Source organism: Peromyscus maniculatus, chromosome 8, assembly GCF_049852395.1.
Source record: "Peromyscus maniculatus bairdii isolate BWxNUB_F1_BW_parent chromosome 8, HU_Pman_BW_mat_3.1, whole genome shotgun sequence".
Lineage (NCBI taxonomy): Eukaryota > Metazoa > Chordata > Mammalia > Rodentia > Cricetidae > Peromyscus > Peromyscus maniculatus.
In genome coordinates this window covers 101,019,337-101,592,251 of record NC_134859.1, presented here as the reverse complement: position 1 = coordinate 101,592,251, position 572,915 = coordinate 101,019,337, and the positions used below count along the sequence as shown (strand labels likewise).

Sequence of the window (572,915 nt, the reverse complement as noted above, 5' to 3'; positions counted from 1 at the left end):
ACTTTGGACCACTGTGTGCTTCTGACCTTGTCCCCAGGCCCAGATGAAGCTGCAACAGTCTCCAGTCCTGGGACCCCCTTGTCTACAGCAACGTGGCCTTAAAGATCCCTGGCTGCTTACCTGTGCAGCTGGTGGGGTCCCCACGCTCTGTCCTCAGTGCCCTCAGCTCAGAGACCTGCCTCCTGCTGCTTCCCCGGGGACTCAAGCTCTGCCTAGGACCGGTTTCCATTTCCCTGCCTTGTCCTTCCTGGCTGCTTCCATCACCAGCTGCTTCGGCTCTTCTGAAATCATGTCACATTTCTGCCACCCACCTGCCACATCTGGGCCCTACCGCCACCCTCCTCGCGGTCACTGTGTCACCAGCCTGCTGGTAGCAGGCATTCTCTCAAGCCTGGCCTCTCATATCACCCCTGCCACCATTTCTCTCCTGCTGGTCTCTGCATTCTGTCACCCCCTCCCCCTGCCCCCACTTGGACACAGTAGATCCTGGGCTCACAACGACGCCTGGAAACTGGTTGGTTAGAAATACAAGCTCTCTGCCATAGCCTAGACTCGAGTCAGACACTCTCAGAGTGGAGGCCAGCGATCTGTTTGTACAAGCCCTCCAGATGATGTTGATGCTGTCAAAGCTGAGATGCACTGCCTAGCATGTCCTCTCAGCCCCTTCAAGAAGATTCTTTCCAAAGTCCAGGCCAACTCCTTGAATTCTCCTACCCAGCACCCAAGGGTCCTCTTCTCTTCTCTTCTCTTCTCTTCTCTTCTCTTCTCTTCTCTTCTCTTCTCTTCTCTTCTCTTCTCTTCTCTTCTCTTCTCTTCTCTTCTCCCCTCCCCTCCCCTCCCCTCCCCTCCCCTCCTCTCTCCTCTTCTCTCTTCCCCTCCCCTCTCCTCTCCTCCCCTCCCCTTCCCTCCCCTCTCCTCCTCTCTTCCTCTCCTCCTCTCCTCCATTCTTCTCCCCCTCCCCTCTCCTTCCCCTTCCCTCACCCCCTTCTCTCCTCTTCTTTTCTGTCTTCCTTCTTCCCTCCCTCTCTCTCTCCTGCTCCCCCTACCTTTCCCCCTATCACTGCCTCTCCCATCTTTCTTCAGAATGAACTTCTTAACTACAGGATTCACAGTCCTTTGTAACTGGTCAAGACATCCTTTTCAGCCCCCTGCCCTCTTCTAGTGGACCAGTCCTTTGCATCAATCCATTTCTCCCCTTCTCTCCTAGGAAAGTCCTGCCCAAACACTCGGTCCTGCTTCTCAATGCTCCGAGGCCTTGGGCCTCCCTTCCTCCCAGCCACACTTAGCACAGCATAACTACTCGAGGACACATTTTTCTTACCATTCACAATGAAGTTCAGAATCCGGGGTAGTGTTTGTGGTTTAATTTAACAGTATTGCCCCAGGGCTGACCACTGGGCTGAGATCAGTTTTCCATACTTGCTTACTGATGACAGGGATGACTATGACCCCCCTGTCTGTCTCCAAGCATCCTATTCCACTTCCTGCAGTCCTTCCAAGCCTACCTACTCTACCATCTTCAAATAGTACCTCCACTCCTAGGGCCTCCGGGGATGTCTATTAATTTTCCTATATCCTGTCGTCTTTTGGACCAAGTCATTTCCATTCTGCTGGCAGGTCACATGTCGGAAGAAAGAGGGAGAAGCCTTTCCTGAGGCACCACTGAGCTGCAGAGGGTCCATTCCCCATTCTAGGATTGTTGGCAGGGAAGCATCCTCAGACTCCCCTTCAGGTCCCTTCAAATGGCCCCTGGTAATGGAGGAAGACATTTTGCAGGGTACTTCCAACCTCTGGCCACCCTCCTGCAACTTCATTTACAGATGCAGGAAACATCTGGGTGGTGTTTCTTTATCCACATTTTTAGCCTATTCCCTCCTGGACTAGATCCACCTTCCTTCTTAGGTCTGGATTTTAGAATGGGCTTGCATGTCCTGTACACACAGCAATGGCTGGACAACCAGGAAGTGGGACAGGCAACCAAGAAACAGAGAAACAAGGCTCTTGCCTCACCCTACAGGTACACACACTGTGAGTCTGGGCACTGACATCTAGGGGGCATCTTAGGCCTGCCGATTTTGAGGATGGATTGAGCCAAGAGGCACATTGGAAGTGCCTTACAGGATGCTCATGCCCAGGTGAAGAGACCATCTCTCGTGTAGGGTGGGATGTTACCAGGGTCCTTCATCCCTTTGTACTGCCCTTGAGAACCTGACCCACACCCACAGAAGCGTCTACAGCCCCAGCCAATAGAGTCCTTCAAAGTCCAGCTTCAAAAATGGAGGGTGGTAAAGGGAACACGTAGATGTTCCTTGCACCCTTACACCTCTGGCCGGAAAGATGAGCTCAGTTTGGCCCATCTTCCCCTTCATTCACATTCCTAAACAGCTCAAGGAGAGCACACCCCCTCCCTCTCCCCATAGCCATCTGCCCAAGCTTCTCCACAATGTCCTGGGGTCCTGTCCCATTTGCCTTCTTGGAAACACCCTATTACCCTTCAGCAATGATGTGATGGAGATGGACTCCATCTAACCCCAGGTCGCCTAGCAACCCTGACAGGCAGCCAGCGTGGCCAGTCACCTGTGGCTGCTGATATCCACCTGCCTCCAGAAGCTAGAGGGAGCCGCAAATCAAGGACTCCCCTCCCCCTCCACTCTTCCTGCCGCCAACACCTGACCTTCTTCAAGCCCCCAAAGAGGCAGCCCGATGACCACCACTTTTCACCTCACCCTTTGCCCCCCACCTGAGGCCCATTCTGCAGCTTAATCTGTGACATTTAACATAAATAGTTTTCTATTCCCAGCTGACCTTTAATGGCTTTTTATCATCAACTGCGGTTCCTGGCAGCCGTACAAAAGCTGCTATCTGTTGCCTCCGTCCCTCCCGACAGAATACCCAAGGAGCCCCTAGCTTTCTCCATGTGAAGCCAGGGGGCCCCTGGAGATGTCTGCCGAGCCCGGAGCTTGCCACTCTCTACCAGGAAATATCGTTCCATGTTTCAATTAGAATTAGTGGGGAAGCCAGTTATTAAGTGGTTAGTTATTAGGGTAATAGAGACACTCCACATTAACAGGGGCAGCTGCTCGCCTTCCTCTAATGGCCACTTCCAGCCCTGAATCCTCCCCGATGCTCTATTGCAAATGTGCAGGATGGAAATGGGAGGGAGCAGGTCAGAAAGAGGTGGGTTTTAAAGCCCTCTACTCCCTGCTGCACGTCTCCCAGATAGATACCATCCCCAAGAAGGGACGTGCCTCGGTCACTTTGGCCAGCCCAAATGCATCTTCACATTCCCGGAAGCAGAAGTCACTGTCCAGACAGGTGGTCATGTCTCCTAAACCACTCTGAGCTTCTCTCCTCACAAGTGGACTCTGTGACTACTGGAGACTACGGAGGTCTGGGCTATTCGTTTCTTTTTGCCGTTCTGGAGTGGAGCTGTGAATCTTGTGTATGTTCAGCACAGACTATATTACTAAGCTACAGCCAGCCCTGAGGTCTGGGTTTTGGCAAAGGCTGTATGGACTCTGCAGGTGCAGAGAAGTGACCAAAGACTCCCAAACTTGAAGAGAGGGGAGCTGGGCTCTGGTCCCCTTCAGCCAGATGACTCCAGGTAAGTCACATGACCTCTGGGGTGTATTCCAGCCTCTCCTTGGATACATAGGTTTGGTCTCATTCCCAACCACCGTTCTACCCCAGGGCACCCAAAGTGCGTGCCTTTCATTGTAGAAGCAAGTCAGAGAGATGCTCTATAGCCGTGGTGGCCAAGTCAGACAGGGCCTGTCGGTGTCTGCAGTGGGGTCCTGGCACTCTGGTCCTGCTTCGTGATGCCCCAATCTTCCGTTCATTGGAGATGTACTCAGCATCCCCTCCAGCCACGCTTTCCTTCCCCTTCTCTGACTGACTAGGAGCAACTCTGCAGACAGCTGTCTGGGCTTACCCTGTGGGTCCCAACCCTGTGCACCACGTGACCCCAGACATCACTGAACCCTTGGACCTTGGCTTTCCTGCCCGAGTATAACAACATGGGGTTAGTAGCCAATACACGGGAAGCACCTGCCCAGGGCTGCAAGAGGAGAGCTTGCTTCAGGCTGTGGTCATTGACGAATGCTGCTGTTGGTCATTTCAAAGCCATCGGGGGAAAATGAAAGGGAAATGGCAGGCCAAGGTGGCTTCCTTCTCTGAGCACTGTGCTAGGTATTTGAGAAGGGAAAGGAAAAGAGACAGGGATACTGAGGATGCAGGAATGAATAGGGACAGAGTGGAACAGCTGGGGGGGGGGAGCATGGGTGGAGGGAGGGAGGAAGAGGAGGAGCTCAATAAAAGAGGAAAAGAAACAGGGAGTGAAGAAGAGGAGGAGGAGGAAGAGGGAGAGGAGGGGGGAGAAGGAGAAGAGGAGGAGGAAAAGAGGAAGGAAGAAGAGGGAGTACCCTGGATCTAGAGGCGCACCGGGTGGGAGGTGGGGAGGCCGGCACCAGGAGAAGGGCTTAATTTGTTTTCTTCTGCTCAGCTGTGCCAACAAAAAAGCCAATGAACCCGAGAAGCCCAGACAAAGTAGCTGAGACACGATGCTGACATGCAGCTTGGACCAGGGAAAATTATCTTCCTAACTTCTACCTTAGTACCATAATCGCACTCCGGTTCTTGTGGGGAGGGACTGAAGGAGAGCCCCTGGGTTTGATTCCTTTAATCTTTAACACCGCCTGTCACAGAGGAGGGTGTAATTAGGACACACTGTGCCTTCCCAGCAGCCCAAGCTGCCTGGCAAGATGCGAGCCGCCTCTCCTAGAGCCGCAGCAGTGGACTGGCCGCGCTCTTAATTGGCGGATAAGCCTTTCTAGGAATCTGTCCAGTTTCTCCAGGGATGGAGCTATGGCTGGACAAAACCGCTGGGATTGCCCTTCTCAGAAAGCACCAAGACATAGCCTCAGGGTACCTGTAAAGGACCGGGGTGGTATTGTGATACTGTTTTAGGGGTACAAGAGTGGAGAGTGAACCCTAGCCTCCTAGTCAGTGGTCTAAAAATGTCCACACATGTTCCTCAGAGCCACTCCATGTAACTAGATCAACCCTAGTTGCTCACACATCTGAATCTCTGTTCTAGGTCCGCTGTCTTGCTGTACTCAACTCTGGGAGAGCACGCTGCCACCCCAAGAGCACCAGAGGAGACACACTTGCCAGGGTAGAAGAAGACTCTTATTTTCCACACCAGACAGCCAGAAAGGGTTGAGGGAGGTTCTAAGGAAATGTAAAAGCAGAAAGGACCTGGCGGGTGATTAATGATCCCACGGTACATCTTTACAGAAGGGACTCATGGAAACTGGATCACCTGCTTAGACCCTAGATGATGCTTACTGCTGATCCCACAATGCAGGTGTGTTCGCTGCTACCCAAAAGGGAGTCACTCCTCGCCCTCCCTGGGGCCTAACCTCTCCTTCCATGTACAGGCATCTTCCCTCTAACAAGTACTGACCTGAAAGTCTGCAGATGTGGGCAGTGATGTCCCTCTCCCCGAGACCATCCTGCTCAGCATGCCCTTCTGCATTAAAAGCCAACAGAGAGGCCTGTGTCCATCCAGCTATCACACAGTTCAAACGTCAGACCTCATCTCTGAAACGTGGGGCCAGCCAGAGCAATAGGAGGACAGATTCGGAGTAGGGACGCTGGCCCATGCCAGGAGTCCAACAGCACCCTGCCAGGCGTCGGAGTCCTGAGCAAGGCCAGGCCACCCTCTTAAGGGGCTGCAGGATTCTGGAGGTCTGCATAGCATTGTGACAATCAGTCGAGTTCCATATAATCAGACCAGTCACCAAAGAAGTCCCAGCTTCATCACGGCTTATGCGCACGCCACCCCCCACCTCGCTCAGCTCTATATTCTTAAATGCAGAGCGATGGCTAAAGGAATATTTGAATTCTACTCACAATTGTTGTGCGCACCAAAGGCAGGCAGTAGTGAGTGTCAGAGCTTGGCACAGTGGACTAGGGTTCTTCGGTGCCTCCTCGTCAAGGCCTTAGACTCTAGGCTGGATAAGTCCAGCAATTTTTAGGACCTACATTGTCCCATAGAATGACAACTTCCAGGTCTCCATGGCCGCCAGGTCTCCATGGCCACGATCCTCCAGGATACCCATTCTAGCTGTCCCAGTGGTCTCAGAGAAGGAGGTTGTTGCTGCTGCCTGAATGTGTGCCCACACCCAGGGCGTGCGTTAGAGACTTTCTCTCTTTTGTGGTGCTAGAGATTGAACCCAGGGCCTTGCACACACTAGGCGAGCATTCTACCATGTAGTTACATCCCCTGCCCTCTCTCTACTTTTTATTTTGAGACAAGGTCTAGGTAGATTATCCAGGTAAGAGTAGCAGCCTAAGCAGGCCTTGAACTTTTGATCTTTCTGCCCGAGATACCTGAGTAGTTGGGGTTACAGGCCTGTGCCACCAGGGCCAGCATGAGCTGGAAACAGTGTTGGGATATGGGACCCAGTAAGAGGGGATTTAGTTGTGAGGTGTGTCATAAAAGTGAATCCAGTGTAGTTAGGCAGGGTGAGAGATGCCGGTAATCCCAGAGTTTGTGAGGAAAAGGCAGGGGGACCAAGAGTTCAACGTCATCTTCAGCGACGTAGGGAAGTCCAGGCCAGCTTGTAATGTGTGCCCCTGTTCGCCTTTGCTTTCTATTGTCGTGATAAACACCGTGACCCAAAGCAGACTGGGGAGGAAAAGTCTATTTGGCTCACATGTTCCAATCAATGTGTGGTTTAGTTTTTGCCAACTTGACACAAACAGACGTGTGTGGGAAGAAGGACCCTCAGGTGAAGAACCGCCACCATCAGATTGTCCTGTGGCCACATGCACTCTCTTGGCTAGTGACGGATGTGTGATGGCCCGGCCACTGTGAGCAGTGCCACCCCTGGGCAGGTGGCTCTGGGTTGTCTAAGAAAGCAGGCTGAGCGAGCCAGTAGGCAGTGTTCCTCTATGGTTTCTGCTGGGCTCCAGCTTGGGTTCCTCCCCTGACTTCCCTCAGCGATCACTTCCCTGCATGTTATTTCTTTTGCTGTTGCTGTGATAAGATTCCCTGACCAAAAATGAACACGGAAGGAAGTTTATTTTGGCATACAATTCCAGAGGGGCAAGAGTTCATCATAGCGGGGAGGTGTGGTTCATCAGCCAGAGCAGGAGGCTGAGAGCTCATATCCTCAACTGTAAGCATTTGAATGGCGAGCAAGCACGGGGGGGGGGGGGGGGGGGGGGCTGGAAGTAGGGTAAGATTATAAAGCTCTCAAAGCCTGCCACCAGTGACCTCCCACAAGGTCACAAACATCATTACTAACTGGGAATCAAGAAATCAAATACCCGAGTCTATGGGGGACATTTTTTTTAATGTCACCACAGAAATGCTGCCTCAAAAAAGGGATTTGGCCTTCCTTCATGCCCCCTCCTCCAGTCCCCTCTCCCTTGCCATCGCCCTCTCAAGCTGTCTTCCTCCCTGAGCTGAGACAGCCCAGAGGCCTTGACAGACCCCGTCCTCTCTTGAACGTCCCAATAAATTTCTGAGCTTTATAAATGACCCATCTCAGGTGTTCTGTTGTAGCAAGCAAAACAGACCATGACCCTTGCATTTTGCTCTGGCCTACCCTAAGTTATGACTAGAGTAAATAATCTCCCCACCTCAAGTATTATCTCAGGATGGCCTTTTCGGGTCACCGCCCCTTCGGCAGACCTGCAGAGTCACCATTACCTGGAAGCTTGTGAGAGACTCGGAATCCCTTGGGATCTGGTCCAGCTCACTGAAGCAGGCCTGCATTTGGGACAGGTATCCCAAATTGCTGTAGGCTCTCCAAGAAGGCCACACAGGTTCTTGTCATAACTGGGTCATTCCAGAGATGTAAATTATAATTAATTACCACCATAGAACCAATATAGCCAATAATGTCACTTTCTGAAAAAAGAAAACAGAGCCAATCTACTGTCATTCCCATGGCCTGTTGACCTCACACTGGATTCTCAGGTCCTTCTTTCTTTTCTTTTCTTTTTTTTCCCCAGGGGGTGGAGTTCTCTGTGTAACAGCTCTGGCTGTCCTGGAACTCGCTTTGTAGACCAGGTTGGCCTTGAACTCACAGAGATCCACCTGACTCTGCCTCCCAAGTGCTGGCATTAAAGGCATGCACCACCACCACCTGACTTCCATGTCCTTTCTTAAGAGAGAATTATGATGGTGTATAAGTCCCTGTTCTGTTGCTGTGAAGAGACACCAGGACCATGGCAACTTTTATAAAAGGAAACATTAAATTGGGTGATTTCTCATAGTTTTAGAGGATTAGTTCATTATCATCATGGTAGGAAGCACCTCAAAGCCCACCCCCAGTGACACACTTCCTCCAACCAGGCCACACCTCCTAATCCTTCTCAAACAGTGCCATTCTCTGATGACTAAGCACTCAAATACATGAGCCTATGGGGCCATTCCTATTTAAACCACCACACAAGGGGACACCTATGCCCAGGTGACCCAACCAGTTTATGTCTTCTGAAGAAGGTGACCCATCAGGCCCACCCTCCCCTTAGGAGGAGGCAGTCAGTCAACTGATGTAAGAAGCACACTCCTCGCTGTCTGGGTGGTTCCTGTCTAGAAATTTCTTCCTCTGTTGGTCTGAAAGATGACCGCCTGAAACCTCGAACCAAAGGTTCTTCTTCAATTTCTGACCCCACACGGAACAGCCTAGGTCTTAAAAAGAAAGTACAGCATTTGTGTTTTTTATATGTGTGTGTCCAGGGATGGGGATGTTCTGCTACAACACACATGTGGAGATCAAAGGACAACTCAGTGGAGTCAGTTCTCTTTCTACCGCGTGGGACCCGGAGATCAAACTTAGGTCACTGGGCTTGGTGACAAGAATTCTTACTAAGCCACCCTGAAATCCTCATTAAGATAACATCTTATCATTTCCCTTTTGCTGTGGTAACAAATTGCCTCAAACTGGAGAACTTGTTCTGGCACTTAAAACTCTGACAGCCCTTTAGGGACCATCATTAAAACCACCACACTGCCCGTTCACACAGACACTCTCCAACCATCTCCTGTTCCCTGGGCAGAACCAAATCCCGAGGTCCCTGAGCAGGTGTGTTCACTGGGGATGAGCAGAGTGCCCATCTTTGGACCGGGGAGCTGAAAGATGTCGGGCAGCCCATGGTGAACAGCGAGCACCATTTGGACAGACAAGGAGGCTCTCTGCGGCAGAGATGGGAGCAGAGTGGAGGAAAAGCGGTCCTGAGACACGAGATTCAAAGCAGCGCTCACCTGCAGGCTCATCCGGGGCATGGTAAACTCCAGAACACGATTACCACTTAAGTTTGCAGCCCAAGTTCCACTCTCTGAGAAGTGTGCTGGAAAGGAGTAAGGAGCCGTCCCACACCTCTGCTCTCCACAGCTTCCCCACCAGGTCATGAGGGTCACAGTCCCCTCCCCAAGGCATGACAGATGGCATGGAGAGCACATCCTGCTGGTGGTGGTACAGGCTCTGCAGTTATGTGGGCGTTTCTAAGCGTGGCATATGAGTCTATGATACTTGGTCTGTGATCCAGGTTTCAGTCCCTCTAGAGGCTGAGGTGAAACCTTGCCCAGCACAGTACCCTCTAGGAAGCTTTCACAAGTCTCCTGCTGTCACCAGACCTGGACAAAAGTTCCAGGCAGGTGTCTTAGCCTCTCTCCTCCCTGTCTCCCTGTTGTCTCTTATGGTGGTATTTTATTTGTACTGAAATGTGATTTTATTTGTATGTTAATAAATAAAGTTGCTTGGGGGTCAGAGCTAATAGCAAGCCATAGCAGAGCTGGGCATTCGTGGCACACGCCTTTAATCCCAGCACTTGGTAGAAGAGCTAGGTAGATCTCTGTGTGGTCAAGGATACAGCCAGCATTGGAAACACACATCTTGAATCTCGATACCATAGAAGACCTGGAGGGCTCTACATACAGGCAGTGACGAGGCAGTCATGTGTTTGGGTTTACAACCAATGAGAAGGCAGAACAGAAAGACTATATAAAGACAAACACACAGGAAGTAGCTCCCTTTTCGGAGAGGTCTTTTGGCTTAAGAGGCTAGCTGCAGCAGGCGGGTAAGGCTCTTAGCTCTGATCTCTTGGCTTTCTTCTTTGCATTGGTTCTGTGTTTCTTATTTAATAAGAATAAGAATAAGAATAAGAATAAGACGGTTGGTTACATCTACAGCCTCTACTCATTCCTATGTTCCAAAGCACTCTCCCAGGCCCCTCTCCTGGGGCCTTTGCAATGCCCTTGGCATTCATTCAGTAGCCCCCTTTGACCAAGGCTGAGCCTCAGGTTCAGATAATGGCTAAGCTGCCCCAGACTAAACAGTCCAGCACTAGAGATAAGGACCAGGCTCCCCAGCCAGCCCTCGCTATTACTGCTGCTCCTTGTTGTCCAGGTGCCTTAGACCAGACACCCTGTAACAATGTCCAGTGGTCCAGAGAAGGCACGGGACCATGGTGTGTAGTCTGGTCCCAGAGGGACAGGAAAAGAGCCTGATGGTTATTTTGACTTTTTTTTTTTAATGTTTGTAGATGGAAGTCAGAGGTCAACCTTGGAGGCTACTCCTCAGGTACACCTTTACATCCACCACATGCTTGCCCGTTGAATCCCCTGGAATTGTGGCTAGGGATGGTTGTGAGCCACCATGTGGGTGCTGGGAATCAAACCCTCTGAAAGAGCAGCACATGCTTTCTTCTGAGCATCTCTCCAGCCCCACCACTTTGCTTTTGAGACAAGGTCTCTCATTGGCCTGAAATTCACTAAGTAGGCTAGACGCACTGGCTGGTGAACCCCAGGGGATCATCCCTATCTTGTCCCAGCCAGTGCCGGGATTACAAATGTGTGCCTTCATAACCAGCATTTTGTTGTTGGTTATTTGTTTTTGTTTTGTGGTTTTGTATTGTTTTGTTTGTTTTTGCATGGGTTCTAGGGATCAAACTCAGGTCCTCAAGCATTCAAGGCAAACACTCTCCTGACTGAGCCATTTCCTTCCGCTGCTGCTCTCAGAGTCTTGAACCTGCCAAGAGGCCCCACGGAAACCAGCAGCAGGTGGTCAGGCTCGGATGGGCCACAAAAGCCAGTGTGTGCTTGACTCCCAGAGCTGGCTGTTACATCAGCCAGCACCCCCTCCTGCCTTTGAAGCAGTGATCTCTGGCTTCCGCTGCCAGTGCGTGATGAACGGCTTATGCCTGGCCATGCTTCCCAGTGGCCCTGTTTCCTAGTCAGGACTGGGCAGCCAGGACGACTGTGCTCTGTGTTCCACACTCTGCCTCTGCCATCCTGCTCTACTCATGAGATGTGAGCCCCTCCTCTCCCCCTAACCCACCATTAGCTTCCAGCTCTACCAGGCAGGTGCCTCCAGCCCTGGACAGGAGCTGCTCAACCAAAGCACTTGGGTTCCTCCAAATGACCACTCTCCATATGAGCTGGCCCAATTCACTGGGACAAGCACCACCTGTAGATTCTTCCTAGCCACTGGGTCCCTGAGCGGTTCAAGATGGTCTTTGCCCCTCCTGCCAACAACAGTGGTACCCATCCCAGAGAGGGCAGGAAGTCATCTGCCAGTTGTCCTCAGACCCGATTCTTTAAAGGTCTGCATGCATTTCGTCCTTGAATATTAATTACTGACTGATCTGAAATCTGTCGCTCAACCTCCCTGAGTGTGGACACCCTCCTCTATTGGTCAGGGTTATGGTTTGGATTTTAAATGACCCTCAGAATCTCTTGTGTTGAAGGCTTGGTGCTAGCCTGGGGTGGCTTTTTGAGTGGGGGTGGGAGGGGGAAGGGGGTGTTGGGGTGGGGGTGACTGCTGTTGCTTGGATTATAGACTTGCCACCTCCGGATCCTGGATAGAATGTGTTTCTGTTATTACGTCCTTAGAAGCACTAGCAAATGAGTGTGGTTACATGACAACCCTGTGTTCGGGAAATACCGATGAGAGGTCAGCATTTTACAGCAGCAAAGCAAAGTGAAAAACCACTGTGCTGAGAGACGCCCAGGGCGTTCTCACTGAAGGACTCGCCCCGGCAGGAACACACTCATGGGCTTTTTGAGCCACTACAAAGCATGGGGTCTTTGGTCCTCAGACATTCTGGAAACTTCTACTCGGAGGACCATTTTGCACCAGGAGGTTTTGCCTTTTTTTTTTTTTTTTAATTCTTCCTTCTGGCCCCTCCCAGCAGATTCAATGGAGGGTGAAGCACCAGGAACCTAAAGCATGCTGGGTGGAGAGAGGGTTGTGGGGCTCCCTGCACCCTTTGCCCTGCCTCACAGGGGCCCAGTCCGTCTTCTTTATCAGACATGCTGCAGGGCTAGCTGAGCTCCGTGTTTTATGGCCCTATCATGTGTGAGATCTTGCCCAGGAGGGGGAAGCTGTCAGCGCGAAACATAGATTTCAAGACAGACGTTCTATTGCAAGATTATGAATAACCCCTCTGATCATTAGAACCAGAGCATTTTTTAAAAATCCAATTTGTTTCTCGCTTCAAAACCCATTTCGTCTGCTTCCCGTCATCTGTGTTACGGAGGGAGGGCTGAAGGCTTCCAGAATCTTGGCTCCTAGAAACTTAGTATCCCTAGAAACTGTACATGCCCCTCCTCTGACACCCTTATTTCCTCTGCCGTAACCTGGTATCCATCGCTTGCAACCCAGCCAGGCATTCCTACTGGAAGGCATCGCCTTCACAAACAGACAGGGTGGGAGCTGGACAGTGGGTCAGTGTTGTCAAGGCTGGGAGCACAGGTATACCCTGGAAGGCCAGGCCACGAGTGAAGCCCGGGGGAGCATTGCAGAGGGTGTCCTTGAGGAAGGTACCAATTCTGACTGGCGAAGTCCAAAGCCAGCATGCAGCCAAGATTCAAAGAATACAAAGGAGCATGAAAAAAATCAATCACTCCATTGCTGCTTCTCTCAACAGCCACAGAACCAATACTGGGGCTTGTGAGGGGAGGCGATACCTCACGTGCCCCTTGTGCGTGCAGACTCATCTCTTTTACAGTAAAATCTGACACAGATTCATTGGAACATATGCCCCCCCCCCCCCATCAGCCCACCACAGGGACATGGGCCATTCATCTTCTTTTTGGCTCAGTTTACAGCAACCTCCAGAACACTTGCGAGGGGCACCTTGCCCAGCTCTGAGATCTGACGAGGCACCGGGGCCCTTCTGAGCACTTGGCACTCTCCCAAGTTGCATTTTGTCTGTTCGTCTACCTTCAGAGGCCAGACTGGACAGTGTCTTCTGGCAGGGCCAGGCCAGAGTGGACAATGTCTTCGCTGCAGGCCACAGGAGGAAGTTCCCAGGAGCCCTGGGATGCAGAAGTTCAGCCCATCTGTTTCATCTCTCCACAAACCTCCTCCCTGCGGCTGGCCCTGAGCTGGGGGCTGCAAACAGCAGATGAGGCAGCCCATGCTCCTGGTCCTGGACAAGGTCAATGTCCTGACGGGGAAGGGGCAGGAGCAGCTGTTTGCAAAAACACCTGAATCCAGTAACAGGGGCCCGGGCAGAAATAATCTGCCACCCCGAGAAGATGGCTTTGGACTCCTGGAGGCATTCGGGAAGGGTCAAAAGAGAGGGTGGCTTGAGCTGGGTCTGCAAGGATGGCTGGCAAGCTCCTCAGGTTGGCTTGCCTTGCAGGTACCCATCTCTGAAATTCCTTTCTCATGAGGTGACTCATGTGTTTTCCCACCCTCACTAACGAAAACATCTAAATCTCTATCTCTCCTAAAACGTAAACAGTGTGAACTCTTTGGCTCACCAGACTGTCCTGGTGTCTTGCTTAGCACATAGTGGATACACGGAGCGGCAGACTAGATGTTTGGGGGAATTGAAGTATGGGGAGGGAGGAACAGGGACAAGGCCCAGTGGAGGCCCAGAGAAGAAAAGACCCCTTAGCAAATAGTGACAAGCACATACCAACCCCACTCTCCCAGAATTCTTCAGACTCCCCTCCCCAGACACTGGGGTAGCCTTGCCAAGAGAGCAAGTGCTATGAAGTCTCCATCCTAGACGCATCTAATGTTGCCATGGAAAAGGCCCCACTGAGATCCCTGGGCTCTGTCCACCTTCCCAGCAAGGATGGAAAGACTTGCCCTTATCCCACACATCATCTTGGGCACCTCGGTTACCCAGCCCAGCATCTCAGGAGCCCGACTGCCACACTTCTGCCTGCTCTGAGCCTCAGTCCTTTTAGCTCGAATTTGTAAGTGGGCTTCAGCCCAAGCAAAAGATTCAGCGGGAATCCGGCCGGGTTCCCAGACGCTTAATTGGAGCTGGGCTCTTCATTACCCGCACACCTGTTCCCCAACACCATATGGTCCGAGGTAAATAGACTGTAATTGTTTATCCAGAGTCAATTCTTCTGTGAGTGAGTGAGTGCCGGTGGGGGCTGCAGCCTCCTCAGCCTCCTCTCACCGTTCCCAGCCCCAACCTTGCCAGGAAACTGAAGGACGAACCCCTCCCAAGGTTAAGATGCCTCCCAAGGTTAAGACGCCATGCTGCCCCACAGAGCCGACTTCTGCACTGGGAGATTCATCTTGGACACCTCCCCAAGCTCCAAAGAAAAGCCCCACCCAACTGCGGGGTTGGCGGACACTTGGCGGCCGGGCTTCTCTGCCCTTGCCGGTGTGGTTGAACAGGAAGGCACCTCTCTGGTCCTGGGCTCATTTTTTTTTCTTCCCCGGTGGAAGCCGAAGGATGTCTGAAATGGGCTGAAGTAGTGCCAGCTCCCTGTTCCCCCATCACAACACTGTTCTACAGAGGCCTGAGCTGACTCTGTCAAGTCTCAGCGCCTGGGCTACTATGCAAGGCTACTCCAAACCAAGACACGACCTCAGTGTCACACGGTCCCTAGTAACAGAGGGGCCAGCATGGTTAAGGTGGTAGCTCACGTGGGCTGTTCGTACTTCAAGGTTTAGGTTGGTGAACGCCCTTGGCCAAGGCCACCAGGCAGGGAGAGAGAGATTCTCACCCAGTTCTGGGAAGTCTGGAACCAGATCCCTCGATCATGCTCCATTTACATTGTGGATAACACACCCAGGGAGCCTGGCCGGGTGCCTGCCATTCAAGAGGAAATCAATAAATGCCTGTTTTTGTGTCTCTGTCCTTCAGTGGACATATCCTGCCCCCCATCCTGGCTCCAGTACCTGGGCAGCATCCAGAAACTCAGGCTTCAAAATGTCCCCCACAAGGTGAAGTATAAATAGGTTCCAGTCCCTTGGCCTTCACTCCTGGTCAGCCGTATTACCAGAGAAAGGTGTCACTTCCTCCTCAGTCTGGCTGTCCCCAGATAGTCCTAGACTGTGGTGCTGCCAAGCATGACGCTCATGCTGGAGGAGGAAGGCTGCTGATGTACACCCAGCAGAGGTTTCTGGCCTCCAGAGACATTAGATGAGTTGATCTTCGGGAAATGCAAGAGCCAGTTAGGGCTGGGGAGATAGCTCAGTGGTAAGAGTTCTGATTATGAAATCAAGAGGACCTGAGTTCAAATCCCCAGCACCCCTGTAAAAGCCAATTCCAGCATTTGTGAGGGTAGGGGTGGGGTGAAAGGAGGTGGATCCCAGGAGCTTGCTGGTCAATCAGCCTATAATCTGGAAGGACAAGCTGCCACTTCAGTGAGAGGCCCTCTCAGAAACTAAGGCAGAGAGATAGACGACTACTGATATCACATGTGTGCTCACAGGTATGAGCACTGATGTCACATGTGGTGCGGTTATGTGTGCACACATGCACAGAGAGAGAGAGAGAGAGAGAGAGAGAGAGAGAGAGAGAGAGAGAGAGAGAGCTCCTGAGCATTTTTGAGATCTGGCTGAAAGATAGTCTCAGGAGACAGAGTTCTCCATACTGGGGAGAAAACCAGACCCACTTAGATGCCTGGACACCGCAGACACGTGGGGCCTCTCTCCGGGGACTCTGGCAAGGCTTCTCCTAGTGGCTCTTCCCTGTCCTGCTCAGAAGTCTTCACTCCAAGGCCCCTCCTCCCATCCTGGCTGCCCTGAGGATGGATGGCTTCCTGGGGCTTAAGAAAATGGATGCTGTGTCCTCTTAATTTTCATTCAATCAGCCCTTAATGTGACAAAGGGCTTCCCAGCCATTCCCCTCAGACGCACCTCCTCCCTCCCAGACACTTGAGAGTCTACCTGGGCTGGTCAGGTTACCTCACGGTGAGCTCAGATACTGCCATCCCCAGCCAGGAAGTGGCAGCCCCAGCCCAGGCCTTAGGCCAGGCGGAGAAAGGATGCCGAAGGTCACCATCTGACGGCTGTGGTCCCTCTGGATAGAGGACACCTGCACCTGTTGAACCTGTTGAACCACTGAGACAAGTTCCCTGTATGGAGCCTACTGCGGGCCAGGGAGGAAGCATCACACCACGGGTTGCTGAAAGACGGTGAGAAGACCCTGGAGCCCACAGGGGGGTTAGGCATTCTCTCTACAGGAGGTCTCCCGGGGCCCCAGGGGCTGGAGGTCTAATTCCCATGGCTCCTTGATTATTCTATGGAAGTCAGGGGCTGAGGTAGGAGCAAGAATTCTGCCATCAAGAAAAAAAGAAAGAAATATGTAAGGAAAAGGAAGGGGGGAAAAAGAGCTTTTCCTAGCAAGTTTTCCGGCCGCCCAAGGGGACAAGCTTTGAAGCTGAGCCTGGTGCCCCGAGCAGCAGCGGCTGCCTCCCACAACTTCAGGAATGGGAAGGAGTTTTAAAAGATATTTAAGCTGCTGCATAAATTGGCCCCTCAGGGGATGCACGTGGTTCCGCCTCAGTCCAGTGGCTACAGGGATATTTTCCACTCTGAGCATTGGGCAGGGGTTTCAGGAGTGGCTGGTGGGAAAGGGGGGTGGGGGTGGGGCTTCCTGTCCTGGGCCTAGGATGAACGCAGAATGTCACAGAATCAGGAGCCCCCCCCCCCAACACACCTGGAAGGTGAGCCTCAGAGAAACTCGTCACTCGAAGCCCTCCACAAGGAAGTGTGTCCCTCCGTGGAGAAAGGGAAGGGGAGGAATATGTACAGGACATAGTCACTCTCCATCGTGATTAAATCTCCATCATGATTAAATTCCTAATCAAAGCAACTCAAAGGGCAAAGAGCTTATTTTGGCTCACGGTTTGGAAGTATTCTCTACCGTGATGGGGAAGCCAGGGTGCTGGGAGCCTGTGGCAGCAGGTCACATAGCAGCCAGAGTTGGGAAGCAGAGAGAGACAGGTGAGTGAACATGCAGCTTGCTTTCTCCTGTTCATTCGCTCCACAGTGCAGCCACACTTGGGTGGGAGAGTCGTCCCACCTCAGCTAATCTAATCTAGAAACTCCTCCCAGATGTGCCCAGAGGTTTGTCTCCTAGGTCTATATGCCTGTCCAGTCAACAATACTAAGCATAGACATATAGAGCCCTTGCTCTATGGCAGTCCTGGGCAGGACACTTCATGACACCGTTCCATTCAACCCTCCACCACTACCTTGCCATTTTACAGATGGGGAAACTAAGGGATAGACAGCATCACTTGCTCAAGGCCATACAACCAGAGGGAGCCCAGTGGGCATCCAAATCCAGACCATGCCTCTCCTCGAACAGCCCCTTAGAGCAGGGTTAGGAAGGGTGGGGCAGCTGGATGGAGTCCTCAGTTGTCATCTGTGTGTTGGTGTGGACTTTGTGGAGTGGCTTTGGGCCCTGAGGTGGATGCAGGAGGCTGCCTAAGCTGGCAGAGACTGAAATCTGAGATGGCTGTTACCCAAGCTTCCTCCTCTGGCCAGTCCCTACAGCTCCTGTTATCCACTGTGCACAGCTCAGGGGGCCAGCCTGTGCTCCAAGGGCCCAGCCTGTGCTCCAAGCACCCACAGTTGTCCAACTGGGGCCTTCTCTCAGTTGGGGTAGAAGCCATGTTCCAAAAGCAGAAGAAATGCCTTGGGGATCAGATTGGAATTGAAGGGTACGACCTCCTGATTTGAACTGGGGATGCATCTCAGGGCCAGAGTGCACAAGGCCTTGGGATTGATCCCCAGCACCACAGAAGCAAATAACTCCCCCTAAAAAAACAATCTGCCCTCCACTCGGCCTTATGTGTTTCTCCTGAGCTAAGCCATCCCCCATGGCTCCCCTGTTCCTCCTGTCCTTTAAATTCCTTTATCAGAAGGAGGACGGCCGATTTCTCCTGGTGAGACAGAACTAATAACCAGATTACAGGAACTCACAGACAGGACATCAAATATTACACAGTGGCTCCAGGTTCCTATCACTGCATCTGTAGTGTTCCGTGGCTGCGGCTATGGCCGCCCGGCCCTCTCATTGATGAAGTACATTATAAGTGCTAAGTAATAATAATACTGTAAAATGCCTCAGTGCTCAAGCATGAGCTCCAGGCTCCAGATAAAATGCCAGACAGATAGATTAGCAGGCGGAGGAAGTACTCAAGAGTGCCGTCTCCCTACAGCTCCCCGGGCCTAATAGATAGGTCCAATCAACCCACTTCAATTACAGCTTGGGGACTAATAGCCAAGAGCTGATTAAATTCCCCGCTCCAGAGCTGGGGTGACAGTGCTCTACATGTTCTGGTGTCAGGAGAGCAGGTGAGCACGGAGAGGGTGGAGGAGCCCATGGTCTGATATGAGATTGCCTCACTGTAACACACTGTCTCGCTGAGTTCTGTTACTAGCGCGGGGAGGGTATCCTTTGTTACCCACCTCACCTCTGCCTCTCTCCAAGCTGAGAGACTCTCATCGGTTCTGCAGGAGATTTCCCATCCGTAGAAAATGAGGAGGGGTGCTGTGGTCTGAATGTATCATTCACTAATTCTCCCTCCACCTCAAACTTCACATATTGGAAATGCACCCCTCAAATTTATTCATAGGCTAATAGTATCTGAAGGTCTGGCTTTGGGCAGAGGGTAAGGAGAATTCGTGAAGGTGGTTCCAGTTTCATTTCCTGTTGCCATGATGAAATATCTCAATAAAATCAACGGGGGGGGGGTGTTATTTCTAGCTCACAGTTCCTGGTTACAAGCCATCATTGCAGGGACGTCACAGCGGCTGGAGCTTGAGAGAACTGGTCACATTGCATCCACAGTCAAGAGCAGAGAGACGTGCAAGTGTGCATACCATTGCTCCGATTCACTCCCTGCTTTTCATTCAGTCCAGGGATTAGCCAGGGTGGGACTTCCCACCTCAGCTAATTCAGTTAAGAGAAAACCTCACAGGCATGCCCACAGGCCAGGCTGACCTAGACGCGTCTGAATTGATACACCTTCCCGGGTGATTCCATTGTGTGTCAAGTCAACAGTCCGAACTGACCATCATGGGGACATTAGTGCACGAGTGTCCTTACAAGAGGAAGAGGGACAGACAGACAAGATGGGATTCTCTCTCCAGATGCTGAGCAGATGTAAGGGCTGTGCGCTTGGACTTCCCAGACTCCTGAGCTGCAAGCTGTAAGCCATATGAGCAACTCCTCCCTCTCCCCTCCTCCTCCCTCCTCCTTTCTCCCATCCTCTCCCCCCTCCCCCTCCCCCTCTTACCCCGTCTCTTCTTTCTCCCTTTCCTCCCTTCTCTTCTCTTTTTAGAACTCACTTTGTAGCCCTGGTTGACTTTGAACTTGCATCAATCCTTCTGCCTCTGTCTCTTGAGAGAGAAGACTACAGGCTTAAGCCACCACATCCAACTCTACCCTTTAGAAATTATCCACTGCCATGGATTTTCTGAGAGCTACAGAAAACAGACTAAGACAAGGCTGGAGATGACCAGGGAGACACGGAAGTATAGGCAGGTGACTTGATTCCCCGGGGGACAGGTGGGGGAGGGAGATGGCTGTGCTGTACTGGGGCACCATCAGAACCAACTAAAGGTGGCCTAGACTCACAGAGTTGGTAAGGCTGACCTCAGAGGTCAGGAGTGAATGGAGGACATTGGCCAACAACATACTAGAGAGGGACCTCATGGGTGTGGGTTCCAGTGGCTGGGACTCACGCGGGGCCCAGGGGCAATGCAAAGAAACAGCCTGGCTTTGGAGGAAGTGGCCTCCACTGAGGGAGGGCTGCCCAAAGAAACTCCCCAGAGTCACATAGGCCTATTACCCCCACCCCAGCTCACCCAGACACCCAGCTCCATGTTCCGTTCTCCCCACAGCAGGAAATGCTGGAGTCACAGATTCTGCAGATGTTGGAGGACAATACCTTCCCAAGTGGGAATGAGTGTGTCCTGTCAAGCTGGGCAGTTTTTTTAATACCTGGGGCTGTTGATCTCCTGAAAGATAAGGTCATGAGGCACATATATAAATAAGGAGAAATGTGGGAGATGAAGAGGGGGAAGGAGGAGGAGGAAGAGGGAGGGGGGAAGGAAATGAAAGCGGAAGAGAGAAGGGAGGAGGGAGAGGAGGAGGCAGCGTTGAAAAGCAATTTGCACTAAACTTGTATCTGAGAGCGAATACAAGACAACGTTTGATTCTCTCATACTCCTTCAGAGAACAAAACAGTGTGAATGGTGCTGAACATGTGTTTCTTCAAAAATAAAAACACAGAGAAGTAAAATCAGATGCAAGCTCACAAGAGCTAATTCTTAAATGCTCCCAGTTGGGTTTGTTGATCCTCAGGGACCACGGAGGAAACAGGGAGTGAGCTGGTAGACATCAACTCCAGGAAGCCTCTGGCCCAAGACTGCAGAAGGCAGAGCAATTGCTGCCCAAGTGGAAAAGGAAAGAATAAAAAGCCTCTTGCACATGGGAGCCGAACGCCTACATTCAAGTTTAAGCCAGGGAGGGCGCGGAGGAGGAGCAGATGGCAACTGGGACCAACAGTGGGCTAGGGAGAGGAGCCTCTGACATGAAGGTGGTTTGACAATATGAACAACACGGCGGGGGGGGGGGGGGATGCGGGGGGGAGGGGGGGAGCCGTGGCTGGGGAAGGAAGTCACCGGGGAAGAAGCATAGAGCAGGGCTCACAATGAAGGACAGGGAGCCGGGGTGTAGGCCAAGTCCACCGAGAGGGCCTCATTCTGGAAGCCACATGATAGGCAGGCAACAGGCTGCATCTTGCTTGCTGATTCCAGAGGGTCTGAGATTGAGGGCCAGGACCTCCTGGGGACAACAGAGTGCCTAGTCTGGACTTCAGTCGTTGGACAGTTTTTTTTTTTTTTTCAACCCATGTAGTTTCTGATAAATTCTATGTTCTTTCCTGATCCTCCTTTGGTTTTCTGTTCTAATAAATGGCAGGGTGGGGGTGGGCATGGCGGCAGGCACCTCACAACCCTTGCCCAGCTCCCTCCTCCCTCCCAGTCACTCTACTTTCAATGGTTATCCGGGCAGCAGACACGGCTCTATCTACCTGCAAAAGCCTACAGGTCACCTGAGTGGCACATGGGGCCCCACACGTGGATTTTGTTTGCCACGGCTACCGTAACAAAGTGCCACAGGCTGGGGTGGCTAGTATAGTAGACATGTTCTTCGTGGCTCTGGAGTGCCGAGCAGGGCTGGTTTCTTCCACTCTCTCTCTCTCTCCTCATGTATAGATGATAGTCATCTTCTCCCTGTGTCCTCACAACCCTCTGTATATGTCTGAATTAATCTCTTCTTGTTAGAAGGACACAGTCGTGTTGGATTAGGGCCCACCCTAGTGGCCTCAATTAAAATTAATTACCCCTTTAATGTCTGTGTCTCCAAACACAGACGCACTTTACAGTATCGGGAAGACTAGGACTCTAACACTGAATTTGAGGTGATGTAATTGAGTCCGTAACAGGACAGAGACAGTGGCACTCGTGGCTGGATGCTGTGTGCAAATGACATGCCCCACGTCCCACTCTGAGGGTACAGTCCCTCCTCCAAGCCCCATGGAGTGGTGGTCTGGTCACCAGGGCAGAAAGCTGGCCGCCTCTCACTGTGTACCTCCAAGGCTGAATCTGCTACACTCCCGCACTGACTTGGCCAGCTGTCATCTGTCACCCTGTGCCTTATGCAGGAAGTGACACGACACAGGAGTCCTGGAAGAAGGGGCCAGGCTGTTGCCTTTTCCCCTCATCAGATATCAGGGCTCCTGAGGGAGGCAAGGGGCTTGGACTCATTTTGATGACAGTGCTCCACCTGGGTGCTCATTCGGCTAGGGTGGCAAGGAGCAGAGGAAGGAGAAGTGGCCAGGAGAGGCAGCTTGTTCCAAAAGGGAAGAGGAAAGCCACATGTAGCCTCATCTAGCTGTGTGGGGCTCTACAGGCCTCCAGCATTTCTAGGCCATGAATGAGGAAGGAATCCTCACATCCTCAATGGACAATGGAGCAAGCCCAGCGTGGTTGGAAACTTCTGAGTGCCGTACTAGCGAGGATGCGACCTGGAGGTTTTCCCTGGTAGAGTCTGGCTAGCTGTCCCTCGCTTTTGCTGTCACTCCAGGTTTGGTCCTCATGCTGTGCATGTCAGCCTCAGCCCTGAGATCTGGAAGCTAGGGTGTCAGCACAAACTAGAAGTCTGCAGCGAGCCCACCGCCTGGAATCCAGGGTGACGGGATATTGGGATGCACGACAGCCTCCAGAATTGGGGCAGAAAGGCAGTTTAATCAAAGCACTGGAGTGTGCTCTTGGGCCTCATCTGAGGAGGCCCTGCCCTGACAGAGCTGACCAGGGCCTCCAAGGGCCAGACAGAGAATCTCCAGGCCATGCTGCCTGCTTGGTGTCTTTCTAGATGTGGGGGACTTGTGTGTGAGTCTGGAGGTCTCCACACCTGTATGGAGGAAGACACTATCCCCAGGAGACCAGCTAAGGTCCTAGTGACTACTAATAGCAAGGTGAGAGTGGACACTTAGTTCAGCCAGTCCTCCGTACTCCTTTGGGGGTGACACAGTATTGGGGTGACTGGAAGGGAGGTACTTACTAGGAACTGGGAGAAGCTAGGGTAGGAGACAGTCACTGGATCTTTGGAGGACCTCTGGTGAATGAGCCTTCAGAACAGGAAGGAGACAGGAGACAGACTCCCTAAGTCAGTGTATGTGACCTTCTCCATGGGGCTTAAGCTTCTATTTGTAAAACGGGGTCCACAGAAGCCATGTCTCTGAAGGAAGTGAAGGGATCAGCATGTAAAACATTCAGGAGGACTTGGATGGGCGAGGTTCCAAGACTGCCAGACATTAGCATGCACAATGGGAAGCTTCTAGAAGATTCCTATTAGACAAGAAAGTGCCTCTGGCTCTGAGTACAAGAAACTAAAAAAGGGAAATATTAGGGAATGTAGAAGGGAAATGGAGAAAAAAAAGAGCAGAGATAGTAACAGGAATGAACGCTACATGCATACGTGGAAATGGCATAACAAAACACGTTAATTTCTATAATACAATTAACACATGCTAATATTAAAAAAAAAAAAAAAAGGAAAAAATCCTTGCAGTGGAAGCTGAGGCTTCAGGGCCTGGGGGTGTGGGGGTGGGTGGGTCAAGGAGCAAGAAATGCTGGGCAGGAGAAGAAGAGGAGTGTATAGGCTGCCTTGAAGGGGAGCTAGGGGTAGAATGAGGTAGAGCGAGAAGATGGCCAGGTGCTGAGGGTCGTGGAAAGCTGGCCTCCACATCCTTTGCATTTTGTCAAGCCAACATCGCTTCTGGAGAACTACTACTTGGGGAAGGCGAAGGGTCATTTCATCGATTTATCTGCTCGACTGGTGTTCCCCGGGTCTGTAGACAGGACACTGAGAGTGTGCAGGGAGCTCATTCTTCTACCAGGCTGCAAAAGTTACCCAGTCCTCACCGGGCATCATAGGTCCCCATCCATCAGCAGAAGGTCAAAAAGTGAGCCAGGCTCCCTGATGACAAGTCCCACGAAGGTGGAACACTACCTCAGAATTAAACTCTCAACACCCACGACCCAGCCTCCCTCCAGGCGGCAGCGCAGCCCTTGGCTACCTTCCCAGGTAATTTCCATGGCATTTCAAATGGCAAAGACAATTGGATGTCAGAGTTGGTTTGGGTCTGCAGTCAGACGAGGGATTTTCATGGAATTCCCGATGCGAGGGCCTCCAGGCCTAAGGAAAATTTCCCCAGTGGCAACGCTCCCTTCCCAACATGCCCCTCGCCTCCCCAGCCTGCCTCTGTTATTGGATCCAGCGTGATTGTCTCCCGGGCCCCTAATGGAATTTTATCAGGGATCTCTGTAACTGGATTGCTTATTTGCAGCCTGCGCCGCCAGCAGCTCCAGATAAAGAATGCGGAGTCTGCGCTGTGCGTCAGAAATCCAGCCCTGTCGCCATCCATCATTCTGTCAAACATCACTGCAGACAGGCCGCTTCAAGCACCATCAGGCCGGGAATTTTCTGCCCAAGAACAACAAAGCAGACCCAGTTGGAGGGCCCCCTGTCCCACCCTGTGCCTTCCTTGCAGGTGAATGAATTTAGTCCAACCCCCTTCGTGTCTCCCCTCCATTTCTTTAGAGTCTGGAGCCACGCCACAGCCCTTCTATTGTTCTAGAAGCCTCTAAATATCACCCTGGTTTTACAAAACCCCAAGCAGGTAGAATGTAGATGTGGGAATAACAGTTCTTTGCATATAGAAAGCATGTGTGAAATACATCCCTCTCCCTTCTCCCATTGATCTTTACCCCCAAGGGACGGAATGTTACTATTTTCTGATTGGCAGATGAGCTGAGTTAGGTTCAGTTAGGTTCTCCAGGTTTTTGTTTTGTTTGTGTTTTGTGTGTGGGTGTATTATGTGCAAACACATTGTGGTGTACACGTGTGTGTGCATATATGTTCCATTGCATGTGTGCACATGTGGCATGCAGAGATCACAGGTCATTGCCAGCTACCTCCCCCAATCATTCCCCTTATTTTGTTCCTAAATAACTTTATTTCTTGCATTTAAAATTTTGTTTCAAGATGGGCAGTGGTGGCTCACACCTTTAATCGAAGCACTCGAGGAAGAGGCAGGTGGATCTCTGTGAGTTTGAAGTCAGCCTAGTCTATAAAGCAAGATCCAGGATAGGCTCCAAAGCTACACAGAGAAATCCTGTCTCGAAAAAAAAAAAAAAAAAAACCACAAAAATATATAAATAAATAAAAATTAATATTAGTATGTTTTTAATTGGAATAAAATTACATCACTTCCCCCTCACTTCCCTCCCTCCAGCCCCTCCCAAATCCCCCCACTCTTAAATTGATAGCTTCTTTTACTTTATTATTTTTGCATGAATACATACGTCTGTGTGTGGCTGCATGAACAAGACCAAGAACAATGGGCATGTTAACATGGAGGGGAGGAATTTCATGGGGTCCCGCCCCTGAACAGAGAGCCACAGGCAGCTGCTGAAGGGGAGGTAGCTTTACTGGGGATGATTCCTTTTATTGGCTGCCCAGTGCAGAGTGGTCAGTGCTGAAACCATATACAAACTGAGGACTTAGCGGGTTGTGTATAAATGTATAATATATATCTTTGTCTGCCTTGGCTTTTAAGACAGGCTCTCTTATTGAATGTGGAGCTCACTGATTCAGCTAGGCTGACTGGCTAGTGAGGCCTGGGGATCCTCCTGTCTCTGCTTCCCTAGGTCTGGGGTTACAGGCATGCTCCCACACCTGGTTTTTGCCCTGGGTGCTGGGAATCTGAATTCAGGTCCTCATGCTGTTTGGCAGTTTACAGTCTAAGCTGCCTCTCCTGCCCCCCTGTCCCCCTGTCCCCCCCCCCACCCCTCTTCCTTCCCCTTCCCCTCTCCCCCTTCCCCCCCCCTCCCCCCTTCTTTTGACTCCAGATCACGAACTCTTTCTCCCCATGTTGTAGCTGTTCTTTCTTCCCCAGACTCTTCTCTCTTCAGCTTGGTCCTCCTTGGCAGTCTGTCACTCCCAGTGTGGAGTATGGGGATGTTCAACTCAGTCACTGTCCTTGCTTGTCTGCGGAAGGACACTGATTGTCACCGGTCTGCCCTCTTCCTCTCTGAGTCCCACCAGCTGTGATCAGTGAGTGTAGCTCCCCAGGGGATGCTGACAGTGACACAGACCCATCTTTGGTCTGATAAGTTCAGGAGCCCAAGCCAGCCTAGGTCCCTTCTTTGTGATAATGAGTCCAGGAGCCCAGCACATCCATCATCCCCAACCAAGAGGCAGAGATCTGAGACTTGCTGTCTATCCTCACTCAAGCCATCTGAGAACACACTGGCTGTCTCCACGGCAATCTTTCAGATGTAGTGATGGGGTGAGCTGGGGCCTGCTTTGTTTGCTATAGTATGATAAAAACTGTTTCCAAACCCAAGGGTACTGCGGACCCCAAAATGGAGGAGAAGAGTTGGGGGAACTTCCCAGAAACCTTGTTTCATGAGCGTAGGGCATCAGAGAGAGAGTAGTAGACACATCCCCGTCTTTAGCCATGGACCACAGGAACAGAAGAGGATGCAACAGATAAAACAGCTCCCGGAAGGTAAGTGTACTCCCGTCCCCAGAACCTGTGCATCTTGCTTTATAAAAAGATACTGGAAGTGTGGTGTCTTCGTTTCATTTCCATGCTGTGATAAAATACCCAGACAAAAAGCAACTTCGGGGACAAACAGATTTTCTTCACCTTACAAGTCCAGATAACAGTCCATTACTACGATGGGACAGTCAAGGCGGGAACTTCAAACGCGGAGTCAGATCACCCTGAAGGGCAAAAAGAAGCTTACATGTGTATGCCTCTTGCTCGCCTCTGCTCAGCTTGATCTGTCCTCTCTTATACAATATTCAGGGGCCCTGCCTAGGGAATGGTGCCACCCACACCGGGCTGAGTTACCCTACGTCACTCAAGTCACTTCCACATAGACATGTCAAGAGGCCAAGCCAATAGGGACAGTCCTTCACTGAGACTCTTCCAGGTGATTCTAGGTTATATCAAGTTGAAAACTCAAGCCAACCGTCCCATGGGGTTAAAATGGGGAGAGTCTCTTTGGTTTTCTGAGTGGATCCTGAATGAATTCAAGTGAGGGAAGCACAGGGAAGAGAGCTAACCTCAGACAGTGGAGGAGAATGCAGAAGCAAGGCCGCAGACCAAGGAAAGCCAGTGGTTACCAGAAACCAGGGAAAGCTAAGAAGAGCCCCCAGGGGGTGAAACAGATATGCTGAGGAGGAAGAGGAGGTGGGGAGGCAGTGGACAGAGCCCATCTCCTGGAACCAGCTCTAAAGAGGGTGCCAGTGGCTAGGGAAATCAGTGAGTGAAGGGGGTTGGCCTGGAGGACATCGAGGGAGGTTTCCAGAGCTCTGCAGGAATCCAGAGAGAGAGTGGGGTAGAGGAGGGCAGCCAGGTCACAGGCATAGAGTGGAATCCAGTGGGTCTAGTGACTTTGTGAAAAAGACACATGAAGACACAGAGCCCCAGGGAAGGATGTCTTGGGGAAACAGAAACAGATTGTCTTCTCTTATATGCAGAATCTAGATTTTCCTTTTGTAAAGAGAGAAAGGGATGAAAGTAGAAGGGACCAATGAGAGAAGAGAGGAAGAATGAGAGGGCATATGGGGCAGGTGTGCATATGATCAAAGTCCATGATATTCATGTATGGAAACTCTACGGTGAGTCCTATCATTTTGTACAATGGATATACGCTAGTAGTCATTAAAGAGACAGAGGCAGAGGTTAGACTTGTAGGGTAAAGAATGCCAAGGACATCCAGAAGCTAGAAAGGAACAAGGAGGGTCTGCCCGAACCACCCCCCTCCCAAGGGCGTATGACCCTGCAGAACCTTGATTTTGGACTTGTAGCCTCAAATCTATTAGGGAATCCACTCCTGGTTTTAGCTATCAGCTTGTGGTACTTGCACTTGGCCTAGAAGGTTGATCTAGTAAGTTCTGTTGGGGTGATGTGGGACCCCATGGGCTGCAGGGACCTATGAGATGTGCAGCTGAGAGCTCCACCAGGGATATGGACGGCTATAGACACCTGAAGCTGGAGACGGAGTGGAGGCTGGAGACATTCATCAGCATGCAGGCTGTAGTGGAATGAATAGCCAAAGCTCAGAGAAATTCAGAGAGTTCTGGGTTGACCCCAAAGTGGTATCACAAATCTGGAAGAAACAAAAACAAAACAAATGTCCCAAGGGAGATAACAATGAATGAACGAACGAGTGAATGGGTGAGGAACCTAGAGAGAACGGTGCCCCATAATTCATGGGAAGAGAATACAAGCTATCACCGTCGCTCTTGGTTGTTCCCTAGATCCTATTTCTGAAGACACTGCACACTGAATACAGGACACAGAGAAATCAAGGAACTGACCTGGAAGCGTCCTCTGTGTTGAACAGCATTCACAGTGCCAGAAATGCCACCCAGCCTGCTGAGGAAGAAAACCCATTAGCCTTACCTACCTATGGACCCTGCGTACTACAACAATACCACCTGCCAGCAAGACAGATCCACAGACACAATAGTGGCATGACAGTTTGTGGAATAACCAACCACTTTCCGCTTGGATTTGAAGCCACCCTACAGGAAGGAATACATGCCCGGAACTGTAAACCTAGTCAAAAGCCCATGGTTGGGGAGGTCTTAAGTCCTTGAGGGAAACTACCACTAGTGTTTTGCTAAATCTTCTGGGTCTAGCATGGCCATTGCAGTCAGTTACAAACAGCAACAGAAACTACCTACCTGTAGGAGCCCTACATACATAAGAGGTCGGGAGGGTGAGAAGTGAGAAGAGAAGGGGATTAGCAGGAGTGAGAGGGACATAAGAATAAGAAAGAGTAATGGAGGAATAACTATAATCCCAATACAATATATACATGCATGAAATTGTCATAAAAGTTTAAAAGAAAGAATAAAGTGCAGCAAAGCGTCCTGTAGCTCTAGAAGAACCACCCCCTACCCTGGGATCTGAACCGTGAAGCCCAGATATAGACAAGCAAAGCTAACCGGCTCCCAAAGAGTTCATCCTCAGCATGCAACTAGAAAAATAAATAAATAACTCAAAATATCTCCAGGCATCACAGTGCACAATTAATTAACAAATGAATTGCGCAGGCAAAAAAAATTGTACAGAGTTCAGAGGACAGAGAGAGCACCTAGGGCTTCAATTGTTAGGGATGGGTTTGCTGAGCAGTAAGATTAGACGGGGGTTTCTAAGAAGGAGGGGTAGACACTGCATAGGGAAAAGTGTGGGCGGAAGATGCTCAGGTCTGCTCAGCAAGCGCCTTTATCTGCTGACCCATCTTGCCAGCCCCAAATAGAAGACTTTTCAAAACAGGAGGCGATGGATCTAAAACTGTATCTCAAAGCTGCCCCACTGTCAGGATGGCTTAGGGGGCCCGGAGGGAAGAAGGAGTGGGAAGGGTATTGGGAGAATTATGGCAATCATTGCTTGGGGAGGGAAGGGACAGTATGCATATGAAGGTGCCGGCCACAGGAGTGATGGAAGCGTTTCTGGAGAGACTGAGGCCTGCAGACGGAGGAGAGGGAATTGTCAACTGGTCTATTCCAGCTGCTGGGAGCTCAGACCCTACCCTGCCCACTTAGCGGGGCAACCCTGTCTGCTTTGATTTTATCTCCTTCTATGTGTGTGAAGGGTTGCCTCCAGTGTGGTTACAACAGGGATGGGGCCTGTAGTGGTTTGAATAAAATGTCCCCCATATTTGAATACTTGGTCCCCAGTAGGTGGTGCTGTTTGGGTAGATTTAAGGGGTGTGGCCTCCCTGGAGGAAGCATGCCACTGGGGTCCAGCTTTGAGAATTCAAAAGCCTGCATCATTCCCAGTTCTCTCTGCTTCCTGCTTTCAGTTTGAGATGTGAGCTCTCAGCTGTTCCTGCAGTCATATCTGCCATCTGCAGCCACAATTCCCTGCCACGATGGACTCATCTCCCTCTGGAACCATAAGCCCAAATAAACCCTTCCTTCTAGAGGTTCCCTTGGTCCTGGTGTCTTATCACAGCAACAAATAAATAATTACTATGAGGCTTCACTGCTATGCTTAGCAGTAGGACTGGTGGGAGGTCTAGGGTGCAGATGCAACCCCTCAGGGGCTTTGGGATAAGGCAGCATACTTATTATCTCCTCTAGGGGACCCTCAGGGGCCACCTTCTCTTGCAGCCTGTGGAGGTCCAGCTTCCTGCCCTTTATCACTCACAATACCTTCTGCAATCAGTGCACTGAAGTGGGAAGGAACGGAAGAGAATATTCTCCCTCTTTCCGTCTCCCAAGCTCAGAGCTGGCACTCGCCCACAGTCCAATTTTGCAATCTCTCCTCTGGTGCACTTTAATATTTATAGTTGCGTGGATAGAATATGGAGTGTGAGAATTTTTCAGTCTTGTGAATAGAGGCTTTAGGGAGCTGTCACCCACCTGAGGCTCACTAATCTACAAGCACAGATCCCAGAGCCATTTCTGCCCCACCGCCGACCCCAGAGCCCTTGAAGGCCGTCTGTCTGGTCATCTCTGGATCTCTGCCTTTATTAGCTAACTTTGCCTGTTTCTGTGATAAAACACCCAACAAAAGCAACTTAAGGAAGGAAGGGGTTGTTTTGGCTCATAGGTTGAGGGTGCTGTCCATCGTGGTGGGGGAGGCGTGGCATCGAAGGGAATTCTAACCAGGGCAGCAAGAGTGGGTGGCAGCCGGTTGCATTGAGTCAGCAGTCAGGAAGCCAAGATAGTCAAACTCTATTAATCTGAGTGTTTTCTCCTTTTCGTTCACTCAAGGATCCCAGGATATGGGATGGAGCTGCCTGCTTTCAGAGTGGGTCTTCCGCCTCACAGACACACCCAGAGGCGTGTCTCTTCAGTCGTTCTAAATCCTATCATGTTGGCCTTGAGCGATGGCTCAGTGATTAAGAGCTAGGAGCCTCCTGTGGCTCTTGGACATCCAGCGTGTAACTTGTGTGAGCCCGAGACTAAGGGGCTTCTCTGTACCATCTCCGTTAACCTGCATTTGATTTTACTGGCTACTCACAGGTGACCTAGGAAGGTGGGACAGAGTTTCACCCTCCAGCTGGCACCAGAGGGCTCTTCTCGTAGTCTCTGGACCCTCTGAAGCTGCTCACCACGGCTGTAGGAAGTGAACCCTCCCCAGGGTGACAGCAGATCACAGGGGCTTTGGACCAATGTACTTGCAGACAGCTCATGGAAAGCAGACTGAGCAGCTGATGGGGTGGCTGGAGGCAAAGTGCTGGCTGAGCGAGTGTGAGGACCCGAGTTTGGTCTCCAGCACCCGTATGAAAAGCCAGGCATGAGGATACACACTTGAATCCCAGTGCTGGGGAAGTGGACACAGGCAGAACCCAGGGGCTCTCTGGTCAGCTGGCCCAGTTAAATCAGCAGGCTCTAGGCCAGTAAGAGACCCTGATTAAAAAAAAAAAAAACAAGACTAAAGCAGAAAGCTCCCAAAGAATGACACCCGCGGTTGACTTCTGGAGCAACATACGTACACATAAGCCCCTCTCCACACTTGTGTGTGTGTGTGTGTGTGTGTGTGTGTGTGTGTGTGTGTGTGTGTGTGTGTGTGTACACCATACGCTGAGGCATAAGTCTAGAGCACATCTGAGGGGCTATATTTGTTTATTTATTCATTTGGTTTATTTTTTTTATGATTTTACATCCCGATCACAGTTTCCCCTTCCACCTCTCCTCTCAATTCCACCTCTACCTCCCCAATTCTAATCCACTCCTCTTCCTCTGTTTTTCTTCAGAAAAGGTCAGGCCTCCCATGGATATCAGCCAGTCATGGTACATCAAGTTGCAGGAAGATGAGACACCTCCTCTCATACTAAGGCTGGGTGAAGCAATCCAGTAAGAGGAAAGGGTCCCAAAAGCAGGCAGCAGAGTCAGAGACAGCCCCTGCTCCCACTGTTAGGAGTCCCACAAGAAGATCAAGCCACACAACTGTCACGTATATGCAGAGGTCCTGGTCAGTCCCTCGAGGGCTCCCTGGTTTCCAGTTCAGACTCTATGGGGCCAGGTTAGTTGTTTCTGTGAGTTTTCTTGTGGTGCTCTTGACACCACTGTTCCTACAATCCTTTCTCAGAGGGGCTAAATTTCCAAGGAGATTTCCAGGTGGTACAGAAGGAGGCTTCTAGTCCATGCCCCTCCCTCTGTAGTGGGCACTAAAGTCTCCTTTCTCTAGTAGGTAAATAGCCACCTTCCTTCTCCCGGTCTCCATCCCCTCCATTTGCCCACACCACTGTCTTCCAGAGTATTCTCTCTGTCCTTCCCAAGGAAGAGAAGCAGCAAGCCCTTAGCCTCGTCCTCTGGAGACCTTAGCTCCAGCTACCTGGATGGAAGAAAGGCCCCAGGCCTTATCCATCTCAGGCTTGCAGCATCAGCTCCACTACTTAATAACAAATCAGCTTGTGCTAGAATCCCACAGGATTCTAGAGCCTGCTTCTATTCCTGGTTGCAGGAGAGTGCCCAGAGGAAGGCCATGGAGCTTTCACTAGAAAACTGATTCAGAGATGCATAGGTGTGGCCATGGACTCCAGAAATTGCTGGTCCAGTCAGAGGACCGGAAACTCAAAGGCCAAGATATCAGACTCAAAGTTCTCCCTTCACACCACATCTGCAGCCTCCCATCTGTATCCTACACACCAACCAGCGCATCTGTATTATAGTCTGCATGGTAGGTGCTGTGTCTCCTCTTAGATGCGAGGGAACTGAGTCATGGTGTGCTTGAGCATTGCCACAGCTGTACAGCAGAGCCTAGAGCCCAGCCCATAGGGCCTGGGTCCATAGGCTGCCTGGTTCCCTGTTGTATGCACTGGGCATCCCTGCCTAACCTGTTTAATAAAGGTCCTAAGCATGGCAGTGTTCCCTGCTGCTCAAAAGGATGGGCAAAGATCTAAAGATAGATAACATTGATGCCTTGCGATTGCTGAGCTTTAGGTGTGTAGGTGAGGTGCCTCCCACGGGCAGCCCAGGGTGCTGGTGGACCCTCACCACACATGCCAGGTACATATGCACCTCTATTGACTTACCCAATGCCCTCCTGAGTCCAGGACTAGCAGGTTGATGATCATGGCTGCCCTCTGCTGAGGGAACAGTAAATCTCCCTCTAAGCAGAAACTACAGTGTTCACCTGTCCACACACATGCACCTTCTCCTTTCCCACCTGCAAGCATGCACTTCTGTGCACAAGAATTACTGGCTCCTGCTTATCTGGTTAGATTCTGTACCTACCAATGAGCAGTGATTGTCCCAGAGTCCAGAGTCCCTTCCCATTCTTGGAATTGGAGCCACATGGCCCTTCCCTTTATCCTGTGCCCTGTGGGATGAAGGCAGCAGTAGGTGGGCACAGGATTGCCTGGAGGAGACCCAGGAGACCCAATTCATGTTCAGGACATGGCTTTCATTGGTTGAGAAAGGAAAGTCTCTCTTCTCTGCAGGCCAGAGGAACAAATCCATCGGGTCTCACTAGCCCCATCAAGGAACTGGAGCCAGAGAGGGCATAGTGAGACATAGAGGGACCAAATCCTGATAGCGCTATTGGCCCCCACCATGTGCCAAAGGTGGGCATTCTAATAATGAAAGAACCCTGTAAGAGACGCCCCTTCCCTTTTGTTTGGCTAAGGCCACCTAGAAGTACATCATCTGTCACCCCTGCCCAAGAAGGTGGGTAAGCAGTCTTTCCCCCAGTTTTTCTGCTACCTAGCTCCCCTCCTAAGCCATGTGACCCACCCTGTCACCCCATGCTAGCTGGCCTAGGCTGGCCCAGGTTCTTCTGCCCTTCACTCTGCCCTGTACAGCCACGGCCACCTGCCACCAGACGCTGATGTGGCAGTTATCTTCAGAGAAGAAGCTAGGCCTGCGTCCTCCATATGCCTGTCCCTGGCCCAGCCTTTCCAGCAGCTTCTGCATACATTGCTGAGGCCCTGTGGAGCCCCTGGCACAAAGATGAGACTCCAGCGCCCTAGGTACCCAGCACATTGCTTCTAACCACTGCCTGGGACCTTTATGAACATAGCCACCACAGTGCCTTGTGCGGGGATGTCTGTCAGAGTCCTCAGATGACAAGGAATAGAGCCTGCTGCCTCTGGGGGACAAGAATCAGAAGCACAGGCAGATCCAAAGCTGGACCAGGACCCGAGGCTACTCTACACCCCTGCAGCCTGGAACATGAATAACAGTGTGTGATAGCAGAGGATAGGTACAGGGGACACCACCACCACAGGAGCTTTCCTAGCCTCTTCAGGGCTGAAATCACATCCTCTGGAAGTTTCTCTAGCCCGTCCAACTTTGAGTATGACTGATACAGGGGCAGCCAGCACAGGGCTTTGAAAGGTACAGGGCAACTTTCTAACATGCCAATACTGGCTTGTCAATGAACCGGAAACCTTGTTCTTAAATTTTTTTAGTGTGCGTGCGTGTGTGTGTGTGTGTGTGTGTGTGTGTGTGTGTGTGTGTGTGCGCGCGCGCGTGCGTGCGTGTGTGTTTGTGTGTGTGTGTGTGTAGATACTTGTGCAAATGCATGCATGTGCATGCAACAAGCTGAGGAAAACCAAGGGTGTCGTTCCTCAGAAGCCATCCATCCGCTTACTTTAAGACAGGGGCTCCCATTGGCCTGTGTCTCGCTGGTTGGACTAGGCTGGTTGGACTAGGCTGGCTGGCCAGTGAGCTCTGAGGATCTGCAGTCTCTACCTCCACTGGTCAGCGATCACAAATGTGTTCTACTAGGCCCCATTTTTATAAAAGTGCTGGAGGACCGAACTCAGGTCCTCATGCTCATGTGGCAAGCACTTTACCCACTGACCCATCTTCCCAGCCTCTGGGAACTTTCCTCACTTTGTAAGTAAGGCCTCTGTAGTCTTTGGCATTCTTATCTGTGAGATGGGGCCATAGTAATATCTAAGGAATATAGGTAGACACCAGACAAGGGACTAAGGTACAGCAAGGGACATGGTGGCCACGCCTGTCTGATGATCAGGCATGAATTTCATCCCTGACAATCAGCTTGGTATCGTCTCCACTATCTCTATGACATGCGCAGGATTCTCTCTCTCTCTCTCTCTCTCTCTCTCTCTCTCTCTCTCTCTCTCTCTCTCTCACACACACACACACACACACACACACACACACACACACACACACACAGCATTTCACCTTCATATCAGCACTTATTCCTATTTTTCCTAGAATAAGTTCTCACCTGAAGATGCATAAATAACCGGGCACTTCTTCCTGGCCCGGCACGCTGGGGCTCCACCCTCTCTCCCTGCTGCCAACATTCGCACGCCTGCCAAGCCGACTGGGTTTTGGAAGGGAAATTGGTTGCAAATTGGGATCCAAATGCATTCCAAGTAGAAGTGATGTTTGCAGTGTTGGCTGTGGGCAGAGTCTTGCTGTCACCTCCTCCGTGTGGAGTGAGGGCGAGGATGTGGCTAAGGAGGCTTGGATACTGGGTTTCAGTTCTTCAGAGTTATAGTCCAGGATCTCAGGGGTGAGCAGCAGCTCTAAGTCCCTTCATCCCTGGCTGCTCCTAAGGTGTTGCTCAAGGTCAGCCTGATGCTCTTGGACCTGTGTTCTCAGGGACCTGCTTCCTGACCTTGTGTTCCCTAAGGCCTGACACTGCTAACCTCTTTACTCCTAGGGTCTCATGCTCCTGGCCCCCATGCTCCTAAATCATAACCCTCTTGGCCCTGTGCTCCCGGGTCTATGCTCCTGGCTCTGTCACTTTTAGACACACGCTCCTGGGCATGATGTTCTTGCCCCAAGTTTCTATGTCTAACGTATTAGACCATGCTTTGTTCCAGGTCTGACACTCCCAATTGTATGTTCTGAAGCCTGATGCTCCTGGGTCCTGATGCTCATGGCCCTGTGTTCCCAGGGTCCTGATGCTGCTGACCTTGTACTCTTGGGTTCTGATGCTCATAGCCCTGTGTTCCCAGGGTCCTGATGCTGCTGACCCTGTGTTCCTGGGCCTGATGCTCCTGTGGCTGATGCTCCTGGCCCCATGCTTATGGCCCTGTCTTCCCATGTCTGACACTCCTGGGTTCTGGACTAAAGTTTTTGATGCAGTTCAAGTCTCAGCTCTATGGACCTCACCCATTTTATGCTGGGAGTCTCCTGCCTGTTTTTTTTTTATTGTTGTTGTTGTTTGTTTGTTTGTTTGTTTGTTTTTTCTTTTTCCAGCAAAGACACTCACACAAGATTGCAAGCCCAGCCTCTCTGTTCATCAGCAGATATGTTCTCTTCTATCCCTGGGGATATTGATCCCCTTCCTGGGAACCTGAGCTCCCACAGAGCCCCCCCTCCCCTCTGGAAGCTTCAGCCTGGTTCTGTGATCTCAGAGGTGCCTTCCATGTCTACCTAGATTTTGTCACTGAAGAAGATTCCTGTGCGGGGACATATGGGAAGCAACAGCTGGTGGGAGTGTTCCCTGGGGCCCACCACAGTGTGGGGCAGAGCGAGCTGGACAGAGCAGCGCCTCCATTCCCAGCTTCTCTCTGCCGTCACCCTGAGCTGGGTCTACACATAAAGAGGAGGCAAGAACTGCCTCGGCCAGTGACTATCAAAAGGCCCCATCCTTCCATGAGCAGACAATCAAAAAGTCAGGCGTGGTGGTACACAGCCGTAACCACAGTATTCTGGAGGCTAATGCAGGAGGATCCTGAGTTGGAGGTCAGCCTGGAGCCTGACTCAGCAAACAGAGCAAATCAACAAAACTCCAAGGACAAAACCAAAACCAATTCAACGTAAAAGCTGGGTCTGGTGTCACACAGGCTTAACACTCCCGCCATGCAGGATGCAGGATGCTGAGGCAAGAGGATCTCCAGGACAGGTTAGAGAGGTCAAGGTCCGCCTGGGCAATATATGAGAGTAGCCCAGACAGACGCCCTCAATGGGACCTTGTGCTCTAGGGTCTCTCCAGGAGCCTGGGAGCCAGGGGAGAGCTCTTTCATGAGTTCAGCCCCTGTGCCTTCATTGGCTGTGCCAGCTGCACTTCCCATTAAGCAAGGATGGACAGAGCCAGAGGGACCCAGGGCTGAGGAAGAGACTGACCCTATAAAGAGGAGGAAGGGGAGGATCTAGTATCACTTCCTGTCCCATGATGCTCCTCTCTTTTAAATTTTCCTTTTTTCCCTCCCCCCACTTTTTCGTCTATGTATGTATGTAGTGTCCATGTGTGCATGCATATTTTGTTTTGTTTTGTGTGTGTGTGTGTGTGTGTGTGTGTGTGTGTGTGTGTGTGTGTGTACAAATGAATGGAGGCCCAAGGTTGATGTGGGCAATCTTCCTCAATCCTTCCTCTACCTCATTCACCCATAGAGGAAGGGTCTCTCAGTCAAACTCTCGATCATGTGGCTAGTTTTTCTAGCCAGCTTGCTGGAGGGGTCCTTATCTCGGCCTTCCAGGGCTGCAAGTACAGGCAGGTGGCCCCATTTTCCTGTCATGTGTGTGGTTTTCTGGGAATCCAAACTTTAGGCCTGGTCCGCACACTTGTGTGCTAAGCACTTAACCACTGAGCCATGGAACCATCTGCCATGCCCCTCATCTTCCCATAAAACACTGAGGGGTTGTAGGTGAGGCCAGGGTGTTGGCATCTGTGTCCCTAGGACACCTGCTCTTCTTCTACTGTCCTGCTGCCGTGTGAGTCTGTGGTGCCACGTCACAGTCTGCACGGACACTTTGTGGGGAGCTAAGAAGACACTGAGGCAGGAGGCAGCCTGGGGGATGCTCTCCAGCACAGGACTGCACCTCCTGCCCTCCTCACCAGTGTCCAGCCTCAGTCCAGATCCGGCATCCCTGTCAGGTCTGGGAAGCTAGTGTGCTCTGGGACCTGGAGAGACCCCACAATGTGTCAAGATCCTTTCACTTTGAACTAAGTGATCACCGGGCTGCTAGAAACCACTAGACGTTTCCCAGTTGGGCTTCTTCATGGGTCCAACACGTTTACCTGTATCAGTGAATCCGTTTAAAATGGGAGTCCTCAGTGAAGAAGCATCAAGAAGTCAGCTCCGGATTTTGGTGGTAGTACCGGCCTGCTGGATCATCATGCTAAGAAAGGTTCTGAAGCTGTGTCTCAAGTCAACAGCAGAATGCTGTAAACTACTTCCACTTGGGGAGGCAAGTTGCTGCGATCCGTTTGTCACACCTGTCCCAGGAGATAGCAGCTGTCTCAGAATCTTTCTGTGCGGAGCCCCGATCCGATGCTATGTTGGTGAAGGTTCACATATGACCCCGGGGACTCGGCAATGCCTCCAGGGCTCCCTCCTCAGCTGTGGCACAGCCTTATGCAGAAGAAGGCGTCTTGCTGGCACGTCCACTATCAGGAGCTAATCTGCATGGGCAAGATGCCTTCTCAAATTAGCACAGCTCTTGAATAAACCGTCGCCACCAGCCTGGCCCCAAACAGGGCTGTGACAGATCCGGTATGGATGCTGTGGCACCTGCCTGTTCCCACCCCTTCCTCCTTCCTCTAGGTCTTAGCAGGAAGCAGCTTCCATCTGAGACAGGACCACAGGTGCACGGGCTCCCCCTCCACCCTCAGAATCCCAGGAGACAGAGGCACTGAGGCAAAGAGGCTTCTGCTGTGACAGGTATGTCCTTGAGGCCCTTGCGGCCTCTTCAGTCCCAACCAGCCACTCGCAGCGGGAGCATATGCTGTAGGGTCTCCAAGGCAGTCTTTGTGAGCAGGCTCCTCTGTCACCCATGTGAATAGACTCCCCTCCCAAGCCCTGCAACGTCACAGAGCTCAGTCTCAATGGCTGTTTGCTGTCCTTTCAACTGCAAAAGCAAGGTCACAACCTGTGCTCCACCCCTTAACTTAAGCTGCCCTTGAACCTAACCCTGAAAGCAGTCTCTACATCAGCCAGGCTTTGTACACGAAATGAAGGACACATGAGATGGGTAAAACGGAAGTAAATTACAGTCACCCCTTTACATCCATGAGGGATAGCCCATACCCCTTGCTGGTACCAAAGTTTCCAGGTGTTCGAGTCCCCTCTATAAATCAGCAGTGTTTGTGTATAATTTATACACATAATCTCATCTTTGTTTTGTTTGTTTGTTTTGAGATACAGTTTTACTATGTAGACCTGGCTGGCCTGGAACTCACTATGTAGACAGACTGGTCTCAACCTCACAGAGATCTTCCTGCTTTTGCCTCCTAAGTCCTGGTATTAAACAAATGAACTACCATGGGTCCAGTTAATGTTGCCTATATGCATATGGATGTAGGGCCATTCACAGGAGCGTGGTAACCTACCAGCAGCCATAGCCTCCACAAAAAGTGACTCCCCTAACAGAGTAGCCATCAGTTGCCAGTGGTTCCTCAGCTAGGGCTGGAGTCTCATGAATTCCTCCTGTAACCATGCTGGAATATTGACTGACTTGATCCTCTACAAATAATAACCACAGCTACTTCCTCTCATCTATTATATACTTATATATTGTTATAAAATAATACTAATAGAATTAATGTGTATATAGGTCTATTTTATTATTTTTATTTATGTGTATATGTATGTGTCTGTGTGCAGGTATGTACATGTGAGTGCAGTGCCCATCAGGTCCAGAAGAGGGCGTCAGATCTCCTGGAGCTGGAGTTACAGACAGTTGCAAGTCGCCTGACATGAGTGCTGGCAACTAAACTCTAGCCCTATGCCAGAGCAACAATTGCTCTTTACCTAGAGCCATCTCTCCAATCCTCATATGTTTTAAACCACCTCTAGGTTATTTATAATACCCAACACAGTCTAAATGCTGTGTAAGTTGTATTAGACTGCATCACTTAGGGAATAATGGCAAGCAAAAAGACGGTAATATCTAGCACAGATACAATTCTTTCCCATCTTTCCCACCTGCAGTTTGTTGGATCTACAGTACTTAGATCAGGTGTGAGAGCCAAAGTTACATTTTAAAATTACTATGCCTAAGAGTTCCGTGAAACAGAAATGACTCTAATCTGCAACAATGCCTCTGATCGGCAAGCCCCTTGCCCGAGGACAGATAGATAGTTCCTGAAATGCTGGAGGCTACTGTTTACGGGAGACAACAGGCCGCATGTTCTTCACTCCCGTAAACAAGTTTATTTGACCCATCTGCACCATTCAGTGAACTTGTATTTCCAAGGTTTGTTCACCAAGGACCATGCAGTTAGGATGAACATTGGGGCGTGTGGTGACTAAGACATAGGGAACTAAGCTCCTGTGCCATTAAAGGGAAGGGTGACTTCTACAATTCCACAAGCTGAGTGGTGACTGTCACCATTGCAGGCAGCAGATATAAGCATACTGGCTGAACTGTGACACTAAAGAACTCCAACCCCACAAGTCCCATGTCACCAACAGTCACAACAAATGAATGACCCGTGTCCAGGTGGGTAGCTGGCTGAGGTTAAGTCTGTAGTACTTTCATTTAAACTCTGTTAACACGGTCTTAAATGATGTCAAAATTAGCTGTTTAAATTCTGCTCAGACTTCTGGCTAAGGATGGGATGTTTAAATGGCTTAGATCCCGACAAAGAAACATATTTTTGCTTGCGGGTGAATGGAGGGGACAGAGGAACACTTCCTCTGGGGGACTCTGGACTGTGTCTTACTCAAGGTGGGTCATAGGTGTCTTTTCTGGATTTTAAAAGCATCCAGAGCTGATTCAGCACACCACCCACAAGAGCTCCACATCCTGTACCTTCATCCTTATCCTCTCCTGAGGCCTTCCAGACCATAAAGCCTCTCTGTTTGAATGTGTGCTGGATGGTTTTGTCAACTTGACACAAGCCAAAGTCATCTGAGAGGAGGGAACCTCAATTGAGAAAATACCTCTATAAGGTCAGGTTGTAGGCAAGCCTGCAGGGCATTTTCTTAATTAGTGATTGATGGGGAGGGCCCAGCCCATTGTGAGTGGTGCCATTCCTGGAATTGTGATCCTGGGTTCTATAAGCAGGCTGAGCAAGCCATGAGGAGCAAGCCAGCAAGCAACACTCTTCCATGGCCTCTGCATCAGCTCCTGCCTCCAGGTTCCTGCCCTGTTTGAATTCCTGTCCTGACTTCCTTTGAGGATGAACCATGATATCAAAGTGTAAGCCAAATAAAGCCTTTCCTCCCCAACTTGCTTTTTGGTTGCTCGTGATGTTTCATTGAAGCAATAGAAACCCTAAATAAGACAAACAGTTTTAAGAATAGTCCATGAGCCCATAGGTGCTGACATTTTCTGTTTCTGTTCTCAGTTAAGGTTCACAGAAGGGCAGGTCCTGAGAGGAGGGCCCAGCACATCCTTAGAGGATGAAGGACCAGCCTGAGGAGGCAGAAAGTGGTTCAGGGGAGGACAGACAATCAGTCCATTGCCCATGTGGGAACCCACAGGGGTTCCAAAGACCTATAAGCAGTTGTCCCTGGTTCTCCCAGCTGAGGGGACAGTGCTGGGCCACTGAGGTGAGTCCCCTCATGGCAGACAAAGCAAACTATGACATTTTCAAAGAAAGCCCGAAGGCAAAGAGATGAATAAGATGGCATCTGGGAGGCGAGAAAAGACCCTGGAAGCTGCAAGCAGCAGGATACAGCAATATTGGTGACGTGGTCTTCCCTCGCCTCCCATTAACTCCCTCCGTGCCCATCTCCTGCTCTCAAAGAAGCTGAGAGATGAAGGTTGGTCTAGGAGCCTCTGTACCCTTCTGTGCATTCTGCCTGCTACTGCCTGGACAGATAGAAGGCTCGTGGGCTCCAGGGCAACCGAATGTTTCTAGAAGCATCTTGGAAGTCCTGAGATCTATAACCAAAATGCAAGTACCCTAGGGCTGGAGACAATTAGATGTGATTACAAAGGGGCCTCTGTCGTGTCCTCCTCTCCCTGGCAGCAGATGCTCTTGTCGTGTGTTTTGAAGAAGTCCAGATGTGTTTGTGCAGGAAGCGGAGCCAGGGCCTCCCAAGAGCAGGGATGAAAGAGCAGCTACCCAGGAGCAGCTGGTACACAAGCGGGGCTGGGGTACAAGTGGGCCTGGGGCAGGAGACCTCACACACCACAGCGTGGGCTGGGCTGTCCCTCTGAACAAAGGACTAGAGCCAGTTTTAAAAAAAAAAAAAAGGCAGCAGCAATCCCAAACAGCCACAAACCCACTCATGGGGTTCTCATGAGACAGGAGCCCACAGGGGAGCGGGCACCAATGGCTGCTCGATTGGAGACAAAGTCCAGAGCAAATGATGCACCCACAAAAGCAAGAGAGAAGGAGACGGACCTGTGAGCTTAGCAAATAGACAGCATGTCGACCCCGGCCCTGGCTGAGAGATCCAGAAGTGGGGGCATGCGGCCTTACCAGGACAGAAGGCAAAGTGTCCAAGGTGGAAGCAGAAGCAACTTTTCCCGCTACAAACAGCAGCTCTCAGGCTAAAATCTAGATATTTCCTCTGACTCTCCCTCCCAGACTCCCCACATTGAAATACCTGCTTTCCAAATGAATCCAGAGGCGGCTCAGCTCCAGCCATGGTCTCCATTTCCTGTGGTCCCTGTAACTATCATCTTTGCATATGTGTGAAATGAATCCCACCTACCTGCCTTTCTTCGCCCATCCCTGCCCTGACTTCTCTCCCCACCCTTCTCAATGGATGTTCCCTGCCGGAACCAGAGCCTGGGTTCATTTGAGCCTCCCATGCTTCCTCACTGCTTTGAGCAGTTATGTGGAATTAAGTCAGACCAGGACTCAAGATACTGCTCTGATCTCTATGAGTTTTCACTTCCATGGTTTTTTGCTGCTGTGGGTTCCTCTTGACCCCTTGTTCATGATAAATGCCATTTTCTAATGTCCCCACAGGTAGAGAGGGACAGATGCAACCTGAACCCATAACAGAAGAAAACCTCAATGATCATAAGCCACTACTTCACTGTCTTCATGGAACTCTCCTCGGGTCTAGACTAGGACAGGAGCTTTGGAGTCTTCCTGGAGTTTGAAGTGCATAACCAGCATTCCCGCCTCATAGACCAGGCTGTCTTTGTGGTCCTTGAGTGTGTCTCTAGTTGATGCTGACAGAAATTGTCTTAGAGTGTGAGGGCAGCAGCAGGAGCTCATTTTCTGTATCTCTATGTCTACCTGATGTTCCCAGGCCTGTGTTCCAACCCACAGCCACTTTTGAATGCCAGGTAGCAGATGGGTGGGTAGAGGGTAGATCCATCAATCAGTGGATGGGTAGATCGGTGGTGGATAGCTGTATATAGGGGTGAGTGGATAAATGTGTGAGTAGTTGGTCAGATGGATAGATGGATGGATAGATGGATAGATGGATGGATGGATGGATGGATGGATGGATGGATGGATGGATGGATGTACATGGGGTGGATAGTTGGATGAATGAGTGATTAAGTGGATGGATGGTTGACTTGGTGGGTACAGGGGGGATGTTTACTTGGCTATAAAGGTAGATGGATGATTGGATGGATAAGTGTATGAATGGATGAGTGAGTAAATGCATAGATGGATGGGGGAAAAATGAAACAGGGGGAAACCCCCAATCAAAGATTGCTAAACCTTTCAGCTGCATATATCTACCTCCTAAAGCTCAGTAGGAAGGTAGGGTCCAGGGAGAAGACATATCCCTGCCCAATACAAAGGAGAGACAGACAATTGTGCCTGCGATGCACATAGAACATGCAGCAGTCTTGAAGATAGCTGCAGCTCTCAGAACCATCAGGGGACAGGCAGGCCAGAGCCATCGAGAACGGCTTCCCAGACCATGGCAGTTCCAATCCACACCGAGCCCTAACTCTGCTCAATTGCTATCTGTGTTTATGGGCCCATAATCAAATGGAAACAGCAAGGTTCTCATGAGGCTCATCTGTCAACATCACGTGGTGGCTGGGCCTGCCTTGGGAGGCTGAGTTATAAATACCATGCTCAGCTTGAGCTTGGCTCCAGCTCTGGGGATTCATGGGTCATTTTTCAACCCAGCACTAATCTGAGGAACTGGTTCTTCAATCAGACACTGTGTCTAACAGGCTGGGATACTGATTGTCCCCTGTGGGATCAAGGAAGTCAGAGCGATCACAGGAGATGAATTCTTGAGCCACGCTTACCCCTCCTACAGGCCAGGGGGCTTACAAGGAACCTGCACCCTGAACCCCACCTGGTAACTCTGAGCCCAGTGACAGACACATCCAGACACCCACCACAGCCATGTGCAGCCATGGGGCTGGGAGCTGTAAGGACACTTTTTTAAAAAGTAAGAAAGGTTTTTAAATTGCTAAGGAAGTCCGTGAAAAGGGGCGGGGGATGACTTTAATTTCATTACCAAGAAGAAGCTCCTTAACACTGTGTGCATGCACGTGAGCGTGCGTGTGCTCGTGTGCTCGTGTGCGTGAGCGTGCGTGCGTGCGTGCGTGCGTGCGTGCGTGTGTGTGTGTGTGTGTGTGTGTGTGCAAGAAAGAGGAATAGAGAGGGGGGTATGTTGTGTGTACACATACACACAGGTGCACATATACAGATGTGTGCATGGGTGTGGAGGCCTAAGGTCAATGTTGGGTGTGCCCTCCTCTATCACTCTCCATCTTATTCTTTGAGGCAGGATCTCTCCTTAAGCCCAGAACCCACCACTTAGATAGATTGAGTAGTCAGTGAATTCCAAGAATCTTCATCTCCTTTCCCCAGTGCTTGGGTTACAGATGTCAGCTGCCACACCCAGATTTTATGTGGGTGCTGGGGATATGAGCTCAGGCATGTTACCTGATCTCTAGCTCTCTTTAATATTTTTGGAACATAGAGATCCCATCTTCTTTCTTGCTTTTTCCCATGTTTCATTTGGTAAATATGTGATGTCACACAATCTTCTCTCTGCCCCGCCCCCATGCTAGCTCTAATTTTCCGGCCATTCTTCCACATCGCTATCTTTTCTACAGCATAATTTTTCATTGTTAATAGCCATATTAATTTTCTTGGCCAGTCCCTCTTATTGAGTAGTTGGTTTGATTCCATTTCTCTCACAGCATAAAAGATGCCAGGTAGCACACATTGTAGAAATCTTTGTACAAAATGTGATCATTTCCCTGAGATAAATTTGTGGGACGAAGATTGTGCCAGGTCAAAGAACCCTGATATTTTTAGAAGCCTTTTTGGTATTTCCTGCACTGTCTCTTCTTCTGTGTGTCATTATAAAGAGCCACATACTGGGGGGGGGCGGTAATTTTAACTGGGGACTACTCTAGAGTAACCGCATCACTGGAAAAATAACTAACTGCTTATCCTTGTGTGGATGGGGCAGTTCATCTCTGTGCCTGCTTGGGGTATTTTCAGAGCCATAGTTTATTTGTTTGTTTGGGTACCTAGAGTAGATTGGAGACATGGTTATGGTCTGGAGTAGTAAATTGTCTGAAGAAATGATCTCTGAGCCCCTAAATTCCTTCTAACTTGTTGGTGCTTTAGAATTTATTTCAGGGTAACAACAAACCTGCTATTTGCTGTTCAAGATGTTGACCTGAACATACGTAGTTAATTGGGGGGAGGTGGATGAAAGGAGAGAGGATGCTTAGGTGGGAAGAACAATAAGGAAGAGGCAAGTAGAAAAGCCTCTTCTGAGGGGAAGAAACTGGAGGAGGAAGCATTGTAAGTTCCCTAGGACCATAAAGAGTGCAAAGTCTGGGGCTGGAGAGATGGCTCAGCAGTAGAGAATGCTTACCGCTCCTGTCTCTGCCCCACCCACAGCATGCAGCTCACAACTGCTTGTAACTCCGCTTCCAGAGGATCCAATGTTTTCTAGCTTCTGAAGGCATTTGCACATAAGTGGTGTACATTGCACTCACACATGCATGCCTGTGTGTACAGGAGAACACACACTTGTGCAGGCCAGAGGTCAACAAAAGGTATCTGTAAGGCAGGATCTCTCACTGAATTCAGAGTCCATCAGTTTAACGAGGCTATCTGGAAAGTGAGCCCCCAGATCCTGTCTCCCCCTCCCCGGCTCTGGGGTTACAGGTGCATGCGACCATGATTGCCTTTTTAAACATGGATTCCAGGGGATTGAACTCGGGTCCCCATGCTTGTGTGGCAAGCACTGTACCCTCTGAGCCATCTTCCTGGCCTGTAAGCTGTTTTCCTATTGCTGACCTCCATGAAAGCATGTGTGCCTATGGAGCCATGGAGAACACACCCCTGGGCAGACCAGAGCATAACAACTAGGGGACAAGGGCAGAAGAAGGTTGTACCCTCTTGCTCACTGCCGTGTCCAAACTCATAGAGATGGCCCCTGAGCCTCCCACACTCAATCCCCACCACCTAAAGGATGTTCATCAGAATACCCCAAAGAAGAACCCACCTCAGAGAACATTACAGAGTGGGATGGCATTTTCTGAAAATGTCCCCAACCTCCCTGACAGCATCTTTTCCTTCTTTGGCCCTCAGTTCCAGGGGCACAGCTCCAACAACCTGTTGCTTTTTGCCTTCTTGCATAAAAAAAAGGGAACAGAATCACTTTCTATCCCAACACTGACCTCACTGTGTAGCATCAAGAGAGTCAGTAAACATCTCTGATCCTGTTTTCTCTGTGGAATGGATGAAAGACCGTACTGCTGATTTTTCTCAACACCGTCATAAATAAGCTCTAAAAAAATGCCAACAGCCCAGCACACCAACAGAAACACACATCAGAGGCTCTTGGTGTTGTTTTCCATATTTTCCTCATCTATGGATCCAGGATGTCACTCCTAGGAGGGCTGATCTTGAAACCAAGGCCCCGGGTGGTCACTTTGAAAAACTGCAGATCAGCTAGGTGAGGCTAAACATTGGTGAGCTGCTGTGGTTCTAACTTATATAAATAATCAGGGATTTCACTGCAAAATTGATCTTGATGGTGCTGTTTATAATACCTGAGAAACAGATGCAACCTAGGTACCAAGCAACAGAGGAGTAAATAAAATGTCAAACACACACAGGACAAATGACTACCGATATAAATTTCTGTCGACCTGAGGGATTTTGCATTTCTTTAATGATTCAGTGACAGCTGGCCATCTTGTTATATACACTCACAGTGTTGTTCTTTTAGTGTGGTCCCCCAGTTACATGACAGAAACATCTTTATATTCAGTCATTATTTCTAGTGTGTGTGTGTGTGTGTGTGTGTGTGTGTGTGTGTGTGTGTGTTATGCATGCATGTATATGCAGATTAGGAGAGAATGTTGGATGCCCTACTGTATCAAGTACCACCTTATTCCCTTGAGACAGGGTCTCTCACTGAACCCGAAGTTAGGCTGGCAGCTAGCCCCTGGGATCTTTCTGTCTCCTCTGCTAATAGTATCGGGGTTACAAACAAGGACTCACCCAGCTCTGCACACGGGTGCTGGGGATTTGAACTCAGATCCTCTTGTTTGCACACCAAGCATTCTTACCCACTAAGCTATCTTCCCAACCTCTGTATTCGATTATTCCATTTTTTCTCATTGGTTGTCTGAATGCTTCATAAGGCAATTACTTGGCTTCCTGTCTATGATTACTGCTGTTTTTCCCCTTCCACCTCTTCTTGACTTTATGTCCCCATTAAAGTGTGGATTTTCCTCAAATAGACCAATCAGTCTTTTTCTAGACAGCTTCTGGATTCTGTTTCCCACTTTGCAAACTAGTTTTCATCTCCCATGTTATAAATATATTTACCCAGATTTCTCCCATAATTCCTATTGCTTCAGTTTTTAAAACTTTTAGATCCTTGAACCATCTGGATTATATTTTGGTAGGAGGAGTTAGGTGGGAACCCAGCTTTATTTTTTCCCAGAGAGTTAGTCAGATATCCCAAACCACTTACTGGATAATCCCCCCTTCAGACAAATCCTTCTGATAAATCCTTTCTGAAGGCTTCACCGAGTCTTTTGAAAAGTTGATGAAGGATACACATCTCCCTGGGTGGGTGGGAGGGTGTATAACTTATACACACTAAATTCCACACAAGGTCTTAGTGAGACCTTGTACCTTCCCAAGCCTTTTGTGGACTCAGAAGGCCCCATCTTCCCTGGATAAAGTCCCTTCGCTTCATTCAACAAGAAGTGTGAAGATGCAGGAGGGTAGACCTCAGCACACATCAGTGAGCAGCCACATCTGAGAGGAGAAATTGCTAAGAATAGTCTCCAAGCCAAGGACTCCGTGGACAACCCTCTGGGCCAGCAGAGAAGCCTGTGGTTCCACTACTCCTCATGCTTAGAGTCCAGAACATTTTAATCACAATCCTCCTGGTTCATAGCATTCTACAGATACTGAAAAAAAGTCCCCAAAGATGGACCCTCCTTTTTCAAGTTCAGGAAGTGCTTATCGAACACTTAGGTGATGGGTGACAAAGGTATATGTCTTCCTAGGATTCAAATGAATTTGAATCCCTGGATTTGACTCAAAGTCTCGGCCACTTTCAGATTCAGTCTCTTCTTTGGGTCCTTCCTCCAAGCCTTTGGAATGTCTCAGATTCACATTATCTATGGGGATTAAGGTCTGTGTACCCCAGGCCCTCCCACATGTCCAAGGCGTACCTTATCAGTCTGTTTTGTCCCTTTTGGTCATGCTGACATAAATATCTATCCCTGCCTGGATTGCAACAGTCTCTCTGCTTCTTCTATAAGAACTGGGTTTCACCTGGTGACAGAGATCACAGAAGCAGGGCACCCAAAGGCTAGATCTGTACCTCTCCTGGTTCCCTGTCCTGGCACATGTCCAGAGGTGATATCTGCTCCCAGCTCAGGGCTTTGGAGGGCTGAGTCCCAGGAACTCCTACCCAGGCTTCTATGCCCTCCTTTTCTCTCTGGACCAGGGACAAGGTCTTGGGCCTTTCAGACAGTGTCTACCTAAGTTAAGGAGGAAAGTGGTGTCCTGCTTAGGCCCTCTGTCTACCAACTTCTGCCCTGGGCCCACTCTGCTCACAAACCTATATGATTTTAGCAAATGTTAACTTAACATCTACTAATCTCCAGTCATCATGCAGGGCTGATGATGAAAATCCAAGTCCTTGCTCTTGAAGTAGCCCATCCTCTGCTTCCCAAAAGTAAAGGGTGCTAACATAAGGGACCCAGTCATGTCCCTGCTCAGAGCCAGAGCCAGAATGTTCAAGAAGGCTGTGAATCCATTAAAACATCAGTTGCTTAAGATTGCCATTTAAGTTTGGGACATTTGATTCATGGAAATTGGTAAAAGTCACGAATCTTTTGGGGGACTCTGCAATGGTGTGATCTCTGTCTTCTTTAACTTCCATTTCATATTATATAGGAAAACAATCATGTTTGCATCGCTGCACTGACAGGAGGATGAAATGCCTTCAGTCAGAATGCTCACAGATGACATGACCAGGACATGTTTGACTTCTTTTGTTTTCAATATATTGATATTACTATACAAATAAATAACTTGAACACAATGTGCTCAGAATAACTATAGAATGGTAAAAGCAGAGATAAAAAGAAAGATGAGGTTAGTTTAGTATGAGAAGTGTATGATAGCCTAGAAAAACTCTGAGCTAATCCCTGAAGGATGAGATGATATGACCAAGTAGATGAGGTAGACCAGATGGCCAAGGGAAGAAAGAGATGGTCATCTAGGCATCAAAGATGGTGTGGTGTGTACCAAGCTGGGGGTAAAGGAAAGGATGAAGAGAGAGCTTGCAAACCAATCTGGAGTGACAGACAAATAGATATAGAAGGAGGATGGCCACTGAGAGGACTTTGTCCTTTCCCAGCTTCCAGAATTGTCATCTTTAATATCACTGTAATGACCACTGTCTTAGGGTTTCTGTCTCTGTGACAAAACACCTTGACAAAAAAACTTGAGAAGGAAAGGGTTTATTTCAGCATACAATTCTCAGGTCACATGCTATCACTAAAGGAAGTCAGAGAAGAAACACAAGGAACCTAGAGACACGAACTAAAGCAGAGACCACAGAGAGACATTGCTTACTGGCTAGCTCTTTATAGTTTTCTCAGCCTACTTTCTTATACAACTCAGGACCACCTGCCTGGGGTGGTACTGCTCCCTATGAGCTGGGCCCACCCACATCTATCAAGAAAAGGCCCTATAGGCTTGCCTACAGGTAATCTTAATGCAGGCATTTTCTCAATTGAGGTTCTTCTTCCCAGATGACTCTAGCTCGTGTGTCAACTAGCCACTGTGCCCACATATGTCAGAGAAAGTCCCCAGAGGTCCATCACTGGCAGATGGAACCCCAGGAGAGAGTACTGCTGAATCCAGTGACAAGCCTGAAGACACACAGATTGTGATTCCACCCCAAGGTTGTCGAATTCATATTCTACTGTCCCTCGGGCTCCTAGAGCTGGCCCTCAGTACTCATTGCCTTCTGTCCCTTGTGCAGTGGGCTTTGCTAGTGGGCTAGTGTTCCACATCAAAATCACAAACTTCCTGTCCACACGTTTCTTCTCCTCCCTCTAAGGGCTGTGACACTGTGTGTGGGGGGTGACTAGAAAGACAAGTCACTAGAGAGTCTCCCTAACCAGTCTACTCTGACCCCTCACTGCTATCCTTCACCTCCAAGCCAGTCAGGGCTATCTGTGAGCACACATCACTCCTATCCACCAGGAGGAGCCCCTTCTTCCATGGGGCTCTGTTCACTTTTATTTTTATTTCCCTGCTGACAATAGCCAACAACCCTGTCCTCTTCCCCCCTACCCCCAGCTGTCATTTATGGTGGTATTTTATTTGTACTGAAATGTGATTTTAATTGTATGTTAATAAATAAAGTTGCCCTGGGGTCAGAGCTATTAGAGCCATAGCAAAAGTGTGGTGGTTAGAAGAGCTAGGTAGATTTCTGTGTGTTTAGGGATACAGCCAGCATTGGAGACATATGCCTTTAAGACTTGGAGGGCGGTACTTACAGGCAGTGACAAGGCAGTCATGTGGTTGGGTTTACAACCAATGAGAAGGCAGAACAGAAAGGCTATTTAAAGACAGACAAACAGGAAGTAGCTCTCTTTCGGGGAAGCTAGGAGCACTGCAGGAGGTAAGATTTTAGCTCTGAACTCTGACCTCTTGGCTTTCTCTTTCACATTGGTTGTGTTTCTTATTTTAATAAGACAGTTGGTTACATCTACAGCCATTGTCAGAAAGATCTATGACTTTCAACAAAGGAAGACAGCTAGCAGCCTCTGCCAACCATGGGTTCTTCACACATGCCAAGGTACTGCCCTGTGAGTAGTCAAGGTCTGCAGATACAACCCGGTCATTGTCAAGGCCATCCAAAAGCATATTGAAATTGCATCCTGTGGTCCTCTTTAATTCTAGCACAGCCAGAGCCAATGAGGCCATCTGCCTTGTACCTTCATTGTTTTGTGGGATGCCAAGACCACCATGGATTAAAAATCAGCTTCTGCTGAGAGGATAAGTCTAGACTGGATGTTTAAATAATGATGAACATGTCAGTTGTTCTCATTTCTGTGTCAGGCGCAGACATAACCAATGGATCCCAGTTCTTTTCTCTGACAAGTACACACAAAAAGTCTTTTCAGCACTGAATTCTGGGGAACCATTTAGTTAAACATTAAAATGTCCAGATCAACCATAGTCTGAAAAGAATGGAAATATGCTCACCTGGTTCCAATCATAGAGAAGTGGGTGATTGACAGTTGGTGCAGAACAATGTTAGAAACCGAGGTACTGGAGTTAAGTACATAAAATGATGGATTTGTTCTGTTTTACATGAGATGTGAGTACTGATGACAGAGTGAAAACTCGGGGGAGGGGGGAATCCAACAGCAAACAGAGAACAGCAGAATAATCAATGAAATAACATGTAACAGATTATTCTACCTGCAAATGCTCTGTTTCACTGGTAGAACAAGCCCCTCCACTTGGCATGTAGACCCCACGTAAGTCAGAATGGACTATAAAGTACAGCAGTAAGGAAGGACAGCAGAGAGCTGGAGATGTAGTTCACTTGGTAGAGTGCTCGCCCAGCATAGCCCAAGCTCTGAGTTCAATCCCCAGCACCAGAAAAACCAGGTATGGTGATATATGGCTGATTCCCACACTTGGGAGGTGGAGGCGATTTTTGGCTACACAGTGTATTCCAGTCAAGGCCAGCCTGAGCTACAGGAGACCCTCTTATCCAGAGAGGCGAGTGAGGGAGAATGAAGAATTAGAAGTCAAGAGCTCAAAGTCTGATCATCTACAGGCTTCTTAGGGAAAAAGCTAAGTCATCCTTAGACTTTAGGTCCCTGGCAACTGGGACTTCTGAGATACAGTCTCAAGCATCAATGCTTGGACCAGTAGGCCATCCCAGGACCCAGCAGAATGCCTGATTCCTTGTTGGTGTTTAGTAAGTTCTTGGTGATTGTCTCAATTAGGGTTTCTATTGCTGTGAAGAGACACCCTGACCGTGGCAACTCTTATAAAGGAAAAAAAATTTAGTTGGTGTGGCTTACTTAGTTTCTGGGTTCGGTCCATTATCATCATGGCGGGGAGTACTGCAGCGTACAGGAAGACATGGAGCTGGGTACAGCTTGATCAGAAGGCAACAGGAAGTGGACTCAGTGCCACACTGAGCAAAGCTTGAGCAAAAGAGACCTCAAAGCCCACCCCCACAGTGACATACTCCTCCAACAAGGGTTCACCTTACTTCAACAAGGCTACATCCCTTAATAGTGCCACTCCCTTTGAATCACTAGTGATGAGAAGGGCCAGAACATGAACATGGATGCCGGGTGCCAGGGTAGCCTTCCTCCCTTGCTTCCTGTAGCTCAGCTGCCTTATGTCCTCATGCAGCAGAAGATCGGTGTCTCCCTGAGCGTCTTCAGGGGCCACAGGAAGGGTACAAGACTTCTCACATACAAATGAGTCCTAAAGATGGTTTCTACCTCTTTCCAATGACAAAGTCCCTGTAATAAAGAATTTAATAACCCTCTGTGCCTGCGCAGGAAGGAAACTCATTTGTTTAATAGGCGGCGGCCCGGCTTTGTCATGTTCATTTAGTTGTTAATGACACACAGTTGTGCCAATATTGATTTTAGCTTATAGGGACTCAAAAAATTTACTGTCTAGATGGATCAAAAACGCAACCATTTTATCTCGTCGGCCCTGAAGATCCGTGGCTCCAGACCTGGCCTGGGAGGGGCCTTGCAGTCAGAGGTTGGGCTCTGCTAGAAGTCCAGGACCTTCCTGCTGGCTGTCAGCCTCCCGCTGCCCCTGCTTCATCTCTGGCCATCGTCAGCCAGGAGCCAGACTGTGGCTGCAGCAGGCATGGAAGGTTTTCATCTCAGAGCAGGACTGTGTCAAGGAAACAGGAGTTAATTTCCAGGCAACTCTCTGCAATAAGTTATCTGTGTCTATGTGCGGCCAGTGTGTTTCTGTGCGCATGCGCACACCTGCCTGTCCACTCAGTCATAAGCCCAGACCCTGAAACACAAAGAGGGTGCCCTGGGAGATCCAGAGAGTAACTTCAAATGTCATTTGGACCCCTGGGCTGGGCCATCTCTCTTTAACATGACTTACCATGATGGTTTTGTTTTGTTTTAAACTCAGGGACTGTATAAAAACCGTAAAAAGGGTTACTGAGATGAGCCCAGATCTACCCCGTGTGTTCTGAACAGTTCATTTAAGCATAAATACATCCAACAGGCCCTTGATATTTGCAGGTTTGACATTTCTAATCTCAGCTGCGTGGGGCTTCAATTATTCGAGAAGAGCACTGAAGAGTGGACAGGAATAATAACAGTTAACATTTGCTCAGCACATACGATGTGCCTAGCACTCGGGGCACAGCAATCTGAGGGAATTATCTCGTCATCTTTGCACCACTACCCCAAAGTGGGTAGCTGGGTAGCTTTGTCTCCACTTTAGACATAAATTCTACCTGGAGAGGGAAAATAATAGGTAAAGAGCATATGACCTTGACCCCAGGTGTGCCCCTGTCCTCTGCATTTCTCTGTTGGTTACTTTCCTCTTCGGCTGTAACAAAATGCCCGGAAAAAGTAATTTAAGAAAGGAAGGGTTTTGTTTGGCTCACAGCTTGAGAATACAATCTATCATGACAGGGCAGGCGTGGAGGCAGGAGAGTGAGGCAACTGTCCACATGATATCTGTAGTCAAGAAGAGCAGAGTGCTATGCTCAGCTCACTCCGTTTTAGAAATTCTGTTCAGTCAGGGTCTCATGTAGCCCGGGCTATCCTTAAATTCACTATGTAGGCAAGGGTGACTTTGAACACCTGATCTTCCTGCCTCCACTTCCTGAGCTCTGGGATTACATGTGTCTACTAACATGCCCAATCTATGCAGCACCGTAGACAGAACCTAGGGCTAGGGAACACATGCGAGGCAGCAGTCTACCACTGCAGTTATTCCCAACATGCGCTCTCATTTTCATTCACTCCTGGACTCTGACCCATGGGATGGTGCCTTTCACATTTAGGGTGGGTCTTCCCTCCTCAGGCCTCTCTGGAGACATCTTCACAGACAAGCCCAGATTTGTCTCAGTGAATTAAAGTCCAGCAAGTAGTGACAATCAATATTAACCATCACAGGGGCCAGGAGATGTTTCAGCCAATCACGAGGAACTGAGTTCAGGTCCTCACCCCACATAAATGTCAGACATGATGGAACCTGTCTGTAAACCCAATACCAGGGAGACAGAGACAGGAGAATCTCTGGAGCTCACTGGACAGCTTACTTAGCTGAATCAATGAGCTCCAGGTTCAATGAGAGACTCTCTCAAAATACAGAGTGCAGAATGACCCAGGAAGAGACTCAAGTTAGGCTACACTTGCTCATGCATGCATGCATACACACACACACACACACACACACACACACACACACAAATTGACCATTACAGGTTCCAAAGGTCCTGAGATCTTATCTCACTCATTGCTGTCCACTGGGGGCCAGGATGTGACCCTATTTGGGGTACATGATCCTCACACCCCCCCCGCCTAGGAGAGAGAGGCCCATCAAGAACACGACTCCCCCTCCAGGCCACACGCACAAGTATTTGTTTCTTTGCTGTAGATGGATGCAGCCGGATGTCTCTCAGGAAGTCATTGTCTCTTTGCATGGCATCTCTCTTTCCAAGTCCTGTTTTAACATTGAACTTCGGCCAGCATCGGAAGAAAGGAGACGGCTCCGTACACAGCCCATTACGATAATGAATCATTAAATGTAATTTCAAGCCGTTGGCCTGCTTGGTCCATTTATGTAAGTTTTAGCGCCCACTTCATTCATTTGATGACAAAGTCATTGAAGAGTGATTCTTAGATTCACAGAAACTTGAAAAGGCCCTGTGGATCATGTTCTCCATTCCAATTCCCAAGATGTGAAATGACCTACCCAAGGTTGCACAATTAACTCTGTGCTTGTGGCTGTTTTTCCTAAGGGAAATTAGCATTTGGACCCTCAGCAGGAAGGTGGCCCCCATGAGAACCTGAGTCCTTATGGATAAGTGGGTTTCACAAACTTCCTTTCAGCCTTCAATGCCATTTCCACACTCATTAACCACCCCACTTGACCCCCAGATCTGCCGCCACCAGCCTGCTGCAGCTGACTCTGCTGATCTCCCTGATAGTACTGATCCTCCACCTGGCCTCCTTCCACTCTCCTTCCTGCCACAGGACCTTTGCTCATGCCAGAATACTCTTCTGATGAGAAGCTGCTAAATGCCTAATCTTTCTCTCAGGGGTTAGTGAATCACCATTGGCCAGGTCATCGCTCTCAACCTCTCAGTCTCACAGTCCAAGTACTTCACTGTTGCTATGAAATTGACTAGAGATTTTAATATCTATCTAGCCAATTGGATACCTTGTTCTTTGATACTATCATCCAGTCACCTGGTTGCTAGGCAACACATGACCCATGCTTGACAGTTAAAGACAGTTATCGCCTCTCATTCATGAGTTTAAAGGATAGGAATGTTGTAAAAGCCCAACTGGACAGCTGTCACTGGATTTCTCACACAAGCATGCTAGGGTGGCAGCTAGGGCTGTGGTCATCTTGTTGTGAAAAGTCCTTCCCCGAGAAGATGTAAACTATATCAACCTATTCCTCATAGGTCCAAAACGACAAACCAGTTCCACCATAGTTCACTGTGGGGGACCAATGAGATGATTAGACTTGCTCAGAGCATGCTCAGAGCTGCTGGCAGGAGCATGTGTGATCCTTAAGCAGCCACACTGGACTTCTGGATGATGACTTCCCTAACACCTGTAGATGGAGTCCCCTTCTAGTCTTCTAGATTACCTGGGGCTAGGGACAATGCCTGGATACTCAGGTGAGGGTCTGACAAACTTCCTACTCCCTCCTACTAGGAGGGAAGGTCAACAGTCCACAGGCACCAATGAGATGGTCTCTTGCAAGCATACGCAGCTGATGTTAAAGACAGTAGCTGTTTTCCTGGGTGGGGAGGGGGCAGGGACCGTGTTCTATAACCCATCCAATAGCTCAGTGGAGCTGGGCAATCAAAATGGTACCCTTTGTGGCCTGCCAGCTCCATCAGGTGGGCTGTAAGTCACAGCAACTGCACATGCTCCCTCCCCCCAAACACAGCAGGGACATCTCAGGATACCTCAACTACTTCTTCTTCTTCTTCTTCTTCTTCTTCTTCTTCTTCTTCTTCTTCTTCTTCTTCTTCTTCTTCTTCTTCTTCTTCTTCTTCTCCTTCTTCTTCTTTTTTTTTTTTTTTTGTTTGTTTTTCGAGATAGGGTTTCTCTGTGCAGCTTTGCACCTTTCCTGGAACTCACTCTGTAGACCAGGCTGGCCTTGAACTCACAGAGATCTGCCTGGCTCTGCCTCCCGAGTGCTGGGATTAAAGGCATGTGCCACAATACCTCAACTTCTTACTACCCCTAAGGTGAGCTGCAATGGCCTTTTCTGATCCAGCCTTGGGGGAGGGGTGTCACTGTGTCCCATAGCTTTATCTATATCACATTAGTTATCATATAGTCTCATTGTCATATAAGGCCAGCTAAGATGCTTAGAGAAGGATGCAGACCCCACCCTTTGATGGGGAGTGACAGAGACACATTGCAGGGACGTGTGAGAAGAGAGGAGGTGTTTTAGTCACTGCTCTAGTCTTGTGAAGAGACCCATGTCCAGCTCTTATAAAAGAAAGCATTTATTTGGGAGCTGGCTTGGAGTTTTCAGGGAGGGGGTAGTCCATGATCATCACAGTGGGGAGCAGGTCTGGGAGACAGGGACTGGGCCTGGAATGTCACATCCGGCGACACACCGCCTCCAATAAGGACACACCTCCTAATCCTTCCCAAACAGTCCATCAGCTGGGGACTAAGCATGTAAATACGTGAGCCTGTGGGGGCCATTCTCATTCAAACCACCACAGCAGCCATCTTTGATATATGCTGTATTAGTTACTTGTCTCTTTACTGAGACAAAATCGTTGATTAAAATAACCCGAGGAAGAGTGGGCTTGTCTTGGCTCACAGTTTGAGGGGTACTGTCTGCCATAATGGGACAGTCGTGCTGGCAGGAGCTGTGGGCTGCTGTTCCCATTGATCCCACCGTCAAGAAGCTGAGAGAGATGAATGCTGGTGCTCCACTCACTTTTCCCTTTTCCTCCTTTTTCAGTTCAGTCCAGGACCTCAGCCTACAAAAGGATGCTACCCTCATTCAGGGGAGGTCCTCCCTCCTCCGTTAACTATCTGGAACCACCCTCACACACACCCAGAGCTCTGTCTCTTAGGTGATCCCAGTTCTGGTTAAGTTGAAAGTGAAGATTTACCATCACAGAGGCTCGGGGCCATCTTTTCTTCTTCCACTGAATTTCTGGTACCCAGCACATGAGTTAAATACCTGTTGGACAATCAGGTGATAGATGGGTAATTATACACAAATATATAGATCCATTAGATCAAGGAAGGAGGGAGGGAGAGAAACAAGGGAGGGAAAGAATGAAGAGAAGAAGAGATGAAGGAAGGAAGATGAAGGGGAGGAAGAGAGGGAGGCAGGGAGGACGCACAGGAAGTATTCTTGGAAGGAAGAGTAATTAGAAAGCGGGTCTAATTGAGTGTGAGCACTGTAGAGTGTTAGCTAGCTTTGAAATTTGACTTTTCCTGTTCCCATCCTGAGGTGGCCCTCCTGCAGCCCCCACCTGATGCCTTTGGGGATTCTGCTTGTCTCCTTGTGGGTGTGGATGCAAAGATGACCTCATTCCAATGTCAGGCAGAGAAAATCATGGCAAGGAGAGCCAGGCTCTGAGAAACAAAGACGATGCCGGAGCCAAGCATGCCCGGTGCATTTCGAAGCCCAGAAGAAATATAATTTAATTACCTCGGCCTCCTGATTTTGCGTCTGTCACAGCAGAGAGGTGACTCTGTTTTATGCTGTGTCACGCAGTCGGGGCACTTGGGGCACAGACAGCGTCTGTGTCCCTAAAGCGAATGATTCAATAATGTGGACTTCTTTGATTTACTCCCCTTGGTGGGTGGCAGGTTAATAAAACTTCAATCAACTCCGTGAGTCGTCCTTCCCCGTGCTGGCGATGGGATGGTGCACACGAGTGTTCAGTACTGAGTGTTCTCTTGGCTCTGTCTCCTCATTCCCACTGCTACACACTGTGGGCCTGGTAGGGGCAGATTCACAGGCACAGTCAGTCCCCTCGGGCTAGCCCGGCAGGTAGAGCATCTGGTAAAGCAGAAACTCGAGTGTCCAGGGAACCAGCCTGTCAGGGGGTCAGGAGTACCCAGCTCTGTCAGGCGCCTGCCCACCTGTGCTCCTCACTATCAGCAGCCCCTGCCCCCGGGCCCTGAGGCCATCAGTGCTCTCAGCACACAAAAAGGCCGTTGACAGAACACTCTATTGACAGACCCTCATTGAATACAATTACCCAACGGGAACCATCCTGGATACATTAGCCAGAGTGGAACAAGCTGTGATCTGGTGGGACTCCCAACATCCAGGAACATTGCCCATCAATAACGAAGTGCCATTCTTTCAAAAGGTCTCAGAGTAGAGAGCAAGTATCTAAATCATATAACCTCCTTCCCGCACATGCCTCCCCTTCTCTACTGTGTCCTATTGGCTCTGGATTGCTGTGAGATACCCAGCCTAGGATTTCATCCTTACTGTTTAGGAGGGGCCCAGCTGCCCCCTCCACATGTGCATGATGATACTGAGAGGCAGAGAGGCACAATGGTCAGTTGCAGGTATCATTACTGATACACGACAGGTATCAAAGCTGGGGTCCCACATCCAAAGCTGAGACTTGACAAGGTGGCCTCAGCCAGATACATTTCCGCAGCTATCCTGGGGACACTGTTCAAAGTGGAAGACGCATAATACACCTGTCCTACTGTCAATGGCTGGAGTGTCCCTGGCATGGTTGGACCAAATGCAAACCCAGCTCCCGACCCACTGAAGTTCCTTTGTTTCTTGGATATGAGAGGCAGGGCCCCTCTCAGCTGTGCTCAGCACCCCTAGAAATCAGCTTCTCAGGGAATAGGGGGCTGCCTGGTGGCACATAGGGCTATTCTAGGGCTTTCTAAGAATCCCACACCTGGCCAACCACCATGGGAGGCAAGTCCTGCCATCCCATTTTATAGCAGAATCAATGGAGGCACGGAGAGGGCAATGAGGAATCCCAAGGCTGCTCGGTTAGAGTAGAGCTTTGACTCCATCCTTGCCAGTGCCTACAGTGTGTCTCACTGCTAACAGGTGACCTAGGACAAGGCTGCCAGGTTCCCTTGGGCCTCTGTAGCCAAGCACCACAGAGTCTGGGAAGGAACAATAGGATCCTGTTTGCTTGTCAATGGAAGCATGTTTGTTAGGCACGTTGGAGGCCGGAAACCAGATACAGGTATCCACAGGTTGGCTTTTCCTGAGGCCTCTCTCCCAGACTGCAGATGGCCATGCTTTTCCTATGGCCTCTCTTGACTCTCCTGCACCCCTACATGTCCCTCATCTCTGTTTGTGTCTTGATTCCCTTTTCTTATAAGGACAGCAGCCATCCCAGGCATGGTGGATCACACCTGTAATCCCAGCATTCAGGAGACCGAGGCAGGAACATTACTATGAGTTCAGAGCCAGCCTGGGCTACATAGTAAGATCTATCTCAAGACAAAGTAAAAGGCTTTGCACTTACCTCAGTGGGGAGGGACACGATTTACACCATAACACTGCAGATATCACTTTTCTGGGGGTCATGCCCAGGACTGGGCCGAGACACTGAAATAGCATGGAGCTCTTTTGTCTTCCCGAAGCTGCATAAGCATTCCTCTTCCTATACAGGAGAAGGGCAGGAAAAGCAGATGTGCCTCAAGAGCACTGGCAGGGGCAGGGGTAAGCTTGAGATGGTACCAAGGTCAGTTGTCCTTGGTGGGGGCAAAGAGCACGTGCTGGGAGGAACCTGGAAGAAGTTCTGGAAAGAGGTGCCAAGAGCTCTGTGGTACACTTGTGTGTGGGGGCACTAAATCCAATGTCAGATCTAGGGACTCCTGCTCCCATTTCAGTGGAACCCCACACCCCTCCTCCCCTCCTGTCCATGAATAGTTGAATCTAGGGCTTAGGTCTTTCACGGGCAGTCTACAGACACAAGATATCCTGTGGGGTTTGATCTTTGTTTTGTCCTATGTTGCTATGACAAAGTACAGGGACTAGATTTTATTTCAGTCCTTCCCTGTGGTAACTAACCCTGTCTCTTGAAAGCAGCATCCATCCATGCATAGTACCAGAGCCCATGACCTAGTCACCCCTTTAAAGGTCCCCCTGGAAGTTTCCCACACCTCCACTTTGGGGGTCACATTTGGGCATCCATCATGGTACTTTATGGTTTGTGCTGACAATGCTGGCTGGTGGGGTCTCAGGGAGCTGAGTGGGGTCTGTCTCTCAGGTTCCAAACAGGAACACCATGCCCAGGAAATCAGTTATTCACAAAGAATGAACCTCAGACCTCTCATCAGAAAGAATTTGAGTTCAAAGACAGCAAGTTTGAGCCCCCTGTGCCTGAGCGGTTTGCTGTGAGGGGAGGGGAAAAAAACCCTGAAAACCAAACAAAACAGCTTACAGCTCTTAAATACTATCAAGGAGAGCAGCGCATCTGAAGACCGGCTTCTCCCTGGGCCCCGAGGATGCTGGGGCTCCCCCGGCAGCCCTGCCCGCTTTGATCCCAGAGGCTGCAGTGCACGGGATCAATGAGAGAAAGGCTGCCTTTTCTGCACCCTGAATCGGAGGCAAAATGCATGTGGAAATACAGAAATCAATTCCCAACCTTGGAGCCTTCCTGGGAGACCGTTCCTCTCTCCAGAAAGTGAAAATGAAGGGCAGCATGGTGGTGCCCAGCCCTCAGCATGACCGACCTTGGCCTCGAGGCCAAGCTGATAGGTTTAGCAATCAACGTCTCTGGCCCTTCAAATACCAGAGAGCCTCAGAGGCTATGAGGTTGGGTCACTGGAGGTGGGACTGATATCATATCAAAGCCTATGAAAGATGTAATGTAGCTGTAGTTCTTTTACATATGCATGTGTGATTATGGCTGTGTACTTGTGTGTTATTGTCATGTGTGCTTGTGTGAGTTCATCATGAACATGTATGCACATATAGCTGTTTCTGTATGTGCGATTGTGTATGCATGCAGTTATGGCCCTGTGCACTTATGTGTGTTCACATGCATGCACGTACAATCATGTGTGTGTTTGTGCACATATATGTTAATGCATTGCATTTGTGCTCATGTATATGTGCATGTGTATTGTGTGTGCTCATGTACATGCACATGTATAATTATATGTGTACACATTTGTGGTTGATGTTCTTGTGTGTATGAGATCATGTAGTAACGTGTGCTTATGTATATGCATGCCCATTTATATGTGGTTGTGTATGTTCATATGCATGAATGTAACATTGTGTGTGTCCATAAACATATGTATATGTGATTGTGTGTTCATGTGTGTGCATGATTATTTGGTAGGGAGTAGACACATGGGACCATGTTAGTGACCCCTGAGACTCAGCTCCTGCAGACAGACAGTGGGTCTGCGGGCCTAGTTACATGGTTTATCCATGAGTATCAGGGCTATGAACCCTGTCCTGAGACGAGCTCCTGGCCACAGAGCCTGACAAAGGGGTCCTTCTTCACACGTGGTCGGAAAGGAAACAACCGAGCCAAGACGGTTTCCAGGGAGTCCAGCCTGACGTTACCCCACAGGGACCTCTGCTGCAGGGACAAGAGGCTTGGGCCGTTCTACCCTCTCTCTATGGCTCCTTCCCAAGGACAGGAGTGGGGAAGAAGAATGCTCCAGATACCTGTGTTGTATGTGCATGTATGTATGTATATATGTGTATGTGCATCTGTGTGTTTATGTATATGTGCATGTGTTTATGTATGTATATACATGTGTATGTGTGTGTGTGTTCTTCCTTCGTGTGTGTGTGTGTGTGTGTGTGTGTGTGTGTGTGTGTGTGTGTGCATGTTCTTCCTTCTATTTTCTTTCCCTTGATGAAGAGTCAGGCAAAAACGTGTACCCACCAGCAAGCTCAGTCCTCACCCAGCTGATGCCTTGTAACTGTTAGAGACTTGATCCGGCCCCAACCCAGGCAAGGAGACACACACGTCAACATGGCACCGAAAGCTGCGTTGTACTCCTGGCCCTTTGTAGCTCCCTGTTTCACAAAATACAAAAATAGGAGGCAAGCTCCAGACAGCTCCGCTGCCTGGCTCAGAGGATCTCAGCCAAGAGAGAGGAAGGGAGGGGGAGGGGGAGTTCGCAAAGGGAGAAAGAAGGAAAATCAGCCACTTAAGGTCAGAGCGGTGAGAATAACATGAAAACGCTGCCAGGCGAGTGGAAGCCAGCCGCCTTCGAGGTTGGAGATGTGACAACAGAGCTGTCGTTGCCTCAGGGATGGTGTCACCGTCCCAGAGACAGGGATGCTGCTGCATGCAGCATGTGGAGGGGCAGGCTGGCGCCAGATCTCAGGTGGGATTTGTCAAGGGCCTCCCTCCCTCGAGGGACCAGCTACTGGCCGTGCTGGCCTCCTAACCACCCAGGGTGGGTGCCTAGGGCCTCTTCGGTTCTTGAAGGCTGATGGAGTAGAGTCTTGATAGATGGCAATATGATGGGATGCCATGCAAATGTATGCAAACGAGGCATCTGAGACCAGTGGTGCTTTATTTGTTTATTTAGTTGAAACAAAAGAACTATAGGCTCATTGTAAACAAATCAGGAAATTACAGAAAGCAACCAAGAAAAAAAAATCAAAACCCTTTGTTAGCCCTCCACCCAGAAGGGGGGTGGGAAGACACGAAAACCCATTACCAACATCTTGGTGTATATATTCTCCCAGACGATCTTCAGCTCATACATATATAGTTTCTTTTTTCCAAACCAAAATAAGTTCTTACTTTACATGCTGTTTTGCAACCTGCTCTTTTTTGCATTGGAAATATATTATAAATGAGTGTCGGGCTCGCTCATACATCCAGTGGAACCCCCATTTTTAGAAACTCAGGTGGTTTCCAGCTTTCCTAGTCAAGGTTAGAGACACCATGACATAACGGAGGAGGCAAATGAAAGATCTCAAGTGCCAGTGAGTGCTGCCCATTTGAGGGGCCAGGTGTGTGGCATGGATCTGGAGGGGTGGAGGAGCTCCGACCACAATGCTGTGGAGCCAGGTGGAGAGAGAGGGCACGCTACTCAGAGAGCAGGCCTACAAACCACGGCAGATGACATAGAGGCCTTGCTGCTGTCCTTCCAAAAGGCTCTTGGGCCTTCTAGGAGTCCTTGCCAGCTGGAAGGAGGATTAGGCAGTGTCCAGGGGAGAAGGAGAAAGGAACACATCCCAGTAATTCACTCATCTCCTCTCTTGCTTAAAGGACTTGGCAGCCTCAGTACTCATGCCCCATATCAGCCTTCACAAGGAAGGATGAAGAGAAGCCAAGATCAGTCCAAGCTGATAGAGAGACACACATCAAGGACAATGGAGATGCCGGATACAATATCAGAATCGAAACATTCCTTGCAAACAGGGTGTTTCCAGGGTGAGACAAGTTAAGAGTGAGAGTCATTGCACTAAGTTCATCTGGCTATCTTCTTCATTCCTGGCTGTGTGGGCTCCCCCATACACACCCTGTATTAACCCATGCCATCATTCGAAGCCTATCATGAAAGTACATCTTCATTGTCCACTTGGCTGGATTTGGAGTCACCTAGGAGACACACCATTGAGTGTATCTCTGAGGGTGTTTCCAAGGAGGTTTATTTGAGAAGGGAATACCCACACTGAATGTGGGCAGCACCATCCCATGGGAAGGAGTCCCAGGCTGAATACAGGAGGAGAAAAGGAGAATCTGAGACCCCTTTCTCTCCCTCTCTCTTTCCTGACTATAAACACAGTGTGACAGGCTACCTCACGTTTCCACAGCCATGCTTTGTTACCATGGACAGTGTTCCTTCAAACTAAGACCCATTAGGTTGCCCCTCATCAGACATTTTGTCACAGCAAAGAGAAAAATCACGCATATATCTACTCTATTCCCAACATAGGTGGTTTTGTAAATAGTAACTACTTTATTCCTAGGAAGTCATCCTGCAGATGGAGACTGTCAAGGACCAGAGAAAGCTAACTTTCTAGACAGGCCACATAAACTAGGAACTCAGCTGTTTCAAGACCCAAGATAGAGGGCGGGGGGTGTAGCTCCATTTGTAGAGCATGCTTAGCATGTGTGTGTGTGTTGGGGGGGGGGACCTGGAATCTATTCTAAGCATCATATAAACAAAGTAGTGTGTCTGCAATCTCAGCATTGGGAAGGTGGAGGCAGGATCAGAAGTTTAATGTTGTCCTTGGCTAGACAACTAGTTCAAGGCAAGCCTGGGCTACATAAGCCCCTGTTTTGTTTTTTGTTTGTTTGTTTGTTTGTTTGTTTTAAGACCCCAGCGAGTCTTCACATGATGAAAAAGTCTTCAGGGGACAGGGTGCAGGAGGGGTGTCTTGAAGATCGGCTTTGTGGAAAGAAAGGGACACAGGATCAGTAAGGGAAGGGTACTGGAGAAGCTGAGCAGGGACAGTGCCAGGAGTGAGCCTACAGAAGTGAAAGTCACAGAATGATTCTCCACTGAGTGTGAGCAGAACACACTCACGGACTTCCAAGGAGGGTGTTCTAGTCTCTCTGCCCCGTGACAAACATCATGACTGAAAACAGCTGAGGTGGGGAAAGGGTTTATTTCAGTTGACACGTTATAGTCCATCGTGAGGTGACTCGGAGTAGGAACTCAAGCAGGAGCTTGAAGTCGCACCTGTTTGTCTTCCCACATAGTATTATTACCTCAGACTGAGGAAGTGACTTTACAGCCAGGAAGTACAGTAGCAACCATGGAGAAGCGCAGCTTGCTGGCTCGCTCACGCATAGGCTCACGCTCAGCTAGCTCCTTTTTTATTTTTTGAGATTTACTTATTTGTATTTTATGTGTATGGTTGTTTGCCTGCATGTACATGTGTGCATCATCTATGTGCCTGGTGTCCACGGAGGTCAGAAGAAGACACTGGATCCCCTGGAACTGGAGTTGTGGATGGTTGTGACCCATGTGAGTGCTGGGGTCCTCCTCAAGCGCAACAGGTGCCTTAGCCGCTGGCCCATCTCTCCAGTCCCTCAACTAGCTTCTGATACAGCCCGAGACCACCTGCCCAGAGAATCGTGCTGAGCCCTCCTACATCAATTAGCAATGATGACAGCTCCTCACAGGCATGCCCACAGGCCCCTCACAGGCATGCCCACAGGCCAACCTGATGTGGGAAATCCTTCTCCGAAAACTCCCTTCTCAGATGACTCTAAGCTGTGTCAAGCTGACAGTTAAAGCTAACTAGGACCGGGGGCCAGTCCAGGCTGTCCCATGGACCCTAAGGGCAGACAGGAGGAGTTGGAAATGGTAAACATTATTTCCCTCCACTGACTGCTTTCTGGGAGAGGGCCACTCATGAGCCCTTGGGAGAAGAGGCAGACCTGCCTGGTTCCTCTAAAGCCTGGCTCTTGGCTACCTGCTTCCTTACAGTTCCTGATATCGCCCCCTCTAATCACAGCTTAGTGCCCAAAGTGAAAGCCACTTTGGCCAGGATTTATTAAGCTTCTGCCTTCACTGCTAGGCTTTATTTGTTTTGTTCCTCAATGCTGGTGGCTCCGATCCGGTATGGCGTTAATGGCCTGTTTGGGGTTCACAGTCCTCCCGTGTCCTCACCAAGGCTGGAGGGGGCACACACAGTTTTTATTTGCCCATTTGGCTTGCTTTTTAATTACCCTGGGTGGGGTGGGAAGCACAGGCTCTCAGCAGGGGGGGCGGGGGAGGGGAGTGGAATCACTGCCACCCCGTATTTTTCATTACCGTTAATATTTTCGCTAGCAGCGATCCCAGTAAATGAGAAACTGTAATCCAGAGGATTGGGGCTGTTAATTGAAAAATAATGCTGGGCAAAGATAGAGCAGGATAGATGGAACTGAGATGAAAGGGAAATGCATATTCACCTCCTTCCACAATGGTGAGGCCCTTTTTGCTCTCAGAGAGAGAGCTGACCCGAGCCCAGCGAATCTGAGGGAATGCCGTGGATTTTATTATTAACGTGAATAATATTGATGGATGTGGTGGCATGTGCTTGTAGCCAGAGTGCTGGAAGACAGGATTTCTGGGATCATTGGCCATATTCTGTTTCAAATCACAAGGGAATGGCTCTTGAGGTCTGACCTCTGACCTCTGTATGTGTGTGCACACACAAATATTAATAATAATAGTAGTATTGTTACGGAAAGCATGTTTGAAGTATTGGGGCTTGGATGGATGCCCTGAGGAGAGTCAGGAGGCCTGAGATTGTCTTTGAAGTCAGCTCCTTCATCAACTACTCCCATCCTTTAGGATGGAGAAAGCTGGAGGGGAAAAAAATGCTAATAGGAACACCCAGAGCCAGTAGGGAACAGGGACTCTCCGGCTCAGCCACCACAGGGATAGAATAAACTTGCAGACCTTCTCCTGAAAGCAGTTAAAAATAGGAACCAGGACATCTTAAATGCACAACTTCTCCTCAGCAATCCCAAGTCTCAGAAAGATGTAACCACATGTGACTGTTGTCAATAAGGATTTGGAGTCAAGGCCCCTGGCTTCCCTGTTCCTAGGCAAGGCTGTGGTACTGTGTCCAGTAGAGTAATCACTGGCCACATTTGGTCACATAAGCTGAAAGCAGTTCAATAAACCCAGCACCCTTTGTGATGACAGAGCTCACTTGTTCCATGGCCACATGAGCTGTGTGGCTGCCGGAGTGAACAATGAAGTTGTAGACTTTCTGACATCAAGAAATTCCTTTGGGCGATGGAGAGATGGCTCAGCTGATAAAATGCTAGACCAAAAAGCATAAGGACCTGAGTTTGGGTTCCTAGCACTTGTGCAAATAACCGGGTGTCGTGGCACGGCATATGTCTGCAATCCCAGCACCAGGGAGACGGGGACAGGCAGATCCCTGGTGCTTTTGAGCCAACCAGTGTAGCTGAGTGGGTGAACTCCAGGTTTGGTGAGATACCCTGCATCAAAAAACCAGATGGAGAGGGACTGAGGAAGACACCGCTGACCTCCACTGCATGTGCACAAAAGTATGTGCACATATTCACACACTCACAAAATGCATACAAATACACACACACATTCAGTAAGTAAATAAGCAAAAACTAGTACACACAAAGCAAACAAATACATTTTTTGAAGTTCTGTTGGATCACACTCAATGGAGTAGTCGTCTCCACCCAGCCTTGCTCAGTAGCCAGAATGACATGCTGGAAAAGAGAAAAATTGGTTCGGTGAGTAAAAGCGTTTACTGAATGAGCCTTACGACCTGAGTTTGAGTTTCCAGAACTCACATAAAAAGTCAGAGGGACAGCACACATCTGTAATCCCAGCACTCAGACAGTGAGGTAGGAGGCAAAGACAGGAAAATTGCTTGTGAGTTCTTCCATCAGCTAGCCTAGAGTATGAAGAACAGTGGCCAAAACAAACAAACAACAACAATAATAAAAAACTAGACCCCACCTCAAAAAAAAAAAAGTTGGAAGTGAGAATCACTTTCTGAAAGTTGTCCTCTGACATACACGTGTACTCATGGCATGCACACATACACACACACACACACACACACACACACACACACACACATGAGCGCACACACACAAGCACACACATACATACCACACGCAGTTTTAAAATTTCAAAATATGAAAGGAAAATATAAATGTTGTCATGTCATACTGAAACCATTTCGGGGCCTTCTCAGTGCCCCCACAGTGAGAGTCAAACTCTTCCCATGAGCCTTTTGGGCCTCACCTTGGGCCTATCTCTGTCTTGTCAGATCTCAACAGCACTGACCTCCATGGAGTTACAGAATATTAAAATCCTTTACAACCTCAGGCCCTCTGAACAGCTTACCCTCTCCCCTTCTAAGACATGGCTGCTGATCTGAAAAGTGGGCTTAAGAACGAAGCTAGCTAACCAGACTCTGGAAGGCCAGGGCCTCATGGACCTGACCACCACCTCTTCTGTGCACTCTCTCTAGCAATCAGGGGCCTCTGAGGCCTCCTCCTGGCCTTTCCCCATAGACAGGAAGCCAGGTGGAAAGTCAGTTTCTAGAGTTTGCAGAATAGCGTGTGTGGTAGGGGATGAGAACCGAGAACTACGTCCTGATCTTTCCCCTTACATCACGCACCTCTGAGCTTCCTGCCTCATGGCCAACACAAGTGGACAGGCTTGGACTTCACAGCCACCTAGCTATCACCATCACCATGCCAGACACCCCAGAACCCTCAGTTTGGATCCACAGAACCCACATAAAAATCTATATGTGGTAGCATGCATTTGTAACCCCAGCATTCTTAGGGCAAGACAGGAAGCAGAGACAGAAAAATGGCCGTGGAAGCTGCTCTGTTATCCGCCTTTGTGACCTATCCAGTTCTCTGATCGCTCCATCTCCTCACCTGTCACCCTGGGCTATCATTGACTCCTCCCAGGTCCTACCCCCTCTGCAAAGGATCATCTCCTCCAAGACAGATCTCTGTCTTCTTCCCCTTTCCACCTCCAGGCCCAGATATGTGGGTGGCATCCAGTAGGTGCTCAATAAATGCTTGTCACATGAAGGAAAGCAACAAGGAGCCTCATTTCTGCTTTAGGAACCTAAATTGGATGTTGCCTGAGAAAAGCTGCATGTTTACAGCTGGATGCTGAATGGAGTTAAGGCATAGCTAATGATCTTAATGGGTATTGTTATTTTAAATTAACTAATTAATCTGATTTTAATGTGCTCTCATGATGCAGCCTAGTCACCATCATGATCATTTACTTTATAGCTCTCTGAATCCAGCCTCACATTACAGCCACTGAGCTCCTGTTTACCAGGTGCATTTTCCCCATTCACTATCTGGGCACAAATTTCCAGGTTTCATTAAAGGCATCCAGCATGGACATTCAGGGACGCTCATCACCACTGGCCTTGCCTGTTATTAATGTCATTATTCAAATTCCAGGGTCTGGAATCTCATCGGCTAGCCCCTCCCTGGGGGGTGAAATGAAGATGTGTGGAGTGGGGGGATAATGAGATGAACTATGCAGCTCCTATCCTGGTGCCCACTTATCACCGCGCAGATCGCCACAGCGCCCCCTAGAGGCTGCTTCTTTCTTCCTCCAAGCATTCTAACTTAGGGTGGTCTTAAGCAGTGCCCTACCCTTCACACACTATGGTCAAGAACCAAGTTCTTCAGGAGGTCTTTCTTCCCTCTCATCTCTTCTTGCTCTATTTGCTCATGTTAGGGTGAGTATCCAGGGCCAGTACCATGGGTCCCCATTGCCAGGTCTCCATTTGCAACCCAGCCGCCTCCTCCACTCTGGCCTCCAATCCTTTCCTCAACCTTTCTTTCATACCCTCTCTCTAAGTGGCAACCCTGTGCTGAGCCCTGGGCATGTTAACTATACCGTGTAGCCAACCCTGAGGGGAGGGCCCAGTTCCAGGAGGAGGTGGGTATAAAAGTAAAGAGGGGAAGACAGAGAGACACGGGCTGGCACTGATAGGCCCCGGGTGCGGAGAAGGTCTTGCATGCTGTGGTGGAGGGAGGGAATCCAGGAGGGCTTCTGCGGGGCAGCGATGCTGGCGCCTTCTTCAGGTGAGCGGTCCCATGAGTCTCTCTGTCCTCAGGCTCACCGTGCTCCCTGCCACGGTGTCCTCTGCACCTCTCATCTGTGAACATAAATCCTCACCTACCGAGTCAGCTCAGTCGTCACAACCCCCCGCTGCCCCGTGGGCTTCTCTGTTTAGGAATTTGAGCTCTTAAGTCCAATTTGATGGAAATCTTTTCAATCAGTCTCCTCCTTGGGGAACGGCCCCATCACGACCTTAGAGGTCCCTCCCTCACCTCCTTCAGGTCTCTTTGCACCCATCTACTCCCTGCTCCAGAGTGTCCCTCCCCGCATCCCTTCACAACCACAAATCAGAATCTGTTCAATTTTCCTCAGTCGTTCATATTTCCAGATAATATCCTATGCATTTTCATTTGACTGTGGTATCTCCCTCTGCTAAGATGTAAGCTCCACAGAGCGAAGATTCATGTCTATTTCCTTCCATGTTGTAACTAATGGCCGCCACGGGGCGCAAGGCACACAGCAGGTGCCTAATCTGCGGCTGTTAATCTAGTGCCGTGAAGGACGGTAACACAGTTGCGTGGTGTCGTCTCCTGGAAGGTAGCTCTGCAGAAGGCTCCTCTCTCACTCCCGACAACATGCCTATTACCTGGGTAGATCTCTCTGTCCCTGGAGGCCTTGGGAAAACTGAACTGGATCTCATGGCTTCTTTACCCATGTCATGCAGAGAACCCAGCCATGCCTGCTAAGGAGCTGAAGGCTGCCTTCTGCTTGCTACTGGCCATGCCTGGGCTTCTGCCTCAGTTTGACTGATCGGCCTCAGACCAGACAGGGATATCTGCAGGCCCCAGGAACTACATGTCTTGTCTACTTGCTGTGGATTCTGAGCAGAGATGACTGAGGCCCGAGGAGAGGGCTGGGAATGGTCGCCTTAACAATGGTCCTTGTGACCCTGGCTTCTTGCTGACTGACCAGCTCTCAGCCCTCCCTTGGCCTCCTTCTCTTCAGAACTGCTGTCTTTCCCTTTCTGGGGCTCAGCAGGTGGATTTGACACTGCGCAGAATAATAGGGCCCTTCTGGAATCACAGAGTGGTCCCAACCAGTGCCTTCCTCCACGCGCCCACTTTCTGCCATTGAAAAGGACTCCCAGCACATCCAACGTGTCAACAGCTTGGGGTTGATTTTTTGCTGCTATTGTCCTCAACTTACAGAGGACCAAAAAGCTGGCTCCAGAGATGATACACAGTGTGCCAAGGCCACACAGTGAGATCTAAAGTGTCCTCCTCAGCTACAAAGAATAAGCACAGCTTACTCTCCCCTGACCTCAGACCCTCCCCCGGGGAACTGTTTCAAAGTTGGGACTCGCCTGACCCCTCCTTCACCTGCCCCCACCCTGTTATCTGCCCTGGCTTCGGCACATTTGACTCCACCACCGTCAGAGGTGACCCTCGGGTGCCACGTCCCATGAGGGCTTCTCAGGCTCAGCACACTTGACCGGGCCGTCATTTCTGACACTTCGCTGAAGCTTTCTTCCAGCTTCCCCCCTACATCCTCTTTTTTCTCCACTTCCTCGGGGAAGCCTTCCTGAATCCCTAGCGAAGGTCAAGTTCCAACATGGGTGGTGCTCTATGCTCAGCATAGCAGGAATGCAGGGAAACTGAACACCTGCTAACTGAGAGAATGGGTAGATTTCCCCTCCCCCTCTCCTTCCCTCCCCCTCTCCTTCCCTCCCCCTCATCTCCTCCCTCCCACCTCTCCCTCTCATCCTTGATACGAGGTTTCATGGGACCCAGGATGGCCTCGAACTCACTATGTACCTGAGGATGTCCTTGAACTTCTGGTCCTCCTGCCTCCATTCCTGAGTATGGTTCCAGGAAGGTGCCACCACACTCGGTGTGCTTAGTTTTTTTGTTTGTTTGTTTGCTTTTGCTTTTTTTTTTCTCATCTTGACACAAGTTAGAGTCATCTGAGAAGAGGGAACCTGTGGTGATGTATTCTATACCCTAATAAAATATGCCTGAGCCGGGCGGTGGTGGCGCACGCCTTTAATCCCAGCACTCAGGAGGCAGAGCCAGGCGGATCTCTGTGAGTTCAAGGCCAGCCTGGGCTACCAACTGAGTCCCAGGAAAGGCGAAAAGCTACACAAGAGAAACCCTGTCTCGGAAAACCAAAATATATATATATATATATATATATATATATATATATATATATATCTTAAGGCATATATATATATGCCTTAAGATCAGAGAACAGAACAAGACACTAGATTAAACATAGAGGCCAGGCAGTAGTAGCACACACCTTTAATCCTAGCACTCAGGAGGCAAAGATCTGTCTGGATCTCTGTGAGTTCAAAGCTGCCCTGGACTACATGAGATTGACTTAATCTAGGAGAGAAAACAGAGCCAGGCAGTGGTGGCACACACCTTTAATCCCAGTACTGGGAAGCACACACACGCCTTTCACCCCAGGAAGTGATAAGGTGGGCGGAGAAAGGTATATAAGGCGTGAGGAGACAGGAACTAAAGCCTTTTCAGGCTGAGGAGTCCTAGAGGTAAGAGGTGGCTTATTTCTTTGTCTCTCTGATCTTTCTGCATTTACCACAATATCTGGTTGTGGGTTTTTATTTAAACCTTCAGAAATTCGTGTTACAAGAACGTAAATTGAGAAAAAGCTTCTGTCAAACTGGCCTAAAGGCAAGTCTATGGGGCATTTTCTTGATTAAAGATTGATGTGGGAAGGCCCCACCCACCACGAGAGGTGGTCATGGGTTGCAGGTTGAGCAAGCCAGTAAGCAGCACTCCTCCATGGTCTCTGCTTCAGTTCCTGCCTCTAGGTTCCCGCTTGAGTTACTGCCCGACTTTCCTCAATGATAGACTGTGACATGGAAGTGTAAGCCAAACAACCCTTTCCTCCCCGTGTTACGTTTGGCCATGGTCTTTATCTCAGCATTGGAGAGCAAACCAGGGCCCTTAGTACATGTGGGCTGGGGGTAGAGCTCAGAGTTCCCTGCCATAATAGTCAAGCTCTCGTTCATATGAGCAGTAGCTGCAGTCGGGGTCTGTTGCTTCACTGAGAGCCTCACAGTCACAAATTCATTAGCATGCCTGTCCTCTGTCTGCCACAGGACCCAGGTGCCAGAGCACAGGCTCCAAGCCTGGCTCTCCTCTGATGCAGCTGGAGCACAAGGACCAGGGCCTGATGCATGGAGGAACCCTCTCCACAATCCTGGGAGTCACGCACACACCACCAGTTCTTCAGTCTGTTAGTTTGATTGACAGATGGTGGGTGACCTCCACTATCTCTATTCAAGCCGGCGCACTTGGCTGAATGTAGGTGACCCCAATATCTCTACTCAAGCAGCAAATTTTGAGGTTTTAATGTGCATACGGACCTTCAAGAGATCTTGTTGACATCCACATCCCACCTAGCAGGTCCGGGGTGGTCCTGAGGTCTTGCATTCTAGAAAGCTCCAAGCTGACAGTGGGGGACCATGAATGCCACTTGGGGCAGCAGGGACTTCAGAGTATCAACCTGTACACAGAGCCAACTGCAACCCCAGAATTACAACAAAGAAGAGAGGATGAGGCCACAGCCCCTGAATCCATGCAGGGTGCCCAATACGGCCTGAGTCAGAGTCAATTACACATCCCTCGGCTATCTGCAGCAGCACTGGTTGCGCTGGCTGTGATGGATAAAATATGTTCATTTTCAAGTGCTCCCGAATCCACAGTAACTTCCTCAGCGGACAGATGCCAGACCTATGGAGGCTGGAGGGAGGGAAATCTGAAGGGCTTCGCAGCCTGCTCTCTTCAGGGGCTGGTGGGCAGGAAATAAGCATTGCGAAGATGAGTACCTGGGGAGGACAGGTGGGAGGGGACAGGGACCAGAGTGGTAGCTGGCAGAGCAGCTTCTTGGAGCAGGGTAATGCACAGGGTACCACAGTGCTGAGACTCCAATATGCTCTCTGGGTTGGCATGGTAACAGTAATCCATGTAAATAACTGACCCACACTTAATTAGTAAAAAGAAAACAAGGGGGGGTGGTTAGGGTGATAGCTCAGTCAGTAAAGCCCTTATTTTGCAAGCATGGGGACCTGAGTTTGATCCCATTTTTTTTTTTTTAAAGACACACATATTGGTACATACTTACCGTCTCAGTGCTGAAGAAGCAGAGACAAGCCGATTCTTGGGACCTGCTGACCAAGCAGCCCAGCCTTCACAGGGAGTTCTGGGTAGATGGCACCTGATGAGAAGAGGCCAAGATTGTCCTCTGGCCTCCACATGCATGTACATGAGCGCGCACACACACACACACACACACACACACACACACACAAGAAATGGATGGGAGACTCACTTCTTACTGACTTCTGCCCTCTTTCATGGCCAAGGACTGACAGCCTTCTCTGATTGGGCATTTGTTCTGGTTGTTTTGTTTTTCAACTTGACACAAATCTGGACGTATCTAAGAAGAAGGACTCTTACTTAATTGAGAAAATGTCTCCATTAGATTGGCCTTTAGGCAAGTCTATGGGGCATTTTCTTGATTAACGCTCTGGGTGGTGCCACCTCTGGGCAGGTGGTTCTGGGCTATATAAGAAAGAAGGCTGAGCAGCAAACCATGAGGAACAAGTCAGTAAGCAACCTTCCACCATGGCCTCTGCTTTAGTTCCTGCCTTGAATTCCTGCCCTGAATTCCTTTGGTGATGGACTGTTTCCTGGGAGTTATAAAGCAACAAACCCTTTCCTACCCAAGTTGTTCTTGATCATAGGATTTATCAAAACAATAGACACCTAACTAAGAAGGGTAGTGGATGCCAATAAAAATCAAGAGACCTCACCCTGATCACTACTCCCAACATCGTGTAGGTGAAGCGGGTCCTGCCCATGATGATGATGGCCAGGAGAGAGCCTCGGCGCTGTGCAAGGACTCAGTAAACATCTCTGCAGGGACAGCAGCAAAAGGGATGGGACTTCCTGGTGCCAGTCTCTGTGCCATGCCATCCCTTGCCTTACTGTGTAAACACGGACACTGAGAAAACTGTTAGTAGCACCCTGTTTCAAAGATGAGAAAACTGAGGCTTGGAAAGATGAAATGACCTTTTCAAGGTCACAGTAAGCAGCTGCAAGGATCCATACATCAATGATTGATAGCAATCCTCATTGCCAACTTGATGGCGTTTAAAGTCACCTAGGAAACACACCTCAGGGTGAGCCCATGAGGGTCTTTCCAGAGACATAGAAGGAAAAGCCCACCCAGAATGCAGATAGCACCATCCTGAAATCTTGGGTTTGGGGCTGAATAAAAGGGGAGAGGGGGAACACCACTGAGTACCAGCATTAGTCCCTGACTGTGGACGCAATGGGACCAGTCACCTTACCTCCTGCCACCATGCCCTTCCTCACAGACGGTCAGACAAGTAAACCTTGAAGATGCTTTTTCGCCAAGTGTTTTGTTACGGTGTTACAACGACAAGAAAAGTAACTAATATAGTGCCCTGTGCATTGGCTGGTTGGCTTTCTAGCTGCTTTGACTCACAAGATGAGATACAGTCAGTTCAACACTAATCCAGTGTGACCACACCCAGCCCAAACTGAAGGAAAGCCCACAGCTGCTTCCTTAGTCCCTAGGGCTACACTACTGTGTATGAAGCCCAGGGTAGTTGGAAGTTTTCCTGTGTCCCACCTGGTCCCGCAGCTGCTTGGTGCCAAGTAAACACACAGAGGCTTAATATTAATTACAAACTGTATGGCCTATGGCACAAGCTTCATGCTAACTTAACTAAACCCATTACTATTAACCTATGTATCGCCATGTGTTCTGTGGCTTTACGTGTTGCTCCTTGGACAGGAGGTTGGCGTCTCTCCTTATTCTCCTTTCTCCTTTCACTGTCTCTCTTGGATTTCTCACCTGGCTCCATCCCGCCCTGCCATAGGCCAATGCACCTTTATGTTTTAGCCAATGGGAGCAACACATATTCACAGCGTACAGAAAGACATTTCACAGCTGCCCAGCTATTTTAAGAAAGAGGTGTTAAGGGGGGAGGGTGGGTATCCTCCTGCCGGAGGTCACTGGCAAGGCTACCAGAAGAACCACCTCTCCGAGTCCACTTCAGATGACGAAGAACTAACCAACAGTGGTGGTCCTTTAAGTTGTGAATTTCTGAGCACCCACAGCTCTACCCCCACAGTACCTGAATACCTTGCCTTCCTCATCTCCTCCCCTAGCCCCAGCTCCCACTTGTTCTAACTCATGGACTGGGGCAGCCTCCTGGACCTCTCACAGCCCCACCTCTTCCTCCCTCCAAGTCGTTTCCACTGCATCTGATCCTGTTGTCCCTGATGCTTTTTCCCATCTGGCATACCTACTCTAGCAGGATGGGTCCCCAGCTTACACCCCAGCTCCCTCTGCTCACTTCCCATGGATGTCAAGCACATTCTACTCCTCTGTCCTTGGGAACTTTCTCCCAAAGACAATTTGCTCTGTTCTCTGCTTCACAAGACTGGTTTCTACTCATTTTTCAGAACTTGGGTTCCTCCACAAAATCAGGAAAGTGGGATGCATTTCACATATAGCAATATACCTCTGTCTTGGGTCAGCAACATGACTCAGTAGATAAAAGGGCTTGCCACCAAGCCTGATGACCTGAGTTCAATCCCCAGGAGCAGACATGATAGAAAGAGAGAACCAAATCCAGCTAGTTGTCCTCTGATAGCCACATGAGTATTATAGCATGCTATGGCACCTTTCCTAACACACACACACACACACACACACACACACACACACACACACACACACACACACAGAATAAACAGACAAACAAAAACATTTTTTAAATGCCTAGATTTTAAGCACATAATTTGGTGAATTTTGACAAATATTTCCATGGATACAACCATCATCCAGATGAAAACTCTTAGAATGTTTCACTTAGCATCACTTAGATAAAAATAGGCAGTGTCCTGTAACAGCAGCTTCCTGGGTCCCTTTTCAGCCAGTGTTCCATCACTGGGCTGTCAGTGCTCTGTGTACATGACAAATGCCCAATCGCATACAAAAACCTCCATGCCAAATACCCTACATATGAATCACATACATACACGTGTATCACACTGACACACAGCACACATTCACCATTCTTGCACACAGCACATCATAGACTTGTAATAGATTACATACTATATGTATCAGACAGCCTCTACACTTCATATTACACCTTATATTCATTGCATATAGGCAAACATACATACGTACAAGACAGTAGAGCTATGTGATACAATACACACCACATATAGGTATACAACCTACATGCACACATACAACATTACAGATGTGTAATGTAGACAAACACACCTGCATACACTATAAACATATTACACATGCATACATATTGGATACACAGACCATATATACACAGCACACATGCACACTCACCATATGCACACAACATACTCACATACATACACAGCACATGCACATGGCACATCTGCACACACACACACACACACACACACACACACACACACACCAATAGCTCTGAATGGCAACATATATCTTTATTATATGTAAATACTCTCTAGGATTAGTTTTCTTCTCTTTTGAGCCATTTTCTCCTGGTTCATATAATAAAAATGCTAATCTTATCCACTAGATTGATTTCATGACCTGTTAATAGATTTCTATGTAAATGCAAAAAAAAAAAAAAAAAAAGTTGGGTTTTGTTGTGAGAAAAAAGACTCAGAGGGATTCTTTTGGGTAGAAGAGTCATGTGACCTAAGCTGTGGTTAATTTTTTTTTTTTCATTTAAAAATGTATCTTTAAACATTGGAATGGGAGACTGTAAAGACGTTCTGGGCCCCTCCTTCCCACTATGCCTTCTTAGTTGTTTCTCTGAAGCGATTTAAAGCAAATCCTGGGCATCTTATCAGCTCGCCCTGAAGCATTCATACACGTTACTAACAAATAACAACAGTATCATCTCCTAACCCAGCAGAAGCAGCAGCGATTAGTTCCTACCCCTCACCCGGCTCCTCATCCATTTTTCTTGATTGTCTCAAAATGGGTTTTTTATACTTCGTTGATTCGAAGCAGGTTGGGAACAAGCTCCATACATCTCTCACCTTCGGCTGCATTTCTCTACATTTCTCGTTCCTTACTCCCTCCCTCCCTCCCCTCCCTCCCCTCCCTCCCCTCCCTCCTCCGCGCTCAGATAGACGGAATTAAGTTACATAGAATGAAATGAACGATCAAATGGATTTGGGCAATCAGAGACACCTATGCAGCAATCTCTCAAATCAACATAAAGAACATTGGTCACCTCCCAAAGTTTTACTCAGGCCTCTCACCCCGAATCCAGGAACATCCTCGTCACTGCTTCTCAGATGTCTGTCGCCATAGATTTGCCCTGCCTGGGCTTGAAGGTCCTAAAAATGGAGTCGTAAAGTATGTCTTTGCCTGGGCTTGTTTGTTGTGGGTCTTACACGTGCTGTGTGTGTCTTAGCAGGTCCTTCCTTTCATCACTGAGTTGTATCCCGTGGCATGAGTGGAAGTCAGCTTGGTATCCATTCTCCTGTTGAAAGACAGCTATTCAGCTCTAGTAAACATTTTTGTACAGGTCTTTTTTTGTGAGTCTGTCTTTTTAAGCGCCTCAGACAAAGCCTTGTTGCTTTTGAGGCCAGCTCTTCTGGGTCTTATTATTTTCATGTATATTTTAGGAGTAGTGGGAGTAGTGGTCAAATTTTTATTAAGAAACCTGTGGAAGGCTGGAGAGATGGCTCAGTGGTTAAGAGCATTGGTTGCTCTTTCAGAGGACCTGAGTTCAGTTCCCAGCACCCACATGGCAGCTCACAACCATCTGTAACTCAGGGATCTGACCCTCTCTTCTGGCCTTCCTGTGCACTCATTCGGCGCACAGACATACACAGAGGCAAAAGACTCATAGACATAAAAATAAAAATAACCCATGAGGCCTCACCCCTCCTGGGTGAGAACTTCAGGCAACTAAGGAATGCTGAGAGCAGGAGACATAGTCTTCCTTAAGGAAGAGCACAGCAATTAGTTACCCACTCCCGAATGATCAATCGGAAAACATGCGTGCAAGTAACGCATAGACTAGTAGCTTATATTTAGGAATAAATATATCTATGCATGTAACAACAATTAATGAGAAAAGAGTCCATGAATATGAAAAAGAGCAAGGAGGGATGCATGGGGGGATTTGAAGGGAGGAAAGGGAAGGGGGAAATGATGTAATTATAATCTCAAAAATATAATTTTAAAAAGCAAAAAATAAATAAATCTTAAAAAAAGACTTTCCTATATTCATAATTATGTCTTCTGGGGATAAGAGCCATTTTCTTCCTTTCTTATTTTTGTGGTTTTAATTATTTAACTTACCTTATTTCATGGCACAGGTTTTGGACATCAGCTGACTAGAAGTAGTGAGAATCGCTATCCTTGCCTTTTTCCCAGTCATTTGGGAAAACAGAATTTTAATGTGTCACCCACAAGTATGATTTAACCTTTGATTTCTAACAGATGCCTTTTTAATCAAATAAAATACTCGTTGTTGTCTTTTAAAGGATGTTATAAAATATATCTCTTGTGAGTAGGAGTTGTGTCTCATCAAATGCATTTCCTATATTTACTAAGAAGACTAAATATTTTTCCTGGTTTATCCTGTTATGTGGAACTTTGCCTCACAAAGCTAAAGTTAAAATCTTTAACAGTCTGAAGATCAAATTCACTACCCTACACAAGCTGAGTGTGCATGCTGCCATTGAGATCCGTGCCTGGCCACATTAGTTTGTTTTTTAATGTTAAATTAGCTTTGTGTTTTGGGGGGAAATCCCACTTGCTGGTAGGTTATCTTTTAAAATATTACTGCTCAGGGTAGGAGAAATGGTGCCACAGGTAAGAGCAGTTGTTTATCTTACTGAGGACCCAGGTTTGGTCCCCAAAACCCACATGTGGCTCACAACCATCTGTAACTCTATTTCCAGGGGATACAACACCTGATATCCTGACCTCCACAAACAAGACACGTACACACAAGAAAAATATTTATGCACATAAAATTAATTAATTAGTTTAAACATTACTGGTGCCAGGTGTGGTGGCACATGCTTTTAATCTCATCACTCAGGAGGCAGAAGCAGGCAGATCTCTACGAGTTTGAGACCAGCCTGATCTACACAGTGAGTTCAAGGCCAGCCAGGGCTATGTACTGAGTCTATGTCTCAAAATATATGAAGCTTTTTAATGTCATTGACTAATCATTTTCTTTACTAGAAGTATGCCAGGTTTAGTCTTGGGAATGTGCTGACCTTGGGAAATAAATGGGAGTGTCTCTCTCATTGTATGTGCCTGTGAGTGGGGTGTGCTCTCTGCCTTAAATTCTAAAAAAATTCACTAGTAAACTCCTCGGAGCTACTCTTTGCTTTGTGCTAAGAGTTATTTTTAAATTCAATATATTGAATGCGCTTTAGATTTTCTGTTTTCCTGTGATGGGTTGTGTTTTTGCAAGGAATCTATTTCATTCAAACTGTCAAATTTATTGACACATAATTTCTTAGATTGTTATCATATCATCTTCTTCTGTCCATGAGACCTATGGGGATGACATCTCTTCAGCGTCTAATGCTGGACAACATTCTCTCTCTCTCTCTCTCTCTCTCTCTCTCTCTCTCTCTCTCTCTCTCTCTCTCTCATCCCCTTCTGTTTGGCTCATCAATTGGCATTATCAATTTTATTAACCTTCAGCTTTCATATTTTCCATTCTTTCACTTTGGATTGAATTTGCTTTTTTTTTTCTTGGTTTCTTCAAATGAGTTTGAAGCCTTTCTTCTCTCTCCATTACATGAATTTCCATCTCTAAATTTCCCTGAGAATATTAAATTAACTTCATCGTGCAACCTTCGATACATTATAGCTTCATTTGCATCCAATTTAAATTACTTTTTAATTACTTCTTCGGCCAGTGGATTACTTGGAACTGTGTTGCCTAATTTCCAAGTATTTGCAGGTTTTCTAGGATCTTGCTGTTATTGATGTATGATTTAATTATGCAATGCTTGGAGAATAAACTCTGTTTCATTTTTCAATCTTCGAGACTGTTTTCCCCTCATCTAGTACATGGTGAGTCTCGGTGAATATCCTCGTGCACTGAAAGGAAAGCGTTCCCACCATTGCCGAGTGCAGATGGTTCCCTAAGCATCAGCTGTGTGGGCCTGTTTAATGGCATTACTGACGTCCTCTTTGTCCTTCTCTGACATCCAGTCTCCTAGGAGGTGGTAGAATCTTTAGGTATGATTGGGTTTGTCTACTTATGTCATTTTTCTTTGCATATTTTAAGTTCTGCTGTCATGAGTTTTAACCTTAGCACTGGGGGTAGTGGGGGGGGAAGGCTTATGCTTCTCAGGCCGATCACTTCTTGGTTAGTAACCTCTGAGCACGCTGTTTTTCTCACAGTGACGTTTGCATTGGGATCTCTTCCTACCTGGACCTTGGCTGTGACTTTATGTTAAATTGTGCTAGCCTCCTCCTCTCCCTTCTCCTTCTCACCCCTCCCCTTCCTCCTCCTCCTCTTGAGACCTCCTCTTCCCCACCCATCCCCTTCCTCCTCCTCCTTCTTTGTGTGTTTGAAGATCTGTGTGTGCATGAATAGTGTGTGGACATAGTGAGAATGTTCATGTGTTTTTATGTGTTTGCATGTGCATGTGGAGGTCAGATGTCATTCTTCAGGTGCTTTGCTGACTGGTTTTTAATGTCAATAGGCTAGAGTCGTTTTTGTTGTGGAACAGTATTTTAACCAGGCAAAGATATACTACATTTGTTTATACTGAGGAATATTACTTTAACTGTATAAAGGTGTGTTATATTTGTTTCTGCTGCCTTTGTTAATGATGTAAAGATGTGTTACATTTGTTTTTGCTTCATCTGTTTAATTACAAAAAGATGTGTTGCTGTTTCCCCTTGCCTGCCGAAGGTACCTGATTGGTCTAATAAAGAGCAGAACAGCCAATAGCTAGGTAGAGAAAGGATGGCAGGGCTGGTGGTCAGGGAGAATAAATAAGAGAAGAAAGCTAGGCTAGAGAGAGGAAGAGAGAAGAGAAGAAAGAGGGGTACACCCAGGGCCAGAAGCCAGGCAGTTGCCAGTCAGCTGGCCAGAGACAGCAAGGAAGTAAGACACTCAGAAAGAAAGGTAAAAAGCCCCGAGGTAAAATGTAGATAAAGAGAAACAGATTAAAATAAGAACTAAGATACGGTCAAGCATTCCTAAGTAATAAGAAGTCTCTGTGTCATGATTTGGGAGCTGGTTGGTGGCCCAAAAGAAAAAGCCTGGTACACATTTTAGAAAAGGAAACAGTTGAGAAAAATTCCCCCATCAAATTAGCTCATGGGTAATCTTAATTGATGGTTGGTGTGGGTGGAGACAGCTTACTGGGGGTACTGGTACCCCTAAGCTGGTGGTCCTGAGTGCTATAAAAAATAAAAAAGCAGACTGAGCAAGCCATGAGGAGAAAGCCAGTGAGCAGCACCCCTCCATGGCCTTTGCATCAGCTCCTGCTTCCAGGTTCCTGCCCTGGACTCCTGCCCTCACCTCTTCTCAGTGATAGACTATTACCCAGAAGTGTAAAATGAAATCAACTCTTTCCTCTCCTAAGGTTTTTGCTCATGGCATTTATTAAAGCAATAGAAAAGATGACTAATACAGGTGTCATCCTTCCTCGCCTTTGAGACGAGGCCTCTCACTGCCCTGGTTCTGGTAAACTCTGGTAAGCCGGGCTGGCTGGTCAGTGAGTCCCGGGGATAGGCCAGTCTCAAGCACACACCACGGGCTCTGGGAATCGAACTCAGGTCCTCAGACTTGCAAGGAAAGCACTTCACTTTTTTCACATCTCCCCCACACCGATTTTGCTTCTTATAAATGAGATACAACTAGATCTCCATCTTGTGAGAGTCGGGCCCCTCTGTACTTTGAAAGTTATTGGTGTAGAGTCTGCTTTTATCATTTGTATTTGCCCCAAGGCCTGCCATCCTGTTATCTAACCCCTACTTCCTTTGGGGGTTAATTATTTGCCAGGGTTCCCCTCTGTCTCTTCCACTGAAATTTTTAGGTATGCCTCTTCATGTCTTTTTTTTTTTTTTTTTTTTTTTTTGTGGCATGGCTACTCTGGGTATGTGCACCTTCTACTTAACAAAGCTGGTTTCAAACAATTTCATTCTGCTTCACAAACAACATAAAATGCTGGCTGCATAGTTTATGTCTACATAAAAAAATAAAGCACATTAAACATCAGTGCATTATCCGGTAATCTTCTGCAGACAATTTCGGATATATTGACTCTCATAAAATACAAATGTATTTTTACTAACTTCAGATTGACACCTTTGGGGTCTGTATTAGTTAGCTTTCTTGATGCCGGGGACCACATACCCAAGAGAAGTGACTTAAGGGAGTGAGGCTATTCACTTTGGCTCACGGTTTCAGGGAGTTCTATCCATGGTCATTTGGCTCCTTTGGCTTCCTGTGCTCTGGCAGAACCCATGGGGGAGATGGGTACCTAGACAGAAAGCAGACACTGAGATGAGAAACCAGAGACAAGGTACCACCAATGACCCAACCTCGATGTCCTCTTACCCCCAGCTAAGCCCCGCCTCCTCAAGGTTCTGCTCTCTCTCAAATAGCTCAGTGCTTTCTGACAGAGACTGCTCAACATGATGAGCCTGGGGGGAAGGATGGCTTGCCCCCTCCCCTCCCCCTCTTCCCCCTCTCTCCCCCAGGGTTGGCGGTCCTCTGGGATGTTCTTTTTCTTTAGTTCTCCAGTTCCACCCCTGACTTTACCTTTTTTAGTTATCCCTGGGAACAAAAACAGGCTTCCATTGTGTACAATGTCTCTTCCAGCCTGTCAGCTTTCCATCAGCCTTTCTTAGGGGACAGCTTTGTAGGAGAAAAGGGTTCTTGGGGTTTCATTACCCAAAGATGTGTTTTGCATTCAGTTTGGGAAGATACTTTCACTTAGATATACAATTCTAAATGAAGAGCCTGACGTCTCTATTTGGAACCCTCTAGAGAGATCATGGCGCTGTCCCCTGGCTTCTTTTTTGTTGATGAGCAGGCTCATTCTGATGACAGTTTCCTTGGCTGTAGTGTGCTCCTCAAAGTGGGTAGCTTGGCGGATTTCTTGTTACTGTTCGTTTCCAGCATTTGACTGCTCAGAGTCTAGGGATGGTTCTGTTTGCAATTACTGTGACGGGAGATTGTGGAAACTCTTGGACCTGTGAGTTAATGTCCTCAGTCAGTTTGGGAATATTCCTAACTCTTATCTGGTCAAGTGTTTGTTTTGCTGCACTTCTCTCCCCTCATTCCGGGACTAATTGCTCACTATATTATGTCTCGTCTGTAGACACTATCCCTCAGGGCACAGATGATCTGTCACTTTGGTATTTTCTCTTTTCTGCTCTAAGTCAGATGATTTCTCTCAGTCCATCTTCAACTGCCCTGGCCTCTTCTTCCACGGTGTTGAGTCTGCTATGAAGCTGGCTGAGTTGAATCTTGTATGTATTGTGAAATATATTTCAGTTTCCAGATAACCGTTTTTTCTATTTTAGAGTTTTGATGCTAAAAATTCACCATCTGAGGTATGGTGAATGCATGAATGAGTTCAGTTGGTAGAATGCATACTGAGTAAGGAGGAAGCTCTGGGTTCGACACCACATACACTGGACATGGTGGTGGCACTTGAGAGGTAGAGATAGGAAGCCCAAAAGCTCAAGGGCATCCTCTGCTACAGAGCAAGTCTGGGGCTACCCTGGGATACAATGAGACCCTGTCTTTAAAAAATAAAAATCATAAGATTGGCAAAATGGCTCAGTAAGTTAAAGGTGCTTGCAGTTAAGCTCAACAGCCTGTTTTAGATCAGTGGGGTCCATATGGTGGGTGTCTTAGTTAGGATTTCTATTGTTGTGCTAAAACCCCATGGCCAAAAGCAACTTGGCAAGTAAAGGGTTTATTTCATCTTATATTTCCAGGTAATAGTCCATCACTCAGGGGTGTCAGGGCAAAAATTCAATCAGGAACGTGGAGGTAGGAACTGAAGCAGAGGCCATGAGAAAGCTGACTGGTTTGTGTCTCATGGCTTGCTGAGCCTGTGTTTTTAATACCACCTATCCAGGGGTGGCATGGCCCACAATAAGCTGAACCCACCCACATCAACCACTAATCAAGAACATGTCCTGTAGACTTGCCTACAGGCAATCTGAATGGAGGCATTCTCTTACTTGTTCCCAAATGACCCTAGCTGATGTCAAGTTGATATAAAAACTAGCTAGCACAATGACAGAATAGAACTGACTCCAACAAGTTGTCCTTTGACAACACACTCAGACACATGCATGCACCCACACACACATACATGCTTGCACATGAATGAGTGAATATTTCTTTAATCACCATCTAGTCTCTGTTCCTAATACTGTTACCCCTCATTCAGATAATTCATGTTGTCATTTAAAGATCCTTGCTGGCTACCACAGCCTCTGGGTTAGCTGTGGGTCCTCTTCAATGGCTCTCCCCTATCCTGATTATAGGGCTCCGATTCCTGCTTCATCAAGTGTTTCATAATTTTTAATTATATTTCAGGCATTGTGTGTAAGAGAACGGTTGTGGCTAAAGTACATAATTGCTCGCTGGGGTGGGAGGCTGAGTCAGCTTAACCTGTGGCTGAGTTGAAGACTCTTGAACTATGCTGTGTTTTTATGGGCAGCCAGTTCACCGGAGACTGCTCATGCTTTGAGGGTTGAACCAGGACTTCCTGCAGCCAGGCTTTGAGTATGAGAGTTGTCTCTCTGAGTTAGTGCCCCACGCTGCCTTTGGGGTCCCTTGGGGGAATTCTTTGGTTGTTCAGCTGTAACCCTGGCTTTGTGCCTCAGCTGAAAACTCTCTGAACCCTGCTTTTCTGTACCTGCCCCCTTAGTTTGCCTCTACCTTGAACTTGGTTCTGTTCTCAATTTATCCAGGGATTTCTCAAGTAGCTACACTTCTCCTTAGTCACTACTAGACCCAAGGAAAGAACTGGAAGATGTGTGTGAGCTCTACAGAACAGACTCTGTCATGCTCTTCATGTGACTGTTAAAAGTTAATAGGTTTGACTTTTTTCTTCCTGTTTGTGTATATGTGTACATGTCTGTATATTCAAGTACATGGGCTTTGTGTTCATGTATGTGTAGGCAAATGCATATGTGTGCACACCTCTGTGTGTGTGTGTGTGTGTGTGTGTGTGTGTGTGTGAGTGTGTGTGTAGGCCAGAGCTTGACATCAAGTGTCTCTCCATCTTGTTCTTTTAGCCAGAGTCTCTTCACCAAATTGGGCTACACCAGCTGGCCAGCAAGTTCCAGACTCCCTCCTGACTCTGCCTTCCAAGCACTGGGATTCCAAGCATGCAACACCACATCTGGCTGTTTCCCATGGTTGTTAGGGCTCCAAACTCAGGCCCATCTATGTGTGTGGTGAGCACTTGACTGAGTCATCCCCTCAGCCCCGACCGCATCCTTTTAGTCCCCACGCATGGTGGGTTTACCACTTCTGCTAGCCTTGCAGTCCTGGGTCCCTCCCAGCCCAGGAACAGCCCAGGAACAGCCTGTACAGTTGTGTCCTCCGCTCTGTTATGGATTTTTAAAAGCTGTGGGCCTGTACTTTATCTTGTTTTCATTTTTAGGGTAGAAGGTAGAGGGATGGCTTCTTGTAACTTTCGGCATCCTCACCCAGAGCAAAATTCCATTCCAACCAGAAGCAGATGGCCTAATAAATAATTATTAGGCCGGCCTAAGTGTCTTCCTCAGGGATGGCTCTGGAGCTCCCTGTCTGTCTAGAAGATGCTCACTCAGCCTCCACGGCTTCCTTCTTAAAGTCTTTCCCAATTTCCCAACTAGCCCTGGGCGCTTCTTCTCCTCTGCGCCTCTATTCTTTGATCCTGCCTACATTGAAGTTATTTTTCTTACTGTACCATAATTGTTTGCATGTCTGTCTTCTCCACAGAGCTTTGAGTTCCTCAAGGGCAGTAACCCTGTAGTTAATAAGTTATATACATATAAATATGTATACACAGGAATGCACATGCCTATATACATACACTGTGTGTGTGTGTGAGATTGTTTTTGTTTTGTTTTGTTTTTCAAGACAGGGTTTCTCTGTGTAGTTTTGGTGCCTGTCCTGGATCTTGTTCTGTAGACCAGGCTGGCCTGCAACTCACAGAGATCCACCTGGCTCTGCCTCCTGAGTGCTGGGATTAAAGGCGTGCACCACCACCACCCGGTGTATGTGTGTGTTGTATACAGAGATAGATAGATGGATAAATCCTTTAAGATACAGTCATTTCAAAACCATGTATTTCTAGGCAACTAACACCCAAGTTCTCATTTTTTTAATTTTTATAATTTAAGATTTTATTTATGTATTCATTTTTATGTGTATGGGTGTTTTGTCTGCATGTGTGTATGAGCACCCATGCATACCTGGTGCCCAAGGATGTCAAAGGAGGGCATTGGATCTCCTAGGACTGGAGTTATAGATGGTTGTGATCTGCCATGTGGTTGCGGGAAATTGAACCAAGGTCCTTTGGAAGAGCTGCCAGCACTCTTAACCAATGAGCCTTCTCTCCAGCTCCATCTTTATTTTGAAATATATATATGTATATATATACATATATACATACATACATACATACATATACATACACACACATATATATACATACATTGTGTATGTATGTGTGTGTGTGTATATATATGTATTTATACACACATACATTGTGTACATGTGTGTGCAAGCTTGACGATGCATGTGGATGCCAGAGGTCAACCTCAGATGTTCCTTGGACACTCTCCACCTTACTTTTGAGACAGAGCCTCTCACTGGTTTAAAGCTTACCAATTCAGTGAGGCTAGCTAAGCATCCTAGTGAGCCCCCTTGAATCTGCCTGTCTCTGCCTCTCTAGCGCTGAGATTACAAGTGTGCCATCATGCCTGGCATTTTAAAACATGGCTTCTAGGGATCAAACTCAGGTCCTCACGCCTTCAGAGAAAATGAATTAGCAGCTGAACCATCTCCCCAGCCCCTGGGTTTTCACCTTCTGTGGCTGGATCTGGTGCTTCGGCTGACACATGGTCAGCACACACCCCCTGTCTATGGAGTCGACTGGTAAGTCACCGAATGCACAGGCCCTCACTCTCTGTCCTGGTGCTCCACCAGTGCTGGATATGGGCAGCACTGGCTGTCCTGACCCGTTTTCCTTCCCACAGGATGGGAAGGGGACTGTGCGTGTTTATTTGCATATGCAAATTTGTGATTCAGCCTTAAGATTCTGAGCTTTGGGTATTTGCTTTGGGGCTTAGGTGGTTGGCAGCGTGATCCAATGTCCAGAGATGGCACTCAGCAGAGGATTTGGGAACCAGCCCAGAGCTGGGCTGCAGCTTGTGACAGACTAGGCTGACTAGGAAAGTACACTTGCAGGGCTGAAGGAGCTGCCCCAGCAGTTCTCAACCTGTGGGTCGTGACCCCTTTGGGAGGGTCAAGTGACCCTTTCATAAGGGTCTCCTAAGACCATCGGAAAACACAGATATTTACGTTATGATTCTTAAAAGTAGCAAAATTGCAGTTAGGAAAAAGAAATGGAAATAATTTTATGGTTGGGGTCACTACAACATGAGGAACCATATTAAAGGGTCACAGTATCAGGAAGGTTGAGAACCACTGTGCTAGGGGCATCTATGCCAACTCTCTAACCAAGTCATATCTATACGTCCCGCTTTCTCAGATGATAGACTCCCCCTCCCTTCTTTTCTTTATACCCCTCCTTCCTTCCTTCTCTTCTTCCCTTGCCTCCTCCTGTGTGATACAGTGCTCACTACTTCCTCCTGAGCAGGAGTCCAGCATCAGTTCTTAGATGGAGTCTCTCTTTCTTACCTGCAATGATGTAGCACAGATGTCTCCAGTTTCTGTCTACACCTTCATTGCCCACTTCCTAGGTTGCCTTCAAGGCTGTTCTCATAGCATCGTGCACAGGGCATGGCCTGGAAGAAAAGGGCCTGGAACACTCTTCCATCAGAGCTGCACCAGGATCTGCCCTTTCCAGCATCTTTCCCTGCCCCAGTGTGAGTGAGTCTCTTCTCTGGTGACCCAGGACAAGTTGTATCCCTGGCTAGAAGGCAGCCTCCTGGCACAGCATGGAGACACCTTCATTGCCCACTTCCTAGGTTGCCTTCAATCTGTTCTCATAGCATCGTGCACAGGGCATGGCCTGGAAGAAAAGGGGCTGGAACACTCTTCCATCAGAGCTGCTGAGGGCATTGGTGGAACAAGGGAGGAAAAAAAGACATTTCAGGGCAAAAGGCTGGGGCAGCTCCAACAGGCTTGGCTTGACCCCCATCCTCAGCACGCCAGATTCAAAAGAATCCTGGGTGGAAGAGCTAGCTTAGTTGGCAAAGTGCTTGTCTTCCAAGCATAAGGGCCTAGTGAGTAGGATTCTAAGACCCCAGGATAAAAACAAAACCAAAGAAGGGTATGACAGCATGTGCTTACAGTCCCAGTGCACAGGAAGTGGAGACAGGCAGAGTCCTGGGCCAGTGAGTTCCAGGATAGTGAAAGTCAAATTAAAGGACAACACCCAAAGTTGCCCTCTGGTTACCACATGCACAAGCACAGGTGTACAAATCACCCTCACACACATATCACCTGCACACACATATCACCTGCACACACATATCACCTGCAGTCACATACCACCTGCAGACACATACCACCTGCACACACATATCTTGACCTGCACACACATATTATCTGCACACACATATCACCTGCACACACATACCACCTGCACACACATGCTGTGAGATGGTCTGTATGTCAAATGCTCTGATTGGTCAATAAATAAAATACTGATTGGCCAGTGGCCAGGCAGGAAGTATAGGTGGGATTAACAGAGAGGAGAATTGAGAGAACAGGAAGGTGGGAGGAGACACTGCCAGCCGCCACCATGACAAGCAGCATGTGAAGACACTGGTAAGCCATGAGCCACATGACAAGGTATAGATTTATAGAAATGGATTTAAGCTATAAGAACAGTTAGCAAGAAGCCTGCCATGGCCATACAGTTTGTAAGCAATATAAGTCTCTGTGTTTATTTGGTTGGGTTTGAGCAGCTGTGGGACTGGCGGGTGACAAAGATTTGTCCTGACTGTGGGCAAGACAGGAAAACTCTAGCTACACACACATACCACCTGCACATACATACCACCTGCACACACATATCTTCACCTGCACTCACATATTTTCACCTGTACACAAGTACCACCTGCACACACACACATCACCTGCACACACATATCACCTGCACACACATATCACCTGCACATGCATACCTTCACCTGCACACACATACCACCTACATACACATACCACCTGCACACAAATATCACCTGCACATGCATATTACCTGTACACACACGTCACCTGAACACATGTATCATCACCTACACACACATACCACCTGCACTTGATCAGCCTCAGCTGGGGTCTGAAGTTGCTGCAGGGGATTAACCTGGTTCCTATGAGATGGTCACTTCTGTTCCAGAATACAGCGTGGCCCTCATGGGTGATCACTGTCATCTGGGGATGGTCTGTCTTTCCAGGTTTTGCACTGCCAAGAATCCAAGGTGACTGTAGAATTAGGACAATGATTACCTCTGTCTTCAGCTTTGAGGGATGATGAGATAGATTCAGACACACTGAGTGACCAGCATGCCAACTTTTCCAAGTAAACAAGTGACCCAAAGCTAAGGAGACAAACCCAGAAGGAAGGCAGAGATGCCGGGCATATACTGTGCTTTGCCTTTACCCTGTGAGCCAGCCTGGGGAGCTGGTGCTTTTTTTTTTTTCTTTTGGCAAAAGAAAACAAATCTAAGTGCCTTTCTCAGGTCAGGCTAATGAGCCCCTGCATTCGCTGTGAAGGGAGCAGAGCTGATGACATCTCCTGGAAGGGAACCACAGCCCCTGCCAGGGACGCAGAGTCCTGGCCTCCTGGGACCTCCAGGCCAAGCATACCGAAGCAGAGGCAACAGTGAGCCCCTAGCTGAAAGCTGAGGGTGGATGAATGTGTTATCTGAGAGTGAGAATGAGACTTTGAAATCCATCCTGTGAACCGGGAGTTGGAATAAGACACAGAGCAGAGGATGCTGGGAAGGAGAGCTAAGGTTTGAAGAGAAGCATCTTAACTCTCAACTTAGTGAAGTAATAAAATGGCCAGCCCAGGGTTATGTAGCATCTACTCAGAGTCAACCATGTCCATACAGAGTTTCCACACCCCATGGGGTAGTTATGCTGGTCATCCCTCCCCAGATGAGGATGCAGCAGCTTAAAAGTAACAAGACCGAGGTTCGGGAGAGATAGCTTGAGAGGTAAAGAACTCCTTGTGTAAGCATGAGGACCTGCGTTCAGATCCCCAGCACCCACGTAAAGGCTGAGCACAGCAACACAAGTCTACAACTCCAGCATTAAGCAGGTCCGAGGCAGGAGCTCACAGGCAAAATCCATGAGCCCTGGGTTCAGTGAGAGACCTCATCTCCAAAGATAAAATGCAGAGTGATGGAGCAGGACACTCAGCGTTGACCTCTGGCCTCCACAGGTGTGTGTTGGCACACTCGCGAGCACACACGTGTGCACATAAATAAGATTTGTTCTTAGGATGTCTGTGTCTAATGCCAACATGCAAGCAATTTCCACAGCATCAGGTCCCTGATCTCCGACCCTGTAAGTCCCAGTTGGTTGGGAGAGGGGGACAGAGGCAGATGCACAAGGGTGTTTCGAGCCCTTCAGTGTAAAGGATAGCAATTCTAAGAAAGTTCTCTTGCAGGATTCAGGCGATGTTGGGAGTTTGTTTTCCCACTCCCTGAGGGAAAGTTAATCAATTTTAGAACCAACCCCTTCCAAACTGGATGACAACTGGGAGAAAAGGGATTGGTTTTTTAGCTGCTGGGTTTGCTGCCTAGGCCCCTCCCACCTCCGTGGGGCTACTTATTGACATTGAAATATCTTAACAATAAGCAGCTATCGATGCCCACCCCCCAGGTCAATACTGAGACTCATTGACCCAGACTGCAAATATGGAAGGCGGTGAGTCCAAGGTCACTATTTACCTGAAGGGATGAAGAATATATCTTGATAAGAACCAAAAAATCGAAATCAATATGCAAGCCGTGGTGTGCATCGCTGCATCCTGCCAGCCAGGGGGCTATTTTAGGCCTTTTCAGGGTTCTTCTGACGGAGAAGCAGAGGCCAGGACTTGAGAGGAAGTGAGAACAGAATACGATCCTTCTCTGATTGCCCCAGCCAAGGAGACTGGCAATCTATACTTCCGGCCTGGATCAGCTCAGTTCCCACAAACCTCAGTTTCTCCAGCCACTCTGAGTGAGTCCTCTAGATACAGAACATGATGGGATTTCTAACCACAGAAGCTGTGGCGGGTGTGGCAAAATGGCTACTTCCCATGGGTTGGGGACATAGCTCAGTTGGTAAAGCAATTGCCTCACAAGCTTGAGGACTGGAGTTTAACCCCAAAATTCAGATTAAAAAAAAAAAAAAAGCTAGTTTACCAAGCAAGTGGCACCTGCTTGTAATCCCTGTGATGGGGATGGTAAGATGGAAGGCAGAGGCAGGTGGCTCCCTGCGGCTCACTGGCCAGCTAGCCTCATCTCCTTGCTGAAGTTCTAGGCCAGTGAGACCCTGTCTCAAAGCAAAAGTGAAAGGTGCCTGAGGAACAATATCCTGAGTTTATGCATGCACACATGCACACACACACACGCACGGGGGGACACACACACACACACACACTCACTCATATATACACAGCTACTTCCCAAAGCTGGTTTCTTGGAGAAGATGTAAGGGCAATTAACATGCTTCACCTACTAGGGAGACTTCAGTGTCCAAGATTTAATGCCCTGATGAGGAAGGCAAGACCAAGATCTGAAGCAGGCTACCTGAAGACCTGCCTAAGCCTCCCTGACATCAGCATTCCAAACCTGAGTAGCTGTGCTGTGACATTTCTTCTGAAGGGCTATTTTTATTATAATTATTTGTTTAGGCTTAATTAACTTCTTCCCCAATTACAAAAGAAATCCGTGTTCTCTGCAGAAAATGTCAAGCCAGTTCGTGACAATCCTCCTAATCTGTCGAGCGTTCCGACTGTCTGATGAAGGGAGGAGAGCACGGGTCCTGAATTCAGAGAGACCTGAGTTCAAGTTACAAGTCTGCAACTCAGCAGACACGCAGCTTCCGGCCAGGAAGGGGCTGCTTCTCTTGCTGCCATTTCAGATAAGGGAAACCTCCCTGGTGCAGCTGATACGGCAATTAAATGAGGATTTATGCAAAATACTATAAAGTTGACAGATGTCTGACAAGTTGGATCATTAAGACACACAGGGACACGTGCAGACATGCGGCATTGGGGACAGAAGGGGGAGAGTCGCTGTTGAAGCAAGGATGGTTTTAAAAATTACAGGATTTTATAGACAACTAAAGCCGCACAGATGTGAACATCAGTATGAAGTAGGTGACTTCTTAAGCAGAGCAAACAGCTTTTCAACATAACTAAAAGTAAATCTCAAAAGTCCCATCACAAGAAAAAGTCAGATATTTGAGGTTAGTTAATTCACTGTATTTAATCATTCCTCTTTGTATTAAAAAAAATCACATCACTTTGTGCACTATACACACATGCAATTATTCATTGTCAATATGTAGTATGTTAAAGAGAGGATAAAGGTAACTGATCAAAACTGATGTAAGAGGGATCTTACAACGAGGTTCACAGGAGTCAGAGGCCCGCGAGGAAGTAGGGATCCAGATGTGTCGGATCCAGGTGTGTCAGACCAAGGCACTTGGTTATAGAGGTGATATCAGCCTGGGAACCTAATAGGGTTGCCTAGCAACAGCTGCTAAGAGGACAAGAGAGGAGCCACGTCTAGCTGGGGTCAGTCTCCCAAGGGATGACTCCCAAGGGGAAAGTTGAAAGTGGTGTCAACTTGTCATAACCTAAGAAGGGTTTGTAATTGATCAGCTATACTGATTAGATTGTTACATGGGCATATCTGGGAAGAAGTATCCAGATTGCTAATTGATATAGGAAGGCTCTATCTCCTGTGGGCGGCACCATTCCCTGGGCAGGTGGTTCCGGGCTGTATAAGAAAGCTAGTGTAACCCTGTGAGAAAGCCAGCAAGGAGCTTCAAATGCCTGCCCTGGCTTCCCTTAGAGGGACTGTTGCCTGTGGGCTAAAATTAACCCCTTCCTCCCTAAAGTTGCTTTTGGTCAGAATGTTTTATCACAGCAACAGAATGAAACCAGAACAGTGATGGGAGCTGTAAAGGGGATATAGAGATGCTACACAAAAGACCGGGAAACCAGGGGAGACCTATATCTACCCTTCAGTTAGTACCGCTCATTGGCAGATGGACCCAGAAGCCCAAGAATGAGTTTGGTTCCCTATTAAGGGGATTGTACTGAAGGAGTGTTCTTTGGCTCTCTACCTTCTGCTGCAGGAAGACATAGCTTCCCTTGGAAGCATGGGAACAGCCCTCACCGGACACCAACCCTGTCACATTGGTTTTGGACTTCTAGCCTCCAGAAATGCAAGACACAGACTTCTGTTGTCTATAAAATACCCAGTTTCAAGTGTTTTGTGATAGCAGCCCAAGCAGACTAAGATAGGTTTGATGTCTCTACTGGCTGTAGTTAACCCCCTACTCTTGACAGTGAGTCTTTTTCTCATATTGAACCCTCTCAATAATAAAAGATTCCCAAACTAAAGGAAGTTTCAACCTAGTGAGTCTTCACTCTCATTGTAGAAAACCAGCCACAAATACTATGCTTACAATTATTAAAGCCAATCCTACTAAACTCGGTTTTGGTAAAAGTTTAAATGTGCTCCTTCCTACCATTTAACGTAATCATGGGAATATAAGCTAATGCAATCAAGAAATAAAAAGCATGCAGTATTAACAAGAGACTCCCATTAACATGGGAGATGAATAGGAAGCTGGAGAATACAGGGGAGTCAACTGCCACTCTGTTAGAACAGATAGAGTCCAGTGGAACCTGAAGTCAATGGACAAGATCCTGTAGCTTTTCTATTCACTGGCAATACCAATTGGAAAACCAGTAGGGAAATGGGTGGCCTCAACGATGCTGCAGAACCTATAAAATGTCCGGGCAAACTGTGTGTGTGTGTGTGTGTGTGTGTGTGTGTGTGTGTGTGTGTGTGTGTGTGTGTGTGTAACTCAGAGAACAACTTTCAGGAGTCTGTTCTTTCCTTGTATAATATGGGTTCTAGGAATTGAACTCAGATCGCCAGGCTCGGTGGTAAACACCTTTACCCACTGAGTCATCTCAATGGCTCCTGAGTGTGTGTGTGTGTGTGTGTGTGTGTGTGTGTGTGTGTGTGTGTGTGTTTTAAAGTGCCATGAATAGGGTTTCACCCTTTCGGTAGAAAAGCACCCTCTCTGGTCATTTGTTAACTGAACTCTAATGATGCCAGAACAGCTAAAGAGATCGGGGGTGGGGGGGGGAGATCAAATCAGATGCCTTTATATTCTGCAACAGTTTAAGGTTTGAGTGACATCTCAGAAGGAGGTAGCCTAGGGAGTATATCATGCCCAGGTCTCTAAACAGCTCCTCATACACATAAAGGAACTCTAAGATCTGAGCATAAGCAAAAGCCAACCTTTGAAAAATTGTCAGGTTGATATCACGATCTGAGAAATGGTCGTCAGAGGACAAGGGTGCTAGTCCCCAAACCGACCTGAGTTCAGTCCCCCTTGGGAACACTTGGTAGAAGAAATGTCTCCTGTAGCTAGAGTTTTTCTTCCATGCCCACAGTCAGGACAAATCTTTATCACCCGCCAGTCCCACAGCCGCTCAGACCCAACCAAGTAAACACAGAGACTGATATTGCTTACAAACTGTATAGCCGTGGCAGGCTTCTTGCTAACTCTTCTTATAGCTTAAATTAATCCATTTCTATAAATCTATACCTTGCCACGTGGCTGGTGGCTTACCAGTGTCTTCACATGCTGCTTGTCCTGGCAGTGGCTGGCAGTGTCTCCTTCTGCCTTCCTGTTCTTTTATTTCTCCTCTGTTAATCCCGCCTATACTTCCTGCCTAGCCACGACCAATCAGGTTTTATTTATTGACCAATCAGAGCAACTTGACATACAGACCATCCCCCAGTACAGCCAAGTGCAGACCATCTCAGACACCTGCACTCAGGCCCATGGTCCTAATCATCCTCTATGCAAACCTGCTGGGTAACGCCACAAGGAACCCAAGAAGGGCTCCCACAGGACATACATTAACATCTCACAGCAGTCTCCTGCCAGTTGCATCCTCTTGGGCCCCTGCCACAAACAAAATTAAAAAATGTAAAAATATTTTTATGATAGAGAAAAAGTTTTAATGAAATATCATAAAATCTAATTGCCATAAAGGAAAAGGATGTGATCAAACAATTAAAGCAATAACCACAGCCCAGGTGACAACGTGGGAAAAAGCATTTACAGGAGTTAAATGAGAAGAAACAATTTAGAAAATAGCTAGAAAACATTTACAAGCTTGTTTGTTTCTTTTTAAGGCCCAAATGCTCACTTTTAAAATGAGAGGAAAGATGTAAGTAATTAAAGGGGAAAATTATCAATAAGTAATTTTAAACTACTTGTTACTAACTGGTGGTAGAAAAGGGAAATGAAACAATATATTGTATTTTAGACAGGTACTTATATATCCCATGCTGGCCTTGAACTCGTTATGTAGCTGAGGCTGGCCTTGAAATGCTGACTCTCTGGCCTCTACCTCTGAAGTGCTGAGATTACAGGCATGTGCCACCACGCCCTGTTTCTGGGGTGCTTAGGCTTGAACCCGGGGCTTTGCGCACATGCTAGTGGTCACAGTATCACTTGTCAACCTGGCACAGCTGAGAGGAGGCACATCAGATTGGTCTGTGGGGCATTTTCTTGACTGCTAATTGATGTCAGAGGGCTCAGTTCACTGTGGGTGGTGCCATTCCTAGGCAGGTGGTCCTGGGTGGTAAAGGAAAGCCGGAAAGCCGGCTAAACAAGCCATGGAGAGCAAGCCAGTAAGCAACATTCCTCCACGGTCTCTGCCTTAGTTCCTGACTCCAGGTTCCCGCCATGGCTTCCCTCGATGATGGACCATAAACCTGTAAGCTAACAGAAGCCCCTCCCTAACAAGTTTCATTTGGCTCATGGTGTTTATATCACAGCAACAGAGAAGCGAACTAGGAAACCAGGCAAGCCATCTACAAACTCAGCTAAGTTCCCAGGCCAAAACATTTTTAAATAACTCATCAATATTATTACCTGAAAATTGTAGATTGTTGTGACCCCCCCAACCTCTTCTGGGGGATTCCTGATGTCCTAGGAGTGGTAGCCTTTCCTATGGTAAGTAACACAGTGACTTTAGCACTCCTGGTGGAATCATAACTGGCCTATCTCAGTGTCTCCTTCTGCCTATCTCCAGACACCTGGGTAACCAACTGCCTGTATTAAACACCTCCAACACAGAGCACATGGTATCTCTGTTTTCCCATGGGAAGCAATTGTGTAAGTTATGGTCTATCAGTATTATAAAATAAATACAACAAACCTTTTTAAAAACAAGGTAGATATGTATTGTTTTGGCAGTATTTCCAAGATATCTTGTTAAATGAAATGAGTCACATACGTATAAGAGTATCCAATTACATTTTAAGTACATATTCACTTGCATCTACGTATCTATGCATATGATAATGTCGGGCAGCTGATGTTAGGAAGGAACTCCAAGGCAAGGAAGTTCCTGTTACTTTGGTAGGAACCTCCCTGTCCCAAAGTCTCCCAAGCATGGATGCTAAGGTTTTATTTTTAATTTGAAGTGTGTGTGTGTGTGTGTGTGTGTGTGTGTGTGTGTGTGTGTGTGTACATGAGTTCAGGTGAGGTGCCCTTGGAGATCAGAAGGAAGTATCAGATGCCCTAAAACTGGAGTTATAGATGGTTGTGAGTCACTCCATGTAGATTCTGGGAAACAAACTCAAATCCTCCGGAAGAGCTTATTGAACAATTTCTTCTCCTTTGGAGAATGTGTCTAAGGCACCAATAACACTTGCACTTATTGCTTCTTAGGTTCAATTAATATGACATCATCCAGACAGTGAACCAACAGAATGTTCTGTGAAACATCCAGACACCCAGATCCCCCTAAGACAGAGAGTGGGAAATTTAATACCACCCTGGAACAAGATAGTGAATATATACCCATGCCAGTCCTGTTAATGCAAACTGTGGAATCCTCCAACTTGGACTGGGGAGATGGCTCAGCGAGTAAGAGAAACTGCTGTGTAAGTACATGGACCTAAGTTCCCAGCATCCACATAAAACCCAAGCAAGGCTGTCCAAGCCTGTAACTCAGCACTGGGGGTACAGACAGGCAAATTCCAGGAGCTCGCTGGCCAGCCAGCCTGGAAATGATGGGCTCCGGATACAGTGAAGTTCTGCCTCAAAAGGTAGAGAATAATAAAATAGGGCACTCAACATCTTTCTCTGGCCTCTGTGCATGCACATAGGTACTCACACTCACACACATACAACCACACACAGGAGGCCTCCATCTGAAGGGGCACTGAACAGAACACACTAGCCAGGTCAGGAGCTGCAGGCTCACCTTATAGCTTCTACCTCCATTTTGTTAAAGGCATTCCATTAATCCAGCAAGCACAGTTGGACCTGAAACTTGATTAAACTTGACACTGGTAATGATCCACCTCATTTTTAGAGGGGCCAGACATTATGAATGAAGACAAGGAATACCACTGCTGCATCCTAGAGTATTTGGGACATTTGTCTCTGCCATCCCTCCCATTGCGAATGTAGTTTTTGATTGGCTGTTTGGGTCTGCTGGAGTGGGATGGATATCAGTCTCAAGATGTCCACCTGTCCTTTCCTAGCACAATAGTTTTGCTTGCTGTACGTCTTTAAAAAATGAGTACTGTGCTGAGATGATAATCCGTGACCTATGGAAATAGGCCACCAATTGGTCTGTGAACTCAGTGGGGTCTCTGTGAAGACCTGACCTAGAACTCTATTTATCTCCTGACCTCATGTGTCTCTAGTCTAGTAGGGAAGAAGCCACAGTAGCACTTTGAACCAGCCTTCAGATACTGTATCAGCTAATTTTCCTGTTACTGTGACAAGACTCCCCAAGAAAAGCAACTTAAGTGAGAAAAGATGTGCTTTGGCTCAAATTCCCATGATTCAGTTCACCATGGTGGGAAGTGGTGGCAGTGGGAGCTTGAGGCACCTGGTTACATTGTGTCCACAGTCTGGAGGAAGAGGAGGAAAAGGAGGAGGAGGAGGAGGAGGAGGAGGAGGAGGAGGAGGAGGAGGAGGAGGAGGAGAGCAAAGAATGCTGGGGCTCAGCTAACTTTCTCCTTATGTACTCCAGGTTCCCAGCCAAGGGAATGGTGCCCCCACGGTGGGCAGTTCTTCTATCTCAATTAATCTAAGCAAGATAATCCTCACCACCACAGGCCTATGTTGTCCCAGGTGATTCTGAGTCTCATCTAGTTGATAGCTGAGATTAAGCATCAGAAATCACTAGCAATTTGTATTTTTATTGGGCCTTAAAATATCTGAACAGTCTCTTTCCTAACATATGGTTATCTGAGTCAATGGTCTGTCTTCTAATATGGGAGAGACAGGAATACTTCTGAGGGCCCTGAAGTGTCAGGGGATCCTCCACCACTAACTGATCACAGCCACAGAGGTGTCACATGAATAACCCTCAGGTCCTACTCTGTCCCCATTAGGGCTCCTACTTTAGTAGACAAGTTGTCAAAGCTAAGAGTTTGAATTTCTCTAAAGTTCTGTATCTCTTAAAATTCGATTCTGAGTTTGGTTTTCATTGTGTTTGGGTCTTTCAGCACCAGAAGATAAGGATCCTGTGTCCGAGGATATCTGTTCTGAGCTGATGATTAACTGCCTTGGGTCTGTCATTTTCTTCTTTTGATGCTTCAGGGGCCTCAGAAATAGCCTCTTAATTTCATAGCCCTCACTATGACTGTCTCCGCTATATTGTTCAAATGCCAGAAATATTGCAAAAGCTGTTCCATCCCCTTGTGACCGTGAGCTGTCACAGATCATGTTCCTCCCACACGCCCAGAGCAATCAATCCCACCACCACCAGTGCGGGACTTGTCAGTGGGTCAGCCAACTTGAGTGTCTTGGAGTATGCGTCTCTGAAATCGATTGCCTTAAAGCCTGGAGCAGAAGTTCCCAATGCTTGGACCCCAGGCTAGCCACAGCAGATCGCTTGCATAGAATGGTAAAGCTCTTGGGGTCCTTCCTCCACCAGCTGAAACAAAGAGTTGGGGATGGGGGGATGGATCCTGGTGCTGTGTGCTTTTGAAAGGCCTGTGAGTAATCCTGTACAGTCTAATACTTGAGGATAAGTTGCCTTACAAGCAGAGCTCAGGGTGGGAAGCAAGTGACTTGAGAGAAAAGTGGAAGGAGATAGACAGAGCAAAACAAGGCCGAGAAAGACACTAGTGTCGTAGTTACTGTTCTATTGCTGTGAAGAGACACCGTGAGCAAGACAACTTAGAAACGGAAGCATTTAATTGGCAGCTTGCTTACAGTTTCAGAGGATGGGTCTGTGACCATCATGGCAGCCAGCAGGCAAGCAGGCATGGTGCTGGAGCAGTAGCTGGGAGCTTATATCTTATCTGAAAGCTGGAGGCAGAGAGAAAGAGAGGGGCTGGGCCTGGCCTGATATTTTCAAACCTCAAAGCCCATCTTCAGTGTCACATCTCCTCCAACGAGGCCACACCTCCTTATTCTTCAAAACAGTTCCACCAGCTAGGGACAAAGCACTCAAATATGGGGACCATTCTCATCCAAACCATCACACTAGGCAAAGCTATGGATCTCACTGGAGTTCCATCCCAGCCACAGCGAGTGCTAAGCATAAATGATACCACAGAGTTAATTCCCCCATGCCAGCCATGTATACCTGTATCTGTTAGTCATTGACTAAGACATCCCTGCCAAGGAAATTGGAGGGAAATTTCCTCACATCTGCAGGAAAAGCTCCATGTGACTAAGGGCACTTCTCTGAAGAGCAGTTGTAACCCATGACTTATAGCCCTTGGAGGATGGGCACAGGCCTGTGAGAGGGGTCTTGAATGGGCATCAATTATAACTACCTACAGCCTGTTAATTTCCTTTATAGCATAAAAACACAGGGAGGCCCTGAGCAGTGTTCTCGTCTCAGTCTCCACAAATGTGATAAAAACATTCTGACCAAGAGCAACTTGGGGAGAAGAGTTTAGTTGGCTTACAGATCACAGTTCATCGGTGAGGGAACTCAGGGCAGAAATTCAAGCAGGCACTCACTGTGGGAAACTGTGGGCTCACTCAGTCTAATGCTTAGGTGGCTGTTTTATCCATCCCAAGACCACCTGCCCATGCAATGGTGCTGTCTATGGTAGGCTGGGCCCCCCTACATCGATCAACATCAAGGCCATCCCCCATAGACATGCCCCAGGACACTGTAAGCAATCCATTCAATTGAGACTCCCTTCTCAGGTGACCCTAGGTTGTGTCAAGTTGCCAATCAAAGCTAACTAGGGTGTGTCGGTGAAGGGGGACACGATGGATGCAGAGTCAAACGGGAGGGATTTGAACTTGTGCCAAGTGGCTTTGAACTTGTCCTCTGTCCCATCATTTACAATATGAGCCAATACTGCTCTCCTATGGTTGAGAATGTCAAGTTAGATGATGCATATGAAACCACATTGTAAACTTTAAACCACGCTGATATTATACAGTTTACATTTCTGTTGAGTAGGAAATGAATACGTAATTTACCTTTGGTGATGGGATTTATTTTACAGATGGAATTGCTGGGGCACAGGGCTGAGCATTTTTATCTTAACTAGATATTGCCAAATTGCACTCTCCAACGATTACATCAATTCATGCTCATACCAGCAGGAGCATATGAACGTTCCCATTGCCTTATGACCTGGCCAGTTCTCGCTCATTTATTCTGGCCAGTCTAAATGAGTACATGGAGCAGGTGCTTTAGGAGACAGCCTGTCCAACTACGAGTTTTCCAATCTTGTAGTCAGAGATAAAATTGGAGATAAGTGGAATGTATCTCATTAAGGGAATGAATAAATAAACCCTGGTGTATTCAGATAGCGGATTGCTGTGGAATGGTGAACAATGGCCAAGCTAATTGATAACATATGCACACACATGCATATAACAATATTGAGTGGAAAATGTAAATTGCAGGTTATGTACTATACTCGGCCATTTATTCCTTCTTTCTTTAGGATTAATTAATAAAATCTGGGCTCTTTTTTCCGGCTTCTCTCAGTATGTGGCCTAGACTAGCTCTGAATTTGTGATAATTCCCCCACTCAGCCTCCTGAGTGCTCGGATGACAGCTGTGTACCACAGGCTGAGGAAGTGGCTCTGTGGATAAAGTGCTGAGTGAGATCCCCAGAGCACACAGAGACACCAGCCTGTGAGAGTCAGAGACAGGGACTCCTCAGGCAAGCGCTAGTCAGACTGACCTGAGTGCTGAGCTCCGGATCCAGTGAAAGACCCTCACTCAACATGTAAAGTGGGGTGTGATCAAGGAAGACACCCAAACTCCACCTGAGTGCTCACAGATGTTCACACACATCCCATGCACATACACATGCATAAGCAAAAAAGTTAGTTAGATTCAAAAAACACATACTAAAATGCCATTCATATGGACACAAAGATTTGCAGTAATTTTTAAGTGTACATTGAATGTACCTCACATTCATGGAACTGGTTTCTTATGAGAAAAATAAAGACTGGGCCTGGGAGAGGGAAATGTGAGAGATTTTTCACCTCATCCCTGCATTTGTATTCTTTAATAAAAGAATAATCATAAAATATATATGCATGAGTATGCTTAATATTTGCTGATCTTGGGGAACGGTTCTTCTGTGATTTTTTTTTTGTTTCATTTAAATTACTGCTTTAGTTGCCCAGGGCAGATTCCTTCAGAAAAGGACTGAGGGGGTGCTGTAGCCACTTCCTTCCTGTCTATCTCGGGTTAGGGGGTGCTGGGGGTGCATACGCCAGTGAACAAAGGGTCCCTCAGCAGCTCCCTTAGACCAGATCTGCGTTAAACACAGAGACAAGATGTGAAACCAAGCCAGGATAAAGAAAACTGGGGAGGTTACTTTTAAATCAAGGTGTTTCTGAAAAGTGGATTATAAAGTGAGACCCAAGGGTTAGCAGGATGAGGCCATGAGCATGCCTAGGGAATGAACAGCTGGTTCTTGGCCTTGGGAATAGTGTAGGATAAATGCCAGGTTTCCTTGGGAATTTCAAGGAGCCAGAGGGATGCACAGGGATAGTCCAAGACTTAAGATTCAAGCATGAGATAATCCAGGAGCAGACAGGGTCTGGCAGGCCCAGAAGTGTGTTTGTCTGGAATTTTACTTTAATATGATGAGTAATGGGATTTCTCATCACATCTTTCTTTCTCTCTCTCTTTCTTTCTTTTAATTTTATGAGTAATGAAGCCCCCTTGCAATTTGTGTCAAAACTGTTTCATTATAAAAATCCCCCCCACAAGCTGGGCGGTGGTGGCATACGCCTTTAATCCCAGCACTCAGGAGGCAGAGGCAGGCGGATCTTTGTGAGTTCGAGGCCAGCCTGGTCTATGGAGTGAGATCCAGGAAAGGTGCAAAGCTACACAGAGAAACCCTGTCTCAAAAAACCAAATAAATAAATAAATAAATAAATAAAATCCCCTGATGTGCTGGGCAGTGGTGGCGCGAGCCTTTAATCCCAGCACTCAGGATGCAGAACCAAGTGAATCTCTGTGAGTTTGAGGTCAGCCTGGGCTACAGTGTAAGATCCAGGACAGGCACCAAAACTACACAGAGAAACCCTATCTCGAAACAAACAAACAAACAAAAATCCCCGGATGCATACAGAAGCAGAGCAGTTCAGTAAAACCCTGCCAGCCTCACTCCAACATGGCCAGGCTCTGCCTTCCCTCCCAGCTGGTATCATGGGGACAAAAACCCAATCCATGGCATCATTTCACATATCAGTATTACAGTGTGTATCTCGGAAACAGAAGGATTCTTTCAGGGAGAAAGCAACCAAACCCGAAGTGTCTATCTCATGAAATAATAATTTCAGGATAACATCAAATACTGAAGGGTTTTACGCAGGAGAATCCCATGATGTTATTTACCCTGAAAATATCATCCTGGCTACTCATGAGCCAAATGGACTGGAAAAATAGAGGTGGATCGCAGAAAGCAGATAGAGGAAAGACATGGAAGCTAGGCAGGGGTGGCAGAGCAAAGTGTATGTGCTGGGTTGATTTTTAAATAATATTTTTAACTTGCCCTTTGAAAATTCCATACATGTATACAAAGTATCTCGAGCATACCTACCACCCCACTCTCCCCATTTCCAGTCTCCCCCTGGAACCCTAATCTCCCTCCCAACTTCACATCTTTTTTAGTATTTTATTTATTATTGTTGTTGTTAGTTTTAAAGCCACTGAGTCCATGTACATGGATGTGAGGTCATCCACCGGGTCATGGTCATCCTCCATAAAGAAAAGGATTCTCCCTCCCCCAGCAGCCAGCAGCAGCCGGTAGCTCCTCAGTTAGGGATGGGCTCCAATAGTGCCCCCCTGCTCCATGCTACTTTCTTTCTTTCCCCCTTTCCCCCTTTCACCCCTTCCCCCCTTTTCTCCTCTCCTTCCTTCCTTCCCTCCCTCCCTCCTCTCTCTCTCTCTCTCTCTCTCTCTCTCTCTCTCTCTCTCTCTCTCTCTCTTTCTCTCTCTCTCTCTCTCCCTCTCTCCCTCTCTCTCTCCCTCTCCCTCTCTCCCCCTTCTCTCTTTCTTTCTTAAAGGTTGTATACTTGGGAGTGTCTGGTGTATAAATGCATACCAACTGAGTGCAGGTGCCCAAGGAGGACAGAAGATCACTTTTGGATCCTGGGGCTGGAGTTATAGGCAGTTTTAAGCCTCCTGACTTGAGTTCTAGGAACTTATTTGGGTTTTCTGAAGAGCAGTGAGAACTCTTAGCCACTGGAGCCATCTCTCCAGGACCATGCTTGATCTTGTTCAGGTCTTGTGCAGGTGACATGGCTGCAGTGAGATCATGTGTGCAACAACCCTGGCATATTCAGAAGTCGGCATGTCACAGCACTTCTCTCCATCTTCTGGCTCTTAAGATAGTCTTTCCACCTGCTCTTCCTTGATGGTCCCTGAGCCCTGGGGAGAGGTTGGCAGATTGGCATAGATGTCCTATCTACAGCTGAGTACTTCTTCATCACTTCCTCTCTGCTCTTAGAACATCTATGAGTCTCCGCATTACTGGGTGCTATTATGAGTACAGTGCACTGAGATGGGAGTCCTGGGGAAGCAGCAATGGGTGGGCAGAAAAGGAGGTGAAGAACTGGGCCTTAGAGACCCTCTGTCCTTCCTATGAACTTGCTGGAGGGGGTCAGAAAAGCCCACCTTCTTCCTTGGCCTCCACCATTCTCCCCTCTTCTTTTTCTTCCCTTATACCACTGTGTGCTTGGAGCATGCCCTGGGAGGAGGGCACCATGGCTGCAGGCCAGAGAAGCAAAGGCAACACCCACCTTTCCAGAAAGACTGCACACTACCCACATTCATCAGGGGCATCTGTCCTGCGTGAAGAGTGACCTCTCATGTCATCAAGCCCCCAACAACCTCCCCAACCCCACACATCCTTCCTGGAATCTCTTCACACCTATGAGAGTTGAATGGTGACTTTTCTGTGTGTGAAGGCAATTGCTCTTAGCAATGCCCCCAGCCTGAGATAAATACAGAAGTGAACACAGAAAAGACACAGTCTGTGCCAGGGGGATTTGCAAACTCATTCAGAGCCTTTGAGTAGATTAGAAGAATGTCCCTTCTGGGCAGATGTAGCACCTAGACATGCAGCTTTGATAGCTGGCTAGTGTCTTTCCAAAAATAAAAAAATAATAATAATTAATTAAAAAACAAGGTTTATTTCTAGAGTGGTGTGACCCTATCAGGCTGTTCCTAGGCAGCAGAAAAGAACCACAGCTATCCTTTGCAGTGGCCCAAGGCATTGTCCTTCCCTTGGTTACTTTTAATCTAGCCAGGGAGATGAGATACACACTGTGATAATTAGATTATCACATACCTTGGCCTGTGTGTGAGGTGTGTGTGTGTGTGTGTGTGTGTGTGTGTGTGTGTGTGTGTGTGTGTGTGTACATGCAGAGGAGCCAAGTAGCTGGAGTTTTCTCCAGTCCTGCCCAGACCTGCAGATGCTCAGACCCAAATAAACACATAGAGGCTTATATTAATTAAAACTGTATGGCCTAATGGCTCAGGCTTATTGCTAGCTAGATCTTACATCTTAAATTAACCCATTTCTATGATTCTATACCTTGGCACATGGCTCAAGGCTTATCACTATCTTTACATCTTGCTTCTCATGGCAGCGGCTGGCAGTGTCTCTCCGTTCTGCCTTTCTCCTTCCTCCTTTCTAGTTAGAATGTTCCACCTAGCCCTATTCTGCCTCACCATTGGCCAAACAGCTTTATTTATCAACCAATCAGAGCAACATATTTTCATGGCATACAAAAAGACACTCCCATCATGTGATGATAATTCAACAGTCTGGAAATGTCCCTCAAAAGTGCAGATATGAGCTGAGCATCTCGGGCAGGGTGGGGAAGGGTGAGCATCGTGAATGAAGGCATCCTTCCTCCAGTGGAGTAAGACCACAGTGACCTGAAAGTCGAGAGAAAAGAACTTTCTGGAAGGTCATAGTGGTCAGCCACAGCCAATATTGCTGGGATACCTGAACATAAAAGTGGAGTAAAAATCTTTCAGGAAAGTTTTGTTATTTATTTATTTATTTTAGGGTGGTGAGTCAGATGCCGCATTTCCAGGAGTTCAGTAAAGAGGCAGAGGCAGAGCCTGCTTTTGCATGAATTTAAGAAATCTGGCAGAAAGAGCAAGTTGAGAAATAGGATGAGAGCTTGGAGAGGCAAAGGGGTCAAGTGAAGCTTTTTCAAGTCGGGAAATGCCTGCTTCTATTTAAAGATGCTATGAAAAGAGTCCGTAAAGACTAAGAGGTTGCCTGTACCAGAGAGGACCCACCACATAGAAGAGAAGGGTCCCCTGGGAATAAGAAGGCTCCTCACCTCAGAGAAGGGCAATGCCTGATTTCTAGTTCCAGGAGATGTGAGGAGGAATTCTGGGATAGATGTGGTGAAGAATGAGGGATGGCCTTAATCACTTTAAGCACATATGAGGTGAGGATGAATCACAGCAGTGTTTTATGAAATAAAATGGATATGCACATTTCCTGGGGATTCTTTTAAATTCTACATCCAGATTCAGAATGTTTGGGCTAAGGCCCAGGGCTACATTTGATTATAACATCTGGCTATGGAGAGCCCCAGGAGATGGAAACAGACAACATGGAGGAGAGGACAAAGTATCCTAGAAGAGAATGGAGCCCATATCTCCAGAGTGAAAGGGATTACTAGCAGGAAGAGTCAAGAGGAAAGGCCAACATAGAAATGAAACTTGGTGATTTTTCAGAATGAGATGTGATATCCTTTCTAGAGATGACAACTAAAACATCTGCAAAGTTATAAAGTAAAACGATTATAGACTTTATAATAAATTCAAGACCTCTAGTTCAACAGTGTTCTTGAAACTGGGTTTTATATACCTAGCCAAACTATCACTCCATCAAAAGGGTTTGGAACTTATATCCAGTCAAATTATCACTCACTCCATTGGGAGGATGCTTTGATATAAAACACAACTTTATTTGCTTTGAGGCAGAGTCTTGCTTTGTACCCCAGGTTGAATTAAAACCTATGACCCATCTTTCTCTCTCTCTGAATGCTGGGATCATAGTCAATGTGTCACCACCTCTAGCAAACCAAGACTCTGTGGTGAAGAATCTTAAGGAGTCTATGTGTCCTAACACAGCTTCACTGCAGCCTTGTTTCTGAACATACAACATGTATACTTTTCACTGCCCATGTTGTCTCTCCATGTAACACCAACTAATGTTGTAGAATATTGTTTTAAGATGTGTTACATTTGTTTATGCTGTGGAAAATTTGTTTAATGATGCAAAGATGTGCCACATTCTTTTATGTTGCATTTGCTTAACTCTGTGAAGCTGTGTTACTTTACCTGTCTAAAACACCTGATGGTTTAATAAAGAGCTGAATGGCCAATAGTGAGAAAGGATAGGTGGGGCTGGAAGACAGAGAGAATAAATAGGAGGAGAAATCAGGAAGCAAGAGAAGTCAAGCAGTGAGAAAAGAAGGGGTCAGCTACCCAGCCACACAGCTACCCAGCCACACAGCTACCCAGCCACACAGCCACACAGCCACACAGCCACACAGCCACACAGCCACACAGCCACACAGCCACACAGCCACAAGGACAGCCACAGAGTACGAGTGAAAGTAAAATATACAGAAATAAGAAAAGGAAAAAGCCCAGAGACAAAAGGCAGATGGGGTAATTTAAGAAAAGCTGGCAAGAAACAAGCCAAGCTAAGGCTGGGCATTTATAAGTAATAATAAGCCTCCATGTAATTTATTTGGGAGCTGGGTGGTGGGCCCCCAAAGAGCAAAGAGCAAAAGATTAAAAAACAACCAACTACAAACTAACATGCCAGAATGCCATGACTCAGGTCTGAGACTGTTGTATGCTATGAATTGTGGTGCTTTTTACCATACACAGAATTTTCTGACTATAATTATAGAAACAGAATGGTCTAATTATAGAAAACAAGGACTTTTAATATTTTGTGCTGTCATTTCTCAGGATGTATCAAATTAGTATATCTTTGGATGGTATCCTGTTAGAATGTTTTGAGTTTAAAAATTTCTGTTTGAGTTGCCGACTTGAGTTTCATTTTGAAAAAGATTTTAAAGTGAATTTTGGCTTGGGATTAGGACAGAATTTCCAACAATTTTTGAAATGGCCTAAAACGTACTTCTAAAGTTTTGTATTACATATTTATGCAAACCAGTGTTTTCAGCATTGATGACTATAAAATCAAAATATTGATCAACTCTGAAAAACATTGAAGATGTTCTACATCCTGCAATCACACCCATCTCATTAGAATGCACTGGTGTATTTGTAGCAAATACTTCCTTCAAAATAATTCCTTTGGAACTTACTACCAGGGAAGGTTTAACTTGTTTAGCTGTTTTATACACCTATACACCTAGAGCTGCACAAAATTTTTTCAAGTATACAGTGGTTGTGAGCCAAAAAAGTTTAAGAAGGCCTTTGTTAGACCCCCCAAGTGTGAACCCAGAGTCAATGGTCCCGGAGTATAGAAGGTGATCCCACAAGCTGGGCTGATCTGTACCCGAGACAGAGATGTGTTCTCTACCTCACTTTTATATTTCATAGATTCTGGCTAAGTATGATTTATTTTTAGCCAGATTGAAGTCAGGTTTGGGGAAGTTATGGCAACAACAGTGAGCTACCATTTTTAGATGTCTTGGACAAGCATGGAGGGACTGGCCAGCACTTGTGTCTGCAAGACAAGCACATCTGGGCAAGGTGTGCACTTACCCAATCCAAAGACCAGAAGGATGCACGCATGAGCTGCTTTTCTCTGCTTCTAGAGCAAGAACTAGCAAACATTTGCAAAGGACCAAATACTTAATATCTGAATGTATTTTTAGGGCAAAAGGCCTCTGTTGCAACTAGGTAACCCTCCTTAAATACAACATCTGGCTTCTGAGAGCCCACAAGAAATAGGAACAGAGAACACCAAAGACAGGAAGAAGTGTCTTGGAGGAGAATGAAGCCGAACCTTACAGGAAAAGGGGTAAACTAATGGCAGACAATATACAAATGAATAGGAATGGTGAGTTTCAATAAAACTTTATTTATAAACACACATAGAAGCCCAGATTCAGGTCATGGCTGTAATTTGCCAACCCTTGCTCTACAGAGACTTCTACTTCCATTATCTTGAGAACTGCCAGATCATTTGAAAATGTTAAGTAACCACGGAGAAATGAACATTAATAAAAATAGCTAATGTTATGGAGAGCTTATTTGGTGTCAGACCTTTTATTATCTCCATCAATCTTCCTAACCTTACAATGTGTCTGCTGCCTTTATCAGCCTTACTTCATACATGAAGAAATTAACATTTAGATCTCCCTCTGAGACTCTGTCCAAGCCCATCTCCAGTCTTGGATCTTGCCTTCAAAAAAGAAAGCCTCCATTACCTCAAGTTCTGGCTCACGCTGGTCCAGGAACATAAACAGAGTCATGTTTTATGTGTACTGACTTTTTAAAAATGCTATAAAGTTTTACAAAGAGAAGACTCCATTTCAGAGAGAAAGCAGGCATGCCCGCCTCATTCAGAGCTGAACACAAATGTTTATTTCATGCATAGCTGTTGAGAAGTAACCTGGGGCCCTCGGCACTTCCACCCCTCAGTGCCTTTAGGTTGTAAAACCTCACTTCATAGAAATGAAATGAGTGCATGTGGCTGTGTGTACTACAGACATTCATCAAACATTGGGTTAATTTTTAGATATTAGTGTTTGCTGTGAATCCAAATATCAGAAAACACACATTTGAGGTGTAAATAGCTTAATTTGCAAGGTCAGAATAAGCAAAGACACAGTAATGGAATAGAGAGGCTGTCCATACTGGATGCATGTATTCTCTCATTGTTTTAATTACTTTGAGCATGTATCCAACACTGGGCTCCACAGGGGAAAAAAATCACTGCCTTTGAGGGGCTTGCAGTCCATCGAGGGAAGATGAGCAGTTAATAACTAGGCAAGTTAAAGTGATAGATTGTAGCCCAGTCTATCAGTTGGTGGTAAAGACGCTAAAATGAGGGTTGGAGATAACTCAGTTGGTCAGGTTCTTGTTGGGCAGGCACAAGGACATGGATTCCAACCCTGGCACCTTCATAAAAAGCTGGGCATGGTGGCACATGTTTGTCACCCCAGTACCAGGGAGGTAGAGACAGGCAAGCCTCTGGGACTCACTGGCCAGCCAGCTTCACTCAACCTGCAAAGTCCCAGAGGGACCCTCCACAAACAAGATGAGTGGAGGCAGTGATGGCTAGTGCTGTCAATTGATAGCATCTAGAATCACCTAGAAGATGGCATCTGAGCATGCCTATGAGAGCCTGGATTATGTTAACTGATGGAGAGAGGCTCATACTAAGCAGACTGGGGGAATTCCATGGCTGGAATCCTGGGCTGTAAAATGCAGAAAGGGCACTAAGCAACAGCAGGTGTTCATCCCATTCTGTTTCATTATTTGTGGACATGATGTGACCAGCTGTTTCTGCCGTCTTGATGTCCCCATTATGAGAGGCTACCCTTGAACTGTAAACCAGAACAAACCCTTTCTCTCTCAGATGGCTTTTGTCAGAGTATTTTACCACTGCAATAGGGAGAGAAGCCGGGGCATCACCTGAGGAGGAAGGGTACCTGAAGGTGTCATCTGCCTCCCCTAACACACCTGCACACTAACATGTGTCTGAACACACAGAAGCACGTGTACACTCACAGACATGCACACCCCCTCACACACATAGAGATATCAGTAAAAGAGAACATCGGAATGGAGAGAGAGAGAGAGAGAGAGAGAGAGAGAGAGAGAGAGAGAGAGAGAGCCACGTGTGTGCACATTTGGACTGGTAAGCCACAAGGGGACATAGAGGCCAGGTGCCCCCTGCTTTTCTCAAGCTGAACACTTTGAATGTCTCTCTAGAGTGGGATTGCTCTTTCAGAGTGATTGGCAGCAAGGGCTCACTGGTCAGGTATCATTTAAAAGGTGTTGCTGTGAAAGCAAAGGGGTGAGCCCCCCCCCCCCCCCGGCCATTTGGAGAGAGGGCAGCACAAGCCTGGGAAGCAACAAGAGCAAAGTCCAGGGGCAGGCCTGCATGTAGCATGGCTGAAAGGGGCAGGCAGGTCAGCGCTGTGCTTGGAACTCTGATCAAAGGCACTCGCCCTTTGAGGTGTAAGAACCTACCTCTGGTGGCCCCGAAGGGCAGATCCACCGGCTCTCTCTTGTTCTAAGCAGAGTAACAAAACATGGCTCGAGTTAGAGTTTATCACTCTGCGTCTGAATGGTCCTAAATGATTCTAAATCTTCATCCAATTCAAAGATCAATGACCCAGCCCCCCAGAGGCAGGTTTCTCTGTGGTTACATGCTCATGCACTTTATGGCAGACACATTAAAGACATCGTCGAAGAAAACGACTCCCACTTTTGCTTTTGCAAATATCTATCACCAAGTACTCCTTTGATCCCAGCCTGCTTCCTCCTCCTAGGGGCTTTCGACGCACATTTAGAGCGCCCTCTACTGTCCAGTGCTATTCAGCATCCTGCTGGGAGCCCACTCAGGATGTGAGAACCTCAAGCTCCTTGTAGCAGGAACAGTCCTAGTTACAAAAGATGCCTATCTTTTCTCACGCACTCTCTTTCTGTCCCAGACTAGCCTACATTTACCAGTTTTATTGTTTAAAAATCCTGTCTCCTGTGGTCTCTTAACCTCTATTTTCTCCGGCTTGCATCTGGCTCCCAACCAACATAGCGGTATTTCCATCATAGTGTCTGTGCTTGGAGAAGCTTCTCGGTCTCTCCAAGTCTCCAGCTCTCTTTTCCTAGGGAATGGGTGGACACTGGCAGGAAAGAGGAGGTGTTTTAACCCCAACACAACTATCCCAGGGCTCGGAAGCTAGGAGCCCAAACTGTGTGGGTTTGGGCCTTGGCACAGAGAAGCTAAAAGTGCTGGCTGCCCCAAAACTAGACAGGCCTGAGCACCACCCCTTCTTAGGCCCTTTCTCCTAAGGGAATGAAAGAACATTTTAAGGAGTAATTTAGAAGGCCTGTGTGAGGTTTGCACTAAATTCACAAATCAAAGTTGTCAGTATGATAGTAAGGCCTTCAGAAGGTGATAGGATTTAGATGAAGTCATGGGAGCAAGAAGCAGGAGATGGGTCTGCACCTTGCCTCCCTCTTCCATTCCCTCCCTCCCTCCTTCCCTCCCTCCCTTCCTTTCTGTGGAAGTAGGGTCTCCTGTATACCAGACTAGCCTCAAACTTGTTATGTATCCAAGAATGACCTTGAACTTGCCATTCTTGAACCCCCATCTTTTCGTGAGTGCTGGAATACAGGTGTACCACCATGTCCAGTTTTCACGGTGCTGGGAACTGAACCCAGGATTTCATGCTTGCTAGGTAAACCTTCTACCAACAAGCTAAGATGAGGAAGAGCAAGGTATGATGGCTCAAGCCTGTAATCCCCGCACATGGAGACTGAGGCCGGAGATTGGCAAGTTTTGAAGTCAACTTGGGCTACACAGCAAAACCCTGTCCCAGCAAAGAGGAGACCACAGGTTATCCGTGTCAAGAGGAGTCTCACTAGAAACCAAATCAGCTAGGACCTTGATCTCGAACTTCCTGGGCCCCAGAACTGTGAGAAATAAGTATCTGCTGCTAGAGCCACACTGTCTGTTCAGTTCATCATGGTTGCCAAGCTGACCAAGACCTTCCTTCTCGGACCTCCCTCTTTCTATGGGAGATAATAAATCACATCGATTGCATCCTTTCTTCTCCATCTTTCGGCAGACCAACATGGAAGAGACTACGCCTCACAATTCACTAGAAGACTTGTTTTAGGGCTTGAGTGGGAAATGTCTACACCTCTGTACTGCACATGCACTTGGTCCCCAGCTGGTGGCGCTGTTTTGAGAGGTAAAACCTTTGCAACTGTAGTGTCTTGCTGGGGGTAGGGATGGGGATGAGGGCAGGGGTGGGCTTGAAGGTGATATCCCAGGAAAGCCCCACCCCCTGATAGCCAGTCTACCACCTGTGAACAGGACATAACACAAGCTCCCATTGCTACAGAGACAGTCCTCTCAGCCACCATCTCAGCCATGATGGATTGTTCTCCCTAATACTATAAGCTAAAATAAGCCTCTCCTTTCTTAAGTTGCATCTAGCAGGCATTTTGTCAAGGTGATGAGAAAATTTACTAATATATCTATATTTCACGGCAAGACGTTTTCTCGGTTCCTGTAGGTGGAGAAAATGATGCTCTTCTGAAGGTCCCTGCTCTGGTGAGGGGGGCAGTCTGCCCAGCCCTATCTATAGCACCCTGAGTTCTGATGGAGACAGAACTATCTACCAGGAAGGGCATACTGAAACTTGTGTTGGGAAGGATACACAGTGTCTGTACTTTTGCTTTGAAAATCCATAGCTTGGGAACCCCTTCAGCCCTGACTCTTCTCTGTTCTCCTTCCTTTCTCTTATGAATTGGGTGCTGTCTGGGTATTTGGCTCACTGTTTCTGCTTTCTCGACTCCAACTAAGCAGCCATGGGAGTGGGCATCACAGCTGTGGGTGGAACCCTGCAACTTGAGCAGCAGCCATCAAAGGTGGCAGTGGAAGCTTCTGTCTGTGCCTCCAGGGTGTCCCCACTGGTCCCTGACACCACTCAGTGCTGGTGGAACACACAGGCTGATCCTGTAATTGAACACTCTGTTCTAGCTCCGGTTACACTAGAGATTGAAATAGAAAGAAAAAAAAAAAGAATTACACAGTAACAACTTCAAAAAGCTGACTCTGCCTGACCCATCCTGAGCTCTGTGCCCGTGAAAGGAGGCAGAGGCTGGGTTTGGTGTCCAAGGCTGGCCATAAAGGAAAAGGTGACCTGTGGTAGCTATCCTCTTCCTCCTGGACACAGTGATGTGACCCCCTCCTCTGCTAGAAAGTCTCCCCAGCAAATAACACCCTCTCACTAACCATGTATGGTGGAGAGGTAGTCTTGTGTTCCATGGATGTTTTCCTAAAAGAAAGGCACACATGTGTACAATTGTGTGGAGGCCAGAGGGCAGCCTCAGCTGTCCACCCTCAGGTGCTGTCCACGTGGTTTTTTTAAAGATAAGCTCCCCAGAGATCCACCTGTCTTCATCTCCCTAGTGCTGGGCTTACATGTGAGCACCACCTGCCTGGCCCCCGGGCAGGTTCCCGGGAGGGTATTGAACTCAGGTCCTCATGGTTGCAAGGCAAATGCTTTACCCACTGAGCTATCTTCCTAGCCCCCTTTACTATTCCAGGGCCACCAAGAACGAGGGCGTGGTATCTATAAGTAACTTTCCCAGAAACAAGTTCCTCTCAAAGGGACAGGCTTCCCACAGCAACACTGATACGAAGCAAAACCGAGTTTGCATAAGCTGGGGCCCCCAAAGCCTGAGTCCTCTCTCTGTTCCGGATCGATGGAGGCAGATTGCCTGAGAGCTTCAGGAGAGGGCCTCCTCTTAACCATGCAGGCATGGAAGACTGCCAACAAAGGCCAGAGAACACGCTCCCTTTTCTTTTTGGCCTATCCTGGGCATAAGGCTTCTAGATTTGCAGGTATCCGCCTGGTTATGCAAAAGGTCTGCTCTTAGGATGAGCACAAATGCTATCAGGGGCTGGAGCAGCAGTCAGCTCAGAGCCTTGCAGTTATGAGTCTGGGCTCTGGACCCAAATGGAGGAATCCACCAAGGTTGCAGACGCTGGTACCCACATGAACTCCAGCCCAAGGGCACAGACAGCCTCTCAGCTGCTCGCTTGCTGGTTAAGAAGCCTTTGCTGCAAAACTGACTCTCAGGCCCCCTCTGCGAGCAAGCTGAGTAACAACACCCTAAAGAACAGCTGTTCCTGATGGGCTGGGCAGGGCCTGAGCTCTCAACTGTGCAGTTCAGAGTCTGGGGGGATGGGAGGGGCCTGGCCACCCAGCCGGGGAATAGATCTGCTACATCTAGCCTGCCTGTCCCCAAAGTCACTCTTCAGTCAAAAATCAGCCAGACAGCAAGCCTTGGTCCTGGACTGAGCACAGACAGGCAGGGAGAAAGAGGCAAAAACACTGTTTGAAGTGGACGAATGAAAAGCAGAAGAAAGGCAGGCTAGTTTTTCATCTGTTTTCACTAAATGCTCACAGCTGTTCTTCCAAGGCAGGTGAGGAGAAACCGGGAGAGCAATGAGATCTGTGCAGTGGCTGTGTCCATTCCACGGCGATGACAAGAGGCACCCTGGGACTGAAGGGGATGGGGCAGAGCCCTCCGAGTCAGTAAGCTACCTGAAGGGCAAAGATCAGAAAAGGAAGACAACGGGGTGTGGCTCAGAAGAGTGGGCCCCGGAGGAGTGAGGGGGAAAGCTGGCAAAGGTGAAGGGTCTCCCTCCTTCCTTTTCCAGCCGAAATACCAAGATTGAACGGCTGATTTCTTCCAGCAGGCTCAGTGCCAGGGACTACAGTCTTTTAGGGAACCCACGGAAATGTTTTAATTTCTTTTAAAATCAGGGGAAAAATTAAATGAACTTTTAAATGAAAGAAAATGTTTTAATATGTAGTATATATTTGTTTTTATGCCAACACAGCCGCAAAATATTACTTTTAATATTTTTAATGGAGGAATGAGCCCACGGAGGTAGAGGCGCCTGTTGCCTGTTGAGCGCACCGGTTAAAGGGGTCTAAACAGCTCCTGGCCTTGCCACACTGGAAGGTACATTCTGCTCCCTTCCCTGGGCCACAAGGGAGGACCTCTCTGTCTCTCTCTCCGTTGTGTCTCCGGGCTGATGTGCCTTTAAAGGGGGAGCTGGGAAGAAGAAAGAAACAAAGAGTGCACGAGTTTGGCACCAACTTCACTTTCTCGGCCTTCTGCGAGTCCCAGGCTTCTCCTTTATCTTGCTCTCCTCCCTGAGCGGTTCCAGACTTTCATTTAAGAGTCTGACCTGGGAAGGAAAAACTGGAATCAACCGGCTAACACACACATACCCTTCCCAAACTGTCCTGCCCTGTCAAGTCCAGAGGGGTGTTGGGGACTCCGGCCTATGGAAGACCTGGATGAGGCAGGCCTTCGAGGGAGGGAGAGGGAGGGCTGAACCTGGAAGACAAGGCCGGAGAGAGAGCAGCACGTTCGCCGCCCGCACTACTGCCCTCCGGTGGGTCCCGGAGACGCCGGGAGCCCGCGGCCGTGCACACGGATTGGGTTTCTGCGGGGCTCGCTCCCGGGCCTGGCTCGGAGCCGCCGCCGCCCCCTCCCTGCGCGCAGGCTGCGCTCCAGTCGCGGCCACGGGGTAGCGCTCGGCCCCCCTCTCCGCGTCTCCGCCTCCGCCGCGCTCGTCCCCGGCTCCCGCTGCCCCCGCAGCTCCGGCTCGGCGCAGGCAGACTCTCAGGCTCGGCGGCAGAGCGGCTCTTAGGACGCTGAGCCCCGGCAGCCCAGGGCTCCGGGCTCCGCGAGCCAGCGGCTCCCGAGGTGGGCGAGCGGCAGGCGCGACCGAGGCGCCCGAGAGGCCGCGGAGACTCGGGTCCCCGCGCTGGGCGAAAACGCCGGGCGGCCGAGGCGGCGCCGAAATCCCGGAACCTGGGGCTGCCGGCCGAGCTCTTCCCGTGCGGCTCGCGCGGAGCTCCAGCCGGGGCGCGGTGGAGAGCAGGACCCGCTGGTCTCCTCCACCGGATCGCCCGCAAGAGGCTCCGCGCCCCGGGCGCTAGCTAGAACCCTGGCCGCCCAGCCGGGCACCCGAGCCGGGCATCCATCGCCACCCGCAGCTGGCGCAGACATGGGCGCACGGGGCTGCGCGTCGGGCCGCGGGACCCGCAAAGTTTGCTAGCCAGGGGGGCGCAGAGCTGAGGGCGAGCCCGGCACCGAAGCCCCCGGGGAGGTAACCCCGAAATCTTCGAATTGGGCGCGAGGACCGCGGAGCTGAAAAGGGTGGCTCGGCCCTGCCAGGTGCTGCCTGCAAAGTTAGAAGAGAAGAAAACTTCGACTCCAGGGAGACTCGGACCGTTATGCTAACAGCGCCCCCACCCCCCGAACCCTGCGCCCCCTCTGAAAGACACCCGGCACCCGCGCTTGCCGCTGCGCTCCGCTTGCATCCAGTCCCAGGGGCCGGGCGTCTAGAACCACAGTGACTACGTCGGCCCGGGAGAACCCAACCAGGGGGCGGGGAGGGGCGGGAGGCGGGCAACGTGGCCATCGGGAGGAAGTTTCCTGAAGTTGTCCTCTCATTCGGGAGCTCGGCCAGCAACCGAGCCGGATCGCAGGGGTCGCTCTGCCTGCGAGAAATAGTCGGAGTCGGGGTACTAAGGGATATAGATGCCCTGAGTTTGAAAGGAGACTTGGCCCCTTTCTGCTCTTCCCTCTCCTTGCGGAGCAGCAAGCACAGAAAGAGGAAGAAGCATTTGGGGTCGCCGGCGGGCCCCTCGGGCCATAGCGTCCTGGACTCGGCCACACAGTCTCCCGGGACGAAGGCGCGGGGTACCGGGACCCCACAGGATTATAAAGCAAGTCGCAAGGAGGGTGCACCGTAGAGGACCCCTCCACCAGGATGGCCAGCATGTGGAGGCTGCCGATCTGGACTCTACTGGCCCTGCATCGGATCCACTCGGCCGGAGCCCAAGGTACAGTATGGGCGACTCTCTCCACGTGGGACCGGGAAACGGGTTCGGATGGGCGGGAAAGGAGTACCCCCTAAGATACCGCGCTTAGCCCAGGCTGAACCATCTCCTGGGAGTCTCAAAGCTCTCCCCTTCTTCGACTTTTGGGGCTTTCTTTGGGGTGGGGCAGTGTCCGCGAGACTTCTGGCCTTTCTGGATGGAGATGGTGAGATCTCCGGGGGAGGTGGAGAATCTCCTAAGCACCTAAAGTGCAGTAGGTGGGCCTTCGTGGGTGCCCTCTGGCCGGGAAAGGAGGGGCGCGTCATGTCTTGGCTCCACTGAACTCCCTAGGCTCCGGGTCCTGCTTGGGGTCCTAAGTGAAGGGCAAGGCTGTGTCAGGCAGGCAATGGGTGCCCCAGGGCGAGAAGATGGGGCAGGCAGAAGCAAGGAAGAAGCCGTAATGGGGTTCAGGGTGCCCGCTTGGTTTCCCCTCAGGAACAGTCACTCTGCTTGGCCACGTACGGGAGCCCGCTCCTGGCTGCCTGGCCGGGCGCTGGAGCTGGAGTGGGTTGGCGGCATGGGCCTGGAGCCGAGCAGCAGGGACAGCGGCAGACCTAACCCACCCTCCAGACACACCCAGCGGGCAGTCCCAGGCTCCGGCTTCCACAGCTCGCTGGCTGGATGTCTGTCCACTGCTGCTTTGATCTGTAGCCGCCCAGAGCGGCCAGCCTGGCGGTGAAGGGCCAGTGGGTGTGGAGGGGGTGTGTTGGAAAGGAGGTGTGATGGGGTTGTCTCTCCCTGCCTCCTGCAGCGGATGCTCGGCTGTCTCCCGGGTCCCCTGGAGGGTCCTGGCAGGTTAGGGCAGCTGCACCGGAGCTTTCTTCTTGCGTTTGGGGTTCGAGGATCCAGGTGGTGGTGGTGGCAGTGGCTGAGCGGCGCCTGCTGGGGGCAGAGAGAGAAGGAGTCTGGACTGAATCCCCAGACTCGCCGGTTTGGCCTTAGATTTCTTTGGGTTTTCCAGGCTCAGAGGGAAGCCAGACCTACCCAAGAACCAGGTTGGGAGGGACTGGGATGAAGGCGCTGCAATCCCCCTACAGACCCCTTCTCCACCTCTGGGGTCCTAGAGCCTCGGAAATCAGGGACCCCATCGTGTCCCAAGTCAGGCAATCCTCAAAGCCAAGATGGGAGATAAAAATTACCGGTTGTCACTCACAGGGTCGAGGGGAAGACTTTAAAGACTTTACACGGTAATTTAGGTAAAAGCACTTGGAAATTTTCTAACGAGCTCCATAAATGTAAAGGCAATAAAAGTTATTATTTTTATAGTCACTGTAAAACCTTCCAGTAGGCAGGGACCTCGGAGGTCATCGCATTCTAGTAGCCATTTAACAGATGGGGAAACTGAGGCCCTTTGCAAGGAACTGACTTGCCCAAGACCACACTGATATGTAGGGTAGGAGTCCTGAGCCCCTCTTTCTGCTACCAAGACCCTCTGTAGCTGGGGCCTCTTGTCTAGGATGGGATTTTGTGGAGACCCAGGACCGTGGCCCGGACAGAGTGGGAATGGGCTGTCCTCCACTCTGGGTGCCTGTCGAGTTTGTTCTGAGATGGTCATAGGGAGGTTTCAAAGGGGTAGCAACTTGTGGGGAACCTTTTCGCCCCACTTCCATGCAGACCCAACAGCTGTGTACCTGGACTTGGGAGGGGCGGGGGACTCACGAATTGGTCGCCCATCTAGGACCAAGCCCTCATGGAGTCTCCAGGGCACCTTCTTCCCGTGTCTTCATGCCCCACCCACTTCCACACCGGCCTATCCTCCTGAGGCCAAGATGCCAGTGTCTACTGAAGTTCTGGCCTCCCATCCCTGTGTGTTTCTCCATCCTCCTGACAGGATCGGAGAAGCCCTTTCCTGGCTGTTTCTCTGTCTTACTGGGGGGCTGCCCGGGCCCCCTCTGCTCTGATTATGTTCTCTGGCTCTGAGGATGTTTGTTTGCCAGCACTGACCCCCCCTTCCATTTGTCTCCCTGCAGAGGATTATGGGAAGACAATCTCTGGATTCCACCTTGAAGGTGATGCTGGGTTTGCTGTCTGAGGGGTGAGGTTAGGGCACAGGTCATTCTTTTTTTTTTTTTTAAATCTGCTTTGGGGTTAGAGTTTCTCTGCCTCTGAGGCCCTGCCATTGATCCTTTGAGTATAGTTAAAACCGCCAGCACTACCATTCTGCAGACCTGACACACACAGGAGACACCCAGCAGCTGCTCCTCCTTTGAGACCAGTGCTCAGTGGTCACTACATTGGGATGCTATGGAGATTTTTTTTTCCTAGTTCTTTTTCCAGGTGCAGGACTAAAGCTACATTACCTGGATGTACTGAAAACTATCATTTGGCCATTTGGCCCAAATGGGTCTTACATGATTTCTGCTCATTTCCCAGACAAAATGCAATGATAGCACAGAAAATATTCTCTCCCAAACTAGGAAGAAAGGTTTCTCATGATCTGGTGAAGGCAGCTACAGAGATGTTTCTGCAAGACTCTCAGCCACTGGAAGCCTTGTCTCCTCATCTGTACCTTGGGAGCATTATGTCCGTCTTTGCAGACTTGGCATGGCTAGAAGCCCCAGGGAGAGGCCCCAGCAAGCCCTTCATTCTCAGGCGCTACAGACTTTTTTCTGTGACTACCTTAGTGTTTCCTGGAGTGGTCCTCCACGCTCTGAGCTCCCGGGAGCTAGTCACATACTGAGATTTCCACCAATCCTCAGGAGCTGGCGTTGGAAGGCCCTGGTGAACCTGACAGTCAGTGTTTTTGGAGACTTTTCATATGCTTGTGAGCTTGATCATTGCTAGAAGGCATCCTGGCCTGCGCGCACAAGCAGTGGGGAAGAGGGCAGGAGCCGCCCAGCCAGCCATTCCAGGAGGTTCTTTTTCAAGAGAATTGCACCTGGGGCGGGGGAACAAGAGGACACTGCAGGCTGAATGAACCAGACAGTGGGAGAACCCTGATGGAGGCCTGGAAATGCCAATCCGGAAGCTCCTGGAGGGCCCCAAAGGGGGAAAGTTTAGTGCTGGGAGGCTAATCACGATAAAAGCCAAGCAGCACACGGGGGAATGGGATGAAAGTTTAATTACATGGTGTGGCTAAGCTGTAATTATTAATTACTGACAGCAAAAAATAACTTATTGATCAGGGCCTCTTGCTAATTACCAGGAGGGCTTGTGTCATGCTTGCCCGGGGCTCAGCTGTCAAAAGCTCCACAGGGACATGAGCGTAGGGTGGGAAATGGCCCTGCTTCTCCCTGTCCCCTTCTCCTCTCCCCCTGGGTACCTCTCGATGTCAGCTGGGGGATCTGGAACATTGTTGGTATGGTGAGATGAGGGATGGCGTTTGGGCCTTGCTACCGCTGGCTAAAGAAGTTCCCCCTTTGTGGGGTGGGGTCCACTTGGGACCCAAAGCCAGAGACCAAATCAGGCAGGCAGCTTGCACCTGCTGTGGGAACACTCTCCTGCACTTATTCGGCAAATACTTATCGACCGCCTCTCCCCTACGTCCTCTACTGGAAGGCTGGAGTAGGGGCCAGGATCCTCATTCCATCATGGAAAGGGGGCCGGGAAGGAGGCCAAATCCTTTACAGCAGACCTGAGTTTAAGTGGGACCTTCAGTTTAAGATGGTGTGTTAAAACTGCATATTGTAATGCGTTTGACCTTGTTTCCTAGGACACGGTCCAGCTGTAAGCTAAAGGGGAGGGAGAATGGACTTGTTTCCTGGCTTAGGGGTTCAGAGAACACCTGGAGAGTTATCTGAAGCTGCCCTGCAAATCCAGGACCAGTGCTCGTGTGGCCAGCTTTCATACCCTCAGCGATAGAGGGCTCACTACCTTATTCCAGCTGGCTGTTAGACGTCGCCTCATGTTGATGAAGGGACTGGCCTGTGCGTTGTTGGCTATTCTAGAATTTAATGGGCTCCCTGCTTGTCGGGAAGCCTATTTCCTGACTCCCGGCCCCTTGGGGAGTGGGGAGCTGGAGACACTGGGTCTCTGAGCTGCTGTGGGTTGTCCACTTTGGCTATCCCATCCCCAGCACATTGCAGCAAAGGCCCCTAGAGCTCCCTAAGTGGTAAGAATTAGTCATTGTAATTTGGGGCCTTGGGATGCCAATAGCAACAAATGGGTCAGCAGCGGAGCGGTCTACTGCCTATAATGGAAAGGAAAACAAGCCGGTTGCCGCCGAGCCATCCCTGGTTACATACCGTTTACCAGCCCCTGCTGTCCATATGCTGGGGAGAGGCAGAGCCAGGGAGCCTCGCTGGATGAAAGAGCGTCAGGACTTCCCAAAACCCCTCCCCAGAAGGGAGTGGGAAAACTGGCAGTTCTCTGGGCACACTCAGGGAAGGGAGTGTGAACCAGGCTATGACTGAGCCAGGAGCCTGGCACAGCCCTCCTGATGTCAGGGAGTCCCCAGCTTGGGTCTGCCCCTGTCGGCTCCCACCTCCATCACAATGTGATACTGAATTGAGCCTGCTTCATCTCTAATGTGAGGGAATGAAGAGCAGCATCCAGCTCCTTGTGGTGGTTTTAGGAAACTTTGTAGATGCTCTTGACAAACCACAAAGGCTTTGAATGTTCTGGTCACATGGCTACAAGAGTGGCCGAGTCCTTCCTGGGCTTCCTCACCACTGTGTCATCTCTGAGCACACTCTCTTGTGTCTGTGTAGACCCACCTGTGTTTAGAGCTCTCTGTAAGCTGACCTCTAACTCCCTCAAGCATTTGTGTAGTTACGTACTGACTTCTGGTTTCCTCGGGACCCTACCTGATGTCCCTTTCCCATCTCTGAACAGCTATACTGTGGCATCTCAGAGCAGGCACCACTGTCCCTGCCCTTCCTTCTGCAGAACATGTCTCCCAGCGCATTGACATGATACATGGTCTTTCGTGTATCAATTTTTCTCTTGTATTCACTCCTGAATTCCCAACCCCAACGGCAGTGCCTAGTACACAGGGGCTCAACAAATACATATTAATGAATGAATGAATGAATGAATGACTCACTCTTCCTCTTGCCACCTGGCCCTGCCTACATCTCCAGCTTCCAGCCTTGCACGGATGAGTGACTTCTAAAGTGTCTGTGGTCTCCTTTGTTCTGTGGAGACCTCCTTGTGCCAAGCAGCAGAACACCCCAGATCAAGGGCCTGACCCCAACAGTTGTAGCCTCTCATGGTGGCACCACCATGCTGCCATTGAGGGAGGGCCCTGCGCAGAAGTTCTGGTACCCACCTCACCCCAGCCATTCTTGACTCTGGCTTTGTCAAAGAAGCTGCCTCTAACGGCCTGGCCTTGGGGTCCCCACTGAGTCCTGCCAGATGCCCTTTACCCTGATAGGGTACAGGAGTAGGAGGAGAGGTGAAAAGTTTGTGGAGATGCCTTCGTGTACATAGATGCCCTGGATGTAATACACAGGATCCTGTGGAGGAGGCGGGACACGTCATGCCAGCCTCCAAAGACATCAATCAGTCCCTCTTTTGACGGTCATTGGCCAGCATTGGCTATGGCCCCGCCCAACATCGAAGGAGGAAAGAGGAGAAGCTCAGCAAAGCCAACTGCCCTGGTGCTCCAGCTGAGGCGGCGAACTGTCAGCATGACCCCAGGATTCTGTGATCCCAAGGCGTGTCGTCTTGGCGTTGCCCCAGGCTGCCTCTTGGCATTGCCCCAGGCTGCCCCTTGGCATCTTCTACCATCTTCTCAGTGAGACTCAACTGCTGGCCTGGGAGATGCTCAGCTGTGCTGGGGGCAGACAGGACTGACCTAAGGAGGGCAGCAGAGCTTAAAACGGCTCCTCCTCTTCCTCCTCTCCCTCCTCCTTGCCCCTCACCCCCTCCTCCCCTCCCCTCCTCCTCTCCTCCTCCTCTCCTCCTCCTCATCCCCCTCTTTCCTCTCTTTTCCTCTCCCTTTTGGCTCTGCCTCCACCCCTGTTATATTCTCACAAGGCCTGAGCTTGGCAGAATACAGGATGCCTTCTCTCCGCCTTCCTGCCATCCCCTGCCCATGGGCATCCCAGAGCTGTTGGAGAGGCCTTCCTCGGGTCTCTTGGGACTCTGGTGACTGGCTGGCCAGTGACCAAGCCCCACAGGAATCTCCCAAATGGAACAGGGTTTGGGATGGGGGAGGAATGAGGTAAGAAAGGCAATTAAAGTTTGATGCCAACTAGGAAGCGATTAGTGGCCCAAAGGGGCCATGAAATTTTGATGCCGTGATTATCCAGGGAGAAGGAAATATTACTGGCATGCGGCTCACACAGGGAACTGAGCTGCTGTGGTGGACGTGGGGACTCTTAAGAGGCTGATGGAGCCAAGACCCTGGGAACCCCTCTGGGCAGCACTAGAGAGGCAGACCAGGGAGGCCGTGAATATGCGATTTAGAAACCAGGTGACAGGAGGGATATGACCCAGTGCCAAATACTTGGATTGCCACTGCATAACATGAGCTCATGTTATGAGTTAAGCCAGATTCCCTGTGTCTTTTAAAACTGTAGCCACCAATGCAGCATGAAACAGCCTTCCCCAGCTAGGGCAGTACAGACTGCTGAGCGGCCTCAATCATGGGTGGACCCCTACTTATCATTTACTGCCTGGGTGACCTTGGATGACTCACAGAGACTGTGTGTGCCTCAATTTCTTTATTCATAAAGTGAGAATGACAGTTCTATCCACTTCATTGGCTGTGACAGGGGTTAATGAGATAAGCTAGGCTCCTAGGACACTGGTCAGTGTACAGTCAGCTCTAAATACATGTTGTTATGGCATTACCGCTTCTTCATCTGGTGGGAAAGAAACAACATAAACTTTGGGTCTGGGTGTGCTGGCCCCAAAGGCTTCTGTTTCTTCTGTCCTTCACAAGTTTCCAGCAGCACCTGAACTTCTGCGTCGGGCATTTATTAGACTAAGACACTCACTGTCTCTAGCTGAAAATGCAAACATGCCCCCAGAAAGCCTACACAGTCAGCTTCTCTCAGCTGTGTAAACTTCAGAGCGGGTGTTTTTACTAGATCCTTTCATGAAATGTCAAGTGGATATGGGTAGCTCTTCAGTCCAGCCCGTGAAGGAGGGTGACAAAAAAAAAAAAGTTAATATTGTTAGCATCTAATTCAGAAGCATTCAGTAACCTGCCAAGTTCACCTGACCTAGGAGAAGGAGATGATGACACATGCTGGGAGACAGACAGACAGGCAGACACACACACACACACACACACACACACACACACACACACACACACACACACACACACACGGGAAGGGGAGAAAGAGAGATGGAAGAGAATGAGAGAATGTGAATGTAGGTCAGCTGCTTCCCAGGGCACTGCCTTTGATCTGGGCAAGATGGCACCCTCAGGCACTACGTGCCACACTGCTTCGGACCTACAGGTCCAGGGGATTTGAAAAATGGTCTCCTGTGAGGCTTTTCCTCAGCTTTCAGGCGCAGGGGCTGGGCAAGGGGTATATATACCCTAAGATGGCCTCGCCCTCTCTCTCAGGAACGCCCGAGCTTCCCTCCGTTCTCCGTGTGCTCACCCACAGGGTCTTAGCCATAGGTTCTGAGTGCAGAGACCCCGGGTGTTACCCTCCAGCGCCTCCCTTTCCTGCGCCTGTATACCTGCTGCAATCCAAGTTCAGGCTGCCCTCCCGGCCAAGCGGCCTGTGAGCGCCCATCTCTTCCATCCTCACTTACGGACTCTCAATCTCCTCCACTATCCCAGATCCCATTTGTGCCCCAAAATTTCATGTGAAGCCACCACTGAACCCAGTTGTAGCACAAGCCTCAAAATTCCCACTCTCAAGACACCCACAGACTGGGTGTTCCATCCCCTTAAGGTACCCTCAAGCTGGGTTCCCATCATTTCTGGATGCCTGCAGGCTAGGTGCCCTGAGAGGATAGGATACTCTGTTCCCTCAGGATGCCTACTGGCTGGATGCCTTGTCCTCTCAGGACACCCAGGCATTGGTACCCCACCATCTCTGGATGGTGCCCTGTCCTATCAGGACCCACAGACGGGATATCCTACCCCCTCAGGATGTCTGCAGACTGGATACCCCATCCCCTCAGGATGCCCATGGGCAGGATGCCCCATCCTCTTCGGCCTTGTTGATGATGACTGATCTTGTAATGTGTGTGTGAGACTGATTTCTTTAATTACAAACTCCTTGAGTCTAGATAATAACGCTTCATCAACAAGGATGGAGGTATTAGACATCAATTACTTTCCCCAATTAATAAACTTAACCCTTCTAAGACCCAGCCGTGAGAGTTCACAGAGAGAAGAGAGTGTTGATGACACCAGAGGCCGCTGGGTCCTTCTAGGTCAGGCTTTTTGACCCCTGTGGCTAACGAGTCCACACTGGGAAGGCATGGGAGCATTAGTAGCAGTTCCTCAGTCTCCCAAGATGAGTGTCCTGGTAGAAGAGGCTGGACACTGCCAAGGTGGATCTGGCTGAATGACCCAAATTGACTGACCATCCGTATAACCTTTTCCCTTCTACTATTTCATTTTCCAAATAAATAGAAATTTGCATTCCACCCTATAGCATACCTGAATCCCATTTGCGTGCATGCACGCGCGCACACACACACACACACACACACAGAGAGAGAGAGAGAGAGAGAGAGAGAGAGAGAGAGAGAGAGAGAGAGAGAGAGAGAGAGAGAGAGAGAATATTCCAAAGCCAGATGACATGGGCTAAGATGTATCGTGTATCTTCCCCTGTGGCTTCCTTGGACCTCTGGAGCTACATGGAATTTAAAAAAAAAAAAATGAGATGATTTCTTGGGTCATATCTTTCAGAAAATTATAAGGTACCTGACATATGTATTCCAACCATTCTCATTTAAAATTTTCTGTAACCTTCTAAAGTAATTGAGTCACCATGTAAAGTAATTGAGGGCCATGGTAGCCACCTGCAGGGACTGGTCTATGATGATGACCTTGAGGGTGACAAGTGTGAGGATTGCATCAAGCTAGCATCCCTGTTAGGTACCCCTGCCACTGAGTTGATGGGTGTTTCTGGGTTACTCAGCTTTTGCAGGTCAGCTCCAGGCCACCAGGAGACTTGTCTCCTGGCCCCTCCTTCCTCATTGATTGAGACTGGACAAACCAATCAGCAGCCTTGTTCCAGAAGCATTGGAGCCAAGCAAGGAGGACTAGCAGACTCTCCTTGGAGACAGAGACCTCTAGACGTTTCTGTGTTATTTGTTTTTCTTGTTGCTATAACAAAATACTCAGTGAATGAAACTTAAGGAAGGATTTGTTTTGGCTCACAGTTTGAGGGTACAGTCTGTTGCTCTAGAGACCTCAGGGCCAGCGGCAAGGGCTCAGGGCAACTGGTCACATTGTACCTGCAGTCAGGAAGCAGAGAGAGACGGATGCTGGTGCTCAGCTCCTTTTCTTTTTGTTTAATCTAAGACTCCATCCCATGGAGTTTAGTCAAAGGCCATCATCCCTGCGGTCTCCTCTCTCTGGGCAGCACATTTAGAGTGGATCTTCCTTCTCCACTTTCTGGAAACATCCTCGTGGGAAGCCTAGAGGGGTAATTCCTAGGTAAATCCAAACCCAGTCAAGTTGGTGCTGAAAATGAGCCTCAACAGGCATGTGGGTGTCTTGCAGAAGGGCTGAGTGACTGGGGTACTGACCTGGGAGCAGATGACCTGTGTACGTTGTCTCTTCTAAGTCAAATGACCAGCTGTCTCTGAACTTCAGTGCTAGCGACATTCATATTTTCTGGCCAACTTCCTTATTGTTCTGGGTGAAGGACAAATGGCATGTCTGTGAACATTACTCACATGAATTTGAGGTTTTATGAAAAGATCCAGTAAAAACATTCACCCAAGACCTCCAGAGCTGATAACAGTCTAATATGTAGCTTCTCCATGACATGTTTGAATTTATCTTCTAGAAAAGACCATCTTCCAGCAGAACACAGTCTTCACTGTAGTGTCTTTTCTGTGGCAGCTCTGGGCACCCAGCTCTGCCTGGACAGCCAGCACCAGCTGAGTACATTAAACATGGTTCTGTCATCTATCTGCTCTCGATGTGTGTGGATGTGTGTGCATGCATGTTTGCATGGGTGCATGTGCACATATGTGTTTGCACATGTATGTGTGTGCATGTTCATATGGGCACACATATATACATGCATGTCCATATAGACACATATATATGCATGCATGTCCATATGGGCACACGTGTGTATGCATGCATGTTCATATGGGTACATGTGCAAATAGGTGTGCAATACATGTAGAGGCCAGACATCAACCTTAGGTGATGTTGCTCAGGAGCTGTCCATCTTGATTTTTGAGATGGGGCTGTCACAGGCCTGGGGCCCACCCATTCAGCTAGGCTGGCTGACCAGTGAGCCCAGAAGATCCACCTGTCTCTGCTTCCCCAGCACTGGGATTATACGTGTGTGCCGCTGTGCCCAGCTTTTTCATGTGGGTTCCTAAGGATCAAACTCAGGTCCTCATACTTGGGAGGCATGTGCATTACTGACTGAGCCGTCTTCCCCCAGCCCAGTCTCCTCCTGACTTCTCTAGACATTCTGTGCTTTGGGAACCAGACCCCCAAAATGTCAGTCCAGCCTCCTGCCTGGCAGCCAGCCTGGCCAACACCATTGTTTGTCCCTTGCTGCTCTGGCACAAGGTCTTGGAAGCCAAAGAGGAGCAAGTCTATGCCTGCTGTCCATCATCCTGTGGTCTCCTCTCTCTGGGCAGCACTCGGTGCTGCTCAGCGTTATGATCCAGGACTTCTCCGTTCAGAGTCTTCACTCCCTGCCTGGGTGTGGTTCCTACATCTGGGGGGTTGGCAGATGGGCAGTCTCGGGCCAGGCTGCCAGGGAGGGCCGGGGGAGTTCCTCATTAGCTCTGCTCCAAGCTCATTATCAGTCTGCGCATCACTGGGTGAGAAATGGCTGTCGTCAGGACAGTAATAAATACACGCCTGTCAGGGTTGATGTGATTGGAGTAATGAAGAGAGAGAGGCCATCGAGAGAAGGATGCTGCAGGCTGAGGCTTCAGGTTGGCTGGAGAACTCTGTCCACTGCCCATCCCCCCGACCTAAGAGGCAGAGGAATGGGGCAGGGGGAAGGGGCAGGAGGAGGGAGTCATTGGTATTGAATGTCTTCCTCCTAAAACTGTGCTCAGTGGAGAACCTAGAAAGTTCTGGAAGCTATCAGGTAAAGGGACATGGCACAACCCCAGGAAGACAGGAACAGGGTGCTGAGGCCCCCCTCCTCAACCTTGGCCTGAGCAGAGGCAGACAGGACCAGCCATTGGAGAGTGGTACTTTTGATGGCTCAGCCTCCCTCTCTAGCCCTGGTTCTAGAACAGCCCGCAGGAAGGCGTGGGGGGAACACAAGGCCTATTGTCCACACCACCCGGCCTGCCACCTTGCCTGCAATGTTAGAATGCATTGTGTCTCCAGGAACTTGGAATGCCCAGTGCTGAGTGTGGGGAACAGGCTTGCAGTTCAGCTTCTCCCCTCTCTTCTAGGGAAGAACCTGGGGGCACTTGGCTGAGTCCAGACAGGACCAGGCTGGGCCTCCTAGACTGATGGATTGGGAGTGCGGAGGGAGCTCAGACTTGATATGATGCCAGGCCCTGGGGCACCTGGAGACTGGAGCAGGCAGGATTGGGGGGGGGGGGTAGGGGATGGGTTGGTGAAGCTGTGTCATTCTCTCGGCAGCCTAGGGAACCACCTGTCTGGTATGGAGTGAGGGTGGCCAGAAGTGGGGGGATTCCTTGGAGGGATTATTCATATGCAGACCCCAGATTCCATGCCCAGAGCTTCGAAACCAGCAGGTCTGAGCGAGGTGGGGCCTAGAACTCTGCATTTCTAACAAGTTCCCAGCTGACGCTGGTGCTGGTCCAGGGACCGCACTCTGAGAATGCCTCGTGTTGAATTTCAACCAGAGCAGGTTTGATGTCCTGGCTGTGTCTGCTTCTGCTGCACAGCTGGGCTTACCAACACCTGGACTCGAAGGCCTGTGACATGGCACTCTGGTAGAGGCACGACTCAGTCTCCTCACGTCCTCAGACAGTTCTTGTTCTCAGTGTCTGTGTTAGTCGGCTTTCCACTGCTATGACAAAATGCCGGAGCTAATTGACTTAACCAAGCACAAAGGTTTACTTGGGTTCCTGGCTTTGGAGGTCTAGTGCATGGGCTCTTGGCCATGGTGCTTTGGCTGTGTGGTGGAGCAGTATGAGGCAGAGGAGAAGGCTGCTCACCTCACGGCTTTGTGTCTGGGAAGTGAGGAAGAGGAAGGGGCCGTGACCCAACATCCCTGAGGACACACCCCAGTCACCTCACTTCCTTCCATTAGCCTCCCATCACCCTCGTGTGTGTGTGTGTGTGTGTGTGTGTGTGTGTGTGTGTGTGTGTGTGTGTGTGTGTGTACATGCGCGCACATGCGCATGTGTGCAATAATCATGTGCACACAGGTATTTTGGGGGAGTGCACACATGTGGAGGTTAGAGAACAATTTCAACTGTCATCCCTTAGACACTTTGTTTTCCCTGATGTGAGGTCTCTGACCTGAAGTTCATTAATAAGCCAGGCTGGCTGGCCAGTGGGCCCCAAGGAATCTGCTTATCTTTCTCCCCTGGAGTTGTAAGGGCACGCTACCGTGCCCAGCTTTTTCAAGCATGTGTTCTGGGGTTTGAACTCAGGTCCTCATGTTTGTGGCAAGCACGTCAGTTGGCTGTCTCCCCAGCCCTAGGCACTGTCCCTTAAAGATCTCAATAACAGCACACCGGTGACCAAGCTTTAGTATGTGGGCTTCTAGAAACCACCTCCAAGCCAAGCCAATGTCTTCTGTCCAAATATGTACAACAAGAACAGCCCAGAGGCCTCTATTCTAGGAGGTTTAAGACCCTCCTGAGATGATGGGAAACAAAAGCCACTTGTTCAAGTGTCCCACAAATGCCTACTGTGTGCAGGGTGCAGCATGTGGGTCCCAGCAAAAGCTCAGTCAGGTAGGTCCTTGGCATGGAGAATACCAGTGGCATTTGGGATGACATTGGAGACACTCGGTGCAGGGAGGAACCATGTGATTCCAGGTTGTATAGGGGTGGCCTGATAATGCTGCCCAGAAGTGTCATCAGGAACGGGGATGAGAAAGTGAGTTGTGGAGGGCTGGAGCACCCCATTTCCCTGGAACATTTTTGGACTTCATTTCCATCCTTTCTGTTTCCAAGTGGGCACTGTGGGCTGAGGATGTGCACCTTGTGACCTTTCGCTGCTGAGATGACATTGTTCCTGATCTAGGGGGGCTCCCTTGTTGCTCACCTCCCTCCAGGCACCCTGGCTCCATTTTGTAGAAACCACACAAACTTTAACGTGGCAAATGAAAGCCAGGCAAATCACCCTACTGTATATGTATGATAAGCAAACGTGTATGGGGAATTGTAGCTTCCTCCCCACCCTCCTCCTTTGGTCCCAGGTCCCTAGAGACTCCCCAAAGGGCAATGAGTGCACTCAACGTGTAGCCAAATCACTAAGACCAGGTTACAAAGGGCCTGCTCAGTTTCTAGACGAGAGGGTGGAGCAGAGAGGGAGGGATCTGGGTTCCCTGCCCTCTTTGCTGTATCTGGTTTTCCAGTTGGGAAGCCAACCAGCCAGGCAGGACTAAGGTTTCTCCGGTCCTCCTCCTTGGCCCACCCCCTATGCAGAATCAGTGGAAGTGGGAGGCGAGAAGATCAGAGGGCCACTTCTTGTCCTAACAACCGTTTCCAACTTTAGGAGCCCTGTGGTGAGCTCCTAGCTCCTCCCAGACAGCCCTAGACTCCTTCCTTCTGCTACCCCAAAGGCTTATCCCCAGACACATGAAACTCCAGAGCAGCTCAGGGGAACCTGTAGCTCTCCCAGATAATTCACTTCCGTGGTCTCCCAGAACCAAGATGTAATAGCAAGAGGCCCCAGAGACTTTGCCACCCTCCCAGGCATTCTTCCAAATGCCTTGTGCGACTTCCATCCTTAGACTCTCTCCACATGAGGAGATGTGTTAGCCCCATTACGTGAACCGAGAAATGGAGGCAGAGAGATCTAGCAGCTTGCCCGATGTCACCCAGCCTGTGAGTGAATAGATTCAGGAACCATCCCAAGCATCCCACCAATGGGTGGCTCAGGAGGCTCCTGGCCGTTCCTGCCTCTCACCCACCTTTAGAGAGGCCCCATTCCCACAGCCAGACGGTAATGTGGCCTAGCTCTAGCGCTCAAGAGTGTGATTTACCCTAACTAAATCAGCCAAGCCTCTGATCCCCTGTCTGTTAACTGTGGGTTTAAAGCACATGAGTGAAACCCCTCTTATGCAGAGGCTTTTGGGGAAGGAGCATTGGGTTTTCGCTTGGCCTGTTTGGGTAGAGCTGGGATTTCTCTAAAAGCCACTACCAGGACTCATTCACCCAACCTACGTAGCCTGTGTCTATGACCTTGTGCTGATCCCTCTTGCCCTTTCAATCTGGGGACCTTTGCATGTGTACCCCAACAAAGATCACCCTAGAAGTCTGTTCATGTGGAAAGAGAGGGACTGAAACGTGCGATAGACAGGCACCGTTATTGCCAGCATGGTCATCATCCCTGGCCCTTCTTTGATTCAGGACACGTCAACTGTAAGACATGCTATGCTGTTACATGCCCCTGAGAAAGAAAAGGAGGATGAGGGGTTGCTGTGTAATCTAAAAGTGCATTCTGACTCTGAAGATGTAAAACAATAAAAGAAGAGAGGCTCATCGGGAGGGTAAGGTGTGCTGATGGCCGGCCTATCTGCACTGCTTACGCTTCCTAGCTTCCCTCGGAGCCCCTCATATCCTCATGGTGACCCATGACTTGGCCCTTCCCACCCTGATGAACAGAGCAGGCCAGTCAAGCTGGTGCAGAAGACTCACTTCTCACCCATGCAGCAGCATTGCTGGGCTCTCTTTGGAGCCTATGCCCCAGTCAGAGCTGAATTCTTGGCTGCAACTGGAAAGGGAAACATGGAGACGGAGCTACCTGATGAAGAGATCAACAGAGCCAGGGGGACGACTCATTTGGTAAAGTGCTTGCCATATGACGTAAGCATACGGTCCTGAGTTCCAGCCCCAGGACCCACACGGAAAGGCTGGCCGTGGTGGTGTGTGCTTATAACCCCAGTGCTGGGGAGGCAGAGACAGGACAGTCCTCTGAGGCTTGCCAGCCAGCCAGCCTGGACCACTTAGTTAGTTCCAGACCAAGTGAGAGAGAGCCTGTCTCACAAAACAAGGTTGGCTGGCCAGCATTTAAGAAGTAATACCTGAGGTTGTCCTCTGACTTTCACACTGTTGCATGTGTGTATGAGTGCACATGCACGCACGCGCACACACACACACACACACACACACACACACACACACACACACACACACACACAAAATCCCCAGTGAAATAAACACTATCCCTTCCATCCCCAGTACAGCAATTCTAAACTCTTAGCGTCCTAAGAGACCATAGACCAGGTGTCCTGGGCAAAACCTCCTACTCTACCCCAGTGTCCCAACACCCCCAAGTCCCCGTTCCACTGCTTTCTAGAATGTCCTAGGCTGAGGAAGCCTCTCCTCACCCTGCCCTGCCACAAGCTCACATTCCTTCCTCAGCTGAGCCCAATGCCAGCACCTGTTTCCTCGGAACGAGGCCCCTGAGGAGTGAATGTCTGGCATGGGTTCCTGATAGGGATGAGGGAGCGTCCCCTCCCCCACAACTGGGACTGCCAGGCCAGAACATAGCCACTTGGTATGTCCTTTCCCCTTTGACCAGTCCCAAAAGGGAAATGAAGGGCTTGGCCGAGAGTCCACCAGGACCCTGGGGACAGGCTGGCACAGCTGTGCCCATCCACTTGCCCTTGGGGTCTGTTTCAGGGAGGTTTCCTTGGAGAGGCAAGGCCCTGAGACAGCTGCTCCCCTGTCAGCTTCCCACTCAATCCCCCATCCTCAACCACCTGGTGAATCTGTCACTGCAGACCAACTTAGAGGACAAGGCGCTCCCTGTGCCTCTCGGCTCTCTCTGCCCCTCCCCGCAGAAGGCCCCTTCTGGCTTCTCTTGCCTCTCTGACGGTTCCCGTGGAGCTCCGGGCCTCCAGGCTCTGGTTCTATGGGTTTGTGGGCCTGCAGCAGCCTGCTCCACAGACTCACTCTGTCTGGCTCCATGCTACACAGTCACCACTCTATGACAGACAGCCGCTTTAGAAGATGGTCTGTCTGCTAATTTGCTGGCAAGGCAGGCTGGCTTCCTCATCTGCAGGGCCCAGCACAAAATGAAAATGCAAACTCCTGCTGGAAAATGGTTACGAATTTAAAAAATGGTGTCAGGGAGCATTAAACCAAAAGCCCAGAGTTGACCACACAAGTCCCCTGCCCAGAAAGTCACCCCTGTCAATCTAGTTGGGGGTGGTGGGGAGCATGGAAATCTCCTCTCTCCAAAGGGCTGTTTCATACTCTGAATGTCCAGTCACCCAGATGCCTGATTCCTGTTATCCCACTACCTGGAACCCGCTTCCTCTCCCCGGATGGAGAGGCAAGGGGCCCCTCTCATCACGACCCCAAGGCTAAGTCAAGGGATGGGCTGAAGAACGGTAAGCAAGCTTGGAAACTTCCCATGTTCTCTCCAGTTTCATACAAGCTGCCAGGGAATGAGAGCCAGGGGCTGAGACTCCAGTGCCAGCATGTCTGGTCCTGTCCGGTGGATGATGCTTTCTCTGCTCCTGGCTGCTCCATTCACAAGGGGCCAGATACAAAAAGCCACAGCTTCGAGGCCCGTCAAACACTCCAGCAGGAGTCTCTGCCCTGTCGCTTGCCTACTGTGAGCCACTCAGAGAGACACCTCAGCTCACCCCACCTCAGGTGCCTCGACTCTGAAGAGGGACAGGTACTCAGCTTGAGTCAGCTGACTAGGACAGACCCTGGAGACCACGACTCATAAGAGAAAACGTTGGCATTGGCTCCTGGTTTCAGGAGTTTCTGTCTGTGATCAACGGAATCCCTGTGGTCTGGGAACCTGTGATAAGGCAGTGAATCATGGAGGTGGGGGTGGGGGATGGCAAAGCAAAACCACTCACTTCATGGTCCCATAATTCCCTCCAAAGATATGCTTCAATGACCCAAAGACTTCCACTCAGAAGTTCAATCAGAAAAAAACCAAAACACTATTGGAAGGTTGTAGACACTTTAGGAGTGCCACACTGGAGATCAAGCCTTTGTTGCCACAAGGGCCTTGAGGAACACTCAAAAGATATGAAGCCTCCTATCAAGGCTGATTCTTTGGAGGGAGTTTAGGAAGATCCCTCAAAGCCAGATAGATCATCCCTCTCTCCAACTGTGTCATAGAGAGCCTGGCATGTAGTGGGCACTCAATAATACCCCTTCCTGTAAGCTGTGCCTCTGTAACTGATAACTCTGGCTGGACCTCCCCCGGATGATGCTAGGTCACCAGGCTCTGATGGTTTCCATCCTGGAGTGGCTGAGAGTATTCGTAGGCTGGCAGCAGAAATAATCAGCAGACTGCCCCAAATGCAGGAGCTGCCCCTCCCCTCCCCACCCCCCTCCATGATCAGCAGCCACTTTGGATCCCCAGGTGGCAGGTGTGCTCAGAGTCCGGGAAGCCCTGGAGCTGGCTGACTGCTGTGGTTATTTTAGGAGCCTAGAGACCTCAAAGTCAAGTGGCCAGCCCCACCCGCCTTCCCGGAATATGTGGAAAAGTTACGTGTCACAGTTAACACTCATCTGTTTGGAAGCCCAGTTTTCTGTCTCGTACCCCAGCTGGAGGGCGGATGGGGGTGAGGCTGGGATGGGGGGAGGCTTATCATCTGGGCCTGCAGTTCTAGAGCCCAACCCTCCCAGAGGGGGGGGGGAGCTTCCCAGAGGCCTCAGGTTTGTTAATGGCTGTTTGCAAGGGTAGGTTGGGAGGGGCTTCCTTGGTATAAGAAGGACTTGAGAAAGACTCACTCCTTAAATAAACAAACCCTCAAATTCTCCAGGGACCAGCAAGGAGAGCTCTGCAGGAGCTATCATTTATTTAAGGGCAGTTCCCTACAGTGTGGTGCAGATCCATTAAACAGCCAGCCTGGACCCACAGGCTGAAGAGAGGCTGCAAAGGGAACCGAGGTCTGGGGGCTTCAGGAGAGCTAGCCCTGAGGCGGTCAGTGGCCCAGCATCAGATGGTGGGGAACAGCTGGACCTGAGTGCTCCCCATCTCACCTCCACACTTGCAGAGCCCGGAGGGAAGGAAGAGGAAGGAGCTAGATAGAGAGCCACCTTAGTTTCCCAGGTGCCCGCCCTCCCCTCCCTCCACTCCCTCCCCTCTCCCCTCCCTCCCCTCCCTCCCCTTCCTCCCCTCCTTCTTCTCCCTCCTCTTCCTCCGTGAGAGCCTGGGCAGAAGGCCTCTTTGCCTACCTGCATGCTGATAAGACTTCGGTTTTAAAGCAGTTGCGAACCACTGAGCTCAGGGGTAGCAGAAGAACCCCGAAGCCAGACTATGTCAAAGGCCTTCGGCTAGCAGCTTCACCTCCCTGAACTATAGTTTTCTCACTTCATGAGGTAGCTAAGGATTGAATTATTTCATAAAAGCTCCTAGCAGAGGTGCTGGCACACGGGCGGCACGACACAAGTATGTGTTAAATAAGTAAAACTAAGATGGGACACGATATTCAAATAGGCAAGAGCTGGCACTCCATGGAGGAAGCAGGAAGGTGAGACATTTGAATTGGGTGCAGAAAGATCCATCGTTGTTAGGACCTGGAGATGCAGAGATGGTGTATGAGGCTTGGAGGTCACCAGAGGAGCAAAGGTCCCAAAGACAGAGCCGTCGGTCCAGAAGAGGATGGATGATGTAGCAGGCTGGATCCTGCAAGGAGGGGGCCAGGAGTCAAGCTCTTGAATCCCAAGCCCAGGACTTTGGAGATGCAGCTCCATAGAGCTGGAACACGGACCAGCCAAGCCCCACCCAATGCAGGCATGGGGTACCTGAGCATTGCTCTTGGACCTTCCTGGATCTGAAAGTTCGGTCCTTCTGGGGCCCTCATCAGGGGTAGGAGGTGGGAGGCAGAGCAAGTCGCTGTGCTTGGGCGGCAACACACTCAGCTTCCCCCCCCCCCCACTAAAATACCAAACCGCTGAGAGGAGGGCAGCAAGGAGATGAGGGGGAGAGATTGAGGACTTGCCACTCCCGTCCTGAGCTAAGGAAACTTGTCCCACACATGACAACAGCTCCAGTTTGTAGAATGGAGAGGGTCAGCCTGCAGGTCAGGAAGGAGTCACCCAGGGAGGAGAGTCGGCTGCATTGCAGGGGGATCCGCCTACACAGGCACAGTGGGGCGTAGGGGAGGGTCCAGCGTGTTGCTGACTGTCTGGCAACCCCGAGATGAAAGGACTTTTTCCCCTTTAGTTGACCCCTCTGCTCAACAGGGAGAAAAGTACTTGAGCCGGTAGCTGAGCTGGAATGAGCCTGGAAAAGCTGTCTGAAGTTTGGAAATGTGGAACACAGCATTCCCTGGACAGCATAGGATGAAGGGGTGAGGGGAGCGGAATCAAAGGAGCACAGGGGTAGGTCCCCGTGTCTGTCACACCCCTCCTCTTTGTTCTACTGTTGGGGCATACAGAGTATGGCGCGGAAGGACATAGACTCCCTTGTCCCATTTTCGGATCTTAATCATTGGTTTTTCAGAAGTTTGACAATGATGTGTCTGAATGTGGCTTTCTCTATATTTGTCCAGGTCACTAGCTATACTGAATCTGTATACGTATTTATTGTTTGTGTGCATATATGGTGTGTGTGTGTGTGTGTGTGTGTGTGTGTGTGTGTGTGTGTGTGTGTGTGTTAGCCTGAGGTTGATGATGTTGGGAACCTTCCTTCATTGCTCTTCCCACTTTATCCTTTGAGGCAGAGTCTCTCAATCAATCCCCGAGGCTTCTCCATATGGCCAGTTTTTCTGACCAGCTTGCTCCGGGGATCCCCTGTTTCCACCTTCTAAGGCTAGAATTACAGGGAGTCTGCTACACCCACATGGGATCTACATGGATGCTGGCCGTCCGCTCCGGCCATCTTGCTTGCAGGGCAGGGCAAGCACTTTAACTGCTGGGCCACTGCCCCAGCCCTTTCTGTTTTCAGAACGCTAGGATTTGTTGTTGTGGTTAAGTTCTTTATATATTCTAGACGCTAGACCCTTGTCAAATACATGCCTTGCGAATATATTTTCTTCTGTGAAATCTTTTTGTTTCCTTGATAATGCTCTTTAATAAAAAGGTTTTCATTTTGATCGACTACACCATCACTATTTTGCTGTTCTTTTGTTTTGTTTTTTCCTTTTAATATCTTATCTAAGAATCCATTTATTAAATCCAAGTTCAACAGGATTCAGCCTGGGCTACATAGTGAGTTCAAGGCCAGCCTGGGCTAATAGAGTAAGACTCTGCTTTAAAAATATATAGGTTATATATGATATATATTTTTATCCTATATTTTTTATCCTGTATTTTTTTCTAAGAGTTTCATGATTCCACTTTTTCAGTTTGGACATTGATCCATTTTGAGCTAATTTTGTATATGGAGTGAGGTAGGGCTCAACTTCTGGTGTGTGTGTGTGTGTGTATGTGTGTGTGTGTGTGTGTGTGTGTGTGTGTGTGTGTGTGTGTGTGTGTGAGAGAGAGATTTCCAGTTACTCAAGCCCCACTTATTGGAGAGACATTCTTTCCCGTTTCTTGACCACGTTATCAGTCCTCAGTGGCTGCGGACGTGGAGGTTTGTTTGTGGACCCTTACTTCAGTCCACTGTTATGTATGTCTTTCCTCTGAGGCTCTACACCATCTCACGACTACAGTTTTGTCCCGTTACAAATGTGGTTCTAGGTTGGTTTGTGGACCCTGTCTTCAGTTCACTGTTATCTATGTCTTTCCTCTGAGGCTCTGCACCATCTCACGACTACAGTTTTGTCCCATTACAAATGTGGTTCTCCGGGCTGTGCTGCTGTCAACATGCCTTCAAGTTCAAAGCCATGAAAACATTGTAACCACTACTCCTTTAGAGAACAAAATCCCTCCAGAGCTTGCCTACTCCATCTTGAATGCCTGTGCCTGCCACTGGTTGCATTTTGGCATTTGGTCCAGAGTTTATGGGATGGTTACTGACATGGGTGTCACCCAGCCATGCAAAAGTGGACCTCCACCTATCCGTCCCCTTTGGTCCCCTGTTGCTTCCGTGGTTCAGAGGAAGAAGGGTGGGGTAGCGGAGGGCATGGAATTTACCTGCCCCTACGCCCTGGGTCCCCTGTGTTCTTGAGGGTTCAGTAGCCTGCAGATTGCAAAGGGAAATTTCAGCTCACTTCACTGGTTTCTCGGCCTTACCTCAAACACATGTGGAGCCTTTTAGTAGCTCCTTGCCGAATATTCAAGAGTCCTTGACTGTAAAAAGGCAGTTGGGTGGGTTACTCTGTGATTTTTGTCTGGTGTGCCCGGGTGGGTCTGTTTAGGCAATAGTGAATGAATCTGCACACACACTGATCTTTCCCTTCCCGTGTGGAGGGCACATTGGCATCAATGGATGTTTGTGCTCCAAGCCAGAAGCAACATTTGAAATATGGCTGGGCCAAGGTAGGGGTGCTAATTCAGCGGGACATTCCTAAGTGTCAGAAGGGTGTTATTTGCCGGCTAATGAAAGGGCTTTGTTTACAAAACGGCTGTTTTCCCTACTTGCAGGTTAAGGAGCTCTGTTTATTGGTTGCCAGTCTTTCCTCAAATGGTGTGAAGTCCCCACACTTTTGGTCTCTTTCTGGTCCACCCTCCAAGGGCCCTCCCATGCTTATCCACTGCTGGTAACTGCTACAAGAGCAGTTTAGCTGGCCCTACCTCTTCTGTTCTGTTTGGTTTTTTGAGGGGACAGTGAGACCCTGATGCATTCCCAACCAGGGCTGCTCACTGGTTAGGTTCTGTCAGGTTTTACCAGATCCCTGATGCAGAGGATTGGAAGAGATGACTTGCAAGGACTCCTGAGCTCCCTCTGGTCCTCATCCTTTTTCTCCAGGAGGTAGATCAAGAATTCTTTGGTTAATGGGCATAAAGTGCTTTGAAAACATAAACTGTTAAGTGGCACCAGGGACGAGCTTACTAATTATTTATGATTTCAGGAGAGCCAGTTAATTCACTAGGAGAGGGAGGTGCAGTGGAGGAGGGGCAGAAAGCCATTCAGAAGGCTGCAAATAGTAACCACCACCACCCATATACCATACCTGGATGTGTGGGACGGGGCCCACTGCAGCCAGGGGAACAAGGTCTGTAGGTCAGGCCACCTGCAGTCTGGTCTCCTCCTCACATCAGCAGGACTTCAAGACCAGCCAGGTTCTCCTCCCTGCCTCAGACTAAGACCACATTCAAACCGCCCCAGAAAAGGGAGATTGATTGATACACCTCAGAACTCCCCAGAGGGATGAGGCTGGAGGGTCAGCTCAGAGCATAAAGTCAGTCTGTAGTTGGTAAAACGCTTGGTGCCCAAGCATGAAGACCCCAGTTCACTCCCCAGAGCCTGCAGAAAAATGCTGGGTGTGGTGGTGTGCATGCCCAGTGCTGAGGTGGAGATGGACCTGTGAGTTCCAGGCCATTGAAGGAACCCTGTTCCAAAAGTGGATATACCAGAGAAATGGTATCTGACGTTGGCCTCTGGTCTCCATGTGTAAGAACACACACGCGCGCACTCACATGCTCACACACACACACACACACACACACACACACACACACGCTCACACGCTCACGAGCTCACACGCTCACACACACACACACACACACGCTCACACGCGCTCACACACACACACACATGCTCACACGCTCACACACTCACGCGCGCGTGCGCGCACACACACACACACACACACACAGACACACACACACGCTCACACGATCACATGCTCACGCGCTTACATACACCCACTAGCCTCCCTGCAGCAGCCCTTCTGGTCTCATCAAGGCCAGCCATTTCGCCCACAGGTGCGCTCCCGGCTATGACCACTTGTTCTTCTGTTCATTCAGTAAATATTGCCAGCTGCCTCCCCCATGCCAGGCTGCCAGGCGTAGGCATGTGAAAATCCTTGCTCCCACTCTGCACCCTCCCTTTACCAACAGCTTCCTAGGGAGAATGGTGTCTCTGCTCACCACCCCACTCCTTCCTCCCCCTCCGTTCTCAGCTGTCCCACTGGGCCCTGAGCCCTGAGTCCCATCTTTCCCTGGGTATCCCATTATCCCTGGGAAGAGCACCTATACAGAGCCCCTACCCCAGCTCTCCGGCACTGTTCTTAGGGCTGGCCTGTGGTGTGGTAACTTCTCCGCGGTGTTTAGCTGCCTTAGGCTCTTCCTCCTCCTTCTTTTATAGCAATTTAGAACATTCTTTGTTCCCAGCCTCAACAGCCAGGGTGAAAACTCCATTATTCTAGAGAATGGGCCTGTTACCATATTCTAATTTGGTGAGGAGAGCAAACCAAACTATACCACTTCACCAGACAAAGACCACACCCTTAGGGTCTAAGAGTACAAAGACCTCCCAGAAGCCTTGGGGTCAGCCCGCCTAGGCCTCCTAGGATGTCCATGCTGAGGCTGTGAATCTGCATAGCATTCTGGTCTGGTGCTGGGGAGGCTCTGGGGCTCCTACTGGGGAGATCTGAAAGGAAGCCTGGAGACCCGGGCTGCTAAGGGCAGGCTGGGCAGTACCCTGAGGTCAGTTTGCCCAGGAGTATCCATCCACATGGCATTCTCGGGGAGAGGAGGTACCAACTCCAGAAGCTGGGTGATGTGTCCTCTCTGGCAGACCATCAGACTCACAGTGAACAGGATGAAGACTACAGCCTGAGGATGGTGTCTGGGTTCCCATCATTTCCAATGAGCAGAGACAATCTGTCTGCTTCAGCTGAGATACTCTCTAAGCGCTATACACAGAACCCTGAATCCCCATTGCCTTACAGGAGTGTTTGGTTCCTACCAGTTCCTAGTAGGAGGGCAATGGGCTACAGGTAATAGATTATGATGTCAGGGGGTCTGCATCTAGGTTCTGTTCTGCTGGGAGCTGGGACCTCAGATAACTTACTGTGAGGATATATTCTGTACCCTAATAAAATATACCTGAAGATCAGAGAACAGAACAAGCCACTAGATTAAACATAGAGGTCAGGCAGTGGTGGCACACGCCTTTAATCCTAGCACTCAGGAGGCAGAGATCCATCTGGATCTCTGTGAGTTCAAAGCCACCCTGTACTACATAAGATTGACTCAGGAGAGAAACAAAGCCTGGCAGTGGTGGCACACACCTTTAATCCCAATACTTGGGAATCACACACCTTTAATCCTAGCACTTGAGATCTCATGCCTTTGCTTGGGAAGTCACATGCCTTTAATCCCAGTACTAAAAAGGGAGTGATATGGTGGGTGGAGAAAGGTGTGAGGAGACAGGAACTAAAGCTTTTAGGCAGAGGAAGCTCATTCAGCTCGAGGTCTTTTGGCCGAGGAGTCCCAGAGGTAAGAGGTGGCTTGTTCCTTTGTCTCTCTGATCTTTCAGCATTCACCCCAATATCAGGCTCTGGGTTTTTTGTTTTGTTTTGTTTTGTTTTTAATTAAAAGACTATTTTAAGATTCATGTTGTAACTTACAATCATCTCCCCTTAGCTGTAAGGGACACTTTCCAAGACCCCTGGAGGATGGCACCAGGCCTGTGTGTGCTCTATTCCCTGTACTGCCACACCCATGATAGTTTAATTTATAACTTAAGCACAATAAGGTATTAGCAGCAAAGGGAATCCAAGAGAACAATGATAACATATTCTATATGAAAGTTATTTAAAACTTATGAATTATTTCTGGAATTTTCCATGTACTATTTTTGGACTGTGGAAAGTGCAGTCATAGGTAAAGGGGAGCAGCAGTGTGTTCTCCATGAAGCCTGGAGTGCAGCAGCAGCAGCAGCAACATGGGGTGGGTGACAAAACTAGAGGGTCTAAGGCTGTCCCCATCTGTACCTTCCCCGAGACCCTAGAACGGGATCCCACATCGTGAGGCAATAGCATTCACACCAAGCACGTGCTTGTTGTGTTCTGGCACGCTTCACAGGGCTGGAAAATAAAATCAAAAACAGCAATGATAATAACGACAGAGCACCAGTACTCAGGGAGCAGTTATTTCACGCCAGGCGTGACTCGCACAGCAGCTGGGGAGTGGCCTTTATGAGCTCTCTTTTAAAGATGCCTGGGATAGCTTGTCTCAGCCTAGGCTTACAGTCTAGTCTAGGGGCGAACACACCACACTAGGAAAATCCAGGGCTGCTAACCTGGTGCTGAGGGTCGACTCTAAGTTCTTTAGGAACCCCTGGGCAGGCGTGTGGTCAGCTCTGGGTACCTCGCTGGGCTCCACTGTGAAACCAAATAGCTAGGCTCAGGCCTGCAGGGGAATGACGGAGACGCTCCTTCCCTTTTGGGGAAGGCCCAAAGCCACACCATGCTTAGAAAAACTCAACACAGGAGCCTAAGTCAGTGCAGTGATGTAAGCCGGGCAGGAGGCTACCCTAGAGAGAGCAAAGAGTGGTGTGTCCATGGTGCTGCGGCCCTTAATACAGTTCCTCATGTTGTGGTGACCCCAACCATAAAATTATTCCATTGCTGCTTCATAACTGTAATTTTACTGCTGTTATGAATTATAATGTAAATATCTGATGTGCAGGACATCTGATGTGTGACTCCCAAAGAGTTCTCAACCCAAGGCTGAGAACTGCTGTCTATGTCTTGTACACCAAGAGATAAAGACAATGCATTTGCTCATTTATCTTCCTCCTCTTCCTCCTCCTCCTCTTCCTCCTCTTCCTCCTCTTCCTCCTCTACTTCTTTTTGAGACAGGGTCTCATGTAGCCCAGGCTGTCCTCAAACTCACTGTGTAGCCAAGGATGACCTTAAAACTCCTGGACTTCTGTCTCCACCTATGGAGTACTGAGATTTCAGGCATGTGCCACCATGCCCTTTACAAGGTGCTGGGGATTGGACCCAGGTCCTGGTCCCTGCTAGGTAAGCATTCTACCAACTGAGCCACGCCCCCGGTCCCTCTTCCTCCTGATGTTAACTGCGGGACTCTGGCTTCACTGTGGAGGGTGTTTGGCTAAGTGCACATATTCCCTTATTCTCCAGGATACTCCTTACCTCTTCTCCGCTTTGCAGCAAGTCTCAGGACCTTAGTCAGTTCCTTCCCCGTGGAATCTAAGAGGCCCCATCCCTCTCCCCTGCCCCTCCTCCCCTCCTCCCTTCCTCCCAGGGGACTTGGCTGATGCATCCCAGGCCTGGCCTGCTGTAGCCCAAAATAGAAGGGAAGGTGGGGCAGCTGAGAGGGGGAGATGCCACTGGCAGGGGGCTGGCCAGCCAACAAAGGGGGCCAGGACAACATGATGGATGGATGAGCACATGTGGAGGGAGGGACCGCACAATAGCTCTGATTTCAGAAGCCGGCCTCCCCACGCCTGCAAACAGCTGACAGCCATGGAAAGCGGATGAAATGGGATTAGAACAACCTTTCCAAAGACAGCACAGACTGCAGAGCGTGACAGTACTGTCCCCTGTCCGTCCGACCAGCTTCAGGGGTGATTCTGCCTGCCTGGAAGCATCTCTCCCCTGAGGCCTGGGGCCAGGGACCTGGAGAGTGGGGGAGGGGAGGGATAGTAGAGAAAGCAGCCACCATTGGTGTCTCCAGGGAGACCAGGCTTGGACCCACAGAGAGCCCTGGCTCTTGCAAAGGTCACCTTGTCCATCTTCCTGCCCCCTGCCTGGCCCCAGGATTATGGAGTCCTTGCAGAGTTGTACCATGGTTAACTGGCCTTCACTCAACTCTGCGGGGACCTGAGTAACAAATCCCCAGGGCCAGCTGCCCCCTAGCCCCTGCTCCCCAGCATGACAGGCAGGCCTCAGCAAGTCACTCTGTAAGGTGGCATTACTTTGCCCACACAGCCCCGAGCTGGTGCATATGGAGAAGCCAGCATGCTGCTGTTGTTATTATTATCATATTCTTGGCATCATTGTTGTTTGTCTGCTGTGTATATGGATCCCCTCCTTTGGTTCATACTTCCATACCCGATAAGGTCCAGGCTGGGGTGAAGGGGCCTGAGCTAGAGGAATAGGGTTATCCTACCATCATTGACCAAGTCATGATCTGCAGAAGACCCGATCTTGGCTTCCTCCACCCTCTACCCCGACACGGCCCCTGAAACAGTGAGGGATTGTGGGACCTTCTGAACTAGCTTGTAGCCCACATGCAACCAGGTCACGGCTGGCCGCTGTGTATTTGTGTTTGTCTTCCCTCGCTTGAAGAGGCTGCGGCAGGGGTGAAAGGAATTGATGTTTATTTTGATAACGAGTTCTCAATGCGTTTGCAAACTAATAAAATCAACTCATTAGGCTGCATGTTTAATTCACAACTGTACTGTGGGGAGCCTTCCCTGGTGGCTGATGGGTAATGTGGGCTCCCTCCTGAGATGGGGGAGGTGTCTACGGTACTTAAACTCTCTGTGACCAGCAGGCAGCACGTGGAGAGGAGGATCCTGTTCTTTCCTCCCACTCAGATTCAGCCCGAGACCCAGTCAAAGCCCAGAGCCAGAAGACAGTTCGCTCTGTCCCTGGTTGCATCTCCCAGGATGTAGGCTACAGGGACAGAAAGGCTAAGTTGGCAAGGACCTGGGTCCTGAGGGGATGGGTGTAGGTAGAGTGGATGAACTCTTGAGAGCTAAAATTGAACAGGGAAAATCCTCAATTGAATTGAGTAACATGGAGCGCCTTGTGGCTCGTTCCAGAGTTACTTCTTGGAGAAGAAGCATGACAGCCCAGTGAAGGAAGGTGAGGGGGTCAGGGGTCATTGGTGGGCTACTGAGCCTAGGGGCCATAGAAACTCAGTCTCATAATGACATGCGACAAGTCTTCCATACCATCCTTGGTAGTGCATATTCTACTAACCAAGCAAGCAGAGAACACTAAATACTGAAGGTAGACCCCAGTTAGGACTGTGTTGGGACTTCTCCCAGACGCTGTCCCAGGACTCTGGTTGTCCAGCAAGGTAGTCACAGGAAATAGCTCAAGCCTTGTGGTGCTGGAGCCTGGCTGCTTGGAACATGATCCAGAAGGTCCTATGGAGTGTCCCATGCCAGTCATGGTAGACCCTGGCCCAGCCATGGAGAGGACTCTGCCTCTTCCATGGTCCTCTTAGGAATACTGGGGTTCTGGGATGGACTGGGCCTTCCTATATGATTTTTTTTTTAATCCCCAGAGAGAGGATTCCCTCAGGAATGTCACAGCATAGAGTGACATGGTGGGTGTTGTCCTAAACTTCTTATCTTTCCCTAAGAGAAAGCTAGTCATTTATGTTCCTCAAGGCTTATGAGTCTGGATAATCGCTCAGCCTCTCTGAGATCTTGGAGGGGGAGGTCATCTCTTAAATAATGTCAGCATGATCAGTGTCTGGCAGGGCAGTGTCTTAGATTTCTAGTAAAATCTGGTTTCACTCCACAGAGAAGACAGGACTGGGACCTGGTTTCATTTCCTTTGGAAAGTTGTACTGTGCTTCTGATGGATCCTCGTGTTCAGGAAGTTAGAACGTGGGGACACATGTCACCTGGGCTCTTTTGCTCTCCACGTTCCTTTATTTCTCCACCTCTGCACGCTCACTGCTCATGCACACTTGCCCCTTCCCCTGACACACATACACACACCTCTGCATATGCATGAGCACATGTGCACACACAAATGCATGTGTTCATATGACACAGTCTTTTGGACACATGATGCACTATTCAGACACATGCCACTGTACACACACACACACACACACACACACACACACACACACACACACACACACACCAGCTGTGCACAGGCCGTGCATACGCCCAGCTTCCTACTCGGCTGTTTTGGGGGAACAAGCAAATGTGAGCGCTCTTCCAGTGTTAGCATCTTGACAGTACTGAAGCAACCCTGTGAGCCAGAGACCCAGAGGGTGGCCCAGGTACAAAGGATCACACATGCAGCCACCTGGAACATATGACGGCACAAAATTCAGGATGATGGCAGGATGGCTAATTGAGAGGTCCCCCTTTTCTGCAGTATCTGGGATGGGGCAGGGAGCTTCTGGGTTAGAAGTGGGGGAGCACATGTGTGTCAGTGTCCCCCCACAGTGGCTGGAAAGGCCCTCTTTGTCTTCTGAGGGGTCTGTGTCCTCAGAAACCTCTGAGTCCTTTCCTCAGAAATACACTTATACACATAAGAATGAACATCTTTAGGATATTCTGCAGGGAGTTTCAAACCCAGCCTGTAGAGCCCTTGGGACAAAGGCTCTAGAGCGTTTAGTTTTTTAAAGTTCCTTCCAGAGGCCTACAGGGAGGAAATGGGTGTCTCCTCCTGTCTTCTCGGGGCTGGTAGGCCAGGGGAACATGCAAGGACACAGGGAACCCTCTGTCTTTCTTGGTAGGTTTCCCTTACAGCTTCCTGGAGGGCGTTCACTGCAAGCCTTGCTGGGCTGACCAGTCTCAAGGCTGCTCTTAGCTGCTGCAATGGGCAACCTCCTGCCCAAGAGGTTCTGGAGGCTTCTGGGAGAGTCCTATGTGACACCCTAACCTTGGTCCTATCATTCCCCACTTCGTCCTGCTTGGTGCTTTAAGGTGTGAAGCGGCCTTAGCAGGCTGTTGCGCACATTCCTGAAGACACCTGTCGCCTCCCTCTCCATCACTCCTAGTATTGGAATCGAGTTGGGTGGCTTCTTGGTCTTGGGATGCTTCTAGTCTGCCCTCCCTTTCCCCCTCCCCCTCCTCCTCTCCTCTCACCCTAGCCCCTCCCCCTCTCCTCCTACCTTCTTCCCCTCCCACATGTGTTTACTTCTTTTATAGCATAGACCCTCCATCATTAGAAAGATGTCATTCATTTCTCCTGTCCCTGCCTCCCTCTTCCCTTCCTCTGTGGCCCTACCTCAGGTTTGGACTCCTGCACCCCGCCAAGCTGCATCCGTGGAGTTGATGCTCAGCCCTTAACTGTCTTCTCCTCACATATCCTACCCTTGCCTTGGCACCTCCTTCACTGGCTTCTCTAGATGAGGTTGATGTCGGGGTACCTGGGGCCCCACCCAGCTCTCTCCTCTCCCATGCACACTCACCCCTTGGTGATCTCATCCCATCTCCATGCTCATGACTCCAACAGACATCCTTCCGACAGACATCCCTCCAGCCTAGACCTGATTCTCAGACTCTGGATTTACTTATGCACCTTGCTGTGCACGGAAATGGCCACACTGCCCCAGCCTAATATACCCAAGCGCCCACTTGTCCCCCGAGACAGCCTCCTCCCTGGGCTTTCTCAGCTTTGTAAAGGGCAATACCGAGGCATGGATGTCCAAAGCCAGGACTTTAAGATACACTTGGCTCTTGCTTCACTCATGTCCTACATGCAATCAGGGAATCACCTGGTAGACAGGGACATGTCAGTGACCCACGTATAGTTCAGCACCCTGCTCTGCTGCCTCGGGGTCCCAGGCAGCAAGTGTCTGATCCTGAGCTGCTGTAATGAGTACCCTCTAGACAGTGGCTACTGTCACCCCTTAAAAAGAACCAAACCTCCTCCCAAAGTGTGCCCTATACTTCGTGCATAGCTTCTAAGCCAGTGGTTCTCCACCTTCCTTGATGCTGCGACCCTTTAATACGGTTCCTCATGCTGTGGTGACCCCCAACCATAGGATTATTTTCATTGTTACTTCATAACTGTAATTTTGCTACTTTAATGAATCATCATTTAAATATCTGATATGCAACCCCTAGGAAAGGGTCATTCTATCCCCCTAAGAGGATTGTAACCCATAGGTTGAGAGCCACTGTTCTAAGAACACCATAGGGAAAGGGAATTTGCTTGTAACACCTTGACAATAGAGAAAACTAACCAACCTCATCTCACCAATGGTTAAGGTTAATGTCACCTGTGATGAGTCACATGGACAGTATGTCCCCTTCTGGGATATGACATAAAGAACACCTTATATGGTCTTCCATTCCCCCCTTAAAAAAAATCTCCAAACTAAGGCACACAATGCACTATAGCTAGCCTGTTTCAACTCAAAATGACCAAGATTTTTCATAGACTATGCCTACCTGAGGAATAGCCACCATGTCGGGGAGTCAGAGAGACATGGCATGAGAGTATAATGTGGGGTCCTGGTTGGTATGTGGGGGACAAGAGGAGACACTAGGGGAAGCTGGGGATATCTGATGTACACGGAGTGTAATGGATGGATGGAATGGAATGAACTCATGTTGGTTCCTTAGTTGATACGTGTGTAGGGCAATAGACAAGATGCTAACAAAGGGGAGACTGGGTGATGGGGATACAGGAAGCCTTCATTCTGTCTTTACTGCTGTGGTACAGAGTCTAAAATTGTCCTTGTTCGAATTTTGGGTTGTTTGGTTTGTGGGTTTTGTTTGTTTGTTTGTTTGCTTTCAAGATGGGGTCTCATGTAGCCCAGGCTGACCTCAAACTTACTGTATAGTGGAGAATGACCAAGAACTTCTGACCTTCCCACTTTTACCTCTGAAGTGCTGGAATTACAGGTGTGCACCACCATGCCAGGTGTTTATGCGGTGCTGGGATCCAATTTAGGGCTTCCTTCGGGCTAGGCGAGCAGTCTACCAACAGAGTTACATTCTCAGCACTAACAGTGTTCTAAAATTATCAAATCAAAATCAGAGCATGTGTCTCCTACTCTACGTCCACAGTGGAAGCCATAGAGTGAGAGCCAGGGCTGGTGAGGACTCTGAACTATGAACCACACTCTTGCTTCTCTGAGCCTCTGGCTCACAGCTTCAACTCTAGCCACGTGGCCTCTTCTAAGCCTCACACTGACATGCAGCCACATTCTAGAACCTTCTGGTTGGCTAGTTGTACTACCTGGAGTGTTCTACTCAGGGAAGTGCTGGGCTCTGTTTGGAGCATGTCCTTAAGGGCAGGGTCTAGCTACTTCCCCCATCGAACATAACAGCCTGTGCCCAGCTCTTCTACCTTCACCTTAGACCTCGATGTTTTTATTTTCTTCCCGGCACATATGACCCTCTGGTACTTAATGTCATTTGTCTGTTTATCTTGCGAATTGGTGATCCCCCTCACACTACCAGACTAACTCCCAGAAGGCATCTAACCCCCCAAGGGCAGTGACCTTGGTCTCAGTGGTCCACTGGAGGGGCCCTAATACCCACAGCAGTGCCTGGGACTTGCAGGTATTGAACAATTGCGGATTTGTTGAATGAATAAATCAATGAGTGTGGACCTCCCTATGAGGCGGGGCCAGGTAACTGTTAAAGTGTGTTATAGTAAGGATGTAGAATGTTCCCTCAAAGACCTACATGTTGAAGTCTTGGTCACTGAACATGGTAACACTGGAAGGTGGTAGGATCTTTAGGAAGCAGGGACTAATGGGAGGAGGTTAGATCATTAGAGACATGTCCTGGAGGGGACACTAGGACCCCAGCTCCTCCTTCTTCTTTGCTTTCTGGATAGCACTTCATGATGCCACTAGGATCTGTGAGCTGCATCAAGTGACCGTCAACTGAAACTTCTAAAAACATGAGCCATGATAAACCCTTCTTCCTCACACGTTGACTGTTTCAGGTTTTTTGTCTCCGTGACTGAAAGCTGACTAAGGCAGATGGTAACATCCCCACTGGTCATGGCACAGAGTTATCAAAGTGTATGTCTCATCCATGGTTCCTCAGCCCTGCTTTCCGCTAGGACCATTCCTGTGAAGGCCACCCTGCTGTGGACGACTCTTCCTTTTCGCAGCTCTGTGGGGCCCTCTTGACTACTCACTATTTTCTCCCCTTCTTTGGCACTTGAACCAGCCATTGCCTTCCCTGGGGGTCTCATCTCATCTCTCAGAAAGTGTGAGGTAGGGACTGTGAGGTGACTCAGAGGTTAAGAGCATTGGCTGCTCTTCCAGGGGACCCAGGTTCAATTCTTAGCACCCACATGGCTGCTCATAACCATCTGTTACTCCAGTTCCAAGGGATCCATGCCCCTTTTCTGGCCTCCATTGGCACCGCACACATGTACACCGACAGACATAGAGACAAAACTCTCGTAAACATAACATTTTTAAAAAAGAAAATGTTAGGTGGAGGGGTTATACCCAGAAAAGATATTGAATGAATAAGACATGAGATGTCATTCCCCCTCAGCTGCCCAGCTAGCTACAAGGTCTGACTCAACATTATATACTGGAGAGCCTCTGTGGATGTGAAGCATTCCCTGGCAGCCTAGAACATGGATTTGACCCCACAGTGGAACCCTTTCTCAGAGCTTTAGCCTAGGTGCCTCCAGGCACTCATGACATCTACTCCCAACTCACTGGCTTTCTCTTCCCCCACCTCATACAGAACTAAAAACTCCAGATAATCCAAGAAGGTATCTATCATGCTTCCAGGGGGAGTTCTGGAGTGAGTCAAGGTGGCTAGAAACCAGTGTTACTATTTACCAGTCAGGCCACTTGGTCAGCCGACACCACCTCCCTCAGAGTCCATGTATGCCAGGTGGACCCTGCCATCTGCCTGTGCAGCGGTTGAGAGCGTGGACACAGTGCACCAGACAACCTGGTACAGAGTGAGCTCCAGCAGAAGGGCAGCTGTTCCTGTCTTCTCACCCATGTGACCCACCCCCTAACCTTTTCTCACAGTCCCATCATCCCAAGGAACTCCTCCACCATTCCTTGAAAGAGGGGCGCAGTGGGGTACCCATCCTCCAGCTGTCCAGCTTCCCTGGGGAGGGGCAGCTGCTGCTCCAGCTCTGTGGACCCCTGCGACAGCCTCTAAGAACCACAGTCTTTCCTCAGAAGTCCATCCGTGTTTGTCGAGGCATGAAGCAAAGTAATAACAAGAAACAAGCTTGGTGTGCCACCCCCCACGAGCACCCCACAAATAAATAAGATGTCTGTGTTAGAAAACCAACACAGCCCCATCTCTGCTAATTGGATCTCATCAGCCCTCCAAGAAGTCCACCTCATTTGGTTTTGTTTGGTCTGAGTAGATTGTTTTCTTATTTTTCTTAAATCACAGGAAGGAAAAAGCCAAGTCCACAGTTTTCTGCCGTCTCACTGGGTTGGCAGGAAGTAGGGTTTTTAGCTTTGTCGGGCTTAGGGAATCTGAGAGGGGAGCATAAGGGTTGAGGGAAGAGATGACCAGGCAGTCCCTCCGCTATGAGCATGACGTCATCGTGATGTACTGAGCATGTGTTGAAGAGTGGGTGATGTGTGGGTGAACGTGACCTGTTGGCTCGTGTGTGTAGTCAGTGAGGGACACAGTGCATATAGGCGCATAGGGTGTTGAATAACGGGGAAGCCCTCCATGAGGTGATGTCAAGCCAACTCGGAGGAAAATCCAAGGTGGGAGTTACAAATTATTAGTGATGTCTCTCTCCAAGAAGTGAAAGATACCTTCAGTGGGGTCTCCTCTCCTCCCGCCTCCAGAGAGCCTCTCCTTTCCCATATCTGCTCCTATCTTCACTGGTCAGAGGTGGGTGGGCCTTCAATGAGCCCATGCTCAGCAGCCCTCACCTGCTCGGGTGCCCTCTGACCTGAGCCCTCACCTGCTCGGGTACCCTCTGACCTGAGCCCTGAGCCTCTCTCTCTTCCCAGGGTCCCTGCTGTTAGCATACAGTCTCCCATCTGTCAGCCCCTCCGCCTGTGCTGGTGTCTTCCCTATACACCTCCCGAAAGTGCCATCGCCACTTGCCCATACCCTTCCTTTGAGGCTTGGTCCAAGTGATCTGTGATCCCTACATCCGTAACTCCAGTGGATCCTTGAATGGATTCCCCCAGAACTCCCGTCTTCCAGTGTCCTCTTGCCACCAAACTCCCCTCCTCTGCCTCTTCTGAGAATCTCCTCCCCTCGCATGGTCCAATGAGTGTGGGTGTTACATGACCTTGCCCATGGCCTACATCACTGTCACCCTCGGCTTCCTGCTGAAATGCCTGTGATGAGCCCAGACCTCCTGAGCATCTCCAGAGTCTTCAGCACCCCGAAGTGACCCTCTCAATTTCTACCCCTATGTGCTTGCTATCTTATTGAGAACCTTGCCTGTTACTTAGAGCTGGGGTGAACCCCTAGTGGTACCCCCATTTCTCCTGCTTCCCTTATGCTGAATGACCTAGTCAGGTCTCCTGTATTTAGAGATGAGCTGCTGGCTGTCCTCAGTTCCAAGACTCTGTCAGGGAGGAAAAGGAAGGTGTGGTGAGGTTGCCGCGTGTCCCTTTAAACCCAGTCTGTTGGTTCTTTGGACTGTTGTATTCACTGGCCATGCTGTGTGTTACAGGCTGGAATTCCCTCAGGATAAACTGAGGTGTCACAATGCCTCGTTCCCTTCCTCCAGCCCTGTATGCCACTCCTGGGGAGGCTTCTAAGGATGCCAATGGTAGCCTTGGCTGCAAACCCTCCGGAGATGACTTCTCCATCCTTCTTGGAAGGGATGTGGCTGTTGGCTATGCAGGTCAGCTCCTTAGCTGGTCTGAATGGGGCTCTGTTCTGAGGACTGGCTGGGAGGTGGGGAGGCAACTCAAGAAAGCATGTGTGTGAGCGTGGGTTTCCACGACCCCCACCTGGAAACCGCTCCTGGCCTCGCCCTGAAAACACTCTGTGGCCAGGCAGGCTGACGTGTTGGCGCCTGTGTCCAGGAGCTGCCCGGCGGGCGTTCCCTACATGTGGCAGACTGCAGGGGTGTGTGCTGCCTGTTTGGCCCTGGGTTCTAAGACAAGCATTGTCCTCCTGCCAGATGGGCCTCTGTCTCTCCCCTCCACCTTCTCTGAGTCCTCTCCCAAGGGCTCCTATGGAGAGGACACACAGGACCATTTTGCGCCTGCCCCTTTAAAAAGCAGCCCAGGTAAGGGACAGCCTCAAAGAACAGGGGATGCTTCTGGGCCTGTGTGGTAGAAGGAGCCACTCAAAGCTGTGTAGCCTCTGGTAACCTTCTCAATCTCTCTGAGCCTTGGTGTCCTCTGCTTTTGCAGTGGGGCTACTGTCTGTCTGTCTGTCTCTGTCTGTCTCTGTCTCTCTCTCTGTCTCTCTGTCTCTCCCCCCCCCCCGCCCCGTCTCTCTCTCCAGGGTTCTTTCAAGGAGAACGTAAGTTTGAAAAGCCTCCAGTGCAGGATTTTGGCACTCATGTGAACACTGCCATGTTTATAGATTCGGAGTGGAGGGACCCACAATCTCTGTGCCTGGGAAGCCTGGACTGCCTGCAGTGGCATCCCGGTCACCGCAGAGTGTTAGTTGTCTTTAGACTCATGAGTAGCTACGATTCAGAGAGGAAGGTGTCATACCTACCATCAAGTCAATGTAGCTGATACCAGGGCATTTTAGAATCTTCCAGAAGGGATGTTGGTGCTTAGTATGAATCCTCCATTTAAAACTAGATATCTCTGTCTACCACAAAGTGGTCCAGCCTGTGCCTGGAACCCTCAGACAGGGAGCTCCATGGAAGGGCAGGCCACTGATGGTGGGAACCAATGGTCGCCTCTCCCAGGGTACATCCTGATCCTTCAGTCCCATGGTCATATAATATGATGATTTGGGGGGCAGTCTGGAACCTGCATCTTCTGCACCCCAGAAGATGTGTGACAGTGTCTGCAGACACCTTGGATTGTCACATCTTGTGGAGGGATGTTGAGTACACCCTGCATCAAGTAGGTAAAGGCCAAGGACGCTGCTAAGATCCTGTAGGCACAGGGTGGTCCCCCAGCAGAGTGCGGTCCAAACTCCAGGCCATGTTGCCAGCAGCACTCGGGTGGAGAAACACAGTTTTAAACTAACATCCTCCCCAAGGGCGTGCCAGCCCCAACACAGGGCTCCTTGTGTGGGTTTCTTAGAATTTTATGGACGGAGAGTAGGGGAAGAAGCCGTCCAACTCCCCATCCACGTGACATCTAAAATGTGGAGCTTTGCATAGGAACTGATAAAAAAAAAAACTTGGTTTTGTTTCTGCCATCCACATAGTCATTAATTAGCACCTACTAGGTCCCCGCTAGCCTGCTAAATACTCACGATTCTTAGATTCTGTGAGATGAGAGCTCTTGGGATCCTTGTGGTGGGCGGTGTGTGGATCTGGGAAGACTAGGGTGGGCATGGGCTCTGCTCCTCCAGGCCCAGCCTCCTTCCAGGCAGAGGGCTGCCTGCTGTTCAGGATTGCTGTCCTTTGTGCTCTCTGGGCCTCCCACGAAATGCTTAGACGGCAGAAGCTCTAAGTCCAGCTTCATGGCCATCAGTGTCCTGTGTTTGTGACATGATATGAACCGTTCCAAATTCTGAGCCTCAGTTTCCCAAACCTGCCCAATCTGCCACCTCATCCAAGTGACATAAACCAGGTAGCTTGAGGCAGTTCTGAGGGCCGGAAGTCCAGAATAGATATGGACAGTGTGGGCTCCCCTGGGAGGCCAGCAGGGATTGTTTGTTGGCATTGTGCCTTCATTGTCAAATGGTTTTTTGTCTCCATCTCAGCTCTTCTGTGTCTCTGTGACACTATCATTGCATGAAAGCCCACCCATGCCCCTAGGAAAGCCACCAACACCCCTATGAAAGCCCACCCATGCCCCATGAAAGCCACCAATGCCCCTATGAAAGCCCATCCATGCCCCATGAAAGCCACCAACGCCCCTATGAAAGCCACCAACACCCCTATGAAAGCCACCCACTCCCCTATGAAAGCCACACACTCCCCTATGAAAGCCACCCACTCCCCTATGAAAGCCCACCCACGCCCCTATGAAAGCCCACCCACGCCCCTATGAAAGCCCATCCATGCCCCATGAAAGCCACCAATGCCCCTATGAAAGCCCACCCATGCCCCATGAAAGCCACCAATGCCCCTATGAAAGCCACCAACACCCCTATGAAAGCCCACCCATGCCCCTATGAAAGCCCACCCACGCCCCTAGCAAAGCCCACCCATTCCCCTAGGAAAGCCCACTCATGCCCCTATGGCCTTGTTTTAACAGCCCCACTGTAAGGAGAGGGACATCAGGGCCCAGAGAGGATAAGAAAGTTGACAGAGGCTTGCGAGTGGCCCCTTCTACCACACAGGCCCAGATAAACCTCTGCTCTCTAAGGATGCCCCCTACCTGGGCTCATTCAAGCAATGACCAAATGTCCAAATGAGGTCACATCCTGATATTCTGAGCTGACATGAATTTGGGAGAAATACTGTCCAACCAAACACACGTACCCCAGGGTCCATTCAGTTACACTCCCTTCACTAGCAAAGACACAGAGACTGAAGGTCCTAGGCCTCTCCCAGGCAGGCTGCTGGGCCCAGAACCCTGCATCCTGCTTCCTGCCCCACACTGGACCCAGTCTGGCTTGGGCAAAGACTGGAATGCAAAGAGGAGAGCTGCCTGGATTAGTCAGTCTGAGCTGTTCCAAGGACAGAAGAAGGGTACCCGAGTGGGAGTGGAGATGGGACTGGCTGGGCATGGGGGAGGGGACCGTTTGTTTGCAGGACAATAAATGCCTCTTGATGGGCTGTGGTTTTCACAGGGCCTTGATGCCAGATCGAGTTGTCTGCATTGATTGGATAGCCACAAAGCCTGTCACAGAAAGGAGAGGAGCTGGCAGGGGACCTGATAGCCTGTCCCTAAACCATCCCCCGGCATCCCCAAAGGTGTCAGGAAGTTAGGTGCAGAACGATCAGAGCTTGCAGGGGGGCTGCCCTAGATAGGCCCTGGGTACCCTGAGATGTGACAGCTCTGAGCCTGGACCCAGAGGCTTCCCTCTCCCCAACTCCCTCCTCCTCCCTCAGGGTGGGCAGAGGCCAGGAGGCCTATTGGGAGGGAATGTAACGAACAAATTAAAACCCTTGTTAGCAGTGTAGATAGGGCTTTGGAAGATCAAGGGAGCAGGGACTTGGGAGACAGCCACTAATTTAATCAAGAGGATGAATTCCAGATGTGGTCTCTGGCCAGCACACAGCTGCTGTCCTTGGACACTTGGGGAGAACCCTGAAGCTTCTAGACACAGGGAAGGAGGCTGAAGGGACAGGCTGCCCAGGACTCAGGCCATAGGATTGGTGTCTTCTCCAGCACAAGGGCCCAGTGTCAGAGAAACGCAGGCATCGCCCTATGCTGGTGGCCGTGGCTGCAACAAGCACAATTTGAGGACGTGCAGGGTGACAGAGGCGGGCTTGTGTCTAAGTGGATCTGTATCCTGGTAACTTCACCATCTGCCACTCATGACCCATGGGCGTGGAGGTTGTTGATCTGTGTGCAGACAGGGTTGCCCACTTCCTGCACTGGAAGAACTCCTGGGAACAGCTCAGAAGCCCTCAACCCCACATTAGAAACCAGAAGCTTAGCTTTCTGGAGCATGAGAGCAAGCTAGTTTCTGAAGGGTAGGGTCTGAAGAGGAGCCAGTCTGGCTCTACTCCAGGTCTAAGTAAGTGGAAGGGTAGCTGGAGGATGGGGAGGACACACGGTTGAGCTGTGCTTGAAGAGAGAAAGACAGGTGTGGGTTCCTGCACGTTGCCCTCCCTCCATCCATCTTCTTCCTCTCTCCCTTCCTTTCTCCTTCTCTCTAAGCCTCTATGCTAAGCATTAGTACATGCAAATCACAGGGCAGACCCATTGTGTGGGGACAACACAGTCTTTGCCATCTAGAAGTCTTCTAGAAGTTTCCAGCTGGAAAATTAAGAAGAGGGGTGGGCCCATCTAGGGGAAAGCTACTTCCCACTTGCTCCTTAACCAGGAAGTTCATTTACATTTTCATGGACTAGGGACTTGTTTACATTTTTACTTATGTGTTCCCATGACTTGGGAATAGCTCAAGGACAGCCCACCACTGTCACCCTAAACTGTGGTTGTTGCATCAACAGCTCAATCTTCTCTCAGTTTATAGAATGCTTGCCTAGCAGGCACAAAGCCCTACATTTGATCCCCAGCACCACATAAAACAATATGGCGGCACATGTACCATAATTTCAGTGTTCAGAAGGTAGATGCAAAGGGACCAGAAACTCAAGGTCATCCTGGGCTGTATAAGAAATTCAAGGCCAGCCAGGGACACATGAGACCTTGTCTCAAAAAAAAAAAAATTTTTTTTTAATGTTGGCATGGTAGTACATGCCTTTAATTCCAGCACCCAAGAGGAAGAAGCAGGCAGATCTCTGAGTTCAAGGCTAGCCTGGTCTGCATACCAGTTCCAAGTCAGCCAATGCTACATAGTGAGACCCTGTCTCCAATTTGTTTTCTTTATAAAACAAGGAAAGAAAGGAGAGGGGATGGGGGAGAAGAGGGAGAGGGAGGCCTTAGTTGAAGAAGAAACAAACAGCTGGAGCCATCAACACTCACTCCACTCCCTGTGCTGTAGAAATAAAGGTAAAAGCCAGAGAGGTTCAAAACCCATCCAAGACCTCACTATGTGCTGGTGTTTGGGGTCCCCTCACCTCCAGGCTCAGCACCCTGCCTGCGCTGTGGTGACCCAGATGCAGATCTCGGAAGGACCTGCCATCCCAGTGAGGCCATTTGGAGCCTCTGCTAAGAGAAGAGGCCAGCCATCCGGGCTGCACCCAGGCCTCACACTTAACTGGCTGCTTCCTGTCCTGGAGGGTCATTTACTGACAGTGACGGGTTTCAAGTGATCCAGCTTCGCAAGTGGTTTCTGTAAAGAGCGGAGCCTTGTCCTCAGGGACGGAGAACTGGGGGTGGGTCGGGGTGGGAGGGAGAACCAGGAGAGACAGGCACTACAAGAGTTATGGATTTTATCGAGTCATAAGCAAGGCTGGAAAAGAAACAATTAAAATTGGCTGGAGCACCAGGCCGCTGGGCCAGCTGGCTGTCAGGGAGGCCTGTGGAGGCAGAGAGACCCCGACACAGCCGCCATGGAGCACCTGAGTGGCCTGACTCAGGGGAGGGCATGGGCTAGGGTCTTGGAAGCTCCCCATTCTCCATCCGCGTAGCTGCAGGATTAACCTCTGGATGCATTTGGATGGCCTCAATATTGACAACCGTCCAACAGTGGCAGGAGAGAGCTGACCCATGCCATGGGAGGGCATCCTCACACCCTCACCCGGGGAAGAAGGGGTTGAGGGAAGTCCTTCCTTGGAGACATGTGTGTGTTCACTGAGCCACTGGTTGACTAGGTAATGTCTGAGTAGCAATCAGAACTCCACTGAAGCTCTGTCTAGAATCTGTAGCTTTAGTGAGAATACTTGGCCATGTCTGGGTACTGTAAAAACAAAAACAAAACCCACAGAGTGGGACGTCCCAGTCTCAGAGCGATAGAGACAGGTGGAGGGAGGCTGGGAGAGACCATCACTGGAGTCCTGAGAACTGGGACCAGAGCACATTGGGGACATCCTGGGCCCATTTAATTCTGTGCCTTCCATACTCAGGGGTGATGCTGGCTAAGGTCATCTGGAGATAGCAGTCGGCCAGGTTTCTATAATGTTTCGCAAAACTGAGGTCACAGAAGTTAAATTCTCCCTCAGTTGGAGGGTCCTGAGTGCCGGCTGGTATTCCATCGCAAATGCATCTCCTGTGTCCAGAAGCCAGACATTGAGATACATACACCGGGGCTGGCTCCCCCGGCCCTTGCTTCCTCCAGCCACCACATAGAGAGGCTGAAGGCCTGCACAGGCACAGACGCCTCCACCTCATGGGCCCTGTGAAACGCAAGAGTCAAAATTACTTCAAAACAAGTCGGGAAGGAGGAGTGGTGTGCAGAGAAGCCAGGAAAAAAATCAAACCCAGGAGAGCCTGGGGACAGGTCAGCTGCAGACAAAAATGGACCCAGTATAGAGCAGGAAGATGGGCCCGGCTTCCAGGCATGATACAGGGGTCCTAGTAAGGAGAAGATAGCCCCTGGGCCCCCAGGCTGTGCAACCAGGGTTCCCAGGAGGAAAAGCCTCAGAGTCCTACATGTGCCTTTTCAAGCAGGTGATAGGGAGGCAAGGGTCCCCCTAAAGCAGTGGTTCTCAACCTTCCTAATGCTGTGACCCTTTAATGCAATTCCTCATGTTGTGGTGACCCCCAACCATAAAATTATTTTCATTGCTACTTCATAACTATAATTTTGCTACTGTTTTGAATCATGATGTAAATATCTGTGTTTTCTGATAGTCTTAGATGACTCCTGTGAAAGGGTCATTTGACTCCAAAGGGGTTGTGACCCACAGGTTAAGAACTACTTCCCTAAGGTCAAGGTCAGCACCTCTCCATCACAGTCAGCCTGATCTCCCTCTTTCATTCCAATGTTTCGGTCTGTGCCAAGGAGCTGTTGCCAGAAATCTACCAGGTGCAGGATATTCATCGGAGTGGTGGTGGGAAGGTCAGGGAGCTTGGGACCAGCCACTCTAAGCTGTGTCTCCAACTCTGCCCCTTTCTGTCTCCCTCCTGGGAGTTAGGGGACATTGGAGACAGCTAGAACCTCTTTGACAGAGGGCGCTTGGCCACAGGCTGCCAGGACACAGGATGGGGGTGGGGTAGGGAATATGCCACCAACCATCACTTCCTATCCAAGACCAGCAAGGGACAGAGAGACCAGAGAGTCTGCTTAAACAACAACAACAACAACAACAACAACAACAACACACACACACACACACACACACACACACACACACACACACACACACACACACGAGCATGAATGAATGAGATGATATGTCTGTGCCTCAGCAAGCCTGTACAGATAATAGAACCAAGCCCCACAGAGGTTGAGTGCTGTGACCTATCCAAGGTGTCCAGCCAGGTGCGCCAGGTCAGGCATCTTCCCCAGGGACGCGAGGAGGCATCCTCTGGGTCATCCAGCTGAGTGAGGAGGAGGCTCACGTAAGCCAGCCTCTCACCATATTGCCAGTCACACACCAGGTACCTTCTGTCATGGTGTCTGCCGAGACTGCCTGGTGGTCACGTCCCAAAGAATCTGTGTGATTTCTTACTACCTCATATCAGGTTTCTCCCTGTCAATGAGAGCCCAGAATATCATCACAGGCAAGAGCAGAGGGACTGCTTGGGATGTGGAGACCTCTGACGAGCGAGCATCCTCTGAACCAGGACCTCTGATTTGGACATATCATAGGGCTTCCCCGTCAGCCCACCTGGGCTATATCCATGACACCTCTGGCTGGCGACCCTTGGTGACCCTTCCAGATGGCAGGGAGCCTGACAGGGGCCCCTGGCAGCACATCAGCCCTTCCCTTCCCTTCTGGCTACCTCTATGCATTCCAAAAGGGATAGGCTCTTGCCAGGACTTTGGGGAGAGAGGTCAGGCCTCCTCAGACAGCCTCCTGGCCCCTATTGTCTAGAGCTCCCTGTATCTTCCTGCCTGTCCCTGGGGCTGTTGGAAGCAACTGGGACCAGCTGGCACTGGCCGGAGGCCCCAGGCCCATGTCACTGACTTCGCACCTCATCTGGAGGGGGCTTGTAACACTGGAGTCCAGACAAAGAAATAACTTCCCTATGTTGGCCCTCTAAGCTGCTCGGGGGATATTCTTGTAATGCAGAGCTGAGGGACACAGAGGTAAGGGGTGGTGGCCACGTAGGTGAGAACCATAGATAAAAGCCATGAGGGTGAAGCCCAGAGGTGAGGCCACAGTGAGGAGGACCACAAGAGTGAGTTCCTTAGAGGTGAGTACCAGAGTCCAGAGTCATGGAAGTGAGGGCCACAGGGATGATGACTACAGAACCAAGAGCCCCAGGGATCATGGACACTATGCTGAGGGCTGCAGAGCCCAGTGCCATGGAGGCGAGGACCACAGGAATCAGACCACAAGCACGGTTCTGAGGAACTCTGTGGCGTCGGGCTTTGTACATCACAGGCCTCCCTCTGCTCCCATTCTGCCACCTGCCAGTGTTGTGCCCAGGTGTCATATTGACACGCCCTCTGTTAGGATTTAGAGGGCAAGGAGGCCATGCAACAAGTGGTGATTGACAGCCATGACGCCGCCTCCTGCCAGCCCTATCCTCCGACACCCACCTCTCTGCTCCCTCTCCTACCCCACCCCCGACCTGTGTCACACCTGTGGCGTGGCTTGCTCATAAGCACAGCCACACAGGTCTCGGGAACACACCAGGCCCCTCGCCTTGGCCTGTGTTTGCCCTGGCCTGCACCTCCAAATGCTTGTCTGGAAAGTCGAGCTGTATACCCTGCTATATAACCCTCACCCTTCTCCCTAGAGGGAGACAGCGCAAGGCCAGACACCTGCCCACATCACATGCCCAGGCCCCTGTGCGGTTTAATAACCTCTCAGGCTGTGTCTCCTGAACGCCTTTCAACTAATCTAGTTAACACCCGCAGTGATCCGATTACTCTGGTACTCAGTGTAAGAAACCCCAAATCTCATCATCAGAGAACGCATGAGTGGCATGGATTGGGGGTGTTCCAGAGAAGGGGCTCAACACTGATCATCACCTGCCCCTTCCCCCTGGGCCTCCAGCCCTGCTCACCTGGGTGCTCTGCCTCTGGGACCAAGTCCTGAGCCACCAACAATCCTTTCCAGTCCCCTGCACAGAAAGAAAGTGGGTGCTGTGTCTGTTACCCAGAACCCCAAGTACTCACCTCACAGCATCTAGGGGACCCTCTCTGACCTACTATAGTTGTCCTGTAGTAGCGCCTCATAAACAGTGAAGAGAACCAGGGTGTGGGGTGCTCCTGTGGGTGCATGACCCACCTGAACTTCCAGGAACACCTCTAAATCCAGTATTCCCTGCTGGCACTGGACATAGGTCCACTTGGGAGGGACAGGAGCAGGAGCCAAGGGCAGAGCCCACCCGGCCTCCTGGAAGAAATATAGCCAGATCTGCAGAGATAAGGTAGGCAGGATCCTGGTGCGTGTTTAGGGGTATCCTACCAACCTCTGAGACTTCTGTGGGTATGCAATAGTCTCCCCTTATCCAGGGCTTTACTTTCCGTCAGCTGAGGTCAACCACAGTCCAAAAATAATGAAATGGAAAATTCTAGACATAAACAACTTACACTGTAAATAACTTCTGGCACCATATATTATTACAGTTGCTTTTCTTCATCATTTGTTATTAAAGGTAAAGGGAGGTCCTACTGTAGGTGGGGCTGGCTGAACTCAGCTTTCTTCCTGCCCTCTTCTTGGTGCCCCGAACAGTGCACAGCAAGCCCTCCCTGGGTGTCCATCCTTGCCCCTGTTCCAGTGAGCAGAATGGTCTGCCACCTCGGTCCCAGTCCGGCTGCCTCCCCTTCCCTGTCCTCCCTCCTTCCCTGCTTGGCTCGAGGTGGCATTTCAAAAGCTCCCAGTTAGACTCCAGACAGCTATGTTCCTGGAAGGCAGCTCATCAGACAGAGAGCCGAAGGGGACAGATGGCTGGAGGCTGGCTGGGGCTTAGCAGGGAGGCCACCATGAGCTCCGTGAGGTCGCCCTGCTTCAAAACTAAAAAGGCTGCAGACTCCCCCACTCCTCTCACCAGGTCCCCACTCCATTGTGATCATTCCTGCCATCCCATGAGCTCTGCTCTGACACCTTCCAGTTGCACGGGTAGAGCCCTGCTGGCAGGTTCAGGACAACCCTGTGGAACCAGTCTCCAGTTCGGTCATGATAGAGACCCAGGGCCTCAGTCATCTCAAGTGACACAGGTGTCCACCTCTTCCTTGGGCTTGGCCGAGGACAGCCACGTGTGATTTCTTCAGGCTAGGAAGCTACCTTCCTCTGTGCTGTGTGAGCTGGGTGGGGACAAGGTGGCGATGATCCGGGTTTTGAACTGAGGAGGTTGAGCAGACCCAGCCTCTCCTCTTACATGTGAGGAGCTGAGCTGAGCTCATTAGTGGCACAGAAGTGTCCTTGGAGAAGCCAGGCCCGCTTCCTGGCAGCCTGTAGCCTCTAACTGAGAGTGCAGTGCACTTCCCAAGGTGTGACCATTTTCTCACTGCCTGCTTCTCCCTTGCAAGGTATCCTGACTGCCCTGCAATGGCTGCCCTCGGAGACTGCCCTTTCTACCTTAGTGGGTATGGAGAGGCATCATGGTACCCTCTAAACTTTTCTCCTGTGCCATGTTCTAGCCAAGTGATTCTCAACCTTCCTATGCTGAAACCCTTTAATACAGTTCCTCGTGTTGTGGTGACTCCAACCATAAAATTATTTTCATTGCTACTTCATAACTGTAATTTTCCTACTGTTATAAATCATGTTGTAAATATCTGTGTTTCCTGATGGTCTTAGGCAACCCCTGTAAAAAGGATCGTTGGACCCACCAAGGGGTCGAAACCTGTAGGTTAAGAACCACTGCTGTAGTGCCTTGTGACCTCCAGGTACATGGGATTCCAGATCAGTCAGGTTCCAGGTTCCAGGCACACTTCCATGGTCAGTAAAAAAGGACTTGTCTTATCTCTTTTAATTTAAAAAAAAAAAAAAAAAAAAAAGGTGTGCATGAATATGGGTCCCTGTGTGCCCATGTGGAAGTCAGGGGACAACCTCTGGTATCAGTCCTTTTCACTTTGTTTGAGACAAGATCTCTTATCCTAGGCTGCGTGCATCAAGCCGGCCTGTAGGCTTCTGGAGATCTCCTGTCTTTGCCCGCCATTTTGCCATAGAGCCCTGGGGTTGCAGACACTTGCTGCCATGCCTGGTTTTCTGTGGGGTCTCTAGATCTGAACTCAGGTGCTCATGCTTGGGCTGTAAGTACCTTACCTACTGAGCCATCTCCCCAGTCCAGGACTAATCTGTTGTCACAAGTATCCCCCCACATTGCAGGTATATCCTGTACCCCCCAAAAATCTGGTCTGCACAGACCCCAGCCCTCACAGTTAGGGTCTGGAAAGAGGTTTCCCTGTGGGTCCTGGTTCACATATGGAGCCTGGGACTAAAGGAGCCGGGACTGTACTGGAGGGGAGATAGACAAGAAAGCAGGCATGACACCCCCAAACTATTTCCAGTTACTTGTAGCTAACCTCTGACCTCAGTGGGCCCACCTCATTCTCTGCGGCAGGAGCGATGTGAGCAAGCCCAGGGTGGGTGGTCCGGATGAGGGACACCATAATGGGTGGAGCCCTGAGATTCAGTCTCTGCCCACCACTGCACTATCAGAATGCCCAGCACAATAGGCCAAGAATCTGATAGGACAGACATTCACTCTATGTAGCAAATAGTGCTAGGTCTCTGCTCTTGTTCTCCATGATGGGCAAAGCCAACTCTGCCTTGCTGACATATATCCTGCAGGACCCTCAGGCTTTCCAGCATCGCCCCCCCCCCCGGGGGGGGGGGCATCAAATGCCTGGGAAGGAGGGGTTGGTCGCCAGGCTGTCAATTCTCACGTATTCCTGGTACTCAGCCGCATTCGCACATGCCCAGATTCCAGGAACAGCCTCCCACCGACCCTCTGATCCAGGCTCTCCCCCTCCATCCTTCCTGCAGACAGCTGTCCAATTCATCTCGCTAAATGTCCTCTTTCATCACACACCTTCCCCTTCTCAAAGGCCCCCACCGTTCCCTGGTTCCTACGGAGCCAAGACTTTGATTGCTGCCACCTTTTAAACCTCTGTATCCTCTGTATCTGCATCCTTGCCAGAGGCCTGGTTCCCCCCCCGACCACTAACCCCCCCCCTCCCCGTCCCTCTGGCCATTGGAAAGAGGCCACTTTCGGACTGGAACGCACACATTTGCAGGTGCTCCCGATGACAGCTGCCTGCCTTCTCTTTAAGGCTCTCCCTCTTCCAGTCCTTTGCAGTTCACCTGATTACAGCAAGGACAAAGGCGTCATTAGGCGCTAATGGCACTTAGTACCTGTGAAGCACCTGTTAGTCCCCAGCCTTCTGCAGGCTGGCTGCTCAGAATCCAGCACACGGCAGCCAGAGATGAGAGCCCATTACTGCTCTGCCCATTTGCCAGCTTGCCCGCCTGCCTGCCCTTAGGCCCCACCTTGGGTCCCAGTGTCCAAGGACCAGACCAGAACTCCTTGTCCCAGCACCAGCCAGCACCACCCTAGGAGCAGTGAGAACAGGGTGAATATTGGGTATTGTCTATGCATTTGCCTGTCTGTCTTTACCATTGCCGGGTGGTTGGCATCAGTGTCCCTATTTCACAGACTAGGAAACTGAGGCTGGGGCGCGAGTCGGGGTGTGTGCTTGGCTAAGGCTTATAGTGCTATCAGGCAGTAGGGTGGGATGCAGAGCCACATCTGTCCAGCTTCAAGGTTACCTTCTTGGCTCCCTGCTCTTGCATGCGTTTAACTGGCTTCCTTCCTTCAACTCTGTAAATCTGACCTACACCTCAAAGCCCAGATCCTCCAAGAGCCTCATTTACTCTATTGCTCAAGTGGCCTCGAGCACCTGAGACTCTGCTCATTCGGAGAGACCCGAAAAGACACAAAGACATTATTAACACACACTATTCGTGTGTGTGTGTGTGTGTGTGTGTGTGTGTGTGTGTGAACAGTAATCTCTCCAGAGCTAAAGAGTCCAGTTCTTAAACATCTACAATCCTCCTGTCACACAGTGGTAACAGCTGGGTTAAAGAAGAGTATACAGTAGGCACTGAGTAGACAGACCGAGGGAGCAAACAGTTGCAGTGCCCTCCTTCAATGGATCGCTGCATACAGCCAAGCCTTTCCCTGTGGTCATACTGCGTGCAACAGGAGGGGTAAGCCACCCACTCTAGCCTCATTGCCTCTGCTCCCAGTCCTGCCCTTCGACTCCACTGGGACATCTTGGACAAGTTACCTGCCCCACCCCCACCCTTGTCCAGGAGATCCTCCACAGGGCCCACCTTAAGAAGACTGTAGCAGAAGGGGAGGCAGACTGACCTGTGTGCAGCACCTGCCATTCAGAGAGCTCCCTGGGGCTTCCCTGTGTCTATGCCCCACCTGGATCCATACTGCCCTAGCCTATGAGAACTCTGTGGTGTTCCACCCTCCTCCAATGTGAGTTACAAGGTACCCCAGCCTCAGCCCTGCTGATCTTTGGAGCCAGGGCATCCTGGGAGGTAGGATGCTGTGGCACTGGATGCCAGTGTGACAACTGAAATGTCACTGGGCTTTACCAAATGTCCCCTGGGACCATAGTGACTGCCACCGCAGATGAAAAACACATGCTGGTCCTCCAACCTAAGGGTACATCAGTATCTCCTTGGAGACTCTAAAACTCACACTCCTGAGCCCCACTCCAGAGGTCCTGGCTTATCCTCAGAACCAGCATTCCTTAGGGATTCCTGAGGACCCCGCTTTGAGAACCACTGTACAGGTATCCCACCAACACGGTTGGCCTCTGGTGGTGATGAGGCAAGATTCCAAACTGAGCTCCTGAAGAGAGAGCCAACTCGATGGGCGTATACAAGATTACAGACTAATTCTAAGACTGACAAATGAGCAAGACCCATAGACTTGAAGGATAAGGAGAACACTGAAGAGAGGCAGCTGTGTGCTTAGGAGGAGCCCATGCAGGGAAATAGGGGAAGCCAGATCCGGAGAAGTCAGAGGGGTTGATGGCTGAGGGTTGTTCGCAGAGGACCTCAGGGCTAGACTGTTCAGAACCAGATGGAAAAGCACATTGACTAGGGCCAGCGGAGCCAAGGACAGAGTGCTCTACCTGAATGGGGCGTCATCAGCTCTAGAAGTGGCTGGATGTCTCATCTGTGAATAGCTAAATGAGTCCCAGCACTTGGCGCGCAGAGATGATAATGTGCAGAGACACCCCCATGATCGAGCCCAAGGGACAGAGATAGATGCAGACTCACAGCTGCTCAATGGAGTGGCAGTGCCCGGTGACCCAGGGAGACAGGCGTGCCATGAGTAGCCCTGGGGCAGTGACGGCGTAGTCACTTGGCAGCTGCGCAGTGGGGATGGCAGCAGTAGCTTGACCCAGCTCTGCCCTCGCATAAATGGCTCCAGGATCCATCCCCATCCTGTGGCTTTGGGATACACAGCCAGGTCAGGACTTAGTGGTAGGCTCAAGCCAGCTGGCTCAAGGGGCTTATCCCAGTGACCCCAGACTCCATAGACCAGAGGCGGAATCTCAAAAGCTGGAATTTGAGACAGAGACTGTGCCAACTTGTGGCTTCCTGGATCCCTCCGGGTCTCTTCCCTAGCAGTTATAGGCTAGATGTGGTCCTGGACGCATTACTTGGGACATTTAAGTCTTACTCGAAAGCTATAAGAGACATTGTCTACCCCCCTATTTAGAAGAGGACACAGAGGGTCAGAGTGGCCACTAGGAAGCAGCTGAACCAGAGCTCCTGAACAGACCCACCTCTGAAGACCATCTAAAATGTGGTTTTCCTGCCTCTTAACACAGCGCTTATGTTCCCTCCACATCCCCTCATAGAGATGTCATGAGAATCAGACAGGACACATCTCAGTGTTACAACTCTGAGATCACAATCACAGCCCCTGGACTCCTGAGCCTTTGGGTCTCGAGAGCCAGGTGTGCTCATCTCCAGACATCAGGGGACACGCTTCGGTCAGCCTGGCCAGGGGCTGGGAATCAAATCGGGGTGTCCCCCCAAACAGGTGCCTGCCCACCCCCCACACAGTGTGCCAAAGCATCCAAAATTAAATTTCACGCCTGGCTGCACAGAGATACCAACTCAGCCCCGCGTGTTTACGGCTCGAGGAGGAGATAAGATTTGATTAAGAAGGCCGCTATTAATTTATGGAGTACGCCGGCGCAGAGGGAGAGGCTGCTTTTAATTAATAGCCAGAAGGAGTTTACGCTCTGGGTCTCTGCGAGGGGGAGAGGGCTAGGAGGCTCGCAGTGGATGGATGGATGGACTCAGCCACTCTCTCACCTTCTTCTGAAGAGGGTATAAATAAATAAAAGGCAATGGGGAGGAGAGAGGCTGTTCTGGCTTAGAAGAATGGCAGGTGGGCTGGGGAACCAGCCAGCAGTGGGGGGGGGGGGCAGGAAGAGGGAGAGAAGGAAGGAGGAAGAGGGAAGAAGGGGAGGAGTTGTGAGGGGGAGGAGGGAGGAGAAGGAAGGAAGGAAGGAGACAGAAGGGAAGAGGGAATTCACTTTGCAAAGTGCTAGCATCGCAATAAACCCTTCACAGGGAGGACCTTGTCCTGGCTTTCCCACAGCCCCCAGGAGGCTGCAAACATCCCCAGAAGGAATCCAATGGCTGTTGTGTCTCCCTTCCCCAACATTAATATTACCTTCCAAATGTAGTTCTAGCCACCTACTCCTTGTCCCCCAGGACCCTTGATGCCTTTGGAGTGTGCTTGAGTCCCCCAGATGAAACGACAGAGTCGATGCTCAGAATCACAACAATGCTCATGTGGAGTTCTGATCCTCTAGCTGGCTTACAGTCACTAATACAATATAAATGCTGTGTAAACAGTCTATTGTTTAGGGACACTGACATGGAAGAAGTCAGTGTGTTTAGTACAGACAGAATTCGGGGGGTGGTATTTTCATCTGATGCTGGTTGCTGGTCATCGGTCAGAGAGTGCATGGGACAAGGGCAGACTCTGAGTACTTCTGGTCTTAAGCTTATTTTAGATAAGAAACTTAGGGCTCAGAGAAGTCTAGTAACTTAACAAGGTCAAACAGTTGTTTAGCAGAGTGGCCTTCTCCATGATGCCACCGTCTGCAGGCTCACAGGGGAGCTTTGCTCATTCAGGCTCCTGTGATGCGTGGCTGCCAAGAACAGGGTAGTCAGGGGGGTGGGGAGCTCTTGCCCTGGGCCCGCCCGCCTGTTGCTTTACACTGCCACCACACCACACATCTAAACACATCTAATGTACTCTTACACATGCTGAGAGCTGAGAGTAACTCCGATGGACTTCATTTGAATATGCTCGGAGTGTGATGCACAGACTGACAGGACCAGCATTGGCCAGACACATCAGAGCACCATGGAAGGCCCAGGGACCTGCTGTCCAACAGATCTTCTTGGAGATTCCATTACCATTCTCTTGAACCTTTTTACAGACAGTGAAACTGAGGCCCAAAAAGAGACCCCCAAGTGTTCTAAGAGCACAAAACAGGATGGCAGACATGAGCAGGGGCTAGCCTTGGACAGACTCCTAATCCTCATCCTGGTACCTTCTGGGCCAGTTAACCCTAATAGCTGCTTCTCTGGCTTTAACAAAATACCTGACCTGAAACAGCTAGAGAAGGGGGTTGTTTTGGCTCACAGTGTGCGGGCACAGTCCATCGTGGTGGGGAATGCATGGTGACAAGTGCTTGGGGCAGCTGGTCACATTACAGGACTCAGAAAAAGATGAACACCGGTACTCAGTTCACCTTCTCCTTTTTATGCAATGACCAGAGCCCATGGGAAACCATAGCACCACCAAAGTGCCACCCATGGTTATGGTAGGTCCTCTCACCTCACTTAACCTAATACAGACATTCCCTTACAGACACGCCCAACTATTTGTCTCCTGGTGATTCTGTCGACTTGATGGTCCGTATCAACCATCACAGCCCGCAGCATCCCCAGCAGGATGCTGTGGAAAGGGCATATGGACCAGACAGGGCTGGCTTCGGATCGCAGCTTTACTTCCGGCTGCGTAGCTCTGTGCAGGTTTCTCAGCAAGCGGCCTCAGTGAGCTGGCACCACAGCATGCCAGGCAAGGTGACAGTAAGAAGCCAGCACGAGGCCACCACTCCACAATGCCTTTGGGACAGAGCGGAAAAGTAGACTCTCCTCTGTCCCCTTCATCCCGTCTTTCATCTTCCCTCGGACACTGGTTTCTAATCAGCAGTGACCACAGATGAGCAGTCATCAGCATCCATCTCCGCCAGCAAATCGCCAGGTGTCAACCTCTGAATCCCTGCGTCTAAATCACTCTGTGCTCTGTGATGGAGGATGGAGACCGGAGACCGAAGCCGGGGACGTGTGAGTGGGAGGGCAGGAAGGGACTCCAGTCGGATGGAGAGACCCTGCTTCAGTACAGAGCATGACACATTTGGGGAAACAAAGGCACAGAGGAGACTGTGGTACCCAGAGTCCACATTGTAGGCATCTGGCATAGCTGGAAGTAAGCTCCACCTTGGGCCCTGCACTGCTCAAGAGTCCTGTCCTCAGGGTGTCTAACATACAGCTACTGTTCTGTGGGTACCTGCTGGGACCAACCACCCGTCAGAGCCCCATTCAAGCCTGAGGACAGGACCGTGTAGAGGCAGCATGTCCTTACCTCCAAGTCAGCTGTGACTCTCTTAGGAGAAGGTAGGAAGATGCCCTCCCTGGGCACAGGCACAGGGCATCTGGTCCAGGACATTCTAACAGAATGAGCCCACCCACCCTATCCTACTGGGACCAGCAGCCTTTCGGGGTAGGATGGCACTGTGTATGGGAACCTCACCTGGCCCACTCTGGACCTCTGAGTCCTACCTATACCCACATCTGGGGCCTGCCAGCTGCCATCCCTATAGCTGGGGGTGAGGGAGCCGGGTTCCCCATGGCCATTCCCAGCTGCCAGCTCTCCCAACAGCCACTGTGTAGGGGCTTCCTGCTTTGGGCACCACATCTCTCCTGTCTGCAGTGCCAATGAAACTCTGGCCATCCTGCAGTGGCCAAATCCCTGTATCCCCAGCCCTCTAGAGCCTCCTCTACTAAGCAATCCAGGTGTCCTTCCTGGCTGCAGCCAGTCCTTGGAGATCCAGCCTGCATGCCCAAGAGGACCAATCCCCGCTGGCACATAGAGGCCAAACGTGTTGATAGCACTTCCTGGTCCTTCTCCCCTCATCCATGTACTCTCTCTTATGCCAGGACCCCTGGGCTTGAAGTGGGGAGTCACAGATAGGCGATGAGGAAGCCACCCCTCCCCTGCCCCTTCCAGGTGTGTAAGTAGCAATCCCAGGAGCCTTAGCTTGTCAGCAGGGGTGATTCCAGCCAAGGCACAGGACACAGGTCCTTTCTTCCTGTCCTGATAGCCAGCCTTCCTCTTTACCTTTTGCAGTGGTTCTCAACCTGTGGGTCACAACCCCAAATATCGTGGTAGTTTAAATGTAACTGGCCCCCATAGTCTCATAGGGAGTGGCACTATTAGGAGGTGTGGCTTTGTTGAAGTGGGTATGGCCTTGTTGGAGGAAGTGTGTCACTGTGGGGTGGGCTTTGAAATTTCCTATGCTCAGGATACCACCCAGTGTCTCAGTCAACTTCCTGTTGCCTGCAAGCCAAGTTGTAACTAGCACCTCATCTACCTGCATGCCTCCATGTTCCCTGTCATGATGGTAATGGACTGAACCTCTAAAACTGTAAGTGAGCCACCTCATTTAAATGTTTTCTTTATAAGAGTTGCTATGGGCCAGGCAGTGGTGGTGCTCGCCTTTAATCCCAGCACTCAGGAGGCAGAGGCAGGCGGATCTCTGTGAGTTTGAGGCCAGCCTGGGCTACAGAGTGAGTTCCAGGAAAGGTGCAAAGCTACACAGAAAAACCCTGTCTTAAAAAACCAAAAAAAAAAAAAAAAAAGAGTTGCTATGGTCATGGTGTCTCTTCAGAGCAATAGACTCCCTAACTAAGATAATCATGATTCATAATGATTCATAAAAGTAACAAAATTAAGTTATGAAGTAGCAATGAAAATAATTTTATGGTTGGGGGTCACCACAACATGAGGAACTATATATATATATATCAAAGGGTCACAGCATCAGGAAGGTTAAGAACCACTGCTCTAGAGTGAGGGAGATTGGTCATGCCTTGAGAAAGGACATGAGATATATTGTATAGACCAGGGACCTGCTTCCAAAGGAGAGCATTAATCCATCTGCATAAGGGACATCCTGTGCCAGCTGTTCAAGGTGCCAACTCAGCAGGGAAACTGGTCAAAGTTCCCAGTGCTACAGAGCATCTAAAGTCTGTGGGAGCCAGGACTCAACCACAGTGCCCCCTCCTCACCCCATGGATAGTTAGTAATATCCTGGTGAAGATTGCAATGGGCAAGATACCGCCCTGGTCTAGAGGGAGACACTTACTGGGCCACTAGAGGAAGTTACAGGATTCTGAATATAGTCACCGACGGATCTATGACCTAGAATGGGAGGCGGGATTCAAGATCTTCCCAAAGGAGGTGGCTAACTAAGCTGATCCCTAAAGCTGTAGGGGTTGGTAGACAAAATTACAAGATAATTGTCCAGACAGCAAGGACAGAAGGTGTGAAGGTGTAGGCATATATAGGGGAGCTGAAAGAAAGCTAATAAGGAAGAGACTGCTGGGCTCCAAGGGGCTCATGGATGGGGTGTGGAACAAGCCAATGAGACAGACATGAACCACCGCAACCAAACATGTGCCCACAATGTGATAGTACAGTGTTGGGGAGATGGAAGACTTTCTAGGTAGATAAATCTAGACTGTGTTTAAGGGGTGGAAGGTTGCCTCCCAGAAAGGGGGGTGTCTCTGTTCTGTTCCGGGACCAACAGAGCATGAAGAGACACAGAGGGTAGTCAAGAGCATAGTCTCGCCTGGCAGTGAGGTGGCTGGGACAGGGTTGGTCGGGGTCAGGGATGAATGGGTGGGAGGGCAGGGCCGTTTCCCCAGAGCCTGTCCCTTGGATGTCATACTTTCTGGCTGGCAGGCTGGCAGGCTTCTACATTATTAATAGTGACACATAGTAAACATTTTGATAATTGTCACAGCCACAGGCTTTGCGAGTCAGCACCAGCTGTTAGCAGCATGAAGAAGAAGCGAATCGCCTGCGCCCGCATACCAGGCTCCCCACCCTCAGCTTTATCCTGCCCCCCATCAGTCAAGTGCATTCTGCCTCAGCCTGAAATAGGACATTTCAGGAGTGCAGGAGAGGGACACTCCCTCACCTTCCCCATCCAGCCCCAGAGATAGAGCTCAGCCAGGTTCTGTGCCTCCCTGAGTGACAGTGTGGAGCTTGCAATCCCCAGTAGGTTAGACTGCCCTCCCCAAATAACACTGTTCCCAGCCCGTCCCCAACCCAGTGCCCCCACTGCACAAAGCAAGCCCTCTCCTATGGAAAGGCCCCAGGAAGGGAGCGGGATGCAGGGAGACCTTCTGTGGGAAAAGAGGGATCTCTTCTCCCAGGTATTCTTGGACAGTGGTCCCTTGCAAAGCTGATATTCTGGGAATGCACCTTCCCCAGAGTGGGTAGATATGACAGGTGGATGGTGGTGGATGGTCCATGGTGCTCCTGTGTGTGAATGGATGTCATCCTGGATGAGGAGGTCTGGCCAAGTGATGAGACCACCAGTGACAGGAGGGGTGTGTAGCAGTGTGCTTTTGAGAGCTAACCTGGGAAGCCTGTGGATCAGAACTAGGGCCCCGAGGCATGGAAATGAATTTAAAGTCCCCTCTAGGCGCCTTGGGAACTCACCAAGGAAAAGAGACTGGCCTCAAGAGCCATTTTGGGAAACAAGCTAAGGCTTAATGGTTGCTTCTGGGGCTGACTCGGTGGCCTGTGGGGCTTGGCGCAGCTTGAGCGTATGAGGCATCAGAGGCACTGACAAACTGGGCTCTCTTCCATCTCTCCTCCTCTACCGCCCATGTCTGCTTCCTCCACAGTGCTTTGCTTACAGAGCACAAGCTCAAAGGTGAAAGCATTGAGAATTCCTTAAGCTGAGTATGGACCACACATCCTCACACCTATGAGGCTGGTCTGGGTCGCTGGGAACCTCTGTGTTGCAGAGAAGTAAGCGTAGTTAGAAACACCATCCTCATGAGGGAAGGGACAGGGCAGGGGACAAACCCAGGGTAAAGGACAGAGATGGGGTCATACTCACAGGGTGTAGCCAATTGTTATAGGAATTTGTCCTTGAGGGAACAAGGGAAGGAAGCAGGGATCTATGGGAGAACCTGCTGCTGGACAGGACCAGGGAAGCCTTCAGGATTCGTTTTTCCAAGACAGTCCTAAGAGAGATTTGTTTTTTAAGAGAGAGAGAGAGAGAGAGAGAGAGAGAGAGAGAGAGAGAGAGAGAGAGAGAGAGAGAGAGAGAGATTTGTTTCTTAAAGTCCTGGAGGCTGGAAGGCCAAGAGCTGAGTGTAGCAAGGTTAGTTTCCTCTGACCCTCTCCATGGCTTGCAGATAGCCACTTCCTCCCTGTGTCCTCCAATGGTCATCCCTCTGTGCCTGTCCAAAAATGCTGTCCCCTTCCCCACCTCCCATGATGGCAATGGACCCTAGGCTTTTCATATGGTGGGCAAGCTGTCTGACACAGCTATATGCCTAGCCCTTGTTTTTCTGAGACAATGGATTGCTGTGTATGTAATCCAGGCTGGACTGGAACTCAAGGTTCTGAGCTAGTGTTGCTTTGGAGATCACATCATTGCTTCTCTCTTCTCTGTGTCCCTCGACTCCAGTTCCATCTCCCAGAGACTACTTTCAAAGGTCTTTAGGCTTCCCACCTCCATTTCCTGTCCATATAGTGTTGCAAGGGACATATTCCCTCTTGGAGGCGGTGCAGGTAGGGCTGTGGTGGAACCCAGGGAGATGGCGACCCAATGTCCTCAGAAGCCCTCCAGTGCTCAGAGGTCATGGTGCCTCCTTATTGACTTACTTGGTTTCCTGGGGGTCAATGGTAATGAAGGTTAAATTCTCAGAACTGCACAGAAGGCCTGGATGCCAATGGGCAATGTAAGCAGCGCTGTGGGGTTGCCAGCCAGCATGGAGCAATGTAGTTATGGCAGTTTATAGGAACAACTGTAAAGATTTGCTGCCAGTGACAGGTGGACAAAGGCCACCAAGGCAAAGAACACCTGTTCAAACTGTGGCCTAAAGAAGAAAAGGAGAGGAGGACGGTTTGGTCCCAAGGAGCCTGAGCTGGCCAGTGTCTCCAGAGGTTATATGTAGAACCCTCAAGTGTCAGAGCTGGCAGGGACCCTAAAGACAATGTCCACTCTCCTCTACCCAGAGGATGCAAGCAGCCGGCAAAGTTGGTGAAGCATCAATACTGGATCCTGGGTCTCCTGACTCCCAGCATGCTGATCTCACACTAAAACATAGAGGGGGCAGGGTGGAGAGAGTGCAGTCAGTGATGTGTTTGCTATGCAACCACGAGGACCTGGGTTCAGTGCCCCACAGCCCACATAGAAACTGAGCACGAGCAGTAGATTGTCAACACGAAGCCAACGCAAGGCTGCTTTAGAGAAGGGTTTGTTGGTTGGTTTGTTTATTCCATGATGCTTAGTCTGGGAATAGGAATTTTTTAACCTTCCAATATTTTTGCTTATGTATTATGATTTTTAGGTTTGGGTTTTGATGGCCTATGTGTGCAAATGTGTGTGTCTCTGTGTCTGTGTTTCTTGTGGTTTTTCTTTGGCTCTTTTTCCCCCCTGTGGGTTTGTTTGTTTTATTCTATTCTGGCTTGTTTGTTTGTTTGTTTATCTCATTTTAATTTTAGATGCCTGTTTGTTTTCTAATGAGAGAAGGCAAGAAAGGGATTTGGTGGATTTGCATGGGTAAGGAGGTGGGGAGGATCTAGGAAGTGCTGGGGGACAAACCATAATCCAAATGCATGGTTGAAAAAAATCCATTTTCAATAAAAGGAGGAGGAGGAGGAGGAGGAGGAGGAGGAGGAGGAGGAGGAGGAGGAGGAGGAGGAGGAGGAGGAGAAAATATGAGCATGGTGGTTTCTCTTGTAATCCCAGTGCTGGCTAGGCAGAGACAGGTGGATTCCTGGGACTCTCCTGCCAGCCAGCCTATCCTGCTTGACAAGCTCAGGCCAATGAGAGACCATCTCAAAAAAGTGGATGGCTCCTGAAAAGCAACATCCAAAGTTGTTCTCTGACCTCCACATATATACATGCACAAGCATGCATTCATTTGTACACACGCACACGCACAGTTTTCCAAAACCAAGAGAAGCCAGGATTCTGCCATCTCTAGGTACCACGGATGCTCCTGGCTTCCTCAGGCCATGAGGGATCACTGAGGGGTCACAGGTGCAGTGCCTGCTACAAGCTGACACCTAGATGGCACAGGTGAAGGTGACCTCACTGGTCCTCCAGCCCTAAGTGTCTCTTGTCTTCCTGGGTCCCTTGGGCTGACCCAGTACTCTCTGGCCTGCCCAGACCATCTGCAGGTTTAATACTGGGGAGCTTCTCCCATCTGCAGAATGCTGTCTTCATCCTTGGGATATCCTGTCTGTCCTTGGGGTATGGCCTGCCCATCCTAGGGACAGCATCTACACCCTCTTGCCTCCTAGCATGCTCTGTATCCGTCTGTGCCACCACATCCCAGACACCTCCTCGTTGACGCGGGAACTTAGCAGCTGTTCAGTTTTCTTTAATGGGAACCCACTGGTCCTGTTCTGACCTTCGGTGAATCTTTCTCCTCCCATCTCGCCCATGTCCTTTTCCTGCGTGCCCATCTCATTACCGGGGTGGAGGGTACCCACAGTGCTCTTTGCCATGTGTTTCTTTACTCCGTGAGTCTGCAAGCCTCCGGGGACCAGGCGTCACTCTCTGTGAGCCCCAGCCCCCAGATCTCATTCCTATTCCTCTCCTGGGCCTGACATGGCTGTGTTGCAGGCGTCTGGGTGCACACTCTGTCTCCCACGCTAGGATCAGCTCCTCCAGCACAGCAATTGTCTATTCATCTTTAATTCCATAATTACAAAGACAACAATCCTATCGCGCCTGCCAAGTGCCAGGCACAGTCCTGAGTGCTTTATACATATTAACCCGCTTAATCCTGACCCCGCCCCGGGAAGCAGATGTGATGATGATGACCCTGGTCTACAGACACGGTAGAGACACACGGAGAGGTGAAATGACGCGTGTGGCAGGTTCTGTGGCCAGCAAGAGGCAAAACGTTAGCTCCACATGGGTCTGCTCCAGTGTGCCTTGTTCAGAGCGACCTCTGAGGTCTGTGGAATGACTCAGATAGACGCAGGGTCTGTGAGGGAGATACCCAAGGGTTTCTTCTAATGTGAGAATGATTACGGGTCTAGATAGAGCTCAGCCAGGGTGTGTGAGTGTGTGTGTGTGTGTGTGTGTGTGTGTGTGTGTGTATGTGTGTCTGTCTGTCTGTCTGTCTGTCTGTCTGTCTGTCTGTCTGTCTGTCTCCATCTGTCCATCCATCCGTTGGTCGGTCTGTCTGTCTGTCTGTGTTTATATAGCTGTGTGTGGAAGCCAGAAGGTAACCTCAGCTGTTGTTCCTCAAGATGCTGCCCACCCTGTTTTGTTTTGGGTTTTTATGAGATGAGATGTCTCACTGGCCTGGAGCTCCGTGAGTAGGACTGGTGACCTCAGGGATCCATCTGTCGCTGCCTTCCCAGTGCTGGGATTACAAGGGTACACCACCATGCCAGGCTTGTATAAAAAAGTGGATTCTGGGGACTGAACTCAGACCCTCATGCTTGCATGGCAAGCATCTTTCCAACGGAGCAACGGAGCCAGCTCCCCAGCTCTCAGGGCAGGGTTGTGACCTTTGCAGCCTCCTTAGCAGGTTAGGCAGGAGGCTCAGCCCAGCACAAGCACCAAGAGCAAGTGGTGGAACTAGGGTTGTTTGATTCCTGGAGGACACACACATCCAGCGGATGCCCAAGGCTATGTCCAGCTCAGGCTCTCACAGGGAATCCAATCTGCCACTGAAACACTAAGCAGGGGTCAACTGGCTTCCCCAGGGCTGGTCTGTGCTGAGGTACAGATGTAGACTCTTGGCTGGTGTCCCCTTCAATCCCAGAGGCCTCTGGGGTGTCCCTTAAGCTTCCACTCGAGATCTGGACTTCTCATGACTTGGGACCCACTTGGTTCATTTCTTCCTGCACCATCTCAACGTGAGCACCTGATCCCTGACACACACTGTGTTGACAGGAGGTGTCTAGAGCACGTGGGTGGAGAGGCAGGGGCTGGGTGCCAGCTTGGCATTAAATGTTTATTATGTTAGAGCAAGATGGTTAGTTAGCACACCTACTGCTTCAGAAGGGAGGTGGAGGGGATGCTGTGCCCCTGGGGGACTTTTGTCTCTTGACTGACAGCTGAACCTGATGGGGAGGGTGGAGCTGGCCCTTCAGGGACTGCTCCACACCCCTACCCGCCTGCCCCCCCACATACAGATAATGATCACACAGAATTGTTTCTGCATGAGTTCATAAGCTGTGTTATCCATAGGGTTGAAGGCACAGATGAGGAAGAGGAAAGAAGGAATGTATGCTGCCATGCACATGTGCACATGTATGTGTATGTATGTGAATGTCATGTGTGACCTGGTCTTCTGTCTGATTTTCCTACTCTACACTGACTGATGAGTCAATTAATTTGATAACTATTAACTATCTCATTTAATAACTATTAAGCATCTCCTGTGTACCAGACACTGATTTAGGGCCATGGGTTCAGGGTGAAGTGACATGGAGGATAGTCTTTGTCTTCGTAGTGTTTCTACTGGAAGGATGAGCAATATGAGAAACAGTGACACCAGAAGCTGTCAACGTTGGGACATGGCACTGGAGCCACTGTCATGGGGATAGCTGAGAAGGGATTTTCTGAACAGGTGGTACTGGGACAGTTGCCCTGATGAAGTGGGCTGAGGGACCCTGAGAGCCAGTCCTGATAAAGGATTGAGCATGGCAGCATGTGGTGAATTCAGAAGAGAGCCCTGTAGGGAGTCTGGAGAGTCCAGGGAGACTTTCACCATGGCCATGTGGACTCGGGGTTTTACGCTTCATAGGAGGGGAACCCCCTGCCATTGATATGATTTTTGCATTCATTTGAGCCCTCTGCTGCCCTGTGGGTCTAGAGCACAGGGACAGAGAGGGCAGTACATCAGAGAGAAGGCTGTAGTGATGGTGGTGGCCCCAGCCAGGGTGCCTCCTGCTGGCATAGGATGGTGAGATGTGGTTGTGTCTAAGGGACCTTTGAGAGGTAGAGCTTGGAGGAAGTTCTGAGCTGATGACTGGGTATGAGAGGATGAGAGGATTAAAGGTGAGGCTGAAGTCGGGGATCCCAGCAGCTGGATGAATTGTAAAGGTGCCCATTCCTAAAACGGAAAAGACTTGAGGGGAGCTGGGTTGGAAGGTGACTCAGAGAGACCAGTGGACCATTAGGATGGGCAAGAGACACCATCCTAACTCTTGTGAGAGTGAGGTAAAGACCTGGTGACTGAGTTCCCACAGAGTCCTGTCTGTTTCCTCCTTAGCCCGCATCATTGGACACAAAGAGCAATCGTGACCACTGGCTACAGCCAAGGCCTGGGTCCTGTTTAGACTCCGCTGATGTGGACCAAAGTAGCTGAAGAGTTTGTTCAGGCCTCCAGGAAGGTGTCCAGGCTGTGGTGGCTAGAAGCCAAGGATGGAGAAAAGCCATCCCACAACCTTGTGATCAGCCCCAAGAGGAGGCGGTGTTGTCCTGTGGTAGCAGGACCATGGTGCAGTTTCTCATTCATTCATCAGCATACTTAAACATTCCTCAGTGTCATGACACAGTGGTTAACAAAAGAAACCTAGTGGTTTATTGAGGTTCACTGTTTCAGGGTGCAGTCCATACTGGAGAAGACATGGGGCAGGGGAATGGCAGCTGGTTACATCCATCTACAGTCAAGAAGCAGAGAGAGATTACAGCTGGTTCTCAGCTCACTCTTTTTAGTCAGTCCAAGACCTTAGCCTTTGGAACTGTGCTGCCCACATTCAGGGCGGGTCTTCCCACCTTGTTTGAACCTCTCTGGAAATGCCCTCATAGACATACCTAGAGATGTGTCTCCAGGGTGATTCTAAAGCGAGTCAAGGGGGCAGTCAACATTAACCGTCGCTGGCTTTGGGGCATGTGTTGATGCTTCACATACCTGCCTTCTGTCAGTTTCAGAGTCTAGGGAGAGAGACAGGTAGTGATCATTGCAAGGGAGTGTGTTCGGAGGGCTGCTTGATGAGGCTGGGAAGCCTCTTAGGGGTACATCTCAGCTTTCAGATGAGAAAAGAAAGAAACTAAGCAGATGGGAGCAGACACAGGAAGAGGAAATGCTATCTACCCATGAGGGCTGGAGACGTAGAAGTCAGTGATGACTGTATGTAGATACCTCTCCAGAAGCAAGTGGACATCATCTTCTTGGGTCATTCACTCATTCATTTATCCATTCATCCATTCAAGTATTCATCCTATCTCTACCACCATCTAGGCATGGGCTCATTATTGAGATAAATAAATAGTTTAAAAAAAAAAAAGAAAGAAAAGAAAGAACAAGCAGGCATGGTTCCTGTGTGTGATGGCTAGTTTTGTATCAACTTGACGCAAGCTAGAGCCATCTGAAAGGGTAGAACCTCAATTGAGCAAAAGTCTCCATAAGATCTGGCTGTAGGGCATTTTTTTAAAATTAGTGATTGATGGGAGAGGGCCCTGCCCATTGTGGGCTGAGCCACTCGTGGGCTGGTGGTCCTGGGTTCTATAAGAAAGCAGGCTGAGAAAGCTAGAATGAGCAAGCCAGTAAGCAGCACTTCTCCAAGGCCTCTGCATCAGCTCCTACCTCAAGTTCCTGTCCTGACTTTCCTTAGTGATGGACTACATTGTGGAAGTGTAAGCCAGGTCAACCCTTTCCTCCCCAAGTTGCTTTGGTCTTGGTGTTTATCACAGCAACAGAAAGCTAACTAGGACACTCTATGCAGACTTGGGCTAATACTGAGGGGAAATAGGCAATAAGCAACTACCTACAGAACTACAATTTGAAAATGTCACCTATGCTAGGGAGGAACAGAGCGGGGTGATCAGACTTGGGACTGGGATCATCAAGGCCTGGAAGGTGGTGGCATCAGCAGCTTCGAGAGGGTTGGGTGTTCTGGGTGGTGTGGGTCAGTGTCATGCAATCATGTTCCCTGGGCATATCTCCATTTCTACCTGCCCAAATATGCTGCAGCTCCTGGTAGGTGGGAGCTATGACAGGGTCGGACAGCTTTGCACCCCACAGCACCCACCCCCTGGTTGAATAAGGATCAGTGAAGTCAGCTCTGGCTTCTCTGCTGGAGCCCTGGGTAGGATTTTGATAGGGCCAAAGTGAAATCCTTCGGAAAACTTCAAAGTGTGGGAGACACCCTGCCTGAGGTTTAGACCCTAGTGATGACCATCATTCCCAAGATGAGTCAAGATGTCACCACCAGTGAGAGAAGGGACCTCTACCCAGGGACCACCCTAGGTATGCCCCAGTAGCCTACTATCCTCCCTTCTGATTGGATGGCAGCCTGCCTTAGGAGTTAGGTTATCAAAGGGACATGGAGTGCTCTGGGCCACAGCACTGACAGCCTACAGGCTGGGAGCACCTCAAGGAGGGGAGCGCCATCCATGATACCCCATGGGACAGAGAGGGCACATGAGGATAGGTGTTGGCCAGGCCCCAGCCACACTTACCTTTCCTGGAAGACTAGCCTGGTGGGCATGGGAGACTGGGTTTCCAGTAAGAAGACAGAGTCAGGCTGGGCACACACCCCCTCACTCAGAGGAGGGAGCTTGGGGCTCCTCGGGAGCCCTAATGACTGCTGCGGAGAGCTGTTTACGGCTAAGTGAGCTGTAATGGCTTTCTGCGGTCATTAGACACAGGCTGCCAGAGCCCTGAGGGGCTGCCTGGCCTGGCTCCCACACACTCCCCCAGGACCCAGATCAATGAACTCAGGATGGGGCTGGTGGACCTCAGCTCCCTGAGCACAGGTGACCACTGGGACCACACAACAGCTCACAGCTGTTACCCTTGACCTATGGCCATGCACTGGGTAGCAGGAGAGAGTCCCCTTTAAGGAGCAAGACCCTAAGGGCACAGAACATGTGGAGTGAGTCACATTCCTGGAGGCCTGGGCACAACCTGGTAGGGAGACCACTTTGGGCTAAGTTGGATTGTTTCAGTGAGGGCTAGGAGGACTCAGGAGCCTGGGAAAGCAGATAAAGTGCCCCAAGGACTCTGGTGTTTAAAACTAGGTCCAACATTGAACTCAGCTCTGGCCCAGGCAAGGACGGTCCTTTTCTGAGCTCCAGTCTTGCCATCTCTAGAATGGAGCTAAAATGACATTCTGTGGGTAGCTGTGAGGGTGCAGTGACTGGTGTGTGTTATGTGTTTATGTGTCCCAAGTGCTCAGGGGAGGATAGCTGCCACATCATCATTACCACACACAGCCACCACCAAAATCACCACGACCACCTTCACAATCACCATCACCATCACACCATCATCACCACCATCACTCCCATTATCATCACCACAATCAACAATGTTGGTACATCATCATCACCATCACCACCACCACCACTGCAATCAACATCACTACCATCACAATCAATATCACCATCATAACCATCATAACCAACATCACCATCATCACCACTACCAAAACCACCACTACCACTACAATCAACATCACTACCATCACAATCAATAATCACCATTATAACCATAATCACCAGCATCACCATCACCACCACTACCAAAATCACCACTACCACTACAATCAACATCACTACCATCACAATCAACATCACCGCTACCACCATCATAGTCAATATCACCATCACCACCCAAATCACCACAGCCATCACCACTACCACCACCACCACAATCAACATCACTACCATCACAATCAGTATCACCATTATAACCATCATTACCAACATCACCATCACTACCACCACCAAAATCACCACCACCACCACCATCACAACCATCACAGTCATCACCACAACCATTATTGCTGCCAACATCACTACCACAACAACTATCACAACGATAACATTGCCATTACCACCATCAGCATCACCACTACTACAAACACCATATCTACCAACATTACCACCCTCATCACTACCAGTATCACTACCACCACCATATCCACCATTGCTCCCCTACCATTTCCACCACCATCATCACCACCACTATCCTTATCACCACCACCATGACCACCAGCAGCAGCAGCACCATTATCATGCCACCTGCACTTATCACCGCCACCATTATCTAACCACTGCCATAGGAAGTATGCTTAGTAAGTGTTCTTTTCTTCTTTTGCCTTTGTTCTTCCTCCAATCTCATGAGAAATAGCAGAGAAAAACTCCTATTAAGTTGTTCTGAGACCGCCTATTGGGCATCTTGTCTGTGCTGGAATTTGGGGAACTTCTCCCAGCTCCTAGTCTATGGGTCACATGACTTCTGATTAGGTGTTGGGGATGGAGAGAGGATGGCCATATCCTGAGGCCAGGCCACTTCTTCTGTATGTCACTCTTTCCTGTCTTTGTCACATGCCCAGAAATGTTGGACTGTATCCTGGTCAGTGTGAGAGACACACTGTCAATGTGACATAAACCAGAGTCATTTGGGAAGGGACTAGCCTGGGCTACATGAGACCCTGTTTTCACTGAGAGGAAACTCACTAGGGTGTTTGAAATGAGATTGTATTGTTGGTCTTCCCCCACCCCAACCACTGCCACCAAAATGTCTACCTGGAATGGAACTTTCTAGAGCTCTGTTGCTCTGTGGAGTCATCCACAGAACTTAAACCTATAGGTATGTTATAACAGTTACACAGTTACAGAAAGGCACAAAATCTGGGTTTTTTCCTTCTGGCGTATCAAGACAGGGTCTTTCTATGTAGCCCTGGATGTCTTAGAACTCTATCTAAACCAGGCTGGCCTCAACTCACAGAGAGCCTTCCTCTGCCTCTGCCTCTGCCTCTGCCTCTGCCTCTGCCTCTGCCTCTGCCTCTGCCTCTGCCTCTGCCTCTGCCTCTGCCTCTGCCTCTGCCTCTGCCTCTGCCTCTGCCTCTGCCTCTGCCCCTGCACCTGCCCCTGCACCTGCACCTGCCCTTGCACCTGCACCTGCCCTTGCACCTGCACCTGCCCTTGCACCTGCACCTGCCCTTGCACCTGCACCTGCCCTTGCACCTGCACCTGCCCTTGCACCTGCACTTGCCCTTGCCCTTGCCCTTGCCTCTGCCCCTGCCTCTGCCTTCCAAGTGCTGGGATTGAAGGCATGTGCCACCATGCCCAGCTCCAAGTAATTTTTAAATGTTATTAATTCCGCTAAGATGTTTGAGGTGTAATATAATTTATAAAATCAGATCTGCCTATTCCTTGCAAGGAACAAGGAACAGATAATTCCTTGTGGGCTGCAAATTGCCCGTGACTGGTTTGGGCCTTCATTCTGGGAGACAGTACCCACCTAAGCCTGATTCCAGCAGTGGGCAGATGACCAGGGTGGGGTGTCTGTGTGGTAGCAGAGCCACACCCCACCTGCCAACCCCTCTTCCTTCCTGAAATGGTAACTTCCCTGAAGTCTGAGTTGGCTATCTACCTGGGAACTCTAGCTTCCTCTGAGTTCTGCAGCTGTGGCTACCTCGGTTTCCTCGTCTTAAACACAAACATGAAAGGGACCCACCTTGCAGAGCTGCTCTTAGAAAAAGCTAAAAAGACACAGAGAAGGGAGACTCAGCATCTGCAGGGCCCGTGGTACATTCTGCAGTGTGCCCTAGTGGCCCTTGGTCCTCAATCCTACTCCCTCTGCCAAGCTTAGCTTCTCCTCTACCTCCTTCCTGACTATCCCAACCCAGGGTCTAACCTCATCTCCCCTGTCCTCAACCCTCACCTCCTGACCCATACAGATACCAGGGACAGCCTCCAAGCGCCCCCCACACACACACACCTGATACCTTCTTGTTCAGTCTTATACAGTAGCAGTGTCTTCTTTTTTCCCCCTTTGAGACGGGGTCTCACTCTGTATCTCAGGCTAGCCTAGAACCTGTGATCTTCCTGCCTCAGATGAGACCACAGGCATGTGTTACTGTGCCTAGCTCATGTCTCTTTGTCCTTTGAGCCTCATGTGTCCTTGGACTGTGTGTGCCCTCTGGCCTTCCTCATTTTTTCCTAGGGAAGGAGAGAGTTAATTAGATTTAAAAAAAAAAAAAAAAAAAACAGAGAACAGGAGCGAGCACGGAATTTAAGGAGATACCCCCAAAACTCTGCAATCAAGTCGAGTAATATTTTAATGTAATATTTGAAACTCCAAATGAATGCAGACATTCCCAGATGAACCAAATATCAAAGCATTCCATGGAAATAGAACTCCTCCGCTTTCTGGGTCCCCCAGCCCCATCAGAGAGCATCTCTATCAAACACTTTGATGTCTTGCTCTTCATGTGACTTTTCATGTAAATTTGAAAGGGCCACATTGAGGAATTGTTTGTTTCAAATGCCCAGTTGAGATGTCTTGCTCTCTCCACCCCATCCCAAGCTCCTGAACAGAAGGCCCTCAGGTGCAGAGACGTTACTCAGGGCAAATACCTTGGGGTCCCCACACTGACAAGATCCAGGGACCTCTGTTTTGTTGTTGTTGTTCTTAGCCCAGCTTTGTGGCTATTGGAAGTCCAGATCTGCATCACATCCAGGAAGGATGTGAGCTCTGATACACTGACCCCAAGAGTTCCCAAAGAACCTCTGTGCTTTGTACCTCAAGGGTCCATGATGACATCTCCATAGCACTGCTTGAACAAGAAAGCCAAATAGCCTATGTCTTCACAGTACTTCTCCATAGCCACGCTACCGTTTGGGCATCTCCTCCCATGGGCCCCGTGCTGACATCTGCGGTCCCCACCCAGCCTCTTTTTGGTCCATCTCCTCCACCTCCCACGGCCCTTCAGCTTCCCCATCCTCTGGATGACACCCGACCACAGGGTGGGGCCAGTGGGGGGAGAAGGCCATGAGGAGGGTGCCCAGCCTCACTGACCCTGTCATTGTCTCCCTGTCCTGCCCACAGCTGTCCACCACAGCTATCTTTCCAGTTCCAAAATAACTCTCCCAGCTCCTCCCTTGACCCCTTCTCAGCCACAGCTGGCAATGCCAAGTTGTGGAGATGGGTGGGGGAAGTTGCCGGGTCCCCCAAAAGCTTGGGCGGAGGAGGTGGGAGCAAGTAGGTCCCTCTCCTTCCCGAACCTATGAGCAGTGATGGGAGAGGACAGCCAGATTTGTCTGTGCCCAGTCACGGTGGGAGACAAGGTCACATCCCGTATACTCCTCGTCCTGACCTCCACCCTGGCTCTAAATCCTTACTGCCTACTGCTAAGTGAATCCTAGGTATCTTTGAATCACACTTGGGATGGGATGGGAGCCCCACATGTGAGCTCTCTGACTTCACATTAAGGCTGGAAGCAGGGATATGGCACCCTTGTTTCCCTTCAGCAGCATGCCAGGTTTCTGGATGTTGAGGTTCTGGTCTATGTACCCAGCCTGTCATGAACCAACATCCTGACGGCTCTGGAACATTCTATCTTCCAGCAGCTGAAGGACTAATGCTTAGCGCAGCCATGGCCATCCAGCTCTGTTCCGGCTTTATAATCCAGGGTATACTTTATAACCCAGGTTATAACCTTGGATACTTTCAATGACCCTGTCTATACTATGTCCTGATAGTTTGGGGTGGTGGGTTTAGCAGTGCCCACTGAGGCCCTAAGCTTAAGGGACATCACCAAAGCTGGACTTGAACCTGTTTCTGTGTTCTTCTGACTCCTGTACCAGCCTCCACATGGCTCTGTGGATCAAGGCAGAGCCAAAGGAAATCTCTTGGGGGCCTAGATGTAACCCTGTTGCGTGACAGCCTAAAAGGATCCCCTAGCCCTCCTTGACACCCAACCCTGGCACACAGAGAGGGGGGAGGGGGAGAGGGAGAGAGGGAGAGAGGGAGAGAAGGAGAGAGGGAGAGAGGGAGAGAGGGAGAGAGGGAGAGAGGGAGAGAGGGAGAGAGGGAGAGAGGGAGAGAGAATATGAAAGGTGAGGGAGGCTTGCTGAGTAAGGGGCAGTGACCAGCTGGAACACAAGCAGCAGCAGGGTACTTGTCCCCGACAGGACAAGGAAGTAAGAAGATGGAAGGGGGAGAAGCTGGCCTCTCCTGCCCCTTCCCGCTCAGGCAGCCCATCTAGCCCTTGGGAAGCTGGGAAGAGCCACTCTAGGGTGTAATATATGGCAATGAAAGCAGGAGTGGCTGAGGAGACGGCTCAGTTGGTAAGGTTCTTACCACACAAGCTTGAGGAACTGAGTTCGATCCCCACCACCCACATGAAAAACCCAGAGTAGTTACGCAGACTTTTATGATCCCAGTGCCGAGGAGGCAGAGGCAGGATCCCGGGGCTCACTGATAAAAGAGACTCTGTCTCAGAAAATGAGATGGACAGTGAAGAACAGCACCCAAGGTTGACCACATCCACACGCAGGTGTGCGCTCACACTCGTTCACATACACAAGAACGGAAGGCAGGAGACGAGCCTGTGCCCCCACCCCCCACCATCTTCTCACTTGCTCAGCTGGGTGCTCTGTGTCCCTCCAGCCACTTCCTAACCCCCTGTCAGTGGAAAGTTCTCATTCCTGAGATGCCCTGGGAAGAATGGGGCTGCGTGTTATCACGTTGTTATGTAATACTGGACCCGATCGCTTTGTACTCTGTTGTGCCGCATCGGTGCCACATCTGTGCTGCGTGGCATCCTCCCTCTCAGCGCCTTCATCGGCTAGCTACTCTAACTCACATCCCCACCTTGAGCTGTGTGAGGAGGCCTCTACCTTCGGGGAGCAAACCCAAATCCAGGGAGGTTAACCAGCCTCCCAGCATCTGGCAGTGAGGTCGAATCCATGCTACCTTACTGTCCCTTCTGAGAAGAGCTTGGTTGTACCCTGTACCTCAGGGCAGCAGGGGGAGAGAATGGAGGGAGGGAGTGGCAAGAGATAGCAGCCTTTTGTTCCTGCTCTGTCCCATCAAGAAGGGAGAGACAGAGGAGCCACTGCCTCTCTCAAGTGTTTGCCTGTTTTCATGTTTTTGACTCAGAGACAAAGCCTGTAGTGAGTGTTTTGTCTGCAGACCTGGTTCTGTGGCAGTGGAGTACCTCCTACTTCACATGATCAGGGCCCTGGGCTGTAGGCATTCAAGTAATGCCTACCCAGGGGAGGAGAGCACTGGGGGACATTACCCACAGCTCCCCTCAGGGGTCCAGTGGAAAGGACCGAGGCTTAGTCCCAGGACCCTGAATTTTGTAGAGTTGGCCACTGAGTCCACTCTCTCCCTCCCTCCCACTCCATCCTTCCCATTCTTCCATTTCTTCCAACTGAAGTTAATTTTAGAAGCAGTCCCTTTCTATCTTTGCCTGAATATGGTCACTGTCATTCACAGAGATTCTAGAAGGTCCTAAAGGTGATATGGTGGAACTACACTCAGAGATGATCACATTCACTACCTACTAGATCCCCCACCCCCGTCAGCATCAGCAACAACACTGCAGGTCTATGCTCCCTGCCAATCACCCAGCAGAACATAGAGGTTCTCTGGTTCTCTGTTGGCAGCTGACCTGTACCCCTTCCCCTGTTTCACTCCTGTGCTTGGAGACAGATGCTGCTGAGTGGTCCTAACGCTAAGGTCTGCAGCCTGGTGCTTGGTGTGGTCTGGATGCAGAGGCACAGAGCAGCAGGAAGAAGAAATTCCTCGAAAGGGAAAAGATGGGGACCTGGCAGGGAAGCCTAGGAAGGTGACAGGTACTGGGGGATATCCACTGCCATTCCTACCGTGACGTCCCGAGGTGCCTGTGCCTGTGTGATGCCTCCACAGTGGAAGCCAGAGCAGATCCTGCTGAGGGCAGCAAGTCTGGTCTCCTGGAGTTCAGAACTTCCTTCAGTGACAAGGGGAAATGCTCACGGCAGGTCTGTGATGGGGAGGGGGGCACTCGGGACCCCATGATTTCTGTATTTGATGGAAAGAGCAGGTCCAGCCAGGAGGGAGGGAAGGAGGAGGAAAGAAGGAAAGACACAAGGGAGAAAGAGGGAGGGAAGGAAGGCTCATTCTTTCAAGGTGCCGCAGCCCCCATAAAGCTCTGACCTAGACTCTGGCAGCCTGGTCCAACAGGGTCAACTGGTGTGTGTGGACCATGTTCTTGTTATTCCATGAGCTTCAGCCACTTAAACACCCTGTTATGGGGAACATGTCACTCTTCCCATTTTACAGATAAGGAGACTAAAGCTCCCAGAAGTGAAGTGGTTTACCTGTGTCCCACAGCTAGGATAGCTGGAGAGTCCAGACTCAAAGCTGGCTGCCTCAGGGTCTGCACTCTCCAGTTGCTGCTGGGAACTCCCCACACTGTGAGGGAGAACTTCGCTGAGGGTGGAGTGGTTCTTAGGCACAGCCTCTAGCCAGACATATGCTCTAAGCCTGGGATGGATGGCTTGTGTTTTTGAAAGAGTTAAAAAATGATTACAAGGTCCTCAGAAGGAATTCCCATGATAATCATTACCCCCTTGTCCAGAGGGGCCACACCTGGCTCTTCAGAGCAGACTGACTCCCCACCCCACCCCACCCCACCCCACCCCAGGACTTCCCCACACATCTAAAGGGAGCTGGTGGCTTCATTTGGTCCCTCATTTCAAAGCCAGGGTTCTCCCAGGCCAGGTTCACCAGCTCTCAACATTGCTCATGGCAGCTGAGACTGGGCTTTTCTGCTCTGCACATCTGTTTTGGGGAACTCTGCTGCATTCCTTGCTGATCCCCTCCAGGGTGACTGTGCTTCTGCCGTCCCTGTCAGGAGAGTGATGCCCACTCTATATCATTTCCCATGTCTCATTGCCTTGCCAACTGTCTGCCAAGCCCAGATCCTCCTGGACAGTGCCTCTGTGTCTCCTAAAGCCCTGGACACATCCCTGTGGTCCAGGAGCCCATTGGGCCCTCTGTATATCCACATCCTCTGCTCTACAGGGACTGTCCACTGCCTCTGACCAGCAGAAGGACTGATCCCTCATCCTTCTCATCCCTCTGTCTCAGTCTTGAGGCCCTTTTCCTTTGGTGTGAAGCTCCGAGGCCTGAACCCTCCCCAGGTGTTTAGACTCTGCATCATTTCAAGTCAGTGTTTGCATTTTATAAAAGGGAAGTCATCCTGCCTGTAGAATATTAAGTGGCTCAGGCAGCTTTGGGAGACAGACTTGTGAATTCATAGACATCTGCCCATGTGATCCAGGAGCCCCACAGCCCCCGCAGCCCCGCAGCCTCACAGCCCCACAGATGTCTCCCTACCCAGGCCCTTCCTCATCCTACCCCATTGAGTTCTGAGACTCTGAGACAGAGGCTGCCTAGTCATGCTGGACCAGTGGCTGGAAGAATTGCCTCTGAGGCCCAGGGCAGATTCCTGGCTGAGACCTTGGGCAAGCAAGTCCCTTTCTTTCATGGGTTTTACTTAACATCCCTGGTAATGAAATCAAGGACAAGCTATAGAGTGTTCACAGCCTGCTCTTCTTAAATGCCTGATCCAGGCTGGCCCACCAGCCTCCCAGTGATGTGGCCCTCTTAGCAGGATCTGAACTTCTTGGGTTTAGAAAGGCCAGTTCCTGACACTCTTCAGGACTAGGTCAAGACCAAGTTCCCCACAAGGACCCTGCTGGTTCATCACCATAGACAGCACCTCCATTGCCCCACCTCTACCTGGCCCCTGTAATTCCCTACACTCTACTCCAGCCTTCTTGGAGACAGAACCATATGCCTGTAGCCCTCAGGTCAGGACTAGGCACACTGTTCAATGGTGTAAGCTCTCAGAAGACCAGGTGGTGTGATGAGGTTGGCTGCCTCCCAACATGATCCCCAGGCACTCTGGGTGCTAAACCCTGGCCCCAGAACACCAAGCGGGGCTCCTAAAAATGGAATAGACACCTTCCTAGAGTAGAGAATTCAGTTTCAATCCTGGAACAAAAATCCACACTCAATTCGTGGTCTATATACTACTGCATGTAGTATCTATTCACACTCACGGGGAGAACAGTCTGCATGTGATTGTGACTGGATACCTAGCAAGCATGACAATGGAGACCTCCCACAGCTAAAAGGGGGGTTGTGGATTCAGTCAGAGGGGGGTTCCCGGAGAGGGGGACGTGGAGCCCAGACTTGATGCATAGAGCTCATGCTTGCAGAAAGGGAGGAGCACTACCCCAGGAAGAGGAAGAGATGTCTGCACAAATGTGTGTGTGTGTGTGTGTGTGTGTGTGTGTGTGTGTGTGTGTGTGTGTGTGTTTACAAACACCAGACTGAGGGAGTGGGGCTTCCCACAGTTTTGGAGATTAGACACCTGAGGATGAGGTATTGAGAGGGTCAGTTTCCTCCGAGACCCCTCTCCTTGGTGTCTTGGTGTCAAATGTCAAATAGTGACTCCTTATGCATGGCATGTGGCCTTGCACAAAATGCCGGTTCCCAGAGATGAGGAAGATCTTACCAGTGTTCCCAGGAGCCTCAGGTCACTGGAAAGAGCAGATGGCCTGAGATGGAGTGATCTGGACTGTGTGTCTGCTCTAGGGCTCAGGACTTCTGAATGACCTCTTCGTGGGAGATTTAGGATGCCAGCTCCTCTGTGACCTCCTCCCCAGTCCGTCTTCCTCTGCTGTCTTCCACTGAGAGTGGCACACTCCAGTAGGAAGGAGCCAGGATTTCAAGAGGGCACTTTAGAGCCATCCAATGCATTCCTTTGAAGAGGCTTCTATAGTCAAGCTTGCACCTGGGGAGGGGAATCACTAGGGACTCTCCCAGAGAGCCCAGGGGAACCTAGGAGTCAGAGGAAGCTAGACACACCCCTCTGCCTACACTCCAATGGAAGGGGTGATCTGGGTCCCCTGAGCTCAGGATCATTCTTGGCTATACAGCCAGTTTGAGATTAACCTGGGATGATGGGAACCTATCTCAATTTTTTTTAAAAAAGATTTGCTTTTTAAATTGTGTGTTTGTGTGTGTGCACACATACGCATGAGTACTGATCTTGTGGAGGCCAGATGTGTCGGATTCCCCTTGGGGTTGAAGTTACGAAGGTTGTGAGCTGCCTGACATGGGTTCTGGGAACTGAACTCAGGTCCTCTACAAGAGCAGTATGTGCTCTTAAGCACTGAGCTATCTCTCCAGCCCCTAAACTTTTCCTAATAAACTCCAAGTTTGCTTATGAATTGAAGAAGTAATAAGAATTCCAAGGTCACCATAGGAACCTTTGCACTGAGTAAATGATGTACAGGGATAAAGCCTTGACTCTGGACCAATATTAGCCTCCCTATGGGAGGTGCCATGGGCTCTGGGCACTGGCTGCTGGGGCCTATCCCACTCCTCCAGCTCTTGGCTCTGATGAGATCTAGAAAGAGCATATTCCCAATCCTAAAGATTGGGTGTCTCAAGTTCCACACCACTTCCACGCCTAGAATGGGGGCCCATGAACTCTCTTCTTTCCCGTCCCCCACATCGGCTGTCAATCCTTCCATTCAGAGAAGCACTGCAAAGCTGTGGTACTCTCCCTGGTCCCCAAGAGCAGGGGCTCAGAGTACCACACACCGAGGGCCCTGATAGTGGCACTCCCCAACAGCTCCCCTGAAGGTGACTGTCCCTATCTCTGAGTGCCAGGCAGAAGGCTGGGGGAAAACACTCTTGAGCTGAGAGGCTTGCCAGGCAAAGAATTAAAGTGCAGGGTAAATGAAACCAGAGAAAGATATGCCAGGGGTCAGTTCCAAAGAAACTCTGCCAGAGACATAGCCCACACCATGCCACAGTGGCTGGCACCACATTGACATCAGCTACAGGCTCTGCAGTCAGCTGGGCCAAGTTCAAATCCTGTTCCTCGACATCCTACCATTGAGGTCTAGCACAAGCCACTTAAGCCGTGTGTCTGTTTCTTCTTGTCACTGACATAAGATGTGACCCAATGTCAGAGTGCTTGCCTAGTATGTATGAAGGTCTAGTTTGGATGCCCAGCACAGCAAAAGAAAGAAAGAAAAATAAAAGTGGGCATGGCCATAGTGCCTACCTGGCTACTTGGATGCTAGGAAGTGAGGCCAGGTGGCAGACAATGGGCACCCAGTGCATGTGGCTCCTTGTAATGACCTGACTTAACACAGAGAGGCCAAAAGTCAGAGGACCAGGGCCCTTTGTTCCGTGGACTCTTGTACCTCCAGCAACGGGCTGGCTTCATTGCATGGTGTCTCTGTCTAGCTCTCTTCCCTCCTCCAATGATCCGTAGCTCTGGCTTAGACTCAGACAAATAGGATGTCTGCCTGCCTGAGAGGTTGTGAGCTCTTGCTTTGCCTCCTGGGTGCAGGTGATCCTGCACTGCTAGGCTCCTACCCCACGCCCATGAACACAGCAAAGTGAGGAAAGACAGTGACCAGGAGAGACGGGGTGAGTCTGGATACTCCCCAAGACTCTCAATGGCCAAGCGCAGACACACCCTCCAGCTCAGCCCTCCCAGACTGGGACCTCCACCATTCTCTCATTCCCCCCAGCTTGAAAATTGTCCACCTCCATCACCCCACCCCTGCCACACTGCTTATGACACAGATGTCATGAGTCCTCACCAAGCTGCCTTAACATGAGGGGATTCTATCTCAAATATGTTGCACAAATGAATAATAAAAACAAAGGAAAATTACCCTCTTTATTGAAACTCATTTTATGAATAAAACAATTATTCTGGTAATTGAAAAAATGTGTCGTTAAATTAAATGCAGTGGTTCCTATTAAAATTTTAGTGCGTTTTTGCTGCTGCCGGCTAGAGGCTGGTAATTATAGTCAAGAGTTTTGCTTTCTCTTTATTGTTTTTTAATCTCTCTGTGCTGCGGATCTCCAACGATATTTTATGTCAAAGAGATTTAGAACTGTGCCCCAGAAGGGGGGTGAAGCTGGCCGGGGGAGGGGGAGGCTAGCAGGGGGACTACAGCGACATCTGCCTCCGGCTTGGAGCTTGCCTGTCATTCCAGATGTCCAACAGTTTTGATTGGTCTCTACACCCATCTGTCAGCCTAACATCCAATCACAGCCCTCTAAATGTAGTTCCTGCCCCTCCACGCTCCTCCCTGACAGAAGCAACTGGAGTTAGGTACCTAGGATGCCTGGGTATCACTGTCCCTTGGAACCTGGATTTGGAAGGCTGCAAGGTGAAGTGGGTGGGGCCAACCAGCTAAGGCTCCTCCTTCCTTAGGGGTGGGGTTTACTGAGGAAGGGTGTGTTACTTTGGGGTTTGTGGTCATGTGGAGGAGCAGGCATGTCCCTGCCCTTCCCACCACTTTATCCTTAACTGGCAGCTTAGCCTCTGTCAATTAAGGTGCAGAAGGGAAGAAAGGGAGGGCTGTATTGCAGCCTGCTTGATATAGAGTGGACCAAAAAGGAGAATGGGCAGGAGAGTGCGCGAGAAAAGTTGCAGATTCCCTTTCCAGCCCCCAGCCAGCCCACTCTCTACACATACATCGCAAATAGGCAAGATTCCCAAAGCATCACGGCTTCTGCTCCCACACTGGCAGGAGCCTCCAGACTCCTAGACTGACTTAGACCCGCCATGACTGCCCTTGATGTGTTATATGTTTCTGGCTCACTTCGTTCTGTTCTTTGTCTGGGAGATTAAGCTCCTGGTGGGCAAGGTCTCTGGCTGTGCGACATGCCACTGGGAGCTTGATGGATGGAGCTGGGCTGGGAGCATCCTGACATTTATCTCTAAGACACCAGGAGTTGATTAGGAGCCAGATGCCATTGTCCAGTGATGTCGGATGCGGCCTGGGTACCAGCAGTGAGGAAGGCATAGTAATCCAGAGCCCAGGCTGGTATACCATCTTGCTCCTCTGTGCCTACCTGGGTTGCTTATTCATAGAACCCTTTCTCAGCTTTGCTATAGTTCGGCCTGAATTATAAGAAGCTCTCTGCTCAGTGTCCCGGGCTCTGAAATGAGCTGGCTACCGGCTGGGTTTGGCTAATGGGAAGCCAGGGCAGGATATGGGATGTGGAGGAAGAAAGAAGCTGGGGTCCCCTCCCCCACTCTCTTATGTCCACCCTGGCAATCCTGCAGCTGGCTATATCTGACTCATGACATCATCTCAGTGGGCAGGTGACTCACCCTGGTTTTAGAACCTATTTCCTCACTGACCCCAGCACCTTGGGTGGGGGGGATCGAGGCTTCCTGAATTATAGACCTCTGGGGTGCTACTGTATTTGCCCCACTTGGCTTAGAAGCCCTCCTGTCTCCTATAGCCAGTTCCTCAGAGCAAACTTCAGTTTCAACACAACAGTTAGTGTCTGTTTTCCCAGCTGGACTCTGACCAGATGCCCACCCTGGTGACACCCCAGGAAGGAGGGGTGGCTAGCCCAGGACTGTGGGCCCCCCGCTGAGGATTGGAGAGGCTGTAATCTCATAGCCTCCCTCCTGCCACCAGCTTCCATTCTGGATGGTCCAGCCCCCAAGTAAAGAGGCTGTATGCAGCAGCCAGTCGGTCCCCACGCTGTCCTTGCCACCTCTCCAAACAAGTGCCTTCTGGGGGTCAGTCCTTTCTGATTATTGTCAGATGCCAGTCCATCCACCCTGGGACAGTTCCTCAGTTTACAGGGAGAGCAGGGATAGTGATTTTCCCAGTAGGCCAAGGGTGTGGTATTTCCTGGGCAGGAAGCATCCAGCTCCAGGGTCAGCACCGTTGACCCTGGAGACGAGTGGCTGGGAGGTCAGGGTCCCACACACACACAGAAACTCCCCGCCACCCCCTGCCCTTTACCCTACACTGTATCCTGTTGAGAACTTTAGCAAGCATAGCCCCAAGGCCTGCCCAGGACCTCAGACCACGGAAGCACATGGCAGCCACAGAGGAGCTGAGCCGTAGGAAGTGTGTCTGGGTCCTGCAGCCAGCTGCCCTGGGATCCCCAGAAGTTCAGGGCTCAGCAGCATAGAGGTATGACACAGAGTTGCAGGCAGATGACAAGCAAGATCCAGAATTCATCTGCCTTTCTCTGTCCCCCAGCAATATCCACTGTCTCCGTCTGGATTTTGGTCCCGGGATCAGGGTCTCTACCTGCCCTCTCCCTTTGGTCCCCAAGCTGCAGCCAGGATGATCTTTGGATATAGAAAGCGGTTACCCTTTGGTGGCTCCCTGTCCCCTTGATTACCCCTCGGACCACACTTCTCACTACTTTCCCAGAACCTCTACTCACCCTGGCATACGTGTCCCCCTCTGCAGACAGATTTATTACGTTTCTCTCCCACTAAGGCACATGCTACCTCTGGCTGGCGACTCTTGCATGCCCTTCGGGCTAAGACTAGGGCACACGTTCCTCTAGAAAGCTGTCCCTGACTCCTGCAGCCAGGATTAAAGCGCCCTCCTGTCCCCCAACCCCCACCCACACACATCATGTTTTGCTGGCTTGTGTCTGGGAGGCAGAGGTTGAATTTAGGTTTGCGGTACCCGGCCCATGCCAGGGACTCAGAGAATGGTTTTAGGGTTAAATGGGTGAGGCATTGAATTGCCTAACCAAAAAAAAAAAAAAATCATGTAGAAGATGAAGAGAACCTGCAGAGCCCAGCACGAGGAGGAGGCCATAGAAAGCTAGGTCTAGTGTACATAGTCCCAGCCAGACAACCTGCTCTGTGGCAGTCAAGGAGGGCTTCCAGAGAGAGAGAGAGAGAGAGAGAGAGAGAGAGAGAGAGAGAGAGAGAGAGAGAGAGAGAGAGAAAGAAGAAGAAGAAGAAGAAGAAGAAGAAGAAAGAGAGAGAGAGAGAGAGAGAGAGAGAGAGAGAGAGAGAGAGAGAGAGAGAGAGAGAGAAGGAGAAGCCCTCTCTTCCGACCCCTCTCTCCTGGATCCCCCTCTCTACACTCCTCACCCCGCTTCTCCGCCAGCCCCAGAGCATCTCCATGAAGGAAGCCTGCTGCTCTGCTTGCTGCTCCTCTCCTTAGCAGAAAAATCATCCCTTTATCAGCCAGCAACAGGGCCAGGGAAGGGACTGCTGGTGTCTGGGCAAACAATGAGAAGACCAATGGCGTCATAGTGACAGGAGTCCTTGACGTGTCTCCTTTGGAGGCAGCCAGGGTCATCGTTGAAAGTCGGAGTGGCTGGGAAAAAGAGAGCTGACAGCAGAAGCTGCTAGTGAAGATGACATTTCTAGGGTGTCTGTGCTGGCAGCTGGAGCCAGAGAGGACTCCGCTGGAACTGGGGAAAGCTGGAGTTGAGGTTCCTGTCCCCAGTGGCCAGCGGCCAACTTGAGTGTGTAGTTCAAAGGCTACAGTGACCAAGCTGAAAGCTTGGTGGGTGTTCTGGTTCATTTCTGTTGCTCTGGTGAAATACCCTGGCAAAGCATCTCAGGGGAGATAGGGGCCTATTAGGCTTAAAATTCCAGGTTGCAGTCCATTGTATCAAGGAAGGGACTTGAAGCCGTTAGTCACGTCACATCCAGCGTAAAGAGCAGAGAGAGAAATGAATGCATGAATGTTTTCTTATGCTCAGAGCCTAGGGAATGGTGCTATCCATGGCGGACTAGTCTTTCCGCATCAATTAATAAAGACAGTCCCCCAGAGATATGCCCACTGATCCACCTGATCTAGACAATCCCTCATTAAGACTCTTCCCAGGTGATTCTAAGTTGTATGAAACTAGTCATTGCAATAGATCGGAGGAGAGAAGGCCTGGGTTCTTCCGGCTCAATTTCTTCCAGACAGTGTTCAAGTTCAGGGCAAGGTCCAAAGTCATACCTTCCCACAGAGCATCCCTGGGCTTCTGAGCTCTAACCTTTGGGGACCGTGGAAAGGAAAGAGGCCTTAGGCCATCCTAGTCCCCTTCTTGCTCTGTGACATTCGACAGGAAGTTCTCTCTGCCTCAGTTTCCTCGTTGTATAAAGTGGAATGATCAGAGACGTAAACAGCATCCATCTGGCCTGTCTGGAGTAGAGAAAGGTCAAGGGGCTTGCTGGGCACTCACTGCGTCTACCCTTCCCTCCAGCTACTGCAGTAACCCCTGCTCTGCAGACTGTGTACTCAGAAGCAATGCTGCCGTGGCCACTGCACACAGAGGCTTGCTCTCCTTGGGACACAGGGCCTGAGCTCCCAAGCCCACCACCGATCCAAGCCCTGAGGGTGCAGACACGGCAGTGCCAATTAGCATCTCTGTACACATGAGAAGACAGGACCCAAACCCAGCCAGATCTCCTGAAGTGGACACGGTAGCTCCAGAGCCAGAACCGAGTCCCATCAGGGTGACACAGGGATGTGACTGGGGGTGCAGTCTGGACCTAGGGAACTTGTACCCCAGATCTGGTGCTATCAGGCTATATGGTCCCTGCACCTCTCTCAGAGCTACTTACCTTCAGGTCCCTTGAGTCATTCACCAGCATTTGGGGGGAAAAAAATCATCCAGATTCTGAAGGTAAATTCGACACCAAATGACAAACCTGACTGTCAGACCAAAAGGGACATCTGGGTTGAAGATGCTTCCTTCCACAGACCATCAAAGGCCTAGAGACTCAGAAATCAGGAAGCCAAGTCCCCTGCCAACGTGGAAGAGCTAGACTGCAGCCCCAGGCAGCCTAAGAAGGTAACAAGCTTCCCCTGATTAGATGGAGACAGAGATATGGCCTTGGCAGTGACTGGGAGGGGGTCCCTTCCTTGCTCTGAGGTAAACCATCATTGCCTTGCTCTCTCTGCCTAACCTGCCTCAGGGAGCCACCTGACCTGTGCTTCCCACAGCTTTAAGCATGTCCCATGCCATGAAGAAGCAGCTGGTTCAGGTGCCGTATCAGAGCAAAAGTGCCCATTAAACCACCACTGGCTGCCAGGCCCACAGGGTCCCAGGAGTAGTGTTCACAGATATGTCAGCCTAATGAATTAATTGATTCTTTTCTGTACAGCTGCCTGAGGGGGTGTGGGGGGTGGTCCAGGGGCAGCTGGACCCCAGCCAGGCTCCTGCCCAGCCCCATCCTTTACTTCAAATTCCCAGAGGCTGTTTTTCTACCCTAGACACCACCTTTGGAGGTGAGGTCTGAGCCTCTGATAGAGTCCACCTTGTTCCTAGGCTGCGCCCCATACCCCATCTATCCCTGAACCCTGCCTGCCTGCCCTACCCAGTCCACTGAGGCAGAGAAGGAATGTGTCCAGTCCCTGTTTACACCTCTCAGCTACATGTCCCTCCCCGTCTCTGTTAGTGGCACTGAGAAAGCCGTATCTCTAGCTGGGAGGAATGGAGCTACCTGGAATCTGGGGAGCAGTGTTCAAGGCTGAAAGGACCCCATTCCACCCAAAGACAGAGGAAAGTCTTTTCCTAGGGTTCACTGTGATGTGAACAGGTGAACTGAGCCCAGAACCAGTCCCCACCTGAAAACTAGGGTCCTTGAGGCAGATTTGGGCTGCAGCCGGCCACCCCTCCACCCCATCCCAGAGCAGCTGGTGGCTGGACCGTGAAGCCTGGTGGGACCTTCCATTAATCGGCTTTCATCAGACTGGGGGAACCATCTGGAAAAGGCAGCACTGTCCCCCAGTGTGACACTCCTAATCAGGCTCCTGAGGCCTCAGGCAGTGGAGTGCGGGTAGGGCTCCTGTGTTTCTGGTCCCTTCTCCGGCCTTCAGGCAGGGCAGGGCTAGCTTGGTGTCTGCTCTCTGTTCTGCCCCCCCTTTCTGGGCCACTCGGGCACTCCTTCCTTATCTCCAGCATCATCCCCTCTCTGCGTACATTGTCTCTCAAATAGTTCTGGCAGGCCTGCATTAAGAAATGGGAAAAGGTCTCCGAGCTGCTGTCTGGGCCGAGCTGAGAGACAAGGTGGGGTGGGTGGGGTGGAGGGGGGGGACAACGGGCTGGCAGCTCAGGGAGAGAAATAGGATGAAGTGAGTCCCGTGGGGTGAGCTCCCCGATCTCATCTTGGGCCACGATAGCCAGGCAAAAGCCCAAGAGATAAGAAGCCCTGACAAGACGGTATGAACTGGAGAGGCCTTTCTCTGAGGAGACAGGAGAGAAGGAGGAGAAGTCTCGGGGATCTGGGATCTGGGATTCACTGTGTGAGAAAGGACAAAGGACCTGCTGCCCTGCAGCCGGGTGATTGACAGGCCCTGGTGTGGGGGCGCAGAGCTGGCTCCAACCCTGCCTGCTGCCTGTACTCCTCGGAAGTCTCATGGGAGCCGTCTCTCCTCCTTGAGGCTCCGTTTTCTACCTGGGAAGTGAAGAGGTTAGGTTAAAGACTAGCTGAGGTGGCATGAAACATGCTGGCTAGAATGACAGACATGGTTATGAGACTGCTATCTCTGTCTGTCTGTCTACCATGTGTCTGTCTGTCTGTCTATCTATCTATCTATCTATCTATCTATCTATCATCTTTCTGACTATCATCTATCTGTGTGTCTATCATACCTATCTAATCATCTACCTGTCTATCTATCTATCTATCTATCTATCTATCTATCTATCTATCTATCTATCTATCATCTATCTATTCACCCATCCTCTTCTCTCCCTTCTTCCTTCCATCCATCCAACATCCGCCAATAAACAAGGCAGCTGCTACAGTCAGATCTGGCTGCAGACTCTGACAGCAGTAGTGATCTAAGACCCAGGCAAGTCTCACCCTCATACAGTGCAGAGCTGGTGGGGAGACAGATGTAGGAATCGTAATAGTGGAGATGGAGAGGCACTAAAGAAGGGGACCTGGGAGAATACACATGACAGAGCAGCCAGCCTGCTGGGATCAAGGAAGGCCTCCTGGAGGAAGTAACGGGAGCTTCAGCCTGGAGGCTAAGTCCTAGGCACACTGGCCCCAAGTGCTATGAAATTCTCCTGAGTCGAGTGCAAACAGAGGCTCATGGCAAGCACTGGTGGTCTTTAGTGTGTGACACACTGTAGTGGCCCTTTGTCTCTAAGTGTCCTGACCCAGTGAAACTTTCTCCTGTCCCCAAGACCCTCCACACTCACCTCTCTCCTTATTCATCCCCCTCCAATTACCTCCAAGACCATGCTGCAGAGTGACTTCCTCCTCAGTACTCCTGTGTCCCCCGGTGTCCCTGGGCTTCCAGTGTCTGACTCTGTACCCCCTTCCCTGTTCTGGGGCACGCTCTTGAGCAGCTGCCTCTCCCGTTACATCCTGGGTTCCTAGAGGACAGACCTGGCACTAGTTGGAAGCCAGTGAGGTTGGACGATAGAAAAAGAGAGGATGTGGCCTGATTGTCCCCACGTCTGCCCAGTACAGGGGGCACACCAAGGCTGGCAGAGCTTAGACGTCAGGATGCCTGTGTCCTGGTTAACATCTCCAGCGCTGTGGACTGTGATCATCCTACAGAGTGGGTTTGGGGAACCTCATCTTTCCCTCCTGAGAGTGGCATTTTTTTTGAGACCTTTGTGCCTAATTTAATATTTGATATGTTGTGTTCCTGATGAGAGCCACTAACTCACGTAAGCTTCAGACCTCATGGGGCCCAAGGCTAGAGAAGAAGCATGCAGAGACCCTGGCCTCAGAGCTCCTGCCAGCCGGGGGCCCCTACATAGTGCTGACAGGGCCCCTCCATGGTAAGGTGTCAGTTTTGATTTTCAGGAGAGGACTCTTCGCCTGTGTCCCCATAGCCTGTCCTGTCACAGCCAGTCCCCACAGTCCTGACTTGGAGACCCCTCCTCCTGAGGCTCCCTCATTCCTGTTGAACTACTCTATAGCCCCTTCGCCCGGGCAGGTCCCCAGGAGGAGCAGGCCTGCCACCCAGGAAGTACAGACATCACTTCTCATACCACTGTAGATCAACGGTCCTGTCTGTGGACAGTAGCCATTGTGGCTACCAGGCAAGCCTGGTCTAAACTGCATTCTCTGAGCCATGCCAGTCCAAGAAACTTGTATCCAAAGGCCTAGAACTAGACCTTGCATGGCATTGCATGGCATTGCATGGCACAGGCCAAGTGCCCTATGGAGCCCAGCTCACTTCCCTCCCATGATCCTGGGCACTTCGGATGTTTCCTGGGGTCCAAGATCCCTAAATACATCCTTTCCATTGTGTGACACTCCAAGTTTGCCATGCGTACCTCACAGATGTGGCTCTGTTTCATTCTTGTCCCAGCTCCGCACTAAGGGACGTGTGACTGTCACATTAATGGCAGACTGAAGCTCGGGGCAGAGGGGTCTTCCCACGGGTCTCCACGCAAGCACAGGCCAAAGCCAGCATCTGAGGCTTCCTTTTACCGTGCCTGAGCCCATGAACTCCGACCTCACACTGCATTCACACTGCTGCTTCCTGGGGAATGACCCCTTCAGAAACAAACTTGCTTTTCATTCAGTGTCCTCTCCCTCCGGCCCCTCCATGTGGCTCCTCCCCTTCTTTCTGCTGCTGCATGCTGGGTGAACTCATTTTCATATGAAGCCAGACAAAAGCAGAACAAATTAGGAAGGTGGAAAAGCCCCAATAAATGCTGAGCCAGCAGGGGGTGGGGGGTGGGGAACCCTGGCCTTGGAGCATCTGGGATACGGACAACAGATGGGTGGCCCACCTCAGTGTCCTCACCTGTGAAATGGGGATGTTCCAGCCTCACCCTTGGAAACAGAAGGGAGGGGACCAGGAGGGACAGGAAGGGGGCCCCTCAGCAGCTTGCCCCCTCGCCGACTGCCTGTCAGTCCTGGCCTCTGGCCTTCATGTGTCAGGCTGGGGATTATCAGTGCCTCTGAATCCACTTGCCAGCGGGGAGAGCCAGGCCCTGGCACTGTTCCATCTTTTAGAGGGACACTGAACACTTGGCATGCAGCCCAGTCCCCACACCACAGCCCACTCTCTTCAAACCCTAGGGACCCACCCCTCCCCCCTCCTCAATGCCCCAGCTTGAGTAAGGAGGGCACCCTCTCAGTGAAGCTGGGCAGCAGCTGCAGGAAGCTTACAGGGCATCTGTCAGCAGCCATTTGGCAGTCTGCTAGACTGGGACCACATTGGTGGAGTGAGTGGAAGCAGAGCAGAGATGCCACAGTCAGGTGCCTGGGGAGGCTGAGCATGTGGTAGTCGCCACAGCTTGGCACCCTCCATCCAGTCTGTGCTGGTGGAGATACTGGACCATCTAGCATGTCTCCTCCTCATTCAGACCTATTTAGGGAGTAGACCAAAGCCAAGAGAGGACCTTGAATGGGAACCTAAGTCTGGGACTCTGTTGCTAGCAGGTGGGCATAGTGTTTTAAAAGAAATATCCCTCACAGGCTCAGACATTTTTGACACTTGGTCCCCAGTTGGAGACCCTGTTTGGAGGGGTTGTAGGGAGATGCAGCCTTGATAGAGGAAGTGTGTCACCAGAGACCAGCTTGTAGAATTTATAGCCCACTCACGTCCAGTTCATTTTCTGCTTCATGCTTGTGATGAAAGATGTGATCTTTTACCTTCTTGCTTTCACGAAGATGTCTGCCGCTTGCGTGCCTCTGCCCCATCATGATGGACTCTTATCCCTCTGGAACCTTAAGCCGAAATAAACTCTCTCTACCTTAAGTTGCCATTAGTCATGGTGGTTTTACCGCAGCAACAGAAAAGTAACCAACACAATGAGTGTCCTCAAGTTCGACCATCCTAGCCCGCCTCAGTTTCCTCCTTTATCAATTGGTTATTATAGCAAATGCCATACATCACTTGGGGTTCTACTGAGAACATCACATAGGTGAGCCTTGATATTCCTGAGTTTAAAGAACTATCCTTGTTATAGCAGGAGGGATTGAATTCAGATGCAAAGAAGCTGTGTGTGTGTGTGTGTGTGTGTGTGTGTGTGAGAGAGAGAGAGAGAGAGAGAGAGAGAGAGAGAGAGAGAGAGAGAGAGAGAAATGTCACTTCCTGCTGCTGGTCTTTAAATTTAAAACCAAACAACCCAAAGCTGGAGAGATGGCTCAATGGTTGGGGACACTTATTGCTCTTGCAGATGACATGGCTTTAGTTCTCAGCATGTACATGGTGACTCACAACCATCTGCAACCTCAGAAGGCCCCCTTCTGGTCATCACAGGAACTACACATATGTGATGAACATACATACATGCAGACAAAACACTCATACACATAAACTACAATAAATGAGTAAATTTTTAAAAATTTAAACCCAACCCCAGTTGAGGACAATTCCACCAAATATTTTACTAGCACCCTAAAAACAAGGAACACTGAGAAACAGAGTCAAGGTGTGGGAACACATAATTGCCAAATGTAATGTGCTACCCTGGGAGTAGATATTAGGAGAAAACTCAAAAGGCTGAATGTTATGTGTGTTGTCATTAATAAGAATGCATGCACCAGCATTGGCTCGTTCCCTTTAGCAAAGCTCTTGTTGATGTAAGGTATTCACGAAGAGGGAAACTGCATATCTCATACATGGGAACTCTGGGGCTGTTCTCACAACTATTCTTACAATGAAAACTTGCTCAAAATCTATACTCCTACTGCCAAGCGTTGCCTTCCATCTGGGCACAGTCAAGTTGCTCTCTTTGATTCTCTGTCTTGTATTTAACAGTTTGACACAGAAGAGGTCTCTCCATTACAGAAATGATGTAAGGGATGGTGACTTATTTGGACTCATTGCTTCACAGGCCTTTAATCCACCATGGTAGGGAAATCCTGACAGTATATTTGTGGCAACAGGAGTGTGTGGCAGAGGCTCTCTACATCATGGTGGACCAGGCACCAGGGACCAGGGGCCACACTACATTCTTCAAAAGCCCACTTGTAGTAGTATTCTACTTCTGCTAGCCAGACTCCAACCCCTGAAGGTTCCACAACCTACCCAAACAGCACCACCATCTGAGGACCTAGCATTCAAAGCCATGAGCCTATGGGAGAGTGTTTCACATTCAAGGCATTATATAGGATATATCTCCCTAAACCTTGCTTACACACATACATGTAGAGTCTGTGGTCTCCACTTGATTCCTCAAGTATGTGCTGAAGCTGTCTGGAGTAAAGGAGGCAGGGAAACCCAGGAGTTAGCTGCAGAGACCCTGACCCCGCAGCCCATTACTGGGTCTCATGTTGCTCATGGAGGGGTCTGAATGAGAAAGCTGATTTACCTCTGAACCTCAGCTTTGTGGGAGGCGAATCAAGAAAGCAAAGGGGAAAGGCAGAAACCCCACCTGTTGTAGATGCTCATTAAACAGAGGCCATGTTTTCCTCTCTGTGTATGTGGACATGGAGCCATGTCTGCAGAGCCCTCGTTCTTCCCACAAGAAGGGTTCCTGAAAAGCTATGGCAAAGTTTTCAGATGGCCACAGGCAGCTTATACCCAAAGCCAGAGAAATAGCCTAGAATTTTCTTCAGGATCCCATTCTTGCTGTAATTAAACTGCTGGCATCTGCCCTGGTCTCCTTCCATCTATCTTCCCTCTTTTGATGGGAAGTTCACTGACTTATCTATTCCCTGATTCTCATCTTTAGCCACTTGTGCATGGCATGCTCTGCTCTAGGCCACAGGAAACGGTCATGATGTAGAGAGGGTGTACAGCCTTGTAGAACATGTGCCACGTGGAAGAGTCAATCCATACTGATGGGAACAAAAGAAGTCAGAGAAGCAGTGATGGGACCAGAGTGGTGACAAAGAGTGTGTAGGGAACAGGCTAAGGACTGCTGGGGCTGAGTCACCCAAGGAGGTGCCCTGAGGAGATGACACAACCTGAGTTAACAGAGCTGTCCAGGTGGAGGGGAGGCTACCTGTGTGTGTGTTGAAGGGCGAGACCTGTGTGCCTCAGCAGAGTAGACAGTGGTCATTTGGCCACACAGGCTGCCAGGCTGAGCCCCCTGGAAAGAAGACCCCAGCTTTTCCTGAGGGTCGGTGGGACAGGTAGAAAAATGGTTTTGCCTTTTGTTTATGATGGGGAAATACAGATGAGCTAAAACACACTGCATTATCCATCTACATTTGTACAGATCTGGGGTGTTGAGTGTATCACGGTCCGTGCAAGCATCACCCCCCCCCATCTGTCCCCAAGCCACGGTCATCATCCCAAACTGAAGCTGTCTCCATTGAACTCTTCTCATCCCTCTCCCCACTGTCCCCCTCACCCCCATTTTGTTCTCTGGCTCTGTGGAGAAAGACTACTCTGTGCAGATTTGACTACGCTGGGGACTGCTTATTAGTGAAATGATAGAATATTTGCCCTTCTGTGATTGGCTTAGTTCACTTAGCTTAATGACCTCAAAGTTCAGGAACAGTGTAGCCGGCGTCAGCATTTTCTTTCTCTTCAAGGTTGGATAAGATTCCATTGTGTGTGTGCACCACATTTGTGTATCCATTCATCCTCGGTGGCCAGTTGGGTTGCTTCCACTATGAACAAGGGTGTGCTAGCATCTCTTAGGGACTCTGCCTTCAATTCTTCTGGATCTGTGCCCAGCCGTGAGATTGTGGGACCATATAGGACTTGAGAGGATGTTTAGAGGATAGGAATGAACTGGACTTGCTTGTGGTATTGAATGTGAAGAGGCATGGTGGTAGTGGTGGTGCATGCCTGTAATCCCAGCACTTGGGAGGCTGAGGCAGGAAATCTCAAGTTTGATGCCAACCTGGGCTGTATAGCCAGACCCTGCCTTACACAAACAAACAAGATGCTCCCTGGTAGACTAGTGGTTAGGATTCGATACTCCCAAACAAACAAGTGAAAAGTTTAAAATGCCCACCTAATTGCTGAGGGACAATTGATATACCATTTGGGGAAGGGCTGCAGGTGGAAACATGGCCCAGGTGAGAAGTAGCCATGGGTCCAGGGAAGTAGGTGGATTCTGTAATATGCCTTGATAGAAATGACCACAGGACATGTTAACTGTCTGTGGAGCTGTCAGAGTCAAGATTAAGGAGGACGCCTGGGTTTGGGACTGAGCAGGCCTGGGGCTGCATGGCAGCACACCCTCCCTAGATGGCAAACTGTGGGAGCTTTAGGTTTGAGGTTTACTAGAAAAACTGGGACAGGGTGAAATGTGCTCTGACCATATTAGTTTCCCGGAGCTGCAGTAACAAAGTGCCACCAGCTGGGTGGCTTAAAACACCAGGAATTCACTGTCTCCCGGCACTCAAGGCCAGAAGTCTGAACTTGAGTCAGCAGGGCCAGGCTCACTCCCTCTGAGACTCTGGGTAGGATCCTTCCTTGCCGCCCCTTTCAGCAGCAAGTGGTGCCATTCTGGGTTTGCCCAGGCTGCCAGCTGCAATGCTCCAGTGTCAGGCTCCGAGGCCCCACATGGTCTCCCTGTACATCCCTGTCAGCACTCCCTTCCCCCTCTTATGAGGACCTGACCATGCTGATCTAGGGCCCACCTTCATGACACCAACTTGATGATGTCTGCATACTCACTATTTCCTAGTAAATCCACTATCGGACACTAGGGGGGGGGGTGACTTGTTTAATGCCCGTGGGTTATATGACATGATAGGCCAGCAAACAGGACCCAAGTGAGAGGTGATCATGGGGCTAGGGAAGTGAGAGGATTCTGGCATTCCCTTGGTAGAGGTGACCACAGGACTTGCCTAAGCCACACACTTCATGCCCCGTCTCACACTGTGACCCCCTAGCATCTCGGGGCTTCCCTGTAGCTCCTGGATCCCAGTTTTGGTTTCTCCTCTCCCCTCCCTGACCCCCATCCCTGACTGCCCCCCCTGTCTGTGCTTAGCAGAGCCCAGGTGACATGCCTGCTTAACCCCTGCCTTTTGCTGACCTGACCGCTGCGCCCCACGTCCCTCTCTCACAGAAGCTGTCTCCCTTCGAGAACAAAGCGGCAGTTTCTCACTTGCCTGTTCACAGTTGTTTTTCCTCTTGAAGGAGCCTGGACAATGAGTGACAGCCAAACAGATGTCTAGTGACAGGGAAGCGTCCCCAGTGCCTCTCCTTAGCTCCTGAGGGAATTCAGGGGCCAGAGCAGGCATAACCTGAGTCCTCTCCTGTTTGCAAATGGGGGCTCCAGAGGACTCAAGACATGGAGGCCATGTCCCCCCACCTGTCCTGTCTCTGCCCTTCTCCTGAGGTTGCCCATCCTGTCTTCTTGGGAGCTCTCTATATTCAAGGTGTCAGTCTCAAATCACAGCAGCAATGGATCAGAAACTGAGGAACCTACAGGCTTCCGGTTGGGGGAGGTGGGTAATCAGAGGCCCAGTTTCTCATCCCACTCAGCTCCTAACCAGACCTCCCTCTAGAAAGTGGGGAACCCCACAGCCAAGGTCCATTGAGACAGAACTGTTTTATACAGTGGGTATCCAATAAATGTTTCTTCCTGTTCTCTCCTCCTAATGTGGCAGTGTAAAGCTTTTGAAGGAAGCAGATGTCCTTCACTGGACCACAGTGTGACTGGAGCTAGATTAGCCCCTATTTGATCTGTTCACTACTGTCCCAGAAGGCCTCATGTATCCATCTTTCTAAACAGCATATAAACTTGTTTTTGTACTTTCTATTGAAAATGCACTTGAACTTGCTAAAACCAGCCCCACATAGTGAGCTTCTAGCAAAAGACCCCCACTGATCTTCTCAAAAGACAGCAGAGACAAGGGGATGGATGGGCAGACAAATATTAGGCAATCGTGTCTATAGACAGACCTAGGGACAGATGGGTCAATCTACTGACTTTTAGCACTGTGACCTAAGAAAATTGCCCAGCCTTCTAAGCCTCAAGTCTACCACCTAAAAAAAAAAGAAAGCACAATCGTGACAATAGTCTGGACCTACATATAAATATTTCTTGACCCCTTCCCACCAGACCCAGGCATCACAAGTCTCTGCTGGAAACTAGTCAGGAGACCCGAGGACAAGTCACTGTCCATGCTCTGCAGAATGGGAAGAAACCTGCTCATCCTGAAGGGAAGGGGTAGGTGGGTTGTGTGTCCCATAAGGGCCCAGCCCTCCAGGCCAAATGAATCAGGCTTCTGCCTGCTGCAGCCTCCACCCACTCAGCCCCAGATGAACAGCTCCTGGGCTCCTGTCCACTGCCGGACCAGACCAGCCTCTCCTCCCTCCCATCCCACAGCTGCCTCTCCATTAACAGACCCAGAGCTCCATGAAAAGCGCCCTGTGAGCCTGGTCGGGTCAATAGGTCCCACTTTGGGAGATAAAAGCATGGGGGTGGGGAACGAAGCGGGAATGGAAATCGGGTGGGCAGGGGCTGGGGCAGAGTGGGGAGAGTGAGAGAAATTGAGTTCCGAGAGGCCCAAAAGCAAAATTGACAGATTGGAAATCTGCTTTGATGGCCTCTTCGTTTATCCCCCTCGTTAACAGACGTGTCCATTTGGCAGGGGTGAGGGCGGCAGGGCAGGAGGCTGGCCGAGTTTCAAGTTTGATTTCTCGGGGCTTACGATACATCTCTCTTTGCATAAAAAGGGATTAATATTTGTGCCCAAGTATTAACCGAGCACTCAGGCATGAGCTTGCAGAAACACACACACACACACACACACACACACACACACACACACACACGCATATGCACATGCACATAGGCACATACACATCATTATCATGAGCTGCCAACAGGACTGAACCTAGTTTGAGACCCATCCTCACATTCTCCAAAGCCCCACATCCCAGGTTTCACTCCTGCCTCCCAGCAGCTGGCTAAAGGAAGGCTTCCCTGGTCCGTTATGTAAATAAAGAGCAGGGACCAAGATGTTGATCCTATTATGGGAGGATTAGTTACTCAGGAGGCCTGGAGATTAGACTATCAGCCAGGAGGGGGAGGTGGGACACCACCGGGGATGGAGGGGGGTTGGGCTACAGTTGCCTACATCATCTTGCACCCTATTTAAAAGAGGCCCTTCCGGTCAACTATGTCACCTCCCCCAGTGTGACTGGGATTATATGGCAGAAACTAGCCATATACCACTAATGTTTCTTTCTCTTCCTGGTCCCTGGATAGGTGGAGTGAGGACCTCAGCATACTCAGAGAAAGACAGCAGCAAATACCTCTAAGTTCCCTGGCATCTGGGTCCTCTTCAACCCATCATGGTGTACAGTTTTCTATATCCCTGCTGCCCATTTTAGATGGGCTCTACCTCCAGGCTAACAGTTCTAAAAGTTCAGTCCCTAGACCAAGGGCAGCAGTATCACCTAGAAGCTTGCTACAAATGATGGTTCCTGGAGATGGCATGTACTGTACAATAGTGTTGTAGCACATTGTCTAGGGAGTCTGACGCTTACCCAGGTGATGGGGCAGTGCAGCCCAGGCATGTTCTGACCACAAACCCTGCAGGGCAGGGCCTGGGACTTGTGGGCCACACAGGCAGAGGGCATAGAATTCATATAAGATGAGCACAGTACTAGGCCAGGCATAGCAGTGAGGGGAAAATTAGAAAGGATCCTCAGTGTAGGCTTTAGCTTTTTAAAAAAGTTTTATTTAATGTATTATTATTATTATTATTAATTATTATTATTGTGTGTGCGCGTGTGTGTGCTTGCATGCGTGTTTTTGTGCACAGGTACAGGTATGCACGTGTCATGGAATGCTTGAGAAGGTCAGAGGACAACTTTTGGGAATTGGTTCTCTCCTTCTTTTACATGATATGATAGTTAGCTTTAATTGTCAACTGTATACAACCTAGAATTACCTGGGAAGAGTCTCCACAGGGACCGTCTACATTGGATTGTTCTGTGGGCATGTCTGTGGGGATTGTCTTAAGTTAGTTGGTGTGGGAAGACCCAGTCCACTGTGGGCAGCACCATTCCCTAGCCCAGGGATTCAGACTGTGTAAGGGTGGAGAAAGCCAGATAAGAGCAAGCAATCAAGCATGTACGCATGCATTTCTCTCTGCCCTTGGCTAGATGTGATGTGATCAGCTGTCTCCAGCTCCTGGCATTGTGAGTTCCCCAAATTGATGGACCTTAACCTGGAATTGGGAGCTGAAATAAGCCCTTCCTCCTCTAAGTTGCTTACTGTCTGAGTGTTTTGTCTCAGAAACAGAAATGAAACTTAGGTACATGAGTTCCAGGGGTTTAACTCAGGGCATCAGGCCCATGGGGCAGACACTTTTACCTGCTGAGCTCTCTTGCCGGCCCAGATGTATCTTTATGGAGTATTTGTGTCACCAGCTGTTGGCTCTCCTCCTCCTCTCCCAAAGATGAGTCCACAAGGAGTGAGCACTTCAGTCCATGCTGCCTTGTGTTCCAGGGGCTCAACCAGCCCTACCCTGGGTGGGTCTGATCAGCCCCTGCCAGCACATCCTTAGGCAGAAGGATGTCTGCTCCAAAGCCTTAGTTGGATGACATACAGGTAGATGTGTTCTGAAGCCACTACCCACCATGCACCTCTCTTCCTAACTACAATAGGAGCAAAAGCAGCCAATCAGAGTCCTGAACCTTTTTCCTGGAGTGTCGGAGCTAGACATTGAGCAGGACACTGTTGGCTGCAAGGACAGAGGAGGAAAAGGCATGCTCTCTCCAGGGGCCACCAGACTGCATAGTGCCCACCTACCAGTCACTCAACAGACATGTGGAATAGCAAACTGTAACGCTGTCTTCTCATTGGCCCTGATGGCAGCCATTGAGGTTAGTGTACCCAGCCTCATTTCTCAGAGGAGCACACACGCTCAGAGCAGCAGCGAAGCCACACAGCAAGCAAGTGGCATCGGAGAAACTTCAGCCACCATGTGGTGCGCTTGCCATAATCCTACTCTTGAGGAAGATACAGAGGGGATTGCACAGGACACGTTCACGCTGAGAGCAAACCCAGACAGAGCTTTTGGGCTGAGAGCCCTATAGACGACCCCTGGTCAGGACTCCAAGTAGGAGTATGTGGTGACTTCCATGATGTCACTAGGAAAGAAGCAGGGACAAGGCTCCAGTTCTGCCCCCTTCAGTTGCAGGTTGTTCTGGAGCCTCCCTGGAGAAGCCTGGCTGCTCTGGGAACTGCAATTCCCCTCCACCTGGCTTCCTTCCACCCTGGCTGGCAGCCACTGGTCTCAGAGCATCCACATAGAGAGCCCTAGGAGACTTGGGGGAGTCCAAGGAGCCAGTCCCGCTGCCCAAGGCCTGAATAGAAAGGAACTTTGAGTAATAGCAGGCACTCTGCCAGAGATGAGAGGAAGGGAGGTCAGAGTTAGGGCCTTCTCCAATCCAGGCTGTTGTTCAAATGGGTGGCGTCCATCCACGAGTCACAGAGATTTCTCCCCAGTCCGGCCACACGTCCTCACCCACGCCAGGGCCGCCACGCCTCTGGCTTTTTAAGGCCACAATCTGCAGCTTCTCCTCTGCCACCAAGCTTTGCACCTCCTCCTCTTGTGATGCCATCTTTGGTCCTTCTCCATCCCATCTGCCTTCCCTCCCACACCCCACTGTATCCCTACATCCTTTTCTCTCAATACCACTCTCAAAGCCCTCTTTAACCCCACCCTCTTTGGAGAATGCTCTTCCCTAGGATCTTGGTCCAGAGGGCATCGTCTTCTACCAAGTGGTGGGCAGTTCTGTGTCTCACTGCCCATCGGTTCATAAATTCCACTCCCCTTCCCTCAGCTCCGTTTGTGTCGACTCATGGACCGGTCTCCACCGATCCATTCATTTAGACGTACATTCATTTATTTATTCTAGATCGTATTGAGTTTCCACTGCATGTTCTGCACTGCACTGTGCTGAGGAGCTGAATCAAAAGAGCCCGCAGCTCGCCCAAGCCTTCTGGAAGCTGATTGGGAGGAGGGAGGAGGAGGAGTGGGAGCAGCTGAATGGCGCCTTGGCTCCAAGCGGAGGTGCAGATGTTGCCCCCGCATCGCTGCGCTCTTCCTGCTGCCGTGTTGTGTTTGGAAAGTGATGAATTTCAGCACCAGCTAATTAGTCTCTAATTAGCAAGTGGAGTGTAAACAATCACAACAGATGGGGGAGAAAAGGCATTAGCAATAATGACCCTTCTTCGGGGGCACCGTCTCCAAGACAGGCAGGCACTTCCTTGATAGAGCCGGAGCCGGAGGGCATCTTAAGAAGTCCTGCTGGTGACAGGCTTGGCTGGGGTGCAGGGTCTCGGGGAAGGAGCTGGTTGGTGCCCTCGTGGGTTCCCCAGTTTGCCTGTGAGGGCAGGTCCCTTTCAAGAAAGAGTAACTATAGTCAGGAGTATGGCCCACATTACAGCCTTGAGCACCTGTAAAAGCGGGGGCTTTTTTCTTTTGCTTTGGTGACTATTGTTACATATATACATACATATAGATATATACATACAACCTCCTGGGTATATTTAGTATGGCTGGTATGTGTATGTTTTTAGGGCTGACCGCTTGGTATTGGATAACGAATTATGGGGCTCATTGTCAGGGAAAACTAATTTTCCCTCTCTTAGCTGTCATTCATTGCCAGTAGCTCTTCATCGAGGATGGGACCCCATGAGGCTTCCCTCATCTATGCTGCCATGTCATCTGATCTTGTCACCTTTCAGGTCTCATTTAGTCCTATTAGCTACCATGTTGTTGAGATTTCATGGGTACAACTTTCCTGTCCTGTATAGAAAATATGGTCTTACAGCAGACATACTGTAAGTAAGTATGAGGACAGGTGGGAGTGACGGTCTAGACTCCAGAGGTAGGCATGGCCCCTGGGGGGCCTTGAGATCTGCATCCAAGGACCTAGCAGTATCTGAAACCATTCCCCTACTGCTGGAGATATAAACCTATGTTGATGGACCTGCCTGCTAAGTGGTATGCTTGCCTGCTCTGGGGTTGTCTCTCCAGGCTAGGCAACCTGTTCCTGAAGCCGGGCCAAGCCACCATGCCAGTCAGCCCCAGGGAACTTGAGCATATTCTGGCTCCTAGCCTGCCTAAATCCTTGGCTGCAGGGCCAAGGATCCTGAGGAATTGGGTCAGAATGGGTTTCTGGCACCTTTCCATTAATATGTACCTAATGAAAAGCATCCTGATAAGATGTCCTTGATCTTCTAAGATAGACTGTTGTTTTACCTGCATCATGCAGAGTCACCAAGCTTTCTTGAAGAACTGGAGGAGAGCAGTCAACCTCCAGGGTGACAATCAGAAGGGACCAAAGGCTGCACTTGAAGCTGACAAAAGAAGAAGGATTTGATGCCCAGACTCACCCTTAGTACATGACATTTATAGTGTGTCATCTGGGCACATTACTGGGCTAAGGACCACAGGAGAGTTCCTGTGACTGAAGAAGCCATCTCTGACCTCTCTGTCCAGGCCTTTCCTATGTCCCAGAATGGCAGCTGTAGTGAGATGAGCCTTTCTGCATCTCTGCAAAATGACAAAGCCCAGCCTCAGGCCATATCTCTTATGGGACAAGAAAGAGCTACCACCTAGGCCCTATCCCTATTTTCTGGGAAAATGTCCCCTTCACAGCTGCTATTACAGGCCTAATTAACAGGCTTGTTTGTATCATCTGCCTGGCAGTCCGTGTTGGTAAGAAGGGCAATTTCACTGTCTGGCAACGGTACCGTGGCCCTGGCAACTTGTTAGCTAAATTGGTTGCATCCGCCCTGGCTCCTGAAGGAAGCCAGCAACTCTCTAAAGGACGCTGCTCTCCTCTGCCTTTGTCCTTGCCGCCGGATTTGGGTCTGGGAGACAGCCAGCTGCCTGCCTTTGCAGCCCCCAGTTTGCAGAAGGGATTGGGCTGTGTCCTTGTGCTGGGACAGAGTGTGGAATAGCCACTCAGCAAGCTTACAAAGAGGACAAGGTGTGGTGGTTCAAATGATAATGCCCTTTCTGGGCTCCTATATTCGAATACTTGGTTCCCATTGGTGGACATGTTGGGGAAGGATTAGGAGGTATAGCCTTATTGGAGGAGATGTAACACTAGGGGCAGGCTTTGAGATTTTAAAAGACTCGTGCAATTCCCAGTATTTCTCTCTCTCTCTCTCTCTCTCTCTCTCTCTCTCTCTCTCTCTCTCTGCCTTGGGTTGTGGATCAAGATATGAGCTCTCAGCTGATCCTTTGCTCTACCATTGTGAACTCTAACCCCTGTAGTGGGTAGCCATTCCAGCTTGGATCTGGAAGTTCCAACCCCCATTGAGACTCTGGCAACTGTCATGCCTACGAGGCAGGGTGAGGGGAGGCGCCTGGGGACCTGAGAGCTGGATGGGCCAGTGCTCTCTCTGTGCACTCTCTCGGTGCCGGGACACTGAACAGTGAAGGTGGACTGTGCAGAGCTCGGGAGAACACCGCTGGACTGTGTTACACCTTCCCCAGACCCTGCGACCTACACATTACTTAATTTGTGAGTTACACTATTAAATAAATATCCTTTTAACTACGTGGAGTGGCCAAAATAATTTCTCCAATAAACCCCCTAAAACCAGAAGCCAAATTAAATGCTATCTTTTATAAGTTGCCTTGATCACAGCAATGTAAAGTAACTACAATAAAGGCAAGACCCCCAAGTATACAGGTGGGTAGGAATCACCTTGTTCAAGCCCCAACCAGGGTTTCTCAGCCTCAGCACTGACATGTTGAACTGGTTCACTCCTTGTGAGGGGCCTGTCCTTGGCAGTGTGGGTTACTCTAGCTCCCAGCCTTCCATACCTCCTTGGCTGTGGGACTAAGGATTCTAAGGAACTGGCTTGGAACACAGTTTCTGGAGCCTCCAGAATATATGAATATATACCAAATGAAGGCAATGCTAAGAAGAAAATGTCATGGGCTTTATTGTGGCCTGCTTGCTACAGAGAGGACTGGAAGAGAGCACTTAGCCACCAGGTCAACAACCAGAGAATGAGAGGTGAGCTGGATCAGAAGGGAGTTCTGTGACCTCTGTCCATCAAGACTACTAATGTCCACTTCCCCTAAATTATAACAACCAAAGACATTTCGCATTGTCAGGGTCGCTCCCAAAGGCAGTCTTTCTCACGGGGAGTCAGGAGAAGCAGAAGACAGTTATATGAGAACACCATTATAGTGAGGCATGGTGGAGGTGATCCCGGGAGGTGAAAGATGACCTAAACCTTGTAGGGTTCCATGTCAGGTAGATGTGTGGGAGCTTGGTAGACAAGAGCCTGGAAGGGCTGATGAGAGTGCAAACCAAGGATAAGCCTGCATAGTTTGAGAAGTGTGTTGGTTATTTTTCCTGTTACTGTAGCAAAATATGTATAACATCAAGGAAGGGTATATATGGGCTCACAGCTTGAGGGTACAATCTGTCATGGTGGGGAATGCATGGTGGCAGGAACTTAAGGCAGCTGATCGCACCACACCCACAGTCAGAAAACAGAGAGATGAATGCTGGTGCTCAACTCACTTTGTCCCTTTTTCCCCTTTTCATTCAGCCTATGACTCCAACCCACAGGGCAGCATTGCCCACTACTTAAAGTGGGTCTTCATATTTCAGTTCATCTAATCTAGATAATCCCTTACAGGCCTGTCTCCTGGGTGGTTCTAGATTCTGTCCAGTTGACAATATTAATTGTCACAGAAGGAAACTACAAAATATCAAAAATCTATTTCATTGGTATTTCCCAAACATTTGCCACATGTGTGGTTAAATAATAGAGAAGTCTATGGTTTCCTTGCCAAGATAGAATATTTGACCTTTAGGCCATGGGGTCCTGTGCATGAGCAAAGAATTTGAACATGAAACACATGGTTAGATATGCCTTTCATTTAAGTAGACCACTGAGCTAATGATGGGTGGTCAGAGGTCAGTGAGGGCCTGGAAGATAGATTCCAAAGCAGAGAAGAAAGAGGTAGGGTTGGGTGGCTTGCCAGCTTCAGAAATACTTAGGGCAAAAACCCAAGTGGACTAATTTCTTAGTTATTTTTTAAAAGTGTTTATTAGCTACTGGCTGTGGGTTCCATCCTGTGTTAAATACCAGGGTTAGTGCAGTCATCACAACATGGCAGCTGGGCTCACATGCAGCCTGGAGTGGGTGAGTGGGCGGTAGAGGTGGAAGAGAAAAAATACAAAAGCTACCATCTGTCTAACTTGGGTAACTTGGCCCACAGTGCCACTACCTGTACTAGTTTACAGGCCCTTGAGTGTTGCTTTGGCTGTTTTATATTTGTGAACATATGACCACCAAAATATAGTTAATTTATTCAGGTAAGAAGTCGGGATTGAAGAGAAGGGAGGTTCATCCGTCACACAGTGACTGAGATGTTCTCACCTAGGGAAATGGTAATCCCAAGCACAAAGCTGGAGTCTGTGATGTCTCAGAGGCTGTGGAGGAAAAAGAGTAAGGCAAGGAGGCAGTGGGGGGACAGGGTAGGACCAAGCTGAATGGTGGTGATGGAAACCCAGGGTTAGAGAGAACATGGAGGGTGTGACTGTTGGCAAACTCCCACAGGCTTGTAACAACCATATAAAACAACCTGGGGGAGTTTAGCTAGTGGAGAGTCCCAGGAGTGTGATTGGTGATCCCCATCAGAAGTTAATACAAATGGTTAACTTAAAGGAACTACTGTGCATCTTAGGGCATTTTGTGTTGCTCATAACATAATACCACAGACTGGGTAAATTATAAAGCAGAAAGGTTTGTGCTGGCTCTCGCAGTTCTGGAGGTCCCAGGTCAAGGGGTTACATCTCCTGGTGGACTTCTTGCTGGCAGAGTCATGAGGTGCTGCATGGTGTCTCCTGGCAAGAGACACTAGATAATGTATGTGTGGCTTCTGCTTTCTCTCCTTCTCCCTATAAAACCAGCAGGATTTTGTCATAGGTTCCTACCCTGATGACTTTACCCAGCCCTAATTACCGCCTTCAGATTAAACCTTTAGACACTGTGGTCAAGTAAGTTTCTACCTTTTAAATGTTCACAATAGGAATTAGAACCAGAATGAGTTTTAAGGGGAAAAACCAAACTGGAGCCACAGCATTGTGCCATGGCATATGTTAAGATGATAATGGGGGGGGGGGTATCAAGATAGATGAGAACAAGCCTGTGAGATGTGTGAAAGGCAAGCATGTGGTGGTGCCATGTGACACAACTGCTGTTGTCCAACCAACAATAGAGGCACTCACCACTCATGACCAGTCTTTGTCAAGTCTTAAAAAGTCCCTATACCTATGTGTAGGAATGTTGGTATTTCATGTATCTTAGGGAGACGAATATCACAAATGAGACATCAGAAATGAAACATGGAGTGTAAATAAGCTTGCCCTTCTTGCCTTTTCAAGTTCAGTACAATGAAAAATACATGAAAGGACAGGCTCATTCCCCCTGGCCCCATGTCCATGTAGCTATCACCCAACCCCTACTGGGCACTGCACAGGGAAAATGGGAGTGGTCCAGGATTAAAGAAGTATCTCTCCCCACACTTTATATCAACTGTGTTAGCGTTTTGTGGCTGTCAAAACAAGTTGCCACAAATTATGTGGCTTAAATAAAAGAGTATTTTGTTCTTTGGGGGAGAACCCATCCCAAGCTTCTCATATCCACTGTGGTCTTTACTGTATTTAAACTGTAAATATACCATGCCAACCTCTGCCTGTCTTCACGTGCCTTTCTTCTTTGTGTGTCTCACTTCCTTCCCATGGTCTCCTTGTAAGGACCCTTGTCGTGGTGTTAAAGGATCATTTTATTCCAATGTAACTGCATCTTAACTAAGTACACCTGCAAAGACTTTAGTTTTCAAGAAAGCCATATTCTAAGAGCTGGGTAAACAAGAGTTTTGATGAGCACCATTCAGTTGCTTTATTCAGGCCCAAAATCACAAAGACATGAGAAGCATGATCACCCATGCAGTAGCCAAAACCAGGGACATGGATGTTCTCACTTAGGGGCATGCCAAAGCAGAAGGCTGGAACCCTCAATATTCCAGAGGCCAAGGGGGCAGAACAAAGTGGGGAACACAGCAAAGCCAGAAGAGATCTAACTTACTATGTTTATGAGCCTGCTCACCCCATACCAGTTTCCTTGCCTCGCCTTTTTACCATTACACACTTTGTTCTCATGCCACTAACCCAGTTATAGATGAGAACATCAAGACACAGAGAGATTCAGTCATTGCCCAAAGTCTGTCAGCTCACCATGCAGTCCGTGTGCATTCCAGCCTGGTGTTCCCTCAGCTGCATCTCAGCTTCCTGCATCCTCACCACATATCATAGCCTGGCTCCCTGGTGCCTACTCATAAGCACTTCTTGCTACAAGCTAAATTACCTCATCTCTCCCCAGAACCATCTTTCTTCTAGATAGGGAGATACTTTCCACATATGACTGAAAAGAAAGCCAAATCCCCCAAAGTGGGTATTTACAGAAGGTTCAAAATGGCCAAAATGATCTAAGAAGACTCAAGAGAGAAAGATATGGGAAGAAGATGCAAGCCACATGAGAGCCAGTAAGAAAAGTGTTGGAAGTTGGATAGAGTACAGAGACATGAAAGCAAGAGAGAATCGTAGGTGGGGCTGCTCCCCTGGTTTCTTCCACCTATGTTGGTACCATAGTTCAAAGGATAATAAATTCACTGATGGCACATGTTATCTGTGTACAGGGATGGCCACAGGGATTTTTCCCCTCACCCAAAAACAAAAGTCCTGACCTTCAAGGGATAAATGTATTATGTGCACATGGAACACAGAGAGATGGGTCTGCTGTCCCAGCTGATGGCTCCATAGTGTAGACAGTAAACAGAGGAGTGGGAAAGGCATGGAGAAATGGGGGTGGGGCTGTAACTACCCTCTTGAAAGAACACAAGGCAAGCTGTCCTCCTTGTTCACCTGGAGCTTGGCATGGAGGCAGGTGTCCTTGGGACAAAAGCCTGAGCCAAGGACTTGGCCAGATCTGAGTGTGAGTCCTCCTCTGCTGCTCACATCCACATGACCTTGGGCAGATCCTCTGTGGATACACTGCTGCCTCCCCATCTGTTAGAGGAGCAATAATGACCTTGAAGGATTGGCATGGCAATTTTTATGTATCTCAAGCACCTGGGGCAACCCAGCATCTTCCAAGTATGTATTATGTGGTCGCTGTCTCACTGCACCTGCAGACTATGAGTAGGGCTGGTCTGGAATGGAGAAGGAACCCTATGGGACAGGAGAGATTTCTAGGAGTTCCTAGCTCATCACACTCTCCTTTTCTCTGGGGAATTTTACAAGGTATACAGCTCCAGTTTATCCCTAGAAATGCTAACTGATGGCTCCAGAGTCCCAGCCCTGGACATGTGCCTGGATGTCTCATCTGGACATATAACTGACCACAGCTGTCCCCAACTGGACCAGCACCTTTTCCATAGGTCCACTCTTACCCTAGTATGTTCCTCCTTGTCCCTGGGGCTCTCACTTCCAATTCTTCCCAGTCCTGCCTTGGCTGGACTCTTAACTGTCCTCTGAAGAGTCACATGACAAAGGCTTGGTCCCCATCAAGACACTATTTGGCAGTCATAGTCATTGAGAACTCGTCCTTGAAAAGGACTATGGGACTACAGTCTCTTCCTTTTCCTTATTTACGCTCTGGCTGTGAAGTGAGCAATTTCTACCTGCCACATGGTGCACTCACTGTCCTATGCCCCAAAGCAATGTGACCATGGTCAAGAACTTCCCAAACTGTGCCAAATGATCCTTCCCTCTCACCAGTTGCTATCCCAGGTGTTCTGGTGATGGAAAGCTGGCTCACATACCTTCAGACAACCTCTACTCTGAAACAGCTCCCAGAGTCCACACTTCTTGCTACCTTCCTCCCCTCTCCCAGCTCCCTGCAACCTCCAGGCTCCACCCGAACTACCTGCTCTGTCCTCCCCTGCGTTTTCCCAGATAACTACAGAGGAAGCCAAGCAGCTGCCTGGAAGGTCAACACCGTGACCAAGGCAACTTATAAAAGAGTGAGTTTAATTGGGCTGACAGTTCGGTTCCAGAGATGAGAGTTTATGGTGGTGAGGGGAAGGCACAGAGGCGGTAGCTGGAGCAGCCACCGAGAGCTCACATCGCCATCCACAAACAGGGCAGAGGTCACTCACTCAAAATGGCAACAGTCTTTTGACTAAGAAGAGCCCTAGAGACACACTTCCTCAGCGAGCCTGCATTTCCTAAGACTACAGCCACCAACTGGGGACAAAGTGTTCAAACATATGAGCCTATGGGGGCCATTTTCATCCAAACCACCCCAGTCATCTCTGTCCTGGATCCTCACTAGTCTCTCAGTGTCCACCGTAACTATTTTTGGTTCATGTCTTACTGAACTGCTTGGGGAAGGGGGATGGCTATGTAACTTCAGTGGCTTCCTGTGGCCCTCAGGATAAAGCCAGGGGCTTTGGATGCAGCCCGATAAGAAGGCTAGGACAGAAACCCATGGCTTTTCATATCTCTATTTCCTCTCCATTCACTATGGACCCAACTATGGAGCCTCTGATAGTTGGCTCTAATTGTCAACTTGGCACAATCTAGAATCACCTGGGAAGAGAGTTTCATCTCAATAGAGCCTGTGGACATGACTGGGGGGGTCTTATTTAATAGGACAGACCCAGCCCACTGCAGGCATCACTTTTCCCCCTGACAGGGGGTCCTGAACTGTATAAAAGTGAAGAAATCACACAGAATGCAGAACGCAGGCAAATGTGCATGCATATATTCATTCTCTCTCTGTTCCTGACTGTGGATGCAATGTGATTAATTCCTTCAAGTTCCTGCCATGACTTCCCTTCAGCGATGGACTCTAATCTGAATTATAAGCCCCTTTTTCCCCTAACTTGCTTTTTGTCGGGTATTTTATCACAACAATGGAAATGAAATCAATGTAAGGCTCCTTTCCAGGTTGAAAGAGGTATGAATGGCCCAGGCCACCTTCTCTCCCACCCTCCAACACTGACTAGATCGTCCCTCTGTATTGGACACAACCTGCCACTCCCCTTACCTGGCTGCGGCTTGGGATAAAAATGCACCTCTGGGGCTCTCTGCTCTGCAGCCCCATTGCCCTGTCATTTCCTGCTCTTTATTCTCAGGCACTTTCACTCTCTAGAGCCTGAGTATCTACAGACACTGCTCCATGAGCTCAAAGATGCCATCCTCCTAAGCCACTCCCACCCTGTCCCCAAGCAGAGTTGTCCTTCCATAGATGTAGTTAAACTGAGGAGCTGATGACTCACGCTGCCTTGTCTCTTCCCTTTTGTGGCGCTTCCCTGGCTACCCTGCCAGTCCTCAGTGGCCCATGCTGCCTTATGTGCCCATCGCCTGATTTCTGTATCTTCCAAGAGCGTGCTCAGTGATGCTTGGGAGCCTTAGTCATCTCTTGCCAAATGAATCCTATCTCTGCAGCCAGCTGGCCATGGCCTCTGGGCAGGGGTGGTGCTCCACCTTTTCGTGCTCCCAGGGCCTGGTCCTCAGCCAATCCACATACACTAAATATGGAAGGTCGATGGAATAGGTTGTAATGCTGAGAGCCTTGTGCTGAGAAGCCAAAGGTCCTCACTCCATCCTCTTCCAAGGTCAGACAAGAGCACCTCAGTCTCATCTGCCTGGTCCAAGTGGGGGTCTCCCTGGAAGAAGCTGGAGATGAAGGCCTTGGCAAGGATGAGGACCGGGGTGAAGATCTCCCCAAACCATCCTCTATGTATAAATGACACTTTCTAAATTATCATGGCTTCCCCATCACCCTTGGGGTGCTCTCCAAGCTCCTTGACACTGCCTATAAGCCCTTTATTATCTGGGACACGACCCTCCCCAAGCACCCATCTTTCCTTCCTCCCTTTCTTTCTTCCTTCCTTCCTCCCCTCCCTCCCTCCCTCCCTCCCTCCCTCCCTCCTTCCTTCCTCCCTCCCTCCCTCCCTCCCTTCCTTCTTTCCTTCCTCCCTTTCTTCCTTCCTTCCTTCCTTCCTTCCTTCCTTCCTTCCTCCCTCCCTTCCTTCCTTCCTTCCTTCCCTTATTCATTCAAAACCAGGAACCACACTGGGAGATATACCTGCATCTTCTCTGAGGAAGCAGTGTCTGGTACCCACATGCCATCCTCTTCCCAGGTGAATAAGTCCGCTTGATGACAATAGATGACTTGACCAAGGCCATGTGGCATCCACCTAGAAAAGCTAGCTGTTAGATTCAACTCACCGCACAAGGCCTGCTCTTTAAGTCAACAGGTCCTGGCTCCCACCCAGCTTACCCTCTCCCACCTATCATGCCAAGATTCCTGAAGTTACCAGAAGCCACTGTGTCTTTTACACGCCCTGACTTTTGCACAAATTGGATCTTCTCTCAAGTCTTCCAGACATTATCCCCCAGCCTTGACACATTTCCCTACCTTCAAAACATTATTCAGACAGGGTGGTGGTGGTGCACACCTTCAATCCCAGCACTCAGGAGGCAGAGGCAGGCAGATCTCTGAGTTTGAAGCCAGCCTCGGCTACAGAGTGAGTTTCAGGAAAAGTGCCAAAGGTACACAGAGAAACCCTGTCTCAGGGGGAAAAAAAAAAAACCCAACAGCATTCAGGAACCCTTCTTACCCAATAGCCTTTGCAGCATACAAGCTATGTCTGCTTGGCAGGCCTTGTGTGTCAAAGGCTTTGGTCTCCAGTGTGTTGTCTCTCTGTCAAGTGAGTCCTCCACCTCCTGTGCACCTGTGAACTCTTGAGAGCTGGGGTTTGTTCCTTGCTTGCTGTGACAGCTCCTGGCACATAGTAGGTGTTCAGAAAGCAGCTGCTGAATGAGTGGTGTGAGCTGGCTGAGGGAGTAGACCTCCTGTCATGCCTGGTGTCTGTTATCACTCAGGGCTGAGAGCGTTCATATCAAATGAGTGTCAAGGGCACCAAAAAACAGGGGGAACGTTCATGAAGGCTTTGTGGGGAGGTGAAGATGGAGGACCCAAAGAGGGACTTTTTTCTGCAGCAGAAACCCTCCCCAAGGTTGACTGAGGGAAGGGGGAGCTGAGGAGGCCTCTGCCGTGTGGTTTCCTCCACCCCTCTGACACCCCCATTCCATTATTTCTCCTCTGTCCTGCCTCCCATCCATCCTGTTGACAATCTCACGTGGGGCTGTTTTGGACCACATGTTTTATCCCTTGTCACCAGCCAAACAGCCCTATTATATTAATTTATTGTCCCTTCCAGTAACTTGTAGCCTTCCTGTAAACTCCCCCTTTCCCCTGCTGGGGTCGGCCATTGCCAAACCACAGCTCAACGCTTCCCTCCTGCCCAAGGCTGGGACAGGCAAGATGCCAAAGCAGAGGTCTGTCTCCAAGGGCCCTGTTGGTTTGTTCCCCATGAAGGCCCCTTCTGGTGCCTCCATCCCATGTCAGCTCCCAACAGTGCTGCTTTGGGCTCACAGAGCTGATAAGGACCCCTCTGCTCCCCCTGGCTTCTCACTTCCAGTGCTTTCTCACTTACTTCCTAGTGTCCAGGAGGATTGGGTGTCCATGACCTAAAGGGGGAATGGGCCTAGAAAAGTGACCTGGCTGATGGACCTAAGGGACATGGGCGCTTTACAGCCTTATCACAACCACTTGAGGCAGTTGGTGGCTTGGCCTCCGCTGGCAGCCTCATCCTGCCTGAGCTATCCCAGGCCAGCCTTGGCCTATAGGAACTATGACAGCAATTGGAGCCTTTGTCTCTGCCTTTCCCAGAGCTGTGGATGGTGGGGGGAGCACCTGGAGGTGACTTTATTGCTTTTCCAACCCACTTTGTGCCTTCTGGGAGACAAACAGGGACTTGCAAGACAGACAGTCCTGCGTGCAAGCTGTGAAACCCTCATGGTCCTCTGAGCAACCTGGGTGGCCACTCTTGTTCTCGGGTATCAGTTTTCTCATTTTAGAGTGGAGCCATCAAACTGCCTGGGATGCAGGGATCTCACACAAACAGCACAGAGACAGTGCCCCTTCTCCAGGCCAGGCCACAAGAGAGAAGGGACAGCAAGTGGGTGGCTGTCACATCACTCTCCGGATGAGAGTGAAAAATAGTGGGGTACAAGGAACGTCTTATTCAATTCCTGGGACCAGGAACAACAGATATCCCACCCCCTGCCTCTACCCCCACCCCCAGGCTCAGGGATGAGCAGAGTCTTTAGTTCTGGGAAGGAGGAGAAGGCAGAGAGAAGGGTGAAAAGGGCATGGGGAGGGGGTCCACTGCCCTCCTTTCCAGAGGCCCTGGCTTCCCGGAAATGAGTTGAAAATGGCCCGCGATGCAGAGCCATCCATCACACTCACGCCGCCTGCCAACCTGCCAGTCCTGCCACCATGGGCTCCCCGCCACTCAGGACAAAGTCACTTACCATTAGCTGAGCTCTGGTCCCACTGCAGAGCAGCTGGCATGCTGTGGCCGGGGGACACGAGAGCAAGACCAGGCCTGTGTTTAAGGTGACCAGTGAGAATGGGAAGCGATAGGTGGAGGGTGAGGAGTCATCATGCAACATTCTGGAAATAAGAGGGTTCTTCTTATTCATCCCTTCATTCTGTATTTATTGAACTTCTACTTGGTGTGAGATTAGATACTGAAGGTACTAAAAGGGCCGAGTGCTGGTGGTATAGCTTGGTTATGGAGTGCTTGTTCAGAGTGTTCAAAAAGGGCCAAGACATGTCTGCTAACAGGTTAGAGTTGGGGGCATTTAGACATTTCGAGGCATCATTCTGGGTTGTACTCCAGTGGGTGTGTGAGTCAGCACACAGGGACCCTTTCTATTGGAGAGATGTCCAGAAAACCTTCTCACAAGAAAGGACTCTGTGCAAAGTTGGCTGGTGTTTGAGTGTGTTTGTGGGGGTGAATTATTTTTCTCGGGGTATCCTATAGTACCCCAAGTTGGTGACTTGAGACAGTAATCACTTCTCATCCCAGTCCTGGCTATCAAGGGGCAGAGTCATTTGGACATTCACTGTAGCCTACTGGAGAACCTCTGTCCTCAGCATTCCTGGTCCCTGGCACCGAGGCCAGCCTCGGCATTCTTTGCCTGTGACTCTGCCTCTGTCCTCATGGGCCATCTTCTCCCTGGGTGTTTCTGTGGATGTCAACCATATCAGAGGAGGTCCAACCCTCAGGAACCTCATCTAAATCTACTGATGTCTGCAGAGTCTTCACTTTCAAATACCATATGCATTGCCCGGGGATGTAGCTCTCAATTCATAGAGCCCTGGGTTCCATTCCCAGCACCACATAAACTAGAAGTGGTGGTGCTTGACTGTAATCCAAGAACCCAGGAGGTAAAGACAGGATCAGAAGTCCACGGTCATCCTTAATTACATAACAAGTTCCAAGCCAACCTAAGACACATGAGACCCTGTCTCAAAAACAATAACAAACAGCCGGGCGGCGGTGGCATACACCTTTAATCCCAGCACATGGGAGGCAGAGCCAGGTGGGTCTTTTGTGAGTTTGAGGCAAGCCTGGTCTACAGAGCGAGATCCAGAACAGGCACCAAAACTACTGGGAGAAACCCTATCTCAGGGGGGGGGGGGGGGGACACAGTAACAAACAAGCCATAGTCACAGGCAGCTGGTGGAGGCCTTCGTGTATCTTTTTGAGAGACACAATTCAATCCATAACAGGGATCCATGATGCACACTTGGGAACCTACTCTTTCTCCCCATCAATTAGTGCAGCTGGGGCTTTCTGGGGGCCCTGGGCTCTGGGCAGTATCTGAACTTAGAAAAGGACAGTGAGTGTCTATTGAGCCCTTGTGCATAATTTACAGTTAGGGAGGTGAAGCTGATTGTTGTCACGTGAGAATGACTCGGTACTAGGAAGCCAGCACTCAAGTTCTCTGTTAAACTCCTGTGCCTCAGTTTCTCCATCTGCCAACCAGAGTCGTGGGCTAGATGAATGCATAGATACCTCCCCTGGAGAAGCTACAAGGGGCAGGAGCCGAAGTATTCTACCCATCAGGGATCCAAGCTGGGATGGCGCCTCCAGCTGGCCTGGCCTCCAGGCCAGGTTCCTCTGACTTCCAGCTCGGCCTCGAGAACCCGCCTCACCCCACGTTCAGGAAGGTCCAGGGACCCAGAGACAGGACTCCAACTCGTTTCTGTGAGAGCCACTGCCCTTGTGGAGCGAGTTGATCATGGTAAAATGACCTGTTTTGCCTGGTGACTTTCCTCATCACTCTGTCTCTCATTTTCTCTGGCATCAGCTACAGGACCCAGGCTTCTGCGGAAAGAGCACACGGTGGGGAGGGGGCACTAAATCAGGAGTATTTTGGCCTTTGTGGCACTGACTCTCAACAAAAGCCGCAAAGGAGGTTGAAGTGGCCCCAACACACACACACAAGCATGCACATGCATGCTCGCGCGCGCGCGCGCGCACACACACACACACACACACCAGGATAAAGTGGAAGGACTTGGGGAGCTTGGGCACTAAATCAATGTCAGAGCTTTTGCCAGTGCCTCTGTCATTCATATCCCATCTGCCCCTGCAAAGCCCAGGCTTCCTGTCCCCATTCCAAATGCCCTTAACCCCGAGGCTGATGGGAGCCAATTAGAACCCAGGCCCCCTCTGGCACCCAGAGAGCAGACCAGCACCCAGTAAGGTGCTTCTGGTGTTGGACAGGCCATGGGTGAGCTGCTGCAGACTGGGCCAAGTGGGAACTCCTAGGTATCCCCTCCTAAGGGCTGCCTGGGGCTGGGGCGGGGCTGCACGTGTCTTACTTTCTGGTTCAGCTGAGATTTCACACAGCATCAGAGCAGGCAATTCAGTGACATCAGTGTCATGTGTAGCCACCGGTTCACCCCAAAGCATTCCCAGCACCCCACAAGCAAACCTTGTGCCTATCACAAGCTACCATGTCCAGTTCCCTTCTCCCAACCACTGCACATCCACTTTTAGGGGGATGCCTTGGGTGTCCCTTTGAAATGGCATCATGCTGCATGACCTCAGTTCTCCTCTAGTTAATGATAAGAAGTGGGGCTGGGGCCCCCACAGGCTCAGCCTGAGCCCTGCCTCCGAGGGAGAGTCTCTGAGTTTTCCAGAGGCAGTGGGTCAGTCTGCCCATCCACAGACTGTCCTCCATGAAGCTCTGTGTGCCACAAACTAATGACCACCATCCCCAGGTTTGGGGCTCTGAACAGCAGTCCATGTGGTGATCTCAGGCAAGTCGTCCCATCCTTCTGGGCCCAGCAGTCTCTGCCAATGAAGCTTCACAGGCCGCCCAAGGTTCAGGAGGAGAGAAGTGGAGCTCCTGGTGGAGACAGGAAGCCACTTTCTTTTTTAAGACGTATTTTTACCATTTTTAATTATGTGCATGGGGGTAAGGGGGATGTGCACATGAATGCAGATGCCCATCGGTGGCCAGAGGTGTAGGATCCCCCAAAGCTGGAGTTACAGGTGCTTTTGAGTTATCTGCTGGGAACCAAAGTCCTCTGCAAGAGCAGTATACATTCTTAACCACTGAGCAAACCTCTCCAACCCCTGAGGGAGCTGCTGTGTCCCCTACAACTGTTCCAGCAAGGGCCTGAGACTGCCAGGCAGAGGTGGAGGGCTTCACACCCAGGTGCCAGGAAAGAGGCCAGAAAGATGGACCATGGGACAAGTTCTCCATTGTGCCAGGGAGGGGCCCTGTATGCGGCTGTGCAGGCCTGTGTGGATAATCCAGCTTGTAAATTGCTTGGGGACTCTAACTGTGGAAAGGGCCATAGAGCCGCGTGTGTTATTATTTATGATAAAGCGCAGAGGTGCCTGCCAGGGACTGGAATGGGCTGAGCGTTGCGCACGGGATGGACGGCAAATTGAACTCCAATTTTCTGCTCCGCAGTCTTTGTTACACGCCACAAAGCGCCGGTACAGCGGGGTCACCAGCCTGATGAATGTGTGCTCTTCCTCATAGGCGGGTGCCGTCTCTCAGCCTCTGCGTGGGGAGGGTAGTTTGGCTCCTGAGTTGCTTTTTCCTCCTCCCCCAGCCCTGGTAGACTCCTTTCCTAAGATCAAATACCAGCCCTGACCCTAAGAGAGATCAGAGGCCTTGGCAAGTTCAAACCCCATTCTGTCACTGATGCTCACGTGACCTGTCGCGCTCTGCCGAGAGCTTCAGAAAAGAGAAACAAAGGGGTGGTGATGGCAGGACCCCACCAAGGCGGCTGGAAGGATGAAACGAGACAGGAGGAGCTCACTCCCATGGATTAGGCCCTCAGCACATGCCTGCTTTCCTTTCCTTTGTGGGTTTAGCTGCCTGATGCTGACCCCAGGGAAGCAGAGGAAAGAGAAGCCGTGGAAATTGGGTGGATAGCCCCGACTGGAGTGGGGAGAGGGGAGGCTTAGACACCCACTGCTCAGCTCAGCGGTCTTCCACCAATCTTTGGATATCGTTTCATGCGGGGGCTAAGTTTGTCACCCCCCTTAGTGCCTGTCCCCCGTCATCTGTGTCTTGTTAGGGGAGGATCCTGGTTTTTTGGTGAAGAAATACAGTTGTTCCTGGGAATTGTGGCAGCCAGACTTGAGGACCAAAGACCCGTTCTTCACCATCCAGCCTTCTGTGTCCTATGTCTGGGGATGCTATCATCAGACAGTGGGGTAGACTCCTGAGGCCTCTGGGCTCTCCAAAGCATCTTTCTGTGGGTGGCCAGTGTCTCTCTGTCATCACAGCCCCCTGACTCAGTGGGTGATCTGAGAACTGGTACCCATGTGGTGACAAAAACCACCTTTTAGGAACCTTTTAGAGCAACATCACTGGGATGGGGTCAAATCACTGAGAACCTGGATATGGAGACATCTGAGCCCCAGTACCGACCCCTTATTGATTTGTGAGACTCTTGGGTCCCTCCTATAACTGGAGAATGGCCCCAAGCATGCCACCCTGCTCTGAGGCCACCAAGGACAGTGTGTGTGGTCCATGCAACATGATCGAGTTTCTTGAGAGGAATTCCTGGAGTTAGTGTAAATTTTTATTATCAGTGTTTTACGGCTCAAATGAATCTGAATGCTCTGACACGATAATAGAACCGTTAGGCAGAAAACATCCTAATCAATGGTATAAGTTTAATCTCTGAACCCTCTGGCTGAGGTGGGAGAAAGGGCTCCCTCCTCCTGTTAATTAGAAAATAAACCCATGGGGAATGAGAACCATCTTTTTTCCACGCCAGGCTGGGGCTGCTCTGATGTTATTCACCTTTGAGATCCAGGGCGGAAGGCTCTGGCTGCAATACTGAGCAGAGATGAAGAGTAACCATGGCCTCCTCTTCACTGATGTCTCCTCTGAGCCGCACACTAGTCAGAGTGCCAGCCCCTCTCACCACCTACAGTTGTCAACCCAGTTTCCAAGAGAGGAGCCTGGGGGGCAGGGAGTTCATGCCCGGGGTCCCATGGCTAGGGAATAGCAGAGCCCCCTGGAGCTGAGCCAGGAGGTCCCATTCCAGGACCCAGTAAAGTGAGGATGCACTCAGCTACTCAGATCTTGCCAGGGCAGAGCTGGAGAGCAGTGGGTAGGGATGCTCTGGGATGGCCATTCGCCAAGAGGAGCACTACCATGCCCAGGCCTACAAGTCACCTGGGCCTTCCTACATGCAGTCTAGTGCCTGGCTTGGGGTGTGGGAAGGTCAGAGATCCCCGGCCTGCCTTGTAGTGAGGGACATGCTAGTGTGAGAGTTACCCCACACAGCTCTGATTCTTGTATGGCTGTAAGGGGGATACCCTACAAAATCTGGGGATATAGATGAAATCTCAGGAAGAAAGTCAGAACACTGCATTTGAGTTTTATGAGTTGGATCTGAGACCCATGTTTTCCCAGTGAAGAAGGGATAAAAGGGATCCTTGTGAGAGAACAGGCCAATAGGCCAAGGCCCTGGGGCAGGGCTGCATGGTATCTGGAACAGCTCTCCCAGGACTCTTGGCCTCTGCCGTAGTGGGATGATGGGCACAAGTTGCCAGGAAGCATTATGTGAGTTACCTAGATTGGCTATAGCAAAGTTCTGCAAATTGAATGGCTTGAAACTTCTTGCCATAGTTCTAGAGGACAGACTCTGATGCCTGTGGCCCCTTTGACAGCTCAGCGAAGAGAGTCTTCCTACTTCCTGTTCCCATTGGCTTCCCCAGCAATGCCTGGTGCTCCCTGGCTTGTGGCTTCGTTAATCCAGTCTCTGTCTGTCTCCACCTGGCCTTCCCCTTCCCAAGAGTCTCAGCCCTTGTGTTAATTCTTCTCTTGTGGTGGTCAGACTTTCAGTCAGTGTGACAAATCCCTGAGGATTTGAGAGGAAAGATTCATCTTGGCTCATCACATCTTTGGTTTCAGTCCAAAGTCGACTGGCTCCCCTGTAATGGGCACAAAGCTGAACATCGTGGCCGGAAGCCCATGGTAAATCTGTGTTTCTCCCCTCATAGTGAGCGGGAACCAAAGCAGAGATGAGGAAAGGGAGGGTCGGGGACAAGGTCTCTCTTTCAAAAGCATGCCCCCTAGTGACCCACTTCCCCCAACAGACCCGATGTGCACAGTCCCACTGCATCCTGGTAGCCTATTGAAATTCTAAACCTATCAACGCACTATGCACTCATGAAGAAGAGCCCTCATAATCCAATCATTTCCCCAAACCCCTCTCTGGATGTGTCTGCCTCAGGAACCAAGCCTTCAAGCATGTGCTTGTCAGTGGGACATTTCCTGTCCAAACTGTAATACCATAGGACCTTCTAACATGCGCTGGGAATTGAACCTAAGGCCATGCACATCCTAGGCAGTCCTCCACCGTTGAATTATATCCCTAGACCGTTTATTCATCAACTGAGACAGAGTCTCACTAAGTTGCCCAGGCAGGCTTTGAACTTTTTATCCTCTTATCTGGCTGTTGGGATTTGAATAAGAAGTGTTCCCCACTGGATCACGTATTTTCAAATACACTTGGTTTTTGAAAGCAAAAATGGCTTGGTTTCCCAGTTACTGGCATTGTTTGGGGAGGTTATGGAACCTTTAGGAGGTGGAGACTTGTGGGAGGAAGTTCATCACTGGGGGCGGGCTGTGAGGGTTTATAGCTTCTCCCCACTTCCTGTTCTCTCTCTTTGTCTCTGCTTCTGGTGTGGGGATGAAATTCGATCTCTCTGCTTCCTGCTCTGGCTGCCATGCTTTTCGGGCCAGGGTGGATTTTCATCCTCTGGAATAGAGACGCTAAAATCAACCCTTAAGTTGCCTTTGGTCATGCATGGTAGTTTATTGCAGCAACCGAAAACGGATTAACATACAGGCCTGAGTCCCCAGGCCTGCACTACAACCTCTTTTAACACCACCCATCACGTAAAGCTAGTTCTGCTCTTGTGTGGCTTCCTCTTCATCGGTCCCATCAGCAGTGACTCTGTTTCCAAGTAAATTCACGTTCTGAAGTTCTCGGAAGGGTTTTTCTCAGGGGAGAGGGGGGTCGCTCTTCAACCCAGGACAGCCATCACTTAGCCTTGTCCAGGAGACAACTTTATCACCACGCATGGCTTTAGGGAACCTCTGAAGACCACCACAGTGCTACCAGGCCTGGTCGTTCATTCACAAGGTGCTTCCAGAGCACCGTGTGAGCCCTGGGCCCTGTCCCCGGTGCTGGAGCTGTAGACAGCCCAGAGTCATCAGTCTAGCTCTCAGGCATCCCCACTAGTCATACTTCTCTGTGGCATCTTTTGGCTGGCTGTCCAAGGGGCCTAGCCCGAGGGAGCCTGCTGGGTGATGGGGTCAGGCACATGCTCCTCCTTCCTTCCCTAACTGGAGCCCTGCCACCCCACTTACAATTCCCCCAGGGCTGTGTCGAGGCTAGGTTACGCTGGCTGCCCTGGTGGCCAGGCCCCCCTAATCAGATTAGATGTGTATTCAAACAAATTGATGATCCGTTCCATTAGATGCTTTTGAACACGCTTTCTGAGCGAGAAATTCATCCAGCTGCAGCTGTGGAGGCCGTGGTAGAACTGATTGTTGCACCCTCCCGGGCTCCCGGCGTCAGAAGTTACTGGCTCCTGAAGGTCACTGGCAAGGATTAGATTAAGGAGGGCAAGAGCCTTCTTTCCTGGCTAACGAAGCGCTTGGCACATGGGCAGCAACAGGCCAAAGGGGGGGGGCATCTGCCAGGAGACAGGGGAGGGGCATTGATTAGCATCTCATTTATGGGCGAGCATCAGGAGAGTGTGGGGCAGAGAGTGTTCGAGGCCCTGGCTTGGATAGGGCAGGAGTGGGCAGGCAGGTGTGCCAGACGAGGGAATGGAGGTGAGGAAAACAGATGGGCGTCTGGGTCCCATGCAGAGAACACCTGCTGTGCCTCCTCTGCACCGGGAACGCCCCAAACATCCTCCTGGAGAGCAGGGAGCAGCAGAGCCCCAGCAGCATCCTCTTGGGCTATGAGGGTCTCTTCCTGAGCCCATACCCAGACAGAGCCCAGGCTTGGTACTAACCCCTCCACACCCCATGTATAAATATCTGGGCTTCCGTGCCCGAAAGACCTATACAGTCACAGACATTGTGGGGGGAGCCCCATGAAGACTTATACAAGCCTAGCCTGCCTCTCCCCCAGACCTGAGCTAGCTTAAAACCAGAGTTTGGAGGCTTGAGGGGAGCAGGGGCGGGGGGGGGGGAGCTCCCCTGAGCCTTAGCTCTCTTTCTGGCCTGAAGGTCTCCTCAGGTACTCACCAGCCAGGTTTCATGCATGCAGACTTGCAAGCCAAGCGGCCCTCTGGGAGGCCGTGGAGGTCAGGATAGAGGGTGATAGACCAGCAGGTGCAGGAGAGAAACTGGTGAGTCCCCAAACCACGGCCTCCTATGACCCAGGCACTCCAGGGTCACTTGCTGGCTTGTCTGAGCTTTTAACAGGAGTCTGGGAGGAAGAAGAAGTTGAGGGCATTCAGAGCTGGAAGAGAATTTGTCTCATTCAGTGGCTTTGGAAACTTGCTCTGAAGGGCAGAGGGAGGTCCTTTGGCCAATTAGAGCCTGGCAGAGGCCTTAACCGGCTTCCCTTTCTGCCTCTAGCCAGTATTCCTAGCAGGAACGGCTCCATGGGAGTCCCAGGCCAGGCGGGGAAGCCCCTGAAAGATGAGGCAGAGGGAGCCTGGCCAATCAGAGGAACGACGATATTATTTCGCAGAGGGGCTGGAGGAAGGGGCAGGTTAAGTTGAGATTAGCTTCTGTGTGGAGCCATTCAGCCTTCAAGCTAGCGTCTAAGGGTGACAATGAGGGTATTTAGTGGCAGTGTCCAGAGGAAATGGCAGTCAGGGCCTCCTGGCCTGACACAGGAAATTAGAAGGAAGTCGGCACTAAGACCTGTGGCCAGCCTCTGCAGGCAGCAGTTCATCACGGGGCTGCCTCTCAGGAGCAGGGATGCCCCCACTGTGTGACACCCCCGAATCCCACACAGAGGCCCTGTCCTTCCCCTGCCCTCAGTACAGCTGCCCCATAACTGTCTTCACTGCACACATACACTCATGGGGGCTCGTGGATGCATGCATCCGGCCGTGAGTGAGCAACATGTGCCAGGATCCACAGCACAGAAAGGACAGAAGAGGGCAGAGTGAAGAAACAGCGCATGTGTACACACGGGCGTACACACAGACACACAGGACACACGGTCACACACTAACAAGACACCCGCCACCAGTCCGCTTCCCTAAATGCTTCACTCCTTAGGTAAAGCCCGTCGGTGCGCAGCAGATACATCTTTAACCCAAAGGGCTGGAGGTCAGAGCTCAGTCGGTAGATTGCTTGTCTGCAATGCACAAAGCCCACGATCCAGGTACCACACCAGGCGTGGTGCTGCAGCCGTGGTGGTGCAGGTGTGGTGCTGCAGCTGTGGTGCTGCAGCCGTGGTGCTGCAGCCGTGGTGCTGCAGGTGTGGTGCTGCAGCCGTGGTGCTGCTGCTGTGGTGCAGCCGTGGTGCTTCAGCCAGCCGTGGTACAGGCATGGTGCTGCAGGCGTGGTGCTGCAACTGTGGTGCTGCAGGTGTGGTGCTGCAGCCGTGGTGCTGCAGGCGTGGTGCTGCAACTGTGGTGCTGCAACTGTGGTGGTGCAGGTGTGGTGCTGCAGCCGTGGTGCTACCTGCCTGCAACCCCAGCACTGTGGAGGTGGACGCAGGAAGATTAGAAGTTCAAGGTCATCTTGAGCGACAGAACAAATCTGAGGCCGGCTTGACTTGAGATGAAACCCTGTCTGTAAATAAATAAGATTTGACAGCTTCTGTAAATGACATGGTGGCTTCAGTGGTTGTTCTGGGGCCCCTGTCACGGAGCAGTCCCATGCTGGATACAGTCCTCCTTTTGCCCCGTACCCTCTACACAGCATACAGGTGTTTTCAAAACTTTCAGTGTCCCAGCTCTGAGAGGCTGCCATCCCACACACGCCTAAATGGAGACCGCGGGAACTGTCTTCAGAGAGCTGGAGGAACGGGAACAGGAGGGCTGTCGTAGAACCGTCAAGGCACTTGGTCAATAGCACACCAGGTCACAGCCCCATGAGCAGTGTGACCCCTCTGGGCACCTGTTCCCTGCGCACAAGTCCATTGGATCTCACACTCTCACACCCTGGTGTGACTTAGTTTACCTGCTTCATGAAGAGGTGAAGCATCCCCACTCTCCTTCCCTCTGAACTGTTTTCACCCTCTACCCATTGCTACCGGCCGTTTAATATTATGGATTTATAAAAACTTTTTTTTTTTTGAGGCAGGGTCTCAAAATCTAGCCTTGGCTGGATTGAACTCACTCTGTAGACCAGGCTGGCCTCGAACTCATAGAGATCCCCCTGCTTCTGCTTCCCAAATGCTAGGATTGAAGGCGTAATACTATACCCAGCTGAGCACATTTTTTTTTTCCAGGCAACTTAGATCTCTGTCTGTGATAAGTGTCGAGAATATCTTCCCCCAGTCTGTCATGTGTCTCTGCTTTTGATGTGTGGGTTTTCTCTTCCCTCTGAAGAATTTTCGTAGAGTTGAAGGCATCGTCTGTCTCCTGACCGTCTGGAGCGCTCGTGGTACTTAGAAAGTGCTTGGCAGGAACTTAACTCCACCAGCATTGTGTATTTTTAAACTTTTGTGATTTCACCCCCCCCCTCCCTTAGTTCTTTTAGAATTTCATTTTCATGATTAAAACATCAATCCCTCTAGCATTTATTTTGAGGTAAAGTGTGAGGAAGACAGTCAGTTTTATATTTTTTCCCACATGGCTCCCTGGCAGTTCCAAAGCCATGTGCTGAGTAACTGATCCTTCCCACCCCTCACCCCCACCTGGATTTGCAATTCTGCTTTCATCGTACATTAAAAGTCCTATTATGCATTTGGGTTTATTTCTAGGATTCAAGACCATCCCTTCATCAAAATAGTCATAAAGACCACACTGTCTAAGTGACCGCTGCTCTCTCTTACGCTTCGGGATCTGGGCTAGTCTTTTCCCCGTGGTCCAGACTCTTTCAAAAGGTTGTTTTGGTTTGGGGTTTGGATTTGTTTTGCTTTGTTTTTATTGCCATTTTGTTTGTTTTGTTTGTTTTTAGCTTTTTAAAAGAAGATTTTTACAAATTTTAGATTATGTGTCTTGTGTGTAGGTGCAGGTAGGTGCAGGTACCCCGTGGTCCAGAGGCATCAGGTGCCCCCTGGAGCTGGAGTTACAGGCAGTCAGGAGCTGCCCAACACGAATGACAAGACCCAGAGCTGGGTCCTCTGCAAGCACAGCGCATGCTCTTAACTGTTGAGCCATATTTCCAGACCCAGTTTTTAATCTATTTTTGTGGTTGTTTTTATATGAATTTTAGGGTCACTTTGTCTCATTTTGTAAAAATGGGGTAGACGGGGAGCAAGATGGATCAGTGGGTACCAGCTCTTGCTTCTCAAGCCTGATGGATGAGTTTGATCCCTGAGCCCATGGTGGAGGAAGAGACCCAACTTCCACAAGGGAACCTCTCACCTCTACAGCATGTGCACTGTGGCACGTGAACACCTGCCCACACACTCATATGATCATTATCATCGCCGTTGTCGATTTAAATCTTTTTTTAAAAAGTTGGAGGGAGGGCGTTCAAAATGAGGAAAGGTTTGGGAGAATGATATGCTCACAATGTTGATTCTATTTACCGGGAATTCTCTGTGCAGTTACCCCTTCTCATTGCAGGAGGCTCACAGGTCTGTGGTGAACATAGAGTTCCTCAGGTTGACACTGCCTTGTCTGAAAATGAAAGCAGAGGAGACCAGCCAGCACCTCTGACAGAGTACTGGAGATTCTCACAGTCACGATGTGCCCATCCGTGGATGGGACCCATAGGAGCAATCGCTGTCCCTTCTTAAGCATGTGCCGGCTTCTAGTCTGTGTTTATTACTTTATTTAATTAGTGCTCTGTGCTCATTTAGTCTCCACAGTAAACTTGTCCCCAGCTTACAGCTAAGGAAACTGAGGTACAGAGTTTAAGTAACAGAGTTTAAGTTCCTGTGAACTCATATGCAAACAGGAAGCAGATGTCCATGTACAGATATGCAGGGTGGGGGCAGATGTGCCCAGACACTCATAGATGTGTCAGGTACACATGTAAACATAGGTATACCGGCATATGTACATGCGCACGCATATGCACAAACACACACAAATCACAGCTCACAGCCATCCATCCTCTCGTGGACGGCACCCCAGCTCCCAGCCAGCTCCTACTTTCAGATGCACTTGGGACCCCCTGGTGCATGTCCCAATGTTTTCTCTGAATGGAGGCTGCTGTGGGATGTCTTTTTGTACACTGTGAATATGTGTTGCTCTGACTGGTTGATAAATAAAGCTGCATTGGCCTATGGCAGGGCAGGATAAGGTTAGGCGGTACATTCAGACTGAAGACAAGATGAAGAAGGGTGGAGTCAGGGAAGAAGCCAGCCCGCCACCCAAGGAGCAACAAGATGCCAGCAGACTGGTAATGCCATGGCCACATGGTAATACATAGATTAATAGAAATGGGTTAATTTAAGATGAAAGAGCTAGCTAGCAAGAAGCCTGCCATAGGCCATACAGTTTGTAAATAATATTAAGTCTCTGAATGATTATTTTATAAGCAGCTGCAGGACTGCGGGGCTGGGCGGGACCACGGGGCTGGGCAGGACTGGAGAAACGTACCACTGTAGGAGCCTCCCTCCCAGGATCCCTGTACCCAGAGGGCAAGGAGCACCACCACAAGGGTGACCTCAGAGCAAGGGCCTGGGGACAGGCACCTCAGTCCCTCTGTGTCACCTCAGGAGGATAACATGAGAGGAGGGATGGGGAGGACCATGGCAGGGCCTGGTACCCAGCCGGTGCTCAAACTCGGTCTCCCTCCCCTTTCTTCCCCCAGGGCCATTATCTCCAGCAACCACTGGAATCAAACCATCCAAGTATGAGGTATTTGCCCAGGTTGTCCATTTCTGGGGCCTGGGCGGTGAGCTGGTAAATTCAGTGCTGGAGCAAGTGGCCCATGAGCAGGCCCACACAGGCTGGGTGTCTAGGTGCATAGCGTGCGTGTGCTTGCATGTGTTCAAACACACCCGCCACCCTCCTCCTCCTCCTCTCACAGTGCTGGCTCTGAGTCAGCCCACATCCAAGGAAGGGATTTAATCATGCGGGGCTGGGAATGTTATTGTTTTAAAACAAATGAGCAATGACAGCCTCAAACAGAGGGTTTTTAAAAACGCCATTCAAAGGGCTCTTGAATGCTGCTGAAGAATATGAATGCGCCTTTGAAGTGAGAATGTGCCCATTTGTTAAGCTGAGGGCAGCACTGGCTGCCTCCTGGGGTGGCAAGTCGCTTTCCCTGGCAAACAGGTACCCACTGGCCTCTCTTTACCCAGCTGGCCATGGCCCAGAACCCCAGAGGCACAAGCACCTCTGGAAGGACTCCGCTTTGGTCATCTGAAAGAGGCACCCTTTCAACAGCTCAATCTGTTTTTGAGATGGGGTCTCATGTAGCCCAGGCTGGCTTCACTCACCAGCTATTATGTAGTCAGGGGTGCCCTTGGACTGCTGACCCTCCTGCCTCCGCCTCTTCAGTGCTGGAAGGAGAGGCATGCATCACCGTGCCTGGTTTGTGCTGTGCTGCAGATCAAAACCAGAGGCTCCTGCATGCCAGGCAAGCATCGGGCAAGCATGCTACCAGCAGAGCTGCGTTCCCAGCCCCCTCAACTGCTCTGGAGGCAGAGTGTTCACAGGACAGCTGCAAAGAGAACCAAAGAGACCTTTGAAAGGGCCTTTGGCAGTCCTTGCTCTCCAAGCTACCCTGAGGCTTGTCCTCTGGGGCAGGAATTCAAGGAAGAGCCCCCTCCCTCAAGCTGTGCGACTTATGCACTCATAAGATTAGGTATATAAGTGGAGTACAAGGTTATAAGGTTTAGGGGTGCTACATACAGAGCAGGGCCACTCGGCTTGTCCCCAAGAGCCTATTGTAACTCTTACTGAGGCACACAAATCAGTACTTGAGCCCAGGTGAGATCTGGAAACAAAAGTGAGCCTGACCATGAATGGTCCATGCTGGTTAGACCTGGGGGTGAGAGGAGACCCAGCACCAGAGATCCTACAGCCCAACCTGGTGTGCAGAGAGGCCCAGTACAGAGTCCTTCCAGCCCAATGGGACAGGTCCTTCCTCCTCTTCCTTTCCTTTGCCCCCTTCCTTAGTCCCAAAGCAGACCGGCAAGTGCTTTGGGTGCTTTCCCAGTTCTAGGCTCTCAGGGGAGCATGGACTCTGACCCAGGCCAGCACTGAGGATGTCAGTGTCCATCCCTGCACAGACGCCCACTTAGAACTAGATAACCCCATGTGGGCCATCGATCCCCAGAGGAAGAAGGCCTAGGCCAGCACTGTGACAATTGTTATTTCACTGTACCCACTGTTTCTCTTGTATCCACGGATGGGGAAACTGAGACTCTAGAGAGCCAGAGCTTCCCCTCCATCATGCAGCTAGCCAGTCCTGGGGTGGACACAAGGCAGCGGTCTGTAGATGCTGCTAGAGCCCCTGCCACTGGCCTGGAGGTGGGGATGCCCTCACTGCCCTGCTGGCCACGTCCTATGTGGCTCTAATCGCTTGGGACCCATAGGCAGCTTGTGGATTTAGCCTGGGAAGGTGGGATCTGACCCTGTGTCTGCCACTGAGTGCTGTGTGGAAGGTCCTGAGTGCCTTTGGGGACTCCCTAGATGAGCTGTAGGGGACTCTCCATAGCACACTTCCTCAGGCTGTTGATACCTGGACCAGGACAGAAACCCTGAGTCTGACTCTCACATTGTACTCATCCGCTCCTTTAAGCCCTGGTCCAGCTACCTCCTCCAGGGAGGTTAGCCCTGCTTCCCCGAAGGAGGTAGCTGGTCCTGTGGTTTGGATTGTTCCTCTCTGTCATGTGATCTTCAACACGTTCTGAAGACCAGGCCTCGCTGTGCCCTTTCTGAAAACATACCCCATATTCCCTGGAGTCATAACATCACTATGAGGATCAAATGAACACATGTGGAACCTTCTAGAATAATAGAACCTGTGAGGACTAGGACCTCTGTTGATATTCTTACCAGATGTTGACATCTGCCCACAACCTTGCTCCATTCCAAAGGCTGGTGATGCGAAGGCAGGCTGGGAGCTCCTCTCCCCCATCCTCCCAACACCCTGGTCTAATCCCACCCCCCACCTCTGTCCTCTTCCCCTCCATCCTGAGCCATTTGCCTGAGCAGTCTGAGTCTGGGGAATGAAGCACATTACTCCTTTTGAAGGAGCTCTGAGCTTTCATGCTCCATGTGGCTGAGCCCGGCCAGACAGGTACATGACTCTGCAGGACAGGGCAGCACCTACCTGGACCCACATCCACAGCCTGGGCAGCCAGAATGGGGAGGTTGAGGCTGACTGACTAGCTGGCTGGAGGCCAGCTGTCTGGTGGCAGAGGGGCTCACTAAATAGACCCTACCTTTGAGGTGCTTTCCAGCTTCAGTGAGGGACCCTTCTATGACTTGAACCTTGTGTCATCTCCATTCCGTGTTTTTCTTTTTCCTTTGTGTGTGCATGTGTGTGTTATGCCTGCACATGTATGTGCACACGTGCACTCACCCATACGTGGACATGTAGGCTAGAGGAGGGCATCGAGTACCCTGCTGTGACTCCCTGCCTTGTCCTCTTCAGACAGGGTCTCTCATTAGCCTGGAGCTAGGCTGGCACCCAGCAAGCCCCAGGGGTCCTTCTGTCTCCACCCCCCAAGAGTGCTGGGGTTATAGCATGTGTGCGTGGCACAGCCTGAATTTGTATGTGGGGTGCTGGAGACTGCAGCTCAGGTCTTCATACCTGCACATCAGCTGAGCCACCCCACCCACCCACCCACCCAGCCACCCACCCCTACCCCCCACCCCCACACCACAGCTCTGAGGCAAAAGATGAAAACTGGACAAGACTCCCAAAGGGGGAGGGGACCAGAAGTGATGGAAGTTGGGGAGGGTGGAGCGGAGGCAGAGGCTGGCTAGAGAGGCGAGTACATGGGCAAGGTTTTGCTTGGTAGGGGAGGATGCTGAACGCCAAGCGTTGGAGTCAGACTGACCCGAGTTCAGGTCCTTCTCAGGGTATGAGCTTGAGCAGGTTACCCAGCAGTCCCTGCTCTGTCTGCCGTGGGTGTTCAGGGGGCCAACACATGGCGCTGAGCACGTGCTAACTGGTGGCTCTGTACCCTGTTTCCCACAGATGACGTGCCACCGTACTTCAAGACAGAGCCAGTGCGCACCCAAGTACATCTGGAGGGGAACCGCCTGGTGCTCACGTGCATGGCTGAGGGCAGCTGGCCGCTGGAGTTCAAGTGGTTACACAACAACCGGGAACTGACCAGGTTCTCGCTGGAGTACAGGCAAGTCATCCTCTCCCGTCTGCGTGGAGCTAGCCACCTCCCTCTCCTGAGAAAGGAGGGTGGGAGACGTGGGTACATACACGGACCACAGGCTCCTGTGCAATACTCCTGAGAGGCTGGGACTGCCCTGCTCTGGAGTTGACACTCTACCCTGGTGATGCCCGCACTGATGGCTGAGTGGTAGGCCTGGGTGCTCCCGATAAAACTCTAGATGGGGCAGTGCCTTCCTCGCCTCCCCACTGGAAAGAACCCCACCCTCTCTAGAAAGTTCTACTGAAGGAGGCTGGACTCAATAGAATAGGACATGTAGCAATTAGGAGGAGACAGGTCTTCCAGGGATTGTGCAGATGGGACATGAAGTGAGGCTGTCCTGAGTATTGGACTTCATGGCTCCTCCCTTCCCTCACTGTGGCCGAACAAGGACAAGCAGGGAGTGAGAACATGGGGTGGGCACACTTGGATTTGTCATGATGACTTTTGCCACCAGGAGCACGTCTGAGGGGCCCTCCCGCAGTGGAGCCTGTCCTCTGCTTGTGTGCTGGCCCTGCAGAACAGGGACATGGTGCTCCCTCCTCCCACTCTTATCCTCCCATCTCTGCCTTTCTCATTGGCTCCCAGCCCCCTGCCTGTGATTAATCCCCAAGCCCGATGTGCATAATCGGTTTTGTTGGGGAAACAAGATTGTCCTGCCCTGGGGACGCTGATACAAATCTGTCACCAGGGATGAGAATGCAAATGAGAAGAGGGGGGGTTCACCACTGGAACATCTGCCCATCCTCTCCCGATAGTCGTCCTTTCCATTATGAAGCAAGAAGGCCAGAGTCTGGGGTGACCTCCCTTCTCAGTCTGTGACCTTATGCTGGCTCAGCTGGTGCAGGCTGACCATATCAGCCAACAAGGGAGGAGAAGAGGCCACATCATCTCCTCTGTGGGGCTTGGGTGGGGAACACTGGACCAGGAAGCAAGAGATCTCTTCCATTGCCAGCTAGTCTAGACAGGAATCTCCTACAAGGAGGCCAGACGGACCTCTCCAAGCAGCCTCCATGATGACTTTTATCTGGGGACCTGGAGCCATTTCTGACTACCACATGGCATTGTTGGGAACAGTTGACAGTGTGTGAAGAGCCCCTACATCCTCTTTGGTGGGATCTTAACTGAATGGGGTACCAAGAGCTTTCCAGGAACGTATTGTGAGTACTGGTTTAGAAGCAGCCTCCTGCTTGCCCTTGACTGGGAAGCTGGAACAGGACCCTGGAGGAAGAGGCTTTGCTCCCTAGCTGGATCAGAGCCCCTTTGTGGTACCCTGTACTGCCGGGACTCAGGTGGGTGCCACTCAGCAGCAAAGCCCAGTTCGGATCAGGGATTGTGGTTGTTTTGTTTTGGTGTGTGTGCGTGTGTGTGTGTGTGTGTGTGTGTGTGTGTGTGTGTGTGTGTGTGTGCGCGCGCGCGCGCATGACAGCAGACATGCACATGTGTTCACGTGTGTCTGGAGGTTAGAAGATAACTTCAGTTCTTCCTTGGGTGCCAACTCCTGTGCTTTTTGAGATAGGTGTCTCACAGGTCTGGAACTTACCAATTCAGCGAGGCTGGCAGACGAGTGAGCCCTAGGGACCTGCCTGCCTCTACTTTTCCCCAGCACTAGAATTACAGGTGCATGCCACCAGGCCAGATGTGGAGGAAACAGAAGTGAGTTCTGAGGTTCAAAGTCAGGTTCTCGCATTGGCACCGTGAGCATTGTGCCAGCTAAGCTATTCCTTCAACACCTCAGCACTATCAACGATCGGCTTTGCTCTGCGATGGAGTGGGCTATCCTTGGAGATGGTTCTTGGCCTCCGCAGCGTCTAGGGAGCAGTCGGGACCCAACTACTGCAGATGGTAGCCAGGTACGGTTGCACAGGTCACCAATCCCAGCCCTTGGGAGCCTAAGGGCAGGAGAATATTGAGTCTAGGACCAACCTGAGCTACCTAGCAAGTTTCAGGCCAGCCTGGGATAAAGGATGTAAAGGATGAGATGAAACCCTGTCTCAAAAACAAAACACGCATACCCCCCCCAAAAAAAATATTGTCAGTGACAATAATGATGATGATAATCACGGTCAATGAAGAAAGGATTCATAGAGGGTCGGCATGATGATGTATGCTCCGGGATAATGTCACTGGATTCTGCCAGCAAGCCAAGGAGTTTCACAGATGCACAAACTGGAGCTTAGAGGGGTTCAAGGGCACACCCAAGGTCAGCTGTGTCAGCCGAGCCTCAACAATAAGCTATAGAGATTGGGGGATGGCTCGGTGGGTAAGAGCACTTACAAGCCTGGCCACCTGAGTTGAGTTTCTCAGAACTCACGTAAAAAGCCAGATGTGGCGGTACACATCTGTAATCCCAGCTCTCTTACAACGAGGTGGTGGGAGGTGAAGACAGGAGATCAGGGGCCGGCTTGCCTGGCGTGTGTGGTGAAATGGTAGAAACCAGTAAGAGAGACCCCACTTCAGAGCAAGGTAGAAGGGGAAACGGACTCCCAAAAGTTGTCCTCTGACTTCCACGTGTGCTGTGGCTTGCTCACATGCATGCACAGCACACCCATACAAACATTTTATCTTTTAAGATTAGCTGTGTGACTCCAGAGCTGAAATCCTTTTTCATCCACCACCCTGCCTCTCAAGGAGAAAGGATCGCGGCAATTGTTTCCTTAATGTGTATCCTTAGCAATCTTTCTGCTAACTGTGCTCTGCAAATTCTAGAAAACAAAGCAGTGGGGGAATGCAAATATCCCAGTTTATAGCTGTGTTGGGTGGAAGTCATCCAGGGGAAATAAATGAGCTTCCACTCAGGGAGTACATCCCTTCGCTTGGCCGCTGCGGGAACGCCGGCTTTCGTGGCATGGTGGCAGTGAGATACTTGAATGGGAAGCTGGTTCAGATGGCCAGTTCATCAAACACTGGCTGTGACTGTGAGTTAGGGCTCTGCTCCTCCATGTGACCTTAGCACTCTTCATGGTTGGCTTCCAGTGGCATCTCCTGGTCTCATGCTGATTCCCTGGTTCCATCTAGGGTAGACACTGCCAGCAAGCCAGACACTTTATGGGTCTCCAGACACTTCCTGCATGTTCTTTTTCTCTTGTCTTTGTCCAGACTCTCCCAGCCTTCCTTGAGCCCCATCCAAGTGACTTTCAGAAAGCCTGATTTTGTCTGTGTGTGTGTGTGTGTGTGTGTGTGTGTGTGTGTGTGTGTGGTTGTGTGTTGTGTGACTCTCCCTTTCATTCCCTCTCTCTATCTCTCCATCTCTGTGTGTGTATCTGTCTGTCTCTCTCTGTATTTTTCTCTTTCTCCCCCTCCCTCCCCCCCACATGCCTCTCCTCTACCCTTTGACTATTATATTCCATGATATCTTGCCTTCTGAAAATGTATATAGAACACTATGAACAGACCACAGGACTAAGGTAAGAACCTCGACAACATTGATAATTCCAGGGACCTTGGGTCTTTGAACCCAGAGCCTGACATCTCCTGGCCCTCTTCTCTATGGACTATTTTGCCATCCCTACCTCTGGGTACAGCTTCATTCCAACACAGTGAGTGACCCTGGGGAGTCCAGGGGTGGCAGGTTATGACTGTTTTGAGTAGGACTTCCTGAGAAGCTTTCCTTAGGAAATTGTAGAAAAGGATCAGATTGGGCAAACTCAGATCATCTCCAACCCATTACAATGGGCAATAGTAACATGCCACCCTGGCCAGGCCTGTACCATGTGCACCATTGCTGGGCATCCCCCCCACTCCAGCCATGAGGTAGTAAAGGAGGACAAAAGTCATTAGCGGAAGTGGGGGAAAGGGTGATGGGCAGATAGAAGCTGCCAGTTTCCGCTACACTCCACCCCCATGCCCAGTGGGGGCCTGGCCATAGTAGGTGCTTTTTCTGACGTTTCTGTTTTCGATTTTGAAGTTTCAAATTAGGAAAATGGTAGATAGCATGATATCCGTGAACACATGCACACATCTTACCCTTCACCCATCACTCACGTATGGCCCCTTCTCTCTCCACATGCATACGTGTGTATGCACACTGTTTTTGCTCAACTGTTTAAGGATTGGTTGTGGACTTCACATGGCTTCACTGTTAGGGAATATTTCTTCAGGACAAACTCTTCTACAGAACTGTGACATGGTGGAGGCAGAACATGGATACAGTTCTGCCACCTTTAGTGTGGTTCATGTCTGGGTTTCTCCATTTGCTTCATCTAGCATCACCTCCCCTAGCCCAGGGTCCTTCATGGTCATTCCATTTTCATTTGATACAGGACACAGTCAAGGAGGAGCACACTTGGCATCTCACTGTCCTGACTCTCCCCCACCCCCAACTTAACTGGCATGGATATACGTGAGACACCAGCCAGTTTTACCAGTTTCCCCCAGAGTGGATTTTCCAGTTGGATTGTCCTGTACACATTCTCATTTGGGCAATGTGATATAGATGTGGCCTGGAGACACCGGCCATTGGGTTGTCCCCTTTCCCTTTTCACCTTCTTACCCGAGTACTCACCAGGATCACATGATGCAGTGTAGATAGACGGCCACTGACATCTCACACCTCTCTGATGACTGTTCCGCAAGGGGACTTCTAGTCTTTCACAAACTCAGCATGTAGGGAGTGTGTGTGTGTGTGTGTGTGTGTGTGTGTGTGTGTGTGTGTGTGTGCGTATACTTACACCAAGGCAGTCCTATGCATCTACGTACAGTCATGCATTCCTTAATGTCCAGGATGTGTTCAGAGAAATTTGTCCTTGACAATTGTGTCATTATGAGCACATGAAAGTGTAAACTTTCAGAAGCATCAATAGCAAAGAGTCTATTGACATGGCCTCGTGACTCAATCAGGAGACACGATGAACAATACTGCCGGCATAATAAGGCACACCAATTTACAATACCTTGGTTTTATTAGCAGACAGAGAGCACGTGAAAATAATGATAAAAAGTATCGTGTGGTAAATATATAACCCAGCCCTCCAGTCCCTTCTCGTCTAGCATGTTCTGCTCATAATTCAGAGGGTAAGATATTGTGTGGCTTGAGACACATCAGCACAGGCACACACACATTCCATGCTGGGACATTATGATGGCCACTGTCACTGTACAGCCAGATCTTTTTAGCTCTGTTATATCTTACAGATGGCTACCATAGCTGTGGTCCATGGCTGACTTCATTATTGCTGTTATATGGTTAGTCTGGTCTTGCTGGTGAGCAGATCCATGCCCATCTCTAGGGGCAGAAACTTGGGAGTTGGCAGCAGTGGGTTAATGCCCCTGACTGGTTCTATGATCTTGGGCAGCATTAGCCTCCCTGACTCCATTGTCTTCTCAGAGCAATGCAAAGTGCTGGTCACCCTAGAGGAGTCCATGATTCTACAAGTCAACCCCCCCCCCCAGTGTAACAGACATGTAGTAAATAGTGCTGTAAGGGATAACTTATAAGTTATCCCTTATAAGTTACTTATAAGTATCCCTTATAAGATACTTATAAGTTGTCTGTCTCCATATAGAACCATGGGACAGATCTGATAACCAAGCTGACATAACTCAGGGTTCAGATGGACCTATCTCCTCCTCCAACACCTAGTGCTCTGCACATCTGTTCCAACCTCACTGTCATGGCCCAGAGACCTTTTTAAAAGGACCCCACAGTGACAAGTGTTGGGCTGGCTCCTTGTTGGGGACAGACCTTTGTTCATTTTGAACCCACCCTTGGATTCTGATTCAAAAAATAGCATTCAGGTGGAAAGGTGGCCCTTGGCTACAAAGCGAATCTTAAGAATGAGATCACACTTCTCACAGGTGTGTCGAAGTGCCAGGGAGACCCTCCCAGAGGTTACAGCCCTTCGACTGCCCCCTCCCCACCAGCAGAAGTCCAGTTTTCCAAAGTGTTGGCTCGGTGGTGACATGCTGTGGAACTAGGAAGAGGCAAGATACTCTTCTAGATCAAAATGGTCCAGTGTGTCTGGGAGTGTACAAGAAGGGGTCACTTCAATCTCATGGGCACAGCTTTCAGTTATGGGGGGCCTGTCTGTAGGGGTCTCTGTACTTTGCAAACTATGTACAATGACAAAGTCATCAGGTAGATTATTCTGTGTTGTGGTGGTGAGACGAAACTACTTTCACACTTCAATAAGAAGAAAAGAATTTGATGAGACTGATATCCCATGTACACACATACTGATTTCCCACACGTAGGTAACCGGCTATGCCCATGTTCAGAGGACAGCTACAGTCTAGCAAAACTGGCAGTGCCAGCCAGAGACTTCACATTGAGCATCTCACAGCAGCCCTGTGGGCTGAGTGGTATGACTCTGAGGCACTCATTCTGCAGACACAGAGTCTGGAACTCAGATGGGAAGTCCGAGGTCCACGAGTGTGTTGTCTTTCTTGTACAAATACTCACAGGCTTTCTAATTAGACCTCTTCTGTCCCCTACCCCATGACTGGTTGCCCTTCTGTCCCAATGGGATAAAAAACAAAGACTTCTTCTGAGGGGTCAGGACCAGGTGCCGAAGGCTGTTCCAGCCGGGAAGAGCCAGCATAGAAGAAAAGCCAAGGGAGCTGAGCCTCTGGCCAACCCTACAGCTCTGCTGACATCCCTAGGGAGGGAACTATGAAATCCAGGAGCTCAGAGTAGCCTGAGGGGTGGGGAAAGGCCCCTATGTGCTGGCCCCGTGAGAGGCACAAGGCAGGGGGATGTGCACACACAGACAGCATGGAGAGCCTTTGAACCTCTTCAGAGAAAAAGGTGGCGGGTGCAAGCTTGGCAGGCCAGGCGACCCAACTGTGTCCCTCCCTCCTCCACTAGCCCTATCTAGCCTCCTCTTAGAAGTGAGAGACACTGGCAGAAGCAGAGAAGAGAGGCCACCTGGACTCCTAGCGGGGTGGGTGACTGGAACCAGGAAAACCTTTGTTGGTAACAACTCCAGGACATCAGCTGCCTCTGCCTTACAACTAGGAATTGCCGGCAGCTCCCCCAAGATCACACAGCAGTCTTTAGAGAGTCTTGTTTCTCTGGTAATCTTTTGGACCCCAAACCTACATTCTCCCTCTCCCTGTTCCGTGCTCCGCCACCCCCCAGGGGGTGAGGGGGACTTGTCCTTCCCAGGATAAGGCCACTTGTAAGTCCCAGCCTTTTGAGTACGATCCCAGCCAGCCATGTAAATTTACAGTGCAGAAGATGTGTGCTCCTGAGGACGCTCGGCCAGAGTTAACCCCAGGCCCAGGCCTGCTCTAAGCACCTCCTATCTGTCTGTCAACTCTCATTAACCAAAGCTCCAAACCAAACGGTGGATTGATCGATGCCCTGCCTGGTCGGGTGACTCACTCGGGTTCCTCTCTCCAGCCCCTCCCCCTTGCACACATGTGGGTACTGCATTCATCTGACAGTTGTTTGGGGCAGAGAAGGGAAGGAGGCAATACTAGGAGCCTAGTTCGGGATAGCTCCAAGGATATGCAGCCCTTGACTGGAGTAGGGAAGAGCTGAGAGGTGTGCACAGGCATCCCGAGGGAGGTGCTCCTGGCAGGAGGTGGTGACTTCGGAGACATCACAGACCGTGCAGCCCCATGCAATCAGATGGTGATGCTTGTCATACACTGTGACGAGGACAGATCCTTGCCCCCAAAGGACAAGAGGAGAAATAAATAATGATGCAGACATCAAGAGAAACTAATCGAAGTTTCCATGAGGGATACCAGACTCAGAGGATGGCCCGGGCCCAGAGGGAGCAGGAGGGTTATCTAAGGAAACGACGGGGATACATACATTAAAGCCAAAGGGGAGGAAAGGTCAACTTAACACCCCTGCCTGCCTCCGCTCACCCCTCCTCCACACCTCTGCTCCCTGGCAAGCCCTGGTTCAGCTACTAAAATCTAGCACAGCACCAACAGCATGTGTCCCAGGCCTGCCTCCCCAGGCCCTCACCATCCACCTTTGAGCCAGTGATTTCTTCCCAGCCTCCACTGCCAGGTCAATAAAATGGGAACAACTGAGAAACTAATAGCTACCTACAAGCGTGGTCCTAGAGGCGAAAATCTAGACACAGATGAGCCTCTGGGTACTGAAATAGAAAAGGAAGTCTAAAAGCCATCAAGAAAATGACACCAGCCCCTCTCACCTGGCTCCTCTCAAGGGCCAGGCAACCCTGTATCATTTGCACCCATGGCCTCCTATAGCAGGAATCTTAAAAGTTCTTATTAATAAAATCAAACCTGAGGCGAGTTATTGGGGTCCATGCTGGTAGATCAGAGAGACAGAACAAGCCACAGCTATCTCACCTTGCCGGATCCTCAGCTGGTCTTGTCTCCTCAGACTGGAGGCCTCTGAGTCCTCATCCGGAATGGGTCTCGGCTGAATTACTGCTCAAAAGCCTGAAGCTTAACCAGGCCAAATGCTTAACCAGCCAAAATGCTTCTAGTTTCTGGTCCTCATGCCTTATATATCTTTCTGCTTTCTACCACTACTCCCTGGGATTAAAGGCTGGCTTTCTGGGATTAAAGGTGTGTGTCACCATGCTTGGCTATTTCCAATGTGGCCTTGAACTCACAGAGATCCAGAGGGATTTCTATCTCTGGAATGCTAGGATTAAAGGTGTGAGTGCCACCATTTTCTAGCCTTTGTATCTAGTGGCTGTCTGTTCTCTGACCCCAGATAAATTTATTAGAGTACACAATATTTTGGGGAACACAATACCACCACAGCCTCCATCACTCTGTCCCAGGAAATCCGAGCTCTTCCTTTCCGTGAAGCTTGCCTCTTTGTGCCTGCCCCAGCCTCCTGGAGATTCACTCCAGACTGGCCATCACTTTGGGCATCTGAAAACTGAAGGCCGACCTGAGCCAGCCGAAGTGCAGGAATCCGCTATGATGGACGTAAATTGAATTTTAATAGAGATGTAGGTGGCATGAAGCCAGTGTACTGGGGCAGAGGCACGGCAGTAATTAGAAGTTAATGAGTTTAGAAATGTCGTAATCCATAGGGAGAGTGGGGAGGTGGGCCAGAAGGAGGAAGAGCACCCAGCCTGGTGTCCTTGCCCTGACCCAGAGGCCGACTCCTTTCACTAGGGAGGAAGGCTCTAAGGAACCCTGTGTGCTGTCATAGACCCGCCTCCTGCCATACAGCTTGAAGGACCCTCAGGGCCCAGCCTTGTTCTATCTGAGAGGAACGAGAGCTAGAACACGCTTTCCCAACCTGGGTGCTGCTGGTATTAAGGGAAAGAAAGTTCTTTGTTATAGGGGCATCTATGCATGCTAATGTGTAGGCTACATCCCTAGTCTCTACCCACTAGATTCCAGTTGCTGCCTTCCGCAGATGTGACAGCAAAAACAAAAGTCCCCAAGCACTACTTACATGCACAGAGGAACATCACCCTACCTTAGGGACCTGTGTCCAACAAGGCTCTGATGTCCCCAAGGTTCTCTCAGCTGGAGCCAGAGTTCCCATTCCTGAGGGTCCCTAGATCCACACAACTGGAAAGGACAGAGACAGCTGGCTACCCAGCGGATCTCTCGGGGCCATCTTTGGTCCCCTCCTCCTCTTTACACAACAGCCCAGTCAGTATGCTGTCTCCTGTCCAGTTCATTTTTGTCAGCGTGGCACAGCTAGTCATTAGAGAAGATGGAATTGAAATGAAGAGAATGCCTCCATCAGACAGGTAAAGCTGCAGCACTTTTTTTTAAAATTAATGATTGATATGGGAGGGCCCAGCCCACTGTGGTTGACGTCATTCAACGTCAGCTGGGTTGTATAAGAAAACAAACTGAGCAAGGCAGTAAGCAGTGTTTCTCCACGGCCTCTGCTTTAGTTCCTGCCTCCAGGTCCCTGCCCTCCATCCCTGCCATGGCTTCCCTCAATGATTGACTGTAGCCTGGAAGCCAAATAAACCCTTTCCTCCCCAAGTTGCCTTTGGTCATGTGTTTTATCACAGTGATAAAAAGCCAACTGGAACACAGCCACTCTGGTATCCTTTTTAAAAACTTATTTTAATCAAGATATAATTACCTCATTTTCTCCCTTTTCCTCCCATATCCCCTCTCCTTCTCAAATTGATAGCCTCTTTTTCTTTATTATTGTTACATGTATACAAAAGAACAAATATATAAATACAGCCTGACGAGGCCATTTAGTTCTGTTTGTGTTTATATGGTTTCAGAGCTGACCACTTAGGATCAGATAACCAGTTATGGGGTCCACCCCTGGGAAAGACTATTTCGCCCTTTCCCAGCCGTCTTTAGTTGCCTGTAATTCTTTGTCTAGGGGTAGGGCCCTGTGGGATTTCTACCTTCCATGTCAGTGTGTCTGAACAATGGCATAATAGACGTGCTACTGTGTCCTTTATTAATAACCCCAGCTCCTTGCCTCAGACAAGGAAGGCTATCATGAAACCCCCGCTACACACCTATAAAAATGAAGGCTCAGAGAGGCCCCAGAGCCTGGCCATGCCCATTCATCTGTGAGCTGGGCTCCAACCTCAGCTCTCTGATATAGAAACAACCCTCTCTGGCCTCCTCCAGGCACCCTTGCCAAATGCAGTGGTGAGGAGGGTCAGGACACTGTTTTGGTGGAGAGGGCATGGGCTGCGACCATGGATCTTGGTTACCTGTGGCAACCTTGACCAGTCTCTTGACCAGTCCCCAGAGATGCTCAGAAATGTCTCCTGGCACAGCCTGAACTCCAACTTAATCCACTCCCTGGGGAAGAGCCCTGTGTGCCTCTGTGCAGGTTCTGCCTAGGCCAACCTGGGGTGCAGGCCTGGCTTCCGTGTCCTCTGTGAGCGGCAGGAAAAGCCAGAAGAGAGGCAGATAAGAGAAAGAGAGGCCACAGGGATGGCCTCAAAGGGTCAGGGCTGGCAGTGGGTGGCACGAGGCACAGCTGGCTCCTTGTGCCTCTGGTGGACATTGCAATAATTATGTCAATTAAAACTAATAAGTTCAGAGTGTAAGTGGAAAGGCAGAAAAATCAGGCAAAGTCTCAAAAACCTTGGCTGGCTAGGTTTCCATGGCAACCTGTTTCCTCACACTCTCCTTTAATAGGCTCTGATTTGAGAGGAAGTGAGGCCTCCATTCCCCCATTCCTAAAGAAACTGGGTTTCGATGGGGGTGTCATTCCCTGTACCTGAGCCCAGGGAAGGGCATGCTAAGGGTAGAGAGAGCGAACACCAAGGGCCTTGAGACCATCCCACAGATCCAGAAGGCCTTGTCTGGCATCTAGGCCAAGCTATTGGTCTCACAGCTGGCACATCATGGCTGTGAGCAGAAATAATTTCCTAGCAGTAGGGTGAGAACTGATGTGAGTTGGAGTTGAAACCCAGGTCACCCAAGGCTCCCCCTAGTTTGCTCAAATCCCCCTGGGCTAGTGGACCGGGCAGCATCCTGTTAGATAAAAGGATCTCAGGAGCTGGCATGATTTGGAATCATCCCATAGTTGGGCTGGGAACCTGGGGACATGGTAGAGCTCACTGTGTTGTGGGTAGGGTCCCCGATAGGGCGTTCACTGTAATGAAGGTGAGGCCCATGGATCAGAGGTTCCACTCTGACCTCACTTTCCCTGGATATCTGCTAAACTCTGTCAGTATCTCCATGTATTCACAGGTACACTGCTGGGATGGGTGGGGCAGGACATGTCCACGACCCCCTGGGATCCCCCTGAGTCTGCGGCAGGCAGGGAAGAGCTGTGGTCTTCGGGCGCTGTGTGTCCCTCTGTGGCTCTGCCTGTCTGTCCATCCCAGCCTGACCCCAGCACTGCCCAGCCACTCAGTGTACCTCCATTCCTGTTCTCACTTGTCAGTCACGGAGTGGCATGGGAAGCCTCGACACCTTTATTGATACAGAGACTTGTAGTGCCTGCATATGGGAAGCAGAAGCAGGAGGATTGCCACAGTTTTGAGGCCATCCTGGGGTACATAGTAAGATCCAGTGTCCAACACACCTGAAAGAAGAGGAGAATTCAGAAGAAAAGAGAAAGAGGATGGAGCAGAGGAGGAGAAGCAGACGGAGGAGGGGAGGGAAGGGAGGAGGGAGGAAGAAAAGAAGTGGGTGAGAGGAGAAGGGACAATAAGTCCCAGACAAGCAAAGTGGCAATGTAAACACAACTTAGGTCAGGACAGGGGGCCGTGGAATCATCTGGAACAATGTACACGCCTAGCCACACCTCTCTTCTCTCCCTTTTTGCTCTCTCCTCTTTCCCAACAAGCGATGAATTTCCCATGTCCAGTCCCCATAGCCCTGCGGACCAGTGGCTGCACCTCCAGACTCCCCAGAGTAGGAAGAACAGAACACGCAAATGAAGGGCTGGCTGCTGCCATATAGGAAAGACTCCCGAAAGCTCATCTCTGATGAACCAAGGCTGTTTATTCCCACCACAAAGAAATTTAACATGCAAATTAAGAAGGATTTGATCATCCATCACTTGAAATTGACATGCTCGAGTCTGGCCCGAATCCCTGGTAACCATCACACATGGATGGGCGTAGGGCATGCGTGCAAGGTCTACAGGGAGGTAGAGAGAGGTGGGTTCCACCGAGGCCCATATGCTTCTGATCTGGGGCCTCTCAAGGCGTGCAAATGAGTTGATCATTGCTTCTTCCCACACAGCTGGGCTGGAGAGCAGAGCTGCCATTGTGGGGAGAGGTCCCCCTTCCATACCTCCTAAGACGTCCTGTGCCCCCAACCCTACTCTCAGCCAGGACACAAAAACAAGTCCAGTCTCTCCACTGCGCTCTAGGCTGTACAGATGACCGGGACAAATACCTAGAGAGCTGACCAAGACCCTGCTCCATGGGCTGCCCCGTCCTCACCACTGTCATCCTGCAGAGCTGCCCTCAGAAATCTCACCTGGGACTTCTCTATTGCCCTTCCCCTAAGTGTTGTTCCCCACGAAGGCCCACTCCTCTAATGTCGGCCTTGTGGGTCCAAAGTTCAACCCCAGTCTCTTCCTGAGAGTTTTCCAGGTCTCCAGGGTCACAGAAACTCCTGTGAGTGAGCATGGAGCAGTGGGAAGGGATACCAGAGGGGGTTTTAGCAGCAAATGTAGCCCCAGAGGCTGAGAAATGGGAGGGTGGACTGGCTTAGAATGAAGAAGCATGCAGGTGGTTTTCAGGTTCTGAGCCCCAGAAGCCTGGGAGAGAGGTCCTTGTGAGCCCCAGAAGGTGGGAAAGAGAGGTCCTTGTGATACCAGAAGGCTGGGAGAGAAAGGTCCTTGTGAGCCCCAGAAGGTGTGGGAGAGAGGTCCTTGTGAGCCCCAGAAGGTATGAGAGAGAGGTCCTTGTGAGCCCCAGAAGGTGTGGGAGAGAGGTCCTTGTGAGCCCCAGAAGGTGGGAAAGAGAGGTCCTTGTGATACCAGAAGGCTGGGAAGAGAGATCTTTATGAGCCCCAGAAGGTATGGGAGAGAGGTCCTTGTGAGCCCCAGAAGGTATGAGAGAGAGGTCCTTGTGAGCCCCAGAAGGCTGGGAGAGAAAGGTCCTTGTGGGCCCCAGAAGGTGTGGGAGAGAGGACTTTGTAAGCCCCAAAAGGTGGGGGAGAAGTCTTTTTTTCAGACTCAAATATAGGAACCAGGAAAGGCCAACTGAAAGAACCTGAGCACAGGCCTAAAGGACAGCCATAGCCAATCCAAGGCCTGCAGCCACTGGTACCTCCTTAACCTTAGACCCCTACAGAATGGGATCCCTGCCTGTGAGAACGCACTCAGCTTGACCGTGAACATGGCCTCTGGCCAGGGACCTCCTGCTGCATCCAAAACCACTTCCAAAACTTGATGGCTTAAACCAACTACCATCTATCATTCCTCTGCCAGCCCCTCCTAGTTTCTGATAGTCCCCTTAGGCTAACTCCTAGGGGAGCCTGAGACTGGCCCCCTCATGTGGCCTCTCCTTCCTGACATGGAGGACCCCGCGTCAGATGGAAGACTCAGGGTCATGGTCTAAGAGGCACATGTAGAAGCTGCAAGTCTACTGAAACCTGCACTGTCGCACTCTGAGGGAATACTCTGGGGGATGCACCACAAGGCCAGCCCAGATTTGGGAGAGGGAGACAGATTCTACAACCTGGAAAAACTGCAGAAAAATACCAGGTTTGCTCTCCCATTCCCCGAGATTTTGCTCAGCCTTGGCCAGTGTCCAGTGGCTTCTCAATCACCTTTTCCAGATGGTGGCTCCCAGGCAGGTCCCCTTGGGCCTAATTAACACGGTTCTGGTCTACTTCATCCAGAAGTTGCCTCTGAAGTCACCTGCAAGGGTGACTTTGGAGAGTCCAGAGAGAATGTGTTGGAGCAGGTGGGTTGGAGGGACAGCGGGAGGGGGGGGGGCAGAGTGATGGGGCTGGCTCTAGATGCCCGTCTGAGCGAGTGTCCTGAGGACAGAGGAGAGAGTCCACTCAGGGGGCATAGCCATCACAGATGAGCACCTGGTACCCATGCAGCATCAGCGTGGGCTCCACCCTCAGGCTGCCTGCAGGTGGGGTTTACCTGGCTGCGTGAGCCTCAGGCCAGTATCAGGACCATAAGGAGGAGAGACGGCTTCGTTCCTTCCCGCCAAGGTAGAAGAATGAGTGAGCAAGAGCAGCCGCAGTAACAGTGGTGCTGAGTCAGACCGTGTGTGTGGTGTGCCTTATGGCAGGCCCTGAGCAGGCCTGTGTTGTCACGCTTAAACCTCGGGGTATCACTTCAGGCAGGGGCAATGGCATGTTCTGCCACCTGCTAGCTGTGAGACCCTGAGGCACACCACTTAACCTCTCTGGGCCTTGGTTCTTTCATCTTCTCCAACTGACTAATGGAGACACAGTTCTGATGTGGGGTGGTTAATAAGGTGAATAAGAGAAAGATAGGAAAGATCCATTCCTGTGACCTGCCTTGGGGAGGGAGGGATGAGCCAGGCATGTAAACAAAAAGCTTGCATATATAGTATAGTTCAGTGATGTAGATAGAGAGCCAAGACAATGGAGAAACTCAGCCATACCTTGCCAGGGGGAGGGTAGGTCATTGTAGACCTTGAGTCCGGTCTGCCTGGGTCAGGGAACTCAGTTTGATTGCACCCAGTATAGTGCCTGGGTTGCTGGTGGTGAGCACTGCAGGGTGCCAGGGAGGTCTCTTCCCAGTCTCCCCCCCACACCCAACTGCCTAGCAAGTTGCAGGGAGTCCCTGGAGCCCCTTGGCTCAGCCTCCAGGCTTATCAACATTCATTCATCCCACAGACATCTGGCCTGGGGAAATCAGGAGCGTGAGGCAGCCCAGGGAGCAGCGTTGGGCTGGGTAGGAAGCTCATGCCAGCTGGACAGAGCCAGGCAGGGTTCATTGTACCACAGCTCACCTGTGCCCACCCAGTACCCACCTCAGTATTCACTCAGTGTAGCCATTGCATGCTTACCCCTCCTCATGATGCTTAGTGACAATTGAAGGGGTCTATTACCAAGTCATCTGTGCCCACAGATACACAAATCCTCACCCTCTTAAGGTCCCAGGGATCCGGAGATGCTGTGGAAGGGATAAAATTTAACACCATCCCTTCTGTCTCCAGGAAAGTCCCCTCTGTGATCTTGGTAACTGGTCATAGGAATAGATGGACCAGAGGTGAAGCTGAGGATCAGTACGGCTCTGGCCCACCACAGCAAGTGTTCATCCAATTGTAGGGATGATGGCATCACTGTGGTTGCTGCCGTTGTTGCTGTTAATATGCAGAGCCCCACATAGCATCTGGCCATGGAGCGTTCCAGGGAGGGTGGAATGAGTCACAATGACGATGAGCTATACAGAAAAGCATATTTCCTGGCTCCTGACTCAGTTTCTGAGACCTAGCTAAGCTGTTGGCAGCCAGTTCTGCTATGAGGTAACTTACACATTCGCAAATATCCCCATGCCATGCAAAGTCATGCAAAACTCTGCAAGGCTTGTGGGGGAGGAAGAGGGAACATGGCACTCAGAATCTTCACGGTGGCCACACAGGAAAAGAGAGGTCTCTGATAAAGGTAGCTGTGCGGCTTTGCAGGTGTTCACTGGCTAAGAAAAGCGGAAGTGCTACGACAGGGGTAGTGCTTTGTTGAAAGGGCTGAAAGTGGGTTTTTGAAGTGGGCGTCAGGAGGAATGCAGCTGGTGAGTTGTTGTGCAGTGGTGGCGGAAGAGCCATCTAAAATCAAAAAGAATATCTTCACTCAGGTGTGGGTGGGTAGCACTGCAGGGAACTGAGGACCCTAGAGGTTTGGATGTTTGGTGCATACGTGGTTCAGGTAGATCCAGATGTCTGCACGTGCCTGTTGTCTCTTGTAGACAAAACCATGCATAGGACCGACATGAATTGGGCCACCAACACTCTGTAGTGGCCCCACCCCACCCTGAGGATCTGTGGGATATAATGGCTGCTGGGGGAGGAAGAGGCATTTACTTTAGTGATATAGCCCATGCTCTGGTAAACAACCCCTCAACATGCTCCTGAAAGCAGCCATAGTGAAATTCACTGGGGGACTGACTCTCTCTCTCTCTCTCTCTCTCTCTCTCTCTCTCTCTCTCTCTCTCTCTCTCTCTCTCTCTCTCTCTCTCACACACACACACACACACACACACACACACACACACACACACACACCATGAAAGTAGAAGAGAGATTTAAGAAAGAAGAGAAGGGGTATTCCCCACAACTGTGAGGGAGATAAGAGAGAATAATAGGAGCTGAATATGATCAAAATACATTATATATCACTAGTATTATATACACAGGCTGGAGAGATGGTTTGGTGATTCAGAGCACTGCTGCTCTTCCTAGGACCTGAGTTCAAATCCCAGAACCCATGTTGGGAAGCTCACAATTACCTGTAACTCCAGCTCCAGGCAATCTGACACCTTCTTCTTGCATCCTCACACAGTTACACTTACAGGTCCTTGAGGCAGGGAGGACAGTACAGAAACACAAGGAAGCCAGTCACATTGCACCCTAGAGCAGAGAGAGAATAAATACATGCGTGCTTACTTGTTTGCTCTGATGGATATCTCCACTCTTACACGGTTCAGGATCCCCTACCTAGGGAATGGTGTCACCCACAGTGGGCTGGGTCTTCCCACATTCATTAACTTAGTTAAGACAATTCCTCATTGAGACTCTTTTCCCAAGTGATTCTAGGTCGTATCAAGTTGGTGATTAAAGCTACTCATCATCTAATAAAACCCATTATTATATATAATTATTAATAATATATGCCAATAAATAACTTTTAAAACTATGCATATGTATTTCTAAAATGCACAGGTGCTCGGAGCATTCCTCAGCCTTTCTTCAGAATTAGACAAATGTGAGTTTTCAAAGCAAGCCTTCCAGCCAACCAGCCTGTACTTGTATTTCTTGTTAGGCAGCTACCCTGATTTTGTCCCATTTTTGAGATGAAGTACCTAAGGTTTGATAAGGTTCAGTCCTTTTTCTGGGGTCACATGCTCCATAGACCGTGGAGCAGCTGAAACTGGAGCAAGGATGGGCTGAGGTCATAGCATGGGCTCTTTAAGACTGTTTTTTGGGGGACCCAATCAGAGTCATTTCCCAGATGGGGAAACTGAGGACAGATGAGGCTGCACTCTGCCCCTTACTAGCTCTAGGAGCTCTTCTGTTCTGAAGCATTACTTCTGACCTCAAGACAGTCCAGGGTAGCTAACATGGCCTCACTTCAACCTCCCCCTCATCACACATAGTCTGGGTGGCTAACATGGCTTCACCTCAGCCTCCCCCTCATCACAGACAGTCCAAAGTGGCTAACATGGGCTCTTTTTCCTTCCATGGGGAGCCCAGGCTGTACCACACTTCAAGGTCTGGGGGAAGGATTCCTCCTCTTGGTCAGTCCCACCTGAGCTTGGAGATGTTTCCAGGCTAAGCCATCATTCCCCATGGTTTCCAATGTCTTCCCTTCTACTCCTCACTCCTTCCCCAGGAATCTGAAGCCACCATACAGAATTCTTTCCACTTCCTGGGCACAAGACCCCAGAACCCATCTCCTCTCCCTGGAGATGGCTCCAGTCCCTTATTCTCTCCAACTATTCCCTTCTGCCATAGTTCAAACCTATTCAAGGATAGTGAAGCCCCTCTGTGATCCTCATTCTACCCACATGCTCTTTGGATTTTCTGTCCTCCTCATTTTTCTCCTCAGTTCATGTCCTGGCTAGGTGTGTGTCCACTTGACACAAGCTAGAGTCATTAGTGAGAAAAGCACCTCCATAAGCTCGGCCTGAGGGCAGGTGTGTAGGGCATTTTCTTAACTAGTCATTGATGTGGGAGAACTCAGGCCTCTGGGAGTGGTGCCACCCCTGGGCAGGTGACCCTGGAGTCTATAAGAAGGCAGGCTGAGCAAGCCATGGGGAACAAGCCAGTAAGCAGCATTCCTCCATGGCCTCTGTATCAGTTCTTGCTTCCAGGTTCCTGCCTTGAGTTCCTGCCTGAGTTCCTAGCCTGGCTTCCCTCAGTGATAGACTCCTAAGCCATAAGATGAAATAAACCCGCTCCTCCCCAAGTTACTTTTGGTCATGGGGTCTCATCACATCAATAGAAACCACAAGACAGCCAGGACTTGCTACCACACTTGCTCAATCCCTTCTCTCCTCAATCTGCTGTGTGCCTCCTATAACTACCCCCCCCACCAACAAGGGTTGTCAGAGTTCTTGTGCCAAGTCAAAGACACCTGTCCATCATCCCTAGTCTCCAATGCCATCACATGGGGAGCACCCCATCCCATCTCCCTTGTGGCAAAGACCAAATTAGCCTGCCATTGACCTTGACTGTCTCATCTCTCTACCAGCTGAACATGGGTTCTGTGACCATGTTTCTCCATACCAGGCTAGGCAAATCCTTTCTGCGAAGGGATCTTGAGGGTCCTTTTCTAAGACTCTGGGGGACACAGCTGGGTGCCACTGCTCTCATCCATGGTGACACTAGAGCAGCCATGGATGATACAAATGGTGCCTGGGCTTGCTTGCAGGTACTGAGACTTGAATTTCATGCAATCCTTACCTCTCACAGAATTGGGGTTTGTTCCAAAACCTACCCGTGTAAATACTATTCTTAGCACACTATTGTAGATTTGAAGTGCCGTGGTTTGCCTTCCTGCTGTATACCTGGCTTAACATCCTCCCGGGATTCTTTTGTCCTGAAGGAAAACCCAAACTCCTTAGCCAGGCCCAGGAGAGCCGATGGGACTCACAGGACCATCAGCCCAGCCTCTTTCCCGCCCGCCCTCATCTCTATTCAAAGCTGTGTTGGATGACTGGTTGTCCTGGATCTGGCTCTCCGACATCCATTTGTCAAGCTTTCCCCACCCCATCCTTCCTCCCCTCCCCTCCCCTTTGACAACAGCTCCTTCCCAAAACCTTTCCTTCAGCTGCTCCCAGATCCCTGCCCCTCCCTCCATCTCAGGCCCTCCCACCACCCCACCCCTAAGCCCACCCACCCTATCCTTGAGCAACTACAAGGCTAGAACCTCAGTCATTAGATGATAAGTATCGTTGGGGACCTCTTGTTACGGAATGAACTGTGTCCCCTTTTCTCCCAAAATGTATGACAAACCTTCAACCCCTGGCACCTCAGAATGAGGCTTCCTTGCAAATGTAGTCAGCTCAGATGAGGTCACACCAGAGTTAGTGAGGTGACCAACACAATGACTTACTTACAAGAGGCATCAAACAAAGATGCAGGAAGAAGCCATAGGAAGATGGGGCACAGCTTAGAGAGATGCAACCAAGGAATACATGGGAACCATGAGAGCTGAGACAGGCAAGGTCCTCCCTAGAGCCTTGGCAGGGGTGAGGAGTGGGGGAGGGGCACTTAGATCCCAGCTACACCTTGACTTCAAACTCCTGACCCTTAAGGCTGTAAAAGAAGTTTCTATTGGGCTGAGCCACCAGATTCCTGACACTTTGCCATTAGAATAAACTGGCCCTTGGATACAATAGAGACTCATGTCCCCAAACACCTGGCCACTCCATTCAGGACCCTCCTGCTGTGGAGGAAGAGGAGGGCACCAAGGCCCAGATTGTACTGCACTGGACAGGTCTAACCCAGACTGGGAGACAGTTTCCCCCTGCAAACACTGGGACTGGATAAGGCCTGCAGGAGACAGGCCATGAAACTGCCCCCAGCACTACCCATGTGGTTAGGCCTCCCTGAACCAGCCCTTGGTTCCTTAAGACCCGCTTCCCATGTGATCTCTTTATCAGTGTGCTTTGATTTGCTTTCTTTCTGCCTTGGAATGAGAGAGATCATAATGAATCATAAGCAGGTGCCAGGTGCCCAGGACAAAAGAGCCTTCCTGGCCCTGGGGCAGGAAGCCAGATGATGGGGCTGTTCTCTGGGAAGAAACCTTCAAGCCATGCTTGAGAGCCACCAAAGCATAGCGAGAAGCCACACTCCCTCAGCTTGTGATTGTGTTTCCTTTTATTTGATTTTTAGCATAATAACCACACTGCCCCCATCAAGCCTTGGGATTTCTTACTTCCCAATCCATATATATGTCCAAACTGAGAGATCTCTGGGTGAATTCTTTGTACCCCAGATAAGTGCTGTCCTCCACAGCCCTTTTTTGTTTCCTGCTCTTGAAAGTACATTTGGACACCTCCTGGCTGGATGACCTAGGGTATGTCCAGCCTCTCTGAGCCCAGGGTAGCCTCCCCCTGTTCACATGGGGTAGTAAACCAAATAATGACATCAAGTTTTTGGCTCAGAACCCATTTCCACTCCCATTATGGGAGGAGGGTCTCTGCTTTTGCTCCTGACAGATATGATTCCACCAACCACTGCTGAGTGGCTAGCCCCATTCCCAGCCCTGACCCACCCTTCTCTCCCCTCAATGGCCGGCTCAACTTTCACTCCCATTTTCTCATCCAGCCAGTTACAAGTTGGGTGGGAAATGACCCCCAACAGGCTCATGTATTGAAATACTTGGTCCCCGGTTGGTGGTGCTATTTGAAAAAGTTCTGAAAACTTTAGTTGTCACTGAAGGTGAGCCCTTGAAGATTATACCTGGTCCCCAGCCCCCTTCTTGCTCTCTGGTTCCCGTCCCCCATGAGGTGAACAGCTTCTTCCCCCATGATGGTCTGCCCAAGCGTAGGTGACCTAGCAACCCTGGGCTGAACTCACGCAAAATGTAAATCAAAACAAACCTTCGCTTCTTGTCTTCTTGGGTGTTTGGTTACAATGCTGCTGAAGTAACGTGGGCCTCTTCTGGGGTCCCAGGCTGATAGATAACAACTTAATGAAGTCTTTCTCCTTGTTCATTGAGAGCAGTTAATTGGCCCAGAAGGTCGTAGGGTTGATGGACAGCCAGCCCAAGCCAGGGCTGTCACAGTGTTAGCAGCCCTGGCTCAATAACACTGCCAGCCCTATCATTGAGGATCGATCATAACAGCATGGGCTGCCCCAGGGGAGGCTCAGGGTGACCAGGAGTCCAGGGCAAGCCAGAACAGCTGAAGACAATTCCTTTATTTCTGAAGCAAGTGCCCATTGCAAGGGGTCCTATGAGCCCATGGTGTACAGCATCTGAACACCATCTTCAGGGGCCAGAGGGACTCCAACTCCAAACTAGACTACCAAGCCACCCATTTCTTAAGAATCTGCAGGGGTTGACCAGATGGCTCAACAGGTACAGGTATCTTTCACCAGGCCTGATGACCTAGGTTTGATACTGGGACCCACATGGGAGAGAATTGGACTCCTGAAAGTTGTCCCTTAACCTCCACACACATGCCCACACACATGTATGAATACAGTAAATAGATTAATCAATAAATTTATTCATTAAAATGTAATTAAAAGTAACAATTTTCAGAGCAACTAGACCCTCCATCTACTACTACACACGAAAGCCTGTGACCTCCATCATCCCTCCAGGATCCCCAGAAAGAGTTTTCCTTCCTGTGTCTACCTCAGTCTGTGTTAGTTCCCTCCAACTGCCATGACAGATCATCTCATGACAGATCATTACATACTTAAGGACTTGAACTGGGGCATCCCTCAGTCATAGAATGCTTGCCTGGCATGTTCAGGCTTGTCCCCATCAACACACACTCTCCATAACACACACACACACACACACACACACACACACACACACACACACACACCTCTTTAAGTAAGATAACACTTGCAGAGTTAGGATTTCAGTGTCTCCTTTTTAGATACACGTATTTTTATTTTATATGTATGCATATGTCTGTGGGCCATGTGCATGCAGTACCCAGAGGCCAGAAGAAAGCATCAGACCCCCTGGGACTGGAATTATAGATGATTCTGAGCCACCATGTGGGTGCTGGGAATCAAACCTGGATCCTCTGCAAGAGCAAGCAGTGTTCTTAACAGCTGAGCTGTCTCTCCAGTCCCCAGAAACTCTTTTATGGAGACACAAATCAACCAAAACACAGCATCAAATGGCACATTTATGAACTTTGGGGAGTATAGCATGGATAGCTTTAGGGCATCCTTAGGCCTTCCCTATTGGCCATTCCAATTCAGTCATCTGGAAATTAAGTGTATAACAGTCAGGCAAGATGGAGGGATGGCAGTCATGACCTTGGGGAATACATTAATTACTTTTTTTCTTTGCTTTGACAAAACACAACTTCGGAAGGTCTCAGTTTGGCTCACAGTTCAGGGGATTCAGCGGGCACAGCAGCTGGTGGCTCCGCCTATAGTTGCACGGTTTGTTGTGTCTTAGTGGAGCAGGAAGCAGGGCATTCAGGCTAGAAGTGGGGCAGGGTTCTAAGCTCTAAAGCTCATGCTGTCATGTAAGAAATGCCCTCCATAGGCTCGTGTATTTGGACACCTGGTCCCCAGATAGTGGCTCCATTTGGGGAGGTTATGGGACCTTTAGGAGGTGGAGCCTTGTTGGAGGAAGTACCTCACTCTGAACAATCTTTAAGGTTAGATAGCCAGGCCATGATTCTATTGCTCTATCTGTCTCTGTCTCTATCTGTATGTGTGTGTGTGTGTGTGTGTGTGTGTGTGTGTCTGTCTGTCTGTCTATCACTGTCTGCCTGTATATCACTGTCTCTGTCTCTCTCTGTCTCTGTCTGTCTCTCTCCCTCCCACCCCCACCCCACCCCCTGTGTATGTGTCTGTCTGTGTACATGTATGAAATGTGATCAGCCAGCTTCCTGCCCCTGCCAATATGCCTGCCTGTTGCACTGTTTTCCCCCATCACGAATGACTCTATCCTTCTGCAACTATGAGCCAAAATAGCCATTTTCAAGTTGGTTTTCTCAGGGCATTTTATCACAGCAATAGAAAAGTAACGAATTCAGGCCCATCTTCCATGGTACACTTCCTCCACACTAGACCCTACGTCCTAAAGTGGCTGCAAACACAGCACCGGTGGTAGTTTGAGAGTAATTGGCCCCTATAAGCTCATTGGGAATAGTGCTATTAGGAGGTGTGGCTTTGTTAGAGTAGGTATGGCCTTGTTGGAGGAAGTGTGTCACTATTGGGGTGGGCTTTGAGGTCTCCTATACTCAAGCTGTGCCCAGTGTCTCAGACCACTTCCTGTTGCCTGCTGTTCAAGATGTAGGACTCTCAGCTCCTTCTCCAGCATTGTCTGCCTGCATGCCACCATGTCACACCATGATGATAACGGACTAAACCTCTGAAAATGTAAGCCACCCCAATGAAATGTTTTCCTCTATAAGAGTTGCCGTGGTCATGGTGTCTCTTCACAGCAATAGAAACCCTAACTAAGACAGCCACATGCTGGGGACAGAGTGTTCAAATACATGAGCCTGTGGGGGACATTTGACATTCAAAACCATAGCAGGGAGATATGTGCCAGTAACCAGGATGTTAAAATTAAGTTGTGATAAACACACCAGCTCTGGCATAAAAGAGGACCCTGGGGGATGGCAGGGAGATTCCAGAAAGGGCTCTGGAGGAGATGCCTTGGCTGAAAATACAGAGGAGCCTTCCAGGATGAGATGTCGCGTTTGGAGACGGGACCAGCTGCTTTCACCCAAAGCTGCCAGACAGGAGTTTGCTCAAGCCTGAGAATGTGCTGTTTGGGGCCTTCCACATCCTAGAGACGGGGCTGGGCCTTCAGGGGCCCTGAAGCTCAGACCAGTTCCTGATCGCTGCTGCTACCCCTCATATAACCAATGCTGGCTACTGACTATTTCCCTCCTCACCTGTATCACAAGAGGATGTTCTCAGTATGCCCAAAATCTCAGCCTCCCCTGCACCCCACATGCCTATGTGGACCAGCAGGGGTGTATGTAAACAGACCCTGCTGCCTGGCCCAGCATCAGCTTGTCCCCATGTTCTGAAGATGGTACATTATTTGAGGTCCAACCCATGTTGAGGTTCAACATAGAAACAGACTCAATAAGATATCTGTGTGTATGATAGTATATCATCCTATATGTGATATTGCAGATGAGACTTTGAGGCCAAGAAGTCTCACAATCTGAAACTTGAGACCCAAGAAAGATAGGTGGGTAAAACACATGAGTATGAAGGCCTGAAAACTGGGGAGGCCACACTTCTAAAAGTCCAAGAGCTGGAGCACCAGGGACTCTAGTATCTGAGGCTAGGAGGAGGCAGACATCCCAGCTCAAGATCCAGTCTCTCCCTCCCTTCTCTGCCATTTGTTCTGCTACAGTAGCCCTCAAAGACTGGAAAATGCCTAGTCACGTTGGTGAGGGTAGTCTCCTTTACTCTGTCCTCCAGTTCAAATGTTGGTCTCTCCCTAAAGCCCCTCCACGGACACCCAGAATCAGTAGACACCAGCTTGCTGTAGGGTGGTCAACCTCAACTGTCAATTTGTCTGGATTTTGGAATCACTTAGGAGACACACCTCTGGGCATGAGGGTTTTTTTCAGAGGTCTCATTAAGGAAAGACCATCCATCTTGAGTGCAGGTGGCACCATCTCATGGGTGTCCCAGACTGAGTAAAATGAAAAAAGCAGACTGAACACCAGCACCCATCCCTCTGATTCCTGACTACAAGTGGAGTGTGACCAGCTGGCTCACTCCCCTGCCACGGTGCCTCCCCTGCCACGGTGAGGATGGACTGTGTCCTCTCAAACTGTGAGCCAACATAACTCCTTCCTCTTTCAAGTTTTTCTCAAGTGCTTGATCACATCAATGAGAAAAGTAACTAACCCTTGGTGTCCCTTAGCCTGGTCAGGTTGACTCCTACAATCAGCTGTCAGCATCACATCCTCCCCATCCTGGCCACAGTGAACATCATCCCTTCCAGGGCTCTAGGTGGCAGGATGAGCCTGCCATGCTCCTGTCTGCCTGCTTGTGTGTCTTAATATCCAGATGGCCATCTAAGACCCTCTTTAGCCTCCCAAGGATTCTGGCAGACCTTGCTTCCCTGTCTGGGCCCACTGGCCATCTTGCCAGGCTCCTGTCCCTTCCCATGGGTTCCTCATCAGCAGGTTACTTCCACCCCAGCCAGAGCGCAACATCCTTCCCCAGATGCCATTGCAGAAACCAGTTGAGTGTGTGTCAGACTCTTACCTGAGACATAGGAGGGAATTACAGCACGGGACAAAAGCTGCTTAAAATAGAAGAGCGAAATCATTGCTCCCAGATTGTCCCTCAGGTGCTCACCATGACGTCAACCTCAGACTCCCTGTGCAGAGGAGTCTCTCTCTCTCTCTCTCTCTCTCTCTCTCTCTCTCTCTCTCTCTCTCTCTCTCCTTCCCTCCATCATTCTTCTTTATCCTTTCCCTCCCCCTCTCCTACCCCCTAGTCCTCCACTCCATGAAGTAAGGTTTCTTGGGGCTGCTTTCAGTTAGGGTGACCTTATCATCCATCACAAGGTGGGCGCAGCTGTCTCAACCCTTTCCATTCCTTGGCGCCCCCTTACACCATCAAAAGGCCCACCACAGGGGGCAGTGAGATGACTCTGTGGATAAAGGTGACTGCTGCCCAGCCTGATGCACTGGCTTCAATCCTGGGGACACAGATGGCGGAAGGAGAGGACTGACTCCTGCGAGCTGCCCTCTGACCTCACACGCATGCCCATGTACACAAAATAAATGAATAAAATGTAACTTAATGTCTTTTCAGAGGCTCAGTGCAGGCTTCACACACGCTGTCCAAGCCTCCGTTCCAAGCCTCCCTTATATAACCATCTTCTGGATCCAGTCCTTAGCCTGCTCAAAACGTCTCTCTCCTGCTGTGCGTGGTGTCTCATGTCTGTAAAAATCCCAGTACCCAGGGCAATGAGGCTGGAGAATTACAGAGAGTTCTAGATAAACCCGGGCTGCAGAAAGGGGTCTGAGAGCTAAGTGTGGTAGTGCTCACCTTTCATCCCAGTGCTCTGAGGCCAAGACAGGCATTTTTCTGTGAGTTCCAGGATGGCCAGGGCTACCAGGTGAGACACTGTCTCAAAAAAGTAAAAGAAAAGCTATCTAAATCAACAGCCCGCTTCCACTGTCTTTCACAGTTCTTCACATGTAAGAGAGCAGGCAAACTATTCTTCAAAGTCAACCCCAGGAATGAAGAGCTCCAAGATCCTGTGTGCATACCCAGGTCTCGTATGCTCCACATGCCAGATTGCCCTGACATGCTATGTGGCTAGGACAGGTTAATTTCTGCCTCTGGACCCCATTTTTCACCCAGAAATGGAAGCTCAGGGGAGCTGTGCCTCATACGCTATTTCAGGGTTGAGGTGAATCGGTTTTAAGTGTTGAGGCCTCAGGTCACGGCATTTCTTACAGCCACCGTGGCTGTTGTTAGGTGGTGTGCTGTTATAGCACAGTATGTGTCCATGGCTCCCTGTGAATCACAGAGCCCTCTTTCCTGGCAACCTTTTATAAAAGCCAACTCCAGGAGGCTGGAGAGATGGCTCTAGCAGCTAAGGGTACAGACCTCTCGTCTGGAGGACCCAAGTTCAAGTCCCAGAACCCATGCCAGACAGCTCACAACCACCTGTAACTTCAGCTTCCCCAGAGCCAACACCCTCTTCTGACCTCTGCAGGTACCGGTTCTCATATGCACAAACCCACACTCAATCCCACACACATAATTTAAAACAACAACTAAAAACACTTTAAAAAAAAAAAAACTCCATCTCTAGTTGGCCAGGTCCCATACTTTCTTTGTTCCCTGTGTCATAAGCAACCTGAAGACATACACACTCACCGACATGCACACATGTACACACCTACACACATGTACATGCACATATTGTGGTGCTTGCTACCTACTGTCCAAAACCCTATGAGAAGAGAATAGGAATGCTCACTCCCTGAGCCCAGTTGCCCAGTACTGACCCTGAAACCTGTATCGGTCCCAGCTGTCTGCCAGCAGGTGGCAGGCACAGGATCCCTGCTGACCACCAGTGGACATAGTGACCCTCTGAACATGTTTATATGAGGGAAAGTAGCCTAGTGAGAGCAGGTGCCCATGAGTGTGTATAACCATGTATACCTATGAGTTTGCAGGCTGCTGGGTTCCCTGGCCCTATACACACATGCACAATAGTGTGTATGAATGGTGGTGCATGCTGTGGATAGGCAGGCATATACACTCTGTGTGTGGCATGTGTGCTCCTTCTGTGTGCACGTGCGCATGCACCCTTCCTCCATGTGAGCGTCTGGCATGCATCTCCAGGCATCTGATTTATTAACCAGGACAATACAAGGAGAGTGTGCCTATTATTCCTGGTGTCCGCATCAGCTCCTGACAGCTTCGTGGAATTGAAATATCTTATTTAATGTGAGTAAGAATCATTTTAAATATCAACCATGACACTCAAGGACTCCAACCAAAAAGGGCATTGTGTGTTCCACCAAGCGCTGGGGACGATGCAGCGCTTGTTAGGCAGTTATTTGCTCACTTTCTTGTCTCTTGTCTCTTAAAAATCCAATTATCTGTCCTGGTCCCCCTCCCCCATGGCTCTGTTGTACACTCTACCCCAGCCCTTCTCTTCATCTAGGAAGAGTAGACTGGGAGGCAGGGCCCTGCTGAATTCAATCAGGGGCGCACTTGGCGAGCATCAGGACAGGGGTGGATTCTTGGTGTCGCTTCCTGCCCAGTCCAAAGCCCTCTCTGCACCCAGCTCCCTTGGGTCAGCTAACTGAGCAAAGCTCCCTGCGTCCAAAAGAGTCCCCCATGCTCGGCAGATGTGACAGAGCCCAAGGCAGTGCTGTGTGAGCGATGGGAAGATGTCTAAGAGCAGGGGCCCGGGTGTGCCTGATTATAAAGGAGAGGGATTGGACATTTGAATTTGCTCACATTTGTGTAAAGAAGTTTCAAAGACACATTTGAGAAGCTACTACCTGTGAGTTTCTCCATGTGTGGGTTACAGGTCATCAATGACAGGCAGCTGGGATACAGGGAGGGTGGGACTGCCTACTATATGTTTTCTATTTTAGTCTTTGAGTTTTGACTCATGTAGGAAAAGTCCTATAATTAAGTGAGCCTTTGAAGGGACCGAGGCTAGGTGAATTCAGATGTTCAGAGCCAGCATCAGGCTCCTCCTCCTTGAAAATCAAAGGAAAGTGACTAGGCTAAGGGTTTAGAAGCCAAGCAAGGAAGTCTGAGCTCTCCTGGTGCTTAGAACAGTGTCACACCATGTTCTCTTCTTGGTCCTCTCCTCTGAGCCTCCCCACGTCATCCCAGAACCTTCCGCCAGTGGCCCTTACATTTGCTCTCTCATTCAAAAAGCTTTTGTGCAAAAGCTGCCCTGTGCCTGGAGATATTCACATCCAAGATGGCCACCATCATGCCCACTTTACAGATAGGGAGTCTGAGGATCCAAAGCTTCGGTAGCTCATCCAAATGAAAAGCAATGAAAGTCTAGCATGCATCTCCTCTGCAGGAGAGTCCCAGCACTTTTCTCCCTCACCACATTTCCTCTTGGTGTGGCAGGACAGTCAGGAGCGAGCTGCTCACCCATGACATTTCATCCATGATCGCTCCTGATGGACCTGAACCAGTGCTGGCTCTTCCAGTTCCCTGCTGGCCAAGTGGCCACAGGTGAATGGAGTAGAAATGGGATGGTCCCATTTCTGTGGCCTGAGGGTGTATGTCCTCCCAGCCATAGTGGGGACATAATGACAATAATGAACGTGGTTACTGTCATTACTGGGGCTGCTTATGGTGTATGCTGAGTTTGCAAACCAAGACCCTGACTGACTGACTCCCTTCCATCCCAGGCGGGCAACAAGAGCCTCATTCTGGTGCTATGTATAGGGCTCCCCTGGTAGAGAGGCAGTGTGAAGAAGTGTTGCTTTAAATAATGGTACCTGCAAGCCTGAAATAGGTCTCCCAGGCTGCAGCAGTAGCTTACGGACAGTCAGGGAGGGGAAGACGAGAGGAGGGTGGACAAGGACTGCTGGTCCAGGGAGCATGCCTGCCCTCCACTACAGGACACAGGAGGGCCTTCCCCAAAGCTCAGGGAACAGACTAGCAGCTTATGTCCTTCTTCATGACCCCAGGTGGGGCCTGGGGCTGTCTGGCTGAAGGATGTGGACATCCGTCTTTGGCAGAAATTGGGTTTCATTAAAGTTTAAATTTTGCCACGCATCACTGACATTGGCAAACAAATTCAGCTTGAATGAGTCCCTGGTGCATTTTTTATAATGTGTACTTAAATCCTATGCACAAAGTGCACTTTTTAAATTTTATCTTTAAAATAAAAGCAGTCTATGTGTATGATAAAGACGATCCCAGTGACATAGGAAGATGTAAGATTTTTTTAAAAAGTACCCATGTCCCACCCCCAACTTCAGTCCTGGATTCTTCTCCCAAAAGAGAAAGAACACATTATGGATACACTGTCCCAAAAATATTTGTGTGATTGTGTGTATATGTGCACATACAAATGGATATTAGTATACACACACACACACACACACACACACACACACACACACACAAGTATACTGTTTCAATTTACCCAAATGATGTCCTAACATGTACGATTTTTTTTAACTTGAGGATAAGGTACAATCTAGACTGTTTTTATTGAGTCAGTTTCCAACCATTAAGAATTCGATAACACTTCTCCAAAAAGCAACATCTAGGGATACATTATCTCCTTGTTCCTAACAGTCAGTTCTGAGGTTGTTTAGCCCCTCACACAACCTTGTATTTGTATTTTGATTCATGTACCTCTCCCGTCTCCCTGCTTTGATTTCTCTTCCTCACCCTGGGTGTCTTGGAGACTTTTCTAGTGCATCCCACACAGGTGTTCTGCTCGCACTCGGGAACCACAGCATCATTTATTGATCTAATTCTGGTTTGATGGACATGTCTGTTGCTTCTAGTTCTGGCTGTTTCTCTCTGCTCCCACAAGCAGTGCTACAGTGAACATACTCGTACATATTTTTTGTTCTGTCACACTGTTGCAAGCATAACTAAAGAGCCCCCTCCAGGGAGCACAAGTTCTTGTCCAAGAATTTACATGTTCTAATTGCCATAGATTTTTGCCCCAAAATATAGACCAATTCCCAGGACCACCAACAAACCTGCAGGGATACCTCCCTCTCTTCCCTTCCACTGCCCTTCCCTTCACCTCCCCTTCCCCTTCCTCTTCCTTTTCCCTTCCTCTCCCCTTCCCCTCCCCTCCCCTTCCATTCTTTCTTGTGTTTTGACAATCTGACACACAAATAGGGTCTTGCTTTAATTTCAGTTTCTTTCATTACAGCAGAGGCCAAGTATCTTTTCATGAACTTCTCAGCCTTTCCTCTTTATTTCCCTTCCCCTGATTTTTTTTTCTTAACAACATCAGATTGCATTCTTTCGCTTTCATTTATCATCATTGTGTGTGGATATGTGCGGGGCATGCACACCTGTGCTGGCACACATTTACTTGAGTTCTGGGGATAGAACTCAGGCCCTTGGGTTTTACTCGCTTTTACTTGCTGAGCTATCTCATTGGCCTCCAAGTCCCATTTCTAAAAGCAGATCATCTTTCCAGGCAGCCTCTTCTCCCACCACCCTCTCAGGCTCACCTACCCCTTTAAAGACCCATGCACTTTCCCCACAGCTCCTTGGTTCAGAAGGGGTGGAGCAGCAAGCAGGAGCCATGTACTTGGGACAGTGCTGAGAATAAAGAAGGGGACTGTTTACCTGAGAGAGCTTAGGTCTCCCCAACATGGAGCTTAGGGACAAGAGACAGACAAGACCTGTGGCCACTGCAATAGATAACAGGCTACAGCAACAAGAAGGTTCTGGTGATACTGCAGAGTCCAGGAAAACTGTACACATGCTCAGTCATATACCAGAGTCGGGCAGTCCCCAAATGAAGGGGCGTGGCTTCAGCCTTGAGCTGGTTCACAGCCAGGCTCAGTGGGACCGGACCCTGCCTCTTATTATGTGTGGAACTATAGGTCAGTGCCAAGGTGTATCTGATCCCTGGAACTCTGAAATGGCTTGCTAAGTACCCTCAAGAGTGTTAATGTTAATGTGAGGATCAAGACAAAGCCCCTCCAATGCCAGCAGGGACAGATTGCAACTGTACAGAAAGCATATTAATGGAACACTAGCAAAGGGAGCTTCACAGAAAATTTAAATTTAAATTGTTGTGTAAGTTACCTTTTTATTAAGGTTCTTTTTATCATCTCAGAAATATCTTTTGGGGAGGGTACTAGCCATTTGTATTTATTTTTCTCTCTCTAGCACTTTATAATATTATTTTCTGTTTTACAATGGTTTTTGCTTGATTCAGTTTGCTCTTTGGTTGATTGGTTTTAATGATCTTAGCAAAGTTAAAAAGTTGATAGTCTTTTGCTGTGAGATGTTCTGTATGTTAAATGTGTTGCTCTGATTGGTTAATAAATGAAACACTGATTGGCCAGTAGCCGGGCAGGAAGTATAAGTGGGACAAAGAGTGAAGAGAATTCTGGGAAGTGGAAGGTTGAGGCAGAGAGACACTGTCAGCCACCGCCATAAGAAGATGTTAAGATACCGGTAAGCCACAAGCCACATGGCAACTTATAGATTGATAGATATGGGTTGATTTAAGATATAAAAACTAGATAACAAGAAGCCTGCTGCAGCCATACAGTTTGTAAGCATTATAAGTCTCTGTGTGTTTACTTGGTTGGGTCTGAGTGGCTGCGGGACTGGCGGGTGAGAGAGATTTGTCCTGACCATGGGCCAGGCAGGAAAACTCTAGCTACAGTCTTATGTTGATCCATATTTTTAAAGTGCTACTTGTCCATGGTATCCAAGAGTTGGTGAACTGCTGTATGAAATGAAGAAATCTATGAAAAGTGTCTGGAACCCAGATGGTACCATCATTGGGAAGGTCATGATGATGGTGACCATGATGATGATGGCGGTGGAGAGGATGGTGGTCATGATGATGGGATGGAGATGATGATAATGGTGGTGATAATGGTAATGATAGTGGTGGTGATAATGATGGTAATATGATGGTAGTGATAATAGTGATGATGGTGATAATCATGGAGAGGACAGTGATCATGATGATGGGGTATTGATAATAATAATGATGAGTAATGATTATGGTGATGGTGATGGTAGCAGAGATGTTGGCAGTGATGGTGGTGGTGATGGCTAAGGTGGTGGTGGTGGTGATGGTGATGATTAGAACTGGTAAGGATGATGATAGTGGGGAAAATATGATAATGTGGCAGTAATGATGATTACTATAATGGTGTTGATGGTGCTGGTAATTATGATTATGGTAATGGTAGTGACATGATGATGATGGTAACAGTTATGATGAAAAGTGATGATTATAGTGGGAAGAAATGATAGCAATAATGACAGTGATGGTAGTGACCATAATGATGATGTGGTAGTAGTGATGTGATGATGTTGGTAGTGATGGCATGAGGGGTGATGGTGAACATGGTGGGGAGGAACGATGGTGATGAGGATGCTGGTTATGGTGATGGCGATAGCAGCAATGATGATGGTGAAGGTGGTAATGATGATCGTGGTGGTGGTATGGGTGATAATGATAATGATGGTAATGGTGGGAAAGGTAACAATGACTGTGCTGTTGGCGACAGTGTGGATGTTGCTCATGGTGGTGGTGGTATGGGTGATGATGGTGACAGTGGAGAAGGTGGTGGTGGTGAATGTTTGTGATGATGGTGACCGTGAGAGTGCTGATGGTTGTGATGATGGTGATGTAATGGTAACGATGGTGGTGATGGTGATGGTAACGATGGTGGTGATGGTGATGATAATGGTAACGATGGTGGTGATGGTGATGGTAATGGTAGGAGCAAAGATGGTGGTAGTGATTGTGGTGAGGTGGTGATAATGGTAGTGGTGACGATGATGGCGATGATGGTGGGTCCAGGCCAAGACTCTTACAAAACTAGCAGCTCCTATGAATGAGCTACTCCATCCCAGTCTTGGCATACCCTGGAAATAGATGCCTTTTAATTTGTCCACCAAGGTAGCTGGACAAACTCAAGGACCCTGAGAACTGGGGAGAGATATCAATGATCCTAACACCTCTTCCTGCGGGGACCCTGCTGGACCATTGCCTAGTGATACAAAAGGTCATCTCTCAGGGCCACCGTCCCCATCCCCACTTTACCTAGTGTCCTCTTGTTAGAACCCTCTTCACTGACCTGCATCATTCCTGCCTCTGCTCTCCTGCCACCTGCCCATCAATGCCAGCTCTGTGGTCCTTTGGGTGACAAGTGCCCGAGGAGCTGATTGAGGCCTTGGCTCTGAGTCAGGCATGTGGACAAGAGCCAAGCCCTCTGGCTCCAGAGACTCTGTCCCCAGCTCCACTGTGTAGCACTGTGTGTAGCATAAAGGAAGAGCTGATGGAGAACACTTGGGGAGATGTGTAAATTTCCCTGCCTCTGTCACCTGTCTCTTTTGATTAATACTCACAATACAGCCTGTGTCTGGCCAAAAACCAAATGTCCCCATCTTCTCAGTGAGTCACAAGCAGAAGAGGACAACAGCCTCTAACAGAGCAGCCCTGGGAGGCATGGTCATGGGCAGGGAGGTGTGGCCATGGGCAGAGAAAAGGACTTTAAACTGAATCTTGAAGAGATGAGCAAAGTCCTATGGCCTACGGGAGGGACCACATCCTATTGATAAGGACTTGCTGGGATCCCATGACACGGCCCAAGAGCTTCCTCTAATCTTCATTCAGAGTAAGGTGACCCCATGTCCTTTGACCCTGAGCACACCTCTGAAACTACCTACCTTACTTATTGGCTGTGTCATCTGTCCCCCAGGTACATGATCACCAGCCTGGACCGCACCCACGCTGGCTTCTACCGCTGCATCGTGCGCAACCGGATGGGGGCCCTGCTACAGCGGCAGACTGAGGTCCAGGTGGCCTGTGAGTACAGTGGGGGCTGGGGCAATCACGGGCCACTACTGCTGCCTTTCACCCCTGTCGTAAGTCAGTGGAGCCCTTCCTGAAATGGCCAGGTCAGTCCTTTCATTGGACACCTGGTAGAACTGAGGCTCAGAGTGGGCATGGGAGCGCTCCAAAATCACACTGCTGATCAGTGGCTTATGTTTCTCTGTGCAGAGGCTGGAGAGCCGGACACTCCCCGGCACTTTGTTCCAGAAAAGCATGACCTTGACTCTGTCATCCTCTAGCTCATTCAGCAGGAGCAATGGTTGCAGTGACTTTACTGTCCTCCAGATAACTCACCTGGAGCAGTCAGAGCATAGGGTTCTCATGATCTTCAGGAGGCATTGGGAGACGCCTCATGTGGGAGAATGATAACCCTAGGAGGGGATAAGGAATGATGTATTGGGGCTCCCAGAAGTACCAAGGGGGCAGAGGTTAGAGTAATTGGTCATTACTCAACCTTGGTGGTTGACTCCTTCTCCTCAGTGACACCAAAGCCCAGAGAGGTTTCCTCAGGTAAGGGAACAGCAATGTCAGAACACTAGGTCCACCCAGGGACCACCACCCCCAAAAGCACTCGGCATCCCTTCCCCAGACCCACTGCTTCCCGAAAGACCAGCTGCTTGCTACAAAGGAGACCCATGGTGGGTTCTTTTAAGCTGGCCAAGGACACATTGGTGGTCTGGGAAATCTTCATGAGTGCTGGAATTTTACAAGAGAAGCTACCTCTGAAAAGTAACAGTAGAGTGAATACCAGGGAGAGGCTGCTATGGGGAGAGAAGTCGAGGATAGAAAGCATAGAGAAAGGAGAAAACCTCAAAGCATGTCAAAGAATGTATGTGATAATTAGGGAAAACAGCCATAATCAAAAGTGGAGGACAGGCCGGCCCATAAACCAACATCAAAGACAGCTCAGTTCACACCCTAAGAGCAAAGCCCGAATCTCAACACTGGGTTTCAGGAAGCTGGCAGTGCTGGAGGATGGCCATGGGGCTCTTACCTTAGTGCCAGGCATGCCCACCTTTGTGACATTATGACATGATGTTGTCATTTACAAAATTTACTCTCAAGAACCCTGCATTCTGCCGAGTGGTGGTGGCGCACGCCTTTAATCCCAGCACTCAGGAGGCAGAGGCAGGTGGATCTTTGTGAGTTCCAGGCCAGCCTGGTCTACAGAGCGAGATCTAGGAAAGGCGCAAAGCTATACAGAGAAAACCTGTCTCGGGAAAAAAAAAAAAAAAAAAAAAGAACCCTGCATTCAAGTTACAAAGGAAAATACACATTCACACAAACCTCATAATGTTTGAAGGACATTTCTGATTGTGTGTTGCCCACATTCATAACTATAGGGCACATGCAGCCCACGGACTATGAATTGGACACACTAGCCTCTCATCATGTCCCAGAAACCTGCAGGCATGGAGCTGGGGAAAGCCTCCAGAGAGATTGTATGCCCCAGGTGTATGTCCATGTGCATGTGAGTGTATGCACATGTTCAAATGTATTCATAAAGGTTGATCTGTCTTTTGGTTTTTGTGTGTAAGGAGAATGAACTTATCTGTGTGCAACTGTGTTCACATACACATGTGTCTAAAATACGTGTGTCTGGGTCAATATGCCTCTATGCAGCAGTGCATGTGTTTGTGCAGATGTGTGTCCACACACTGCATGGATTTGTGTGTGCAAATGTGCACATAGGTATATAATTACACATACACACAGCCTGTGCTCACAGGTATGTGTGTGTGTGTGTGTGTGTGTGTGTGTGTGTGTGTGTGTGTGTGTTCATCTAGAGATGTGCAGATCTAACTTGACCTGTTCTTTCCTCTTGGGAGGGCAGGAAAGAACATGTTCCCCTAACTTTCTCCATCAGTTTGTCTCTGTCTGTCTGTCTCTCTGTCTGTCTTCTTGCACAGGGTCACCATTCTAAGAGTGGGTGGTACCTGCTGTTTCTCCCAATCCCTGGCTCACCCTCCCCTCTTTTGCTATGCCCACCTGGGGGCAGGGGAGGAGCTGGCTCCTGTGACTTCAAGCAGCTTGCTCCCCAGTGGCCTTTATAGGGATCCTGGAGCTGAAAGGCCCCGCCCCAGCTCCCGCCCCTCTAAAGAGGGCTTGTGACTTGGGTTCTAATGAGAAATTAATAAGGGCAGCTGTCTAACAACTAATGATAATGGCAGGGTCGTTTTTAAAAAAGATTCTTTACATGTTTTTAATTACAGCAATTAAGAGGAGTCAATAAAACCTCTCCCCTGACCCAGCCCCCTCCCTGGCCCCATGCAGAGTCTCTTCTTTGTGTTTTAAAAGTCGCCATAAATTTCTGCCATTGAGCGAGTGGAATGAATGGCCAGGAGATTGAAAAGGTTCTCCAGACTCCCATGGATTCCCATGAGTCAGGCTTTCACTACATCCAGGGCCTGCCTGTTGGTACCTCTCTGTTCCCCTCACCTGGGTGATGCCCCGTCCCCCTCCCCTAGACCTTGCTGACATGCTCAGAATGGAATTTGCCATCCCATCCCATCCCACCCCACAATACCAAACAGGGCATGGCAAGGGCCTGCTTGTCCTGGGAACCAGACCCACTTACTTCCCTCATCATCCGTGGGATTCGACATCACTCTGTAGATGTGAAGACTGGGCTGAGACTGAAATGCCTCTGAGTGGCCAGCTAATCCTGGTTGCCCATCTACAGTGTGAGTGTGGAGAAAGGATGAGACAGCAGGTACTGTGCAGCCTCTTGGGGCAATGTGACAGGTTTGTCATGAGCGTCCATTGCGGAATGTTTACATCCATCACGCATGTTTGTATACATCATGGCTGTAGCTAGCAATGTGTAGTGGCATATGCCTATCATCCCAGGTCTCGGGACTCTGGAAGAGAGGGATGTCAGTGGGTTATAGGCCAGCCTCAGAAACATGGCAATACCCTTCCTGGAGAAAAAATAATGAGTGCAATTGCTGTAGTGTCCCACAGCATTCCCAACACTGTTCCAGGTAGTGATGATACAGCAGAAAACACAATCAAGATCCCTCCCTCCAGGAAAGCTAAGCCATCTATACATATAATATTATATATATGAGGCCCATGAATGAATGCAATGTACTACAAGAAAAAATGGAGCCATATGAGAGGAATAAGGGAGAGGGGCAGGAATCCTACTCCATGAAATAATGGAGAATGACCACTAAGGACATGAAATTGAGCAGTCTGGTAGGAAGGTGGGTGAGCCACATAGAAGGAAAGATCATCCGAAGCCAGGGAACCAGTGTAAAGGCCCTGTGGTACACTTGAGGGTCTGGGCTTGGGGTGGCAGGAGCAGAGCGAGGCCAGCAGAGAGCATCAGAAGGTAGACTGGGGGTATGGAGCTTTGGGACAGACCGTGGCATAGTACGCTGCCCTCAGAATGAGCTGGAAGTCACTGATGGTTGAGGGAGGGCTGAGGTAGGATCTGGTGGAGAGATGGGTGTTCTTTCCGTGATAAATACATAAAACCACAAGGAGATACTTGGCCATGTGCACCCAACTGACAGAACCCAGCCTGCAACCAGACCACGTGCGAAAGGGATACACCTATATAATTGGTAAATTGATGAGATTAGGGAAGTAGTGGGGGGCATAATTAGTCAAATTACCGTGTATGCACCCTCCCAGCCAGCGATTGCATCTTTGAAATGGTTGCCCTAGAGGGCTCCCCAGAGCCTGTGTGCAGGGAAGGTCATAGGGAGGGGGGGGGGGTGCACAGCATCAGCACCATGTGACCCAGTGAATTCCAGGCAGCTATGAAGATGACTGCACTGAAAGCCAGGATTTCAGTGGTGGTGGGGATGCCACAAGAACCACATTATCCACCCCCCCCCAAAAAAGAGACCACATACAGAGTAATCCCAGAGGTGAATATTTAAAAAATAGGTTGAATTAGCCATGAAAAGCCTGAGTAATCCTGTTTATGAGGACATATGAGTAGGTAGCCCAACATTCTGGAGAGAGGTTAGCCCTGAAAAGGCCGGAATGGGATGGGGAGGCAGCCAGGGAAGGGAACTGAGTACCCACAATGTCCTGACTTTTGAGCTGGGTGTTGACTTTTTTCTTCAAATTATACATATAATTATATTCATTTTTGTATGCATGATCCATCTGATGATTTAAAGATAAGTAGGTACAAGGATGTATTCTGCAGTAGAATTGTTACCTCACAGGCCCTTTTAAGCGCTAACAAAGACATCAAGCGTGAGCTCCAGGCCACATCCTGCTGTGCCTCAGGCCTGCGGTCCTCTGCTCTGGTGGGAGTATGTCTGGAAGGCTGGCTAGGCCCTGCAGGGCATAACGTGGTGGGTGGGTGGGTGGATTAACAGCATTTCGGGGAGTTAGCAAAGAGAGTGAGGAAAGTTCCCAGGGGACCTGGATCCAGCCTGTCCTCCTCAAACCCATTTCCCTGCCTCCCTCCCAGCCCCCAGCTGTTCAGTACATCCCAGCTGTATGCAATGAGCTGAAAAGGGCAGAAGTATACAATGGATGCTGCCTGCTTGGACCAGGGGCTCTCTGAGCAGACCCTAGAGCTCATGTGACATTGAAGAGGAGAGGATTCCTGGGGCCTGGGGTAGGGTAGGGACTCTGAAGTAGAAGTGTATAGGATGGGATCTATGCAGACCAGAGACCAAGGCTAACTAAGACCGTTTTTCCTCTACCCATCCCACTGTAAAAATAAACATGCATGCCCACCTACAACCATCCACACACATGTGAAAACATATCCAACCATCCAGCCCATCACACACACACACACACACACACACACACACACACACACACACGAAACCATTTACTCTACATATATGCATCCCTCCACATATACAACCATCTACCTATTTATAAAACAACCATATATAGCCACATGCAGTCCATCCACCCATACATACAAACAACACACACACACACTATATATATATATATATATATACATATATATATATATATATATAAACATAATTCAATAATCCATCCTTCCTTTTCAGCTACCCACTCCCCATCAGTCCAGTCCTCCATGCATCCATTCCCCATGCAGCCCTCCATCTCTCCATCCATGCAGTAACCTCGCCCTACTGACCTTTTACTTGCTGCCTATACCCTTTCCTTCTGTCCCACCTTATAACTTTTTCCTTACACACCACACACACACACACACACACACACACACACACACACGCATGCATATACACACATGCACAGGTATAGACACATGTGCATATACACACAAGCATACATGCATGTGCATACACACCTAGCTACACCTATGCCTTATTTATGCCCCAGCCTGAGGAAGGTTTCGCTAGCACTTCTCAGAGAACTCTGTCCTTTCCTTCCAATTGTCACAATTGTCACAGATGCCACTAAACATGTCCTTGTGGTCTTATCTTCCAGGCCATACTGTGAGCTCAGTAACCAGTCTTTCCTTTCTTTAAGATTTTTCTTTAAATTTTATGGGTACGTGTGTGTGCCTATGTGAGTCTGCATACCATGTGCATGCAGAGGCTCGAAGAGACAATTGAGGGCACAAGACCTCCCTGGAACTGGAGTTACAGACTGTTGTGTGTCAACACGTGGATGCTGGGAGCTGAATCTGGGTCCTCCGCAAGAACAGCTCAGAAAGACCAGGTCTCTTATCAGCACTTTCACAGAGCCCACCTGACATGCAGTGGGGCTCCATGAGGAGCTCTTGGTTCTAGGCAGAGCAAGGACCTAGCCACCTGGTAGGCAGTTGCTTGTGAATACAGTAGAGTCCAGATGTCTGTCCATGCTGATCACCTCCGAGGAAGTAGGAGAGAGCGTGGGTTTCCGCAGAGAGTGCAAAGCTGAACAGGGAGGGTGTGCAGAGGGCGGCCTCACTGTGCTAGACCCTAACTACTTAACGTCGGATCAGCCGCTTCATCTCCATGAACCCTCATTTCCTCGCAGACCAAATGGAGCTAATAAAACAAGAGAGAGTGGGGAGAAAGAAACACTATTATCATGAAATTGCTTTAAATTGTTTAAATCTATCTTCTGAGTTCTGCGAAAAGTTTTTTAAAAATAGATAAAAATTATTATAAGAACTAAAATCAGCCTGATTTATTGATGTGACTTTTTTATAGATAGGGCCAAGTAATGGAAATTAATAAACAACTAAAAATGCATATTTTTTCAAATCTAGCTTGTCATGTTATCGGAAGCTCAAATGAGATAATGCATGTGTAGTCTGTCTGGAAAGAGACCAGGGGTAGGGTAAATGCTGGGTTTTCATTCTATTTGGATGGTTTGGGATAATCTTTGTTGAAGAGGTAATGTTTACACTAAATCATGAAAAATGTACAGGATTCCAGTATTTTAATGCTGAGAATATTAGATATACTTATTTGGCAGCTTTACAGTCTTCCCGTTTCTATGGCTGCATAACAAATGACCCCAAGATAGTGTGGTGCAGAACAATGTTTTAAAGCTCACACTACGAGTCTGGAATCTGGACAGGGCACAGTGGGGACAAGACATAGCCAGTCCTGCTTGGTGGCAACTGGGGTCTCCATAGTGGACACAAAGGCTGCAGGTGAAATCACTCGTGTTCATCTGGGCATCTAGTGTTGACGGCCATCACTTGGGAACCCCAGTTCTCCTCCATCAAGGTATTCCCATGCACACTCAGCTGAGCTGCCTCACAACATGGTGGCTGGATTCTAAGGGTGAGTATCTCTCAAGTAGAGCCAGGTAGATGCTGGCTCCTTTAAATAACTTCACCTTTAAGACCATGTAGCATCCCTTCCAGCATGTTCTATTGATAGAATAGGCTTAAGCTCCCAAGACTCAAGGGGAGGGTATATGTGGGAGAAGTGTGAGTCACACTGTAATAAGAGCATGTGGGAAGGGGGATAAATATTGATTCAGGCACCTTTGGGAAGATGCTATCTGGCATATACACATCATCTCATACAACCCCGGTATAACTCACGAGGAAGCTACCCTTGTATTTTGCTTTTGCAAGAAAGAAAATTCTAGTTCCTCAAAGTCAAGGGTCAAAGACTTGGGTGAATGGGGGCCAGGATTTGAATTTGACCCTTGACGTCTCCAAAGTTACTATATAATGTATTCAGTGCCTGCCAAAGTTAAAACAAGGATGCCGTCAGTAGCTGTTTTCTTTTAAAACACTAAGTTCCATTATGAAGGATGCTAGAGAGCCAAGGTACCATGGTGAGCTATGGCTCATCCTAGTAGCATTATGGGCAGGTACGTAGCAAAAATAAAGCCTAGCTGTGGGAAGTAGCTTGTATGCCACTCAAGGTAGCAAGCCAAGACATGAGTGTTAAAGCAAGAACGGCTGTTTGCAGTCTGGTTATGGAGAACCTGGAATCCAGGCAAAGAGATCTAGACTTTCCTGGGGCAATAAGGAGACCCCACAGGCTCTAAGTGAGAAAAGAAAGAAAACAGCCTAGGACAGTGTGGGGCAGGGGTAGGGATTGATCTAGATGTAGATTGGAATCCAGTGGCTCAACCAATGAGCTAACTTGTCGGGAGGGCCTTGGTTCATGAAACCGAAGGAAGAACTGAGGACTTTGTGGGGGATGGGGAAGAAACACCAATGACTGAGGATTTGAGCTCAAGTGACTAGGGAAAGGGGTGGGTAGAGGGCAATAAACAGGACAAAAAGTAGAGCTTGTTGAGGATGTAGCAAGGTCTCCCCACCCTCCCACCACTCACCCACACCTACCCACACTTACCACACCCACCCACACCCACCAACACTGTTAGCAGACTGTTAGGAATGGTGTCTTGGAGCCCAGGGAAGAGTTGGAGCTAGAGACCTGGAAGGTGTTTGCAGAGAAGTCATGGTCAAGGTTAGGTGAGCCAGCAAAGGATCAGGGTGTCTAAGAGGGTCAAGTCTGGGCTGGAGAAAGTGAGCAAGCGTGCTAGCAGCCTTACCCGTGGGTGTGCTGCAGCAGCTGCAAGCAATGGACTCAGGAACTCCGAGGCCCAGGTGTGTTCCACGGGGCCTCCCATGTCCTGGGAAAGTGGGAAGTGGGGAGCACCAAGTCCCCAGGAACTGCCTGAGGTGGGGTAGAAGAGCTCAGGGCTGCCTTCAGCCAACAGAGCAGTTCTCAAGCTTGGCTCATGCCGGAAACACTCCAGAAATACTGATGCCTGAACCCCACCCACTCCACCTCTTACCTCTAGGAAACAAGAGGTCCTAGGGTGCCCCTGAGCCCTGAGAGGCTGGCTGATCCAGGACATGAAGAGGCCATGGAGTTAGGAGTTGACAAAAAGCTTCTGCCATAGTAGGGCACGTGTTTTTGTAGTTAGGAAGGGGACCCTGGGTAAAGGTGAAACAAGGGCTCCATCAGCCATAGTCTGAACTCCCAGTGCAGATCGGCCTGCTGGTCCGGCAAGCCCAGGTCTAAATGTGTCACAGTAATAGAGTAGAAGATGGAGTGAGGACTAACAGGGGGATCCCCATCCACACTCCCTACCAAAGAAATGGGAAGCTTTGAGGGTGGGGATCCCAACAGCAGTTTTTAATTTGGGTGCCTCCAATACACAGTCAACCAGCGCTTGTCACAGGTGAGCATGGATGCTCATCACTGGGTGTCATCAGGCTATGGGTTCTGACCAGGCAGGTCCAGGGGCTCTGGGACTCTACATGTCTCAAGGCCCCCAGGGTACCTGTGCTGTGGCCTCATGCATCACACTTGGAGTCTCAAGGATATGAATTCATTGTCAAGGTCATAGAAGTCCAGTCACTCTTTCCCAAAGCCCACTCCAAGACACCGCTGTGGGAACCAATCCCTTCACTCCAGTCCAGCCCAGCGGGCAAGCACACAGGAGACCGGAAGACCCCTACCCACCCACCCCACCACCCAGTCCACCCACACCTGCTCAGTGATTTCTCTGTTCTGTTTCCTCCTGGCTCACAGAAGATCAGGGCTAGCAGCAATGTCTCCGTTTATCTGCCAAGGGCTGGGCATGCTTTAAAAAGAGCAACGGGGTATTTATGTTCAGAGGAGGCCTAACTCATTCCAACATGCCCAGCCTTCCCACTGCCTAAGGGCACAGAGGTCCGGTCCCAAGATCCACAGCCTAATCCCCTGCTATAATGAAATAGCTCCACAAGGCAAGGAAGGGGGAAATGCAACCTAATTCCGGAGTTCAAGGTCTGAGTTCAAATCCTGGCTCTGTTCCTTGCTATCTATATGACCTTAGACATTTTAATTAACTTAGCTGAACCCATCCGAGACAGGTTTTTCCATTGTAAAATGTGTGAAATAATGATAAGCCTCTCATGGCTGTTGGATAAATCGAGTCAAGGATGCATGGGTACAAATTACACAAAACCTAAATGTCAAAGCAGGACACATCACATAGACTACTAGCGGAGGTGTCCAAGAGCATGCCCTGTGACAGACCTTACTGTCTGTGAATGCCTTGAGCTGTATTCATAGCTATCCTGGAATGTGTGCTACCTGGCAAGAGTACAGACAGGCTGGACACCCCTGGGGGGATGTGGGGCGCTGCAAGAGAGGTGGCCTTTTCTTCAGGACCTGCCTCTTGACCGCATTCTTTCTCTGCTCAGCAGTCCCAGAGACTGGATTGACCCCTGACCTCTTCATCTCCTCTCCCTACAGACATGGGGAGCTTCGAGGAAGGCGAGAAGCACCAGAGCGTGTCCCACGGAGAAGCCGCTGTCATCCGAGCGCCTCGCATCTCCAGCTTCCCCCGGCCACAGGTGACCTGGTTCCGTGATGGCCGCAAGATCCCGCCCAGCAGCCGCATGTGAGGTCCTACTCTGGGTAGACTGGAGGGAAGCCGGTCCTGGGGGGGGAGGTCTGGGGCCAGATGGAGTCTCCAAATGCCAAGGAGGGCCCTTCCTATAGAAACGTCTCAGTCACTCTGTAACACAGCCAGCTGGGCACTCCCCTGGATGGTGAAAGAAGTTCAGTTTATGAGGGATTTTCTTGGAATATGCGTGCAAGGACCAGGGCGTTGCCTCCACACTCAACCGGAGAAAAACTCTGCTCCCAGAGGATTTAAGTCACCCAAACATGCCCATACAAAGTTACTGTTGCCATAGGAACAGGCCCAGGACTCTGGCCATGGCAGGGGTGGGTGGGTGCAGGTGTTTATACTTCTTGGGTGTGGCTGGGCTTACTCAGTGTATTTTGACTGCAAGGAGTTGGTGTGGCCAGGGAAGGCTGGAATAGACACACACAACCCTTTCAGCATGCACAAAGACCCCTCTGTCTTCCTCTAGCCTCAACTGTGGGCTTAGCAGTAAAGGCAACACCCTTCACCCCCCAGCAGGCTTCACCTCCTGAGCTGCTCACTCTGGAGCTACCCCAGGCTTTCCTCTCCACTCCAACTCTCCCATCCTTGGAGAAAGACTACCTTCTGCCAACCTGCCCTGGCTGGCTACAACTTGCAGCCTGTGCAGACTGCATGGGGGGGGGGCCCTACCCCCAGCCCCACCACCCTGGTCTGTAGGGAGCAGAGGGAGGTGGGGACAGGTTTGCCTTTGGAAGCATCAAGTCCCACAATAGAAGCACAGTAATAGTAGCTTAAGTACCCGGGCGGTCGTTGCAGATGCCTTTAATCCCAGCAGGCTGGGAGGCAGAGGCATGAGGATCTCTGTGAGTTTGAGGCCAGCCTGGGCTACAGAGTGAGTTCCAGGAAAGGCACCAAAGCTACACAGAGAAACCCTGTCTCAAAAAACTGGGGAAAAAATTTAGTAACATAGTAATATAGCAGCTACAGAAGTTGCAGGTAGTGGAGTTAAGTTCTCCAGACTGTGCTAAGCACCACACACATGTCCCCTCCCTCCCGGCTGAGCAGCCGGTGAGGAAGGAAGGAGGGACTCTCTGCCTTGTTCTTTTTCCTGTCCCAAGAGTATATCCTCGCAACTTTGTCGCTCAGTGTTCAACCCTCACAACAGCCCCCCCGAAGCCGTTGACTTCACCCCACAGCAACACTAAAGAGGGGCAGCCGAGGTTCAACTGCTTTTCCAGATCTTTCCTATCTGCTGAGTCCTGATAATCCTTGCCTTCTGTGAAACATATGTGCAGACAAGCACACAGACACAAGTGCATATGTGCAGACAAGCACACAGACACAAGTAAGTGCACACAAGCACACAGACACAAGTGCACACAAGCACACAGACACAAGTGCACACAAGCACACAGACACAAGTAAGTGCACACAAGCACACAGACACAAGTGCACACAAGCACACAGACACAAGTGCACACAAGCACACAGACACAAGTGCGTGCACACAAGCACACAGACACAAGTGCACACAAGCACACAGACACAAGTGCACACAAGCACACAGACACAAGTAAGAGACTGTGCTTCACGGAGCTGATCCTGACAGCGATTTTCAATCTGACCCCGTGGGAGCTCTGAAATGAACCTATCCTTAGGTTCTTGCCTAAGGCACTTGGACTCAATTTGAACCCCTTTGGCTGTCAGAATTTTTTAAAGCTCTCTGTTTGATTCTAATGTGTAGCCAGAGTTGAAAACCATCCTCAGAGTCAGGCTTAGTGGCGCACGCCTTTAATCCCAGCACTTGCGAGGCAGAGGCAGGTGGATCTCTGTGAGTTCGAAGTCTGCTTGGTGCACGTAGTTCCAGGACAGCCTGAGCTGTCAAGATAGTGAGACCCTATCTTGAAAAAAAAACAAAACAAGGGGAGAGGAAGAAAACTATTCTCAGTATGTATCAGCTATTTACAGCCACGATGTTGCTGTGAACAAAACATCTCAATAGATCAATAAGCATTTACTGTGTTTTTCTTAGGAGTATGCAGATTGGTGGTCTAGCCTGGGCCAGGCTAGGTCCTTCTTGTGGTTGGGCTCATTTCTCTGGGGTCATCTGTTATTGACCGTCCTGGAATGAACTTTTGCTAAAAGGCAGGTTACTTGGCCACATTCCACGTGCCCCATCCTCTTGCCTGTCAGCCCCAGCACATTGTCTGGATGTTTCACAAGAGAAAGGGAGGAAATACGCACATACCAAGCCTCTGCTCACATCCCATTGATAGAAACCCTGACACGGCAGAACTCAGACAGAAGGCTCTCTGTATCCGCAGCACTGGGCTCTGGGTCTCGTCCTGAACAGATGGCCAGCAAGCAGCACGAGGCATGGGTACCCAACAAGGTGAAGGGTGGACTATGCTGTGGATGGACAAGTGGACAGCTGCCCTATGAGTCAAAGTGTGCCCCCACCCCAGGCCTAAAACTCAATAAAGCCAGTTGAGTGGATCACCCATCATTGCAGCTATTGAGATCACATTGTGGAAGGGAAATGGTCTACCACAGAGATGCTGGGGCATGTCCATGAGTCCCAACCCCATCCTAACTCCCTCTCTGAGTGTATCTCTTGGACCCCAGGTGTATCAATGAAGGCATCCTGCAAGCTAATCAATTGGCAGTGACTGCCTGGAACTCAGAGCTGGAAACAGTTCTGAGGCTCCACTAACACTCATGGGAGAGAACATCATGGTTTGATTAGTAATGTCTGCCCTAACTGTGAAAGGGGGCATGTGGGCACTCACCTACCACATTTGCAGAGGGAGATGAATCCTTTACTCCAGGCTCTCTTCTATGATCACTTGCCTACCACCATTCTTCATCCTTTTCTCATCCCCATCCTCCATCTTTATCTGCGTCTCATGCCTAGCACTTTTGCCAACAGGCTAGAACAACCTTGGACTGTGGAACTACACCCGCACACATACACCTGGTTATGCGTGACCACTCCCATCCACTTTCATAAACACGTCTACCAAATTTATGATGAAGCACTGGAGGAGTTTTATTTTGGTAATTATAGCAAATTAATATTCATAGGTGAGCAGGAAGGCTCCCTGGAAGCAAGTCTCCTGTGTCTGTGTGCCTGTGCTCGATATCTGATCAGTGCTGTTAGCCGGCAGGCTGTGCAGAGCATGAAAGGCTGCACTATCTGCAGTGTGCCTCTCACCACCAGGCAGGACTCAGCCCCAAGCCTGCTGTTGAAAAGGGACATGATTCCTAGCAGAGACACACGCTGGGGGCTTTGGGCGCACTGTAGGATGACTTACTCGCTCCTTAATTAAATTATGGATCCAGCACTCTTGGAACTAAGGAAGGGGCTGCTGAGTGAGAGCAGCAAATTGGAGGCAGAGCTGGGGCTAGGCCCGTCATGGTGAACAGAAGGAACAGGGGAGAGGACCCAGCCCCTGCCTGAGAGGTGAGCGTTGCTGTTGGTGCCCCACTCAGAGTTCCTCTCCCCAGCTTCTCCCGGTGTGGCTGTATGGGGGGGGGGCGTGCAGCAGGCAGGATGCTGTGGGCATCCTGGAAAGGAAGCACAGCATCCTTCCACAGTTACCTGAAAAGGGACAGTCGACAGGCACAGGGCTAGGGACCCCTCCTGAGAGGATCAAAGTGATAAGTCAGAGAGCCTCTGCTACCCATTCCACTCCATGTCCAGAACTTGAACCCATGCCCTGTGGCTTCCCAGGCTCCATAGCTCCCCAGGCTCTGTGGCTCTCAGGTTAGAGTGCTGGAGTAAGCAATGCCAGCCATAGTAACCAGTAGACCACATTCCAGGGAGCTAAAACCACAGAAGGTAAGGTTCTGCCCATCCAAATTCCAACCTGGAGCTGTGGACAGGATGGGTGACCTCACACAGTCACCTGAAACCAGGGTCACTAGAGCTCTGTCATCACCAAAACTGACCTCCAAGGTTCCCCTGCTCCAGCAGAGGGGAATGGTTCCCATTGTCCGACATTAGAGGTGTCCGCCACCCCACCCCACCCCAGAGGAAGGAGATGCAGAGCTATGCCTTGCTGCCCATAAGCCACAGCCTCGTACAGGATAAGCAGCTCAAGGCTCCTCTTCAGACAGCTTTTACAGTGTCTTGGTCCACTTTCCACTGCTAACTGCACCAACCTACAGACAGACTGAGTTAGAAAGCAGAGCTGTGTTTGGCTCTGGAGGTCCGAGTTTGAGGGGCCTTAGCTGGTCGTGACCTTGCTGGCAGTCATGAGGTGGTACAGGGCATCATATGACTAGAAACGTGTGTGTGTGTGTGTGTGTGTGTGTGTGTGTGTGTGTGTGTGTTCGGGTCTCTTCCTCTTATGAAACCTCCCAATATTCAATCATGAGGTTCTGCCCTAATGACCTCCGAACCCACCCGAATCAAGCCCTACAGCTCCACCCCTAAATGCCAGGGTCAGGTAAAGTCCCCCCCCCTTTCCTGCCTCATAATGAGGATTATATTTATTTCAACTCATGAAGGATGAAGAAGACATTCAAACCACACCCAGGCCACGGCACTCAAACTCCCACTGGACATCCAGGGTCAGACATATTCCCTTGGGGATATGTATACTGGCAGAAATCCTGGCCTCCACTACTAACTGTCCATGGTGCTCTCCCACAGCTGTGGCAATCAATTGCCCAACCATCAAAAAGGTTCACTGGGAGTAAAGTCACTCCTGCTGGTTGAGAACCACATATGACACATATGATGTATGTGCATCATATTGTCATCTGCATATCATTAGCCTTGCAAAACCGCCACTCCCATCCTGCATTAAACACCATGCCACATCTAGAAAACTCCCTAAAAGAACAAAAAGGGTCATAAATCCTGTTCTAGAAAAACTTTAACCCTTTCCTAAACTCTCCCCTTCACTCACGCACGAATAACGCCCTCCTCCAGTAATTTGCTCACAGAATGAGCTATCTAAACTCCCAGTGTCGAGGGATGAGGAAGGACAAGCAGAAAGCTCAGTCAGAACATGCACAAGGTACAGCCAAGGCTGAGAGTGGAAGTTGGGCCGGCCGGAGGGGCTTCCCAGTCAAGGAGGGACGAGTTGAGTGTGCTCCTTCTCTGGTACAGAACAAGTGGGTCCCCAGGAGACTCTGTGAGACCCGTCCCCATAGTAGAATGAGTGACTCAGGGAGCTGGGTCTGCATGAGTCCAGTGCCCTGAGAGTCCCTCCATCCTGAAACCAGACTGTGCCAGGAGAGGGCTATGAGGATGAGGACGGGCAGTGGATTGTGCCAGGGACCAAGTGGCAGAAACAGCCATGAGGCCGGGAGATGTCTTAGCAAATACTCTCTTCCACCTTTGCAAGGACGAGAAGACAGGGCCCAGCTAGCATCGGAGGAAAGACATGATCCTCAGAGGCCAGGGACCCACACCAGAGTTCAACCCCAGCTCCACCCACCCTGCACAGCCCAGACCCTTCCCCCAACTCACAGCTCCCCACTCCACAATCCACACCTAAGGACAGGGCTCTAGGTGAGACAAGGAGGCCCTCAGATGGAAAGATGGTCACCAGCCCAACCCCACATCTGGCATTTAATATATTTTAGCATGGTGCTGGGAAAGCTGGACCTACCTGATCCAAATACCCTAAAAGTCTGTTCATCCTGAAGTCAGACTGTGCCAGGTGAGGGCTGTAGAATGGGTTGGTAAGGTGCTTGCCTTGAAAGCCTGAGAAGATACTAAGCACAGCATGGGGGCTCCCACTTGTAATCCCTGCACTGGGGCGGCAAAAACAGGAAGATCCCTAGGGCTTCCAGACCCTGCCCAGCCAGCCTAACCCACTTAAGGAGTTCCAGTCCAGTAAGAGACCCCGTCTCAAAGTGGGTGGACAGCACATGAGGAACAACCAGCGTGATCCTTTGGCCTACACACACACACACACACACACACACACACACAATATGTGCACATGGACACACATATACATCCAGACTCTTGTTTGCACACGTACACACACATACACACATAACATGTGCACATGGACCCATATAAACATACATCCAGATTCTTGTTTACACACACACACACAGAGAGAGAGAGAGAGAGAGAGAGAGAGAGAGAGAGAGAGAGAGAGAGAGAGAGAGAATTCTAGCATAGCTATAACTCTATTCCTGTCACCTCATTAGCTATAGATAAGAAGAACTCTCCATGGGGAAAATAGGGCATCACTAGGGTCCCTAAGCTTTAGGGGCCAGACAGCCTGCCACCCTACTGCCCAGAACTCCCCTGATGGTGTGAGGACTCTCAGCCTGAAAAGCCCCAAAATGAGGAGCAAGAGGGTGGAGACAGCACAGCCAGGCTAGGAGAGAGCTGGGCCAGAGAGACATTAGTGAGGATGTTTATCTGAGAGCCTGTTTAAAACTCTGTAACATTCACCTAATGGGAAAATTTGAAGAGAATTCAACTGGATTTGTCCTTGTTAAACTAACATTAAGGATGTTTAACAGCTGTCTCGGGCACATCGCATTACAATCCGGAGACAGACTTGGCAAACTAATGGTTTTGTTTGTCATCAGGAGAATGGGTAAAAGGAGCTGGGCAGAGCTGGTGTGGGCAGCACTCCAGAACCCCTTCACACCCGTTTAAGGGGATCCCTGGCTCCCTGTCTTCCTGCCTGCTGACCTTGCAATGAGAACTAGGAAAGGGAAGCAGCTTGGAACAAAAGGCCCAGACCCTGTGGACCAGCCCAGTTCACAGAGGGAAGGGGAAACTGATCCCCAGGAGTCTAGAGGGGGATGGCCCTCAGAAGTCTGGTGCAGGCGAGCTGTGGCCTTGGAGTCTGCTTCAACAGGTTTAGGAAGCAGGCCAATCCCAGAGCTGGGGAGATGGCTTCATCCAGACAGTGCTTACCTTACAAACACAAGAACCTGAATTTGATCCCCAGAACCCAAGTGCAAAAAGAAGTTGGAACCCCAGTGCCGGGGAGACAGAGACAGGCTGACCCTGGGGTTCACTGGCCAGCCACTCTAGCTGAATCCATGAGTTCCAGGCCAGTGAGAGACTCTGTGTCAACAAACAAGGATGGACATCTGAACAACACCTGAGATTGACCTCTGGCCTAGACACAGACACACAGATACGCGTGTTCATTGTCAATCACTCATTCTCTCTTCAAACTCTTGGCAGAGGCAACCTCACAAAACCATCGAAGCTGTGACATGGACAGGAACAGAATCCCAAGAGGGTCAGAGAGAATGGCCCAAACCTGACCCTGGGATGGGCTCTGAGAAAGCCTCAGCTTCAGGGGATGAAGGGATGGTTGGGAGGTGGTGGGCAGCACCCCAGTCATGGTAGAGTCTCAACAGACAGTTTAGCAGTAAATGGCTGGGGTGGGGCTGGGGACCCCTTGGAGGCTGCCAGAGGAGGAAGTACAGTCAGTCCACATACATCAGATCCCCCAGTCACACCCCCTGGCTCCAAGCCTTTTGGGCCCCTGTCCAAAGAATCTCTTGCCTCTTCTCAGAGCCATCACACTGGAAAACACCCTGGTCATCCTCTCCACGGTGGCTCCCGACGCTGGCCGCTACTACGTGCAGGCTGTTAATGACAAGAACGGAGACAACAAGACCAGCCAGCCCATCACTCTTGCCGTGGAGAGTAAGTAAGCGCAGGACCTGGGATGTCACTGAGCAGAAACCAGCGGGTCATTAAATCTCAGGAATGGGGCTCCAGGGGGCTGTTGGGAAGATGGAATGGTAGGGGAGGCAGGGCTGGGGTGGAGGGGTGGAGCTGTCTCCAGAGGAGGAGGAGGAGCCGCAGCCTGAGTAGGGGGACACCGTGAGGGAAGCCGATGAAGGTCACAGGCAGGGGGAAGTGGAGTTCTGGAAGGTGATTCCATGGCAGACACAACTCTGGGAAAGGGCAGGCTTGTTATTAGCACTACCGTGTCCACTGGAGGTTAGGAGAAGGCAGAGGCAAGTGAGAGAGTGTGTGCTCACATGTATGGATGCCAGCCACCCCAGGCTCAGGTGCGGATGGAGAGAACACCCGTGGAGATCGGAAGCTCATTTTCAAAGAAGTACACACTAACTGTCTGCCCAGCTGGCACATAAAAGTGCTGTTTCCGCTCCAAGCCAGGCATTCCTCTCAACAGGCTCTTCTCCAGATTTCTACCTCTGCCCCTCTTCAGATGCGGCTCTCCCTGGGAGAGACAGGCCCAGAAGCTCAGCCCAACATAACCCACCCCAGCATCCTCCAGCACAAAGACACTCACTCCTTCAGATGAGACCAGAGCAGGGTTCTCCCCACTAGACTGGCCTCAAGGCTGGAGAAGGTGGGGCGGATGGCCAAGGCGCCTCCTAGGCTGGACTTCATCACTAAGATGAAGTCAGGGTTCGGGGACAAGACCACCATTTCCTGTAGCAGCTGAGCACCACACAAGCTGGGAGAGCCAGATGTTCACATACCTCCACATCTGTATGATTCCCACTCCCAAAGCACATCTCATTTATCATCCGTGCTGCACCCATACACATTCAGCAACAGCAAGTTTAGTGTCTCTGCCCCCCTCTTTTCCTAGCTTCTGTCTGCCAGTATCTAGAACATTCCCAGCCTCTGCTGTCCCCTCCCTGGGCCCTCTGAGCTCCAACAGGACTCTTTTCTGTGAAATCTGAATTAGGGGTGGAGAATCCACTCTGCATACTGTCCAGGGAGGGTCATGGATGTCACCTTTGACCTTGACCTGGGCCAGGATTATCTATACAGGAACAAGGAATTTGTCGGCAAGGGGGAATGCTTTTTCTAGAGATTTCTCGGTGATAAGGTTACTCAGAGTCTCCTGGAATCCAGACATCTTTTTCAAGCATTAGTGTCAAACTAGGCACAGCACAGTGGGGTGAGTGTTTGCCTACCACACACAACTCTGGTCTCCACCCCAGTGCCACATAAAAACGGGTTGGTGGCAAATGCCTGGAATCCCAGCTTTCAGGAGGTAGAGGCAGGAGAATCAGGAGTTCAAGGTCATCCTTGGCTACAGAGGGAGTATGGGGTAGTCTGAGACACATGAGACAGAGAGACATGCTGGGAGTGGTAGCGTCTTTAATGCCAACACCCTGGAGGAAGGGGCAGGAGGGTCTCTCATTATGTAGACTGGGCTGTTCTTGTCTATATAATGAGATCCTGTCTCAGAGAGAGAGATGGGAAGGGGACGAGGAAGAGGGAGAGAAGCACACACTGAGAGACAAAGTCATGGAGGGAGTTGTCCAAGTTAAATTCAAGCATCTTCTTTCTTTTTTTTTCTTTATTAAGAATTTTTCTACTCACTCTACATACCACCCACAGATCCCACCTCCTCCCATCTCCCAGCTCTCACTCCCAAGCCAACCCCCATCCCCATATCCCCCAAATCGAGGTCTCCCATGGGGAGTCGGCAGAGGCCAGCACACTGAGCCTAGGCAGGTCCAAGCCCTTTCCCACTGTACCAAGGCTGCACAAGGCACCACACCACAGACACCAGAATCCCAAAAGCCTGCCCATGCACCAGGGACAGATCCCAACCCCCCTGCCTAGGTGCTCCCCAAACAGTTCGAACCAAACAACCATCTTTCGTATCCAGAGGGCCTAGTCCAGTCCCGTGGGGGCTTCACAGCCACTAGTCTACAGTTCATGGGTCTCCAAGAGTGTGGCCGGTCATCTCTGCACTTCTTCCTGTCATGATCTCGACGTTCCCCACCTGTAGAATCCCTCCTCTCTCTCATCGATTGAAATCCAGGCATCTTCTTGAATGACTCAGTTTACCCCAGAGCCCGCCTCTGTTCCTCCTCCAGCATCTGGCTCCTCCTCTTAAGAATTGAGGCAGCCCATGCTGGCATTTTCTGTTCTACCTCAAACCACCCCAGCCTTCCAAACGGCCCAGGTGAGGCCAGAGAGCCCCTCCTGCCCCCCTCATCTGCCTCTACCCCGGTCCCCCTCAGCTGCCAGTCTCCCTCATTCCAAAAGCCCTCCATTTCTGCATCCTCGACTGTGATTAAAGCCGGATCTGGAGCAAACTCGGCTGATTTTTAGCTAATTTCCCTCCCACGAGTGATTGCACTTCAAAACCCTGTGCCTGCTCTGACACGGTCCCCCAGCCTGCCTGCCAGCCAATTTGTGAGAGCAATTGCCACATCGTCGCCCACCAGCAGCTCAGCTCCCCTGTTACCTGGCTTGAAGCCACACCCTCCTTCTCCGTCCTCCTCCCTTCCTTTCCCCATCAAGCTCTGCTCCCTTCAGCTCAGCAGCTTCTGAACAGCCCTTGGGGGAGCCATGCTCATTGTTAATGGAGAAGGAAAGAGCCAGGCTGGTGACCCCAGAAATTACCCCTAGCATCACAATCCTGAAAGTTCACACCCATCTGACACACACACACACACACACACACACACACACACACAGAGAGAGAGAGAGAGAGAGAGAGAGAGAGAGAGAGAGAGAGAGAGATCAGACTTCTACTATTGTATAGAAATAGAATATAGAATAAAATAAAATATAAATATGAGCCCCAAATATCGTTTAAAATTTTTCCAGTGGCCCCATTTTACTCACTTATATTACTTAGGTATTTTATTTTTTTAGAGTTGGTTTCTTTGATTTTGTTTTTGAGGCAGAATTTCATAGAGCCCTTGAACTCCCTATGTAGCTGAGGATGACCTTGAACTCCCTGTGTAGCTGAGGATGACCTTGAACTCTCGATCTGCCTGCCTCCATCTCTCAAGTGCTGGGATTACAAGCGTGCACCACCACACGGAAGCTTACCTCATTTTTCACAAAGTAAAAAGGAATAAGCAGAATTCATTTTATTAATGTGTTTTATTTAACCCGATGTATCCAAAATATCCTTTTAGCATGCCATCAATATAGAATATATTAGCAAGATATTTTACATCGGATTTTTTTTTTGGCGTGCTAAGTCTGAAATCTCTGCGTGTCTTACACTTGAAGCGCATCTCAATTTGAATGCTAAATCTTCATCCGAAATACGTGATCCGTATTTAGATTTCATCAGATTTACAGCCATAAAGGTATAGTCTTATGCCAAAGTTGTTCCACTTCTACTTAAAAGTGTTCTAATAACTGGATTGGGGAATCCGCTTTTAATTAAATGTAAATTAGTTAAAATTAAATCTCATTAAATCAAACGGACTCAAGCCACATTTCGGGAGCTTAGTGGGCATGCGTGGCCTGTGGTCCATGCTGGAATGGCCTGGACTTTGAGGCCTGGATACCCTGAGGATGGAAAGCTGTTGTCCTCGGGGTTGGGAATGAGCAGGTGTCCATGTCCATCAGGTCTTTTCAGGAAAGAGCTAACGGCTCTTTGATGCCCACTTGCAGCTCCTGGGGCCCAGTGAGTCACGTGCTCCCTGAGCCTGGCTGCTTCCACTATATGGCGATAGCTGAGGCAGTGCTGAGAGGAGCCCGGAGGGAACTGTCCCTTGGCGCCACTGTGACAGAAAGTCTGCTGGATCCAACATGGCTTCCGCTTGTAGAGCTCCGTCTGTGCCTTGTCCCTGGGACCTTTTAAACCAGCAGTTCTCAGAAAGATGTCCTCCCCGTCTAGGCTCGTCTATGAGGTCTCAGCTTGTCTGTTGAGGTTCTGGTCACCACAGCATCCCAGGACTGTGGGGGCTGTTATGATCCATACACTCCAGAGCCACCTTGTTGATTGTCCATCCCAGCCATGCTTGTGAGGGCCTGATCTACCGCAAGATCAATAGCCCCTCCCCAGGTACCGGGTCTTGCCTCCCCAACCCTGACCGGTGGCAGGACCCTCACAAGCATGGGTTGCTGCCACAGAGCCCCAAAGCTAAAGCCTCAGCTTCTGCCCATTCTGCATCATGGTATTGAGGGTTATCTTTAAGCCTTTGTCTAGAGCATGAGTTGAATGCAGCACACACCTGCATTCTGGTGCCTGGGCTGTGCCTCACCACAAGAGGTCACAGGACACCTGGTGGCCAAGGAAAATGATTCAGCACAGTCTCCCAGCAAGCAACACAGGACAACCAGGTATGTCCTGCAGAGGTGAGTGGCACCACACCTTGTGGCTTCTGACACCACCTTTGTTATCCTCTGCTCAGAGGCGTTGCCTCCTTCCTCGGGACGTAAGGCTCTGGGCACTCTGAAGGCTCCCTGGCACCCTCTCTACAGCAGTCCTCCGTGGCAGATGGTTAGGCTGCCATTATCCATACTTTATATTACATTTATTTGCGGGGCGGGGGCACACATGCCACAGCACACATTTGGGCGTCAGAGACAACCTGAAGGAGTCTCTTTTCTCCTTCCACCATGTAGGTCCTGGGGATCAAATACAGATCCTCGGACCTGGTGCCAAGTGACTTTCACTGCTGAGTCTTGTAACTGGTTCCCATTATCCATATTTCATAGGTGACAAAAACTGAGGGGACTGGCCAAAGAAATAATATCATCCACTTCCTGGTGGGTTTTACTAATCACTGGCAGAGTCAGGCATGGGACCCTCGCTAGATAACCACAAGCCTGGGCCCTGGGCACCACTGTGCTCTTACAGGGTCCATGTCAGAAGGAAAACAAAAGTTCCTCTTGAACTGCTAGCCACAGATATCTCCCTCCCCAGCTCTGGCAGAGTCACCCTAGCTCAGCTTCTTCTCCCAGCTTGTTCCCATCTTGGATTCCAGCCCATCCTCTCACCTAGACACCCCATTCCCTTGCCCCTGGCCTGGCCCTATTGCCTGAGCTGCAGGGGCCTGCACCCCACACTCTGTACCTTTCACGGGTTCCCCTGCACCACCACTTCCTTCTCACAGGAAGTAAGAAAGCCCAGCTGCATCCAGGCTCAGCCTTCATCCCTCCTCAACTTCCTGAATGGATGCCAAGTCCACACACACTAGGTGGTCCCAAGCCTGGCACCTCTGAGCATCTCCAACCATCTATACCTGGCATCACCATCTCAAACAATGTGATGACAGAATCCAAACACATCTCCCTTTGAAACCCAGTTTTCCCCAGGACTTCCCACTACTCTACAAAGGGGCCCATCTCTAGGCTTCCAGCCTCTCAACCACCATGACCCTTCTGCCCTCTTCCTCCACCCCTAGACAATCACTGTGGCCTGCTGGCTTCCTCTTTTCCAGCTGGGCTCACACATCTTCAGCCACCAAGCCTAACCCGACATCCCCCAGTCAACTCTGTTCCATCCCCACGGTGGGGATGGAAAGTGGGCTTCCTAACATACGGTACCTCTGACCTTTTGTTTGCACTGTGTTAAGAATGATGCTGAGGACACATGTGGGTTTGGCTGGGTAATGTATTAGAACCATGGAGCCCTTCCCCCAGCAGGCCGGAAGGAGTGGTCTGCAGAGAGGCAAGCAAGCCAAGATCACGAGCTCTGCCTCCCTCTCCTTATCTCTGAGGGCCACCACTGTAATGTCTACACCCTGAATACTTAGTTCTCCTGTTACAGAACACCCCTCTTTCTTCTCTCAATGCCCCTTCAAGTCTAGGGGCGTCTCTGAAGCCCTACACCCATCTCCAGTGTCTTGAGGCTCTGCCTTATCCCTCAAAGGCTGGGTACGGGTATCTCTCTCAGTTGGGCACCCTTGAGGTCTGAAACTCCCACTTCTCAGCGACCCCAAGGCCAACACTCAGCTGTGAGGCGGTGGGGACATCTCTTCCCCACACTCACAGACTGTCTCCAGGAGAAGGACTACCTTCACTGCGTGCCTACTGCGCGCAGGGCATTCTGCACTCATGCTGGACCAGCTGAGCCGCCCCACTCCAGCCTCCCTCCAGCCTCACCGCGGGCATCTTTAAGTCACTAATGAGCTGGCATTGAGGAGACTCCCAGCTTTCCTCTCTAGGATGACAGATCCCACCACCTCTCTGTGTAGGGAATCCCCCATTCCTGATATCCACCAAGCAAGATATGTTGAGCAGGCACCTGAATTCACACTGCCCAGACAGGTGCTACATTTTTTTTTCCAGTACTAAGAAGCAGACCCAGAACTCACAGATACTAGGCAAGCACGCTATGGCTGAACTGTGTTCCCTAGTTCCTCTTAGTTTTCATTTTGAGACAGGGCCTTGCCAGGTTACACAGGTTGGCTTTGAATTCTCTGTCTTCCTGCTTCAATCCCCCGCTTCCCCCCAAGCAGCAATGATAACAGGCTTGGAGCACCCGTCCTAGCTCTGGTGATGACTTTTTGGTTTCGGGGGGAGGGTGTTGTTTAGACAGGGTCTCCCAAGCTGACCTTGAACTCAGTATACAGCTGAGGATAGCCTTGAACCCCCGATCTTCCTACCGCATGCATTCTGGGATGACAATGTGCCACCATGCCCAGTTGTTGTTTTGAGACAGAATCTCACTATACAGCCCTGGCTGTCCTGGAACTCACTCTGTAGACCGGACTGACCTCGAACTCACAGAGATCCGCCTGCCTCTGCCTCCCAGGTGCTGGGATTAAAGGCTTGAGCCGCCATGTCCACTACCATACCCTATCTTTGCTGCTGCTTCCAGCTACCATGTTGGAAATTGAACCCAGAGTTTCTTGCATGCAAGCAAATGCTCTACCCATTGAGCTATGTCCCAAGCTCCAGGTAATGATTTTCATTCCCCCTTTATCCCCGAGAAAGCAGAGACTGGGTAGAACAGAGTAACCTATCTAGGTCTCTCTCTCTCTCTCTCTCTCTCTCTCTCTCTCTCTCTCTCTCTCTCTCTCTCTCTCTCTCTTTCTCACACACACACACACACACACACACACACACACACACACACACACACACGTGCGCACCCTACCTGGGACAGAGCAAGCCTTAGGCCCAGGTCTATCCTCCTTTCCCTGTACCAGGAGTCCTCAGCCACCATGGTTCCCCTCCAGCCCTGTAGGCTGCTGCCTGGACCTGGCCACATGCTCCTGGGGTCTCAGTGTCACACTAGCAGTCCTCATTATTTAATCTCTACCTCCCCGTACCTCGCCTTCCTCCAGGCTGTCTGTTTATCAGGCCAGCAGCCCCGGCTTGGACTCTAACAGTCTGTCTCCTCGGTGTGGCCCATTAATCTGGGGCATGGTACCTGCACGCGGGCATGTAATAAACAACTTAGAGCACACGTTTATGGATTCAGCTATATCAGCAGCTTTCAATCCGATCGCACTTTATGGCACCTACATGAGGCTTTATATTGTTGCAATTACTCTGCTTTATATGCTGCCTTCTTGCCCCTTCATTTTACTTTATTTTTACATTTTATTCCTATTCTTCCTTGGCTGTTTCTAACAAGGCCTAGAGCTCAGCTAGGAAACCTGCCTGGGCTGGCCACAGTGGCTCACCGTGGCTGCGAGGATCTGGTGCGCCCTCCTCCTGGCCCGCAGAGGGTACCCCCACACCCACACCTGTGCAAGCGGTCACAGCCTGCTTCCTCTAAAGAGTCCTGGAGGGGGGCCAACTAGATAGATCTGTTGCACAAGAAAAAGAGTCCTCTCTCAGTGTATTTTAAGAGCTGGGAACAGGTGCAGAGCGGATGCTGAGGCTACAGGCAGTGCTGGGCCTGTGCTGACCCACAGAGAGGAGCCGGGCACCTCTGGAAGGGCCTAGAGTCCACAGAAAGGCTTTGATAGCACCCTGTCTGCACAGCAGGACTGCTTCTTTGCCTTTGGTTTCACTCTCGGAAGCTCTCTTTCATTTTCATCGTGCATTGAAGGTGGACAGTGATGATGGGTGTACAAGCTCATCAGTCACAAGAGCGTGTTTGCACACCTACAGACCAGAATGTACATGGTCTGTGCTGGCGACATGGTGGCTGCCAGGACTAAGCATCAGCTCGGGGCGGGACGTGACAAAGCCATGTGTCCAGCCTTAAGCTCCATCCATTCATACTGTCACGGGTCTGCAGTTAGAGACCAAGGTCAGGGAGTCGCATGGCAGAGCCCGTGAGAACATGATTCCTGACTGGGACTAATTGTCGGCTCATTCACTGTGTCCTCCTGTGGCTGAAGAAGAGAGGAAGGGGAAGGGGGAGGGGAAAGAAACAGAGACAGAAGGAAGGGGTAGAGGGAGTTAATACAACAGGGAAAGGTGACAGAGCTGAAGAAGAAAGAGGAAAGAAATAAGAGATAGAGAGAGAGGAGAGAAAACGGGGAACAGAGAGACTGGAGGTACTAATCCCACGGCGGTGGTCACACCTTCACAACCCTAGCCAATCTCATCAGCTTCTACAAACGCACCTCCAAAGCCATCATATGGGCATTAGGGCCCCAACATATGAGCCATCAGGAGACACAGTTGGGCCCACGGCCAGCACCACCTCAGCCCCCGTGCCAACGCCTGGACGGGTCCCATGTAGTCACCATAACAACATGCCACCACATGGAGGCTTCTTAGCATAAGAACAGATTTCTGGTGGGTCTGGAGGTAAAATCGGAAACCAAGGGGTCGGTAGGTCCCCATTCTCCCTCAAGGGGACATAGGGACCACCACAACCTCCTCCACTCCGTGCAGCTGGCATCCTTGGCATTCCCTTCTTGGCTCCAGGCTGTAACTCCACCTTTGCTCGGCCTCTCCCCTGTTGGTCTTGTATCTGGAGTCCCCGATTCCTGTGCAGAAGGATGCCATTCGCATTGGATGGAGGGCCTGCCCCAATACGATCCTGTGATCTCGGCTGAACCAGTTACATCTGCAAAGACCCTGTTCCCAAGTGAAGCCACATCCACAGCTGCTGGGTGGCCTTGAACCAGGGGAGGAGACTACTGGGAGAATTTCTCCCCCAGGAGAGATGTAAATGTCTCCCCCTTTATTATAAGGCGTCAATGACAAGCCAGAGTATAATTACACCAAAGTTCCCCCAGGTGGACCAGTTGTTTTTTGTTGCTCTGGTAAAACACTTTTGACTTATGGTTTCACAGGGAGAGTCCATAATGGCAGGGAGGCAAGGCAGCAGGCAGCCGGAGCAGGGAGCTGAAAGATCATCACTCTTTACACTCAGACGTTAAGTAGAGCGAACTGAAAGGTGGGCAAGGCTGTAAACTCTCAAAGCCCACCCTCAGTGACATACTTCCTTCAGCAAGGCTGCACCCCCTAAAACTTCCATAACTGGACAAGAAGCACCCCCAGTTGAGGACCAAGTGTCCAAACACATGTGCCTACAGAAGGCATCACTCATTCAAACCACAGTACCAGGGAACTAATGGCTTACTTAGAGAACAGAGATGAGGGTTTATTGACAGGAGCTTGGGGACCCCAAAGCAGCCATATTGGACCGCCTTCACCCAGCATGGTATTGGCTTCCCTATAGCCTTGTAGCCTCTTTTGGTTAATTTTCCCAAGCCTGCAGAGTAGACTCTAACACACCTGACCCTGAAGCCTCCTGAAATTAGGGCTTAACTGTATACAGATGGTTAGGAGGAGCAGCCAGAATCTTGGCAGAGGGTCCAGAGACCCTCCCCACCACTTCCTTCTCTGAGGGAGTGAGTCCAGTGGTCTCTTGCAGGCGGGTGCAGCCGATCCGAGGAAAATGGCAGCTGTTTTGCTTGGAGGACCATGTTCTCTGACAGAGAGGAACACTGCTGTGTTCAGTGTGGAGAGTGTGTGGTCTGGTGCAGGGCACAAGGGTGAATGATGAAGTAGGTCAGTAAGGTAAACTTAGGCAGGAAGGAGTATTCTGAGGGTAGTGGGACAAGATAGCGGTGAGTGGAAGGGCATGGTTGACTTACAGGCCTCTGAGAACAGAGGACCTCCCCAAAATCCCCTGACACTTAGACTCGTGAACAGAGGAAGGGGACAGTCCCAGTCTGTCCAGAGGTGCAGCTGTGGGACTTCCCATATAGCTTACTCTGTGCTCTGAGTACTGAAGTCTCTGTGCACCACGTGGGCGGGCAGAGATGGAATTTCTGACTCCACCCTCCTAATGCTTGACCTCTTCTCAGATGTTGGGGGACCTGCTGACCCCATTGCACCAACCATCATCATCCCACCCAAGAACACTAGTGTTGTGGCTGGGACCTCGGAGGTGACCATGGAGTGTGTGGCCAATGCCAGGTGGGTGGCACGTGCGGGACTGATTCCCAACCAGAACTGTAGCCAGGAGCAGTTGTCTTTGAGGAAGGGATAAGGACTGATGAGGGTGGGGGTGGGGGTGGACACTGCAAATCCAGAGCACTCTTGAGCATGCTCAACAGGGTTTCTTATTCTTGGATGTCCCAGGGGAAAGAGCTGCCCATGGGGAATTGGTGGAAAATAGATTTTGCCCAGGCTAGGGGCCAGAGGGTGGATTGATGTGCTCCTAACACAGAGCTGTCCAGAGCAGGGAAGATGATCCCTCAGAGCAGAGCCCTTCTGTATGTGGGATTCATGGAAGGGGACTGTGTGTGAGGGAGAAGACGCCCAGGGTGGGCACATGACTCTGTAAGGTACTCTTGTGTCTCTGCAGTCCCTCACAGAGGAGAGTGTTAGACTGTCCCTGAGCCGCCTCCTAAGAGGACTGTGTGATAAGAGTTTCCCACAGGGCCTCTTTTTCCCCCAACATGAGTGTTGAGAGCCTACAGCCCAGGCAAAGCAGGTAGTCTACACACAGTCACCCACATGGCCAATAGCAGTGCTGAACTGAAGCCAGCTCCCTGGAGGCCCAGCTCCCTGCACCACAATGGGCCTCAGTCTGTTCCTCTATAAAGTGAGTGTGACCTGGCACACACCTCACCATAAGACATGCAAGGAGAATGCTGACCCCAGCCTGCCCTGCCTGGGTACTCTATGGAGGTAAAGTCATGTTATGGCTAGGGTGTAAGACTGAGGGTCCAAGGCCCCCTCCAGCTGAGGATTCCAGGAAAGCTGGATCCTTTTAGCAGTGTTTCTGAGAGCACATTTCACAGAGCCCAAGTTTTTCATGAGGGTGGGAAACTTGACCAGGATGTGTATTAATAGCCTTGAGAAGTCCTGTAGCCAAGAACCTACCAGGGCTTTCCATACTTACATACCCATGGAGATCCTTTTCTAGAAGATTCTGAGTGCCCCCAAACAGCTAGTTCCACTCTACTTGGGGAGCTCCATCCTTAGGAACCACTAGGAGCTGGGAAGGAATGTCCAAGCAAACCAGATCCCTAGAGTTTGGAGTACAGGGGCCCATGATGGTGGGAAGGGAGCCAAACGCTCCTTACCTCTCAAAGGTGAGAGTGGGTCTGTCTGTCTGCCCTTGTGTCCTATCTGTCCTTATCATTTCCCCTCAACCTCCACTCCTCCCGAGTCTCATATTCAAAGAAGGGAAGGTGTGGTGCCCAGGGAGAGCTCAGCAAATAAGCTGGGCCAGCTGCCAGTCTCTTCCAGAGCTGTGCGTGAAGTTACCACTGTGTCCCAACCCTGTTGAGAGCATTATCCATGACTGACAGGCTCACCTGTCACCCACGGCCTCTACAGCTGCCCCCATTCTACAGATGGGGAAACTGAGCCTCAAGGTGTTTTAAGAACTTGTCTTGACTCTTTGCGGGGGGGGGGGGGGGGGGGGTGGCAAAGTGCTAGCAGCCCCAAAGCCAGCTCCATCCCGTTCCTTCCCGTACTTGCCCTGACCCCCATTGTCCTTCCAGAAGCCCTTGTCTGAGGGCAACTGCTTCCCTTACCCTGCAGGCCTCTGATCAAGCTGCACATTGTCTGGAAGAAAGATGGGGCCTTGCTCTCCAGCGGTATCAGTGATTTCAACCGCAGGCTCACCATCTCCAACCCCACGGTCAGCGATGCCGGCTACTATGAGTGCGAGGTTGTGCTGCGCAGTAGCAGTGTGGCCCCTGTCACCCGGGGAGCCTACCTCTGGGTGCTGGGTAAGTCAGGACACGTGTTGGGGCTCCTCTGCCGTGGGAGAAGGGAGGGGCAGGGAGCGATCACAGCAGTGTGGCCAGATGCCATCTCCACAGTGGCTGGATGCAAAAGCAATAAGCCTCTAATCCTGTCTCCTGGTCCTTCCCCCCACAGAGCCACCTCAGTTTGTCAAAGAGCCTGAGAGACACATCACAGCAGAGATGGAGAAGGTGGTGGACATCCCCTGTCGAGCCAAAGGTAACACAGAGGCACGGGTGTGGGGACAAGGACCCCAGACCTTCAGCCTCTCTCATCCCTGTCAGGACATCTCTAAGCCCCCCCTCCCTCCTCCAGACCACATCACTAAGCAGTGACAGGCTGGCTAGGCACTGGCACCCAGGAAACAAACAGCCAAATTACGGTAATCTCAGGCTGCAAATCAACCCACGTAACTCCAGGGTTACAAATGAGCCCAAATTACCGTAATTTCAGGACAGGTGACAGACCCAAATTGCCCATAATTTGAGAGTTGTAGACAATGCCGAATCACCATTTTGCCAGCATCCACAGACCTGGTGTGTCCCACCTGAACAAGTGTCATCCACTCAGCCCATTGGAGGTGGGGGTTGCCTGGCTTGGTCTTCTCCCCCTGCGGGTCCTACTTAACCCTCCATTACAGTTTCCCATGCTTACTGCCCCATCCTGACAGAGTCAAGCCCAAAGGCAGCTACAGCCAGGGGATAGAGGATTAAAAAGGTGCTGTTGTGTGGAGTATGGGGACTGAAGCATCCTAGCATCCAGCAGCTGAGGCAGGAGGATTGCTGTGAGTTCCAGGCTGCCCAGAGAATAGAGAATCCTGAACCAGGGAGGAGATATGGCCCCAGTAGCGTAGAGGAGTTTACAGAGCTGCAGGTCTTCTGAGACCCTTGGGCAGAGGCAGAGATGAGGGCCCGTGGGAGCAGAGGGGTGGCAGGTGGACACTGCTGTTGCATAATCTCAGCAGGGTTGTTCATTCTTGGCCACCCAAGGGGAGTAAGCCAGGCTGGGTTCACAGATGAACCACATAGCCAAATCCCTCCTGTTTTCCAACTTATATATTTGCACAGAAACGAAGAAACCAATAAACAAATAAAGCTGCCTTATTTCATCTCATTCAAAATGCCATGAGCTGTGAGGTGCCCCATTATTTTATGTGCCACTAAGAAAGAAAAAAGGCTGCCAATTAAATCATGACATGCTGTCGATTGGAAGCCACACCCTGATCCCCCATCGTGTTGCAATGAATAGCCAAGAATTGATGTCATCCAATGTATGAAACACGGTGATGGCTGACTGCAGGGTGGAAGCGGGGAGGGGAGGCGGGTGCAGAGCTGTGGCTGCCTCTTGAGAGTGTAGGGTGCCTCTGGGGAAGTCGTTTGAGCAGAGTCAGAGAGGGAGGATGAAGGGGAGCACGAGAGAGCCGAAAGACATCTGTAAGGAGAGAGAACCAGGCCAAGGGTTGAGACATCCATCTTCCTCTGTGTGCAGACAAGAGATGGGACTTCTGGAGACCTCCCATGGGATAAAGGACCCTCTGCCTGCTTCTTCGCCTGGGCTCCATTGTCAGGGGGGGTGGGAACTGCACCTGGAGATTAGCACAATACACAGAAGGCTGAGCCAAGCATTGCATACCTGCCATCTCTGCTCAGGAGGTGAAGGAAAGAAGATAGACATGAGATCAAGGCTAGCCTGGGCTATAGTGAGTTCCAAGATAACCTGGGTTATAGAGCAGGACCTTGTCTAAAATACATAATGATGATGATGATGATGATGATGATGATGATGATGATGATGATGTAGAAGCCAATGAAGAAGAAGCCAGGGATGGAGAGTTAGCTCAGTTGGTAGTGTTTTCGTAGCATGTGCAGAACCCTGATTCAATCCCCAGCACTCTATGAACCAGGCATGGTGGCACAAACCCTTTGTAATACTAGCCCTTGGGGGGTCAAGGCAGGAGGATCAGAAAGTCAAGGCCATCTTCTGCTACACAGAAAGTTGAAGGCCAGCCTGGGATATGTGAACCTCTGTCTCAAAAATAACAATAGGGGCTGGAGAGATGGCTAGCAGTTCGGAGCACTTGTTGCTTTTGCAGAGGACCCAGGTTCGACTCCCAGCACCCATATACATGGTAGTTCACAAGCACCCATAATTCCAGATATCCTCTTCTGAACCCTGTGAGCACAAGACACATATGATGCACACACATACATGTAGGAAGACTACTCCTGCACATAAAATAAATACATTTAATAATAATAATGATGATGATGATGATGATGATGGCTAAGAGGTTAAAAGCTCATACTACTTAGGCAGAGGACCTGAGTTCAGTTCTCAGCATCCACATCAGGATTCTTATCACCTTTGTCTCCAGCTGTGGGTGAAATGGATGCCTCTGGGCACCCACACACATGCACACACATGCATGCACACATGTATACACACATACACACATGCACACACACACAATTTAAATAGTAATTCTTAATATGATAAGAGCAGATAGGATGTCTCTTTGGGCAAAGGTGCTTGCCAAAAAAGCCTGACACTCTGGGTTCAAACCCTGGAACCTACATAAGGGTGGAAGGAGAGAACTAACTCCACATACATGCAGTGGCACATGCATGCCCTCTCCCAACAATAATAAATAAAAATTTAAACAATAATAATAATAATGAACCTCCCCTCTAAAAATTGCCCAGTGAGACATTTCTGTGGAAAACTGATTCTAGGAAATTTCCCTTTTCCAAAAAATCTCTACTCTATCTTGAAAGTCTTGAGACTTTTCAAAGAACGTACTCCATAAAAATCAATGTCTATGAGAAGGTTCTAGAAAGCAAAGCACCATAGGCCCTCCCACTGACTTCTGGCTGACGGTGGCCCTGGCCTCCTGCAGGGGTACCACCTCCCACCATCACCTGGTACAAGGATGCTGCGCTGGTGGAGGTGGAGAAGCTGACGCGCTTCAAGCAGCGCAGTGATGGTGGCCTGCAGATCAGCGGCCTGCTGCCTGATGACACTGGCATGCTCCAGTGCTTCGCCCACAACGCTGCTGGAGAGGCACAGACCTCCACCTACCTGGCCGTCACCAGTAAGTGTCCTCCCCTGGGCTGTCCCTGAGCCACCCCAGGAGGCACCGTACCCCTCCACACTGCTGAGGGGCATGGTGGGGTGGGACTGAACTATGGTGGGATTCCAGGAGGCTATCCCCTATGGCACCAGCTTGTGAAGTCTCTCAGCACCGCATCTTGCCAGAGGAAAGGGAGCCCTGCCCCGTCATGATCCTCTTCAGGGGTCCTGGGGCCATTGAGGCCCCTGGAGAAAAGCCAGCTCCAATTGCTGTGTCTGCTGACCTCAGGTCCGAGGAGTCACCTAGGGTTCTGGAGACCCAGCACAAAGGCAGCTCTCAGCTGTTCATTCTTAGACAAGCTAGTGCATGTTCAATAGAGGTCAAGCCCTACTGACTTTGTCACTGAGGGTGTGAGCTGCCCTCTGGGTCCTCAGTTTCCCCTCAGTGGGGTCCTGAGGTTCCAGAGGGCAGAACTGTCCTGACAGGTACCTCTGAACCTCTCACATGCCTCCCTGCAGAAGGCCCTGTAACACCAGGGCCAGTGGGCAGAAGGGAGGGCCCGTCTTTTTGTGGGTTCAGAGCTCCTGGGCCCTGACCAGGGATCCTCCTACGTGTCTAACAGATCCTGCTGTCTTCCTCTACAGGCATCGCCCCTAATATCACCAGGGGCCCCCTTGACAGTACAGTGATTGACGGGATGTCGGTGGTACTGGCGTGTGAGACCTCAGGAGCACCACGGCCTGCTATCACTTGGCAGAAAGGTAGATGGGATGAACATTCAGAGGGCATAGCCATGTGACAGTCGGAGGAGAATCTTCAAATCTAATTTCGGAAGCTAGGCACATTGAGTTCCCCGTGTAGAGTTGTAAAAGCTGTACAGTGCGCCACACATCTTTCACAAACCACATCACTCTATGTTTTCCTGTGTCTCTTGTCTCTCCCAGGCCAGACCCAAGACCTCCTACATCCCACTGTAAGAGGTCTGTCCTGACCTGGTAGTATCTTTATCCATCTGTCTGTCTATCCGTCTGTCTGTCTGTCTGTCAATCTGTTATCTCTATCTCTCTTTCACGTCTCCCCTGCACTGTCCTGCTGTACCCCTCATCCATCCCTCTCCTCCTCAGCTCTCCTGAAGGTGACTCTCCCCAGAAGCATCCTGTCCTGTGGCAGGATTGCCCATCATCACCTTGTCAGCCTGTCTCCTGCCTCCTCTTCCCAGCCCAAATGCAGCTGCCTCCCAGGCCATGGCTGGCTGACGCTAGCAGCAATGACAGACAGAGCGTGGCCTCCTCTGGTGAAGGGCGGTGGGTGGAGGGGTGGCAGAAAGGGTGGCCTATAAAGGGTCCTGCCACCCGGTGACCCTGTGAGCCTGAGCCTGTCACCAGGCCCCAGCTCAGGCCTGTTCCCAACCCATTTAACATCTCCAGAGTTGGGTGGGTACCTGAGACCTTCCAGAAGTGGAACATCTGGGGCCAGTATCAAGACTGCATCTGACACCCCAACAATCCCTATGTTACCTCAGGGGAGCGCATCTTAGCAAGCGGCTCTGTCCAGCTGCCTCGCTTCACGCTGCTGGAGTCTGGAAGCCTGCTCATTAGCCCAACCCACATCTCTGACGCCGGTACCTACACCTGTTTGGCCACCAACTCTCGGGGAGTCGACGAGGCCTCGGCAGACCTGGTCGTATGGGGTGAGTGACCATCCGCAGGGGCGGGCTGCCAGCATCTGTACTTTCAGACTGCGTTGCTGACACAGCCAAGGCTCTTCCTGTCACAGGGATGGTGACAAATTAACTTGGAAGCCAAGAACTGGAAGGTGACGGCTCTGCCAGCAAGGCCACAGGATGGGGAGGTTGTGCCATGCTTGGCTGAGTCCAGAGAACTGTAAAAAGCTGTCTTGTGTATTTTAGGGCAGAAATCAACACAGAGCCAGAGTGTAAATATTTTTGGCTCTGTGGGCCAGACGATGTCCCTCTGAGCCCCTTAACTGCCCTCGTGCTGCTGAGAAAGCACTCGAGACATTAGCGCCATGGTGGTGAGGCCCATTCAGGTGAGCTTGTCTGCTCAGTACGCCACCTGCCACTGTCAGTCTCAGCCTGGAGAGATGTCCCCAGATGTCTCAAGCCTCTTCCACTTGGGGTGTGTACCCCAGACATGCAGGTGTATGGGCACCTGTCCAGGCCAAGCCCTAGGGCCTGGGGTGAATGGCTAGACCCTGTCTATCACCAACAAGCTGGCCTCGTGGCCCTGATCACTCTCAGCTTCCAGTTTCCATTCCCTACCCGGCACTCTGAGGCCTCACCATGTCTGTCTGTGGCTTCTGAGAATCACAGTGTCCCTGGGACACTTTGTCCTCTCCACTCTTCTGAGACTTTTATATGGTCTACACACCTGTCTACACATGAGGTCATCCCTCATCCTCTCCCAACATCCAGAGGTACAGCCCCAGATCACCTGAGGAATGCCCCTCCTGTGCCAGGGCCTACTAGGGTGCCAGCCCCACATCCCTGCTCACTGCACTGTGTCTACCTTGTCTTACAGCCCGGACCCGCATCACCAAGCCACCCCAGGACCAGAGTGTCATCAAGGGCACCCAGGCCTCCATGGTGTGTGGAGTGACCCACGATCCTAGAGTGACTATCAGGTACTCCAGGCAAAGTGGGAGGGGGGTGGGGGGTGGGATGGGGGGGGTGGATGCTTTTACGTCAGGATGACATCATCGGGAGCTAATGCCATCTGTAAGGCCTTGGGGGCTATTCCCAGAACTGGGTACGGGGCTGAGACGAAGAAGAGGCTGAGTGAGCATCTGGGGACCGTGCTGTGTTGACAGAACGGAAGGCAGAGAAGTAGAACATGGAGAAGGACTTGGGAGATGACTCCATGCTAAGAACACTTGCTGTGTGAGCCCAAAGACCTGAGTTCAAATCCCAGCCCCCAAAAGTAGGGTGCAGCTGCATACATATGTCAAAAGCAGAACATGGCTGCCTGGGTTCCTGTAACCTTAGCACTGTGGAGAGGCAGAGCAAGACTGCTGGAGCTTGCTCCAGCCTGTGCCGGGTTCAGGAGAGACACGCTCCGAAGGAGTAAGGAAGAGTGCTACAGCCAGGTCACCTGACACCCTCCTCTGGCCACCACACACTCACACACGCATGTGCGTACACACCCTGCCCATATTGTGCACACACACACACGTGCATATACACCCTGCCCATATTGTGCACATACACTGCACACACACACATGTGCATATACACCCTGCCCATATTGTGCACATACACTACACACATGGAGCAGCAAAAGAGGAGCAAGGGAGGGAGGGAAGGAAAGAGAGGCATTTAAGATGAGGAGATGGAGGACTCCAAGTGCACACTCCCCGCTTTTCAGACCCTCAACTAACCTCGTGTGAACTAATCAGTTTCAGCACCTATTGTAAGGTCTTTGTGTCTTATTTTAGCATTCATCATAGAGTGGTCTGGTTAAGAAGACAAAGAGGGGGCTGGAGAGATGGCTCAGCGGTTAAGAGCACTGCCTCTTCTTCCAGAGGACCCAGGTTCAATTCCCAACACCCACATGGCAACTTACAACTGCCTATAATTCTATCTCCAGGGGACCCGACACCCTCACACAGACATACATGTAGGCAAAACACCAATGTACATAAAATAAAAAAATTTTAAAGAAGAAGATGATGATAAAGAGGTGGGCATAGGCATAGGGCAGAAAGCGACCCCAGGGGATGACCAGGGAAGAAGGCTTGTAAGGAAAATACCTAAACTGAAGTCACCCCCTCCCCACTATGGGAGAGCCAGGACCTTGAACCTCAAGATACCTGATCCCTCAAAAGTTCAGTGTGGCTCTGGAAGCCACTATAGAGGCTGAGAAAGTCATCTGTGTACCCAGGTTTCCAAATACCCGGACTTGAACAAGGACACCCAGTGTACCCCCAAACCGTAAGAAGACTGGGATCTACAACCAGGAGGGCTGTGTGGTGCCCCTCTGTGCTCTCCCGAGAGCTCCAGAAGGCTGGGGAGTCAGCATAACTGCTTCTTTAGAAGATTCTAGCATGTTGCTGTCCAGCTAATGAGCAGTAATACTCACGCAATTGGCATGGAGGCCAGGAGGGGTGGGCACTCCTGCCTCCCGCAGACATGGCCTCCCTGAGCCTCACAACTGCGTCCTGGGGTGCCACCTGGTGGTCACTGGGCAGAGGACCGGTGCAGAGTCAGTCACAGGATAGTCGAGTTCTGAGGCGCCAGGATTGCAGGGCACCAGGCCCAGCTAGATCCTTAGAGAACACGGTGCCCACTCAGGCTGAGAGATGCCTCGTGGAGTGGTCAGCATGGATTTTTGGAGCATTATTGCATGTCAGCACGAACACAACCGTGAGCCTGAGATCACATAGAGCTAGTCAGAATGTAGACAGATCAATCTTAGGATCCTTAGTCATGACTTTATCAGATTTTCCTCTAAAAGAAAAAAAAAGTTAATAAAGCAACTGTGAACATGTCCTCAAAGAAGACCCACATCCATGCCAGTGTGACTCACACTCTGGCATAACATGGCAGTGTCCTTTCTGTGTCTACTAGTTAAAGACCCTGAGTAACCACTGTGTGGACTCAGCAACTGGTTCCAGTGTGTGTGTGTGTGTGTGTGTGTGTGTGTGTGTGTGTGTGTGTGTGCATGTGAGTGCATATATGCCTGTGTGTATGCACATGTGTATATGTGTGTATATGAATGTGTATGAATGTGTGTGAATATGTGTGTGTGCATGCAAGTGCGTATGTATCTCTGTGTTTGTGTGTGTGTGTGTGCGTGTGCACACACGTACGTGTGTGTGTGTGTGTGTGTGTGTGTGTGTGTGTGTGTGTGTGTGTACATGCATGGGCATGCAGACCAGAGGTAGACATCAGGCATCGCTCTCTATCAGTCTCTAAGCATCTCCCATTAAACCCAGAGCTCCAGCTTTGCCAGGTCAGCATGCCAGTGAGCGCCAGAGATCTCCATGCCCCAACACTGAGATAACACACATGCACAGCCTTACCCAGCTTTTTACATGGTCCTAGGGAGCCAAACTCATGTTTGCATAGCAAGTACTATGTCCACCAAGCCATCTGCCCAGCCCCTTTGTTGATATTTATATATTAAAATGTCACTTATTTAAAAAATTAAATTTAAATTTAAAAATGTCACTTATTTCTATTTCAGAAAGACCAGTTCATTTTATTACTCTTCTGGGTGGTTCCTAATGGAATAGAACCTGGAGTACCCATGCTTCTACAGACCCACTCTCTGGGTTTCCCAGTAACCTACAAACAGGAAATCCCTGCTGGCACTTTCCTAGAAGTCATCTGCACCTGAGGATGACGTAGTCATGTCACACATTCTTCTTAAGATGAGAGGAGAAAGGAGTGAGCTCTCACCACACCCCCACCTCTGCAAATTGGCAGAGTGGATGCCCAAGGCTAGCTCTTCGTCTCTACTCCCAGTCTGTGTCCCTTGGGCGGGGGAGGCTCCTGCTGCCCTCTGCAGCCTTGAGATAAATAGGTGGGGAGGGCAGATCTCAGCATTTTTACAGCTCTCCAGTGATTCTGGTATTTTTTCCAGAAACAGAGTATTCTAGCTACAAAGCACAATGGGGTCCCCTGAGCAGGCTAGAAAGGGGTAAACCAACCGATCACATTCAAGCCTTGGTCGCTCAAATCCCAAGTGATGTGTTGTCAAGACAAAGCTGGGCCCCAGGGATGAGGCCCAGACAGCTAGCTGCCAGCTGCCAGCATGGAATGTCTCTAAAGCCATTCTAGAAGAATCTATTCAGTGTCTGAGTCCAGATCTAGACGGAACCTGAACAATACACATGAGACATTGCTATTAATATTTTTTTTTACTTTTACTATGTAATGAATCAATTACATTTTAGGAGGAAAATGCAGATCAGCAAAAAAAAAAATAAGATGAGAAAAACACAAGCTAACTGTTCCCCTTAATTAGACACCATCCATAATGATATTTGAGTTCCATTAAGGAAGCCAGACATTTTCTGTTCTCTAATCTTTTTCCCTTAAGGACCTACTGTGCCCGTGTGCCATGTCAATAAATATTTTTGCATCAACTCAATTACAGGATTGCTTGGAGTCCATTGTGTGAGTGAAACATAGTTTACAAGTTCACAGTGACTGCATTTTTTTTATTATTTCTAAATTTTTGCTAATATGGAGAAATCTCATTATGAGCATCCCAGGATCCAAATTGCTGACACATCTTTGATTTGCTCAGGATTATCTATTGTGACCTAGAGCCAAGAGGGTCCCTGAAGGACCACTGGCCACACGATTTGGCAGCCAGTTGTATAACTAGATTAGTCTGGAAATTGTCTACCCTAATGACTTGAAGAGACTTGGAGGTTATTTAATTTTTATTTATTTCAACTTTGATTTGTGGAAAATAATGCTAAGAGTGTGATTTGGGTAGAGAGGTGTGTGTGTGTCTGTGTACATGCGCACACGCACGCGCGCGCTCACACACACACACACACACATAGCTTTTGAGATAGGGTCTTGTTATGTAGCCCAAGGTGGGCTGAAACTTGTAGTCATTCTCCTGCTTCACCTTCCCAAGTGCTAAGATTACAGACATGAGCACCATGCCTGGCTAAGTATAGGTTTTATTTACTTTCATAAGAAAACACCCAAGCCAGGATTGACAGCACACATCTTTAATCCCAGGACTCAGGTGGCACAGGCACAGGCAAGCAGATCTCTGTGAGCTAGAGGCCAGCCTGGTCCACAGAACAAGTTTCAGGCCATCCAGGGCTACATAATGAGAACCTGTGAAAAGGTGTGTGTAGGGGGGTAAGTTCCCAGCTGTCTTCCAGAGGGGTGGGACACATCTTGGAGGAGTGAGTATTCCCCTGGCAAGCACTGGGTGATTGATGTTGGCCATTCTTTTAGTTATGGTGTGGTTCTTGTTGCTGTTCTGAAGTGGGTTTTTTTTAAAATTATGTGCATATGTCTGTGTGTCTGTGTGGGGATATGTGCCTGTGAATGCAGTTCCAATGGAGTCCAGAAGAGGCCGTCAGATTCTTTGGAGCTGGAGTTACAGGCGATTGTGAGCCTCCTGACATGGTACTGGGAATGGAACTCCAGTCCTCTACAACAGCTGTATCCACTCTCAACTGCTGAGCCATCTGTCCAGCCCATCGGCTGCTCTAATTTGCGTTTCTCCATGACCTAGGAGGAGAACATCTCATTTCTGTCTCCTTCTGTGTGTGTCTTCATCGAGGAGGTGTCTGTCAAGGACTTCAGCCTAGTTTTTAATCAGGCATTTGTTTTCTTACGGTTGAGTTTTAAGAAGTCTCTGTATATTTTGGATAACAGTGCCTTATCAGATATTTGTTATGCAAACATTTTCTCCCAGTCTGTGCCTTCTCTTTTTATTCTCTTGGCAATATCTGTGGAAGAGCAGAAAATTTTAATTTTGACAGAGTCCAACTTATCAATCCTTTCTCCCAGGGATAAGGCCTTCAGTGTAGTATATGGAGCTAGCACCAAGGGCGGGGCCGTGTAGATTTTACATTATCTCCTAGCAGTTGGGGGATTCTGCATTATACATTTAGATTTGGGACCAATTTTGAATTAATTTTTGTAACAGGCATGAGGCTTATGACTACAGCTACATCTATTCTGCATGTGACGTCCAGTGGCGCCAGAATCATCTGTTGAAAGGACCTTTCCTTTTGTTTTATTCTTGTTGGTCATTGGTGGGAGGGGATTTTTACGTTTTTTTATTGTGTGGGCATGCATGCGTGTGGAGGTCAATGACAGTGAGTTCTCTCTCCCCACCATGTGAGTTCTGAGTCATCTGACGGTCAGCAAGCACCTTTGCCCACCGGACCATCTCCCCGGCTCTGTTTTTATTTTGGTTTTATGTCATTGAGTCATTGCAGAAACCAGATTTTATAACGCAGAGGTCAATAAACCATTTCTATAAAGGACCAGAAGTAAATGGTTCAGCTTTGAGAGCCACGTTGTCTGTCACCACTACTCAACTCTATCTGTAATATGTCCACAAATGGGCTTGGCCATGTCACAGTAAAACTTCTTTATACAGGGGCTGGAGAAGTGGCTCAGCAGTCACTGCCCTTGCAGAGGACCTGAGTTTGATGCCCAGCATCTATATGGCAGCCCACAATTGTCTGTAACTCCAGTTGCAGGGCACCCAATACTCTTCTCTGCTCCACAAACAGATGTGTACGTGTGTGTGTGCGCGCACACACACACACACACACACACACACAACACATAAACATGCATTCAAGCAAACACACAGATGCACAGAATAAAAATAATAAATCTTTGTTTCATTTTTAAAACTTTAGATATATAAGCATGTAATGGGCCATAGCTCACTGACCCCCTCTAGAATATCTCCATTCTGGATTTGGCTACATACTATCTTGTGCTGCTAACCTATGCTTCTATCCTTTGTGTTTCTAATTCAAATCAAGTACCTATTAATTAGATTTGAGTTTAGTAACACAATACTTCCCAGGCAGGGACATATGTTCCCTGGAGCATCATGTCCTAAAGCAAAGAGCGTCTGCTTGCCATGGGTGTCTCTTAAGCAGCAGTAACTCTCTGCAAATAGATCTGCTTTTAAGGAAAAGCCTGCTCATTCCACGAACACTAGCAAGGATGATTCTTTTCTGGGTAACAGGATGAATGGGAAGTGACTGCTATTGTCCATTCCTAGGCATATATTAAAAGCCTCTAAAATTAACTTGGCAGTTTCACTGCTGATCATTTATCTTTGAAGAAGTGGAGTGCAGGTAAACATTTTTCGATGAGGGTGTTCATCACATTACTAACTGCAATAGCGGAAAAGGAGGTAATAGTATGTCCAGCACTAGCAAGTCAGTGAAGTGACACGGGGACTGATCCTAACACCCTGCATCTGCTTGTTTGTAGGTTTTAATGTATGGTTTAGCGGTACCACATGACAAGAGTGTGTGATGCTTTGCTGAGAAAAGACAGTTTCAACAACAGGATGTATGGAAATGTGGCTGGGTGGTGGATGAATGATGGGTGGATGGATTCTTAGATGGGTAAGTGAATGGATGATGGGTGGATGGAAGGATGGATGGATGGGTGGATGGAAGGATGGATGGATGGGTGGATGGATGGATGGGTGGATGGATGGATGGATGGATGGATGGATGGATGGATGGATGGATGGATGTGTGGCTTGATGAGTGTTTGGAAACTCAAAGGTAGGTATGTGGGTGGGTGAATAAAAGCTCCTATACATAGATGAGTGGATGGATGGAAACCTAGATAGGCAAGTGGTAGGTAAATAGATGTGTGAATGGATAGAGTGATAACTAGAAATCATTCATATAAATATTCTTTGATGAAAACATCAATGGCTGACTTTCACTGACCATTTGCTGTGTTTGGTACTCCCCAAAGTATTCCATATTGGCTCTACAGTCTTTATAATCTGTATGAAGTAAGTGGGTTCCGCGTGCTACAGATGGCTGAGTCACAGACAGTTAAATAAACCTACCCAAGATCACATCACAAGCTGCTGGTGGCAGGGGCAGCCTTGGGCCTGAGCTTCTAACTCCAGGACACAGTATCCCTGCAGTCCACCAGCAGGGCATAGGAGAAGAATCTAGAAATAGAGATTTATGTTCTAATGTTGATCCCAGGCTCCCAGTACTGAAAAATCTTTCCTTTCCATGTCCTTCTTTTCCTTGTTTGTTTGTGGTTTTGTTTTTGTTTTTTTTTCTTGCCGGTAGTTAACGCCTCTGTTGACTTTTCTATTTAAACTCAGGGTTAAAATATCACAGACATGCTCTCATTGACAGTCTTTCCTTCTCTGAACTTCAGATAACTTTAGAACCCTGAGGCTGACCCACTTCTGTCCCCAGGGGACATCTTGCCCTTTTGGAGCCCTTTTAAGGACTACAGCCCCCTTCCCTGCAGGGCACTCACTGTGCATGCCACCTCCACGGAGCTGGTTCTTGGAGTCTGTCCATGACGGTGATAATGGCTGTGTTTTCTCCCTAACAACTCTAGAGGAGGTATTTTGTACTGTCATGCACCAGTGTGGATGTCATCTCTCAAGTCTCCCTTCGTTCCGACTGGCCACAGCTAAAGTGATTTTTTTTTTTTTTTTGGACACTAAAGTCAATTTGTCACAGTGATGCATCGATCTAATGATTCCCCTCATAGAACTAATTCCAAAATGTAGTCGACTCGGAAACTTTGATTCCTTCTCCAGCCGTAATCTTTTAACATCTTCAGAGGAATTCCTCGGGCTGGCTCTTTCCCAGGGCTGTTTTGTGATGGCTTCTGGCCAAAAATAACAACAATTTGACCCAGATCTGAACCCAGGGTGTAAATGGCCAGTAATGGCCTGCTGCTTGAATGGTGCTCCTAGACCCAGCACCTGCCCCAGGAGTGATGGAGTTCCAGGCTCTCCCCAGGGAACAGCCTCCTCCCAGGCCCTGCTCCCTGCCCACAAACCCAGTCCCAGAGGCCACACATATGAGGCCTGTAATGGCCTCCTGCCTGCTTTGGGCTCATTCTTTGCAGGAGGAGGCTTGGGTGCGGCCCACCCTGGAAACTTTCCGACCTCCTTTCACTGACCCGCCTGTCCTCCCCCTCCATAGGTATGTGTGGGAGAAGGACGGGGCCACCCTGGCTGTGGAGACCAATCCCCGGGTCCGTCTGGACAGAAACGGCTCCCTACACATCTCGCAGACATGGTCAGGGGACATTGGCACATACACCTGCCGGGTGCTCTCAGCTGGTGGCAATGACTCGCGAAACGCCCACCTTCGAGTCAGGTAAGGACAAAGGAGGCACAGGTAATGGGGGCAGTGGGGTATTCAGAGCCAACCAGCTCCTCTAGTCATGACAAAAGCCATGTACGTCTACAACTAGGCCCACCCACGTTCCCTAAGATACCTCCTGAGCATCCTGCTAGGCCTGTCCCTCAGCTCAGGGACACCCTGTGAGAAGCAGAAGTCTGTGTAGGCCTTAAATGGGGCTCTAGTTCCAGAGAGGAGAATCTGCAGGTACAAATGTCTGCTCACTCCAGATAGGTCACCAAGACAGCAAAGGAATGGTTCCACCCATGTCATTGGCCACTCATGGTGTGCCAATGAGTTTGTTGGGCATACTTGCAGGTGTGTGGGGGGGACCCCAAGGCAGCTGTATCACCAAGTGGAGCTGTCCCACTCCAGTATGGATGGTGACTTCCTCGGAGGTGCACAGATGGAGTTCCCTCTTCAGTTAGCCTTCTGCCCTGTATTTGCACTCACCCCACTTGAGAGCACATGCAGCTAGAACAGGATTACATGCCACATGCCTTCCTGGGGATGAAGGGCGAGAGGGATTGGTGGGACTCTCAGATGACAGTCTAATGACCAAGCTCCCCACCCCCTCCCATGAGGAAACATCGATAGGCAATCTTTGTTTTTACTGTTTGAGAATTTCATACATGCATGTTATATATTTTGATCAAATCTACCCTAACTCCTCCCCACACCCCCACCACGTCGCCCTCTCCACTTCATGTACTTGGTTTTAAAACCCACTGAGTTCACTGATGCTGCCTGTATGGGCATGGGTGGAGAACCATCTACCAGAGCGTGGAGAGCTTTTCTGGGATCACATCCCTAAAGGAAATGGATTCTTTCTCAGCCGGCCATTTCCAGCCAGATTGTTAGCTATGGGCAGGACTCCTGAGCCCTCCCCGCTTCCATGCGAAGACTGTGGTTGATTCGGTCTGGAGCATACAGCCACAGCCACTGTGGGTTCGTGTGTGCAGTTCACCCAGCAAACAGTTTCTGTGTAGATGTTCACTTCCTCTGACTCTTACGGTCTCTCTACCCCTTCTCCCGAGATGATCGCTAAGCCCTGGTGTGTGTGTGGGGGGGGGGGTGATGTAGATGTGTCATTTATAGCTGAGTACTTCACAATCTCTCCCTCTGCACATTGACCAGCCATGGGTCTCTGTATTTGTCACCCTTTACTGCAGGGAACAGCTTCTCCGGAGAGGACTGAAAGATGCCCTAATCAAAAAGTAGAAGGATAAAAACTTAGGAGGCAGTTACTTTCTATCTCTACTTAGGACAATGATGGTGTTAGAGTCTCCCCTATGACCATAGGCTTTAGGCCCATTTAATGTCATCTGACCTGAATTCCATCTTGTGAGGCAGGCCTTGAATCCAAGCAGAGAGTGGCTGGTTACCCCCATGACGTTTGTGCCGCTGATGCACCAGTGAGTGTAGCTTGCCAGACCAGTTGTTACTGTAGCTTACAGGATTCACAGCTGGGTGGGACTGAGGATGACTTTTCTCCCCCAGTAGCATGTATTAAACCTTCAAGAAATATAAAGGCAAGGCAGTAGGGATGAAGCTTCAGGTTGGTACCAGCTTGATTTCTCCATGTCCTGTGACACTAGTATATGGCATCTTCAGCAGTAAGGTCTTACCAGCAAGCTCTGGAAGGTAACCAAGAGCAGTAGCAACCGCCTATAGTGTTGGAGAGACAATTATGGGACCCCACCAACCAACAACTTGAAAAACAGATACCCCATACATGACACTGGTCTTCTTTATTGGATAGCTCATAAAATTATAGGCTGGTATCTAGGAAAGTCATTATGCCCCTATTAGAGAGTAACTCTGTCTGAACTCCTTATATTTTTTTTAAATATTTATTTATTTATTATGGATACAGTGTTCTGTCTGCACACCAGACGAGGGCACCAGATCCCATTGTAGACGGTTGTGAGCCACCATGTGGTTGCTGGGAATTGAACTCAGGATCTCTGGGAGAGCAGCCAGTGCTCTTAACCTCTGAGCCATCTCTCCAGCCCCTGAACTCCTTTTATATATGCCTATGAGTATACATATTTTAGGAAGGTTCTACAGTAGTAGGTTTCCATATGGTGATCTTGTTGAGGGCCCTCTGTGGGTAATCACAGCTACTTAGATGAAGGTGGTAATGGCTGCTAGGCAGCAAATGCCTATAATCTAAGCATTTGGAAGGTGGAGAGAGGAAGATTAGAAGTTCAAGGTCATCCTCTTCTATTTAGCAAATTGAAGATCAGTTTAGCATGAAGGGCAGCATTCCATAACACACACAGTGTCATGTACCCAGTGTCGTGGAAACATGAATCACTGAATCTGCGGTGTTGGTGTCTGCTGATGGCAGAGCATAGCACTCGGGATGGGCCCTCCACACATCTCTCTCCTCCAGGCAGCTTCCCCATGCCCCTGAGCACCCTGTGGCAACACTCAGCACCGTGGAGAGGCGCGCCATCAACCTGACCTGGGCCAAACCCTTCGATGGCAACAGTCCCCTGATGCGCTACATCTTGGAGATGTCAGAAAACAGTAAGGTTCCCCACTATCACCTTCCCATGCCCCCCACAACCTGGGCAAAGGGGCACATGAGCCAGAAGGTCACGTGTGCGAGTCAGCCAGCCCCCGTCATACACTTCTTGGGTCTCTGAGATCTCCCCCCTGGGCAGCCATCTCTTCCTCACATGTAAAAGGAGCAATGAATGGTCTTACTTCCAGGACCATGAGCGACCCCAAAACAGCTGGCGGGTTATTATGACTTCCCAACAAGACTTGCATGGGGGATCCTAGCATAGGACTATAGCCTGTAGCCCCAGCACTTGGGAAGCCAAAGCAGGAGAATCATGAGTTCAAAGCCAACCTGGGCTTTCAGCAATGTAGGGAGAAGGTCTTGTGTAAGACCTGGCCCAGGGGCAGCCTCAAAGACAGCAGCTGTTGTTCTCACAAGTCTCCCACTGTGAACTTCAGTGTTAGCCAATGCAATTTGAATGATATCCTTAGTGCAGCTTTTCTGGAGCTCATGGATTCAAGGGGAAGAAGCATCTCAATTCCCATGAACCCCTGCTTCCACTTCCTCCCAGCTCCCTCCAACCCCTGGGTCACATGGGCTAATGGGGCCCAAAAAAGCTGACATGGTGACCTATACTGGACCAAGTTAGGGAGACACTCGCTCTCCTGCCAACCCAAAAGAAAGGACTGGGAGTGAAGGGTAAAATCCATCCCATCACTGGCTGACGAGAAGGCTCAACCAGTAAAAGCATCTGCTGCCAAGCCTGATGACCTGAGTTGAGTCCTTGGGATCCACATGGTGGGAGAGAACCCCCTCCCTCAAGTTGCCCTCTGACCTCCAAATGACACCATGGCACATGCATACCCATAGACATACACATGTATACACAAAAGGAAATAAATTTGAAAATTAATGTTTTTAAAAAAGGAACATATCTCATAGCCCACCTGCACAATGCCCCCCTCTACCCCAACCCCATGTGTCTGCAGATGCTCCGTGGACCATTCTCCTTGCCAGTGTGGACCCAGAAGCTACCTCAGTGATGGTCAAAGGGCTGGTTCCCGCTCGTTCCTACCAGTTCCGCCTCTGCGCTGTCAATGATGTGGGCAAAGGACAGTTCAGCAAGGACACAGAAAGGTGAGGGGCACAAGTGTCCCCCCCCCCGCAGTGAGACTCCACCTGCCTGCCACCAAACCAGGGTGACACATGGGGCAAGTCACAGGGTGGGTCTGGGTCGGTGTCTCTGCCTACCTGAGGCCCCAGTCTCCCACTCTGTAGAATGGGGCAATGATATGTCTGACTTGTTTCCCAGGGGAGGCGTGAGGCTTAAAGGAGATGAAAAGTATTGTGGGTACAGTGTGGTCCATGATAAGCATGAACAAGCTGGGGTCATTCCTGTGGCCATGAGCTTGGCAAGTTCAAAGACTTCCCTGATTCTACCCGGTCTCACGGGCTTCCATCATGGTTCAAGAGACAAGAAGGTCCACAGAGAAGAGGGGCTCTTCAGGGTCCATGTCCAATCCCAAACCTGATGCCAGACCCTGTGGGCATCCTAGCAAAGCTCTTACAAGATGATGGACACCAGGAACCAATAGGCAGTCCACATCAAAGCCTCTCACAGTTAGCACAGTTATGTAGAGGCTAGACCCCGCCTGGCTTGCCTTCTGTGAGAAGCAGCCGCTTCCAATGGGAAAGCAGATGTCATTTAAGAAGTCAGAATGACCGTGACACAGTATATGCACCAAAACCGTACACTTGGATCTTCAGAAGATGCCTTCCAAGTTGGATGAAGTGGCATGGGTCTGTAATCCTCGTGTTTGGGAGGTGGAGAAGAATCATGAGTTAAAGCTTAGCTTGGGCCATAAATCAAGTTCCAGGCCATCTAAGCTACAGAGTAAGACCCTGTCCATCTGTCCCCCCCCCCAAAAAAAAAAAACCAGCAATGCGGCTTGGAAGATGACTGGGTGGGTGAAGTATTTGCTGCACAGGTGTGAGGCCCTGAGCTGTGATCCTCAGGAACTGCAGGAAATCTGGGCATGGTAGCACGTGCCTGTAATCCTAGTGCTGAAGAGGCAGAGATGGGCAGATCCTGGGGCTCTCTGGCCAGCCAGCCTAGCTGAAACAGCAAACTGGAAGTCAGTGTGTAGTGGGTAGCCATTCCAGCTTGGTTCTGGAAGTAGCCTGGCCAGGCGCCTCCCCTCGCCCCGCCTCGTAGGCGTGACAGTTGCCAGAGTCTCAAAGGGGGTTGGAACTTCCAGAACCAAGCTGGAATGGCTACCCACTACATCAGTGAGAGACCAGGTCTCAAAAAAAAAGTGGAGGAAGGCCAGGCATGGTGGCACACGCCTTTAATCCCAGCACTTGAGGGGCAGAAGCAGGCAGGTCTCTGAGTTCAAGGCCAGCCTGGTCTACAGAGTGAGTTCCAGGACAGCCAGGGCTACACAGAGAAACCCTCTCTCAAAAAAACAAAGCGGGCTAGTGAGAAAGCTCAGCAGGTAAAAGTGTCCGCTGCCAAACCTGATGGGCTGAGAGTTCAACCCCCAGGGCCCATGTGTCCTCTGACCTCCGTGGGTGTGCTGTGGCACACACACACACAGCTACTCACTGAGCATTTACTATGTGCCCAGCTGGATTTGGCCCCCGGGTGGTACACTGGACAGGCAGTGGCTCAGCCCCTGAGAAGTCTCACAATCCCAGCAGGGAAGACTCAGTGCCAGGAGCCCCTCCCACTCTGCTCTGCCTGTGGCTGTGCTATGCACCCATCCGTACTCGTCGGGAATTTCTGTGCTAATAGCCTGAGTCACCATGGGAAAGGTTAAAACACCCTCACTTCAAAAGCTGGAAGCAGACAGGACTGTTTGGGAAGCTATCCATCAGAGAACGAAAACATAAAAAATAAACAAAAAAGGGAAAGACATCCATCAAAAATAATTAACTTTTGTTTTTAATGGACAAGTGTCAGTGGTGTGAAAAATACACTTGGGCGGAACACTGTGTTCCCCAGCCGTGCCACAGAAAGAAATGTGGTGCTTGGTTTACAGAAGGCAGGCTCCAGGCTGGGCCTCCTGCCCTGAACCATCGCCACCCACCTATCCTGGGGCTCTGCTCACCCAGCAAGGGGGGCTAGGTAAGGCCCACCACCAAAGCCTGTGGGGAGCTGCTGGTGCCCTATTCCTAAAACAATAGCATGTGCCTGTAATCCCACACTCACGAGGCTGAAGGAGGAGGGTTACAAGTTCAAGGCCACCCTGGACTGCAAAGCAAGACCCTGTCTCCAAAAAAAAAAAAAAAAAAAAAAAAATTCACAAAGAGACATTAACTGAGCTGCCCAAAAGCACACAGCAAGGGTACAGAACTACCCCTGGACAGTAGGTAGTATGACCAGCCTCTTTGCCACCTATCACACGCCTGTGTCGATGGGGTAGAGATGGGGTAAGGGTCAACCACACTTGCTGTGTCTTTGCTCCAGGGTTTCCCTCCCTGAGGAGCCCCCCACGGCCCCTCCACAGAACGTTATTGCCAGCGGCCGGACCAACCAGTCCATCATGATCCAGTGGCAACCACCTCCCGAGAGCCACCAGAATGGAATCCTCAAGGGTTACATCATCAGGTACAGGCCCACTCTAGGGCCCGGGGGGGGGGGGGGGGACACCCTACCCTGAGGGGGATGGGAGGTGAGAGTAGATTAGAAAACAGTACAAGTTCATGGTCCATCCGGGCCGATGAACAAAGACCGGGTGGTGAGAAATGCCCACACTGTGACAAGAAGGTTTCACACCAAAATTGCAGAGGAATGGACAACAGGGATAGCCTTGAAAGCTAGTAGGAATGGGTGAACAAGGACACAATTTAATTCCTTCAAGGCTGCAGGGCAGCCAGTGCTGCCATAGGACAGGGCTGATGTGGGAGCAGACAGGAAGAAAGAGAGAACGATGCCAGCAGCCAGCCTCCCACACGACTCGTAATGTTCTGCTGCTGCAGGCCTGCCTTTAGAATAAGGTGTGTCCAGACCACAGGTATGTCCAGATCACAGACACATGTGGCAAGGCTAGCTATGAGTGGGTCTCGATGTAAAATCACAAACTGATTTAAAATGTTATGAGATCTTTCTTTTTGCAATTTCTGTTTGTAATTCAATTGCACGGTTCTCAAAATGAACTTTGTAGATGACAGTGTCCTGTCACAATATCCAAAGGTTGGACATACCAGCTAGATAGAATACAAGTAGAGAAATTGATAGGGACAAAAATTGACTGAAAAGAGAAACTTATTTCTCTGGTTCTTGCTGAAAACAAAGGCCGGTTCGGTGGACTTTTAAGCTTTGCATTTGACTGAGAACTATTTCACTAGTAACCTAATAGAAAGCATAGGAGCGGACCAGAGTAGAATCCCCCTAAATTCAAGTGGCTCAGTGGGTGGTGACACCTGCCCCCAAGCCCAAGAACTAGAGTTCAATCCCCAGGAGAAAAACAATTCCTACAGACTGTCCTCTGACCTCCACAAGTGTGCCATGGCATGGGCATGTCCCCCACACAAATGATTTTTTTTTTAATTTTGGGGGGCTGAAGAAATAATAGCTCATGCTTGCTGACTGCTCATCCAGGACCCAGGTTCAATTCCCAGCACCCTCATAGCAGCTCACACCACATGTAACTCCAGTTCCAGAGGATCTGTTGTCTTCTCATGGCCTCCCTAGGCCCCAAGCACACACATGATGCACAGACAGACAGACATGCATGCAAAAACAATCATACACATATTTTTAATTTTGTATTTAATTTTTTAATTATCTTGGGATTTTGTAGTTACTGGAAACAAAACCTGTCTGTATTCTGAATTTGGCTGGCTGCAAAATGCCTTTCCAAGCCTGTGCCTCCTCCATGAACAACAATATCCCTGGGTGCTGGAGGGCCATACAGTTAGAAGAACCCATGGCTATAGCTGTCCCATGATTGGTTGATTTTGCTGTGGTTTGGGGCTGATCCTAAACGTTCCCAGAATGGGGTCCCCAACCCAACAGGGTCAGCACTCCCTGAGCACTGGGCAGAGACCCTGATTGTCAAGTCTGTCCCCAAGACCTCCTCAATGGGAAGCTAAGAGGATGGCCAAGCAGTCTGTGTTTTAATGAGCTGCTGGGTTGTACTGATTCATGCTAAGGTCTAGAACATACCAGCTCTGGGGTTCTGGAATGCATAGAAACACTTTGGGGGGGCTCTGATTTTGCAACTGTTAGACCAAAATAGTTGAGCATTATACTTTTTCCTAGGACTAGTCCACCATCCATGCAGAGCGCCCCACATTTGCTCACTCATCCCCCCCTTTGTTGTGGTTGCTTTGCAACGGAAGGTGGATATGAGGAGGTCAGTAGCCTTGGGGGTTCCCAGCCCCTCTCAGCAAAGAAGCCACTGTACCAGGGAAAGAAAGAAAAATGAGCTAAACTTGGGGAGTGCTTTCCTGGTCCATGATCCCCAAAAGCTAACACCTGTAACACTTTCCCCAGGGACTCTCGGCCTCCCTGGCTGGCAGTCTTGTCCATGTCTCCCAAACCCCTTAAAAAGAATGTTGCAGAGGTTAGGGATGTTTGTGACTCAGCTGATTAGAATGCTTGCCTAGCACACATGGAGTCCTGTGTTTGATACCTAGCATCACACAGACTGGGTGTGGTTATGCGGATCTTTAATCTCAGCACTTGGGAGGTGCAGGGAGGAGGATTAGGATTATCCTCAGCTACATAGATAGAGGCCAGACATCCTGGACTACATGATTAAATGCACTCTATAGACCTGTAGTATCGAGCAAAGTGACCAACAGTCAACTGTCATGACTCAAAACAAAATTACTTCAAAGTCAAATTCATTCCTTGTTGGCACCAAACCCTTGTCACATGGCCAACAGTCATGGGTTCCAGTAGTGACCCTATTAGACAGTTGTGGCGTATTGATGGAGAGTTCCCAGAAAGTTTTAACAGCCAGCACTGCTCTGGGCAGTTTGCTGTTGACAAGTCTGCAGGCTGACTCAACCCACTTTCACCTCTGTTTTCAGATACTGCCTGGCTGGGCTACCTGTGGGGTACCAGTTTAAGAACATCACGGATGCTGACGTCAACAACCTGTTGTTGGAGGACCTCATCATTTGGACCAATTATGAGATCGAGGTGGCAGCCTACAACAGCGCCGGGCTGGGCGTCTACAGCAGCAAAGTCACTGAGTGGACTCTTCAGGGAGGTGGGTGGAGAAAGGGGCCATGGAAGAGCAGGTGTGTCCCTTTCTCCAGGTCCCTGGGCCTGTTGGGCTGCATGCCTGCCGGGCCATCCATCTGTCCAGTCATGAACACCTGGCTGACTTCACCTGGCCCTTCATTATGGGGCTTGAGTGGCATCTCCACCTGGCTCCCCTGGGGCAGATGGCTGAGGAGAAAAGAAGAGAGTGGTCAGGAGTCATGTGGGAAGAGGTAGAGGGTCCTTCTGTGATGTTTCACCTTTAACTGGATCACAAGACAGCTTGGGAGGTGGATCAGAAAAATTTATTGAACTCGAATTAATCCAGGAAGTAGGGGAGGAAGGGGACCCTTGGTTTGGTCAAGCACTGTCTATAGAGTCTGCCCATGTCCTCTACCATGCTGGACAAGGTGAACAGCTGCAACCAATCTCTTGATCTCCTCTAGTTCCCACGGTGCCCCCGGGCAACGTGCATGCAGAAGCCACCAATTCCACAGCCATCCGCTTCACCTGGAATGCCCCCAGCCCCCAGTTCATCAACGGCATCAACCAGGGCTACAAGGTAGGTGAGGGTCTCTTCTGTCCTCTGAAAGGAGCCTGGAGGGACTCAAGAGGAGAGGGAAGAAATGGAGGGCTCCAGGGAAGAGCAGTGGGGTCACTGTGGGTTTCTAAAACCAGACTCCAGCAGGCAGAAGTCACGACAGAAGCAGAGGATACTCCCTCCATGACTTTCAAGGTCACAGACAGGCTTCTATGATAGCATACAGTGCCCTAGCTGTCACCAGAAAGAGACTGTCCTTGGTAAACTCCAGCCACAAACAAGGCCTGTACACCTGAACATAGCCATATTCCATCAGAACAAAGCAGAGGCCACTCTGCTATGGCTCTTACATGCTACCTGCCAGGCAAGCCTCCGTGGGCTGTCCTTGGCCCCATACACAGTGTGGAGAGAGGCGTGGGATTAGGACTCGGGCAGACTTGGACTAAATCCCAGCTTGTCTCTTGCTGACTGATGTCATGAATTTTGGTGTGGATGCTGTGCCCTCTCCTTATAGCCTCATGAGGGTCTGTGACCTCATCCCCTCTTCTTTCGAGAGTGCCAGTCACACTGGATTAGGGTCTGTCCCTGATGACCTCACTTAACTTTAAGCAGCACTTTGAAGGCCCAAGTTCCAAACACAGCCACCCCCGGGGAGTTGGGCTTAGAACTTTAACATATGAACTCATCACAAACATGATCCACCAGCCAACAACTAATAGAAGCGTCCAAATTGTAGCTATACCAATGCTATTTGGTTTTCTGGCCAGTTTAACTGCTGGGCATCTGGACTTCTCAACCATCCTGTCTGCATCCCTTCTCCTCCTGCAAGGAGGCTTGCTTTCCTCTGAGAGCACTGAGGACATACCACATAGCACAGGGCAACACCATGTTTGAAACAGGGGGTTAATAGGGGGTTGCCCTCAGCAGGGGGAGGCAGGTAGACAGATGCCACGTGCTCATTTCCAGGGGTGAAGAAAGAATCAGGGAATTTAAGGGGGCTGGGAAGCCAGGGGAAAGGAGAGAAAACCACAGACTCTGGGTTTGAGCTATGGTTCCCAGTGATTTCAAGATGACAGCTGCCATATCCTCAAGTCCCCTACACTGAGGCTGCGCATATACCACAGTCAAGATCATCTATGAAACAAGTGTCTGCACCATTGTGACTGTGAGGTTGGGAGGCCGGAGAGGAAGGAAGGCAGATTGTTTTGCCAAAAGAATGTTCTACTTGTGCTAGGAGCAACGTAGGGACCGGAGCTGGAGCCACCAGGCCACAACAATTTCACTCCAACAAAGGCAGAGAGCACGGGCCAAGCAAAGAGTCTTCCTGGGATCGGGGCTGCAGCCCGAGCTCACAGTTGCTGACTGGCCGGAAAAGGCTGCTAATTGGGACTCAGGGGAGGGAAAGAGGTCTGCATGGCTGTGGAACACAGAGGCCGAACTGGGAACAATTAAGCTCTGGCTGCCAAGTCTAAGCATAAGTTTTATTCTGCGTGTGGGAAGGGTGAGCTACCAACTTCTAAGGCAGAAAGCTCCCCAAGGGCTGGAAGGCCACCAAGTGGCCAGGACAACTAGGGCAATGGCCCGTGGTGACCCAGAACAAGAAGACAATGCAGAAGCCCCCAAACCTGCTTAATCCCAGGCTCTTTTAATCCCTGTACTCAGGAACTGTGCCATATAAACCAATGACCACCAGCTGACCAATATTTTGAGCACAGGAGCTCATGGGACAGTAACAGGGTGTCACACTTTTGGGGGCGCACCCAATACCAGCCAGCCAGCTACATACTTCACTCATTCTCTCATGCAAGACCCCTAAGAATTAAGCATTATGATCATCACCCCACTTCCCAGAGGAAGAAACTGAGTCATGGGAGAGAAGTCACTGTTCACAGTCTAAAAGTAGCTGGGACAGCACAGATTGAACCCAAGGCCATGCTTTTCCTTACATTAAAAAAGAAAGCATGGGGCTGGATTGGTGGCTCAGTGGTTAAGAGCATTTACCGCTCTTGCAGAGAATCCAGATTCAGTTCCCAGCACCAATGTGGCAGCTCATAGCTGCCTGTTAACTCCAGCTCCAAGGGATCTGATACCCTCTGGCCTCTGGAAGCACCTACATCCTTGTGGTGCACATAAACTCATATAGGTATATACACATTAAAAAATAAAACATAATGGGTAGACAGACATACAGACAGATCAATAGATAGACAGGTAGATGGAGGCTCATGTAGCCCAGGCTGGCCTTAAATTCAGTATGCAACCAAGGGTGACTTTGAACTTCTGATCCTCCTGACTCCACTTCCAAGCCCTAGGATTACAATATGTACACCACATCTGGTTTATGAGGTGCTGGGGATTGAACCCAGAGCTTCAAGCACTCTAGGCAAACACTCTACCAACTGAGCTACATCCCCAATCCTGTTTTTAATTGCAAAAGGATACCTACAACTTGATGTTTTGGGAGTACAAGTGAATAAAAGTGAAGATCTTTTCTCTTTGCTTCTTCAGTTTTCAGAATATTTATGGGGGAGGGGGGGGTGATGGCTGTCCCTGAACCTCTCAGCTTCTCCCAGCCCTTAGCCTGGTGGTTCTCAACCTTCCTAATGCTATTACCTTTTAATACAGTTCCTCATGTTGTGGTGACCCCCAACCATAAAATTATTTTCATTGCTACTTCATAACTGTAATTTTGCTACTGTTATGAATTGCAATGTAAATATCTGGTATGTGAGATATCTGATATGCGACCCCCAAAGGGGTCACAACCCATAGGTTGAGAAAAACTGCCTTCGCCCCTCCCAGGCAACTTGCTGAAGTGAACCCCAGGCAGTTGGTCACATCATCCCTAAATGTTCTTGTAGAGAAAGATTCCATACAAGGTCTCTCTATTAAAAACAAACCCTCATTGACCATATTACCATACCTAAAAATGTCAACCATCCCATCATTACATATCCTGCCAGCCTTTGTATTTCTGTGATGGTCTCCCAACCAATTCCTGCTCCTGGCTGGTTTATATATTCCCAGATGTAGATGAAGGCCACCCAGTTGCTGTTGGTTAAAGGTTTGAGTTTAAAGTCTCCATTGATCTTAGAGGCTCCTCTCCCTCTCTCCCTCTCTCCCTCTCTCCCTCTCTCCCTCTCTCCCTCTCTCCCTCTCTCCCTCTCTCCCTCTCTCCCTCTCTCCCTCTCTCCCTCTCTCCCTCTCTCTATCTCTCTCCCTCCCCCACCCCTAGTGATTTATTTGGCAAAGAAACTTAGTCATTCATCCAATGAATTTTCCACAGGCCTGGATTTTGCTGATTGCCTCCCTATGGGGTCATTTAACACGTTCCTCTGAGTACTACATCTGCAGTAAATTGGAATGTAGAGCTAGCGGCCAATTGGATTCAAGTTTGTTTGATTACCTTTTTGGCAGGGAGGTGGGGGTCCCCAAATGGTGCTGTGTGTTGACATCAGAAGATGCAAAGTTTGATTGTCTCTTTAATTGTGAACTTGGTGGCCATGGACAGCCCTGGTAGGGTTTGTGATTTTAATAGGAGTTACAAAATGAGGGTGGAAAAATACTGTCATTTCTTCTTGATTAGCTGAAATGCCTTCAGGAAGGAAGAAAGGAGAGGAGAGGGAGGGAGGGAGGGAGGGAGGGAGGGAGGGAGGGAGGGAGGGAGGGAGGGAGGGAGGGAAGTCAAGAACAGGAAGGAAGGAAGATGACGTTTCCCTTTGTCAGTTTTCTACTACATTAGGAACAATTTAAAACTCTATTCTTTTCCACAGCCTCTCTCTCAAGTCTCAGCGTTATAAAGTAGTTCCCTAGCATCTTCTAAGGCAACAGTTAAATTGGGTTGGAGGAGCTGTCTTTGGCTCCATTTTGCTTTTAGTGATGTCGTTATGTACTTAAGAATTTTTAAACACATCTGCTATGCTCCAATCCACTGCGGTTATTATCCTTATTGTTGCCAAGTGATCACTGGTCCCTTCAAGTTGGTTCCTGAGTCTTTTTCAACATGGTCCCAGGAGTCTCCCATGGCTGCCTGGCTGGCTGGGATGACAAGATACTTCAAGCTATATAAATGTATATAAAATCTACATGCAAATTTTGCCAGGGTTGGCAGTGCAGGCCTGTAATCCCAGCCATATGGGAGGTTGAGGCAGAAAATCCACAAGGTCCAGGACTGCCTGAGCTGTGAGTTCAAGGCTGTCCTAGTTGCTGTCTGTCGCTGTGATAAAGACCATGATCAAAAGCAACCTGGAGAGGAAAGGCTTCATGTGGCTTGCAAATATTGACCATAGTCCATCACTGAGGGAAGCCAAAGCAGGACTTGGAAGCAGAAACTGAAGCAGAGGCCATGGAGGAATGTTGCTTACTGACTTGCTCTCTATGGCTTGCTCAGCCTGCTTCCTTATACAACTAGGACCCCCTGCCCAAGGGTGGCACCGCCCCCAGTGAACTGCAGTCAGGCCCTCCATCATCAATTATTTACAAAGAAAATGCCCCCACAGATTTTTACTACAAGATGACTCAGCTTGTGTCAAGTGCCAAGGTGCGGGGGGGGGGGGGGGGGGGGGGGACGGGGGACTAGAACAAGGGCCAAACTGAGCAACTCCATGATACCCTGTATCAACATAAAAAGTGGAGAGAGAACTGGGAATGTAGTGCAGTGGTGAGGTGCTTGCCTGGCATGTGTGAGTCCCTGGGTTCAATCCCCAGCCCAGAGGAAAATAAAAATCCCTTCACTGTACCTTGGGTCAGACATTTTCCCAAGGAACTCTAGATCCCTTGAGATAGAAATAATAGTTAGATACTGTGATGTGACTACTGGAGTGTGTCTTGCACCAAAGACAGTATTGTTTCTAGATTCTGATAGTTGACAGCAAGAAGGAAATTTTTTTTTAATAAAATGCACACCGATGGGGCTGGAGATGTGGCTCAGTTGGTAGTGTTTGCCTGGCATGCAGGAAGCCCTGGGTTCCATCTCATATCACATAAAGCAGGCATGATAACACCTGTATTGCTGCACTCGGGTTGTGGAGGTAGGAAGAGGAGGACCAGAGGTTCAAGGTCACTCTTTGAAGTGTGATCCTATTTAGTCTTAGCAATACAAACCAGGAGTCAAATATTGGGGGGGAATAACCCGAAAGATCAGAGGAGCAAAGGACAAGCCACTGTCCACTTCTTACCTCTCCGGATCCTCAGACTGAAAGGGGGTGGAGATTCCTGTCTCCACCTCCTGATTGTGCTGGGATTAAAGGTGTGCACCACCACTGCTGGCCTCTGTGGTTAAGTAGTGGCTGGCTCCTCCCTCTGATCTCCAGGCAAACTTTATTTATCAGAACACAAACAAAATATCATACAATAACTCTTGTCTACATAGCAAGTTTAAGGATAACCTAGGCTGCATAAAACCCTGTCTCAAAAAAAAAGGTGCTGGTGATTTCCATTCGGCATCAAGATGGCAAGTTTTCTCGTAAGTCATTGGTCTTTTGTTTGCAACTTTTTTGTCCACAGTAAAAATCCAGTTCTTGCACAGCCTCATCGGTACCAGCTCCCTCATCCCACAGACACAATAGCTTCTGAACAGCGATAGGAGTGTGAAACTACTGATCAACAGCCCCAAATTCTTGGCATCTTTTATAGTCTTGGGGTATAAGCCGTGAAGGTCACACTTCACACAGCTGTGCTGTGATCTCTTTTGAACAGTTTCCCTTGCTGTAGTTTTCCCACAGCTCAATACCCTACCTACTGGGTTCATCGGCTTCCTGTGGGTTTTGACTTTTAGGGATTGGGTTGTTTTTTTATTTCATCATATAATTATGTATAATATTTACATGGTTTCAAAGTCAAATCAACAAAACAAATTTGAAGGGAATCAGCCTTGGCCTGAAGAGGTGATTGTCTTGCCATGAAAGCCCGACAACCTGAATTTACACATGTAAAAGTCTGGACACAGTCACCATTCACATCTGTAATCTCAGCATGCTCTGCTAGGAGAAGGGAGGCAGAGCAAAGAGGATTACCAGAAGCTGGCAGAGCAGCCAGCCTGGCATACACAACAGTGAACAAGAGAGACTGTGTCAGGAAAGGAGCAGGCAAGCATGGACACCGGAGGAGTCCTCTGAACTCCACGTGTACAATGTAGCATGCTCAAGCCTGCACTCACATTTGTATACATACACATCACACACACAGAAAAATACGGAGGGAGGGAGGGAGGGAGGGAGGAAGAGAGAGAGAGAGAGAGAGAGAAGGAAGGAAAGGAAGGAAGGAAGGAAGGAAGGAAGGAAGGAAGGAAGGAAGGAAGGAAGGAAGGAAGGAAGGAAGGAAGGAAGGAGAAAGACAGGCAGGCTGACTCGCTTGGCCCTACACTGTGAATTCATCAATGGATTAACCCATTTATTATATGAGAGCATTTATTAGTAAATCACCTCCCAGTGATTAGGCCCATGAGCCAGGAACCAAGCCTTCAATTCATGAGCCTTTGGACAGGAGGGTTGGGGTACTTTATATCCAAACCATAACTCCCAGAAATCTGGGGGACTTTGTGATCCTATGGTTCCATAACCCACACACATACACAAGATATGTATCTGATGAAGCAGTCTTGGGATGCCATAGCCCTGCTGCCATTTTGGGTCTCAGGGATGAAGCTAGAGGAAAAAGTTAATATGGTTGGTCCTTAGAATCACACGTCCATTGCCTTGTACACATCCCCATGGGTCATTTTTTGTGGGCAAGACCCAGAGATACTATTTTAAGACATATGTAAAGAAACTCTTTTTTCCTTTATTTTGTTTAAAATGGTAGTGATTGTAATTAGCTTAAGCCCAATAAAATAATATTTACCCAAATTTTACACTTGCTGGGGAACACACCACACAATTAATTCCAACAGCATAATTAATTCAAATTTACATTAATTAAATTAAATTAAAACATTAAACTCATTTCTTCATCTACTCCAAGGAAGTTGGGCAATTTAATTGCTATGAAACAAGATAACTGAAATAAAGAGGATATTTAACATACTTATTAAATGCCACTTAGTATTTCTGATTAGTATTTTTAGGGTCTAATTAGTGTCTAATTAACTTGCTATAGGCTATCTTTTCACAATACCAATTAAATTTCAAAACATCCTTTATAAACATCCGGCCCTGAAAAGGAGAAGATTAAGCATTGTTACTTGTGAGAGTTAATCAGGAGACATTGGCGTGGTATTGTTTTATATCTATAAATACCATGCTTATTAAAACTCTTCAAGTGTAGCTTTTCACCATTAATTGCTATTTAATCAACTTCAAATAAATGAGGAAATCTCTGGGACCAGCTGCCATTGTTGGAGACAGATGAAGGGCCCGGAAAACAAGAGCAGGAGGTAAGAGTGCAGGAGAGGAGGGGCGGGTGCAGGATGAGGGAGAAGAGGCAGGCTGTGGAAGGATGGAAGGAAAACACACAGGGAGGATGGAGAGAGCGCAAAGGGGTCCAGATGGGCTCTCCTGTCATCTCCTCCCCTCTGGGTGAAGTATAAGATTGACAACCTGACCTGGAACAAATGTAAGACGATAGCAATCGACACAGCTGTAACCTATGACCTCGGAGAACCCCATGGGAAAACAAGCCAGTAGGAAAACCGGGGTAGCAATTCAGATCCTCAGCTTCCCCTAGGGGTGGCTTTGTAGATGTGTGACCAGCGTGGTCACCCAGGACTCCAGGTTTAGAAGAGCTTCACCTCAGTGAAGGGCTCTGCTGTAGTCACTTAAAGTTTTAGAACTAAGAGGCCTCTGGCTCGGGTTTTGTGCCCAGTGTTCAGATCATGAAAATGGTTCTGATAAATGCCTCCCTTGTAGGATAGTTGGGACAATGGGGTGACAGGTCCCTATGGAAAGCGCCCAGTACTGTGTCTTGCCTGGAGTCAGAAGCCAAGACACCCAGAGCATCAGAATGTGCACAGGAGTAACCTGTCTTGTCTCTCTCTTCCCTGGGATGAGTGACCACAGGAACAGTGTTCCTTGACCTAACCTGTGGAAGGGAGCTTCACTTTTTCGAGAACATTCTTCTGGTTTCTCCTCAGCTGATTGCCTGGGAGCCAACACAAGAAGAGGAGGTTACCATGGTGACTGCCAGGCCTAACTTTCAAGACAGCATCCATGTGGGCTTCGTGTCCGGTCTAAAAAAATTCACAGAGTACTTCACATCGGTGCTGTGCTTCACCACACCAGGAGATGGGCCTCGAAGCAGCCCCCAGCTGGTGCGCACCCATGAGGATGGTAGGTGCCATGGGCCTCAGCTCTACCCCCAGCTCCACTCCCACCCACCAACCCAGGCCCTTGGGAAGTCCCTGGGCATCCTGGAACACAGCGGCCATCCTACATAGGGTGGCCATGCTCTGACTCTAATGGGCACTGGTGGGTGGGGGACACTTTTGGGAACAGTGCCTGGGCCCGTGGGACACCTGAGCTTCAATGACATCCTGGACACCTCACTGAAGGTCAGCTGGCAGGAGCCTGGAGAGAAGAATGGCATCCTGACAGGTAGGCATGATGATGCACCTGAGCCCAAGGGTGGGACCGTTGGGACTGGGGTTATCAGCTAGTCTGCCCCCTGCCTGCAGTCAGCCCCCATCCAGACCTCCCCACTGAGCCACACCCTCAACTCTCAGTTTAGCACTTTCAATCTGCAGCACTTCTCAGGGCTCCTGCCCCAGCTCTGCAGGACCTCAGGGTTCTGAGGACCTTAAGGGTCTGTCATAATGTTGCTCTCTCTGCCTGTCATCCCTACCCACAAGGGACATCCCACTGAGACTCTACCTGGGCCCTAGGCATGACACCAGCAGCTCCTAGCTCCTTTGGTCCCTCTGCTCCTGGAGTGAACCAAATCACCACACTAGAGAAGGAGTGAGACTTGGAACAAAGGTCAGGGCCAATGCACGATCTCAACCCAGCTCATGCTGCCGCTGTGGACTCTTGCCAGGGTACCGGATCTCCTGGGAAGAGTACAACAGAACCAATACCCGTGTGACCCACTACCTGCCCAACGTAACCCTAGAGTACCGAGTCACAGGCCTCACAGCACTTACTACCTACACTATCGAGGTGGCCGCTATGACCTCCAAGGGCCAGGGCCAGGTGTCGGCCTCCACCATCTCATCTGGTGTGCCTCCAGGTGAGTGCCTCTGATCAGAGTTCTTGTCTCTGCTCTGCTAGGCAGCACTCATTCTTGGGGGGGGTCCATCTGTCTGTCTGGTTTGTTGGCTAGTTGTTTGGTTGGTTGCTGATAAGTTGGTTTGTTGGTTAGTTGGTTAGTTGGTGGCTGATTGGTAGGTTAGTGGTTAGTTGGTGGTTGGTTGATTGATGAGTTGCTGGTTGGTTAGTAGGTTGGTTGATTGGTGGGTTGGTGGGTGGGTGGATGGTGGTTGATAGGTTGATTTGTTGATTGGTTAGTTGGTTGGTGGTTGACAGGTTGGTTGGTTGGTGGTTGATAGGTTGGTTGGTTGGTGGTTGATAGGTTGGTTAGTTGGTTGGTTGATTGAAGGTTGATAGGTTGGTTTGTTGGTTGGTTGGTTTGTTGATTGGCAGTTGATTGGTTGGTTTTGTTGATTGGTTGGTTGGTTGGTGGTTGGTTAATTGGTGGGTTGGTGGTTAGTTGGTTTGGTGGTTGGTTGGTGGTTGATAGGTTGGTTTGTTGATTGGTTGGTTGGTTGGTGGTTGATAGGTTGGTTTGTTAGTGGTTACTTGATTGGTGGGTTGGTGGTTGGTTGGTTGATTGGTGGGTTGGTGGTTGGTTGGTGAGTTGGTGGGTTGCTGGATTGGTTGGTTGGTTGGTTGCTGATTGGCTGGTAGTTTGTTGGTGGTTGGTTAGTTGGTTTGTTAGTAGTTGGTTAGTTGGTTGGTTGGTGGGTTGATGGTTGGTTGGCTGGTGGTTGGTTGTTTTTTTTTTTTTTTTTATCCAGAGTCTCAGTCTATAGCTCAGGCCACCATTGAACTCACTATAGTCCCATTATATAATCCACATTGGACTACAGCTTGTGGATAGACTTATTGTGGGTGGTTGAACAAGATGGGAATAATCTCAACCCCAAACACAAACACTAAACATGTCAGGCATCACCTCTGGGCCTCAGTTTCCCCATTTGTACACATACAAAGTTGGACCAGATCACCATGTGCTCCTATCCAGATCAGAAAGGCTGTGCCTGAATGACCCAGCCAGATTGCCTGGACCCACCCACTGGGGTGGCTAAGGCACCACAGACTCCTTCAACTCCCAGTGACAACATCTCATAGATATCTGTGTGGGACTTCCCAGGCCTAAAGTGACAGGCTTTCTGTGCCTCTCAATGCAGTTCCCTGCTCTATGTGGTCATTACTGTCACCGTTATTCTGAGACATAGAGAGGGAGGTAGATGGCTGTGTCTATAGCTCCCCTTGATACTGTGACAACATGCCTGGAAAAGCAACTTAGAGAAGGAAGGGTTTATTTTTGGCTCACAGTTCAAGGGTACAACTGTCATGGTGTGACAGTCACTTCAGGAGGAGCTCATAGCTGGTGATATTGCATCTGGAAGGGGGGAGGGAGAGGGGCACAATGTTGGTGGTCCTCAGCCTGTAAAATGATGCCACCTGCAGGTAAGGCAGGTCTTCCCACCCACCCCACCCTACCCCCACCCCACCCCCAACCTAGAAACTCCCTCACATACTCCGAGGCTGGTCTCCATGGTGATCCTAAACTCTGTCAATTTAACTGTCAGAGTTACTCAAAGACACAGTCTGTGGTGGAAGAGGTAGATTCAAACCGACATGTTCAGATGGTTTGTTTATCTGTTTGTTTGTTTCGTTGGTTGATTGGGTTTTTGATACAGGGGCTCACTATATAGCCTAGGTTGGCCTGGACTCATTATGTAGCCAAGGCTAGCTTCAAACACACTACAGAATCTGCTTTCTTTCTGTCCATCTTGAGCCCCAACAACTCCTGAGTTCCTGGTTGGAAAAAGAGAAGCTGCCTCCTGTCTGCCCCAACCCCAGCCCTTCTCACCTCCCAGCCATCACTGGATGTGGAGGGCTGTAGCATCGTGTGGCTGGAGACAGTTCTGATCCATATGCTTGTGCTAAGCCTAGCTTGATTTGTGCAGCTTTGTGGGTATTTTGCTTATCGCCAAAACTTCCGAGGGAAGCCCCTGGCAGGTGGAGCTCCAGATCTGTCCCAACCTCCCGATATGAATGTGGTACCTGTAAGGCATAGTGTCACAGATAGGCTTTGGCTGTGCTTCTTCTGTGATGTTGCCAAGAACATCGGACTGCTCAGGCTCCCTCCTGCTGCAGAGTCCTATTCCAGGGGGAGCCACTCTCTCACTTTTTCTACCCTCTTCTCTCTCTCCCCAGAGCTCCCAGGGGCACCCACCAACCTGGGCATTTCCAACATTGGCCCACGGTCCGTGACCTTGCAGTTCAGGCCTGGCTACGATGGGAAGACATCCATCTCCCGCTGGGTGGTGGAGGCTCAGGTAAAGCCTGCTAGAGGGGACCCAGACTCCTCCCCAGGCAGCCTCAGGCAGCCCTGTGAAGATCCTGTAAAGGGTGGGGGGCTCACTGAAGCTACGGGTACCTGGCATATCAGCTGGTCTTGGAGTCAAGCCTAAAAATGTGTTTCTCTCCGGCCTGCTGTGAGGTCCTAATGCAGGAGGACTCAGAGCCACCCCGCAGTCAGTTGTGGCTTTTAAGCTAAGACCTTCCCTGGGTGGGGATGATGCCTACCAGGAGCTGGGACTCAGAGCATCCCACTTGAGCACAGCAAGTTGGACAGGCCTTAGGTTCCCTTTTGCAGGTGGGCGTGATCGGGGAGGGAGAGGAATGGTTGCTGATCTACCAACTCAGCAATGAGCCTGATGCACGCTCCATGGAGGTACCGGACCTCAACCCCTTCACCTACTACAGGTGAGGCACAGGTGGAAGCGGGGGAGGGGGGCTGGCAACCCCCTCCATACCTCGCTCATTCCTCCTCTCCCACCCCAGCTTCCGCATGCGCCAAGTAAACATTGTCGGCACCAGCCCGCCCAGTCAACCTTCTAGAAAGATCCAGACCCTCCAGGCACCCCCAGACATGGCCCCGGCCAATGTGACTCTACGCACAGCCAGTGAGACCAGCTTGTGGCTCCGATGGATGGTGAGACTCCCTCGGGGGCAGTAGGATGGGATGTTCACAGGACTGTTGCCACCCTGTAGCAATGTGATGACCTCAAAGAGGTCACTGATTGAATATCTATAATTCTTTCTATTTATTTTGGGGTGGGGGGGTGCTGCTGTCTTGTTTGGGTTTTTAATATTTTTAAATTTCTTCCTTACTAACCTGGAAGGTGCCCAATAGTTAATTGTGGCCAAAGGAGGGAAAAGAGCTAGAAGATACTTAGTATGAGTTGGGGAGATAACCCAGTTATAAAGTACTTGTTGTACATTCATGAGGACCTGAGTTCCATCCCCAGCATCAACCTTTAAAAGCCAGGCGTGTTAGCACGTGCTTGAATATCAGTGCTGGGGAGGCAGAGACAGGAGCATCCCCAGGGCTCGATGGCCAGCCAGCCTCTCCTGGTTGCCAAGTCGCAGGCCAGTGAGAGGCTCTTGTCTCAAAAAATAATTGAACACAACGGAAGCTGGTTGTTGGTGGCACAGACCTTTAGCCCCAGCCTCGGGATTAAAGGTGTGGATCTTTGTGAGTTTAAGTCCAGCCTGGTCTACATAGGGGGTTCCAGGCCAGCCATGGATACCCAGTGAGACCCTGTCTCAAAATAACAAAAAAATCAAGTGAAAGAGCAAAGTGGGTGACTCCCGAGAAATGACACCCGAGTTTGTCCTCTGGCTTCTACACGCACACACACACACACACACACACACACACACACACACACACACACATGCACGCACACGCGCACATGCACACATGCACACACACATGCACACACGCATGTGCACACGCATGTGCACACACATACACACACGCATGCACACATACACACACATGCACACATACACACACACACACACATGCACGCACACACGCACATGCACACATGCACACACACATGCACACACGCATGTGCACACACATACACACACGCATGCACACATACACACACATGCACACATACACACACACACGCACACATACACACATATACACACACACACACACATGCACATGCGTGCACATGTACACACACTTGGGGTGGTGGGGATGAGGAATGCTGCTGACTAGAAGTATTGCCAGATGCCGAGCATCCTAAACTTCCTGTCCCGTTGAACCCTCTCAGGAATGTTGAGAAGGACACAGTCCCATCCTGATTTACAGCTGAGAACACGAAGGCTCAGAGAGGTTAGGAACATGCCCATGGGCGCACAGCAGCCCTGAGATGGACCCAGGATTTAGAAAGGGTCCACCTGCTGCTGTGGTGGAGGCTGAGACCAGGCCAGTCCCACAGGTCGGGACTGTACATTGAGGGTCATGACAATGGTTGACCTGCAGGAAGTAGCTCGCTGATGCACCGTGGCTTCCTCCCGACCTGGGTGCTGTTCTAGGTGCTTTATTCGGAGCCAGTCTTTAGATGTTCTCATTAAACCACAGCAGCAGAGGGAGGCTAGTCCCCAATTTGCATAAAAAGAAACTAAGGCAGAAAGAGGTCACATCACCTTCCCAGGACCCCCATATTCCCTGAGTTAACAGCAAGAGACTGAGCCCCCAAATCCACAACACAGGCCACTGAGCACATTGTCCTCTCACAGCCAGGAACCAAAAACTGTGCCCCTCAGGCCACCCTGGGGCAGCACATCTCGGCTGGAGTCCCAGGCAGCAGTCCTAGAAACCTGTGGAGCAAGTGAGAATAATTCTGAGAGTCGTGAATGAGAGAGGCAGCTGGTACCCTGGGCTCCTTAAGAGACCCAGAACCTTTGCAAAGCAAGAGCCTGCTTGATGGCGCCCCATGGCCCCTCTCGCCACACAGCCCTTTGCCTCCAAGAGAGAGCACTCATGGGTTGTGTGAACTAATGCATACCCCTGCACCATGGGGTCATGCTGCCATTCACCGGGTGGGACAGTGTGGCAGAGTGTGGCAGGAGCTGGTGGCTATGGGAGGCCTTGGCACCATGAGCCCCCAGCAGACACTGGTTATTAGTGCTGGCTCCTCGTCAGGTGGCAAGCACTGAGTAACACTTTGGGGCCAGCCCAGTGGCCCAGGGCACTGTGAGTGTGTAAGTGGGACCTATAGCCGCTTATGACCTCAACTTCAACTCATCACTATCCCCTACCAGCTGATCTCACACACACACACACACACACACACACACACACACACACACACACACACCACTCACTACTCCTTAATTGTCTCTGAAGGCTTCCAAACATAAAAGTTAGAGAGTGGGTTACTGGGGTGTGGGGGTGTGGGGGATGGGAAGTTGGCGTCTGTGCCATGCAGCCGCCTGACTCATAGTAGTGCATGGCCCATTGCCTCTCCTTAGCTGGTAGGGAAGTCGTGTGCCAGGCCCATCTCAGCCTCTTGCGCCCATCCATTTCTGTCTTAATGATCTCTAGCTCATGTCAGTAAGTGTCTGTAGAGGGACTTGGAGGGGAGAGAAGGGTGAGTGGGCGAGGGAGGGGCTGGAAGGAACTGGATAAGGTGGGTTGGAAAGTGACGCGCTGTGGATTGTAGGCATTTGGAGCCCTGGGGAGGCAGAATGGAGGGAGGGGACTGCAGGTACACCAGCTTCAGAGGAGTCGAAGCCAGGTTCTCAGCGGATGTCTGCTTCAGGCCAAAGGCCCGCCTCCACCACCTACCAACATTGCCAGATTTATCCAGCCTTGAACCAGCAAGCAGGACCCCTCCCACTGAGCTCTATGAGCTGGGAAAAGAGCCTGCCTTTTCTCTTTGGTGAGACTCTAACCAGTAAGAGAAAGATGAACTCCAGCAGGAGAGACTAAGGTTTGCTGGATAGCAGGACTTCCTGGCAGTGACAGGCACCCATGAGGATGCCTTCACGCTAGGCTCCCTCCTCCAAAGGGCAGCCTGAGCGGAGACCAGGTGTTGTAGGCAATTAACAAAGGGCGTGCTGACATCCTGAGTAAGGGGGTTAAACAGGAAGTCAGCCAAAGCGCCCTGCTAACCAGCACACTGGGCAGACAGGTCCTGAGCCTGCTGGGAAGGACCAGCCTCGGGGCAAGGTCATGAGTCAGGCATGTGTATGATGAACAAAGGTGCTACTTCTCATGGAAGTCCAGTGGGGAGAGATGGAGACAGTGTTACCTAGGGACAGCACCTCTTTGGGGTACGGGCTGCCCAACTGGTGGGCGGGACTGTAGAGTGGTCTCCCTCCTAGCCCCTCATCTCTCGGCCCCTGCTTTACCCCAGCCCCTCCCAGAAATGGAATACAATGGCAACCCTGAGTCGGTGGGCTACAAGATCAAGTACAGCCGGTCCGACGGCCACGGCAAGACCCTGAGCCACATGGTACAGGACCGTGTGGAGCGGGAATACACCATTGAGGACCTGGAGGAATGGACAGAGTACCGCGTCCAGGTCCAGGCCTTCAACGCCATCGGAAGCGGGCCCTGGAGCCAGGCAGTGGTGGGCAGAACCAGGGAGTCAGGTACCACTGCCCTTCTTCAGGGACCACCCAAGAGCAGGCCACGCTGCAACCATTTCTACAGATAGCTCAAGCCGCCATCCCGTGTTCCACCCATGGCAGAGCACCCTGCCACATCCCTAGCCCCCCAGTATTGCCCTTCCCTGGGACAGCCCCCACTCTTGGGGAGTCCGTGGAATAATGAAGCAGTACTAGCTGTCCAAACAGCCCACCCCACCCCCACCGCCCCGACATTCAGCTTTAACCCCAACACCCAAAAAGGGTGTTGAACATTCCAGAAATCTGTCTCTCCTATGAGTCTAGAATGGGGTCATCATTCCTAGAATATGAGCCCTGATCCACAGGCAGCCCTCATTTATCCAATTTGTGGTTCACTGTCCTGTGAGGTTGTGTGCATGTGCATGTGCATGTGTACGTGTGCGTGTGCGTGTGCGTGCGTGCGTGCGTGCGTGCGTGCGTGCGTGTGTGTGTGTGTGTGTGTGTGCATGTGTGTGTGTTCCTTGATACTTTTTAACTGGCAGGTGTATCTTCTGGCTTCCTTGATCCCCTAGTTCTGCCCTCCTTCACCTTGCTGAATGGAAATGCAAGGTCATCCAAAGTTAGTCTGAAAGCAGGGTAGACTGAATTCCTGAGTTCAAGGCCAGCCAAGCTACATAGTGATACCCTGTCTGAAAAACAGGTGAAGGTAGACAGCAAGGTGGCTCAGGCGGTAGAATCATTTGTCATACATGATGGCCTGAGTTTGATCCCCAGAATACATATAAAGGTGAAAGGAGAATCAATTAACTCTACAATGTTGTCCTGCAAATACACACACTAAGGCATGCACACATACCCTCCACGCCCACCACAGGCTCACACAGTAATAATAATAATAATAATAATAATAATAATAATAATAATTTGTAAAAGTTAATGAGCAGGAAACAATGAGGGAGGCCAGGCTGAGGATGTAATTCATTTGGTAGAGTGCTCGCCTAGCATGCCCTAGATTGCATCTCCCGCATAAACTAGACTTGGTAATTGAAACCACTAATCCCAGCACTTGGGAGTTAGAGGCAGGAGGATTGGACATTCAAGATCATTCCTGACAACATAGTGAATTCAAAGCCAGTACATGAGACCTTGTTTCACACCTTACATCCCCAGAAACGAAAGAGGGATGAAAAGCTGACCCCAGAAATTGCATCAGCAACATCCCCAGACCATCATAGGATCATTTGCAGCTGCGGTCTGCGTGGGCTGTCTTTTCTCCCACGGAGCTGGTGCCATGGAGCTGGTGCCATGGAGCTGGTGCCATGGAGCTGGCTCCTCGGTTGGCCCTGCATCTTGCTCCACTTACCACCACTGTAGAACTATTCTTGGATCCTTATTCCTCTTCTTCCCCCCTCACTCCCACAGTCCCTTCCTCGGGTCCCACCAATGTCTCAGCGCTGGCCACCACCTCTAGCAGCATGCTGGTTCGCTGGAGTGAGATCCCAGAAGCAGATCGCAATGGCCTTGTGCTGGGCTACAAGGTAGGTCTCGGGATCAACGGGGGGGGGGGGGGGGGGGGGGGGGGGGTGTAGCACCTTCTTCCCCAGGCCCCTCATCCAAGGTGACCTGTCCTTCTCTTCTTTCCCTTGGGTCTCTGCCTCACAGAGGAGGCACGGGGTATCTGCCTAGCCTCCCATCCAGCAATCACCATAGCAACCAGGAAGTCCTCCCTTAGGGGTAGGGAGACATCCTGTAAGTGACAAGGTCCTTCAGAATGCTCCCTCTTCCAGGGACTGAGCTAGGAGCCCCAGATCGTATCCTTAGCTCTAAGGGAGCCCGTCTAGTTTCTATGATCTTCTAAAATTCCTTTCCAAACTGTTCTGGGTCATGTGACCATGTGCCCATGTGGCCATGTGGCCTAGCCCTGGCCTGAAAGGTGAGAATTGTAGAATAATGTCTCCCTTGTGGGCCTACTAGCTGTACAGCCGAGTCTCCCCTTGTGTCTTAAGCCTTCCAAGAACAGTAGCTTTGCAACTGACCCTTTGGGGCCAAGCCCCTTCAAGGAGCCCAGTGTGCCTTCCCCATGCCCCATCCACTCCTGGAAATTACTCTAGACAGAGTCTGGCTGGACCAGACCAGTGCTAAGGCCCTGGTCTGTGTTGGCAACGGCAGGTGAGGTACAAGGAGAAGGACTCGGACTCCCAGCCCCGGTTCTGGCTGGTGGAAGGCAACTCGTCTCGCAGTGCCCAGCTCACGGGCCTGGGCAAGTATGTGCTGTACGAGGTCCAGGTTCTGGCCTTCACACGCATTGGTGACGGCAGCCCCAGCCACCCTCCCATCCTGGAGCGGACGCTAGATGACGGTAAGTCTACATGCATCCCGGGGAGCCCAGAGGGCCCATCCCTCATACCCTGTCCCACAAGGATCCCCAGTCTCAGGCTCCTCCTATGGAAAATGGGGTCATCGGAGGCTACCAACACACTGTAAAAGGATGATATTCATAGCCAGTAAGGGAAAACGGGGGGAAAGGAGCAGGTGAGGACCATTGGATATCTCATAGCCCCTTGGTAACACAAGTAAATAGTACGAAGATTTGGTGTTGGTTTTTATTTTGTTTTCGCCTGGGGCAGATCTTGCTTTGAGCACAATCTGTGAGAGAGAAAGTCTTAATTCCTGGGCCTGAGCCACCTTCCTGTATGCAAGAGTGAGACCAGCAGGGCTCTGCATACTGCAGATCAGGCTGACAGAGGCCTCTACCCCTCCGTCCTCCTACACACAGCAAAATACCACAAACATTTGCAAGGCCCAGACAAGTGCGGAAGGAAGCCCCAATACCGTATGTCTGTATAGTCTCACTATAAATCAAGCTAATGAGCTGTTAAATTAAATATGTTCTATCCTCCTGCCTTGACAAATATACCCACATAATGACCTAGAAGGCCAAGTCGGAGTTTACACATCTCATCTCCTTGACATTCTGGGCTGGAAGGGAGTGTCACAGGAAGAGGGTCCCCTCCCCGTCACTAGGACCTTCCTCGCTGTCCTCATCCACACTGTTCAGGCTCCAGCCCCCACCCCCAAACAGCTTTCCCTCAGCCATCCCCAGGGCACATAGGAGATCGATCTGGGTAACACGCCCACTCAGAGTCCGGGGGTACCCTTGGGCCCCCCTGGGCTTTTAAACGCCAGGATTCCAGAGCCCGGTATGGAGAGAGGTTTCCTGCAGGCTCATGATAAGTGCTTTCCAATCCAAAGCACAGACCAGGCTGGGGTCTGCAAGGCCCTGGGTGAATGGATGAAGCCCTGACAGAGGCCCGGGGATCATTCCAGCACAGATTTAAAAACCAGTACAACTTAGAAAACCAAGAACTCCATGCCCATTCCAAGAGCCCATGCATGGACACATGGAGCCCAAGGAAACTGGAGTCTTGGGCCCCTCACCAAATAACTAAAGCCTGTTTGAGGGGTACACACACCTCATCTCACCTTATAGGCTCTGTAAAATGACCCTGATTTTGAGGATAGATACTGTTTTGTGATCATTTGCTCAGAGGTATACCATACATGAACTCAGTAAGCCAAGAGGCCAAGAGATTCCCCCTCCCTCACTAAGCTAATGAATTCACACACACACACACACACACACACACACACACACACACACACACACACCTCACCAGGGCTCAGCTGGGCCTGGACTAGGTTTGGGATGAAACAGCAGCCTCACCTTCTCCCTTCTGTCTCCTCCAGTCCCAGGCCCACCCATGGGCATCCTGTTTCCAGAGGTGAGAACCACGTCCGTGCGGCTCATCTGGCAGCCCCCCGCAGCCCCCAATGGTATCATCCTGGGTAAGGCTGCACCCTTTCCTGTGCCCTTCCTAGGAAGGAGAGAGGAAGTGGCATGGTGGGTAAAGGAAGCAGAGATGGGACAGGCCTGAGAAGTGTCCTCAGCCCCTGAGGACTAGGATCATAAGTCAGTCATGGGGTTCACACCTGTAACCCCAGCAGACACACCTGGAGAGGCAGAGGTGAGAGGATGGGGAGTTAAAGGCTGTCCTCTGATACCAGCAGACTTGAGGCCAGTCTGGGCTACATGACACCTGGTTTACTAGTTACAGAACACCATGAGCAAAAGCAGAGTTTATTTGGGCTTACAGTTCCAGAGGGGTAAGAGTCCATCAGGGAGGGGAGGAGGCAGGGCAGCAAATGTCAGGCTTAGTGACAGAAGAGGAAGCTGAGAGATCACATCTTTAACAGGAAGCACAAATCAGAGAGAGAACCGGAGTAGAGTGAGGCTCGATCATCTCCAAGTCCAACCCTAGTGATGTGCCTCCTCCAGCAAGGTCACACCTCCTAAACATCCCCAAACAGTGCCACCACCTGAGGAGCAAGTGTTCAAATACCTGAGCTTGTGGGAGACCTTTCCCATTCAAACCACTACACCACCTCAAAAATAAATAAATAAATAAATAATGAATAAAAAGAAATCTGAAGAGCCAAGAGTGATGTTGCGCATTGTGTAATCCCAGCTCTCAAGAGGGAAAGGCAAGGGGCGTGCGGCAAATTTGAGGCCAGATTGGTCAATATAGCAAGTTTTAGCTCAGCAAGATGTGCAGATCAGGACCCTCTCTCAAAGTGATGATGCTGGTGGTGCTGGTGCAGGTACTGGTGATGAGGGTGATGTTGGGGTGGTAATGGTGATGATAGTGCTGGTAGTCATGGTGATGATAATGGTAATGATGATGATGATGATGATGATGATGATGATGATGATGATGGTAGTGATAATATCTTGGCCTTCATCCTCACTTCTTTTCCTGTTGTAGTGATAAAATACCCTAGCAAAAGCAACTGAAGGGAGAGAGGACTCATTTGACTCACAATTCCAGGTTAGAGCCTGCCATTGTCAGGGAAGTGACAGCCTCAGGAGCTCCAGGAGCTAGTCACATCACAGTCACAGTCAAGAGCAGAGCCATGAACCCGTGCATGCTCACACACAGCTGGCCCTCCCCCACCCACGGAGTGTCTACAACCAAGATAGGTCTTCCCAAATCAGTTAATGTAATCAAGACAGTCCCTCACAGGAATTCCCGGAAACCTGCCTCCTAGGTGAAGAGTTGTCAAGTAATATTGGCCATCAGTCTTGTTTCTCCTGATAGAACTCTGAACCCATCACAATATCTGCAGGAGAGCAAGGTCAAGGTTTAGCTCTCTTAAGAACTATGCATTGTCTTTATCCTTCCCAGTGCCTCTAGCTGGTCCCTTGCCAGCTTTCCATCTAGTAAATTTTGGCCAAGCAAGATTTCCCTCAACATTCATACACACACACACACACACACACACACACACACACACACACACACACAAAGGTTTGAGGAGTTCTAGGCCAACCTATACAGCCTAGCAAGGAGACCTTGTCTTAATAATAATAGTAATAATAATAATATTAATAATAATAAATGATAACAATAATAGTTTTAAAAAGAATGAACTGAGCCTGGAGAGATGAGTCAGTGGTTAAAAGCACTGGTTGCTCTTGCAGAGGACCTACGTTTGGCTCCTAGTGTTCACAACCATCTCTAACTCCAGTTCCAGGGGATCTGATTTCTTCTTCTGACCTCCATGGGTACCAGGAACATGCATGGTACACATATGTGCATATAGGCAAAACATTCATACAAATAAAATAATTTTTTAAATTTTTGATTAAATTAAATTAACTCCTGAATATAGACACCAAAGGTGCCTTGGCCTACCTGTACCTCTCTGTTGGGCTTGCGCAGCACTAGTCCTGGAGGAATGGCACATTACCTGAGAAGATAACATGATGGGGGATGTCAAGTCCTTTGGACTAGACAGCCTTGGGCTGGTGCTTCGGAGCCCCACTAGCTAACAGGTGACTTGGCCTCTCTCCTCCTCACGTGGACTAATCGAGGGGTCTAAGACACCATGCACTGAACTCCTTATCCCCACCAAAGGCCACCTCCCTCAACCACAGCGGAAGGTGTAAAGGTGACCGGAAGAGTATCACACAGGCAAACGAGGGCCAGGGAGGCCTGACTGCACGTGCTGCTGAGTCGCGTAGGGATGGACCAGTCCTCTTACAGGGCGCTGCGGCTGCTTGCTCTGCTGTCCATCATGGCCCTTTGCCTTTCTTCCCCACAGCCTACCAGATCACACACCGGCTCAACGCCACCACAGCCAACACCGCCACAGTGGAGGTCCTGGCCCCCAGTGCCCGCCAGTACATGGCCACAGGCCTCAAGCCAGAGTCTGTCTACCTGTTCCGTATCACAGCCCAGACCCGAAAAGGCTGGGGAGAGGCTGCTGAAGCCTTGGTGGTGACCACAGAGAAGAGAGGTAACTGCCCGTGGGGCTGGGTAGCAGAGAAGAAGGGCTTTGTAGCCCACTCAGGGGCTTAGCACCCCTCCTAGTGGGTGGCTGGGATAAGCAGTGAGGAGCCATGTTGCTTTAGTCTACAATGGAGAACGGGCTCCTATATTGGAGTCAAGGCCAGTGAAAGATCATGCCATCTTACAAAACTGAACTGGAATTTCCCAGGATCCTACTCTACTCTGGGTTTCTAAAAGACAGGTTGAGGCTGAGGCATAGCTCAATGCAAAGAGTGCTTGCCTGGCATGCATGAAGCCCTGGGTTCGAGTCCCAGCACTGCATAAACCAGATGTGGTGATGCATGCCTGTAATCCTAGCACTTGAGAGGTCCAAGCAGGAAAATCGGGAGTTCAAGGTCATCCTCAACTACATAGCAAGTTTGAGGCCCACCTAGGATACATGGGACATTGGCAAAAATAAATAAATAAATAAAAATGAATAATACTAAAGAAGTGGTTGATGACCCTGCACCCTCCCAATCCCCTTCTAGCCTTGTCCCGCTGGGCTAGAGCCTGGAGTCTAGGCTGCCACTACCTTACTGCCCTGAGCAGGCACCTTGAACTGAGAGTGGGTTCCCTAGATGCCAGCCTGAGCCCCCAAATGGTTAAAGGTGATTTGTTAGAAAATGTTCCCAAGGGGGAAAAAACCAGTAAGACAGTGGATTTCCTCCAAGGGCTTCTTTGCTCTTAGGGTATGTGGGGCAACATCCATATACCTCTGGGTTACCCTAGTTGGAGGAAGATGCTCCTGGCATTGAGCAGGTTGGGGGGGGGGCTCCGCAAAGCGTCCTGCAGTCACAAAGCTGCCCCACCACAAGGCCAAGGCCAAGAACACTGAGGCTTGGAAGCCTGCCATCTGGGGTAGGAAAGTAGCTGATGAAAGGGGGAAGTGGAGCAGGGGGATGGTGGGAATGAATTCCCACAGGGAAGCATGGTTCACTCCCACTCCGTCAGGCACAGTGCAGGCCCCATCTCTGTCACCAGCAGAAGCAAATGTGGCAACTCCTCCGTCAGGGGCTGTCATGAGCGGCATGAGTCTCCAGGCACCCAGGGCTCTGGAAGCTGAGGGCAGGTCTCACCTGAGGACTCATGTGTTGACTGCTGGCAGAAACCGTACAAAGGCTCACAAACGTGGAAGTGAGAGAGAGAGGAGGTGTCTGTCCCAAGTTCAGGACACCTCCTCCCTGCCCTTGAGAAAAGACACTGCTGCCCTGCTCAGGCCACACTGTCTCACCTGTTCCCCGCCCTGCCTCCCAGACCGCCCGCAGCCCCCTAGCAAGCCTGTGGTGCAGCAGGAAGATGTGAAGGCTCGCAGCGTGTTGCTGTCCTGGGAGCCAGGCAGTGATGGGCTCTCCCCAGTACGTTACTACACCATCCAGACGCGGGAACTGCCCAGCGGCAGGTGGGCGCTGCACTCGGCCTCTGTGAGCCACAATGCCTCTGCCTTCACTGTGGACAGGTAAGGTGGGGCCCTCACCCACTCCTCTGCCCCCTTCTCTGCTGGAGACAGTACCTCGAGTGATCGAGTGATCGATCCTTGCAGGAGGGAGGGGGAGGTTTCTGAGAGCATCTTCAGCTGGTCACCCAATCCTTCCTTCACTCACCCCACCAGGCACACTCACCCCTTCCAGCCCTCTCCTCCTCCCTGGGAAGCCCATTAAGGCTACCTCTTAATTATCTGTGGAGCCTGCCAGGCCCCCTTAGCAAAGCGCTTGCCATCCTTCATTAGCGATTCTCCCGACAGCCCGTGTCCTCCTCCTATCTCTAATAGGGGTATGAAGCTCCTCTCCAAAACTCTGGCCTCAATCTAATCCCCAGTGGTTATATTTTTTGTATTCCAGTCAACGTGACCTGGAAGTTGAGCAAGCCTTTCCTCCCCGCTCCCCGAGCCCTGTAAATCAAGAAGAAAGATGTTTATTAGGAAGAAAATGAGGCTCATAGAGACAACTGGCTTCCTCTCTAGGGAATTCCACCCCCACCCCCACCCCCCAAAAAAATTCCTAACTTTAGGAAAGGAAGTACAGCTTGCAAGGGACCATGCATGCGATTGTGGGGAGAGGGAGGTGTGAATGTTTTTGGTTTTGGTTTTGGTTCTGAGACAAGGTTTCTCTGTGTAATAATAGCCTTGGCTGTCCTGGAACTCACTCTGTAGATCAGGGTGGCCTGGAACTCACAGATATCCCCCTGCTTCTGCCTCCCGAGTGCTGGGATTAAAGGCATGGGCTGGTGGCTTTATTCAAACTGTCCAGCGTCAATGTTTTCATGGCCACCAAAGCGTGGGTAAACATGAGCCTGGAGATGTGTGGCTTATCATTACAATGAAAGGCAGCCTAAGCAGGGATGGTAGAGGGCCTGGCCTGGGCACTCAGCATCTCACTGGGCCTGTCCCAGTGTGTCCCCTTCCCTAGGCTTCATGTTTCCATCTGCGTGGTGTGTCAGCACCCATGTCCCCCTTCCCCCCGGCTCCCCTCTTCCAGCAGGGATAGATAGGACCCCACCGTGGAAGTGTGTGGGAACCGGGTCTTGAGGGACACTGTGTCAGACTTGTCGTCACTGTGACAGACTCCTGGAGGAACCAACTTAAAGGGGAAGGCTTGTTTGGGGACACAGCCTTAGAGGTTTCAGCCTGAAGCCAGCTGGGTCTGTCACTTTGGGCACAGTGAAAGCAGCATGTGACAGAGGCCCATGGTGACCAGGACACAGGACATAAGATATACCCTCTGATGCTCTGTCCCCAGCGATGCACTTCCTCTACCAAGGCCCCACTTCCTGAAATTTCCACTTCTCAAAAGACAGTCACAGCAGTGGGGAACAAATCTTGAACACGGTAGCCCGTGGGGGATTGTTCATGCTCAAATCATAGTTGACACCTTGGTCATTGGCCCCCAATTCCCTCCACAGACTCAAGCCCTTCACATCCTACAAGTTCCGAGTAAAAGCGACCAATGACATCGGGGACAGCGAGTTCAGTGAGGAGTCAGAGTCGCTGACCACCCTGCAGGCCGGTCAGTGCCACCTCCCTGCTTGGGCCTCTGGCTCTTGACCCTGCTTGCTTCCTGGGCAGGAAGTGTTCTTCCGTGGGAGGGGCCTCTGAGGGTGAGAGGGGGCTCACTAGACCTGCTCGGCCTGCTGCCTCCAGGCCAGAATGCCTAGAGGTTTGGAACAAAAGGGATTTTGCCTAGGGCTCAGGGTCCCAAACTCAGCCTGAAATTTGAGTGCAATTCTTCTCTGATGTCCCCCCAGCTAGCAGGAGGTGGGAGTTGATGCCCACCTCGACCCGGCATCTAACAGCAACCTAAGTTCTATGGCTTTGAGGGGTTCCAAGGCTCTGGGTTAGGCTAAGGTCAGGCCCTCAGTTCACCCTGGCTGTTTGCTCTGGGGAAAGTGGTAGGTGTCCAGGGAACTCACGCAGGACCTACCTAGACATCAATGTCAGCAGAATCTGGCCCCTGTGCGTTCCTGGGTGGGGCTGACTTTCCCAGCCCCCAGAGTCCACTGTTCTGCCTCTCTCCACAGCCCCAGATGAGGCACCCACCATCCTGTCGGTGACACCCCACACCACCACCTCTGTGCTAATCCGATGGCAGGTACGGCTACGTGGACAGGGTGGGTTCATTTCCAAGGACTCGAATAAGTTCTCGACTGAGACCAAAAACTCCACCGGTCCCCACCAGAGCTGCCTTTGCCTCTGTTCTATATCCCCCAGAGCACAGAGAAAGACATGAGAGGTCTAGGCATGTGCACAGAGCACTAGAAACATGTGTGTCCACACATGCACACACTCCACCTCTGGATACACATACCAGGCAGATGAACACAGACTGAGGGGGCGGCGAGTTGTGTGGCCCGAGATCACACAGCTCAAATGACAGGGTTAGTTTCATGACCCCAGGTCTGCTGAACCTGTGTACGGAAAAGCACCTGGAGGCTATGAGGACCCCCCCCCCAAAAGGCTCCACAAAGCCCAGACATAGAGGTCAGTGACAGGCTTCCCGACAGAGACCTGTGACCCTCATCATGAGTGGTGTCCCCTTGTCTAGGTAGAGTCTCTCCCAGCTGCCTGCTCTTTGGTTTGCACTATTGGTTCTACCAGGGCCGGAGGCAACCTCATCAATCAGGCTGCCCATGCATTCTCTGAAGTCTAGCCTTGGGCTCAGTAGGTCACCCACAGAAACCCCCCCCCCAAAAAAAAAGGCTAGCTCCTGTCCCTACTTCTTGGGATCTGAGGAACTGGCCCTAGCAGCAATCTTTGTACAATTGAAGTCTGGGATTCTGGAGGGAATACCTCCTAAGTGGGCCTGGCAGCCGTACATGAGCCAGAGGAGGCTGGAGCAGATGGGATACCCTGACAAAAGGGCCAGGCGATGCCCATGGCAGCCAGGGAAGCAATTAAGAAGCTAATAAAAAGCCTGAACCATTTCAACAGATTTCTTAAAGGAGGTATCATAAAGAAAATAGTTTCCACTTGGCAGAAAGCCTGTTCTCCGGCTCAGCCGAGGACAGGAACAGAAAGCAAAGGAGGGAAGAAGGGCCGTGCACACGGGCGTGCTCATCCTTACCCAGGCTGTAGTGTAGGCAGAGGGCTCAGTTCCTGGGAAACACCAGGAAGTGCTGGCTGGGTGCTCCTCAGAGCAACAGCCCCAGGGAGGCCACATGTGAGTCACAGAGTTCCCGGACAAGCAATGGCTGGTGACTGCAGAGGTGTGTCTTCCGGTCTTCTCGCCACTGTGTGACCATGAGCCAGTACCTTCATGTCTCTGAGTGTGTTTCCTGCTCTGCTAAAGAGGGCTTGCATGGTGATTCCTGCCCTTCCCCACCTCAGAGGGAATGTAACAACCTCTCTGAAAATGCCCCCAAGCCATCCCAGTTTCTTTTTCTGGTTGAGATAGTCCTTGCTCTGTGGTTGCAGGAGATGTGGTGGGCAGAGAGGGTGGAGGGAGATAAGCAGTCAAGGGCCCTCCCCACGTTTGACCCTCATACCTGTAGCCTCCAGCTGAGGACAAGATCAATGGCATCCTCTTGGGCTTTCGAATCCGGTACCGAGAGCTGCTCTACGAAGGGCTGAGGGGCTTCACTCTTCGAGGCATCAACAACCCTGGGGCCAAGTGGGCTGAGCTCACCTGTAAGTAGTCACCATAGGGTCTTGGGGAGGGGAGGGGTAGGCATGCTCACCTCCCTGCTCTGAAGCTCCCAGTTTCCTTGAATCTGCTAACCTGCAACCCTGCCTCCCCCTCCTTTGTGTTCATCCCCTTACCCCAGTCACTCACTTGCTAAGCATTTATTGAGCACCTACTGCATATTCCCAGGCACTATGGGCACACACCAGTGGTTAAGCAGACAAGGGTCCCTGACCTCTCAGATCAGTCTGATGGAGGAAGAATCAGGCATTCAATACTTAAACCCTGAAACAGATGTCAAGGGCCATGGGCATGACAGTTTGGGAGAATGTTCCAGAAGAGTTCCAAAGGACTCTCTTGACATGGAAGGATGACCCCAGGTTAGGCAGGCAACTGTGTGGAGGGAGGAGCCACCAGCTTAGAAAGACCATCAGCCTGGAGAGCTAGACTCCACCAAGGACAACAGTCAAGACCCCCACCTATTCCTCCGCAAGTCAACACCCAGCCCTAGGGCCAAAGAAGCCAGCCTGTAAGTATAGGAGAAGGAGAGAAAAGAGGGGACGTTCAGATGGAAATCCCAGGAATAGAGGATGCTGGGAAAGTCATGAGCAAGAGAAGGGTGTGCGTGAATGTTGGGTTTGGAGGACTCACAGGGGGCATGGAGGCGATGGCCTGGCTGTAGGAGGCATGGGGGGAACAGAGTCAAGGAGGTTGATGTGTTAACATATCGAAAGAGCATGAGGCTGAGCCAGGGAGGCAGGCTAGGTGTGCCGTGGACGTGGGTTCCACGGGGCTCCATGTCTGTTTGAGGAGAGGAGAGGGAGGCAAGCAGGAAAGAGGAGAGCGTATAGAGGATGAGGAGCAGGGACCACACTGTTCACCAAAAGAGAAGTCAGGCAGCCTAGGTCCCTGTGGGCTCTGGCGCTACATCCCACCCATATCTCCTCAACTTATGGAGCCGTAGCTTCCGGGGATGTTCACAGACAACAAAATGATTGAACACGGAGTGAGAAGATATTAAAAGAAACCCATAGAAATACCCAATCCAACAGCTCATGTTCTTTCCTTATCTTTATTTATTTATTTTGGCCGATGTCTGCCTATGGCTGTGATTTTTATATGGCCTGCTTCTAATTCACTCATATTTCTTGACAATAAAATTGTTTCTGGTTCATATGAGAAAATTGACGATGCCAGTATTTCACCGCAGTTTACCGAGAGCTCCAAAATGAAACCTGGGAGCCAGTGGGATGAGAAGGTCCCCCAGAACTGCCCACAGGGTTGGGAGGCTCTGAGGGGCTCCCCCATGGTCAGTGTAGATCAAGACAGGAACAACAATGTTTTAGGATCTACCCTCTCCCCAGTTCCCATCTTGGACCCCTGACTCAGCACCAGGAATTGGAAGCAGTCCCCCCCCCACCCCACCGCCTGCTCCATTGCCAGCCTTGTCTTCCCATCCCAGGCCTGGTTGGTTCCCGGTGGGGGGGATGCCTGTGTACACTAACCTCTGTCTGCTGTCTCCCTGGCCTCTCACCTCCTGCCCCCCAGCCCTGTACTCCATGCGGAACCTGACCCGGCCCAGCCTCACGCAGTACGAGCTGGACAGTAAGTCCCCTTGCATGGTGGTTCATCGTGGCCCAGGCCTCCTGGGATGGGCTGGGGAGGGGGTCCTCACGAACACCTAGACCCAGGCCAACTAGGTCCCCGCTGTCCTGGGTTGCTTTCTGTTGCTGTGATAAAGACTGTGACAAAACGCAACTTGAGGTGGAAAGGGTTTGTTTGACCTTCACATCCATCGTCCAGCACCAAGGGAAGCCACGCAGGAACCCAAGCAGAAGCCATGGAGGAACGTTCCTGGCTTGCTCTCCATGGCTTGCTCAGCCTGCTTGCTTATACCACCCAGGACCACCTGCCCAGGGGTGGCACCACCCACAGTGAGCTGGTCCCTCCCACATTAACCATTGATCAGGAAAATGGCCCCTCTGTAGTTATCTACAGGCCAATCTGATGGAGGCATTTTCTGAAATGAGGTTCCCTCTTCCCAGATGACTCTAGCTGTGTCTAGCCAGCAAACCCACTTCAATTCTAGGACCACCTATAACACATATGTGTGCGCACGGAAAGCAGGCCGTGTTCTGGAAGAGACTCCTCCAAGCCTACCCTATACGTGCTGAGTAGTAAAGTATAGACTTGAGTGGGTGAGGGGGCAGCAGGTCAACAGTAAGAGGTAAAGCGCACTACAGGGCAGGCAGGCGGGCGTCCATGGCTGTTACCTGACTTGACCCGGGTAAGGCATGTTGGCCCTCGCTGTCCCTCTAGCCCTGTCTGAAGCTCCTGTACGTGTGTGAGGCAGGTTCTACACACACACACACACACACACACACACACACACGCACGCACGCACGCACGCACGCACGCACGCACGCACGCACGGCCTTCTGATGAGGAAAAACCAACCTCAGAGTCTAGACTGCCCTTCTCTCCTCAGCGTGAGCCTACTCCATGACAGAACTGCCACCCTGGGGAACAGAGTGGGAGGGAGACAGGGACAGCAGAGGACAGAGGACAGGAGGACATGCTGGCCACCAGGAACAGGGATCACATCTCCCATCCAGGATGACAGAGCCCAGATTCTTGCAGCAGCTTGGGTTCACCAGGCACCCTCTCCCCACTCCCCACCCCACCCCCAAGCACTTCAGACTCAACTGATCCTTGGGATTTCTTGACCCAGAATTCGCAGTCCATAAGCACTTCCCTCTAGGACTGAGCCAGTGGAGGTGGGGACGGTGGAGTGCAACTCAGTGGTAAAGCTTGTGCTCAGCCTTGGAGAGACCCTGGATTCACTCCCTGGCCCCAAAAGAGTGGGGGGGTGGGGGGAGCTAGTGAATGGGGATAGATGTGGACACAGCAGGGACATGGATGAAATGGTTTACATCTGCCATCGCGGGAAGGTCCAGGGAGGCCAGCACTGTTAATAAGGCCTTCCTCAGCTCAACACTATTCACTTGGAGATTCAGTTGTCGTTATGACCCTAGAGCAGGAGGTTGCTTTATGTCACGAATTCTGTTGGCAGGGTACAGCCCAGGCATCTAAGGTGCATTGACTCTTACGCATTTCCTGCCCAATGTCACATGGGGCACTAGATGGCAGATGCTCCTCCTCCCTTCCCTGTAGCTCCAGCCTCCGTGGAGAACTCCTTCCATGGGCTCTGTGACCTCTGTGTCCCTGACCCCCAACTCTTGCCCGCAGATCTGAGCAAGCACAAGCGTTATGAGATCCGGATGAGTGTGTACAATGCCGTGGGTGAGGGACCCTTGAGCCCACCACAAGAGGTCTTTGTTGGGGAGGCAGGTGAGTAAGCCCTCATGAGTCCCAGGTACTCATCCAGCCCCCTGCCCGCCCTAAGCCACCTCCTCTTCCTAGCCTACACCCTTGAATACTCACCCACCAACCTTCATGCCCTCCAGTGCCCACGGCAGCACCACAGAATGTGGCCATCCACAGTGCCACAGCCACACAGCTAGATGTGACCTGGGAGCCACCCCCTCTGGACAGCCAGAATGGAGACATCCAAGGATACAAGGTATGGGTGATCTGGCAGAGGAATGGGGTGCAGAGGGCCAAAGGGGTGGGGAGGGCTGGGTGAGCGAAAGGAAGTCCCAAGCCCTTCCTGCTCACAGCCAGGTGTTCGCCCTCAGGCTCCACTGCACACCTGTGGCCTTGCACAGCTGACAGAAATACTGTAGCGCTGTAGAATATTTACATTCTGAGGCAGGCTGAGCTTGATCCAAAGAACTCAGACCACACCTCGGCTTATTCTGCTCTAAGGCACACAATGCTCAACTCCACCACCTCCAGCCCCTCAGTCACTTCAGATTTCTGAGGAGTAGTGGCTGGAGATGTAGCTTAATTGGTAGAGTGCTTGCTTTGAATGCACAAAGCCCCAGCTTCAATCCATAGCACTGTGTAAACCAGATGTGGTGGTTTATGCAACTCCAGCACTCAGGAGGTAGACAGAGAAGGACTGGAGTTCAAGGTCAAACTGGACTTTATAGTAAGTTTGAGGCCAGCCTAGGCTACATGAGACTCTGTCTCAAAAAAAAAAAAAAAAAAAAAACAAAAAAACAAAAAAACACCTGTGGCTTCTTAGGCCCAGTTAGTGATTAGGTGATCAGTTTGCAAAGCACTGCTGGAAATATTTGAAAATCTGCCCAAAGGTCATCTCTGATTCAGGATGCTGTGTTATAGTGGGGTTCATTTTGCAGCACCCTCTAAACACTTGCAGCTTGCTGAAGGCCTGGGAAGCTGCTACATTGTGGCCATTAATGTCCATTTTATAGAGATGAGGAAACTGTAGCCCAGCTTGATGTAGTCTGGAGAGGTCACAAACTAGCAGGTGTCAGAATCCAGATGCCCAGCTCAACCTTGCCAGGAAGCAGAAAACACAGCCTGGTCCCGTGAGGAGGCAGTGTGGGGCGGATGCAGCCGGGGCCCAGGAGGAGGCAGAATTTAGAAGAATAAAGAGCTAACTGACTTCCCTTGTTGGCGCATGCAGCCCTTGGCTGTGATGGAAGCATGCCTCCCTAGCCAGCATCTGGGGGAGACTGATTCCTGATATTTGGATGGTATTTCAGAAAATGGACCCCATGCAATGGCCCTGGGGGCACTGGGTATGCAAACCACAGGACCCAGTGGTTTCCCTGGCCCAGCCTGTCGACCCATGGGTGACAACAAGTGTTTGCCAAGGTGAAGCGCTTTCTCTGTCACACAGTCTGTGGAGACAGGCCACCCTGGTGTAAGGCAGAATCCAGTATAGGAAGCTTTTCCATCCAGGGTGGAGGAGGAGGAGAAAGAAGAGGGAGGGAGGCATCATGCCAAGGAAGCTCTGGAGATGGGTGATACCCCCTCAAGGCTTTGCCCAGGAGTGCCAGCTGGGAAACCAAATATTGCACCCATAGCATATGCCTCTGGGGAGAAAAGAGGCGCCAGGTGGAGCCAGCCACAGTGTGGCAGTCACTAGACTGTTGAGGTTTAGAAGTTGTGAATTAGCATACAGATCCAGGAAATGTGTGGGTGCCCAGGTGCCATAGAGAACACAGCGGATGTTTGCAGTTTCCAGAAAATACAGGCCATCCTGCAGGGATGGAATTGTTATGTCCTGGATGTGAGCTGATTAGTGCTGTGGCATCAGCACCCATGGGCAGGGCCTGATGTGTTCACATCAGCATCCAGGCTGTAGGTGGGGCTCAACTGGCAGAATGCTTACCTAGCATGTGTGAAATCCTGGACTCTATCCCCAGCACCATATATCCAGCTGTGACAGTGCACACCTGTAACATCTGTATGTAACCCCTGTAACACCTGTGTGTAACACCTGTAACCCCAGCACTCAGGAGGTGGAGGCAGAAACATCAGAAGTTCAATACCATCCTTTGCTTCATAGCAAGTTCAAGGCCAGCCTAGGCTATATGAGTTCCTGGAGGAAGAAGAGGGGGAGGGGGTAGCACTGGTAGATTCTAACAGATGACTCTGACATGAGGGAAGAAGAGGAAACATGGACTGCTGTTCAAATCTTAAATGGTCTTTTAATTAAAAAAAAAAAAAAAACAGAGCCGGGGCTGGAGAGATGGCTTAGCGGTTAAGAGCACTGGCTGTTCTTACAGAGGTCCTGAGTTCAATTCCCAGTAACCACATGGTGGCTCACAAACATTCGTAATGAGATCTGGTGCCCTCTTCTGGCCTGCAAGCATGCATGTAGGCAGAACACTGTATACATAATAAATGAATGAATGAATGAATGAATGAATAAATAAATAAATAAATAAATAAATAAATAAATAAATAAATAAATAACCCAGAGCCATATATCAGGGTGAAAGCTGAAATATCAGAGAAGCAGAACAGCTAGTCACTAGTTCTTACATCTACAAAATTCTCAGCCTAAAGAGAGTAAGTGAGTTCCTGTTTCCTCATGCCTTGTATACCTTTCTCTGCCCTGCCATCTTACTTCCTGGGATTAAAGGCGTGTGTGCTTCCCAAGCAAAGACATGAGATCTCAAGTGCTGAGATTAAAAGTGTGTGCCACCACTGCCTGGCTGTTTCTCTCCTATACTGGATCAATCTCGTGTAGCCCACTGTGGCTTTGAACTCACAGAGATCCAGATGGATCTCTGCCTCCCGAGTAATAGGATTAAAGGTGTGTGTGCCACCACTGCCTGACCTCTATGTCTAATCTAGTGACTGGCTCTGTCCTCTGATCCTCAGGCAAATTTATTAGGGTACACAATATATCACCACAGTTGACAGCTCCCTAGCCAGGGAGCATGAGGAAGATGGACCCTCAGTCACAGGGAAGGAAAAGGAGGAAGCTGGAGGGACCCGGAGTCTGGCTTCCTATGTGTCCATTTCAGAACATCGGCTAGCCACCAAAGGAGACTAGGAAGCTGTAGCTTCAAGTGGGGCTTAAGAGAAGGGATCCACACCAGACGTGTGCACTGGGGAGCGCTCAGCACATAGAAGGTGCTGGAGTGAGAGAGTCTGTACACGTGCAGATGAGAAACCAAAGACCCAAACCTGAGCCCTGAGGCAAAAGCATGAGAGCCAACTCAGAGCTCAAAGGAGAAAGTGCTTCTGTGGGGGGGAAATGCAGATTTTCAACTCCTATTGAACTGCTTCTGTGGGGAGGAAAGGTGGATTGTCAACTCTACTGAAAGACAGCAAGTGAAGCCCAGGGAGCAGTTTTTTTTTTTTTTGGGGGGGAGGTGCTAAGAGAGAATTAGAGCCCAGCTGATTTGTGGATCTTTTTTAAATATATATATATATATATATATATATATATTTTTTTTATTCATGCAGTGTTTTATCTGCATATATGCCTGCACACCAGAGGAGGACATCAGATCCCATTATAGATGGTTGTGAGCCATCATGTGGTTGCTGGGAATTGAACTCAGGACCTCTAGAAGAGCAGTCAATGCTCTTAACTTCTGAGCCATCTTGCCAGCCCTGGTTTGTGGATCTTGATTGGCTCTATCTAAGATGTCAGAGGGGGGCTGGGGATGTAGCTAAATTGGACCCAAAGCCCTGGGTTCAATCTGCAGATTACATAAACCAGGAATGATGGTGCACACTGGAATGCTAGCACTAGGTAGCAAAGACAAGAGGATCAGAAGTTCTAGATCATCTTTGGCTACATAGTGAGTTCGAGGCCAGCCTGGGTTATGTGAGATCCTATCCAGGGTGGGAGGGAAAAAGAGAGAGAAATGCTGGAATTAGGCCAGATAATTCAATTTAACAAGATTGGCCATCTATAGCCTATAGGCCAAATCTAACCCACTCTCTTTGCATAAATAATGTTTTGTTGGGATATAGCCATGCCTGTATGTTTACAAGTTGCCATGGCTACTTTTGCACAAGAGGGCTCTGAAGAGATCTGAATAGTTGCAACAGAGGCCAAGAGGTCTGCAAACCCTAAAGCCTTGATCAGCTAGTCCTCTGCAGAAAAAAAAAAAAAAAAAAAAAAAAAAAAAAAAAAAAAAAAAAAAAAAAACCATAGTTAGGGTGGCCTTAAAGAGAGCCAGCAGAGCCATGGGGACTCACGCCTTTAATCCCAGTGCTCAGGAGGCAGAGACAGGCAGATCTCTGTGAGTGTGAGGCCAGCCTGCTCTACATAGTGAATCCTAGGCTATCCAGGGCTTCATGATGAGCCTCAATTTTCAATTAATTAATTAAAAAGTGAACCATTAGACCAGGCATGGTGGCGCATGCCTGTAATCCAAGTACAGATGGCAAGAGGGGCTGAGACAGGAAAATTTTAAGTTCAAAGCCAGCCAATGCTACATAGTCTCAAAAATGAATTTGGATGGATGGATGGATGGATAGATGGATGGATGGATGGATGGACAGATGGAAAGATGGAAAGAGAGTCACTGGGCCAGGCATGGCAGTACATATCTGTCATCAAGTACTGGAGTGGAAAATGGAGTTGAGGCAGGATAATTGTGAATTCAAGGCCAACTTGGGCTCCTATCAAGGCTCTTACTCCAAAATAGCAGGAATGACGTTGGGGAGGTGGCTCATTGGTTAAGGTCATTTCCTGCTTTTCTCAACACCCACAACTGCATCTGACTTTCGCACCAGGAGCTCTGACACCTCTTCCTCTGACCCTTACGGGCACCTGTACTCATGTGCACAGTCACACACGCATACACACACATGCACACATAATTAAAATTTTAAAATAAAATAAAAACAAGGGCTATAAATTGGTTGTGGTGATGAACGTGCAGGCAGGGAGATTAAAAGTTCAAAGTCCAGACTGAAGAGATGGCTCAGCACTTAAGAGCACTGACTGCTCTTCCAGAGGACCTGGGTTCAATTCCCAGCAACCACATGGCAGCTCACAACTGTCTGTAACTGCAAGATCTAAGACCCTCACCCAGACATACATGTAGGCAAAACACCAATGCACATAAAAATAAAATAATTATTTTTTTAAAAGAAGAGTTCAAAGTCCTTCCATTTAACTAGTTTAAGGCTATCCCAGGCTACATGAGACTGTATCAATAAGTGAACAAATAAAGAAGGGTCGAGAATGTGAGTGAGTGGTAGACCAGCTGCTCCCCATGCACAAGGCCCTGGGTTCCATCCACAGCATTGCCTCCCTTCTCTGGGGGGAGGGGAAGGGGCCGATGAGAGACACGATGGGTGTCACGATGATAGGAGGTAGCAAAGTCCCCCGGTTCCTTCAGCTTCCCATCTCAGTGCTCTACTGGGAATGAAGTGAGAGAGAAAGGGCAGGGAGAGGGCGAGTATAGGAAACAGCTGGAGCCAGCTGTCTATTCCCACAGGCTCTTCTGTGCCTGTGGACTCAACCTGCTGAGAATCATCGATATCGGAGGGAAGTCTTGGGCCTGAACTGAACATGGAGACATTTTCCCTGTTGGTATTCCCTAGACAGTGTGCTGTGATGACTGTTTATACAGCCTTGACCTCACATGAGATGTTCTGAGCAGTCTAGAGATGGTGTGAAACTCATAAGAGGATAATGTAGGTTTGTGTTGCCCTAAGTGGCAGGATTTCCCTCCTTTTAAAGCAAAATAATATTCCATTGTGTGTGTACACAAGCACCACATTTGTCCACTTAACCCACTGACAAATGTTTAGAAGGGGTTTGGGGTTTTTGTTTGTTTTTGAGACAAGGTCTTATGTTAGCTCAGGCTAGTTTCAAACTGGCTACGTATTGGAGGGTGACCTTGAACTTGCAACCCTCAGCTGCTGCTTCTCAAGTGCTGGGTGACAGGTGTATAATAGGGTGCCTGGATTTCCTACATCTTGGCTAACTATGGCTCTTACTGCAGTGAACACAGGAGTGTAAATATCTTCTTCAAGATCCTGATTTTAATACTCTTGGATACATTCCCAGAAATGAGATTGCTGGATCATATGGTAATTCTATTTTTAATTTTCTTTGAAGAACTCCAGACTGTTTTACACAGTGGCTGTGCCGTTTTACATTCCCGGCAATGGCACAGGAGGCTTCTAATTTCTCTCCATAGGGATGATTATCTTTTGACACTTTGACAAGAGCCACCATCATTGGTGCCACAGGACAGGCCCTTGCAATTTGTTTTGTTTGAGACAGGGTCTTGTGTAACCCAGGCTGATCTTGAACTCATCGTATAGCTGAGAATGAGATTTAGCTTCTGGCTGTCTTACCTTCACCACCCAAGTGCTGGGATTGCAGACATGTGGCATGGCACACAGCTGGTCATTGTGTCATGGACTCTCATGTCTCCAGTGGTTAGTAATGTCGGGTACCTTTCCAGGTTCCTGCTAGTGGTTTATTTGTCTTCTTCTTGGAAAGGTCCATTTGTTTTCTTGCCACAAATCTATATGAACCCAGAAGACATGGGTTAAGTGAAATAAGCCAAACACAGAAAAACTGGTCTACACTTAAACATCAGAGTCCATGGGATAGTAATAACAAAACAGAATAGTCAAAGTCATGCAGTCCGGAAGCAGAAGGTTGTGGTGGGATTTGCTCTGCCCGTGACCTTGGGCTACAGAGCCTGAAGGAGGCGGTGACTTCTTAAAAGGAAAGGGAGGCTGGGTGGCCAGTGGTGCATACCTTTAATCCCAACATTTGGGAGGCAGAGCCAGGCAGATCTCTGTGAGTTCAAGGCCAACCTGGTCTCCAGAGCGAGATCGAGGATAGCCAGGGCTACAGAGAAACCCTGACTCGGGGAAAAAAAAAAATGGAAAGAGAGAAGTGTCAGGAGCCCCTTCTTTCTGCTGCCTGGTTCCTGATATGATCAAATCCAGGTGGATTCACTCCTGGTCAAATTAGAGGATGGCTTCAGCTGTCTACTCTGTTCTGTAGTTGTGAGTGTATTTCCTCAATTTACCCTAATAAATTTCCCTACTACTCCTTTAGCAGACGCCGTGGATTGATCGCATTAAAAGGTGTTTGCCACAGTAGGGAGGGACTGGTCAAAGGGCAAACATTTCAAGCCAGTCATGGTGGCGCATACCTTTAATCCCAGCACTCAGGAGACAGGGACAGGCTGGTCTCTGTGAGTTCAAAGCCAGCCAGGGCTATATAGACCCTGAGTCCAGATAGATAGATAGATAGATAGATAGATAGATAGATAGATAGATAGATACATACATACATACATACATACATACATACATACATACATACATATACATACATATACATACATACACACATGAGAAGATATGAGCATTCCGGTCTAATTAAAGCATGGTGGTGCACATCTTTAATTCCAGCCCTTAGAATGCTGAAGCAGAGGATCACTACAAGTTCCAGGTCAGGCTGGGCTACCTAGTAAGTTCTAGGCCTTCCTGAGTTACAGTGAGACTATCTCAAAAAAAAAAAAAAAAAAAAAAATCAAAAACAACCCCCACCCAAAAGAGCTTCAGGCATGTAAGTTCTTGGGTCTAGCCTGCAGTACTCTAGCCATGACTAATACAACTGTAGTGTGTACCTGAAGTACATTGAGAAGCTCGCTCTTGAAGGTTCTCACTATGTAGGGGAAAAAAGGTAACTGTGTGAGCCGATGAATGCCAGTCAGCTTGGTGTAACGATGATGTTCCACAGTCTGGGGATATCAAAACATCAGGGGCCGGGGGCGGGGTTTGGCTCAGCTGCCAGAGCATGCATGATTCCCAGGGTTCAACCCCCAGCAGGCATAAACAGGTGTGGGGGTGGACACCTATAATCCCAGCACTTAGAAGGTAGAGGCCGGTGGATCAGAGGCTCAAGGCCACATAGAAAGTTCAAGAGCAGTTAAGATCACTGGCTGCTCTTCCAGAGGTCCTGAGTTCAATTCCCAGCAACCACATGGTGGCTCACAACCATCTGTAATGAGATCTGGTGCCCTCTTCTGGTGTGCAGGCACACATGCTGTATACATAATAAATAAATCTAGAAAGAAAGAAAGAAAGAGAGACAGCGAGAGAGAGGAAGGAAGGAAGGAAGGAGGGAGGGAGGGAGGGAGGGAGGGAGGGAAGGAAGGAAGGAAGGAAGGAAGGAAGGAAGGAAGGAAGGAAGGAAGGAAGGAAGGAAGGAAGGAAGGAAGGAAAGAAGGAAGAGAGAAAGAAAGTTAGTCAAGAGCAGCCTGGGCTACAGAATTCCCTGCCCCAAAAACAATGGGCTAGAGGTGTAACAATGATACAATGATGCATGCTTGCCTAGCATGCACAAGGCCCTGGCTTCTGTTCCTAGCACTATAAACAACAATAATAAATAAGAACATTAACTATATATCTTAATTGTATTAAAACTTTGTCAACTATGCCTCAGAGAAGCCTTTTAAAAGGAAATGAACTAGGAATCAAAACCAGTAGATGAGAAATAGAGATCAGAGTCACTCACCCCCACCCCAGCCCCTGTCTGTATCAGGCATTTCCTCATGTGACGTAGGTCTGTTGAGCATCAACCATGTGTCAGTGTGGTTCTAGGTGCCTGGGACACCAAGGAGCCAGATGGACTGGGGTTCCTGCCCTCGGGAGCCCACAGCCTGCTATATACCCACTTCCCATGAAGTGGGGTACTTTGGGTACGCTACCAATCAACCATGTCACCTCGGGGACCAGGATCCAGACTCAGCCCCCTTATCCCTTTTGACTGTGTATCATCATCTAACAAAGGTCTACTGGCAGCAAGCAGGTGACTGTTTCTGTATGCCCTGACACTGCCCTGCCCAAGGTCATGATCCCAGCCATTGACCTTGTCTCCCCAACAGCACCGTGTATCTCCCTCTGGGGCCTGTCACAGGCAGGCCATAAAGGCATTGTGAAATTTGTCTCCTCTTTTGTTCATTATTTAGTAGTTTTATATTTTTATTTGTATATATGTTTGCATGAGTTTATGTGTACCACATGCATTCAGGAACCCAAGGAAGCCAGAAGAGGGCTTCAAATCTCCCCGAACTGGAGCTATAGGAGGTTGTAAGCCACTAGATGGGTGCTGGGAACCGAACCTAGATCCTCTGTGAGAGGACTAAGTGCTCTTAACCACTGAGCCATCTCTTCTGCCCCTTATTTCCTCTTTGAATGCCCTTTCCTACCCTCATGTTTCTGTTCACATCTCATTATTTCCCTGCTTGGTCCGTTGACTGGAGAATTCCATCTTCACGGGAGAGGGATGTAGCCCAGCTGTAAAGCGCCTGACAACAGTTCACTGCGCCGGGTGATACACAGGCATGACACAGTATACATGACGCTTGGGCTCAATCTTCCGCAGAGGGAGAAAGAAATCAAAGGCAGTCTTGCAGACTCACTGCCCCTCTCGTTCTGCCCTCTATCCCCTTTGCAAACCTCACTCCAAGTAGGGTCCTCATCCTCACCATCCCTCCAAACCTCACCCTGCTCAGGCTGCTGATAAATATGCCCTGTTCTCCATCAACCCAGCACAGGCTTCACCCTGCCTGTCTCCGCAGCAGTGTGCCTTGCTCAATTGAGCCCCGGCATTCTCTCGCCCATTTCTCCTCACACTGCTCACCACCTCAGTCTCCTTTGCCGTTCCGGCTCCCCCTGCATTTCAGCACAGAGGTCCCAAACTGTTGGTGCTCAGGGAGTGTGCAGATCCATAAAGCTAGCCTTGAGCTTTCCAAACTCTGAGTCCAGCAGAAGCTGTGTGGCTGCTGTTCTGTCAATGGGTGGGTGAGTGGATGAGTGATTTTATGAATGAAGACCTCAACTCCCCATATAAAAAGAAGCAAAAAAAGAGGCCAGGTTGTAGAAAAGCAAGCCTTTTGTAGTAACAATATGTCCTAACTGCCGTTTGCACATGCTGGGGGTGGACACTTTTATTAGCTCTTTCTCACTTTTATTGGTATAGAGAAAATGAAAGGCCCGTAGCATGCAGAAACCTCTTCGGCCAGCAGGTGGCGCCAAATGATTTCTGATCTTGTGCAAGATTTGGGACTCCAGGCTTTATGGAGGGTCCCAGCTCAACATTTGTAATGCAGTTTGAGAATCTTCTCTGTATATTTAAAGGCACCAATCCATGCTGATTACAGGATGTCTGGAGGCTCCATAGGGAGCTCCTGACGCATCGAGGGCCTAAAATCTTCCAGGAGCATGCAATACCTTTAGAAGCTGACCGATTCCCCCGAGGGAAGCACTGCCCCCTCTTCTTCTGTCCTTACCGCCTGCAGCTCTCATAGTCACCCTGGAAAATGGGTGTCCTTAACCCCTTTGTAGCTGAGAGAAATCATGCCTGACCAAGTCACGTGCCTAGCAAATGGAGCCATCAGAATTCGGCCATGAACCAAAAGCCAACTTAGTCCAGACTTTGCCAACTGATGTATCCACATGTATCAAAACTGGATTGTACACATTCACCACCAGTTGTACACATCCACCACACAACTGTAGTGTGTGTGTGTGTGAGAGAGAGACAGAGACAGACAGAGAGAGAGAGAGAGAGAGATTGCGGGGGGTGGGGGGGGGGAGGGAACGCACGTGATCAGAGATCTTAGTAGCCTACAGAGATTCCTGTTCTGAGGTTGACATGTCTGTATCATATGCTGCAGATACCAACCTCAGTGAACCAAGATACATGGGGGACGAGCTTACAGTCTAGCAGAGGATTGGCATTGGTTATCAAAAGGAAAGTTCTAGAACCTTTCTCAAATAGCTCTTAGCTACTTCCTGGTTGAAAGCAAAGTTGCCTTTGAACCCCGAAATGGGCAGAGGCAGAGGGGAACCCTAATGTTTTCATCCCTCTCACTCCTACAATCATTGGTTCCCACAGATTTACTTCTGGGAAGTCCAGCGGAGGAACCTCACAGAGAGGGTGAAGACACTTTTCCTGGCAGAGAACAGCGTGAAACTCAAGAACCTGACTGGCTACACAGCCTACATGGTCAGCGTAGCAGCCTTCAATGCTGCGGGAGATGGGCCACGGAGCACCCCCACCCGAGGCCAGACCCAGCAAGCAGGTAAGGAGAAGTCTTGGGGAGGTCAGTTTGTGGGGACAAGAGGAACACATCTATCAGAACTGTCTCATGCAGCCGGAAAGCTGGGTTTGGTACCCAGGCCCCACTTCCAAATGCCTTACAGAGAGAGAACCCAGCCTGCAAAGAAGGTTCTAGATATGAGTCCAGAAGAAAAAAAAAAAACAAAAAAAAAAAAACTCTCACCACAAACCTTGAGAACGCCCTCAGAGCTCACCTCGCCGGTTCTGCCCCCCTGTCTCAGTTTTGGGACTAGGCTCCGCTCCCACCCCCGACCTGGCTTTCTCCTTCCTTTTGTCTTCTTGCCTTTGTTCATCCCACCAATGTTTATTGTCGTCTATGAGCCCACACTTCTGTCTCACGCTGGTGATGCAACAGTAAGAGAAAAAACAACAACAATACGTCTGCGTCCTAGTGAGGGCCACGGATCATAAATAAGCACAGCTGAGCTGGCTGAGTCTGTGCAGAGGATGGGTGACAGAGGGGAGCGCCGTGGTAGGGAGCCCTGGACAGGCCCGCCCACAAAGGCCTGGACAAGATGGCTGCGTCCCAACTGGGATGTGAGTGAGAGGAGCCCCGCCATGGGAAGTTCTGGAGACAGCAGGAAGCTGGGTTCCTGTCTGTAGGACCAGCAGGTGCAGAGGCTTGGGGGGCTGGAGGGCATTAGAGGAACAGAACTGGGTGCTGACAAGGAAGTGGGGTGAGTTTCCAAGGGTCCGGAGGATGGGGTTTGTATCAAGTGTACTAGGAAGACATGGGAGGGTCTGAGCTGTTGAGAATTAGATCTTTTTGTTTGGAAAAACTGGCTCTGCCTTCTGGTCTGAGAGACTCAGGGGGGAAGGAAGAGAGAGGCAGGGAGACCAGATGGGGACTAGACATAGGACAGGATGGAGGAAGGAGAGAGGGTGCTGATGCTCTTGTCCTGAGGTGTCCAAAACCACTTCCGGTTAGTCTCTCACTGGCTCCCCCATAAGTCCCAGGGGCGAGCAGGGCAGTGCCACTTCTTTTCACAATGGGCAAGTGTCACCCCAGAAAACATGCTTTTTGCTCAGGGTCCCCTGGTAAGTCACATGGGAAAGGACAGCGGCTGGAACCAAGGACAGCCAAGGGAAGTCAGGGGGGTTTATTTGTCTGTTTCCAATGTGGAGTTGAATAGGCAGCCCTCCGAGTCCAGGAGTTCCAGATCTGCAGATTCAACAACCAAGAAAGGAAAATATTTCCCAAAATTGCTTCCGCCTGGGCGTGGTGGCACAGACCTGTAATCTGAGCACTTAGAGGTGAAGCCAGAAGGATCAAGAGCTCAAAGTCAGGGCTGGCGCTGGCGGGATGGCTCAGCAGTTGAGAGCACTGGCTGCTCCTCCAGGAGGCGGAGTTCAAGTTCAGTTCCCAGCGCCCACATCAGGTGTCTCACAACCACCTTATAGCCTCAATCCAGGGGATCCTATTTCTTTTTCTGATCTCTATGGGCACCTGCACTCATGTGACATACACACAGACACATATACACATAAATGAAAATAAAAATAAACCTTTAAAATAAGATTTTAAAGATCAAAATCGCTGTCAGCTACACAGCAAGTTCAAGACCTCCCTGAGCTACATGAGAACATCTTAAAAAGCAAACAAAAAAAAATGTGTCTATACTGAACATGTACAGACAACACCAAATAACAACTATTTAGCAATAATGCATAGTATCAAGACTCATAAGTAACCTGGCGATAAGTTAAAGTATATGAAAAGGGCTAGTATATCTCCGTGGTTATAGCACTTGCCTAGCCTAAGAGATGCCCTGGCTTTAATTGCCAACACCACAAAAAGGGGGAGGTACGTAGAAGATAGTATGTAGCTTATATGCCAAAGTGACACCATTTTATATACAACAGGCATCCTCAGACTTTGTTAGAACCAATTGCCTATGGATACAGACGGCAAAAGGACAGCCTTCTGCCCTAGCCACCGGGAAGCAGCTTTTCCGGCCTGATGCATCCCTTACTGTGCTTCCCACTACCCTTAAGGAGCTGTAGAAAGCAAGCTACCAAAGACAGTTCCTAACCTGGATCCTCCTCTCTGAGACAAGCCCTGACTCCAGGGGGAGCCTTTCCCTCCACTGGCTCCCCTGGGCCGGCCAGAGGCTGAGCTTGGGTGTGCTAGCCTGCATCTGTCTGCCTGCCTGTCTTGATGATGCTCCATCAGTGTCACTGGTCGGATACGAGCCCCTGGGAGCCTAGACTAAGCTTCCGGCGGCGCTGTAGCAGTAGGACAGAATGTCCTGTCCCACGTCCTTCTACCCCCAAGTGTGTTGGGGGAGGAGGGCAGGAAGGGCCCTGAGTTCACCTCCCTCCTTCAAAGACAGCAGGGGAGATGGAGCCGGAAGCTGTCAAGATTAGTTCTGGCTTGGTGGGAGGTAGCACTGGACAATAATAGCTGGCCATCCACCCGACCAGCTCTGGGAGGGAGGAAATGCTTTCTGTCTTGCCCCTTTGCCTCTTGCCTCGCCCCCCCCCCCCCCCCGCTCCCGCCACTGCCGCACACCAGAATCTTCCATCTCCTGTTTTCAGAGTTACCCCCCAGGGGTCTCAGTACAAGAAAACATCTCTTGCAGAGGATCTGACTGTCCTTGGCCTGGCTCCTCCTGACAGCGTGATGTCTCTATGACAAGCCCTGCAGCCCGGGGATGAAAGGAAGAGCATGCCTCCGGAGTTCTGACGTCTTGTTCAGCACCCACTCAGAGGCAGAGACACCCCCATCTTCTCTAGCAGGAGAGCTGAAAGACACACCCCATGGTGCCAGGAAATGGTCTTGCCTCACAGTGACCCTTGGGGATGCAGTGGCTGCTCCCATGCTACTCGCCAGGGCTCAGAGCCACATAGGAGAGAGTCCAGCTTCTCCGTCTGTAAGGAGGGCTTTTCTCCCAGTGCCAGGGCCTCTGATGCTAAACAACTGAGTGCTAATGACGTCAAGGGAGGAAGAGAGGGTTCAAGGGCCTCAAGCGACCCTTCCCGCCTCACTCCCTCTTTTCTCTGGGCACGGACCCAAACTCTCCTGGTACTTGCTTGGAGCCCAACTTGAGGCTTTGAACTTCCACAGAAAGAGAAAAAACAAAAACCCTCTGCTGTCTCTCCACAGCCCCCAGCGCCCCAGGCTCCGTCAAGTTCAGCGAGCTGACCACGACCTCAGTGAATGTGTCCTGGGAAGCCCCACAGTTCCCCAACGGTCCTCTGGAGGGCTACAGGCTGGTGTATGAGCCCTGCACCCCAGTGGATGGTGAGTGGGGATCTCCCACATGGCCTGAACTCTCCCCTATCAAGGGCTGGTTTGCCTTGAAACTATGTAACAATCACCACTCCACAGTTAGATGTGGTGAGATTCTTCCCGCCTTAAAAATGGGGAGGCTGAGGTTTGACCCAGGAAAGGGGCGGTTCCCAGACAAAAGCATCTGAGGGTAAAGTCAAAACAGCAACATAAGGCTGCCACCTCCTGTGCGCGTAGGGGATGGCTAACACCGTCTTCCTGTTCCATAAACTGAATCGGGAAAAGAGGGAGGGAATCCAGGCAAAATATAGTTGCCCCAAGATGGGACAGGACCCTGAAGAGAAGTCCTCTGATGTTCTTCTCATTCTCTCCTGGCCCTCTTCCAAACCTCCGAGTTCTCAGCGTACCCCCTTTGGAGGGTCAGGGACCCCTTTAGAAATCTAATCAAAGCCTGGGGCGCTTCCCCAAGAGGATGTGTGAGTGAGTAGTCACTTCCCCTGCTCTGCAAGTGACTGTCCTAGCCCAGGACATCTGCACTGGCTCCAGACCGTTCCCTCTCAACCACTGCCCTTCCCAGTCCCCGAACAAGACCCTGGGCTGGGGGGGGGGGGGGCGGGGGGGGGTAGATGGACAGCCCTGGCAGCTGGCATCCAGGACCTGCCAGCTTTCTCACACAGTATAGCCCAATGCCAGCTGATAGGAATGAGGCAGGGCTGAGCAGGAGTCCCCAGAAGTCACTGATTTATTCCGCGCAGCTATCTTAAGAGAACAAGGGACTCACAAGAGGGAAGGGGACCAGGATCCTCAGTGCCTGGGTCTGCTTACAGCAAGGCATAGGGGCGGGGCTGCCCTAGGAGTGACACCCCGGTGGCAGGAAGTGACCACTTCTGTGGTCACCTCCCCCTCACTCTCACCCCCTCCCTCCTCCCAGCACTGGAGCCTGGCGAGAACAAGGGGCGGAGCCTGGGAACATCAGGCAGCAGGCAGTTCTGGGTCAGTGGTGGGAACAATGGCCCTCAGTCTTTCTGCTACCACCTGGGTGCCAGCAGCCTGTCCTGCAGAGCTGTCCGACCAAGTGGAGGCAGGTCCTGGGGAGAAGTGCAGTCAGGAGCAGGCCTAGGTCAGAGGTCAAGAAGACAAAATGCAGGGAACCTGGACAGGCTCCCGTCCCAGTGGCTTCCACCTGGCCTATCGCGAGACCTCCCACCGAGAAATGGAGTACTTGGCCTCTTGTGATCTTACTCCATCATAGACCACATGGCTAAATTCCGTGCCCCTGTAGGTTCCTACCTAGTAAAGGGTTTGCTCAGTACTGTCCAAAGTACTCGTTCAATAAATAAATAAATAGGGGTTAGAGGTGTGGCTCCATTGGTAGAGTGCTTGCCTGGCATGCGCAAAGCCCTGGGTTCCATCCTCAGCACCACCTAGACCAGCCGTGGTGGCTCATGCCTATAATTCCAGCACTCAGGAGGTGGAGTCAGCAAGATCGGGAGTTCAGGGTCATCCTTAGCTATATAGCAAGTTTGAGATGAGTTTGCCTGACTAGAGACTACTGTCTCAAAAATACATAGAGCCAGCCTGGCAGTGGTGGCGCACACCTTTAATCCCAGCACTCGGGAGGCAGAGGCAGGCGGATCTCGGTGAGTTGGAAGCCAGCCTGGTCTACAGTGTAAGTTCCAGGACAGCCAGGACTACACAAACTCTGTCTCAAATAGATAGAAATAGGTAGGTAGGTGGGTAGATAGATAGATAGATAGATAGATAGATAGGTAGCTAGGTAGGTAGATAAAATAGGGCCTAGAGATATGGCTTAGAAGTTTAGGGAACGGTCTGCTGTTCCAGAGGACCACATCCCAAGCACCCACATGGCAGCTCACAACCGTCTGTAACCCCAGTTTCAGGGAATCCAAAGCCCTCTTTTGGCCTCCTCGGGCACCAGGCATGCAAGTGGTATGCAGACATACATGCAGGCAAAACATTCATACACGTAAAATTTTTTAAAAATGCATAAATTAAGTAAAGTACCTACTACATGTCCAGTGCTCTTTCCCTGTATCTAAAACCCCATATCCCTGTTGGGGATGCTCCTGACACTCCAGCTGAGTGGACAAATAAAGTGGAGGCAGCTGGAGACATATCTCAAGGCACTAGGGCCAGCTCAAGGGTGCAAAGCCTGTTCTCTGTGTGGTGACACCTTACACAAGGAACCCTGGTCCTGACTCAGGGAGACTTTGGGATGGGAAGCACAGAGCACACAGTACCACCCCGTGAAAGCCCCCATCCTGCCCCTGACTGCCATGACCCGAGGTGCTGAAGTATCCCTACTTTTGCCCTAAAAGCCAACTAGTACAGATGATGGGGCTCCTGAAGCCAGGCTCTCGATGGCCAACAGGAAAGAGGAGCACAGGGCTGGGGGAGGGGCTGGGGGAGGGGCTGGAGCAGTCATGAGGTGCCATCCAGCGCCATTTCCGGGATATCTTCACAGAACTTCCCAATGAGGGTGCTTGGATTTCAATTTCTATGGGATGTCGGGGTGGGCTGATGTGGGGCACAGCGGTGAGACAGGATGGAGATTTTATGGCTGTTCTGGATTGGACAGCCAGGACATAGCTCTCCTCCTGGTACTTTAACCATGGAGCCCTCTTTTTCTGAGCTCACGTACAGAGCCCTGCTCCTGACACAGCATTAGCAGCTCCTGGGCTAGAGTGACAGACAGCTCAGCTGGTTTCAGGGGCTAGGGGCCACCACTGTCACCTCTCCCCAGGAGCTGCCAGCGGCCTTGGGGACCCTGTTCCCACCAGCCACTGCAGCCTCTGTTCACAGCCTTTCCCCACAGGGGTCAGCAAGATTGTGACGGTGGACGTGAAGGGGAACAGCCCACTGTGGCTGAAGGTGAAGGACCTGGCTGAGGGCATGACCTATCGTTTCCGCATCAAAGCCAAGACCTTCACCTACGGGCCTGAGATCGAAGCCAACATCACCACAGGCCCTGGAGAAGGTAGGAGAGACGCCACGCTGCCCTGTGCACCATATCCTCAGCCCTCCAAGTAGGAGGGGACCCCAGGGCGTCCAGAGCTGGATAGGAAGACAGTGGAAAGCACAGAGATTACTCTTCTATCTCCTGTCCCCGCCCCCTCCCTTCCTCCCCCCCCCCCTTTTTCTCCCTTCTCCTGGCTCCTCCTTCTCTCAGCTCCGCTCTCCTCCCCCATCCTGGGCTTGGTTATTAGCATCTAAATCCTCAGGCTATTCCAGCCCCGAGCCATGAGTAACCCAGTAACCCAGACCCTCTCATCACACAGGCCCGTACACACAGCCCCAGGCTGCCACACAGCCTCAGCCTGGCTAGAGAGCCCAGGTTGGCCTGGTACTTACGGTGCTCCTGCCTCAGTTGCCCAAGTGCTGGGTTTGCGAGAGTGAGCCGCCACACCCACCCTGCTTTCCATGCCTTCCTTCCCTCCTTCCTCTCTAACCCTCAGCCTCTGTCACCTCAGCCCCTGTCACCTCTGTCCAGGAAGGATGCGGCCTGGCAGGTGTCCAAGCCTCCAGGCTGGCCAGAACCACCTCCCCATGCGTTCCCCTCCCCCCACCCCAGCAGCGGCTCCCAGAGCAGGGTACAGAAGAATTTCCCTCAGCGTTTGTCCAAATGCACGCTCCCTGGGCCGTCTCCTCTAGTCACAAGAACCCCTGGAGGCAGTGATGATGTTGGCACCTCATTGGCACCTCTGATGGGCGGGCAACCTCCTCACAGTCAGGCCTGCCTTCCCCAAGACCCAAGACCCCCTTTCCAAGCGGCTTTTACACACGGAAGGCCACTTTGTATTTCCACATCAGTGCCCAGCCCTTGGCCCCTCCCCTAATCATCTCTTTCACTTCCCCTGGTCTCTGTCACTTCCCACCTTCCACCCAGGACCCTGGGGCAGGCAGGGTTGAGTCTCCACAGGCCCTGTTCTAAACAGGAGAACCACCTCCCAAGCAACCCTACTGTCCCCACCCCTGTCTTGAGGAAGCCCAGGCTGCCCAACTTCCTTCAGAAAGCCCCCCACCTCCTTCCCCTCCCTGCCCCACAGCCAGCAGCACACAGTGATCTTTCTCTGGAGGCCAGGTGAGTCTGGGCCCTGGAAGAAGAACAAGGCTGAAGAGGCCTTGTCCACTTGCCCTCTACCCGCTCGTGGCTCGTCACCCCTTGGTGGCCCTCCCTGTCACATTCTACTCCCCAGGTCTCACTCAGTAAGAAAGTGATTTGCAGCAATATGGAAGGCTGCTGTCCCAGCTGCCCCAGCTCAGCTTCTCACCTGAAGCTTCCTGGGACATAAAAGCCGGAAGAGAGCTGGCAAATAAAGGGAAGGCCTCTTCAGTACCTCAAGGACAGGAACAGGCCACCCGAGAACAGCCAGCCTAGGGTTTAAAGAGTTCCAGCTTGGAGTTAGTGGTGCAGGATGGGGAAGATATTGGACAGGAAGTGGGGAGGAACAGAGGATACAGAAAAGAAAATGAACCTTACCCAGCTAGTGTGGGGGAGAAGGGACCTATGAGCGACAGCACCCAGGCCAGCCGTTTTTGGCTTAGCAGAAAAGCCAGTGGCCACCCGTCCCTCAGCCCTGTCCTATACGGAGTGAAAAGCAAGGACTCTGAAGACCACCCTAGCCTGCACCCCACTTTCAGGTCATGTCCCCCCTCCATGGGCTGCAGGCAGGATGCTCCTTAGAAAAGGAGGCCCTCCAGAACTGTGTCTGCTGTCAGGACTGGATATAGAGACCTGGCAATGGAATATCCCGCTGTGGGAGGAGTCTCTGGCCTCCTGTCTGAGTTGAGTAGTTCTCCTGGGCCCCAGAGGGCTTCAGTGAGATGTTGGACCCATGTTCTCTCCCCATTGGGAAGCCAGAGGCCGCTAGCCTGCCCTCATACACACAGTGCTGCCTCAACCCCTGGGACTATGAGCTCTAGGGGTAGTGAACTCCACGTCTAGTGGGAAACAGGCTTGGTGGGGACCACACATGGTAGAAGTCTCAAGGAAGGTGCCAGATTTGTACTGGCACACTCCCAGTGAGGTGTTCGGGATGCTGTATAGACAGATACCTGGCCCAGTCCTGTGTCAACACAACCTGTCTCCTGTATCCTACTCTACCTTCCCCCTCCAGTGTCTCAGTATGCTAGACACACCTTCTGCTAAGTTCTCTTCAGGCTTCCTAGGCCCTGGGCCTCCTCTCTCCACACCTAGCCTAACAGCACATGCATGTAGGGTTAGGAGATTTCAAGTAAGAGACAGGGAGAGCATTATCCCGTGCCAGGGAAGGAAATGTTGGAGGGACCTTCAGCCCCCTCAGCCAGATCTTTATCCCTGGGCATGTCCCCCATCAGTCAGTTCACCTCTGCTGCCCACCATGATATCGCCTTTCAGGATTTCTTCCACATGGCCCCTGCAGATGGGCAACCTGAGGCACCCCTGAGGATTCCATGAATGGATCATATAATAAGTTCTGGCTGGACTTAACTTTTCTCTTAGCCCTCTGACTCCCAGGGTCATCACCTACACCCTGCTTTGTCCTGAAATTCAGAATGTGGGGTGTGGGGAAACAGGAAGAGACGGTAGTCACACCCTGGCAGGCCCGGCCCGAGATATACCCTTCAGGCAGAGTGTTTGCAGGGTTCCTGGAGACTCTATGGGCTAGAGCTGATCTGGTTGTCCAGCCCCCCACCACCAGTGCAGGTTGTTGGAAAGGGTGGCTGTTCTTGGCTCCACAGATGCCCTTACCCACTGTGGGATGTTTGCAGGTGCCCCAGGACCACCAGGAGTGCCAATCATCGTTCGGTACAGTTCAGCCATTGCTATCCACTGGTCCAGCGGAGATCCTGGCAAAGGACCCATCACACGCTACGTAATAGAGGCCAGGCCTTCAGGTATGCCCTGCCCAGGCCGGGCTGTCCTCCCTCCATGGCCCACTTCCTGCCCTCCTCCTGTCCTGAACCCCTGGGCTTGTGTCTGTCCTCCATCCGTGAAGACACGTGTACTATTACAAGTGAAGCTAGAGGTGGTCCTATTGGGGGGCAGAAGACAGGGTTTCTCCTTGGAGCTGGACTCTTGCTTAGGGAATTCCTGGGAGCCCCCCCAAAGAACAGTTCTTAACACCATCTATGGACCAACTAATGTTGAAAGTTGTTCAAGAAGCCAGAGGAGGGACTTAGTCAATCAAGTGTACACGCATGAGGATCTGGGTTCAGATCCCCAACACCCACATAAAAAAGCCATACATGGTGGTGCACGCCTGTAATTCCAGCACTGGTCGGATGGAAATGAGAGAGCCGCTAGAGTTTGCTTGCCAGAATTGGCAAACTCTAGTTTCATTCTGTCTCAAAAAAAAAAAAAAAAAAAAAAAAAGAAGAGAGAACAATTAACAAAGACACTCAACACTCACCTTTGACCTCTACACACAAGTGCGCACACTCGTGCACACACAGACACAGAGAAACTAGGAGAGCAGGGTTTGGCTCGCGTTGGTTAAACATGCATGTCCTACTTGTGACTAGCTCTTGTCATCCATCCTACCGACGTCTCCTGTCAAGCCTGAAATCAAATCACAAGACCTTCCAAAGCCATCAGGACAAGAGCGGCTGATAAGTGACGACTGGGGGGGCTGCTCTCCGCTCCTGGTTCACTGTCATCTCTGCACCTGCTTCTCAGGCTCTAGCTCCCTCTGTTGCTAGGTTTCCAAGCTAATCAGAGGTGCCCAAGTCAGCCAAGAGGTGCAGGCTTGTTCTTTGTATTCAGAAGATCTGTGCCTTGGCGATAGAAGTTAAGAAAGATAAGTCTGTGCTACCCAAATGAGAGTTATAGTCAGAGGAAGGGGAATCTATCAGTAGTTGATGTGTGTGTGTGTGTGTGTGTGTGTGTGTGTGTGTGTGTGTGTGTGTATGTGTGTGTGTGTGTGCCTGCCTGTTATGTGCATGTTGGTGTAGGTACAGATGTACAGCACATGGAGACTGGAGGTCAGCCTCAGGTGTAATTCCTCGGGTGCTATCCACCTTGTTTTATGAGGCAGGGTCTCTCACTGGTCTGGAACTCACAAAATGAGTTGGTTGGCTGGCCAGTAAGCCCCAGGGATCCTCCTGTCCCTGCCTCTCTGGCCCTGAGATCCCAAATGCTTACCACTATGCCCATGTCCAGCTTTAAAAAATTAAAACCTGAGCTGGACGGTGGTGGTACACACCTTTAATCCCAGCACTCAGGAGGCAGAGGCAGGCAGATCTCTGTGAGTTCGAGGCCAGCCTACAGAGTGAGTTCCAGGACAGGCTCCAAAGCTACACAGAGAAACCCTGTCTCGAAAAGCCAAAATAAATAAATAAATAAATAAATAAATAAATAAATAAATAAATAAATAAATAATAAGTAAAAACCTGGGTTCTAGGGATTGAACTCTGATCTTTATGCCTGCAGGGCAAGCGGTTTGCTGGCTGAACCATCTCCCCATCACCCTTCTTATAGAGACTTGAACCATCCCAATCACAGGCTATCTATTCCTCAGGGTGGCTAGGTGCTCATCACCCCGATAACAAAGAGTTAATTATTCTGGGAGGTCCTGGAAGCCGCCACCACCCACCACTGCCCTTATCTTACGGTAGTGGTAGCCGCAGTAGCTGAATATCTAGCCAACTCAGATCCACCACATCACCCACGCCACAGGTGGTGCTGCTGGCTCTCCCCCAGCTCCAGATGGTCCCTCCCTGGACCTCCAGTGCCGGCTGTTGAGTTGGCCCGGAGGCCTCCACGTGCACCTCCTCACCGTAGGCCTGTGCCTGTTTATTCCACCCCAGTTGGCCGACCTGGTGCCAGGCTGTGGAATGTTGGCCCTGGACCCAGCCTGTTGATTTTCCAGTGTTCCCTGGGAGGCCCTGCGTGAGCCACTGCCCTTCCAAGTTTGGGGGCTGTGACTTGCTGCACACTGGTGGAACGGAGGGTAAACTGAGCCAGCGCTCAATAACAAGCCAAGAAGGGCCAAAGCCAACAGCTCCAGGGAGGGCAGGATGGTGGGAAAGAGAGGGAAATGGGCCAGGAGGATGCTAGGACAACCCCTGAAACTGGTGGAAAGTGGACTGCTTTTTAGAGATGGGTGTCTTCCCTCCTCTAGGCTGTCTGCCCCCTCTTTCATCCTCCCTCCATGATTGCAAGCTCTCCACAATGAACTAGCCCCGGAGGTAACACTGTGTAGCCCTGTCTGGCCTAGAACTTGCTTTGTAGACCAGGCTGGCCTCGAACTCACAGAGCTCTGCCTGCCTCTGCCTCCAGAGTGCTGATTGATATTAAAGGCGTGCGCCACCACTGCCCAGCTGCTGTGCTTCATTCTGCATGGACTAAGCTAAACATACCAAGTTTTTCAAGCCAGAGAGCTGTCAGGCAGAGCAGAGCCAGGGAGGGATCCAGTCTGGGACTGACGAGCCTGTGAACTGGCCCCCCACATCTGCTGACTAGAGGGCTAGAGGCCAAGGCGACTGAAGGACATTCCAGAAGCTTCTCTCACTGCCCATACAGTTTATGCAGAGGTGAGGGATACAGTGGAGGGGGCGTGGATACAAACAGCAGGCAGGAGGTCTCAACTTCTAGAAGGCAGCAGCAGGATTCTCCATAAGCTATTAGCAAACACCAGTTACACCCAGCACTTTCCCGGTTACCAGGAGGAAATTCCATGCCAAGAGTCTGGTAACTCAGTAAAAAATGCCAGACTGCTACCTATGGCAGTGTGACCTTGGGAAGATGAGTTAAGCTCTCTGAGTCTTGATTGTCTTAGCTGTCACTGTGAGAGCAGCAGATTCTACCTCCTACCATTGCTATAGGTTTGAAAATGTAAAACTCACACCCCCCAGTTGGGTTGCCTGACATAGGAGTGTCAGCTTGGGGGGGGGGACCTCATTGTTAACAGTAGTCATGTGAGGATCTGAACCTCAATACATCTCAAGGAATGAAGCGTTGAACTATGCATTCAGCTACATGATACTACTATGAAAACCCCAGGGGAAAGCCTGCATTCCTTGATTTAACACACACTGGGAAGGTATCTATCGATCTATAAAGAAACAAAGATGACCCAAATGTGATCCTGCCCTTAAGGATTTCATAACCTCAAAGTGGGGAGAGAGCTGGGAGATTAAACAGAAAGACCATTGGGTATCTGGATGTGCTAGCACAAGGGAGGAGGCTGAGGCAGGGGGATTGTAAGTGCCAGGTCAGCTTGAGCTACAAAATGAGACCCTATCTCAAATAATAATTAAAATAATGTAGGTAATGATCAAGTAGATACTCAAAAATACCGATGATGGAGGGAGAAAGATGGCCCAGTGGGCCAAGTGCTTATTGTCGAAGCATGAGGACCTGAGTTTGGATCCCCAGCACCCATGGAAAAGCTGAGCATGAATCTGTAACCCCAGTACTAGGAGATGGAGGCAAGCAGAGATCCTCATGGTCCACAGCCAGCCAGTCCAGCCAATTGCTGAGCTCAAGATTTGATGACAGATCCTGTCTCAAAAAAGATGGAGAGTAATAAAGAAAGAAACCCAGACTTCCACATGTTCAGGTGCACACATGCATGCACAGATACATACATACACACACACACACACACACACACACACACACACTGCCAACTATGGCTCTAGACCCAGGGCCTTCAGGGAGGATCTCTGAACACAGACAGACCTCATGCAGGCTTCTGTAAGTTGGAAAGATCTATGCTAGAAAAGAGCAAGCTGCCCCCAACTGGGCCTGCCCCACATTTGGTCCAAAATGGTTTTAAAATGATGCTTGGGCAGTGGTGGCTACTTATGTCCTGGATTCCCCTGCTGGATCTGACGGAAAGCTTAGTAGGAGCAACAGATTCCTTTGATATAGGAAAGAACTTTCTAACATTGGGGAGCCAGCTGTGGTGTACGGGAGCAGCTCAGAAGTCCACAGAAGAATGAGCTCACTGAGGGTGAAGCTATGGGTGCTGCAGTGGGGGGAGAACCAAGAGAATTAGAGGCCCTACTCCCTGACACAACCTATATAACCCAGGAATGCCCGGCAGCCAGAGTGTGAGGTGTCCACAGTCAGGAAGCAGAAAGAGATGAATGCTGGTGCTCAGCTCACCTTCTCCTTTTTCCCTTTTTATTCAGTCTGGGAGGATGCTGCCCATATTGGAGATGGGTCTTCCCTACTCAATTAAACCTCACAGGAAACACTCCCAGAGGTGTGTCTCCTAGGTGATTCCACATCCACAGAGGTGTGTCTCCTAGGTGATTCCACATCCACAGAGGTGTGTCTCCTAGGTGATTCCATATCCACAGAGGTGTGTCTCCTAGGTGATTCCACATCCATAGAGGTGTGTCTCCTAGGTGATTCCATATCCAGTCAGCCTGACAAAGAAGATGAAATATCACAAAGCAGGGGTGGGGGACAGGTTCTAGCTAGGAGCTCAGCCTGCACTGGGGCGGAACACTGAGTCTATTCCTCTGGATGCTGGTAGAGATTGAGTGTCCCTTATGAAATGTTTGAGACCCATAGTTTTTCCAGTTTGGGATATTTTTCAGTTTAAGAGTGTGTGTGTGTGTGTGTGTGTGTGTGTGTGTGTGTGTGTGTGTGTGTGTGTATTTGGAATGGACCCATATCTAAACATAAATTTCTTTATGTAATATACCATATACACCTAGCCTAAAACTATTTTTAGACACTATTTTAGTATTTTGTATGTCAAGTTTTATGGTGTGTGGTCTTTCCACTTGAGGTGTTATAGGCCTCAAAATGTTTCTGTTTGGGAACACTTGAGATTTTATTTTTTTATTCTTTTAGGTCTCACTAGAGAGCTCAGGCTGGCCTCAGACTTGGAATCCTCTTTCCTTGACCTCTAGAGTGCCAGACCTCTAGACCTCCACTGGCATGTCGATTTTAGAATTTAGGTTCTCAAATTAGGGTGTTCAGTCTGTATTGGTTTGGTTGTTAGAGAATTTATTGTACAATACATTTTTTAAATGTTTTACAGATGTTTTAGTTTTAAAGAAAAGATTAAGAGACACCCCTTCCCAGAAGGTATCTATCTCTAAGACTTCCACAAGACCTTCCTAAGAGCCAGGCTCAGACACTGTCTTGAGCCACTGACCAGATGGGACCCAACCTCAGGGAGGTACAGCTAGAACCAGATGAGGTGGGAGGATCTGAGTCTCCTCCATCTCACAGGGCCTCTTCTCTATTTCCCTACAGATGAGGGACTCTGGGACATCCTCATCAAGGACATCCCCAAGGAGGTAACGTCCTACACCTTCAGCATGGACATCCTGAAGCCAGGCGTGAGCTACGACTTCCGGGTCATCGCAGTCAATGACTATGGCTTTGGCACTCCCAGCAGCCCCTCTCAGTCTGTGCCAGGTACCAGCCTTAGGGTGACAGAGCAGAGTCCACGGAAGAGCCTGATGACGTGCTTGGCAGTGGGGGAGGGAGACAGACATTGGGCAGCAGAAGCATCAAGGTGGTCATCCAAGCGCACTGTCCCTCAATTCCTCTAACTGTGAACTCTGGGTCCCACGGCTACATCACCTCTCAGCTCCAAGGGAAGTTGCCAGTCAGGCCATGAACTATGTTTCCAGGGAAGCCACCTCACCCCACTCCCACAAGACAGCACCCAGGCGGGCCACGGGCTAACCCTGGTGCCCTCTAAGACCTCACTGAGTAGCACCCAGGTGGGCCATGTTCACTGCCTCCCCTCCCCCTCTCTTTCATCCTTCCCATCTAGCTCATCTCTGGGTTCACACAGGACACTAGGCCTACACCTATGACCCCGGTCAGTCACTGGCAGCTTTGAAAATGAAGGTAGAAATCCAACTCAAAATTGCACTTCCACTCTCTGGTTGGGCATCAGCAACCCAGCTCCTCTTTCTACCCATACTTACTCCTGTGCCCAGATGGGCAGCACCAAATTATAGAAAACAAGGAGTCTGAGACAAGAATAGAAGAACCATTCCCTCATTGGAAATAACATGGATTAGGAGTTTCTGGGTGCAGGAAGCAAAGTACTGGGGGGCTTGGATAGAAGGCAAGCCCTACCTGGCAGAGGCATTTTAAAAGCCAATCCATGACCTCTCTACAACTTCCCTGGCTTTCTGTCATCATTAAAAAAAAATTACTACAATTTTGAGAAGAGTTCTCCCAGACTTCCTAAAAGCCAGAGAAGCACAATTCTTCCCCATACAAATCAGAGTCGGTCTCAAAGTCCTTTTTCCTAAGGCAAGAGAGTAAAAAAGAAAAGCAGCTAACACACACTACCCTCCCTTCTTGATCCCCTGGTAGACATCATTAATCAATCCCAGCACTATTTCTTAATAAATCCAGCAGATTCTTAATCAGTTAAACCATAAAACTCTTCTCAAAACAGTCCTCCAGGCAAACCTTTGCCTACAGATCAAAGCCGGAACTTTTTAGAATGCACAGGCCCACCTACCCATAACACCCATGAGCAGTTGGTGAAACCCCAGATGGAATAGGAAGATTTGTGGGCAGGAGAGTATTGAGTACCCTTGGTCCTGACACTGCACCCCCTGTTGCAGCCCAGAAAGCTAGCCCCTTCTACGAGGAATGGTGGTTCCTAGTGGTCATTGCCCTCGTGGGCCTCATCTTCATCCTGCTTCTTGTCTTTGTACTCATCATCCGAGGTCAGAGCAAGAAGTACTCTAAGAAGACAGACGCAGGTGAGTGAGCATACACCCCTTGATAGGAGGCTTGACTCTTGAGGGTCTCCTTTCCACTGGGGGTGGAGGGCAGGTCTCTTTCCTGGCGATGCACCTTCTCAGGTACGGCAGCCAGACATTCCTCCACACAACCTCAAGCTCTGATCTGGGTCTTGATGCTAACAAGCATGAAAAAAGGAGCATCCAGGCTAAATGAGAATATGGAGCTAGAAAGGAATGAGCATGTGGTCTGATGGGTACCAACCCCTACCTCCCATCCTCAGGAGGCAATCCCAAGTCAGGAGCCCTCGGCCATGGGGAGATGCTGAGCCTGGATGAAAGCAGTTTTCCCGCTCTGGAGCTCAATAACCGGCGACTCTCCGTGAAGAACTCTTTCTGCAGGAAGAATGGCTTGTACACCAGGTACTGTCCGCGCATGTGGGGGCAGAGGACAGAGGCTTGAGGGCCATGACCCAGTGCCCAGCAGTGCCCGCTGGGGAGAAGCATGGAACATGCAATGCCCACTCGGCCTTCCACTTCCGGGGAAATAGCATCCAAGTTTCAGGGCTGCCAATGGTCAGCAGAAGGTCATGAAGGACCCCAGCAGGACACCCAGGGGTCTGTGTTAGTCCCACCAAACCCAGCCACAGCTTAGGGAATGTTAGAAAATCCACGAGGAGATGGGTACGAAGAGTTTCTGAGAGCGGCTGCGAAATGCAGAAACATACAGCATTGTGGACGCCAACCTACAGTTGTTCGGAGTCAGTTGCACTAGTAACCGGCCTTAGAGATGGTCACACACCCCAGAGGTGAGCTGGACCCAGCCGAAGCACCTCAGGGAGAGGCACCAGGGACTAGCCCGTCGTTGCCTTCCTTAGCAAGGGGAGAGTGAAAACCTTCCTCCCTTGGGCTTGACTTGTTTCTGTTTGAGGATGTCCCCCTGCCACCGACTTTCAGCCTCTGCAAGCAGTTGGTGTGGGAAGGCCTTGGGGTTTAGCCCAGCTGGCAGAGAGCTTGCCTACCATGCATGAAGCTCTGGCTTTGGTCCTAAAACTGAAAACTAGATGTGGTGGCGCATACCTGCAATCATGGCAGGTACTTGGAGGCAGAGCCAGGAGGATCAGGACTTGAAGGTCATCCCTGAAATCCATGAAGTTTGAGGCCAGCCTGCATCACATGTGGCCCCTTCTCAAAAGCCCAAAGCAATGGAAAAAGCAGAGGCTGTTGGTAGCACCCAACTCCTGTCCCTGGCTTCTTTAAGACTCCGGTCCCTCCTGGACTTGCTTCCCTGGAGCCATCAGGCTGCCCATCTGCAAGGGCAGGGGATGCTCCTGGGGCCCACCTGATCCTCCTCTGATAGGATCCAGGCAGTTTTATGCTTCCAGAAGTTCAAGGGAGATTGGAGCCATAGCCAGAGGGACTCCTGTTTCCAGCCTCAGCCGTATTGACATTCACGGCTCACTGGAGGCAGCAGGCTGGGGCAGGCGGGGCAGCTTCTCTAAGGGAATTCACAAAGCGTCTCTCTGTCTCCTCTTGAAGGGATAAGCCATGTGTACTTCTCCAAGGGGGTGGAAGGGAAGGCTGAGGGCAGAGCAGCGGGCAGGCTCTCATCCCTCGCCAATCCAGCCTTCCAAAGAAAGAGGCGTTTGAAGCTGTGGTTAAACTCACCCAGCCTCTGCATGGTTACCACAGCCCCGCTGAGCAGGCTCCTGGGCCTGCCACAGGGAACAAGGGGGCATTTCACCCATGGCCACACCTCCCCTTGTCCTCTTGCCTCTCCTACTCATGGGACACACAAGTAGAGGCCCACACGTTCCTATGCCCCCGTGGGAATGAGAAAAATCTTGTTTTCACCAAACCAGATCCAAACTGAACCTGAACTGCTCACAGTGATGTCTGTACATGGACGCGTGTGCCCAGACACACAGACACACATACCATTTGCCCTATATGTTCAAGAATATTAGTGTGGCATACCCCCCCCCCCCCCCGGCTTCCTCCAAGCCTCTCTCTCTAAGGCCTGGGCTGACACAGTGTGGTCACAAGAAGAAGAAGCCCAGGATGGAGGGAGAGGCTCGTAGCCTGTGTTCCTCCTGACCTGTCTGAGGCCACCTCTCAGCCTCACTCCCTTCTCTCCCTAGGTCCCCTCCCAGGCCCAGCCCAGGCAGCCTACACTACTCTGATGAAGATGTCACCAAGTACAATGACCTCATCCCGGCAGAGAGCAGCAGCCTGACCGAGAAACCCTCGGAAATCTCCGACTCCCAGGTGAGGGGGCAGGGGCCAGTGCCGGGACAGGTAGTGGCTGCTACCAAATGGAAGTGAGCCTTCCTCCTACCATCCCTCCCTCCCTCCCTCCCTCCCTCCCTCCCTCCCTCCCTCCCTCCCTCCTCCCCCTCCCCTCCCTCCTCCCCTCTCTCCTTCCCTCCCTCTCTTCCTTCTTTGACTAGTGCTATAAAGATAAAGGGCCTGCAGAAGCTCTCCAGAAGTCATTCACAGATCAGCCACCCACCACCATTTCCCAGCCCTGATCAGAGTTTGCCCCAGGGTAATCACACAAGGTCTCCCTGAGAGCCTGGTCCCCTACATGTACAGACTCAGCCCATTGCCTGGGTTCTCAGTAACTCTGACTCATGGAGGAACCTGGGCACTGAAGGTGTCCAGTGGCTCAAGAAGGGCCTAGGGATGCTGCTCATTGGCTAAGAGTACTTACCCAGCATGCTGGAATCCCCGGTTCAGACTCCTGCGGCAGGTAAACCAGCAAAACACATAATCCAGCACTCGGGAGATAGAGGCAGGAAATGCAAGATCATCCTGGAGTTCACGCAGATGCAACAACCTAAGATTCTAGCTCCATAGTGTTGGGGCCAGATGCCACACTGCCTGCCTATGGAGTTGGGTCTGGACCTTGTTTCTACCCTATCCCAAAGCCCTGCCTATGGAACTTTCTAGAAAAGTCTTCCAATCTGTCCAATGAGACATCTAAGAGAACCAGACATTCATTCCACTCCTCTAGATCGTGTTTGACAAATAACTTGTGGAGTTTCTTAAAAAATAATAATAATAATCGGGGATGGAGAGATGGCTCAGTGGTTAAGAGCACCAGTTCCTTTTCCAGAGGTCATGAGTTCAATTCCCAGTAACCACATGGTGGCTCACAACCATCCGTAATGAGATCTGGTGCCCTCTTCTGGCCTGCTGGCATTCATGTAGGCAGAACACTGTATACATAATAATCTTAAAATAATAATAATAATCAAGCCCACCTTTAAAGATTAAATGCAAAAAGTGTTCTAGGCACTAAAGTTATTCCCACACCCCTCGACACTTCTACCCACTGCATACCTGCCCACAACCCCACACAGCTCTGGTTATACACATTCAGTTGATAGTCCCATCTCCCCAGAGGGCTGCTGTGGGAGACATGTTCATTTGAAAGATAGCACTTGGCTGTGATATGATGCCTAAGACCTACATGGAGTCCACTATGTCTCTTAGTGACCCTGTGACTGGAAGGGTCCTTAGTAACCCTTCACACACACAATGCCAGTAGTATGGTACACTGAGCAGGAGGAAGTTGACCCATGTGGTGCCTGGCTCCTCACAGTTTCTGGAAAAGGCACAAAACAAGATTCAGGTCTTTCGGCTTTAACAGTGTTCTTGAAAACCAGACATTTGGCTTTAGGGCCACTGCAGAGAACCTAGGTTCCAGGAGGCTGTGCTAGAACCCTGGCATCTCAGAGATGGGGATGCCTGGGAAGACACTGAGAACATTGTGTGAGAAGATACCTAGCCCCTGTGTAGTCCTTGAATCCTTTAAAATATTAAACTGTTTGCCTAGTTGGTGAATAGCCATATCCCTGAGCTCTTAAGTGTCATCAAAGGGACCCCAGGCAGACAGCTTTGCCACTCTGTAATTACCAGGAACACAGGACCCTAATTCATCTAGATGGCTTTCTTCTATACTTTAGGATGGACAGCCATGAGAACTGTGTTTCTACATTATCCTAGAGCTTGGGGCAGCTCCAGCAGACTCACAGAGGGAGGGGCCGTCTCTGATTTCTCTGAAACTTTCCTGTCTCTCCCTCTCCATCTCTCTAGTCCTGCAATGGAACCCAGGGTCCCCCACATGCTAGGTGAGAATTTTACCCCTAAACCACATCACTGTCCTCTGGCTCATTTCCTGAGCCTGCTCTCAGGACATGGAGGTGATGGAGACATGGTTGTGACCCCCAGGTTCTCCTTCGGGTCTTCAGGGTTAGACCTGGAGGTACAGGAGCTGACTTTGTCCCTCTGACACCCTTGTTACACACGTCTAGGAATCCTCCTTGTCAGAGCTCTCTGGGTTATCAGTCGGGGTCTGGAGTGTAGCATATCCACTCTGATGGCTGTCCTCGGCAGGTGACAGACATGGGTCCCTGAGGATCAGCAACCATTCCCTCTCAGTGTCGGCGGCTCTTGAGAGAGTCACTGCCTCTTTGGGCTGTCCCATCTCCCAGGTCTTCTGTGCATGAGTGTGCATGTGCAGCCTGGTTTATATTGTGAGTCAGGTCACCCCAATTCTCCTTCTCTAAAACTAGTGCAAATGCGTCCAGCCTCTCTCCTGTGAGATAGTCGTAAAAAAAAAAAAAAATGTCAGTTTAGCTTCAGAATAAATGTACATGATGAGATGCAGTGTGAGAGAGGCCTCCCAGAGTGATGTGGGCGAAGGACTAGAGGAAGAGACTCCTGGCTCATGCAAAGGACCCAGGGCCATGCCTCTAGAGATGCTAGGGAAAGGGGCCCCGAGCACAGGAAAGGCACACCCAAAGAGATTTGCCTGTGGCTTGTTTGAGGGAATGTCTAAAAATGCAGCCTGGCTGCATTCCAACTCCATTTTCAAAATAACAGTTGAAAAAAAAATGTATTTAGCACACAAATACATCTCAATGGAAAAGAAACACTCAGCCCACAGCGTATGTCTTCTGATCTTGGATCCAGTTGCTAGCAGTTTCAGGGTCAGCCAGCTTCAAGCTCACTTAAAAGAATTAAATCTATGTAAAAAAGTATAAAGAAAACGTGTAGAACCAATCACATCTCATAGGATATTTATTGAGTGTGTGGAGCACTTACTAGGGAGTCAGGATGGGCTCCAAGAATTGTGGGTAAATGAGATTACTTGGTCCTCAGAGTCTCTGGAAGGTATGGTGGCATTATGACCACTTCTAGGTTAATACAATAACCGAGAGTGAGTGGGAGTGTCACATGTAACCCTCTCAACAAGTCCAGAACCCCCAACCCCCTGTTACACCTTTCCTAGAACAACTTTCTGTAGGTCAGGCACACGGAGGGAGTAAGTGCTGAGTCAGAGGGACTTTGTGACAGCCGATTATGATCTGTTGGGGAAGGCTACCTGTCCCTAAATAATCACCTTTCAATTCTCACTCAAATATCACGGGACCATAATGACTAACTGTAAGAAGAAAGCGATGTCCAAACTTCTGTTTCCTGTGGTTTGAGGAAGCTGAAGCAGGGAAAAGAGACCAGGGGAAAAGGTCGCTGCCCAAAGGCATGTAGAGGAGAAATGCGGGGTTGGAAGCAGGGGGTCCCAGAAGAAGCTGGCATTCATTTGGTGTGTACAGGTCTGAGCCAGACACAGAAGGAGCCACGTGGGTCTGAGTCAGGTACTTGGTCCCCTTCCCACATGGCTTCTGCCTGTGAATGTCTCAGATCTTTTTGTCTGTTTTGTTTCTTGTCCATCGGATTGGGCCATTCCTGGTATAGATTCATGTCTCCCATTCCCCTTAGCCCAAAGAGAGAGGTACTGCAGGGCAGGAGAGCTTGTGGATCCCTTTTCCGTGCCAAGCCCCATGTCCTGTGCATCTCATTTAGCACCCAGCAGCCCCACCATGGTAGTGGATTGATCTCCCACATAGCACTTGGAAATATGGAGACTTGGAGATAGAGATGTCAAACACCAAGTTCTTGGACACAGAGCTCAGGAGGGCAGGTCACTGAGATTCAGTCTACATCCTGCTGACTCTGAAGACAACATCCACCCCGAACCTATCTCAGGAACCTCCCTCAAGGCCACTGGCCACAGACATCCCCGACAGCTAGTCAGCATAAGCTGTCACTTTACCTGCAGGGGCACAGGTTAGGAATACACATGACATTGTCTGAGCTAACATTTTTCAAGCTGTTTTCATGCAGGGAGCTCAGAGCTCTGACAAATGTTCCCTCAAGGGGATATCAGTGAAGTCCTCTGAAGATTCTCAGGAGCCCCTTACCATGTCATCAGCCTATCTAACTCGAATCCCCAAGGCTGCAGCCCCTGCAGAAGGTAGCAATTCTGCCTCAAAGGTTAGCACATCCAAGGGGCGGGGCCAGAGTACTGTGCCCAGAATGAGGCAGGCAGGACAGAGCCCCTGGGATCCCAGATGAGGGAAGGGATCTCTTCCAGTCTCTTAGTCTCTGAAGGACCCACCTGTGTCTTCAAAATAGGCACACACACAGACACAGTCACGGGGACACACACACACACACACACACACACACACAGAGTCTGCCTGGTCCCAGATCTCAAACATGTCTCAAAGCCTTGGGCAGCTCCTCATCCTCCACCTTTTGGAGATGAGCAAAGGGCTTTGTCTCCACTTTGGGGTTTCAGCTTTTTCTCTGGATTTGGCTCCTCCTCCACGCCTGTCCCCCAGCCTGGCATCTGCCCTCCCTCTCAGGAGACTGGGTAATTGCTGATTGAGTGGCTTTGAAGAGCTGTTAAGAGGCCAGGGAACTAAAGCCTTCGCTTGATGGCCTGGCAGGATGGGCCCTGAAAGCCCCCTTTGTGCTTGCCCGCTCCTGGGAAGCTGCATTCAGTTACTGAGAGAGGCTGGAAGCTGCAATCGGAGCCCCTGGTCCCCCTCACGCTCTTTCTTCTCACCCCACCCCCACCCTGAAAAGAAACAGATGTTCAGGGAGGTGGAGGCGGGACTGCTCTGTTTGTCTGAGGCAAAGACGACCCCCCGCCCCGCTTCCTCCTTGGCCTTGGGGAGCGGGAGGAGGGGCTGGCCAACAGCTCTGACCCCACCTCCTAGGCACCCTCTCTTCTAGCCTTCCCATCTGTCAGGGCTGCTCTCCCAGACGGCCAGGCATCCAGTAGGTGCTCAACAGATAGCAGCCGCTGGTCTGTGGTCTGGGGTGATGTAGATGAATGAATGGGCTTTCAGATTTGGCCCCAGAAGAGCCAGAGAGGACCCACCCCATCCCCAAACCAGGCCCATTCACTGCTGGTTAGCAGGGCGGGGCAGCTGCCCCATTCCAGTGACGTCACTGAAGCAGCCTCCAATCCCCGGCCCCTTCTGATCTCTCCCAAGGGGCTCGGAGTCCTCCCACAGAAGCTCCGTCCCTGCCCCAGGCTTTCTCCCCAGTCATACCGTTTACTTGACCTCTCCTGCTTTGACTCCCTCTGCCCGATAGGTAACAAGCTACCATGTTACAGGCCAGTCCACCAGGCCGAGAGCCCAAGAGTGGTAGTGACAAACGTGCTTCACTAGTAAGGGCCGGGTCACCACCACCCACCCCAGGGCCTCCTGCGTTGTTGTAGGAGGGGCACACCGTGATCTGGGGCTCCCCCCACCCCCAATGAGTGGGCTATGTCATCAACCTCTCCAGCTCGAATCCCCAAGGCTGCAGCCCCTGCAGAAAGTGGCAACTCTGCCTGGAAGGTTAGCACCTCCAGGGGGCGGGGCCAGAGTACTGTGCCCAGAATGAGGTCAGGCAGGACAGAGCCCCTGGGACCCCAGAGGAGGGAGGGGATCCCTTCCAGTCTCTTAGTCTCTGAAGGATCCACTTGTGTCCTCAACACACACACACACACACACACACACACACAATGTGTGGGCTGGGGCTAGCCAAAGTTCTAGAAGCCTTGGAAATGCTGGCAAACTCTTCAAGACAGGAAGCTAGTGGAGAGACCTAACCTGGTACTCTATACCCCCAGACCCTTCTGGAGGAGAGATGCCTTACCCACCCACTGCTCACACTCCGCCTCCACGACCACCACCATCACCCCCAGGCTCTCACCTCAGGCCATTAGCCTGGCCTCAGCATATGGAATCCTTCTGTCTATGTCTTTTGTTCTGGGTAGGCAGCTGGTCAGACACATACACACACACACACACACACACACACACACACACACACACACACACACACACAAAACCCAGCTCACATTGTGCTGCCTTGAATCCGTGGAGAATTGACTGAGGGGCTGTCCATTGTGGGCCCTACCCTCCTGCTAAGGGGAGAAGCTGGGACTGCAGGGGGTGGGTAGGAGAGGAGGGATGGGAAGGAGGGGTGAGCCGGGGAAGTAAATTAGCAGATGCCTGGGGAGCATTTGTCTCCCTGGAGGGAGGGGAGGGCCTCTCACTCCCCTCTAGGAGCTCCCGAGAGGAGTAAGGGCAAGTCAAGAGCAAGTGTGGCTTTCCGAAAATCAGGCTGACCTGAGCTGAGGTCTAGCCAGGCCCACCTCCCAGCAAAACCCTCACTCTCTCCCTGCATGTGCTTGTCTTTAGCACTCTGCAACTGCCCTGAAAGCACCCAAGCCCATGCAGCATTAGCATGAACATAGCTTCAGCCAGCTCTCAATCAGTAGTACCCAGTGTCAGCACTCTCTTTCACATAGCATCAGTACTCACACAGAACAGGTACTTACATAGTACCAGTACCCATGTAACATTAGTAGAATTCACACAGTGCCATTAGTATTCACAGAATCAGTATTCAGTCACATAGCATGAGCACTACTCACTCAGCAACAGTACCCCTGAAGCATTAGCACTCACATAGCACCAGTACCCATGCAGCAGTAGTACTCACACAACCCCAGTACTCACATAACACCAGAATCCATAGAATTGGTGCTTGCACAGCATGGGCACACACACAGGGACGGTTCCCATGCAGGGTTAGTGCTCACAAATACCAGCATTTGCATAGTGTTAGTGCCCTGGCAACACGCACACTGAGCAGCCTTAGCATTCGCATCGTGATAGAACAGAGGTGTGAAAACTCATTACAGAAATGCCACGTCGGCAGCTCCTGCCTCCCCAGGATCATCTGCCTCAGAAGTCACCATAGCTTTGCCTCTTTTGAGGGTCCAGATGTCACAAAGGACTTTCTCCCTGGAACGCTTTGTGCATCCCATCCCCCATGGCTCAGGCCTGGGAACCAAGTCACCTCCAGTGGGTCACCCCAAACTCACTGGTGTTCCCAAGCTGGGTTCTGTTGCCAGCACTCTCCCTGACAAGCATGTTTCCCTTAGGTTTACGTAAGTTGTGAACTGGCCAGCTAGGGACCCTGGTGGGTAGAAGGGAGAGGAAGCCAGAGCATTAGCTGGGTAGGAGCCAGGCAGCCTTGGTGGCATCCTCCGGGCTGCATGTCCCTAAGTGTGCCTTTCACCATTCGAGCTGGCCTCTTCCCCAAGTCTCCATCTGTTGTCTTCTCAAGACGTTGCTGGAAGCTTGGGGTGGGGGAGGGGGGCTGATAATTTTAGCTTTGCAATTCAGTTTACAATTCAGATTGACTTGTCCCCTGCGGAAGAGGCATGTGCAGAGAACTGCAGAATGTCATAACAGAGTTAAGAATAATTGAATGTTTCATGTTGGGGGGGGGGGGGCGCTCCAAAGTCATCATAAGAGAATTTGGAGCTTTCGTTGGCATTTAAAATTTTTTTTTCACGTGTTTCTGTGGTTCGTGTACAAATGAGTGTAGGAGGCCAGAGATGCCAAAAGAGGGCATCGGAGTCCTTGGAGCTGGGATTACAGGCTGTTGTGAACTGCACATCGTGGGTGCTGAGACCCAAGCCCAGGTCCTGTGGAAGAGCTTCAGGCTCTGACTGCCGAGCCATGTCTCCAGCCCCTGTTGACATTCCTGTCACGATGATTTCCTGACTTCCCCTTGCTTTTACCCTGAATCCCATGAGTGGCCACCTGCATTTCCACTGCCCACGGTTTCCATCTTAATCCAGCTCACACTTCACTTCTTGTCACAGAGCACAGGGGTGGCCCAGGGTAGAAGGTTTCTTGGGGCTCTAGCCCCCGGTGGTTAAGAGCACTTGTTCTTGCTGAGAACCTAGGTTCAATTCCCAATACCCACGTGGTGGCTCACAACTGTCCATAACTCCAAATTCCCAGGTCCAGTGTCCTCTTCTGACCTCTAGATGCCGGGCACACACGTAGTACACAGCCATACATTCAAGCAAAACACTCATACGGGTTAAACAAATCTTAAAAAAAAAAAAATTGATAGCATCTTGCCATGGATGATCAGGGTTTAGAAATGCAAACTGTCTTTAAAATCACTGTGCTAAGTCAAGGACACCAGAAGCAGCTTGAACATGGTATTTATCATTCCAGCACTCAGGAGGCTGAGGCATGAGGATTGTCACACACTTGAGGCCAGCCTGGGCTGTATAGTATGTTCTAGACCATCTTGGGCTAAAGAATGAGACCTTGTCTCAAAAACCAATGAACTAAAGGAAGACACTGTCATAAAAACATATAGTGCGGACCCATCTGTATAGAGAATCTGGAACAGGTGTTCCTGAAGAGATGTGTGGTTGTGTTGGGAGAAGAGGGGATAGGAAGAGAGGGCTCAATGGATTCAGGGTTGTACTTCTGGGTGACCAAAATATTTGGAGCTGGATAGACCTAATGGCTCACAGTGTCACCGACTGAACAGTGCTGAATTACTCACTTTAAAATGGTTGACTTTATTTTAAGTGAATTTTACTTCAACTGGGAAGAATAAAGGTTAGGATTTGAGGTCTGGCTGGCTCAGTGGTGTGGGTCTGAGATCCTAGCTATCATGAGGTTAAGCAGGAAGAACACAAGTTGAAGTCCAGCATAGTGAGTTCAAGGCCAGCCTAGGAAGCCCTGTCTCAAAATGAAAAAGTAGGAAGGGGATTCAGGGGTAGCCCAGTGGTAGAACACTTGCCCACCATGAGTGAGGCCTTACTTTTCAAGCCTTAGTACCACAAAGGAAAAAGATGGCCGTGTTGCCCTGGGCAGCTCATGATGGAAGACGTCTCAGGGAAGGGGACATGAAAGGATGCTGTGGGGTGAGGGCTTGAGATATTCAAGGTCCAGGGCTTGAAAGAGGCAGAATGTCCTGTGCCTTTGCGCCCTGACCTCACAGGGACACTGACAGCCCGCTTCTCTGTCCTCCCAGGGAAGTGACAGCGAGTATGAAGTGGACACAAACCCTCAGAAAGCCCACTCCTTCGTCAACCATTACATCAGTGACCCCACGTATTACAACTCTTGGCGGCGTCAGCAGAAAGGCATCTCCCGGGCCCAGGCCTACAGCTACACAGAGAGCGATTCTGGCGAACCTGACCACGTCACTGTCCCCAATAGCAACAGCACCCAGCAGGGCAGCCTTTTCCGGCCCAAGGCCAGCCGGACTCCAACGCCCCAAAACCCCCCAAACCCCCCAAGTCAGCAGAGCACCCTCTACCGTCCCCCCAGCAGCCTCGCCCCTGGTTCCCGGGCACCCATAGCAGGGTTCTCATCCTTCGTTTGACATCAGAAGAGGAAAAAGAATGAGAAAAAAAATGACACCAAAATCCTCCTTTGCCACTTCCCAGAACGCCTGCCAGAAAACACACAAGAAACCCCCACCAAGACATCGGATCAACTTTTCACCTCTCCAGTTTGTTTTTCCAGAGATTCCAGGGCCAGCAGAGCCGGGGTGGAGGAGGAGGAGGACGGGGAAGAAACCCCTGGGACATGGACGTGTGTGACCTGCAACAGCTTCTCACATCCTTGGGGTCCATTGTGCAGTGTGGAGGGTGGAGACCAGATAGTCTCACTTCTGCCCAGGGTAGAGGGGCTTGGGACTCTGGAGAGGAGGGAGGAGGGGGGCTGTAGGCAGGTGGGGCTGAGGGATGGAGATGCTTCTAGACATGCAGCCAACTTCACCCTTCCCACGTGGGCTAGATCTTGCTATCCTTGCTCCTCTGCGAAAGGATGGGTGTCCTCAGAGGCGAAGCCTGACTGTTGTCTCTGGCTCTCCCTGGCAGGTGTCCCATGGCCTTGCCAGCCTCCTGCCCTGCCTCAGCACCCTCCCAGGGCTCTTTACCCTTGTTCATCTTCTCTACCAAGCGTTTGGCTTATTTGGGGGAAAAGAAGAAGAAAAATCAAAGGGTGAGAATCCACTTAGCAACTTCCTCATTCCTGAAAAAAAATTTTTTTTTAAATTGCAAATTCAAGGAAGAGGGCCTGAGGGCTGGGAGAAAGTCCTCAGCTGCTTAACTGAGCCCTGCCTCCTGTTGCTTGGATTTACTTCCCTGAATGCAGATAAGGAGGGGTGACATCTGGGAATGGAGACCCAGGCTGCTGGCTGCACATTGGGGCATGCTTCAGGGAGATGTCCTGCAGGAAGTCAGAGATGCAAGGACGAAGCCTTGACTGTCTTCTTTTCCTCTACCTGCCCAACACTGAGAAAAGGGAAACGGGGTGGGGGGAGCTTAGGATGGGAAGCTCAGCTCAGCCCACCTAGCCGTGGAGGAAAGTTGTATGCACAGATGGACCGCTTCCTCTGAATGTACACCTTCCTGCTAACCCATGCACCTGCCCTCATGAACTTGTGGGGGAAAAAGGGGGGAGGGGGTACAGAAGCCCCTCCCTGAGACTTCTTTGCCCAACAACATTTTCACATGTCTCTACCCACAACACACAGGTGCCCAAAGGGGCGGCCCAGGCCCAGTGCCTGGTCTTGAGGCTTTACAAAGAATCAAAGATCACTTGAACCCCTTCTAACATCTCCCAGGTTAGGTTCCGTGAAGCCAGAGTTGGGAAGGACCAAGGAGGGGACAGCCAGGAAGTTCTGTCCAAACTGAACATGGCGGTTGAGATGCATGGATAGCCATAGAGGTGGGTCGGATGGGATTGAGGGACAAGAACAGCTGTTGGGAGAGAAAGCTGGTACTCCAGGAATGTTCTGTAAAAAGCTGTGGGGGGCCTGAACTTCACATCAGCTTTGAGCTTCCAATGCAAGAGTTTGGGGAGGAGGTTTTCTGATGTCCTGGGTTGTCTGAGGCCCTTGGGGACACCAACCAGCCCTTTAAGGTTCAGCCTACTGCCGGGAATGCATGGCTGCCCCTATCAGAGGCTGCATTGGGGCCCGTCCAGTTCAATGAAGGACCAGCCTTGGTGGGAGTATACACTCATTACTGCTGGCCTTATTGAGAGGCCCAAGTGGGGAGCCTGCAGCTGTCCCCCTAGTTAGTCACTGCTAATTCTCACTGGTCGGGGACATCTGAGTCAAAGGCCTGAGTAAAGGACACACTCGGATTACTAAGTGTGTGGGCTCCTCCCTACACACCTGCCCCCTGGAATATGTGAATGAAGAAATGTTGGAAGCCAGATCAGCATGCAGGTGACCCATGCTGTGTGTGAACAAAGGCTTTTCACAGTGACCTCTCCTAAGCAGGTCCTAAAGTCCCTAAGCCAGGAAGCACAGCCTTGTCTCCAAAGGGCTGAAGCCTCGCCCCTCTGAGGAGTCAGGTTCCTAGGGCTACCTCGGACTTTGTCAGTCAGCTGGACCCCAATCCCTGCAGCATCTGGCCTCTCCAGAGCCACACATATGCAGATGCTGCATAAGCTCACACTGCCACGCTTACTTTGCGTCCCTCATTACTTTTTTTAAACAACTTCATCTTTTTTCCTGTCTTTAGAGGCTTTAACCTTTTGAGGATGTTCCCAGTTTACATTAGGGAATTATTAGCCTAGCCCAGCTGAGTGAGGGAGCTTTATAGAGGAAGCAGGAATTGTTTAAAAAAAAAATTGTGTGTGTGCACGTGTGTGTGTGTTACACATGAGGACAATTTTCCTTTGCCTTTAATGAATCACCTGGTGCACTGAAAACCCCCTCCCCCTCTGTGTGCTCATTGGAACCCTTGCTGACGTCCATGTGCACGTGCAAACGTGTGTTCATGTACAAGCATGCAAAGATATACACAGAACATACACATCGATATGTGTTAGCAAAGGGCCTCTTACCATGCCCTATGATGGCCCCTGGCTGTCTCTCATCTCCATGAGGCATGGGTCACTTATTTTGGGGGTATCACTGGGACCTATTGCCCAAGCAGCTGGGCACATCACTAACTATAAGTCCTAGATGAGCCTAGGGTGAAAGTCTCTATTCGGTCACTACCTGCCCAGAGGGGTGATTATTGCCTCCACAGCCCCAGTTACATCTGGACACCCTGTAGCTTTTCAGCTGTGGAACTCTAGGTGGTTTTATGTCATCTCCTGGTCCATGTTTACATTTCTGCTGGGCAGTGGAGGGTCCCAAGAACTCCACCCAGACACCTGGCCACATGCTAACAGTGTGGCGGGTACCAACCCTGAGTAAGGAGGAGCTTTCAATTTCCTGAGCCGCTGAGGCCAGGGCTGCTGTCTTGTGACTCTGTGGGAAACAGGTTCACAGAAGGACATGCCTGGCATGTCCTTTTGCTGTTGCCTCTCTGTGGCCTGAGAAAATGTGCGATGTATTCAGAAGCCCATGTATGCTGGGGCTACTCTTTCCTCTCCTGGGAATGCCTCCTGCATTCTTGCAGGCTCTGCACCCAGATTGCCAAGACTAACCAAATAGCTGCTCTGGGTTCCAGAAGCATCTTCCTCCAGACAGCTGCAGGGAGTTTACAAACCCACGCCGCCTCTCCCAGGCCCCCCTTTACCCCAAACCTGACACTGCCGTGACCAGAGGGAACAAGAAAACAGCCAGGCTGCCTCGACAGCCCTTGCTTCTGGAGGCCTTCTGTCTTCGTTGTCCATGCCTGCCCTGGACAGCAAACCTAAAGGTGCCAGAGGCTGCCCTAGGCAGGGGCTCCCCTTGCCTTCTCACGTGGCGCAGTGAAGAGGTCACATTGTGCAGCTCGCCATATGCACCATCAGCAGGGGAAAAAGGGGACCCATGAACAGCCACCACCAGCTTCTGAGTGCCTCTGTGGTCCCATACAGGGACACCAACCCTAACCAACACCTTGAGCACAGGTGCCCCACCCTCTTGGGACAACCCCCTCTTCTCTGTTTCCATAAAAACAAATCCAAAGCATTTAAATGTGTTACCTTTCCTCACCCATATAGACTCCCAAAACAAAACTCGGTACAAATCTTTATTTTTTGATTTAAAAGCTATAATGAAAAATTATGGGGAGAGTATTCATTATGGCAGGTGTCTATCTGTAAGAAAAAATATATATCTATATGTCATATAGCTTGTTAGCAAGTTTATTTTTTAAATGAAAGGTAAGAAAGAAGTTGATTTGAAATATATACCATGAGAAGTCCCATGTCCTGTCAAACTGTCCGTATTTTATAAATAAACATTTTTTTTTTTTTTTTTTGGAGTTCTGAAGCAGCAGTTCTTTTCTTCACTACAAATTCTGTTCCTCAAACATTTGTTCCTATTTCTAGCCATGTGGGGATTGTACAGAGTGAGCCAAGGGCAGGACTGGGCCGCCCTCTTGATTCGTCAGCAGGAGGTATCTATACCTTTAAACAAAAGCGCCTGCTTTAGCCTGGGAGTGTAACTCAGGGGTAGGATGGCAGTCTGGCGTGCAGATTTAACCCAGCATCAGTCTCTAGCACCAAAAAGAGAAAAAGAAAAGAATGTGTTATTTTAAGTTTGGGGGACAAGAGCCCCTCAGATATGTGATGCAACTGATAACGGTCAATAACGATAGCAGCGGGGGTGGGGTGGGGAGGGGAGGGTGTCTCCATGGTTTCCAGTGGTTGTAGCTATTGCTAAGAACCCAAGTTCATCCCAGCATCCACATCACTGGATGCCCACAACTGCCTGTAATTCCAGTTCTAGGGGATCCAGCTCCCTTTGCTGCCCTCCACAGCCACACGTGTACACACACACACACACACACACACACACATTAATGATAAATATGTACAATATAATGTCAGCAAGGGGTGACACATACATGCCACACTCCATGCCCAGCATGGGTCAAATGATCACTTGTTATGTGATAACTGATGAAGCCTTGTGACAGCCAAGGAGGGTGACAGAGCATTTTAAGCTTGCTCTCTGGAAGCGGCAGAACCAGGATTGGTCTCTAATGAAGTAGTCTGACTCTGGGGGTACACACTCTCAGAGATCTGGTGAGGCAGCCCCTTTTTAGGTTTTCTTTTTTTTCTTTTTCTTTTTTCTTTTTCTTTTTTTTTTTTTTTCTTTTTTTTTTTGGTTTTTCGAGACAGTGTTTCTCTGTATAGCTTTGTGCCTTTCCTGGAACTCACTCTGTAACCCAGGCTGGCCTCGATCTCACAGAGATCTGCCTGCCTCTGCCTCCCGAGTGCTGGGATTAAAGGCGTGCACCTGTACCACCACCACCACCACCACCACCACCAGGCCCTTTTTAGTTTTTAACCTCTACAAATCTAGCACCCTGGGCCATTGAAGGTTGTTTTTAATGTTTGAGGTAGGACTTTTTGTTGTGCATTTGTTTACTTTTTACTTTTTTTTTTCTTTTTCTTTTTTCTTTTTTTTTAAGAGTCTTACTTCCCAGACTGGCCTGGAAGTCACAACAACCCTCCTGCCTCAGCATCCCAAATTCTGGGATCGCATTACTGTTGAGCTCATCAGATTCAATTAACAGCACTTGGGAGACAGAGGCAGGCAGATTTTTTGTGAGTTCAAGACCAGCTTGGTCTATACAGTGAGTTCAAGACCAGCCATGGCTACAGAGTGAGACCTTGTCTCAAAAAGAAAAATAAAGAAAATGGAGAAATATATGTAGGTTAAATAGTTGTTACTTAAAATGCACAAATGTAAATTCATTCACCAATGTGTTGGTGTTGAGCCGTGACATCCTTTTTCTGCACATTGGCAACTCTCTGTGATCCTCTACTTTGCATAAGCCACATCTATTTTACATAAATCACATTTATAATCCAACATTAGTGATTTCCTCTTTTTTTTCTTTTCTTTCTTCCTCCTTTCACTCTTTTTGTTTGTTGCTTGTTTCTTTTTAAAGTCGTTTTTGAAAAAAAATAATATGTGTATAGGTGTTTTCGCCTGCATGTGAGTGTGCACAGTGTATGTGCAATGCCCTTGGAGGGCAATAGAGGGCGTTGGATCCCCTGGAACTGGAGTTACAGATAGTGGTGTGCTACCAGGTGAGTGCAAAAAAATCCAAAATGAGTCCTTTGGAAGAACAGCTGGTGCTTTTAACCACCGAGGCACCTCTGTACCCCTTTTGTGTTCCCAGACAGCCTTGAACTTGAAGCTGTCCTGATTCAGCTTCTGAGTGAGGAGGTTACAGACATATACTATGTCTGACCTTTGTTTGTTTGTTTGAAGCAAGGTCTCTGTATCCCTGGCTGGCCCAGAATTCACTGTGTAGTCCAAACTAACCTGAAGCTCATAGCAATTCTCCTGCCTCAGGCTTCTGAGTGCCTGGATTACAGACATGAACTATCATTCCCAGTTTAAGTTTCTATTTAACTGGGCATGGTAGCACATGCATTTAATCCCAGCAGTTGGGAGGCAGAAGCAGACAGATCTCTGAGTTCGAGGCCAGCCTGGTCTGCATAGTAAGTTCCAGGCTGGCCAAGATTACATAGTGAGATGGGGTCTCAACACCACCACCACCCCAAAAAAGAAGAAACTGAAAAAAAAAGTAAAGGGTGTGTGTCTGTCTGTGTGTGTATGTCTGTGTGTGTGTCTGTGTGTGTATGTCTGTGTGTGTGTATGTTTCTGTGTGTGCGCATGTGTGTCTGTGTCTCTGTGTGTGTGTGTCTGTATGTCTGTGTGTGTATGTCTCTCTCTGTGTGCATGTGTCTGTATGTCTGTGTGTGTGCATGTGTCTGTATGTCTCTGTGTGTGTGTGTCTGTGTCTGTGTATGTATGTCTGTGTGTGTGTATGTCTGTGTGTGTGTGCCTGTGTGTCTATGTCTCTGTGTGTGTGTGCATGTGTCTGTATGCCTGTGTGTGTGTGTCTGTGTATGTATGTCTGTGTGTGTATGTCTGTGTGTGTATGTCTGTGTGTGTGTGTGTGTGCGCATGGGTCTGTATGTCTGTGTGTGTGTGTCTGTGTGTGTATGTCTGTGTGTGTGTATGTCTGTGTGTGTGCGTGTGTGTCTGTGTCTCTGTGTGTGTGCATGTGTCTATATGTCTGTGTGTGTGTGCGCGCGCGTCTGTGTTTCTGTGTGTGTCTGTATGTCTATGTGTGTGTGTCTGTGTCTGTATGTCTGTGTATGTGTGTGTGTCTGTATGTCTGTGTATGTGTCTGTGTGTGTGTGTGCACATGCCATGGCACATGCGCAGGGGTCAGAGAATGACAGTTCAGGTCCAGGGGATTGCATTCAGGTTGTCAGGCTTGGCAGCAAGCTTCTTTTCCCACGGAGCCATCTAGCTAACTTTTGTTTGTTTCTTTCTTGGAGTCTGGGTCTTTTATTTCTTCCTGTTCCTCTATTACGCCACAAGTTCGTAGCGAGCAGGCTTCAGCTGCATAGGCTCCTTCCAGAGAGTTCTCACACAGCCTGCTTCTCCGGGTGGCGCAGGCTGGCGTTGCAGGTGAACCCAGGTGCCTTCCTCTTTGGTTTCCTTTTTCCTTTGATCAGATCCTTGGCCGTGTCAACTCATAGAGAGTTTACTATGCTTAGCGCACACTTTAATCTCTCGGAAAGACTCCCCCGCCCCTTACTTGTTTACAGCGATGCAAACAGCAGGCTGAGTGACACTCTGGTCACAGTGACATTTGAGGGCATTCCACTGGAGCAGTGCTCATTCCTCTGACATCTGCAACATCACCCTTGCAGATACATGTACCCATAGGACTGTTGGAGTCCATTTACGTTTCCTCGTAGCTTTACGCAGCAGGTCTGTCTGCATAAAGGGGGTGATTGGACCACGGGGCCTGAGCACCAGGTGTCTGAGACGTCTGCACTTGGCTGTGCTGGGGGGAGGACTTTTGCTCCACCCCTTGGCATTCATTTAAAAACCCTTTGGCAGAGACAGTCAGGGCCTGATGGATTGGGATCCAGGCCCTCTCGAGGCTGTCCTGTATTTTCTATTTCTCTCCCCTCTATACTTCTAATATTTTTTGCTGCTCCTGCTCAAGAGTACCCTGGGGAAAAGTAGGGGTGAGATGGACCCCCACAAAGGACCGACTTCCCATTTTCTAAAATGCCCACAGAATATACAGTGGGCACCTCTCTCTCCTCCTTCTGTGTCATTTTGGGGAATTGCTGGAAGTTGATGGTTCTGGTCAAAAGTTGAGTTCCTATTTCTTTAAGGAAAAGCAGTTTACAGAAATGACCAGTTGCCGAGAGAGGAGAGACCTCCAGCTCTAATGACCTTTCCCCAAGAGTCTCCAGGTCCTACCCAGGACTGAGTCACCAAGGCTTTTTATTTTTGTAGCTTCCCTTTACCAACAGGAACGTACTTTGCAGAGAAATAACCGCTCTGTCTGCACTCTTATTTTACACCTTACATCATAGTTTATGAAGTTAGGTAAAAACTCTCAGAAGGTCTACCTGCATAAACAAGTCTGGGACAATTGGTGCTTTGTAACAGCCTGGTGCCAGGAGGGGAAATGTGCAGGCCTGATGGACAGCAGCCTGCCACCTTCAGCATGCAGGGCTCTAGAGGGGTCTCTGTGCTTTGCAAAGAAATCGAAGGCATGCACTGAATCCAGGAGACGGGTCAGGGGAGGTCAGAGAAGCGACGTCTGTTTATATCACATTGCAAGCCCTGTGTGCTACACTTCACAGCGGATTCTCACATTGATAAGGGGTTCTCGGTGGTCATTTTGACGACACATAATTTTTATCTTGCATGTAATTTGGAGCCCCATTCCCACATTAGAAGTAACTTCCAGCCCTATAGCCTGAGGATGTTTGCTTAACGTATAATAACAGGGCTCTTTCGGGTCTTGACTCCAAGATGGACAAAAAGAGGAGAAACAACGGTCTCACTAACAAGGACCACAGCTGTGTGTAGCAGATTTACTGTAAGCGCTGTGCCCGGAGCATGACCTCAGACAAGGCCATTAAGAACTTCATCATCCGGAGCGCAGTAGAGGCATCTGCCATCACGGACATGAAGGAAACACGTGTTTTCAGTGTGTAGGTGCTTCCCGAGCTTTGTGTCAAGCTGCATTACAGCCTGAGCTGTGCCATTCAGAGCAAGGTGGTCAGGGGCGGATCTCAAGAAGCCCGGAAGGACCAAACAACCTCACCACAACGTAGACACGACCCACGACCTCCACCGTGTCAAGAGCTGATTTCATAAGAATAGAAGAAAAGCCATCTGAGGAAAACAAAATGGAAATTATATATAAAAAGAAAAGTAATAACATGGGAGTCAGGAGGATTCTAGAACAGTCTTTCTGCAATGTTGGCACTTAGAGTGCTTCTTTATTTTCTTTTCCTTTCTATTTTTTTAAATATTTATTTTATGTGCACTGATGTTTTCACTCCATGTATATATGTGTGAGGGTGTCAGATCCTCTGGAACTAGAGTTACAGACAGTTGTGAGCCACCATGTGGGTGCTGGGAAATGAACCCAGGTCCTCCGGAAGAGTAGCCAGTGCACTTAACCACTGAGCCTTCTCTCCAACCCCCCTTTTTCCTTTCTTTTGTTCTGTTAAGATAGGATCTCATTATGCAGATTTGTTATGGAGCCCAGGCTGGCCTAGAATTCGTGATCCTTCTGCATCTATAGCACAAGGGCTGGGATTACAGACCCACACCACCATGCCCAGCCCCCCTAGTTTACTTAGGAGAATTGAGTGAGCCCTGGATCTACTATCAGAATGAGATTTCTGAGGAGGAGGGCAGGGAAGCCAGGCATGATGGCATGTGCCTTTAATTCCAGCACTCAGGAGGCAGAGATAGGCAAATTTCTGTGAGTTTGAGGACAGCCTGGGCTACAAGAAGCCCTGTCTCAGAAAATGAAAGAAGGGGGCTGGGGAGGTGGCTCGGTGGGTAATGCTTGCTCTCTGCAAGCATGAGGACCTGAGTTTGAATCCCACATAAAACGGTGGGCCTGATTGTATGTGACTGCAGACCCAACACTGGGGAATGGAAAGAGGCACCATCATTTCTGACCTCCATTCTCCAATCAAGCTGTGTTCTGCTCTCCTTCAGGACTTTCCAGAGCTGGATCTTAGGAATTCAGGAACCCTGGGGAGGAGGTAAACCGGTCTGTCAGAGTACATGAAGCAAGCTTCAAGGCACCCTTACACCCAGATAAGGCTCAGCTGGAGAAAGATTTAGGAAAAGATCTATGCTGGTTGGGTTTCTTTTTTTTTTTTGTCAACTTGACAGGAACTACAGTCACCTGGGATGAAGAACGGCCTCCCTCAGATCCTCAGATGGCCCTGTAGGCGAGCCTGGGGGCTTTTTCTTGTTTGTTGACTGATGTAGAAAGGCCCAGCCCACTGTGGGTGGTACCATCTCTGGACACGTGGTCCTGGGTCGTATAAGAAAGCAAGCTGAGCGGGTCACAGGGAGTAAGCCAGTCAATAGAGTTCTTCCATGGCCTCTGTCTGCATCAGTTCCTGCGTCGGCTTCCCCCAGTGCTGGCCTTGACCTGTAACCTGAAATTAGTGTTTTATCACAGCAACAGAAGACAGCTCAGGACAACACCTCTCCCCTCAGTCATGGGTAAGGTATGGAAAACTGCAAGGGGTACCCTGAGACACAGAGGTATGACAGCTGAACGCCACCTATGCACAGCACAGCACGGCCAACGGAAAGAGAAATTTCTAGAACTTGCAGAAAAGGCTGGAAGGAGAGGGAAATACCCAGTGGGGGTGGGGGGTGGGCTTACCCTGCTCTCCTCCCATGCCATTCTCCTGTCTGAGCCCCTTGTAATCCAAACCCAATTCCCAATGAGAATTTGAGGGTGCTGGGGTGCAGCCCATGGAGAGAAGACTCCCTGTGGGGTAGAGAATAAGGCAAGGCATAGACATGAGGGTAGGGCAAATAAGAGCCAACAGGGCACATGACAAAGTCTCCTGGTGTTACTGTCCCCATGGAAAGTACCCTGCTCGAGTCCACCGCATGTGACATGTACTTCCTGTACAGTATCCTCGGCGTCCCCAAAGGGTGAAACAGTAGGATTTCATGAGGTGTCGTGGCATTTCTATTCATTGCTAGCACTGCCACAAGCCTGCGCTGAGACCCCGCTGGTATATCAGTCAATCCTCACAGCACCCCTAAGGCGTGGAAACACCCCATCCTACCCACAAATAAGGTTCATTCCCTAAAGAGACCTGTTATGGAGACACCAGAGCCAGGATTTGGACCCAAGCCTCACCAAGTGCTACAGTGTCCCTTATTTTAACCAGTGAGCAGCTTTGTCTCAAAGTTTAGACACTACTCAACCCAGAAGAGGAAGGTTCAATACTTGGGGGAGACTCTCAAACTCTGGGTGGCAGATCAGCAGGAGTCATTTGGTCAAAGCCTCTGCCATCATATTAGCCAGAGAGGATACGTGAATGAATGAGCATGTCAGTGTTCTGGCCAGATTTCATGTACGGATACAGAAATTTGAGTCGGATATGATTTCATATGTAGCCAAATAGCATTCTGATTTGTTTGTTTCCCACCCCCACCCCCTGACTCCCCAACCATTTTTAGCTCAAGAGACACAGAGAAATAGAATGAACTAGTGGTTTTCTGGTGTCTAGTGTGGCATGGAATCAAATACACACTCACTGGACCTCTGTACGTTTTTGGTGTAGACCCTGGATGAGGTAGGCAGGTTAGAGTAATATTTCCCCAAATTCACATCCGCTAGGAAAGTCAGAAGTTGGGTCTTTCCAAGTGTAATTAGTTAAAAGGAGGAGAGGACACAGGAGACATCCAGGAGGGAAGGCCATGTGGAGGCAGAGACAGAAGGCAGGCATGGTGGCAGAGGCAGACCAGTCCTCGGGGCTCGATGGCCAGCCAAGCCTAGCCTAATAGACAAGTTCCAGATAAAAGTGAGAAATCCTGTTTCAGAACAAGGTAGACAGCACCTTAGGAACGACACTCAAGGTTGTCCTCTGGCTTCTGCATGCATATGCAATAGGTGTGTGTGCATGCCACACATTCATACACACGTGCAGTGCACAAACCCACTTGGTTGATAGCAAGTGATGCTGATGCCACCACAAGCCAGTGATGGAAGAGTTGCCAGGAATTGTTAGAGGTTATAAGAGGCTCCAGCCCAACACTCTTGGGTTCCCTACCACCCTAAAAAGTACCCTGCAGACCCCTTGGTTTTGACCTGCCAGTCTCTACATCTGTGGAGAATACATTTCTGTCGGTGTAAGCCACATCATAGTTTGTGGTCACTTGTCACAGCAGACCCAGACCCTACCTAAGAAGCTGTGCTTGGATTTGATGTGAGCATCCCTTTTCTCCAGGAGTTTGATTCAATAAACTTACAGGGGCTGATGGGATCCCAGAGCCAGGGACCTCAGGCCTCTGTTCCCGTTCCTCCTCTAGCAATATTAAGTTTCTGTAGAAAATGCCAGCCAGTCCTGAGTTAAATTGGCAATTATAGGATGCTTCCTTCCTGCCTCTCCCTAGCCCCCCCCCCCATTTAAATTGTTTCCACCTCTCACAGAGAGCCAAGCCCATCCTTCCCAAAAACTCACCAGCAAAACACTAATCCCGGATGCTGGGGGCCAGAACTGGGGGCTTCTGCCCTCTGAGGGGAGCACAGGTGAGTGGGTAGCGCAGAGAACACAGGCAGCCTGGTTGAGATGGAGGGGGGTACCTTTCTTGGCTGGTACCAGGCCTGACACGTGGGAGGCAGAAGCAAGCATCCTGGCGGCGTGGTGGCGTGGACTTCATCTCCCTCACCCCACTCTGGGATTGCAAGAGTGAAGAGCAGACTAAATTCACCACGTGTTCTAGAAGTCAACAGTCCCACCGTAGATAGAGGAAGGGAACCGGAAGCCATCAATGCAGGGGAGCATCATGATAACGCTCTCCAGGACACTGCTATGCTTTACAGAAATGCATTCATTTCGTGTCACAGTGACAGAAGAGTGACGAAGACAAGCCTGGTAATCTGCTAAGAGGAGACAGAGCGAGGGATGCCCGAGGCAGAGTCAATGCCTGGAGACCATCACAGACAAAACATAGCTTAAACAGAGCTCAGCTCCCAGGGGCGATGGGATCTGCCCACCTTCCTACAGAGACCCGAAACAGAGGCCTTGCCTGACTCCTGGGCCTGGGACACTCAGCCAGGGGCTGTTGGGTGGAGATAAGTATGATCCAGCTTAAGGCCCCTGGGACCACATAGAAATAGTGTGGACAATCTCAACAGAGTTTGCTTCCATGGCCTTTGTCCTTTAAAGGATTTAGGGAAGCCTTGGGAAGATTTGGATGGATGGGAACAGCGAGAGGTCGCAGAAGCCACCCCAGAATTAGTCCGGATGTCCTTCTTAGACTGAGACCCGCGGGGAGGGGCAGAAGAAGGTGGCTGAGGGTTGTGATAACCACATCTGACTGCAGTTGTCCAGCAGCCTCCCGCCCCCACCCGGTCCTTCCCCTGTAATCAGCTCGCTGCCTGTGCTTGCCTGGCCCCACCCTCCTGCCTAGACCAGTCCTGCAGACACGGGGGCTGTGAATCAGAGGCGAGCTCATTTCTGCAGCCTTCCGTGGTTCTCGGGGTAAAGGCGCTGCAGGGTTGTTCAGGTCAGGATGCTTGGATTTCACCATAGTGGGAGTTCCTGGGGTTCTGCCCCAGGGAGCTTCCCCTGGGGGGACACACCCTCCGTCACCCAGGGAGCAGGCAACAAGGAACTTCATGAGAAGACTCTAAGGGAAATGACAGCTCAGGAAAGTGACTCAATGGCTAGTGACAGCGGCCTCTTCTGAGGCCGGCACAGGAAGCACACCGGCCATTCTGGGGAACCCGCTGGCCTCTTAATAGGGGCTGCTCCTAATGGCTGCTGACATGGGGAGATGAGAGCCTGAGGCTCTCAGGTTCCTCTGAGTTTGAAAGGCTCCGAAGTCAAAGTTATGTAAATCCCCATTCTCATGTTTAAATACTAGCAACTAAAAACACCGCATATATCTAAGACATACTTGCGACAGATTGAGTCCTCTAAAAATGGCTCCAACAACCTCCTGCCTTAGATACTCTTGACGTTGCTCCATCAAAAAGGTAGGGTTCAAAAACTGGATACGGAAGCTGGAGAGGTGGTTCAGCAGCTAAGAGCACTGGCTGCTCTTCCAGAGGTCCCGGGTTCAATTCCCAGCACCCACATGGCAGCTCACAACTGTCTGTAACTCCAGTTCCAGGGGACCCAATACCCTCACACAGACATACATGCAGGCAAAACACCAATGCACATAAAATAAAAATAAATTATTTTAAAACAAAAACAAAACTGGAGGGCTTGAGAGATAGCTCAGTGGTTAAGGGCACTGACTGCTCTCCCAGAGGACCTGGGTTCAAGTCCCAGTACCCACATGGCAGCTCACAACTGTCTGTAACTCCAAGATCTGACACCCTCACACAGTCTATATACATGCAGCAAAGCGCCAATGCAAATAAGAATTATATTAAAAACAAAAGCAAAAACTAGATTCGGTGGGCAGTGCCTGATGTTCCAGCACTTGGTAAAGTAGGATTGAATTAGAACCCGGGTCTGGGGTGTAGTTTAGTGGTGGAATGTTCACTTAGCACATGTGTGAGATCTTGGGCTTGATACCCAGTATGGTGCTACACAAGCAAATAAATCTTAAGAAGGGGATGAGGTTCCTGTTGCCTTCCTTTTAACCGTGAATGGAAGTGTGATGTGTCGATTCTAAGGCTGGGTTGTTGGGGTTTTGTTTCTTTTTTGAACTTGTCTTTTGGTAACAGAATTTCACCCCATAGCTCAGGCTAGACTGGAACTCACTATGTGGCCCAGGCTGGTTCCCAACTTGAGGCAATTCCCCAGCCTCGGCCTCTTAAGTACTGGGTTTACAGATATGAATCACCATCTCAACCTTTTAGGTCATTGTTGGGAATCGATTACCTGATCTCAAAAAAAATCCTGCCTTGGTTTCGTTTGCAGTTGCTGTGACAAAATCTCAGCACTCAGGGGCCCAAGGCAGACAGATCTCTGTGAGTTCAAGGCCAGCCTAGTCTACATAGTGAGTTCTAGGTCAACCTCAGCTGTGTTGTAAGATCCTGTCTCAAAACAAAACAAAACAAAAAACCACACCAAACCAAACAAAACAAGAGCCCTGACAAATGTAATTTAAGGGCTTAAGGGAGGAAAGAGTTTACCCCCACCTCCCTACAGTTCAAGGGAAAAAAACACCACAATAGTGAAGTCAACAGGACAGAAACTTGAACTAGCTGGTCATGTTCTATCTACATGTTAGGAAGCAGAGAGCAATGAATGCTTCTGCTGCTGCTGCTGCTTTAAAAAGTCTAATTATTATTTTTTTATGCGTTTGGAGTGGTTTACCTGGATGGATGTCTGTACATCGCATGCATGCCTTGTGCCCATGGAGGCTAGAAGAGGGGACTGAGTCCCTTGGAACTGGAGTTACAGACAGTTGTGAGCTGCCATGTGGGTGCTGGGAACCAAACCTAGGTCTGGCAGCCAGTGCTTTTAACCACTGAGCCATCTCTTCAACCCACCTTCTCCTTCTTATACAGTCCAGGATCCCAGCCCAGGGAAGAGTGCCACCAGCAGTGAGTGGGTCTTCCATCCCAATTAACCTAATCAAGACAATCCCCCATTGACATGCCCAGAGGCTCACCTCCCAAATGACTCTAAATCTCATCAAGTTGATGACTGAGATTAACCATCACAAGTTCTGACCCCCCAATACCTGCAAATGTGGTTTTATTTGGAAATAGGTATTCTACAGATAATTGAGTTAAGATGAGGTCACTGGAATCAGCATTAATCCAACATGACTGGTATCTACATAAAAGAAGGAAAACTTGAACCAGGCACGGTGCTGTGTATCTGCACAGTAATGAGTAGACTGAAGCAGGAGGATTGCAAGCTGGAGGCCAGCCTGGTCTACTGAGCGAGTTCCAGGACAGCCAGGACTGTTACACAGAGAAACCTTGTCTTGAAAAACAAAACAAAACAACAACAACAAAAACACCCTTGTAGCTGAATGAGCAGCAGCCCTGGGGTGGGTGGGTGGGGTTGGCGAGCTCATTCTCATCCCAGATTCTGCTAGCCCTGTGCTTTTCGACTGTCCCATCACCCCTCTGGATTTTATTTTCTGTTCTGTGAGATAAGCAGCTTCAGCAATCTCTTGCATCTCATTCTCCCCGAAGTAGCCAAATCATTGGCTCAAACCATAAGGATGTGGGGATGGGGGGACAGCAAGATGCCTCAGCAGGCAAAGTGGTCACCAAGTCTGATGATGACCCAAGCTCAATGTTCTGAGACCCACATGATGGAAGGAAAGAGAGCAGATTCCTAAAAGTTGTCCTCTCAACTCCACATGTATGCCATGGTACATGCATATTTACACACACACACACACACACACACACACACACACACACACACCAAATAAATGACACAATAAAAAATTAAAAATAAATGAATAAATAAATTGTGGCTAGAGAGATGGCTCAGCCTTTAAAAGTACTGGCTGCTCTTCCAGAGGACTCGGAGGGGGGATTCAATTTCTAAGAATCCACATGATACCTCACAACCATCTGTAACTCCAGTTCCAGGCGATCTAACAGCCTCTCTCCAGAGGCACCAGGCACGCCTGAGGTACACAGACACATGTGCAGGTAAAACACCCATACACAAAAATAAAAACAAATAAGCTTGAAATAAATAGTAAACATTAAAAAGAAGAGAGAAGTTCACATTTCCATATCTTCAGTTCATCATATTCAGTTGCAAAGGCCTTTTGCCCTAGCCTTCTACGATACTCTCCGGGGACCTTGGGCTAAGTTTCACTTTGCTGGAGGACCCCTTAATGACAAGAGAGATGTCCTTTGCTATTCTGGTGCTCTGAGCTCAGGGCCTGGGTCCCGGGCACTCCAGTCCACTCCACCCTCACTGTGAGCTTACTGAATATGTCTCTTCCTTCAACTACAAGTGCTTTCTGAAGAGCAACTGACTCGTGGAGATGACAGAGAGCTTGAGAGAGGGCCAGCGTCCTGAGGCATGAAGCTGTCAAGCCGGGAAGTAGAAATCAGCCTTGACATTGACTCGGCTGAGTTATTTATTGTCATGACTCAAAAGCTTCCTGGGACTAAAGGACACACACACGTACACACACGTGTACACACACGTGTACACACACACAAACACACACACACACACACACACACACACACACACCTCCAAAACCATGTTTAGGAAACTAAAAACTCAAGAGAAAGGAGAACAGTCACAGGGACAATGTCACCACATCGTCTCTTCACCCTTCCGCTGCAGATACTGGCTCCACACATGATCTCATTGACAATCAGTTCTGAGTTGATTTGTCTAGACAGGAAAGTGAGACCGATGTTTCCTACAACCTTTATTTTTCCCCCAGACAGACTCCCTTCTACACTCAGAGGTTGGGACCATGCAGGCTGAGACAGAAATACAAAAACATCCAAAGCCCAGCCCACCCTGAGATGTTGAGGCTCAGCTTGAAGAGAGAAAAGAGAAGCTAGAGGAGTTTCCTAACCAAAGACATAGACACCTGAACCTCCCACTTCGAGGAGACTGTTCCTCTAAGCCAGTGGTTCTCAGCCTTCCTAATGATGCGACCCTTTAATGTAGTTACTTGTGCCCCCAACCATAAAATTATTTTCGTTGCTACTTCATAACTTTAATTTTGCTACTGTTATGAATCATAACGTAAATATCTGTGTGTTCTGATGGTCTTGGGTGACCCCTGTGATTTGACCCCCCAGGGGTCGTGACCCACAGGTTGAGAACTACTGCTCTAAGTATTGATGACAGCTGAGCAGAGGTGTCACATCGCGTTGGGTCTCAGAGGATGCTGAGTGATGCCTTCAGTTCTAATCAGCTTCCTCTTCCCTCCTGGGCTTTGCAGTGAGCTCTAGGGATCTAGGGAGCGATTTAATTGGCAGTGGCAAAGGTAGTAATTTTAGCCATTACCATGGCCTTCTAGAAGTACCTAGAAGCAGGCTGAGTCTCCTTAAAATGATATTGAAGTTTTCTGGGCAGAGACTAGTCTGCCATTTTGGTAAAAATGATGTCCAGTCTCTCTGGTAACCCCCCTTTGCCCACCATCCTCAACCTATTCATGATCCCTTATATAGCTAGAATCTTCCTTCTCTCCTGCTTCCCATAGAAGAGCCATGGTTACAGGGGCCTTCATAATTTGGGATTGGGACTTTCCTGGAGTATCATGTTAGGCCAATTGTTCAGTCTTCCAGTTCTTTTAAATTACTGTTGTATGTATGCATGATGTGTGTGTTAGCATTTAGACATCTGTACTGGCCTGCCCTTAGGGTCCTGAGGGGATATATCCTCAGCTGCAGTCACTAGGAGCACCTTCTTGTGAGCATTTGCTACATTTCCTTATAAAAGGTGGGCCTTGCCCACCTCCCATCTCTCTCTTTCTCTTCCTTTGCTCTGGTCCCCAGGGATCAGTCTCTGCCCCTTCTCTCCCCTCCCCTCAATAAACCTCCCACGTGGGCCCTGTTGTATGGTGTGACTCCTTCCCGACGTTTTAAAAATACAACAGTGTATTCATGAGTGTGCATGCCCCTGGGTGCACCTGGAGGTCAGCGGCAACTTCATGGCGTTGGTTGACACTTCCACCATTAGGTGGGTTTTCTAAGTGTTCCTACTGAAGGCATGTTTGCCAGGAGAGAAGAAAGGCCTCCTTCTTCCAGGGGTGCCTGTCCTTTTCCATCACTCTAGGCCTAGGAGAGTTCCAGCTAACAGGGGCTGATCTCCCCCAGCAGAACTGAATCTCTGCCTAGCTCTGCCAGCTGCTGAGAGACAATGACGAGAGAGCCACACCGCAGTGGAGAAGCCCCCCAGAGTTCTTAGCAGATGCTCAGGCCTTAGTGCCTAGAGTGTGGTTGGTAGTAGAGTCCTTGCTTAATCCGAATGAGGCTCTGAGCGCCATCCCAGCATAGGAGGATGAGATGTAGTGGAGGCCTGCCTCCTGTTACAGATAACGCTGCTAACGGTTTTCTGTTAGCTCAATTCTGGGAAACATTGATGGCAGTGGACCAGTTTGTGCAAAGATGGATCCCAGGGACCAAGCCAGGTCCAGCTGGCACTTGACTTTGAGACTGCTTGGTGCCTCCTGTGTGTGCCTCCTAGACTCTGATTAGCCATAGCCTCCTTTTGCTACACACCAATACCAGAGGGTATGTGCCCATGTGGTGCCCATTGCACAGGCCTGGGAGAGGTCATGTGATTCCCTCAGGTCATGCCACGACAAGCTGGGATTCACACTTAGGATCCCTGTCTCCAGGGCCTGTCTTCCTAATCTAGGCTTGTAGACACTAGGGCACCAAGAGGAGGCCTGCTAAGCAGCAAGCCTGGGCTCTCTCTGTCTCTCCTGGGCTCCAGAGGTCACTCACTCAGTGAATTCCTTCCAGGGGCAATTCTTCCAAGACATACTGTCTCTGGTTGAAATTTATGCCACTTTTGTCAGGAGCCCAGAGCTCTGGCTGCCTCTTTCTTGCCCCCTCTCTTCAGTCTCTTGAATAAAAACCCTCTGCCTCCGTCTTGGATATGTCCCAGCTCAGGATCGAGGAGCCTGTTGGTAACAAGGGTGCACAGTGACACTGGGGTTTTGTTGGCAAGCACTGGCAAACAGGCTCAGCCTCCTATCCTCAAGAGAAGTGGCAGGAAGCAGGCATAGAAAGATTCATTCAGTGAGGCCACGCTGGGAAGAACACGTGATGAAGTCCGCTGAGCCCACCAAGTCCTTCTTTTGGGCTACTGTCATGAGGTTTGGGTTTGAACAGCGGCCTAAAGGCATGCATAGCTAAGTAACCCTGATCAAGATGTGATCCTGCCCGCCACTGGTTCATCATCTCCTCAGCTCTAGTCCCTCCCGAAACATGGTCCTATACATCATCAAAACTTCATCAAGAGTCTCTGGCTGTCACTAGGCTTCAGCCTCTCCCTTCCCCCAGCAAGGGATTCCTGGGAAAGGTTTAATTCTCTAGGGACCATTGTTTCTATAGTTTGAAAGCACAGGCCTGTCTTCCACCAATTCTCTCTCCAGAACGCTCCATCTTTTCTCTCATAGAGAGATGGAGGAAACCTGATTTAGCAACAGTAATAGTAACTTGGGTCTAACCTTGAGCCTGACAGATCATCAAGCACCATCCAATGCTTGGTCCCCCTGCATCTGAACAAGAACTCCTGTGGCCTAGAACTTCTTCACAGATGTGACTCAGTGAGACCAAGCAACACCCCCAAGTTCTCACACCTAGGAAAGTACAAACGACCTGTTTCTGGCCGCCTGAGGCCAGGCCTCATTTCTGGAAAGTTCCACAGCCTGTCTGCTCTGTTATCTTCCCTTCATCTACCCCAGCCCTCCTTTGGGCCTACCTCACCCCCAGTGTCGCCCCGTCCCCAGAGGGTCCTCTGACACAGAGGTGGTACCAGAACCCACGTGAGCTCCTCAGGGCTGTCGTGCTGTCCCAGTGTCTGGCCCTGCAGAGTTGACAGAGCACACATGGGGGGGGTGGGGGGTGGCCAGAGTTCAATCTAAGACAGGGCTTCTTAAATTTTCCCTGCTCTCAACTCCATTCTGCCCACGAAATTTTTGTGTGACCCCCCTCCCAATATAGATGGATATGTAAAATAAATATACAAATCAGGCATTTGGTAATAGTAAATCACACATAAATTTGTTTTAAAACAATCTTGGGGGATGCATATAATTTTGCCATTTATTAAAGGAAGATGAAAGCAAATCTGTATACTAATGAGATGGATATGCTTGTTTATTTCTTACATAAATAATTAAATGTTGGATGAATACTTGACACTGCAGGGTGCATATAGTGCATCTTTCAGCATCTTTCAGAGTTGATGGATATTTTGATTTTCTAACAGTCAGTAATGACAACATCATTTTGCATGAATATGCAGCACAAAATGGCAGAAGTATGTTCAGGGCCATTTCAGAAATTGTTGAAATTCTGCCCTAATCCCAAGCCAAAATTCACATAATGTTTTTTAAATTTTATTTATTTATTTATACAATAATTAAGTCAACCATTCAGACAGCAATGTTTACAATCAAGTACTCTAACTTAACACGTCCCAGTAGACTGATTTGGGGGGCAGTGCTGGAGAATGGCTCAGAGGTTAAGGGTATGCACTGCCCTTGCAGAGGACCCGGGTTCCATTCTCAGCTCCCACTTTGGGTGGCTCACATCTATCTGTAACTCCAGCTCCAAGACATGACACCCTCTTTTGGCCTCTAAGGACACTTGAATAAATAAATATACACAATCACACAGAGATACACATGCACATGATTAAAATTAAAAATAAAAATATTTTCAAAGACATATTAATTTGAAGCTTACATGCTGAGGAATAATTATAGGAAAACCTTTTAAAAATTAATTTTTATGTGTATGGGTGTTTTCCCTACATACATACAGGTCTGTGCACCATGTGTGTTCAGTGCCCAGGGAGGCCAGAAGAGGGCGTTGTATCCTCTGATACTAGAGTTACAGATGTGGGTGCTGGGAATTGAACCCAGGTCCTGTGGAAGAGCTCTTAACTGCTAAGTCATCTCTTCAGCTCCATTTGTAGGGAAACATTAAAAGTCATCTGCAGTCAGGTGGTGGTGGTGGTGGTGGCGGCGGCGGCGGCGGCGGCGGCGGCGGCGGCAGGGAGCAGCGGCGCACATTTGGGAGGCAGAGGCAGGTAGAGCTCTGTGAGTTCGAGGCCAGCCTGGTCTATACAGTGAGTTCCAGGACAGCCAGGGCTATATACACAGAGAAACCTTATCTGGAGAAGGAAAAAAAAAAAAGTCATTTGTAGGGAATCTTTATTCACCTGTACCAGCAGAGAGCCTTGTGTGTGTACAGTAAACACACTATAATTCATAACATACAATTGTCTAGAATCTGAGTGGAGGCAGCATTTGCTGGTATTTTGTGGTGTGGCAGCATACACTGTACAAAGAACAGGTGCCTCATGCTCAGCGCCAAGGCTGCAGTGACGTCATGCAATGCTACCAGGGCAAGCCGGGCTAGGGAAGCACCTTGGATTCATTACGGGTACTTTGGTCATTGTGCTCTCAGACCCCGCCTTTTTCTAGTGTCTCATTTTTCTCGGCCCCTGGTTACAGTCCTCCACAGTTGAAGGAGGCATGACCTACAGAAACTGCGACAAGCCAGCTCTGGCTTCCCATCACTCATTCCTTCGGAAACAGAAGAGCTAACTACCCTCTTGAAGATTCAAACTGGGAGTCTGACTCCCCTCTGTCCCCAGGAAACTTGGGAGGGAACCTTGTCTAGCTTCCTAGGAAGCTCTGGTCATCTAGACCCCAGATGTGTCTGGGCCTGGAGCCTGGGTCAGAGAGCCCCCTGATGAGGCAGGTACTCTAACCCCGCAGTGGGGGTAGGGGCAGGCTCTGTCCTCAGTACTATTTGGTTAGCCTGGGGATTTTCCCAGGTGTTCCATTAGAGGTCCGTCCAAGCCTTGGAGGTGCCCCAGGTGGTTCCCAAGAACTGGGAACCAAAAAGGTCTTTGTCCTGCGGCAAGAAAGTGAATTAACCCAGAGCCCAAGCCACAGACAATAATAGTTCCTGACCTGGGTCACTCAGGCTCCAACCTCAAACTCTCAGACACCAGGCTCTCGAAAGGATTCTGTTGCAGGACCTCAGGTCTGTTTCATGTCAGTGGTAGAAGGGTCCAGGATAGAAAGAGATGTGAGGATAACAGCGTTCTCCTGGGAAGGGGCTCTGGAGACCAGCTCACTCCATAATGGAAGTGAGGGGTGGTGGGCAAGGCTTGATGGTAGAGTGCCTGTCTAGCATGGCACAGGCCCAGGTTCAAATCCCAGCACGACAAAGCAGGGAGACAAGCCTCGCCCAGAACCACACTGTATGGAAAACACCAGGGCAGGCTGAGTGTGGTTTCCAACTCCTCATTAAGGAAGTGGGATTAGCCAATCCTTTTAAGGCTGGGGCAACATAAGGTGAACTAGCATCCCGGTGTTAACACCAAGAGGTATGCCTCGGGCTTGGGGGATGCTTTGGAGGAACAGGCCCATGCAGCTGCAGGAACCGCGCATGCTCGAACTCCAAAGGCAGGCTCCAGCAGCCTGGGACAGGCGGAGACACATGCCCAGGCCTAAAGGCTTATAGGTCAGGTTACACCTTAAAGGTTCAGTTAAGACCTTAAATCCCTCCCCAAACTTTGGGGCTTAGCACTTGCCAGAAATTTCCAGCGAGGCATTCAAGCCTCCAGTTAGTCTGGTTGATTTCGCCTGACTATCCACAGATGGCACCAGCCTAAAGCGTTAGGGAGAAATTTACCTTCGGTGGAGTTTTTGGAGAAAGATGGACAGGGTTGGGACTGTAAACAGCTGGGAGAAATTAGCATTTTCTTTTGTTCATCCTCTTACCCTTGATGAGTGCTAAAAGGAGGTGGTCTAGACCCCCCACGGAGAGGAACTAGTTTCCACCAGGCAGTTTGAGGACTGGGACCCAGGTGGCTTTTGTCCTCCAAGGGGACCTCCACTAATTTCAAATGTTTGTGGAAGAGGCTTGAATTTGAAGAAAAGGAGATGGAATTTCAAAGGGACTAAAAGAAGAAAGGGAAACCCAGGATTAAGGGGAACCTGTAACAGCTACTTGAGGAGATGGAGCCTGTGGGCCTGGCCATCTGCTGGGGACAGAGCCAGCTCCAGGATGACCCAGGGACAGCATTCACTCCCCGACATCACCAACAGGAAAAGGACCCAATTTCCTGTAGTGAGCAGGGGACGACATTGTACCCCCTTCCCTAACCGGGGTGGCCTGGCATTCCCAAATTCCCAAATGATTTACTGAACACGATGGAAATGAGGGAGAGGGAGAAGTCTCAGAGAAAACCAGAAAGGCATTTATGGAACAAATAAGACTTAGTACTAACAGAGGAAAAAGTCCTGGGACTCTAGGAGCACAGGAAGGCGCTGAGCAGGGAGCCACTGGGGTACAGCACGAGCCTGCCTCTACCAGCGCATTCATCAGGGGAATGTTCACATTTGGGGTGCTGTGCCCATTGTACAGATGAGAAGGCTTGCAGGCCAGTGAGGGGCAGAGCTGGAATATTAAGCCAGAGGGAACCCCACACCTTTCCAACTGGCTTGCCCTAGAGCCCCCATTAACAGCCACCTCCGACCCAGGTCATGACAGCCTTGACTCCATTTGACACCGCTCTGTAGTCTACACCAGGTTTCTCCTTGACAACCTTCAGGTGGGGTTAGGAGCGGGACCCACACAGGGAGAGTCGGACCTGGTGGGGAGGAGCTGTAAGTTCCCCATGGTACCGCACTCAGGGTCAGAAACCTAGGGCTTTCTTTCCCTTTCCCTAACTGCCAAAGGACGGCGTTTAGTTTCACTGTCTAACTTCTAAGATGGTGGTTCTGGGGCTTGAGTGTAGCGTGGACTAGCCTCGTGCTCTGCAGCAGGAGCTAGGCCCCTAGACCAGGCACCCAACGGTTGGATTTGATTTTCACACAACACGACAAGTTTGACGTTTTCTCGGACAGACAGGAAAAGGAGGCGCGATCCTGAGAAGGCACGGTTTCCAGAGGAGGCTGGAGGAGCTGAGGGACCACGAGGCAACGCTAGGGGAGACGAGGACGGGGCCTCCACCGCCTCCACACCCACTTCCTTTAAGTAGTTCGGGAACTTCGACTTTAGGCTGGCTCCATTTTCCTTTTGTTGACTATTTCACCGCCGGCATTTGTTTCTTTTAAAGACCATTCATTGCCGGAACTTCCTTTACAAAGACGACCTCGATGACGGCTGCTGCTCAAAGTATCGGGTCCAAGAACTCAGGAGTTACTCCAGGAAGTTCCCTGGGAGGGCACCGAGGATGCCCGTGGTCTCCAGGCAGAGAGATCACAGCCAGTTCACCTTGCTGAAGCCTTACCACGGCCCAATCCGGTACGGATTCGGGCGGGCCTGATCCTCCCGCGCTCCAGATGGAGACGGCATCCACAGAAGCCACGGAGCCCATACTCCCGCTCATGTCGCCAGTCCCAGGTCCAGGAGTGGGTAGCTGGTCCTGGAGGGAGTTGGTGGGAGCGCGAGGGACGCCTTCTGGGCAGGGTGGGGAGTATGTTCCTTACCATTGTTCAAAACTGGAAGAGCCTAGAGAGGGCCTTCCTTCTCTTGGGCCCTGGGGAGGGGATGTGCTCCTGGTTCTGCGGAGCCCAAGTCTGGTTACGCGCCAGAGCACGGGGGATGTGGAGGGGGCCGACCGCTCGGAGCAGGACCAGCTCCCGCTACCCCACAAGGAGCTGGGGGGTGTCTCGGGCTTTTAGATTTGAACCTGGGAGGCCGAACAGCCAGGCTGAGTTCCGGGACAGCCATTGGCTGCTGTGGCGGCGTGACATAAGCGCGGAGGGGTACGGGAGGGAGGGCTGGGAGGAGCCAGGGAGGGGAGTGTCCCAGCGCCCAGCACACCCAGAGCCCGGAGCCAGAGGAAACAAACGCCGGCGCTGCCATGGGTCGCCAGTCCTGCCGAGGCGCCAAGCACACAGAGGGGAGCGCACAGCCGTGCCGGGCCCGCGCTCGGGGAGCTGGGGACAGAGGTAGGCAATAGGCACCCTTTTGTGGCCCTGCAGCCGCGTGAGGCCTGGGTAGGCTCGAGATCCCTAGTCGCGTGGAGAGGATAGAAAGACCCCGGGGATGGGGAGGACTAGGGAGCAGGGCGCTGACATACGCAGCCCTCTGTGCCCAGCGGGGGTAGGTATGGCTGGGGCTAGGGGCGCAATCTTGGGTGTCCAGGACCCAGAGCCACACACTGTGTCCCAGAAAAACCTCAGTGTGCGGAGGAGGGGGTGACAACAGGGCTCAGCGTCGCCAGGACTCGCCTTCTAGCCACAGGAGCTGCTCCGGGTGGGGTGAGTGGGAAGGTTTTAAAGGTCCACCCCCTCGCGCAGGAATGGGGTGTGTGTTGCCGTGGGTAGACACACAACAATCGCGGTCACCCCGAGGGGGGCGTGTGCGCACAGACTTCTCCATGAATAACAGCCGAGTTCTTGTGTAGTAGCAGAGAGGTGTACGCACGCTCTCCCGCTTGTACACACACTGCAGTAGGCGCCACCCGGTGTCGCCCGGCCCGAGAGAAAGGAGGGCAGGAGCCGTCTGGAAAGCAGTAGCCTAACGAACAAATATTCCCCCCTCCTCCGGGCCCGCACAAGCCCTTCCCTCCCCCGCCCCGCCCGCCTCCATCGGAAGACTTGGAGGCCAAGGCCGCAAGAGGCGCAGGCTCCGGGCGGCGGGGTGGGGCTGCCCGAGCTGGCCGCCCCTTTGCAACCCCGACGAGGCTCCCCGCGCGCGCGCGCCCCGGGTGCTCCCGGAGCACTGTGTTCGAGGCTTGTTCAGGGGCGGGTAGGTAGCGGTTGGTTAATGTTTAACCGCTGGCTCGGGACGTTGAAGCAGCGATCCTGGTCTCTGGCTCCTCCCCATTCCTGGAGCGCCCCCAGCCGGGGGAACAGATCTGCCCTCCTATGTCTGTGGTGTCGCCTGCAGGAGCTGCCTCTGCCTGTTAGGGGTCCCCTGGCTGCTGTGGGTGAGTGTCCCAGACTGGAGGGAGGGGTGAGTGGCGGTTGAGCTTCCTGGGAGAAGACCATAGGACTTGCGTTGAGTGTGTGCCTGAGGGGGGAGGGGCGCTCCCTCTCTGTTAACTCAAACCAGGTTCCTTGTGTTTGCCCAATGAAATACTGCGGCCTGGGCTTCGGAAGTTTTCTTTTTCTCCCAGGGAGAAAGAAGAGGAAATACAATGCTCTCTCTTTTCTTCTTGGCTGGGAACTTCTCCCGCTCCAACACTCTCACCTCTTGCAATCTGAGCGGCTCCCACGTCCCTCTCTGGGCCCACACCTCCCATTCTTTGCCCAGGTAGTTGAGCAGTGGAATGGGCAAAGAGTCCTTGTGGGCGTCTCTGTCCTTTGAAGCCTTCTGTCTGCTCTGGCGGGAGAGGATGGTGTACTTGCCATTCGTTACCCCCAGCAGCCATCTGGACCCGAGACCTGAGGAGCATAAACAATGAGAGGCCCTGGCAGGGGGCCCCTGCCACGCAACTTCTTTGCCCCGTCTGGGTTTCCAGTAAGGCCTGCAGCAGCTCCTCCCGCCCCTCTCTGAGGCCAGGCTGGAGGAGGGGACCACCAGGGGGATGGAGTGAATTTTAAAGAACAAAGGACAGGGCCCACAGCAGGGGGAACTCTGCTACAGGTTTCCCCCAGAACTTGGGAAGGGGGTGGGTGGGTGCTGGAGCAGAGCCAGGCCTCTGGGCAGCCCAAGGTCAGTTGGCAATAATGGGGCACCCACTAGTGCCTCCATGTTGGGTTGCCTGAGACCCTGCTGAGGGTGGGGGTGCCATGTGCTACCAGCTCTTGTCAGCTGCCCGCGTGTGACTACTGATTAATGTGGTTTATCTCCTCTGAACTGGGACTTTGCCCCTCAACTATTTCCCACCATGGGGAGCCATAGGAGATAAGCAGGGGAGTTTCCCAGGGGTCCTGGGGACCTGTCTTTGGGGGGACTTGAGGGAGCTGGTGTGCTAAAGTGAGCCTGCTTCCAAGCAGTGGTGATTTAGGGGTGTCCTGGCCCCCCTAGTAACTTCTCAGAGTTCACAGTGTCCCCTGCTCATTCGAGGTACAGCTGCTCATGCTTCATGCGCTCAGCTCATGCCGTTCCTTGGAGCATTTTTCTGCCACTTTTCTGGGGTCTGTCTTTTTTTTTTTTTTTTTAGCTCCCCTCTCCCCCTTCAGTTTCTCACACACACCCCAGCTCTCCGTTCTTGTTCCGAGCCTATGCGTGTGCCCAACAGTCTTTTGAAACTGACAGTCCAAGCTTCCGAGCAGGAAGTCGCAAAGAGAGCCTTTCCTCCGTAAGGCAGTGGTCCCGGGGGTGGTCTGAGGTTGACCTACCTGTAAAGAAATCCCAGACCCTCCTCTCAGAGCTTTTCCACAATGGTCCTGGGTTGCCTCTGGTTCAAGACCACCCCTTCCCCAAACTGATTTCTGTGACCAGGGCAGGCTGTGCCCAGCTGTGGCAGGCAAGGTGTTTGATGTTGGTGTCTCCTTCTCTTCCTCCTTTCCTTTATCCCTGCCTCCCCCCTTGAATTTTGGATGGACTTGGCAGAGGAGGGAGGTCTGCAGCCAGCATCCTGGACGGCGGTGGAGTAGCAACTCCAGCTGTTCTGGTTAGGACATCCCGCAGACTCGGCCCCACAGACACTTAGGCGCTTGCCCCTGTTGGGGGGAGGGAGGAGTCTGTCCCTCAGAACAGAGGAGTTGGGTTGATGCCAGCGATAAGGCTGGGGAGTGGAGAGGGGTTGAGCAATCTCACCCTGGGAGTTGAGCGTGGACCCGAGCTGTTGCTCAGGTCTTCTGACCTAAGGACCAGAGACTCCCCCCCCCCACACACACACCCCAGCCTTGGGAGAAAGGACCATCCCAGGGCCAGGGGACGCTTAGAGCGGTAGTTTGCAGCAGTCCCTTGACTGCTGACCCCAGCTAATACTTCTGAAGTGCCTCAGGAAGACTCAGCCCATGCCGGCCCTCTCTGGGCAGGGCCTAGGACAGTCATTCAGGGAGGGACGGGAGAGTCGCTCAAAGTAGCCCTGCCTACTTGCCCGGTGGAGAAAGTGGAGCCATTAGCTTCCCACATTCCTACTCCTGGTGAAGCCCCAGCATGAAGTGGACCTCCTGGAGCCCCGGGCTCCCTTCCAGACGAGGAACACTAGAGCCCTTCCCTGCGCCCTAGGCATCGCCAGCTTGCTGCTCCGGCTCCGGCTCAGTGCCAGGAGGACAGTAGTGCTGGCATGCAGAGCCTCCCTTACCTGAGACTGCTGCTCTCTGCCCCGCCTTCCCAAGCTGAGGTAAGGTCTCCCCTTTCAGTCTGAAGTGAAAACAGTTTGGGGGTGTCCTGTGTGCACACCTCGTGTTCTCCCCCTGCCCTTAATCCCAGGGCCAGAGAGACCCGTGTATGTCTTAGTGCCCGGTCACAGCTGCTTGGTCACCACCCTCTGCCTTGATTATCAAGATGGCAGGTGATGCCAGCTGAAGCCATCCCAGCTCCCTGCCATCTCTGGGTTTTCCTTTCATCTGTCTCCATTTAGTAGCTGAACTTAGTCTAGAGACCCCAGTTTTAGACCTTCCGAGATGTGACAGGAAGCCAGGACTTATGTCCCTGTTCCCCCCATCCCCACCACTTTTCTCTGCTCTGCAAACATCTGCCAGAACTCCCATTCTGTTATAACCCCCTCCTTTCTTCAGAACGTTGCCCAGACCCTGAAGCACCAGAGAGGGGACCCTCTGCTCTCCTCCCTCTCTGTCCATGGAGATTAAGGCTTGGAGAGGAAGAGCTTGGAAGGAACAGAGAGGCCAGTGATACCCTGTGTGGAGGACTCTGGAGAATCTGGGAGGTTCAAAGGAGCAGGCTGCTCTCCACAGGGGTCTGGCACGTCTTCTCTTTGAAGTTCTGTGCATTGGGTTGTCTCTCCCTCGCTCTTATCTGAGGGAAGAATGAAAGTGCTCACAACCCTTATTGAACTGCAATCAGAGAGGGAGCCAAGCCTTCTCCATCCTGCATCATCAAAGGTCAAAGGTGAAGAAGAGGGGAGAATGAAGCCCCAGGCAGGGCTGCCTCACGACCCCTACTGGGTGGCAGTGCTGAGTGAGGACAGACTCTGAACTCTGGCTTCAGGGGTCAGCTTCACGCAGAACCCTGGAGCCTGCTGGGTTAGGTGTGTGCAGGTATGCCCAGGGCTCACCGCTGATCCTGCTTGAACTCTTTAGAGTGCCAGTGAGCGTACGGGGTACGGGATGTCTTCCCCCACACCTGTAGATGTCGGGTACCATATGCGAGGGCACATCTCACTGTCATCTTCGTGTCATCTGTTGAATGGTGTCACCCCTTGCACGGTGTTATACTGAATACTTCGTGTGTTAAAGCTTGTTACATTTTCACCTTAATGGAGGCGGCTTTGAAAACTATGGGGAAACTGAGGCACAGACAGCAAACTCAATGTGGTGAGCCAGATTATGATCTGGGGACTCTGGCCCTTGACCTCCATTACTCCAAGCTCCAGAGCCAGGAATGGAAGACCTGCCTTCCTGATTTGGGGATTTCTCTGGAGACCCCACAGTGCCCTTGTATTTTCCACTCCGTGGAGTACCGCTTCCTAGGAGAAGAGAAGTGAAACTGAGCCAGGCCTGGGGTGGATCTGGTTTCAAGTGCAGCGGCTTCCTTCTGAGATGAGACGGGGAGCAGCAGCAGGGCCACTTCCAGGCCCGGGCAGCTTGTCCCGCACGCACGGGGACAGCTCACTTCCCCACGGGACACCCTTTCCTCTCCCCTCACTGGTGGCGGCTTGTGTTGGGTGGCATCTCCTGGAAGCCCACGTTTCCAGGAAGCGTCGAGTAAACAAGTGAAGCTGCCGGATGTCCTTGGGTCACTAGCTCTGCGTCGTCTTGGCTCCTTGGTCAGTTGTCGTTTCCGGTCTCTCCCGGGCCCTGGCTCCTTTCTCTTCCCTTGAGGGCAGCTCACATTCCCAGGACATGGGCGAGGGAAGCCTTTTCCTTCACCCTCCCACCGGCTTCCTTCCCTGGTTCAAGGCAGAGGGTTCTGGAATAAGGATAGAGGTGGATGCGGAGCACAGAGACGGAGGTGATTCCCAGCTCACAAGGGCGCCGGAAGGATGCGTCCCCCTGCCCCACCGTCTGTTTCTCAGGATTAATCGACTTTCTCTGGAATGGTAGGAAATGAGGTACTCAGGCTGGTATTTTATAAGAATTACTTATTTTGATTTATGTGTATGAGTGTTAGCCTGCATGTATGAATGTCCACCTGTGTGAATTGCCTGCAGTGGGAGTCAGGTCCCCTGGAGTTAGAGTTGTGCATCTCCATTTGTTTGCTAGGAACCAAACTGGTTCTCTGCAAGAGCACCAAACACTCTTAACTACTGAGCTATCTCTCTAGGCCCCGAGATACACACACACACACACACACACACACACACACACACACACACACACACAAAGAGCACCAAATACTCTTAACTACTGAGCTATCTCTCTAGGCCCCGATACACACACGCACATGCACACGCACACACACACATGAATGGTGGGGGAGGGGCATGTGACACTGGAGGTCAGAAGGCACGGGTATGTGCTCAGTTCTCTCCTTCCACCATGTGGGCTCTGGCCATCAAGCTTGGTGACAAGTGCCTTTACCGGTTTGAGCCATCTTGTTGGTCTTGGGGAGATTTTTTAACAAGAAATGGTCTACGAAGCGTTGGGCTTCCTTTGGGTGTTCAGCACCCGCAGTCCTCATCTCTTCAAGGCTTGGGTCCTGACCGTGATTATGAGCCCCCCACCAACTCTGATATGCTTTACACCAGAGTGGAAAACATGAGAGTTATCTAGATTCTCCTCTCAGCTCTGTCCTTAGGAGCTATGGGACTTGGGTGACTTCACTGGGCTCTCTGAGCCTCAACTTTCTCATCTAGGAGATGGAGAGGCTGGTCTTGAACCAGGGTATTTGGTGTCTGAGGTGCTCAGCAGAAGGACCTTAAGTACTAAAACTAATGAGAATGCGGCATCGGGACCTGGAGGGTCTGCTCTACTTCATACTTCTTGTGACCTGTAGACTGGGAGAGGACCACCTGCCTGGTCAGGGTCTGGCTGGTTCCCTGAGGCTAGGGAGCACCTCACATCCTAGATGTCAGTTGATCGGACCAACAGTGGGAGGCATCATTCCAGACCACTCCTGATTCCAAAGTAGACTGAGATGCAACTCCAGGGTTGATTACCCGGCCACATTGTGTACCCCGACTTCTCGGCCTGGCTCAGGTATGGGAATTGTCTATTCTCATGCACTGTTAAGGAGTGGAAATGTGGGTGGGACGTGGTAGCACACACCTACGACGTCGCCAGTATCCCAGCACGGTGGAGGCGGGGATGTTTGGATGCTGGAGATGATGAAGAATCTCTAAGTCCACTAGAGAATGTGACAATGGCGGTAGCTGTAGGACAGTGCTGTGAGTAGGAACAGATGCTGGGAGCCAGGGACAGCTCAGTGGTAGGACATATGCTTAGCATGTGTGAGGCCCTGGGTTCTGTGCCCACTTCTGAATACCACTCCCGCTTCCCCCAATAAAGGAATACAAGGCCAGTCATACACATAACTTTAACTTTCTATAAACAAAGCATTTGTTTTGTTTTTTTGAGCCAGGATTTCTCTATGTAGTCTTGGCTGTCCTAGAACTCTCTGTAGACCAGACTGACCTCGAACTCACAAAGCTCGCCTGCCTCTGCCTCTTGAGTGCTGAGATTAAAGGCATGGGCCACCACCTCACCCCCAGCTCATAACTTCAATTTTTCTAATAGCCATATTTTTAAAACTTTTTAAAAATAAAGGTGAATTTTTAAATTAACCCACCACACCCAAAATATTGCCATTTCCACATATTTGTTGAACATTTTTAGTGGTGGGGCTGGGGAAATGGCTCAGCAGTTAGGATCGCTTGCTGCTTTTTCAAAGGACCTCATTTGATTGCTAGTACCCACATTGGGCAGCCTACAAATAACTAACTCTAGCTCCAGGAGGAATCTGATACCCTCTTCTGGCCACACACACAAATAAAAAATAAGTGGACATGGTGAGGCACTTGGAAGGCAGAGGTAGGCTGATCTCTGTGAGTTCAAAACCAGCCTATTATACGTAGTGTGTTCTTAGGCCAACCCTGGCTACATAGTAAGGCCCCATCTCAAATAAATACATAAATAAACTTACAAAAATTACCTGTGGTGTATTTTATTTTGTTCTTTAAGATATAAAAGCTTTAGCTGGGAGGTGGTGGCCCACACCTTTAATCTCAGCACTCGGGAGGCAGAGGCAGGCAGATCTCTGTGAGTTGGAGGCCAGCCTGGTCTACAGAGTGAGTTCCAGGACAGCCAGAGATGTTACACAGAGGATCCCTATCTTAGAGAGAGAGAGAGAGAGAGAGAGAGAGAGAGAGAGAGACAGAGAGAGAGAGACAGAGAGAGAGAGAGAGAGAGAGAGAGAGAAGCTTCAAAATGCATCCTGTCTCTTACACTAACAGTATACTGTAGTCTGAATGCCAAACTTAATAAATATTTGATTAGTGTTTGGATTTCATAAAATTTACAGTCACAGAGTCCCACACTTAGGTTTTCCTATCATGCTGAAGTTTTCCCATAAAGGAACCAAACATCTGATTTAACCTGATAATAGCTTGAGTTAGATATTAAAAATGTGTTTCCCGAGTCATACTAGCCACAGCTTAAGCACTCGGTGACCCTCCTGGCTGGGGCTGCCGTATTGGGAGGCTAGGTTTAGGGTGTCATAGGGATGTCAGGTGCAGAGGAAGTGCTCTCTGTCTGCTGTGGTGTCCTGTGAAGTAATGGCAATTGTTGCAGGTGGAACAAGATTTTCTCTCCCCTCCCCTCTTGTCTTTTGAGGTCAAACTCCTGTTTTGTAGCCCAAGCTGGCCTAGAACTTGGAATCCTCTTGTCCCAGCCTTCCCAGTGCTGGGATGACCGGTGGACGATGTCCAGCCCTTCCTTATTCTGAGATACAGATGGAAGAATAAACAGGTTAGAAAAGCCAAGACAGTTTAGAAGGAACAGTGGAACGAGGTCTCTTCCCTGCTGGATACTCAGAATCTGTTCTGCATGGTTAGAACTCAGCAGAACAAGGAACAGAAAAGCTCTTGTGGAAGCTGTCCCACAGCTGCACAGGATCAGGAAGAAGTTCCTATCTGATAAAGCCAGATTCAGTTACTTTCCGCCCATTTTTACAACAAAACTGGTTTTATAAGAGTTCAGGAAAATTATTGTTCTTTGTTGCTGTTATTTTTTCTTAGTTTTGTTATTTTATGGGTATTAATGTTTTGCCTACATAGAGGTCTGCACATTGCCCAAGGTGGCCTGGCGTCAGACCCTCCTGGAACGGGAGTTACAGATGGTTGTGGGCTGCAGTGTGGATGCTAGGAACTGAACCCAGGTCCTCTGGAAGAGCAGCCAGTGCTCTTAACCACTGAGCCATCTCTCCAGTCCTTTTTCTCTGTGTTTTTTCCCAGGTCATGAAGATCCCCCACCACACCCAGATTTTTTTTTTTTTTAAAGAACAAACAAACATAAACCAGATAGCATTCTGCTGTGTACCTCAGGCTAGCCTAGAACTCACTATGGTCCATGCTGCCTCAATCCTCCTGCCTGCACCTCCACCGTGCTGAGATTGCAGGTGGGAACCACTAACCCTCACTCACTTTGTGGCTTCTGTTTGTTTTTTACTGTTATTTATGTTATGATGTTATATTTACGTTTTATATACTACTACTTACTGTGTGTGTTAACTGGGATCAGTCCAGGTGAGAGCTCTACCACCCAGCCGTAACCCTCCCTGACTTAATGTTGAAAAGAGGCTCTGGACTCCATTGCCTAGGTTTTCCTTGAGTTTATCACATAAATGAGGCTATACTCGAACCTGCGGTCCTCTGCCGCCTCAGACTGAGAAGCCGGGATCACAGACAGGTGGCTCCAGGCTTTGTGTCCCCTTTTAGTGACTCGGGTAGAGGGCACAGACATGTGCACTTTACTGTATTTCTTGGGGGTTTTGTTCCCTGTGAGGAGTTTGCACTGCATTTGCCCATACTTTCAGCTTTTTCCCCCTCGGGAGTAGAAGTCTTTGATTGGTGAGATGAAAGCCAGAAGACACAAAGCAGCTTGGACCACATACAAATGAGGCACTTGGCAAAACGTAAATCACCATAATGTAAACAGGCATATGATAACTTTGCCAAAATATTTGCAGAATATGTCTAGAATTTCAAGATACCAGACAAGTCCATTGGAGACGGGAAGCCACTCCTGCCAATAGAGGAATGGGCAGGAAGCGTCAACGAGCAGTTTCTAAGAGAGGGTACGGGTGGCAATACTACATCTCTAAAAAACACCCATACTTAGTAACCAAAGAAATGCAGACCTCGGATTTGGAAGGAGAGGTTATGTTTGTACTTTAAAGTTTCAGTTCAGTGAAAGCCTAGGGAGGTGCATACTTACCATTGCAGGAGGCAGAGGCAGGAGGAGAGCTGAAAGTCTGAGGCCAGCCCCGTCTGTGCAGCAAGTTCGAGGACAGTCACAGTCAGGACTACATAGTGAGACCCTGTCTCAAAGAGGAAACAGAGGCCAGCCAGTCATAGCACATGCCTTTAATCCCAGCACCAGGGAGGCGGAGACAGGTGGATTTCTGAGTTCAAGGCCAGCCTGGTCTACAGAGTGAGTTCCAGGACAGCCAGGGCTACACAGAGAAACCCTGTCTCAAAAACATAAAAACAGAATCAAAAAAGGAGACAGAGACTGGGAGAGACAAAGGAAAGGCAGGCACAGGTGTCTGATGTTGGGCACTGTACCCTGTATTGCCGGGACTGCCACACGGCACAGCGTCCAGAACACAGAATGGCAGTAAGAAACAAGTGATTTTTTTTCCCCCGCCAGTCTTACAGAAATCATTTCAAGCTGGCATTTTTTTTCAGGAAAAATAGAAGTTACAGAGTCTAACCAAAGAATAAACATTTGTGAGAGCCCGGCTGGACGGACGCTCTCGGGGTTAGGACTACATCTGAAGTGGCCTGTGATTTACTAGCACAGGAGTGCCTTCTGTCCCAGAAGGAACAATGGCTGGCTTTATTCCCTGTCTGCAGTGCAAGGTCCTGCCTGTGTAACAAGGGGGATCGTCCAAATCTGTACTGCCCCGCAGAAGTATGTGAGCTTTAAACTCAAGGGCTCATTATACTTTTAATATATTTCTTTTAATTGTATGTGTATGAATATGTGCACACGTGGGGTGCAGGTGCCCACAGAGGCCAGAGGCAGCCAATCCCCTGGAGCTGGAATTAGAGGCAGGGGTGAGGCGCTGATGCAATTATGTACTCTTAACCCCTAAACCCTCTTTCTAGCCCTTCTACTCTCTCACTGAACCTGGAGCTCACCCATTTGACACGGGGGACATTCTTGCCTCCCTGGTGCTGGGATTACAGGCATGTGCCACTCTGCCGGGGTATTTATGTGCTAGCGAATCCGAACTCGGGACTCCTGCTTGCATAGTGAGTAGTTTGCTGACTGAGCTGCCTTCCCAGCCTCCCGTATGGAGCATTTACCAGCTCAGCAGCCACACACTAGTGGCAGCTGTATTGGATGTCAGGTGTGGAGTATTTTAATAACCTGAGGCTGAAGAGATAGCTTGGGGGTTAAGAGCACTTGCCTCTCTTGTAGAGGACTCAAGTTCTGTTCCTATTACCCCCATCATATGGCTCACAGCTGCCTATAACCCCAGTATCTGGACCCCATGGGCACCTGCACAAAATTGCATACATACATATAAATTCTTCGTTTTTTGGTTGGTTGGTTGGTTGGTTGGTTTTGGTTTTTCGAGACAGGGCTTTTCTGTTAGCCCTGGCTATCATAGAACTCACCCTGTAGATCAGGCTGGCCTTGAACTCAGAGATTTGCCTGCCTCTACCTCCAAGTGCTCTGATTAAAGGCATGATTAAAGGTGTATGCCACCACTGCCCGGCTAATAAATATAAAATCTTTTAAAATTATAAAACAACCCATAAAGAAATGGCAGAAAATGGGAATTGGGAAGATACTCTGGTGTAGAGGACTGCTCTTTTTCCTTGCCTGATTCACTCTGTGGTCCCTGCCCTGGCTGACTTATTGCCGCCCATCTCCAACATCCTGCTGCCCTCACCCCACCCCTACACCCTACCCCCCCAACACCCTGCCCCCACAAGCAGGGATGGCTAGGCCATGTGCATCCCAGTGCAGCTGTGGAAGGCACAGGGGGATGTCTGGGGCCTCAGTCACTTTCCCTTCCGGGAAGGAGCCGTCCAAGAAAGGATGTTTATCTCTGGGAAGTAGGATGTGCCCTGGCTAGGCTTGGGCAGTGCTGGCCTGGCTTGGCTGGCCTCTGGGAAAGGTGGAGTAAATGCCAGGATCTGAGGACTAAAGAGCTGTCTTGGGTCAGGATTCTGATTCTTCCTCCTTGGGATCAGAATTGGGTCGGGGCTTCCTGGAGAAATTTTGAAGCTAAGCCTTGTGCCGACCCCATTCCTAAGTACCCAGGGGACACCTGACCTGGGCCTCTGATGGATCCTTTCTTCTGTCTTCTCTGTAGGACTCTGGGAGTCATGGAGTTCAGCTGTCCCTTTGGGCAAACTTCTAATCAGGGAGTTGGTAAAGTGAATTCTGATCCCAGTCATATTCCCTAAGCCCATGCTCCTTAGCCCCTCCAAGCATATGTGTGCCAAGGTCTGCCAGAGATAGGCTCCCAATTGGTTGGTTTAGAAGCTATGAGAGGGAGTTAGGACATTTGACCTGCCAGAGCCTCAAACCCCCTTCCTGTAAAATAGGGGTGATCACGACACTCTCCTGCCCCATGCAGATGCGTACATGTCCGTTCTTCCCACCCCGGTGCTAGACACACTGAAGGTACCCAGTAAGGGGAATAAAATTGGAAGCCATAATTTTCCTGCACATGGTGAGTTGAAGGGAGCACCTTGTGCTCCGTGCCCTTGAGTGACCTCTGCGCTTTTCTTTTCCCCTCTTGTCTCACAGTATTGCCTCACGGTATTGGGGTGGCCAAGCTGGGTGTGGGAGGAGCAAAAGCCAGGCTTACACCTGCCTGGAGTGTCTCTTGACAGGCTGTCCTGTGGGCAGCTGACCTCCTCAGAGCTCGGTGATGCTGGCTGCAGCCAGTCTCTGTTGGGTGGGCGTGGTTGTTACCAGTCACCTCCTTTGCCAAGAAGGCTTGAGCACCAGGAAGCAGCTGCTGGGGAGTGAGTTTTCTCTCTGGGGGTGGGAAGTGGGGGGCGGGGACAGGTGACTGATCTATACAGATCTAGGAATAAGTCTATTTAATCTAGCACAGAGCATATGGATCCGTAGTTACAGATTTATATCTTATTTTATGTGTATGGGTGTTTTGCATGCATGTAAGTGCATTCAATGCCTGTGGATCCCAGAAGAAAGCGTCAGATCCCCTGGGGCTGCAGTTACAGATGTGAACAGCATGTGGGTGCTGGGAATGGAACCGGGTCCTCTGTAAGAGCAGGCAGTGCTCTTCATCTGCTGTGCCATCTCTCCAGCATCCAGATCTTTATAGTATAGATTGCCCACTCTTAGCTCCCAGACACTTAGCATAAAACATGAATCTTGGGGGTGACCTGGGGGAGGAGGCAGGGACAGATGTCAGTGGGAGAGGAGCCCGAGGCTGTGCAGAGCCACTGGCCCTTGTTGATGTCTTGTTCTTGCAGATGCTGAGCCCTAACAGCGGAGAGTTTTTAAGCTGTTTTGAAATTAAAGTCCTTTCCTTAAGCCTTTGATGCTTTGGGATTTATTATTATTATTATTAAAAGCAGCTTCACCACATTAAAGGGGACTTTGGGGGAGGAGAGGCTGGGGAAATAGTTCAGTCGGCAAAGTAGAAGGAGGATCTGAGATTGATCCCTGGAAGCCGTGTTTAAGGGTGTGTGTGTGTGTGTGTGTGTGTGTGTGTGTGTGTGTGTGTGTGTGTGTGTGTGATGGTTCAGAGGGTGAGGGCTCCTGCTGGCAAGCCTGATGACCTGTTGCATCCCTGGGTTGTCCACAGTGAAAAGAGAGAACTGGCTCTTGTAAGTCATTCTTTGCTAGTGTCCCATAGTACACACACATAACACACGCACACACACGCACACGCACACACCAGGGAACTTTAAAGACAGGATCTCACTGTCTGGTCCAGGCTGGCCTCAAATTCAGCCACTCACCTCTGCCTCCCCAGTGCAGGGATTAAAACCACCACACTTGTTCTTAGCCAGTTTTCCTCTTGAGCCCAGCCTGTTGTCTTGGTTTCCCTCTGCCCTTTCAACCTTTTCAGTGAGTGCTTATCCGAGTGGAGCTGGTTGGACATGTGTCCCCCTTTCCCTGAGTGCCACTGCCTGCTGTCTGGGAACTGTTCATGTGGCTGCGTGGCCTCTGGACAAACGGCCCACCCCACCCTCACCCCCACCACACCCCACCCTGACCCTTCATGGTTTCGCAGCAGTCCCTGGACCTTATGCTTCCTCATTTTCTCAGCCCACCCCTTCCTGCTAAGCATCTGGTTCTCCCCAGCTTGTGCTCTTGTGAATCAGGCTTTGACGGTGAATATTTGTGCACTTGGGACTTTTTCCTCCTTCGACACAGTTCCATGGGGTCTGTTTCCAGATGTGGAGGTGGCTGAATTATGCCCCTCAGCCACCCTGTCCTGAGGTCCTCGGGATGTGAGCAGTTCTGGGATCAGTGCCGTGACCCCCTGCCTTGTAGAATTGTCCCCCTGGCTCTTACGTTGGACAATTTGTTATAAGACACAGGAAGGTCCAAGCTTGCTCTGTTGGTGACCCAATTGCAGGTGTTACTTGGGGAAAACATTCAGATTGTCAGAGATGTAAGCTCTAGTACCACCTGGGTCCCTGAACTCTGTGACCTTTGGCAAGTCACCTGTCCTTACCTCCACCCTCTCTGCAGCCTGGTCCAGGCCACTGGGCTGGATCATCTCTGTGACCCTAGGGTGCTACATTTTAGTACCCACCCCATCTCTGGGCTATGTGACAAAAATCTACGAGTGTGGGAAGAACATACCAGAACCATCACAGCTGCCCTTCAGTGTCTACAGTGGATTGATTCCAGGTCCCCTGGGATACCAAAATCCACAGATGCTCAAGTCTCTTCCTTCCATGAAACAGCCTAATATTTGTGCATATCTCACAGGGCACTTTACTCTAGATTCCCACAATACCAAATGTGATGTGAATGCTATGAAAGTAGTTGTGTTTTATTGTTTAGGGAATAAAGATGGATTGGGGTTTTACCTGTTCAGTATTTGTGTGTGTAGTAGAAGGGGTGTGCTCACCTGGGCATGCATCTGGAGGCCGAGGTAGACATCGGAATGTCTTCCTTAATTGTTTCTCCACTTGAAAAAAAAAACACCTTAATTTTATTTATTATTAGAGTATTGGTCTGTACACGTGTCTGTATATGATGGTTGCTCGGGTGGGGGAGGGGCGTGCACTTGTCACAGTGTGTGTGTCTGAGGTCAGCAAACTACTTCGTGGAGCTGGTCCTCTACTTCCACGTTTCCATGGGTTCCTGTGATTGGATTTGGGGTGCCAGGCTTGTTCCTGAATCGCCATCTTTCCAGTGCTCCACATTACTTTTTAAAACCTTTTTAAGATTTATTTTATATGTATGAGTGTTTTGTGTGTATATATGTGTATGTACCATATGCATGCCTGGTGCCTCTGGAGGCCAGAGGAGGGGATTCGATCCCCTGGGACTAGAGTTACGGACAATTTCGAGCATAGTTGTGAGCCGCCGTGTGGGTCCTGGGAATCCAAACCAGGCATCCCAGCCCGTGCTGCTGACCACCCAGCCATCGCTCCAGCCCCAACCTGACTTTTCAAGACAGGGTCTCTCACTCAGGCTGGCTGACAAGGGAGCTCCCGGGATTTGCCCATCTCTGCCTCACCCTGTGTGTGCCAGGGATCGAACTCAGATCCTCACATACAGCGATTGCCCTCTCTTCTCCCTAGCCTGTTTCTGAGCACTGTTAATTTGACCGGAGAATTCACAGATTTAGAAGGCTGGCCATCTATTGATTTTATTTTCTTAAAAGACAAACAAACAAATAAATAAGTAAGTAATTGGCAGTTTGCACATAACCTAGGTGCAGAGCTGAGCATAGCAGCACATGGGAGACAGAGGCAGGTGGTTCTCTGTGAGTTCGAGGCCAGCCTGGTCTACAGAGGGAGTTCCAGGACAGTCAGAACTACATAGTGAGACTCTGTCTCAAAACAATAACAATAGCAACAACAACAACAAAAAAGAATTGTGTACACATAAAGGACGCTTTAGGTGGGTGTATTTTACATGGTACCTCCACATTTTTTATATTGTGCACCTCTGTTTTAGCAGATGGAATCTGGAGAAGGAATTAAACATGTGGTCTGGGCTGAGTTCTTTAATGTGACTTTTCCACCTCTCAAAGCCTGATTCCTTACCCCACCCAGGTATTTTAGAGAGATGTTTGTCACAGGGTGGGAAGTGGGGGTCCTGATGTCACCATGGTGATTGTTCATGGTTCCACCCCCAGCTTTTATGTCTTGGAATTATGACTGTTCAGACCAGAGGTTTTCTTAAGTCGGTACATCCCAAGTTCCTTGTACAAACAGCAGACTTTGCGATACCAGGATCTCCCGCAGCCACAATCCTGGCACAGACCGCTAGAAGTCCTCCTCGTCAACAATGTGTGGCCAAGCCCCCACTGCTCTGCTCTCCGTCATCTGCCCCCAGTCCTCGCCTCTCCCTGTCGTCACTTCATAAAGGCTCGTGAGTGTTCCAGAGAATACCAGATCTTTCTCTACTGACAAAAGCCAGAGCTGCTAGGCTCTCTGGGAGAGGTGTGGCCTGTGGCAGGCTAGTTTTCTTGCCCCTGAGATATGTAAAGAGGCACCGGACATTTGGATGCTTCATCTTTGGACAGACTTAAGTTCCGCCTAGGGGCAGGTACAGCATTGTCCCTGTGGGAAAAGGCATGACTCAGCTCTGGGAAAGGATGCCTGGAGTCCCCATGGAGGCTGCCCTTTGATCCACCATGGGACAGTCATAAACTCCTGTTGGCCACAACTCGGAAACACTCCCAGGATGTGTCTCCCTGGATCCTCCCAGCCACTCTCGGGTCTTGCCTCCTCCTTGCCCTAAACTCCAGAAAAAGTATCTGGACTGCATTTCTCTTTCCCCTCCCCCATGGCCTCCAGGTCCAATGCCACCAGGAACTTCCCGAGGTCATTGGTTTATATTCAACACCGAGGACAAAACTCACCTGGCCTGTCCTCTGACCACAGGGATTTTCATTCTGTCCTTTAAATACTGCAGGTGTGTTCCCACCCCAGGGCCTTTTACATGCCATGTGGTTTCTGCCTGCCCAGGTTTGACCTGGCTGCCTCCTGGTTGCTCAGGGTTCAGTTCACAGCGCCCCTTCCTCAGAGGGCCCTTCCCCTTTCTCCCCACTTCCATATCCTCCCATCACCCAGTCCCCTTGTTGCACACACACCCCCTCCCCACACTGTGTGTGTGTGTGTGTCTTGGGAATGATAATGTGCTGTTTTCACTTACCTGTTTTCGGGTCTTGGAAGAATACAGTCATACCTCGGTATTCGTGGGTGACTGGTTCTGGGACCCCTCAGATATCCAAATCCCAGATGATTGAGTCCTTTGTGTAAAGTCGCATGGTTTGCACATAACCTGTGTATGTCTTCCTATGTCCTTCAAGTAGGCTCTGGGTTCCTGGTACACACACAACTCGTGGGGATGGTTGACAGAGCTGTGCAGTCTTGTTCACAGTAATCGTAAGGGACATCTGTGCATGTTTGGTGCAGCTGTAGATTTGTCCCCTGCAAAAGGTTTTCAAACTGTGGTTGGCTCAGTCTTGGGGTGCAGAGGGGCGGCTGAATGTGAGTACTGTGGGGGTCTGCAATAACACAGTAAGTGAATGAGTGAGCAGATGAACGAATGGTAAATGAAACCTCTTACAGCCAATCCATCCGAGTTAGGGCCTAAAGTTACCATGCTTAGTGTCCTTTTCTATCTGGCCACATTGCCTGGAGCTGGTCTCAGATGGAGAACAGACGGAGAACCAGGAAAGGACTGACAGGGCGTGGCTGCCCTTGGCAGCGGTGGTGGCCACTGAAGCATGTGTAACTCTGTACACTGACGGGGGTGAGCCTCCGGTCAGCTGCAGAGGGGGAGGCCGGCCTGCCTGGCTGTCTCGGGAGCAGCGTAGCTCTAGCTCTTGCCTAGGGCTGGGATGCCAGCGACAGGCCACTACCTGGGCATTTAGAGTGCCTGACCTGCTTGTCAGTCTGCTGGCCAGTCTGGGAGGGTGCTTTTCACCGTTCATCCTGCCAGGGAGGGTGGTGACGGGTCCTGGCAAGGGCTGTGCTGTGTTCCCAGATTCTGAGCTGTGTGTGGTTTTGGTGGACAGGCTTACAGATGGTGTTCTAGGAGAAAGTGCTGGTTCCAGAAAGCTTTGCCTTCCAAGGCTCAAGAGGACTAGGGAGCATTGCAAGCTGCTGGCTAGTTTCCATGGTCTACCCAGGAAAGTGGGATGTGGCCTCTGGGTGGGATGGGGTGTCCACCTGGTCTCATGGGGCAGCCTGTTTTAGCCACGCCCCCAGAGCTGAGTCACGGTGTTAGCAACACTCCTCCCAAAGCCACAGCCCCTCTGGTCCAGTCCCTTTCAGAAGTGAGACGGAGGCCTCCAGGGCCAGCCCCAGGCAGGCCCCTCCCTCTGCTTCCCCCTACCGTCCCTGACCACCTCCTCAGTTCCAAACCCTTGTCTGTTAGAAGCTTGGGTGGCACACTGCTGCTTGGGCCCTTGAAGCCAACACTTCAGACAGCATACTGGCTGAGTCTTCATTGACCAGAGGACAGGGCCTCGTCTCACCCGGATGACTGGAGTGGAGGGAGAATCGGGAACTCTAAACACTCTTGCTAGATACTGAAAATGGTTTATCCCAAGCCACACAGCCTGTACCCGGTTTCTGGAGCAAGATCACTGGAAGCAGATGGCATGGTGAAGACCTGTCATTGTTTTTCAGGAGGCAGAGAAGGGGCACTAGGTCTGGCCTAAGATGACACGCGTGAATGTGGAGTGTCACACTGATTGTCACTAAGTGTCCCCATCCTCTCTTTTTCTGGGGGGGGCATCTCTGGAGAATCTGGGCTGCCTAGCCTGTGGTTCCCCCACCCTTTCCTTCTAGTGAGCTCTTCAGATGGGAAACCACAGTTTGGCCAAGCTTGAGGGGGATTCCTGGACTTACAGTGAAGCCTTCTCACAAATCGCTATGATCTTGGGTGCCTGCCAGCCTCTGCCTCACTCTCGTGTTCCAGTTTTCTCTTTTCTTTTTTTCCTCCTGGAGAATTAGGGAGTGGGTGTCTTGTGTTCTGACCATTTCAGATGCCATGACTGTGGTTGGAGGGTGGATGCTGCTGGTATCTTAACAGCAGAGACCAGGGGTGCTGTGAATGCCCTGCCACTCAGCCAACGCCACCCCTAATTAAAAAAACAAAAAAACAAAAGATTGACTGTCCTCAAGCATCCTCAGGCCACCCTAGAATAATACAGCTGTTTTTAGATGGCAGAAGTCTCCCTTCTCTGGACCTCCCGGGCAAGTGGTAGGGAAGACACTCACTCCATGGTGGTGGGCAGCGAGCAGAGCTCTGGTAAAGGACCCGGAATCAGGAGGAAGCCTCAGCAGGTGCCCGCCCTGGGCTGGCACTGCTCACTGGGGTGTGAACCCGGCTGAGGCTGAGTTACCACCTCAGTGACCCTGCTTTCTCATCCGAAAGATGGACGAGCCTGGATGTCCCTTCCAGCAGTGTGGGAGCCTAGCACGCTGGGTGAGGAACCTTCTGTTCACCTGGCAGCAGAGAAACCAGAGGGGTCGCCAGGATCACATTTTCATGACAGAGACCATGCCTCCCTTTTTCTCCCCCTCCCCCCTTTCCTTTTCTTTCTAATTGGCGTGGGGAGCTGGAGAGACAGCTCAGAGATTAAGAGCACTAGCTGCTCTTCAGAGGACTCAGGTTTGATTCCTGGTACCCACATGGTGGCTCACAGCCGTAACTCCAGTTGCAGGGGATACAGCTCCCTCTTCTGACCTCCATGGGCACCGCATGCATGTAGTAAACATACATACATACACCCCTCACACTTAGAAAGAAAATGGGGGTAACACACATCACACCACAGTCCATGTGTGGAGGATAAAGGGACCTTCCACCTTGTTTGAGACAGGGTCTCTTGGTAACCACCGTGTAGGCCAGGCTAGCGAGTCTCCAAGTGTCTGGCTTCTCTGCCTCCCATCTCTCTGTAGGTGCTAGGATGCAGAGACATCTAGCTATACTGAGGATCTGAGGATCAAACTCAGGTCCTCACACTCGAGTGGCAAGCATTTGACCCACGGGGCCGTTTCCCCCAGCCCTCTTTTGTTAGACGAAAGAGAGTTTTCCTCAGATTTTGGCTCAGGGTTCTCCCCGACTCCAAGCTGGCCCAGGTCACCTGTATAGCAGACCTGCTGCCTGTGTGCCTGGCTCCCCTTGGTGTTTGCCGTGAGACCTGCAGTGTGATTGCTTAGGTGTTGCTCTCGGTGGCATGGACCGATAGAATGTAGGGGGAGGTGCAGAGGGCATAGAGAGGTCAAGTGAGGAGCCCAGGGGGGGGGGGCTGTGCTGTGGGCTGATGGGCTGACATGAAGGCAGGAGGGGAGAGATACTGAGGAACTGCATGAGGCTGGGGTGGTTGGTGGCCACGCTTTAAACGTTTGAAGTCCAGTTGTGTGACGCAGCAGTGCTGGACAGAGACCTGTAGAACCCTCTGGAAGCCCGTAGCCTGGCAGGAAGGTTAGAGTCCAGCTGTCAGGGACAGCATGATGTAACAGGTGCCTCAGGAGACGGGACATGCAAAATGCTGTGAGGCAGGTGGCCTGGAGGACAAGCACTGGCTGTTGAGGCCACCCTGGGGCGGCATTGTCCTCCCGTGAGGTCATTGGTGGTGCCGGATGGTGGGGTGTTGGAAGAGGACACCTCGGATCAAGGGCAAGAGTGGGATGAGAGGGTGAGGGAAGGGTGGGTGGCAGTGACGTCAGGGAGGGGACTATCACTGTGAGAATAAGAGAGAGGAGTGGGGCAGGCAGGAAGACCAGTTAAGACCAGTAGGGACAGGTGGCCTGGGTGGCCTGGCATGGGGCAGCGGAAGCAGCCGGAGCCTGCCAGGCCTCACTGAGCCCTGCAGTGGGACAGGTGGGCTCTGGTAAGACTTAGCTGTCGTCAGGATGGGGTGGGTGGGGACAGACATCTGGGGAACCCAGCTCCATCTCTCGCCATCCAGCCCGGCTCTGCTGGGCAGAAACTCCTGGGGAGGAAAGGCCTGACTTGAGACCTTGACCCTGCACTTTCTTGCCATAGGCTGTACCCTGAGACCTCCCTGTGCTGTCCTCTGGGGTTCTAGTCAGTCACCCAGGGCCCTGCACATCCCAAGAGAAAGTCATCTAAACTCCCATCTCCCTCTGGCCCCAACCAGGAGGGAGTTTCCCCCCAACTTCATCCTCCCAAGGGATGGGAGATAGAGCGAGTCTCTGGAAGGGCTTGGGGCCTCACAGTGATCTCACAGGCGGGAATCACCATGCATGTGACACCCCACGAGAGCTGGAAGGCCAGGGAGCTGGTTCTGTTGGTTCCTGGATCCCCACCCCAATTCTGATTCAGAAAGAGAGCCAGGCCGGCCAGCCGCCCACATGTGTGGAAATGACAGGCAGCATTTGGGCCTGGCCTGGCCGTTCCGTTCTCTCTGACTCAGGCTGAGGTGTCCACCGACTCCTCAGGGATCCAGGTTAGCCAGCAGGAAGTTCTGGCCTGCGGAGCAGCTGTGGGACCGACCTGCTTCAGTCCCTTTGTGACTGTAACTGCTGTTCAAGCCGGTTTGTTCAAACAGCGTTCCAGCTTAGGCAGGGGTGGGGGGCGGGAGGTGTGAAATTTGGGGAGATTATTTCCCTTTCAGGGGTCAGAGAAAAAATGTCTCTGGTCCCAAACTCTAGCCCAATTACCAACACTCTTCCATGTTAGGAGGCATGGGAGAAGGAATGGCAGGGTTAGGAATTCACTGCTGGCAGTTCTCCAGTATTTTTGATGGGAAGTCAGGGGTTAAATGATGGTCCTTCAGTGGGTGGACATTGTGAGGCTAGTCTGTATTAACCATTTGCCTCCTGTTCTCTGTTTACAGTCCTCTGATCACCTGCCTACCCTTTGCACTTGCTGAACTTCAGATCTGACCCCACACCTGCCTGTTACCTTGGGAGTGTCCGCCTCCCCTCCTGGCCAGCACGATGCCCATCCTCAAGCAGCTGGTGTCCAGTTCTGTGCACTCCAAGCGCCGCTCTCGTGTGGACCTCACAGCAGAAATGATCAGTGCCCCTCTGGGTGACTTCCGCCACACCATGCATGTGGGCCGGGCCGGAGATGCCTTTGGGGATACCTCCTTCCTCACTAGCAAGGCAGGTGAGGCTGACGGTGAGTCCCTGGATGAGCAGGCCTCCTCCTCATCTTCCAAACGCAGCCTCCTGTCCCGCAAGTTCCGGGGCAGTAAACGGTCACAGTCCGTGACCAGAGGGGACCGGGAGCAGAGAGACATGCTGGGCTCCCTTCGGGACTCAGCACTGTTTGTCAAGAATGCCATGTCCCTTCCTCAGCTCAATGAGAAGGAAGCCACTGAGAAGAGCTCCAGCAAGCTACCCAAGAGCCTGTCATCCAGCCCTGTGAAGAAGATAGATGCTGGAGATGGTGGCCAGGAGACAGGCTCAGGGGAGATGGGTCCTCCTCGGAATGGGGCCACAGGCCCCCACTCTCCTGACCCACTCCTCGATGAGCAGGCCTTTGGGGACTTGACAGATCTGCCCATTGTGCCTAAGGCCAGCTATGGGCTGAAACATGCTGAGTCCATCATGTCCTTCCATATCGACCTGGGGCCCTCCATGCTGGGCGACGTCCTCAGCATCATGGACAAGGATGAGTGGGACCCAGAGGAGGAAGAAGGTGGTGGATACCGTGACAAAGAAGGCCCCAGCAGCATGGTCCAGGCTCCCCCTTTGCTGGAGGGAGTTCCTCCTGTAGGAAGACAGGAAAGCAAGGCCAGCTCGGACCAGGCCTCCATGCTGCCCCCACATGCTCTGGAGGATGACGGGTGGGCGGCGGCAGCCCCCAGCCCCAGCTCAGCACGCAGCGTGGGTAGCCACACCACTCGGGACAGCAGTTCCCTGTCCAGCTGCACCTCAGGCGTCCTGGAGGAGCGCAGCCCAGCTTTCCGAGGCCCAGACAGAGCCCGGGCTGCTGCCCCAAGGCAGCCAGACAAGGAATTCTCCTTCATGGATGAGGAAGAGGAAGATGAGATCCGAGTTTGAGCTGGACAGAAAGTTGACAGTAGCTTCCGCAACTCTGGGTTGCATCTTTTCCCTGCTGCTGCTGCTGCCTTCACCATGACCTTTGACCTTCCTATGTAGGTGCAGCTAAGAGCCTCATACTGGAGTAGACCCTGGACCTCGGGGTTTGGGGTGCCAGGGAGGTAGCATGGGTACTGATGGCCGGACTCGGACCTGACCTTCCTTTACTACAGCAGCCTGGGACAGCTGTGTCCCAGCAGGAATCCATTCCCTCTCTGGGCCCCTTGCTTCCAGCCTGGCCTCGGATGGATGCCAGGCGTTAGCTTGTGTTTCTGCAGCAACGGCAGGGCAGCCAGGGGTGGCCTTCTCCCCAAGGTCATGGACACTTGGCTCCCTTTTTTCACCCGGTGTCTGGTGCCTACCAGGAAGGTATATGCAGCAGGAGACGGGTGGTCACACGTCCAGGCTCTTCTTCACCCCTGGCTCCTCACTGGAAGCCTGGTGCTCTTTGGGTTCAGCTGGGCCAGGGGACAGCCTCAACCAATACACTAAACCTAGTCCTTCCCAGGGGCCAGGACAGGGTGGGGGGCAGAAGGAACTCCCCCAGCCCCCAGCTTCTTGGGTTTTCAAGAAGGGGCCCTTCCTCAGTGACACTAGGAACAGGAAGGGCTAGCTCTGCCCTACGGGTGTATTTGTTTGTTTGTTGTTATTATGTTTAAACCTGAATAGCGCGGTATCAAAATCCCCTACCAGGAGAGTATAATCCTGTTAGCGAGATTGTCTTGGGGGCACAGTGGCTGGTAGCTTACTCAAGTCTGGGTATCCAGACCCTGTCCAGGCTGAACTGTGGGGGGCAGCTGCCACCAGTGTTTGCCCATGAACCCCACCTCCATAGCTGTTAACAGCTGAATGAGGACTATATAGGAAAGTTCTGGAATGTGATTGTTAAATAATGCATTGTTCCCCGAAGTGTGAGCTGTGTTTTGACTGGGTGGTTGCCTCCCCCTGCCCTGCTCTGTGTGGGGGGACAGGGTCTCCTTCCATTCTCAACCTCTCCCAACTGCGGAGACCAGGGGGGCTATGGGCCAGGCTTAATAAGACCATATCCAGTTTGAATTCCAGGTTAACGAAAGTGGGTTTTCGTTTGTTTGCTTTCTGAGACACAGTCTGGCTCTGTAGCCCAAGCTGGCCTCAGACTCACAGCAAGGCCGCACTTAGCCTCGGAGCTGAGGTTGCAGGTGTACGCCACCCTTGCTGGATGTTGGTCTGCAATCTGTTTGTGCTCGGCTCCTGTGACTCTGCCCAAAACAGGAGTAGAAACGGGGGCCTGAGCCCCAGGAATGGTAGCTCATTTCTTTTCTGTGCTCGGAGCAGACTGGCCCACCTCCTGGTCTAGTATAGCCAGTAGGAATCTGAAGAGAGAGCAAGCTAAATTACAGGAGGATTCTGGCCAGATGAGGGTGGTGGCCTGCCATGGGCTGCTCTGCTTCCAGAGTCCTCCCAGATCCTGACCCGGAAACGCTCACTGGGCTCCAGACTGGTGCTCCTCCGTAGGTAGGCATTGACAGAGCCACAGACCCGTGCCTCTGGCCTGCAGCACACATCCCCCTCCCAATCTGCCTGGTCAGTTCTAGACTCTAAACTTTGTATTTTTTCCATGACATTGATAAAGCAGTAAGAAAACATTAAAATTTCCTCCTAGCGCCCCTGGTGTCTTGTCTCTCCTTCCTGGGGTCTTATTTCAGGATGCGGGGAACTGGTCAGGGTCTCGGTTCTGACGAAAGCAGGAACTTGAAGCAGCTGGCCACACCCAGGCCATAGAGGAAAGGGCAGTGAATGCTGGTGCCCGGCTCACTTTCTCTCCTTTTTGTACAGCCTAGGAGCCCCACCCAGGGGATGGTGCCACCCATAGTGGGCGGGTCTTCCTACCTCAAGTAACCCAGTCAAGATCTTCCCCACGCGCACACATACACGCCCAGAGGCCCTTCTCCCAGGTGATTGTAGATCTCCTCTAGTTGACCATTAAGATGAACCATTACTGTCAACCAGGGGCTCCTGGCCTCATGAGTCTCAAGGTAGCTTCTCTTTCCCTGCTTGGGGCCACCCCACCTTCAGGCCTCTTGGAGGGACAAAGTCTCATGTGCCTCTCAGCTTGAGCAGGCCCTGCAGGCTCTGGGACTCTGCTGTCCCCACTGCTACCTACCAGTTGGGGGCCCCTTGGTCCCTGGGCCTCTGTTCCTTGGCCCTTTCTGTACAGTGGGAGTGCTGCTGCTCTTGCAGGGTGGGCGGGGTGGAGCCTGTGGCACGGGGTTTACTGGAGTGTTCCTGGGATGGTGGGCTCCATCCTCAGGCCCCAGGAATCGTTCAGGATGCTGCCTCCCCCAGGACTGCAGGGAGCGGAGTTCAATGGGCCTCCTCCTTTTTCTGCCATTTGTCACGGGGAATGGACGGACTTCCAGATGGCATGCTTTGGGCTCAGCCTCAGTGCTCAGCCAGGATCGCCATATTCCAATGGTGCTGGGAAAGAGCCACTCAGGCCACCGGGGCCATCGTGCAGCACTTGGAGCCACCAAAGCCGTGCCGAAGCCGCACGCCGGTGTGGAGATGGAATCGGAGATCATTAATTGACAACCTCTACCCCTTTTCACCACCTCCCCTGGACGCCTCTTGGGAAATGAGGTCAGGGTGCGTCTGCCCTGGGTGTGGGAACCAGGTGACCCCGCCACCCACAGCTCTGGCTCCCATCTCGGACCCCGCCTCTCTCACACCCACACTCTTAACAGCCTGGGGTGGCTCTAAGGAGAGCAAGCATGGCCTGGACTGGGTCCCGGCTTGACTCTGGAAATTGAAGGAATTCTTAGGCTGAGTTCTAAGTCCTCTAAGCATCTACGAAGAAATGTGGGCTTCCTGTTCATCCTCTCCCTGGGAAGCAATTCAAGTTGTAATTAGAGTGTCACCCATGTCTCTCTGTCCCCAGACAGGCTCATTAAGGCCACTGAGAGACAAGTTTAATGAGGAGTTAAGAGCAGGGTGGGGCACACAGGGGAGCCCTCTGAGAATATTAGGGCCACTCTGACCTGAAGCCTGTCTTGAGTGATTTGGGTAAGAAGGAACTATTGGGTCAATGGAACCAGAGATGTCCTTCCTTCCCAGGCCCTCTGCCCACCCCAGACTGGCCTAGGGTTCTTGGGGATCCAGGAGAAGCCAGCAGCCATGGCTGCATCTGATTTGAATGCGGCAGGAGCCTTCATCCCAGGGCTTACAGGGACTGGCACTCTGCTGGTTCCACAGACCCAGGAGATGCAGATAGAAGAGTGCAGCACTCTGACTGCCCTCCGCGTTGTGACTCCCACGGCTGGTTGGTTTTTATCTCGGATGCTCGGCAGTGATGATGCACTGAACAGGTGTGTACTAAGCCACAGCATCCCTTGAGTGTGGGTGACGGTTGGTGGAAGGCCCTTCTTTTACGGTCCCGCCTTGGTCTCTGAATCGTACCTGAGAAACCTGGGGGTCCTACACAGCAAGCCACTTCTCCCCGCTCCCCTTCTCAGGCTGACTTTGACTTCTGGTGCTGTCCTCTTGTCTTAGCCTCCAGAATGCAAGTGTGAGCCGCCAGGCCTGGTTCAGGTCTCGGGTATTCTGTAGGATTCCTTCCGCCCCAGACAACTTGAAGCCGTCATTTTAATTCAGCTCTCAGCTAAGACTTCCCCAAACCTGAGGGGACCCCAAGGCTTCTGGCCCAATAACAAGCCAACGTGGGGCCCACTGTCTGCCCTGCCCAGACCCACCCCTCCTCCCTCCCTCCCGCCCCTAAGGTTCTCCCTTTCCGTCATGGACCCACACTGTCCTGTCCTGTCCTGTCCTGTCCTATTAATGTGATGGGGGGTGGTGTTGGTGTGACTGCCACACATCAGGACCATTGTTAGTATCTGGTCTCAAGTGTCATGCAGCCTTTAAGAATGGAAAGTGTTCATATAGCACATCCACTTAGGAAATTTAATTACGTTTATTATCTGGGGGCTGGAGGAGTGATTGTCACAGTGTACCTGTGGAGGTCTGAAGACAGCTTACAGGAGTTGGTTCCCTCCTTCCACCATGTGGGTTGCAGCGATTGGACTCCGGCCAACGTAGAAGCAAACACCCTTACCCACTGAGCCATCTGGATGGCCGGAGCACACCTGAGGAGGCAGCTTAACCTGAAGGAACGAACCCCATGCAGCTAGTGAACTGAGGAGCCGGGACACACCAGGAATGGCCTCTGGAGGCATTGCTCACACCTAGGCCTTTTAGCAAAATGATCTACACACGGGGACCTAAAATGGCCAGGTAAGAACAGTGCCCCCAGCAGGTCGGATCTGGCAGAGACCTGGCTGGCACTCCCTCACACACACCCCACTCCCCTAGGGTTTAAAAATCACAGTCTGAGGAAAATGGGCAACTCTGGCGTTTCAGTTACAACTGTTCATTCGCCCACCAGGCAGTACAAAGGCCCTCACTTCCCAGGTTCACCTCGTCTGTCCCACCTTAGCCAGGCTGGACTAGGGCAGTGATCCAGCCCTTTGCCTCTGGAGCCCACAGCCTCAGATAGAGTCTAAGGTGGTCCTGTGTGTTCATCTTTGATCCCATCATCCTGCATACCCAGTCACCTCCTCTCCACCAAGACTCACAACTTCTTCGGGAAAGCAGAATGGAAGGTGTCAGGGCCTTGACATCCGGGGGACTCAGCGTTGTCCATACCTCAAATCTGGTTTCCCAGGTGCCCCCATGCTACAGATTGGAAGACAGACTGGAGGACAGGGGACCGAGGAGAAGCACAAAGCAGAGACAGAAACTTGCCAGACTAGCTTTGGTTCATCCAGTTTGGGAGGAGAGGAACACCTTGAGAGAGAGTTGGGCTCTGTGCGTCCCAACTGGGAGGACTTTAGGAACTCAGGGAGAGCCTGTGGGGGAGGGCCTTCACAGGTGTGCATGTGGCACTGTCCTCCCAGCCCTGGGACCATCCAGTAAGAGCTTTCAGAGACCTCCCTGTCTTACCCACACCTGAGCAGGCAGTCCTTAGTACCCTGGACTGCAGCCCTAACCTGTGCCCATTCCTCTGAGTTAGGATGCAGGAAAAAGGAATAAAAAGAACATTCATCTGCTCACCCATCCTTCTCCCTTCACAAGCTCCTTCCTCTAGGCCCTGAGGCTTTGTGCCATCAGCCAGATGGGCAACTGAAGCGTGCTCTGGGGGAGGAAGTCAGGCTTGCCGCAGATGGGCGTTGGCGGTTTGGCCTCAGCAACCTGTTGCCCAGGCTGCCTTAGCTGCTCTTCCCCTGGAGAGAGACTCCTGGGGGTGAGGGGGAGTCAAGGGTAGCTATGGCCCTCCACTCCAGGAGTCCAGTCCTCCAGTTAGACTAGGCAATAAATAAACAAACAGAAAGCAGCCTGCCAAGGCCGCTGGGCTCTACTGAATGGTGTTTTCTCTTTATACCCACTCTGCTCAGAAAGGTTTGGAAGCCGCTTCTGAAGTTACACAAAACAACAATAGGGTAAAAATAGAACGGAGAAAACAATGCTAGAACAAACAGTACTATGAACCAAGTGCCCAGGTGGGCCTGCACTGGGCTCTGGCTGGCTGTCAAGACAGGGAACTAACCTCGGGAGGATCGCTGATTCACAGGGTTGAGATGGAGGGATGCAGATCAGTTTAGTGTTTCTTGTTTGTTTCTTGACACTAAAGTCTAAAAGGAATTTTTGGTTTTGGTTGGATTTTGTTTTTTAAGAGCACTTGTTCTTGCAGAGGACCTGAGTTCAATTCCCAGCACCCACCTGGTGGCTCACAACCATCTGATCCCAGGGAGCCATGGCCCTGTTCCGACCTCTGTGGCACAAGGCATACACGTGGTGCACATACATGCAGGCAAAACACTCATACGTGTAAAATAAATCTAAAAATAAAAAAAGGCTGGGTATGGTGGCCCATAACTTTAACCTTGGCACTTGGGAGGCAGATCTCAGTGAGTTTGAGGCCGGCCTGGTCTGCATGGTGAGTACCAGTCCAGCCTTGTCTACATAGTGAGATTCAAGGCCCAACAGAGCTATATAGTGAAACATCTCAAAAATAAAGTAAGAGATACAAAATGATAGCTATCCTGACCCCTTAGGAAGAGCCGTTTAGCCGAGCCCCAAAGGACAGAGGCACCATGTGAAGAGCAGGGCCAGCTCTTACTTAGCCAAAGGCACACAGTTGACCTGAGCAACAGCGGTGGGAGGGGAAGACTGAGCAGGCCAGCATCTGGGGGAAACAGTTTGTTGTCAACTTTCCATCACCATAACAAATGCCTAGGAGAGCGGCCTTAGAAAGAAAAGGTTTGTTTCAACGCAGGTTTGGAGGTCCCAGTTCAGTCTGTCGGTCCTGTTCTCAGGACTGGGTGGAGGCAGAGCATCATGGTGGTATAGACAGACTTCCTGATCACGGGGTGAGGGAGAAGGAGAGGAGAAGCCTGGGGTGGGGGTAGGGGAGCACTGTCCTTACCAAGTCACACCCCCAGGGACCTAAAGACCTCCCAGTGGGCCCTGCCTTTTAAAGGTTCCACCACCTTCTATAGTACTGTCCTGGTGACAAAGCCTTTATTAATACATGGCTCTTTAAGAAATGAACGTGCAGGCTGTGGTAGCACACGCCTTTAATCCCAGCACTCAGGAGGCAGTGGCAGGTGGATCTCTGAGTTCAAGGCTAGCCTGGTCTACAAAGTGAGTTCCAGGATAGCCAGGGCTACTCAGAGAAACCTTGTCTCGAAACACAGGATCGCGCACGCGCATACACACACACACACACACACACACACACACACACACACACACACACATACATTCACCAGGCATGCTGGTGCACACCTTTAATTCCAGTACTCCAGAGGCAGGTGGAACTCTGTGAGTTTGAGGCCAGCCTGATCTACATAGTAAATTCCAAATAGCCAGGGCCATGTAGAGAAACTCTGTATCAAAAAAAGATTGCTCCCTGGTTAAAAGCACTGGCTGCTCTTCCAGAGGTTCTGAGTTCAGTTCCCAACAACCACATGGTGACTCACAACCATGTATCTAATGCCCTCTTCTGGCATAAAAGGTATATGCACAGGTAAAACACTCACATACATAAAAATAAGTAAATCTTTAAAAAACAAAACAAAAAAACAGAGACAGAGAGAGAGAAGAAATAAATGCACAAGCCACAGTAGAAGATGTTCCCCTACATCCACCTCAAGAGTTATAACTATCAACAGGAATGGTCTTAGGAGGTGGGGCCTCTGGGAAATGACTAGGTTGAGACAAGGTCATGAGAGTGGGGACCAGAAAGGCTCAATCTCTTTCCTCCTCTGCAGGCTATGACAACATGACCTTGTAACCCAAGTAGAGTGTCTTCCCCAGGAATCTGTCACATCTTGATCTTGGATTTGCCAGAATTGTGAGAAATGTCTGCTGGACCTGGTGGTTTATGCCTGTAACCCCAGAGGCTCTCTGTGAGAGGCGTCATGGGTTTGAGGCCAGTCTGGCTACATAGCAAGATTCTGTCTAAAAAAACAAACCAACCAAACAACAACAACAAAACCAGAGGCTGGTCAGCATCAAGGCACATGCCTTTAATCCCAGCATCTTGAGGCTGAAGAAGGGTTACTGTAGCCAGTGGCCAGCCTGGGCTACATAGTAAATTCCCTATCTCAATAAAACTCAGTCACCTGCACTGCTGTGTGTAGTTCAGGGGTACAGTGCTTATCTGGCATGCACTCGGCCCTGGACTAAATCCTTAGCACTGCTGCTCATGAAAAACAAAAAATGTGAGCACTGGAGGAGATGACTTCCTCAGTCACCTGTCACCTCATTCATTCATTCATTGCATGCACGCACATCGTATGTGGATATGGCACTCATGCCAGGGCATATGTGTGGAAGTCAGAGGACAGCTTTGTGGAGTCATTTCTCTCCTTCCACCTTTCTGTGGGCTCCAGGAATTGAACTCAGGTCGCCAGGCTTGCAGAGTAAGCTCTGTTACCCCACACCATCTTGTTGGCCCCATTTTTAAAAAAGATTTATTTTGTGTGTATAATAGGTGTTTTGCCTCCACGTATGTATGTCTGTCTGTGCACCACATGCATGCAGTGCCCACAGAGGGCAAAAGAGGGTGTCAGATCCCCAGGAACTGGAGTCACAGCTAGCTGCCATATGGATGCCGGGAACCAAATCTGGGTCCTTGGCAAGGACAAATGTTCTGAACTGCTGAGCCACTTCCAACACACACACACTTTTTTTTTTACACTCTTACTGAGTCTGGCCCTCTGATTTGGCCAGGCTGGCCAGCCAGTGAGCTCCAGGGGCCTGCTTGTCTCTACCTCCCCAGTGGTTTTTACACAGGTTCTGGGGGTCCAAACCCAGGTTCTCAAGCTTGTGTGGCAAGCACATTACCCACTGAGCCATCCCTGACCCTTCACCTTTGGAGACAGGGTCTTATTTCTGAAGCCCTGACCTTGCTGTGTAGCCTTCTGCTCTCTCGTCTCCACCTCCAGAGTGCTAAGATTACAGGCATGCACCGGTACACCACTCTGTTCAGTTGATGATGTGCTAGGGATGGAACCCAGGGCTCCCTGCATGCTAGGCAAGCACTCTACCAGCTGAGCTACATCCCTATCTCCAGATGTGCACTTTTGAAAACAGTCTGTGCTGTTACAGCAGCCCAAGCTGACAGAGATATCAACCAGCTGGACCGGGAAGTCATCAGCCAAGAGATGGAATCCACCACTTAGCCCAGGAACCAGAGCCAGGGCCGCTGTGGGCTTGATGAACTCCAGTGGGAGGCAAAGTCACAGGGGACAGGAGGTCATGGAGGATGCGCCTCTCCCCCTGTGTTGTTCTAAGTCTTCCTCTCATATCCTGGCCCCAGGTCAGGGTGGTTTATTCAGGCGGAGGGGAGGGTCCCACCCTCCCCACCCTCCCCACCCTCTGTCACCTGCCGCTGCCACCCACGCCGACTGGGCCGTGTGCACAAAATATGCACAATGGCTTCCCTGTCAATAGTGGGGCCTGGAGGGTGTTTCCATCTGTGCTCTGTCTGTCTGCCTTGTGACCCAATAATTATTTAGAGAAAACAGGCCAGAGGGCAGTCAGTGGGGAAGAAAATGGAGTTTTTCTTGTGGACACAGTGGACCTCAAAGGCAGATCAAATCTGTGACCTAGGACTCACAATTAGTGAAGGATTTTGCGGCAGCCAGGCCTGGGAGAATCATTCCTTCTAGGTCAGTGGGTACGGATCCCCGAGGATCCCTGTTGCATAACCATCCCCAGTCCTGGGTGGTCATGCTGCACCCCCTGGGTGGCCCAGACCATCCGCTGGTTAGAAGTTTGCTAACAATTATGGTCTACTTTGGCATTTTACAGGTTTGTTTTAGAAATGACAGTGTGCCCCAGGTCTGGGGGAAGAATCCCTCCTTTCCAGGACTGCCTTTCAGTTGCTGTGGGCTCCTGGCCTTCTTTCCAGAGTGAGTTCAGGGTTTTGCAGGCAAAGGACTTTTTCTAAAATGCACATAAGTAGGATATCACAAAGTGGGTGTATGTTTTTTGAAAAGTTTATTATTTTGCACTTTCTTTTTTTATATAATTTTTATTTTATGTGCATTGATATTTTGCCTGCATATATATCTGTGTGAAGGTGTCAGGTCCCTTGGAACTGGAGTTACAGACAGTTATGAGTTGTCATGTGGGTGCTGGGAATTGAACCCCAGTCCTCTGGAAGAACAGCCAGTGTTTTTAACTGCTGAGCCATCTCTCCAGCCCCAAGTGGGTGTCTTTGGAGTGTGACAAAGGCCTCAGGTTGGAGGTCCTTCCCAAAGTCTGGCGATTAGAAATGGCTTCTGAAGTTAAGCACTCTACATCCCCAGCCCTAAAATGATATGTGGTGCTAGGACTGGAATCCAGGTCAGTGCGTGTGTTAAGAACATACTCTACAGCTGGACTTCCTCTTTGGACTTTCTTCCCCTGACCCAAGACTGGTCTCAAACCAAAGCATGGGAAGACTGTCCTTCTTTTCCAGGTTCAAATAGGGACTCTGTCTCTGGACTTTTCAAGATCATAGAACTTAGCCAGGCATTCATACCTTTAGTCCCAGCACTTGAGACAGGCAGAGGCAGGCACATCTCTGTGAGTTCAAAGACAGCTTTGACTACATAGTAAGTTCTAGGCCAGCCAGGGCTATATAGAGAAGCCCTGTCTTAAAAAACGAAAAACAAAATAATAAAGTAAAACAAAAGAACACAGAACCTATGTTCCTTGGCTCATGACCCCTTTGTCCACCTTCAAAGCTAGCGGATCAGCATCTTCAAATCTGTATTCCCCTGCCTCCACAGATACTTCATTGCTGGGTGTGGTAGGATGCATATGTAATCTCAGTACCTGAAGGCTGAGGATGACCAGTCAGTGATATGCAGTGAGTCTGTCTCTAAATAAAATACATAATTTTTTTATTGACTCTGTAAGGTCTCATTTGCCATTTATAGTGATGGGTTCTCACTTTCTGGAGACCAGGGCCTGGACCATCATTCTGCTGTCCACACTACAAAGCCAGTGGTTATGTCTTGCTCATTCTGAGGCTTCCAGGGGGAGAAGCTGACAGTTTCTTTTGACCCGCCCCAGCCTCCCAAATCCTGGAATTTAAACTGTGTGACTCTACCCCCTGGTGACAGCTGGTGACAGATACTTTTGAGCCTGTGAGTCAATGAATGAATAAGAGGATCCCTCCCAGGAACCAGGTAGGCCAGAGGCCAGAGAGGGCAGCCAAAGGACATTGGTGTAGCCCCAGCTGGCCCCAACAGCCACTCTGCCAACCCCCTTTTGGTTGACAGTGGGGTCTGCAGCCTTCCCTGAGCCCATGATCCTCTGTTTCTACAAGGTGTGGGGGACGATGTGTAGAGGCAGGGCCTGTGAAGGTTTCTCTCTGCACTCAAGACAGGCCTGGAGGGGCTCTGGGCCCAGAACCAAAGGACCAGGCCAAGACTTCTGGTGCTAATGGTGTAGAAGGAGAATGGAGGGGATGACCCTGCAGATCTGGGCTTACCACTTGAGATGCCCAAAGACTCAAACTTCTTGACTCTTCAGCTCGTAGCCCCACTCATAGGTAGAAACAACAGCCCAGTCATGGTCTTGGGCCTCAGGGGCTTGTCTTGTCCAGAGGAAGTGGGGCTCTCTTCCTCACTGAGGCCTGAGTGCCGCAAAGGAGCCAGGGTCTTGGGAGCAGGCCTGAACTCACAGTTTTTAGGAAGTAGGGTGTAGACCTGCCAGGCTCAAAGGCATGGAACTCTGCCTGTTGGGCCCATTTGCCCTGCACTTTAAATGGCTATTGTGCAGTCAGTCAACAGATGCCTCCACTAAGTGGCATCTTTGGGACACACAGAGATGGAGAGGGCAGGGCACACTGGGTCATTGTCTCTGGAATTGAGCAGCAGCAGCAGCAGTAGCTGCCGCCGCCGCCACATCTGTGGGTCACCACCCCAAACCAAGACTCTCGGATTGCTGGGTTTATCAAAGTTCTGAGTTTGGCAACTCTCAGGAGCTGAACAAGCAGCAAGCCCCACCCAGAGCACATCTTACCAGGCCCCCGAGGAACAAAATAGTAAATGTGACAAACGCATAGCGCTGTAGACTGGGAGCAGGGGGCCTGGTCCTTGTGCCTCAGGCCCAGGATGGCTCAGTGGCTAATGGAGCTTGCAGCTGAGCCTGATGACCTGAGTTTGATCCCTGGAACCCATTTTGTGGTGAGAGGAGAGAACTGACTCTTACAAGTTGTCCTTCCAAGAGAAGACTCCTTGGTATACACCCTCCACCATACAAAATAAATAACAAAAAATACAATTAACTTGAATCCCAGCACTTGGGAGGCAGAAGCAGGCAGATCTCTGTGAGTTCAAGACCAGCCTGGTCTACAGAGCAAGTTCTAGGACAGCCAGGACTGTTACACAGAGAAACCCTGTCTCAAAAAAACAAAAAATAAGTAAATGAAATCCAATTAAATTAAAACATGGTTTATGCCAGGTATGGTGGCTGCACGCCTTTAATCCCAGCTGTCAGAAGGCAGAGGCAGGTGGATCTCTGAGATGTAGGGGTTAGCCTGGTCTACAAAGCAAATTTCAGGCCAGCCAAACAACAAACTCAACAACAGCTCAACAACAAATAAGCAAAACAACATCCACCCCCCCGTATTTATTTATCCTCAATCTCCGAAGTAGGTAACACTTATAGGTCCATATTACTGAGGGGGAGTCTGCGATGTAGAGAGATGACCAGAAATTTGGCTGTCCCATGCCACAGGAGCCTTTCTATGAACTCAGAATGAGAGTGTAGGGATGAGACAGGCGCACAGGATGATGGGTCATGAGTGAGTCTGAGCTCTGCCCCAGCAAGGCACTGGCGGGAAGGCTGCAGAGCCTGGGGAGGTGGAGGGGGAGGTTGGGGGTGCTGACCTCACCAGGCTCTGCAGCCAGAGAATTCCAAAGCTCTGGGCACTGAGCGCTGCTTTTCAGAATGGGGCGTTTATAAAAAGGAAGGGTGGCGGTGTGGTGGTGATGATTCATGGAATTCGTAGCTGGAGCTGAATGAGAGCCTCGTAATGATGGTGATTAAAAATTAATGCCACTGTGCAGCAATTTTGGTGTCCACTTTGCACCCGTGAATTAACAAAGGGCAACACAAGTGCCCAGGGCAAGCTACAGGGTGCAGAAGCTGGATCTGGAAGGATCAGAGGAGACATTCCTGCATGGGGCGCCTGTCCCCATCCCCAGAGCATCACTAGACAGGGGCTTGCTTTCTGTCTCTGCACAGTGGGGTGCTGATCTACCCTGGGAGCCCTGATGTAGTCTAAACCAGGGGACAAGAAAGTTGCCCCTGGTCACAGGGGACATTTGTCATCATCAGTAACAGAGAATACAACTGGAGGTTGCCAGCCTGAGTCCCCATCGTGGCTACATGGCCTGGGTCTCAGCCCAGCCTGGCCTGGGACTCAAACTCTATGCATAGCCAAGAATGACCTTGACCTTCTGATGTTCCTACTTTTGCCCTTTGAGTGCTAGGATTACAGTCATGGGCCACCACACCCAGTTCATGTGATGTTGGGGATTAAACCCAAGGCCTGGCTCACGCTAGGCAAGCAATCTGCCAACCAACCTACATACCCAACCTTTTTTTTTTTTTTGAGACAGAGTCTCACACTGGAGCCAAAACTGGCCTGCAACTCAGTATGTAACCTAGATATCTTAGTTACTCACTTTTCTGTTGTCATGAATAGACACCATGACCAAAGCAACTTATAAAATAAAGCATTTCATTTGGGGTCTCACAGTTAAAGATGGTTACAGTTCGTGACCATCATGGCAGGGAGTATGGCAGCAGGCAGGCAATCATGGTGGAGCACTAGCTGAGACCTTATATCTGATGAGAGAGAGAAAGAGATTGTTGCAGAATATTCCTTTACTCTGTGTGAAGATGTGTCACTGTGATTGGTTTAATAAAGAGTTGAATGGCCATTAGCTAGGCAGGAAGAGGTTAGGTGGGACTTGTGGGGACAGAGAAGGCTCTGGGAAGAAGAAAGGCAGAGTTGCCAGCCAGACACGGAGAAAGGAGGATGGGCAGTACAGAGAAGAGGTAACTGAGCCACGGAAAAGAACATAGATTAAAAAATATGGGTTAATTTAAGTTAATCCCAGCACTCGGGAGGCAGAGCTAGGTGGATCTCTGTGAGTTTGAGGCCAGCCTGGTCTACAGAGCAAGTTCCAGGACAGGCTCCAAAGCTACACAGAGAAACCCTGTCTCGAAAAAATTCAAAAACAAACAAACAAAAGAAAAACAAGAAAAAGAAAAGAAAATGTGTATAGAAGTCATATAATAATATAGGTTATAAATAAGATAAAGTCTTTAAAGAAAGAATAAAATCATATAAAAAGGATAAGCCATGTAAAGATGGAAAATACACAGAGAGTCTGGATCCTATATGGTGTCTTGTTGACTTGGAATTTTTTTATTGCTGATGAGCAAATGATAGCTGCTCCATGGGATTATAACAGGGACTGCTGAATTAAATCAGCCTAGATACTTTAGGAATGCTTTAACTTGGAAGTCAGAAAATGTATTGCTTTGGGGAAGAGGTTATGCTTTTGTTTCCACAACAAAATGAAAGGCTGTGGATTCCTTCAAGGTTAATAGAGATCAGGTTTGATTGGGGAAGACCTCCTGAAAATCCTGGCTACAGACATAAAGAAATAAACCTAGAAAAACTACAAGACAAATGATGTACATTTTACCTGCTCAGATAGAAAACAAAAAATCATCTTTGGCTGGCTTATGTACAACACACAATCCATACTTGTGTTAATGCAGATCTATGTGTTACCTTTCAAGAACAAGGGACCAGACACCAATAAAAATGGGTGGCCCAGGTATTCCAGCCTCTCAGAGTGCCTCTGTTGCAGTTTTCTCAAAGTTCTACATCCAGAACAACTTCAGAGCAGTTAGCTAAGATGGTCCAGGCTCATAGACTATTCCAATCAGAACTTCAGATAAGCCTTGCAGTCTCCCATCACACTGAAACTGGACAATAGCTAGCTCTCCCAGAACTTGATCTTTATCTCAATTATTTTAGGGTCCCCTAAATATGCTGTTGCCCACAGACAACAGGAAGCAGTCTAGACAACACAATGCCCACATTCCCAAGAGGTGGGGTGGGTGGTTTTTGGTCATTCGATAGATGTTTGTCATCGTTTAGGGGGTTGGGCACAAGTTGCTATTGGTCATGGTCAGGGAAGAAACTAAGCAAAGGAAATTAAATTCAGGGATCTTGTTCTGAAAAGAAAAAGGGGAATATAGGAATGATAGGGTAAAAGGGTAGCTTATTGTATCTACTTTCAAGCTAAAAAGCAACCACTAGTTTCAAATATTTTACATTGGTATAGATTTTTGTATATTGATACAAATTTAAGGTTATTTTTGTTATTATATATATTATATACATATTCTTGTTTAAGGTATTGTACTTATGCAGCTCATTTAAAACAGTAATATAAAGTTTTAGTCCTATTTGGGGTAGTAAAGAAATACAGGTTAATAGTAATCTATAACGACCAAACTTACAGTCATGTTACATATGTTTTCAAGGTCAGAGATATATTTTAAATAGATAGATGGTCTTCAAACACTTCAAAGACCTACAGAATATGGCATTTTGATGTTTTGATAACATAAGGCTTTTCATGATAGTGAGACACGTCTGCTCCAAGCAGCATCAATTTACTTCAAAAGAGGATGATGGGCATCAAAGGACCTCCATATGGAGTTTGCTTTCTTTGTGGAAAAAGCTAGCCATTTGGGCAAGAAACTGCCTTTGCCTCTACTGCTGACAACATGCTGTCCAAACTGGACAAATAGGATACAAAAGAAAGTGACTACCGAACTTTGCCAAGACAGGGTAAGACAGTCCTTTAAAAATTCCTGCTTCACAGAAAAGTCTGTCAGATATTCTAGGCCTATAGGCCAAAGGCAGATACCCCATCATTGGAACCTTGGTTGACTGTCCAGGCAGTCAGCTGTTTCTGTCATTTCTATAGTTTTGAAAGTTGCTTGTTCTGAACTTCCTGTTTACTCAGGTAATATTATATCCTTCTCAGGTCTCTGATGGAGTTGAAGACAAGATAGTTATGGTTACAGTTACAGTTTTCTTGGTTATCAAATTCAAAAAAGAAACTTGCAAAAGAGATATAAAATATACAAAGTTGAAAGACATAAAAGCTTAAATTGTTTATCTAAGAAAATGTTTTGAAAGTTAGTTTTAAGATGGCTAATGCAGTTATGATAGAAAATGGTTTAAGTATAAAACTTTAAATTCATCAAGCTAAGATAGATAATAGAGTATTTTCTCTGAATATGCTAAATAAAAATGGACTGAACATTGTGAATATAATTTTTTTTTTTTTTTTTGGTTTTTCAAGACAGGGTTTCTCTGTATAACAGTCCTGGGTGTCTTGGAATTCTCTTTGTAGACCAAGTTGGCCTTGAACTCACTGATGAATATAATTCTTACCTGATAATTGTTCTTATTGTTTATAGCTTTATTATGTTAGAGTTAAAATCTTTCCTTTTATTTAGACAAAAAGGGAGAAATGTTATGGAATATTTCTTTATACTGTGTAAAGATGTGTCACTGTGATTGGTTTAATAAAGAGCTGAATGGCCAGTATCTCGGCAGGAAGAGGTTAAGAGGGACTTCTGGGGACAGAGAGGACTTGAAGAGGAAGAAAGGCAGGTCACCAGCTAGATGCAGAGGAAGTAGAATGGGCAGTACAGAGTAAAGGTAACCAGCCATGCAAGAGAACATAGATTAAAAAATACGTGTTAATTTAAGTTATAAGAACTAGTTAAGAACAAGCCTAAGCTAAGGCCAACCTTTCATAATTAATTATAAGTCTCAGTGTCATTATTTGTGAGCTGGCAGTCCTGATAAGAAAGTTTGTCTATAAGAGACAGAGACACAGAGAGAGCGAGAGCATACTAGCTAACCAGGAATGGAAATGGTGTGGGCTTTTGAAACCTCAATCCTAATGACATACCTCCTCCAACAAGGCCACACCTCCTAATCCATCCCAAACAGTTCCACCAACTGGGAGGGACCAAGTATTCAAGTATATGACCCTATGGGAACCATCGTCATTCAAACCACCATACTAGATTAGCCACACAGTCATGGCAATCCTCCTTCCTTAGCTTCCTAAGTTCTGGGCTTCCAGTCATGAGCCCCCATACTGGTTCTTTCCGGTCTTTGTGTCTGCTTCAGTTTCATCCAGCTTCTGTTTGCTTTTGCAGGGGAACAAATGCAGGGCACAGTGCACACTAGGCAAGTTTTCCATCGCTGAGCCACACCCTCAGGCCTTTCTCTGGTCTTCTGTTAGGTTACCAGTGAAAGGAGTGAGGTGTGTAACTAAACACCCCAGAGGGTGGGGTGTGGCATCTGTTGTCTGAGGTCACAAGAAGGGGGCTAAAAACTACTGAAGTGTATATTCTCTCTCATGTTCTTGAGGCCAAAGGTGCAAAGTCCCAGCAATTAATACCAGGTCCCTTTGGAGCCTTAGGAGACAGCATATGACTCTTGCAGCTTCTAGAGATGGCTGCCTGCCGTTCTTAGCTTCCTGAAGTAGCAGTGTAGCTCCAGTCTCCACCTCTTGTCTTCATGTGTCTCAAATCGCTCCTTGCTCATTTTGCTTGTTAAGACAGACTCTGTGTAGCCCGAGATGGTCTCTAACTCTTCTTCCTCCTGCCTCAGCATCTCATTGCCAGGATTAACAGCCTGTGCCACCATGCCTGGCTCCTCTCCTGGAACATGGACCTCCACTTATGGGGTTGAGGACAGTCCCTAATTCCAGGGTGATCATATCTTGAGACCCATGACTTACTGATGCCTGCAAAGTTTTTATTTCCAAATAAGGCTAAGCCCATAGTAGAAGGCATCAGACCAGGTATGGGCCAGTTCAGCCCACTGCAGAAGGATTCTTTCTTGTGCCACACTGACCATGAGAAGGCCTAGGGAGGGAGCCCATACTTTGGCATTCCAGTCATGAGCCCCCATACTGGTTCTTTCTGGTCTTTGTGTCTGCTTCAGTTTATGTCCATTTTCTGCAGACCAAGTGCTAGAAGGGCCCCTTAACTAAGGAGAGGAGGAGAAGCTGGTGGCTCCACTCAGGGAAGTGTTTCTTTCAACTGAGGGTCTGAGGTTTCACTTTGAGGCACCAGAGTTCCAGAAAGGGCCTCAGGCCATATCCCCAGTGATATGGATTCACAACACGTCCCCACAGTTGGTCATGGTCGTGCATGCCTGGTGGGACCTAATCACTTCTGCCTAGTCATTTCCGGGTCAAAATGTCTCGCGTGACCAGGACCAGTGGCTTTGCGTGGTTGCACATGTGTGAAATAGGTACATGGGCCTGTGCGCAGGCGCGGCCCAGCCTTTATAAACCGGCGCCATGATTCCCGTCCCCTTCACTCACGTGTCTTTCCGCAGGCCTGTGCACATCTGTCCCTCTCCCTGATCTTAATAAAACCCTTGTTAGTGGATTCTGTTGTATTTCATGATATTTTCTCACAAGGTAAGAGCGCTGCAAATAACCCAACACCCAGGGCTTCAACTATTATTTTCTTTTTCTTTTCTTTTCTTTTTTTTTTCTTTTTTTTGGTTTTTCGAGACAGGGTTTCTCTGTGTAGCTTTGACACCTTTCCTGGAACTCACTCTGTAGCCCAGGCTGGCCTTGAACTCACTGAGATCCGCCTGCCTCGGCCTCCTGAGTGCTGGGATAAAAGGCCTGTGCCACCACCACCCGGCTCCAGCTATTATTTTCATATCCCCCTTTCCTACCTTTCCTCTCAGCCTGTCCTCCATCCTCCAGGGTATCAGTCCTCTCCAGGGAGTCGGTTTTTCATTGTGATAAAAACCATCTCCCTGCCAGTCTGGTCGTTGGTCATGGTAGCTCATGTCTTTAATCCTGGCATAAAGGGTCTCTGTAACCTGGTCTAGCTCCTGGGTTCTATGTTGATCAGGGCTGTGTAGAGAGACCTTGTCTCAAACAAACAACAAAAACAAAAGCAAAAACAAGCCACCAAAGTGGTTTAAGACTCCCCACCACCTTCGTCCTTCAGCCTGACATCCACTGTACCCCTTCTCTGCCCCCCTTCATTGAATGTTTATTGTTTCTTGCCTCAGGTCTTAGCTGGGGCCATTCTTCTGGAACCTTCCCCCACCCCCATCATCCTTCATGGCTAGACTTTTCTCTAGCACACTCTCTGCCACTTTTTCCCTGCCCCCTTCACTCCATCCATCTCACTTCATCCATCGCTTATTGTGTAGAGCCTTGAGGGTAGGGGTCCGCCATCACTTGGAGGGCAGGGGTCTGCCATCGCTTGGACATGGCTTGCAGTGTGCCCTTGGCCTTGAGTTCTTTCTCTGTTCTGCCTTCTCCACCAGACCCGTGGGACTCTCAAAAGAGCCCAAGGTCTAATCCTGGGACTTAATCAATACCCAAGGATAGGATCAATGATGCAGAGGCTTCTTCCCCGGGGACCCCGTGTCCCCAGGCCTAGACAGCATCACAGCCATTCTGCCTTCAGTCCCCAGTGTAGACCAGAGCAGGGTGATTCAGCCACACAACTTCCCTCCAGCTTCACCCAGCTCCTGCACCATTCCCAGGGTGGGTCTATCGCTCCTGCTGTTTTCTTTTCAGATCTGGAGTTCAAAAGAACAACAGATCTAGGTGTGGCAGCCACAGGCCTGCAGGGTACTGCTTACCTCTCCCTGCTGGGTCCTGGGATGCTCTAGTTCTGGTTCTGGTTCTGGTTCTGTGGGCCTCCAAAGCCAGTGTGTCCTGGAAACAGCGGCTCCAGGAGAGGCCAGGCCAATTCAGTGCCCAGCAGGGGGAGGGGACAGCCGGGTTTAATTAGAGCTTTAAAAATGTTCCTAAGAAAGCCGATTTAGACGTCCTCAGCCCTGCGGGGCAGGGCTGGCATAATAATAATAAAACAACATTTGCACGGAGATTTCATTTTTCATTTACAAAGCACTTTCCGGGGAAGCTGGGGGGTAGGGAGGCTCTGGGGTGGCCCAGCGGATTCCTAGCTGGGAGGTCACACCCCCTCTCCCTCCCAGGCTTGGGTTGGTTCCACCCTCCATCCAAGTTTACAATTGTGATTGCCTGCCTGCAGGGTAAACAAAGGGCCCTTCATACAACTGTTTCCGATTCTTCTGGCCTTCATTCCTTTTGCCCTCTTCCAGGAAGAGCACACTTGAGGCTTGTCATTGAGTCTAGAAAAGAGGCTCAGAGGGCCTTGTGAGCAGGGAAAGTGCCTGGGACCTAATGGAGGAAGCTTTCCTCTGTCCCACACCCTCTGTCCCCCCACCCCACGCTCAGGCAGAATATGGCACTGCTGTGGTAGGTTAGTGAGTGCCAATGTCTCCCTGGCTCACCTGTGCCTTTGCCCCCCACATACACCATGGGAGCACTAGTTTGGCATGGCTGTGTTCGGGGATAGACAGAGATAAGCAGGTGTGAGTCTGCCAATCCCTCCCCACCTGAGGATGGGAATTGTGTGAACAGTGTGGGGGCGTCGGGCCCCGGGGTGCTTGCACCTGCATGGGTAGGAAGGTTGAGGCAGCTGTGGGGCCTCTGTGGTTCACTCAGAGTCATATGCAGTCACCTGACCACTGGCACCCTGAAGCAAGAGGTAACCTGGGGCAGAGGGGGCAAGCATCAGCCAGGGCCTGGCCCCTTAAGGGCTGATAGATTATATAGGAGCCACCTGTAGGGCCTCTAGCAGTTTGGCGTGATCCCAGTGAGAGACTGAAGATGGAGGAGGTCATCGCAGGGCTGGAAGGGTTCACGTTTGCCTTTGAGCAGGATGTGGAATTGCAGAAGGGCACTGGGCTCCTGCCTTTCCAGGGCATGGACAGTGAGTGGCAATGGCATGCTCCCCTACCCAGGTCCTTGCGGAGCTCTTCTCTCTGACTTCCTTCTGTCTCTCCTACAGGGCTTCTGGGTAGTTCACTGTCCAGGATAGAAAGGCAGATTTCCGAGCTCCCCACTGGCCTCCAGGGCTCCCTCCCTGGCTGCCCCCAAAGACTTGCACCTCCTCTCAGAGATGGGTTGAGTTTAAGTGGAATGTAGAGACTGGTTCTGGAAGTCAGGGGTCCGGGTGGGGGGAAGGGCTTGGGTAGAGGGTACCTTTGACCCCCAGTCGCCACAACGGGAGACAAATGACAGACGCTTCTGATGGCAGAAACTGTGGCCAGCAAGAGGCGGAGACAGGAGGATGGCTATGAGTTCCAGGCCAACCTGGACTGTAGTCAGACCTTGTCCCATAAACAAACAGAGAAACAAGTGAACAACACGAGGAACAAAAGCCCAAAGATGGCAGCCCGAGAGAATGCTTGGAGGGGGCGGGGCTCTCACAGATCCAAGCCCATAGGAGGCTTAGGTAGGACTAGCTGAGGAGGAACTTGAGGCTCCCTGGCAGGAAGCTCAGCTCTGGGGAAGCTATCATCTCTCTGTTTCCTTCTCCAGAGTCCAGCTCAGCTGTGTGCAACTTCTTCGCTAAGGGGCTCTGTAGGAAAGGTGAGTGAGGCAGCCTGGGCTGGGCAGAAGCAGGGATGGCTGTGTGGACCAGCCGGGGTGTGGGGGAGAGTGTGAGATTGGCACCTGGGGTTGGACACGATCCAGCCTCATGAGGAGAGCAGTGGCCTGGGGGTGTCCCACCCCTGACATATGTACCAGGGCAATGGGGCTACCCCATTCCCTTCTTTAAATTATGTGTACCTGTGCGTGGGTATACAAACGTGAACACGTGTGTCCTTGGAAACAGGTGTTGGATCGGTCTAGAACTGTAGTTACAGATGGTTACGAGCTACCTGCTGTGGGGCTGGGAACCAAACTCAGGTCCTCTGGAAGAGCGGCTGGTGTTCTTAACCACTGAGCCATCTCCCCAGCCCCGATATTCTCTTCCTATTGGAGGTAGTGGTGGGTCAGGGCCTTTGGCATGTGTTCTCAGTCTTCAGTCCTCCTCAGAGGACTTCCTCTTCCCAACCTTTTTAAGTGCCCCTTAAATTCAAGGTTGATTCCCCACCTTGAATCACCATGGAAACTGACCCATCATCCCAAGCTGTTTCTTCTGCCCTTAGGTAGTCTCTTGGGTGATAACCACTGCCTCTCTAGGATCTCCCTCTCAAATTCCTCCCCCAAATGTAGCCTGACTTGCCCCAAGGCTTCTGGCCCTCTCTTCTGGATTGTGGGTCACTTTGAGGTTCCTCCAACAGAAACATACAGTTGCCAAAATTCCTTACCCCTAATAGTAGGGTCCCCGCTCAAGCCTGCCTATGGATCCAGGTGAAGAGGTCCTTAGGGGGGGTGCCTTGGGGACCCTTAGTATTCCGTTCCTAAAAGTCAGGAGGGAGGAGATCAGGCAAGGAGGACCTGGAGCCTGTGTGTCCACTTCTGGATGTTTGGATGACACAGGAAATGTGCTCACTGGCCACCCAGGGCTCTGGGCAACCAGAACCTTCCAGGTCCATTACAGAGTCATCGGACTCAAAGGGACGGCTTCTTTCTTGCAAAGAAATCAAACTGCTATTGAGGAAGGTCGTAGCATCAGGGATGGCCAGAAGTGTGTGTACATGTGCATGGGGGAGGGGGAAGGGGACCTTAAAAAGGACGCCCTGGTCATGCATGAAATAAGTCCTGTTTGACACAACCTTCCGTTTCCGGTGGCAGTGTCTGCTGAATAAAGATACCGAGGTGGCCAAATCTAACTTTTCTAGTGCCTGACGGTTGTAAGCGTCACCTATTTCATGTCTGTGTTCTGTCCTGGATCTCGCTCTGTAGGCCAGGCTGACCTCAACCTCACAGAGATCTGCCTGTCTCTGCCTTTCGAGTGTGCTGAGGTTAAAGGTGTGTGCCGCCGCCACCACCCGGCAGGCTGTGTCGTTCTCAATATTTGAAGTCATGAATGCATGCTGAGCAGGTGCTCCACGGGTAGCCTAAGGTGCATTAGGCCCGTGACCCCAGCACGCATGCATAAACTGAGCATGGTGGGCCATGCCTGTAATCTCAGCACTCAAGAGGTGGAGGCAGAAGGATCAGAAATCCAAGGTCATTCTTGGCAACATAGTGATTTGAGACCAGCCCGGGCTGCATGAGACCCTGTTTCAAAAACTACGAGGGATGGTTCCACAGTTAAAGGCCCTTGCTTCTCTTGCACAGGACCCTGCTGCAATTCCCAGCGCCCACCTGGCAGCTCCCAACAGTCTGTAACTCCAGTTCTAGGGGATCAGATGCCTCTTCTGACCTCCGAGGGCTCCTGCACACATGTGCACATACACACACAAAAACAATTTTTTTTTAAACAAGGAAGAAACAAATCCCTCCCTGCAAACGTCACGAACACAACAAGCCCTTAGGGTTTGCCAAGAGCTGGGCTGGGTATGGCCATCGAGTGAGGTGACTGCTCTCTCATGGGGGAGGCATCCTGGAGGTTCCTGGGGGTTGGCTCTGGGAGATGGGCCCGCCATCTCTTAAGATAGCCTCTTGCCCAGGGTGGTCCTCTGCCCCTGTTCCATCCCTTCCTGGGTTGTCTAGGTGACGGGACACTGAGGTGACAAAGATGGAGGAGCAGCCTCACAGGCCCTGGGGACCCCTCTAGGCAGGCCAGGTGAGGCCTACAGCCCGTGCCGTGATCCGCAGGGATGCTGTGCCCACTTCGGCACGAGACGGGCGAGAAGATGGTAGTGTGCAAACACTGGCTCCGAGGGCTTTGCCGAAAGGGTGATGGCTGCAACTTCCTGCACCAGTACGACGTCAACAAGATGCCGGTGTGCTACTTCCACTCAAAGTTCGGTAATGCCCTGCCCGGTTCCTGGAGGTGGGGTGGGGTGGGTAGGGGTAGAAGAGGCCCAGAAGGCCAGCCTTGTCAGACTGAGCCCAAGCTGCCTGCTTCTCTGAACCCTAAGAAAACAGAACCAAGGCTGGGCCCAGTGGGGCATTACCTCTAATCGCAGCCCTAGAGAGACGGAGGCAGGAGAATCAGGAATTCATGGCCAGTCTCAGCTACAGAGAAGTTCAAGGGTAGCCTGGACTACATGAGACCTTGTCTGAAAACAACAATAACAACAACAAAACAATAATAAAAAAAATGGGGTCAGTTGAGGTGGTGCACAACTTTAATCCCAGCACTCAGGAGGCAGAGGCAGGCGGATCTCTGAGTTTGAAGCCACAGTAAGTTTCAGGCCAGCCATGGCTACACAATGAAACCGTCTCAAAAATAAACCAACATGGGGCAGGAGAGGTGGTTCGGTGGTTAAAAGCACTCCCTGCTCTTCCAGAGAACCTGCTTGGATTTGCTTCCCAGAGCCCATAGGGCAGTTGCCTGTAACTCCTGTTCCAAGGCATCTGATACCCTCTTCTGGCCTTCTCAGATTCCAGGCACACACATGCTTCACATACATACATGCAGGCAAAACACCCATACACATAAGATAAAAATAAACCTTTAAGGAACCAATAAAAAATAAAAGTAAAATGAAGGATGCAGATCTGAATCTGCCGTCTGTTAGTCTCAGCACGGCAGTTACCTCAAAGGGAAAAGAATATTGTTCCTCACTCCAGGCATGGCTAATCCACACCCAGATGCCTGTCAGGAATAGCCTTGAAAGACCCACTTCTCAATCCCTGCTGGGCCCCGTCAGGCCTCCCCGCATGAGATGCATTTGGTAGCTGTGCTCAGAATGGTCACCAGTACCCAGGAGGCACCCACACCCCGTCTTCTTCCTGCTCTCCTTCTATTTCTAACTTTTATTTTAGATGAAAATGTCATGTTACCTCCCAAAGGGGAAAGCCTGCATCACTCGTTAAAAAGAGAAGGTCACTGTGGATATAAAGCCACAAAGTTCAGAAGTCCAGTCCCTAAAATTATCCTGTGTGGTCAGGTCTGCTCCAGCCTCCCTTGGGGCCTCAAGTCCTTCTTGGTCATCCAAGGAGCTATTTAGGGCTGGTCCTCTTAAGTCACTGCCTAAAGCATTTTCACTTAGAAATGTCCTTTTACTCTCTCAACTCTGGGTTTCTTGGCTTGGTGATCAGATGCAGTACTGGAAACAGGAATGGGACCATGTTTGCCTGTAAATAATTCAGGGCAGATGTGTACACTCATGACTATATGTAATCCAAGGGTTTTTTTTTTAAGATTTATTTATTTATTATGTATACAGTGTTCTGCCTGCATGTATGCCTGCACCAGAAGGCACCAGATCTCATTGTAGATGTTTGTGAGCCATTATGTGGTTGCTGGGAACTGAACTCAGGATCTCTGGAAGAGCAGCCAGTGCTCTTAACCAATGAGCTATCTCTCCAGCCCAAGGTTTTGCTCTTAACAGTGAGTGAATATCTATAATACTACAAAATAATTATATAATTATATGCTAGGTGTGGTGGTACATGCCTTTAATCTCAGAACTCAAGAGGCAGAGAGAAACAGGTCGATCTCTGTGAATTTAAGGCCAGCCTGGTCTATGTAGAATTTCAGGCCAGGCAGTTTTATGTAGTGAGACCCTGTCTCAAAACAACAACAACAACAAAACCATGATAGTGCATGCTTGTAACCCTAGTTAGTATTTGGGAGGCCGAGGAAGGAGGATTCAAATTCAAAGGCTGCCCGAGCTACGTAGGATATCTTTTAAATATCATGTATGTGTGTATGTGTGTGTGTATCATTCTTCATTTTTCTTAGTCATACCACCTCCACTTTGAGATAGGGTCTCATTATGTATCCCTGGCTGGCCTCAAACTTACTATGTAAACCAGGCTGGCCTCAAACTCAGAGAGATCCATCTGCCTCTGCCTCCCGAGGAATGTGCCACCATGCCCTACACACACACACACACACACACACACACACACACACACACACATACATATATACACACACACACACACACACACACACACACACACACACACACACACACACATACATATATATACACACACACACACACACACACACACACACACACACACACACACACACACACACCACCCCCACGTACGTTGTTGAGGCCTGAAAGCCGGAAAGCACATTTGGTTAGAGCCAAGGATGTCTAGTGCTTGAAAGGAGTCAGGGTAGCTAAAAAGACAGAGTGGAGGCTGGAGTGTTGCTGCCACCTGCTGGCTGAGTGCAGCTATAGCAATGTGCAGCTGGGATGGACAGATATGGGTATACCAATCCTGGACCAATTTCTTCACCATCCCCCCTCCCCCAGGTGTTGACCAACCCTATGCATGAGGTCGTTTTGAGTCCTAAAGAGGCTCAAACCCAGGGGGCAGCACTCTACCAAGTTGGTTGAGGATGTGCCAATAAGTCCTTTTGGTGTGAGGGAGCTGAGTGAACAGATGTGGTACTTGCCTCTTCCTGAGGGCTGGCATACACATTTGTGAAATGGAAGGGCTGGAAAGGAGAGACAAAACTCTTAGGAATCAAGAGAGCCCTTCCTCAGGTGAAGCGTAGTCTTGTAGAAAAGCCCCGTGTATAAGATAACTCTCTGGCAGACCTTCTGAAGTTCCTGTTAACTCCAAAGAGCACACTTGTAGGCCTTGAGGGAGGGTGAAAGCAGAAATCTTCACAGGTTCTCCTCTGAAAGGAGACAGAACAGGTCACAATCTTCTCTCTGCTTCAGATCTGCCTGGGTGAAACCTAAAAGCTGCAGCTGGGGGCAGCCTGTGCCTACAAGGCTTCCCCCTTGTGGAAATGCTGTGACTTGGTTTACCGCATAGACACAGCACAGCCTAGGCCCGCAGCTAATACAGTTCCTCTGAAAGGTGCCCACTGGACCCAACCGGAAGCTCTACTCTGTCCTTGGTATTTCTTCCAAACCACCCCTGCCCCTCCTCGGGCTCTGGAAACAGTGGAGGGTTCACAGTGGCGATTACCAGAGAGTAACTTCCTCTTCCAGTGGCAGAGGTCTTCCAAAGATGGACAAATAGAAGATGGGTCAGGGGATTCCATGGGAGGGAGGGCCAAGGTGAACAGGGTGGGGATGCTGAAGTGGCCATAAGGGTGAGCTTGCTTATATACAAAGAATGACGGGCTTTTCAGGTTCCTGCAGCAACAAGGACTGCTCCTTCCTCCACGTGAAGCCAGCTCCCAAGACCCAGAGCTGCCCTTGGTATGACCAAGGGTTCTGCAAGGATGGTGAGAACTCCGTGGGCGGGGACGGGATGCACTGGGGGATGAGGGTGATCCAGATGGGGGTGCTCAGCAGGCGAGGAGGAATAGTCCCCGTGGGGGGTTTGTGCCGTATAAATGCCCCAGTGAAAAGCCTTTCTGAAGTTATCCAAGGCTTGTATGCCAGTGGGGAAATCTCCCGAGACGCTGGAAGATGCAGCCTGGCATAGGGCACAACAGGCTTCTCAGGCAGGGCTGGGGGATACATAGCCTACCATAGCCACCTCAATGGGTGGATGTGGGGCCTGGGCTGAGAAGCCTAGCAGAAGGTCTAGTCCCTGAGAGACACAGCTCCCAGGTGCTGAATGCCACTTAAGTTCTAGCCTTTCCCCTGCTCCCAGCCAAACTTAAAAGGTGGGGTCCCTAGGCCTTATGATCATGTGTCTTCCGGTGTGATTCTTAGCACTGGTTTGGGAGAGGCTGCTGGGAAAGGTGGCTTGAATAAGTTCTTACCTTCTTTGTGCTGGTGGAAGGCCAGGCTGGGCATGGAACCCAGGGCCTGGAGCATGGTCAACCTGTGTTTTACCATTGAACCACATGCCCAGCCCTTACCTGAGCCAAGGTTTCTACCCCTGTCTGTCTCCTGGCTTCAGGGACACCAATGGTAGGAAGGCTTCTTCACCCTATTTCCAATGGCAAGCCTACCACAGCATGCTTTTCCTCATGAGCTATCATGTATACCCCCTTCTCTGAATGAAGCAGACTCTCTCGGCCATTTGCTCTTTGTCTACTAGGTCCCCTGTGTAAATACCGCCATGTCCATCAAGCAATGTGTCCCGACTACTTCACTGGCTTCTGCCCCAAGGGACCTAAGTGCCAGCTTGGGCAGTAAGTATGATTCGTGCACTCCTCAGTCCACTCCTCAGTCCACTGGAGTGCTGGGCCCTACCATCTGGATCTAGACCCTTCTGGACCTCTTTGCCCTCAGTGGGAAATTATCTAGCAAGTATCTTCCTAGTGATTTTCATCACACACCCTGGAGGTCTGGGTGATGTTGGTTGCGTGGACTCCAGCTCTTTCCCTTAACACGTCCTTACCATGGGGCAGGTGTGTACCTCTCACAGGCTGTTCTAGAAATAAGCGGAAATATTTCCTATCATTGCCCGAGTCCTCTGCAGTTCTGTGTGGTGCTTAGGGTGACGCCTCCTTCCCTCGGGGCTCTGGCATGGGAAGTCTGCAGCAGGCTGGGGCCGAGCATGCTAATGAGCAGGGATAAAAGGCTAGCGCTGTCTCTAACACACATGCACAACGCTAACACACACTTTCCCTCCCTCTGTCCTGTTCCTCCCCACCCCCCTTCCCCCCAGTCCCAAGATGAGTGCCGCACTCCACCCCAGGATTGTGAAGGTAAGTGCAGCACTTGGGGGCCCACACGGTGTCTGTCTTTTGGCTCCCCCGCTTGTCTGTGCTTCCTAGCGCTGTACTATCCTCAGGAGACCCCACACTTTTGAGTCCCAATCCTGAAAAAGGTACATGTGGTCCTGTGGATGGGGCACCTGCATACCGAAGCCCCTCCCACGCTCCCCATGCTCTGCCATCTCTGCGCTGGGTAGGACCCCTCCATTATCACCCCGAGGCCTTCCTTTTCTTTAGCTGGGTAACACAGGCGTGGTTTCCTTCCTTGGCTTGTTACTGTGTTTTAAATTTTATTTCTTTACTTTGTGTATCTACGTGGATACCTGCATGCCACAGTCAATGTGTGGAAGTCAGAGGACAACTTGGGACAATTGGTTCTCTCTCTCTACCATCCGAGTCCCCAGGGAAGAGCTCAGGTCCTCAGGCTTGGCAGTAGGCACTTTTACCAACTGAGTCATCCTGACGTCCCACAGGAATGTTTTTCACTGACGAAAACCCAGGGCATACAGTCCAAAGTCAGTCTTCTGAATGAAGACTATGACAATTCATAAATTTCCCTGGTTCCAGGGAGACACATATTATCCCCATTGTTACCAGGTATCAGTGAGAACTCACTTCAGTGGTCAGCACACCACTATCTTCAGGCCATGCCCAGCCCATCATACTTCCCCACCCCCCACCTCAGTGCTGGAAATTGAACCCAGAGTCCTGGGTGGCTAGGCAAGTGTTCCATTACTGAGTTACAGCTAACACCCCCAGCCTCCTCATGCTTGTCTCCCCCGCCCCCTACCCCTTCCCTCCCACTTTCTTTCTTTTGAGGGCTTTTTTGTTTTTGTTTTTTAAAGACAGGGTCTCACTATTTAGCTCTGGTTGAGGTCTGGCTGGCCTGGGACTTGCTATGTAAACCAGACTGGTCGCAAATTCAGAGGTCCACCTGCCTCTGCCTCCCCAATGCTGGGATTAAAGGCGTGCACCATCACGCCTGGATAAAGGTTTTTTTTTTTTTTTTTTTTTTTTTTTTTTTTTTTTTTTTTTTTTTATAACTAGAGACCTGAGAATGGTTTTGAAGAGGTTGTGGGGAGGGCTGGAGACATGGTTCAGAGCAGGCACTGCTCTTAAAGAGGACCCCAGTTCAGTCCCCACCACCCAGGGGATCTGATCCCTCCAGCCTCTGCGGGCACCTGCGTGGACCTGCACAACCCACACACATACACGTACTTATTAAAGAACAAAATAAATCTTCAAAGGTTGGGGGGAAATGAGAAGACTGTTTTGTGTTGTGGGCTGATCTTCCAGGGCTTGGAGCAGCTTTATTGGACCAGCATCACACAGTCATCATCCGTACATTGCCTGTTTTGGTTTGAATGTGCTATGATCACTAAGTGTTGGGGTGGTGCCTAGTGGGAGGGCTCAAGCATCCTCATGGGACTAGATCCTGATGAAAGCGGTTGTTATGAACCAAGTTGGCTTTCCCGGCTTCCTTGCTCACCATATGACCTCTCTGCATGCACCTGCTCCCTCTTCACTTGGAATATCACAAGACCCTGCCCAGAAGCTGAGCAGACACACCTTCTAGGTCGTAGACCTCAGCCTACAGAACGTGAGCTTGGCAAACCTCTTTTCTTTGAAGTTACTGAGCTGGTAACTTCTTCCAAAGGCATGCTTTTGGTAGTTAAAAGTGTTAAAAACTCTGGGGAGGTAGAGGCAGGAGGTTTAGGTCAAAGCCACCCTTAGTTGCATCTTGAATTTGAGGCTAGCCAGAGTTACCTGGGACACTGTCTCAAAAATAAAATCTCTCTCTGTCTCTCTGGTGTGTGTGTATGTATGCTTAAGACATGTCATATGAAATTCTCAAAGAACTAATTAAAAAAAAAAAAAGGCCAGGTGGTGGTGGTATACCACCCAGCACTTTGGGGGCGGAGGCAGAGGCAGGCGGATTTCTGAGAGTTCAAGGCCAGCCTGGTCTACTGAGTGAGTTCTAGGTAAGGCTCCAAAGCTACACAGAGAAAACCTGTCTTGAAAAACAAATAACAACCACAACAAAAAGATATGTTGGGAACAGCAAAACAAACCAACGCCACCACCCTAAAGCAATCTCTCATGTCAAAATACAAAAAACAAACCCCCAAACCACAGAACACGGGTATTTGGGTGACCATGTCTACACAGGGAGTCTCTGGAGCAGGGTTTTCTCATGACATCACTCTATCTGCAGCTTGTCAACCAGCCAAGGAATCCAGCAACTCCAGCTTCTTCTGGCAACATTCTAGCAGCCCCCTCCCAGGCAAAGCCCATGGTGTACCATCAGAAGAGGTGGACCCTGCCTCCTGCCTGCAGCTCAAGGGCCCAGCCTGCACCATAGGTAAGTGAAGGAGCCCACAGGGCAGGGAGAGCCCTTCGGTCTGCTGAGGGCTGCAGGGGAGGGCCGAGCACCTAGGTGGAGACCATGACTCCACATCTGCAGCAGAGGAGGATGCCATGCTGGGGCTCGGGGATATGAACTGAGAGAACCGAGGGCCTGGTGGGGAGGTGCATGCCTGTAATCCCAGCATGCAGCAGGTTGCGTCTACAGGACTGACTGCAGCAAGTCTGAGGCTCATTTAATCTACATAGCGAGCTCCAGGACAGACAAGGCTACATACAGAGTGAGTCCTTGTCTGAAAAGAAAACTGAACTGCTGGGCATGGTGGTGTAGACCTTTGATCCCAGTGCCGAGGAGGCAGAGGCAGGCGGATCTCTGTGAGTTGAAGGTTGCCTGGTCTACAGAGCGAGGTCCAGGTGTACTAGGGCTGCATAGTAAGACCCTGTCTCAAAATAATTAACTAAAATATAAAAAATAAACAATGCCTTTATGAGGTAGATTACTATCTGTCCTGCACTGTGATTTTTCTCTTTAACCAAACAATCAGATAGTGCACTCCTTTAATCCCAGCACTTGAGAGGCAGAAACAGGCGGATCTCTGTGAGTTCTAGGCCAGCCTGGTCTACAAAGAGAATTCTAGGACAGTCAGGGCTGTTACACAGAGAAACCTTGTCTTGGGGGAAAAAATTTGGAGGCAGGAGGATCAGAAGTTCAAGGTCATCCTTGGTTATATAGAGAGGCACTCTGGGCTACACAAGACCTAGTTTCAAAAAGAAAATACAGTTTCACCAGAATGCTAGGTAGGAGGGCAGAACCCTTTATTTTCTTGTATGTTTGACTTATGAACTTTGAAAATCAAGAAATACCTTGTCTGCAATCTGGGAGCTGAATGTGAATCCTAAGTCTCTGTCTTTTGGGTCCAGATCTTGCAATAATTCCCATAATGGTCTCAAACTGCTGCACTTGCAAGGTCTTCCCACCTCAACCTCCTGAACAAGACCCCTGAGAGGCTGGAGAAGCCAATACATTCTTTAGAAAACCAGCCTGTGGTTCCCTGGACATGCGGGGACTTTTCTTTGGAGAATTGATAAAAAGGTATAATCTTAACTTTCTCTCTTTTCTTCAAAACCCAGGCCACCATGCCAGTGAAGAAAGCTGCACCAGCTGGAGCCATCAAAACCTAGCCTCTAGCAAGGGAGCTGGAAGTCCTCCTAGTGACGGGGCTCCATGGCCTCACCAGGGAATTCTGCACATAGTGGTCCAGTGAGCCCCATCAGCCCGGTGAGATACAGGATGCAGAAACCACCTACAGCATCTAGCTCATTTCAAACCTATCCTGTGCCTGAACAAGCTGCCAAAAATTAGAGCAGGCAGAGGTCAGCTGACTGCGGGAGGGAGGGGTCATCTGTGACCAGTGGAGCAAAGGGCACTGAACTCCACCAGGTCAGTCGGTACCCTTGCTCAGCTCCCAGGCTCTTGTAGACCGCTCTGGGTCAATGGCCTCTAGTGCTCCCCAAAATGGGCAATGCAATCAAACAGTTGCTTTGAGCTCGACAGCTGTTTGCCTGTATGTGTAAATTTGAGAATATATTGTGTCTTATGTGAAGCTGTATTAATCCCCCGCCCCCGACACACACACACACACACACACACACACACACACACACACACACACACACACACACACAGACTTTTTTAAACACCTCTACCCACTGAGCCATCTTTTCTGGCCCTGGAAATAAATATTTTATTTTATTTTTGTTTGTTTGTTTTTTCCAAGACTGGGTTTCTCTGTGCCTTTTCTTTTCTTTTTTTAATGATGTGTCAAAACAGCCACCTTAGAGAGACCATGGTGGGAGTATGAACTGGCTGATCGTATTGAATCCATTCAAGGAAGCCTAGAAAAAAAGCGATTAGCTTCTTTTTCTTTTTAAAATGAAGTCTGGGATCCCAGTACAGAGAGAGGGTGCTCCCCATGGACTGTGGCATGGTTACATGGATTCCATGTATTCATGGCCTGTCTTCTCTGCTCAGTTAAACCTAATACCTTCGCAGACACACCCAAGGGTGTATCTCCTAGGTGACTGCAGCCAAGCTGACATAGAAGATTCCCCCTCACAGGGGGATTAGGCATGGACATATAGAAAAGGCTTATCCCACTGAGCTAAGGCAGTGACCAGGACAGCAGTCTCCACCATGACGAAGCAGACACAATGCCATTTATTTACTGGGAAGAAGGGGCAGCTAAGTGGACTTTTCCAGTACAGAGAAAGGCAGCTTGCAGAAGGACTAGGTGGAGGATGGCTACCTAGCCTCCTTCAGCGTGAGGGCTTTGATGAGGCAATGCATAACACAGGGCCCAGGGGCCAGTTTGAGGGTTCTGCTACCCTTTTGAATCACTTTAGGATGCTATGTGATAGTTTTCAGCCACGTAGGAAAACTGCCTAACCTCTTCTAGCCCGCTTCCTCAATCTAGAGCACAAGCAGCCACGTGCCCAGGCTGTCATGCAGGTAAAATGACCCAGTGCACGTGACAGAACTCTGCAGGACTCCTGGCACCAGCATGCACCCATGAACTCCACCAGGTCAGTCGGTATCGGTTGCTCAACTCCCATGCTCTTGCGGACCGCTGGTCTTAGCTGGTCCAAGTGTGGACTGCTGTGGAGCTGCTCCTGCAGGCTCAGCTATAAAATGATGATCTGAATGAGTCCCTGTGGTGCTTTGAATGAGAGTGGTCCCCACAGGCTCATATAATTGAACGTTTGGTCCCCCTAGTTTGTAGAAATGTTTGGGAAGGATTAGGACGAGGTGTGTCATTGGGGGGTGGGTTTTGAGGTTCCAAAAGCCCATACCATTTTCACTTAGTCCTCTCTATCCCTCTCTGCCTCATGGTTGTTGTCTCAAGATGTGAGCTCTCAGCTACTGCTCCAGCACCATGGCTGCCTGGCTGCTGCCACATTCCCTGCCATGATGGTCATGGACTCACCCTATAAGCCCCTATAATCCCTTCTATAAGTTGCCTTGGTTAGGGTGTCTTAGCAGAGCAGTAGAATAGAAAAGTAACAGTCCCTCCCTATCAGCCGTCCCTTCTTGGGCTGGACAGGCACACATCTCTGCAGGAAAGGTCAAATGTGTCCCAATTTAAGAGTTCAGAACAGAGGCCCAGGGCACCTATACCACCTGCCCCATGGTGCTACCAACTACTTCCCTGAGGGTGGAAGAGGTGAATGATCCCCCAGATTATATATATAACTTTTTTAAAAATATTTTCATTATCTGGCTGGGCGGTGGTGGTGCATGCCATTAATCCCAGCACTTGGGAGGCAGAGCCAGAAGGATCTCTGAGTTCAAGGCCATCCTGGGCTACAGAGTGAGATCCAGGACAGGCACCAAAGCTACATAGAGAAAACCTGTCTTGGAAAAACAAAAAACAAAACAAAACAAAAAATATTTTCATTATGAAAAGTGAAATAAGAGAAACTTTCTCATTAAATTTAAGATAGCCTGTGAATAACATAAGTGATATCTTGCTTTCTTGATACAGGGTCTCATGTAGCCCAGGCTGTCCTCAATCTCACTATAGAGTTGAGGGTGACCTTGTCTCTAACTCCCAAGTGATAGCCACACATCTAGTTCCACTGTGTTTTATTTTTTGTGGTGCCAGGGAACCGAACCCATGGCCACCAGTGACATGCACTCTTCCTCTGAGCTCTCTTAACCCTTAAAGTAGCTTTTAAGTTCTCATTATGTAGTTCAGACTGTCCTTGAACTTGGGATCTTCTTGCCTCAGCCTTCCAAGTGCTGGGATTACAGGTGTGTTTCACCAGGCCTGGCTTAAGATTCAGCATTGATTTTGTTGTTGATGCTGGTGATCATACCCAGGACCTCATTCATGCTAGGGAAGAGCTACCTCTGGGCTATACCCCCAGGCCCTGACTTTTTCTTACATTTGTGTGGGGGTGGGTAGGGGGGGAAGAGAGACATGCACACCACATTCTAGAGGTCAGAGAACAATGTGTGGGTGTAGGAGGTGGATCTCTCCCTCTACTATGTGGGTCCTGGGGGAATCAAATTCTAAATTTGTTTATTTGTGTGTGTGTATTTTGCCTGCATGTATGTGTATGGACTATACACATGCCTAGTGCCCTTGGGAGTTCAGAAAAGAGTGTAAGATCCCCTGGGACTGGAGTTACAGATAGTTATGAGGTGCCAAGTGGATGCTGGAAATGGAACCCAACCCCCCCCCCCCCACGAGCAACAAGTGCTCCTAACTGCTGAGCCATCTCTCTAGCCCCCACTTTTAGTAGCTAAATAATTTTGTTATTGGAAAAAACCGTTTCCTGTAAACCTGAGTGCTGGTATTACAGCTGTAGGTCACCACACCTGGGTGAGTTACAATTACACTGACCGATGTCAACCAAACCCTTATTAACGCAGGCTCTCACTCTTGTCCTACACCTGGTGAGATGACATGCTTCAGGGCTGGACAGGTCATTAAACAAATATCACTTCTAACCAGAAGGTTAAAGTATCAGAAAATTCCATTTACCACAGTAAACAGCTTATAGTCCTGAAGATATGGTCCTTACTGTGAAGAAAAGGGCTTCTCCCCTTGGTAAAAATCTCCAGGCAACACAATTTCCCTGTGGCCTACCTCTGTATTTAGGTATTAAAGGGAGGCAGTGGTGTGTGTGTGTGTGTGTGTGTGTGTGTGTGTGTGTGTGTGTGTGTGGTGAGACTCTCAAGGTACAACACAGCATATGAGAGAAAAAGTGTTTTGTGCTGGACAGTTTTATGTCAACTTGGCACAGGCTAGAATCATCAGAGTGGAGGGAACCTTATTTGAGAAACTGCCTCATAAAATCAGGCTGTGGGCATGCCCATAGGTCATCAGTGATTGATGTGGGAGGGGGCAGCTCATGGGTGGGGCCACCCTGGGCTGGTGGGCCTGGTTCTCTAAGAAAGCAGAATCAGCAAGCCATGAAGAGCAAGCCAGTAAGCAGCACCCTCTATGGCCTCTGCATCAGCTCCTGCCTCCAGGTTCCTGTCCTGCTTGAGTTCCTGTTCTGACTTCCTTCAGTGATGAACAGTGTTGTGGAAGAATGACTTATATCTGGCCTGGTGGCCCACACCTTTAATCCCAGCACTCTGCAGACTGATCTCTGTGGGCCAGCCAGGGCTACAGTGTGGACCCTTTCATATATATATATATATATATATATATAGCACAATATGATGGCTTTACTCTTCTCCACCCAAGATTAACAGCTTGCCTGCCCCATTTCTTCTCTTAAACTCTAATAAAATTGTTCTCCAAAAAGGAAAAAGAGGAAAGGAAAAGGTGGTTTCAGCCGCTTTATTACTCGCACCCTCCCGCCCCAGCACACATTTAAAGACGCGCTGCTGCAGCTGTCTGTCACGCCCTCGGCGGCCCCGGCCGTGCTCAGCATTACTTGCGCCAGCGCTGCAGCTCTTGGGACAAACAGAGACAAATGTGAGACCCTGGGAGGGCATCTCTTACTGGCTGTTTCTATCTCCGCTTTTTTAATATTTTTGTTTCATAAACTTAGAAATCTTCTTGGGCCTAAGACCACCCAGCTTCTAGCTCCAGAGATGAACAACAAAAAAGGCCAAGTCAGGTGCATAACCCCAGCAGCACCCAGGGACGGGGGTAGGACAGGAGCAACTTGGGCTAGAGAGAGACCCTGTCCCAACACTGAAAGGTCACATCTACCATGACTGTTACCACAGCAGGGGCCAAATAACCCTTTGGGTTGGTTCAGCTTGGAGCAAGCACTGCCTTTAGGGAGACACGATTTGGTTTTGGGACTTCTCATTGGTACTGGGATCCGGTGTTTCACTCACAGCCCAATGCCTGGTACACGAGCTGGTGTCCATGGCATGATGTTCAGCATGCAGAGGTGTGCTGCAGACCCACGCATGCTGGGTCACCTGCCCTCCGGAGAGCCAATACACCGAGTTTTCATCTGAAATAGCCTAGGCTCCTGCTACCTGGTAAATTATGGAAAAATACTAAACTTTTTCTGGGAAGTCTCCAAAGAACTATGAGTTTTTTTCCCCTAAACTCTCTAAGTCTATTTTTTTAGACCAGGCTGGCCTCGAACTCAGAAATCCACCTGTCTTTGCCTCCCCAGTGCTGGGATTAAAGGCATGCACCACCACTGCCCTGCTCTTTTTTTTTTTTTTAACATTAAAAAAGATTTATTAAATAAGAGTTTTTGCCTACATGTATGTATATGCACTACATGTATGCCTGGTGCCTGCAGAAGTCAGGACAGTGTGTTGGATACTCGGGAACTGAAGTTATGAATGTTTGTGAGCAGCCATGTAGGTGCTGGGAACTGAACCTAGATCCTCTGTAAGAGCGACACATGTTCTTAACCACTGAGCCATCTCTCCAGCCTCCAGATGTTTTTTTTTATAAGTGATTTATTTTTATTTTATGTGCACTGGTGTAGGCATGTGTGTCTCTGGGGTCCCTGGAAGTGGAGATATAGACAGTTGTGAGCTGCCATGTGGGTTCTGGGAATTGAACCCAGGTCCTCTGGAAGAGCAGCTAGTGCTCTTAACCACTGAGCCATCTCTCCAGTCCCCAGATCTGTTTTTATACCATTTAAATGAACAAAAGTTATCTTGAGTTATGAGAAAAGAAATTTTTGCATTTCCTTCCTGGTCAGGACTTCGCATGAGTTCAACTGTAACTAAACAGGCAATACGGTCTGGTGTTCTGAATTCATTCCCCTCCCACCCCAGCCTCTTGAATGATGGGATTATAGGCACATACTAGCATGTCTGGTTCAAGGAGCTTGTTTTTAAGCATTGAAGGTAGCCAGGCTCAGGGGCTGGAGAGATGGCTCAAAGTTAAAAGCACTTGTTGGATTTTCCAGAGGTCTTGGGTTTGATTCCCAGCATCCACAAGGCCCCTCAAAACTACCTGTAACTCCAGTTCCAGGGGATCAGATGCCTTCTTCTTCTTCTGACCTCCATGGACACCAGACATGTACTTGGTATACAGACATGCAGGCAAAACACATAAAAAATAAAATGAATTAAATTAAAAAACAAAAAAGCCAGGTGGTGGTGGTGCATGCCTTTAATTCCAGCACTCAGGAGGCAGAGGCAGGCCTGCTTTACAAAGCAAGTTCCAGGACAGCCAGAGCTGTTAGACAGAAACCCTGACTTGAAAAAAACAAAACAAAACAAAAAACCAAAAACAAACCCAAAGCATACAGACTCTAGCCAGGAGTGGTAGCATGCTCTGTCATCCTAGCTCTTGAAGGCTGAGGAAGGCGGAGTGAGAGCTTGGGGCCAGAGGCCCGGGCAGGAGTGCTGAGGGTCAGTCTAGCCTGATCTGCACAGGGAGACCCAGTGAACGAAAGGATAGATGGAGCTGCTGTGTCTTAAGCACATGGACTATTCTGTTTCTCCTGCTCTAAGTGGCAGAAAGCCCTTCTATCCCACTGAGAACTCTCAGGCACCAAGGAGGGCACCTCTCCCTAGCAGGGATGCATATAAAGCAGGAAAAACCAACAAACCCAAGGCCTCCAGCCCACCACCATATCACTAATGGGCACAGCAAGAGCAGTCATGTAAATGTAAGTCAAATCTTGGAGACCTTCAATGGAGTCCCAGAGCCCGGGGGACAGCTCGCTCATCAGGGCTCCTGGATACTCCCACCAGAGCCCCAAGGGAGGTGACGAGTCACTTAAGCTACCGATGATGACGGCTTACTCATTTGCTTGAAGCTCCAACTACAACACAGGATGAAGTAGCCAGCGAAGAGCATTGTGAGGCCTCCAACACTGCTCTTCTTGATGGTGGTACTGCACCTCACCCAGCCTGTGCAAAGAGAGGCAGATCACGTGGTCAGTGGCCAGGGTGTGGCCCAGAATGTTCGCACTGTTCAAGTCAGCCCTGTTAGCTTAGGTAATGAACTCTAACTCACACAACCTAAGTGCCTGTGTAAGTGTGGGCTCTACAAAGTATATACATTCCCAGAGACGACGACAAGGCTAAGCTGAGGAGGGCTTGAGTTAATTCAGATCACACATCCCAACGTTGGGAGCTGGGTTAAACTCTGGAGCATGCAGATGACTACGACTGGTTAGCTGAGGTTCAGCATTGCCTTGGCTGACCACTGTGGGGGAGGGGCAGGGGGCAGGGGTGTGTTTTAAGAAGTGGGAGCTGCTGCTCTGTTAGCTTTGGGGTTCTGAATGACACCCGACTCTGAAACGGAAACAGACGGAGAATGTCAACCACTGCTTTCTCTTCTCTTTGGTTAAACAGCCTCCAGTGGAGAAACTTCTCCACGGGCCTGCAGCCAGCCAGAGAGCCCACCGGTCCATAACAGCAGCCTCACCTGTGTGCACAGCTCCCAAGAGCCTCGTTAGAGGGAAGCTGGAGGTTGTAAGCGCCAGGGGTTCCGAACTCCCGCTATCAGCCGAACTTCGTCCCAACCAAGGAACTACGGTTCCAAACACAAGTCACTGTGACAGTCCATCTAGAATCACTCTTCCCACCACGCAGCCGCAAGTCCTAATGGCTAGGCCTCAGGAAAAGCACACCCCTGACAGATGGATCGATGAGCACCTCCCTGGGCTGCAGTTAAGCTACACACTGAAGAAAAATCCGCCTCAGGTCAAACGCTCTTATTGACAGAGACCCTGCACTGTGATAAATGCACTGCCTGCCCCTAAGTGTGCGCATGCCTGGTCAAACCACGTTTTATCACCTGCGGAGATTTTAGCAAGAGGTATGTATGACTTTCTACTACAGGTGGAGATGCATGTACCCTGAAATGCATGGACCAAAGAGTTTAGATTTTGGCCTGAGAAGCATCTTGGACCATCTACATATGTATAAGGAGCTATTTTAGGCCCCAAACCCAGAACCAAATATGGAATCTCTCTGTTCTCTGCTCCCTACCCCACTGGTGACTGAGCCTAGGATCTTATACATGCTAAAAATGCATGTCCATGTGTCCTCTACCACTGAGCTACATCCACAGCCCCCAAATTCATCTTTGTTTCTGGTGAATTTGTCAGATGAAGACTTTTTTTAAGCATGACTGTTTTGCCTGCGACCCTCCATGTGGGACTGGGCTCGGGATCATCTCCTCGCCAGGACTGTAGATGCCCGTGTCGGCATTCAAGAGGCTGTTGTTTGGGAGCCCCGTGGACCTGACTTAGGGACCATCGACACACCTTAGAAAGACCCCGACTCCCTGTCACAGTCATCTTTATTTGTCTGTTCTGTGCCCCATGGCCACACCTTGGTTGACCTTCCATCACACTGACACATGAGTAACCAGTAGAAACAGAAAAGAAGGTACACGTTTCTATTTCATGTGTTCCCCTGTGCTCAAGTCAGGCAGTGATCCCTACTGGTCATGGTTTTCCAGTCTCGTTTTGGCTTGTCAAGAAAAAGGATAAATTAGCTGGGCAGTGGTGGTGCACGCCTTTAATCCCAGCACTCAGGAGGCAGAGCCAGGAGGATCTCTTTAAATTCGAGGCCAGCCTGGTCTACAGCACGAGATCTAGGACAGGCACCAAAACTACACAGAGAAACCCTGTCTCAAAAAAAAGGAGTTCGAGACCAGCCTGGGCTACAGAGTGAGTTCCAGGAAAGGCGCAAAGCTACACAGAGAAACCCTGTCTCGAAAAACAAAACAAAACAAAAGAATAAATTAAGATAGATGGGGTAAGCAGGTGTGGTGAAGGCTGCTGTGGACACAAAAGTGCTCAATGATCTTCTTACCTAACAATGGAAAGCACACCTTGGGGACCGGGACAGAGGGCTCCAGCAGCTGAGAGCACTTGCTACTCTCGCAGAGGACTCAGTTTTGGTTCCCAGCACCCATGTAGTGGCTTGTAACCATTTTGAACTATGGTTCCTAGGGATCAGACACCCTCTTCTGGATTTCATGGGTAACTGCATGCATGTGGTGTACATGGTACATGAACTCATGTGAGTTCATGTACACATATACATTACCACACATACACATTTAAAAAAAATCTTTAAAAACCAAAAAACACATTGGCATCCAAGGAATCACAGAGTACATATTTGTGCAGGGCCAAAGTCTCTTAAATCCCAACAAGAAAAAGAAAATCATGGGGCTGGAAAGATGGCTGAACTGGTAAGTAATGCATACTGCTCTTCCAAGAGGATCTGGGTTCAGTCCCAGCACCCTCATCTAGCAGCTCACAACCACCTGTAACTCCAGCTCCAGGGAGACTGATGCCCTCTTCTGGCCTCCACAGGCACTGCACTCATGTGCACATTTTACCCCAGTATCTACGCATACTTGAAAACCCAAAACCAAAACCAAAACAATAAAAAGACCAGTCATAAAGCCTGGAGATAGACTTCAACTCCAAACACAGACTGTAACCTGTCGAAAACTACCACTGTCAGGCTGAGGTCTCAGACGTGCTGGGAATTGGGTGGTACCATGACTTTTTATTTTCTCTAGTTGTCCAAGCGGGGCTCACTTCCAGGTACAAGTTTAGGTAAGTTGACTGAAAGAAACTGAGCCGAGATCATGAACGGAGCACAGAGGACCCATTCTCTGCACCCACAGGCCCTTCTCCTCTTCCTGTCAATCAGCAACACTGGAATCTAATCTCCTACGGCCTTTCCCATCAGGCTCAGCAACACTGGAATCTAATCTCCTACGGCCTTTCCCATCAGGTTTCCTTTTTCTTTTTTTCTTCAAGACTGTGTTGCCCTGGTTGTCCTGGAACTCTTTCTGTACATCAGGCTAGCCTTGAACTCAAAGATCGCCTGCCTCTGTGTCCAAGTGCTTGGGATTAAAGGCATGTGCCTCCCATGCTCTGAGCTTATCCATCGAACTTCTATTGGGCCTCTTTCCAGTACAGAAACTTAACTGCTATCAGGATCAGCAGCCTGCCCGAGTCTAACCCTCAACTCTCAACGGAGAAGGAAGAAGGAACATTACAATCAACCCTGGACTGAGAGTTCTCTTTTGTCAATTAAGTCAAGTGTCAGGTAGACTGTGTAGGTGAGAATATGTTAACTGAATGAAAACAAGTAATTCTCACCCCTATTCCAAAGGCAGAGCATTCTGGAGGGGCAGGATGGTCCTTGCAAACGCGCCTGCTTACCTTTTGAGATACTCGCACCCTGGGAAGTGGTAGGAGGAGGCATGTGAGACACTGAGTTCCAATGCTGAGGCCTCCTTGGCAATACTCCTAGACCAACGTAACCAGGATAGAGTTCTGGAAACCACTCCAGTCCCACGGACCGGGGAGGAACCTCTGAGTCAGCAGCAGCAACATGACTGATGAGGGAGCTTCTAGAAACAGGGTACGGAGCTGAATATGATGGTATGTGGTACCCTGTCTGGGCTGCATGGGGTTGGCGGAAAGACGTGGGTTCCAGAACGTCCCTCTTGCTTCCCACTAATAGCGGTATGGCAGGGACTTGACTCTGGCCATAGAATTGGGTTTTGTCTTCTGGAGGAGACTTCACAGCCAGAGAGGTGAGGCACTGGCGCCCTGATTCTGGTATAGAGAGAAGCTTATTCGAAGTTCCCTCTGGTGGAGTAAATACGTCCAAAAGTGCAAGGGCTGTCTCTGCTTTTGCCTTTGTGGGGGAAATGGGGTCCTGACCACCAAGGCCTAAGTAAGCCTGTTCCTGTACTTCTGTGGCAGACATGCTGTTCCCAGTATCTCCCTTGCTACGGCACACTTCTGCTCCGAGGCCAAGTTCCTGGTGCTCTCTGACTTGTGTTTTAGCCAGTGGAGCGGGATGAAGGCCCAAGAGGAGTGATTCTGACTTCTGCTGAGTCTCAGCATTGGCAGGGTTGGGAGAGACTCCTGAGAGGTGGCCTCCGTCTCGGGAAATGCTTCCCCTGCTCAACACTGAGGATCCTCCTCTCGGAACCCCATGGCTGCCATTCTTTGGAGAATGACAATCACTAACAGGCACATCTAAGAATTTTGCCAGAAGCTTCTGTCTTTGGGGATCGAGTGTGTCCAATTTCAGACTGGCAGAAGTGGCTGGTTTAGCATGAGGCTGAGCTGAGGAGTATGTTCTATCTTGATTAGATAAAACTGGTGCCATTGAGCCCACCCGTACAGACGCTTCGGTCTCTGAGGGATGACATGGACTTCCCTTGGATCCAGTCACATCTCTGGCAAGTTCTTTCTCAGGAGAGGGGGTGTCTGATGCACGAGTCACCTTTGGCGTGGCATGTTTGGGTGCCTGGAAGGAGGGCTGATTTTGATCTCTGGCTTCTCCTCCTGCCTCTGCTGTACCCGCTCTTTCCAAGACATCCGCCGGCAGGGGAAAGGTGGCAGCTGTCCATGCTGATCTGCCCTTTTCTGATTTCACATTTCCTTTCACACTCTCTGTCTCTAGCCCTTTCCTTTTAGCTTTGGTTAGGTCTTTGGTAGGCCTCTTCTCTTTTGTAGCACGTGAAAGTGTAGCTGGCTTGGACTGATACACTTTTTGATCAGCAGATATCATCTTACAGTGTGGCAAGTGGGTTTTTAATCGCTTAAATGGCTTCTTACAATAAGGACACACTTCCATTCTGGGACCAGCATCACCCATCCTCTTCCTGGAGAGACAATGAAGAATACAGAGTAATGATTTTATGCATAGATTTTTAACTTTTTATTTTGTTTGCCTTTAAGATAGGCTCTTGTTTTTACATTTAAAAAAAAAGGAAGAATACTATAGAATTGTAGTACATGAAATATATAGAATATACAAATTCACAGAAACAGAAAGATTAGACGTTATCTCAAGACAGAGAAGAAAGGAATATAGAGCAATGATTTCCTAAGTACAGAATTTCTGTTTTGTGTGATGGAAAAACCCCACAAATGGACAGTAGTATCATGACATAATATCATGAATGTAATAAATCAATACAATATCATAAATGTAATTATTGAATGGATAATCCAAATGTAATCAATGAATACCACAAATGTAATTAATATCATGAATGTAATTAATGAATTTCATGAGTGTAATTTAAAAAAAAATTAAAAAAAAAAAAAAAAAGAAAAGCTCTCGTGTAGCTCAGGTTGGCCTCAAATTCACTATGCAGCCTGGTCTACGTAGTTCCAGGACAGCAGAGTTACATTAGTGAGACTATCTCAAAAAAACCCAACAATAACCACAACAAAATCAAACCAGAAGATTTAAATCTAACTAATTAATGCTTAGTCAAAGGCAAAGACATTAAAAATGTCAGCCAGAATTCAATTTTGTTATTATGTCAAGAGGAGGTTACATAAATTTAATGAAATGGTTTAAAAACCCTTACACATGAAAAAAGGAACTACTTAGGGCTTTTAAGAGCAGTTGAGTGTTGTGGATTATTTGGTTACACTGTGTGAAGATGTCTCTGTTTTACCTCACCTGACTAAGGCACCTTCTGATTGGTTTGATAAAGAGCTGGATGGCCAATAGCTAGGCAGGAGGGGACAGGCAGGACTTCTGGGGAGACAGGAACTTTGGGGAAGAATCCAAGGTGAGAGATTTGCTAGTGAGACGTGAGGGTAGTTGGAATACAGTACTGAGGAGAGGTAATGAATGGGTCATGTGGCCGAACATAGACTGATAAAAACTGGGTTAAGTTATAAGCACTAATTGAAACAAGCTTAAGCTAAGGCCAAGCTTTCATAAGACTCGTAAGTCTCCATGTCATTATTTGGGAGCTGGCGGTCCACAGACAGACCTATCCCAGTTAAGAGTGCCCACGGCACTGCCATTGCGGGGATCTGGGTTCTCTCCCCAGCACCCACACCAGGCAGCTCACAACTGAATGGAAAAGAAGAAATAAAGAAAGGACATGACTGCTCCTAGGTATGGTGGAGAGAAAGTTTATTGTAGGTAAAAGGGAGAACATAACCAGAGGCAGAGTCATCTGTGACAGTCCAGAGTGAACATGACCCTGAGCTGGGCCAGGGGAGGGGAGAGGGGAGAGGCAGGAAAGTAAAGGTTAGATGAAAGGGCCTGGTAATCAAAATGGCTGGATTATAGAGGGAAGGGCAGCTGGGAGAAGGGCAGCCTACCCCCTGGGCTAGAGAGTTCAGGGTAGGGGAAGGGGTATGCCAGCCATACCCTGTAACAGGTAGGGACTGAGGGATGATGGGGAGAACCTATGGGACAGGTCCACTTTTGTTATGTTAAATAGGCACCTTTGTTAGCCATTTGTCCTGGGTTTGAGACCTAACAGTAACCACCTGTAACTCTAGTTTTAAGGGAATCTAGTGTCCTCTGACCTTCTGGGGCACTGTGTACACATAGTATAAATAAACTCATATAAACAAACTCATGCAGGCACATATACGTACACTTAGTAAAGAGATAAAAGAAACCTCCAGGTGGGTATTCCTCACTTGGAACCTCTCCCGCTCTCAGGAACTCTTCAATACATCACATTCACTCTTCTTGAACTTGTCCTTCAAGGATGGAATGAGGAAGGATAATAACATTCATGCGGGCTACAAAAACTGATTAGAACAGTTTCTAACATTACATAAACAAGATTCACTGGGTATGAGGACTCATGAGAACTCTCTTTGTCAGCTGGGGATATGGTTCAGTCGGTAGAGCGCCTGCCTGGCAAGCAAGAAGCCCTGGGTTCTATCCCCAACACTGCACAAGACTTGATGCTGTGTAGAGAGCCATGATCCCAGCACTTGGAAGTGGAGATGGGACAATTAGGTCAGCCTTGGTTAGAGAAAGATTGAAGCTAGCCCGGGATTCATGAGATCTTGTCGTCAGGGGGAGGGGGGGAATGGGGTGGTTTTCATAACTCAGGAGAAATTAATCTCTGCTAATATTAATATCAACAATACATACATATTAAAACTAGCAATGTACAGAAGGACATAATCCCCATTTATTTATTTATTTTTGTTTTTTTGAGACAGGGTCTCCCTTTGTAGTTCTGCCTGTCCTGGAACTCCCTCTGTAGACCAGGCTGGCCTCAAACTCAGAGATCCACCTGCCTCTGCCTCCCAAGTGCTGGGATTAAAGGTGTGTGCCACCTGGCCCCAATTGTTTTAATTTTAATTTGTACTACAATAGATTATTGTGTACACATAAATTTGTCCATTATTAATTGCTTAGTTTGAGATTTTTGGTAAATGTATATCACGTAAAAATATTTTCAAACATTTATTATTACACATCATTTATTTCTGTTACCCTGTAGAGTTGGGAAAGGAGAATGCTTAATTCCAAAGCTCAGCTGGGTTCCAAAGAACAAGGAACATATCTATCCTAGCATAGCTACATTCTCAAAATCTAGTATCACCAAGCATACTGTTTACCTCTGAATGCTCTCAGGAAGCTGAGGTGGTTTAATGTCAACCTGGACTGCACAAGGAGACCATCATCTTTCAAACAATCATCATCATCATTAAAACACACACACCAAACAAAAAAGCCTCTAACACTAAGGCTGGTATATGACATTTGTTGAATGAGTAAATAAATATGTATATTACAACTATTTAATACCAAGACTGAAAATATCTTCTGGCCATTTAAATAAATTGACACAACAAAACAACAACCAGGTGTGGTGGCACACGCCTTTAATCCTAGCACTCGGGAGGCACAGGCAGGTGGACCTCTTGAGTTGAGGACAGCCTGATCTACTGGTGAGTTCCAGGACAGCCAGGACTATACAAAGAAACCCTGTCTCGAAAAACCAAAGAACAAAACAACTCCCTCACCCCAAAAATCAAAAAACCCTGAAGCTGAAACCACTTACAAAGTATCTATTAAATCAACCAGCACTTTATCCTTCATGAAATGCAAAATCAAACTGTTTTCTGAGGAGTGAGTCCACAGTGATTATTCTTACTGTTAGTAATCTTGTTTGCAAAACGCACACATGAAAGCCAATCCATAAGCTTTCAAGTTGTAACAGTACCTTTTCCTAATTTTTCTTGAGATGGGATCTCACTATGTAGCCTTGTCTGCCCTGGAACTCTAGGTAGACTAGGCTGGTCTTGAACTCACACAGATTGGCTTGCCTCTGCCTCCTAAGTGCTGGAATTAAAGACTAGCGTTAGTATGACTGGCCCTATACCCTACATCTCAACAAAGGGGCCCGTTTTCCTGCCTGACTTCTTGCAGTCGTCTCTTCAAGACCCCCATGTTTGTGGATCACTGTTCACGTATTTGGGGCAGAAACTTTGAACGTCAACTTCTGTAACGATCAGAACTAAGTGGACGGCTGTGATGTGACCAAGTACTGAGTCCTATACAAATAATTGGATTATGCCCCTGGCAGATACCTGGGGATGCTTCTGAAAACCAGAGTTAAAACTTCCCCAAGTATCCCGGGCCCAGAATACACTTGAAAAAAATAAAATGAAAAAATTTACATCTGAGACAAGGTCTCAAGTAGCCCAGACTGGCTTCGAACTGGTTTCCTAGTCGAGGATGACTTTGACCTTCTGGTCCTCCAGTCTTCACCTCCCAAGGGTTGGGGTGACAGGTGCGCACCACGCACGCCCGGCTGGGACCGCGTGATTTCCTCTGATCGCGCTCACATCGCCCCGAGCCAGCTCTCACCGCCGCGTTCCCACGCCTGCCCGCCTCCCCACACCTTTCTGCCCGGCTTCTTCCGAGCAGGTGGGCGGTACCGCTCCCGGTCGGGGCTGGGACTCCGTTAGTCCGTTCGCCTCGTCTGCACTCCTCTCTCGACCTACAACAAAGCTCGTGGAAAACAGCGCAGCCCTTGGATACTCCACGGAACCCGCTCCGCACCTCCGGAGACGCGGAATTCCACGTGGCGCTCCCTTCGAACCCGCAGCTCCCCGACACCTTCCAACCATGGAACCCAGAACCTGTGGCCGTCCGCGTCAGTGCCTGATGGAGCTCGCCCGGTTCTTGCTTTTTTAAAAAATTTCACCTCCCAGAGATTTTACGCAGATACAAGCATCCGTTAGTGTCCAGTCATTTAATTTATTCCAACCCGGCTTGACATTTCCAGCTTGTCCCGGTTTGGTTTTACACAGGCGGGTGCCTCGGACACCTACCCGGAGCCCTGGAAGTTCCAGGTCTGTTTTCCCTCTCGGGACGGGCCTCTTCCTGAGGGCGGGGTTACGGGCGAGCGCGGCCCCGCGGCCCGCCACTGCGCAGCCGCAGGAGGACGGTACCACGGCGCCTGCGACATGGGGGGGCGCGGAGGGGACGCCGGAAGTAGCGGTGGTACGGGTCGGCCTGCGGGGTACTCAGCGCCCGCAGCCTCCACCCGCGCGGCGGCCAGAGCCCAGGCCCGTGGGGGTGGGCGTGGCGGTCGCCGGAACACAACTCCGTCTGTCCGCTGTCGGCGCCGAGTGGCGCCGCGTCGCTCGCCTTCACCAGCTGCCATGAGCGAGCGCCTCCGCCCCAGGTGAGGGAAGGGACCCGCACTTTTCTCCGCGGCCCCTGGGCCCGAGGATCGGCGCGACGCAGCCGAGGGGCGCACGGAGCCCGGATGGTGCGAGGCTCCGTCTGCGTTGCTCTGCGGTCGGAGGAGGCGGGGAGAAGGTTGCGCCGCCTCTGACACCTGGACCCTGTGGGTAGCGAGAGAGGTGACTCTCTGGAACCCCGGTCTAACTCCTTCTCCGTCTTTCTTTTTTTTTTTTTTTTTCTGTTTTGCTTCTTCGACTTCTGCCCTTTCCACTTTGGGATGAGGTTTGTTCGGTCCTACAAGACGGACGCAGGACCTAAAGCTTTTCCTGTCCTAAATTTAGGCGGGTAGGGGGATGGGAGGAAGAGCCGAGCTGGAAGAGGCAGCCCCTCAAGAAGGCGCCTCTCGGGGGGACGGGACGCGGCGGGGCGGGGAGCTGCAGGCGCCCCAAGGTCAGGGGAAAGGCGGGGGTTGGGCTTAACCCTGCAGCTGGGAGGGCTTAGGGCAGACCGCAGCGCTGTGTCCTGATCTCTTGTAAACCCAGGAGGGCAGATGGACCCGGGCGGGTTGTGACCCACCCGGTTGTGGCATTAACAGGCAGGGTTCTAAACTGTTTGGAGGAGGAGCCGTTTGGCCGTGAGGCGGGAGGTGGAAAACATTGCGAGTTCATGCTGGCTACCCTCTCCCCTGAGCCTGGCCTCAGGCCCCAGGCGGCCTCTGCGAGCCTTGGGCCCCAAGCAGATGAGGTTTCTTTTTCCCGTCTCATTTTTGTCTTCAGGAAGGTGGGAAGAAGTAAGTTGGGATGCTCTGCCTCAGAATGAAGAGGACCCGCTTTCTTTCTTATTAGAAAGTCTCCTAACTACGGCGCTTGACGACCTGTACATCACCAAGTTGTACTTTTTCCGTTTTCTTGATGAAGAACAGACTCAGAGGCGTTTAATTATTTAAGTCTATCCAGGTTTACGTCTCTTTATTCCGTAGTAGTTTCAGACTTTCAGGTGGCTCATAGGGTTGCTTTTTTATTTTCTCTTTTAAAAGACTTCATTTATTTTTACGCATGTGAGTGTTTGCTTGCTTGCATGTATGTATGTACACCGCGTGCGTGTGTGCGTGCCTGGTGTCCATGGAAGCCAGAGGAGGGCATCGAATCTTCTGGAACTAGAGTTATAGATGGACCAAACCTCAGTTCTTTGTGACCGCAACACGTTTTCTCAATCTTGAGCCTTCTTCCAACCCCTGTGCCTTAGTCCTTGCATTAATTGGCTGTGAATGTAGTCTTTTTTTTTTTTTTAAGGCTTCTCCTTGAAATGGTTACTCCTTGGGACTGAGGCGCACCAACATCCTGAGGTTATTTGGTCCAGTGTTGAAAATTGAAGTTCCTAGGCAGAACTGAATTGTTGGTTTTGTTTATATAGTAATTGTGGCAGAACGCCTGTACTTGTGTGGACAAGATGATCAAACTAAATTGGAAATTATAAGGTGCCTGTCAGAGTTATAATCTGGCCTGTGGCATTGATGCAGTACCAAAAGGTTTAGTCTTACTGATTGATTGTACAGATAGCAGGAAGCCATAATCTTGCCAATTATTAAAGACTATTGAAAGATTTAAATTAGGCCAAGTTGAAATTATGGTCCAGTTACAGTCACACCTTTAGGATTGGGACCTTTAGATACAGTAAGCCTTAGCTGACTGCCATTTTTTGGATTCTTGGATTATCTCCCTTATCTGACAGCCCTCAGCATTTTCTACCACGAACAGATTCTTTTATCTAGTGCTGTAGGCTAGTAGTCAGAGTTTGTGCTGACTGGAGATTCTTTTTCTCTAATTTACTCACAGGAATCTTAGTGTGTTTCTATCTCCTGGTGACTTCTTGAAAATAAGCCATTTGGTGAGGACAGACCTTTCTTGCCCACTTTTCTCTTCAGCTCCAGTGTCTTTCCTGTCTCTGGATCCGGTTCCTTAGTTAGGAGATGAGGGGTTGAGCTCAGAGAACATGAGGGCTGTACAAGGTGGGTGTGGAGGTGCCAAGGAAGTCTGCCTTACCACCGATCCCTAATTTTTACATATGAATTGGGAGAGAGACACCCTACAGCAAGAAGCAAGAGTTCTTTTAAAGAAATGTTTGAGATGGAGTGTGGTTTCACTTGTCTTTAATCCCAGCACTCAAGAGGCAGAGGATCTCTCTTGAGTTTGAGGCCAACTTGAAGTTCCAGGCTAGCCAGACCTCGTCTCAAAAAAAAAAAAAAAAGAACACTTGAGAAGCAGTTTCTGCACTCTGATGACGTCTGCCCAGGTTTTTGAAGAGGACCAGGAAGACAGGACAGAAGTGAATAAGGAAGCTGATGGAGTCAGCTGTCCTTGGTGGTAATAGATGTCCAGCAATTATCTTTACCTAGGTGGAAAGGAGAGAATCTAATCAGTTACAGGGCGCCTGTAAAAATAAACGACAGTGTGACTTAAGACCTAGCATGTACAGGGCCCTGGTTTGTAGACCAATGATCATGCCCCTTATTAATAAGGCTATTGAAAGCTGAGCGCTTCTAGCGTGGCATCTAATAAAAGCCAAGAACAACGAAAATGGAGAATACAGAGAGCTCATTCTTAACTCATTACCACCCAAAGGAGAGGACAACTCACAGGCCCATGAGGTGGCACTTGTGCCGTGAGAAACAGACTTGTCTTAGATGGCTTCCCAGAAGTAGATAAGAACTGTAGAGCGCCCTTTGCTATTGTTACTGGGAGGAAACATGCCCTATTACAGACGAGGACATAACAATGTTTGGTCAGGCTCACACAGTTCGGTGGGAGTGACTCAGCAGCCCCAAGCATAACCAGCTGTTGGCATACTGATAAAAGAAGAGCTCAGGGGCTAGTCTGCTGCCACCCTGAGTTTATTTGAGTCACCTGCTCCCAGCAGACACTGCTTTACTGCACATCCCCTGTAAATTGCCTTTATTGGGGTAGAAGCAGAAGCCTCTTGGTTCAGATTTGTATACTAAGGTTTTGTTTGTTTGTTTGTTTAGTTAGTTTTTGAGACAGGGCCTCACTATGTCTCCCTGGCTGTCTTATAGTTCTTTGTTATAGACTAGGCTGGACTCAGATTCACTCACAAAGATCTGCTTACCTCTGCGTCCTGAATGCTGGCATCAAAAGTGTGCACTGGTTTAGATTTATAATAGCGTACCCACTTAATGGTTACTAAAACTTGATTGTGTCTAGGCTCAGTAGAGCCCTTAAGACCTAGCATGTACAAGGCCCTGGGTTCAACCCAAGCACCACAAATAAAACAAGACCCCCCCCCCTCAAAATACTATGCCAAAAATAAAAACCCAGTATTTGTCTTGTTTTTAATCTTCAAGTAGTTCAAGAATATTGTGCAAGTGCTAGCCAGTCTTCTGGGAGAAGGGTAAGAAGTAGAAAGAGGATCTACGTTATTGCTATGTGAGATAAGTCATTCTGTCTTCATTTTGGTCAGAACTCCCAGGCTTGTCTGTAACTCCAGTTCCAGGGGATCTGACACTCACACAGATGTACATGCAGGCAAAACACCAATGCACATAAAATTAAAATAAGCCATTAAAAAAAAATCAGTTTTCCTTCCTCATTGGCTAGTCCTGTGCCTGACTCACTCTGTCTCTGTCTCTTTCTGTCTGTCTCTCTCTCTTTCATACACACCCCATGGGAGTACTTGTAAACCCCAAACAAACCATTTTGAAGAGTCCTGCCTTGGGCTGGAGAGATGGCTCAGTGGTTAAGAGCACTTGGTGCTCTCGCAGAGGACCTGGATTTGGTTTTTAACACCCATATGGCAGCTCACAACCATGTCTAACTCCAAGTCCAAGGGATGTGATGTCTTCTTCTGGCATGCTTGTGGTACATATGAATACATACAGGGAAAACACTCATTCACAGAAAAAAAAAAAAAAAAGATGAGGCCCAGTGGCTCAGACATGCAGTCCTATCACCTAGGGGCTTGAGAGTCAGGAATGAATTTGAGGGCAGCCTACACTGCAGAGTGAGAGCCTGCTTCCAAACAACACCAGGGCCATTGAGATGGCTCGGATATAAAGGTAGTTGCTGTGCAACCTGTCTGCTTCAGTCCCTGGAGCCTTTGAACCTTTGTAAAGCAGAAGAGAACCAATCACAGTATTCGAAGTTGTATCCTGCCTTGTATGCACAATAAATACTAATAATAACAACAACAAAAAGCCATGCATTCCTTTAATCTAGGGTGTAGAGTGTAAACTCATTCTTAAGAGTTAGATAGCTGGGCGGTGGCACAGCCTTTAATCTCAGTTTAGGAGGCCTCAGAGGCAGTCGGATTTGAGTTCCAGGCCAGCCTGGTCTGCACTGTGAGTTCTAGGATAGCCAGGGCTACACAGAAACTCTGACTCAAAAAAAAAAAAAAGAGTTGGAGGTCTTCAGAGTACAGGCTCCTGAGCCAGAGTGGTGATTTTGGCTTCCACTCAAAGCCTTGTGTTAGGGACTTGATGTACAGAGAGCTCCTAACGGTACATGAGACCATTTTTCCCTAGTGTACATACTTAAACTAGCCTTTGTTCTTTTCTTTGGATGTGTCTCTCTCTCTCTCTCTCTCTCTCTCTCTCTCTCTCTCTCTCTCACACACACACACACACACACACACACACACACACACACACACACACACACACACACACACGGTGACAGTCTCTGTATAGTCCAGGCTGCCCTGGAACTCTGTGTAGAGCAGACTGGCTTCACGCTCAAAAGAAATCCTCTTGTCTGCTTCCTAGAGTGCCCCATCAGGTCTGGTACTGCCTTTCGTCTCTTAGAGATTTGACCTTGGAAACATTTTCATTGTGACTGATAATGCCTTGTGGACATATGGAACTCAGTCAGTGCTGTCCAGTAGAACTATTTTTTACTGTTTGAAGAGCCTATTAAAGCAAAAGTTTGATAATTAATTTTTTTCCTCACTCGATTATCAGTTCAGTTATTTAAAAAGAGCTGAGGGCTGGAGAAATGGCCCAGCGGTAAAGAGCACTGGCTGCTCTTGCAGGGGACCGAGGTTCAGTTCCCAGCACCAGTGTGGTGATTGTCTGCAGCTCTAGCTACAGCGGATCCATTGCCCTCTTCTGACAGCCATGGACGTCAGGTACACATGTGTGCATACATGTAGGCAAAACATTCATGTACATAGAATAAATCTTAAGTTAACCAAACAGTGCTGATGGTAATCTGTTTTACAGAAAAGAACTGCAGACCTACAGTATCTTTGAATTTTTGTTCTTTGCTGAACCTTCTTTTTCCTAGGGTCTAAAAACAAGTCATTTGTTTTTGTATTTTGTGAGTTGTTACATACTTTTTTGTTATTTTAAGTAAAATAATTTAGGACTGGTGCTGTTCACTAGACAAGGTTTTTGTTTGCTTGTTTGTGTTTTCAGTATATAAGGGTCAAAATGTCCTTTTCTGCTGGGCATGGTAATGTATGCCTTTATTTCCATGACTTGGGAAGCAGAGACAGGTGGCTCTTTGAGTTGGAGGCCACCCTGGTCTACATAGTGAGTTCTGGGACAGCCAGGGCTACCTAGTGAGATCTTGTCTTTAAAAAAAGTTGGTTGGACAGTGGTGGTACACGCCTTTAATCCCAGCACTCAGGAGGCAGAGGCAGATGGGTCTCTGTGAGTTTAAGGCCAAGGCTACACAGTGAAACCCTGTCTCAGTTGGGAAGGATCAAAAAAAAAAATCCTTTTAAAATTTATATTTTTTAACATTTCCTATAGGAAATTTACAATAATCTCTCTTTTTTTTTTTTTTTTGAGACAGGGTTTCACTGTGTAGCCCTGACTGTCCTTGAACTCACAGAGATGTGCCTGCTTCTGCCTCCCAAGGGCTGGGATTAAGAGCATGCACAAACACCACCCGACCTTACTCTTGATTTTTAAAGTATATTTAATAATTGAGTGTGTGGAGGTCAGAGAGCTACTTGTGAGAGGCAGTTTTCTCCTCCCACCATGTAGGACCTGAGGTGGAGCCCAGGTTGCCAGGCTAAGCAGCAAGGGCCTTTGCCTGCTGAGCTACCTCACCAGCCCCCTATGGATTTTAAATGGCCGTAACCCAGCAGGGTAAAGCAGCAGCTGTTGATTGCCATCTGGGCAGCCTTTATAGCAGGCCAGCTACAGTTCCATCAGCCTTCAAGCAGAGAGCTGGAGACTCAAGTATATGGCGTAGTTCTGAGTCCTCGGTCCAGCATGTCCACGAGGTTAGTACGATGAACAGGTTGCATTGCTCCAATGAGAGAAAGAAAGCAGCCCTTCACCCAACATGTGCTTTTGCTGTCAGAGGCACGGGGCCACGTGGAAACAGAGACCCCGTGCTTGCACAGCAGGCTTCTGTGTGGTAGCGGTGGTCGCACAGGAAGATGTTGGACTGTGGACTCCGCGGTGTATTTATGCTGGCTCCCATGTCGAGATGGGAGTGGCTGCAGCAGCAGCAGCCTCGGGACTGCAGCCGCCTCTTTCTGGTGAATGTGCTCCAGCACATCGGGCTGCCGGGACTCAGCCTGTGAGTACGGAAGCTGGCTTCAGTACTGAAGAAGGCTGGTATAGGAGCCTCGGGGGCTGGTGTGTTAGGCAGATCTTGGGAGGAGTGAGGCCTGGCGCCCTGAGTGGTCCAGTGAGTACTTGGTCTTAGTTGAACAATATGGCTGGGAAGGTAGTAGGCAGCATGGCTGAGTCTGGGGTAGCTGCGTGAGGTGACCTGAAGGAGCTGTTGTCTGGTCAGAGTTGGTCCCGGGGTTGGGCACAGCTTGTTTGTACATTGGCTGTTCTCTGTATGTTGGTAGGTAGGTAGTCCTGGCACGCTGCTTAGCCAAAGCTGCACATGGTGACTCCAGTAGAGCTTCTGTAGTGAAGGGACTATGCTCTTCAGTGTAATCAGATAAGGCTTCACACTGTGGCTAGGCTGGTCTGAAACCCAGTGTAGCCCAGGCTGGCCTCATATGCAGTGATTCTCCTGCCTTAGTTCCCTGCATGCTGGCATTATAGGCATAGCCACTATGCCTGGCAATAACTGGATTTTTAAAATTTTTTTTATTTTTTTTATTTATTTATTTTTTTTTGATTTTTCGAGACAGGGTTTCTCTGTGTAGCTTTGTGCCTTTCCTGGAACTCACTTGGTAGCCCAAGCTGGCCTCGAACTCACGAGATCCGCCTGGCTCTGCCTCCCGAGTATTGGGATTAAAGGCGTGCGCCACCACCGCCCTGCTTTTTTTTTTTAATTCTTTTTTAAGTTAATAATTTTGCTTTATTGAGACAGTCTTTCCTTGTTAGCCTCTAACTCACTGTACAGAACAGAGTTCTGGGATCAGAAGTGCAAGCCATCATCCCCACAGGATATATGCATTTTAAATTTTGGTTTCTTTAAATTTAAATGGCCACATTATTTGTGGCTGCCATTTTGGTCACGGTATTCCAGGCAGTTGGTCTTAGAGCTGTTCCTCCTTTCATTTATTCCTACTTTCTAGTTTGGGATTAAAATCCTTCTGATAGCCCCTAATTCTTGTAGATAGTCTAAATAAACATACACTCGCCGGGCGATGGTGGCGCACGCCTTTAATCCCAACACTCGGGAGGCAGAGCCAGGCGGATCTCTGTGAGTTTGAGGCCAGCCTGGTCTCCAAAGCGAGTTCCAGGAAAGGCGCAAAGCTACAAAAAGAAACCCTGTCTCGAAAAACCAACCAACCAACCAACCAAACAAACAAAAAATACACTCTCTCAGACTGAGAACACTTGCTAGAGAAAGATGTGATTTGTTTCCCCGCTTTAACCTGGCAGTGTTAACCAGCATATCTGTCACTGAGCGACAGCCCACTGCAGTGACATCACAGCGCCACGCTGGTGGTGTGCCTAAGCAAAGGAATGGACACCTCCCAACCCCCCCCCCCCCAGCAGGGCATTGGAACCTCTCACCTGTGTGATTCCATCTTGCATGTATTTCAGGGCAAACAGGCAGACAACGTCCCCACTTCAGCGTTCTATGGGGCAAGAGGTAGAGTGGGAGATTTGGAATTATAATTTCAGGGGATGTGGTGAGGGGAAACTGAGTCTCTTGTCACTCCGTTCCTTTCCCCATAAGGCTTGGCCTTACTAGCTGTCTCTTAGTGCCCAGTGCTGGAAAGCTAGAGTTCCTCCCACTGGGATGTCATGGTGGATTAGTTTTTTAGGCTAGAGGGTAAATTTCGTAGGTTGTTGTGGTTTTTCGTTGTGTCTTCGAGCTCCGTAACTGGTTATTTTTCCTCTTGTGTTTACATTTCAGGAAAAGGAGAAGAAATGGCAGTGATGACGACAGCCACCTCCCGCCCCAGACCAAAAGGAGCAGTAGGAACCCCATCTTCCAGGACTCCTGGGACACAGAGGTAGGCAGGTGACCACAGGCTCAGCTGCACGGCCTGCTCTCCATTGCGTAATTGATAGGAGTTCATTTGTTCAGAGAGTACCTCCCCCGCCTTGATTGGTCGGTTCCATCCATGATGCTTACTTGTCTCATTTTGAGGCAGAGTTTTGATGAGTAGTCGTGGCTAGCCTGGAATTCAAACCTGGTTGGCCTCAAGTTTGTGGCTGTCTTCCCTCCTTACTGCTAGGGCCACCCTGGGCCTGTATTGCTCCTTGAAGCAAATCCTCTTTGCGGAATGGTGGCTGCCCTGCCCGGTAAGCAGTGTGTACATGTTCATTTTCACCCACCCCACCATCTATAATAGTTTCATGGACCTCGGAAGCCCCTCTTTGAATCCTCTAATTTTGCATTTCCACAACCCATTTCCTGGTGGTTCATGAACTGTGATTGTCCTCAGGGAAGACATATTTGTTACTTGATTCAGTAGCAGTTGTAAGCAGCAGAGTGTGTACAGTGTGTGTACACAGATCCCTTTTTGTCCTGGGATTAAAGTCCTGGCACAGATCCCCTTTTAAAGGGTTTTTATTCTTCAGCGTGTTCTAGAAAGTGTTCATCCACAAAGTTGGGAGGTGTAGAGAGTGTGGTGGAGGTGGGGATCACACTCTCAAGAGTTCTTTGCAACTTTTGTTTTCCAGAAAGAGTGTTCTGCTGTGGGAACATTTTTGGTGCAGTTGGGAATTGATAAGGCTGGGAACAGAACCCAGGTTGAAGTGCTGAGGGTAAATCATACCTATACATTGTGGCCCCTGACAGTTGTCATGCTATAGTGACAGACAGTAGGGTATTTACATACACAGATCCTGCTGTATTTGATTCCCACTAATAGGATTTTCTTGTATCTAGACTGAACCACCAGTCTAGTCACCAATGAGGGGACACTGATCTTCATGTTTCAGGACCAACTAATCTACAGTGTGTTCCTGACACGAGTAGACTTGAGTTCTGATAGCATTTCTTTAAAAATCTTAGTCTACTTTTTTCTTTTTTGAAAAAGTGTTTAACCTGCTTGGGTGGTGGTGGCACAGATCTTTAATCCCAGCACTTCAGAGACAGAGGCAGGTGGATTCTGGGAGTTTGAGGCCAGCCTGGTCTACAGAGTGAGTTCCAGGACAACCACAGAGAAACCTTGTCTCAAAAACAAAACAACAAAGTGTCTAGCCAAAAAAACGTTGTTGAGCTCTTGTTGAATGGGACGATTGTGGAATCCTGGAGATGAAGGAAACCGGAGATCCGAGGATGCTGTGAGCATCTGAAGTAGTAACAGCCGTGGACTTGCCGCCATTCTGTCTGTGGTGCTGATGCTTTAGAATAGGATTTAAAAAAGTCACCTTTTAAAGATTAAAAGATTATCTTTACTTATCTTCGTGTGTGTGTGTGTGGGGGGGGGGGGGGTGGTTCTGGGGGGAGCACTGTGGAAGGCAGGGGTCAACCTGCACAGAGGCATCGGTCGGTTCTATCCCTCCACTGTGGGGCTTAAGAATCAATCAGCTGTCAAACTTGAGGCAATTACCTTTGCCTGCTGAGCTGTCTCACTGGACCTGGTTTTGTCCTTTTTCTTTTCTTTTCTTTTTAATAATTTGTTTGTTTGTTTTGGTTTTGGTTTTTTTTAAGACAGGGTATCTCTGTAATATCCCTGGCTGTCCTGGAACTCACCATAGACCAGGCTGTCCCTCGAACTCACAGAATCCGCCTGCCTCTGTCTCCCGAGTGCTGGGATTAAAGGCGTGCGCCACCACTGCCCAGCTGTCTTCTTTATTTTTTGCTTATGTATATGTGTTTGCCTGTGTGAGTTTATGTACACCACATGATTGGAAGTGCCTGCAGAGGTTGGAGTGCACCAGCCCCCCTAGAATTAGATGAGAGTGCTTGTGAGCAACCTGATGTCGATGCTGGGAACCAAACCCTGGGCACTCTAAACGAGCAGTAAGCACTTTTAACTGCTGGGCCATGTCTCAGGCCCCTCCCTCCGTTTTCTTAAAAAAATGCACATGCATTTTAGTATTAGGGTTTTTTGTTTTGTTTTTGTGTGTGTTTGTGTGTTTTGGGTGGGGGTGGATAGGGTCTCTCCCCATAGCCGTTGTTATCCTGGAACTTGCTGTGTAGACCAAACTGGCTTTGAACTTAAAGAGATCTACTTGCCTTTACCTCTCGAGTGCTGAGGTTCAAAGTGTGAACCACCATGCCAGGATATATTGCTTACTTGTAGTTTGTAGAAAATACCCTTGACTCAGTTTCTACCATCCGTGCATTGGTGTCCCAGAAGAAAATGGTGGCCTGTGACTGAACTGTTGGGTCACTTATCTTTTTCTTACTTGTCCAGAGAAGTTCCACTGTTGAACCAGTTGGAATCAGCAGTCTGAGGTGTGGACTAGCTGGTCCTCGTTACAGCTTAAGGCTGCTGAAACATGGCAGCTCACCCAGCTTGGCATCTTAACCATTACTTTCAGTGTTGTTCACTGGACATAGGCTTCTGTGCTATGCTGAGCTGCTCTGGGCTGGGGTGGTGAGTGACCTGGAGAGGCAGAGGGTCTTCTAAAGTGGGAAGTGAAGCCCAAGTGACTGACTTCCCCACTGGAATAGCTTCTGTTTGTAGCATAAAAACAGCTTTGGAACTGGGTGTCGGTGGCACACGCCTTTAATCCCCAAAAAACCAAAAAAGAAAAAAAAAAACAAAAACAAACAAACAAAAAAAACCCCAGAAAAAACAGCTTTGGAGAGATTTGGTTCCTTTCTAATAATTGTATATAAAAGAGAAGAATAAATTACTAATATTGCCATTTATGTATTAAACTACTGGCTTAATAAAAGTAGTAACCTCTTAATTCCAAGGCTGGGTCAACAAGATAATGGTTCCTTTAGAGTGAGGTAAGAATCCATTTCCTGTGGCTGGAGAGATAGTTCAGTGGTTAAGAGCACTGGCTGCTCTTCTAGAGGACCCAGGTTCAATTCCCAGCACCCACATGGCAGCTCACAACTAACTCCAGCTCAAGGGGCTCCAACACCCTCACACAGACATACATGCAAACCTGCCTTCTGGTACTCAGGTGTGTGCCCTGTAATCAGAGGTTCTACATGAATAAATGAAAGTGACACCTTTTGGAGTGCAGAATATCGTCACCAGTGTTTCCCAGTACCCAGGGATCATGGGAAGAAGGCTGGAAAGATGTGGAGCTGCAGCAAGTGGCTTTCCTAAAGCAGCATGTGCCTCCTTGTATTTGCAGGAAGAGGAATTCTGATGCTAATACTGAAGCCCCAGGAGTGTCTTTAGTAAGAGTAGGGAGATGTGCCCAAAATAACAGAAACAGGGAGGGGGTCCACAGGGTTTCACAGTCACTGCTGTAACTCCGAAGAACTGGGTTAGGTGACAGTGGGGATGTATATAGCATTTATTTATTTATTTATTCACTTGCTCATTCATTCATTCATTCATTCATTCATTCATTCATTCATTCATTCATTCATTCATTCATTTACTTATCTGTAGGACCTAGAGCCTTGCACGTGCCAGGCCAAGTGCTATACTGCTAAGCTATATCCCCAGCCCGGTTTAACATAATCTTTTTTTGTTTGGTTTGGTTTTTGTTTTATTTTGTTTTTTTGTTTTTTTCCTGAGACAAGGTTTGGGTAGCCCTGGCTGTCCTCTGTAGAACAGGCTGGCCTTGAACTCACAGAGATCCTCCTGCTTCTGCCTCTCGAGTGCTGGGGTTAAAGGCGTGCGTCACTACTGCCTGGCTAGCATAATCTTCTAAAAAGATGTTTTTAGTTTTCATTTCATGTGTAGGAGTGTTTTGCTTGCATGTATATCTGCACTATGTGCCTGTGGAGGTCAGAAGAGGGTGTAGGTTTCTCTGGAACCAGAGTTACAGAAGGTTGTGAGCCACAATGTGGGTACTGGGAACTGAACCCAGGTCCTCTGCAAGAGCAGCCAGTGTTCTTCGCTGCTGAGGCATTCCTCCAGTTCCCAGTGGGGCATGTTCTAGAAATGTTTAATATCAAAGTGACCATTTTTAATTTTGCTTTAAAGTTAGATTTATTGTCTAATTTAGTATTACATTTACTAATTACTATTGCATTCACTTAGTATATTATGTGCTTAATGTGTATGTGTCTAGGTCAGAGGTCAGCTGTGGGAGTTGGTTCTCTCCACCATGGAGGAACCATCTCCCTGGTGATGGTTGGTTTTTCTAAGACAGGAGAGCCCACTCTGGCCTGGAAATCACTGTAGCTCAGCCTAGCCTTGAACTTACTTTTTGTGATCATGTCTCTACCTCCCAAGTACTGGGATTGAAGGCCCAACTAAAGCTCTTAATTTTTTCCATCTTGAATCTTTTTGGGAGTAGTAGGTGTTTGCTAAAATACAGCATTGTTTTGGCTAACTCTTGTGTGAGGATTTAGGGTTGTTTATAACTCTGCGACAAATGAACTTTTGAAATTACTTTTTTTTTTTTTGAGATAGAGTCTTGGGATAGCCAAGGCTGGTCTTAGACTTCTGATCCTTCTGCCTCTCTTTCTCTATGTGGGAATACAGGAGTGTGCCATCATATTGCCCACGAGAGGGTTTTCTTTGTAGGTTCATGTAAATTGAAAGCATTGGTGAATGTGGATATGGAGGTGAAGAGAAACTAGGGCCTGAAAGGTGAAAATGTTTTTTTCTAGATGGGCATAGCATCGGCCAAAGTGTGACACACCTAGTCCCAGCACTCAGGAGGCAGAGGCAAGCAGATCTCTGTGAAGCCAGACTGGTTTATATAGTGAGTTTCAGGACAGCCCGAGCTACACAGTGAGACCCTGTCTCCAAAACAAAACAGAATACCAGCCAAACAAAAAACTCTGAATGCCCTCCCTTCCTCCCTTTGTAATAAAGGGAGGAAGCATGTGGTTCTCAGTGATAAATACACACACATTCTGGTTCTGATTATTTTACATATGTTAATTATACATAATAATAGGCTTCCTTATGGCAATCTCATGCATACATGCAAGGCACTTTATCATATTGACTCCTCTCCCTTTCCGTTCCCTTCCCACCCAGATACTTTCCTGTCTTCGATTATTTTTTGGTTTACTATTTTTGATGACCCACTGAGTTTCATTAGGGTTGCTTGCAGGATTGTGGGTGAAGTTATTATAGGATCATAGACTCCTTGCAATGGATGCTCCATAGAACGTGTTGGGACCTTGCCCTGTAGCCATTAACTGTAGATACTCAGGGAGGAGTGAAGCTTTGTGAGCTCCCTCCCCCACAGCTACTATTGTCCTGGAGTAGGGGCTCATAGGTCCTTTCTCTCCATGGCAGAATGTTGACAGGCCCAATCTTTAACTTTTAAAAATGATATTTATTTATTTAGTGTAATGCTTACACAGAACAGTGGACAACTTGTAGAAGTTGGTTTTCTCTTTACACTATGTGGGTCCTGGCTACTGAACTCAGGTTGTTAGGCATGGTAATAAAGTACTTTTACCCCTGAGCCATCTCACCAGCTAGACAGGTCTGAGCTTGCACAGGTCTTGGCCAGTAAACCCTGATCCTGTGAGATCCAGACTGCACAGGTATTCTACCTCACTCCAGTCCTTCCTCTGGCTCCTCCATTCTCTCCTTCTCAACCTTTGATGTTCGAGAGGAAATGATGTGTAAGTCCCATGTGTGGCCGAATGTTTCACCAGACTTACGTAGCCTTATCTGAGGTGGAAACAGCAAGATTGAGATGGCAGTTGGATGGGTACATGAGTCCATTAGCTTCCCTGCTGAGGCCTAGGACCTCCCCAGCCTCCAGCCTTTGGACAGGTTTGTGGTACCCCTTGGAGTAGGTCTCCAGTACAGCCCGGGAGGTTGGTTACCTTATTACTGACTCAGTGCCATTGGCAGCAGTGTGTACTTTTTGCCTGGCCACTCAGTAGTGTAACGTTGAGGGTCCACAGCTGAGTTCTCCCTCAGCAGCCTACATAGCATCCTCCAGCAGTGTGAGAGCTGGCCATCAGGGAGGAGGCTTCCATCCTTGTTCTTGCTTGATCTCTCTCTGCCCTGTACTCATTTTGTTGGCTTTTTGAGAGTCTCATAGCCCAGATGGCCCAGGCTGGCCTTAAACTCCTGGTCTTCCCTCCTTTGTCTCCGGAGCACTGGGATTACAGACATGTACTGCCACTCCTGGCTTCGTTCTGAGTTTATGAACAGAGAGACTCCACAATTAATAGGCTTGCTTGGGCTGTTTTCTAAAGCTTATGACTAGAAACCGTACTTAGAGGTGTTTAGTTTCTGCCATGGTGTAAAGGGGTTATTGTTTATTTAAACTAATGTCACAGCCTGGTAAAGGTAGAATTATAAGCAAGCCTACCCAGGGGGGCAGCATCTCTGGTGAGGAATTTGAGGAAATAAAGATGACCTTCTTTAGTGTATTCGTTCTCTGCATTGCAGTTTCTAGATCTTTGCTGTCTTCCTGTCTCTCACCAGCTTGCCAGGGTTCCAGAGGCGTCTGCTGGTTTTTCTCCTTATCTTTGTGCCTCTGAGCCTGCACCTCTCTGGTCTGCCACTGTGCCCCTCTTCCTTCCTACCTCACCCACCTGCAGCTTCCTCCCCTCCCTTCCCTTCCTCTCCCCTCCCCTCCCCCACCTGTCTTTGCTTGTCTGTAGTCCTGTGGTGCTTTCTCAGGCACCTTCCCTTCCTCCTTCCCTTGCTAAACTGTGGGAGTGTTGATATTCAGCAAGTGGTTCCTGGTATCTGCTGCTCTTAAGTACATGCCCTGTGTCCTCAGTCAGCTGGGTATCTCCATCTCCCTCCAGAGCCCTCCTGTCCCCCTCTTGGGTATGACACACACCTTCAACACTTCCCAGTCCCTGTGCCTGCCTCCTGCTTGGCCTTTGAGGAAACATCAGTGGGCTCCTTTTCTGTTTCTCCAGATCTCATCATACACCAGAGCCCTGGGATCCTAACTCCCTGGGTTGGATCTGAGCATGACCTGAGTGTTTGGAACCTCTGCTGTGTCTCAGTGGCTCTTGTAATTTAGCCATGACCTCTCTGTCTGTGTTTTCTGTTTCACCAGCTCCTGACACAGTCCACTTGTACCACAATGAGCTTGTCACTCTCAAGACATTCTTTTTCTGTATGAGCTTTGAGTTTATTGCTGATTCTCTTGGTTTGTCATTTCCTGCCTGTTCCAAGTTTTCCTCATCCAGTGGAGCCACTGTTAGGAGCTTCTCCCATGCTTACCCAGCATGCACCACTGCATTTCTCTCCCAGCAGTAGCTGTGGACTCTGGTTGTCTGTGGATGCATTACCACCATTTTCCCCATTTGAGCTCAGTAAATATTTGCCAAGTGCCTGAGCAGCCCTGGTGACGTGTTCATGTCATCCTGTGTGCACAGCAGGTGGGTCTGAGCACACCAGAGCCCCACAAGTGACTGCAGAATTTCTGTTCAGGACAGCGCCCTTCTGGCTGCACCGCACTGCCAACAGCTAGGAAGATATAATGGCTGCCTGTACTCAAGACCCTGTTTCCACAGGTTTTCAAAGCAGGACTCTTTGGAGTGGTCAGTGCTTCCATGAGGAGGTTATTAGCAAACAGCCAGGAACCAGTTTGGGTACAAGAATTGGTGCCTTTTCAGATGCAGGTATAACAAGGATAGTTCTGGACAGGGTGGCAGTTGAACTGTGTTCCATCACATAGGAGTGTCTCCTTCCAGCCATCTGATACCGAGAGTTAGCACCACCAAGCGAGAGCAGCTTCTGTGGCTGCAAGGGCAGTGGGGCGACAGCACAAAGTCACTGAGACTGTGCTCAGAGACTGCCCAGGCCGGCCTGCCCCCAGGGAGCTGCTGGGCGGGGCTTTGCATCAGTTGTCCATTTCCGATTTCCTTCTGGGAGTCTCGGTCTTGAAGTTGGAAGTAACTAAAGACCTTACTCTGTCTTGTACTAACGTTCTTTACTCATGGTTATTTTTCTCTCTAAATATATTTTTGGTTAAAACTTTTAGAAAATAAAAATAATGGGGTCTGGAGGAGATCTCAGTGGTGCTTACTGCCCTTGCAGACCTGGTCAGTTCCCAGCATTCACAGCAGCCGACAACTACATGTAACTCCAGTCCCAGGGGACCAGATGCCCTCTCCTGGCCTCCTGGCTTTTATATGAATGTGGTACACACACTCACTCACACCCTCACACTCGCTCCTGGGGGCTTGAAAAAAGGAAAAGAAAGCAGTTAAATACAGTAGAAGATCCAAAATCTAAACACCTTGCCACAAGTGTCTTCCAGACTGGTTTTTGATGTATCATAGTATGTATATGGCAAAGAAAAGGTTTTTAAAAAACAAAAATTTTTTTTAATTTTTCAGAATTTTATAGTAATTTGATCATATCACCCTCTTCTCCCACTCCTCACAAGTCTACCCCATTCCCCTACCCACCCAACCTTGTGTTCTTTCTCTTAAAACAATCATTGAGCTGGGTGGTGGCATACTCCCTTAATCCCAGCACTGGGGAGGCAGAGGCAGGAGAATCTCTGTGAGTTTGAGACCAGCCTCGGCTACAAGGTGAGTTCCAGGAAAGGCGCCAGAGCTACACAGAGAAACCCTGTCTCGAAAAACAAAACAAAACAAAAAGCATTGACTCCAGTTTGTGCTGCCTTAAAACTCTTGGGTATGGGGAATGGAAAAAAAAAAAAAGGACAGTGTTTCTCTGTGTAGTTCTGGCTGTCCTGGAACTTGATCTGTAGACCAGGCTGGCCTCAAACTCAGAGATCCACTTGCCTCTACCTCCTGAGTGCTGGGATTAAAGGCATGCTGCCACCACGCCTGGCCAGAAAAATATTTTTAGATGATTTTTATTACATTTATTTGTTGTATATGTGTGTGCACATTCGAGCTACAGCTTGTGTATATGGAGGTAAAAACAACTTTTAGGGGAATTGGTTCTCTTCCAACACATGGGACCCAGAGATCAAATTCAGGTTGTCAGTCTTGGCAGCAAGTAAATACCTTCATTTGCTAAGCCATCTAAGCCAGCCTAAGAAGAAGAAAAAATAAACAAACAACCCAGATGATATATTATATGTAGGGTTTAGTCTAAAGAAAAAGTGACTTCTTAGGTTTCTGGCATCTCTGGTAATGGTGAGGATAATTTTGTGGTACATATATATGTAATGGATGTACTACAATTTAACCAGTTCAACTGGATGTATGCTTGTGACAGTTTACCCATGACACCATGAGTTGGTTTGCAAGATTTAAAAATGAACTAGGGGGGCCAGAGAAATGGCTCAGAGGTTAAGAGCACCGACTGCTCTTCCAGAGGTCCTGAGTTCAATTCCCAGCAACCACATGGTGGCTCACAACCATCTGTAATGAGATCTGGCGCCCTCTTCTGTATACATAATAAATTAAATAAAAATCTTTAAAAAAAAATAAATAAATAAAAATGAACTAGGAAGCAAAAAAATGAACTGGAGCATTGGATATGGTGGCATATACTTATAATCTCAGCAGTGGGAGGCTGAGGCGCAGGGGTGATGCACGTGCAAGGTACAGCTCAAGAAACCCCACCAAGACCAGCTAGTTGGACGAATACTGTTAATGAGCTCTCATCTTTTCTGAATAATGTCATTTTGACTGTTACAGTTTGAGATACATATAACTTGACATGCAGTTTTGACTTACTAAAGACTTATTCTAGTTCTTGCCTTAATTTTCAGAAAGTGCCTGTAACGAAAAACAGTAAAGAAAGCAGACTAAGAGGAGACAGAACTTTTTGCTCGGTATGTTTCTGATCTAGGGTAGTGACCTACTTAAATATTCATGACCTTCTCAAAGTGTAGGTAGCCAGTCTAGGCTGTTAAGGTAGCTTAGGAGAGGCCTTTGTAGAGTGAATTTTTTGTTTTGGCATTGGCTTTAAGATTTAAAAAAATTAACTCCAGCTGGGCGGTGGTGGTGCACGCCTTCAGGCGGACCTCTGAGTTCAAGGCCAGGACAGTCTGCAGGTGAGTTCCAGGACAGCCAAGGCTCCACAAAGAAACTGTCTTGAAAAACCAAGGGGGGGAAAAAAGGAAAAAGAAAATGAACTCCAGCCAATCCTGCTGCCCGATTTCCTTTTACCCCTTATTTCTACTTTAATTGCACAGACAGTACCTGTGAGCACTGGGTATGTGCCTGTGCTAGACAGCTCAGATCGTTGTGGACAAGTGTGGGTGTCAGGTGTACCAGTGGATGCTTCTGAGCAGTGCATTCTGGCTGTTTCAGGTGACTTATCTGTGTGCATATTAGTACTGAGAGCTAGGACTTAATAGTCACTTGGAAAGTATAGCTCTGGAAGCTTTTATAAACCTATTATTTATTTATTCATTCATTTATTGAGGCAGGGTTTCTCTGTGTAGCTTTGTGCCTTTCTTGGAACTCACTCTGTGTCCCAGGCTGGCCTTGAACTCACAGAGATCCACCTGCCTCTGCCTCGTGAGTGCTGGGATTAAAGGTGTGCGCCACCACCACTGCCCGCCAAGACAGGCTAATTTTTTAAGTGTGTCCTAAGCGGTTACAGGACATTATTTTGTGTACAAGTTGTCAGTTACCTGTGTCAAGAGTTTGTAGATAGGGCATGCCTTTTCTGTCCCCTGAGCCAGTAGCTGATACTTTGAAGCTGAGAACTAGCCACCTTTAGTTACTGGGAATGTTAGGATGAGTGATTAAAGCAGAGAAGTGAAGAAATCAGATATAGGTAAGGCTGTGCAGTCAAGGGCCATGCTGGAATTAGACCCAGAACTTCCTACGTGACAGGCTGGTTGTGTGTGTGAGGCCCAGTGTTGGGAGTGCATGAAGTAACAGTTTCTTTGTGGCATTTCAGGATAGACTTTCGGGGGTTGTTCCACCTCTCCCCTCCTGCTTATACCGTGTTACCCCGCTTTCCTGTCTCATGTGTTGCACCGTCCACTCTACTTTAAACCTCTTCCCTTCTCATGAGCCCTTTCTAGTTGCATGAGCTGTACCCACTGTCCATAAGTCTGGGGTAGCTTAATATCGTCGTCAGTTTTGGATCCGTTTCATTTTCTTGCCATATGACCCAGAGATACCACTCCTGGGCATCCCACCACAGAAGCACTTGCACGTTTGTGTTTATTGTTGCTCTCTTCAGAGTAGCAAGGAAATGGAGTCATCTTAGGTGTCCATCAAGAGATGAGTGAATGTAAAAGCATGGGGCACATACACAATGGATTGTTGTTACTATTATTATTATTTGGTGGTGGTGGTGGTGTTTTTGGAGACAGGGTTTCTCTCTGTAGCCCTGGCTGTCCTAGAACTAACTCTGGAGACAAGGATGGCCTCAAACTCACAGAGATCCACCTGGCTCTGCCTCCTGATTAAAGGTATGTGCCATCACCGCCCGGTTCACAGTGGGATTTTCTTTAGCCATTACAAAGACTGTTTTTTTTGTTTTGTTTTGTTTTTGTTTTTCCAAGACAGGGTTTCTCCATGTAGTTTTGGTGCCTGTCCTGGATCTCGCTCTGTAGACCAGGCTGGCCTTGAACTCACAGAGGTCCAGCTGGCTCTGCCTTCCAAGTGCTGGGATTAAAGGCATGTGCCACCACCACCTGGCCAAAGAAGACTCTTAATAGGGCCTTTCATTTTAAGCCCAAGTAAAGCCTTTTTGCGGGAAGAATGGCTGATATGACCCTGGCTCTTTCCTTGTCTTCCAGTCTTCGAGCAGCGACAGTGGTGGGAGCAGCAGCAGCAGCAGCAGCATCATCAACAGCCCGGACAGGGCCAGTGGGCCAGAGAGCAGCTTGAGCCAGATCATCCCCGGATCCTGCCCCAGCACCCCCCAGCCGGTGCCCGAGCAGTCTGCACTGTGCCAAGGCCCTTATTTCCTTATCAATCAGACCCTGAAGGAGGCCCATTTTCACAGCCTACAGCACCGAGGCCGGCCGCCAACATGATGCTCCAGCAGTTTCTTGCCTTCTGTGAAGGGACAGCACTGTGCAGATTGGATATTTCAACTTAATGATTTGTTTTTAAAAGTTGCACACAGAGAAAAAAAATGCCTGTTGGCTTTCAGTCTATATTTGAGTATTGGGTCAGCAGGCAGCTGTTTACTTGGGGTTTTACTGCACTATTGTGATTTCAGAGGGGCTTGGGAGCAATTTTTTATAGAATTCTTTTGAGAGAGGGCATCAAGTCTATGTCATGGCAGTGTCTGAGGAAGTCTCCCTCTGACTGAAAACCACATCTGTCAGTTAGACATTGTACTGTAAGAGCCTCTTTAAAATGTGGGATCTTCAATTTTTTTTAACTCAATAAACTAGTAAAGAATATCTAGTTTCCATGGGAAAAAAAATTAAGTTTTCTCCCCAAATAGGAAGCTTGACTCAGTCTTGCACTGAAGTTAACTGTCATACTACCTCTTAGTACGTAGATGTCCATGGAAAGTGCTCCCTGAACAGAACCGCCGTCCACTCTTGAAGACCACGAGGCCAAGCGCCTCCCCTAGTTGTGGTCTGTTACACATTTGTATTTCTAGGGAGAATATCAGTTCCATATCTGTTTCTTTAGTCTGCACCTCAGATGCTACAGAGAACACAGTCTCTTAAGTCAAGAAATACCTAGTAACTGACAAACTTGTGTATTAACAGCTTAACTGCTAACCCTTGCAGTGCCCATAACCAAGGCAGTGATCAGTGCTGATGAAGCCCAAGCTGCCAATAGCTGAAGAGAACAAGGATTGAACTCCTGCTTGTCAGCATCCTTGCCCTGCCAGGGGCCACACTCCATCATCAGGACCAGACAGTTTGGGGTGGTGTAGAAACACAAGCAGAGGCACATCTAGTAAAAATAATGCAGGAGTATTTAATTAGAGAGCCTGGGCATTGTTTCCATGCTACTTTGTCATACTAGAGAGCCAGGCAAGCTTGAATAAGGAAGGTGCAGGTGAGTCGTCTTCCTCGCTGGCCAGCTGTCTGAACAAGGAGCCAGGATGCGTTGGGTCACCTACTCTGGAGAGTGCCGGGGGGCCAACCTGCCATTAGATGAGAGGAAGTGCCTTAAGTGTTCACCCGCAGCCTCCTGCCTGCTCCCCCTCCGTGTACCCCACTCAGAGGCCACACAACACAGGCAGTAGCACTGAGGAGCAGGGATGGCTGTAGTAAGAAAGGTCTGAGGTACTTGCTGGACCAGAGCGGGTTACACTATGATACAAGTACAGTCTGAAGGAGGCCCATGCCAGGAAGAGTGAACATGCGTACCTTCCATGGCCCGGTCCTCTGAGGGCCACAGCATGGAAAGGCCAGCTGTGTGACATGGGAACTAGTGTCATGAAGCCCGAAGTTCACAAAGTTTTTTCTTTTAGAACCATTTTCCAGATTTTAAAACCAGCTGTTTGCCGAGGACTTAGGTCTTACTGGGTTTGCTGGCAGGGAACGTGGGAAAGGATACTCTACTGGAGTTCTAACAGTCAGGCAAACAGGGCTATAAGAGAAGCCGTCAAGCACACATGTACACAACACAATCCAGAAATACCCAGGAGGGCTCCGGCAGGCTTAATGGATGGCGTCCTACCAAAACAAAACATGTATTAATAAAACAATGCTTGAGAAAGCACGTTTCTTCCTATTTCCCACCCAACTAAAGGCACAGATGACACCATCTGCAAGACAAAAGGGTCTTCTCCCCATGCTCTGATCACAGTGCAGGACTGCCAGGAACAGTCAGCTCTTTTCACCCTACAAAATGCAAGAAACCATCGATCCTGTGCTGTGTGTCCTTCACAGTCTGGGTCTGGGTCCCTTTCTGTTTTGAGGCTGTTTGCTCCAGCTGATGGGCATCTTTCTATGCGCTCAAGCTAGTGAAACCTTGTACTCTGTTGCGCCGCCATTAAAAGCAGCCTTAGTGCATTGCCATACAGTGCCTAATTGGTTATTTCTAAAAGAGCTGGTGGGGGTTTGGGTGCTGAGTTGGGGAGGGGTTGGAAGGACCAAGAGAGCCTCTTCTCACTGACCTGGGCTTCTGTTTCCACGCCCCTGCTGGTGGCCTTGGCCTTCCTCGTGCTCGTCATGCTCAGTGGAAGCAGTCCAAACCTCAAGGCAAGAAAGACGATGTCAGCGAGGTGAGCAGGGGTCTCGGCCTGGCAGAGCCTCGTGAGCTACTCACCTGATCTGACTGGAGGCCAGTGGCAGGATGTTATGGGGTTCCTGGGAGTTGAATGTGCTGCTCCGGGAGGCAAACTGATTTTCTGTACCAGTAACCAATCCGAATAGAACCTGTAGATAAGAAAGGGAGGGGGCCCAGTGACTGTCACCCCAAGAAACAGTCACTTCACTGTCTACCCATCGTTTGGGATTTTTAAGAATTACTCCTTAATCTGCCATGGGTGAGAATCCCAAAGCCATGTAGTTCTTCTCTAAAACATTTGGTGTGTGGGTGTGGGTGTGTGTGTTTGCAAGCGCACGTGGAGGTCAGAAGACAACTTTCTGGAGTCAGTTTTCTTGTAACATAAGGGTCCTGGAGACTGAGCTCGGTGGCAGGTCAGTGGCACACGTCCTCCACAGTGGGCCTGGGCACCCATGTATTTTGTGAGGCTCATGCAGATAAACTTAACTGACCCTTACCTCCAACATGGCTATTGAAGCCCATGGCATTTTACCTAATCCTCTTGCAGGAAGTGGCTGTATCTCATCCCTGTGCAGGAAGGACTGGAGCAGGCTTGGTGTGTGATTTGAACTAAGTTTCTCTAGTCACACTGAGCATGGTTGTGACCCAACTTACAGAAGTCCGCTGTACCAGGCGATTAAGGTTGCTGTTGAGATGTGGTGTGAAAACATCCAGGTCAAAGGGGTCAATGAGGGCCTCCAGTCTGTCAGTCACTTTCTCGATTCTGAGAAGAGTTAGAAACATTATTCTCCACACATTTCATGATAGATAACGATCTGGCAGTATTTTACTACCAGAGAAACCCTAGAGGTGGGCACTATTCCAGCCAAGTTGCTCGGTGTCCTTTTGACAAGCAGCCTGCCATGATGCCTAAGTCCAGTGCCTTCCACTTACCAAACAGGTTCTGCCTGCCTCACTTGGCTGTGGAATTTATTCAGCAAGTATTATTTAACCACCAGTCACACAGTGACTCATTGTTTAAGAGAAACCAGTCAATGTACTAGCTGGCTTTCTTTGGAGGCCTCCGGAAAGGGGCTTTAGATGGTCCCAGCTTAAACTGTTGTCATACATCAGCATACAGACTACTGTAAGATGGTGTTGGACCACAGCTTAATAGTACAGGACACAACAGTGTGAGATGTGCTCAGCTCATAGACCCCTGCCTCCCCAAGACAGGGTTTCTCTGTGTTTAGTTCTGGCTGTCCTGAAACTTGCTCCATAGACCAGGCTGGTCTTGAACTCAGAGATCTGCCTGCCGCTGCCTTCCAAGTGCTGGGATTAAAGGTGTGCACCACCACAGCCTGGCAGCTTATAGAGGTATTATGCACAGTGCAAGATGTGGTTTATTGCTGGCCCAGACAAAAGATCTAACTTGAAGTATGGTTTCTAATGAACGCTGCACTCTCTTACCACTGTAAAATGGGGAAATCCCTAGAGGAACCCTTGAAAGTGTACTGTCCATTAACTACATTAGGAAGAGGCTGCTTGGAGGTGCCCAGTAGTCACCTGGAGTCTGGCTTGCTCCGGCCACTCTTCACCTCCTCCCCCTTGCTGGTCAGAACGATGTTGAGGTAGCGCAGGTCATAGAGGAGCTGCAGGGCCCGGTTCTGGGTCATTGCAAATGTCCCTTCTTTCTGCAAGTGAAGACTGGCTGGTGAGGGGGTGATTCCTTACATGTTCCAAGAGCAGCTGCAGGTTATGCTTGTATTACAGCTTGGTACAGTTTCAGAAGGTGCTGTTGACACCCACAGGGCCAGGTTAGTCTCAAAGTGTTAAATACAGAACTCTGGTCTTAAAAATCTCAGAGACCCAGCCCTTAAAAACAGGCTCTGGGTGTAGGTAGCCATCCCAAAAGGCAAGGATTCTTGCCTGGAGATGTATCTGAGCTCTGAGGCCCAGGAGTGAAGACCACTGAATTCACTCAAGTCAGGATGGCCCTGCCTTTAAATGTTCCCAATGAAACCATAGGGCAAGTCCAGGGTCACAGGTACAGTGGAGGCTAAGAGCCTCCTCCCATCCTAAAGAGAACCTCGGCACCATAGGTTCCTCCATCTCCCCTGGCAGCCAGCATGGAAGGGCTGCATCGCCGCCGTGTAACAAAGCCACTCCCAGCTGAGCGGTTGTTCGTCTGCTGCTTACATTTGATCCTGAGTAGATGAAGGGGCTAGACTTGCCCAGAGCCTGCATGGTGCCAAAGCTTAGCTGTTTTTACTATGAAAGCTTTTACCCTGTCCTTCAGGGTGACCAATTTGAACCTGAGATCAGGTCAACTTGCAGAGCTGAATGCCTCTCCTAACACAACAGAGCACATTTATGGGACCGGGGCCTGGCTTGGGCAATGATACCATTCTGTGCTCTTCATACGAACCGCCCAAATCCAAGAACAAGGTCTGTTTGTTTGGGAAAACATTTGGATACCTACCTTTACCTGTTGTTCCTCTGTGAGTTGCTCATAGGCAGCTATGACTTGGGCCATGCAGGTCTTCAGCATCTCCTGCAGGGTCACCTTTGGCAAGGCATGGCCTCCAACCCGATTAACTTCCTGGCATAAGCTAAACAGGAAGGACTGTACATACCAGGACGGCTGAAAGATGAGAACAACACATTGCTAAGTGCACTCAGCAAGCCACGCCTAGCTCTCTCCTAGGATACTCACCTTGACCTCTCCACTTGAGCATCTACCCAAAGCGCCCAGCTCTTCCTCAGAAGGTACGTATGGAAATGGCTTTCTAAAGCCACCCTGCTTCCCCAGAACAGTCTGTTCCCCTTCTGGAGCCCAAAGATCTGTGACAGTGGGACGAACTCACTTGCGTGGGGAGGCGTATCTTAGATGTGACACTGCTGCCAGACTCCGTCTCCTCCTGAATTTCGAGTTCATCCCAGTTGGTGGCAGTGGCCAGGATTGAGCCAGCATCACTTAAGAGCAATGACTGTGTGAATCCACCAATCAGAAACTGGTGATAAAAAGAGAACGGCCACATTAGTTCCTCAGGGCCCTTGCAGTGTGTGTGTAGGTGGTAGGCGGCCAGCCCCACTCTCCTGGCAAGTTAACACTCAGCAGGAGAGTGCGTTTGCTAGCCCCTCCAGTAATGGCAGGTGTCACCTGGTTGGAGACCACAGGGGCTGCGGTATTGACACAAGCAGGAAGCAGGGTTCCCTGTCCAGGTTGGTAAGACGGAAACATGCTGCGAAGTCTAGGCTGAGGAACAGGCGTTTACACCCGAGCTGCCTGGCCCAGGTTAAGGTAGCTATGACTAAGCGTTACTTGTCTCTGGGACTGAGGATGGCCAGACTGGCCTAAGACCCCATGAAGTCCTGCCACTCACTTTCACAAGCGCTGAGCTCCAGACCCGGTAGGCCATGATGCTCTGTTGGAGCAGGACTTCCTTCACTTCCTGCCACTGGGCCTGCACGGGGAGCACCTCCTGAGCTTTTCCCTTCCCCTGCTTTTTCAGAGCCCTGGCCTCTCTTGCAGGTTTTTCAGAGCCCCCACACTTTCCCACAATACACTGCTTCAGGTGAGGGCACAGTTCTCCCAGCGACTGGCAGAGTCTGGCCATGAAGAGGACTGCGTGCAGCTTGGTGCCGTGAAGGACATCCTCCCGGTCTTGTGTGACTTCTTCAATGGTCTGCAGCTCTGCCTGGATGCAGCCCACAACGTCCTTGATGCAGGCCACAGACTGAGTCCTCAGCATGTCCTGCACAATCCCAGCATCTGCGTATCTATCAAAGGCAGAGTTCTTAGCCTGGTGCATGGGGAAGGGGTCCTTGGGCAGTGGTGTGTCACTGGAGGGAAGGTAGGCCAGGAGGTCATCCAGTTTAACCTTCAGTTTAGCATCCAGGGCTGAACAGAAGTTCTGCACACAAGGGCTGACAGCTTGCGCTTTCATGGAGAGGCCACTGTTGGCAAATTGAGCCCGGTTTGCCACGCTGACCCAGGCAGCATCAGGAGGCAGGTCGCTGGGACTCTCGGACCAGAGGAAGAGAGACATGTTCTGCTCAAAGTGGACATGCTTATTCGATGTGGAGTTGTTGGTCTCCAGTTCCTGCAAAGCTGAGACCAGAAGCTCTTTGGAGCTGTTGGAGATGGATTCAAAACCCTCTCTGGTCAGTGTCTAAAGAGAAGGAAGGCAGAGTTTTAGTCATCATTACGCTATGGAAATTTGCAAATGAGTTGAAATGGCAGTTTATGCCAGCATTCAGAACATTCTCTACCACACTCGCAGTGAGTGTTGGAGCCTGACAGTGAAATGCCCACACAGGCTCAGGGGTTAACAGCTTGGTCTCCCTTGGTGGCATGTTGGAAGGCTGTGGCAACTTTAGGAGTGAGCTTCATGAGAGCAGGGGCACTGGATCTGTGTTCTCAGGATCTAGACTCTTGTCCCTCCCACCCCATCTGCTTCCTGTTTGCCTCCAGGTAAAAAGAAGGCTCTCCCGATGCTCTGGTCATGTGTCCTACCTCACTACAGTGAGGCTCAGCTACATGTTCTCACCATGGGCCCGAACCAGCCAAGTGACCATGCACTGAACTCTCAAAACTGAGCTAAAACACATCGTTCCTCAAGTTACTTCTGTCAGGTCACAGTGATGAGAAAAAAGACTGATACCGTCAACACAGTGGCAGAGAACAAGGAGAGCATCACTGAGGGGCACCCGACAACAACCTGCTGTCTCTCTTAGCTTTTAGAAAATTTAGATGTGGTAAGAAATAGGGGAAGAAAATACTAAATGAGGGCATTTTTAACGTGGTCAAAGGCCACCCTGGGCTGGGGTGTCGGGGTCCACGTGATGCTCACCGCACCTGTAAGCGATCCAGGAAGAGCTGCTGCATCAGGTCCTCCCAGAACAAGAGCGGCTTCTCCAGAAGCCGCTGACACACCTCCTCCCAGCTGTGGCTGGCGGACTCATTGCTAAGCAAGTCCCATACGGCATCTCTGATCCCCGCGAGACCTTTCATGCTCTTCACGTACAGGAGCAGGTTGGTGACCCCATTTCTGATGTCCTCATTGCACCTGGAAGAAGACCACTTCCTTGGGCTCTACTGGATTCCCGGATTTTGTATTTTTGTTTTTAAAGAGAGGTTTCACTATGCACTCCTGTCTGGCCTGGAATATGCTATGTAGGCCATGCTGGACAGAGATCTGTCTGCTTCTTGAGTGCTGGGATTAAAGGTGTGTGCTAGCATACCTGGCCTTGATTTGTGGTTTTCATACATCATTAAGACAGATTCTTAAAACTTCCTTTGAAATCTCTGACTTGAGTACATCAGCACATTTCTAACTGGATTGAAGCTGGGATTCTTTAGCCCTCTTAGGCCAACTTTTATCTACAGCCCCATGGCATGGCTTCAGAACCAACACGTTAAACAAAAGCTCAGAGTATTCAGAACTCAAACATAAGGAGAAAAGCCTCTGCTTACTGTTTTGGAAAAATAAATTAAAGTGTTTTTTTTTTTTTGAGACAGGGTTTCTCTGTGTAGACCTGGCTGTCCTGGAATTCACTATGTAGACCAGGCTGGCCTTAAACTCAAGAGATCTGCTTGCCTTTGCCTCCTGAGTGCTGGGATTAAAGGCGTGCGCCATCACTGCCCAGCTTGGAGATTTTATTTGTAATTATGTGTACTTGTGTGTGTGTGTGCAGGTAGGTAAACATGAGTGCAGGTGCCCTCAGAGGTCAGAGGCAGCAGATCCCCCTGGAGCTGGAATTATAGAGGTGGATGTTAGCTGCCTGATGGGGGTTCTGGGAACTGAATCCAAGTCCTCTGGTAGAACAGCAAGTGCTCTTAACTGATGAGCCATCTCTCCATCCCATGGAAAAACAACTTTCTGATTCTCCCACCATAGGTACTAAGTGGGTCCAAAGGGGGCAGTGCATCCTGGGAGGATGGCATGTGGTACATCACCCAGGTGACTGAGTCCCAGCTCCTGCCTCTCAAGTGTAGCCACATCAAAGGCTGTGTGCAGGTCGAACCTCAGGGATGCTTTCTGACTGCTTACATGTCGATCCATTTCTGCAGTGTGTCTTTCAGGTACTCCTGGCTGATAGGATGTGCGAGAGTTCGTAGCTCTGGCTGGAACTCCATAATGGAGGCTGGCAGGTGTCTGAACCAGCTGCACAGCCTCGTCTCCCCTTGCAGGACACCGATGCCCTTTCCTGGAGAAAAGCCAAGTGAGAAGAATCCAGGCTGTGCTTTGAACAGCATATTAACAATTGGAAAACCATGAGGGAACTTCCAGAAATCCTAGCCCGCCCCCGTTGAGGGTTAATCTGGATAAAAGGTGAGATGAGGAAAGCACAGGGAGTGTCAGGCCCTCATTGTTTGGGAAAACTGTGCGGCAGCTTCCCCACGCTCTGCCATTCTGCTGGTTGAGAAGAAGACAGGCCAGGGGGAGAGAAAGGAGGGCAAACAGGGAGGGGAAGAGTGCTGTGCAGTCTGTGTGTGTGCGCGTGCGTGCGTGCGTGCGTGAGCGCCTGTGCATGCGTGCTTGTGTGTTTGAGGTGGGTCTCGCCATGTCGCTCAGGCTGGTCTCCAGCCCTGAGTCCCAGTGGTCCTCCTGCTTCAGACTTCTGAGTATCGAGGACTCCAGGTGCATGCCACTGTGCCCACCAGTCCTTGACATTCTAACAACAGAGCTTAAGTTATCAAAACAGTGCAGGCTGGTCAATTCCCTTTCCTCAGCATCCTAGGTCCCTTGAAGATCCAAGGGAACAACCAGTGGCAACCTGTCCTGCCCGCTGAGTCTCCTGGTCATCCCTCAGGCCTGCACTGTGCTCCTTGGGTAGTGCCTGTCACTGTACTCTGTAGGAGGCCACTCAGCAGCCTGGTTTACAGAGTGAGTCGCAGGACAGCCAGGGCTGCAGAGAAATCCTGTCTTGAAAAACAAAAAGCCACTCGGAGTTTGAAGCACAAGGCTCTTGCAAGGGAACCTTGAATGTCTGTTTTACTAGGCCAGGGCAGGTCAGTGAGTACTCACCTTTCATGAGAGGGATAAATGATTACTTGCCAGCTCAGAGCGGGAGGGAGGGTGTTGTGTATCTGTGCGCACATGTGCGCTCGTGCTCTCGTGTGTGTGTGTGTGTGTGTGTGTGTGTGTGTGTGTGTGTGTGTGTGAGTAACTACCCTGTACTCACTTCCTGTCACCTTTGGCTGCCTCCAGAGTTTACCGTCCCACCGTGTGCACATGTGTGCGCATGCTCTCGTGTGTGTGTGTGTGTGTGTGTGTGTGTGTGTAACTACCCTGTACTCACTTCCTGTCACCTCTGGCTGCCTGCAGAGTTTACCGTCCCACCTCATCCTGCTGTCCTACGATGCCAGGGATCTCTCGTCATCCTCTCTGCTCACTGACACAGCCATCTTTGTGGCTGCAGATGCTGCCATGTGTGTACTGCAGGTGTGTGTCTCTGGGGACACCTGCTCACTTCTTGGTCCCATTTCAGGGTCTCGGTGTTCTCCAGTGTCTCCTCTGCAACTGTAAGTCGATCACCAGCCCCAAACCAGTTCCTCTTCTAGTTAACGTGGATACTTCCCTGCCCACGTGCTTTCCAGCCAATCCTTCATCCCCAGTCCTCTCAACAGAGATGACTGTCCACTCACCCCATCTCATGGCTCCCTTCTAACCCAAGTCCCCCTCCTATGTCTGACCCTGGACCACGGTGACAGCCTCCTGTTGGCTCTCAGTATCACAGCTCTGCTCTGAAGGACTCCACTGTCACATGAAAACATTTAATGATAGCTAGGAAAATGCTATCCCAAAGAAGTATGGGATGCATGGGGACATGTGGCGGAGGGAGCATCCCAAGCCTGCAAGGTCATGGAAGAATACCCTGACCTCTGGGTAAAGTCCAACTTCCAACATCTGGCCCACGCCGCTGTGTATTACCTGGCCCCTGGACATGCCTTGGGCCTCTTCTCACTAGATCCTCCCCCCACTCTAGAAACTTCTTCTGCTGGCCTTTTTCAGCTCCTCAGACACACTAACACCCTCATCTCAGGACTTTGAGCCTCCTCTTTCTTTTACCTGGGACTCTCTTCCCTTCCTCACTCAGTAACTCCTCTCAACCTTCAGCTTTCAGGGTTTTTGTGTTGTTATTTGTTTGTTTGTTTGTTTTGGTTTTTTCGAGACAGGGTTTCTCTGTGTAGCCCTGGCTGCCTTGGAACTCACTCTGTAGACCAGGCTGGCCTTGAACTCAAGAGAGATCCACCTGCCTCTGCCTCCAGAATGCTGGGAGTAATAGGCATGCACCACCACTGCCCCAGTGAAGTCCTCTTTGGCCTTGGGAAGATCCTCCCGGTGTTGCTAGGCAACTGGTACCTTACATTTACAGCAATGACTATGACTGACGTCAAACAGCAACCTGCACCTCTGAAGATTCAGCATCTGCTTTTACAACCCAACTATGACATCCACGGAGCAGGAGATGGAATCTTCTCAGTTCACTGATTGATCCCCAGAGTGTGGCATAGTGCCTGGGACATGGCAGATCAACTGAATAAATGAGAGAAAAGGTTCTCTGCTCACCCGTGGGATGCTGGCTTGTGATTGTCTCCAGGGTAGAGAAGAGCAAGCCACAGGGCAGGGACGGGTCTGGCAGCATGCCTTCTGGTAGAGTGTAGAAAAGGGCATGGGCTTGGTTCAGAGTAGTAGCCAGCAGCTCCACCAAAGAGCAAATCTGGGCCTTGATGCCAGCACCTGTAGGAAGAAGCCACCCTCTTTTAAACGATACCCTTTAGCAAGGCTGAACACAGAACCTGATGCCTCAGGCTCTCTTGACACACACTGCTCCATCCCTGTTAAAGAATTACACTTTGGAGAAAAGCACACCCACCGTGGTGAGGCTGGTTCAGAAGCTTCTGAATAGTTGCCTTTCTGGCCATCAGGAAGTCTGTGAGGGCTTGGCGGGGAGAGCTCTCCTCCAAGAGCATTATAGAGCACAGGGCCTCGGCCACAGCCTGGTCCGACACGTTCTGGCATTTGAGCAGCATCTTGCTTTCGTGCAGAATAGTTGACCTAGAAAGACTCACAAAGATCAACAAGAATGGCTAACGTGTGGGGTGAAGTACCTCAGTACCTCAGGAAAGAAGACAGATTCGGTGACCCAGTAGGGGTTAAGTGAGGTCCAGACATCATTAGAGAGCCAGTGGGCGCTCACTTACCGGAAGTGGCTGGCCGCTGCCACCTGCCGGATGAGTATGGGAAATCTGGAGAGGATGGGGCTATATCTGGAGCTAGAGGAGTCCAGCTGGAGCAGGCTGTGCAGGTGGCAGCAGAGCAGGTAGAGCTGTGTGGCCTGGAGATGCTGAGAGGTCTCCATGGAGCTCCAGATCTTCTCGGGGATCTCCAAGAGCAGCTTTATCTGGGCAGCCATGCTGTAGAACTTCTCAGATGCTGGCTGTGGCTGAAGGGCAGAAAGGAGAGCAAACAAAAGCATAGCTCCGTTTACACAGGCTTGGGGAGAAGTTGGGGATATCTTAAGATTTAAGGCTTTGACGGATGTGGAGGTGCACACCGTTAATCTCAGCACTCAGGAGGCAGAGGCAGATGGATCTATGTGAGTTCAGAGCCAGCCTGGTCAACACAGTGAGTTCTAGGACAGCCAGGGTTAAACAGAGAAAAAACCCCCATCTTCAAAAATAAAAAAATACTGAAGTTCCATTAAGCTAGACTTAGTACCACTCAGCTGGTGGGGCACTGAGGTCTGAGGCAGGCCAACATCTCACCATCTGGTTGTTGGTGCCAGGCACCTCCTTTCTCTGACGTCCCATCTTCCTACTTCTCTCCTCCCCTTTGAGGGCACCAGAGATTTGTGCTCACTGTTCTTTGCCACCCACCCTGCACCAAATTTTCATCTGGTCCAGGCTTCAGGTCTCAGTCTGCTCTCTCACCTCACGATTCTGTCCTCATCAGTGCTGTGTGTGTGTGTGTGTGTGTGTGTGTGTGTGTGTGTGTGTGTGTGTGTGTATAGTCGGGGTATGGACTAACTTTGGCTCTTTTGTGCTCCTCCCCATCTGCCACGTGAGGCAAGCAGATCCTCATAGACATCAAATGCTAACGGTTCCATCTTGGACTTCCTAGGACCCAATACTGTAGAAAATGAATTTCTATTCTTTATGAATTACCCAGTGTCAAATATTTTGTTATGGGAGCATAGCTGGTCAGAGACATCAATGTTCCAAGTCTCAGCTGTCCTTACTGAGGACCCACACCTAAAGCACTTCCTTCAGAACTGTGATATCAAACGGACACAGCTTTTTTGGTGATTAATCACTTTTATGATAAAATATTTTCTCCTGCTATTCTAAATTACTTATATGAAAAAAATTCACTTCCTCATGGATTTACTTCCTTGATTGGCATGTAAGCTTCAGAAAAGACATTGGGAGGCTTCTGTTTGTGATTTGAATGGAGAATGCATTTGTGGGGCTGCCCCAGAAATGCATCAGACGTAACTATGAAAATCAATACATTTTTTTAAAGTAGGCTTATATAGTTGAAGTTAGCCAGCTGTCTGGTCATTTGAAGGGGACTGTACTTAATGCAGAGCTTCGGGAGTGATAAGGGCCAATGGATTTCCAACCTTCTATGCGTGTTTTCATCACACTACCCCAGTTTTTTGGCTAGGATTTTCCTGAAAACCAAGCAGCATGATAAAGCTAGCTCCCAATGAGAGTCAGATTGTGCTTCTGTTGTTTCTACTGTTTCAGTAACTTCTCCCGGGTTAAAAATATCTACCCTACATGCCCTCTGTTCATGCCTAGGCCAATGCCAAGGTTAGGATGTGCTTCCCACCCCATCCTTCCACATAGGGTCTTTAAAGTTTCAGGGAATGGAAGACGGGATGACCTGAATTTTCTAGACCAGCCTCGCTGCCTAAAATGAAATTGTTCACCTATTAAAAGGGGGAGGGCCTGACGGCTGAGGCTGCCCTCCCCCAATTCTCCAGGCTCGGTACAGGGTGGGATGAGGAATGAATGACTTGATGGGAAAGATGTGAGCAAACGGGAGAAATCTGCTCCTTGACTGTCGAGGGACCCCTGGCGTTTTCAGTTAAAAGGGAAGGAGAGCGCTGGGAACCCGAGGGAGGCGAGGGAATCGTCCGGAAGTCCGGGAAGGCTCCTGGAGCAAAAGGCCCGGCTGGCTGACTTTTTTCGGGAGCGGACCAGCGTCCAGAGCAAGGCCGGCAGACGCCTCCCCGGAGCACAGACCAGCGCGAGGGGCGGGCTCCTCCGGCGGAAGGTGAGGGGTGGGGTCCGCCGGACGGCGAGGGCGGTGGGACGCGGCGGGTTCGGGTCCCGGACTGACCTGCGGGGCCCGCGGGACCCGGGGCGCCGCGGAGCCGGCCTGGCGGAGGCGGGCGCAGTACTGATCGGTGGCCCGCACGGCGTCCACCAGCCCCTCGGCGCAGCGGCGCATCTGGCCGATGGTGTCGGCCGCCTCGATCAGGTCGCGGTACCGCTCGCCCACCATCTGCCGCAGCTCCTCCTTCTTGTGCTCGATCTCCGCTCGGACCTGGCGCTCCAGCCCGCGGATTTCCTCCGCTCCATGAGTCTCGAAGAGCGCGTTGGGGTCGCGCAGATCCAGCCGCTTCAGAGCCGGGGAGGCGGTCGCGGCCGCCATGGTGCTAAGCCAGTGGCCCGCCGGCCGCTTCCGCCTGCCAGCTCCGCCCCGCCCCCTCCGCCATCTTTGATGGGGGCGGAAGTACTTCCGCCGGGGCGGGAGCTGGGCTGGTTCCAGGGCTTGAGCCACGGTGGCAGTGCTGGCCTGGAGCGCTTGTTTTTAGTATTACTACCTCTCCCTCTCTCCCTCCCTTTCCCCCTTCCCTCCTCCTCCCGCTTTTCACTCTGTGTAGGGCGTGCGGGACAGAAACAGATGCGCGTGGAGGTTACGGAACAGCTTGCAGGAGGTTCACTCCTTCCGCCCTGTGGGTCTCAGGATAGAATTTTAGACGTTCTCCGCCTTGGAAGCAATAGCCTTTACCTGCTGTGCCTGCTCGCCCGCCCTGAGCACTCTTTTTCTTGGAGAAGCTTGGTAGTTAAGGTCTCTGAGTTAAGTGCTGAACTGGTACTTGCTGGTCAAAGCCTATAGTGACCTGGAACCCTTATATCACACCCTAACCCTTTCCTTGTGAGAGAAGAGCTCCACAGAGGGGTTAGTTATGATATAGACGCACCCGTGGTCGTGTGGTCATCACTCTTTAAGTACACACCTGTGCTCTGGCTAGACCATCACATCAACCAGGACGGGGCCTTAGGACCCTTTCCTAATCATCTGTCCTCAACAGCTGGAGCTCCGAGTGACAGCTGTGGTCGATCTTGTGAGCAGCCCCAAGGTATAGCTTCCTAGGTGGCCTGGTGCCTGGGTTCTGTAGCCCCTGCTCCTAGTTTTTAAAATCGTTGGTCAAATGCAACTTTATAGGAAGACAAGTTTGAATCCATGTTTGTTGATCGGCAAGAGCCCCACTTACAGAGGTTACCCCTTAACGTGTTTGTTTTATTGCTGGTTAGTTCTTTGGTCTTTCGTTTTATTTTAATTACTGTTTAGTAGCCACAAAACACGTTTCCCCTATTATAGTCCTGTGATGGAGACCGTTAAGGGAGTCCATGATGCCTGCGGATTGGACACCATAAGATTGACCCAGTAAGAAACCTGGACATTCTGGCCTGTTGTTATTAAGTCAGTTCAGGACCTTTCGTTTTGGAGAAGTTTGCTTTTGAAGAATCCTTACCTACGTTAGCGCGGAGAAAACAGTGTTCAGCAGCCCTGTATCACAGTCTCTGGGGTTTCTCTTCCATTCACCACCGCCACTATTTTGAGACAAATGTCACGGTAATAAATTGATATCTAAATAAGCGGCTTATTATGACATACTAGCAAGAACAGTGTCCCTGCTCTATGCACGGGGAATTTTAGTTATCTTAGGAATCCTAAGCCTCTTGGCTCTGGATGGCCGCCTCCTGCTCTGTCAGCGTTCCCCAGTACAGCGCGCCCCCTGGTGGCGTAGCGGCGATGTGCAGCCCTTCCTTCAGTCTCACTCTGCAGGCTGCAGGCGGTTTTGTTTCTGAGCCTGCGGAATCTGTCTTCTGTGTTTGAGAAGTGCGTCTCTGTCCGGCAAGACCTTTCCTTTCCCTAGGACTCCTTGTACCTATGCGCCAGCTTGGGACCTGAGACTGATCCACAAGACACAACTAACTGTCTGGGGCTTTGGAGGCGCGGTGCTGCCAGAGTGCGGGCGTGGGGGTGGGTGTGGGTGGGTTTCATCCCGGTGGAGGCATAGGTATCGCCTGCAACATCTACTATGCAGGGGTGACAGGGACAGTGGCTGCAGCTGTAGCTCCCAAGTGCCAGTGCTGGTGGTGGGGACCCTCAGGTGGTGCCTGGCCCCCATCACCCTGTGGCATGCTTGGATTGGGAATGTCCTTCCACCCTTTGCTTCTGCCGCCTCAGCTTGATTGCCCATCCTTCCCAGCAGTTCTACAAGATGCTCGATGTCTTATTGATACATCCAGTTTCTCTGAAAATCAGAACCGTGATCTATGGCTTGCCCTGGGAGCCTAATGCTCGTTCCTCAAGCTCCCGGCTCCACAAGAGTTACCAAAGCCTTCCCCACATTGAGGGGAACACGGCTGGCCAAAGATCAGTTAGCGTGGGACCCGGGGCTTCCTGTGTGATGGCTCCAGCAAAGGCCCTCTGCCCAGCGTGTTTTGAGATCAGGGTTTGCTTTCCGGCCTCCGTGCTGATTCCCTGGCTGAGTTCATCAGAGTGGCCTGAAGATGCCACTGTTGCCCCTCTTCCTGCAGAAGAGTAACTGCTGCTCCGGGCTCTTTCCAGAAGTTTTCCCAGCCTGGGCACTGGGAAAGCTCCCCAGGCCTAGGGAACATGTGCCCTGGGCTCTGCTGTCCAAGCCTCCATCCTTTACCCCCGTATCTGGGGAGCAGCTCCCCCTCCTTTTCTGACACTTTCTGCCTATCAGCTGGAACTATCAAAACGAGCAACTGGGCCAAGAGTGCAGCCCAGGCAGCCAGAGCAGGCACCATGCTGGGGATGTGAGGGACAGAGATTGCTTAAGCTAGTAGGAAGCTCAGAGTTATTGATGTAGTTTAGTTCAGTTTATGAATGGATTCAGGTATGTGTTGGATATGGCTTTGATTTTAATTTAATTTAAAAAAAATGTATTCGTATGTGTTTATCTGTGTGTTTGGGAAGTGCCTGCAGAGGGCAGAAGAGGGTGTCGTTCCCTGGAGCTGGAGTCACAGGAGTGTGAGCTGGGAACCAAACTCAGGTCCTCCGCAAGAGCATCGAGCACTCTTAACCACTGGGCCATCTCTTCAGCCCCTTGAGTGTGACTTTTCATATCAGGCTTTCTTCCTTTTAGCTTAAAGCTTGATGCTGTAGCACTGCAAGCAGCCAATGTTTGACCAATTCTGTTCGGTTCCACCTGAGCCCCTGAAATCACAATCCTAGCTGTCATTGGAATACTATATACCTCTGTTCTCACAAGGACCCTATGCAGAGGTGGCATCACAGATAACTAAGTTTCTGGAGGAATAAGAAACCAACCTGAGGTCACCAAGATGGTTGATGGCCAAGCCTGCTGTCGTAGTGTCTGTCAGCTGTCAGCTGGACACAAACCTAGAGTCACCTGAGAAGAGGGACCTCACCTGAAGAATTGCCTTGATCAGACTGGCTTGTGGGCATGTCTGTGAAGCATTTTTAAAGACTGCTAATTGATGTGGGAGGGCCCAACCCTGTGAGTAGTGCCATCCCTGGGCAGGTGGGCTTGGGCTCTATCAGAAAGGTAAGCAAGCCAGTAAGGAGCACTCCTTCATGGGCTCCGTGTCAGGTCCTGCCTCCAGGTTCCTGCCTTGAATTCCTGATCTGACTTCCATCAGTGATGGACTGTCATCTAGAAGTGTAAGATGAAGTAATTCCCCAAGTGGCTTTTGGCCGAATGTTTTATCTCAGCAACAGAAAAGCAAACAGGGACACTTGTCTTCATGTGTCAACATGACTCCAGAAGTCCTTGATCTTTTGCTGAGTCTCCTGATTAGCTTTAAAGAAAGATTTCAGAATAGCAAGATGGCCCAGATGACACTGACCGACATTCACATAGTTCTCACACTCTCCCTTCACTCTACCTGAAGGGGGTCTCTGCAGCTGTACTGACAGGTTGGGGAGCATGGTGGAACCATGGCTGCTAGCCAAGTCTTGGGACATTAGAGGGAAGGCTGCCTTTCCAAGCTGGGGACATCATGTGTCACTTTTCTCTAGGCTTGTCAGTGTGTACCCTTGTTCCATTAAGGACACTGAGGGGAAAGACTGTTACTTGACTTGTTTTTCTTGTTTGAGACAGGCTCTTGCTCCATGAAATCCATTGCAATACCCCTGCTTTAGCCTGCTGAGTGCTAGGGTTACAGCTGTGAGCCATCATGTTGTGTTTTGGGTCCGTGTGGGAGGAAGATGGTTTCTCTATGTAGCTGTAGGTTGACTTTGAATTTGAGATCCTCTTGCCTCAGCCTCATGAATGCTTGGGTTTGTAGGCATGTGCCACCATGATGCTTGATCCTTCTTTACTTAAAACAAACAAACAAACAAAACCTGGAAATCAAACCTTTTGTTTTGTTTTTGTTTTTTTGAGACAGGGTTTCTCTGTGAGGCCCTGGCTGTCCTGGAACTCGCTTTGTAGACCAGGCTGGCCTTGAACTCTGAGATCCACCTGCCTCTGCCTCCCAAGTGCTGGGATTAAAGGCGTGTGCCACCACGCCTGGTTGAAATCAACTTATTTTTATTCTCTATATATGGAAGAGCAGCCAGGGTTCTTAATTGCTGCACCATTTCTCCAGCTCCTCGCCCTTCTTACTTTTTAATAGAAATGTAGAAAACTAGCCTGAATAATGCTTAAAACAGAAGAATCTTGCTGTACTTTGGATAGTAAGCATCCCCCACAGGTCCACAGGTAGAGGTTTGGTCCCTTGGGTGATGCTTTGGGGATGTGGGGAATCCTTAAGAGGTAGGGTCTAATGTGAAATCTTAGGTCATTGAGAGCAGCCCTTGAAGGGGATTGTGTGACCTGGGCCCACTCCTTGCTTGCTCGTTGCTCTCTGGCCATGAGGTGGGTGCTTTTTTTTTTTTTTCTGCTATATGCTCCCACGGTGATCTGCTGCCTCACTGTAGGCCCAAAGCAGTGGGATCAACCAGTCACTCAAACTGGGGGTGGGGGGAAGGCAGCCCCTTTCTCTGTCTGCAGGCATTTTGTTGCAGTCACAGGAAACAAATGAGCACAAGTTTCTAACAGATTTTCATAGATACCATGTGTCTTCTTTGGGCCAGTCTGTGATCTGGTACCCGGGAGAGGGTCCCATAAACTTTGGCTCTTCTACAAAATGACTCAGCTGATCCTTAGGAACTATGCGTTTAGGTTATATAATGACAAAGTGTCTACACAAAGGATGCATAGGAAAAGGCACGCGGGGCTTTTAACCATCCATTGCTGAATGTTTGCACGAGAGAGCCATACAAGACCAGTCTCCCCCAGCGGGGCTTTTAACCATCCATTGCTGAATGTTTGCACGAGAGAGCCATACAAGACCAGTCTCCCCCAGATCCTGCTGCAAACCCTGTCCCAAGCCTCCTCTTAGATGTGAGATGGTCATGGTCCTACATGTATGCACAGATCTGAAAGGTGGACCTGTGAGCTTTGTGCTCCCCCTACCCCACCCCTGCTGCCCTGCTCCACCCATTGTGTTAGAGGGCGTGGTATTTACATCTTGGGCATGCTCAGATAGGGGATAGTCGGGAGAGAGATAGACTTTTAAGTGGATGTCAGAAATTTAGCTCTGGCCAAGGGAGAAAGCAAGAAGGAAGGAGAGAAAGGAAAGGGGGAGGGGGTGGCATTTGAGGAAGCAGAGGCTAGACCAATTCAATGAAAGCCATGTCAGGGGTTGCATAGGAGCTGGAATTCTACACGCTTGCCCAGTGGGATTCAGACATTTGGTGTTTGCTCTTGGCCTGAGATGCCGATAGGATTAATGCTGACTGTCTTGACATCTTATCTTTATGGCAGCGTTTCTCAGCCTGTGTCTACCGGAGGTGACATCTGCGGTAGAAGGGGCGGGTGTTTGACTTGACTGTTTGCAGATGCCTGAGAGATTACCTTTCTCTAAGAGCTAGGCAAGCATCTCCTCTGGTGAAGGAGCCTGTGTGTCTGGGCTCCTCAGGTCCTCAGTGCTCTGACTGTACAGGGCGATTGTGAGGTTCACAGGCCACGCCTCATGTTGGCTGTGCACGGCTCCTGCCATGTGGGCTGGCGGTGAACAGGACCAGTGTCCTCTCAGCAGCCCTGGCTCACCGACCCCTGATCTTTGGCACCTCCACTTGCACCACTGGGAATCAAGACACCAGCTTCTCCGCAGAGCTCCAGTTACCTTGCAGAGTTACCTTGCAATTCCTCCCATTTCTACTCTGCGCCTCACCCCACCCTCCCTTTAGTTCCTGCTCCTCGCTGCAAAAGCCAGCCAGATCATCTCTGTTCGTTCCTTTGAGTGGTTAAGGCCTTGAATATCTACTGCACGAAACCTGGCCATCCTTTCTTTTTGCTCAGAGGCAAACTGGTGAAGACCTTGGAAGCCCCTGCGCAGCCTCGCTCCTCCTCCTCCCTCCATCAGCCGCAGCCTCCCTGGTCTTCTTTAGTTCTGTAAAGTTTTGTTCTGAGGAAGGAAGGCCTCCATTCTTGCTGTTTCTCTTGCCAGATCACGCTGGACTGGGGAGCCGACCTGGGCCACTGCAGGTGAAATAGCAGAGGCTCACGTTGACCAAAGCTCACCGTGCGAACAACCTTACTCCGCTCTCTCACAGCCACCGGCGCTCAGAGCTGGATCCTGGTTCTTATCTTTATGGAGCAGGAAATTGGGACAGGGAGGTTTCTAATTTACTCCAAATCATTGAGGAAATAGCAGAGCTGATGTGTACGTCAGCTGTCTGCCTCTGGACCTGGGGCCGCAGCTCCCACCCTTTATTGCCTATGTATTTTCATCATAGCCTTTGCTAACGCACTGAAATTACAAGGTCATTTATTTGTGTATTTTACACACACACACACACACACACACACACACACACACACACACACACACACACGCGAACACACCCGGGTGTGCATGTGCCACTGTGCAGGGGGAGGTCAGAGGACAGCTTGCAGGAGTTGGTTCTCTCCTTCCACCTTGTGGGGTCCAGGGACCAAACTCAGCTTCTCAGTCTTGGCAACCAGCGCCTTCACGCTCCAAACCACCTCACAGGTTGATTTGTATGTCTTGAATCAAGTATCTTCTACTACAAGGAGCGGAGAACGGCAGTGTCTTGTCTCCCTGAATTCCCAGCTTCAAAACAGCCTCCGACACATCAATGACACACAGTGTTTGTGGACTACATGAGTAATTTAACTTTGTAAGTAAGTAAGATCTTGGCATACTAAAAAATATATTTATGAAAAAAATCACATTACACCTCACTCTAAAGGAGAGGATGACAATTCATACTCAGTTTATTTATATTATTTTTATGAACATTGTTTATTTTTAAAATTTTTTAACAACCCACCATGATATATATGGATGGGCTTTATTTTGTCATTTTTATACATGTAGATAATACAATTTGATCATATTCATCTTCCGTTACCCTTTCTCCCTTCTCCCATGGATCCTTCTCTTTCCCAGTTCGCGCCCCCCCCCCCCCCCATCTACACTCAGGTCTTTTGTTTTGGTGACCCAATGAATTTCATTAGGGCTGCTTTCAGGAGCGTGGATGACATTTGCAGGAGCATGGAAACTTACTAGTGTCCACACCACTGAGGGAAATGTGTCTCCCCAGCCACTGTTTACTACCTAAGGTCCCCAGGGAGCGGCGGAGCTGCATGACCCCTCCACCCCCTTCAGCATCCCCACAGAAGGACGATGGAACCAGTCCTGTGCACGTCTTCTTAGGTTGGTAATCCCGGCTGCTGTGAGTTCGGTCATGCCATGCTTGGAAGACTGTTTCCTGACTCTCCACCTCTTCATCGGGCTCTTACCTTCTTTCTTCTGGTCTTCCACGACATTCTTGGAGCCTTGGAAATGGTGGTGTAGAGACACATTTAAGGGTGAACATTCGATGGTTACTCAGCACTTAGGCCAGTTGTGAGCCTCTGCAGTAACTGCCGCCCACAGAAGAAGGAAGCCCCTCAGACCAAAACTGGCAGCAGCAGCAGCAACTCATGGGCATAAACACAACCATTCAGAAGGCAAGTTGACAGGCACATCGTGTCCACTTAGCAGAAAAACAGCGGTAGCTGTCCACTAGGGCCTCCTGATTTTGATTAGGTTTATATCCCCATGAGTTCATTTATACTCAAATCTAACATTGGTGTCCTCGCCTCAAAGTGTGAGACACCTTTGCGCTTTTGACTGTTGTGTATGTAATTAGGTAGACACTGCTCTGTGGGAGCCCTCTGATCTCTCGTCTGGAAGTTTCTGGGCTGGTCTGTTTATATGTTCATGCTCCACAATAGCTATACTGAATATGGTGATTTGAGTGATGAAAGTCGGCCACGGTCTCAGGCATTTGAATCCTTGGCCCCCAGTTGGTGGCGCTGTTTGGGGAGGCCTATGAGGTGTGGCTGGGGGATGTATGTCACCGGGTGTGGTTGAGATTTCCAAGCCTCATGTCATTTCCAGTGTGCTCTCTCTATGCTTTGTGCTGGCAGTTCAAGATGTGAGCCCTCAGCTTTCTGCTCCTGCAGCCACGCCTTCCATCTGCCATCATGGGTGGTGGGTGCCACGTGGGGTTCTGAGAACCAAACTCAGGTCCACTGCAAGAGGGCCTTTTACATAGTGAACATTGAGAAAAACGCAACCATTTGAATGAACCCTTGAAGAGCTTGCACATTTAAACAAATTTATTGACTGGGGTTAGAGAGATGGCTCAGTGGTTAAGAGCACTGGGTGCTCTTCCAGAGGACCGAGTTTGGTTCTCAGCACTCACATATGCAGCCCACAACTGTCTATAATTCCAGTTCCAGGGGAACTGATGCCTTCTTCTGACCTCCTCAGGCACCAGGCATGCACATGGTGTACATGGATATGTGCAGACAAACATTTATACACATAAAATAATAAAAATGTTATTATTGTGCATCTGCAGACTGCCATGGTGTGCAATTGGCGGTCAGAGGACGATCTTGTAGAGTTGGTTCTTTCTTTTTAGCAGGGGCCCCAGGGATGGCGCTCAGGCATCTTGCACAGCACGTGCTCTGCCCACCTCACCACCTCACCACCCCCTTCCCTCCCCTTTTGGTTATGCTTTGGGTACAGATGGAGGCAGCAGTCTCCTGCCTTTGAACACTCATGCACTGAGGCTCCATTTTCCCAAGGTAGATGCAAAGCAAGATCAGAGTTGGGTCTGTGGGTGCTCTCCACTTCAAATGCCATTCGAGAGGCTAGAGACCCCATCCTCCACCTCTGTTGCAGCCCACAGGTCCAGGGGTTATTTTCTAGAAACTCTTTAGGATTCGGAGCACTGACGTGTTAGAAAGCCCATTTCTGCTTGCCTCTTGCTCTAGGGGTGGTGGTGGTGCATGCATGTGTGTGTACACCTATGTGTGTGTACACCTATGTGTGTGAACCCACTCTCATGGGTTCATGTATGGAGGCCAGAGGTCAACGCCAAGTGTCTTCCTCAGTTGCTCTCCGCCCTATTTTTTGAGACAAGATCTCACTAACCTCGAAGCTCACCAGTTCACCTGGCCTGGCAGGGCGGTGAGCCCTTTGGATTGCTACCTGTCTCCATTCCCAGCATGGAGCTTACAGACATGCACCACTGTGCCCCGTGTCTGTGTGGGCTCTGGGGACCCAAACCCAGGTCCTCATGCTTGCATAGCAAGGAGTTCACCTGCTGAACCATCTCCCTAGCCCCGAAGTATTTATTTTATAATTGATCTTGTCGATGTAATTATCTTATTGTTTGCTGTGCTGGGGACTAAACCCCGGACCTCATGCATGTTGGGTAAATGCCCTCTGTCACTGAGCTATACCCCAGCCTCTCTTGGTGGAGATTGTGCACCTGGTGTTCATTGTGAGGTCAATGAGAGGGTGTTCTGTGCCTTCTACGTGTGCCTCTTCCCCTTGCCACATTTAGTATGCAGCCCCTCTCTGCCCTACCCTGTCCCCGTTGCCCTCTGGTTCCAGTTGAGTCCAGCAAAAGGAGATCAAAGGAATCCAGTGATTCCAGTAGCAAACTGTATCACTTCCTCATGGCTTCTTCTCTAGTTGGCCTCTCATGACATCTTTCCTTCTTTGCTCCTCTGCTTCAGGATTGGTTAAGGGGTCCACCTTGACCTTGTCTCCAGGCCCGTCCCTTGCTGACCTCCTTACGACTGCCCATTTCTCTGCATGTGGTTCCTTTATGACATGCATTTCTCTTGAGTGCACCATCTATTTCTATTGGATCTGTGAATAATACAGAAGATGACAGACCCAAGATAAGGGTGCTTTTCTTTTGGCTTAGCACCAAGCCCTAGGCTGGCCATGATCCCATACAGAGGAGAGGAAAAGAGTCTGGAGTGATGGTTCGGTGGTTAAAAGTACTTGTGGCTCTTCCTGAGGACCTGCATTCAGTTCCCAGGACCCACACGGTGGCTCACAAACACCTGCAACTCTGTTCTAGGGGATCTGACACTCTCTTCTCGTCTCTTCAGGCATCAGGCTTGCACACTGGTGTAATACATACCCTCAAGCAAAACACTGACACACAGAACATCAATGAAAAGCAAAGACAAAGGCAATGTGGCTTCATTTGTTTAATTAAAGGTGTGATGACACTCATCTGCATCTTTCTAAAGCCGTCTCTAGTTCAGGCTCTCAGGGATGGAAGGTTAGTTCCATTTGGTAAGATTTTAACCCATTTCTTTGAGCAGGTAAGATCTTTTCCAGAGGCAAGTGGGCTCAGAGGAGAGTTTCCATAGCAGCCCTAGTAAACGGACTTCAGTTTGAGTACCTTTGATGGAGAATGCCATTTCCTCTAAACAGGCTTTATAAACAGCACATTTGGAAATGTTTAAAAATTAAGTCACCAAAAAAGAAACATTTGTCCTTTGTTTTCTAGTATTACTGCTGTACGGCTACTTTCACAGCGAGCATGGAGGTCAGTGTATCTGCAAGTGAAACAGACGGTGACGGAGATGCACAGGGAGGGAGGAGAGGTGGTTTTAGGTTCTCCATTTAAAACCTGGTGGTGTGGGGATGGCGGATCAGGAAGAAAATCAGCGCTGAAAATCATAAGAACAGACAAAAGTCTGGTGATGGGCTGTGGGGGAGTTTTGTTGACATGTGTATAGAAACCACCAGTTACGTAGTTGAAGCTGTTTCTGCAGCCTGGGCTGCTGAAGGCTTCTCTGGGTGCCCTGGGTTATATCATATCTACAGGGCAGAGCAGGAGAAGGGAGGCCCCAGTCAGCCTCAAATACAAGTGGGGAGCCCAATGGCAGCATGACCCTCACTACCCTCAGAAAAAGACACAAAACAATGTCTGCACCTCTCAAAACCTGAAAAGGGGTGTGCAGTTTCTCTGTGGGCATGGAAGGAGTGTTCAGTATCCTTTGACATTGACTGGTCTCCTTTGTAAAAGGCTGCCATTATTTCTCGGTGGCAGCCAGAGAGTGATGGATGGATTAGAAATGAGGAAGCATACTGAGAAACACACACAGCATGAGTTCAGTGCACTTTAAGCAAGTTTTAAAAATGAGCTCATGGGTCTGGAGAGATGGCTCAGTGGTTAAGTGCACTGAGTGCTTTTCCAGAGGACCCAGGTTCAGTTCCCAGCACCCACAAGGCAGCTCACAACTGTCTGGAACTCCAGTTCCAGGGGACCTGATACCCATGGCAAAACACCAATGCACATAAAATGAAAACAAATAAATTTAAAGAAGTGAGCTTATATACTCTGTCCACTGTTTTCTGTATGTGTCTGTATTTGGTGTACAGATGTGCATGCAGGTATGTATGCACCTGTGTGCTCATTTGTGTGGAGGGTAGAGGTCTACGTTGTGTGTGTTCCTCAGTTGCACACCACCTTTTTTTTTTTTTTTAAAGTTGTACCTGTATAAACATTTTGTTGGCATATATCTAGGTCGACATACGTCTGGCCCATGTGGAGGCCAGAGAGGTGCTAGGTCTGTTGGAAGTGGAATTATAGATGGTTGTAAGCTTCTGTGTGGATACTGGGAATCGAACCCAGGTCCTCTTCAAAAGAAACAAGTGTTCTTAACCACTGAGCCATCTCTTCAGCTGTTCTCCACCTTGTGTTTTGAGACAGCGGCTCTCGTGGAATCTACAGCTCATCAATCGGCTGGACTGACTGTGGGATCCCGTGGGATCCTCTTGTCTCCATTTCTCCAACACTGGGATTATAGGCCTGCGTTACAGCTTCTGGCTTTAACATGGACGCTGGGGATCGTTCACGCAGGCGCCTTACTGCCTGAGCCACGTCCCCAGCCCCTGCTGCTCCTTGTTAATGAGATGTTCCCGGTGTGTCCGGTGTGTTTGGTGTGTTCGTAGACCTGAAAGTCTTTGGGAGCCTTTGAGTTGTCCCTTGTTCTTGGCACCTCAGCAGAGGGAGTGACTTGGCTCCTGGTGCTTCACCAGCTGGCTGAGCTGGCTCCTGTCCCCCTCTCTATGGGAACAGACGGGAGCCCGTTCTTCATTAGCTGTTCTTCGAAGGGTCTTTTTCTCTTGCTCAGCTATGTATTAAACTCCCCATATCAGTGTCACTTAAAGACCAACAGGAGGAAGAGATGGAGAAGGAGTGATCTTGGTACTGGACCATCAAGTCACAGGACTCAGATTCTCTTCTGGCTTGTCCACCATGTGGGTGCTGCGGATTGATCCCAGGTCCTCTGTGAGAGCAGCCAGTGCTCTAACCACTGAGCCATCTCTCTAGCTTGAGGTTTTTTTTTTTTTTTTTTAACATAAATTTAAACTTCCAGAGAACACTTCTATGTTGTTTGGTTAACTTTAAGACAGATACTGTGTAGCTCAGGCTGGCCTCAAGCTTTATTTTGTTTGTTTGGTTTTTGTATCTGCCTTTGCCTCCCTCAGTGCTGGGATTACACACTTGCACCATCATGCCTGGCCTTCAAAACACAGTAGGTGGATTAGGGTAGATATAGAAAAGAACTCTGAAATCAGGCAGAGAGAGAGAGAGGGAGAGGGAGGGGGAGAGGTAGAGGGAGAAGGAGAGGGAGAGGGAGGGAGAGGGAGGGAGAGAGATTGACTTTACTAATTGTATCTGGGCCTCTCTTGACCATGGCACTCTTTTTCTTTGTGGTCCTAATCTGTCCCCTGGCTGGCCTCGAACTCCAGAACTCAAGTGACCTTCCTCTCTCAGCCTGCAGGTGCACTCCACTATCTCAGCCTCCTTGGCACTCTTTGAGGGGAAGCCAGCTTCCCAAACCAGGCTCTCCTGGTGGAGTGGCTTGTTTCAGGGGGGCCCCACATGAGTTCTTCCTCAGCAATTAGGATGTTCTTTATTGGCACATCCTGGAGCAACAAGAACCCTCTACCTTTCCAGCCAGTGTCCATGTCCTCTCAGCAGCCCCAGGACACATTGCTGGTGCCAAACCACATTGCATGTGTGTTCAGTTGGACTAGAGATGTTCTGTCTTCCTAAGAGTGGACCTTTTTTGTCTGGGAACATGGCCTCTTGTGGGGGTTAGGATGTCCCTTCTGCTACCTTGGGAGTTGATGAGCCTAAGAAAGCGAAAGGTGGCTTTTTTAATACCTAATGAGGAGTGACTTAGAGAGGAAGGATTATTCTGGGTTACAGTTTAAGGGGGTACAGTCTATCATGGCCTAAATGGCATGGTGGCAGCAGCAGGTGTGGGCTGGTCACATGGTATCCCCAGCCAATGAGCCGAGAGTGAGCAGGAAGTGGGGCTGGGTTATGGAATCTCACAGCCCATTTCCTCCAGCAAGGTTCTGCCTCTTAAAGTTCCCACAACATTCCCAAACACTGCATGCAGCTGGGGACCTGTATGAGCCTAGGGGGAGGGGGAGCATTCCACATTCAAACCTCAACTGTGGCCTTATGAAGGTGCAGAGAAAAAGGGGAAGTTCCATGGTTTGTCACATCCCAGATCTCTGGATGGGAGTGTGGAAGAGAGTTTTAGGTAAGGGTTTGAATCTGCCAAAGGGCTTTTAGGCAAAAGCTGAGCAAAGTGAGTCTTCATTGAGGCCTTCTCTCCATTCATGGCTTCACTGAGGCCAGCCTTGTCTCCATTCATGGCTTCTTTAAGGTGGCCAGCTTTCTCCATTTATGGCTTCACTGAGGCCAGTGTTTCTAGTCACTCTCTTGGCGTAGGCTCCATTGGCAATGTGGAGGCAGCTCAGCCAACGGAATGTTCTCAAGCTTGAACACTGGAGGTCCAATTCCAGCTCATCACAGACAGGAGTTACAGCATCCTCCCCTGTAGCTTAGAGACGTGGACTGCAGCAGGACCAGGCAAGTGAGGCCAGTCTCTTGCTGTAGTGGCTTGAATGAGAAGCCCCGCCCCTCAACCCCCATAGGCTCATATAATTGTTCCCCAGTTGGTAGGACTGTTTGGAAGAATGAGGTGGGGGGTGTTCTCATTGGAAGAGGTGTGTCACTGGAGATGAGCTTCGAAGTTTCCAGAGCCCAATCCCAATCCTAATGCGCTCTCTGCCTCCTGCTTGTGGTTTGAGAGCTCTGAGCTGTTCTTGCCTCCATGCCTTCTCTCCGCCATTACGGAGTCTAACCCTCTGGAACTGTAAGCCCAATTCAACTCTTCCTTCTATAAATTGCCATGATTTTGGTGTTTTATCACAACAATAGAAAAGTAACTAAGACACCAGTGGAGCTCCCTCCCAGGAGAGAGGGAGCTTTGGGTATTTTCCTGGTGCTGGAGTGTTCCAGCTTCGCCAAGATACTTAACTTTCGATTTGTGTTAAGAGACATGGGGTATCTAAGATGCTCTTCTTGTGTGCTTCGGTTGCTTGTGATGACTCCATGACCAAAGGCAACCTGGGGAGGGAGGGGTTGATTTGGCTCACACCAGGTTACAATTCACTGAAGGAGGCTGTGCTGTGGATATCGTTCTGTATAAATAAAACACTGATTGGCCAGTGGCCAGGCAGGAAGTATAGGCAGGACAAGCAGAGAAGAGAATTCTGGCAAGTGGAAGGCTGAGGAAGAGAGACACTGCCAGCCACCGCCATGACAAGCCGCATGTAAAGATGCTGGTAAGCCATGAGCCATGTGGCAAGGTATAGATTTATAGAAATGGACTAATAAAAGATATAAGAACAGTTAGCAAGAAGCCTGCCATGGCCATACAGTCTGTAAGCAATATAAGTCTCTGTGTGTTTACTTGGTTGGGTCTGAGCTGCTGCAGGACTGGCGGGTTAGAGAGATTTGTCCTGACTCAGTGCCAGGCAGGACCAGAAAAACTCTAGGTACAAGGTTGACGCAGACACTCAAAGCAGGAGAGACCATGGATGACCAAGCTGACGGGCTTGCTTGTTTCCACTGCTTGCTCGGCTACCTTTCTTATACAGCCCAGAACCACCTGCCCAGAGATGACATGGCCCACAGAGGGCCGGACTCTCCTACATCAATGAATAATTAAGAAAAATGCCCCAAAGACACAGCCGCAGGCCAACCCGATGAAGGTGACCCCTGGGTTGAGGAATCTTCCAATGTGTGTCTAGGTTTTGTCCCTGTTGGGGACCCATTTAAAATTGTTTTCTGGTCATTTTTTCTGGAGAAACATTACTGTTAGCCTTAGATATACTTTATGCTGGCTGATCCATTCACACTCTGCAGCAGCTCTATGTATTTTTGCTTTTAAATAAATGGCTTCCATATTTTCTCTGTTCACAAAACTTTCAGATTTTAATTGAAGTGGCCTGTGTGTAGCAGGGACAGTAGGCTGTGTTGAGCCCAGAATCCTGGGTGGAAAATTAGCTCATGAGTATGTATCTCACCCTACTGCAAAATTACTGAATATTCCTAGATTTCTCTTTGTGTGTATGTGTGTGCATGTTCATATGTGTGTGTGTATACATGTTTGGGGGGTGTACACACCATGGCACACATATGGAAGTCAGTGGACAACCTTGGGTGTCAGTTCTCACCTTCTACCTTGTCTGAAGCAGGGTCTCTCATTCATTGCTGTGTACACCAGGCTAGCCTTCCAGACGCTTCTGGGGGACTCTCCTGTCCCCTCCTCCCATCCTACTGGAGGGGTGACATAGACAAGTGCTGACATATCTAGCTTTGCCTGGGTTCTAGGCGTGTGGACACAGGTCATCTTGCTTGTACAACTAGTACCCCACCCACTGACCATCACCTCCCCTCAAATATCCTAGATTGCAAACGTGTTGATCAAACTATGGTTTTCTCCTTTCACTGAAAGCCACCGGGGAAATGCCTGCACTGAAGGTCTCACCTAACTGATATATGAAGTGTGTATGTGTACATGTGTATATCACACATGCCTCCCACACTTAGCATATGTACCTCACGTGTCTGACAAATACACGCATGCACACACGAGTGAATATGCTTGTTACTTGTACCTATGTGTATCCCATGTAGCAGCCATGTTTGGGAGCGTTACTTGTACATGTGTACACATGTCACAACTAGGAGTGAGAGCAGAGACGGAGGGGAACTGGAGACCCTGTGAACACTGTCCCCTGTAACAGCTAAGCATTGGTCATGGTGTATGAAGAGTATTTGGACGGACTATTGATGTTAAAATTTATACCTTTGAGAAAAATACTAGCTTTCTTAGCAATGAACCTAATTCCCTTCCCTGGGAACAGGACAGCCACCCCCACCCCCATAAGGCATAGGAATTACTGACCAGGAATGGCTGGTCCCCTGCTGTCTCTGGTGTGATGGCCAGTCACCTCAGCCAGCTCTCGAGAGACCTCCATGTCACTTTCTTCGGGGGCTTCTACTGTCAAGCGACCTTCTCCATTGCTTGGACAACCAGGGCCCCTGCCCCTGAATAATAGGGGTGGTCCTGGCCATGGCGCAGCAGTTCTGATTTCGTTGTGAGTAAGCCTTGTGCACCTCCACGCCCCGCTGGCCCCCATCTTTTTTATGTGTTTGGGTGTTTTGCATGCATGTTTGTCCGTGTACCACATGTGTGCCTGGTGCTCACAGAGGCCAGAAGAGGGCATCAGATCCCCTGGAACTGGAGTAACAGATTGTCTGAGCCACCATGCTTGGAACCTAGGTCCTCTGGAAGAGCAGCAAGTGCTCTTGGCCTCTGAGCCATCTCTCCAGCCCTCTTGTATCCCATCTCTTAACAGGCTTTGTAAGAAGGCCAGACGGCTGTATCTCTAAACCAGGACATTCCTTTTCCGCTTCTGGTTCTGGTGGCGCAGACTAGAAGTGAGTCTGCTGGATCCCAGTATCCCAGCAAAGAAGTCTGCTCTTTCTGCTCCCCGCACATGCCAGGGAAGAGACTGATGTAAAATGAAGCCTGCCTCACCCACATATCAGCTCTGTGTCTGTGCACTGAGCGTTGAGCCTGTGCCTTTGGCTCCCTCCTGCTTCCTGCCCTTGTCCAAAAGGAGGCAGGCACTCACTGGACCAGGTGATCCAAGCCTAGCCTTTCATTTTAATGACATTACACTCACTTCTATCTTAGGAGAATCAATAACGCTTTACAGTGGGTTCGGCTAGGGCTTGGTTAATATTTAGCCCTGTTTTCAGGCCTAGTCCAGATACGAACAGTCAGAGACATCTCTAGGAGAGCAAGCAGCTCACCCACTAGCATTCAGCCCCTCTGAGTGCAGGAAGGGGTGGGCAGGCGTTGGAATGGTGATGGGGGAGTCTTTGTCTTTGAGACAGTATCCTCTGCCCAGGGGTTGCTGAATAGAATAGGTAGTGACAGCTACAAAAGATTGTCCTCTGAAAGTAGAATCCCATCCCTACACGAGCTGCTAGAATAAAACCCCAAACAAGCAAACAAGCAGGGCATTGGTAGTACACATCTTTAATCCCAGCACTCAGGAGGCAGATGGATCTCTGTGAGTTCAAGGCCAGCTTGGTCAACAAAGTGAGTTCCAGGACAGCTAGAGCTGTTACACAAAGAAATCCTGTCTTGAGAGAGAGAGAGAGAGAGAGAGAGAGAGAGAGAGAGAGAGAGAGAGAGAGAGAGAGAGAGAGAGAGAAGACGGGAGGGGAAGGAGGGGAGGGGAGGGGAGGGGAGGGGAGGGGAGGGGAGGGGAGGAGAGGAGAGGAGAGGAGAGGAGAGGAGAGGAGAGGAGAGGAGAGGAGAGGAGAGGAGAGAAGAGAGGTTCCGTCAATGGGATGTTCTCAGGAATTTATTCACAGAGGGAAAACAAACTCTTAAATGAAGATTTGCTTTGATAGAGCATTTGCTGGGGAATTCGGTGTTTGGAAGCTGGCAAAAATGTGGATGAGACAAGTGATCGATTCTAAGTCATTACTTATGAGCTCAGCTGCTGGGCCTGTCAGTACTTGTTATCCCTGAGAGGATGCACACGTCAGAAACCCTAATTACTTTCCAACCACGCCCCAGCCGCTCGAATCCTCCTGCCGTATTTCCTCAATAAGACCCAAAAGCTTGACTTTCATCAATTGTGACTTTCCTTCATTGAACGGTCACCATTGGAGCGGCTTGGGGAGGGGGCATGCATCTCAGCTGCCATTGTCTTCCCACACCCTCCAGTGTTCATACTGACCACCTCCAGGGAAGCTGGGGCCAAAAGCTTCAGCAAGCAGCCCTTGAGCTCTGCTGTGGAGCGGTCAGATCCGTGTGAGCCAACAGGCTCCCATCTGCCAGTCCACATTGTCCCCTCCGCCTGTCATGTCACCCTCCACTGTCCTCTTCACAATATCGGAGAGAGTTCTAAGTTAAGGCACAAACCTCACACAGAATGCAACTCCAAGGCCAGAATTACTCAGCTGTCTGGTCCTGAAATCAAAGCTCAGGTCATTTAGCAACCCAATGCCCAGTGCGTCTCCTGCTAAGTCTCTGTGGTTTTAATCTGCCCTTAGCCCTCCTGCTAACGGGAGTCTAGGAGCAGTTTGCAAAACCCATCTGACCATTGGGATCACAAAGTCAATCTGAGGCATTAATTTAAAAAAAAGGTTTATTTTACTTTAAATTATGTTCATGTGTGTGTGTTTGTGTGCACCTGCGTGCAGGTGTCCACAGAAGCCAGAAGAGGGCATCAGATCCATGGAGCTGGGGTCCTGGGTGACTGTGAGCTGCCCAGTGTGGGTCCTAGGAACCAAAAGGGTATTCTGCAAGAATAGCAAGTGCTTGTAACTGCTGAGCCATCTTTCTGGCCCCGTGTATTCCTTCTTATTGTCCCATCCCCAGCATCCAGAGGATTTATCTTCATGATGCTGAGTTGAAGCTAAGAGTGACTCGGTGAGCCAAAATTGTGTTAACATTTACGTTCCCATTTTGGATAAAAGAAATCCAGAGAACAAGTCATCTTAAAAAATAAGATGTGCCGGGCAGTGGTGGCGCACGCCTTTAATCCCAGCACTTGGGAGGCAGAGCCAGGTGGATCTCTGTGAGTTCGAGGCCAGCCTGGTCTCCAAAGCGAGTTCCAGGAAAGGCGCAAAGCTACACAGAGAAACCCTGTCTCAAAAAAAAAAAAAAAAAAAAAAAAATAAGATGTGCTGGTGGCACACGCCTTTAATCCCAGCACTCTGGAGGCAGAGCCAGGCGAATCTCTGTGAGTTTGAGGCCAGCCTGGTCTACAGAGCGAGATCCAGGACAGGCACCAAAACTACACAGAGAAACCCTGTCTCGGAAAAAAAAAAAAAAAAAGAGAGAGAAATGGCTCAGGGGTTAACATCACTGGCTGTTCTTATAGAGGACCCAGGTTCGATTCCTGGGAGCCACATGGTTACAACCATTTGTAACTGCAGTCCCAGGGAATCCAGTGCCCTATTCTGGCTTCCACAGGCACGAGGCATACACATGGTACACAGACATACATGCAAGCAAAACACTCGTACATATAAAATAATATATTTTAAAATTTTAATTAAAATATAAATATAGGTGCTTTAACAGGTGAAACATAAATTTCCATATCATGAAACCTGACTGTTTATCTGTATGGAATTAAGTATCAATCTTGTATGTGTGCTTGTGTGTATGTATGTGTTGTATGTGTGTTCTATGTATGTGTGTGTGGTTTTTTTTTGTGTGTGGGTATGTGTGTTGGGTGTATGTGGTATGTGTTGTGTGTATATGTGTGTGTTGTGTGTATGTATGTGTGGTATGTGTGCTGTATATATGTGTGTGTATATGTGTGTGTATATGTGTGTGTTGTATGTGTGTGGTATGTGTTGTGTGTGTATGTGTATGTTGTGTATATGTGTATGTGTGTGGTATGTGGTGTGTGGGTATGTGTGTGTGGTATGTGTGTGTGGTATGTGGTGTGTGTGCGTATTGTGTGTGTGTATATATATTGTGTGTGTGTTCATGTGTATGAACGCACATGGGTTGGCAGGGTGTATGTGTGTGCGTCTGAGGACAGCCTTGGGTGTTGATCCCTAGGCACACTACTTTGTTTGAGACAGAGTCTCATTGGCCCAGACCTTCACAGTGTAGGCCAGGCTAGCTGTTAGAGAGGTCTATCTAGTCCAGAGGTCTATCTCTCTCCACCCACCTCCCGCCATTGCTGGGATTGCAAGCACACAGCACTGCTCTTGACTTTTCATGTGGGTTCTGGGGATTGAACTCAGGTCCTCAAACTTGTGAGGCAGGCATTTTCCTGACTGATCCACCTTCCACCCTGTACCATGTATGTTAAAGTCCCTTTCTTCCTGTGCAAATGACCATCCTGTTGCCGAGTACCCACAGACACTGCTTAGACACCCCATCTGGAGGTCATTGGTGGCTGCTTAGGATCAAAGCCTTGTTGGAGACAATTTCTCAAGTATGGGGACACGAACACTATAGAGTCACTCTGACCTATGTTCCTGAAATAATTGTCATCAGTTCTGGGTTTCTTAGAGAGATTCCCTAAGTGAAAAAAGGAAAAAAAAAAAAGGCATTTATTCAAGACACATATCTCCAACTGTAACGATAACATTGTATCTATAGTGTTTCTTTCCGATTTTTCACGGTTTGTATTAAAGAGAAAAAGAAGCAGGACTCACTGTTTGTTATGGTTGCCCAGAAACCAGCCCAAAGCTGAACTCCTGGCTGACTTTGCCTTTGCTAACAGTCTGGGATTTTTCTGCATATGTTTGTCTTTTTGCAGCAACTGTTCCCCCTGCGGTCTTGTTTTACGGTTGTACTTTTATGTTTGGGTGGATTTATTTGCCTATCACAAGGCCCACTGAATGTATCTTCCTAAGCCATACTAAGTAGTTGTGGGAGCCGTTTTGGGTATGAGTGACGTAGCCTGAGAAGGTAGGGTAGCCACGGGTAGGGCAGTCAGCCATTCTGACCACCCAAGAGTCCTTGTTGAGGGAGCCAGAAGAAGAAAGCACATTTTAAAAGACAGTTGAAGGCTAAAGTAATGCTTCTGGACCCCAGCTGAGCAGCGTCTCCCACACACCTGCATTTGTATTTTCTTCAGATCCCAGAGCCATGACCGCCAAGGGGATGCGGGCAGAGTCTTTCCTTGTCATTTGTACCCAAACCCATTTACACCTGGAAACAAACAAACACCACTGGTAGTGTGAGGAGCAGCTTGGAGAGGCCATATTATGACGTGTATGGCACTCCACGTATGCGCCACTGAGGAAGGAGGCCACACAGCCATCCCTGTGAAGGATGGGGCTCCCAGCCTTTGCCTGCACATACCTATATAATCCGTTGGCTGGTCTTGATTGAATGTTTCATCTAAGCCCTGTTCCTGAGTCTTCAGTATTGTGACTTTACAGCTTTATATAAAGTTCTCCAAAAAAAAAAACATCTTAGAGAGCTAGGGAGATGACTTCATGGGTGAAGGTGCTTGCTGGGCAAGCCTGGTGACCTGAGTTTGGTCCCCATAACCCACATAAAGGTGGAAGGCAAGAACGGGCTCCCCAAAGTTGTCCACTGATGTCCACACATGTGCCGTGACAAGCACACCTCCTCCCCACTAATAATAAATACATAAGAACTCCTTTGAGAGTTGGGGAGATGGCCCATTTGGGTAATACACATGTGAGGGCCTGAATCTGGATACCAGGGCTCACGTAAAGGTTGTCTGGGCATGGCAGCACATTTGTAACAACAGTACTCCAGGATGGAAGTGGAATCCTCTAGGCAAGCCAGCTCACTTGCTTGGAAAGCTTCATGTTCAACAAGAGACCCTGCCTAGTAAATAAAGTAGAACATGGTGGAAGGAGACAGCAAAGTCAGCTTCTAACCTACACACACACAGGCACATACATGCACACCCATGCACGTGCACACCACACATACACACGCACACACATATGTACATGTGCCCACACTGAGACACAGGCATAAATACACAACGTATACCACATATACATAGACAGGAAGAAAGAACATCCTCCCCCAAAACCAAGAACAACAAGACCCCAAAACACCCTTGAGGAGCTGTCAAATTACATTTCTGTTTTCTTTCATTAAGAAGTCTTATCTGGCATCAAAAACAAAACACTTTCATGGTTTCTCTTAAAGGTAGAATTCTACTTCATTTTTCTTCTTCTCATTAATATTTATTTGTGTGCGTGTGTGCATGTGTGCGTGTTGGGGAGCAAATTGTTTACCCACAAGCATCATAGTCTGTTTTTTTGCCTTTCAGGTCACTGATCCCAGCCCTTCCCCAATGTCTACTTAAGTAAAACTAAAGCAATTTGAGGAGAGAAACATCCAGTCTGATAACAAAGCATGCTTTGTCTTGACACACACAGTGCTCGATGACCACAACCCTTGCCGTCCTTTGGGGTAAATGAGTAACTGATTGCATCTGAGAGGCAAACTCGTGTTTATATTCTGACTCTCACAGTATGTTTCTCTCTCTTTTTACTCTGACTAACATGTGTGAAATGGACGAAACAACTGTCTCGGCTCAGAGGCAGCGCCCGTGAGCCGAGAAGCTTATATAGCTTAGGAACACTCCAGGAAGAAGAATACAAAAATACCTTACTTTCACCATTTTTTCCTTTTTTTTTTTTTTTTACAAAAACATATTATCATATAACATACCGCTCATGCTCCTTCTGGGTCTGGAAAAGGCCCATGTGAGAGAGATGCCGGAAGTTTAGACTTGGTTGGCTTGTCATGGCAGGTTCATTTCTTCAGGTTCAGTGTTTTGGTAAATGTTCACCTACACTAGCACACACGAACTAGCTACTTCAGTTTGCAAACACAAGACATGTATGTACTGGCTCCGAAGAGACTAGGTAGGAATACACAAATGTAAATATCAGATCACAAGATTACGTAGTGTATAAGCACACATACACAGGGTTTTGGTTTAGTTTAGGTTTTTTTTTTTCCTTTTTTTTTCAATTTCTTCTGGGCGGCTGCTTTCCTCAACATCACACCCAGGCAAGGATGTCCTCTTCTCCAGACTTTGAATTGTCTGCCTGCATGAAAATGTTCACTTTAAGGGAGACGTAATCAGTGGGATATACTCTCAGACAAGCAGCCTCAAATCCTGTCCTCTGAACTGGGCTCCTGTAGAACAGTCTGTTCTAGAAGCCAACTCTGATGGGTGGGGAGGCCTGAAGCAGGTGAGGGGAAGCGCACTGCCAGGAGGCAGGCTTGGCTTGTGTGTGTGTGTGCGCACATGTGCGCGCGCTGTGTTTCCAGGTATCTCAGATACTGGTTTGGAGGTCTCCGTTGAGGAGGGTCCTCTGGGTCTCTGTGGTCTCGTTCAGCCGGGATTTGTCCTGCTTACTGTCGCTCCGCTCCCCGTCATCCGTACCACTCACCTTGACCAAGCAGAGAACGTTCTGGAAGCTCTTCTTGAAGTTGTCAGATAAGAAGGCGTAGAGGATGGGGTTGGCGCAGCTGTTGGCGTAGGTGAGGATCACCACAAAGTCAAACATGCCTTTCAAGGCCGGGGTGGGACTGATGGCCACGGACACAGACGAGACATTGAAGATGTAGAAAGGGAGCCAGCAGAAGATGAAGACAGCCACCACGATGGACACCATTCGGGTGACCTTTTTCTCTGACTTTTTCCTCTTGGACGATCCCACTCGGATTCCAGAGGATTTCACCTTGATGATGATAAACAGGTAGCAAAGACAAATGATGGTGAGGGGTACCAGGAACCCCAGGATGAAGGCATAGATAATGAACCCTGTGTACCATGCCCCAGATTCACCTGGCCAGTTGATGGTACAGCTGCTCTTCCCCCACTGGTTGCTCCGGAGGCCAGCATATATCATGATGGGCAAAATGACCAGCAGAGAGATGCCCCACACGGCCACATTGATCATCTTGGCTGTCCGGGGTCGCCTCCACTTGGCTGACTTGATAGGGTGGACCACAGCTAGGTAACGGTCGATACTCATGACTGTCAAGCAGAAGATACTGGTGAACTGATTGATGCCATCTACAGTCATGACCACCCGGCAGATGGCCTTGCCGAAAGGCCAGTGGACCAGTGCCACCTGCATGGCCAAGAAGGGCAGCCCCAGCATGAAGAGTTCATCTGCAATGGCCAAGTTGAGGATGTAGATATTGGTGATGGTTTTCATCTTGGCATAGCGGAGGATGACGTAAATGACGAGCGTGTTGCCACACAGTCCGACAACGCATACCACGAAGTAGATGAACGTGAGGACCGCGTTGCTTGTCATGTCGTAATATGGCTCTGTCTGGTTGGAGTCATTGCTTGGCTGCAGTGACCCATTGATGTCAAATGGGGAAGGCATCCATATCTGGCTCCCATTCAGTTGCTCAGATGCCATCTCCATGGCTGCTTTTCAGTCAGTTTAGAACCAAGTAGCCCAGAGATTTTCCTCTCACCTCAGTGGGCTCTGGGGAACCAAGACTCTACGGGGACATCTGGGAAAAGAAAAAGCAAAGTAAACTATCAGTCCCAAGCTATTTAGACTCCTGTATTCCCCATGCCTGGTTCTTCTTGTTGAGACATTTTCCTACCACTCGCTCTTTCTCTTTCTTTTGTATATTTACATGCGTGCAGCTACGTGTGTGTGTGTGTGTGTGTGTGTGTGTGTGTGTGTGTGTGTGTGTGTGTAGGCCAGAAATTAGTCCTAGCTTTTGTCACGGAGGCAAAGCACCCCACGCCCCTTTGTAGTCAGGGTTTCTCACCCTGTAGCCTCGGCTGCAGGGACCCACCTATGTCTGCCCCGACACTGCTGTGATTACAGATGAGTCACCACATTGAGCAGTTCTCACAGGGGTTCAGGGGTTGACTCTGGTCTTCCTGCTTGCAAGTTAAGTGTTTTATCTATTTATTATTTTGGTTTTTTGAGACAGGGTTTCTCTGTGTAGCTTTGTGTTTTTCCTGGAACTCATTTGGCAGCCCAGGCTGGCCTCGAACTCACAGAGATCGGCCTGGCTCTGCCTCCGAGTGCTGGGATTAAAGGCGCGTGTCATCACTGCCCCGCATAAGTTAAGTGTTTTAATGATTGAGTCATCTTCCCAGTCTCCCTCCGTCCTTCCTTCCCTCCTCCCCCATCCCCCGTCCGCCCCTCCCTCCCTCCCTCCCTTCCTCCCTCCCTCCCTCCCTCCCTCCTTCCCTCCCTTTTGTTTGAGAAAGGCTAGCCTGGAACTCTGGAACTCACTATGTAGCTGAGGCTGGCTTCACATTCACAGCACTTTCCCTGTCTTTGCCTCCTGGGTTTGGGATTACAGGGATGGGCTACCATGCCTTGCTCTCCTAGATGTATTTTCAACTGAAAAGCAAGTTTTCTTTTTCTTTTTTTCCATCTAGCTGCGAGCCTGCCTGTCAGCCCGCAGACTTTTTTAGGTCTTTTTTGAAATGGTGGGGGAAAGGTTTGGGTTAAACCATCATCTTTGATGACGCACATGTGGCGGATGGCTATGACTTGAAACACATAGACTTTGACCCCTAAGGAATTGACTGGTTCAGACTATAAAAAAAAAAAAAAAAAAAAAGCAGATCTTGGAGGGTTTCAGCCCCTGACTTTGGAGGGGGCTGACACCAGCACTCTGAGCCCCATGAAGAATTCCATGCAGGCTTGATGTCTGCTTGGGAGAATTTCCACTCAGAGACCACCATGGTGGGAAAACCCAAGAATTTAAAGGAAGGACAAATCCGGGCTCCATGGTTGAGGCCCACGTGATCTCATGCCCAGCCCTTAACTGCTGTGACTCTCCCTTGTCAACATGGGGGGGGGGTGTCAAGAAGGATAAACAAGAGAAGGTATGTGCAAATGCCTAACATTGTGCAGGAAAATGTTACCCCCACCCAGCTGTCTCATTAGCTTTAATTTATTGAAATTGCCTACACAGTGAATCAAGTTATAGCCTTCAATATTTAAAGAAGGAGTCTGGCTTTCTTTTGCTTTTTAAATGTGTGCTTTAGGCAGTTTTTCTTCTTGCTTTTGTTTTTCCAATACTCAGTGCCTTCCATCCCCCCCCCCCTGCTTAGGAAAGCCCTTTCCTAAAGCCAATCCCCTCCCTCTCCTTCCCCACAATGCGTGGCCTTTTGCTGCAGTTCACAGATTAGGGGCAAAAACAGAAGCTAGGTGATGGATGCAGGCTGTTCGTGAATGTCAAAAGAGGCTATTAAAAACTGGTGGCGTTCATCCATACCTGTTGTCCCCTTGGTCTCCCTAACCATTGTGGGAGTTGAGGATACTTTCCTCCCTCACTTAAAGAAGTGCAAACTGAGGCTGAGAGAGTTAGAATCCTTGGAGTGGATACTTGAACATGAGCCACCTGGCCCTAAGTCTTCTGTCATTTTCAACGTGTCCTGCCTGATGCTCACTGGATGGAAGTTGGTGACTGGTACTTGGGCTTAGTTTAAAGCAACTGACTCTTGAGTGACCTCCATGCTGAGAAAATAATGAGAATGCTGTTTGCTTGGCCTAAGATACAAAGGATGAGATCAATCCATAATTAAGTGATTTACCACAGTTATAAAACATCGATGTGTGTGTGTGTGTGTGTGTGTGTGTGTGTGTGTGTGTGTGTGTGTGTGTGACTCTGATGGAGCTCTCTAGCTGCTAATACTTCCATAGAGGAGTCAAGGGAGTCAAGTCAGGTAGTGTGTGAATTGCATGGAGATAAGGCTATGAACAAAGTATGTTAGAACACCACTCTTCCCTGGCTGTGGGGGGTGTTCTCGGGATTTGGGGGGCTGGGTCTTGTGTGAGCTCAGGGTAGGAGGTCCATCCAGGAAGAGGGGAGCTGGTGAAGGGCTGGAATGTACAGCACCACTACTTCACTTGCCTGATGCATTTCCCCTAAGTGGAGTACTTTTCCAAGTGAATGCCCGATGCTGGTAGAGACTGCAGAGAAATCCAAGACGTAGCCAGCAATAGGCAGCTGCTCCTTGCTTACCTCTGCCTCTGATTCATTCTGTACTGCCAGTGCCCGGCTTTTCTTTCTGTGCTAATTTCCCCAGCACATGTTTGGTACAGTGAGGTCTGGGGTTTTGCATTTGTATTTTGGGGACCCACTGCATTGTGTCTGCATTGGGTAAGCAAGCAGAAGCAGGCAGCTATTAGAACCGGAAGCTTTAAAGAAACTGTTTCTGTATCCCCAGATTAATTTGGGTTATTTCCACTGGTTTATTTCCCTTCCCCATCTTGTCAGTTACTTAATTCTACAGACCCAGAATCCTATTCAAGCTGCTTGCAGTGGGACCTTACAGTAACCCTTAGCTTGTGGCGTTTACGTACCATGAGAGGGTAAATTTCAATGTCTGATTGAGACTGAAAACCCCCGGGGATGTAGGATCCCTGTCTAGAGCCAAGAAAGGAGGAGGAGGAGGAGGAGGAGGAGGAGGAGGAGGAGGAGGAGGAGGAGAGGAGTGGTGGTACAGGGCCCAATGTGCTTCTTCCGCTCGAACTGTGCCCTTTGTGCAGAATGAATGGTGGGAGGGTGTCACTTTTCTCTCTAATTGGCTGAGACACACCTCCACTTTGGGGAGGTCAGCCATACAGAGATTCAGAGCCTGGGAAGGTGGGTGTAGGTCATATGCTGGGGAACTCCATGGAAAAGGAGAGACTCCTCCAAGGAAGGCAGGAGCTTAAAACCTAGGGAGTCAGTCCTATATAACTAGTCAGGTGCCTAACATCTCCAAATGACCGCTTCTCATTTTACGTTTGTCTCACTGAAAGAATTCCAAATGCCACTAGTCGATACTTGTTGAATTGTGGTTAAATTGAATGCACCAGGAAGTCTGATTTTCTGCCTTTTTTTTTTTTTTTTTGTTCAGTGTCAGGGCTGTTAAATATCAGCCTGTGGCTTGGTGGGTGGTTTCCCCTGAGAGAGTCCTGGCTCTGTTGGAGAGAAGGATTTCCACTGTCTCAGGAATCCTCTCTTGTCCCCATATGCTCGATAGAGCCCATTCAGATTTAGTGTCGCTGACTTCTTGACATCTTTCCGTTGTGAGCCCTCAAGACCCTCTCCCCTAAGCCTGCTAGAAACCTCCACCCCACCCCCACCCCACTCCAAGAATCTGGGGCTGGAGACTGAACCGGTACCAGCATAGACTGCACCCCTGTGTGGTTCACTAAGGCGCTAGAGTGCCCCTCAGCACTGGCTGAGTGAGTGGGAGGGGGATAAATAAGCGAGACTCAGGATCGCAGAGTTAGTGTGGCGGCGGCAGCGGGGTGGGGGGATATTTGGGGCCATCAACTCGCTGACCCTGGGAACAACGTGTTCCCTAAAGGATTCCCACCATTTCCAGCAAGAGTGGACCGTGGTGCCTGCACATCCAGCTTCGATACACAGAGGGGACTGAGGTGTCGGGGATAGGTGCCAGGGACAGACAGTCGCTTGGGGACTTGACCGTTCAGTGGTTGGTTCTCTCCAATCTAGACAGATGTCTCTGCCCGAGGGCGGCGGGGTGTAGGAGGGACCTGACCGCATACGAATCTGTCCGCCTCCCCATCGGGCGATTGAAAAAAAAAAAAAAAAAAAAAAAAAGGAAAAACCCACTTTCCTTCCCTCTGCGATGCTCCCCATCAACTGTCCCTCCCTAATTTGGGTCTCAGTCTCAGGGTGCGGACTCAGGAGCCCTGTGGTGGCACTTGGCATGTCCCTTCTCCTCTAGCTGGTCTCGCTTTCCTTGGACCAGGGCTGTTTCGCAGGTGGCTAGAAAATAAGTTGTCCCCATCCAGCTACCACCTGGACACTCGGGCTCGCAGGTCACACGCCACCGTACCTGGGCAGTGGCTGTGCGGACAGATCCGTCCTAGAACACACTACCTTTCCACCCCTGACGCCAGGATACGCATCCTTCATTTCTACCTGTCACCTCCAAAGGCACAAAAGCAGAGAATTGCGCGCAGGGACCAACATGCAGGTCGGGATCAGCGCTCTATCCCCAGCGCAGAAGCACGCAGGTGCCCAAGTGCGCTCGTCGCTCCCTCTATCTCTCTGTGACACACACATATGCACCCACACGGGCAACCACACACACCCCTCACCTTGCTTTCCACGAGCTCTCGGTTCTCCAGCACTCAGAAGCTGTCCTTTACCCAGCCGTGCGCCCGTGAGTGCAGCAGCTTGGCTCCTGGGCTCTCAGCTTCCTTGGCTGGCTCGTACAGGCCCCTCTGGCATCTAAGAGAGCTAGCCTGGGCCCCGAGAGAGTTAGCCTGGCCTGCAGATCATCGACACCCAGCAGCGGACTGGTGCTCCGGGCGCCTCGCGAGCGCGCCGGTGGCTGCACCGCTAGCATTGGCCCAGGCGGGTGGCAGCCCCTGGGCACACTTCCCCACGCCCCCTGCTCTGACGTCACAGCAGCTTCGCTCCGCCCACCCAGTCCTGTAGGAGCAGAGTGGAGAATCCTGCGGGTGGCCGAGGGCGCCCGGGGAGGAGGGGACAGCGAACCTGGGTGAAGTGGTGTCAATGTTCCTACGACTCCTCCCGGTGAGGACCCGCGCTGATTTTTCTCCGATTTCGGAGACTCAGTCCGGTTTTACACAACAAATTTCAGACAGCTGATGCAGGGACTGGGGTGACCTAGACTCGCTCCGGGACCTTTTAAGTCGTGTTCTCAAGTTTGCAAAGCCGTGCCTTACCACGGACCAGTCCCAGGCACAGGGCAGTGGGAAAAAGGGGTGAAAACAGCAAGCAGATTTCCTGCTGCAGGCGTCTGCAGGTGTGTGTGCCCGCACCTGGCTTCTGTTCCCCGCAACCAGCAGGGGCTCTGCAGGGCTCGACAGGTTTCCTAGCTGGAGGCCCTGGGGCCATACAGTCTCTCCTAGCTTTAATTTAGCCTGCCAGTCAGTGCTTGCTAGTTTGACCCAGGCCAACCGCGCTCCTCCTACACGGCTGTGGCGCTCTGCGGGAGAAAAGAGGGACCAGCAAGAAGTGGGAGATATGTCATCAAGTTGTAGCTATTTATCTTTTTGACTGTGATGATTCAGTCGGTGTTCCAATAGTTTAATAAGTCATAATCAATCCTGTAGCCTCCCTTCCATTCCCTCTCAACACACACACACACACACACACACACACACACACACACACACACACACACACACACACACCCTGGATAGTTCCTAGAGCATGGGAAATCAGAAAGCAAACCCTAATTAGCTTTCTCTGTGGGCTTAGCTGCCCTGATCTGACCATCCTGTTTATGATTGGCTTGCGGGTTCATCTGGGAAAAGCATAAATCCAGAAGCTGTGTGTGTTGCAAGAAGGCATGGGCTCTGCCTATGGTGAGTTTAGACAGGGAAAGCCAACCAGCAGATAGAAGTAGCTCGGAACTGCTTCTAAGTCAGGGTGTCACTCACAGGCACCCACTGGCACCTTCTCGGTGAGATATTGGCTATTTTGAACCCTGTGAACTTGGTAGAGGTTGAGCTAGGGTCCGTTAGGTCCTAGTGGCACTGGGGGTCAGCTTGCCTCTAGATTTTTATGGGCAGGGCTGAGGGGCTGAATAGCGCAGCTCTCAAGATGAGGGGAGTGGCTCTGGGGGACAGAAGGCTCAGGGGAAGGTCTCCCACCCCCGTGACCCTGTGACACAGTTGTTACAATGCATATTGCCACTTCCAGTCTCAATCCAGTGACCCCAGCCAGCTCCCAAGGACAGAGAAGAATGAAGAGCCAGGAAATGCCCATTCTGAGGTCAGATCCTGTCCCCCCCCCCCCCCCCCCGTATCATGTGACCTTGTAAAAGTCCATCAACTCTTGCTGCCTAGTTGGTGTATTGTTTAGAAAAATAACACATGCAAAACAGGAACCCCTGCTTCACAGCGATTCCTTCCCCTAAACCCAAGGTGACCCCCAGGGGGCGGTGTACCATTTTTGGTTTCTGTACTTCTGATCTCATATCATCACCACCAGCAAAAGCAAGCTGCTCCTGCCAGCTGAACAGTCCTCCCCCAAACAACCTGGATAGCGTTTCGGTATACAAAACCCCACCCTTCACACGCTTGTGAAGTCTTACCCCAGCTCTCTCAGAGTCAGGTCTGGCAGGCTCAGCCCCGTGCATGAACTGCAGGCACACCCCATCTCTTGGGCAGCTGACCCAGTGAGATCTGAACACTGCCCTTGACAGCGGAGAATGTCATCTAGAGCAATTATTGATTTTGTCCAACTTGTATGTGCCTCTCTCCCGTCCCCTGACCTGTGAGTGCCTCCAAAGAACTCTTTGAAATGGCTGCTGGCTTTGCTGGGCCCCCCAACTTCAGCAGTTGCCACTCCGCGTTTGGCAATGCCCTGCTCTATGGACACTCTGTCAGCAATCTGCAGCGGGCTGGTCCTTCCTCAGCAGCCCCTTTAGGAACTAAGTAACAAAACCTTGAGCCAGAAAAACGCCGAGATAACCTCCTCACTGGCTTGTTTGGTAGCTTTAGGCCGATGAAATGACACACTTCTCCCTTTTGGCTCTTATCAGAGGGACACTTGGTGGCAGGAAATGAAGAATGGAAATGGGACAAAGGACCAGGCCAGGGCTTAGCACACTCTTCTGGAGAAGTTCACAGCCTGGGAGCTCAGCAGGCAACAGAGACTGGGGAAGTCTCAAGTAGGTCATTCTGTCTGGTCACTTGGAGGCACTGTCAGTTAAATGGGGAGAAAGTGTTCCTCTGCCATCAATTTGGTGAGAGCGAATATTGCAGTTAAGCTTCGAGGGAAGTATGAACCCCAGGAGGAGAGCTGGACGGATTGGGGGTGTTGGGTGGTGGACCAGGCATCTGGCATGGTCCCGGTCCTCGGCATGCGTGCTATTTCTGTGGGTGGAGAAGGAGCAAGGCCCCCTGGGCTTCAGAATGTCAAGTGTGCGGTGGTTTGGAACTCACCCTGTCATCCAGGCTGGCCTCAAACTCGTGACCCTCCCGCCTCTGCCTCCTGAGTGCTGGGATCGCAGGTATGGGCCACCACACCCAGCCTTGATTTGTTTGGAAGCTACAGCATGTGATTACCATAATTCTGTAAAGATAGAACCATTTGGCCTAGAGGGCTTGATGGCCTCTTAGACACACAGAAGGCAACGTGAGTTCCTTTCCTCCCTTCTCCCCCAACTCCTTGCATTTTCCATCCTGGCTTGGTACCACTTCACCTTGTTTCTTTATGGGGTGAGCAGTGTGGAGCCTCTTTGGAGACTGCTCCTAAGTCTGGATCCAGCTATTCCTTTCCACCCTCCTCTTCCCATTCCCTTCCCAGCCTTGCTGGAAGTTCACGAAAACTGCTGGTCCCAGGAGGGACCTCAGAGCCTCTGATGTTCAGAGCCAATGCCCCATCATTGTGTAAGTAAGGAGACCAGACTCAGAGAGGCCAGGTGACTTGCCCAAGGCCATCCAGCCAGGGAATAGAAAGGCAGGAGTCCAGTTGACTGACAGCATCAAGCTTCTTCCACAGGACACAGCCCAGTCCTGGTAGCTCTCTTCCCCTAGCATGTCATTCCTGATACCATAACAAGATTCTCCTGCACTCACCCTGGAACAAGTCCTTGGTGAGAGTTGGGAAAGATGTAGCTCTCTCCAGGATGTCATCCGGAGTGCTTACTGGAGTGCTCATCATGTCACAGGCTTTTCAGGAGAAGAGTGTGGACAGCTCGGGAGAGGTGGCCCATCACACCTGCCTTGCAGGCGTATAGAGTGCCTGCTGAGAATACCGTGAGGTATTGAGTATTCCCGGCCCGCTGTCTGCATGGAGCACATGCCTCAGTGACCCTTGATACTTTTGGCACCTGCCACTTGTACCATTAGCACGGTCATTTCAAGACATCTTGCAGTAAGAAACTGGTTGACCTTTACCCCTTGACCTTCACACTTGATTTAGCCCTGGCATCCTTCCCATGAATACATTTGAACGTGTATTGAGTGCTTACTGTGTGCTGCAAGCACTCGGTATTTTATATTAACTCACTTAACCCTCGCCGTGGTCCTATAAAGCATGATCAATATTCTTTTACATGAATGGACCAACCAAGGCACAGGGAGACTGAGTTCTTCAAGGCCACAAAGCTACCAGTTCAAGTGACAGAAGTTACCTGCTTTGTGAGTACCCACTATATAGTTACCCAGAGCAACAGAGCGTGGCAGATCCATCTTCTGCAACCTGATTATATGGAAAAGGGACCATTCTCCTGGTGGGTAGCTTTGTTGTCTTCTCCCCCAACCCTCCCCCGCTGTGTGTGTGTGTGTGTGTGTGTGTGTGTGTTTGAGACAATCACTGACTGGGAAGAATTCACCAGGTATGCACAAGGAACCCACCTGTCTCCATTGCCCTAGCACTGGGCATTTCAGGCATGCACCACCACACTCTGCCTTTTTTTTTTTTTTTTCTAAGTGTGGGTTCTAGGGGCCAAACACAGCAAACACTTAACAGACTGAGCCATCCCAGCCCTAGCTTAATTGTCTGTAGTTGTCCTTAGCCTCAGGTTGTCTTTGTGGATGATTCTGAACACTTCTCAAATACTGGGAGTCTCCGACAGCTTCTTCGGGCAGAGGGGAGAAAGGACAGCTACCTATAGGGGAGGACTTAGGTCGGGCTGTGCGGCAGAAGCTCCTGGGACTTTTCATCAAGAGGACTGCCTTGACTCTGTTCTTAGAGAGTCTCGTTTCCCAGGCCTGGGATGGAGTCCAGCACATTGGAGCTCCTCCGATGCCTTCACTGTGCGCTGGAGTGGGGATGCCCCAGGCGCTAAGCCTCGTGTTTTAGATGACTGCACTGGGGCAGCCCCTGAGTGACTGGATCTCTGTTGACTCTCAAGCTTCTCTGGGATTCCTTGCTGTCCAGCCCGAGACCCTCGCCTTTGTGCAGGGCTTACTGTCGCACAAGCACGGGGCCTCGGGAACCTCTGCACTCCTGCACCAGACCAAAGCTGGAGAACCTGTCACCGAGCCTGTGCCCTCGGGAGACAGAACCCCGACAGAATGGCAGCATCTCAGGGCCTCTGGCCAGTTCTTATAGCAATGGTGTGTCTCAGCTTGTGAGAGGCACAGCAGCCCACAAACGGTCCAGAAGCCGTGCGTGGGGAGACGCAGGCCCATGGAGGGTCTCCGGGTGGAGATGGTAGCTTGGTGGTGGTGGAGAATTGTCCTGGTGCTAGATTATGCCTCGTCCCTTTGTGGATTCCAGCTCGCTCTCTGGGTTAGGTATTTCTCCTGTCGAAGGACCTCTGACCCTAGCAAGCCAAAGCTGGGAACTGATCCAGTAACTGAAGTCGATAACCAGGTATTTTCCTTTCTCCGTGTAGGCTGGCACCTAATACCGAACCCCATGTAGGCTATGTTTTTCCTCTATGCATGTATTCATGATAAAGTTTAGTTTTTAAATTAGGCATATTCGAAATGAACAATAATAACTAATAATAAAATACAGCAACCACAGTAGGATATAAGAAAAGGTGTTTTTTTAAAGAAGAACTCATGAATGACTTATTTCTGGCATGTTCATTTCATATGTTCAGACTCAGTTTACCGTGGGAATCTGAGATCATAGAAAGAGAAATCTGGAATGAGGGGCCTTTTAAACCCTTTCCTTCCAAAGAGGCTGTAGTTCCCATGCCGGCCTCAGGGTGGCGTGAGCACACAGAACTCCTCTCAGGGTCCACCGCTGTTCTCTCAGCTCCAGCCCTGCAGAATGGAACCCCAAAGGCCTCTCCACAGCTGTGCTTTCTTCTTCCTCCCCCTTCTCCGTCCTTCTGCTAGTCTTGCGGAGTGACTCAGAAGGATGGCCTTGGTGCCATTTAGGGAAGAGTCACCATGGATGAGGAGAGAGAATGTCAGCAGCTGCTAAAAAGGGATTGGCTTCAGAAACACAGCCTCCCGGAGTAAGGGACCCTTGGATCCTTCTACTTCAGCCTCCCAAGTAGCTGATAGTACAAGTGCACCTCCTGTACCCCGCTCCTGGCAGAGGCAAACCCGATAGAAAGAGCCTTGTTAACCAAGTGGATGTGGGCAGGCTCTTGAAAAGCTGTTGCCAGGAGCCGCCTGCCTGTTTCTGCTTCTGCTGAGTGCTGCCCGAGTGCCTATGAGGCAGGAAACGCGCGCCCTTCTCCGTGACACAGGACCGGTCTCCCTAGAGCCCTGGGTTTCGGTTGCAGGACCAGAGAGGCTTTGTTCAGCTGGGTGGTGCCCAGGGATGTGCTCTGGCCACTTTCCAAAGTAACGGTTCAGTGGTGGCTTCTCCCTCGTGGGACAGCTGGCTGGCTGGCTTTGTTCGGTGGTCCGGCTGCTTGTCCCCAGGCTTCACGGTACACGCCTGCTCAGGGGCCCCAGAACAGATGGCCAGTCCAGGGAGGGACCGGGGCAGGCTTCTTCATCCTGCGAGTCATTATTGTCTCCTCTTGCCGCTACCCCCCAAAGGGCTACGTGTTTCTTCTGTCACCCCTCCCCCACTTGCTCTCCTGTGACTGGATCGCTTCTAAACAGATTGGCCCTGTGGCTGCTGCCAGAATCTCATCTCTCCATGCTACTTCAGACACTCAATCTTTCTCTCTAGAAAGACTCTTTATTTGGGAGTAAGAGGGAGCACGACAACTCTTGGGCTCTGTTTTTGGCAGCTGTTTTGAGTAATGGGATTCCAGGTTTAGAGGGAATCCTTACACCTAGGAGAGGTAAGAGCTTTGAGGATGCCAATGTGACCTGACAGAACAGGTGACTGGGGAGGGAGGTGGGACTCCGAGCATGACACTGCAGCTTACTCAAACAGAGCGTAAACAATGTTTATGCAACATATATAGGCACAGCATATAAAAATTTTAAGCAACTTATGAGACTTGAGCTGGATCTAAACATCACGTCCACCTCCTCCGTGAAGATTTGGCACTGACGAGTCTGTTCTAAACCTTGTGGTTTCAGCTCCAAGCTGAATTTTCAAAGACAAATTCCAAAAAGTGATTTGGCAGTGGTGACACTGAATGCATATTTAGTTTTCTAGGACAAGCAATTCTGAGTGTGAGTTGACTGTTAGACTGTTTAGAAATAGCAACCACTCATTTGATGTATAGTTCTAATGTGATTGGCACAAACAAAACACCAGCATAAAACACACAACTGACAATGTAATCATGCCTGTGAAGACTGTCTCTCTATGTGGTGCTTCCATGTAGATACAAGCACCTTCATCTATACAATCTATATTTTACCCATCTACTCACCCATGCAGCTCTATCTACTCATCATCCATCCATCTACTCATCATCCATTTATCATTCATCTGTCCATCTTCTCATCCATTAATCCACGTATCCATTCATTACCCATCATCCATTTATCCTCCACTCTTATTTATATCCATCTGTCTATTCGTCATCTATCCACTATTCGTCTATTCATCCTTCGGTCCTTCATCCACTCAACCACCCATTCACCCATCCATCTATACATACATTATCAAACATTTACCTCCTACCCATCCTTCCATCCATCATGCATCTACCAACCACCCTTCTATCCATCAATCATTTGATCCATGGATCCATTTATCTGTCTGTCCATCTATTCTCTATCCACCTATCCATCCATCCATGCATCCATCCAGTCAACAAACCAAAAAGTATATCAGAGAAAAAGGAGAAATCCTGTTTTCTAAGCCCTGAGATTGAACTTCCCATAGTGTCCTTTTGGGACAAAGGAACCCATAAAACCCAACCCTAAGCCTGAATCCTTAGCAGGAAACATTCAGGGAAGTATTTAGATTTGAGGTGCCTCTGTGGCTCTTCTAGAAATCAAGTGTTTTTTCGTGGTCTCTTACACCCTGTCCAAGGGAGGCTTTAGAGAGCTGTTATGTCTAAACGGTTTCTGTCCCTGGTTTTGGTATACTACCACAAAACTGGCAGTTTGTCAGAAAGCAATTAGTGGAACATGACTTTATGACTATTTGATGCATGTCTGTAGGGAGCTGGGAGCGAGGGCAGCTTTGGTGCCCTGCATGGGTAAAGGCTGCCTGGTGGGCTTGAATGACTCATCCTGGTTAATTTCTCCTAAACTTACATCATCCTCCATAATTGAGGTATATATAGTAAAATATATGCTGATTATATGAACCAGTCTTTAATTCAAGGCAGCAGTAGGGTTGGTTCGGCCAGTAAAATCTTTTGATTTTGAATTGAGCTTTCTGTTTATTAAATTATATATGAAGATGTCTTAGAAAGTGAGAGGGTGGGAGTGGGCTGCTGAGGACAAACTGCAGGGCCCTGCTCCAGCCCTCCACTTCTGATACCCTCCCCGAGGACAAACGCTTCCAATTATTTCTGCTGTTTTTTTTTTTTTTTTTTTTTTTTTTTCCTGCTGATTTACGTCTCTGTGTTATAAATGGTGCATGGACACTTCTATTTTTTGAATTTTCTCTTTTCGGTTCTGTTGACTTCCCAACTCAGTACTTCTAAATCTCCCAAATCTTGTCTCTCTCTTTCCATCAAATCAGTAGTCGGTGTTTGCATTTTTGTAACTACATAACTATTTAAATCTGAGCCAAGTGCTCTTCTCGGCTGGTCCCTCTTTCTTGTAGGGCCTTTTGTTTTCCGTGGGGTTAATGATTACCTCTTTTCCTAATTTTTCTTGTTGCTTACTTTTCTATGTATTTATCAATGAGTCATCCTCAAATTCTGACAGTTGAGAATTGATTCCATGTGTTACTTTCATTTCGGTTTTGAAAGCTCTCTCTGGGTTTGGTTGCAGTGGCACTGTCCTTGACGTCTCTAACACAGCTTACCCCTTCTCTACCCTGTCAGTCTCTCTCTGGCTTTTCGGGTTAGTTAGCTTTCTCACTCTTTGTTTGAAAGGTTTATTTATTTTTATTTTGTGTGTGTTTTGCCTTCATGTCTGTCTATGTACCACATGTGTGCAGTGAACCCAGAGATCAGAAGAAGGCATTGAATTCCCCTGGAACTGGAGTTACAGATGGATGGGAGCCACCATCTGGGTGCCCGGCATTCAACCTAGGTCCTCTAGAAAAGCAGCCAGTGCTCTTAGCCACTGAGCCATCTCTCCAGGCCTGCCTTCCTTGCTCTTCCTTTGGGTCTGATTTTCTTGGTTGTGTGGGTGGAACATCTCCTCCAAGAACTTCCAGAGTGATGGTTCTCAACCTGTGGGTTGTGACCACTTAGGTTCACAGGGGTCACCTAAGACCATCAGAAAACCCAGATATTTACATTATGATTCATAACAGTAGAAAAATTACAGTTATGAATTAGCAATGAAATAACTTTATGATAGGGGCTCACCACAACTGTATTAAAGGGTTGCAGCATTAGGAATGTTGAGAACCACTGTTCCAGAGGAAAGGTGTGTTACAGCCAGCCTCAAAGATGATTTGACCTCTTAGTATGGACAGCCCACAGTATTCACACCCCATGTGACACCACCCACATTGGCTGATAGAATGTGATGGGAATGCTATTTCACTTCCAAGATTAGGGAAAAGAGCTGTTTTTGAGGTGTGTGTCTGTGTGCATGTAGAGGTCAGAGGACAGCGTCAAGTGTTATTTCTTAGGCCCCTTTCACCTTTTGTTTGAGACAGGATCTCATAGTCCTGGTTGGCCTAAAACTCGCTATGTAGACCAGGCTTGCCTCCACCTCAGAGAGCCTCCTGCGTGCTGTTATTAAAGCCATATGCCACCACACCTGTCAATATTCCTTATTATTTTTAAATAAATATTTAATAAAGCATATATTGCATTTTATAAAGATTTATTTATTTTTATTTTATGTGGGCAAATGTTTTTTATATATGTGCATGAAGTCCCCGAGAACTGGAGTTACAGATGGTGGTGAGCTGTCATGTGGTGCTGGGAACCAAATCCAGGTCCTCTGCAAGAGCAGCCAGTGCTCTTAACTGCTGAGCCATCCCTCCAGCCCCTGTATTCCTTATGTTTAAAAGCTATTGTTACTTTAGGCACTTGGAATGACTTCGCTCTTCTTTAGTTTCTTTTTTCTGGTGTTCGTATTGTTCAGGTAGACCATGCTTCTCATTCCCTTGGCTTTAACTTTCTTTTTTATTGTCTTTGTTTTATTTTCTGTGTGATATTTTATTTCTAACTTTTGTGTTGCTTCTTAAAATTTTCAGCTATTGTATTTTTAATCTCCAAGAGCTTGTTCTAGAAGCATTCACTGTTTATAGCCTTCTGTTACTATGTCATGGATGTGACCTTTCATTTGGAGTCTCTGAGGACTGTTCTGATTTTTAATCTTCTAACTCTTGCTTGCCCATTTCTGTCAGAGTCCCTTAGCATATGTATTTTTTGTCTGTCATTCAGGGTTTTCTGGAGATGTCCTTTGTGATCCTAGATGCATTCTATCCTGGTGACAAGCACTCATGTCTTCTTGGGGGCTCTCCTTACATAGGTGTGGCTGACTAGAATAAGGTCTCTCTGTTGAAGAACCTGTGTGCTTTATTTCTTTTCTCATCATGATAACAAAAATACTCGACAAAAGCAACTTAAGGGGGCTTTTGTTGTTGTTGTTGGTTTTTTTTTTTTTTTTTTTTTTTTTTTTTTTTGAGACAGGGTTTCTCTGTGTAGCTTTGGAGCCTGTCCTGGAACTCTCTCTGTAGACCAGGCAGGCCTTGAACTCACAGAGATCTACCTGCCTCTTCCTCCCAAGTGCTGGGATGAAAGGCCTGTGCCGCCACTGCCTAGAGCAATTTAAGTTTTTTTAATTATTTATTTATTTTTATTTTATGTGCATTGCTGTTTTTGCTTGTATGTTTGTCTATGTGAGGGTTTTAAATCCTGGAGTGACAGACAGTTGTTAGCTGCCATGTGGGTGCTGGGAATTGAACCCGGGTCCTCTGGAATAGCAATCAGTGTTCCCAACCGCTGAGCCATCTCCATCCCCGCAACTTAAGGTTTTATTGTGACTCCCCATTTAAGAGCACAGACACTTCATGAGAAGGCATATCAGCAGGAGCCAGAGGGTCAAGTGGCATCTGTAGTCAGGAAGCAGAGAGAGATGAATTCAGATGTTCAACTTGCTTTCTCCTTTTTATGTAGTCCAGGGCCCTGGCGTGCATAATGGTGTTGCCCACATTTAGGATGATCCTCCCATCTCAATGCAATCTAGAGTGCCCCCCCAGACAGACCCAGAAGTTTGTCTCCTAGATGATTCTAGATTCTGTCCAGTTGACACTCACTATAAACTGCCACACTCTACAACCCACAGAGTGTTCTCATTGACTTGTTAGTGTCCTCAGAACTCCAGCCTGGATCCTGGAGTTCTGTAATACTGGACGATAGTTCTAGTGCTCACAGAACCAAATGGGAGGAGGTGGTGTAGAATGTCACCTCTAGGCATGCCAGATGGGTATTTAATTCCCTTCCTTATAGCCTGGTACCCCATCTTCACCTCTGGTAGACCTCAGAGCCCCAAGTCCAAAGCCCAATCAGTCTGAGCCTACAAAGATAACAATTTGTGAGCAGAATTGCAATGTGTGGGCAGGTCTCAGCATCTAACTGGACAGCATGGACTCCACTAGCCTTCCTCCTCTCTCCAACCCTGGGCCCTCTGTCCTGGACAGCACGGACTCCACCCACCACCCTTCTCTCTCCAACCTGGTGCCCTCCATCCCTGCTCATCATGGACTCTGCCCACTGCCCTCCTCTCTCCAGGTCCTCCATCCCTGGACAGCTTCGTCAATGTGAATGGAGTTTTAGTTTGATTGTTTTACCCATTCATCCCCCCCCCCCTTTTCCCCTACTTTATGAAGTCAGCTGTCTCCCTGGCCATTTTCCAACTTCCAAAGCGCTGTCATGGTTTTCCTGCTTGATGCCGTTTCTTTCATCATTTTAGTCTCCATTTGAAACATGGGCTTTGTGCTTTTTCTCACCGTCATTCTAAAGTAGTGTGGTGGTTTGAATGAGAGTGGCCCTCATAGGCTCATGTCTTTGGATGCTTGGTTCTGAAGTTGGTGGAACTCTTTGGGAAGGATTAGGCGGCGTGGCCTTGTTAGAGGAGGTGTGTCACTGGGGGTGGCTTTGCGGTTTCAAAAGCCCACTCTAGGCCCTGACTCTTACTCTCTGTCTGCTGCCTGTGGACCAGCTACTGCTTCATCGCCATGGCTGCTTCCCACCATGAGGATCATGGACTAACCCTCTAAAACTGTAAGCAAGCCCTCAGTTAAATGCCATCTTTTATACGAGTTGCCTTGGTCAGGGTGTCTCTTCATAGCAATAGAATGGTAACTAAGATGGAAACAAGAAGAGAAACACACATGGATAATCTGCTGGGTTTTTTTAAATAATATATTTTATTTGTATGTGTGGTTAAGTATACTATGTGTTTGCAATGTCCACAGAAGCCAGAAGAGGCCATCAGGTCCCCTGGGGCTGGAGTTACAGGAAGTTGTGAGCCACCTGATATGGGTGCTGAGAACTGAACTCAGGTCTATCTGGATGGACAGCAAGAACTCTTAAGCACCTAGCCATCCCTCCAGCCCCTCATCTGCTGTATTTAAACAGGCATCTTATCAGGCAGTCTGCATTTGAGTTCTGTTTGATTTTATTAACTTATATGTGTGGCTATATTTTTAAAAAAGATTTATTTACTTTTATGTTGTGTATGAGTGCCAGCAGAGGTCAGAAGAGGGTGTTGGATCCCCTAGAACTGGATTTGCAGATGGTTGTGAGCCACCATGTGGATGCTGGAAACCAAACCTGGGTCCTCTACAGGAGCAGCAAGCGCTCTTAACCAGTGAGCCACCTCTGCAGCCCCATGTGAAGATATTTTAGATTCTCATTTAATTGCTTTAAACCAGTTGAACATTGTTAACCTGGTTAGCTTTGGACTTGGTTATCACTTCAGTTGGCTAAGTGCTTTTCGGTTTGGACAGCTCCCATAAGGTCCCCATCCTGGGGAGGTTCTGGTGCCTCACTCTGGGTCAGTCCTGAATGTGCTGGCGGTGAGATCGTAGCACGGGACTTTCCATCAAGCAGTGCAGTTGCTGCTGTGCCTGTCACTGTGACTGGAGGTGACCTGACATCTAGGAACAGGGACTCTAGCTGGTGACATGCGGTGACTATGCCAGATGTGTGGAAATATCTGTCTAGTTGGGGTACCTTCGTGACATGTGGGTCCATTTGGTCTCGTGGGGTCAAGTGATTGCAAGATCCGCTGTAGTCCATGAAACTCTCTTGGTTTGAGCCTTCCTCTGGGTGCCGCTGCCTCCTGCTTTCTCCCCTTCCTTTATGGTCTCCTCGGTCCTTCTAGGGTCACCTCATCAGATCTGTCCAGTATTGGCTTCGTGCCCGCTCCTGCCCAAGGAAGGAGAAACACGTGGCATTGATGGAGAGGCGTGCATGCCGATGGCTTCCGTGCAGTATGCTCTGTGTTCTGACAGTAGAATGATGTCCTTTGGGGGACATAGTGTGTTATGAAAGGGAACAGAGGGGAGGGAAAGGCAGGCAGGGCCATGGTTGAGTTGATAGGGCCTCAGGTACTGTTGTGAATGGAGGGGTATTCCTCAGAAGACGCTGGCATTCTAAGCCCTGGTTCCCACGACTTGGTCTGATTGATAATCCCCCTCCTCCAGCTGTAATTGAGTGTGGAGTAAGTGGTGACTTCTCACCTGAGAACTAGTGAAAGCTCTTGGTTCAGAACTTGCCAGAGCAAAGGAGTCCACCATCATCATTCATGTTTGGCAGAGACTTGAAGCCGGGCACAGGAGCCAGGAAAGCTCTAGTATAGACAGAAGGAAGGCTTGTCTGGCATGGGGACCGCCCGAGTGACCGGGGTGTTGGCAGGTGGCCTAGAAGCAGGACTCACTACGTGCTTGGGTAGAGAGTGTAGTTGACTTTCTTCAGGATAGTTGACTACCTTTGGGGCAGTTAAGGCAGCTGTCAGGACATCTCAAGTCCTGGCCATTTAGGGCCATCTGTGACAGGGTTGTGGGTTAACTGCCTGGCCTGGTCACTGCAGACCATGGTTGGCATCTTGGGCTAGTCGCAGGTTCTGGTCAGAGATCTGTTTCTGTATGTGGTCTGGCATTGCTTGTCTATTCAAAAACCCTTGGGAGTTAAATGGAGGCTGTTAGGGTGAGGCCTAATCCAACAAGACTGGTGTCCTTGTGAGGAAACAGAGACGCAGGGACAGATGCACAGGGGGAGGGCCACAGGATAATGCAGCCAGAGATGAGAGCGGTGTAGCTAAAACCTAAGGCATCAAGGATAAGGAAGCAAAAAAGGAGTCCTCCCTGAAGCCTCCTGGGAGTCCTCCCTGAAGTCTCCTGGGGAGTCCTCCCTGAAGCCTCCTGGGAGTCCTCCCTGAAGTCTCCTGGGGAGTCCTCCCTGAAGCCTCCTGGGAATCCTCCCTGAAGCTTCCTGGGAGTCCTCCCTGAAACCTCCTGGGGAGTGCAGACCTGCCCATACCTTCACTCCAACTTCTGGCCTGAAAAACTGAGACTGTGGAGCTGTTCATCACAGCAGGAACAGGGCAGAAAACAACCCCTTTTGGGGTTAACTGGCATCCATCCAGGAGGGCGGGCAGTTTTTCCATTCTTCCTGTCCATGGGCCACTGGCTTCACAGCAATCCTGGGACATCTCAAAATGTGATTCGCTGGTCTCTTACATGGACCTGTGGAGGAGGAGTCTTAGAAAAAGGGGTCAGAGGACTTGGTCTGAAGTCCCAGGTTCATTGAAGTTCCAGAACATTTTCTGTTTTTAATGTAAGGATTTTTAGTTACTTATTTTATTTTATTTTTTATGTGTGGGTGTTTTGCCTGCATGTATGTCTGTACAGCATGAGCATGCCTGATGTCTGCTGAGGCCAGAGGAGAGTGCTGGATCCCCTGGAACTGGAGTTATAGATGCTTGTGAGCTGCTAGGTGGGTGCTGAGAACTGAACCCAGATCCTCTGGAAGAACAGCTAGTACTCTTAACTGGACCTGCCTGGTGGAAGGAGAGAACCGATTCTTGAAAGTTGTTCTCTGTCCTCCATTCATGTGCTGTGGTATGGGAGTGGGCTGCAGACATGCGCGCACACACACACACACACACACACACACACACACACACACACGATAAATTAAATAAATAAATAAATAAATGTATGTATGTAAAAAAAATCAAACCAAAACAAAGCCCACTCAGGGTGAGCACCATCCCCAGATCTGGATAAAAACTAAGGCCTTCCAGTCTTTTCTAGGCCAAGCAGTAGTTTCCTTCAGATACATTTTCTTTACCAAGTGCAGTCAGCTCGCGGCTTCTCCAGCCTGTTCACTCCTTCCATCCCTTCACTCTCCTTCACTCTCTTGGGGTTGCAGCCCGGGTTCAGCCCCCACTGACGCTGACGGGAAGCCCCCTCCCCCACGCCCTTTTGTCCCTTCCACCGGGACTCCAGTCTCCGAGGTGTGCAAACTGACTCTCCTGCCTTCCTCCCTGCCTTGGCACCAAGTCTGGTCCTTCTACACTCACACCTTGGCACAGCAGACGCAAACCAGAGAGTCTGGGGCCCAGGTTCCTGCTGTT

At 49.9% G+C, this 572,915-nt stretch overlaps 9 protein-coding genes and 1 long non-coding RNA gene across 34 annotated transcripts in view; 5 read left to right on the top strand and 5 right to left on the bottom strand.

The window, feature by feature from the left end:
- Positions 1-116,598: 116,598 nt before the first annotated feature.
- On the bottom strand, positions 116,599-118,091 carry LOC121831597 (uncharacterized). The gene is made up of 4 exons (XM_076544011.1): positions 117,923-118,091; positions 117,626-117,819; positions 116,858-117,570; positions 116,599-116,678 (listed from the first exon to the last, which is right to left on the bottom strand). The coding sequence occupies exons 1-3, from the start codon at positions 118,089-118,091 to the stop codon at positions 116,881-116,883; spliced, it is 1,053 nt and encodes a 350-aa protein (XP_076400126.1). The 3' UTR covers positions 116,599-116,678; positions 116,858-116,880.
- On the top strand, positions 117,667-402,539 carry Sdk2 (sidekick cell adhesion molecule 2). 2 transcript variants are annotated; one of them, XM_006970439.4, is made up of 45 exons: positions 118,275-118,483; positions 242,361-242,520; positions 276,683-276,789; positions 286,449-286,596; positions 294,102-294,235; positions 304,507-304,618; positions 306,197-306,387; positions 306,539-306,622; positions 309,300-309,494; positions 310,118-310,234; positions 310,996-311,163; positions 312,014-312,116; positions 320,145-320,321; positions 322,744-322,880; positions 323,847-323,994; positions 326,327-326,467; positions 328,900-329,081; positions 329,521-329,636; positions 337,684-337,879; positions 338,045-338,143; positions 338,583-338,774; positions 340,991-341,112; positions 341,433-341,542; positions 341,621-341,771; positions 345,004-345,241; positions 346,640-346,755; positions 347,387-347,576; positions 348,965-349,063; positions 351,380-351,574; positions 352,864-353,065; positions 354,508-354,611; positions 355,123-355,193; positions 356,593-356,728; positions 358,272-358,328; positions 359,973-360,074; positions 360,191-360,306; positions 371,011-371,197; positions 374,342-374,479; positions 377,304-377,465; positions 380,240-380,365; positions 385,689-385,853; positions 387,029-387,169; positions 387,433-387,571; positions 389,290-389,416; positions 398,357-402,539. In XM_006970439.4, the coding sequence occupies exons 1-45, from the start codon at positions 118,411-118,413 to the stop codon at positions 398,708-398,710; spliced, it is 6,528 nt and encodes a 2,175-aa protein (XP_006970501.1). In that variant the 5' UTR covers positions 118,275-118,410; the 3' UTR covers positions 398,711-402,539. The 2 variants fall into 2 exon arrangements, with proteins under 2 accessions (XP_042138997.1, XP_006970501.1); XM_042283063.2 differs by lacking the exon at positions 358,272-358,328 and having other exon boundaries at positions 117,667-118,483.
- A 19,803-nt stretch (positions 402,540-422,342) lies between these two features.
- Cdc42ep4 (CDC42 effector protein 4) lies at positions 422,343-448,061 on the top strand. 8 transcript variants are annotated; one of them, XM_015993695.3, is made up of 2 exons: positions 422,343-423,353; positions 445,206-448,061. In XM_015993695.3, exon 2 carries the CDS (start codon positions 445,309-445,311, stop codon positions 446,377-446,379), a length of 1,071 nt encoding a protein of 356 aa, XP_015849181.1. In that variant the 5' UTR covers positions 422,343-423,353; positions 445,206-445,308; the 3' UTR covers positions 446,380-448,061. The 8 variants fall into 8 exon arrangements, with proteins under 8 accessions (XP_015849181.1, XP_006970502.1, XP_042138996.1 ...); XM_006970440.4 differs by lacking the exon at positions 422,343-423,353 and adding an exon at positions 423,666-423,904; XM_042283062.2 differs by lacking the exon at positions 422,343-423,353 and adding an exon at positions 423,975-424,058.
- On the bottom strand, positions 422,833-426,514 carry LOC143267031 (uncharacterized). The gene is made up of 2 exons (XR_013041960.1): positions 426,245-426,514; positions 422,833-425,344 (listed from the first exon to the last, which is right to left on the bottom strand). It is a non-coding gene; the product is annotated as an uncharacterized LOC143267031 (long non-coding RNA).
- Positions 448,062-466,751: 18,690 nt separating the features above from the next.
- Cpsf4l (cleavage and polyadenylation specific factor 4 like) lies at positions 466,752-476,887 on the top strand. The gene is made up of 7 exons (XM_006970442.3): positions 466,752-466,854; positions 467,466-467,516; positions 469,638-469,790; positions 473,041-473,136; positions 473,904-473,997; positions 474,477-474,522; positions 476,741-476,887. The coding sequence occupies exons 1-7, from the start codon at positions 466,752-466,754 to the stop codon at positions 476,885-476,887; spliced, it is 690 nt and encodes a 229-aa protein (XP_006970504.1).
- A 5,341-nt stretch (positions 476,888-482,228) lies between these two features.
- Mtnap1 (mitochondrial nucleoid associated protein 1) lies at positions 482,229-494,048 on the bottom strand. 10 transcript variants are annotated; one of them, XR_013041958.1, is made up of 6 exons: positions 493,521-494,048; positions 491,248-491,355; positions 488,038-489,497; positions 485,268-485,372; positions 483,843-484,747; positions 482,229-482,359 (listed from the first exon to the last, which is right to left on the bottom strand). XR_013041958.1 is itself a non-coding variant. In XM_076543660.1 (6 exons), exons 4-6 carry the CDS (start codon positions 489,488-489,490, stop codon positions 484,614-484,616), a joined length of 1,692 nt encoding a protein of 563 aa, XP_076399775.1. In that variant the 5' UTR covers positions 489,491-489,497; positions 491,248-491,355; positions 492,840-492,958; positions 493,521-494,048; the 3' UTR covers positions 482,229-484,613. The 10 variants fall into 10 exon arrangements, 9 of the variants coding, with proteins under 9 accessions (XP_076399775.1, XP_042138987.1, XP_076399774.1 ...); XM_076543660.1 differs by adding an exon at positions 492,840-492,958 and having other exon boundaries at positions 482,229-484,747; XM_042283053.2 differs by having other exon boundaries at positions 484,640-484,747.
- On the top strand, positions 494,009-516,616 carry Vcf1 (VCP nuclear cofactor family member 1). Of its 5 annotated transcripts, none has more exons than XM_015993784.3 (4): positions 494,031-494,309; positions 502,609-502,708; positions 512,427-512,489; positions 514,419-516,616. In XM_015993784.3, the coding sequence occupies exons 1-4, from the start codon at positions 494,089-494,091 to the stop codon at positions 514,656-514,658; spliced, it is 624 nt and encodes a 207-aa protein (XP_015849270.1). In that variant the 5' UTR covers positions 494,031-494,088; the 3' UTR covers positions 514,659-516,616. The 5 variants fall into 5 exon arrangements, with proteins under 5 accessions (XP_006970507.1, XP_015849270.1, XP_006970508.1 ...); XM_015993797.3 differs by lacking the exon at positions 494,031-494,309 and adding an exon at positions 494,406-494,593; XM_076543668.1 differs by lacking the exon at positions 494,031-494,309 and adding an exon at positions 495,132-496,674.
- On the bottom strand, positions 515,543-528,778 carry Cog1 (component of oligomeric golgi complex 1). The gene is made up of 14 exons (XM_006970444.4): positions 528,165-528,778; positions 526,019-526,260; positions 525,691-525,872; positions 525,384-525,554; positions 522,861-523,017; positions 521,666-521,876; positions 520,191-520,979; positions 519,672-519,818; positions 519,287-519,448; positions 518,371-518,498; positions 517,480-517,588; positions 516,865-516,974; positions 516,713-516,791; positions 515,543-515,734 (listed from the first exon to the last, which is right to left on the bottom strand). Exons 1-14 carry the CDS (start codon positions 528,477-528,479, stop codon positions 515,597-515,599), a joined length of 2,940 nt encoding a protein of 979 aa, XP_006970506.1. The 5' UTR covers positions 528,480-528,778; the 3' UTR covers positions 515,543-515,596.
- The window catches only part of Slc39a11 (solute carrier family 39 member 11), a 441,489-nt gene continuing 396,388 nt past the window's right edge, over positions 527,815-572,915 (top strand). Inside the window, exon 1 of one of the 2 annotated variants that reach the window (XM_076543667.1) lies at positions 527,815-528,098. The gene's annotated coding sequence lies outside the window, so the exon portion shown is untranslated. The remainder of the gene's footprint in view (positions 528,099-572,915) is intronic. The other variant, XM_015993764.3, reaches the window with a different exon arrangement.
- On the bottom strand, positions 545,919-557,765 carry Sstr2 (somatostatin receptor 2). 3 transcript variants are annotated; one of them, XR_013041959.1, is made up of 3 exons: positions 557,484-557,764; positions 551,086-552,900; positions 545,919-546,019 (listed from the first exon to the last, which is right to left on the bottom strand). XR_013041959.1 is itself a non-coding variant. In XM_006970447.4 (3 exons), the coding sequence occupies exons 2-3, from the start codon at positions 552,807-552,809 to the stop codon at positions 551,421-551,423; spliced, it is 1,041 nt and encodes a 346-aa protein (XP_006970509.1). In that variant the 5' UTR covers positions 552,810-552,900; positions 557,484-557,765; the 3' UTR covers positions 547,022-551,420. The 3 variants fall into 3 exon arrangements, 2 of the variants coding, with proteins under 2 accessions (XP_006970509.1, XP_015849229.1); XM_006970447.4 differs by lacking the exon at positions 545,919-546,019 and having other exon boundaries at positions 547,022-551,468; positions 551,817-552,900; positions 557,484-557,765; XM_015993743.3 differs by lacking the exon at positions 545,919-546,019 and having other exon boundaries at positions 547,022-552,900.

Coding starts and splice junctions, on each gene's coding strand:
- Sstr2 (XM_015993743.3), bottom strand. CDS start 552,809: ATGGAGATGGCATCTGAGCAACTGAATGGGAGCCAGATATGGATGCCT.
- Mtnap1 (XM_076543659.1), bottom strand. CDS start 489,490: ATGGGTGATGCTGGTCCCAGAATGGAAGTGTGTCCTTATTGTAAGAAG. Junction 485,373..488,037: donor GGGTGCGAGTATCTCAAAAG/GTAAGCAGGCGC, acceptor TTGGAACCGTAG/TTCCTTGGTTGGGACGAAGT. Junction 484,748..485,267: donor CTTGGGAGCTGTGCACACAG/GTGAGGCTGCTG, acceptor CTCTTTGCACAG/GCTGGGTGAGGTGCAGTACC.
- Vcf1 (XM_015993784.3), top strand. CDS start 494,089: ATGGGGGGGCGCGGAGGGGACGCCGGAAGTAGCGGTGGTACGGGTCGG. Junction 494,310..502,608: donor AGCGAGCGCCTCCGCCCCAG/GTGAGGGAAGGG, acceptor TTTACATTTCAG/GAAAAGGAGAAGAAATGGCA. Junction 512,490..514,418: donor GAGACAGAACTTTTTGCTCG/GTATGTTTCTGA, acceptor CTTGTCTTCCAG/TCTTCGAGCAGCGACAGTGG.
- Cog1 (XM_006970444.4), bottom strand. CDS start 528,479: ATGGCGGCCGCGACCGCCTCCCCGGCTCTGAAGCGGCTGGATCTGCGC. Junction 525,555..525,690: donor TCTGAACCAGCCTCACCACG/GTGGGTGTGCTT, acceptor TTCTTCCTACAG/GTGCTGGCATCAAGGCCCAG. Junction 520,980..521,665: donor TCTTCCTGGATCGCTTACAG/GTGCGGTGAGCA, acceptor CCTTCTCTTTAG/ACACTGACCAGAGAGGGTTT.
- Cpsf4l (XM_006970442.3), top strand. CDS start 466,752: ATGGAGGAGGTCATCGCAGGGCTGGAAGGGTTCACGTTTGCCTTTGAG. Junction 466,855..467,465: donor GCCTTTCCAGGGCATGGACA/GTGAGTGGCAAT, acceptor TTCCTTCTCCAG/AGTCCAGCTCAGCTGTGTGC. Junction 467,517..469,637: donor TAAGGGGCTCTGTAGGAAAG/GTGAGTGAGGCA, acceptor CGTGATCCGCAG/GGATGCTGTGCCCACTTCGG.
- LOC121831597 (XM_076544011.1), bottom strand. CDS start 118,091: ATGAGAGGACAACTTCAGGAAACTTCCTCCCGATGGCCACGTTGCCCG. Junction 117,820..117,922: donor GCGGCAAGCGCGGGTGCCGG/GTGTCTTTCAGA, acceptor CTAACTTTGCAG/GCAGCACCTGGCAGGGCCGA. Junction 117,571..117,625: donor CATGTCTGCGCCAGCTGCGG/GTGGCGATGGAT, acceptor GGTTCTAGCTAG/CGCCCGGGGCGCGGAGCCTC.
- Cdc42ep4 (XM_015993695.3), top strand. CDS start 445,309: ATGCCCATCCTCAAGCAGCTGGTGTCCAGTTCTGTGCACTCCAAGCGC.
- Sdk2 (XM_006970439.4), top strand. CDS start 118,411: ATGGCCAGCATGTGGAGGCTGCCGATCTGGACTCTACTGGCCCTGCAT. Junction 294,236..304,506: donor CATCACTCTTGCCGTGGAGA/GTAAGTAAGCGC, acceptor ACCTCTTCTCAG/ATGTTGGGGGACCTGCTGAC. Junction 353,066..354,507: donor TCTGCCTTCACTGTGGACAG/GTAAGGTGGGGC, acceptor TTCCCTCCACAG/ACTCAAGCCCTTCACATCCT.